General features: G+C 39.4%; 4 pseudogenes across 4 annotated transcripts in view; 2 read left to right on the plus strand and 2 right to left on the minus strand.

Moving 5' to 3' along the window:
• Positions 1-98,933: 98,933 nt before the first annotated feature.
• Positions 98,934-389,556, minus strand: LOC309857067 (small ribosomal subunit protein uS5 pseudogene; annotated as a pseudogene). Its single transcript, XR_014316704.1, has 2 exons — positions 389,497-389,556; positions 98,934-99,778 (listed from the first exon to the last, which is right to left on the minus strand). The product of XR_014316704.1 is annotated as a small ribosomal subunit protein uS5 pseudogene (transcript).
• LOC309857066 (small ribosomal subunit protein uS5 pseudogene) lies at positions 389,497-390,433 on the plus strand (annotated as a pseudogene). The gene has a single exon. The product of its transcript is annotated as a small ribosomal subunit protein uS5 pseudogene (transcript).
• Positions 390,434-540,597: 150,164 nt separating this feature from the next.
• LOC309857065 (small ribosomal subunit protein uS5 pseudogene) lies at positions 540,598-541,543 on the plus strand (annotated as a pseudogene). The gene has a single exon. The product of its transcript is annotated as a small ribosomal subunit protein uS5 pseudogene (transcript).
• Positions 541,544-576,242: 34,699 nt separating this feature from the next.
• Positions 576,243-576,716, minus strand: part of LOC309857068 (small ribosomal subunit protein uS5 pseudogene) — a 956-nt pseudogene continuing 482 nt past the window's right edge. The window contains exon 1 of the transcript in view: positions 576,243-576,716. This exon is cut by the window's right edge and continues 482 nt beyond it. The product of the transcript in view is annotated as a small ribosomal subunit protein uS5 pseudogene (transcript).

Raw genomic sequence — 576,716 nt, forward strand, 5'->3', positions numbered from 1 at the left:
ACACAATTAGACATCAAGGAAATGCAATTAAAATGACACTGAGAGGGCGCCTGGGTGGCTCAGTGGGTTAAGCCGCTGCCTTCGGCTCAGGTCATGATCTCAGGGTCCTGGGATCGAGTCCCGCATCGGGCTCTCTGCTCAGCAGGGAGCCTGCTTCCCCCTCTCTCTCTCTGCCTGCCTCTCCATCTACTTGTGATTTCTCTCTGTCAAATAAACAAATAAAATCTTTAAAAAAAAATGACACTGAGATATCACTACACACTTACCAGAATGGCTAAAATAAAATATAATGACAAGCCCAAAAGAAAAAAATATACCATTTGATGATACACAATGGCAAGTTGTACCATAACTTAACCATCTCAGACTAGTGTAGTGTTAAATTTGTTTTTCTAAGCCATGTTTTGGGTCACTTACCACTTTTCAAGGATATAAAGTGCTATCATTTTACTTAAAACTGTGAAATTTGGTCAGATTTAAATTTCAATTTATGTTAAAACATTCTGTAAACTGTGTTAGACTTTGACATTTGTTCCCTCACTTCAGTGAATAACACTATATCATATTCTGAAAAATACGCTAATATTTTATTATTTTGAAAAATATCCCTTTTTCCTCTTATGGTAATTATTAATATGAATTAATAGTAGAATTTGAAATGGTCCAATATGACCATAAATACTTTATAGTATATTATCAAATTTAATAATGAATATAATGTACTTCTTTGGACAATTTTTAAAGACCAGTCTACTCTTAAAACAAAAAAAATGGAGATGCACTTCTTTAGTTCACACAAATTTCATTTTATTATATATAACCTCAGATAAATTTCAACAAATCATAATTTATTAAAATCATGTCTACTTAAAAATCTCATAGAAGAGTTAAACCATCAAAAATAAAAATAAACACACACAACACACACACATCACCCATGTATTGGCAAATCACAATTGCTGTAACAATACATTAGGCATTCCACAGTTAAGGGCTATCAAAATTTCCATCAGTGACAAAAAGATTTGTATCCAAATGGACTGATTTGCCAGAATCCAAGAAAAAGTCTCCTAGGATTTATTTAAAGGTAAATATTTGAACAAATACTTCTTAAATTTAGGAAATTCAGAACATACGATTAAAGAATATTTGCAGTGCAGACTATATTCAATCCTTCCTTCAAAATGTGCCTTTGAGTACATAATTCTGTTTTCTCGATCTAAATTGAGCTGTCTTCCAAGGAAGTTTTCCAAAATGTGTGTCTCTGTGTGATAAATGTTCTAAGACCTAACATGCTTCATTGTATTTTTACTGTGCTCTCAAATTTAATCAATAATTTGGATTGATGTATAATACCTAGTTTCAAATATCTTTTCCATCTATAAAAACTCCCAGCTGTCTCTTTATATGCTATTACTATTGAGAATTGTGCTGTCAGTATTATTCTTGTACATTTTAGGTGATCTGTTCTTCTCTTGGGCATCATTTATGCTCTTCTCTGTTTTTGATATTCTTAAAACTCACCATAATGTATACGAGTGGTTTTTAGTGTGTGTAGTTTTTGTTTTGTTTTGTTTTGTTTCTGATATCTCGTGTTTGGCATCATTTTAAGTCTGGTATCTTTTATCTTTCTTTAATTCTCCAAAATTTATCTCAGTACTTATTTAAATATTTTCTTTATTTTTTTTTCTCTTCTGCTGTATTTGGGCAGAAGTCATTAATTTGTTTGTTTGTTTTTCCCAACTCATTTATTCATTTTACAGCTATATTCATTTAGTCTCCATTTATTGTATTCTTTATTTCAACAATTTTCACTTAATTTATATTCACAGTATAGTATCTTTCTTTTCCTTGTATATGTATATCATTATTTTATCATATACTTTTAAGCTATTTTTAAAAATATTTTATTTATTTATTTGACAGTGAGAGATCACAAGTAGGCAGAGAGGTGGGCAGAGAGAGAGGAAGAGAAGCAGGCTACCTGCTGAGCAGAAAGCCCGATGTGGGGCTTGATCCCAGGACCCTGAGATCATGACCTGAACGGAAGGCAGCGGCTTAACCCACTAAGCCACCCAGGCGCTCCTTTTAAGCTATTTTTTAAAAGTACAGTCATTCTTTTTTTTTTTTTTAAGATTTTATTTATTTATTTATTTGACAGAGAGAGATCACAAGTAGACAGAGGGCAGGCAGAGAGAGAGAGAGGGAAGCAGACTCCCTGCTGAGCAGAGAGCCTGATGCAGGACTTGATCCCAGGACCCTGAGATTATGACCTGAGCTGAAGGCAGTGGCTTAATCCACTGTGCCACCTAGGCGCCCCTAAGCTATTTTTTTAATTCCTGTTCCCATAACACTTGGATTGGCATATAAAGTTAACCACATCATATTTTTTAGGTAAGTAATTGTACTTTTTATGTGCATAGTTATTTTGGTCCATGAGTTCAGCTCTTCTTAGGATCATCAAATCTCTGTAAAGTCTGGGTATGCTAGGATTTTCTAAGCAACAATAAAATACATTGAAACCTGGTAGCTTAATTATAATAATGTTTTCTTTCTCAATCATTCACAATAGTATTCCATTCTGAGTAGCTTCCTTCTATTTTGCAGCTATAGTGTTTGGAAAAACTTGAATTATGATATTACTGTGATAATGTGAATTAGTCAGGGTTTTTCAGAGAATCGGGAAGAGAAAAAAAGGAAGATATTCTCCAGGGCCAACTCTAGAAGTGACTATTAAAACATCTGTCCAAATTCAATTGAACAAAACTCAGAAATGCCATCTCCAGTGAAATACAAAAAAGATTATATATAGTTCTGGGCACACACATCTCATTTGACCCAATGATGTATATCAATGAAAGACTGAAGGCCAATCACCACTCCATGGGAGAATTTAAAAATAAATTTACTAATGAGGCCAAGAATTCAGAATCACCAATACTTCAGAACTAATAATAACTGCCTTCACTTGATGTTATTCTATAAGATAAATCCTACGGTCAAGTTTCAATTTTAAATTCTTAAATCCTTATGAAGAAGCATCATTTGGAGGGAGCAGTTTCCATAATTTATCATCCATCAGCCTTTTTTAAAAGATTTTATTTATTTATTGGACACAGAGAGAGAGAAAGAGAGCGAGAGAGAGAGATCACAAGTAAGCAGAGAGGCAGGCAAGCAGGGAGGGAAGCAGGCTTCCTTTTGAGCAGTGCCCGATGTGGGGCTGGATCCCAGGACCCAGAGACCATGACTTGAGATGAAGGCAGAGGCTTAACCCACCACCCACGTGATGAGAGAGCCACTCAGGTGCCCCTCATCCATCAGTCTTAATTGATTGGAGGAAAATGTGTGGAGGAATAATGCCTTAGGGAGCTAATCTCTCTAAAGAATTTTCAAGTCTTTACCCCTTCAAGGTTTTGTACAGTTCTGATAGCCTCTAAACATCCAGCGGATTTCTACAGTGACAGGCCTGTTAAAACCTGTCTTCAAACCAGGAATAGAGCTTGAAACATACCAGTCAAGGGCAACTTTGAGTATTTTAAGGCGTTTATCATCATTTCTTTGTTTTTGGTTAATATCTGAAATAGTTCCATATTACACTTGGATAATTTCTCCAGAGCTGACTTTAAAGGAGGCATTCAGTTCCAGCTAGTTCCATATTTTGGCAAGAACTATACTTCTATATTAAAAAAAAAAACATATTTTAGGGCGCCTGGGTGGCTCAGTGGGTTAAAATCTCTGCCTTCGGCTCAGGTCATGATTCCAGGTTCCTGGGATTGAGTCCCACAGTGGGCTCTCTTCTCAGCTGGGAGCATGCTTCCATTCCTCTCTCTCTGGCTGCCTCTCTGCCTTCCTATGATCTCTGTCAAGTAAATAAATAAAATTTTTAAAAAAACATATTTTATACCAGTTATTCATGTTTATTAACTAAGATATCACAATACAAATAATACAAACAGTTGCTCTTTATTAATACCTTCAACCAAGATAAAAAAATATGTCATATTTTCTCCAAAAATTTTATATCATCTGATAGGTCAGATATATATATAAAATTACATTTAAAGTTTTAAAAATATCAGCAAATATTTTCATTTAAATGCCAATTTGAAAAGAAATCTACTTTTCCAAACACGACTTTTTATCCTATTTATTTTGAATTTTGTCAACAACTGATAAAATGTTTAGCGAGACTATAAATTTTAGATCGAAAAAAATGATTAATAGATGTAGGTTCAAATTATTATGTTCCATTAAAAATGATTTAGTCTTTGATGAACATCTGTTTGGTAATATGTTGTATCCAGATATAGTCAATTAAAGACATATATAAAATTATAGGGAAATGACATCTTCCGTTCCATTATGAGTAGAGCTTTTAAAATGCTATTTGCCACAACCTGTCATCTTGTCATTATGTAGCATTATGTAGCAATTAAAAAATGTATACTCTTCACTTAGAAGTCTTTTGGAAATCTAAAATATGACTTCCTATGGTTTGTGTCTCCATATTGCTTTATTGCCAGTTAAAACAAATCCACATGCTTTGATTCAAAGGTAATAAATTCCTCTTATTTGGAAAAAGGATGTTTATTTTTGTTCTCTCACCCTTAGCAGGTGGTTTCATTTTAGCACACTTCAGAGTTATAATTTCATGCTTATTAAAAACATTTATTTTGATCTACATAGATGAATGAAACTTTTATTTTATTAAATTATTTGCCAAAAAATCTGTGAGTTTTTAAAATGTATTTCATTTGAAGGGTTATTTTAGAGCATTCAAAGAGGATCTAAGAGTGTGGTATTATGCAGTTTTTAAGTAGGTATGAAATGGTTAATTATAGGATTGTTTCTTTAGGCTTATGTATATTGTCCATTATATGCTATAAAATATTTTGAAAGTAAATTTAAAGTATGTTTTATGTAGTTTATTTTTTGGAAAAAAATATTGAAATGACTTATGAAATTCAGTATACTCTCAACATTAATTTATTTTGAAATTTACCAGTTGTCTACTGAACTATTATATGGCAGATATTACTTCAGACTACACTGGTAAATGAAATACTTGGCTTTGTAGAACTTTTATTTTAATGGGTGAGACAATTCAAAGCTATAAACCTTAATAAAAATGGCATAGTGCATTCAAAAAGGAAGAGTACAATGGGGAAAAAGAAAAATTCGATCAGGGTGAGAAAAATCAAGGTTGCTAGGCAGGGGATGGGGAGTTAAATCTTTTAATAGAAAGATCAGGGCAGTTACAATGAAGCTGACAATTGAACAAATGTATGGAAAGGTGATGAATTTGCGCAGAACTATCAGCAATAAGGTCACTCCAGACAAAGGAATTGGCTATCTTGAAGGCCATAAGGTTGGATCATGCCTGGCATATCTGAGGAATAGCAAGGAGGCCACTGTGAGTGACTGAAGAGTAGCAGGGAAAGAGGTCACAGAGGTTAAATGAGTGGCTAGATCATGTAAAAGCTTAGAAGTCATTGTAAAACTCTGGCTTTTATATTTGGAAACTTACTGTGTGATAGAATTTCTGCTAATAACTGAGAGTTCAATTGTCCATAAACTTTCAAGGATTCTTATTCTAGTAAGACAGAATAAAGAGAAAGAGTTCATATTTTCACATGGTGTAACAAATGCTCGGAGATACAAGTGTAGGAAGCTATGGGAGCACAGAAGAAGGCACTAAAATCACACCATATATTTGATGACTGTGACTATATATAAATTTGTATTTTCTAGATTTTTTGTAGTCATGGAATCACACAGTATATACTATTCATTGCCTGGATTTTCTTTTCTCAGCATCATTACTTTGAGAATCTCCAATTGTCTTTGCTCTATTGATGGACATTGATGAACATTTCCACTGTTTTCAATTCTTAAAAATAAAGCTGATATGAAATTCACATACAAGTCCTTGTATGAACATAGGGTTTGTTTTTCTTGGTTAAATGCCTAGAATAAAATGGCTATTTGTGTAACTGCAACATATTTTTCATTTAAAAATTTTTGAAACTATTTTCCAAAGTGGTTATATCATGATATATGCCAACAACAGTTTAGATTTTTTGTTGCTTCTCAATCTAGCTCAGACCAAGTACAATTAGCCTTTATAATTTTAGCCATTCTAATAGATATGTAAGCATGTCTCATTATGATTTTAATTTTTATTTCTTTAATGTTTAAATGTTGAGAAATTGGCCATGTGCTTATAAGCCATCCATATACTTTTGGTGACATGTCTCTTCCATTATTTCCTTCACATGTAAAATTGGATACTCTGTTTGGTTATTAGTAAGGTTTTTTATTTTTATTCATTTTTAAATAATCAGAGTAGATGTCCATTATCAGATATTTAATTTGCAAATCCCTTCTCCATCTTTATGGTTTCTCAATGGAGCTTTGATAGCTGTGTCTTTCAAGAAATATGCTACTTCTTTCCTGGTACACGGAGGTATGACTACAACATTATCAATGTTGACCTTTGCAAAGAAAATCATGGCTTAAGATATATGTAGTCTGCAGTTGTTGGGAGTGTTCACCATCCTTGCCTCTAACTCATCTCTCACTGCCCACACATTCAGGTATAGGGGAATATTGATTGACAAAATATTAATTGCCAAATAACACTAGTTAGAGAATAAGAAAAATGCAGGCACCTGATTATATAATATTCCTTAAATAAAATATGTTTTTATAAGTGCTATTGGAAGTAAATTCCTCAATACTTTAATCACACAGAATGATGGAATCCTAGATTTTTTTTCCTTGTATTTACTAAGAAAATGATCATGCCTCAAGTATATTAAAATGGAATAGGGAAAATTAAAAATTGCTTTAAGTCGATTTGTGTGTGTTGTGCGTATGTGAGAGAGAAAGTGAGAGAGAAAGAGAAAGAGAGAAAAAGAGAAAGGGAAAGACAGAGAGGTGGCTGCAGTGAATTGATGAGTTGCAGGATAGATTTTAAAGTTTTGTCTTTTGCTTTCTACATTTCCTTTTCCTTAGGTTCAAGAGAACAATCAGTAATATCTCAGATGCCTGCTGGTAACATCAGCAGAAAGAGTTAGAGGTTCCTAGAAAATTAAAGAAGAGATATAGTTTTCCTGACATAAGAAAAGTCATTTTTTGTCCCCAGCTATTTTCAATGATCTATACCCCACCTGTGTACTTGCCCAAGCACACTTCTTCCAAAACTTCCTGGGAGGTTCTTACAAAGAAATGCAAAAACCTCACTCCTTAAGGATTTTGAGGGAACAAGGCAATGGGAAAACTAACAGTCACCACCAGACCAGGAAATAGCCTAAGCTATTGAGACAATAAATCAGTGGTAAAACTCCTAGTGCTATTTCAAAAGCAATCAAGGCCTTTCATTCCTTGTCCCAGAAAATGAGCCCAAGACCCCATCTAGTTTCTATCTGCTCTTGAAGCCTGCAGAGTTCCTTTCCCTTGTCCAACAGTTACCTCTGCTTTATTCTAACATTGACGTTTCTGCCCTCGGTGGAATACAAGCTTCATTCAGGTGAACATGCAATACATATTGCACAAATACATATGTGGATGTGCATGCATCCACAACCTTATGACCAACCATACACGGGATAATAAAACTCTCCCTTCTGAGTATTCATCTTAAATACTAAATAAAAATCTCTCTCCTGTTCAAACAGTCAAGGCTTTGGAACTTATTCCCTGTGAACTCCTTGTATGTTGTAAACAAAGATTCCTTTGTTTGACAACTCCACCTGTTTCTGTGATTCACCAAAGACTGACCTCAGTTAGTTCCGTTACTGTAATGTAATATCAAGCACATCTAGTTAGTTGATCATTTTGTTCAAGTCTTACATATCTTACCAATATGATGACCATTTGTCTATGTAATCTTAAAATAAGGGTGTTGAAATTATTTTCCATTTGTCGTCCAAGGTAGAAGTTATGATTTTTGTTCTTAGTTTTTCCCTATATATCCCCAAATCTGTTGTTACGTATTAAAATTCAAGAATTATTATACTCCCGGGGCGCCTGGGTGGCTCAGTGGGTTAGGCCGCTGCCTTAGGCTCAGGTCATGATCTCAGGGTCCTGGGATCGAGTCCTGCATCGGGCTCTCTGCTCAGCAGGGAGCCTGCTTCCTCCTCTCTCTCTCTCTCTGCCTGCCTCTCTGCCTACTTGTGATCTCTCTCTGTCAAATAAATAAATAAAATCTTTAAAAAAAAAAAGAATTATTATACTCCCTGATGAATTCATCCTTTTACTCTTCTGTAATTTTGACTTGATCTTTATGTCTAATAATGAAATTTGCTTTAAAATCACTTTTCATTATCTTGATATAACCACCAAAGTTATAGTGTGATTAGAGTTAATATAGCATATTTTTTCTTTTACTTTTTAAAGCACTTCTATATTGAATCCTGACAAAGAAACAAAACAGATTTTTAACTCTGGAAGCATCTTTCTAAATTATCTTTTTTTTTTTTTTAATGAAGCAGTAGCAATTTTTGTTAAGGGACCTAAACTGAAAGTAGGTTTAGAAATTTATTTATTTTTTTATTTATTTAGTAAATGATTTTATTTTATTTATTGACAGCAAGAGAGAGAGAGAGAGAGAGAGAAGAAGCACACAAACAGGGGGAATCATGTGCAAAGGGAGAGGAAGAAGCAAGCTCCTTGGGGTGCCAGTAGTCCCATGCAGGGCTGGATCCCTGTACACTGGAATCATGACCTCAGCCAAAGGCAAACATCTGCTTAAACAACTAAGTCATCCAGGCACCCCTAGAAAATTAAAAAAAAAAAAAAGACCTTTTAAAAACATTTTGTTTCTTTCTTGTTTTTTTTTTAAATATTTTATTTATTTGACAGACAGAGAGACAGGAAGAGGAACTATAAGCAGGGCAGAGGGAAAAGGAGAAGCAGGTTTCCCACTGAGCAGAGAGCCTGATGTGGGGCTCCATCCCAGGACCCTGGGATCATGACCTGAAAAGAAGGGACACTTCTTGGAGGAAGCCACACAGACACCTCTTTTCTTTGTTTTTAATATATGGCAACTGATGCTTCCCAGCCACGAGGAGCAGGAAAATCTCCCAAACCCAGACCACCACCATGTGGATTCAGCCATCTTCTGATTCACCTCCAGATTGTCTCCTCCTAACTACTCAAGCCACAGGTTAAGGGCCACCGAAGAGTGACTACTCTGGAGGGTGGCTGAGCTAGCAAGTGAGCATGTTAATCCAGCTCTGCCTGCATTAGCAATGGAGCTGAACAGGAGCCAGGGAAGGGGAGGAGGAGCAGAGAGCAGGGACAAAGGAACCAAAGAGGAGATTCAGATGAAGGGAAGTATTGGGGAGGAAAGAGAAGAAACTCTAGAAGACAGTCATGTAGAATGGAAAAGGGATGAAGTGGGCATTGGGAAAGGGCACCACCAGGGAAGGAGAGAGGGGAAGGAAAGAGGGAGGAAGAGAGGAAAGGGGAAAGGGAGAAGGGAGGAGTCAGCATGCCAGGGCTCCCCCTGCATCTGAAGAAGAGGTGGCTGGTCCAGCTTGTCAAACAGGGTGCTCACTCTTTGGCCCCAGTTTCTGCTCCCAGTGCTACTGGGCTTTGCAAGGAAGGCAGGCTGTCCCTTGGGACCTACTGGAGCCCACAGGAGGGTGGGAGAGGTAAGATGCCACCAGGTCCTGTCCTGAGCTGCTCCCAGCCACCAGCCTTACCACATGGTGTAAGAGGGACCCCAGAACAATGGAGGGACACAGGCCAGCATGTCTGCTGGTGGCCCTGGGCACTTAGCTCATCGCAGTGAACCACACGGCCTCCTCAACCCACGCTTTCAAAGCCTCCTTCTTCGTTTCTGGCTTTCATGTCTGTAGGAACATGAGCCAGATCTAACTCATCTCCGACAGACAATTCTGACTCACCCCGTGTCAGATTTTTAAGAGTGGCTGTGATAGAGTAAGATAGCAATGCTCCAACAAAGGGACTGTTTCCTCCCACTTGACCTCAACAGTCTTATACATTTTCTTAGCGAAAACATCTTGTCTCCTTCCATTAAGCTCATAACGTGGTCTAGTAGTATACATGCGCCTTCGGTAGATGCGAAGCGATACAGAGGTCCTTTTTTTTTTTTTAATTTTACAAGGCAAAGTCAGTGAACACATCCAACTTGACCAATACGTCTCTAAAATGTCAATCCAGGCAAAGCTTTTTCTGCCTACAGTTTGGAGCCTACGTAGTGACATTTTTAAAATGCTTTCAGTCCCTCAGTGAGGCTCCTAGAAGCTAGCCAGGGCTTACTATGTGCCAGGCACTGTGTCAGGTGTTGGAGCTAAAGGGAAGAAGAGCTTGGAGGCTGGCTGGGGAAGGACATCCATGACACAACCACAGCTAGAAACGGAGGCCAGTGCTAGAAAAGAGAGAGCAGGCTGCATGGAGAGTGTGTACCATGGGGCTTGTGAGCTCACGAATAAGTGGGAGTAACTGGAGTGGGGAGATGGGGGAGAGAAGAGGGTCTTCCCATCAATGGGAATCACCTGTGCTTGGAGGCAGGTGCCATGAGAGGTCTCCACAGGAAGAAGGAGGCAGTGTGGTTGAAGGGCAGAGAGATGGGGCAGAACAGGCATCAGTCAGTTGGAGGGGTATGAATAGACTGATGGGAGGATTATGGGTGCCTTTGGAGGACTGAGAATTTGTTAGAAGATCAGTGCAGATTTCTATGGAGACAAATGCCAGGAACTGATAGGTCTTTGAAAGGTCACTCTGGCTGCCTTTTGGCAAAGGGGTTGGTAAAAGGCACTTGCAGGTGTGAACACACCAGGTGGGAGGTGAGTGCAGAAAATCGGGTGAGGGAGCATGGGAACTTGGTCCGGGGGTATATAAGGGAGAATAGCCTTTAAGGAGTTCCACAAATTGGCACCAGCTGTGGCTTCATTACAGAGCTGGAAGGGAGAGGTGGGTGTGTCCTGGAGGTTACAGAAATTACATGAGAAAGGGAAGTCTTTTTAGATCTCTTTTTCAACTACAGGAACTCTCACCTTATTGATAGAATTCCAGAGTGGGAACCAATGATATGAGGACATCTTTGAAATGTCTGAATATATTCTTCGACATCTTTGAAAGTGACGAGGAGACCTTGGCCTTAGGAGGCCTTGGCCCTCTTTGTAGTTAGAAAGATTTCACGTACAGATTTGAGTTCTCCATTTTAAAGTCAAGGAGTCAGTCCTTCCAAAGGACACCTCCTATCATTTTACCCTCTCATTATACCTCACGTGCTGGCATCTCCAAGACCCTCTGTTCCAGGTTGAGAGTATCCACTTTGGCCGGTCTGGTCTTGCCAAGAACACCACCACAGGAAATCTAGAGCCTATAATGCTATTAATAACATCATCTAGGACTGTGTTTGCTGCCCTCATAGCCTCTTCCCACCATGACTCACTGAAGCTTTTTACACATTGTATCCATTAAGCTACAGTTCCCAAAGCTCATCTTCTCTAGTGCCATTAATTTTTAGGGGACCAGGCAAACCTTAAACTTGTTCCCCTTAACTGGATCCCTGTTCCCCCACAATCTATTTGAAAGCCTTTCAACATGATTCTTGAATGAGATCTGAGACCACTGCTGGTACCTAACACTTCTTGGCACCTTGTCTGCTAGGTTCTTGGAAGAGGAGATGGCTATGGAGGTGAGTGGGAATGGGAGTGGGAGGATTTCTCCCTTCACTTTGCTTTTTGTGTTTTCAAATAATGGGTTTTGAGGGGGCCGGAAAGTTTAACCAGACCATTTATTTTCCATCTCCCATCGATAAAAAGTTTACCACTCCCCACTGGAAGAATTTATATCTTTCCTTTGAATCTACAGGAAAATCTCCCAAACCCAGACCACCACCATGTGGATTCAGCCATCTTCTGATTCACCTCCAGATTGTCTCCTCCTAACTACTCAAGCCACAGGTTAAGGGCGAAATGTTCAATGCCCAAGCAATTAAGTGGGGAACACGTTTATCTAAGCAATTGCATGCAGCTCTCTATCTGCATACAGGGGGTCTCTCCCAAGCCTTTCCAACCTCAGCAAAAGAAGACAAAGCCCCAGCAGTCTGGGGTATATATCATTCATTCATTCCTGTGTTCAACACTCATGGCGGATCCCCACCAAGACAGTGGGAGAGCAAGGACTAGAGAAATCCTGGAAGCTGAAGTCTGAGGAGGATTTCAAATTCAAGTCAGAGATGAAAGAAACATCTGGACTTGGTCCTAAGGTACATGCAGTATTCTGAACTGAGGCTAGAACCAGAGACCATTCTAATGAAAGGCCTCTACAGGTGGGTTCTCACAGGTGGGCCCCAACTCAGTTTCGTGTATATTCATTCATGAAATAGCTCTTTGGGTCAACATGCAGAAGAAAACCATTTCAGAAAACTGACAATGAGGAGAGGAAAGGGAAGCCAGAAGGCTTGTGAATGGGGAGAGAGGAGGAGCCAGGGCAGAAAACCAAGAATCCCTCCCTGCCCTCCTTGCTGCCAGGGAGGTCTGAGGGACTAGTTTCCACCTGGGATCCCAAGTCCAGAACAAAAGCAGCGGGGCCACGGCGGGGGAGGGAAGGGGGTCCTCAGCACGGGCGCATGGGGCTGCGGAAAGATGGAGGCTAGCGTGCCTGCTGGCGGGGGGCACCTCGCAAGGCGCTGTCCCCAGCCCGACCCCATGAGGACCCGGGTTTGGCGCAGCGTCCGGGGTGGTCCCGGTGCCCTGGGGTTCCGGGAGGCTGGGCCTCCACAACCCCCTTCTCCGCCCCCAGGTCGGGTCCGCGCTTTCTGCTCCAGGTGAGGGCGCGGCACGGTGTCACTTTACCCCTGTGCAGAGGGTGGTCCAGAGAAGCCTTGGGGCAGGGAGGGGCAGCAGGCAGCAGGAGCGGGACAGCGGAGCCTCACATGGGAGCGTACGGGCGGCCAGTCCGGTGGGTCCTGCAGTCCCGACTGGGCCGCAGCACAGCACCGCGGCGCTGCCCGCCCCTCCTCCGCCAGCCCCTCCACCTCCTCCCAGACTCTCAGCCACATCCTCTGTGAGCTCACTTCCAGCTTCGGCAATTAGCAAAGCGCCTTCTCCCCGCCGCCCTCCACCCGCCCCCGCCCCCCTCCCTCCTGAGTCCTCCGCGAGCTCCCTTTTCGCTTTGGCAATTAGCAAAGCCCCTTCTCCGCACCGCCCCGCCCCCCTCCCTCCTGAGGCCCCGCCCTGGCTGGGGCGCGGGGGGAAGCCCCGGGGGCTGCAAGCTTTGCCAGCGCTGGCGCTGGGCAGCCTCCTAGCCTGGCTCCTTGAGCGGGTGTCCACCCGCGGCCTGGCTGCAAAAAAATCATCAGTCCTGTTAACCCTGGCTGCACTCTCCTGTCAGTTTGCTGGCTTCCTGATTGCGCCCAAAGCCATGAACCAGCTTCCCCAGCACAGGCCTGGGCTGAGATGCCTGCCCAGGATCTGTTTGAGCAGTCTACTCATCTCCAGGCAGGGATGGCACTTCCACATGGATGTTTGGGTTTTTTTATTGTTTTTTGGTCATTGGTTATTATTACATGACCTCCAGGGTAGGTGCTCCACAAAGGGAGTGAAAACAGGATACATGATATACCCCTCACCTCCCATGCTGTCTTTCTCTTAAATAATAAGCACTGCTGAACTATCTTAGATTCTGTACCTTCTCTCCAGCCATGAACCTATCACTGTCTTTAACTCTTGAAAACTTCATTAGACAAATTAATGTGGTGAAGGAAGAAATATGAGAAAGCCTATTAATCTGATGAGCATGGAACTGAACAAACCCTATAGATACTTTCCCTTTGATTTCTAGCCTATCAATACCTACAGTGAGTCACATACACTCAAGATTATTGTTTTTATTGTATACTTCATATATTCATTGATTTTGGACTCGTTATCATTTCGTTGAAGTGTTAAACTATGGTAATAAACAAACTTTTAATTAACTTTTCCTCCTATGATACAAATATAACTTGCACTTGAGCTTTAGCTAATTTTATGTTCTAAAATTGCCAAAACAAAATGATCAAGGTTTCTAGATTATTTACTGTATTTTCTACTATATAATATTGTTCTATCTCTTCTGTATAAAGAAAATGAATGCTTGGGGCTCTTGGGTGGCTCAGTGCATTAAAGCCTCTGCCTTCTGCTCAGGTCATGATCCCAGAGTCCTGGGATAGAGCCCCACATCAGGCTCTCTGCTCAGCAGGTACCCTGCTCCCCTTCCTTTCTCTCTGCCTGCCTCTCTGTCTACTCGTGATCTCTGTCTGTCAAATAAATAAATAAAATCTTTAAAAAAAGAAAATGAATGCTTGATAACTAAATGAATGCTTTACTGAACAAATTAAATATGGCAATAGCATTTTATTTTATCATGCTTCACATATTAAATAATAATATTATATCACTAGTCTACAAATAATCTACTCGCATAGTCATTTGGAAGCTTTTAGCAAAAGAATTCTTCCTCCTGATTGTAGTATAAAAGCCACAGAAATATACAGAAGACTCCTAGGATAGAAAGTTAAATCCAGTTATCCGTGATGCCTTGAGGAGGACCTGACCTATGTATGTCCTGGGATGCACTAGTAACTGTTACATGTGATAGGATTATATTTAATATATACAGTTTCATTTATTTCACAAAGGACATATAAATTTGAGAATAAAATATTTGATGAATCTATAAAGTCTATATCTATTTGTAACTAATGTGGTAGAACTAAGATGTTAATTTGAAAAAAAAATCATTATACACATACACATATTCAATTGTTTTTATATATATAAACAGCATTATTTATTTATGTAAATAAATGCATTGTCAGTAAAATCCATTTACTTATCAATCATAAGGGTAATTTTAAGTACTAAGAATAAGAAATATGTGAAAAGATAAGTGTTCAAGAGTGCAGTTTGTGGTAATTAATACAATATGATAGGCTCATAAAAATGATATATTACTTGAACTTAAAAGCTTCTATAATTAAGCGATGACCACTTGAAATTTGTAATTAGTCTTGCTGCAGTTTTTCCTTGCACTTATTGCCCTTCCCCAGAAGTTCATTAAGAATTTCTGTGAATGTCCTTATGTTTAATCTCATTCATAGATTCCACTGCTGCTCACAAAACAAAGCCAAAAAGAGAGGTAACTCTATGTGGCACTCCATCCACAAGCAATACATTCATAAATAATTAAAAAGCTCTCTACTTCATTTGTTACCCATTCAGCTGATAATTTAAATGAGTAACTGAGGCCATTTTATCAGCACTTTTAATAGAATGCGACTCAGAAACTTCACAGTGTTATTTAAGAAGAAATGCTCACGTGTTAAGGTTTTTATTTTTTTAAATCAACAAAATAATTTTCAAATATTAAAAGCAAATGTCTCCTTTTCCTCCAAGTTTCCTTGCTATGTCAAAGTTACAAATAAATACATTAAAATCGTATTTTGAGTAGTAGATAAAAACAAAAGTTTTGAAACTGTGGGTTGAGTGTCTGGGTTAACTTGTATAAATATCTGAACTCAATGTATTTAGACTTTATTAGATTTTTTTTTAGACTATTTAAAAATACATGCTGAGATAATGACAACATTATTTTATTCATTTTAATAAATAAATTATTTAATTTAATTATGTTTAGATATTTATTTATTAAATTAATGATTTAATATTTAATAATCTAAATTTGAAATATTTCAAATTCTAAAAATATTTATTTAATTAAATTGATATATTTAATATAAATATTTAATAAATTATTTAACCATTATTATGATTATGCAATACATTATGTATTGTGTAATAATTGCATTTTAATAAATAAATAAATGTATTATTTACATTATTTTATTATATTTTATTTAGTTGACAAAGAGAGGGAGAACGCAAACAAAGGGAGCTGCAGGCAAAAGGAGAGGGAGAAGTAGGCTCCCAGCTGAGCAGAAAGTTCAACCTGGGGTTCCATCCCAGGACCCTGAGATCACCACCTGAGTCGAAGGCAGATGCTTAAGTGACTGAGCCATCCAGATGCCCAAGGCTTTGTATTCTTCGCTTCTAAATATTGATGCTCCTTCATCTCTGGAGTTAGTAAATTGATGTTGAGAATTCATATCAAAGAATTGATAGTAGCTGTTAAACAGAAACATGTAATTTAGGGGAAAAAAAAGAACAGAAGGAAGAGAAAGGCCAAAAGTCAAAAGCACATTAATATAAAATTTAATTAGATAAAAAAGCTGATATTCCTGAAGGGGGCTAATAAAAGAGCTGCAAAGAGCTGATAGGATTAGGAAAATTGTCCACTCCTGGTCATTTCATAATTTTAAACTATTCCTTATTAATAAATATACTTAGTTCCAGAAACACAAGCACATAGGAACATTTCCACCAAGTTTCCTCTAACAGCATTTACAAATTAGACGTTCAAACAATGCAGTTCATTACATGTTGCATCTGTATCTTAAAGTTTAAACACTTTCTGTGACACATTTTCTAACAATTAAAATTAATATATATATATATATATACCTTATCCCTAAATGGAAAATATATATATATATATATATATATATATATATATATATATATATACATAGAAACCTTATTCCTAAATGAAACCTTTCTTTGTTTATTAGCTTAAATAGGTAAATTAGCAACAACAACAACAACAAACAGCTAATATTATAAAGGTAGGAACAATTTACCTTTTCATTTATTGCTATTTTCTAAAAATTCCTATTTTATTTTTTTCTCAAGTCTGTCATAATAATTTTCTAAATCTCCTGCCTTATTCAATTTTTTTCTTTTAGTGGAAATCTCTATCTCATATTTATTTTCTCTTCCTCCACTCTTTGCTCTAATAATTCAATGTATTATTAGATTTTCTGTTTTTCTCTTTATCCAGATATATCTTTTCTTTCTTTCTTTCTTTTTTAAATAATTTGATTTGCTGGCATTTTACATCAGTACATGCTTTCTTATGGATGTTAGAAATGTCTGTGGAACTACTAGAAGAATAAACTTTTTTACCTTTAAGAAGTTTACAGTCTAGAGTGCCTGGGTGGCTCAGTTGGTTAAGTGTCTTCCTTCAGCTTAGGTCATGATGCCAGGGTACTAGGATCCAGTCCTGCATCAGCTGCCTGCTCAGCAAGGAGTCTGGTTCTTCCTCTCCCTCTGCCCCTCCCTCTCTCTCTCTAATAAATAAATAAAATCTTTAAAAAAAAGACTTACTGAATCTGAGACTGAATTACTAAATTCAGTCTTAATAGAAGACAGCTAAACAAAGCAATGATCACAACTGGAAAATTTAGCGAGATCATGGTTTAACATTTTTGGTTGACACAGGACCTCTTTCAGTAACAACTTTCCCTAAATATCAATTTCTTTTTAAGGCAAAAAATTTTGACAAGAAATCCAGATCCTTCTGATCATTTTCATATCAATTTAAGGTGACATCCTCAGAGTATATAATCAAATATGTAATTATTCTATCTGTTGCCTTGTATATTGCCTGTATCTTTTTCAGACTCAAAGTTCCATTGAGGTAGATTTTTTTTTTTAAAGCAGAGATTTTTAAAGTGTTTGATATATACAAGATGCTTAATAAGTGTTTACAAAGCCTATGTATTACAGAAGCCTTTAACAGGCTTTAAAATAATGTAGGTGATATTAGTGGTCATATCAAACAATTTTTAGGTTTCAGTCATGTAAGTATCTACATTTCTCAGAGACAGAGAAACATACAAATGGTCTGGATCCAGTAGGATAATGCTAGCATGTGTTGTAAATTCTCTTATATGACCTTATTCTTGCAAGAATTGGTTATGTGGCAGAAAAAAAGGTATCACTATCTTATACTTTATTATTAAAGAGATTTATGGAAGTCTTAATTTCTTACACTACACCTTTGTTTCAGTGGAACCAATTTCTGTGGTAATGGTGAGAGGAAAGTAGGCAATTTAGGCAGCAGCAAAAATCTCCTACAAGGCACTATAAAATAAGGCTTGTTCTAGATCATGGGTCTGTCCAAAGGGGAATGTTAAGGGGTAGAATGGATGATGGATGCATTGTGGACTTATAACTTTAAGATTAATACTGTTATGCCCCAATAATGGGTCTATGATTAAAGGAGCGAGACTGATGTAAAGCAAAGGTCAAGCAAAGCTTTATTTCATGCCAAGCATCAAGAATCTAACCGAACGTTCGGGGCCACACCTCTTATGAGAGAAGGCAACCCTTTGCTGTTTCACAGTCTAGCTTTTAAGGGCAAAGACCATGCAGTCAGGCCTGGCCACGCACAGGTGACCAATGAGATTTTAACGCACACAGGAAACTCCACAGTGAGGCTAGATGACCAATTGAGGTTCAATTTACCCTAGTATAGACATTTGACCCAGCCTATTACACCTTGATTAGGATTAGTGCCAAAAAGGTTCCCAAAGGGCGGAGGAGTGGGGCATACTCCATAGTATCTAGGGAGACAATATGCAAACACCGCCCCCCCTCCCGCTGATTGATGTCTCCACCTGGCCTGACCCACTTTTGTATATGGGCTTTGTTACCTGGAGCTGATTACCAGGACTTGTTTTTAAGTGAATCCCCTGGGGGAAGGGGAGCAAGGACAGTTTAAGGGTTAACCTCAATGAAAGCCTCTTGCTAAAATATAAAAATATAAAATAGGTCCTTACATTACAACAACTCAGTAGGGAAAGTCCCAGTGTGGTGATAAAAGAAGTGAGGTAACTTGCATTGCACATTTTTTTTTAAAACGTGTAAGTTGTATTTTTCCGTGCCATTACATCATACTTTATCTTCATCTCTGTCTACTAGTTTAAAACTAGTTAAACAAATTCAACAATTTTTAAAAAAATATTTTATTTATTTATTTAAGAGCAAAAGCCAGAGAGAGAGAGAGAGAGAGCATGAGCAATATGGGGCTCGATCCCAGGACTCTTGAGATCCTGATCTGAGCCAAAGGCAGACACTTAACTGACTAAGCAAATGAGACTCCCACAAACTCAACAATTTTATAAAATTTTTATTTGTTGGGGTGCCTGACTGGAACAGTCAGTAAAATATGTAAATCTTGATGGTGGGGTTGTACGTTTGAAATCCACCTTGGGTGTAGAAGTTTTATTTAAAAATAAAATCTTTAAAAAAATTTTTTTTCATTTTTTTATTTAAGCCATTGTATGGCAGTGTTGATCACTATATTGTACACCTGAAAGTAATATTAACCTTATTTTAACTAACTACAATTTAAATAAAAACTTTAAAAATAAAATAAAAATAATAATCATAAAAATAAAAAAGAGGAAAAATTATTTGGCAGGCAATTTTCTTAATTGCATTATTATTTATTATTATCATAGTCTGTGTGTGTCGGTGGGAGGTGGCTGGTATTACAGTGAGTTCCATATCTGTGTTACACTGAGGTCCATGTCTGTAGTCAGTCTTTTTTTTCTTTTAGTTTATTTTCAGGGATCCAAAATTCATTGTTTATGCACCACACCCAGTGCTTCATGTAATAAATTCCATCCTTAATACCCACCACTGGGCTCACCCAACCACCTGCCACCCTCCTCTTCAAAACCCTCAGTTTGTTTCTCAGAGTCCACAGTCTCTCATGGTTTGTCTCTCCCTCCGATTTCCCCCAGCACACTTCTCTCCATCTCCCAGTGTCCTCCACGTTATTCCTTATGTATTGAGTCTTATAAAAACTTTTATTTCTTTCCCTATTCTGCTTTGCATATGCTTACCTTAGATGTTAAAATGTTATAAACCTCTCCTGCCTGGTCCATTTTCTCTCTCTTCTCTCATGATTTCTCATGCTCTCCCTGCCAACCCCACATGCCTTACAATATCTGGATATGACTAATTTCTTCCTGAGCTACTTTATTCTACTCTGCCATATGGTTGCCCTTCCCTCTTCTGTACCATATCTTCTATCCCCTGCATTTGTGCTTTAACAATACCTAATTCTTTTCACTGCATCTGTATCTTTGAGGTCAATACTCAGTAGTGCAATCGCTGGGTCATAGGCTAGCTCTATTTTACTGGAAAGAAGGGCCATATGCACCCCAGTGTTCATAGCAGCAATGTCCACTATAGCCATTCTGTTGAAAGAGCCAAGATCCCCTACAACAGACAAACGGATAAAGAAGATGTGATCCAAGGATACAATGGAATATCACTCAGCCATCAGAAAGGATGAATACCCAACTTTTGCATCAACATGGATGGGACTGTAGGAGATTATGTTAAGTGAAATAAGTCAAGCAGTGAAAGTCAATCATCATATGGTTTCACTTATTTGTGGAACCTAAGGAATAGCATGGAGGACATTAGGAGAAGGAAAGGAAAAATGAAGTGGGGGTATTGGAGGGGGAAATGAAACATGAAAAACTATGGACTCCAAGAAACAAACTGAGGGTTTTAAAGATGAGAAGGATGTGGGGATGGGTGAGCCCGGTGATGAGTATTAAGGAGGGCACATATTGCATGGGGCACTGGGTGTTTTACACAAACAATGAATCATGGAACACTACTTCAAAAACTAATGATGTATTGTATGGTAACTAGCATAACAGAATTAAAAAAAAAAAAGGAGGGGGACAATACCTAACACTCAATCTTTGCTAGTTTCTTGTTTACCTCCTTTTAAGAGTAAGCTCATTAGTGTTTTTGTTTGTTTGTTTTTTTTTGTCTCAACTAAAAGAAGAAAAATAATACACATTATTTTGAAAACTTTTTGAACAGTGTACAAACGTTAGTCAAGTCCACAATGTCTCATCTCTTCTTCCTCCTAACATGGCTAAGTTGAAAAACCCTTTATCTGGGAAAAGATCATTGTCCAGCCACCTTGTGTAAGATTTTGGCTTTAGGTTAGATTATCCTTTCTTTCCTTTTCTGAAAATAAGTTGAAAATATTAATAGCCTCAGTTTCTTCTTCCAAAATATGACTGCTTCTTTACCAAGTGCAAAAGCAACCCATTTTGACCATAGTAAACAGCTTGGACCTACTTTTTTTGGCTCACTGTTTTAGTGAGACAAGTGGAGTGAAGATGACACACCATTTCCAAATGTATTAATAATTGGTAGACCATACTTATAAATTGAAGTTTTGTTGCCATTAAACTATGACCAGACTCGCTATAATTACAGAGGTAAATTCTTTATATTTACTATATTTGAAATTACCATATAATACCAAAATAAAATTATGATTATGTGAAGAGTCTGTAATATTAAGAAGATGACTTTGAAATGATTGATTATCTAAATGAAATTTCCCATTTTATAATCTTGTATAAGCTTCCATTGTCATTTCTATTTAAAATCTATTAGAAGGCACTCTTGTTTTCCCTTAAGTGGGAAGTCAAATGTGGAACAAATTCATCCCAAAGGAACTGATTCTATGTTCCACTGAAGACCAGGTGGCTTCCATGTGGCATTTTGCCTCTTGCATATTGTTCATCTCCTACAACAAATGAGGGTATGCTCTTTAGTAAACTAATTCAACTCAATTAGAGACATTGTCTTCAAGGGATAACATCATAGAGACTAGAATCAGAATCATACTTTTGGGAAAATTGGGCCCAGGATTTTTGTTTTTTTTTGTTTTGTGTTAAGATTTTATTTATTTATTTGACAGACAGAGACCACAAGTAGGCAAAGAGGCAGGGGCGGGGGTGGGAAGCAGGCTCCCTGCTGAACAGAGAGCCTGATGCAGAGCTCGATCCCAGGACCCTGAGATCATGGCCTGAGCCGAAGGCAGAGGCTTAACCCACTGAGCTATCCAGGTGCCCCTGGGCCCAGGTTTTGATGGCTTCTTTCCTCAATATTATAAAACCTATTTGAACTCTACTGGATGCCAGAACTGCTTAAAAATATTTGGTCCCTTGTAATTTTAACCTTCCAGTATTCAATGCACCTGATCCATGTAATATCCTATAGTATTTTTGTCAAATGAAGACTCTCAAAGTGTGTTTCTTGGGAGACACTTTTCAATTGGTTGCTTACATTTCTGCATTTATTATTTGTTCTAGGCCATCCCTGTGAAGATGGTTGTAATGAATAGACTTGGAAGACAGAAATAGTATCTTTTTTTTAACTTAACCTGTTGTGTTTGCAAATATTATCTGCCTCTGTTTTGATTCTTCTTGTGGGAACTGAGGCTCAGAACTGATATATAACTCCCAACCCTACACACACACACACACACACACACACACACACACACACAAATACTGTTAATATTCTGGCTACCTCTATTGCTGTGAATATTAAACTATATTATTTCTGAACCATGAGTCTGCGTCTTCTATCAACACCCAAGAAACTACGGCAGACTCATACACCAGCTTTCAATTAAGGGAAAATAATCTCAGATGCTTTATATTTTTTGATAGTGTTACCTACTTCTGAACATATGACTGAACACATATAAAGCTGGAGCCCTGACCATTTAGAGCTTCTTCTGTGGAAGAACTATGCATTCACCAGTAAACAAAAGTAGATTCATCTTTTTTTTTTTTTCCTCCTGGACACCATTTCCTCTTTCACACTGTTGCTCAAATTGGATGGAGTCTAAGGTCCTTTGAGGAAATTTTTGTTTAATGACTCAAAATAAAATAGGAAGAGTCTAAAGTGCTAAAAATACTTCTAGATAAAAGGTATAAGATAATGCCAGAAAGGATAGTAATTTTATCTAACAACTGCCTGTTCACCACTTTTTTGTTCATTAACTAATCTCCAAATTCCTGACTAAATCCCTTTTGTAAGCCAGAATGTGAGCTAAAAACTGGGATTTTAAAAAATTTTCATTTGAAATCCAGTTAGTTAACATATATGGTTGTATTAGTTTCATGTGTACAATATAACATATAGCACTCAGTGCTCATCATGACAAGTGCTCTAATTAACCCCCATCACTTATTTAATCCATCACTCCTTTCAGATCCCGTCAAGTAACCATCAGTTTGTTCTCCGTAATGAAATGTCTGTTTCTTGCTTTGTTTCTCTTTCTATGTCTTATTATTTCCCCTTTGCTTGTTTGTTTTGTTTCTTTTATTCCATATATGAGTAAAGGTATTTGTCTTTCTCTGACTGACTTATTTCACTTTTAGCATTATACTGTCTAGTTCCAACCATGTTATTGCAAATGGCAAGATTTCAGTCTTTTTTATGGCAGAATAATATTCCATTGTATATAGATACCACTTATTCTTTATTTATTCATCTATTGATGGATACTTGGGCGCTTTCCATATCTTAGCTTTATAAATAATGCTGCTATAAACATAGGGGTGCTAGCATCCCTTTGAATAAGTTTTCTTATATTCATTGGGTAAATACACACCAACAGGATTGTTGGATCACAAAGGACTTCTATTTTTAAATTTTATGGAAATTCCATACTGTTTTCAAATATGGCTGTATCAGTTTGCATCACCACCAACAGTTCACAATTGTTACTTTTTTTTTTTTTTTAAGATTTTATTCATTTGACAGAGAGAGATCACAAGTAGAGAGAGAGAGAGGAGGGAGCAGGCTCCATGCCTGGCAGAGAGCCCGATGTGGGACTTGATCCCAGGACCCTGAGATCATGACCTGAGCTGAAGGCAGAGGCTTAACCCACTGAGCCACCCAGGCAGCCCCCACAAGTGTTACTTTTTCACATCCTCTCCAACACCTTTTGTTTCTTGTAGTGTTGATTTTAGCCATTCTGACAGGTGTGAGGTGGTATCTCTTTCTAGTTTTGCTTTGCAATTTCCTGATGATACATGATGATGGACATCTTTTCATGTATCTACTGAACATTTGAATGTGTGCTTTGGGGAAACACTTGTTCATGTCTTCTATCCATGGTTTTATTGGATTATTTGTTTTTGGATGTTGACTAAAAACTGGATATTAAGTAACACACAAGACAGGTTTCCTTGAGCTTAAATTTTATTTGCATGAGTATCATTAACAGGAAAAAATATGCATATGGGTATGTACAAGTGTGTTTATGTATACATCTATCTATCTATCCTCTATCCCATGTCTTCTAATTGTGGTAAATCCTGTAAGGTGGGGAATGGGATAGTCTGAAGAAATATGCTTCTGGATATGCTGGGTAAGCAAATTTAATTGCACTCAGATGCATTGGATATAAGTGAATCACTCAAATGAGTTATTTAATATTATATAGAAACAAATTAAAAGTTTATGTAGTTGAAAATAATAGGTAGTTAAAATAATTTTTTTGTTTGTTGTTTTTGTGTCTTTTTTTGTTTATATATACTATGGTGTGAATGTTTATGTCTCCCAAAATCATATTATGGAATCTAACTCTGGAAGTGATAGTATTAAAACTTAGGGGCCTTTGGGAGGTGATTAGGTCATAAGTGGGATTACAGTCCTTTTAAAGGAGACCCCAGTGAGTTCTCTTGATTCATTCATCATGTACGTTTACAGTGAGAAGATAGCCATCTATGAGGAAGTGGGCTCTCCCTGGATCTGCCCATTCCTTAATCTTGAACTTCTCCGTTCTAGAACTGTGAGAAATAAATTCCTGTTCTTTATAAGCTATTAAGTCTATATCATGTCCGTTATAGCAGCCTGCATGCAGAAGGACACTATGACCTAAAATGAGAGCAATAAATATAAAGTTTCAGTAAAGTCAGTTGGTACAATGTTTTGTTTTTTTTTTTTTTACTTAGAGAAGCCATGCTGCTTCATGTTAAACCTTGATATTGTATATGTTTCTTGAAGGGCCACTTCTTACTCCTTTGTGTGTTTTCCACAAAGTCCAGGATGATGCCTTACATAAAGGTAATATTTTATAAATACTGTTGGAAATATATACTTCTCTAAAATCTTATTTTGCCTACAGATTACTTGGATCCACTTTGCCTTGTGTAGAATATTTGAAATATATTAAGTACAGAATGTCTCTCTAAATAACATTTAGAATCATCATTAGTTTATGACTCCTGACTCATTTGTTTATGCAGTGATACTTACTTCAAGAACACTGAAGTTTGTAATATATTTTGAATTAATCACCAAGCTAGTTTATTTTAACTTATGAAAAAATAATTTCTCATGTTGGTTTAATTCTGCTCTTATGTTATGGTCATGACATTTTCATTAAAATAAAGTAGAAAATAGAAGTAAATAATTAATGAAAAATAATAAATAATAAATAAAAAATAAAAGCAAATCTCTTGTGAAATGTTAAACTTTTCTTACTTATTTTGTTTTGTTTTTCCTCTACCATGCTGGCAAAGCTGTATGTTGCAGATAAGTATAATTTTCTAGGTGCTAGGTTTGTTACTTTTACTAAAATTTTCAAAATATAAGGAGTTGAATAGTCATGGATTGTTTATTAAACTCCTTATCTACACATATAAAAATAAAACAATGATGGTGACCTGGGTATTTCTAAAATTGTATTCTGTTTTTCCATATTATGGTTTACAATGTAATTAATAAAGATTCTGCATATATTAACATCCATCCCCTTCTATCTCATCTGTATGTCCATACAGAGCATGTATGATTTCTATTCATTTCTATGTTGTGGTGAAGAGATTGTCTGAAGTAGCCTATATTTATGCAGGTAGATCTTAAGCTACGGTGCTCTTGTTTATTTGCTTGTTCGTGATCAGTATGTCTGAAAGATGATAACTATTGCATCAGGTGTGACGATTAAAAAATATTATTGGTGCCTGATACACTGTGATGAAATAGGTAAGTCGATTTATAATTTGTTAATTAAATTAGAAAAGAAATTCCTTTGGATTTGTTCTTTATTAAAGTTTTTTTTTTAACGAATTCCTTGGGATGTTTTTTGTGTAATATATATCACATGCCTCAACCTTTAAATTTGAATGTAGAAAAGAGTTATCAGAATGAGCCTAGAAAATATTGTTATGGGGGCGCCTGGGTGGCTCAGTGGGTTAAGCCGCTGCCTTCGGCTCAGGTCATAATCTCAGAGTCCTGGGATTGAGTCCCACATTGGGCTCTCTGCTCAGCAGGGTGCCTGCTTCCTCCTCTCTTTCTGCCTGCCTCTCTGCCTACTTGTGATCTCTCTCTGTCAAATAAATAAATAAAATCTTAAAAAAAAAGAAAACATTGTTTTGAAATATTTTTGTTCTGTTATATTATGTTAACTTAGGAAATAATGGTAGTTATTTTTATTAGCATTTCCTACTTTCCACATGCCCTTACAGATGAGATATCATGTTTTTCCTACTCTTTTTATCGTGGTTGTTATATTCTTCATGATCAATAACAATCAATGAAAATTCCTAACATTAATTTTCTTTGGGAAAGTGATATTTTAGCAAGAATCCATGACCAAAAATTTTAGCTGTTGTTCTTCCAGGAGATGAGACTATCAATGTTCCCGAAATTTCAAGAAATAGAACTTATTAATTGTGTTGGTTGATGTTTATTGTCTCTGAACTTAGAGGTGCATAATTCAATTTAAAATTTATTTTGGGGGCGCCTGGGTGGCTCAGTGGGTTAAAGCCTCTGCCTTTGACTCAGGTCATGATCCCAGGGTCCTGGGATCGAGCCCCGCATCGGGCTCTCTGCCTAGCAGGGAGCCTGCTTCCTCTTCCCTCTCTTTCTGCCTGCCTCTCTGCCTACTTGTGATCTCTATCTGTCAAATAAAATAAATAAAATCTTAAAAAAAACGGAGTGGACCTTATGGGGGTGCTTATCTGAAATTGAGGGACATTATAAAAAAATAAAAAATAAAATTTATTTTGAATTGAAAACAAGATCTTACTGAAGTTTAGGCATCCCACTTTATATCAGGCCTCCAGTACATTCTAATTTATTTATAGAAAATATCATAAACATGAATGACACTTTTCCTATTGCATTTATATGAAACTGCAATGACTCAAAGATGTCAGATTTGAAAAGCACTACCTTTCTATAATTTCTGTTTCCTAGGAGGAATGGATATACCATTTTAGCTCAATTATCCAACAGTATTCAAAACCACCATGAATTTTAAAACATAGTTATTACATCCTAAAAATCAAGTATGAAAATGTATAAACAACCAAATCTCTATCTGTAAATGAAATACTCCCACACAGACGGGTTTTAAAACTTTCTAACTTAAGGAATTTGATAGCACAGACTCAGGGTAGTAGTTTCAGTGCCTACAGTATACTTTCAGGGAGAGAGTAATGTAAGCTCTGAGTCACTTTCTGCCTAGAGATGACCTAATAGTGGTTCTGGCATTGTTTGTTTGTTTTTGAAAATACGTTCCTGGGCGTCATTCAGAAAATGCAGAGTTTGGCATCTATATAAATTAAGGATGATCTTTTTGAACTTTTGTCTTTCATTACATCTAATTACCATAATTGGACAGAAATTCCACTAAATTAAGCATTGTTAGGAAATGTGTAAATTGGAGCTACTCAAATTAGTTGCTCTTTGAACTATGTGCTGTTGGTTCAGGATTAGATAAGGATTTTGAAGGCAAACCTAAATCATTGCTTCCTTTTTTGAGAGATTCTCAGCATATTTTCTTAAAATTAGCTGAAATAAACAATGTGTTTAGTCGCAAAGTGATTTGCATTTTTGCACAAACTCCCTATCTCCTTGAGAATTATAACAGATATTTCATGAAACATCATTGATCTTTACTTTGTTACACTGCTGTAAAGTACATTCAGAGTTGCCAGTTAAAGGTGTTAGTGTTGAGATGAAATGTCATGCATTTTTCTTCACTTCCATGCAAATGAACACAGTAATTTATTAAGACACAATGAAGAAAAAAAAAATTGACAATGAGTTCCAGATTTCAAAAATCACTTGCCATTCAATCCAAATTGTGAGTTTGATCGGTTACCGAACACTTTATAATGCACCCCCGGTAATTTTACAGAGATTACTTTTTTCTTACCAATTCTTGATTATTCTGTCTTGCAATGCAGAGAAAGCTAACTAATTTAAAGAGTGCTGTGAAGTGTGTAAACCTGGTGATTCACAGACATGTACCCCTGGGTATAAAAATATATGGTTATAAAAAATAAAAATTAAAAAAAAAGAAAAAAGAAAAAAGAAAAATAAAATAAAATAAAATAAACTTCCGTTAATTTTGATTGTTATAAACTTAAAATTGACTAATTTCCATATACAGAGTTTAAAATGTTCACAATTTACATTAAATATACATTCTGTGTATAACTTGGAAAAATTATACTGAAAATTGAAATTAAAATGATGTTGTATATAGCTGCAAGAAGCCGCCTGTCCCATTTCATCTTACTATATAAGTTGTGTAGGTAATTTATAAAATCCCTGCTGCATAACAAATCTATTTTTTGTTGGAATGGGTAGTAATGTTTCTTCTTATTTCGAAATAAGAGTTGGTCTATGAGTGCCTCTGCAACTGTATTTTTCCTAAGTGGCTTCATGGTCTTGAACTGAGAAAGCTCAGAGCATTAAACATCAAAGTAATATATTTTGACATAATTAGACATCAAGGAAATGCAATTAAAATGACACTGAGATATCACTACACACTTACCAGAATGGCTAAAATAAAATATAATGACAAGCCCAAAAGAAAAAAATATACCATTTGATGATACACAATGGCAAGTTGTACCATAACTTAACCATCTCAGACTAGTGTAGTGTTAAATTTGTTTTTCTAAGCCATGTTTTGGGTCACTTACCACTTTTCAAGGATATAAAGTGCTATCATTTTACTTAAAACTGTGAAATTTGGTCAGATTTAAATTTCAATTTATGTTAAAACATTCTGTAAACTGTGTTAGACTTTGACATTTGTTCCCTCAGTTCAGTGAATAACACTATATCATATTCTGAAAAATACGCTAATTTTTTATTATTTTGAAAAATATCCCTTTTTCCTCTTATGGTAATTATTAATATGAATTAATAGTAGAATTTGATATGGTCCAATATGACCATAAATACTTTATTGTATATTATCAAATTTAATAATGAATATAATGTACTTCTTTGGACAATTTTTAAAGACCAGTCTACTCTTGAAACAAAAAAAAATGGAGATGCACTTCTTTAGTTCACACAAATTTCATTTTATTATATATGACCTCAGATAAATTTCAACAAATCATAATTTATTAAAATCATGTCTACTTAAAAATCTCATAGAAGAATTAAACCATCAAAAATAAAAATAAACACACACAACACACACACATCACCCATGTATTGGCAAATCACAATTGCTGTAACAATACATTAGGCATTCCACAGTTAAGGGCTATCAAAATTTCCATCAGTGACAAAAAGATTTGTATCCAAATGGACTGATTTGCCAGAATCCAAGAAAAAGTCTCCTAGGATTTATTTAAAGGTAAATATTTGAACAAATACTTCTTAAATTTAGGAAATTCAGAACATACGATTAAAGAATATTTGCAGTGCAGACTATATTCAATCCTTCCTTCAAAATGTGCCTTTGAGTACATAATTCTGTTTTCTCGATCTAAATTGAGCTGTCTTCCAAGGAAGTTTTCCAAAATGTGTGTCTCTGTGTGATAAATGTTCTAAGACCTAACATGCTTCATTGTATTTTTACTGTGCTCTCAAATTTAATCAATAATTTGGATTGATGTATAATACCTAGTTTCAAATATCTTTTCCATCTATAAAAACTCCCAGCTGTCTCTTTATATGCTATTACTATTGAGAATTGTGCTGTCAGTATTATTCTTGTACATTTTAGGTGATCTGTTCTTCTCTTGGGCATCATTTATGCTCTTCTCTGTTTTTGATATTCTTAAAACTCACCATAATGTATATGAGTGGTTTTTTGTGTGTGTAGTTTTTGTTTTGTTTTGTTTCTGATATCTCATGTTTGCCATCATTTTAAGTCTGGTATCTTTTATCTTTCTTTAATTCTCCAAAATTTATCTCAGTACTTATTTAAATATTTTCTTTATTTTTTTTCTCTTCTGCTGTATTTGGGCAGAAGTCATTAATTTGTTTGTTTGTTTTTCCCAACTCATTTATTCATTTTACAGCTATATTCATCTTAGTCTCCATTTATTGTATTCTTTATTTCAACAATTTTCACTTAATTTATATTCACAGTATAGTATCTTTCTTTTCCTTGTATATGTATATCATTATTTTATCATATACTTTTAAGCTATTTTAAAAAATATTTTATTTATTTATTTGACAGTGAGAGATCACAAGTAGGCAGAGAGGCGGGCAGAAAGAGAGGAAGGGAAGCAGGCTACCTGCTGAGCAGAAAGCTTGATGTGGGGCTTGATCCAGGACTCTGAGATCATGACCTGAACGGAAGGCAGCGGCTTAACCCACTGAGCCACCCAGGCGCCGCTTTTAAGCTATTTTTTAAAAGTACAGTCATTCTTTTTTTTTTTAAGTTTTTCTTTATTTATTTATTTGACAGAGAGAGATCACAAGTAGACGGAGGGCAGGCAGAGAGAGAGAGAGAGAGAGAGGGAAGCAGACTCCCTGCTGAGCAGAGAGCCTGATGCAGGACTTGATCCCTGGACCCTGAGATTATAACCTGAGCTGAAGGCAGTGGCTTAATCCACTGTGCCACCTAGGCGCCCCTAAGCTATTTTTAAAATTCCTGTTCCAATAACACTTGGATTGGCATATAAAGTTAACCACATCATATTTTTTAGGTAAGTAATTGTACTTTTTATGTGCATAGTTATTTTGGTCCATAAGTTCAGCTCTTCTTAGGATCATCAAATCTCTGTAAAGTCTGGGTATGCTAGGATTTTCTAAGCAACAATAAAATACATTGAAACCTGGTAGCTTAATTATAATAATGTTTTCTTTCTCAATCATTCACAATAGTATTCCATTCTGAGTAGCTTCCTTCTATTTTGCAGCTATAGTGTTTGGAAAAACTTGAATTATGATATTACTGTGATAATGTGAATTAGTCAGGGTTTTTCAGAGAATCGGGAAGAGAAAAAAAGGAAGATATTCTCCAGGGCCAACTCTAGAAGTGACTATTAAAACATCTGTCCAAATTCAATTGAACAAAACTCAGAAATGCCATCTCCAGTGAAATACAAAAAAGATTATATATAGTTCTGGGCACACACATCTCATTTGACCCAATGATGTATATCAATGAAAGACTGAAGGCCAATCACCACTCCATGGGAGAATTTAAAAATAAATTTACTAATGAGGCCAAGAATTCAGAATCACCAATACTTCAGAACTAATAATAACTGCCTTCACTTGATGTTATTCTATAAGATAAATCCTACGGTCAAGTTTCAATTTTAAATTCTTAAATCCTTATGAAGAAGCATCATTTGGAGGGAGCAGTTTTCATAATTTATCATCCATCAGCCTTTTTTAAAAGATTTTATTTATTTATTGGACACAGAGAGAGAGAAAGAGAGCGAGAGAGAGAGATCACAAGTAAGCAGAGAGGCAGGCAAGCAGGGAGGGAAGCAGGCTTCCTTTTGAGCAGTGCCCGATGTGGGGCTGGATCCCAGGACCCAGAGACCATGACTTGAGATGAAGGCAGAGGCTTAACCCACCACCCACGTGATGAGAGAGCCACTCAGGTGCCCCTCATCCATCAGTCTTAATTGATTGGAGGAAAATGTGTGGAGGAATAATGCCTTAGGGAGCTAATCTCTCTAAAGAATTTTCAAGTCTTTACCCCTTCAAGGTTTTGTACAGTTCTGATAGCCTCTAAACATCCAGCGGATTTCTACAGTGACAGGCCTGTTAAAACCTGTCTTCAAACCAGGAATAGAGCTTGAAACATACCAGTCAAGGGCAACTTTGAGTATTTTAAGGCGTTTATCATCATTTCTTTGTTTTTGGTTAATATCTGAAATAGTTCCATATTACACTTGCATAATTTCTCCAGAGCTGACTTTGAAGGAGGCATTCAGTTCCAGCTAGTTCCATATTTTGGCAAGAACTATACTTCTATATTAAAAAAAAAAAAACATATTTTAGGGCGCCTGGGTGGCTCAGTGGGTTAAAATCTCTGCCTTCGGCTCAGGTCATGATTCCAGGTTCCTGGGATTGAGTCCCACAGTGGGCTCTCTTCTCAGCTGGGAGCATGCTTCCATTCCTCTCTCTCTGGCTGCCTCTCTGCTTTCCTATGATCTCTGTCAAGTAAATAAATAAAATTTTTAAAAAAACATATTTTATACCAGTTATTCATGTTTATTAACTAAGATATCACAATACAAATAATACAAACAGTTGCTCTTTATTAATACCTTCAACCAAGATAAAAAAATATGTCATATTTTCTCCAAAAATTTTATATCATCTGATAGGTCAGATATATATAAAATTACATTTAAAGTTTTAAAAATATCAGCAAATATTTTCATTTAAATGCCAATTTGAAAAGAAATCTACTTTTCCAAACACGACTTTTTTTTTAAAGATTTTATTTATTTATTTGACAGAGAGAGATCACAAGTAGGCAGAGAGGCAGGCAGAGAGAGAGGAGGAAGCAGGCTCCCTGCTGAGCAGAGAGCCCGAAGCGGGACTCGATCCCAGGACCCTGAGATCATGACCTGAGCCGAAGGCAGCGGCTTAACCCACTGAGCCACCCAGGCGCCCCCAAACACGACTTTTTATCCTATTTATTTTGAATTTTGTCAACAACTAATAAAATGTTTAGCGAGACTATAAATGTTAGATCGAAAAAAATGATTAATAGATGTAGGTTCAAATTATTATGTTCCATTAAAAATGATTTAGTCTTTGATGAACATCTGTTTGGTAATATGTTGTATCCAGATATAGTAAATTAAAGACATATATAAAATTATAGGGAAATGACATCTTCCGTTCCATTATGAGTAGAGCTTTTAAAATGCTATTTGTCACAACCTGTCATCTTGTCATTATGTAGCATTATGTAGCAATTAAAAAATGTATACTCTTCACTTCGAAGTCTTTTGGAAATCTAAAATATGACTTTCTATGGTTTGTGTCTCCATATTGCTTTATTGCCAGTTAAAACAAATCCACATGCTTTGATTCAAAGGTAATAAATTCCTCTTATTTGGAAAAAGGATGTTTATTTTTGTTCTCTCACCCTTAGCAGGTGGTTTCATTTTAGCACACTTCAGAGTTATAATTTCATGCTTATTAAAAACATTTATTTTGATCTACATAGATGAATGAAACTTTTATTTGATTAAATTATTTGCCAAAAAATCTGTGATTTTTATTTTTATTTTTATTTTTAAAGATTTTATTTATTTATTTGACAGAGAGAGATCACAAGTAGGCAGAGAGGCAGGCAGAGAGAGAGGAGGCAGCAGGCTCCCTGCTGAGCAGAGAGCCGGATGCGGGACTCGATCCCAGGACCCTGAGATCATGACCTGAGCCGAAGGCAGCGGCTTAACCCACTGAGCCACCCAGGTGCCCCAAATCTGTGATTTTTAAAAATGTATTTCCTTTGAAGGGTTATTTTAGAGCATTCAAAGAGGATCTAAGAGTGTGGTATTATGCAGTTTTTAAGTAGGTATGAAATGGTTAATTATAGGATTGTTTCTTTAAGGCTTATGTATATTGTCCATTATATGCTATAAAATATTTTGAAAGTAAATTTAAGGTATGTTTTACGTAGTTTATTTTTTTGGAAAAAAATATTGAAATGACTTATGAAATTCAGTATACTCTCAACATTAATTTATTTTGAAATTTACCAGTTGTGTACTGAACTATTTTATGGCAGATATTACTTCAGACTACACTGGTAAATGAAATACTTGGCTTTGTAGAACTTTTATTTTAATGGGTGTCAAAGCTATAAACCTTAATAAAAATGGCATAGTGCATTCAAAAAGGAAGAGTACAATGGGGAAAAAGAAAAATTCGATCAGGGTGAGAAAAATCAAGGTTGCTAGGCAGGGGATGGGGAGTTAAAATTTTTAATAGAAAGATCAGGGTAGTTACAATGAAGCTGACAATTGAACAAATGTATGGAAAGGTGATGAATTTGCGCAGAACTATCAGCAATAAGGTCACTCCAGACAAAGGAATTGGCTATCTTGAAGGCCATAAGGTTGGATCATGCCTGGCATATCTGAGGAATAGCAAGGAGGCCATTGTGAGTGACTGAAGAGTAGCAGGAAAAGAGGTCACAGAGGTTAAATGAGTGGCTAGATCATGTAAAGCTTAGAAGTCATTGTAAAACTCTGGCTTTTATATTTGGAAACTTACTGTGTGATAGAATTTTTGCTAATAACTGAGAGTTCAAATGTCCATAAACTTTCAAGGATTCTTATTCTAGTAAGACAGAATAAAGAGAAAGAGTTCATATTTTCACATGGTGTAAGAAATGCTCGGAGATTCAAGTGTAGGAAGCTATGGGAGCACAGAAGAAGGCACTAAAATCACACCATATATTTGATGACTGTGACTATATATAAATTTGTATTTTAGATTTTTTGTAGTCATGGAATCACACAGTATATACTATTCATTGCCTGGATTTTCTTTTCTCAGCATCATTACTTTGAGATTCTCCAATTGTCTTTGCTCTATTGATGGACATTGATGAACATTTCCACTGTTTTCAATTCTTAAAAATAAAGCTGCTATGAAATTCATATACAAGTCCTTGTATGAACATAGGGTTTGTTTTTCTTGGTTAAATGCCTAGAATAAAATGGCTATTTGTGTAACTGCAACATATTTTTCATTTAAAAAAATTTTGAAACTATTTTCCAAAGTGGTTGTATCATGATATATGCCAACAACAGTTTAGATTTTTTGTTGCTTCTCAATCTAGCTCAGACCAAGTACAATTAGCCTTTATAATTTTAGCCATTCTAATAGATATGTAAGCATGTCTCATTATGATTTTAATTTGTATTTCTTTAATGTTTAAATGTTGAGAAATTGGCCATGTGCCTATAAGCCATCCATATACTTTTGGTGACATGTCTCTTCCATTATTTCCTTCACATGTAAAATTGGATACTCTGTTTGGTTATTAGTAAGGTTTTTTATTTTTATTCATTTTTAAATAATCAGAGTAGATGTCCATTATCAGATATTTAATTTGCAAATCCCTTCTCCATCTTTACGGTTTCTCAATGGAGCTTTGATAGCTGTGTCTTTCAAGAAATATGCTACTTCTTTCCTGGTACACGGAGGTATGACTACAACATTATCAATGTTGACCTTTGCAAAGAAAATCATGGCTTAAGATATATGTAGTCTGCAGTTGTTGGGAGTGTTCACCATCCTTGCCTCTAACTCATCTCTCACTGCCCACACATTCAGGTATAGGGGAATATTGATTGACAAAATATTAATTGCCAAATAACACTAGTTAGAGAATAAGAAAAATGCAGGCACCTGATTATATAATATTCCTTAAATAAAATATGTTTTTATAAGTGCTATTGGAAGTAAATTCCTCAATACTTTAATCACACAGAATGATGGAATCCTAGATTTTTTTTCCTTGTATTTACTAAGAAAATGATCATGCCTCAAGTATATTAAAATGGAATAGGGAAAATTAAAAATTGTTTTAAGTTGATTTGCGTGTGTTGTGCGTATGTGAGAGAGAAAGTGAGAGAGAAAGAGAAAGAGAGAAAAAGAGAAAGGGAAAGACAGAGAGGTGGCTGCAGTGAATTGATGAGTTGGAGGATAGATTTTAAAGTTTTGTCTTTTGCTTTCTACATTTCCTTTTCCTTAGGTTCAAGAGAACAATCAGTAATATCTCAGATGCCTGCTGGTAACATCAGCAGAAAGAGTTAGAGGTTCCTAGAAAATTAAAGAAGAGATATAGTTTTCCTGACATAAGAAAAGTCATTTTTTGTCCCCAGCTATTTTCAATGATCTATACCCCACCTGTGTACTTGCCCAAGCACACTTCTTCCAAAACTTCCTGGGAGGTTCTTAAAAAGAAATGCAAAAACCTCACTCCTTAAGGATTTTGAGGGAACAAGGCAATGGGAAAACTAACAGTCACCACCAGACCAGGAAATAGCCTAAGCTATTGAGACAATAAATCAGTGGTAAAACTCCTAGTGCTATTTCAAAAGCAATCAAGGCCTTGCATTCCTTTTCCCAGAAAATGAGCCCAAGACCCCATCTAGTTTCTATCTGCTCTTGAAGCCTGCAGAGTCCCTTTCCCTTGTCCAACAGTTACCCCTGCTTTATTCTAACGTTGACGTTTCTGCCCTCGGTGGAATACAAGCTTCATTCAGGTGAACATGCAATACATATTGCACAAATACATATGTGGATGTGCATGCATCCACAACCTTATGACCAACCATACACGGGATAATAAAACTCTCCCTTCTGAGTATTCATCTTAAATACTAAATAAAAATCTCTCTCCTGTTCAAACAGTCAAGGCTTTGGAACTTATTCCCTGTGAACTCCTTGTATGTTGTAAACAAAGATTCCTTTGTTTGACAACTCCACCTGTTTCTGTGATTCACCAAAGACTGACCTCAGTTAGTTCCGTTACTGTAATGTAATATCAAGCATATCTAGTTAGTTGATCATTTTGTTCAAGTCTTACATATCTTACCAATGTGATGACCATTTGTCTATGTAATCTTAAAATAAGGGTGTTGAAATTATTTTCCATTTGTCGTCCAAGGTAGAAGTTATGATTTTTGTTCTTAGTTTTTCCCTATATATCCCCAAATCTGTTGTTACGTATTAAAAGTCAAGAATTATTATACTCCTGGGGCGCCTGGGTGGCTCAGTGGGTTAGGCCGCTGCCTTTAGCTCAGGTCATAATCTCAGGGTCCTGGGATCGAGTCCCGAATCGGGCTCTCTGCTCAGCAGGGAGCCTGCTTCCTCCTCTCTCTCTCTCTCTGCCTGCCTCTCTGCCTACTTCTGATCTCTCTCTGTCAAATAAATAAATAAAATCTTTAAAAAAAAAGAATTTTTACACTCCCTGATGAATTCATCCTTTTACTCTTCTGTAATTTTGACTTGATCTTTATGTCTGATAATGAAATTTGCTTTAAAATCACTTTTCATTATCTTGATATAACCACCAAAGTTATAGTATGATTAGAGTTAATATAGCATATTTTTTCTTTTACTTTTTAAAGCACTTCTATATTGAATCCTGACAAAGAAACAAAACAACTTTTTAACTCTGGAAGCATCTTTCTAAATTATCTTTTTTTTTTTTTAATGAAGCAGTAGCAATTTTTGTTAAGGGACTTAAACTGAAAGTAGGTTTAGAAATTTATTTATTTATTTATTTATTTAGTAAAAGATTTTATTTTATTTATTGACAGCAAGAGAGAGAGAGAGAGAGAGAGAGAGAGAGAGAGAAGAAGCACACAAACAGGGGGAATCATGTGCAAAGGGAGAGGAAGAAGCAAGCTCCTTGGGGTGCCAGTAGTCCCATGCAGGGCTGGATCCCTGTACACTAGAATCATGACCTCAGCCAAAGGCAAACATCTGCTTAAACAACTAAGTCATCCAGGCACCCCTAGAAAATTAAAAAAAAAAAAAAAGACCTTTTAAAAACATTTTGTTTCTTTCTTGTTTTTTTTTTAAATATTTTATTTATTTGACAGACAGAGAGACAGGAAGAGGAACTATAAGCAGGGCAGAGGGAAAAGGAGAAGCAGGTTTCCCACTGAGCAGAGAGCCTGATGTGGGGCTCCATCCCAGGACCCTGGGATCATGACCTGAAAAGAAGGGACAACTCTTGGAGGAAGCCACACAGACACCTCTTTTCTTTGTTTTTAATATATGGCAACTGATGCTTCCCAGCCACGAGGAGCATATTACCCATTGATTAAATCTTTGATAACAACCTATTTAAAAAGGTGTGTAAATATATACTTACTCAGATTTATACACTTTGTGTTTTCTTCATAGTTTGGGGCTGGACCCCATGGTCACAACACTGCTTCCAGTCTTTGCCTTCCCATCTTTTGATACCAGGTATTTGGTCAGCAAAGCAAATTAGTATCAAAATTAATAAGCCCTTGGCACCATATCTCTGGAGCAGGGCTTGCTCTTAGCCAAGGCCCAGAGCAGTTGACATCCCCTCGCTAGTGCTATAGCCCCAAGGACTAGGTCCCTGCCACCAGAACTCAGTCTTACATGTTATGCTAAGCAGACAAAACCAAAACAGGAAAGCTCTGACAGCTTTCACTGGCATGCCTCATCTCCAACTCCCTCGACATCTAGGCAGTACCAGATTACAGGGAGGGGTCTTGGTCCAACATATGGGAGGGAAGGAAGTAGCCACGAGCAAGTACCTGCCTCTCTGTTCCTTTCTTTCATGAGCAGGTTGTAAGGAGGAGGAAGAGGAAGGGGAAGAGAGGTGAACTTCAAGGGGTGAAGGCCTCAGGTAGGCAGCTGGCTCCTGCCAGTAGGAAAGGGACAAAGGAGAAGGCAGTGAGTCTTGCAGGGAGGGTGGGGGGTAAGGGTTACAGCTTATGACGGAATCTGGACAGGAGTAATAGGGATACTAGTCATTTGAGTCCACCATTGGCAAGCTGGGCTGGGTGTCAGGGCAGATAGGCCTCCTTGGGCAACGGCACATGAGAGAAGGTGGAATTCTTCTCTGAGGAGCAGGTGAAGCTTTGGGTGTTGGGAAAGCATAGACAGTATTGTTCCAGGGCCAAGGACAGGTCCGGTTACTCCTGGTTGGAGGTCAAGGACACAGTATGATCCAGGTCTTCTACCAGCAGCTTGAAGGTACCACATGCCAGCCACCCCTCATTATTGTGTATAACTCTCTGGTGCACTTATTGGCTTATCCATCAAATGACTCCTTCAGCAGCTTAAAAACCACCTCCACAGGCACTCCAGGATATGGGAGGCTTCCAGAGTGAAAATTTTGCACAGGATCACCCCAAAAGACCAGAAGTCACTCTGGTGGATGTAGATCTGGTCAAACATGGCCTTAGAGACCATCCAGTTCACAGGCAGTCCACTATTGGTTCTCATTTTATAGTAACTGATGTGGTGATATCTCTGGCAAGGCTGAAGTCTGAGATCTTCATCATGTTGTCCTTTGTCACCAGCACTTCCCTGGTGGCCAGGTCTTGGTGTATGCACTTCTTGGAGGCAAGGTACTCCATGCCTCAGGCTACCTGGTAGGCACAGGATACCGGGTGCTTGGAGGAGAGTTGCTCTGCTGCATTGTGGCTGATATTGTAACAGTACTCCAGGTCAGGAGGCCTCTGGGCCTGCAGGTACTCCTGTATGTTGTCTTTGGAGGCATATTCCATGATAGTGTACGAAGGACCATCCTGTGTGCAGGACCCAGCAGGTTGATGGTGTCCTTGTGCTGTCCAATCATCTTCATCATCTCCATTTCTGAGATTAGGTTTGACAGGTCTTTCTCTGCTGCATCTGACTTCAACATCTTCACAGACACTTTAGTCAAATGGTTGGATTTGTCTTTGTCCAGCCCAATGGCCTCCTCCAACACCACCTGCCCAAAGTAGGCCTCTCTTAGGGGTCTGCCTAAACTGCCTACAACCAGCCTGCCTCAAGGCAGTTATGAACTCTAGATTATCCTCAAAAACATTAAACCACAAGCTAAAAATTCTCTTCACTAGGTCTCTGTCGCAGGTCTAATTTTCTTATCTTTCATCATTTATCTTTTTCCTAATTCTTATTTTCAGTATAGTTTATTTTGCTTCCAGGTGTTTCCCCGGGTTTCTGTATGCTGTTTCATAGGGAAGAATTATCCTGTCATAAAATTATTTCTTGAGCATTCATTACATCTCTCGGTTAAAATGGGTTCTTTTATGGTATTGATTCATTTGAGTTTTCTCAAAATGGGAAGAATTTTCAAAATGGTGTTTTCCTCAAGGTTCAGAGTATGTCTTAGCCTCATCTTTACTCTTTTTGAAATTCACTTTTCAAATTCTTGTCCCTCTTTTTATCTTTTTAAATTAAAATGTTTCCTTTTACTATTTTTTTATTTGAGTGTAGTTGATAGTCAGTGTTACATTGGTTTCAGGTTTTCAATATCTCCATACATTATTCTATGATCACTACAAATATAGCCACCATCTGTCACCATATAACACTATTATAATATCATTGACTATATTCTCTACACTGTCCCATATCTCTTTTTAAAATCTCTGATTTTTATGTTTTCTGTTATTCCAATTTTCGACCTCATTTTACTTGGTTACTTTAATAAAATATGCCTGATTACACACTCTATGCTGAAAACCATAGCATTTGATTTATAGTAGTCTTCTTCTTCTTCTTCTTCTTTCTTCTTCTTAATTAACATATAATGTATTATTAGCCCCAGGGGTACAGGTCTGTGAATCACCAGGTTTACACACTTCACAGCACTCACCACAGCACATACCCTCCCCAATGTTCATAACCCCACCACTCTCTCCCTAACCTCCCCACCCCCCCCCCCCGAAACTCTCAGTTTGTTTTGTGAGATTAAGAGTCTCTTATGGTTTGTCTCCCTCCCGATCCCATCTTGTTTCATTTACTCTTTTCCTGTTCCCCAAACCCCCCACATTGCACCTCCATTTCCTCATATCAGGGAGATCATATGATAGTGCCTTTCTCTGGTTGACTTATTTTGCTAAGCATAATACCCTCCAGTTCCATCCATGTCAACGCAAATGGCAAGATTTCATTTCTTTTGATGGCTGAATAGTATTCCATTGTGTATATATATATATATATATATATATATAAATATATATTTATATATATATATATTTCATTTGTTGATGGACATCTAGGTTCTTTCCATAGTTTGGCTATTGTGGATATTAATGCTATAAACATTTGGTGCACGTGCCCCTTTGGATCATATACAGTCTTCTTTACCTCTATCAGAACCCCAGGAAGCTTTATTTATTTATTTACTCACATAAACAGATGATCCAACACAACGTTTTTTGATGTTCCAATGTATTATAATGTCTTACCGCTTAACACTATGCTTACTGCTCTCTTTCACTGTCTGACTATATCCTCATCATCACTATGCCATTTAATGAGAAAAAACATTTGAACTCAGAGTTCTCTCCATATCAGGGAATGAATACTCCACCCTTCTGTTTGTGCAGGTAAAATAAATGTTGATGTCTGTCCTGCACATACCCCATCCTGTTCACCAGAATATTCACCATCAAAATATATACACAATGAAAACCATACCTCACCACTTCTATTACCACCCAGCATGCTAAAAACACCATCATATGTTCCTGAATTATTGACTTGATTGATAACCCCACTTCCACACATACTGCACTCCTTTCTCCCTGCAAATTTATTTTGGTACAGCAATTTAACCTAAAAATCAAGTCAAATGATTTTATTCTGCTGTTGAGGGTCTTTTGGTATCTTCCCCTTTCATATTAAATAAAAACTGAAGGCGTTTCAATGTACTAGAAGGTCATACATCAATACGTTCTTCCTCTCTCCACCACTATGAACTCCTCATTGGCCTCCTTGCTTTTCCTCAAAAGTAACAGACAAGCTGTTCACACAAAGTCTATATACTTACTTGCTCTGCCTAGAGCAATCTTTTCCTTTAATATTTGTATAACACTCTCCTTCACTTCCTGGGTCTTTGTGCAAATAACATCTCATAAATGAGATATAACCACCCAACACAAAATAAAATTAACTTTCATCCCAGCATTCTCCAATGGCTTTTACCTTTCTTGTATTTCTTTGTATCACTTATCACCATCAACCATCAATCGTTATTCTATTACTGGTTTATTTTCTTATTTGAGACAGAGAGAGAGAGAATTGGGAGGGTGCGCAGAGGAAGAAGAAAACACCCCACTGCCTAGAAAGCCTGCTGGGGAGTTACATCCCAGGACCCTGAGATCATGACCCAAGCCAAAGGCAGTCACTCAATGGACTGAGCCACCAAGGTGCCCCTCTATTATTGGTTTATTTCACTATTATATTTCAAAAGAATGTAAGCTCTTTGTGGTCAGGTATTTTATATGTTTTATTAATTGAAGTATTCTCAGAAAGGTAGCTGGCAGATTGTAAGGGCTCACTAAACTGTATTTTGTTGTTATTATTGGGCTCCTTTATGGGCTTTACCTCTTACGCTAGAAGTCTATCCTTCAGATGTAAGCGATAAGAATAGAGCCGTGCTGCCTGTTCAAATGTGTAAAAAGCCTGTATTAAGTGGATATTTTAAAAGCTAAATGAATGGCTTAATATTTGTATATAGGGGGAAAGGGAACATATTTTCCACAGTTTAGAAGTGGAGTTCTTTTATAGAGTTCTTGTACAAGCCTACACTATGGAACGATAATGGGCAGTTGTACATTACAATTATACAAACACTTTGGTAATTTATATCCTTTTTTTGTTATTCTTGACTGGATCATTTAATTCCTTAGGAGCATTATAGCATTTCAACTTTTCATGTTCAATAAACTTATTGGGGTTGCTACCTTTTTTATTCAAATGGAGAAATAGTCATGATTTAATCTAAATAAAGTGTTATTGATTGTGTTGTTTTCTAGGAATGAGTCGCACATGCTAGTTTAAAAGTTTTGTTAAAGTCCCAAGTCTGTCACTGATAAAAGCCTTTTGTAGATTAGTAACTTGATCAAAACGGAAAAGTTATGTAACACCAATTGTTATACTATCTTTGTTTCCATCTTGCATTGTAATAACACCCATCTTAACTCTATTTAAGACAAATCATTGCCAGATGGATTTCTGGCATTGATTGCAGGATATGAAATCTAGTATAACTAAAAGTTTTTGGTTTTAGTAGCATATAAATCAATTTAGAAAAATATATGTATTTGAATATAAGATAAAGTTTTAAATTATTTGGCAATAGTAAACTAAACTTTTTTTTTGTAAATTTTTATTTTCTAAAATTTCATTGAGCTCTCTTGCAATAAGAAACAAGTTACAAAAAATTAAGGTTTATTTACCCCAATTCAAAATTATTAGGAATATAATCATAGAGGTTGAAGTATTTAAAATATTGAACCCAAAATGTTTTATTAGGAAAATTCATGAATGCTGAGCATTCACTGTTAAAATATACTAATACTATTGATAGACTGGTAGAAGCCTAAAATCAAATATTTATTAAATATTTCTATCCATATCTTTTCATAGCTTGGTAATTCATTTCTCTAGCATTAAATAATATTCCATTGTTTGCATGTACTACACTTTCTTTGACCTTTCACTTATGGAAGGATATCTTGGTTGCTTCCAAGCTTTTCTCAGTTATGAATAAAACTACTATAGACATCTTTGTGGGTATAGATTTCATCTTCTTTGGATAAATACCAAGAGCTGCTACTGCTGAATCATCTGGCAAGAATATGTTTAGTTTTGTAAGAAACTGCCAAGTTGTTTTCCATTCTTTATTCTCAATACACATGGAAGAACATTCCTGTTGCTCCACATCCTCACCAACATTTCATGTTCTGTTGTCAGTGCTCTGGATTCTGGGTATGTACTGGTGTCTCTTTTTTGTTTTAATTTGCATTTTCCTGATGACCTTTGATGTGAAGCATCTTTTTATATGCTTATTTGCCATCTGTAATATTTTCTTTGGTGAGGTATCTGCTAAGGTCTTTGGCTCATTTTTAATCAGGTTTTTCCCCCATTGTTGAGTTTTAAGGGGTCTTTGTGTATTTTTGATTAACAGTCCTTTGCCAGATGTGTATTTTGCAAATTTTTTTTCATAGTCTGTGCTTTGCCTTTTCATTCTCTTGGCATTGTGTTTCACAGAGTAGACATTTTTAAATTCAGTGCTTGTGTTTTTTAGCTAAAGTTATTGCGAAAACCAAGGTCATTTAAATTTTCTTCTATATTACCTTCTACATGTTTCATGTTTAGGTTTATAATCCAATCTGAGTTAATTTTTGTGAAGAGTGTCGGATATCTGCCTGGATTTATTTTATTTTATATTTTTAGATTTAGCTTCACCATTGCTACAGAACCATTTGTTTAAAAGATTGTATTTTGCTCTCTTGTATTGCTTTTGCTTTTCTATTATATATGAAATATAATTGATAATATATATTCTGTTGCTTTAATCTAGTCTTTCTGTTGTATTACAATATCATGCTTACAATTATTGTTATGGTAAACTTTTTTTTAAGATTTTATTTATTTATTTGACAGAGAGAGAGATCACAAATGGGCAGAGAGACAGCCAGAGAGAGAGATGAGGAGAAGCAGGCTCCCTGCTGAGCAGAGAACCCAATGCGGGACTCGATCCCAGGCCCCTGGGATCATGACCTGAGCCGGAAGGCAGAGGCTTAACCCACTGAGCCACCCAGGCGCCCAATCGTTATGGTAAACTTTGAAGTCAGTCCTCAGTCTTTGTTCTCCTTCAACACTATGTTTACTATTGTGAGTCTTTGCCTCTCCATATAAACTTTAAAATAAGTTTGTTAATATTAAAAAAAAAGAACTTGCTGGTATGCATTAATTGTATAGATAAACTTGGAAACCAGTGACCTCTTGAGCTTAGCAGGAGATAGACCATGGACATCAGTTGTCACAGTGGTGCCTCTGGCAGAACCTATTGCAAATCCCTAGGCAAAATGAGACCTCAAGGATCTGAGAGAATGTCTAAGAAGTACTTGATACATCCCTTGGGTATGGTTTATTGAAGTGTCCACCTGTCTGAAAGCTGGGGAATCTAGATAAGGGAGGGAAAATTAGTTATGATAAAACATATCAACAAACATCAATAAATTTTGTAAAACTAATTGTCATGGCTCATATACAATATGACCAACAGAGGGACCATCAGAAGGAAAGCATCAGTTATGTTTATTGTGAAATTTTTTATTCAAAATAAAGCAATGTGAGGGGAAGACACAATGAGAAAATTACCAGTTTTTAAATGGTAAACATCTTACAAAATGGAATAGGTTTTATATTCTAAGTAGTATATTGAAAAGTAAAACATTGGGGCGCCTGGGTTGCGCAGTGGGTTGGGCTGCTGCCTTCAGCTCGGGTCATGATCTCAGGGTCCTTGGATTGAGCCCCGCATCTGGCTCTCTGCTCCACAGGGAGCCTGCTTCCCCCCCCTCTCTCTCTGCCTGCCTCTCTGCCTACTTGTGATCTCTGTCTCTCAAATAAATATATAAAATATTTAAAAAAAAAGAAAAGAGAAGTAAAACATTAAAAAATAAAATTTCAATGAAAAAAATTATTTAATTTTAAAAAAAGGTTAAAAATAGCAGAACCATTTTTCTTATAACTGGAAAATACACTGTATATACATCTATCAAAATAACTTGTCATGGGGGAGCCTGGGTGGCTCAGTAGGTAAAAGCATCTGCCTTCGGCTCAGGTCATGATCCTAGGATCCTTGGATCGAGGCCCACATCGGGCTCTCAGCTCAGCAGGGAGCCTGCTTCCTCCTCTCTCTCTCTGCCTGACTCTGCCTTATTGTGATCTCTGTCAAATAAATAAATAAAAACTTTTATAATAAATATTTGAAAAATAACTTGTCATGTCTGGAATCAGGAGCATATGGAAAAAAATAATATCTGAGGACAATACTTCTGCCATGTTTTGTGCCTTGCTAATATTTTTAAACAGTCAGGAAAATTTTAGCCTTATTGAAACACCTGCTAAGATACCTGCAGTGCCTTTTGGAGCCCTATGACTATAAAAATTAATTGCAAATATTCAAAATGTTTACTATGGTGTCACTATTTAGGGCCACCACCAAGTATGTTTCAGAAGTAAGCATAACTGTTACTCTTCCATAAGGCAAAAGGGCATATTTTCAGGAGTTCCATCTGCTGTACCAGGAGGTGAATCAAGTAATGATTTTTGTCTATAAAATAATTCACTTTTCAATCTAACATTCCTCATTCCACATTATAATAATAAAAACTAGGAGGAGACTAAAACAAACAAACAACTACAACTACAACAACCAGCTTTTCCCACAGTGGAAAAGTAAATATAACCTTAGGAGTAGCCTGAAATTTATTTTTAAATATTTTTAAGATAAACGTTTTTGTTAGAAAACCATATATTTTATATTACTAAGAAATAACAGGCAACGTTTTATTAACTTCTAAAAAGTCTAGTTACTTGTATTTATCTATTAAGTCATCTCTTTATGAAGTAGAACATGATCACACCTCTTGTATCTACCCAAGTTTGTATGCTTTGGTTGTTTTATGTTTGCTATTTCCTTGCTTAATTTTTACAATATTTGATACATAATAGTATCTTTAAGTCCATCTATGGTTTCACAGAATTTGTTTGAACTTCATAAAAATGTACCATACTTTTTGCACTGTCCTTGTTTTACTTCTCTATTAGCTTTCCAAGTTTTATTCACTTTAGAGTGTGTAGCTATCATTTATTTTTACTCCTCCATAATGCTATGTTTACAAATTTGTATTTATCTGTACTTTTAAAAATATCTTAATTATATACCATTTCTCATCTCACGTAACACTCATGTTACTTCTACACTTATCAGATATTATGTAACGGAAAACCACAACTCAGCAACAATAGAACACCATTTTTCAAAATTAAATGGCTTACCAGAATTCTTTAATTCTATCCTTTATTTGTATTAGATGACCCTTTATTCTGGTATTTGGCATTGTTCATATGGAGGAAAGCTTATAAGTTGATATTCCATAAATAGAAGGATTTATTATGATTGATTAATTATTTTCATTTAGAATGCATAGAATATGGTTGATTTAATATTTCTTTCTTACTCTCTGCCTGGAACATAGTGCTATCTATACAATAGCCACTAAAATATTAAGTTAATTACCTAGACTTTAAACTGCATATTAATAGGAATAGCATACAGAACTCTTCTCAGATTGGGACACCTGGGTGGCTCAGTCAGTTAAACGCCTGAGCCTTTAGCTCGGGTCATGATCTTAGGGTCCTGGGACTCAGTTCTGCAACAGATTTCCTGCTTAGCCGGGAGTTTGCTTCTCCCTCATCCTGCTGCTCCCCCTGCTTGTGCTCTCTCTCACTCTCTCTCTTACAAATAAATAAAATTAAAAAAATAAATTCTTCTCAGATAGCTAATATAGAATATCGTCTTTGTATTCATCAAAGGGAAAGTGCCATATAATAATGAAATCCAGACTACTTCAAATTCACTTTTTAACCAGTAAGAAAGTACTGGAAACAAGCCAAAAATGTCTTCAATGAATTAAAGAAATAGATTGATTTTCAATATCTTAATGTTTCTAATGTTAAATTGCAAGATTTTTATACTAGATATCAGTGTAAATATTCATTATACAAGGATATTCTAAAAATAAACCCGAGAAAACTACTTGATATATATGATGACAAAAACGAGTTTGACCAATGTCAGTTTGGGTAAAATTTACAACACCTACCACCTGAAACTCTTGTTCTATATGGTGCCATCTTGTGATGCTGGGCAGCGGCAGTGAGCCACAGCTCCCAGTCAGCTAGAAGATTACAGGGGTGAACACCTGATATTCTTACAAGCATTCTATATATAGAATATATATATAGAATATATATATTCTTCTTTTTTTAGTGTAATATTTAATAAATTGCATGTGATATTTGATACTTTGTTATAAAATAGGCTTTGCTTAAGATGATTTTGCCCAAATGCAGGCAAATGTAAGTGTTCTGAGTATGTTTAAATAAGCTTAAGGTAAGCTATGATATTTGATTGTTTAGGGGTATTAAATGCATTTTCAATTTTTTATGTGTTTCTCTGTACATAGCCCCCTTGTAAGCTGAGGAACATCTCTATATGTATATGTCGCCTTGGTATGGCTTACATATTATTGGCATGAAACATCTAGAACAGTACGTGTGCCATAGAATTGTCTACAACATCAAACAAGTTTCTTGAAAACTTGTGCCAAAGGGGTTATGTCTTTAAGGATTCTTATTTCAGAAGGGTTCTCTCAAACGTAAGATTTTTCAGAAGTTAAGTGAAAATCTGACCAAACTAAACATTTTTCCATTTTCCCTAGTGAGCAAAGATAGCTAAAATCTATCTGCCATTTTCAACACTGTACTCAACGATTGTAATTCTAATTTAAGAACAGATTATTTATATCAAAACCACATGTTGGCCTAATCTTATACAATATTCATAAGTCACACTCAGACCCTTGGACACTTTTATTTGTTGAGTCTATATGGTACTACGGACATTCATCTTTTTTGACCTCATAGCTTCATGTATGTCTATACTTTTGAAAATACATGCATCATAGTTCCATTGTAAAATGTCTGGGTTATAAAATGTGCTATGCTATCAAAATGGTAATAAGAACATACAAATGACCTGATGTAATGAACTGGACCAGATTGCCAGATATCACATTTCATACCAGAAAGATTCAGTGGTAAGTTTTAAAATGGCCAGCTATACATTGACTGAATTATAACTCATTTAACTTCTTTCTTTGTGTACAATATTATACATTAGTAAGTATTATAGTAAATAAGTACTTTGGACAGATGTAAATATGCTGTAATAAAAAATGTTTTTCTTCTTTCTTTTAGTCCTTTTTACTTGTGAGACTAGCCACAAATACCATGCCTCCCCCAAAATAATTTGCAATCAAAATTTATCTCTAAATGAATTTATTGCACAGAAAATATATATATATATATACACTTACAGTAGACATGTTCAAAAATAGTTACACAACAGCAGGGCCCTAAATGTAAGCAGTATAGTTGTTTTGTTTTGTTTTGTTTTTTTCTTTTATAAAAAAGAGGTTATGTGAAATATTGGGATTTTATTTCCAGGCCTAGTATTTCAAGACAGTTAACTACACTTACGGTGTCAACAGCCTCTTGTTGGCAGTACGATTTTATTGGCTCCATGGAATAACAGCAAGAATTTACTATTGCTTCTTTCTTTTATGACACACACAGAAAAAAAAAATTGACACATTTGCTCAAGACCAACCAGAATCATTTTAACCTATCAAAATTGATGGGAGGCCTTCACTGCCAAAGTCACTGCTGCGTTTTCACAATTCATTGCAGACAATCTGCTACTCCCATTATGATAAAGGAGAGAAGAGTCATAATCAGGGAAGAAAGCTAGATTAATACTTGTAATTATCATTGAATATTTAGCCTGCTATAGGATTATTATTATTAGTGTCATTTGATAATTTTCTCTCATTTTATTAAACACAACTGTGAGTAATTACGCTACCTAATATTTCTCTGTATTAATAGGCTGACTAGCTAGCAAACATTCATGAAAATATCCATTAGCCACACATATAAAATGGTGCATTATGATGCTGTTGAATCAGAACATACCACTACCTGATCCTGTAGCTCTTTGAGGATTTGCAAATCAATTACTTCTATCTTTGTTGGATTCTTCCCATACAATTAGAAAATTTATAATCGAGTCCATGAACATTATTAGTTTTGCCATTTTAAACCAGCAATCACACTTTGATTTTTACAACAAAAGCAGAAATATAAACACACACATTTGGATCAGTTTTCTGTTAGTCTGTCTGGACTTCAAAATCCTATTCCTCAAGATGATGCACACCAAAGTTCTGGATTAAACAAGAAATTAGATGGCACCTGAACACTTGGTTTAATATTCTCAAAAGGACTATGCAACTTCTTTCTTACATTAAGACATTGTTTTACAAAGATCCACACTTTTATAATGTTAGTATTTTTAATAATCAATAAAGTCAATTAATCATGATTAAAAATCAAACATAAAAATTTCTACTTTTTGCTTTTGCCCCCTCCATTTAGAACTTATTTATAGCCTGATAATTCAAAGTTCCCTATGTTTATGAAAATCTGGACAGAAATAGCTCTAAGATCCCATTCAGAACTTGATATTAATCTAAGTCTTTTGGCTCCATTTATCCTGAGAGCAAAGAGTAGGACAAAGGATTTGAGTACTGTTAGTTTATCTGGGAGATTATCCAAGGTAGAAAAGAATGGGAAAGTGATACAGTGAAGAAGCAACTTTGTCAAAGAGGTACATTGTTGATATAATTGTTGTGGATAGAAAATGAAGGCTTGCTTTTACTGAAAGGTCCTGAGAAACTTCTTTAAGTTGTCCTCATGAAGACCTGAAAACTGACAATTTTACCTATGGTTCTTATTTCCACTTCACTGAGAGCTGTCCTCAGAGGACATTAACTCTCCTACACTTTCAGGTTGTGTTGGAGACATTCTAAAATGAGAGAGAGAACATGAGATGCTATCACTGTTAAGTAACTGCAATTTCCCATGGAACTATCCACCACAGGTTTGGCTATAATCAGGAGTTGGGCCTTGATATCAGAGGGATTTGAGGCAGTATCATTTTAGGTTAATCATTATATCTGAAATTTCCAAAAACTTCAACTGATGAAACTTTGATTATAAATCTATAAATATAACAATAAATCTACAGTATTCAAATTATTTTCATAGAAATACACAAACAAAGCATCAATTGACTAATATTTAAATGTTACAAAATACTGAACTGAAAGAATTTGGTCATATAACAACGTGTAAGAAGTAGAGCTTAGGTTTAGGTTAGAAGTCAGGATGCATTTGGGACTCAGTTAAGAAATTGAATGGAGGGACGCCTGGGTGGCTCAGTGGGTTAAGCCGCTGCCTTCGGCTCAGGTCATGATCCCAGGGTCCTGGGACCGAGCCCCAAATCAGGCTCTCTGCTCAGCAGGGAGCCTGCTTCCTCCTCTCTCTCTGCCTGCCTCTCTGCCTGCTTTTCATCCCTCTCTGTCAAATAAATAAATAAAATCTTAAAAAGAAATTGAATGGATGTCTGACTATCTTATAGGTTTGCTAAAAATCAGTGACTTTGTGTTCACGTGTGGCTATGCAGGAATTTTTAACTTTCTCTAAGAAGTTATTAGATTTGATTATATAATGGCAGTAAAGAATGGGGAAAAGCAAAGTACAAACCCCATAAAGACAAAGACACTGAGTATGAGAAAAGAGTAATAGATAAGAAGAATCAATGCATTTGAGGAAAATGGGAATTGAAATACACAATGATTGTTGATTTTTTTAGATGGAGAAAACAAAACTAGCTTGCAAGAAGGAAATAACAGAAGACATGCTGTGATGTGATACAGAATCCTGGAAAAGGCAGTAACGTGGAATAAAGGAGTAGGGAGAGCATATCAGGTAATTTGGATAGGAAGGAGTTAGGAGATAATTGCTTGATAAATTTTATATGGCCCACTTAAATGCACAGATTTCTCTTCTTTAATTTATATGGAGAACAGGGTGTCCTTTCTCTTCCCTTTCAGAGCACCCGAGGTGTACTCTTTCAGACTGAAAACCTGAAAAGCTCAGGACTCAGTTGCTTAAGCACAGCTGAGAGGACATATTTCAATTAAGATTTACAGTTTGCTGTAGGTAGTAGACTGTCAAAAGTGGTTTAACCATATTTTTCATTTAACAAGAAGACTACAGAGAGTGTTTTCTGGTGTTGGTTCAGAGTCTTAAGAAAGTCAAGTGAACTATCTTAGAGGTTTTCATGGCTTTTTATTCACAGTTGCAAAAATTGCTGTTGGAGTTCTCACTATTAAGCCCACATTTCTGGCAGAAAGAGGTAAAAGAGAATGATATCTTGTACGACTGATACTTTGTCATAAGGTTACAATGTAACTAGAAAAGAGACAATAAAATATTTGATGTTGTTTTAAGTTTCCTTGTTGTCAATCCCTCAGTGCTTTCTGATATTAAAGGAAAGAGTAGATGGATATTGACCTGGCAACTATCAACACCTGTCAGTCTCTCTTGGATAACCAATATCTCTATAATCTCTTCTTCCCAGTAAAAAAAATAAAATATATTCATAACCCACACTGTGCCATCTCAAGTTACTGCACCAAGATAAAATTACAATGATTTTCAGTTGTTCCAAATGGACAGAATACCCTTCCTTATGATATCATGTCTTATAAGATAGATAATTGGCATGCTACCAATATACCCAGATGTGACTGTGGAAGAGACAGGGAAAAAAATAATAATATTTATTTATTCCTTGGGTTGACCCTGTTTACACAGATGCATTACTATTAGAAAAGGTTGGTTTGGGACATTGGAATGAATTTACTTAATGGGTCTGTATGTAATTGGGTTGGAGGAAATTTTTAATTTCTACAAAAATTATTAGAATTCGATCTTATTCTCTTTTGTTCATTTTCACATGTTAACAAAGCCAACGTTTTTTTCTAGCAGACAAGATCTTAAATCCTAACAAAACTCAATTTTCCCTTTTTTTTTTTAAAGTTTGAGAGCCTCATGTTCTCTCATGCTGCTTTAAATACAACTCAAAAAAACAAAAGGAGCTAAATGGGGCAGTAAGACCAGACTTTTTATTTTATTTTATTTATCTTATTTTTAATTAAAAAATTAAAGATTGTATTTATTTATTTGAGAGAGAGAGAGAGCATGAGTGGGGCAGGGGGATGTAGCTGCAGAGAGAGACTGAGAAATATACTCCCTAATGAGCAGGAAGCCCAAAATGGGGCTCGATCCCAGGATCCTGACTGAGATCATGACCAGAGACAAAGGCAGATACATGTGCAAAATCCCTTTTTTTCTGGGAAACAATACTTTACAAGAGATGTTTGAAAAAGTACTGGGGAATCAACTTTAATCGGAGATACAAAAATTTAATTGACTTTTGTAAAGCTACAGGGATCCAAATGATGGGAATCCCAGCCCGTTTAGGTTGTGGACCACAGAGTATTCTTCTCTGAAATTTTTTATTTTCTTCCATGTCTACTAACTCCAGTCCAAGTTCACTGATCTCTTTTTAGATAGTGCAAAACATGGCAAAGAATACCAAACAAGTGCCCAATATTCTACATTTATTACATCATTTCTAACATATAGAAGTGTGTTATCAAGGCTGGTTCTGTGAACGAACCTAGTTATGCTAAAGTGTGTTTTGTTCTCCAAGAAATTAAATGCATGGTTATCACACAATTATAAAATACTTGTGTCAAGAATTTTTATTCAAAAATTAATAAGAGAAGCAGATATTAAAACTAGTTCACATGGTTATTTGGGATATAAGCAGAGTTGTGCAGCAGAAGTGCTCTGGGCCCATAATTTGGGTTATAGAATTTATGTTTTCTAATGAAAAATCACTAACTTGCATTATTGTTAACAAGAATCCTGTGCATTACCATCAGTTTTCTCCATTATAACCTCTTGCTCTACAGTTTGTAAATAACTTTGTCAATAGCAAGCTAATAAACAGGGTGACTCCAATGGATTGAGATAATCTCTAGAGTTTCTGCTACATAATGAACAGGACTCCATTGAAAGGACACCTAAGAATTTATTTTGCCCCAAAATTTGATCACTTTTTTCACTGTCCTTACCTATTTTCCAAACCTAGTCCTTTTGCTTCACCTTTCAGCCTACGGACAACCCTGTATCTGACTGACTTGTTAATTCTGGGAATGTCTTGCAGATTAATTTGCTTGCCCGAGGTGGTTCCTCTAATTGATGTCTAAGAACCCTAATTAGTTAAGAAAACTTTTTTTTAACATTTTCATTGCTATTTATTATTATTATTATTATTATTGCTAATATCTCTATTATAAATAATTCACAAGGGCATCTTTCTGACAAAAGACAAGGAGCTGGCTACTAGTAGAAAAAGTACATTTAACTCTGTCAGTGAAAGTGGTAAAGGGATTTGAGAAAATAAGGCAAAGCAGTGGAATTATGTGTTAAAACTTTAAATATTATAGACACATTTACTTAATTTCTAATACTGTTGTTGCTTATAATTAAATAAGATGTTTTCCATGAACCACGCATTACAGCAAATATATTGTTTATACAGATTAAATTTTCATCAAAAGGGACGCCTGGGTGGCTCAGTTGGTTAAGCAGCTGCCTTTGGCTCAGGTCATGATCCCAGCGTCCTGGGATCGAGTCCCGCATCGGGCTCCTTGCTCGGCCGGGAGCCTGCTTCTCCCTCTGCCTCTGCCTGCCATTCTGTCTGCCTGTGCTTGCTCTCTCGCCCACTCTCTCTGAGAAAGAAATAAAATCTTAAAATAAATAAATAAATTTTCATCAAAAAATTGTAAGTGTATTTTATTGTAGGATATGATAAGCATTTTGCAGATGAGAAAAGTGAAATTTAGAAAAGTATGTCTTTTCAAATCCCTTATACAATATCTGGCCTAGATAGAAGGATATACTATCACAATTGAGGAAGATAATTGAGATTACTTAAAATGATAAACTTTACTGTATAGGGATTTTTACAAGTTTGCCACAGATTCAGATTCTTTTAAAATATATATCTATTTTGTGTAAAGAGAATGCACTGAGAAGTAAAAAGAAAGTGATATATCAGTGCTATCAACTAATGGCTATAATATCATCACCTTATTTATGAACAATGAAACAGTGTGCAATATTTAAATAAATTTAAATAAATTCCTATTTATTTTATATATTTATAAATTTAAATAAATTTCTATTTATTTATTATTAAAGAAATTCCTCTAACAAACAGCATGTTTTGAAGGTTGCTAGCAGGAAAGTGTTGTACGACATGGAAGTAATCAGAAAATGTGATCTAAAATTCTGCTTTCAAGGGCGCCTGGGTGGCTCAGTGGGTTAAAATTCTGCTTTCAAGAAGCTATCACAGTAAGTACTGAGCATTAGCTATTATATGCTATGGATGAATAACTGAAATCTACATTTGAAACTAATGGTACACTATATGTTACCTAATTGAATTTTAAAAAGTTAATAAAAAAAAACCACTATTTTATAAAACAATATTCCCAACAGGCTCTTTTGCTTTAAAATACTCACTTTGTAATGAGAGTCATTACTTTTGTCTAGCCAATTCTTACAGCACTGTTTATCCCTTCTCTGCTTTATCCCTTCCCAGTATCAATAAAGGCTCACTTGGGTTACATAGAAGCCATGAGAAGGCTTGTAATAGATCTGGCTGGTTTTCACCAGCAATTTGACCACCATGTGCACAGGAAGTCTATTGATAAAGTCTTTATTGCAATAAGTTGCAAATACATGGATGATTTTGAATTCTCTTTCTTGAGGTCTTGTTTCATGATAATAAATTTAGGGTGGCTTATTGGAATGGATGTTATTAACATATCTTCATAGTTATAAGCACATGGAATTGTAAAATAGATGAATGAATGTGGCATTACTGACAACTGTCCTCATTTTGAAATCAAATTACAGTGTACTAAGATGAGGAAGCAAAGCAGATTTGGGATTATGAGTGAAATAATTTAAAAAAGTCTTGGGGTATGATCAGACTATTGGGTAATTCAGTAGAAAAATGTCAACTGATTGAGATTCTGTGTTCCCTGATTTCAGAGAGAAGTTAAGATAAATAAGTAACACGAGGAGACTAGGAAGCCAAACATAAGTGATAATTTTGTGCCAGGGTGTGTTTACATCTGTTTATCTTCTTGCTTTACCACTAAGGTTGCTCCTAGAGGAGAGTTTAAATATGTGTTGGAGCTAATCTCTGTGGATTACACAAGAAACCACATCCTACAGCTCTCCCTGAAACACCCCTTATGATTTCAATGTAATTTGGTTTTTGCATTTTTAGAAATAACAAAATACTTTGCAAACTCATCTACTTTATTACCATCACAAGTGAGTCAGCTGACTCCACATTTTAACACAGTGACAGTCACAGAGGAATGGAGGAATGAGTAGAGTTATCAATATATGTGCTTTTAAGAAGTATGACAGGGTAGCAGCTATTTCCAGGAACCAAAACATGGGTCAGCAGCTGTGCAGGAAAAGTGATGGAATAAATGACTCATTTCAGAGGATTTCTATAACATATTAGTTCTATAATGTATCTTCAGCCCCCAATTACCCGCTTTGATCTAAAGATAAGGATTTACAGTTAAGGTCCCATTTATGATTTGACTGGTGTGGTCTGAATCATTTTTACTATTGTTTTGACTATTACTTGAAGCCTATAGTAGTACTTGGGATATGTGTTGTGTATTCTGTGAACATGTGCTATTTTTAGATTAGATAATTTCTGTCTCGAACCCCTGTTCATTTGTTTGTTTTTGTTTATTTGATAGTGGTTTCAGTAAATGGATATATCTGAAAAATTGCAAAGCCACTATTAAAACAAGTTATTATTATATATAGCATGGAATTGCACATTCCTCCTTTGAATCCGACAGAGCTTCACCATATCCTTAACAATTTGGGAAAAACATGCTATTATTTTTCTTTATAAAATTTCTCCTGTTAGGCTGTGATGGTTGTCATCAGCAGTAACTCCTCTGAAGGCTTTGTCAAAAGAGTTGAAAAAATTGGAAAGGTGTGTGAATGAAGCTGTTTGCTGAATATAAAGAAAAGAGCATTGAAGTACAATTCACACTCTTACTTCTCCTTCTATGCTTTCAGATGTTTGACATTTGAAAATTTTGCTTCTAGAAGAGATGCCCTATATAATTCTTACTTTAAGGAGCAAGTTGCTTTTATAATTTTTTTATTATTCTACCATTCCAGTATTTCCATTTAAATTAAATTCAATACCATTTAAAAAAAATCAAAAGTGCAGCCAGTATTCAATTCCTGGGCTAAATAATTTTAGAAAGCTTTGTGTTATTGAACCTACAGGGTTTTTCTGTAGTTTTAACTCTTTCTTTCTGTGATTTTTCCCATTAGTCACGTAAGTGACTGCAATATAACAGACATTGAGGATAAAGAAGGACTGAATAGAACAATCCTTGGCCTCATGAAGTTGAGAATCTAGCAAGGGAGTCAAACAATTCAATCATTCAGAGACAATTTATTGAGTGCCTGGCCTAAAATGAGCACAACAAAACCCCAGGCCAGAGGAATCATTTTAATGGGAGAGATAGATAATAGGTAAGCCAACTTAAAAAAAAAAAATCGTACTGCTTTTTCTTTAATAGAGATGCATATTTGAACTAAATAAGCACATTTTAAAAAGAGCAGTGATTGAGAAGAGGTTTTTTAACTGAGTGGTCCGAAAGGGCCTCCCTGAAAAAGTCTGTTTTGAACAGATTTCTGAATAATATCAGCTAGGAAGCTGCGTAAAAATCTCAGGGATGGGTGATTTTTCCAGTCGAAAAACTCTAAAGGCTCCAAAGTCACAATAGAGCTATAAGTTTCTCTAATAAAGTAACTTCTGACAAAGAATGAGAAGAAATAACTAACCCAGGTTTGAAAGAAAAGGGACAGACTTTCTATGGAATTCATATTTAATTAAAGCTCTAAAGGACAAAAATACAATAGAGCAAAATTCTGGTCACGCTGATATACCTAACGAAAGTTCATAAACAAGGTGTGGGTAGCAAAGAGTGTGTGGGAATGTTGGTAAGAACAGTGGGGAAGAGTCATCCCTGAACATGTTCTTAAATGAAGCAATTCTTGGGTTGTATTAAAGGGTAAATTGGAGTTTGCCTAAGTGATTAGAGAAGGATGCCTCAGCTTATGGAAGTTCAAAGCCATAAAGATGTGATAAACTACTGCAGATATTTTCATGTATATTTGTTGTTGCTTCTAGTAATGGTGATCTAAAAACTCCTACTTAAGACAACTAAAAATCCAGACAAAATAGCTTTTAAAGTTAAAAATATCAGAATGATTATAAAAATAAGTGAGGGATTACTGGGCCAAAATACGAAATACAATGAGAGCCTAGAGATATATGCCCTGAAGCCATTTTAGCTATGAGAGCATTTGAAACTGCTAAAACACACTGAGCTGTGTTGTTAATAGACTCTTGATACTAGAGAAACAAATCCAGCAGCAATCAAATTTGAGGACTTTGGTACAACCCAAATTTAACTTGAGATCCCCAAAGCACAAGGAGAAGCAGAAATAAGACTATAGCCTACCTTGCCTTCTGTGTAAACTGAGAAAGCCAATCACTGAATTTGGAGTATGATTGTCTTGTAGAGTCTCAGATATAAGAGAAAATCCTACCAAGGAGGACTATACCGTTATTATAGCTCTTAATTATCCCTACTCAATAAGAGTTTCAAATATAATGTCTTGAACATAGCAAAATGTAACAAAGCACACAAAGAAAAACCATTAACAAGATTTGATAGACAAAATGGGATTAAGTATGATGTTAAAATGATCAATAAAGATTGTAAAATGGCTTGATTACTCTGCTCAAAGAAATGAAAGGGGAAGCAAATTGAACAAAAAACTGACACTAAAAATGATATTGAGAAAGGTTTTATAAATGAACCAAATGGATACTCTAGAACATTAAAGATATGACAGCTAATTTAAGATACCACAGGGGTGCCTGGGTGGCTCACTTAATTAAACCTCCAATTCTTTTTCCTTTTTTTTTAACACCTTAATTTTATTTTATCTCTTTCAATTTGGCTCAGGTCATGATGTCATGGTTGTGAAATAGAGCCCAGAGTTGGGCCCTGTGCTGAGCCTGGAGTCTGCTTAAGATTCTTTTCCCTTCTTTTTCTATCCCTCCCTGCACTCTCACTTGCTCGCTCTCTCTTGCTTGCAAATAAATAGATAGATAGATAGATAATAGACAAAGAAAAATAAAAGCAGATTATGAAAATAAATATAAAGATTTTGAAATGAAAACAAGTTCAAAATAAAATAGAGAAGACCTACACAGCTTAAAGTTCATTCAGAAAATCTACTATTAAAGAAGTCAGTATGACACAATGTTAAGATATCAAAAGATTTGAGCATGCACTTTACAGAAAGGGTAATCCAAATGGCCACTCATATATAAAAACTGTTTATCTTTATTATGAATCTGGAATTAAATTAAATTAAATTAATAATAAATTAAAACCTAAAATGACATACTATTACACACTTACCATATTGGGCAACAGTAAAATTGCCTTGCAAGAATGTGAAAGAATGAAAGTGCCCATAATAAAAACATTTGAGGTAAGTTGGACAATATTTAGAAAACTTAAAAATAAAAATAAAAATTTGGTCCATTCCTAGAAATACAACATGGAACTAAATGAATATTTTCACCAGGATATGCAAACAGATGATTATAGCTATTTCATTCATAACGGCAGATCAGTAGTGGTCTATTTGCACAATGTTACATTAAATAAGAGAGAATATTAACAAACTGGGAGGAGGGGCTAGGTTGTTATCAGAAACAGATCTTCTATGGTGCTGATTATCTTCTATTTCTCAAAATCTTTAAGTTAAAAAAGTTTTCACATTATATCTAGATAGATAGATGATAGATAGATATCCCAGAAGCTGCAATGCTAGGCTAAGACCAGGCTTTAAAGGGCTTTTCTATACTCTACTAAATACTTGAAACCATTCATTATATCATAGCTCAGTGTTCAAATCTCCATTTGTTTCCTCAGGTTCCTAATATTTACCTTAAGGTGACCTGATCCAGACTTTTGATCACCTTTGTCTAAATATTTCTATTTTAACAAAGTCCTTTTTAACACTGAGAGACTAAAACTGAGAAAAATACTCTTTTATCTCACTAGAGTGGAAAATATATAGTTACCCATTAACTAATGATATCCATGTCTACATTAGATCAATGACATTTTTAATTCTTGGGAGCTTTTGGTTAAATGAAATTTTTAAGCTTCCTTTAAATGAAGCTTTAAGCCATCACCACATGAATAAAATTAGAGAACCAAATGAAAACAGGCCAAGTATTTACAGAGTAATAGAATGTGCAATGGTAAGAGTACAATTCTGAAATCATAAAGCCTAAATTAGTGTGATGCATTTTTGCTACCCATGTAATCATAAACCAGTTATCCAAATGTGTTAGCCTCAGTTTTTTCACCCATGAAATGGTGATGATAATACTTATTATGCTGCGTTGTTGTGTGTATGTGATGAAGCATGGAGCATGAGAGTCTCATATTCCATGCTAAAATGATAGCTATTTTTATACTTATAATAATTCTAGTAATAGTAATTAAATTGTTCAAAATGGTAATATTCATTTATATTGAGGCATTGTATTGACTATTCATAGACACATTTACCAAAATAAATTTCATTTTACTTTACCCCCTCTGAGGATATATATTCCCTAATTCAATATGAATCTCTTTATGAATAATAATTATCATAATAAATATGCTGATTTTTCTTCTATTTGTTTTTAGGGAGGTATCCTTTACTGTTGAACATGAAACTTAAGCAAGTCTGTCTTATTCAAACTTTGCATGCTGCTTTCTTATGAAACTAGATTATAGAGTTGTATGAAATAAATTCATGCAGTTAAGACATTGATGTTTGGAACACTGGGTGGTCAGTTTAGTATTTCAAAAGAAGATTTTAAATTTAAACCTTAAAACTGAGCTCTTTCAGCCTTATTTATAGACCATCCTTCATGTTTCATAAGTACTCCTCCATTGTAAACTAAGTAATACTTTTTGTCACAGTGTATATAATGAAAATGGATTTTATATTCTATTATTTCAGAGTTAGTTGCAGTTTTTACTGCCTTAATTCCTTTTTTGAAAAATAGATTAATTCTACAAAAAGTTTTTTTCCAGGTTTATTGAAAAAAATCGACATATTTGTAAATTTAAGAAATGATTTCTTATAACATTGCAAACCTTTAACATTGTGTAAATTTTGTACAATTTGATAAATTGGTATACATCTTTATTGCAATATAATCTACATAAAAATGTTAATACATCTACTATCTCGTATAGTTGCCACTGTTTTTTATGCATTTATCATAAGGAATTTTAAGATCTACTCTCTTAGCAACTTTTATGTATATAGTATAGTAGAGATAAACTTCAGAGGTCTTGTGGGTTTTGTTCCAGACTGCCTCAATAAAGTGATTATCTCAATAAACTAAGTCAAATTATTATATTTTTTGGTTTCCCAGTGCATATAAAAAATTATGTTTCCCAGTGCATATAAAAAATAAAAACTATACTGCACTGTTCAAAAGCATTATGTTTTTAAAGAAAAGCAATGTATATACCTCAAGTACACTAGTTCTGAGTTTTCAGTGGGTCATAATTACTGATCACAGATCACCATAACAAATACAATAATAATGAAAAAACTTGATATATTGCAAGAATTACCAACATGTGACAAAGAGACACAAAATGAACAAATGTTGTTAGAAAAATGGTGGCAGCAGACCTCTTTTATACAAGATTGCTATAAACTTTCAACTTGTAAGAATGTGATATATGCAAAGTTTAATAAAGGGAAGCACAATAAAAAAAAGTATGTATATCTTATTAACTATGATCATCATGCTGTACATTAGATCCCCAGAACTTTTTCATATTATAGTTGCAAGTTTGCACCCTTGGACCATCTTACTCCACCCCAGGTTCACCCCTTGTCAACTCAACTCTAAGTTTCCATTAGTTTTCCTTTTCCTCAGATTCTGTATGTAAGGGATATCATAATACATAAATTAAAAAAATATATAAAATCTTTGAAATATTTCACTTAGAATAATACCTTCAAGATCCATCCATGCTGTTGTAAATGGCAGTATTTCTTAATTTTTCATGGTTAAGTAGTATTCCGTAGTATATATTTACCATACTTATTTTACTCATTCATCCATTAATGGATACTGAAGTTATTTCCATCTCTTGCTTAGAGTTAATAATTTTATAATAAACATAAGAGTGCAGATATGTCTTTGAACAGTGAACTTCGTTTTCTTTAGATAGATACCTAGAAGTGGGATTACTGAATCATATGGTAATTTTACTTTTAATAATATGAATAATCTCCATACTGTTTTCCATACAAATTTATATCCCTATTACAGTGCATAAGTTCCCCGTTTTCCCCAATATTTACCAAAATTGGTTAGTTTCAATTTTTTGGTAGTATATATTCTAATATCTTGCTGTGTTTTTCAGAGGTAAACAACAACAACAACAACATAAGGACTTTGCCCTGAGATTTTTACGTTGAGCACTTTTTAATGCTCCTGTTGGTCATTTATATAACTTTTTTGAAAAAAAAGTCTATTGAGATCCTTTTGCTATTTTTTTAATCATATATTTTTTTCTATTTGTATCTGTTGGTTATTAACCTCTTTTCAGATATAAGATTCGTAAGTATTTTCTTACATTCTGTGGATTGTGTTTTCATTCTCTCTCCCTTTTTTTGGCAATGCAGAAACGTTAGTTTGATGTAATACCATTTATTTATTTTTGCTTTTTTTGCTTGTGTTTTTGGTCTGGTATCCAAAAAACTATTGGCAAGACCAATGTCAAGGAGAATTTTTCCTATGTTTTCCTTTAGGAAATTTAGTTTCATGCATCACCTTTAAGTCTTTAATCTATTTCAAGTTCAGACTTATGAGTGATATAAGGTTCCCTTTTCATACTGTTTATGTGACTATTCAGTTTTAAATATCATTTATTGAACAGACTATCTTTCCCCATTACATATGTTGGCCCCTGTCAAATATTAGGTGACTGTATGAAAGGATTTATTTCTGGACTCTCAATTCTGTTCTACTTGTTTATTGGTCTGTTTTTATGCCAGTATACTTTATTGTTTTGAGCATGAGGGCTTTGTAGTATAGTTTCAAATCAAGAAGTGTAATCTCCCTTCTTCATTCTTTCTCAGAACTGCTTTGATTATTTGTTGTCTTTCATGGTCTCATATAAACTTTAGGATTCTTTACTTACTTCTGTAAAACAATAATATTGGATTTTTTTTAAGATTTTTAATTTATTTATTTGACAGAGAGAGATGACAAGCAGGCAGAGAGGCAGGCAGAGAGAGAAGAGGAAGCAGGCTTCCTGCTGAGCAGAGAGCCTGATGCGGGGCTCGATCCCAGGACCCTGGGATCATGACCAGAGCTGAAGGCAGCGGCTTAACCCACTGAGCCACCCAGGCGCCCCTAACATTGGATTTTTGATAGGAATTGGATTTACAGATGGTTTACGGTAGTATGGACATTTTAACAATGTTAATTCTTACCATTCATAAATATGAGCTATCTTTCCATTTCTGTCACCTTCAATTTCTTTATCAATGTCATAGTTTATGGAGTACAGATCTTTCATCTTCTTAGTTAAATCTATTCCTAAGTATTTTATTATTTTTGATGCTATTGTGAATTAGATTGTTTTCTTTATTTTTTCAGATAGTTCATCATTAGAATGTTAAAATGCTCCTGTCTTGTGCTTACTTTGGCAGCACATATACTAAAATTGGAATGATGCAGAGAAGATTAGCGTGATCACTGAACAAGGATGACATGACAAACTGGGAAGCAGTCCATAAAAAAAAAAAGAAACAAAACAAAATTCTTTTCTTTTATATATTGATCTTGTATTTGGTAATTTTACTAAATTTGTTTATTCAAATTTTTTGTGAATTTTTTAGGATTTTTTAACATGTAAGTTCATGTTATCCAAAAAAAGAAAATTTTACTTCTTCCTTTTTTTTTTTTTTTTTTTTTGGAGTCTCTTATTTCTTTGTGTTCCTTGTTTCTCTGGCTAGGACATCCACTACTGTGTCAAATGAGAGTAGTGAAAATGGACACACTTGTCTTTCTTCTGATCTTTAAGGGGAAAACTTTCAAAAGTTTTGATTGAATATGAGATTAGCTCTGGGCTTGCAATCTGTGTTTTTTCTTTAATGGGTTTTTTAAATTATTTTTTAAAATTTTTTATATAATGTGTTTTTATCCCTAGGGGTACAGGTCTGTGATTCACAGCACTCACCATCACTCACCATAGCACCTGCCCTCTCCAATGTCCATACCCCCACCATCCTCTCCCAACACACCTCCCCCCAGCAACCCTCAGTCTGTTTTGTGAGATTCAGTCTTTTATGGTTTGTCTCCCTCCTAATACCATCTTTTTTTATTTTTTTTTCATACGCCCGAAACTGCCTATGTTGCATCTCCACTTCATCATATCAGGGAGATCATATGATAGTTGTCTTTCTCAGATTGATTTATTTCGCCAAGCATAATACCCTCTAGTTCCATCCACGTCATCACAAATAGCAGGATTTCATTTCTTTTGATGGCTGCATAGTATTCCATTGAACATATATACCACATCTTATTTATTGATTCATCTGTTGAAGGACATTTAGTTTCTTTCCATAGTTTAACTATTGTGGACATTGCTGCTATAAACATTTGGGTGCATGTGCCCCTTCAGAATGCCACGTTTGTATCTGTAGGGTATATACCCAGTACTACAAGCACTGGGTCATAGGGTAGTTCTATTTTCAGCTTTTTGAGGCACGTCCACGCTGTTTTCCAGAGTGGTTGCACCAGCTTGCATTCCCACATACAGTGTAGGAGGGTTGCCCTTTCTCCACATCCTCGCCAGCATCTGTCATTGACTGACTTGTTCATTTTAGCCATTCTGAACGGTGTGAGGTGGTATCTCATTCTGGTTTTGATTTGTATTTCCCTGATGCCGAGTGATGTGGAGCATTTTTTCATGTGTCTGTTGGCCATTTGAATGTATTCTTTGATGGAACATGATAGTGAGCTTAGGGAATCACCAAGTTAATGAAAGAGGTGCCTCTTGTAGGTGAAGTAAGAGTGAGAGAAAGAAAAGAGGGCTTATCCTAGATTGGAGAACTCGGGGCTGAAAAGGACCCTCATCTGGGAGCAGAGAAAGTGGTCCAGAATCAGAGGCACAGAGGACTCCCAACACCTTCCACAGAAGCGGAGCACCTAAAGACATAGTGCCATTACCCCTGGAAAATCTAGGCATGGAGGTATTCTCTTTAGGCAAATAGGCATCGGAGAATAGTTTGTCCATAGCCCAGTCACTGACTTCAAGAGGAAAAGCTATAACAGCTCTCGAAGCAGGCCGGATAGCTCAAGCAACAGCAGCCAAGCCAAAATCCTTATCCCCTGCATTTCTGAACAATGACAGAGCAGTAGTTCTGTCTAGAAAAAGGAGGTATTCAGAAGTCAATTGTTGGGTCCCGGGTTGTGTCCATCAGTTCAGACGTGGCCTTCAGATCAACTCATGATTCCAGGGCTTTGGCATTGACTCTGTTCTCAGGTTCTCTGCTCAGGGGCAAGTAAGCTTCTCCCTCTCCAGCTCCACCCCCTGATTGGGATCTCTCTGCCTCTCTATCCAAACGTGCATGTGCATGTTCGATATGATAACAAAGACAAAAAGAGTGCACAATAATTGACTGGGGCCAAAGGATGTTATATTGAATTTGGACCTAGGTTCCTATGGAGGGCAGCCAGGTATAGAGAACCTCCCACCATCCTAAAATGCCCGACCTTCGCTTGGAGCTTCCTTGTTCATTCTCCTGTTCTTTGCCTTCCTGGATCTCCTCACCAACCTGCAGCATCCGCTGTCTGTCGTGCTGTACTGACCCCTTGTTAACACATTGTGCATCCTCTCGGGGCTCCATTGGAACATGCCCATCTTCCTCAAGAGGCACTGTTTGCTTATCACATGTAACCATTTGGGGGATGGTCATGAGAGGGTGAAGGCAGGCTTGTGCTGCCACATCTCCATGCAGTTCCACAGAGGGTAGCTGATCCACCATGAGGGAGTGCTCAAGGTTCTTCCACATTCGAATCCTCTTCAATGCGTCCTTTTGCACATACAAGTTGTCTTCCTGAAATGGGCACGGAAGTCTTTCAGATGGCTTCATTGGGCTATGGGTCTCTTCCAACATGCTCTCCGTTGGCTTCTGTGGACTCCAAGAACATGAGTCCGTCCTGGACCTAAGGTTCTAGGGTGTAGACTCTGCCTTGGATGCATGGTCTTTTTGGAAGATTGGGAGGCCTTGTTGGCACCGTTTCTGGAGACCATTGAGGTAGTCGTGTGCTTTCTGTGGAAGACTCCAGACATGTCTTTGGCACGGTTGTGGGGGTTCACTTTGAGCTTCCCTTGGGTGGACCTTTTCCTGTTGAGATGCTCCATGATTTGGTGGGAAGGTCTCACCCTTACGCAGGGCTCAGATTTCCTCCCCTGAGGCATTGCTTGCGGTCTGTTAGTTTCTTGGCTTGTCGTTGCTAAGATGGAATGCGGCATCTTGCCTTTCTCCGAGGTCCAGAGGGCTGGTGCTGACACTCACGACCAAATACTATGAATTGGGCCATGGAGAAGGTGACACCGACTCGCTTCGCAAACTGCCTTGGTGAGAGACCCAGGCGGCTCCAGCAGTTTGGGACGGCCTGGGGTCCTCTTGGCCCACCCATGACTACTCCAGTCAAGTGTAGTGATCAGGCCTGGGTTGATGAGGAGTGGTTGCTATGACCTCAAAGCTTTGTGACATCACAGATGCTGGCTTCACTGAAGCAGCTGTCCCTCTCCCATGACCTTGGTGTCCTATGGCTTTAAGTAGGAAGCCCCAGGAAGGACAAAACAAGAGCCCTCTGAACCTGATCAAGAACTCAGGATGTCTTGTGGTTTAATGTCAAACTTCCCCTTTCTGGAGACATAGAGGAAGGAAAATGACATTCAGTATACCTTCCTTTAGGCCAACATATCCCCGGAGATGGCAAGGTGTCCTTTTACACTACAATTTCTAGATATCTCAAGAAAAGGTGAGGTCGCAGGTATGAGCAGCTAGCCGTGGGGTTTTTCGTCCTGTGGGTGAGAGCGTACTTTGTCAGCGTCTTTTGCTTATGGGTCAGTGATGACTAAGGTACGGAAAGTCCCTTTCCGAGGTAAAAGGTGAGGGCATCGATATATGGTGCCGTCTGTGTCCTCGTCTCCTAGTGTTCTGAAACACGCAGCTAAGGGATGAGGCCTCTGTCTACCTGGCTTTCCCTTAAATACCTTTGAACGTCTTTGAGGAGAGTGACCTTCTGCATCAGAGGTAACTCTCAGAGAGGTCTACCGAACCCGTTGTCATTATTAGTTAACTGTACTTGTTGTGGTAACGGGTATAGACATGTGGACCAAGACTCTTTAGTCAGAAGGAAAGGGACGGCGTATATAGACGGCTTGCAAGGCCCATTCGAGCAGACCTTTAGAGTGAGCCGCAATGCACTTGCAAGGACTAGTGGATCAGGAAGTTTGGGTCCATTTTGGCACCTCAGTATTCCTCTGCCATCGAGTGAATGAACCCCTGGACCTTGCCTTGACATGAATGTCCCATGCCCTGCTGTTGGGAAATGGAAAAGGCAAGCAGACAAAGGGAAATATCATATGGCTTCCCACAATATGTGCCTCGGGAGGAATACCTTGGCCCTAGTAAAGGAAGGGAATAATGAAGGGCAAGAAGTCAGAGAAGGAGACCCACCAGGAGTGACTCAGGACTCTGAGAATCCAGCTGAGGGCTACCGAAAAGAGAACTGATTAATGGGTGGTCAGGAGTTGTGGCATATATTAGGAGGAGCACTAGGACGTCCATGCAACTAAAGCATCCATGAATACTCTGTCAAAAATGGATGATGGATGATAGGCAGGCTTTCTCAACAGAACAGCAACAAGAACAACATCAATTCATAGGAAAACAATGTGGCCCTCTCAAAACCAAAGGAAGTCACAGGGAGAAAAGGAAAGAATTATATTGTTTATTATCTTTCCTTATTGAAATGACATGGGTGGGTTTCCTAAAATGTCCTTCTTTGAATTGGGTCTTTATCCGTGTAAATTAGAGTTTACCCACCTCTTCCATCTCTGGATTTGATGAGAGGACATGACAATGCCTTCACTAAATACATAGAAGAGTGGCCCAAGCAAATGACTTGACCTGGCCTTCTGTGTGTTGGCAGGGGTTGGATTACTGCTTCAAAGGCTTCCGTCTAAACTAGAGAGCTGAGATTTTGTAGGTTTCCTGACCTAATCTTGGAATTTTCTATGTGTCTGGGAATTTATCCTTTTCTCTCAGTTCTTGGATTTGCTAGCATAAATGTGTGGCTATGCCTTTTCGGTTATTCTTTTTTCCTTGCTACCAGTTGTGATGTGGTTTCATACTTGCAACTGTGTGCTTGTCTCCCTGTTTTATCCCAGTAATGGCTTCTGCGGTTTGTTCGTGTTGTCAAAACTCAAGTGTGAGATCTCCTGATTTTTTTCCTATTGGTTTGTTTGTATTTCCTTAATTTTGATAATCACATGTCTGATTTCAATTTTTCTGTTAACTTTGGAGTTCGGTTTTTCTTCATCTTGTTCCTTCAGTCGTCCTTTTAGGTGGCTTTCTTTTTCGGTGGTTTTAAATTTTGGAAATGCACACATTTAACCCTATATTGTTTCCCCATAAAATGTTTTGGCATCCTCCTCTAAGTTTCTTAGAATTCCTTCGTTCATGGCTCTTTCTTCTTTTCCTTTGGATTTTCTTTCTTGCATTCATTGTAGTTTGTGAGTGTGTTGTGTTTTCCACTTTTAGTGTCTGGCTTTATTTCCAATTTTAAAGTGATATCTTCCTGTTTTCATACCTTCGTGATCATAAGTGCACAGGATAGGTTTTGACTTCTCTTCCATGAATTACGACTGGATTTGGACTCGAGCTCATGACCTGCGATAGACAAAGTTAGGTCTGCTGCTGGGAAGAACATATCTTATTGTCCTCAGAGACGCAATCTTACTCATGGACCCCCAAAGTTCAGGTGGTCTCGAATGCCCATGTGGACGTCTGTTATTCCTTAGCACCTTCCCATCCAGATAATCTGTCCTGTGCTTAACCTGGATATCATAGTTGCCAACAGTATTGGATAAACGTCGCCATCTCCATTCCTGTGTGTTCATAGGCTTCCAACGTTTAGATACACCTTTTTTCATGGTGGATATGTTGGCAATTCTTCCAGGTTTCTGATGTTTTGATGCTCCATCAAGACAAAACACCTTCCGCTTAGCTTTTTTCTCTCGAAGGCATAAAATGACTCTCGCTGACTTAGGCACAAACACTTTGGCTCTCTTCTCCTTGGGAATAGCATAACCTACGTCTTCCCTGTTTCTTCACTTGCAAGCTATGAGTATCTTTATAGTCGAAGGAAATCTCCTATGGGCAACAGAAGGACGAGCCTGTTTAATATTTGCTGTTTTCTTATGGATGTTTCTATTTTTTTTTTTTTTTTGATTTGGAATTTCAACCACTGTTACAAACTGTTTGTATTGACGGGAGACTTTAGTCCTGAGTACTGAATGTATTATTGATAGGTAATAGTTCACTTTCTCATTTCGGTTGGCTTCTGACTTGGATTCTATTTGCCTTTCACCTATATGGTATTTTCTTGGGGTTGCTTCATTGGTACGATTCCTCGCTTCCTTCCCATATTTTGCATGTCTTATCTTTGTGTGTTTGCATGTGCATGTGTTAATGCTGTGTGGTGTGTGTGTGTTTCACATCACAATTATTATTAAAATACGAGAGAATGGAATTCGGTCTCTTGTGGGTAGCAATTCAATTTGACATGCCTTGAAATCTCACATTCCATTAGTTTCAGGAAATCTCCTTAAAGGAATGTCATCTCTTGTCCTCTTCAAGAATCCCGTGTTCTCACAAAACGGCCTTCCAACAAACAGCACCATTTGAATTCCTCATTAGATTCATAATGTTTGTCCCAATACCCTTTCTTTTTCGTATGTTTCTTGACTGTCATGAGTTAGTGAAATCGTCTGTTTATTGTCTTTCTGAGAATGATAGATGTGACAAAGTCCAATGCTCTCCGCAAGACTGCCATAAGAGACATGTGGAAGAATTCCTTCTTTCTTATGTCACAGTACAAATTGTGGTGACATGAAGACACTGAGATGGTAGTAGTGTCTAATAACCTCATGCTTCTTCAACCATGAAGGCAACAAAAAGATGACCACAACAACTGCAGTGGGGTGGAAATTGACCTGAAGCCTACAAGGTAAACTCCACAGCGAAAGAGAACGGAAGTTGCAGAGATGATGGGAGAAGGTTGGAGACATGGCTCAGGGGAGATTTGGTTGGTTCGTGGATCAGAGGGCTGGAGTCCATGAAGAGGACCAAAGCACAGGAGAGCAGGGCACCCTGGGATCACACAAGGAACCTGTTTCCCAGTGCCGTTGACTGTGAGACGCAGAGGGTCTGAAGGGCACGAGTACTTGACAACACAAGTGTTGAGGGCTGAAGTTTTCCTATCAGCAGGCTTGGCAGACATCAACTTGAAAGAACACCATCTTTTTCCTGCATATGACACCAACAAGCGACCAGGAGCAGACAGCCTGGAGACAATGATCAGAGAGAGACAATACCAAGAGACGCAGTGGGAAGATGATGAGTCGTGGGAGTGATTCCGTGAAAGGCAGTGTTCGTGGAGATGACTCAATGTGGACATAATAAATTTTGGCTCTCACAACAGCAGCATCAAGACAGAGCTTGGCCAAGACAGGTATGTGAGGACAGAGACTCCCTAGCCAGCCAACACAAAATACCAACAGTGGAACACTTGGAGGATTGCCTTCCTCAGTCCAAGATGCTTAGTCCAAGGAGAACAGACTCTCCCATATGGGACGAGAAGAAAGCTTTGACCACATGTTCTCTTCTGAACACAGCATTCTGCAGGCCTGCGTTCTGTTGAGTTGGTATAGTTTCTCCTTTCACAGGCACACCAGAGCCCACCAAGGTAAACCTCAGCATATTCAGCCCGGACCCTAAAAACAACAAACGGCCGGAAAGGAGAGCTACTGCAAATGACTGGCCTCCAGGACAGGGTCAGCCACAACACAAACAGCAGTGGCATGCATGCCACATACACTCTCACAAACACACACACACGCATGCACTCAACAAACCTTAAGGGCGAGCCTTGGGTCACTCACGGATCACTTCCTCCTAAATAAATTACCCTCAGGTTAGAAAACAGAATGAGTTTAACGAATACAGAGAGGTGACAGAGACTTAGATCCAATGCAAAGATGGAAGAATCAATTGATTCCCAGGTAAAGGAAGAAGGAGTGATTACGACTAGGCAGTCAGAGTGAAACCTCTACATAGAGCACGCCCGATGCGGGATAGAAAGCTGTGGCCTGGATACTCGCTGTACATCAGAAAACATAGGAGATATCAGAGAGTCTCGAAACACAGAGACAAAACTGATAAAGATAAAAACACCTAAAGAACTCCTGAAGAGAAGATTGGCAGGAGACTGGATGCAAAGTTCGGGAACATGGTAGAAGTGGAGGATCCAATTAGGAACCGAGAAGAACAAGCCTAGAAAATAAGGATGCAAATTCTAAGAGAGAAGGCAGAATGATGGAACATGATAGTGAGCTTAGGGAATCTCTAAGGAAATGAAAGAGGTGCCTCTTGTAGGTGAATTAAGAGTGAGAGAAAGAAAAGAGGGCTGATCCTAGATTAGAGAACTCGGGGCTGGAAAGGACCCTCATCTGGGAGCAGAGAAAGTGGTCCAGAATCAGAGGCACAGAGAACTCCCAACACCTTCCACAGAAGCGGAGCACCTAAAGACATAGTGCCATTCCCCCCGGAAAATCTAGGCATGGAGGTATTCTCTTTAGGCAAATAGGCATCGGAGAATAGTTTGTCCATAGCCCAGTCACTGACTTCAAGAGGAAAAGCTATACCAGCTCTCGAAGCAGGCCGGATAGCTCAAGCAACAGCAGCCAAGCCAAAATCCTTATCCCCTGCATTTCTGAACAATGACAGAGCAGCGGTTCTGTCTAGAACAAGGAGGTATTCAGAAGTCAATTGTTGGGTCCCGGGTTGTGTCCATCAGTTCAGACGCGGCCTTCAGATCAACTCATGATTCCAGGGCCTTGGCATTGACTCTGTTCTCAGGTTCTCTGCTCAGGGGCAAGTAAGCTTCTCCCTCTCCAGCTCCACCCCCTGATTGGGATCTCTCTGCCTCTCTGTCCAAACGTGCATGTGCACGTTCGATAAGATAACAAAGACAAAAACAGTGCACAATAATTGACTGGGGCCAAAGGATGTTTTATTGAATTTGGACCTAGGTTCCTATGGAGGGCAGCCAGGTATAGAGAACCTCCCACCATCCTAAAATGCCCGACCTTCGCTTGGAGCTTCCTTGTTCATTCTCCTGTTCTTTGCCTTCCTGGATCTCCTCACCAACCTGCAGCATCCGCTGTCTGTCGTGCTGTACTGACCCCTTGTTAACACATTGTGCATCCTCTCGGGGCTCCATTGGAACATGCCCATCTTCCTCAAGAGGCACTGTTTGCTTATCGCATGTAACCATTTGGGGGATGGTCATGAGAGGGTGAAGGCAGGCTTGTGCTGCCACATCTCCATGCAGTTCCACAGAGGGTAGCTGATCCACCATGAGGGAGTGCTCAAGGTTCTTCCACATTCGAATCTTCTTCAATGCGTCCTTTTGCACATACAAGTTGTCTTCCTGAAATGGGCACGGAAGTCTTTCAGATGGCTTCACTTGGGCTTGGGTCTCTTCCAACATGCTCTCCGTTGGCTTCTGTGGACTCCAAGAACATGAGTCCGTCCTGGACCTAAGGTTCTAGGGTGTAGAGTCTGCCTTGGATGAATGGTGTTTTGGAAGATTGGGAGGCCTTGTTGGCACTGTTTCTGGAGATCATCGAGGTACTCGTGTGCTTGCTGTGGAAGATACCAGACATGTCTTTGGCACGGTTGCGGGGGTTCACTTTGAGCTTCCCTTGGGTGGACCTTTTCCTGTTGAGATGCTCCATGATTTGGTGGGAGGGTCTCACCCTTACGCAGGGCTCGGATTTCCTCCCCTGAGGCTTTGCTTGTGGTCTGTTAGTTTCTTGGCCTGTCGTGGCTAAGATGGAATGAGGGATCCTTGCCTTTCTCCGAGGTCCAGAGGGCTGGTGCTGACACTCACGACCAAATACTATGAATTGGGCCATGGAGAAGGTGACACCGACTCGCTTCGCAAACTGCCTTGGTGAGAGACCCAGGCGGCTCCAGTGGTTTGGGATGGCTTGGGGTCCTCTTGGCCCACCCATGACTACTCCAGTCAAGTGTAGTGATCAGGCCTGGGTTGATGAGGAGTGGTTGCTATGACCTCAAGGCTTTGTGACATCACAGATGCTGGCTTCACTGAAGCAGCTGTCCCTCTCCCATGACCTTGGTGTCCTATGGCTTTAAGTAGGAAGCCCCGGGAAGGACAGAACAAGAGCCCTCTGAACCTGATCAAGAACTCAGGATGTCTTGTGGGTTAATGTCCAACTTCCCCTTTCTGGAGACATAGAGGAAGGAAAATGACATTCAGTATACCTTCCTTTAGGCCAACATATCCCCAGAGACGGCAAGGTGTCCTTTTCCACTACAATTTCTAGATATTTCAAGAAAAGGTGAGGCCTCGCGGGTATAAGCAGCTCTCCGTGGGGTTTGTCGTCCTGTGGGTGAGAGCGTACTTTGTCAGCGTCTTTTGCCTATGGGTCAGTGATGACTAAGATACGGAAAGTCCCTTTCCGAGGTAAAAGGTGAGGGCATCGCTATATGGTGCTGTCTGTGGCCTCGTCTCCTAGTGTTCTGAAACACGCGGCTAAGGGATGAGGCCTCTGTCTACCTGGCTTTCCCTTAAATACCTTTGCAAAGTCTTTGAGGAGAGTGATATTCTGCATCTGAGCTAACTCTCAATGAAGAGGCCTGGACCGAACCCGTTGTTATTATTAGTTAACTGTACTTGTTGTGGTAACGGGTATAAACATGTGGACCAAGACTCTTTAGTCAGAAGGAAAGGGACGGCCTATACCGAAGGCTTGCAAGGCCCATTCGAGCAGAACTTTGGAGTGAGCCGCAATGCCCTTGCAAGGACTAGTGGATCAGGAAGTTTGGGTCCATTTCGGCACCACAGTATTCCTCTGCCGTCGAGTGAATGAACCCCTGGACCTTGCCTTGACATGAATGTCCCATGCCCTGCTGTTGGGAAATGGAAAAGGCAAGCAAACAAAGGGAAATGTCATATGGCTACCCACAATATGTGCCTCGGGAGGAATACCTTGGCCCACTTAAGGAAGGGAATAATAAAGGGCAAGAAGTCAGAGAAGGAGACCCACCAGGAGTGACTCAGGACTCTGAGAATCCAGCTGAGGGCTATCGAAAAGAGAACTGATAAATGGGTGGTCAGGAGCTGTGGCATATATTAGGAGGAGCACTAGGACGTCCATGCAACTAAAGCATCCGTGAATACTCTGTCAAAAATGGATGATGGATGATAGGCAGGCTTTCTCAACAGATAGCAACAACAACATCAATTCATAGGAAAACAATGTGGCCCTCTCAAAACCAAAGGAAGTCACAGGGAGAAAAGGAAAGAATTATATTGTTTATTATCTTTCCTTATTGAAATGACATGGGTGGGTTTCCTAAAATGTCCTTCTTTGAATTGGGTCTTTATCCTTGTGAATTAGAGCTTACCCGCCTCTTCCATCTCTGGATTTGATGAGAGGACATGACAATGCCTTCACTAAATACCTAGAAGGGTGGCCCAGGAAAATGATCTTTTAGGCCAACCTTTCTCCAGAGATGGCAAAGTTTTCCTATTTCCTCTGAAATATCTAGAGATATCAGAAACAACAAGTCCTCTGGTATATCATCCCGTCTCTCTGAGGTTTGTCATCCTTTGCATGAGAGAGTGACATTATACATTATAGCTAATCCTTAAGGAGGAGCAATGGACAGCACTCCTTGTTACCATTATTTATCTCTACCTACTGTGTTAATGGGTATAACCCTGTTGACCAAGTCTCTTTAATCAAAGGAAAATTAATGGCTTATATCGATGGTCTGCAAGGCTTACTTGAACAGAACTGAGGATTGAGCTGCTATGTCCTTGCAAAGACTAGTGGATAAAGAAGGTGTGGTCCATATTGGCAACAGAGTATTCCTCAGCAATTAGGGAGGATGAACTCTTGATTCTTGCACTGGCATGAATGCCACAGGACTGGGTTTGTGAAATGAAATGGGCAAGGAGACATAGGGAAATATCATATGGCTTCTCTCATATGTGCCCTAGGACGAATACCACGGCCCTTAGTAGAAAGAAGGAAAAACTGAAGGGGATAAGTCAGAGAAGGAGACAAACCAGGAGTAACTCAGAACTCTGAGGAATCAAGCTGAGAGTCAAGGAAAAAAGAGACATGCAGGGAATGAGGGAACGGGCTAATGGGTGTTGAAGAGTTCTGGCATATCTTAGGCGGAGTACTAGGTCATATATGGAACTGAAGCATCAGTGAATACTCTGTCAAAAATGGATGATGGATGACAGGCTGGCTTCCTCAACAGTACAAAATAATACAAAAACAAGCTGGCCCTTTCAAATGCAGGTGAAGACAGACAGAGAAAAGGAAAGAATTATATTTTTATTATGTTTAATTATTGAAATGGAATATAATTTATTTCCTAAAATGTCATTATTTGAATTGGGTCTTTATACTAGTAAAGTGGAGTTCATCCACCTCCTCCATATGTGGAATTGATGAGAAGAAAATGGCATTGCCTTCTCTAAATGTCTAGAAGAGTTGAACAGGAAATGATTTGCACCTCGCCATCTGTGTGTTGACAGGGGTTTGATTACTGCTTCAAACGCTTTAGTCACTACTACAGAGCTGAGATTTTGTAGGTTTCCTGACCTAATCTTTGGAGTGAATATGTGTCTTGGAATTTATCCTTTTCTCTCAGTTCTTTTCTTTTGGGTTTGCTTCATTAGTGCTATTCTTCACTTCCTCCCCATCTTTTGTGTGTCTTATCTGTGTGTGTGTGTGTGCTGAGTGTGTTTCAAATAACAATTATAATTAAATTGATGGAGATAGGAAGTCGGTATTTAATGGATAGCAGTTCCATTTGACATGCCTTGAAAACTCACATTCCCTCTCTTTCAGCCACATTTCCTACAAAGAATGTCATCTTTTGTCCTCTTTGATAAACACATATTTTCTCAAAACTGACCTCAACAAACACCACATTTTGTGTGCCTGGGTAGTGTCGTATTATTTGTCCATTTTTCCCTTGCTTTTTCATATGTCTCTTGACAGTCATGAGAGAGTGAAATTGTATGTTATTTGTCTTTCTGGGACTGATAGATGTGACGTAGGCTAATGCTCTCCACAATTCTGCCACATGAGGCAAGTGGAAAGAATTCATTCTTGCTTATGGCTGGGTAAGATTCTGTGGGGCTTTTTCAGGACAGTGAGATGGTAGTAGTGTCTGGTAACTCCAGACTTGTCTTTATCCAGGAACACAACAGGAAGATTACCACATCAACTTCAACATGGCAGAAATGAACTGGAGCCCACAAAGCAAACTCCATAGCAAAAGAGAGAATAAGTTGCAATCACTATGGGAGAAGATTGGAGACATGGTTTAGGGGAAAAGTGGAAAGTTGGTAATTCAGAAGGCAGTGAGACAATGCAATGGGCAAAGCCACAAGAGATCGGAGCACACTTGGAACCCACAAGGAGTACGTTCTCCAATTCCATTGATTCTGACCATCAGGGGGTCTGAATCATACTAGTTCATGCCAACAAAGGGCCTTGAGGCCTGGAGATTTTAGATCAGCAGCCTTGGCATATCAACTCAAAAGAACACTGTATTTCTCTGTCAGAGAACACCAACAAATAGCCAGGTGAAGACAGCCTGGAAACCACGATTAGAGACAATACCAGGTGACACAGTGGGAAGATGGTGGGTTCTGGCTGTACATTAGTGAGAGGCAGTGTTCTTGGAGATGATTTGATGGGGGCAAAAAAATTTGGGGCTCTCGCACAGGCAGCATCAAGCCCGAGCTACTGGCCAAAGACAGGTTGGTGAGGGCTTTAATTGCCTCTCCTGCAAACACGAAATTCTAACCATGGAACACATAGGGTACTGTGTTCCTCAGTCCAACTTGCTTCATTTTAAGAGAACAGATTCTCCCATAGGGGACTAGAAGAAAGCCCTGTCCATAGGCTGTCCCCTGACCACAGAATGCTACAGGCATTCATTCTGTTGTGAAGGTTGAATTTCTCTTTTCACAGGCACACCAGATCCCACCAAGCTAAACCTCAGCCTATTCAGCCCAGACCCCAAACACACCAAAAGGCTGGCAAAGAGAGCCTCTGCAGATGACTGGTCTCAAGGACAGGGGGCAGCTATGATACAACAGCAGAGGGCATGCATGCCACACACACATACCTGAGACTCCCTCAAGGGCCAGCCCTTGGGCACTCCATGATATCTTATTTCTAAAGAAATTACCATCAGGATAAAAAACAGAATTGATTTTTCAAATACTGAGAAAGAGTCAGAGACCTATATCCAAGACAAAGATGGAAGAATCAATTGTTGCCAAGGAAGAAGACAAGAAATTATCATGGCCAGGTAATCGGAGTGAAACCTCACATATAACACGCCCAATGGAGGATTGAAAGCAGAAAGATATCAGGGAGTCTCAAAACACATAGATTAAACTGATAGAAATAAAATAAAGTAAAATAAAATAAAATAAAATAAATAAAGAATTTCTAAAGAAAAGATTGGTAGCAGACTGAAGGAAAAGTCCAAAAAAGCTGGCAGAAGCAAAGGACCAAATTTTTGACCTGGCAGAAAAGGAATGGTAAATAAGGAAACAAATCCAAAGAAAGAAGGAAGAATGATGAAACATGACAATGAGCTTAGGAAAGTCATTGACTCCAAGGAATAGAAAGAGGTGCTTATTGTAGGAGAAGTAGGAGTGAGAGAAAAAAAAAGAGGGCTGAACATGGATTTGAGAATTCAGAGCTAAAACTGTCCCTCATCTGGGAGCAGAAACAGAGATCCAGATTCAGAGGCAAGGAGGACTCACATCACCATCCACAGAAGCATGGAACCACAAGACATAGTTTCATTCAATGGAGGAATTCTCTTTACCTAAATATGCGTGGGAGTGTAGTTTGTACATAGCCAAATCACTTACCTCAAGAGGACAAACTATACCAGCTCTCAAAGCAGGTCAGGTAGCTCAAGCAACACCAGCCCAAGCCAAAATCCATTTCCCCTGCATTTGTGAACAATGACAGAGCAGTGGTTCACGTCTAGAACTAGGACGTATTCAGAAGTCAAAGGTTGTGTCATGGATTGTGTCTATCAGTTCAGAGGCGGCCTTCAGCTCAACTCATGATCCCAGGGTCTTGGCATCGACTCTGGTCTCAGGTTCCCTGCTCAGGGGTAAGTCAGCTTTTCCCTCTCCAGCTCTACACCCTGATTGTGATCTCTCTGTCTCTCTGTCAAATATGTGCATGTGCATTGTTTGACAAAAAGACAAAAACACAACCGGGGTACAAGGATTGACTGTGGCCAGGGGATGTTTTCTTTAATTTGGACCTAGATCTCTATGGAAGGCAGCCAGGTTCAGAGAACCTCCCACCATCCTCAAATGCTAGACCTTCGCTCAGAGCTCCAATGTTCATTCTCCAGTTCCTTGTCTTTCTGAATATCCTCACCAACCTGTAGCATACGCTGTCTGTGGCTCTCTAATGGCCCTTTGTTGTCCCACTGTTCATCTTCTGCTGCCTCCATTAGAACACGCCCATCTTCCACAAGAGGCATTGTTTGCTTATCCCATGAAACTATTTGGGGGATGTTCATGAGAGGGTGAAGGCAGGCTTGTGCTGTCACATCTACATGTACTCCTCCAGAGGGTATCTGCACGACCCTGTGGGAATGCTCCAGGTTCTTTGACATTTGAATCCTCTTCAATGCGTCCTTTTGAAGATACAAGTTGTGTTCCTGAAACGGGCACGGAAGTCTTTCAGATGGCTTCACTTGGGCTATGGGTCTTTTCCAACATGCTCCATGCTTGCTCCTGTGGACTCCAAGTACATGAGTCCATTCTGGACCTAAGGTTCTAGGATGTAGAATCTGCTTTTGGTAAATCGTCAGTTTTGAAGATTTGGAAGTCATTTTGGCTCTATTTCTAGGGATGCTACAGCTACTCATTATAAGGTCCGCTAGGCCAGAGGGAGTCATTTTGTGTTTCTGCAGTAAACTTATATTGAACCCATGCTGTAAACAAAATTGACCCTACTCCTCCCAGAGGAGCTTACTCTCAAAGCCTAGATACAAGGGTGAATCAGGCCAGGTGAAGACATCCCATTAGAGGGGCACGCATATATCTACTAGGGTAAATTGAGATCCAATTGTCCACCCATGTGTTACCTAGCATTTTTGTTTTTGTGGTGTAGCAGACTTAGCACGACTGTGCAGTTTTTTCTGTATTGTTATCTCATTGGCCACGTCTGTATAGCCTGGCTAAACTACCGCTATAAATGTTAGTCTCTGAGGCTGGGAGGGGTTGCCTCTTTGCAAGAGAAGGCCCTGACCGGTCAATATGATTCTCGATGCTTTGTGCAAAATTAACGTTTGCTTGACCTTCACTTTGTATCAGTCTCGCTCTTTTGAATAAGGACCCTATCTTTGGAGGGCCACCCGAATTCAAATGATGAGAACTGAAACAGCATTGGAATTTTTGGAAAAGCCTCTGGAGGTAAGATCATGGGATCCTGCATGGAGCTGCAGTGTACAGTCTCCTACCAATCTTCTCTTCAGGAGTTCTTTAGGTGCTTTTATCTTTATCAGTTTTATCTCTGTGGTTCGAGACTCTCTGATATCTCCTATGTTTTCTGACGTACAGCGAGTATCCAGGCCCCTGCTTTCAATCCCGCATCGGGCGTTTTCTATGTAGAGGGTTCACTCTGATTGCCTAGCCATAATCATTCCTTCTTCCTTTACCTGGGCATCAATTGATTTTTTCATCTTTGCATTGGATCTAAGTCTCTGTCACCTCTCTGTATTCGTTAAACTCATTCTGCTTTCTAACCTGAGGGTAATTTATTTAGGAGGAAGAGATCCGGAGTACCCAGGGCTGGCCCTTAAGGTTTGTTGAGTGCGTGCGTGTGTGTGTGTTTGTGAGTGTGTATGTGGCATGCATGCCACTGCTGTTTGTGTAGTGGCTGACCCTGTCCTGGAGGCCAGTCATTTGCTGTAGCTCTCCTTTCCGGCCGTTTGTTGTTTTTAGGGTCCGGGTTGAATATGCAGAGGTTTACCTTGGTGGGCTCTGGTGTGCCTGTGAAAGGAGAAATTCGAGCAACTCAGCAGAACGCAGGCCTGCAGAATGCTGTGTTCAGAAGAGAACATGTGGTCAAAGCTTTCTTCTCGTCCCCTATGGGAGAGTCGTTGTCCTTGGACTAAGCATCTTGGACTGAGGAAGGCAGTTTTCCAAGTATTCCACTGTCGGGATTTCAAGTTGGCTGGCTAGGCAGCCTATGTCCTCACATACCTGTCTTGGCCAGTAGCTTTGTCTTGATGCTGCTGTTGCGAGAGCCCAAAATTTATTATGTCCACATTGAGACATCTCCACGAACACTGCCTTTCACGGAATCACTCCCACTACTCACCATCTTCCCAGTGCGTCACTTAGTATTGTCTCTCTCTGATCATTGTCTCCAGGCTGTCTGCTCCTGGTCGCTTGTTGGTGTCATATGCAGGAAAAAGATGGTGTTCCTTCAAGTTGATGTCTGCCAAGCCTGCTGATAGGAAAACTTCAGCCTTCAACACTTGTGTTGTAAAGTACTCGTGCCCTTCAGACCCTCTGCGTCTCACAGTCAACGGCACTGGGAAACAGGTTCCTTGTGGGTTCCCAGTGTGCCCTGCTCTCCTGTGCCTTGGTCCTCTTCATGGACTCCAGCCCTCTGATCCACGAACCAACCAAATCTCCCCTGAGCCATGTCTCCAACCTTCTCCCATCATCTCTGCAACTTCCGTTCTCTTTCGCTGTGGAGTTTATCTTGTAGGCTTCAGGTCAATTTCCACCCCAATGCAGTTGTTGTGTTCATCTTCCTGTTGCCTTCATAGCTGAAGACAAGCATGAGGTTATTAGACACTACTACCATCTCACTCTCCTCCATGTCACCGCAATTCGTACTGAGACATAAGCAAGAAGGAATTCTTCCACTTGTCTCTTATGGCAGTCTTGCGGAGAGCATTGGGCTTTGTCACATCTATCATTCTCAGAACGACATCAGACAGACGATTTCACTAACTCATGACACTCAAGAATCATACGAAAAAGAAAGGGTATTGGTACAAACAGTATGACTCTAATGAGAAATTCAAATGGTGCTGTTCTTTGGAAAGCAGTTTTGTGAGAACACGTGTTACTTGAAGAGGACAAGAGATGACATTCCTTGCAGGAGATTTCCTGAAACTGATGGAATGTGAGATTTCAAGGCATGTCAAATTGAATTGCTACCCACAAGAGACCGAATTCCATTCTCTCGTATTTTAATAATAATTGTGATGTGAAACACACACACACCACACAGCATTAACACATGCACATGCAAAATATGGGAAGGAAGCGAGGAATCGTACCAATGAAGCAACCCCAAGAAAATACCATATAGGTGAAAGGCAAATAGAATCCAAGTCAGAAGCCAACCGAAATGAGAAAGTGAACTATTACCTATCAATAATACATTCAGTATCAGGACTAAAGTCTCCCGTCAATACAAACAGTTTGTAAGAGTGGTTGAAATTCCAAATAAAAAAAAAAAAAGGTAGAAAACATCCATAAGAAAACAACAAATATTAAACTAGCTCGTCCTTCTGTTGACCATAGGAGATTTCCTTCGACTATAAAGATACTCATAGCTTGCAAGTGAAGAAACAGGGAAGACATAGGTTATGCTATTCCCAAGGAGAAGAGAGCCAAAGTGTTTGTGCATAAGTCAGCGAGAGTCATTTTATGCCTTCGAGAGACAAAAGATAAGCGGAAGTTGTTTTGTCTTGATGGAGCATCAAAACAACAGAAACCTGGAAGAATTGCCAACATATACACCACGAACAAGGGTGTATCTAAACGTTGGAAGGTATGAACACACAGGAAGGGAGATGGTAAATTTTATCCAATACTGTTGGCAATTATGATATCTACGTTAAGCACAGGACAGATCATCTGGATGGGAAGGTGCTAAGGAATAACAGACGTCCACATGGGCTCTCGAGACCACCTGAACTTTGGGGATCGATGAGAAAGATTGCGTCTCTGAGGACAATAAGATATGTTCTTCCCAGCAGCAGACCTAACTTTGTCTATCGCAGGTCATGAGCTCGAGTCCAAATCCAGTCGTAATTCATGGAAGAGAAGTCAAAACCTATCCTGTGCACTTATGATCACGAAGGTATGAAAACAGGAAGATATCACTTTAAAATTGGAAATACAGCCAGACACTAAAGTGGAAAACACAACACATTCACGAACTGCAATGAATGCAAGAAAGAAAATCCAAAGGAAAAGAAGAGCCATGAACGAAGGAATTCTAAGAAACTTAGAGGAGGATGCCAAAACATTTTATGGGGAAACCATATAGGGTTAAAAGCATGCATTTCCAAAATTTAAAAACACTGAAAAAGAAATCCCCCTATAAGGACGACTGAAGGAACAAGATGAAGAAAAACCGAACTCCAAAGTTAACAGAAAAATTGAAATCATACATGTGATTATCAAAATTAAGGAAATACAAACAAACCAATAGGAAATGAATCAGGAGACCTCACACTTCAGTTTTCACAACACGAACAAACCACAGAAGCCATTACTGGGATAAAACAGGGAGACAAGCACACAGCTGCAAGTATGAAACCACATGACAACTCGGAGAAAGGAAAAAAGAAAAACCGAAGAGGCACATCCACACATTTATGCTAGCAAATCCAAGAACTGAGAGAAAAGGATAAATTCGCAGACACATAGGAACATCCAAGTTAGGTCAGTAATCCTACAAAATCTCAGCTCTAGTAGTGACGGAACCATTTGAAGCAGTAATCCAACCCCAGCCAACACACAGAAGGCCAGGTCAAGACATTTTCTTGAGCCACTCCTCTAGGTATTTAGTGAAGGCATTGTGATGTCCTCTCATCAAATCCAGAGATGGAAGAGGTGGGTAAGCTCTAATTCACAAGGATAAAGACCCAATTCAAAAAAGGACATTTTAGGAAACCAATTCCATGTCATTTCAATAAAGGAAAGACAATAAACAATATAATTCTTTCCTTTTCTCCTGTGACTGCCTTTGGTTTAGAGAGGGCCATAATGTTTTCCTCTGAAATTATGTTGTTCTTGTTGCTGTTCTGTTGAGAAAGCCTGCCTATCATCCATCATCCGTTTTTGACAGAGTATTCAGGGATGCTTTAGTTGCATGTACGTCCAGTGCTCCTCTTAATATATTCCACAACTCCTGACTACCCATTAAGCAGTTCTCTTTTTGGTAAACCTCAGCTGGATTCTCAGAGTCCTGAGTCACTCCTGGTGGGTCTCCTTCTCTGACTTCTTGCCCGTCAGTATTCCCTTCCTTTTCCATTTCCCAACAGCAGGGCATGGGACATTCATGTCAAGGCAAGGTCCAGGGGTTCATTCACTTCGACGGCAGAGGAATACTGTGGTGCCGAAATGGACCCAAACTTCCTGATCCACTAGTCCTTGCAAAGGCATTGCGGCTCACTCCAAAAGTCTGCTCGAATGGGCCTTGCAAGCCGTCGGTATAGGCCGTCCCTTTCCTTCTGACTAAAGAGACTTGGTCCACATGTCTATACCCGTTACCACAACAAGTACAGTTAACTAATAATGACAACGGTTTCGGTCCAGGCCTCTTCAATGAGAGTTAGCTCTGATGCAGAAGGTCACTCCCTCGAAGTCTTTGCAAAGGTATTTAAGGGAAAGCCAGGTAGACAGAGGCCTCATCCCTTAGCCGTGTGTTTCAGAACACTAGGAGACTAGGCCCCAGACAGCACCATATATCGATGCCATCACCTTTTACCTCGGAAAGGGACTTTCCGTACCTTAGTCATCACAGACGCATAGGCGAAAGACGCTGACAAAGTACGCTCTCACCCACAGGACGAGAAAACCCACGGAGAGCTATTCATACCTGCGAGGCCTCACCTTTTCTTGAAATATCTAGAAATTGTAGTGGAAAAGGACACCTTGCCATCTCCGGGGATATGTTGGCCTAAAGGAAGGTATACTGAATGTCATTTTCCTTCCTCTATGTCTCCAGAAAGGGGAAGTTGGACATTAAACCACAAGACATCCTGAGTTCTTGATCAGGTTCAGAGGGCTCTTGTTCTGTCCTTCCCGGAGCTTCCTACTTAAAGCCATAGGACACCAAGGTCATGGGAGAGGGACAGCTGCTTCAGTGAAGCCAGCATCTGTGATGTCACAAAGCTTTGAGGTCATAGCAACCACTCCTCATCAACCCAGGCCTGATCACTACACTTGACTGGAGTAGTCATGGGTGGGCCAAGAGGACCCCAGGCCGTCCCAAACCTCTGGAGCTGCCTGGGTCTCTCACCAAGGCAGTTTGCGAAGCGAGTCGGTGTCACCTTCTCCATGGCCCAATTCATAGAGGAAAAAGGGATATTTTTCAAAATAAAAATTAGCGTATTTTTCAGAATATGATATAGTGTTATTCACTGAACTGAGGGAACAAATGTCAAAGTCTAAGACAGTTTACAGAATGTTTTAACATAAATTGAAATTTAAATCTGACCAAATTTCACAGTTTTAAGTAAAATGATAGCACTTTATATCCTTGAAAAGTGGTAAGTGACCCAAAACATGGCTTAGAAAAACAAATTTAACACTACACTAGTCTGAGATGGTTAAGTTATGGTACAACTTGCCATTGTGTATCATCAAATGGTATATATTTTCTTTTGGGCTTGTCATTATATTTTATTTTAGCCATTCTGGTAAGTGTGTAGTGATATCTCAGTGTCATTTTAATTGCATTTCCTTGATGTCTAATTATGTCAAAATATATTACTTTGATGTTTAATGCTCTGAGCTTTCTCAGTTCAAGACCATGAAGCCACTTAGGAAAAATACAGTTGCAGAGGCACTCATAGACCAACTCTTATTTCAAAATAAGAAGAAACATTACTACCCATTCCAACAAAAAATAGATTTGTTATGCAGCAGGGATTTTATAAATTACCTACACAACTTATATAGTAAGATGAAATGGGACAGGCGGCTTCTTGCAGCTATATACAACATCATTTTAATTTCAATTTTCAGTATAATTTTTCCAAGGTATACACAGAATATATATTTAATGTAAATTGTGAACATTTTAAACTCTGTATATGGAAATTAGTCAATTTTAAGTTTATAACAATCAAAATTAACGGAAGTTTATTTTAAATTAGTTAGCTTTCTCTGCATTGCAAGACAGAATAATAAAGAATTGGTAAGAAAAAAGTAATCTCTGTAAAATTACCGGGGGTGCATTATAAAGTGTTCGGTAACCGATCAAACTCACAATTTGGATTGAATGGCAAGTGATTTTTAAAATCTGGAACTCATTGTCAATTTTTTTTCTTCATTGTGTCTTAATAAATTACTATGTTCATTTGCATGGAAGTGAAGAAAAATGCATGACATTTCATCTCAACACTAACACCTTTAACTGGCAACTCTGAATGTACTTTACAGCAGTGTAACAAAGTAAAGATCAATGATGTTTCATGAAATATTTGTTATAATTCTCAAGGAGATAGGGAGTTTGTGCAAAAATGCAAATCACTTTGCGACTAAACACATTGTTTATTTCAGCTAATTTTAAGAAAATATGCTGAGAATCTCTCAAAAAAGGAAGCAATGATTTAGGTTTGCCTTCAAACTCCTTATCTAATCCTGAACCAACAGCACATAGTTCAAAGAGCAACTAATTTGAGTAGCTCCAATTTACCAATTCCTAACAATGCTTAATTTAGTGGAATTTCTGTCCAATTATGGTAATTTGATGTAATGAAAGACAAAAGTTCAAAAAGATCATCCTTAATTTATATAGATGCCAAACTCTGCATTTTCTGAATGACGCCCAGGAACGTATTTTCAAAAACAAACAAACAATGCCAGAACCACTATTAGGTCATCTCTAGGCAGAAAGTGACTCAGAGCTTACATTACTCTCTCCCTGAAAGTATACTGTAGGCACTGAAACTACTACCCTGAGTCTGTGCTATCAAATTCCTTAAGTTAGAAAGTTTTAAAACCCGTCTGTGTGGGAGTATTTCATTTACAGATAGAGATTTGGTTGTTTATACATTTTCATACTTGATTTTTAGGATGTAATAACTATGTTTTAAAATTCATGGTGGTTTTGAATACTGTTGGATAATTGAGCTAAAATGGTATATCCATTCCTCCTAGGAAACAGAAATTATAGAAAGGTAGTGCTTTTCAAATCTGACATCATTGAGTCATTGCAGTTTCATATAAATGCAATAGGAAAAGTGTCATTCATGTTTATGATATTTTCTATAAATAAATTAGAATGTACTGGAGGCCTGATATAAAGTGGGATGCCTAAACTTCAGTAAGATCTTGTTTTCAATTCAAAATAAATTTTATTTTTTATTTTTTTATAATGCCCCTCAATTTCAGATAAGCACCCCCGTAAGGTCCACTCTGTTTTTTTTTTAAGAATTTATTTATTTTATTTGACAGATAGAGATCACAAGTAGGCAGAGAGGCAGGCAGAAAGAGAGGAGGAAGCAGGCTCCCTGCTAGGCAAAGAGCCCGATGCGGGGCTCGATCCCAGGACCCTGGGATCATGACCTGAGCCAAAGGCAGAGGCTTTAACCCACTGAGCCACCCAGGCGCCCCCAAAATAAATTTTAAATTGAATTATGCACCTCTAAGTTCAGAGACAATAAACATCAACCAACACAATTAATAAGTTCTATTTCTTAAAATTTCGGGAACATTGATAGTCTCATCTCCTGGAAGAACAACAGCTAAAATTTTTGGTCATGGATTCTTGCTAAAATATCACTTTCCCAAAGAAAATTAATGTTATGAATTTTTATTGATTGTTATTGATCATGAAGAATATAACAACCACGATAAAAAGAGTAGGAAAAACATGATATCTCATCTGTAAGGGCATGTGGAAAGTAGGAAATGCTAATAAAAATAACTACCATTATTTCCTAAGTTAACATAATATAACAGAACAAAAATATTTCAAAACAATGTTTTCTTTTTTTTTTAAGATTTTATTTATTTATATGACAGAGAGAGATCACAAGTAGGCAGAGAGGCAGGCAGAAAGAGAGGAGGAAGCAGGCACCCTGCTGAGCAGAGAGCCCAATGTGGGACTCGATCCAAGGACTCTGAGATTATGACCTGAGCCGAAGGCAGCGGCTTAACCCACTGAGCCACCCAGGCACCCCCATAACAATATTTTCTAGGCTCATTCTGATAACTCTTTTCTACATTCAAATTTAAAGGTTGAGGCATGTGATATATATTACACAAAAAACATCCCAAGGAATTCGTTAAAAAAAAAACTCTTAATAAAGAACAAATCCAAAGGAATTTCTTTTCTAATTTAATTAACAAATTATGAATCGACTTACCTATTTAATACAGCGTATCAGGCACCAATAATATTTTTTAATCGTCACACCTGATGCAATAGTTACCATCTTTCAGACATACTGATCACGAACAAGCAAATAAACAAGAGCACCATAGCTTAAGATCTACCTGCATAAATATAGGCTACTTCAGACAATCTCTTCACCACAACATAGAAATGAATAGAAATCATACATGCTCTGTATGGACATACAGATGAGATAGAAGGGGATGGATGTTAATATATGCAGAATCTTTATTAATTACATTGTAAACCATAATATGGAAAAACAGAATACAATTTTAGAAATACCCAGGTCACCATCATTGTTTTATTTTTATATGTGTAGATAAGGAGTTTAATAAACAATCCATGACTATTCAACTCCTTATATTTTGAAAATTTTAGCAAAAGTAACAAACCTAGCACCTAGAAAATTATACTTATCTGCAACATACAGCTTTGCCAGCATGGTAGAGGAAAAGCAAAACAAAATATGTAAGAAAAGTTTAACATTTCACAAGAGATTTGCTTTTATTTTTTATTTATTATTTTTTATTTTTCATTAATTATTTACTTCTATTTTCTACTTTATTTTAATGAAAATGTCATGACCATAACATAAGAGCAGAATTAAACCAACATGAGAAATTATTTTTTCATAAGTTAAAATAAACTAGCTTGGTGATTAATTCAAAATTATATTACAAACTTCAGTGTTCTTGAAGTAAGTATCACTGCATAAACAAATGAGTCAGGAGTCATAAACTAATGATGATTCTAAATGTTATTTAGAGAGACATTCTGTACTTAATATATTTCAAATATTCTACACAAGACAAAGTGGATCCAAGTAATCTGTAGGCAAAATAAGATTTTAGAGAAGTATATATTTCCAACAGTATTTATAAAATATTACCTTTATGTAAGGCATCATCCTGGACTTTGTGGAAAACACACAAAGGAGTAAGAAGTGGCCCTTCAAGAAAGATATACAATATCAAGGTTTAACATGAAGCAGCATGTCTTCTCTAAGTAAAAAAAAAAAACATTGTACCAACTGACTTTACTGAAACTTTATATTTATTGCTCTCATTTTAGGTCATAGTGTCCTTCTGCATGCAGGCTGCTATAACGGACATGATATAGACTTAATAGCTTATAAAGAACAGGAATTTATTTCTCACAGTTCTAGAACGGAGAAGTTCAAGATTAAGGAATGGGCAGATCCAGGGAGAGCCCACTTCCTCATAGATGGCTATCTTCTCACTGTAAACGTACATGATGAATGAATCAAGAGAACTCACTGGGGTCTCCTTTAAAAGGACTGTAATCCCACTTATGACCTAATCACCTCCCAAAGGCCCCTAAGTTTTAATACTATCACTTCCAGAGTTAGATTCCATAATATGATTTTGGGAGACATAAACATTCACACCATAGTATATATAAACAAAAAAAGACACAAAAACAACAAACAAAAAAATTATTTTAACTACCTATTATTTTCAACTACATAAACTTTTAATTTGTTTCTATATAATATTAAATAACTCATTTGAGTGATTCACTTATATCCAATGCATCTGAGTGCAATTAAATTTGCTTACCCAGCATATCCAGAAGCATATTTCTTCAGACTATCCCATTCCCCACCTTACAGGATTTACCACAATTAGAAGACAGGGGATAGAGGATAGATAGATAGATGTATACATAAACACACTTGTACATACCCATATGCATATTTTTTCCTGTTAATGATACTCATGCAAATAAAATTTAAGCTCAAGGAAACCTGTCTTGTGTGTTACTTAATATCCAGTTTTTAGTCAACATCCAAAAACAAATAATCCAATAAAACCATGGATAGAAGACATGAACAAGTGTTTCCCCAAAGCACACATTCAAATGTTCAGTAGATACATGATGTGGTATATATGTTCAATGGAATACTATGCAGCCATCAAAAGAAATGAAATCCTGCTATTTGTGATGACGTGGATGGAACTAGAGGGTATTATGCTTGGCGAAATAAATCAATCTGAGAAAGACAACTATCATATGATCTCCCTGATATGATGAAGTGGAGATGCAACATAGGCAGTTTCGGGCATACGAAAAGAAAAATAAAAAAAGATGGTATTAGGAGGGAGACAAACCATAAAAGACTGAATCTCACAAAACAGACTGAGGGTTGCTGGGGGGAGGTGCGTTGGGAGAGGATGGTGGGGGTATGGACATTGGAGAGGGCAGGTGCTATGGTGAGTGATGGTGAGTGCTGTGAAATGTGTAAACCTGGTGATTCACAGACCTGTACCCCTAGGGATTAAAACACATTATATAAAAAATTTTAAAAAATAATTTAAAAAACCCATTAAAGAAAAAACACAGATTGCAAGCCCCGAGCTAATCTCATATTCAATCAAAACTTTTGAAAGTTTTCCCCTTAAAGATCAGAAGAAAGACAAGTGTGTCCATTTTCACTACTCTCATTTGACACAGTAGTGGATGTCCTAGCCAGAGAAACAAGGAACACATAGAAATAAGAGACTCCAAAAAAAAAAAAAAAGGAAGAAGTAAAATTTTCTTTTTTTGGATAACATGAACTTACATGTTAAAAAATCCTAAAAAATTCACAATAAATTTGAATAAACAAATTTAGTAAAATTACCAAATACAAGATCAATATATAAAAGAAAAGAATTTTGTTTTGTTTCTTTTTTTTTTTTATGGACTGCTTCCCAGTTTGTCATGTCATCCTTGTTCAGTGATCACGCTAATCTTCTCTGCACCATTCCAATTTTAGTATATGTGCTGCCAAAGTAAGCACAAGACAGGAGCATTTTAACATTCTAATGATGAACTATCTGAAAAAATAAAGAAAACAATCTAATTCACAATAGCATCAAAAATAATAAAATACTTAGGAATAGATTTAACTAAGAAGATGAAAGATCTGTACTCCATAAACTATGACATTGATAAAGAAATTGAAGGTGACAGAAATGGAAAGATAGCTCATATTTATGAATGGTAAGAATTAACATTGTTAAAATGTCCATACTACCGTAAACCATCTGTAAATCCAATTCCTATCAAAAATCCAATGTTAGGGGCGCCTGGGTGGCTCAGTGGGTTAAGCCGCTGCCTTCAGCTCTGGTCATGATCCCAGGGTCCTGGGATCAAGCCACGCATCAGGCTCTCTGCTCAGCAGGAAGCCTGCTTCCTCTTCTCTCTCTGCCTGCCTCTCTGCCTGCTTGTCATCTCTCTCTGTCAAATAAATAAATTAAAAATCTTAAAAAAAACCCAATATTATTGTTTTACAGAAGTAAGTAAAGAATCCTAAAGTTTATATGAGACCATGAAAGACAACAAATAATCAAAGCAGTTCTGAGAAAGAATGAAGAAGGGAGATTACACTTCTTGATTTGAAACTATACTACAAAGCCCTCATGCTCAAAACAATAAAGTATACTGGCATAAAAACAGACCAATAAACAAGTAGAACAGAATTGAGAGTTCAGAAATAAATCCTTTCATACAGTCACCTAATATTTGACAGGGGCCAACATATGTAATGGGGAAAGATAGTCTGTTCAATAAATGATATTTAAAACTGAATAGTCACATAAACAGTATGAAAAGGGAACCTTATATCACTCATAAGTCTGAACTTGAAATAGATTAAAGACTTAAAGGTGATGCATGAAACTAAATTTCCTAAAGGAAAACATAGGAAAAATTCTCCTTGACATTGGTCTTGCCAATAGTTTTTTGGATACCAGACCAAAAACACAAGCAAAAAAAGCAAAAATAAATAAATGGTATTACATCAAACTAACGTTTCTGCATTGCCAAAAAAAGGGAGAGAGAATGAAAACACAATCCACAGAATGTAAGAAAATACTTACGAATCTTATATCTGAAAAGAGGTTAATAACCAACAGATACAAATAGAAAAAAATATATGATTAAAAAAATAGCAAAAGGATCTCAATAGACTTTTTTTTCAAAAAAGTTATATAAATGACCAACAGGAGCATTAAAAAGTGCTCAACGTAAAAATCTCAGGGCAAAGTCCTTATGTTGTTGTTGTTGTTGTTTACCTCTGAAAAACACAGCAAGATATTAGAATATATACTACCAAAAAATTGAAACTAACCAATTTTGGTAAATATTGGGGAAAACGGGGAACTTATGCACTGTAATAGGGATATAAATTTGTATGGAAAACAGTATGGAGATTATTCATATTATTAAAAGTAAAATTACCATATGATTCAGTAATCCCACTTCTAGGTATCTATCTAAAGAAAACGAAGTTCACTGTTCAAAGACATATCTGCACTCTTATGTTTATTATAAAATTATTAACTCTAAGCAAGAGATGGAAATAACTTCAGTATCCATTAATGGATGAATGAGTAAAATAAGTATGGTAAATATATACTACGGAATACTACTTAACCATGAAAAATTAAGAAATACTGCCATTTACAACAGCATGGATGGATCTTGAAGGTATTATTCTAAGTGAAATATTTCAAAGATTTTATATATTTTTTTAATTTATGTATTATGATATCCCTTACATACAGAATCTGAGGAAAAGGAAAACTAATGGAAACTTAGAGTTGAGTTGACAAGGGGTGAACCTGGGGTGGAGTAAGATGGTCAAAGGGTGCAAACTTGCAACTATAATATGAAAAAGTTCTGGGGATCTAATGTACAGCATGATGATCATAGTTAATAAGATATACATACTTTTTTTTATTGTGCTTCCCTTTATTAAACTTTGCATATATCACATTCTTACAAGTTGAAAGTTTATAGCAATCTTGTATAAAAGAGGTCTGCTGCCACCATTTTTCTAACAACATTTGTTCATTTTGTGTCTCTTTGTCACATGTTGGTAATTCTTGCAATATATCAAGTTTTTTCATTATTATTGTATTTGTTATGGTGATCTGTGATCAGTAATTATGACCCACTGAAAACTCAGAACTAGTGTACTTAAGGTATATACATTGATTTTCTTTAAAAACATAATGCTTTTGAACAGTGCAGTATAGTTTTTATTTTTTATATGCACTGGGAAACATAATTTTTTATATGCACTGGGAAACCAAAAAATATAATAATTTGACTTAGTTTATTGAGATAATCACTTTATTGAGGCAGTCTGGAACAAAACCCACAAGACCTCTGAAGTTTATCTCTACTATACTATATACATAAAAGTTGCTAAGAGAGTAGATCTTAAAATTCCTTATGATAAATGCATAAAAAACAGTGGCAACTATACGAGATAGTAGATGTATTAACATTTTTGTGTAGATTATATTGCAATAAAGATGTATACCAATTTATCAAATTGTACAAAATTTACACAATGTTAAAAGTTTGCAATGTTATAAGAAATCATTTCTTAAATTTACAAATATGTCGATTTTTTTCAATAAAGCTGGAAAAAACTTTTTGTAGAATTAATCTATTTTTCAAAAAATGAAGTAAGGCAGTAGAAACTGCAACTAACTCTGAAATAATAGAATATAAAATCCATTTTTGTTATATACACTGTGACAAAAACTATTACTTAGTTTACAATGGAGGAGTACTTATGAAGCATGAAGGATGGTCTATAAAAAAGGCTGAAAGAGCTCAGTTTTAAGGTTTAAATTTAATATCTTCTTTTAAAATACTAAACTGACCACCCAGTGTTCCAAACATCAATGTCTTAACTGCATGAATTTATTTCATACAACTCTATAATCTAGTTTCATAAGAAAGCAGCATGCAAAGTTTGAATAAGACAGACTTGCTTAAGTTTCTTTATGTTCAACAGTAAAGGATACCTCCTTAAAAACAAATAGAAGAAAAATCAGCATATTTATTATGATAATTATTATTCATAAGGAGATTCATATTGAATTAGGGAATATATATCCTCAGAGGGGGTAAAGTAAAATGAAATTTATGTTGGTAAATGTGTCTAATAATAGTCAATACAATGCCTCAATATAAATGAATATTACCATTTTGAACAATTTAATTACTATTACTAGAATTATTATAAGTATAAAAATAGCTATCATTTTAGCATGGAATATGAGACTCTCATGCTCCATGCTTCATCACATCCACACAACAACGCTGCATAATAAGTATTATCATCACCATTTCATGGGTGAAAAAACTGAGCCTAACACATTTAGATAACTGGTTTATGATTACATGGGTAGCAAAAATGCATCACACTAATTTAGGCTTTATGATTTCAGAATTGTACTCTTTCCACTGCACATTCTATTACTCTGTAAATACTTGGCCTGTTTTCATTTGGTTCTTTAATTTTATTCATGTGGTGATGGCTTAAAGCTTCCTTTAAAGGAAGCTTAAAAATTTCATTTAACCAAAAGCTCCCAAGAATTAAAAATGCCACGGATCTAATGTAGACATGGATATCATTAGTTAATGGGTAACTATATATTTTCCACCCTAGTGAGATAACAATCAGAGTATTTTTCTAAGTTTTAGTCTCTCAGTGTTAAAAAGGACTTTGTTAAAATAGAAATATTTAGACAAAGGTGATCAAAAGTCTGAATCAGGTCACCTTAAGGTAAATATTAGGAACCTGAGGAAACAAATGGAGATTTGAACACTGAGCTATGATATAATGAATGGTTTCAAGTATTTAGTAGAGTATAGAAAAGCCCTTTAAAGCCTGGTCTTAGCCTAGCATTGCAGCTTCTGGGATATCTGTCTATCTATCATCTATCTATCTAGATATAAATTTGAAAACTTTTTTAACTTAAAGATTTTGAGAAATAGAACATAATCAGCACCATAGAAGATCTGTTTCTGATAACAACCTAGCCCCTCCTCCCAGTTTGTTAATATTCTCTCTTATTTAATGTAACATTGTGCAAATAGACCACTACTGATCTGCCGTTATGAATGAAATAGCTATAATCATCTGTTTGCATATCCTGGTGAAAATATTCATTTAGTTCCATGTTGTATTTCTAGGAATGGACCAAATTTTTATTTTTATTTTTAAGTTTTCTAAATATTGTCCAACTTACCTCAAATGTTTTTATTATGGGCACTTTCATTCTTTCACATTCTTGCAAGGCAATTTTACTGTTGCCCAATATGGTAAGTGTGTAATAGTATGTCATTTTAGGTTTTAATTTATTTTTAATTTAATTTAATTTAATTCCAGATTCATAATAAAGATAAACAGTTTTTATATATGAGTGGCCATTTGGATTACCCTTTCTGTAAAGTACATGCTCAAATCTTTTTTTTTTTTTTTTAACTTTTTATTTTTTATAAACATATATTTTTATCCCCAGGGGTACAGGTCTGTGAATCACCAGGTTTACACACTTCACAGCACTCACGAAAGCACATACCCTCCCCAATGTCCATAATCCCACCCCCTTCTCCCAAACCCCCTCCCCCCAGCAACCCTCAGTTTGTTTTGTGAGATTAAGAGTCACTTATGGTTTGTCTCCCTCCCAATCCCATCTTGTTTCATTTATTCTTCTCCTACCCACTAAAGCCCCCATGTTGCATCACCACTTCCTCATATCAGGGAGATCATATGAGAGTTGTCTTTCTCTGCTTGACTTATTTCGCTAAGCATGATACGCTCTAGTTCCATCCATGTTGTCGCAAATGGCAAGATTTCATTTCTTTTGATATCTTAACACTGTGTCATACTGACTTCTTTAATAGTAGATTTTCTGAATGAACTTTTAGCTGTGTAGGTCTTCTCTATTTTATTTTGAACTTGTTTTCATTTCAAAATCTTTATATTTATTTTCATAATCTGCTTTTATTTTTCTTTGTCTATTATCTATCTATCTATCTATCTATTTATTTGCAAGCAAGAGAGAGTGAGCAAGTGAGAGTGCAGGGAGGGATAGAAAAAGAAGGGAAAAGAATCTTAAGCAGGCTCCAGGCTCAGCACAGAGCCCAACTCTGGGCTCTATTTCACAACCATGACATCATGACCTGAGCCAAATTGAAAGAGATAAAATAAAATTAAGGTGTTAAAAAAAAAGGAAAAAGAATTGGAGGTTTAATTAAGTGAGCCACCCAGGCACCCCTGTGGTATCTTAAATTAGCTGTCATATCTTTAATGTTCTAGAGTATCCATTTGGTTCATTTATAAAACCTTTCTCAATATCATTTTTAGTGTCAGTTTTTTGTTCAATTTGCTTCCCCTTTCATTTCTTTGAGCAGAGTAATCAAGCCATTTTACAATCTTTATTGATCATTTTAACATCATACTTAATCCCATTTTGTCTATCAAATCTTGTTAATGGTTTTTCTTTGTGTGCTTTGTTACATTTTGCTATGTTCAAGACATTATATTTGAAACTCTTATTGAGTAGGGATAATTAAGAGCTATAATAACGGTATGGTCCTCCTTGGTAGGATTTTCTCTTATATCTGAGACTCTACAAGACAATCATACTCCAAATTCAGTGATTGGCTTTCTCAGTTTACACAGAAGGCAAGGTAGGCTATAGTCTTATTTCTGCTTCTCCTTGTGCTTTGGGGATCTCAACTTAAATTTGGGTTGTACCAAAGTCCTCAAATTTGATTGCTGCTGGATTTGTTTCTCTAGTATCAAGAGTCTATTAACAACACAGCTCAGTGTGTTTTAGCAGTTTCAAATGCTCTCATAGCTAAAATGGCTTCAGGGCATATATCTCTAGGCTCTCATTGTATTTCGTATTTTGGCCCAGTAATCCCTCACTTATTTTTATAATCATTCTGATATTTTTAACTTTAAAAGCTATTTTGTCTGGATTTTTAGTTGTCTTAAGTAGGAGTTTTTAGATCACCATTACTAGAAGCAACAACAAATATACATGAAAATATCTGCAGTAGTTTATCACATCTTTATGGCTTTGAACTTCCATAAGCTGAGGCATCCTTCTCTAATCACTTAGGCAAACTCCAATTTACCCTTTAATACAACCCAAGAATTGCTTCATTTAAGAACATGTTCAGGGATGACTCTTCCCCACTGTTCTTACCAACATTCCCACACACTCTTTGCTACCCACACCTTGTTTATGAACTTTCGTTAGGTATATCAGCGTGACCAGAATTTTGCTCTATTGTATTTTTGTCCTTTAGAGCTTTAATTAAATATGAATTCCATAGAAAGTCTGTCCCTTTTCTTTCAAACCTGGGTTAGTTATTTCTTCTCATTCTTTGTCAGAAGTTACTTTATTAGAGAAACTTATAGCTCTATTGTGACTTTGGAGCCTTTAGAGTTTTTCGACTGGAAAAATCACCCATCCCTGAGATTTTTACGCAGCTTCCTAGCTGATATTATTCAGAAATCTGTTCAAAACAGACTTTTTCAGGGAGGCCCTTTTGGACCACTCAGTTAAAAAACCTCTTCTCAATCACTGCTCTTTTTAAAATGTGCTTATTTAGTTCAAATATGCATCTCTATTAACGAAAAAGCAGTACGATTTTTTTTTTTAAAGTTGGCTTACCTATTATCTATCTCTCCCATTAAAATGATTCCTCTGGCCTGGGGTTTTGTTGTGCTCATTTTAGACCAGGCACTCAATAAATTGTCTCTGAATGATTGAATTGTTTGACTCCCTTGCTAGATTCTCAACTTCATGAGGCCAAGGATTGTTCTATTCAGTCCTTCTTTATCCTCAATGTCTGTTATATTGCAGTCACTTACGTGACTAATGGGAAAAATCACAGAAAGAAAGAGTTAAAACTACAGAAAAACCCTGTAGGTTCAATAACACAAAGCTTTCTAAAATTATTTAGCCCAGGAATTGAATACTGGCTGCACTTTTGATTTTTTTTAAATGGTATTGAATTTAATTTAAATGGAAATACTGGAATGGTAGAATAATAAAAAAATTATAAAAGCAACTTGCTCCTTAAAGTAAGAATTATATAGGGCATCTCTTCTAGAAGCAAAATTTTCAAATGTCAAACACCTGAAAGCATAGAAGGAGAAGTAAGAGTGTGAATTGTACTTCAATGCTCTTTTCTTTATATTCAGCAAACAGCTTCATTCACACACCTTTCCAATTTTTTCAACTCTTTTGACAAAGCCTTCAGAGGAGTTACTGCTGATGACAACCATCACAGCCTAACAGGAGAAATTTTATAAAGAAAAATAATAGCATGTTTTTCCCAAATTGTTAAGGATATGGTGAAGCTCTGTCGGATTCAAAGGAGGAATGTGCAATTCCATGCTATATATAATAATAACTTGTTTTAATAGTGGCTTTGCAATTTTTCAGATATATCCATTTACTGAAACCACTATCAAATAAACAAAAACAAACAAATGAACAGGGGTTCGAGACAGAAATTATCTAATCTAAAAATAGCACATGTTCACAGAATACACAACACATATCCCAAGTACTACTATAGGCTTCAAGTAATAGTCAAAACAATAGTAAAAATGATTCAGACCACACCAGTCAAATCATAAATGGGACCTTAACTGTAAATCCTTATCTTTAGATCAAAGCGGGTAATTGGGGGCTGAAGATACATTATAGAACTAATATGTTATAGAACTCCTCTGAAATGAGTCATTTATTCCATCACTTTTCCTGCACAGCTGCTGACCCATGTTTTGGTTCCTGGAAATAGCTGCTACCCTGTCATACTTCTTAAAAGCACATATATTGATAACTCTACTCATTCCTCCATTCCTCTGTGACTGTCACTGTGTTAAAATGTGGAGTCAGCTGACTCACTTGTGATGGTAATAAAGTAGATGAGTTTGCAAAGTATTTTGTTATTTCTAAAAATGCAAAAACCAAATTACATTGAAATCATAAGGGGTGTTTCAGGGAGAGCTGTAGGATGTGGTTTCTTGTGTAATCCACAGAGATTAGCTCCAACACATATTTAAACTCTCCTCTAGGAGCAACCTTAGTGGTAAAGCAAGAAGATAAACAGATGTAAACACACCCTGGCACAAAATTATCACTTATCTTTGGCTTCCTAGTCTCCTCGTGTTACTTATTTATCTTAACTTCTCTCTGAAATCAGGGAACACAGAATCTCAATCAGTAGACATTTTTCTACTGAATTACCCAATAGTCTGATCATACCCCAAGACTTTTTTAAATTATTTCACTCATAATCCCAAATCTGCTTTGCTTCCTCATCTTAGTACACTGTAATTTGATTTCAAAATGAGGACAGTTGTCAGTAATGCCACATTCATTCATCTATTTTACAATTCCATGTGCTTATAACTATGAAGATATGTTAATAACATCCATTCCAATAAGCCACCCTAAATTTATTATCATGAAACAAGACCTCAAGAAAGAGAATTCAAAATCATCCATGTATTTGCAACTTATTGCAATAAAGCCTTTATCAATAGACTTCCCTGTGCACATGGTGGTCAAATTGCTGGTGAAAACCAGCCAGATCTATTACAAGCTTTCTCATGGCTTCTAGGTAACCCAAGTGAGCCTTTATTGATACTGGGAAGGGATAAAGCAGGGAAGGGATAAACAGTGCTATAAGATTTGGCTAGACAAAAGTAATGACTCTCATTACAAAGTGAGTATTTTTTTTTCAAGCTTTAGTTCAGTTTATTTTTCTTGTATAAAACTATGTAGTAGCCACAGCTGGAGCCTGGGTCCTCTGAACAGAGACTCTGGTGTGGGTCTTCACAAGATGGTCCGTGAACTCCTGATAGGGAGACTTGGTGAACACAGTCTCCTTCCAGAGATCAGGGGTGAGATAGCTGTAGGTCTTGGAGATGGCATCGAAAGTAGCCTTGGCAAAGTTCCCTAGGGTGGCAGTGCAGCCCCTGGCCGAGGTGTAGCAGTCGTCAATACCAGCCATCATCAGCAGTTTCTTGGGCACAGGGGCCGAGACAATGCCAGTGCTTCTGGGGGCGGGGATGAGACGCACCAGCACAGAGCCACAGTGGCCAGTCACCTTGCACGGGACAGTGTGGGGCTTGCCGATCTTGTTCCCCCAGTAGCCTCGCCGCACAGGGACAATGGAAAGCTTCGCCAGAATGATGGCTCCGCGGATGGCAGTGGCTACCTCCTTGGAACACTTGACACCCAAACCGACGTGTCCATTGTAATCTCCGATGGCGACAAATGCCTTGAACCTGGTCCGCTGGCCCGCGCGCGTCTGCTTCTGCACAGGCATGATCTTCAAAACCTCGTCCTTGAGGGAGGCTCCCAGGAAGAAGTCGATGATCTCAGACTCCTTGATGGGCAGGGAGAAGAGATAGATCTCCTCCAGGGACTTGATCTTCTTGTCTTTGACCAGGCGCCCAGCTTGGTGACAGGGATCCACTCCTTGTCCGCGGCCTTGCCCCCGCGAGCTCCGCGGCCTCGGCCCCGGCCCCGGCCCCGACCACGGCCCCGGCCCCGGCCCCGGCCCCGGATGCCTCTGCCGAAGCCACCGCGGAAATTGCCGCGGCCTCCCATTCCAGGGCCCCCGGGCCCTCCGGGCCCTCCCGCAGCACCGGCGTCATCCGCCATTTGGTGTTCTCTCGGAGAGGAAACAAAGTGAGTATTTTAAAGCAAAAGAGCCTGTTGGGAATATTGTTTTATAAAATAGTGGTTTTTTTTTTATTAACTTTTTAAAATTCAATTAGGTAACATATAGTGTACCAATAGTTTCAAATGTAGATTTCAGTTATTCATCCATAGCATATAATAGCTAATTCTCAGTACTTACTGTTATAGCTTCTTGAAAGCAGAATTTTAACCCACTGAGCCACCCAGGCGCCCTTGAAAGCAGAATTTTAGATCACATTTTCTGATTACTTCCATGTCGTACAACACTTTCCTGCTAGCAACCTTCAAAACATACTGTTTGTTAGAGGAATTTCTTTAATAATAAATAAATAGGAATTCATTTAAATTTATAAATATATAAAATAAATAGGAATTTATTTAAATTTATTTAAATATTACACACTGTTTCATTGTTCATAAATAAGGTGATGATATTATAGCCATTAGTTGGTAGCACTGATATATCACTATCTTTTTACTTCTCAGTGCATTCTCTTTACACAAATAGATATATATTTTAAAAAATGTGAATCTGTGGCAAACTTGTAAAAAACCCTATACAGTAAAGTTTATCATTTTAAGTAATCTCAATTATCTTCCTCAATTGTGATAGTATATCCTTCTATCTAGGCCAGATATTGTATGAGGGATTTGAAGAGACATACTTTTCTAAATTTCACTTTTCTCATCTGCAAAATGCTTATCATGATCCTACAAAAAAATACACTTATAATTTTTTGATGAAAATTTATTTATTTATTTTAAGATTTTATTTCTTTCTCAGAGAGAGTGGGTGAGAGAGCAAGCACAGGCAGACAGAATGGCAGGCAGAGGCAGAGGGAGAAGCAGGCTCCGGCCGAGCAAGGAGCCAGATGCGGGACTCGATCCCAGGATGCTGGGATCATGACCTGAGCCAAAGGCAGCTGCTTAACCAACTGAGCCACCCAGGCGTCCCTTTTGATGAAAATTTAATCTGTATAAACAATATATTTGTTGTAATGCGTGGTTCATGGAAAACATCTTTTTTAATTATAAGCAGTATTAGAAATTAAGTAAATGTGTCTATAATATTTAAAGTTTTAACACATAATTCCACTGCTTTGCCTTATTTTCTCAAATCCCATTACCACTTTCACTGACAGAGTCAAATGTACTTTTTCTACTAGTAGCCAGCTCTTTGTCTTTTGTCAGAAAGATGCCCTTGTGAATTATTTATAATAGAGATATTAGCAATAATAATAATAATAATAATAAATAGCAATGAAAATGTTAAAAAAAAAAGTTTTCTTAACTAATTAGGGTTCTTAGACATCAATTAGAGGAACCACCTCGGGCAAGCAAATTAATCTGCAAGACATTCCCAGAATTAACAAGTCAGTCAGATACAGGGTTGTCTGTAGACTGAAAAGAACTAGGTTTGGAAAATAGGTAAGGACAGTGAAAAAAGTGATCAAATTTTTGGGCAAAATAAACTCTTAGGTGTCCTTTCAATGGAGTCCTGTTCATTATGTAGCAGAAACTCTGGAGATTATCTCAATCCATTGGAGTCACCCCGTTTATTAGCTTGCTATTGACAAAGTTATTTACAAACTGTAGAGCAAGAGGTTATAATGGAGAAAACTGATGGTAATGCACAGGATTCTTGTTAACAATAATGCAAGTTAGTGATTTTTCATTAGAAAACATAAATTCTATAACCCAAATTATGGGCCCAGAGCACTTCTGCTGCACAACTCTGCTTATATCCCAAATAACCATGTGAACTAGTTTTAATATCTGCTTCTCTTATTAATTTTTGAATAAAAATTCTTGACACAAGTATTTTATAATTGTGTGATAATCATGAATTTAATTTTTGGAGAACAAAACACACTTTAGCATAACTAGGTTCGTTCACAGAACCAGCCTTGATAACACACTTCTATATGTTAGAAATGATGTAATAAATGTAGAATATTGGGCACTTGTTTGGTATTCTTTGCCATGTTTTGCACTATCTAAAAAGAGATCAGTGAACTTGGACTGGAGTTAGTAGACATGGAAGAAAATAAAATATTACAGAGAAGAATACTCTGTGGTCCACAACCTAAACGGCCTGGGATTCCCATCATTTGGATCCCTGTAGCTTTACAGAAGTCAATTAAATTTTTGTATCTCTGATTAAAGTTGTTTCCCCAGTACTTTTTCAAACATCTCTTGTAAAGTATTGTTTCCCAGAAAAAAAGGGATTTTGCACATGTATCTGCCTTTGTCTCTGGTCATGATCTCAGTCAGGATCCTGGGATCGAGCCCCATATCGGGCTTCCTGCTCATTAGGGAGTATACTTCTCAGTCTCTCTCTGCAGCTACATCCCCCTGCCCCACTCATGCTCTCTCTCTCTCAAATAAATAAATACAATCTTTAATTTTTTAATTAAAAATAAGATAAATAAATTAAAATAAAAAGTCTGGGCTTACTGCCCCATTTAGCTCCTTTTGTTTTTTTGAGTTGTATTTAAAGCAGCATGAGAGAACATGAGGCTCTCAAACTTAAAAAAAAAAGGAAAAAATTGAGTTTTGTTAGGATTTAAGATCTTGTCTGCTAGACAAAAACGTTGGCTTTGTTAACATGTGAAAATTATCAAAAGGGAATAAGATAGAATTCTAATAATTTTTGTAGAAATTAAAAATTTTCTCCAACCCAAATACATACAGACCCATTAAGTAAATTCATTCCAATGTCCCAAACCAACCTTTTCTAATAGTAATGCATCTGTGTAAACAGGGTCAACCCAAGGAATAAATAAATATTATTATTTTTTTCCTGTCTCTTCCACAGTCTCATCTGGGTATATTGGTAGCAAGCCAACTATCTATCTTATAAGACATGATATCATAAGGAAGGGTATTCTGTCCATTTGGAACAACTGAAAATCATTGTAATTTTATCTTGGTGCAGTAACTTGAGATGGCACAGTGTGGTTTATGAATATATTTTATTTTTTTTTACTGGGAAGAAGAGATTATAGAGATATTGGTTATCCAAGAGAGACTGACAGGTGTTGATAGTTGCCAGGTCAATATCCATCTACTTTTTCCTTTAGTATCAGAAAGCACTGAGGGATTGACAACAAGGAAACTTAAAACAACATCAAATATTTTATTGTCTCTTTTCTAGTTACATTGTAACCATATGACAAAGTATCAGTTGTACAAGATATCATTCTCTTTTACCTCTATCTTTCTGCCAGAAATGTGGGCTTAATAGTGAGAACTCCAACAGCAATTTTTGCAACTGTGAATAAAAAGCCATGAAAACCTCTAAGATAGTTCACTTGACTTTCTTAAGACTCTGAACCAACACCAGAAAACACTCTCTGTAGTCTTCTTGTTAAATGAAAAATATGGTTAAACCACTTTTGACAGTCTACTACCTACAGCAAACTGTAAATCTTAATTGAAATATGTCCTCTCAGCTGTGCTTAAGCAACTGAGTCCTGAGCTTTTCAGGTTTTCAGTCTGAAAGAGTACACCTCGGGTGCTCTGAAAGGGAAGAGAAAGGACACCCTGTTCTCCATATAAATTAAAGAAGAGAAATCTGTGCATTTAAGTGGGCCATATAAAATTTATCAAGCAATTATCTCCTAACTCCTTCCTATCCAAATTACCTGATATGCTCTCCCTACTCCTTTATTCCACGTTACTGCCTTTTCACAACATGTCTTCTGTTATTTCCTTCTTGCAAGCTAGTTTTGATTTCTGCATCTAAAAAAATCAACAATCATTGTGTATTTCAATTCCCATTTTCCTCAAATGCATTGATTCTTCTTATCTATTACTCTTTTCTCATACTCAGTGTCTTTGTCTTTATGGGGTTTGTACTTTGCTTTTCCCCATCCTTTACTGCCATTATATAATCAATCTAATAACTTCTTAGAGAAAGTTAAAAATTCCCGCATAGCCACACGTGAACACAAAGTCACTGATTTTTAGCAAACCTATAAGATAGTCAGACATCCATTCAATTTCTTTTTTTTTAAGATTTTATTTATTTATTTGACAGAGAGAGATGACAAGCAGGCAGAGAGGCAGGCAGAGAGAGAGGAGGAAGCAGTCTCCCTGCTGAGCAGAGAGCCTGATTTGGGGCTCGGTCCCAGGACCCTGGGATCATGACCTGAGCCGAAGGCAGCGGCTTAACCCACTGAGCCACCCAGGCGTCCCTCCATTCAATTTCTTAACTGAGTCCCAAATGCATCCTGACTTCTAACCTAAACCTAAGCTCTACTTCTTACACGTTGTTATATGACCAAATTCTTTCAGTTCAGTATTTTGTAACATTTAAATATTAGTCAATTGATGCTTTGTTTGTGTATTTCTATGAAAATAATTTGAATACTGTAGATTTATTGTTATATTTATAGATTTATAATCAAAGTTTCATCAGTTGAAGTTTTTGGAAATTTCAGATATAATGATTAACCTAAAATGATACTGCCTCAAATCCCTCTGATATCAAGGCCCAACTCCTGATTATAGCCAAACCTGTGGTGGATAGTTCCATGGGAAATTGCAGTTACTTAACAGTGATAGCATCTCATGTTCTCTCTCTCATTTTAGAATGTCTCCAACACAACCCAAAAGTGTAGGAGAGTTAATGTCCTCTGAGGACAGCTCTCAGTGAAGTGGAAATAAGAACCATAGGTAAAATTGTCAGTTTTCAGGTCTTCATGAGGACAACTTAAAGAAGTTTCTCAGGACCTTTCAGTAAAAGCAAGCCTTCATTTTCTATCCACAACAATTATATCAACAATGTACCTCTTTGACAAAGTTGCTTCTTCACTGTATCACTTTCCCATTCTTTTCTACCTTGGATAATCTCCCAGATAAACTAACAGTACTCAAATCCTTTGTCCTACTCTTTGCTCTCAGGATAAATGGAGCCAAAAGACTTAGATTAATATCAAGTTCTGAATGGGATCTTAGAGCTATTTCTGTCCAGATTTTCATAAACATAGGGAACTTTGAATTATCAGGCTATAAATAAGTTCTAAATGGAGGGGGCAAAAGCAAAAAGTAGAAATTTTTATGTTTGATTTTTAATCATGATTAATTGACTTTATTGATTATTAAAAATACTAACATTATAAAAGTGTGGATCTTTGTAAAACAATGTCTTAATGTAAGAAAGAAGTTGCATAGTCCTTTTGAGAATATTAAACCAAGTGTTCAGGTGCCATCTAATTTCTTGTTTAATCCAGAACTTTGGTGTGCATCATCTTGAGGAATAGGATTTTGAAGTCCAGACAGACTAACAGAAAACTGATCCAAATGTGTGTGTTTATATTTCTGCTTTTGTTGTAAAAATCAAAGTGTGATTGCTGGTTTAAAATGGTAAAACTAATAATGTTCATGGACTCGATTATAAATTTTCTAATTGTATGGGAAGAATCCAATAAACATAGAATTAATTGATTTGCAAATCCTCAAAGAGCTACAGGATCAGGTAGTGGTATGTTCTGATTCAACAGCATCATAATGCAGCATTTTATATGTGTGGCTAATGGATATTTTCATGAATGTTTGCTAGCTAGTCAGCCAATACAGAGAAATATTAGGTAGCATAATTACTCACAGTTGTGTTTAATAAAATGAGAGAAAATTATCAAATGACACTAATAATAATAAACCTATAGCAGGCTAAATATTCAATGATAATTACAAGTATTAATCTAGCTTTCTTCCCTGATTATGACTCTTCTCTCCTTTATCATAATGGGAGTAGCAGATTGTCTGCAGTGAATTGTGAAAACGCAGCAGTGACTTTGGCAGTGAAGGCCTCCCATCAATTTTGATAGGTTAAAATGATTCTGGTTGGTCTTGAGCAAATGTGTCAATTTTTTTTTTCTGTGTGTGTCATAAAAGAAAGAAGCAATAGTAAATTCTTGCTGTTATTCCATGGAGCCAATAAAATCATACTGCCAACAAGAGGCTGTTGACACCGTAAGTGTAGTTAACTGTCTTGAAATACTAGGCCTGGAAATAAAATCCCAATATTTCACATAACCTCTTTTTTATAAAAGAAAAAAACAAAACAAAACAAAACAACTATACTGCTTACATTTAGGGCCCTGCTGTTGTGTAACTATTTTTGAACATGTCTACTGTAAGTGTATATATATATATATATTTTCTGTGCAATAAATTCATTTAGAGATAAATTTTGATTGCAAATTATTTTGGGGGAGGCATGGTATTTGTGGCTAGTCTCACAAGTAAAAAGGACTAAAAGAAAGAAGAAAAACATTTTTTATTACAGCATATTTACATCTGTCCAAAGTACTTATTTACTATAATACTTACTAATGTATAATACTGTACACAAAGAAAGAAGTTAAATGAGTTATAATTCAGTCAATGTATAGCTGGCCATTTTAAAACTTACCACTGAATCTTTCTGGTATGAAATGTGATATCTGGCAATCTGGTCCAGTTCATTACATCAGGTCATTTGTATGTTCTTATTACCATTTTGATAGCATAGCACATTTTATAACCCAGACATTTTACAATGGAACTATGATGCATGTATTTTCAAAAGTATAGACATACATGAAGCTATGAGGTCAAAAAAGATGAATGTCCGTAGTACCATATAGACTCAACAAATAAAAGTGTCCAAGGGTCTGAGTGTGACTTATGAATATTGTATAAGATTAGGCCAACATGTGGTTTTGATATAAATAATCTGTTCTTAAATTAGAATTACAATCTTTGAGTACAGTGTTGAAAATGGCAGATAGATTTTAGCTATCTTTGCTCACTAGGGAAAATGGAAAAATGTTTAGTTTGGTCAGATTTTCACTTAACTTCTGAAAAATCTTACGTTTGAGAGAACCCTTCTGAAATAAGAATCCTTAAAGACATAACCCCTTTGGCACAAGTTTTCAAGAAACTTGTTTGATGTTGTAGACAATTCTATGGCACACGTACTGTTCTAGATGTTTCATGCCAATAATATGTAAGCCATACCAAGGCTACATATACATATAGAGATGTTCCTCAGCTTACAAGGGGGCTATGTACAGAGAAACACATAAAAAATTAAAAATGCATTTAATACCCCAAAACTATCAAATATCATAGCTTACCTTAAGCTTATTTAAACATACTCAGAACACTTACATTTGCCTGCATTTGGGCAAAATCATCTTAAGCAAAGCCTATTTTATAACAAAGTATCAAATATCACATGCAATTTATTAAATATTACACTAAAAAAAGAAGAATATATATATTCTATATATATGTTCTATATATAGAATGCTTGTAAGAATATCAGGTGTTCACCCCTGTAATCTTCTAGCTGACTGGAAGCTGTGGCTCACTGCCGCTGCCCAGAATCACAAGATGGCACCATATAGAACAAGAGTTTCAGGTGGTAGGTGTTGTAAGTTTTACCCAAACTGACATTGGTTTTTGTCATCATATATGTCAAGTAGTTTTCTCAGGTTTATTTTTAGAATATCCTTGTATAATGAATATTTACACTGATATCTAGTATAAAAATCTTGCAATTTAACATTAGAAACATTAAGATATTGAAAATCAATCTATTTCTTTAATTCATTGAAGACATTTTTGGCTTGTTTCCAGTACTTTCTTACTGGTTAAAAAGTGAATTTGAAGTAGTCTGGATTTCATTATTATATGGCACTTTCCCTTTGATGAATACAAAGACGATATTCTATATTAGCTATCTGAGAAGAATTTATTTTTTTAATTTTATTTATTTGTAAGAGAGAGAGTGAGAGAGAGCACAAGCAGGGGGAGCAGCAGGATGAGGGAGAAGCAAACTCCCGGCTAAGCAGGGAATCTGTTGCAGAACTGAGTCCCAGGACCCTAAGATCATGACCCGAGCTAAAGGCTCAGGCGTTTAACTGACTGAGCCACCCAGGTGTCCCAATCTGAGAAGAGTTCTGTATGCTATTCCTATTAATATGCAGTTTAAAGTCTAGGTAATTAACTTAATATTTTAGTGGCTATTGCATAGATAGCACTATGTTCCAGGCAGAGAGTAAGAAAGAAATATTAAATCAACCATATTCTATGCATTCTAAATGAAAATAATTAATCGATCATAAAAATCCTTCTATTTATGGAATATCAACTTATAAGCTTTCCTCCATATGAACAATGCCAACTACCAGAATAAAGGGTCATCTAATACAAATAAAGGATAGAATTAAAGAATTCTGGTAAGCCATTTAATTTTGAAAAATGGTGTTCTATTGTTGCTGAGTTGTGGTTTTCCGTTACATAATATCTGATAAGTGTAGAAGTAACATGAGTGTTACGTGAGATGAGAAATGGTATATAATTAAGATATTTTTAAAAGTACAGATAAATACAAATTTGTAAACATAGCATTATGGAGGAGTAAAAATAAATGATAGCTACACACTCTAAAGTGAATAAAACTTGGAAAGCTAATAGAGAAGTAAAACAAGGACAGTGCAAAAAGTATGGTACATTTTTATGAAGTTCAAACAAATTCTGTGAAACCATAGATGGACTTAAAGATACTATTATGTATCAAATATTGTAAAAATTAAGCAAGGAAATAGCAAACATAAAACAACCAAAGCATACAAACTTGGGTAGATACAAGAGGTGTGATCATGTTCTACTTCATAAAGAGATGAGTTAATAGATAAATACAAGTAACTAGACTTTTTAGAAGTTCATAAAACGTTGCCTGTTATTTCTTAGTAATATAAAATATATGGTTTTCTAACAAAAACGTTTATCTTAAAATATTTAAAAATAAATTTTAGGCTACTCCTAAGGTTATATTTACTTTTCCACTGTAGGAAAAGCTGGTTGTTGTAGTTGTATTTGTTTGTTTGTTTTAGTCTCCTCCTAGTTTTTATTATTATAATGTGGAATGAGGAATGTTAGATTGAAAAGTGAATTATTTTATAGACAAAAATCATTACTTGATTCACCTCCTGGTACAGCAGATGGAACTCCTGAAAATATGCCCTTTTGCCTTATGGAAGAGTAACAGTTATGCTTACTTCTGAAACATACTTGGTGGTGGCCCTAAATAGTGACACCATAGTAAACATTTTGAATATTTGCAATTAATTTTTATAGTCATAGGGCTCCAAAAGGCACTGCAGGTATCTTAGCAGGTGTTTCAATAAGGCTAAAATTTGCCTGACTGTTTAAAAATATTAGCAAGGCACAAAACATGGCAGAAGTATTGTCCTCAGATATTATTTTTTTTCCATATGCTCCTGATTCCAGACATGACAAGTTATTTTTCAAATATTTATTATAAAAGTTTTTATTTATTTATTTGACAGAGATCACAATAAGGCAGAGTCAGGCAGAGAGAGAGAGGAGGAAGCAGGCTCCCTGCTGAGCTGAGAGCCGGATGTGGGCCTCGATCCAAGGATCCTGGAATCATGACCTGAGCCAAAGGCAGATGCTTTAACCTACTGAGCCACCCAGGCTCCCCCATGACAAGTTATTTTGATAGATGTATATACAGTGTATTTTCCAGTTATAAGAAAAATGGTTCTGCTATTTTTAACCTTTTTAAAAATTAAATAATTTTTTTCATTGAAATTTTATTTTTTAATATTTTACTTTTCTTTTCTTTTTTTTTAAAGATTTTATTTATTTATTTGAGAGACAGAGATCACAAGTAGGCAGAGAGGCAGGCAGTGAGAGAGAGAGAGAGAGGGGGAAGCAGGCTCCCTGCGGAGCAGAGAGCCCGATGCGGGGCTCAATCCAAGGACCCTGAGATCATGACCCGAGCTGAAGGCAGCAGCCCAACCCACTGCGCCACCCAGGCGCCCCAATGTTTTACTTTTCAATATACTACTTAGAATATAAAACCTATTCCATTTTGTAAGATGTTTACCATTTAAAAAATGGTAATTTTCTCATTGTGTCTTCCCCTCACATTGCTTTATTTTGAATAAAAAATTTCACAATAAACATAACTGATGCTTTCCTTCTGATGGTCCCTCTGTTGGTCATATTGTATATGAGCCATGACAATTAGTTTTACAAAATTTATTGATGTTTGTTGATATGTTTTATCATAACTAATTTTCCCTCCCTTATCTAGATTCCCCAGCTTTCAGACAGGTGGACACTTTAATAAACCATACCCAAGGGATGTATCAAGTACTTCTTAGACATTCTCTCAGATCCTTGAGGTGTCATTTTGCCTAGGGATTTGCAATAGGTTCTGCCAGAGGCACCACTGTGACAACTGATGTCCATGGTCTAATTCCTGCTAAGCTCAAGAGGTCACTGGTTTCCAAGTTTATCTATACAATTAATGCATTCCAGCAAGTTCTTTTTTTTTTAATATTAACAAACTTATTTTAAAGTTTATATGGAGAGGCAAAGACTCACAATAGTCAACATAGTGTTGAAGGAGAACAAAGACTGAGGACTGACTTCAAAGTTTACTAAAGCGATTGGGCACCTGGGTGGCTCAGTTGGTTAAGCCTCTGCCTTCCGGCTCAGGTCATGATCCCAGGGGCCAGGGATCGAGTCCCGCATTGGGTTCTCTGCTCAGCAGGGAGCCTGCTTCTCCTCATCTCTCTCTCTGGCTGTCTCTCTGCCCATTTGTGATCTCTCTCTCTGTCAAATAAATAAATAAAATCTTAAAAAAAAGTTTACCATAACGATAATTGTAAGCATGATATTGTAATACCACAGAGAGACTAGATTAAAGCAACAGAATATATATTATCAATTATATTTTATATATAATAGAAAAGCAAAAGCAATACAAGAGAGCAAAATACAATCTTTTAAACAAATGGTTCTGTAGCAATGGTGAAGCTAAATCTAAAAATATAAAATAAAATAAATCCAGGCAGATATCCTACACTCTTCACAAAAATTAACTCAGATTGGATTATAAACCTAAACATGAAACATGTAGAAGGTAATATAGAAGAAAATTTAAATGACCTTGGTTTTCGCAATAACTTTAGCTACAAAAGCACAAGCACTGAATTTAAAACTGTCTACTCTGTGAAACACAATGCCAAGAGAATGAAAAGGCAAAGCACAGACTATGAGAAAAAATTTGCAAAATACACATCTGGCAAAGGACTGTTAATCAAAAATACACAAAGACCCCTAAAAACTCAACAATGGGGGAAAACCCGGATTAAAAATGAGCCAAAGGCCTTAGCAGATACCTCACCAAAGAAAATATTACAGATGGCAAATAAGCATATAAAAAGATGCTTCACATCATATGTCATCAGGAAAATGCAAATTAAAACAAAAAAGAGACACCAGTACATACCCAGAATCCAGAGCACTGTCAACAGAACACGAAATGTTGGTGAGGATGTGGAGCAACAGGAATGTTCTTCCATGTGTATTGAGAATAAAGAATGGAAAACAACTTGGCAGTTTCTTACAAAACTAAACATATTCTTGCCAGATGATTCAGCAGTAGCAGCTCTTGGTATTTATCCAAAGAAGATGAAATCTATACCCACAAAGATGTCTATAGTGGTTTTATTCATAACTGACAAAAGCTTGGAAGCAACCAAGATATCCTTCCATAAGTGAAAGGTCAAAGAAAGTGTAGTACATGCAAACAATGGAATATTATTTAATGCTAGAGAAATGAATTACCAAGCTATGAAAAGATATGGATATAAATATTTAATAAATATTTGATTTTAGGCTTCTACCAGTCTATCAATAGTATTAGTATATTTTAACAGTGAATGCTCAGCATTCATGAATTTACCTAATAAAACATTTTGGGTTCAATATTTTAAATACTTCAACCTCTATGATTATATTCCTAATAATTTTGAATTGGGGTAAATAAACCTTAATTTTTTGTAACTTGTTTCTTATTGCAAGAGAGCTCAATGAAATTTTAGAAAATAAAAATTTACAAAAAAAAAGTTTAGTTTATTATTGCCAAATAATTTAAAACTTTATCTTATATTCAAATACATATATTTTTCTAAATTGATTTATATGCTACTAAAACCAAAAACTTTTAGTTATACTAGATTTCATATCCTGCAATCAATGCCAGAAATCCATCTGGCAATGATTTGTCTTAAATAGAGTTAAGATGGGTGTTATTACAATGCAAGATGGAAACAAATATAGTATAACAATAGGTGATACATAACTTTTCCGTTTTGATCAAGTTACTAATCTACAAAAGGCTTTTATCAGTGACAGACTTGGGAATTTAACAAAACTTTTAAACTAGCATGTGCGACTCATTCCTAGAAAACAACACAATCAATAACACTTTATTTAGATTAAATCATGACTATTTCTCCATTTGAATAAAAAAGGTAGCAATCCCAATAAGTTTATTGAACATGAAAAGTTGAAATGCTATAATGCTCCTAAGGAATTAAATGATCCAGTCAAGAATAACAAAAAAAGGATATAAATTACCAAAGTGTTTGTATAATTGTAATGTACAACTGCCCATTATCGTTCCATAGTGTAGGCTTGTACAAGAACTCTATAAAAGAACTCCACTTCTAAACTGTGGAAAATATGTTCCCTTTCCCCCCATATACAACTATTAAGCCATTCATTTAGCTTTTAAAATATCCACTTAATACAGGCTTTTTACACATTTGAACAGGCAACAGGGCTCTATTCTTATCGCTTACATCTGAAGGATAGACTTCTAGCGTAAGAGGTAAAGCCCATAAAGGAGCCCAATAATAACAACAAAATACAGTTTAGTGAGCCCTTACAATCTGCCAGCTACCTTTCTGAGAATACTTCAATTAATAAAACATATAAAATACCTGACCACAAAGAGCTCACATTCTTTTGAAATATAATAGTGAAATAAACCAATAATAGAGGGGCACCTTGGTGGCTCAGTCCATTGAGTGACTGCCTTTGGCTTGGGTCATGATCTCAGGGTCCTGGGATGTAACTCCCCAGCAGGCTTTCTAGGCAGTGGGGTGTTTTCTTCTTCCTCTGCGCACCCTCCCAATTCTCTCTCTCTCTGTCTCAAATAAGAAAATAAACCAGTAATAGAATAATGATTGATGGTTGATGGTGATAAGTGATACAAAGAAATACAAGAAAGGTAAAAGCCATTGGAGAATGCTGGGATGAAAGTTAATTTTATTTTGTGTTGGGTGGTTATATCTCATTTATGAGATGTTATTTGCACAAAGACCCAGGAAGTGAAGGAGAGTGTTATACAAATATTAAAGGAAAAGATTGCTCTAGGCAGAGCAAGTAAGTATATAGACTTTGTGTGAACAGCTTGTCTGTTACTTTTGAGGAAAAGCAAGGAGGCCAATGAGGAGTTCATAGTGGTGGAGAGAGGAAGAACGTATTGATGTATGACCTTCTAGTACATTGAAACGCCTTCAGTTTTTATTTAATATGAAAGGGGAAGATACCAAAAGACCCTCAACAGCAGAATAAAATCATTTGACTTGATTTTTAGGTTAAATTGCTGTACCAAAATAAATTTGCAGGGAGAAAGGAGTGCAGTATGTGTGGAAGTGGGGTTATCAATCAAGTCAATAATTCAGGAACATATGATGGTGTTTTTAGCATGCTGGGTGGTAATAGAAGTGGTGAGGTATGGTTTTCATTGTGTATATATTTTGATGGTGAATATTCTGGTGAACAGGATGGGGTATGTGCAGGACAGACATCAACATTTATTTTACCTGCACAAACAGAAGGGTGGAGTCTTCATTCCCTGATATGGAGAGAACTCTGAGTTCAAATGTTCTTTCTCATTAAATGGCATAGTGATGATGAGGATTTAGTCAGACAGTGAAAGAGAGCAGTAAGCATAGTGTTAAGCGGTAAGACATTATAATACATTGGAACATCAAAAAACGTTGTGTTGGATCATCTGTTTATGTGAGTAAATAAATAAATAAAGCTTCCTGGGGTTCTGATAGAGGTAAAGAAGACTGTATATGATCCAAAGGGGCACGTGCACCAAATGTTTATAGCATTAATATCCACAATAGCCAAACTATGGAAAGAACATAGATGTCCATCAACAAATGAAATATATATATATATATATGCACACACAATGGAATACTATTCAGCCATCAAAAGAAATGAAATCTTGCCATTTGCGTTGACATGGATGGAACTGGAGGGTATTATGTTTAGCAAAATAAGTCAACCAGAGAAAGGCACTATCATATGATCTCCCTGATATGAGGAAATGGAGGTGCAATGTGGGGGGTTTGGGGAACAGGAAAAGAGTAAATGAAACAAGATGGGATCGGGAGGGAGACAAACCATAAGAGACTCTTAATCTCACAAAACAAACTGAGAGTTTCCGGGGGGGGGTGGGGAGGTTAGGGAGAGGGTGGTGGGGTTATGAACATTGGGGAGGGTATGTGCTGTGGTGAGTGCTGTGAAGTGTGTAAACCTGGCGATTCACTGACCTGTACCCCTGGGGCTAATAATACATTATATGTTAATTAAGAAGAAGAAAGAAGAAGAAGAAGAAGAAGAAGAAGAAGAAGAAGAAGAAGAAGAAGAAGACTACTATAAATCAAATGCTATGGTTTTCAGCATAGAGTGTGTAATCAGGCATATTTTATTAAAGTAACCAAGTAAAATGAGGTCGAAAATTGGAATAACAGAAAACATAAAAATCAGAGATTTTAAAAAGAGATATGGGACAGTGTAGAGAATATAGTCAATGATATTATAATAGTGTTATATGGTGACAGATGGTGGCTATATTTGTAGTGATCATAGAATAATGTATGGAGATATTGAAAACCTGAAACCAATGTAACACTGACTATCAACTACACTCAAATAAAAAAATAGTAAAAGGAAACATTTTAATTTAAAAAGATAAAAAGAGGGACAAGAATTTGAAAAGTGAATTTCAAAAAGAGTAAAGATGAGGCTAAGACATACTCTGAACCTTGAGGAAAACACCATTTTGAAAATTCTTCCCATTTTGAGAAAACTCAAATGAATCAATACCATAAAAGAACCCATTTTAACCGAGAGATGTAATGAATGCTCAAGAAATAATTTTATGACAGGATAATTCTTCCCTATGAAACAGCATACAGAAACCCGGGGAAACACCTGGAAGCAAAATAAACTATACTGAAAATAAGAATTAGGAAAAAGATAAATGATGAAAGATAAGAAAATTAGACCTGCGACAGAGACCTAGTGAAGAGAATTTTTAGCTTGTGGTTTAATGTTTTTGAGGATAATCTAGAGTTCATAACTGCCTTGAGGCAGGCTGGTTGTAGGCAGTTTAGGCAGACCCCTAAGAGAGGCCTACTTTGGGCAGGTGGTGTTGGAGGAGGCCATTGGGCTGGACAAAGACAAATCCAACCATTTGACTAAAGTGTCTGTGAAGATGTTGAAGTCAGATGCAGCAGAGAAAGACCTGTCAAACCTAATCTCAGAAATGGAGATGATGAAGATGATTGGACAGCACAAGGACACCATCAACCTGCTGGGTCCTGCACACAGGATGGTCCTTCGTACACTATCATGGAATATGCCTCCAAAGACAACATACAGGAGTACCTGCAGGCCCAGAGGCCTCCTGACCTGGAGTACTGTTACAATATCAGCCACAATGCAGCAGAGCAACTCTCCTCCAAGCACCCGGTATCCTGTGCCTACCAGGTAGCCTGAGGCATGGAGTACCTTGCCTCCAAGAAGTGCATACACCAAGACCTGGCCACCAGGGAAGTGCTGGTGACAAAGGACAACATGATGAAGATCTCAGACTTCAGCCTTGCCAGAGATATCACCACATCAGTTACTATAAAATGAGAACCAACAGTGGACTGCCTGTGAACTGGATGGTCTCTAAGGCCATGTTTGACCAGATCTACATCCACCAGAGTGACTTCTGGTCTTTTGGGGTGATCCTGTGCAAAATTTTCACTCTGGAAGCCTCCCATATCCTGGAGTGCCTGTGGAGGTGGTTTTTAAGCTGCTGAAGGAGTCATTTGATGGATAAGCCAATAAGTGCACCAGAGAGTTATACACAATAATGAGGGGTGGCTGGCATGTGGTACCTTCAAGCTGCTGGTAGAAGACCTGGATCATACTGTGTCCTTGACCTCCAACCAGGAGTAACCGGACCTGTCCTTGGCCCTGGAACAATACTGTCTATGCTTTCCCAACACCCAAAGCTTCACCTGCTCCTCAGAGAAGAATTCCACCTTCTCTCATGTGCCGTTGCCCAAGGAGGCCTATCTGCCCTGACACTCAGCCCAGCTTGCCAATGGTGGACTCAAATGACTAGTATCCCTATTACTCCTGTCCAGATTCCGTCATAAGCTGTAACCCTTACCCCCCACCCTCCCTGCAAGACTCACTGCCTTCTCCTTTGTCCCTTTCCTACTGGCAGGAGCCAGCTGCCTACCTGAGGCCTTCACCCCTTGAAGTTCACCTCTCTTCCCCTTCCTCTTCCTCCTCCTTACAACCTGCTCATGAAAGAAAGGAACAGAGAGGCAGGTACTTGCTCGTGGCTACTTCCTTCCCTCCCATATGTTGGACCAAGACCCCTCCCTGTCATCTGGTACTGCCTAGATGTCGAGGGAGTTGGAGATGAGGCATGCCAGTGAAAGCTGTCAGAGCTTTCCTGTTTTGGTTTTGTCTGCTTAGCATAACATGTAAGACTGAGTTCTGGTGGCAGGGACCTAGTCCTTGGGGCTATAGCACTAGCGAGGGGATGTCAACTGCTCTGGGCCTTGGCTAAGAGCAAGCCCTGCTCCAGAGATATGGTGCCAAGGGCTTATTAATTTTGATACTAATTTGCTTTGCTGACCAAATACCTGGTATCAAAAGATGGGAAGGCAAAGACTGGAAGCAGTGTTGTGACCATGGGGTCCAGCCCCAAACTATGAAGAAAACACAAAGTGTATAAATCTGAGTAAGTATATATTTACACACCTTTTTAAATAGGTTGTTATCAAAGATTTAATCAATGGGTAATATGCTCCTCGTGGCTGGGAAGCATCAGTTGCCATATATTAAAAACAAAGAAAAGAGGTGTCTGTGTGGCTTCCTCCAAGAAGTGTCCCTTCTTTTCAGGTCATGATCCCAGGGTCCTGGGATGGAGCCCCACATCAGGCTCTCTGCTCAGTGGGAAACCTGCTTCTCCTTTTCCCTCTGCCCTGCTTATAGTTCCTCTTCCTGTCTCTCTGTCTGTCAAATAAATAAAATATTTAAAAAAAAACAAGAAAGAAACAAAATGTTTTTAAAAGGTCTTTTTTTTTTTTTTAATTTTCTAGGGGTGCCTGGATGACTTAGTTGTTTAAGCAGATGTTTGCCTTTGGCTGAGGTCATGATTCTAGTGTACAGGGATCCAGCCCTGCATGGGACTACTGGCACCCCAAGGAGCTTGCTTCTTCCTCTCCCTTTGCACATGATTCCCCCTGTTTGTGTGCTTCTTCTCTCTCTCTCTCTCTCTCTCTCTCTTGCTGTCAATAAATAAAATAAAATCTTTTACTAAATAAATAAATAAATAAATAAATTTCTAAACCTACTTTCAGTTTAAGTCCCTTAACAAAAATTGCTACTGCTTCATTAAAAAAAAAAAAAAGATAATTTAGAAAGATGCTTCCAGAGTTAAAAAGTTGTTTTGTTTCTTTGTCAGGATTCAATATAGAAGTGCTTTAAAAAGTAAAAGAAAAAATATGCTATATTAACTCTAATCATACTATAACTTTGGTGGTTATATCAAGATAATGAAAAGTGATTTTAAAGCAAATTTCATTATCAGACATAAAGATCAAGTCAAAATTACAGAAGAGTAAAAGGATGAATTCATCAGGGAGTGTAAAAATTCTTTTTTTTTTAAGATTTTATTTATTTATTTGACAGAGAGAGATCAGAAGTAGGCAGAGAGGCAGGCAGAGAGAGAGAGAGAGGAGGAAGCAGGCTCCCTGCTGAGCAGAGAGCCCGATTCGGGACTCGATCCCAGGACCCTGAGATTATGACCTGAGCTAAAGGCAGCGGCCTAACCCACTGAGCCACCCAGGCGCCCCAGGAGTATAATAATTCTTGACTTTTAATACGTAACAACAGATTTGGGGATATATAGGGAAAAACTAAGAACAAAAATCATAACTTCTACCTTGGACGACAAATGGAAAATAATTTCAACACCCTTATTTTAAGATTACATAGACAAATGGTCATCACATTGGTAAGATATGTAAGACTTGAACAAAATGATCAACTAACTAGATATGCTTGATATTACATTACAGTAACGGAACTAACTGAGGTCAGTCTTTGGTGAATCACAGAAACAGGTGGAGTTGTCAAACAAAGGAATCTTTGTTTACAACATACAAGGAGTTCACAGGGAATAAGTTCCAAAGCCTTGACTGTTTGAACAGGAGAGAGATTTTTATTTAGTATTTAAGATGAATACTCAGAAGGGAGAGTTTTATTATCCCGTGTATGGTTGGTCATAAGGTTGTGGATGCATGCACATCCACATATGTATTTGTGCAATATGTATTGCATGTTCACCTGAATGAAGCTTGTATTCCACCGAGGGCAGAAACGTCAACGTTAGAATAAAGCAGGGGTAACTGTTGGACAAGGGAAAGGGACTCTGCAGGCTTCAAGAGCAGATAGAAACTAGATGGGGTCTTGGGCTCATTTTCTGGGAAAAGGAATGCAAGGCCTTGATTGCTTTTGAAATAGCACTAGGAGTTTTACCACTGATTTATTGTCTCAATAGCTTAGGCTATTTCCTGGTCTGGTGGTGACTGTTAGTTTTCCCATTGCCTTGTTCCCTCAAAATCCTTAAGGAGTGAGGTTTTTGCATTTCTTTTTAAGAACCTCCCAGGAAGTTTTGGAAGAAGTGTGCTTGGGCAAGTACACAGGTGGGGTATAGATCATTGAAAATAGCTGGGGACAAAAAATGACTTTTCTTATGTCAGGAAAACTATATCTCTTCTTTAATTTTCTAGGAACCTCTAACTCTTTCTGCTGATGTTACCAGCAGGCATCTGAGATATTACTGATTGTTCTCTTGAACCTAAGGAAAAGGAAATGTAGAAAGCAAAAGACAAAACTTTAAAATCTATCCTCCAACTCATCAATTCACTGCAGCCACCTCTCTGTCTTTCCCTTTCTCTTTTTCTCTCTTTCTCTTTCTCTCTCACTTTCTCTCTCACATACGCACAACACACGCAAATCAACTTAAAACAATTTTTAATTTTCCCTATTCCATTTTAATATACTTGAGGCATGATCATTTTCTTAGTAAATACAAGGAAAAAAAATCTAGGATTCCATCATTCTGTGTGATTAAAGTATTGAGGAATTTACTTCCAATAGCACTTATAAAAACATATTTTATTTAAGGAATATTATATAATCAGGTGCCTGCATTTTTCTTATTCTCTAACTAGTGTTATTTGGCAATTAATATTTTGTCAATCAATATTCCCCTATACCTGAATGTGTGGGCAGTGAGAGATGAGTTAGAGGCAAGGATGGTGAACACTCCCAACAACTGCAGACTACATATATCTTAAGCCATGATTTTCTTTGCAAAGGTCAACATTGATAATGTTGTAGTCATACCTCCGTGTACCAGGAAAGAAGTAGCATATTTCTTGAAAGACACAGCTATCAAAGCTCCATTGAGAAACCGTAAAGATGGAGAAGGGATTTGCAAATTAAATATCTGATAATGGACATCTACTCTGATTATTTAAAAATGAATAAAAATAAAAAACCTTACTAATAACCAAACAGAGTATCCAATTTTACATGTGAAGGAAATAATGGAAGAGACATGTCACCAAAAGTATATGGATGGCTTATAGGCACATGGCCAATTTCTCAACATTTAAACATTAAAGAAATACAAATTAAAATCATAATGAGACATGCTTACATATCTATTAGAATGGCTAAAATTATAAAGGCTAATTGTACTTGGTCTGAGCTAGATTGAGAAGCAACAAAAAATCTAAACTGTTGTTGGCATATATCATGATACAACCACTTTGGAAAATAGTTTCAAAATTTTTTTAAATGAAAAATATGTTGCAGTTACACAAATAGCCATTTTATTCTAGGCATTTAACCAAGAAAAACAAACCCTATGTTCATACAAGGACTTGTATATGAATTTCATAGCAGCTTTATTTTTAAGAATTGAAAACAGTGGAAATGTTCATCAATGTCCATCAATAGAGCAAAGACAATTGGAGAATCTCAAAGTAATGATGCTGAGAAAAGAAAATCCAGGCAATGAATAGTATATACTGTGTGATTCCATGACTACAAAAAATCTAAAATACAAATTTATATATAGTCACAGTCATCAAATATATGGTGTGATTTTAGTGCCTTCTTCTGTGCTCCCATAGCTTCCTACACTTGAATCTCCGAGCATTTCTTACACCATGTGAAAATATGAACTCTTTCTCTTTATTCTGTCTTACTAGAATAAGAATCCTTGAAAGTTTATGGACATTTGAACTCTCAGTTATTAGCAAAAATTCTATCACACAGTAAGTTTCCAAATATAAAAGCCAGAGTTTTACAATGACTTCTAAGCTTTACATGATCTAGCCACTCATTTAACCTCTGTGACCTCTTTTCCTGCTACTCTTCAGTCACTCACAATGGCCTCCTTGCTATTCCTCAGATATGCCAGGCATGATCCAACCTTATGGCCTTCAAGATAGCCAATTCCTTTGTCTGGAGTGACCTTATTGCTGATAGTTCTGCGCAAATTCATCACCTTTCCATACATTTGTTCAATTGTCAGCTTCATTGTAACTACCCTGATCTTTCTATTAAAAATTTTAACTCCCCATCCCCTGCCTAGCAACCTTGATTTTTCTCACCCTGATCGAATTTTTCTTTTTCCCCATTGTACTCTTCCTTTTTGAATGCACTATGCCATTTTTATTAAGGTTTATAGCTTTGAATTGTCTCACCCATTAAAATAAAAGTTCTACAAAGCCAAGTATTTCATTTACCAGTGTAGTCTGAAGTAATATCTGCCATAAAATAGTTCAGTACACAACTGGTAAATTTCAAAATAAATTAATGTTGAGAGTATACTGAATTTCATAAGTCATTTCAATATTTTTTTCCAAAAAAATAAACTACGTAAAACATACCTTAAATTTACTTTCAAAATATTTTATAGCATATAATGGACAATATACATAAGCCTTAAAGAAACAATCCTATAATTAACCATTTCATACCTACTTAAAAACTGCATAATACCACACTCTTAGATCCTCTTTGAATGCTCTAAAATAACCCTTCAAAGGAAATACATTTTTAAAAATCACAGATTTGGGGCACCTGGGTGGCTCAGTGGGTTAAGCCGCTGCCTTCGGCTCAGGTCATGATCTCAGGGTCCTGGGATCGAGTCCCGCATCCGGCTCTCTGCTCAGCAGGGAGCCTGCTGCCTCCTCTCTCTCTGCCTGCCTCTCTGCCTACTTGTGATCTCTCTCTGTCAAATAAATAAATAAAATCTTTAAAAATAAAAATAAAAATAAAAATCACAGATTTTTTGGCAAATAATTTAATCAAATAAAAGTTTCATTCATCTATGTAGATCAAAATAAATGTTTTTAATAAGCATGAAATTATAACTCTGAAGTGTGCTAAAATGAAACCACCTGCTAAGGGTGAGAGAACAAAAATAAACATCCTTTTTCCAAATAAGAGGAATTTATTACCTTTGAATCAAAGCATGTGGATTTGTTTTAACTGGCAATAAAGCAATATGGAGACACAAACCATAGAAAGTCATATTTTAGATTTCCAAAAGACTTCGAAGTGAAGAGTATACATTTTTTAATTGCTACATAATGCTACATAATGACAAGATGACAGGTTGTGACAAATAGCATTTTAAAAGCTCTACTCATAATGGAACGGAAGATGTCATTTCCCTATAATTTTATATATGTCTTTAATTTACTATATCTGGATACAACATATTACCAAACAGATGTTCATCAAAGACTAAATCATTTTTAATGGAACATAATAATTTGAACCTACATCTATTAATCATTTTTTTCGATCTAACATTTATAGTCTCGCTAAACATTTTATTAGTTGTTGACAAAATTCAAAATAAATAGGATAAAAAGTCGTGTTTGGGGGCGCCTGGGTGGCTCAGTGGGTTAAGCCGCTGCCTTCGGCTCAGGTCATGATCTCAGGGTCCTGGGATCGAGTCCCGCTTCGGGCTCTCTGCTCAGCAGGGAGCCTGCTTCCTCCTCTCTCTCTGCCTGCCTCTCTGCCTACTTGTGATCTCTCTCTGTCAAATAAATAAATAAAATCTTTAAAAAAAAAGTCGTGTTTGGAAAAGTAGATTTCTTTTCAAATTGGCATTTAAATGAAAATATTTGCTGATATTTTTAAAACTTTAAATGTAATTTTATATATATCTGACCTATCAGATGATATAAAATTTTTGGAGAAAATATGACATATTTTTTTATCTTGGTTGAAGGTATTAATAAAGAGCAACTGTTTGTATTATTTGTATTGTGATATCTTAGTTAATAAACATGAATAACTGGTATAAAATATGTTTTTTTAAAAATTTTATTTATTTACTTGACAGAGATCATAGGAAAGCAGAGAGGCAGCCAGAGAGAGAGGAATGGAAGCATGCTCCCAGCTGAGAAGAGAGCCCACTGTGGGACTCAATCCCAGGAACCTGGAATCATGACCTGAGCCGAAGGCAGAGATTTTAACCCACTGAGCCACCCAGGCGCCCTAAAATATGTTTTTTTTTTAATATAGAAGTATAGTTCTTGCCAAAATATGGAACTAGCTGGAACTGAATGCCTCCTTCAAAGTCAGCTCTGGAGAAATTATGCAAGTGTAATATGGAACTATTTCAGATATTAACCAAAAACAAAGAAATGATGATAAACGCCTTAAAATACTCAAAGTTGCCCTTGACTGGTATGTTTCAAGCTCTATTCCTGGTTTGAAGACAGGTTTTAACAGGCCTGTCACTGTAGAAATCCGCTGGATGTTTAGAGGCTATCAGAACTGTACAAAACCTTGAAGGGGTAAAGACTTGAAAATTCTTTAGAGAGATTAGCTCCCTAAGGCATTATTCCTCCACACATTTTCCTCCAATCAATTAAGACTGATGGATGAGGGGCACCTGAGTGGCTCTCTCATCACGTGGGTGGTGGGTTAAGCCTCTGCCTTCATCTCAAGTCATGGTCTCTGGGTCCTGGGATCCAGCCCCACATCGGGCACTGCTCAAAAGGAAGCCTGCTTCCCTCCCTGCTTGCCTGCCTCTCTGCTTACTTGTGATCTCTCTCTCTCGCTCTCTTTCTCTCTCTCTGTGTCCAATAAATAAATAAAATCTTTTAAAAAAGGCTGATGGATGATAAATTATGAAAACTGCTCCCTCCAAATGATGCTTCTTCATAAGGATTTAAGAATTTAAAATTGAAACTTGACCGTAGGATTTATCTTATAGAATAACATCAAGTGAAGGCAGTTATTATTAGTTCTGAAGTATTGGTGATTCTGAATTCTTGGCCTCATTAGTAAATTTATTTTTAAATTCTCCCATGGAGTGGTGATTGGCCTTCAGTCTTTCATTGATATACATCATTGGGTCAAATGAGATGTGTGTGCCCAGAACTATATATAATCTTTTTTGTATTTCACTGGAGATGGCATTTCTGAGTTTTGTTCAATTGAATTTGGACAGATGTTTTAATAGTCACTTCTAGAGTTGGCCCTGGAGAATATCTTCCTTTTTTTCTCTTCCCGATTCTCTGAAAAACCCTGACTAATTCACATTATCACAGTAATATCATAATTCAAGTTTTTCCAAACACTATAGCTGCAAAATAGAAGGAAGCTACTCAGAATGGAATACTATTGTGAATGATTGAGAAAGAAAACATTATTATAATTAAGCTACCAGGTTTCAATGTATTTTATTGTTGCTTAGAAAATCCTAGCATACCCAGACTTTACAGAGATTTGATGATCCTAAGAAGAGCTGAACTTATGGACCAAAATAACTATGCACATAAAAAGTACAATTACTTACCTAAAAAATATGATGTGGTTAACTTTATATGCCAATCCAAGTGTTATTGGAACAGGAATTTTAAAAATAGCTTAGGGGCGCCTAGGTGGCACAGTGGATTAAGCCACTGCCTTCAGCTCAGGTTATAATCTCAGGGTCCAGGGATCAAGTCCTGCATCAGGCTCTCTGCTCAGCAGGGAGTCTGCTTCCCTCTCTCTCTCTCTCTCTCTCTGCCTGCCCTCCGTCTACTTGTGATCTCTCTCTGTCAAATAAATAAATAAAGAAAAACTTAAAAAAAAAAAGAATGACTGTACTTTTAAAAAATAGCTTAAAAGCGGCGCCTGGGTGGCTCAGTGGGTTAAGCCGCTGCCTTCCGTTCAGGTCATGATCTCAGAGTCCTGGATCAAGCCCCACATCAAGCTTTCTGCTCAGCAGGTAGCCTGCTTCCCTTCCTCTCTTTCTGCCCGCCTCTCTGCCTACTTGTGATCTCTCACTGTCAAATAAATAAATAAAATATTTTTTAAAATAGCTTAAAAGTATATGATAAAATAATGATATACATATACAAGGAAAAGAAAGATACTATACTGTGAATATAAATTAAGTGAAAATTGTTGAAATAAAGAATACAATAAATGGAGACTAAGATGAATATAGCTGTAAAATGAATAAATGAGTTGGGAAAAACAAACAAACAAATTAATGACTTCTGCCCAAATACAGCAGAAGAGAAAAAAAATAAAGAAAATATTTAAATAAGTACTGAGATAAATTTTGGAGAATTAAAGAAAGATAAAAGATACCAGACTTAAAATGATGCCAAACACGAGATATCAGAAACAAAACAAAACAAAAACTACACACACAAAAAACCACTCATATACATTATGGTGAGTTTTAAGAATATCAAAAACAGAGAAGAGCATAAATGATGCCCAAGAGAAGAACAGATCACCTAAAATGTACAAGAATAATACTGACAGCACAATTCTCAATAGTAATAGCATATAAAGAGACAGCTGGGAGTTTTTATAGATGGAAAAGATATTTGAAACTAGGTATTATACATCAATCCAAATTATTGATTAAATTTGAGAGCACAGTAAAAATACAATGAAGCATGTTAGGTCTTAGAACATTTATCACACAGAGACACACATTTTGGAAAACTTCCTTGGAAGACAGCTCAATTTAGATCGAGAAAACAGAATTATGTACTCAAAGGCACATTTTGAAGGAAGGATTGAATATAGTCTGCACTGCAAATATTCTTTAATCGTATGTTCTGAATTTCCTAAATTTAAGAAGTATTTGTTCAAATATTTACCTTTAAATAAATCCTAGGAGACTTTTTCTTGGATTCTGGCAAATCAGTCCATTTGGATACAAATCTTTTTGTCACTGATGGAAATTTTGATAGCCCTTAACTGTGGAATGCCTAATGTATTGTTACAGCAATTGTGATTTGCCAATACATGGGTGATGTGTGTGTGTTGTGTGTGTTTATTTTTATTTTTGATGGTTTAATTCTTCTATGAGATTTTTAAGTAGACATGATTTTAATAAATTATGATTTGTTGAAATTTATCTGAGGTCATATATAATAAAATGAAATTTGTGTGAACTAAAGAAGTGCATCTCCATTTTTTTTTGTTTCAAGAGTAGACTGGTCTTTAAAAATTGTCCAAAGAAGTACATTATATTCATTATTAAATTTGATAATATACAATAAAGTATTTATGGTCATATTGGACCATATCAAATTCTACTATTAATTCATATTAATAATTACCATAAGAGGAAAAAGGGATATTTTTCAAAATAATAAAAAATTAGCGTATTTTTCAGAATATGATATAGTGTTATTCACTGAACTGAGGGAACAAATGTCAAAGTCTAACACAGTTTACAGAATGTTTTAACATAAATTGAAATTTAAATCTGACCAAATTTCACAGTTTTAAGTAAAATGATAGCACTTTATATCCTTGAAAAGTGGTAAGTGACCCAAAACATGGCTTAGAAAAACAAATTTAACACTACACTAGTCTGAGATGGTTAAGTTATGGTACAACTTGCCATTGTGTATCATCAAATGGTATATTTTTTTCTTTTGGGCTTGTCATTATATTTTATTTTAGCCATTCTGGTAAGTGTGTAGTGATATCTCAGTGTCATTTTAATTGCATTTCCTTGATGTCTAATTATGTCAAAATATATTACTTTGATGTTTAATGCTCTGAGCTTTCTCAGTTCAAGACCATGAAGCCACTTAGGAAAAATACAGTTGCAGAGGCACTCATAGACCAACTCTTATTTCGAAATAAGAAGAAACATTACTACCCATTCCAACAAAAAATAGATTTGTTATGCAGCAGGGATTTTATAAATTACCTACACAACTTATATAGTAAGATGAAATGGGACAGGCGGCTTCTTGCAGCTATATACAACATCATTTTAATTTCAATTTTCAGTATAATTTTTCCAAGTTATACACAGAATGTATATTTAATGTAAATTGTGAACATTTTAAACTCTGTATATGGAAATTAGTCAATTTTAAGTTTATAACAATCAAAATTAACGGAAGTTTATTTTATTTTATTTTATTTTTCTTTTTTCTTTTTTCTTTTTTTTTAATTTTTATTTTTTATAACCATATATTTTTATACCCAGGGGTACATGTCTGTGAATCACCAGGTTTACACACTTCACAGCACTCTTTAAATTAGTTAGCTTTCTCTGCATTGCAAGACAGAATAATCAAGAATTGGTAAGAAAAAAGTAATCTCTGTAAAATTACCGGGGGTGCATTATAAAGTGTTCGGTAACCGATCAAACTCACAATTTGGATTGAATGGCAAGTGATTTTTGAAATCTGGAACTCATTGTCAATTTTTTTTTTCTTCATTGTGTCTTAATAAATTACTGTGTTCATTTGCATGGAAGTGAAGAAAAATGCATGACATTTCATCTCAACACTAACACCTTTAACTGGCAACTCTGAATGTACTTTACAGCAGTGTAACAAAGTAAAGATCAATGATGTTTCATGAAATATCTGTTATAATTCTCAAGGAGATAGGGAGTTTGTGCAAAAATGCAAATCACTTTGCGACTAAACACATTGTTTATTTCAGCTAATTTTAAGAAAATATGCTGAGAATCTCTCAAAAAAGGAAGCAATGATTTAGGTTTGCCTTCAAAATCCTTATCTAATCCTGAACCAACAGCACATAGTTCAAAGAGCAACTAATTTGAGTAGCTCCAATTTACACATTTCCTAACAATGCTTAATTTAGTGGAATTTCTGTCCAATTATGGTAATTAGATGTAATGAAAGACAAAAGTTCAAAAAGATCATCCTTAATTTATATAGATGCCAAACTCTGCATTTTCTGAATGACGCCCAGGAACGTATTTTCAAAAACAAACAAACAATGCCAGAACCACTATTAGGTCATCTCTAGGCAGAAAGTGACTCAGAGCTTACATTACTCTCTCCCTGAAAGTATACTGTAGGCACTGAAACTACTACCCTGAGTCTGTGCTATCAAATTCCTTAAGTTAGAAAGTTTTAAAACCCGTCTGTGTGGGAGTATTTCATTTACAGATAGAGATTTGGTTGTTTATACATTTTCATACTTGATTTTTAGGATGTAATAACTATGTTTTAAAATTCATGGTGGTTTTGAATACTGTTGGATAATTGAGCTAAAATGGTATATCCATTCCTCCTAGGAAACAGAAATTATAGAAAGGTAGTGCTTTTCAAATCTGACATCTTTGAGTCATTGCAGTTTCATATAAATGCAATAGGAAAAGTGTCATTCATGTTTATGATATTTTCTATAAATAAATTAGAATGTACTGGAGGCCTGATATAAAGTGGGATGCCTAAACTTCAGTAAGATCTTGTTTTCAATTCAAAATAAATTTTATTTTTTATTTTTTTATAATGTCCCTCAATTTCAGATAAGCACCCCCATAAGGTCCACTCCGTTTTTTTTAAGATTTTATTTATTTTATTTGACAGATAGAGATCACAAGTAGGCAGAGAGGCAGGCAGAAAGAGAGGGAAGAGGAAGCAGGCTCCCTGCTAGGCAGAGAGCCCGATGCGGGGCTCGATCCCAGGACCCTGGGATCATGACCTGAGTCAAAGGCAGAGGCTTTAACCCACTGAGCCACCCAGGCGCCCCCAAAATAAATTTTAAATTGAATTATGCACCTCTAAGTTCAGAGACAATAAACATCAACCAACACAATTAATAAGTTCTATTTCTTGAAATTTCGGGAACATTGATAGTCTCATCTCCTGGAAGAACAACAGCTAAAATTTTTGGTCATGGATTCTTGCTAAAATATCACTTTCCCAAAGAAAATTAATGTTAGGAATTTTCATTGATTGTTATTGATCATGAAGAATATAACAACCACGATAAAAAGAGTAGGAAAAACATGATATCTCATCTGTAAGGGCATGTGGAAAGTAGGAAATGCTAATAAAAATAACTACCATTATTTCCTAAGTTAACATAATATAACAGAACAAAAATATTTCAAAACAATGTTTTCTTTTTTTTTAAGATTTTATTTATTTATTTGACAGAGAGAGATCACAAGTAGGCAGAGAGGCAGGCAGAAAGAGAGGAGGAAGCAGGCACCCTGCTGAGCAGAGAGCCCAATGTGGGACTCAATCCCAGGACTCTGAGATTATGACCTGAGCCGAAGGCAGCGGCTTAACCCACTGAGCCACCCAGGCGCCCCCATAACAATATTTTCTAGGCTCATTCTGATAACTCTTTTCTACATTCAAATTTAAAGGTTGAGGCATGTGATATATATTACACAAAAAACATCCCAAGGAATTCGTTAAAAAAAAAACTTTAATAAAGAACAAATCCAAAGGAATTTCTTTTCTAATTTAATTAACAAATTATAAATCGACTTACCTATTTCATCACAGTGTATCAGGCACCAATAATATTTTTTAATCGTCACACCTGATGCAATAGTTATCATCTTTCAGACATACTGATCACGAACAAGCAAATAAACAAGAGCACCGTAGCTTAAGATCTACCTGCATAAATATAGGCTACTTCAGACAATCTCTTCACCACAACATAGAAATGAATAGAAATCATACATGCTCTGTATGGACATACAGATGAGATAGAAGGGGATGGATGTTAATATATGCAGAATCTTTATTAATTACATTGTAAACCATAATATGGAAAAACAGAATACAATTTTAGAAATACCCAGGTCACCATCATTGTTTTATTTTTATATGTGTAGATAAGGAGTTTAATAAACAATCCATGACTATTCAACTCCTTATATTTTGAAAATTTTAGTAAAAGTAACAAACCTAGCACCTAGAAAATTATACTTATCTGCAACATACAGCTTTGCCAGCATGGTAGAGGAAAAACAAAACAAAATAAGTAAGAAAAGTTTAACATTTCACAAGAGATTTGCTTTTATTTTTTATTTATTATTTATTATTTTTCATTAATTATTTACTTCTATTTTCTACTTTATTTTAATGAAAATGTCATGACCATAACATAAGAGCAGAATTAAACCAACATGAGAAATTATTTTTTCATAAGTTAAAATAAACTAGCTTGGTGATTAATTCAAAATATATTACAAACTTCAGTGTTCTTGAAGTAAGTATCACTGCATAAACAAATGAGTCAGGAGTCATAAACTAATGATGATTCTAAATGTTATTTAGAGAGACATTCTGTACTTAATATATTTCAAATATTCTACACAAGGCAAAGTGGATCCAAGTAATCTGTAGGCAAAATAAGATTTTAGAGAAGTATATATTTCCAACAGTATTTATAAAATATTACCTTTATGTAAGGCATCATCCTGGACTTTGTGGAAAACACACAAAGGAGTAAGAAGTGGCCCTTCAAGAAACATATACAATATCAAGGTTTAACATGAAGCAGCATGGCTTCTCTAAGTAAAAAAAAAAAAAACAAAACATTGTACCAACTGACTTTACTGAAACTTTATATTTATTGCTCTCATTTTAGGTCATAGTGTCCTTCTGCATGCAGGCTGCTATAACGGACATGATATAGACTTAATAGCTTATAAAGAACAGGAATTTATTTCTCACAGTTCTAGAACGGAGAAGTTCAAGATTAAGGAATGGGCAGATCCAGGGAGAGCCCACTTCCTCATAGATGGCTATCTTCTCACTGTAAACGTACATGATGAATGAATCAAGAGAACTCACTGGGGTCTCCTTTAAAAGGACTGTAATCCCACTTATGACCTAATCACCTCCCAAAGGCCCCTAAGTTTTAATACTATCACTTCCAGAGTTAGATTCCATAATATGATTTTGGGAGACATAAACATTCACACCATAGTATATATAAACAAAAAAAGACACAAAAACAACAAACAAAAAAATTATTTTAACTACCTATTATTTTCAACTACATAAACTTTTAATTTGTTTCTATATAATATTAAATAACTCATTTGAGTGATTCACTTATATCCAATGCATCTGAGTGCAATTAAATTTGCTTACCCAGCATATCCAGAAGCATATTTCTTCAGACTATCCCATTCCCCACCTTACAGGATTTACCACAATTAGAAGACATGGGATAGAGGATAGATAGATAGATGTATACATAAACACACTTGTACATACCCATATGCATATTTTTTCCTGTTAATGATACTCATGCAAATAAAATTTAAGCTCAAGGAAACCTGTCTTGTGTGTTACTTAATATCCAGTTTTTAGTCAACATCCAAAAACAAATAATCCAATAAAACCATGGATAGAAGACATGAACAAGTGTTTCCCCAAAGCACACATTCAAATGTTCAGTAGATACATGAAAAGATGTCCATCATCATGTATCATCAGGAAATTGCAAAGCAAAACTAGAAAGAGATACCACCTCACACCTGTCAGAATGGCTAAAATCAACACTACAAGAAACAAAAGGTGTTGGAGAGGATGTGAAAAAGTAACACTTGTGGGGGCTGCCTGGGTGGCTCAGTGGGTTAAGCCTCTGCCTTCAGCTCAGGTCATGATCTCAGGGTCCTGGGATCAAGTCCCACATCGGGCTCTCTGCCAGGCATGGAGCCTGCTCCCTCCTCTCTCTCTCTCTACTTGTGATCTCTCTCTGTCAAATGAATAAAATCTTAAAAAAAAAAAAAAAAGTAACAATTGTGAACTGTTGGTGGTGATGCAAACTGATACAGCCATATTTGAAAACAGTATGGAATTTCCATAAAATTTAAAAATAGAAGTCCTTTGTGATCCAACAATCCTGTTGGTGTGTATTTACCCAATGAATATAAGAAAACTTATTCAAAGGGATGCTAGCACCCCTATGTTTATAGCAGCATTATTTATAAAGCTAAGATATGGAAAGCGCCCAAGTATCCATGAATAGATGAATAAATAAAGAATAAGTGGTATCTATATACAATGGAATATTATTCTGCCATAAAAAAGACTGAAATCTTGCCATTTGCAATAACATGGTTGGAACTAGACAGTATAATGCTAAAAGTGAAATAAGTCAGTCAGAGAAAGACAAATACCTTTACTCATATATGGAATAAAAGAAACAAAACAAACAAGCAAAGGGGAAATAATAAGACATAGAAAGAGAAACAAAGCAAGAAACAGACATTTCATTACGGAGAACAAACTGATGGTTACTTGAGGGGATCTGAAAGGAGTGATGGATTAAATAAGTGATGGGGGTTAATTAGAGCACTTGTCATGATGAGCACTGAGTGCTATATGTTATATTGTACACATGAAACTAATACAACCATATATGTTAACTAACTGGATTTCAAATGAAAATTTTTTAAAATCCCAGTTTTTAGCTCACATTCTGGCTTACAAAAGGGATTTAGTCAGGAATTTGGAGATTAGTTAATGAACAAAAAAGTGGTGAACAGGCAGTTGTTAGATAAAATTACTATCCTTTCTGGCATTATCTTATACCTTTTATCTAGAAGTATTTTTAGCACTTTAGACTCTTCCTATTTTATTTTGAGTCATTAAACAAAAATTTCCTCAAAGGACCTTAGACTCCATCCAATTTGAGCAACAGTGTGAAAGAGGAAATGGTGTCCAGGAGGAAAAAAAAAAAAAGATGAATCTACTTTTGTTTACTGGTGAATGCATAGTTCTTCCACAGAAGAAGCTCTAAATGGTCAGGGCTCCAGCTTTATATGTGTTCAGTCATATGTTCAGAAGGAGGTAACACTATCAAAAAATATAAAGCATCTGAGATTATTTTCCCTTAATTGAAAGCTGGTGTATGAGTCTGCCGTAGTTTCTTGGGTGTTGATAGAAGACGCAGACTCATGGTTCAGAAATAATATAGTTTAATATTCACAGCAATAGAGGTAGCCAGAATATTAACAGTATTTGTGTGTGTGTGTGTGTGTGTGTGTGTGTGTGTGTGTGTAGGGTTGGGAGTTATATATCAGTTCTGAGCCTCAGTTCCCACAAGAAGAATCAAAACAGAGGCAGATAATATTTGCAAACACAACAGGTTAAGTTAAAAAAAAGATACTATTTCTGTCTTCCAAGTCTATTCATTACAACCATCTTCACAGGGATGGCCTAGAACAAATAATAAATGCAGAAATGTAAGCAACCAATTGAAAAGTGTCTCCCAAGAAACACACTTTGAGAGTCTTCATTTGACAAAAATACTATAGGATATTACATGGATCAGGTGCATTGAATACTGGAAGGTTAAAATTACAAGGGACCAAATATTTTTAAGCAGTTCTGGCATCCAGTAGAGTTCAAATAGGTTTTATAATATTGAGGAAAGAAGCCATCAAAACCTGGGCCCAGGGGCACCTGGATAGCTCAGTGGGTTAAGCCTCTGCCTTCGGCTCAGGCCATGATCTCAGGGTCCTGGGATCGAGCTCTGCATCAGGCTCTCTGTTCAGCAGGGAGCCTGCTTCCCACCCCCGCCCCTGCCTCTTTGCCTACTTGTGGTCTCTGTCTGTCAAATAAATAAATAAAATCTTAACACAAAACAAAAAAAAAACAAAAATCCTGGGCCCAATTTTCCCAAAAGTATGATTCTGATTCTAGTCTCTATGATGTTATCCCTTGAAGACAATGTCTCTAATTGAGTTGAATTAGTTTACTAAAGAGCATACCCTCATTTGTTGTAGGAGATGAACAATATGCAAGAGGCAAAATGCCACATGGAAGCCACCTGGTCTTCAGTGGAACATAGAATCAGTTCCTTTGGGATAAATTTGTTCCACATTTGACTTCCCACTTAAGGGAAAACAAGAGTGCCTTCTAATAGATTTTAAATAGAAATGACAATGGAAGCTTATACAAGATTATAAAATGGGAAATTTCATTTAGATAATCAATCATTTCAAAGTCATCTTCTTAATATTACAGACTCTTCACATAATCATAATTTTATTTTGGTATTATATGGTAATTTCAAATATAGTAAATATAAAGAATTTACCTCTGTAATTATAGCGAGTCTGGTCATAGTTTAATGGCAACAAAACTTCAATTTATAAGTATGGTCTACCAATTATTAATACATTTGGAAATGGTGTGTCATCTTCACTCCACTTGTCTCACTAAAACAGTGAGCCAAAAAAAGTAGGTCCAAGCTGTTTACTATGGTCAAAATGGGTTGCTTTTGCACTTGGTAAAGAAGCAGTCATATTTTGGAAGAAGAAACTGAGGCTATTAATATTTTCAACTTATTTTCAGAAAAGGAAAGAAAGGATAATCTAACCTAAAGCCAAAATCTTACACAAGGTGGCTGGACAATGATCTTTTCCCAGATAAAGGGTTTTTCAACTTAGCCATGTTAGGAGGAAGAAGAGATGAGACATTGTGGACTTGACTAACGTTTGTACACTGTTCAAAAAGTTTTCAAAATAATGTGTATTATTTTTCTTCTTTTAGTTGAGACAAAAAAAAACAAACAAACAAAAACACTAATGAGCTTACTCTTAAAAGGAGGTAAACAAGAAACTAGCAAAGATTGAGTGTTAGGTATTGTCCCCCTCCTTTTTTTTTTTTAATTCTGTTATGCTAGTTACCATACAATACATCATTAGTTTTTGAAGTAGTGTTCCATGATTCATTGTTTGTGTAAAACACCCAGTGCCCCATGCAATATGTGCCCTCCTTAATACTCATCACCGGGCTCACCCATCCCCACATCCTTCTCATCTTTAAAACCCTCAGTTTGTTTCTTGGAGTCCATAGTTTTTCATGTTTCATTTCCCCCTCCAATACCCCCACTTCATTTTTCCTTTCCTTCTCCTAATGTCCTCCATGCTATTCCTTAGGTTCCACAAATAAGTGAAACCATATGATGATTGACTTTCACTGCTTGACTTATTTCACTTAACATAATCTCCTACAGTCCCATCCATGTTGATGCAAAAGTTGGGTATTCATCCTTTCTGATGGCTGAGTGATATTCCACTGTATCCTTGGATCACATCTTCTTTATCCGTTTGTCTGTTGTAGGGGATCTTGGCTCTTTCAACAGAATGGCTATAGTGGACATTGCTGCTATGAACACTGGGGTGCATATGGCCCTTCTTTCCAGTAAAATAGAGCTAGCCTATGACCCAGCGATTGCACTACTGAGTATTGACCTCAAAGATACAGATGCAGTGAAAAGAATTAGGTATTGTTAAAGCACAAATGCAGGGGATAGAAGATATGGTACAGAAGAGGGAAGGGCGACCATATGGCAGAGTAGAATAAAGTAGCTCAGGAAGAAATTAGTCATATCCAGATATTGTAAGGCATGTGGGGTTGGCAGGGAGAGCATGAGAAATCATGAGAGAAGAGAGAGAAAATGGACCAGGCAGGAGAGGTTTATAACATTTTAACATCTAAGGTAAGCATATGCAAAGCAGAATAGGGAAAGAAATAAAAGTTTTTATAAGACTCAATACATAAGGAATAACGTGGAGGACACTGGGAGATGGAGAGAAGTGTGCTGGGGGAAATCGGAGGGAGAGACAAACCATGAGAGACTGTGGACTCTGAGAAACAAACTGAGGGTTTTGAAGAGGAGGGTGGCAGGTGGTTGGGTGAGCCCAGTGGTGGGTATTAAGGATGGAATTTATTACATGAAGCACTGGGTGTGGTGCATAAACAATGAATTTTGGATCCCTGAAAATAAACTAAAAGAAAAAAAAGACTGACTACAGACATGGACCTCAGTGTAACACAGATATGGAACTCACTGTAATACCAGCCACCTCCCACCGACACACACAGACTATGATAATAATAAATAATAATGCAATTAAGAAAATTGCCTGCCAAATAATTTTTCCTCTTTTTTATTTTTATGATTATTATTTTTATTTTATTTTTAAAGTTTTTATTTAAATTGTAGTTAGTTAAAATAAGGTTAATATTACTTTCAGGTGTACAATATAGTGATCAACACTGCCATACAATGGCTTAAATAAAAAAATGAAAAAAAATTTTTTTAAAGATTTTATTTTTAAATAAAACTTCTACACCCAAGGTGGATTTCAAACGTACAACCCCACCATCAAGATTTACATATTTTACTGACTGTTCCAGCCAGGCACCCCAACAAATAAAAAGTTTATAAAATTGTTGAGTTTGTGGGAGTCTCATTTGCTTAGTCAGTTAAGTGTCTGCCTTTGGCTCAGATCAGGATCTCAAGAGTCCTGGGATCGAGCCCCATATTGCTCATGCTCTCTCTCTCTCTCTCTCTGGCTTTTGCTCTTAAATAAATAAATAAAATATTTTTTTAAAAATTGTTGAATTTGTTTAACTAGTTTTAAACTAGTAGACAGAGATGAAGATAAAGTATGATGTAATGGCACGGAAAAATACAACTTACACGTTTTAAAAAAAAATGTGCAATGCAAGTTACCTCACTTCTTTTATCACCACACTGGGACTTTCCCTACTGAGTTGTTGTAATGTAAGGACCTATTTTATATTTTTATATTTTAGCAAGAGGCTTTCATTGAGGTTAACCCTTAAACTGTCCTTGCTCCCCTTCCCCCAGGGGATTCACTTAAAAACAAGTCCTGGTAATCAGCTCCAGGTAACAAAGCCCATATACAAAAGTGGGTCAGGCCAGGTGGAGACATCAATCAGCGGGAGGGGGGGCGGTGTTTGCATATTGTCTCCCTAGATACTATGGAGTATGCCCCACTCCTCCGCCCTTTGGGAACCTTTTTGGCACTAATCCTAATCAAGGTGTAATAGGCTGGGTCAAATGTCTATACTAGGGTAAATTGAACCTCAATTGGTCATCTAGCCTCACTGTGGAGTTTCCTGTGTGCGTTAAAATCTCATTGGTCACCTGTGCGTGGCCAGGCCTGACTGCATGGTCTTTGCCCTTAAAAGCTAGACTGTGAAACAGCAAAGGGTTGCCTTCTCTCATAAGAGGTGTGGCCCCGAACGTTCGGTTAGATTCTTGATGCTTCGCATGAAATAAAGCTTTGCTTGACTTTTGCTTTACATCAGTCTCGCTCCTTTAATCATAGACCCATTATTGGGGCATAACAGTATTAATCTTAAAGTTATAAGTCCACAATGCATCCATCATCCATTCTACCCCTTAACATTCCCCTTTGGACAGACCCATGATCTAGAACAAGCCTTATTTTATAGTGCCTTGTAGGAGATTTTTGCTGCTGCCTAAATTGCCTACTTTCCTCTCACCATTACCACAGAAATTGGTTCCACTGAAACAAAGGTGTAGTGTAAGAAATTAAGACTTCCATAAATCTCTTTAATAATAAAGTATAAGATAGTGATACCTTTTTTTCTGCCACATAACCAATTCTTGCAAGAATAAGGTCATATAAGAGAATTTACAACACATGCTAGCATTATCCTACTGGATCCAGACCATTTGTATGTTTCTCTGTCTCTGAGAAATGTAGTTATTTACATGACTGAAACCTAAAAATTGTTTGATATGACCACTAATATCACCTACATTATTTTAAAGCCTGTTAAAGGCTTCTGTAATACATAGGCTTTGTAAACACTTATTAAGCATCTTGTATATATCAAACACTTTAAAAATCTCTGCTTTAAAAAAAAAAAACTCTACCTCAATGGAACTTTGAGTCTGAAAAAGATACAGGCAATATACAAGGCAACAGATAGAATAATTACATATTTGATTATATACTCTGAGGATGTCACCTTAAATTGATATGAAAATGATCAGAAGGATCTGGATTTCTTGTCAAAATTTTTTGCCTTAAAAAGAAATTGATATTTAGGGAAAGTTGTTACTGAAAGAGGTCCTGTGTCAACCAAAAATGTTAAACCATGATCTCGCTAAATTTTCCAGTTGTGATCATTGCTTTGTTTAGCTGTCTTCTATTAAGACTGAATTTAGTAATTCAGTCTCAGATTCAGTAAGTCTTTTTTTTAAAGATTTTATTTATTTATTAGAGAGAGAGAGGGAGGGGCAGAGGGAGAGGAAGAACCAGACTCCTTGCTGAGCAGGCAGCTGATGCAGGACTGGATCCTAGTACCCTGGCATCATGACCTAAGCTGAAGGAAGACACTTAACCAACTGAGCCACCCAGGCACTCTAGACTGTAAACTTCTTAAAGGTAAAAAAGTTTATTCTTCTAGTAGTTCCACAGACATTTCTAACATCCATAAGAAAGCATGTACTGATGTAAAATGCCAGCAAATCAAATTATTTAAAAAAGAAAGAAAGAAAGAAAAGATATATCTGGATAAAGAGAAAAACAGAAAATCTAATAATACATTGAATTATTAGAGCAAAGAGTGGAGGAAGAGAAAATAAATATGAGATAGAGATTTCCACTAAAAGAAAAAAATTGAATAAGGCAGGAGATTTAGAAAATTATTATGACAGACTTGAGAAAAAAATAAAATAGGAATTTTTAGAAAATAGCAATAAATGAAAAGGTAAATTGTTCCTACCTTTATAATATTAGCTGTTTGTTGTTGTTGTTGTTGCTAATTTACCTATTTAAGCTAATAAACAAAGAAAGGTTTCATTTAGGAATAAGGTTTCTATGTATATATATATATATATATATATATATATATATTTTTTTTTTTTTTTCCATTTAGGGATAAGGTATATATATATATATATATTAATTTTAATTGTTAGAAAATGTGTCACAGAAAGTGTTTAAACTTTAAGATACAGATGCAACATGTAATGAACTGCATTGTTTGAACGTCTAATTTGTAAATGCTGTTAGAGGAAACTTGGTGGAAATGTTCCTATGTGCTTGTGTTTCTGGAACTAAGTATATTTATTAATAAGGAATAGTTTAAAATTATGAAATGACCAGGAGTGGACAATTTTCCTAATCCTATCAGCTCTTTGCAGCTCTTTTATTAGCCCCCTTCAGGAATATCAGCTTTTTTATCTAATTAAATTTTATATTAATGTGCTTTTGACTTTTGGCCTTTCTCTTCCTTCTGTTCTTTTTTTTCCCCTAAATTACATGTTTCTGTTTAACAGCTACTATCAATTCTTTGATATGAATTCTCAACATCAATTTACTAACTCCAGAGATGAAGGAGCATCAATATTTAGAAGCGAAGAATACAAAGCCTTGGGCATCTGGATGGCTCAGTCACTTAAGCATCTGCCTTCGACTCAGGTGGTGATCTCAGGGTCCTGGGATGGAACCCCAGGTTGAACTTTCTGCTCAGCTGGGAGCCTACTTCTCCCTCTCCTTTTGCCTGCAGCTCCCTTTGTTTGCGTTCTCCCTCTCTTTGTCAACTAAATAAAATATAATAAAATAATGTAAATAATACATTTATTTATTTATTAAAATGCAATTATTACACAATACATAATGTATTGCATAATCATAATAATGGTTAAATAATTTATTAAATATTTATATTAAATATATCAATTTAATTAAATAAATATTTTTAGAATTTGAAATATTTCAAATTTAGATTATTAAATATTAAATCATTAATTTAATAAATAAATATCTAAACATAATTAAATTAAATAATTTATTTATTAAAATGAATAAAATAATGTTGTCATTATCTCAGCATGTATTTTTAAATAGTCTAAAAAAAAATCTAATAAAGTCTAAATACATTGAGTTCAGATATTTATACAAGTTAACCCAGACACTCAACCCACAGTTTCAAAACTTTTGTTTTTATCTACTACTCAAAATACGATTTTAATGTATTTATTTGTAACTTTGACATAGCAAGGAAACTTGGAGGAAAAGGAGACATTTGCTTTTAATATTTGAAAATTATTTTGTTGATTTAAAAAAATAAAAACCTTAACACGTGAGCATTTCTTCTTAAATAACACTGTGAAGTTTCTGAGTCGCATTCTATTAAAAGTGCTGATAAAATGGCCTCAGTTACTCATTTAAATTATCAGCTGAATGGGTAACAAATGAAGTAGAGAGCTTTTTAATTATTTATGAATGTATTGCTTGTGGATGGAGTGCCACATAGAGTTACCTCTCTTTTTGGCTTTGTTTTGTGAGCAGCAGTGGAATCTATGAATGAGATTAAACATAAGGACATTCACAGAAATTCTTAATGAACTTCTGGGGAAGGGCAATAAGTGCAAGGAAAAACTGCAGCAAGACTAATTACAAATTTCAAGTGGTCATCGCTTAATTATAGAAGCTTTTAAGTTCAAGTAATATATCATTTTTATGAGCCTATCATATTGTATTAATTACCACAAACTGCACTCTTGAACACTTATCTTTTCACATATTTCTTATTCTTAGTACTTAAAATTACCCTTATGATTGATAAGTAAATGGATTTTACTGACAATGCATTTATTTACATAAATAAATAATGCTGTTTATATATATAAAAACAATTGAATATGTGTATGTGTATAATGATTTTTTTTTCAAATTAACATCTTAGTTCTACCACATTAGTTACAAATAGATATAGACTTTATAGATTCATCAAATATTTTATTCTCAAATTTATATGTCCTTTGTGAAATAAATGAAACTGTATATATTAAATATAATCCTATCACATGTAACAGTTACTAGTGCATCCCAGGACATACATAGGTCAGGTCCTCCTCAAGGCATCACGGATAACTGGATTTAACTTTCTATCCTAGGAGTCTTCTGTATATTTCTGTGGCTTTTATACTACAATCAGGAGGAAGAATTCTTTTGCTAAAAGCTTCCAAATGACTATGCGAGTAGATTATTTGTAGACTAGTGATATAATATTATTATTTAATATGTGAAGCATGATAAAATAAAATGCTATTGCCATATTTAATTTGTTCAGTAAAGCATTCATTTAGTTATCAAGCATTCATTTTCTTTTTTTAAAGATTTTATTTATTTATTTGACAGACAGAGATCACGAGTAGACAGAGAGGCAGGCAGAGAGAAAGGAAGGGGAGCAGGGTACCTGCTGAGCAGAGAGCCTGATGTGGGGCTCTATCCCAGGACTCTGGGATCATGACCTGAGCAGAAGGCAGAGGCTTTAATGCACTGAGCCACCCAAGAGCCCCAAGCATTCATTTTCTTTATACAGAAGAGATAGAACAATATTATATAGTAGAAAATACAGTAAATAATCTAGAAACCTTGATCATTTTGTTTTGGCAATTTTAGAACATAAAATTAGCTAAAGCTCAAGTGCAAGTTATATTTGTATCATAGGAGGAAAAGTTAATTAAAAGTTTGTTTATTACCATAGTTTAACACTTCAACGAAATGATAACGAGTCCAAAATCAATGAATATATGAAGTATACAATAAAAACAATAATCTTGAGTGTATGTGACTCACTGTAGGTATTGATAGGCTAGAAATCAAAGGGAAAGTATCTATAGGGTTTGTTCAGTTCCATGCTCATCAGATTAATAGGCTTTCTCATATTTCTTCCTTCACCACATTAATTTGTCTAATGAAGTTTTCAAGAGTTAAAGACAGTGATAGGTTCATGGCTGGAGAGAAGGTACAGAATCTAAGATAGTTCAGCAGTGCTTATTATTTAAGAGAAAGACAGCATGGGAGGTGAGGGGTATATCATGTATCCTGTTTTCACTCCCTTTGTGGAGCACCTACCCTGGAGGTCATGTAATAATAACCAATGACCAAAAAACAATAAAAAAACCCAAACATCCATGTGGAAGTGCCATCCCTGCCTGGAGATGAGTAGACTGCTCAAACAGATCCTGGGCAGGCATCTCAGCCCAGGCCTGTGCTGGGGAAGCTGGTTCATGGCTTTGGGCGCAATCAGGAAGCCAGCAAACTGACAGGAGAGTGCAGCCAGGGTTAACAGGACTGATGATTTTTTTGCAGCCAGGCCGCGGGTGGACACCCGCTCAAGGAGCCAGGCTAGGAGGCTGCCCAGCGCCAGCGCTGGCAAAGCTTGCAGCCCCCGGGGCTTCCCCCCGCGCCCCAGCCAGGGCGGGGCCTCAGGAGGGAGGGGGGCGGGGCGGTGCGGAGAAGGGGCTTTGCTAATTGCCAAAGCGAAAAGGGAGCTCGCGGAGGACTCAGGAGGGAGGGGGGCGGGGGCGGGTGGAGGGCGGCGGGGAGAAGGCGCTTTGCTAATTGCCGAAGCTGGAAGTGAGCTCACAGAGGATGTGGCTGAGAGTCTGGGAGGAGGTGGAGGGGCTGGCGGAGGAGGGGCGGGCAGCGCCGCGGTGCTGTGCTGCGGCCCAGTCGGGACTGCAGGACCCACCGGACTGGCCGCCCGTACGCTCCCATGTGAGGCTCCGCTGTCCCGCTCCTGCTGCCTGCTGCCCCTCCCTGCCCCAAGGCTTCTCTGGACCACCCTCTGCACAGGGGTAAAGTGACACCGTGCCGCGCCCTCACCTGGAGCAGAAAGCGCGGACCCGACCTGGGGGCGGAGAGGGGGGTTGTGGAGGCCCAGCCTCCCGGAACCCCAGGGCACCGGGACCACCCCGGACGCTGCGCCAAACCCGGGTCCTCATGGGGTCGGGCTGGGGACAGCGCCTTGCGAGGTGCCCCCCGCCAGCAGGCACGCTAGCCTCCATCTTTCCGCAGCCCCATGCGCCCGTGCTGAGGACCCCCTTCCCTCCCCCGCCGTGGCCCCGCTGCTTTTGTTCTGGACTTGGGATCCCAGGTGGAAACTAGTCCCTCAGACCTCCCTGGCAGCAAGGAGGGCAGGGAGGGATTCTTGGTTTTCTGCCCTGGCTCCTCCTCTCTCCCCATTCACAAGCCTTCTGGCTTCCCTTTCCTCTCCTCATTGTCAGTTTTCTGAAATGGTTTTCTTCTGCATGTTGACCCAAAGAGCTATTTCATGAATGAATATACACGAAACTGAGTTGGGGCCCACCTGTGAGAACCCACCTGTAGAGGCCTTTCATTAGAATGGTCTCTGGTTCTAGCCTCAGTTCAGAATACTGCATGTACCTTAGGACCAAGTCCAGATGTTTCTTTCATCTCTGACTTGAATTTGAAATCCTCCTCAGACTTCAGCTTCCAGGATTTCTCTAGTCCTTGCTCTCCCACTGTCTTGGTGGGGATCCGCCATGAGTGTTGAACACAGGAATGAATGAATGATATATACCCCAGACTGCTGGGGCTTTGTCTTCTTTTGCTGAGGTTGGAAAGGCTTGGGAGAGACCCCCTGTATGCAGATAGAGAGCTGCATGCAATTGCTTAGATAAACGTGTTCCCCACTTAATTGCTTGGGCATTGAACATTTCGCCCTTAACCTGTGGCTTGAGTAGTTAGGAGGAGACAATCTGGAGGTGAATCAGAAGATGGCTGAATCCACATGGTGGTGGTCTGGGTTTGGGAGATTTTCCTGTAGATTCAAAGGAAAGATATAAATTCTTCCAGTGGGGAGTGGTAAACTTTTTATCGATGGGAGATGGAAAATAAATGGTCTGGTTAAACTTTCCGGCCCCCTCAAAACCCATTATTTGAAAACACAAAAAGCAAAGTGAAGGGAGAAATCCTCCCACTCCCATTCCCACTCACCTCCATAGCCATCTCCTCTTCCAAGAACCTAGCAGACAAGGTGCCAAGAAGTGTTAGGTACCAGCAGTGGTCTCAGATCTCATTCAAGAATCATGTTGAAAGGCTTTCAAATAGATTGTGGGGGAACAGGGATCCAGTTAAGGGGAACAAGTTTAAGGTTTGCCTGGTCCCCTAAAAATTAATGGCACTAGAGAAGATGAGCTTTGGGAACTGTAGCTTAATGGATACAATGTGTAAAAAGCTTCAGTGAGTCATGGTGGGAAGAGGCTATGAGGGCAGCAAACACAGTCCTAGATGATGTTATTAATAGCATTATAGGCTCTAGATTTCCTGTGGTGGTGTTCTTGGCAAGACCAGACCGGCCAAAGTGGATACTCTCAACCTGGAACAGAGGGTCTTGGAGATGCCAGCACGTGAGGTATAATGAGAGGGTAAAATGATAGGAGGTGTCCTTTGGAAGGACTGACTCCTTGACTTTAAAATGGAGAACTCAAATCTGTACGTGAAATCTTTCTAACTACAAAGAGGGCCAAGGCCTCCTAAGGCCAAGGTCTCCTCGTCACTTTCAAAGATGTCGAAGAATATATTCAGACATTTCAAAGATGTCCTCATATCATTGGTTCCCACTCTGGAATTCTATCAATAAGGTGAGAGTTCCTGTAGTTGAAAAAGAGATCTAAAAAGACTTCCCTTTCTCATGTAATTTCTGTAACCTCCAGGACACACCCACCTCCCCCTTCCAGCTCTGTAATGAAGCCACAGCTGGTGCCAATTTGTGGAACTCCTTAAAGGCTATTCTCCCTTATATACCCCGGGACCAAGTTCCCATGCTCCCTCACCCGATTTCCTGCACTCACCTCCCACCTGGTGTGTTCACACCTGCAAGTGCCTTTTACCAACCCCTTTGCCAAAAGGCAGCCAGAGTGACCTTTCAAAGACCTATCAGTTCCTGGCATTTGTCTCCATAGAAATCTGCACTGATCTTCTAACAAATTCTCAGTCCTCCAAAGGCACCCATAATCCTCCCATCAGTCTATTCATACCCCTCCAACTGACTGATGCCTGTTCTGCCCCATCTCTCTGCCCTTCAACCACACTGCCTCCTTCTTCCTGTGGAGACCTCTCATGGCACCTGCCTCCAAGCACAGGTGATTCCCATTGATGGGAAGACCCTCTTCTCTCCCCCATCTCCCCACTCCAGTTACTCCCACTTATTCGTGAGCTCACAAGCCCCATGGTACACACTCTCCATGCAGCCTGCTCTCTCTTTTCTAGCACTGGCCTCCGTTTCTAGCTGTGGTTGTGTCATGGATGTCCTTCCCCAGCCAGCCTCCAAGCTCTTCTTCCCTTTAGCTCCAACACCTGACACAGTGCCTGGCACATAGTAAGCCCTGGCTAGCTTCTAGGAGCCTCACTGAGGGACTGAAAGCATTTTAAAAATGTCACTACGTAGGCTCCAAACTGTAGGCAGAAAAAGCTTTGCCTGGATTGACATTTTAGAGACGTATTGGTCAAGTTGGATGTGTTCACTGACTTTGCCTTGTAAAATTAAAAAAAAAAAAAGGACCTCTGTATCGCTTCGCATCTACCGAAGGCGCATGTATACTACTAGACCACGTTATGAGCTTAATGGAAGGAGACAAGATGTTTTCGCTAAGAAAATGTATAAGACTGTTGAGGTCAAGTGGGAGGAAACAGTCCCTTTGTTGGAGCATTGCTATCTTACTCTATCACAGCCACTCTTAAAAATCTGACACGGGGTGAGTCAGAATTGTCTGTCGGAGATGAGTTAGATCTGGCTCATGTTCCTACAGACATGAAAGCCAGAAACGAAGAAGGAGGCTTTGAAAGCGTGGGTTGAGGAGGCCGTGTGGTTCACTGCGATGAGCTAAGTGCCCAGGGCCACCAGCAGACATGCTGGCCTGTGTCCCTCCATTGTTCTGGGGTCCCTCTTACACCATGTGGTAAGGCTGGTGGCTGGGAGCAGCTCAGGACAGGACCTGGTGGCATCTTACCTCTCCCACCCTCCTGTGGGCTCCAGTAGGTCCCAAGGGACAGCCTGCCTTCCTTGCAAAGCCCAGTAGCACTGGGAGCAGAAACTGGGGCCAAAGAGTGAGCACCCTGTTTGACAAGCTGGACCAGCCACCTCTTCTTCAGATGCAGGGGGAGCCCTGGCATGCTGACTCCTCCCTTCTCCCTTTCCCCTTTCCTCTCTTCCTCCCTCTTTCCTTCCCCTCTCTCCTTCCCTGGTGGTGCCCTTTCCCAATGCCCACTTCATCCCTTTTCCATTCTACATGACTGTCTTCTAGAGTTTCTTCTCTTTCCTCCCCAATACTTCCCTTCATCTGAATCTCCTCTTTGGTTCCTTTGTCCCTGCTCTCTGCTCCTCCTCCCCTTCCCTGGCTCCTGTTCAGCTCCATTGCTAATGCAGGCAGAGCTGGATTAACATGCTCACTTGCTAGCTCAGCCACCCTCCAGAGTAGTCACTCTTCGGTGGCCACCTTCCTGACCCTCTGGTCGCTTCTCCACTTGTTCAGATATTGCTCTGAAGTCTGAGGAGGACAGAGCGGGGCTGCCACAGAAGCAGGCCAGAGGAGAAACCAAACCATGTGTCCACACTGTCCCCCAGCACTGCTGCTCTGAGAGCTTTCTGAGTCCTCAACAGGGTTAGGATTTAGGGGCTTCTTCAGAACCGGGAATGAAAACAACCATAGGTCAAAAGAAAAGCTACGGCCCCCACACAAAAATAATAATCACAAATGAAAACTATGTTAACTCTGAGTCCCAAAGTCGAAAAATTGCCTTGAATCTGTCACTAGAAAGCACCCAAGGCCTCACTCTCTGGGTTCTGGGTGCCCTGGGAATGGCAGGAGGCTCTGACAGGCGCGTGGGAGTGCAGAACTATGGGGGCTAGCCTGCCGGCTGGCAAGGGGGAGGAGGGGGTACCTCCTGTGGCGCCGTCCTGGCCCGACCCCCTGCGGACAGGGTGTGGCGCGGCGTCCGGGGTGGTCCTGGTGCCCTGGGGTTGGCGGGAGGCTGGGCCCCGACCACCCCACACCCCGCTCCTGTCCTGCGTTTTCTGCTTCAGGTGAGGGCGCGTCGCGGTGTCACTTTACCTGTGAGCAGAGGGTCCTCCAGAGAAGCCATGGGGCGGGGAGGGGCAGCAGGCGGCCTGAAGGCCTGAACGGGAACAGGACACCGCGGCGTCAGGGGCTAGGCTGCAGCGTGGGAGCACAGGGGCAGCGAGTATGGTGTGTCCTGCAGTCCCGAATGGGCTGCAGCACAGCACCCTGGCGCTGTGCGCCCCTCCTTCCCGCCTGGGCAATTAGCAAAACCCCTGCTCAAGGCTGCCCCCGACCCGCCCCCCCCTTCCCTCCTGAGTCCTCTGAGAGCTCACTTCCAGCTTTGGAAATTAGCAAAGACCCTTCTCTGCTCCGGCCCCGCCCCCTAACTTCTGAAAACTGAGCCATGGCTGGGGTGCAGGGCTAAGCCCTGGCATGCTACTGCATTGCCAGCTCCAGTGCTGGGCAGCCTCCTAGCCGGGCTCCCTGAGCGGGTGTCCACGTGCAGCCTGGCTGCGAATAGATCATCAGTCTTAAACGCCGGCTGCACTCTTGGGTCAGTTTGCTGGCTTCCAGATTGCGCCCAAAGCCAGGAACCAGCTTCCCCAGCACAGGCCTGGGCTGAGATGCCTGCCCTGGATCTGTCTGAGCAGTCTCCTTGACTCCAGGCAGGGATGGCACTTCGACCTGGATGTTTGGGTATTTTGTTTGTTTTTTTTGGTCATTGGTTATTACATGACCTCCAAGGTAGGTTCTCCACAAAGGGAGTGAAAACAGGACGCCATATATAAGCATACAGCCATTCTAGAAAAATAGCTTGGGGTTCTCCTGGAAACGCTGCATTGGTCCTTGCACTATGGTTTAATAGAAAAGGGATTATGCACCAAGTTACTTAAATGAGCATAGGTTGAAATCGTTTACTGAGAGTAAATATTTTAAATACTTATATTTTAACTAAATCTATCATCAATCATAAATCTATTACACGAAGGTTACAGGCAATTTAAAAGCAAGAGCACTCTCTTCAGGGTTTTAAATAACCCCTGTCTGTCTTAGCACATGAGAATGCAAAGATAGGAAATGGTTTGTAAAAGATCATATAATAGCTTTTACTAATTCTATTTATTTGACAGACAGAGATCACAAGTAGGCAGAGAGGCAGGCAGAGAGAAAGATGGGGAAGCAGGCTCCCCGTCAAGCAGAGAGCCTGATGAAGGGCTCGATCCCAGGACCCTGAGATCATGACCTGAGCCCAAGGCAGAGGCTTAACACACGGAGCCACCCAGGCGCCCCCAGATGAAATACATTTCTGACTTAGAAACTTCAGATAGAATTATTTTGTCCATGATGACAACTGAAGAAAATGTGTCATCCCTAAACCTAACCTTAAACCCTACCAACGCTGAAACCTAAGCTGACCTTAAAGCCCAAACTAGAACCCTGAATCCCAAACCTGGAATGGAACCCAAAGCCTGTACCTGAGCCCTGGATCCAAGCCCTGAACCACGAACCCAAACCCTACACCAGACCTCCAAGTCATGAAACCTGAACCCAAATCTCAGCATGAAGTCAAACCCCAAATTTGACCTTGAACTTTATCCCATAAGCCCTGAGTCTTAAAGCCTAAATCATAAACTTAAAGCCCTAAACTATAACTCTGTTCCCTTGTCCTTCACTCTAAACCCTCACCCTAACACTAAACCCAAAGCCTGATCTAGAACTCTGACTAAAACCTGAACCTGAACCCAAATTCAAACCCTTCACCACACTTTGCATATGCACTTGCCATTGATGGATATTTGCAGTTTCTACCTTTTGATTCTTGTGAACATTGTTTGGGTTGGGGGCTAGGGTTAGGGTCTTGGATTAGGGTAGGGTCCAGGCTTGAGACCAAGTTGAGGTCAGAGTGTGGGTCTGCATCAGGGCCATGTTCAGTGACACTGTTTGGGTCAAGGACTGTTGTAATTCCACATTGTTTCCAATTCATTGTTCCTTAGCTATTTGGGGGGAAGTTGGGGGGTATTGGGCTCCATGCAGCTTGAATTTCCGGAATGAAATGGCATCAGCTGGACCCGGGGAGGGAGCAGGACCTTCCACTGAAGGGTGAGCTCCCACAGTCCTGCACTGCCTTGCACCGCCTGCAGAGGGCGCCAGACCCCAGCTCCCGCCCTGAGCCCAGGCTGCACAGCCACAGCTGGGACCAGAGCCCCGCCTCTTCAGGACCCACTGTGGAGACTTCTGGAGAATGTGGGGCGCCTCCCACCCTGACAGGACAAGCTGAGGAGGGTGTGGCTCTGCATCCACACTGACCGGACCCGTTGTGGAGGACGCGCCCACACTGGCAGCAGTCCAACCTCCTAAGGACCAGATGCTGGAGGAGCTGAGGAGAAGCCGCCTGAGTGGACTGTCAAGGGTTTCGTGGTCTCAGGACCCCACAGAGGAAGGGCGCCCTGTGTAGACACTGGGGCTTCTGTCGTTTTGTGTGAGGAGACGTGGCCTCCTGCTGTGCTGTGCACGGGGCTGTGGGGTCCCCCCTTTCTGGGCTTGGGTGATCCTAGGTCCTCGTCTGTGTTTGTGTGCTCGCGGATTTGGTTCCTGGGGCTCCTCAGATGGTCTGCAGTCAGGGAGCGTCAGCCTTCTTCGGTGCTTGTGCTCTCCCCACCTCAGCCCTGCGGGGTCCTTCCCGTGTCCACACCCACTCCAGGCTTGCGCCGAGTCCAGAAATTCGGGAGCCAGAGTGAGGACTCTGTAGACGGTTTTGGGGAGAGTAGGTATTTTCCCAGTGTGGGTTCTACCCTGAGCACAGTGCCTCCCCATCTCCGTGTGTACCCCTCCCTGTCTATCGTCATTGTTGCAGGGCTGTCAGATGACAGGTCTGTCACCTTCTTGGTTCAGGGGCCTCCCGGGTATCTTGCTGTCTTGGATGCAGGTGTAAATGAGATCGTTCTCCGCAGTCTCTTTTTGATGGTTCCTTCCGAGCACCTAGGAGTGCCACTAATTTGTGCATATTGATTTTGTTCCTTGCAAGATCTTGAATTTATTTGTTCGATTGGCCTTAAACTCAATCTGCCAGTTATTTGACCAGCAGCATGGGTTTAATTGGGAAGAGCAGAGAATGGCAGTCTGGGCTGAGCAAGCTAAGGTCCCATCACAGGCAAGTGCGAGAAACAAAGGAGAGGAACATTATTTCATGGAGGAGGAAGAAGTTGGGAAGGGTGCTTGAAGGAAAGTCCCTTGGAGAAAGGCAGGGTGATGGAGAATTCTCACCAGCTGAGCTGCAAAGCTCCTACAAAAAGTCAGGAGATGAACCTCCAGCTTCCCGTGTGGGGCCTGGAATTGGTGAGTCTCTCCTGTGGGGAATTGCAATGTGGAGTCTGTAATGGGCACTGAGCAGCAGGCGCCCCCTTCCAGCCTCCCCTTCTGGCATCCCCAGTCCACTTTACTGGGGCTTCCCTTCCTGCTTTTGCACAGTTCTAACCAGCTTGTGGTGGAACGTTGTGGAAAAACTGAAATTCCAAATCCACTGCTTCTACTGCACCTGAGATACAGGGGCCCATGATTTAATTCTCCCACGAGTCTCTTGCTAACATGTGTCCTCTCCATGTTGGGTGACCTGGATCTGGGAGGGCTTGGACTCCATCCCAAAGTCTGATGTTCTCTCTGCTTCCGTGTCGTCGTGCTAACATGGTTGTTTGGAAGATTCATTTCCTCTGTGGTGATTTCAAAGTGCAGTCAGCTTGTTATAGCAGCACAAATACGTGCTGTCTCCACACTCAGATTCCCCAGCCGTCATTTCTTTACCACGTTTGCCACTTCACACGGGATGCTTCAGTGTGTTTGATCCCACACCAGGACAATGTCCTGCAGAACCACCACATAAGCTGAAATGAGGAGATCATTACAGAAACCATCCAAGGGTTAGTGTTAGGAACCAGGGACATGGCAGGGCTGATCTGAAGACCCCATGGAGAGCTGTCTGGGTGGCTGAGTTGACAGTGGAGGTGAGGGTGAGTGTCTGGCTCTGGCTTTGTGTCCAGGAGTCAGCTCTGTGTGGGTGTGTCCTCAGCTAGGCATGCAGATTTCTGCTCCTCTGAATCCTTTCCGGAGTTCCAAATGGCACAGTTTCCTTCTGGGCAGCAGGCTGAGTCCTCTGGGATTGCCCATGTGTCCCCAAATTGTAGGGCACCTACTGCAAGGCCTTTGGGGTCAGAATCCTGAGAACCGAACCAAACCAAAGGTTATGGTTAGGGCCCACCACATGGCAGGCCCGATCTGCCAGCACTCTGTCCATCTTTCTGGGGGAGGAAGCAGTCGAGGGATTTGTTCAGGGTGAGTGTCAAGCTCCAGGTTTGCATCCAGTGGCCTGCTGAATATGGGGGTGTCCAGAGGTAGGAATGCAGATTTCAGTTCCTCTGAATCCTTTCTGGAGTTCCAAATGGCATGGTTCCTTTCAGGGTGGCAGGGTGAGTCCTATGGTCTTCCACACTGTCCCCAATCTCTGAGGCTTTAGAGCCAGGCCGTCGGGGACAGACCTCTCAGGACAGAATCTAGGCTTAAGAGTTTGTGCCTATGGGCATGGCTGCACTGATCTGAAAGCACTGTGGCGAGGATCACAGGGGTCTGAGTTGAGAGCATGGTTCAGGATCAGTATCAAGGTCTGGGTTTGTGTCCAGTGGACCGCTGAATGTGGGGGTGGTCTCAGATGTCCAAGACGATTTCCCCTACTCTGAATCCTTTCCAGCATTCCAAATAGCCTGGTTTCCTTCTGGGTGGCAAGCTGAAATCTCTGGGATTTCTCAGGTCTTGCCATTGCCCTTGCAAGGGCAAGATACTTTTTACAGTAAAAGAATTCACCAGATGAGCTGAACAGCAGAAAAGACACAGCTCAAGAGTTAATCAGTGAACAGGAATATCATGCCAAAAACTTCTTTGATAACACACTACAGAGCAAGGGAAGATAGGAGAGAAAGCTGAGATATAAAGGACAAGCCCTCCAACTTTCCAACATCATTCCCTACTTGTTTATTTCCATTGCTGTCAGCTCCTTCCCAGTCAAAATATGTCACCTGAGCCAGCCTTTTTTCTTCCTGAGATTGGGGCACTGCAAAGCCCACCAGAGGGGCCAAGGGCACCCCTATACCTGCTGAGCTAAGCCCTTTTGTACCCCAACTGTGAGGAGGTACCAGCCTGTCCCCCTGGTGCTCCATGGTCTGTGGCAGTCCTTCCTTCTGGACCCTGCTTTGCTGCTCTATTTTCGCTAACCCTGGTCTCAAACTAGGGATTGCTCCTGGAAGAGGAACTCAGGGAGATGAGGCTCAGGAGGGTCTCCCTGCCTGGAATCTTCGTGTGAGGAGTGCACAGCCAACAGATTTTGCCCAGGGACTTGCAAAATGCAGAGAGGCAGATTTCTTTTCTCTCTTTCTCTCTCTCTCTAGCCTCATACTAACCAGGAGTTCTTAGAACTTTCTTCAGTGACTTCTAGGTGTAGCTTGGCCACTTTTTCACAGAAAGGCCACTTGAGCATGATGAAACACACGTATAAGCAATTACATTAAAAAAAAAAACAATAAGCCAATGCACACAGACCTTTGACAGCAGCACAGGACGCTCAAGGGACCAGAGTTCCTACCTTGGGCAATAGTGGTAGAGGCCGGGTTCTGCCATGCAGGTCCCTAGACCTTTGGCAGTTTCCACGATTGCAAATCCAGACATGCAGAATCCTGAGGGACAACCTACTAACTGCAAAAGAGCAAAAATTCATCAGGATTCAGAGAGTGGAAATCCATTTGTACTGGAAAAGAAAGAAGTAGGCTTGCTGTGAATCCAGCAGGGAGGACAGGCATAGATATAGGCTGGTGTATGGGTCACGGAAACTATTGTTTCTCAAGGGTCCTGCTGTCTCTGTAAAATGCTATGAGGACTGTCTCTTGGGGACCTCCTGCTTTCCTACCAGTGACACCCCCAGATTCTGCTTTGCTAGTCCCATGGATTCCTGGGGATACCCAGTTGATAAGCTATGCTGTCCTCATGACAACACTTGCTAATGGACTGAATGTTTGTGTCTTGTCCCAATTCAGATGTTGAAGCCCTGACCCTCAAGGAGTGCCATCAGGAGGTATGGGCTTTGAGAGGTGGTGAGGTCATGAGATTGGAACACTTGTGAATGAGATAAAAGCACTTCTGAGAAACGACCTGAGAGATTGTTCTGCCAGCTGTCATCCATGCAAGTCTACAACAGAAATATGGGCATTTGTAGATAATGAAGCAGTCTCTTGCTAGATATCAGATCTCCCAGGATCTTGCTTTTGGACTTCTCAGTCTCTAGAACTGCAAGGAATAGTACATGTTTTGCTGTTTCAGCCACCCAGTCTGTCATCATTTGTTGCAGCAACTTGAACTGAATAAAGCAGAGCCCAAGTCCTGGTTAATCCCTGCTTCTACTCATTTCCCCTCAGAAAGAGCTTCTAATCCAGAACTGACCTCTGCTTTCCATACACGTGCTTCAGACTCCTTCTGTGAGAGCCCAGACTTTGTAAAAGACTCCTCCCTCATGGCAACCAGCATTCTGTGACTCCTGAGGACTGTCCTCACTGACTGTATTGAGTCAATCAAACTGATTTTGATTCTGGAGTCCCAGGATCAAGGACTGCATCAGGCTCCCAGCTTCATGGGGAGTCCGCTTCTCCCTCTGACCTTCTCCCCTCTCATGCTCTCTCTCACTCTCTCTCTCTCTCTCTCAAATAAATAAATAAAAATCTTTTAAAAATCTGATTTTAACAGACCATAAGCTTGTTCTTGCTGGTCTTTGGAAGATTAGGCATTAGCCCTTCGGAGAAAGTTCTGAATGGCTGCTTCATGAAGGGGTGAACTGTGTCCCCAAAGTCTCTTTTTGCTGCCTTCTAATCACAGATGCTGAGACAAATCCTCCCAGGTGCTGGTTTTTCAAAGCACTTAATGCTTTGGCTTTGAAGTTCCTCACTTGACAGTTCTGCTTTAATCAGTTTGTGACAAAACAGCCAATTGGTGGTGGATGCAAAGTGCACTGATAAAGTTAATATCAGGGAACAATTTTTTGAGTGTCATGCATGTGCACGTGTGTGCACACACATATCCATGTGCTAAGCATTATGGTAAATGTCTGACAAGAACTAAAACATCAAAAAGTCAGGATACCCCATTAGCTGATATTTTTATTATTCCTACATCCTAATCTATGAAAAACAGGGTCAGAGAATAAGAAGTGGCAAAAAGAATCAAGATTTGAGGCAGTTCGATTTCTCAGCCAGCCTTGATCAATAGGCATGTACACCTGTGTCTAGTTTCAGCTCTGTGTAACCTTGCCATAACCTTGGATAAGCCATTCATCTCTCAAGTTCAGGTTCTTGGTCCAAGGAGGGAAGGGGCACAGGTTGAGTACCTCCAGTGGGACTTCCTGGCAGGCTTGTTCATCCAAGCATTCCTGTTTCAGTTTGAGTAATTGAAGCCAGTCTTTGTTTTACCGAAGGCCAAGCTTGTCCAGTGTGTCCATGCCACCAGCCAACAGCATTTGTCCATGCCATGTAACAACTGAGCAACATTCATAGGAATGGGGGGAGGAAAAGATGTCCACAGGTGTTGACAGATGTTCTGCATGGAGGAACAGGAGCTGGGGCCATCACCTGCTGTTTCTAGTGGCCTTCTCTGTCGAGTTAAAATAAATGGCAATTATTTGCAATGACAGGGGTGAAAGTAGAGGGTATTATGCCAAGCGAAATAAGTCAGTCAGAGAAAGACAATTATCATATGATCTCACTCATATGTGGAGTTCAAGAAACAAACCAGAATCATAGGGGAGTAAAGGAAAAAAATAAAACAAGATGAAGTCAAAGAGGGAGACAAACCAGAAGAGACTTTAAAAAAAAAGATTTTTATTTACTTATTTGACAAACAGAGATCACAAGTAGGCAGAGAGGCAGGAAGAGCGAGAGAGGAGGATGCAGACTCCCCAGGGAGCAGAGAGCCTGATGTGGGGCTCCATCCCAGGACCCTGAGATCATAACCTGAGTTGAAGGCAGAGGCTTTAACCCACTGAGCCAGCCAGGTACCCCTCAGAAGAGACTCTTAATCACAGTAAACAAACTGAGGGTTCTTGGAGGGGAGAGGGATGGCTGGATGGGGTAACTGGGTGATGGACATTAAGGAAGGCATGTGATACAGTGAGCACTGGGTGTTACAAAAGACTGATGAATCACTAACCTGTATGTCTGAAACTAGTATTATATGTTAATTAATTGTATTTAGATTAAAATTTTCTTTAAAAATAATTTTAAAATAAAATAAGTAACAATCCAATAATGATCAGAGTTATCCAGCAGGGAGTATCAGATCTAGATGTCAGTTAAGTTTAAGGGGCTTGCCGAAGTTTAGGAGAGTCACGCTAGGTCATTTTCCTGTGTGGGGAAGTCTTCAGGGGCAGTTCCAAAGACAAAGATTATTAATATTTCTCCTTCCCCCATTCCTCCTAGAGCCAAAGATGTTTCCTCCACTCACCCACTGGCCCTGTATGTAGGTGTTGCTTTCTCTCTACCAATCAAAAAATCAGTGAGTAACTATAACTTCACCTTTTCCAATATCCCCCTACCCCCGACCTTTGGTCTTTAATGGCCATGGGCAACAGGGACAAAGACATTTTTTAAAAACTTACAGAGATCTATTATGCTCTACTACCTTGGCCCGCATGGGCCACTGCAAAGGGATTCTGTGAACCGTGTACTCAGATGAATGGTCATTATCTTCAAAAAGGCAGGGGCAGTGATAGACACAGGAACCAAAAAAGCAAGAGTTAACGGACCATCAGAATAATGGAGTACCAACACTTTTATGTCCTTGGCTTGAATCCTCAAGGTCCAGTGTCTCAACAGAATTTTCATTTTGGTCTCATCTGCCTCACTTGTCCACCCCTGGGCCAGTTGGCAGTTATACTGAGAACCGGAAATTTTCCTTAGAAGAGAGAAAGAGTATTTGTCAGGTAAACCAAGGAAATGTCCATTATAGGAAGTTAGGCCTTTTGTCATGGTACTCCATTAGCACCCTCCTGACTGTTAAAGAAAAAAAAAATATTGTGACACCCATTAAAGAGAGTAAGGAAGATTTTATTCAAGGGATGCTACTATGATGAGATTTTATTGTATAGTATGGGAGAGAAATCTGGCTCAGCTCAGACAAATGGAGATTTACAGCTAAAGAGCATGGTGGGGATCACTGAATGTAAAATTAAGATGGAACATCAAGGGTAAGGATGAAGGGATTCTGGCTAAACCATCTGGACAGTAATATTGTTGAAGGAAGGCTAGGGTCATAAACTATTGAGATCAGGGGATAAGGAATTTTTTAAAAGACTTATTAATACATTTTAGAGAGAGGGAGCAGGGGTAGGGGTAGAGGGAGAGGGAAAGAGAATTTTAATCAGACTCTTCACTGAGCATAGAGCCTGAGGTGAGGCTTAATCTCAGGACCGTGAGATCATGACCAGAGTAGAAACCAAGAGTCAAACGTTCAACCAGCTGCACCAACCAGGTGCCCTGGGAATAAGGGATTGGATCAGATATTAAGGGTTATAGATACTGAAGCACCTGGGTGGCTTAGTTGGTTAAATCTCTGGCTTTGGCTTGGTCATGATCTGATCCCAGGATCAAGCCTGGCATTGGGCTTGCTGCTCAGTGGGGAGTCTGGTTCTCTCTCTCCCTCTGCTATTCCCCCTGCTCAGGCTCTCTCTCTGTCAAAATAAATAAATCTTAAAAAAAAAAAGTGGTAAGATACCAGGGGTGAGAGATAAGGAATTTGATCAGATATCAAGAGTAGGATAGAAGATTACTGAAAAATGACCAAGCAGATTTCTTGCTAAAACTGGGCTAAGTGGGCGGAGCCTAAGGTCAAGGCTAGACAGAAAGAGGACTCAGAGGAACTTGACTCGAGTCTGGTCAAGGAGAAAATCTTCATCATCCATGACCATTGTATTTTCTGCAGTCACACATTTTACTAATTCTTTTATCAGACATTCAGTGAACGAGAAACATGAACACAGCAGCAATAATATAACAAATGTAAGCGCTCTAGAAGAGACAAAGGCAGTATGGGAATCCACCTCATCAGATTTAGAATATGCATGACTCCATGACTGAATTACTACCACTGCTTGACTGTTGAGATTAAGATGTAGTACAGAGGATCAGAGGGAAGGGAGGGAAATCTGAATGGGAGTCATCAGAAAGGGAGACAAGCCATGAGGCACCTTTAACTATAGGAAACAAACTGAGAGTTGCTGGGGGGGAGGGGAGTGGGAGACATGGAGAAACTGGGTGATAGGCATTAAGGAGGACACGTGATGTGATGAGCACCAAGGGTTATCCACAACTGATGAGTTACTAAATTCTCTGAAACCAATGATGTACTATCTAATGGCTAATTGAATTTAAATATCTAAAAAAGGCACTTCAAAAAAAAAGATGTAGCATAACTCACAATATCCTTTGAGTGGAAGAATGTGCGGACTTTCCACACCTCTGCTTTCCAAGTCCCATGGCTAGTAGCCACATGTGGCTAATGACCACTTAAAAGGTGGCCAATTCAAATGGAGAAATGCTGTAAAAGCAGAATAAACACTGGCTTTCAAAGACATATTGTAACCAAAAGTCAGAGAGTATTGCCACCCTCACATCACAAACATCGCATGACTTCTACAGCTAATGAGAGTGGGACCCAAGATGAGAGAGGTCAACCTGAAAGTCCATGATGTCAGAAAGAACATGGAGAAGAAAGAGTCAAAATCCTGGAGTGGATGGGCTGAGGACTGTCAGAATGCCTTTTTTTTTTTTGGTGATTCTGTATACGGACAAGGAGAATTCACTGGAGATGACATCTGTATGCCTCACATTTTCAAGGGAAAATTATGAAAACGCATATAGACCCACAGCCATAGTTTAATTATGTTTGAAATATATTCAGAACTACTCCAATCAGTAAATTGCATATTTTCACATTTAGCTTCTCAATTTTCTCTTCGGCACCTCCCATTCTTGAAATCCCAACACAAATCACATCTCTTGCCTAAGGACCATAAACTACCTCACTATCAAAGGCTACAGTTTATTCATTCATTTGATTCATTCAAAGCAACCTAATCTTGAGTGATGTCTTAGGCGCTCTTCTAGGGACTGGTGACATGGTGAACAAAATAGGTAAAAATCTCACTTTCATGGAGCCTCTCTGGTATTTAGGGGAAAATCTTTCCTTATCAACATGAAAATACTTTTTATGGATGTTGCTTAGAATTTCAGTTTTTTTTTTTTTTCTTGACAGTATCTCAGGTGATCATCTTTGAGGTGGTTCTCCTGAAAATATTTTTGAGGGGTACTGACTCGACTTTCTTAGTCAGACACTTTCCTAAAGACAGGGGTCAAAGGAAAAGTGACAACTGTCACTCTTGCAGTAAGAACAGGGATCACAATGCTTGAAACAGATATGCTGCTCAGCTGTCAGAAAGTCCACAAGGCTCCAAATGTGTGTGGCCAACTAACGGAACCTGTAACTCAGAGGTTATCATCCTGAGAGCAATGGGAAATCCCTCTAGTTAAGGACTCTCCTTGACGGAAGCTTGACAATGGCCTTGATTTACTTACTATGATGTTTAGGTAATTATACACATTAAGAAAAGTGCACAAGGCACTTACATTTCCATGATACCATCAAAGATATTGTTGTTTTATTAAAATGTTACATCTAGAGTTGTAACGTATAGAGTAATTAAGTCAATCACTATGAGGTACAGGTGAGACTATTGTAACAGCCATACTTCCATAAAAAAGAAAAATTTTTTGTGGTTTCTGATCTAGGAATCAGCCAGTGAATAATTCTATATCAGTGTCCAGTTACCGGGCTAAACATGTAATCTATTTATATTTCTGAGGGTAAGCTGAATTGTGATCACTGAGCCAGCTGTATTCTAGTAACTACTCATTTACCCAACATAACAGATATAAGAAGGTAAAAGGCTTCTAAGGAGACTGGTTACTTATATTTTGAACCACTTTTTGGCAGGTATAACTTGCAACTTGTGCTTAGTGGTAAGATTTCTGATATTTACTTTCTCCTTCCTTTGGCAAGTCAAGTTAGTTAAAAAGTAATTAGAGTAGAGTCCATTGTTTTTCTTAAATGCTTACAGAGATATAGAACTCTCAAGTTTCCTTACTAGACAGGATTAGATCACATTAGTGATAAAGATCAGAATGATTTACATTGCTAAAACGAGAACTTCCTGTCAGTTTGGAGAAAGCTCATTTTTATAACCAACATATTGGCTGGGCTAGAGATTAATGAGTGCTATGGGTGGGGTGATGAATGTGATATATTCAATGACCTGTGGAATTTGTTCTGTAATTTCCCCACTCCTCTGGTCAGCAGAGCGTCTTCTTCAGTACCCAGCACTGCCCATAACTGCATTCAGAAAATCACTCTCCAAAAATGGTTATTTGTTTTGCCTTTTTTATAATTTTTTAAAACATTTGATTTATTTACATGTCAGAGAGAGAGAATGAGAGCACAAGCAGGGGGAGCAGGAGAGGGAAGGGGAGAAGCAAGCTTCCTGCTTGGTGGGATTGCACAAGGGCTGAAGAAGACAGAATGGGAAGGGGACAAGGAGAATAGTGGGTTTCAGATTCTTGGGAACAGAGCCCACATCTATTTCTATGTTTATCTCACTGCTATAAACCCAGGTCACAGCAGAGTGCCTGCAGCAGAGTCATGGAAGTGCTCCAGAACTGATAACTATTGCTATTTATACTACTAACATTCCTCCACAAAGGGCCAAGTGTCATAGCTTCTCCCAGTTCCCCACACTGAACGCAATGAAGAATCAAACTATCGGGTGAAGGATGGCGAGGGGCATTTAACAGGACCCAGATCACAGGAGCCATATTGTATTGCAGGACCAGAGGTCTTACCAGTGACTAGGTATTCACTCCTCGTGAGAGGCTAGCTCCTTGGATCTCCCTCTTCAATCCTCTTAACCCATGTCTGGCATCAGAAACAAAAGTAAACATAACGTATCGCCCTCGTTTATTTTTTACTATTATTTGTTACAGAGGAAGAGAGAGATCACAAGCAAGGGGAGCTGCAGGCAGAGGGAAGGCAGGCCCCCCACTAGAGCCTGGTATGGGATCCAATCCCAGGACCCTGGGATCATGACCTGAACCAAAGGTAGATGCTTAACTGAGTAAGCTACCCAGGCGTCCCTTATTGTCCTTCTTTAAAATTTAATGTATTCTCTCTCCCTCTCTCTTTGTCCCCACTCTGTCACTCATACTCACACAATCACAGAGTCACAGACAATAGCAAGGCATTTCCCATTCTAATTCGCTAAGGCACTATGAGCTTAAGCTCAACAGAATCACTTTGCCAGCTGCTGCTCTACCGTGCCCTGATCCCTTCTCTATCCCCAAGCTCGATCTGTAACTCAAGTGTCATGGTGGTGGCTCTTTCTGCCCTCCCTCCACAAGGCTGTCATCAGCACACTCTTCCCCGTGGCTCCACTCCCCAGCACTGGCTGCCTTTGGTCTACGGGTATGCCCTCTCCTAGAGCTTTTCCACTCTCCCTGAGGGGAAGACAACCCTTACTTCTCCCCGGTGGCTGTCACGTGTCCACTATATATTGTGACGATCAGCCCGATTAAGAGATTGGGAACTAAAAGACTGGCTTCTGCTTATGGATCAAACTAACTCTGGGGCTTGGGACACATGACAGCAGCACATGGTGGTAGAACTGAGATGGTTAGGGAGTTAATCTGCATTTTCACATCTGGTCAGCAGCAGAACAAAGAAGACACCCCAGATCTCCTATCTCCCAGAACAGTACTCTTCAAGTAACTTACAGCACCATCCTTCTCCAGCTTTGGAAGTGGCACTTTTCCAACCCCAAAGTCTTGATTCTAGGCAGCACTCCGAGAGATACTCCCTCCAGAATCACCCATGGCTGGAAGTAGTGGTCGGCCAAGGCCTCCCAAATATCTTCCCTTCAGAGTTGCGCTTGCATCAAACTCAAAACTGTGGCACGTACAGGACTTTCCTGTCGGCCTCTAGCTCTAATGACCTATTGGACTTCAGAGGTGCTCTTTTATACCCACTTACCTTATAACATCAACGTGTGACTCCTCTAGAATTCTCTCCATGGCTTTTCTCCTGTACTAATTGTTATGGACTGAATTGTGTCCCCACAAAAGTCATATGAAGAATTCCTGATCTCCAGTGTGACTGCATCTGGAGATAGGGCCTACCTAGAAGGAGGTACTGAAGGCTTGGTGAGGTCACAGGAGTCCTAATCTGCTAGGACTGGTGTCCTCATAAGGGTGAAACACATGAAAGCACTCCCCCTACCTCCCCTCTGGGGGCCCACAGAGAAGAGGTCATCAGAGGGCACAGTTGAAAAGGTAGTGACCTATAGAACAACAAGAAAAAGCTCACTGGAGACCAACCTTGCTGGCACCTTGATCTGGAACTTCTGGCCTCCAGATCTGTGCAAAAATACATTTCTGACATTAAAGCTCTCCAGCCTGTGTTTGTCTGTCCCCGACGGCCTGGCTCCAAAGCCTCAGAGATTGGGGACAGTGAGGAACACCATAGGACTCACCCTGCCACCCTGAAAGGAACCATGCCATTTGGAACTCCAGAAAGGATTCAGAGGAACTGAAATCTGCATTCCTACCTCTGGACAGCCCCATATTCAGCAGGCCCCTGGATGCAAACCTGGAGCTTGACACTCAACCTGAACAAATCCCTCGACTGCCCCCTCCCCCAGAAAGATGGACAGAGTGCTGGCAGATCGGGCCTGCCATGTTGTGGTCCCTAACCATAACCTTTGGTTTGCTTTTCAAGATTCTGACCCCAAAGGCCTTGCAGTAGGTGCCCTACAATTTGGGGACACATGGGCAATCCCAGAGGACTCAGCCTGCTGCCCAGAAGGAAACTGTGCCATTTGGAACTCCAGAAAGGATTCAGAGGAGCAGAAATCTGCATGCCTAGCTAAGGACACACCCACACAGAGCTGACTCCTGGACACAAAGCCAGAGCCAGACACTCACCCTCATCTCCACTGTCAACTCAGCCACCCAGACAGCTCTCCATGGGGTCTTCAGATCAGCCCTGCCATGTCCCTGGTTCCTAACACTAACCCTTGGATGGTTTCTGTAATGATCTCCTCATTTCAGCTTATGTGGTGGTTCTGCAGGACATTGTCCTGGTGTGGGATCAAACACACTGAAGCATCCCGTATGAAGTGGCAAACGTGGTAAAGAAATGACGGCTGGGGAATCTGAGTGTGGAGACAGCACGTATTTGTGCTGCTATAACAAGCTGACTGCACTTTGAAATCACCACAGAGGAAATGAATCTTCCAAATATCCATGTTAGCACGATGACACGGAAGCAGAGAGAACATGAGATTTTGGGATGGAGGCCAAGCCCTCCCAAATCCAGGTCACCCAACATGGAGAGGACACATGTTAGCAAGAGACTCGTGGGAGAATTAAATCATGGGCCCCTGTATCTCAGGTGCAGTAGAAGCAGTGGATTTGGAATTTCAGTTTTTCCACAACGTTCCACCACAAGCTGGTTAGAACTGTGCAAAAGCAGGAAGGGAAGCCCCAGTAAAGTGGACTGGGGATGCCAGAAGGGGAGGCTGGAAGGGGGCGCCTGCTGCTCAGTGCCCATTACTAACCCCACATTGCAATCCCCCACAGGAGAGACTCACCAATTCCAGGCCCCACACGGGAAGCTGGAGGTTCATCTCCTGACTTTTTGTAGGATCTTTGCAGCTCAGCTGGTGAGAATTCTCCATCACCCTGCCTTCTCCAAGGGACTTTCCTTCAAGCACCCTTCCCAACTTCTTCCTCCTCCATGAAATAATGTTCCTCTCCTTTGTTTCTCGCACTTGCCTGTGATGGGACCTTAGCTTGCTCAGCCCAGACTGCCATTCTCTGCTCTTCCCAATTAAACCCATGCTGCTGGTCAAATAACTGGCAGATTGAGTTTAAGGCCAATTGAACTAATAAATTCAAAAACTTGCAAGGAACAAAATCAATATGCACAAATTAGTGGCACTCCTAGGTGCTCGGAAGGAACCATCAAAAAGAGACTGCGGAGAACGATCTCATTTACACCTGCATCCAAGACAGCAAGATACCCTGGAGGCCCCTGAACCAAGAAGGTGACAGACCTGTCATCTGACAGCCCTGCAACAATGACGACAGACAGGGAGGGGTACACACGGAGATGGGGAGGCACTGTGCTCAGGGTAGAACCCACACTGGGAAAATACCTACTCTCCCCAAAACCGTCTACAGAGTCCTCACTCTGGCTCCCGAATTTCTGGACTCGGCGCAAGCCTGGAGTGGGTGTGGACACGGGAAGGACCCCGCAGGGCTGAGGTGGGGAGAGCACAAGCACCGAAGAAGGCTGACGCTCCCTGACTGCAGAGCATCTGAAGAGCCCCAGGAACCTAATCCGCGAGCACACAAACACAGACGAGGACCTAGGATCACCCGAGCCCAGAAAGGGGGGACCCCACAGCCCCGTGCACAGCACAGCAGGAGGCCACGTCTCCTCACACAAAACGACGGAAGCCCCAGTGTCTACACAGGGCGCCCTTCCTCTGTGGGGTCCTGAGACCACGAAACCCTTGACAGTCCACTCAGGCGGCTTCTCCTCAGCTCCTCCAGCATCTGGTCCTTAGGAGGTTGGACTGCTGCCAGTGTGGGCGCGTCCTCCACAACGGGTCCGGTCAGTGTGGATGCAGAGCCACACCCTCCTCAGCTTGTCCTGTCAGGGTGGGAGGCGCCCCACATTCTCCAGAAGTCTCCACAGTGGGTCCTGAAGAGGCGGGGCTCTGGTCCCAGCTGTGGCTGTGCAGCCTGGGCTCAGGGCGGGAGCTGGGGTCTGGCGCCCTCTGCAGGCGGTGCAAGGCAGTGCAGGACTGTGGGAGCTCACCCTTCAGTGGAAGGTCCTGCTCCCTCCCCGGGTCCAGCTGATGCCATTTCATTCCGGAAATTCAAGCTGCATGGAGCCCAATACCCCCCAACTTCCCCCCAAATAGCTAAGGAACAATGAATTGGAAACAATGTGGAATTACAACAGTCCTTGACCCAAACAGTGTCACTGAACATGGCCCTGATGCAGACCCACACTCTGACCTCAACTTGGTCTCAAGCCTGGACCCTACCCTAATCCAAGACCCTAACCCTAGCCCCCAACCCAAACAATGTTCACAAGAATCAAAAGGTAGAAACTGCAAATATCCATCAATGGCAAGTGCATATGCAAAGTGCGGTGAAGGGTTTGAATTTGGGTTCAGGTTCAGGTTTTAGTCAGAGTTCTAGATCAGGCTTTGGGTTTAGTGTTAGGGTGAGGGTTTAGAGTGAAGGACAAGGGAACAGAGTTATAGTTTAGGGCTTTAAGTTTATGATTTAGGCTTTAAGACTCAGGGCTTATGGGATAAAGTTCAAGGTCAAATTTGGGGTTTGACTTCATGCTGAGATTTGGGTTCAGGTTTCATGACTTGGAGGTCTGGTTTAGGGTTTGGGTTCGTGGTTCAGGGCTTGGATCCAGGGCTCAGGTACAGGCTTTGGGTTCCATTCCAGGTTTGGGGTTCAGGGTTCTAGTTTGGGCTTTAAGGTCAGCTTAGGTTTCAGCGTTGGTAGGGTTTAAGGTTAGGTTTAGGGATGACACATTTTCTTCAGTTGTCATCATGGACAAAACAATTCTATCTGAAGTTTCTAAGTCAGAAATGTATTTCATCTGGGGGCGCCTGGGTGGCTCCGTGTGTTAAGCCTCTGCCTTGGGCTCAGGTCATGATCTCAGGGTCCTGGGATCGAGCCCTTCATCAGGCTCTCTGCTTGACAAGGAGCCTGCTTCCCCATCTTTCTCTCTGCCTGCCTCTCTGCCTACTTGTGATCTCTGTCTGTCAAATAAATAGAATTAGTAAAAGCTATTATATGATCTTTTACAAACCATTTCCTATCTTTGCATTCTCATGTGCCAAGAGAGACAGGGGTTATTTAAAACCCTGAAGAGAAAGCTCTCGCTTTTAAATTGCCTGTAACCTTCGTGTAATAGATTTATGATTGATAATAGATTTAGTTAAAATATAACTATTTAAAATATTTACTCTCAGTAAACGATTTCAACCTATGCTCATTTAAGTAACTTGATGCATAATCCCTTTTCTATTAAACCATAGTGCAAGGACCAATGCCGCGTTTCTGAGAGAACCCCAAGCTATTTTTCTAGAATGGCTGTATGCTATATATGGCGTCCTGTTTTCACTCCCTTTGTGGAGCACCTACCCTGGAGGTCATGTAATAACCAATGACCAAAAAAACAAACAAGAAACTCAAACATCCAGGTCGAAGTGCCATCCCTGCCTGGAGTGGAGGAGACTGCTCAGACAGATCCCAGGCAGGCATCTCAGCCCAGGCCTGTGCTGGGGAAGCTGGTTCCAGGCTTTGGGCGCAATCTGGAAGCCCGCAAACTGACCCAAGAGTGCAGCTGGCCTTTAGGACTGATGATCTTTTCGCAGCCAGGCTGCCCGTGGACACCCGCTCAGGGAGCCAGGCTAGGAGGCTGCCCAGGGCAGGCGCTGGCAATGCAGCAGCATGCCAGGGCTTAGCCCCGCACCCCAGCATGGGCTCCAGCCTCAGAAGTGAGGGGGCGGGGACAGCGCAGAGAAGGGTCTTTGCTAATTTCCAAAGCTGGAAGTGAGCTCTCAGAGGACTCAGGAGGGAGGGGGGCGGGGGCGGGTCGAGGGCGGCCAGGAGAAGGGGCTTTGCTAATTGCCCAGGCGGGAAGGAGGGGCGCGCAGCGCCAGGGTGCTGTGCTGCAGCCCATTTGGGACTGCAGGACCCACCATACTCGCTGCCCCTGCACTCCCATGCTCCAGCCTAGCCCCTGAGGCCGCGGTGTCCTGTTCCCGTTCCCGCCGCCTGCTGCCCCTTCCCGCCCCATGGCTTCTCTGGAGGACCCTCTGCTCACAGGTAAAGTGACACCACGACATGCCCTCACCTGAAGCAGAAAATGCAGTCCAGGAGCTGGGCGCAGCCTCCCGCCAACCCCAGGGCACCAGGACCACCCCAGACGCTCCGCCACACCCTGTCCGCAGGGGGTCAGGCCAGGACAGCGCAACAGGAGGTACCCCCCCCTGCCAGCGGGCAGGCTAGCCCCCATAGTTCTGCACCCCCACGCGCTTTTCAGAGCCTCCTGCCATTCCCATGGCACCCAGAACCCAGAGAGTGAGGCCTTGATTGTTTTCTAGTGACAGATTCAAGGCAATTTTTCGACTTTGGGACTCAGAGTTAACATAGTTTTCATTTGTGATTATTATTTTTGTGTGGGGGCCGTAGCTTTTCTTTTGACCTATGGTTGTTTTCACTCCCGGTTCTGAAGAAGCCCCTAAATCCTAACCCTTTGAGGACTCCAAAAGCTCTCAGAGCAGCAGTGCTGGGGGACAGTGTGGACACATGGTTTGGTTTCTCCTCTGGCCTGCTTCTGTGGCAGCCCCGCTATGTCCTCCTCAGACTTCAGAGCAATATCTGAACAAGTGGAGAAGCGACCAGGGGGTCAGGAAGGTGGCCACCGAAGAGTGACTTCTCTGGAGGGTGGCTGAGCTAGCAAGTGAGCATCTTAGTCCAGCTCTGCCTGCATTCAGTATGGAGCTGAACAGGGGCCAGGGAAGGGGAGGAGGAGCAGAGAGCAGGAACAAAGGGACCAAAGAGGAGATTCAGATGAAGGGAAGTAATGGGGAGGAAAGAGAAGAAACTCTAGAAGACAGGTTTGTAGAAAGGAAAAGGGATGAAGTGGGCATTGGGAAAGGGCACCACCAGGGAAGGAGAGAGGGGAAGAAAAGAGGGAGGAAAGAGGAAAGGGGAAAGGGAGAAGGGAGGAGTCAGCATGCCAGGACTCCCCCTGCATCTGAAGAAGAGGTGGCTGGTCCAGCTTGTCAAACAGGGTGCTCACTCTTTGGCCCCAGTTTCTGCTCCCAGTGCTACTGGGCTTTGCAAGGAAGGCAGGCTGTCCCTTGGGACCTACTGGAGCCCACTGGAGCCCACAGGGGGTTGGGAGAGGTAAGATGCCACCAGGTCCTGTCCTGAGCTGCTCCCAGCCACCAGCCTCAACACATGGTGCAAGAGGGACCCCAGAACAAAGGACGGACACAGGCCAGCATGTCTGCTGGTGGCCCTGGGCACTTAGCTCATCGCAGTGAACCACACGGCCTCCTCAACCCACGCTTTCAAAGCCTCCTTCTTCGCTTCTGGCTTTCATGTCTGTAGGAACATGAGCCAGATCTAACTCATCTCCGACAGACAATTCTGACTCACCCCGTGTCAGATTTTTAAGAGTGGCTGTGATAGAGTAAGATAGCAATGCTCCAACAAACGGACTGTTTCCTCCCACTTGACCTCAACAGTCTTATACATTTTCTTAGCGAAAACATCTTGTCTCCTTCCATTAAGCTCATAACGTGGTCTAATAGTATACATGCGCCTTTGGTAGATGCGAAGCGATACAGAGGTCCTTTTTTTTTTTAATTTTACAAGGTAAAGTCAGTGAACATATCCAACTTGACGAATACGTCTCTAAAATGTCAATCCAGGCAAAGCTTTTTCTGCCTACAGTTTGGAGCCTACGTGGTGACATTTTTAAAATGCTTTCAGTCCCTCAGTGAGGCTCTTAGAAGCTAGCCAGGGCTTACTACGTGCCAGGCACTGTGTCAGGTGTTGGAGCTAAAGGGAAGGAGAGCTTGTAGGCTGGCTGGGGAGGGACATCCATGACACAAGCACAGCTAGAAACGGAGGCCAGTGCTAGAAAAGAGAGAGCAGGCTGCATGGAGAGTGTGTACCATGGGGCTTGTGAGCTCACGAATAAGTGGGAGTAACTGGAGTGGGGAGATGGGGGAGAGAAGAGGGTCTTCCCATCAATGGGAATCACCTGTGCTTGGAGGCAGGTGCCATGAGAGGTCTCCACAGGAAGAAGGAGGCAGTGTGGTTGAAGGGCAGAGAGATGGGGCAGAACAGGCATCAGTCAGTTGGAGGGGTATGAATAGACTGATGGGAGGATTATGGGTGCCTTTGGAGGACTGAGAATTTGTTAGAAGATCAGTGCAGATTTCTATGGAGACAAATGCCAGGAACTGATAGGTCTTTGAAAGGTCACTCTGGCTGCCTTTTGGCAAAGGGGTTGGTAAAAGGCACTTGCAGGTGTGAACACACCAGGTGGGAGGTGAGTGCAGGAAATCGGGTGAGGGAGCATGGGAACTTGGTCCCGGGGTATATAAGGGAGAATAGCCTTTAAGGAGTTCCACAAATTGGCACCAGCTGTGGCTTCATTACAGAGCTGGAAGGGGGAGGTGGGTGTGTCCTGGAGGTTACAGAAATTACATGAGAAAGGGAAGTCTTTTTAGATCTCTTTTTCAACTAGAGGAACTCTCACCTTATTGATAGAATTCCAGAGTGGGAACCAATGATATGAGGACATCTTTGAAATGTCTGAATATGTTCTTCGACATCTTTGCAAGTGACGAGGAGACCTTGGCCTTAGGAGGCCTTGGCCCTCTTTGTAGCCAGAAAGATTTCACCTACAGATTTGGGTTCTCCCTTTTAAAGTCAAGGAGTCAGTCCTTCCAAAGGACACCTCCTATCATTTTACCCTCTCATCATACCTCACGTGCTGGCATCTCCAAGACCCTCTGTTCCAGGTTGAGAGTATCCACTTTGGCCGGGCTGGTCTTGCCAAGAACACCACCACAGGAAATCTAGAGCCTATAGTGCTATTAATAACATCATCTAAGACTGTGTTTGCTACCCTCTTGGCCTCTTCCCACCATGACTCACTGAAGCTTTTTACACATTGTATCCATTATGCTATAGTTCCCAAAGCTCATCTTCTCTAGTGCCATTAGTTTTTAGGGGACCAGGCAAACCTTAAACTTGTCCCCCTTAATTGGATCCCTGTGCCCCCACAATCTCTTTGAATGCCTTTCACCATGATCCTTGAATGAGATCTGAGACCACTGCTGGTACCTAACACTTCTTGGCACCTTGTCTGCTAGGTTCTTGGAAGAGGAGGTGGCTATGGAGGTGAGTGGGGATGGGAGTGGGAGGATTTCTCCCTTCACTTCCCTTTTTGTGTTTTCAAATAATGGGTTTTGAGGGGGAGGGAAAGGTTAACCAGACCATTTATTTTCCATCTCCCATCGATAAAATGTCACACAGGAGAGAGGTGGCAGAAACGCACTTTCAGGTTAATTTTTTTACAAGGAAGATTGACTTATGAACCTACTTTGTTATTCCCTTTCATTCAATTTCCCTGTACCTCCTTTTCTATGAAGTGTAACGGTAACCCATTATTATTTTTATTGTTGGCACGTGCTTTGTGAACCATAAAGTGTATGCTATAAATGGGAGCGCTTTTCTTTTTTTTTTTTTTTTGTAGTTTACGAAAAACTAATATTTTTTAAATTAATTTTTTATTTATTTTCAGCATAACAGTATTCATTCTTTTTGCACCACACCCAGTGCTCCATGCAAGCAGTGCTCTCTATGATACCCAACACCTGGTACCCCAACCTCCAAATCCCCCACCCCTTCAAACCCTCAGATTGTTTTTCAGAGTCCATAGTCTCTCATGATTCAGCTCCCCTTCCAATTTCCCCCACCTCCCTTCTCGTCTCTAACTCCCCATGTCCATGAAAAACTAATTTAAAAACATTCATCCACCAGAGTACCCAAAGGGCTCCCATATAAACTATCTGTCGTTACATTATGTCCCGATGTGGAACTCGATCCCAGGATCCTGAGATCATGACCTGAACTGAAGGCAGAGGCTTTAACACACTGAGCCACCAGCCCCAATGTATTCTCTTCAGTACCAGAATTTGTAACCAATTGACAGATGAAAAAGGAGGCAGTCAAGTGAAAATCAATAGGTCTTAGACCTGCAAGAAATTTGAATTAGATGAATTCAGCTACTCAGGCACTGTTTCACATTTTCAGATCTCTGCAGAAAAGGGGTTAACCTTTTTACAGCATGTAAAAGAGAAGACTATAACACATACTATGTGTAAGCATGTAAATATCAAAAAATATCCCATTAGTTGCTAAGACACACAGGGCCTATATTTTCTCTCAAATTCATGAATATGTAGGAGCAATAAGTGAGAAGTGAATGTATACTTTTTACTTCGAAGTCTTTTAGAAATCTAAAATATGACTTTCTATGGTTTGTGTCTCCATATTCCTTTATTGCCAGTTTGAACAAATCCACATGCTTTGATTCAAAGGTAATTAATTCCTCTTATTTGGAAACATGATGTTTATTTTTATTCTCTCACCCTTAGCAGGTGGTTTCATTTTAGCACACTTCAGAGTTATAATTTCATGCTTATTAAAAACATTTATTATGATCTACATAGATGAATGAAACTTTTATTTTATTAAATTATTTGACAAAAAATCTGTTATTTTTAAAAATGTATTTCCTTTAGGGTTATTTTAGAGCGTTCAGAGAGGATCTAGGAGTGTGGTATTATGTAGTTTTTAGTGTGTATGAAATGGTTATTTATAGGATTGTTTCTTTAAGGCTTATGTATATTGTCCATTATATGCTATAAAATATTTTGAAAGTAAATTTAAGGTATGTTTTACATAGTTTATTTTTTGGAAATAAATATTGAAATGACTTGTGAAATTCAGTATATTCTCAACATTAATTTATTTTGAAATTTACCAGTTGTCTACTGAACTATTATATGGCAGATATTACTTCAGACTACACTGGTAAATGAAATACTTGGCTTTGTAGAACTTTTATTTTAATGGGTGAGACAATTCAAAGCTATAAACCTTAATAAAAATTGCATAGTGCATTCAAAAAGGATGAGTACAATGGGGAAAAAGAAAAACTCGATCAGGGTGAGAAAAATCAAGGTTGCTAGGCAGGGGATGGGGAGTTAAAATTTTTAATAGGAAGATCAGGGTAGTTACAATGAAGCTGACAATTGAACAAAGGTATGGAAAGGTGATGAATTTGCGCAGAACTATCAGCAATAAGGTCACTCCAGACAAAGGAATTGGCTATCTTGAAGGCCATAAGGTTGGATCATGCCTGGCATATCTGAGGAATAGCAAGGAGGCCACTGTGAGTGACTGAAGAGTAGCAGGGAAAGAGGTCACAGAGGTTAAATGAGTGGCTAGATCATGCAAAAGCTTAGAAGTCATTGTAAAACTCTGGCTTTTATATTTGGAAAATTACTGTGTGATAGAATTTCTGCTAATAACTGAGAGTTCAATTGTCCATAAAATTTCAAGGACTCTTATTCTAGTAAGACAGAATGAAGAGAAAGAGTTCATATTTTCACATGGTGTAACAAATGCTCAGAGATGCAAGTGTAGGAAGCTATAGGATCACAGAAGAAGGCACTAAAATCACACCAATATATTTGATGACTGTGACTATATATAAATTTGTATTTTCTAGATTTTTTATAGTCATGGAATCACACTGTATATACTATTCATTGCCTGGCTTTTCTTTTCTCAGCATCATTACTTTGAGAATCTCCAATTGTAAATAGTTCATTTTGATGTTGAATAGTAATCTCTTTAATGAATAGATCATAATTTTTCTTTGCTCTATGGATGGACATTGATGAACATTTCCACTGTTTTCAATTCTTAAAAATAAAGCTGCTATGAAATTCATATACAAGTCCCTGTATGAACATGGGCTTGTTTCTCTTGGTTAAATGCCTAGAAGTAAAATGGCTATTTTTGTAACTGCAACATATTTTGCATTTAAAAAAATTTTCAAACTATTTTCCAAAGTGGTTGTATCATGATATATGCCAACAACAGTTTAGATTTTTTGTTGCTTCTCAATCTAGCTCAGACCAAGTACAATTAGCCTTTATAATTTTAGCCATTCTAATAGATATGTAAGCATGTCTCATTATGATTTTAATTTGTATTTCTTTAATGTCTAAATGTTGAGAAATTTGTCATGTGCCTATAAGCCATCCATATACTTTTGGTGACATGTCTCTTCCATTATTTCCTTCACATGTAAAATTGGATACTCTGTTTGGTTATTAGTAAGGTTTTTTATTTTTATTCATTTTTAAATAATCAGAGTAGATGTCCATTATCAGATATGTAATTTGGAAATCGCTTGTCCATCTTTACAGTTTCTCAATGGAGCTTTGATAGCTGTGTCTTTCAAGAAATATGCTACTTCTTTCCTGGTACACGGAGGTATGACTACAACATTATCAATGTTGACCTTTGCAAAGAAAATCATGGCTTAAGATATATGTAGTCTGCAGTTGTTGGGAGTGTTCACCATCCTTGCCTCTAACTCATCTCTCACTGCCCACACATTCAGGTATAGGGGAATATTGATTGACAAAATATTAATTGCCAAATAACACTAGTTGGAGAATAAGAAAAATGCAGGCACCTGATTATATAATATTACATAAATAAAATATGTTTTTATAAGTGCTATTGGAAGTAAATTCCTCAATACTTTAATCACACAGAATGATGGAATCCTAGATTTTTTTTCCTTGTATTTACTAAGAAAATGATCATGCCTCAAGTATATTAAAATGGAATAGGGAAAATTAAAAATTGTTTTAAGATGATTTGCGTGTGTTGTTCGTATGTGAGAGAGAAAGTGAGAGAGAAAGATAAAGAAAAAGAGAAAGGGAAAGACAGAGAGGTGGCTGCAGTGAATTGATGAGTTGGAGGATAGATTTTAAAGTTTTGTCTTTTGCTTTCTACATTTCTTTTTCCTTAGGTTCAAGAGAACAATCAGTAATATCTCAGAAGCCTGCTGGTAACATCAGCAGAAAGAATTAGAGGTTCCCAGAAAATTAAGATGACATATAGTTTTCCTGACATAAGAAAATCATTTTTTGTCCCCAGCTATTTTCAATGATCTATACCCCACCTGTGTACTTGCCCAAGCACACTTCTTCCAAAACTTCCTGGGAGGTTCTTAAAAAGAAATGCATAAACCTCACTCCTTAAGGATTTTGAGGGAACAGGCAATGGGAAAACTAACAGTCACCACCAGACCAGGAAATAGCCTAAGCTATTGAGACAATAAATCAGTGGTAAAACTCCTAGTGCTATTTCAAAAGCAATCAAGGCCTTGCATTCCTTGTCCCAGAAAATGAGCCCAAGACCCCATCTAGTTTCTATCTGCTCTTGAAGCCTGCAGAGTCCCTTTCCCTTGTCCAACAGTTACCTCTGCTTTATTCTAACGTTGAAGTTTCTGCCCTCGGTGGAATACAAGCTTCATTCAGGTGAACATGCAATACATATTGCACAAATACATATGTGGATGTGCATGCATCCACAACCTTATGACCAACCATACACGGAATAATAAAACTCTCCCTTCTGAGTATTCATCTTAAATACTAAATAAAAATCTCTCTCCTGTTCAGTCAAGGCTTTGGAACTTATTCCCTGTGATCTCCTTGTATGTTGTAAACAAAGATTCCTTTGACAACTCCACCTGTTTCTGTGATTCACCAAAGACTGACCTCAGTTAGTTCAGTTGCTGTAATGGCTTTCACTACTCTGATTCTACCTCTGCAAGTCTCCAAATTTAACTATTTTTTCTCCCAATTCTGCATGTTCTTGGCTTTAAACTGCAACTCTGAAGAGAAGATTTGCTTGTTTAAAAAAAAAAATCAAGAAAAGGTAGTAGTAGTTAACATTGTTACTTTGAACTTCCTGCCCTAAGGGGCTCTCCTGTTCTTTCTCTTTGACTTCCTGGACTAAAACGACAGAAATTTGGCAATACATCACTCCCCAATCCAGATTACTGCCAGAACAGTTTATACTCTTAGAAAAATATTAGTTTAAAAGATCACATAATTAAATACTTAAGCATGTAGTGTAATATAGTGGTTTACAAGAAATATATTTTGGTCATCTGAATATTTGGTTTTCAACCATGGCTACTGACTCACAGCTCCTAAAACTCTTGGGATTTCCTGTGATAAGGGTGAGAGAGGTGTGTTTTGTTCTGTTAATGAAGTGACCTTCAGACCTCACTCAAGGCAAGGGCTGTTTGCCTGAAGGACCAACCACTTGGTGAAAGCCTTCACAACTTTTTGCCTCCCCTTCCTCCCAATACAGGATTATCTGGGGAGGGAAGAGGATCTGGAGATTAGATCAGCAAATGACAATGATTTAGTCAGTCATGACAATGTCATGAAGCCTCCACAGAAAAGCTGAAAGGACTGGGTTCAGAAAGCTTTTAGTTTGTTAAATGTATGAAAAGGCAGGAAGAGTGGCAGTCTTACAGAAGGTAATAGAAGCTCTGTGCCCATTCTCCATACCTTGCCCTGTGCACTTCTTTATCTATCTATTGATTTAAATCTTCTATTTTATCTTTTAATAAGCTGGCAAACATAAAGTAAGTATTTTTCTGAGTTTTGTGAGTCCCTGTAGCAAATTAAAAGAACGTAAAAAAGTAGGCCACTGGGACCTCCAACCTGTAGTTGCTCAGTCACAAGCACAGGTAATAACCTGGGGCCTACAGTGAGACTGGCATCTGAGGTGGGGTTGGAGATAGTCTTGGAGGGCTGATCCCTTAACTGATGAAATCTTACACTATGTTCAGGTAGATAGTGTCAGAATTTAGTTGAATTCTTGGAGATCCTGCTGTTGTCTGAAAATTATTTGGCATTGTTGGTATGATGTCCTAAAACCCAAAAAGATATAGCTACCTCAAAATAAGAATACGGTTGACAGCTTATATATAATAAGTGAGTATTTCAGGGATTTAAAATATACCCAATAAATAATGTAAGGAAATAAGGAAAGATTTTGAAATAAAAACAAGAATAAGAACCTAGTGGTACTAATAGATTAAATATATGTAATCTAGTTGAATTAAGAATACAATGGATAGAATACATAATGGTTTCAATAGAGATAAGAAGTCACTTAAGGATATAGTCATCTGGATACCAGCAAAGCATTAAAATTATCAATATAAAAGAGGTGTAAGATGTAGGTGATGTGTGTGGAACAAAAGCTAGAGAAGAAATTAGATTTCCTTACTACTCATAGCCTGTTGACAAGTCCTTGAAGCTCCTCTGGGGACTCAGCTGCTTCCATGTGGACACATCCACTCAGGGCAAAAAGCATTCTTAGTCCACCCCCCAGGATACTGAAAATCTACTTTCACATGTAAAAATTACTTTGGAAACTTCTTTATCTCTACTCCCCACCCCTGCCCTCAAGATATACATTGGCAATCATCTCCCAAGCATATACCCACTGATACACATCAGAAGAGTCTCTTCCCTGAGTTTTTACTAAATAGTAATAAATGACCTTTCCCTAACAATAGCTAGCCCCCTCAAGGTCCTGGAAACCTTGTTTATAAAATACCTTGGAGGCTTGTGCTATCCCTAACCTCCTCCCAAATTGAAAGTATATAATCAGCCACTCTTCATGACCCTCTCTCTCTACTCCAAATAAATAAATAAATATTTTTAAATAAAATAAAATAAATGACTTTTTTTAAATGAAAGAAGAAAAAGGAAAGAAATATTTGAATATTAATGTACATCTATTTCTCAAGCATAAAATAGTCAAGACACTGGATTAAAACTTACATACAAGAAAAGAAAGAAAATATTCATAACTAGAGTTGACTCTATGAATCCCAAACTAGGGCATACATACCAAAGACACACAAAAAAAATCACAAGTGTTAGAGAGAAAAAAAATAATTCATTAATAAAGAAACAAGAATCAGACTGACAGAAATTTTTTAAATAACATCAGATATAAAAAAGAATGAAGTAATAGCTTTATTATCTTGAAAAAAAATCACAAATGGAAACGTTTAGATCCTTATAAAATGTCATTGGCATAGGAAGGCATAATAAAAAAAAATATTTTCAGGAATACAGATCACAGATAATTTGCCTTAATTTGTGTAGGCAGTACTTAAATACTAATATTATTTTAACAGTTAAAATATACTCTATGATCTTTGAGGTTGGGGAAAAGAGGATGACCAAGTCATCTTGAAATAATTCAGTTTTATGAAAAAAGTAAAAAGATCAAAAAAAAGACTTGTAGAAAAGAGAGATAAAACATATGCATAATAAAAATAAATAAATAAATAAACAGCTGGAGTGCCTGGGTGACTTAGTCGGTTCAAGTGTCTGCCTTCAGCTCAGGTGATGATCCCAGGGTCCTGGTATTGAGCCCTGCATCAGGCTCCCTGCTCAGTGGAGAGTCTGTTTCTCCCTCCCATTGAGAAAAAAAATTTGACTTATTTATTTGAGAGAGATAATCTTTAAATTTTACTTATTTATTTGAGAGAGAGTGAGAAAAGAAAAACATGCACACAGCAGAGGGAATAACAGAGGGAGAGGGAGAAGCACGCCACTGAGCAGGGAACCCCCTGCGGGGCTCTATCCCAGGACCCGGGTATTATGACCTGAGCTATAGGTAGACACTTAACTCAGGTACCCCAATAAATACAATCTTTTAAAAAAAATAAATAATAATAAAAATAAATAATATTTCAGATAGTATGATTTTTTAAATGTAAGACTTGGTATAAAAACAGGATGACATACTTGTCTAATTATAGCAAAGACTTTGATAAGTTTAGATGCAGTAGTACATAAAAAATTTAACTTCTTTCATTAACTGATAATTTAATTAGATTAAATTAAGAGACATCAAAATTTAGAGAATCTAATAGTCCTGATCTATTAATAAATGTAGCCATCCTAACCCCAAAACAAGAGTCTTCAGTAAGTATATAAGCATAAGTTGAACATTTACACAAACAGGCCATTATTTAGGCCAGAAGTATATGCCAATAAATTTCTAGAGTTAAATATCAGGCTATATTTTCCAAGAATAAGGCAATAAAATTAGAAAACAATGACCAAAATATTAAATTCATATAATTGGAAGTTAACTTCATACCTAAAAAGAAATAATACAGCTAATTCAGAAATTTTTAGAATTACAGTACTTTGGTAATATCAACTCTCAAAATGAGTAACGGACAGGTGGGGCTAGCAAGAGACTCGTGGGAGGATTAAATCATGGGCCCCTGTATCTCAGGTGCAGTAGAAGCAGTGGATTTGGAATTTCAGTTTTTCCACAACTTTCCACCACAAGCTGGTTAGAACTGTGCAAAAGCAGGAAGGGGAGCCCCAGTAAAGTGGACTGGGGATGCCAGAAGGGGAGGCTGGAAGGGGGCGCCTGGTGCTCAGTGCCCATTACAGACCCCACATTGCAATCCCCCACAGGAGAGACTCACCAATTTTAGGCCCCACAGGGGAAGCTGGAGGTTCATCTCCTGACTTTTTGTAGGATCTTTGCAGCTCAGCTGGTGAGAATTCTCCATCACCCTGCCTTTCTCCAAGGGACTTTTCTTCAAGCACCCTTCCCAACTTCTTCCTCCTCCATGAAATAATGTTCCTCTCCTTTGTTTCTCGCACTTGCCTGTGTTGGGACCTTAGCTTGCTCAGCCCAGACTGCCATTCTCTGCTCTTCCCAATTAAACCCATGCTGCTGGTCAAATAACTGGCAGATTGAGTTTAAGGCCAATTGAACTAATAAATTCAAGAACTTGCAAGGAACAAAATCAATATGCACAAATTAGTGGCACTCCTAGGTGCTCCGAAGAAACCATCAGAAAGAGACTGCAGAGAACAATCTCATTTACACCTGCATCCAAGACAGCAAGATACCTGGGAGGCCCCTGAACCAAGAAGGTGACAGACCTGTCCTCTGACAGCCCTGCAACAATGACGACAGACAGGGAGGGGTACACACGGAGATGGGGAGGCACTGTGCTCAGGGAATAACCCACACTGGGAAAATACCTACTCTCCCCAAAACCAGCTACAGAGTCCTCACTTTGGCTCCCGAATTTCTGGACTAGGCGCAAGCCTGGAGTGGGTGTGGATACGGGAAGGACCCCGCAGGGCTGAGGTGGGGAGAGCACGAGCACCAAAGCAGGGGGACGCTCCCTGACTGCAGACCATCTGAGGAGCCCAAGGAACCTAATCCGCGAGCACACAAACACAGACAAGGACCAAGGATCACCGGAGCCCAGAAAGGGGGGACCCCACAGCCCCCCCGCACAGCACAGCAGGAGGCCACGTCTCCTCACACAAAACGACGGAAGCCCCAGTGTCTACACAGGGCGCCCTTTCTCTGTGGGGTCCTGAGACCACGAACCCCTTGACAGTCCACTAAGGGACTTCTCCTCACCTCCTCCAGCGTCTGGTCCTTAGGAGGTTGGACTGCTGCCAGTGTGGGCGCGTCCTCCACAACGGGTCCGGTCAGTGTGGATGCAGAGCCACACCCTCCTCAGCTTGTCCTGTCAGGGTGGGAGGCGCCCCACATTCTCCAGAAGTCTCCACAGTGGGTCCTGAAAAGGCAGGGCTCAGGCCACAGCTGTGGCTGTGCAGCCTGGGCTCAGGGAGGGTGCTGGGGTCTGGTGCCCTCTGCAGGCGGTGGAAGGCAGTGCAGGACTGTGGGAGCTCACCCTTCAGTGGAAGGTCCTGCTCCCTCCCCGGGTCCAGCTGATGCCATTTCATTCCGGAAATTCAAGTTGCATGGAGCCCAATACCCCCCAACTTCCCCCCAAATAGCTAAGGAAAAATGAATTGGAAACAATGTGGAATTACAACAGTCCTTGACCCAAACAGTGTCACTGAACATGGCCCTGATGCAGACCCACACTCTGACCTCAACTTGGTCTCAAGCCTGGACCCTACCCTAATCCAAGACCCTAACCCTAGCCCCCAACCCAAACAATGTTCACAAGAATCAAGAGGTACAAACTGCAAGTATCCATCAATGGCAAGTGCATAAGCAAAGTGTGGTGAAGGGTTTGAATTTGGGTTCAGGTTCAGGTTTTAGTCAGAGTTCTAATCAGGCTTTGGGTTTAGTGTTAGGGTGAAGGTTTAGAGTGAAGGACAAGGGAACAGAGTTATAGTTTAGGGCTTTAAGTTTATGATTTAGGCTTTAAGACTCAGGGCTTATGGGATAAAGTTCAAGGTCAAATTTGGGGTTTGACTTCATGCTGAGATTTGGGATCAGGTTTCATGACTTGGAGGTCTGGTTTAGGGTTTGGGTTCTTGGTTCAGGGCTTGGATCCAGGGCTCAGGTACAGGCTTTGGGTTCCATTCCAGGTTTGGGATTCAGGGTTCTAGTTTGGGCTTTAAGGTCAGCTTAGGTTTCAGTGTTGGTAGGGTTTAAGGTTAGGTTTAGGGATGACACATTTTCTTCAGTTGTCATCATGGACAAAATAATTCTATCTGAAGTTTCTAAGTCAGAAATGTATTTCATCTGGGGGCGCCTGGGTGGCTCCGTGTGTTAAGCCTCTGCCTTGGGCTCAGGTCATGATCTCAGGGTCCTGGGATCGAGCCCTTCATCAGGCTCTCTGCTTGGCGGGGAGCCTGCTTCCCCATCTTTCTCTCTGCCTGCCTCTCTGCCTACTTGTGATCTCTGTCTGTCAAATAAATAGAATTAGTAAAAGCTATTATATGATCTTTTACAAACCATTTCCTATCTTTGCCTTCTCATGTGCCAAGACAGACAGGGATTATTTCAAACCCTGAAGAGAGTGCTCTTGCTTTTAAATTGCCTGTAACCTTCGTGTAATAGATTTATGATTGATGATAGATTTAGTTAAAATATAACTATTTAAAATATTTACTCTCAGTAAACGATTTCAACCTATGCTCATTTAAGTAACTTGGTGCATAATCCCTTTTCTATTAAACCATAGTGCAAGGACCAATGCCGCGTTTCCGAGAGAACCCCAAGCTATTTTTCTAGAATGGCCATATGCATATATATCAGGCGTCCTGTTTTCACTCCCTTTGTGGAGCACCTAACCTGGAGGTCATGTAATAACCAATGACCAAAAAAACAAACCAAAAACCCAAACATCCAGGTTGAAGTGCCATCCCTGCCTGGAGTGGAGGAGACTGCTCAGACAGATCCCAGGCAGGCATCTCAGCCCAGGCCTGTGCTGGGGAAGGTGGTTCCTGGCTTTGGGCGCAATCTGGAAGCCAGCAAACTGACCCAAGAGTGCAGCTGGCCTTTAGGACTGATGATCTTTTCGCAGCCAGGCTGCCCGTGGACACCCGCTCAGAAAGCCAGGCTATGAGTCTGCCCAGCGCAGGCACTGGCAATGGGGCAGCATGCTAGGGCATAGCCCTGCACCCCAGCCAGGGCTCAGGCCCCTGGAGTGAGGGGGCAGGGCCGGCGCAGAGAAGGGTCTTTGCTAATTTCCAAAGCTGGAAGTGAGTTCTCAGAGGACTCAGGAGGGAGGGGGGCGGGGGCGGGGCGGGGGGGGGGCCAGGAGAAGGGGCTTTGCTAATTGCCCAGGCGGAAGGAGGGGCACACAGCTCCAGGGTGCTGTGCTGCAGCCCATTCGGGACTGCAGGACCCACCATACTCGCTGCCCCTGCGCTCCCATGCTCCAGCTTAGCCCCAGAGGCCACGGTGTCCCGTTCTCATTCCTGCTGCCTGCTGCCCCTCCCTGCCCCATGGCTTCTCTGGAGGACCCTCTGCTCACAGGTAAAGTGACACCTCGACGCGCCCTCACCTGAAGCAGAAAACGCAGGACAGGAGCGTGGGGGGGGGGAGGGTGGAGTGGTGGGGCCCAGGCTTCCGGCAACCCCAGGGCACCAGGACCACCCAGGATGCCGTGCCACACCCCCTACGCAGGGGGTCGTGCCAGGACAGCGCCACAGGAGGTACCCCCCCCCCGCCAGCGGGCAGGCTAGCCCTCATAGTTCGGCACTCCCACGTGCATGTCAGAGCCTCCTGCCATTCCCAGGGCACCCAGAACCCAGAGAGTGAGGCCTTGGGTGCTTTCTAGTGACAGATTCAAGGCAATTCTTCAACTTTGGGACTTCAGAGTTAACATAGTTTTCATTTGTGATTATTATTTTTGTGTGGGGGCCGTCGCTTTTCTTTAGACCTATGCTTGTTTTCACTCCCAGTTCTGAAGAAGCCCCTAAATCCTAACCCTGTTGAGGACTCAGAAAGCTCTCAGAGCAGCAGTGCTGGGGGACAGTGTGGACACATGGTTTGGTTTCTCCTCTGGCCTGCTTCTGTGGCAGCCCCGCTCTGTCCTCCTCAGACTTCAGAGCAATATCTGAACAAGTGGAGAAGCGACCAGGGGGTCAGGAAGGTGGCCACCGAAGAGTGACTTCTCTGGAGGGTGGCTGAGCAAGCAAGTGAGCATGTTAGTCCAGCTCTGCCTGCATTCAGTATGGAGCTGAACAGGGGCCAGGGAAGGGGAGGAGGAGCAGAGAGCAGGGACAAAGGGACCAAAGAGGAGATTCAGATGAAGGGAAGTAATGGGGAGGAAAGAGAAGAAACTCTAGAAGACAGGTATGTAGAAAGGAAAAGGGATGAAGTGGGCATTGGGAAAGGGCACCACCAGGGAAGGAGAGAGGGGAAGAAAAGAGGGAGGAAAGAGGAAAGGGGAAAGGGAGAAGGGAGGAGTCAGCATGCCAGGGCTCCCCCTGCATCTGAAGAAGAGGTGGCTGGTCCAGCTTGTCAAACAGGGTGCTCACTCTTTGGCCCCAGTTTCTGCTCCCAGTGCTACTGGGATTTTCAAGGAAGGCAGGCTGTCCCTTGGGACCTACGGGAGCCCACTGGAGCCCACAGGAGGGTGGGAGAAATAAGATGCCACCGGGTCCTGTCCTGAGCTTCTCCCAGCCACCAGCCTCACCACATGGTGCAAGAGGGACCCCAGAACAAAGGACAGACACAGGCCAGCATGTCTGCTGGTGGCCCTGGGCACTTAGCTCATCGCAGTGAACCACACCGCCTCCTCAACACACGCTTTTAAAGCCTCCTTCTTCGTTTCTGGCTTTCATGTCTGTAGGAACATGAGCCAGATCTAACTCATCTCCGACAGACAATTCTGACTCACCCTGTGTCAGATTTTTATGAGTGGCTGTGATAGAGTAAGATAGCAATGCTCCAACAAACGGACTGTTTCCTCCCACTTGAGCTCAACAGTCTTATACATTTTCTTAGCGAAAACATCTTGTCTCCTTTCATTAAGCTCATAACGTGGTCTAATAGTATACATGCGCCTTCCTTAGATGCGAAGCGATACAGAGGTCCTTTTTTTTTTTTTAAATTTTACAAGGTAAAGTCAGTGAACACATCCAACTTGACGAATACGTCTCTAAAATGTCAATCCAGGCAAAGCTTTTTCTGACTACAGTTTGGAGCCCAAGTGGTGACATTTTTAAAATGCTTTCAGTCCCTCAGTGAGGCTCTTAGAAGCTAGCCAGGGCTTACTACGTGCCAGGCACTGTGTCAGGTGTTGGAGCTAAAGGGAAGGAGAGCTTGGAGGCTGGCTGGGGAGGGACATCCATGACACAAGCACAGCTAGAAACGGAGGCCAGTGCTAGAAAAGAGAGAGCAGGCTGCATGGAGAGTGTGTACCATGGGGCTTGTGAGCTCACGAATAAGTGGGAGTAACTGGAGTGGGGAGATGGGGGAGAGAAGAGGGTCTTCCCATCAATGGGAATCACCTGTGCTTGGAGGCAGGTGCCATAAGAGGTCTCCACAGGAAGAAGGAGGCAGTGTGGTTGAAGGGCAGAGAGATGGGGCAGAACAGGCATCAGTCAGTTGGAGGGGTATGAATAGACTGATGGGAGGATTATGGGTGCCTTTGGAGGACTGAGAATTTGTTAGAAGATCAGTGCAGATTTCTATGGAGACAAATGCCAGGAACTGATAGGTCTTTGAAAGGTCACTCTGGCTGCCTTTTGGCAAAGGGGTTGGTAAAAGGCACTTGCAGGTGTGAACACACCAGGTGGGAGGTGAGTGCAGGAAATCGGGTGAGGGAGCATGGGAACTTGGTCCCGGGGTATATAAGGGAGAATAGCCTTTAAGGAGTTCCACAAATTGGCACCAGCTGTGGCTTCATTACAGAGCTGGAAGGGGGAGGTGGGTGTGTCCTGGAGGTTACAGAAATTACATGAGAAAGGGAAGTCTTTTTAGATCTCTTTTTCAACTAGAGGAACTCTCACCTTATTGATAGAATTCCAGAGTGGGAACCAATGATATGAGGACATCTTTGAAATGTCTGAATATGTTCTTCGACATCTTTGCAAGTGACGAGGAGACCTTGACCTTAGGAGGCCTTGGCCCTCTTTGTAGCCAGAAAGATTTCACCTACAGATTTGGGTTCTCCCTTTTAAAGTCAAGGAGTCAGTCCTTCCAAAGGACACCTCCTATCATTTTACCCTCTCATCATACCTCACGTGCTGGCATCTCCAAGACCCTCTGTTCCAGGTTGAGAGTATCCACTTTGGCCGGGCTGGTCTTGCCAAGAACACCACCACAGGAAATCTAGAGCCTGTAGTGCTATTAATAACATCATCTAAGACTGTGTTTGCTGCCCTCTTGGCCTCTTCCCACCATGACTCACTGAAGCTTTTAACACATTGTATCCATTAAGCTATAGTTCCCAAAGCTCATCTTCTCTAGTGCCATTAGTTTTTAGGGGACCAGGCAAACCTTAAACTTGTCCCCCCTAATTGGATCCCTGTTCCCCCACAATCTATTTGAAAGCCTTTCACCATGATTCTTTTTTTTTTTTTTTTTTTTTTTTTTAAAGATTTTATTTATTTATTTGACAGACAGAGATCACAAGTAGGCAGAGAGACAGAAGGAAGCAGGCTCCCCGCCGAGCGAAGAACCTGATATGGGGCTCGATCCCAGAACTCTGGGAGTCATGACCTGAGCCGAAGGCAGCGGCTTTAACCCACTGAGCCATCCAGGTGCCCCCCACCATGATTCTTGAATGAGATCTGAGACCACTGCTGGTACCTAACACTTCTTGGCACCTTGTCTGTAAGGTACTTGGAAGAGGAGATGGCTATGGAGGTGAGTGGGAATGGGAGTGGGAGGATTTCTCCCTTCACTTCCCTTTTTGTGTTTTCAAATAATGGGTTTTGAGGGGGCGGGAAAGTGTAACCAGACCATTTATTTTCCATCTCCCATCGATAAAATGTTTACCACTCCACACTGGAAGAATTTATATCTTTCCTTTGAATCTCCAGGAAAATCTCCCAAACCCAGACCACCACCATGTGGATTCAGCCATCTTCTGATTCACCTCCAGATTGTCTCCTCCTAAATGCTCAAGCCACTGGTTAAGGGCGAAATGTTCAATGCCCAAGCAATTAAGTGGGGAACACGTTTATCTAAGCAATTGCATGCAGCTCTCTATCTGCATACAGGGGGTCTCTCCCAAGCATTTCCAACCTCAGCAAAAGAAGACAAAGCCCCAGCAGTCTGGGGTATATATCATTCATTCATTCCTGTGTTCAACACTCATGGCGGATCCCCAGCAAGACAGTGGGAGAGCAAGGACTGGAGAAATCCTGGAAGCTGAAGTCTGAGGAGGATTTCAAATTCAAGTCAGAGATGAAAGAAACATCTGGACTTGGTCCTCAGGTACATGCAGTATTCTGAACTGAGGCTAGAACCAGAGACCATTCTAATGAAAGGCCTCTACAGGTGGGCTCCAACTCAGTTTCGTGTATATTCATTCATGAAATAGCTCTTTGGGTCAACATGCAGAAGAAAACAATTTCAGAAAACTGACAATGAGGAGAGTAAAGGGAAGCCAGAAGGCTTGTGAATGGGGAGAGCGGAGGACCCAGGGCAGGAAACCAAGAATCCCTCCCTGCCCTCCTTGCTGCCAGGGAGGTCTGAGGGACTAGTTTCCACCTGGGATCCCAAGTCCAGAACAAAAGCAGCGGGGCCACGGCGGGGGAGGGAAGGGGGTCCTCAGCACGGGCGCATGGGGCTGCGGAAAGATGGGGGCTAGCGTGCCTGCTGGCGGGGGGCACCTCGCAAGGCGCTGTCCCCAGCCCGACCCCATGAGGACCCGGGTTTGGCGCAGCGCCCGGGGTGGTCCCGGTGCCCTGGGGTTCGCGGGAGGCTGGGCCTCCACACCCCCCTCTTCGCCCCCAGGTCGGGTCCGCGCTTTCTGCTCCAGGTGAGGGCGCGGCACGGTGTCACTTTACCCCTGTGCAGAGGGTGGTCCGGAGAAGCCTTGGGGCGGGGAGGGGCAGCAGGCAGCAGGAGCGGGACAGCGGAGCCTCACATGGGAGCGTACGGGGGGCGAGTCCGGTGGGTCCTGCAGTCCCGACTGAGCCGCAGCACAGCACCGCGGCGCTGCCCGCCCCTCCTCCGCCAGCCCCTCCACCTCCTCCCAGACTCTCAGCCACATCCTCTGTGAGCTCACTTCCAGCTTAGGCAATTAGCAAAGCGCCTTCTCCCCGCCGCCCTCCACCCGCCCCCGCCCCCCTCCCTCCTGAGTCCTCCGCGAGCTCCCTTTTCGCTTTGGCAATTAGCAAAGCCCCTTCTCTGCCCCGCCCCCGCCCCCTCCCTCCTGAGGCCCCGCCCTGGCTGGGCCGGGGGGAAGCCCCGGGGGCTGCAAGCTTGACCAGCGCTGGCGCTGGGCAGCCTCCTAGCCTGGCTCCTTGAGCGGGTGTCCACCCGCGGCCTGGCTGCAAAAAGATCATCAGTCCTGTTAACCCTGGCTGCACTCTTCCGTCAGTTTGCTGGCTTCCAGATTGCGCCCAAAGTCAGGAACCAGCTTCCCCAACACAGGCCTGGGCTGAGATGCCTGCCCAGGATCTGTTTGAGCAGTCTACTCATCTCCAGGCAGGGATGGCACTTCCACATGGATGTTTGGGTTTTTTTATTGTTTTTTGGTCATTGGTTATTATTACATGACCTCCAGGGTAGGTGCTCCACAAAGGGAGTGAAAACAGGATGCATGATATACCCCTCACCTCCCATGCTGTCTTTCTCTTAAATAATAAGCACTGCTGAACTATCTTAGATTCTGTACCTTCTCTCCAGCCATGAACCTATCACTGTCTTTAACTCTTGAAAACTTCATTAGACAAATTAATGTGGTGAAGGAAGCAATATGAGAAAGCCTATTAATCTGATGAGCATGGAACTGAACAAACCCTATAGATACTTTCCCTTTGATTTCTAGCCTATCAATACCTACAGTGAGTCACATACACTCAAGATTATTGTTTTTATTGTATACTTCATATATTCATTGATTTTGGACTCGTTATCATTTCGTTGAAGTGTTAAACTATGGTAATAAACAAACTTTTAATTAACTTTTCCTCCTATGATACAAATATAACTTGCACTTGAGCTTTAGCTAATTTTATGTTCTAAAATTGCCAAAACAAAATGATCAAGGTTTCTAGATTATTTACTGTATTTTCTACTATATAATATTGTTCTATCTCTTCTGTATAAAGAAAATGAATGCTTGGGGCTCTTGGGTGGCTCAGTGTGTTAAAGCCTCTGCCTTCTGCTTAGGTCATGATCCCAGAGTCCTGGGATAGAGCCCCACATCAGGCTCTCTGCTCAGCAGGGACCCTGCTTCCCTTCCTTTCTCTCTGCCTGCCTCTCTGTCTACTTGTGATCTCTGTCTGTCAAATAAATAAATAAAATCTTTAAAAAAAGAAAATGAATGCTTGATAACTAAATGAATGCTTTACTGAACAAATTAAATATGGCAATAGCATTTTATTTTATCATGCTTCACATATTAAACAATAATATTATATCACTAGTCTACAAATAATCTACTCGCATAGTCATTTGGAAGCTTTTAGCAAAAGAATTCTTCCTCCTGATTGTAGTATAAAAGCCACAGAAATATACAGAAGACTCCTAGAATAGAAAGTTAAATCCAGTTATCCGTGATGCCTTGAGGAGGACCTGACCTATGTATGTCCTGGGATGCACTAGTAACTGTTACATGTGATAGGATTATATTTAATATATACAGTTTCATTTACTTCACAAAGGACATATAAATTTGAGAATTAAATATTTGATGAATCTATAAAGTCTATATCTATTTGTAACTAATGTGGTAGAATTAAGATGTTAATTTGAAAAAAAATTCATTGAACACATACACATATTCATTTGTTTTTATATATATAAACAGCATTATTTATTTATGTAAATAAATGCATTGTCTGTAAAATCCATTTACTTATCAATCATAAGGGTAATTTTAAGTACTAAGAATAAGAAATATGTGAAAAGATAAGTGTTCAAGAGTGCAGTTTGTGGTAATTAATACAATATGATAGGCTCATGAAAAAGATATATTACTTGAACTTAAAAGCTTCTATAATTAAGTGATGACCACTTGAAATTTGTAATTAGTCTTGCTGCAGTTTTTCCTTGCACTTATTGCCCTTCCCCAGAAGTTCATTAAGAATTTCTGTGAATGTCCTTATGTTTAATCTCATTCATAGATTCCACTGCTGCTCACAAAACAAAGCCAAAAAGAGAGGTAACTCTATGTGGCACTGCATCCACAAGCAATACATTCATAAATAATTAAAAAGCTCTCTACTTCATTTGTTACCCATTCAGCTGATAATTTAAATGAGTAACTGAGGCCATTTTATCAGCACTTTTAATAGAATGCGACTCAGAAACTTCACAGTGTTATTTAAGAAGAAATGCTCACGTGTTAAGGTTTTTATTTTTTTAAATCAACAAAATAATTTTCAAATATTAAAAGCAAATGTCTCCTTTTCCTCCAAGTTTCCTTGCTATGTCAAAGTTACAAATAAATACATTAAAATCGTATTTTGAGTAGTAGATAAAAACAAAAGTTTTGAAACTGTGGGTTCAGTGTCTGGGTTAACTTGTATAAATATCTGAACTCAATGTATTTAGACTTTATTAGATTTTTTTTAGACTATTTAAAAATACATGCTGAGATAATGACAACATTATTTTATTCATTTTAATAAATAAATTATTTAATTTAATTATGTTTAGATATTTATTTATTAAATTAATGATTTAATATTTAATAATCTAAATTTGAAATATTTCAAATTCTAAAATATTTATTTAATTAAATTGATATATTTAATATAAATATTTAATAAATTATTTAATCATTATTATAATTATGCAATACATTATGTATTGTGTAATAATTGCATTTTAATAAATAAATAAATGTATTATTTACATTATTTTATTTTATTTTATTTACTTGACAAAGAGAGGGAGAACGCAAGCAAAGGGAGCTGCATGCAGAAGGAGAGGGAGAAGTAGGCTCCCAGCTGAGTAGAAAGTTCAACCTGGGGTTCCATCCCAGGACCCTGGGATCACCACCTGAGTCGAAGGCAGATGCTTAACTGACTGAGCCATCCAGATGCCCAAGGCTTTGTATTCTTTGCTTCTAAATATTGATGCTCCTTCATCTCTGGAGTTAGTAAATTGATGTTGAGAATTCATATCAAAGAATTGATAGTAGCTGTTAAACAGAAACATGTAATTTAGGGGAAAAAAAAGAACAGAAGGAAGAGAAAGGCCAAAAGTCAAAAGCACATTAATATAAAATTTAATTAGATAAAAAAGCTGATATTCCTGAAGGGGGCTAATAAAAGAGCTGCAAAGAGCTGATAGGATTAGGAAAATTGTCCACTCCTGGTCATTTCATAATTTTAAACTATTCCTTATTAATAAATATACTTAGTTCCAGAAACACAAGCACATAGGAACATTTCCACCAAGTTTCCTCTAACAGCATTTACAAATTAGACGTTCAAACAATGCAGTTCATTACATGTTGCATCTGTATCTTAAAGTTTAAACACATTCTGTGACACATTTTCCAACAATTAAAATTAAAAATTATATATATACATATATATCTATGTATATATATATATACCTTATCCCTAAATGGAAAAAATATATATATAGAGAGAGAAACCTTATCCCTAAATGAAACCTTTCTTTGTTTATTAGATTAAATAGGTAAATTAGCAACAACAACAACAACAAACAGCTAATATTATAGAGGTAGGAACAATTTACCTTTTCATTCATTGCTATTTTCTAAAAATTCCTATTTTATTTTTTTCTCAAGTCTGTCATAATAATTTTCTAAATCTCCTGCCTTTTTCAATTTTTTTCTTTTAGTGGAAATCTCTATTTCATATTTATTTTCTCTTCCTCCACTCTTTGCTCTAATAATTCAATGTATTATTAGATTTTCTGTTTTTCTCTTTATCCAGATATATCTTTTCTTTCTTTCTTTCTTTTTTAAATAATTTGATTTGCTGGCATTTTACATCAGTACATGCTTTCTTATGGATGTTAGAAATGTCTGTGGAACTCCTAGAAGAATAAACTTTTTTACCTTTAAGAAGTTTACAGTCTAGAGTGCCTGGGTGGCTCAGTTGGTTAAGTGTCTTCCTTCAGCTTAGGTCATGATGCCAGGGTACTAGGATCCAGTCCTGCATCAGCTGCCTGCTCAGCAAGGAGTCTGGTTCTTCCTCTCCCTCTGCCCCTCCCTCTCTCTCTCTAATAAATAAATAAAATCTTTAAAAAAAAGACTTACTGAATCTGAGACTGAATTACTAAATTCAGTCTTAATAGAAGACAGCTAAACAAAGCAATGATCACAACTGGAAAATTTAGCGAGATCATGGTTTAACATTTTTGGTTGACACAGGACCTCTTTCAGTAACAACTTTCCCTAAATATCAATTTCTTTTTAAGGCAAAAAATTTTGACAAGAAATCCAGATCCTTCCGATCATTTTCATATCAATTTAAGGTGACATCCTCAGAGTATATAATCAAATATGTAATTATTCTATCTGTTGCCTTGTATATTGCCTGTATCTTTTTCAGACTCAAAGTTCCATTGAGGTAGAGTTTTTTTTTTTTAAAGCAGAGATTTTTAAAGTGTTTGATATATACAAGATGCTTAATAAGTGTTTACAAAGCCTATGTATTACAGAAGCTTTAAACAGGCTTTAAAATAATGTAGGTGATATTAGTGGTCATATCAAACAATTTTTAGGTTTCAGTCATGTAAATAACTACAATTCTCAGAGACAGAGAAACATACAAATGGTCTGGGTCCAGTAGGATAATGCTAGCATGTGTTGTAAATTCTTTTATATGACCTTATTCTTGCAAGAATTGGTTATGTGGCAGAAAAAAAGGTATCACTATCTTATACTTTAGTATTTAAAGAGATTTATGGAAGTCTTAATTTATTACACTACCCCTTTGTTTCAGTGGACCCAATTTCCGTGGTAATGGTGAGAGGAAAGTAGGCAATTTAGGCAGCAGCAAAAATCTCCTACAAGGCACTATAAAATAAGGCTTGTTCTAGATCATGGGTCTGTCCAAAGGGGAATGTTAAGGGGTAGAATGGATGATGGATGCATTGTGGACTTATAACTTTAAGATTAATACTGTTATGCCCCAATAATGGGTCTATGATTAAAGGAGCGAGACTGATGTAAAGCAAAGGTCAAGCAAAGCTTTATTTCATGCCAAGCATCAAGAATCTAACCAAACGTTCGGGGCCACACCTCTTATGAGAGAAGGAAACCCTTTGCTGTTTCACAGTCTAGCTTTTAAGGGCAAAGGCCATGCAGTCAGGCCTGGCCACGCACAGGTGACCAATGAGATTTTAACACACACAGGAAACTCCACAGTGAGGCTAGGTGACCAATTGAGGTTCAATTTACCCTAGTATAGACATTTGACCCAGCCTATTACTCCTTGATTAGGATTGGTGCAAAAAAGGTTCCCAAAGGGCGGAGGAGTGGGGCATACTCCTTAGTATCTAGGGAGACAATATGCAAACACCGCCCCCCTCCCGCTGATTGATGTCTCCACCTGGCCTGACCCACCCTTGTATATGGGCTTTGTTACCTGGAGCTGATTTCCAGGACTTGTTTTTAAGTGAATCCCCTGGGGGAAGGGGAGCAAGGACAGTTAAAGGGTTAACCTCAATGAAAGCCTCTTGCTAAAATATAAAAATATAAAATAGGTCCTTACATTACAACAACTCAGTAGGGAAAGTCCCAGTGTGGTGATAAAAGAAGTGAGGTAACTTGCATTGCACATTTTTTTTTAAAACGTGTAAGTTGTATTTTTCCGTGCCATTACATCATACTTTATCTTCATCTCTGTCTACTAGTTTAAAACTAGTTAAACAAACTCAACAATTTTTTAAAAAATATTTTATTTATTTATTTAAGAGCAAAAGCCAGAGAGAGAGAGAGAGAGCATGAGCAATATGGGACTCGATCCCAGGACTCTTGAGATCCTGATCTGAGCCAAAGGCAGACACTTAACTGACTAAGCAAATGAGACTCCCACAAACTCAACAATTTTATAAAATTTTTATTTGTTGGGGTGCCTGGCTGGAACAGTCAGTCAAATATGTAAATCTTGATCGTGGGGTTGTACGTTTGAAATCCATCTTGGGTGTAGAGGTTTTATTTAAAAATAAAATCTTTAAAATTTTTTTTTTCATTTTTTTATTTAAGCCATTGTATGGCAGTGTTGATCACTATATTGTACACCTGAAAGTAATATTAACCTTATTTTAACTAACTACAATTTAAATAAAAACTTTAAAAATAAAATAAAAATAATAATCATAAAAATAAAAAAGAGGAAAAATTATTTGGCGGCAATTTTCTTAATTGTATTATTATTTATTATTATCATAGTCTGTGTGTGTCGGTGGGAAGTGGCTGGTATTACAGTGAGTTCCATATCTGTGTTACACTGAGGTCCATGTCTGTAGTCAGTCTTTTTTTTCTTTTAGTTTATTTTCAGGGATCCAAAATTCATTGTTTATGCACCACACCCAGTGCTTCATGTAATAAATTCCCTCCTTAATACCCACCACTGGGCTCACCCAACCACCTGCCACCCTCCTCTTCAAGACCCTCAGTTTGTTTCTCAGAGTCCACAGTCTCTCATGGTTTGTCTCTCCCTCCGATTTCCCCCAGCACACTTCTCTCCATCTCCCAGTGTCCTCCACGTTATTCCTTATGTATTGAGTCTTATAAAAACTTTTATTTCTTTCCCTATTCTGCTTTGCATATGCTTACCTTAGATGTTAAAATGTTATAAACCTCTCCTGCCTGGTCCATTTTCTCTCTCTTCTCTCATGATTTCTCATGCTCTCCCTGCCAACCCCACATGCCTTACAATATCTGGATATGACTAATTTCTTCCTGAGCTACTTTATTCTACTCTGCCATATGGTTGCCCTTCCCTCTTCTGTACCATAACTTCTATCCCCTGCATTTGTGCTTTAACAATACCTAATTCTTTTTACTACATCTGTATCTTTGAGGTCAATACTCAGTAGTGCAATCGCTGGGTCATAGGCTAGCTCTATTTTACTGGAAAGAAGGGCCATATGCACCCCAGTGTTCATAGCAGCAATGTCCACTATAGCCATTCTGTTGAAAGAGTCAAGATCCCCTACAACAGACAAACGGATAAAGAAGATGTGATCCAAGGATACAATGGAATATCACTCAGCCATCAGAAAGGATGAATACCCAACTTTTGCATCAACATGGATGGGACTGGAGGAGATTATGTTAAGTGAAATAAGTCAAGCAGTGAAAGTCAATCATCATATGGTTTCACTTATTTGTGGAACCTAAGGAATAGCATGGAGGACATTAGGAGAAGGAAAGGAAAAATGAAGTGGGGGTATTGGAGGGGGAAATGAAACATGAAAAACTATGGACTCCAAGAAACAAACTGAGGGTTTTAAAGATGAGAAGGATGTGGGGATGGGTGAGCCTGGTGATGGGTATTAAGGAGGGCACATATTGCATGGGGCACTGGGTGTTTTACACAAACAATGAATCATGGAACACTACTTCAAATACTAATGATGTATTGTATGGTAACTAGCATAACAGAATTAAAAAAAAAAAAGGAGGGGGACAATACCTAACACTCAATCTTTGCTAGTTTCTTGTTTACCTCCTTTTAAGAGTAAGCTCATTAGTGTTTTTGTTTGTTTGTTTTTTTTTTGTCTCAACTAAAAGAAGAAAAATAATACACATTATTTTGAAAACTTTTTGAACAGTGTACAAACGTTAGTCAAGTCCACAATGTCTCATCTCTTCTTCCTCCTAACATGGCTAAGTTGAAAAACCCTTTATCTGGGAAAAGATCATTGTCCAGCCACCTTGTGTAAGATTTTGGCTTTAGGTTAGATTATCCTTTCTTTCCTTTTCTGAAAATAAGTTGAAAATATTAATAGCCTCAGTTTTTCTTCCAAAATATGACTGCTTCTTTACCAAGTGCAAAAGCAACCCATTTTGACCATAGTAAACAGCTTGGACCTACTTTTTTTGGCTCACTGTTTTAGTGAGACAAGTGGAGTGAAGATGACACACCATTTCCAAATGTATTAATAATTGGTAGACCATACTTCTAAATTGAAGATTTGTTGCCATTAAACTACGACCAGACTCGCTATAATTACAGAGGTAAATTCTTTATATTTACTATATTTGAAATTACCATATAATACCAAAATAAAATTATGATTATGTGAAGAGTCTGTAATATTAAGAAGATGACTTTGAAATGATTGCTTATCTAAATGAAATTTCCCATTTTATAATCTTGTATAAGCTTCCGTTGTCATTTCCTATTTAAAATCTATTAGAAGGCACTCTTATTTTCCCTTAAGTGGGAAGTCAAATGTGGAACAAATTCATCCCAAAGGAACTGATTCTATGTTCCACTGAAGACAAGGTGGCTTCCATGTGGCATTTTGCCTCTTGCATATTGTTCATCTCCTACAACAAATGGGGGTATGCTCTTTAGTAAACTAATTCAACTCAATTAGAGACATTGTCTTCAAGGGATAACATCATAGAGACTAGAATCAGAATCATACTTTTGGGAAAATTGGGCCCAGGATTTTTGTTTTGTTTTGTTTTGTTTTGTTTTAAGATTTTATTTATTTATTTGACAGACAGAGACCACAAGTAAGCAAATAGCGGGGGGGGGGGGAAGCAGGCTCCCTGCTGAACAGAGAGCCTGATGCAGAGCTCGATCCCAGGGCTCTGAGATCATGGCCTGAGCCGAAGGCAGAGGCTTAACCCACTGAGCTACACAGGTGCCCCTGGGCCCAGGTTTTGATGGCTTCTTTCCTCAATCTTATAAAACCTATTTGAACTCTACTGGATGCCAGAACTGCTTAAAAATATTTGGTCCCTTGTAATTTTAACCTTCCAGTATTCAATGCACCTGATCCATGTAATATCCTATAGTATTTTTGTCAAATGAAGACTCTCAAAGTGTGTTTCTTGGGAGACACTTTTCAATTGGTTGCTTACATTTCTGCATTTATTATTTGTTCTAGGCCATCCTTTGAAGATGGTTGTATTGAATAGACTTGGAAGACAGAAATAGTATCTTTTTTTTTAACTTAACCTGTTGTGTTTGCAAATATTATCTGCCTCTGTTTTGATTCTTCTTGTGGGAACTGAGGCTCAGAACTGATATATAACTCCCATCCCTACACACACACAAACACACACACACACACACAAACACACACACACACACACACACACACACACAAATAATGTTAATATTCTGGCTACCTCTATTGCTGTGAATAATAAACTATATTATTTCTGAAACATGAGTCTGCGTCTTCTATCAACACCCAAGAAACTACAGCAGACTCATACACCAGCTTTCAAATAAGGGAAAATAATCTCAGATGCTTTATATTTTTTGATAGTGTTACCTACTTCTGAACATATGACTGAGCACATATAAAGCTGGAGCCATGACCATTTAGAGCTTCTTCTGTGGAAGAACTATGCATTCACTAGTAAACAATAGTAGTTTCATCTTTTTTTTTTTTCCTCCTGGACACCATTTCCTCTCTCAAACTGTTGCTCAAATTGGATGGAGTCTAAGGTCCTTTGAGGAAATTTTTGTTTAATGATTCAAAATAAAATAGGAAGATTCTAAAGTGCTAAAAATACTTCTAGATAAAAGGTATAAGATCATGCCAGAAAGGATAGTAATTTTATCTAACAACTGCCTGTTCACCCCTTTTTTGTTCATTAACTAATCTCCAAATTCCTGACTAAATCCCTTTTGTAAGCCAGAATGTGAGCTAAAAACTGGGATTTTAAAAAATTTTCATTTGAAATCCAGTTAGTTAACATATATGGTTGTATTAGATTCATGTGTACAATATAACATATAGCACTCAGTGCTCATCATGACAAGTGCTCTAATTAACCCCCATCACTTATTTAATCCATCACTCCTTTCAGATCCCGTCAAGTAACCATCAGTTTGTTCTCCGTAATGAAATGTCTGTTTCTTGCTTTGTTTCTCTTTCTATGTCTTATTATTTCCCCTTTGCTTGTTTGTTTTGTTTCTTTTATTCCATATATGAGTAAAGGTATTTGTCTTTCTCTGACTGACTTATTTCACTTTTAGCATTATACTGTCTAGTTCCAACCATGTTATTGCAAATGGCAAGATTTCAGTCTTTTTTATGGCAGAATAATATTCCATTGTATATAGATACCACTTATTCTTTATTTATTCATCAATTGATGGATACTTGGGCGCTTTCCATATCTTAGCTTTATAAATAATGCTGCTATAAACATAGGGGTGCTAGCATCCCTTTGAATAAGTTTTCTTATATTCATTGGGTAAATACACACCAACAGGACTGTTGGATCACAAAGGACTTCTATTTTTAAATTTTATGGAAATTCCATACTGTTTTCAAATATGGCTGTATCAGTTTGCATCACCACCAACAGTTCACAATTGTTACTTTTTCTTTTTTTTTTAAGATTTTATTCATTTGACAGAGAGAGATCACAAGTAGAGAGAGAGAGAGGAGGGAGCAGGCTCCATGCCTGGCAGAGAGCCCGATGTGGGACTTGATCCCAGGACCCTGAGATCATGGCCTGAGCTGAAGGCAGAGGCTTAACCCACCTAGCCACCCAGGCAGCCCCCACAAGTGTTATTTTTTCACATCCTCTCCAACACCTTTTGTTTCTTGTAGTGTTGATTTTAGCCATTCTGACAGGTGTGAGGTGGTATCTCTTTCTAGTTTTGCTTTGCAATTTCCTGATGATACATGATGATGGACATCTTTTCATGTATCTACTGAACATTTGAATGTGTTCTTTGGGGAAACACTTGTTCATGTCTTCTATCCATGTTTTTATTGGATTATTTGTTTTTGGATGTTGACTAAAAACTGGATATTAAGTAACACACAAGACAGGTTTCCTTGAGCTTAAATTTTATTTGCATGAGTATCATTAACAGGAAAAAATATGCATATGTGTATGTACAAGTGTGTTTATGTATACATCTATCTATCTATCCTCTATCCCATGTCTTCTAATTGTGGTAAATCCTATAAGGTGGGGAATGGGATAGTCTGAAGAAATATGCTTCTGGATATGCTGGGTAAGCAAATTTAATTGCACTCAGATGCATTGGATATAAGTGAATCACTCAAATGAGTTATTTAATATTATATAGAAACAAATTAAAAGTTTATGTAGTTGAAAATAATAGGCAGTTAAAATAATTTTTTTGTTTGTTGTTTTTGTGTCTTTTTTTGTTTATATATACTATGGTGTGAATGTTTATGTCTCCCAAAATCATATTATGGAATCTAACTCTGGAAGTGATAGTATTAAAACTTAGGGGCCTTTGGGAGGTGATTAGGTCATAAGTGGGATTACAGTCCTTTTAAAGGAGACCCCAGTGAGTTCTCTTGATTCATTCATCATGTACGTTTACAGTGAGAAGATAGCTATCTATGAGGAAGTGGGCTCTCCCTGGATCTGCCCATTCCTTAATCTTGAACTTCTCCGTTCTAGAACTGTGAGAAATAAATTCCTGTTCTTTATAAGCTATTAAGTCTATATCATGTCCGTTATAGCAGCCTGCATGCAGAAGGACACTATGACCTAAAATGAGAGCAATAAATATAAAGTTTCAGTAAAGTCAGTTGGTACAATGTTTTTTTTTTTTTTTTTAATTAGAGAAGACATGCTGCTTCATGTTAAACCTTGATATTGTATATGTTTCTTGAAGGGCCACTTCTTACTCCTTTGTGTGTTTTCCACAAAGTCCAGGATGATGCCTTACATAAAGGTAATATTTTATAAATACTGTTGGAAATATATACTTCTCTAAAATCTTATTTTGCCTACAGATTACTTGGATCCACTTTGCCTTGTGTAGAATATTTGAAATATATTAAGAACAGAATGTCTCTCTAAATAACATTTAGAATCATCATTAGTTTATGACTCCTGACTCATTTGTTTATGCAGTGATACTTACTGCAAGAACACTGAAGTTTGTAATATAATTTTGAATTAATCACCAAGCTAGTTTATTTTAACTTATGAAAAAATAATTTCTCATGTTGGTTTAATTCTGCTCTTATGTTATGGTCATGACATTTTCATTAAAATAAAGTAGAAAATAGAAGTAAATAATAAATGAAAAATAAAAATTAAAAAATAAAAAAATAAAAGCAAATCTCTTGTGAAATGTTAAACTTTTCTTACTTATTTTGTTTTGCTTTTCTTCTACCATGCTGGCAAAGCTGTATATTGCAGATAGGTACAATTTTCTAGGTGCTAGGTTTGTTACTTTTGCTAAAATTTTCAAAATATAAGGAGTTGAATAGTCATGCATTGTTTATTAAACTCCTTATCTACACATATAAAAATAAAACAATGATGGTGACCTGGGTATTTCTAAAATTGTATTCTGTTTTTCCATATTATGGTTTACAATGTAATTAATAAAGATTCTGCATATATTAACATCCATCCCCTTCTATCTCATATGTATGTCCATACAGAGCATGTATGATTTCTATTCATTGCTATGTTGTGGTGAAGAGATTGTCTGAAGTAGCCTATATTTATGCAGGTAGATCTTAAGCTACAGTGCTCTTGTTTATTTGCTTGTTCGTGATCAGTATGTTTGAAAGATGGTAACTATTGCATCAGGTGTGACGATTAAAAAATATTATTGGTGCCTGATACACTGTGATGAAATAGGTAAGTCGATTCATAATTTGTTAATTAAATTAGAAAAGAAATTCCTTTGGATTTGTTCTTTATTAAGAGTTTTTTTTTTTTTTAACGAATGCCTTGGGATGTTTTTTGTGTAATATATATCACATGCCTCAACCTTTAAATTTGAATTTAGAAAAGAGTTATCAGAATGAGCCTAGAAAATATTGTTATGGGGGCGCCTGGGTGGCTCAGTGGGTTAAGCCGCTGCCTTCGGCTCAGGTCATAATCTCAGAGTCCTGGGATTGAGTCCCACATTGGGCTCTCTGCTCAGCAGGGTGCCTGCTTCTTCCTCTCTCTCTGCCTGCCTCTCTGCCTACTTGTGATCTCTCTCTGTCAAATAAATAAATAAAATTAAAAAAAAAGAAAACATTGTTTTGAAATATTTTTGTTCTGTTGTATTATGTTAACTTAGGAAATAATGGTAGTTATTTTTATTAGCATTTCCTACTTTCCACATGCCCTTACAGATGAGATATCATGTTTTTCCTACTCTTTTTATCGTGGTTGTTATATTCTTCATGATCAATAACAATCAATGAAAATTCCTAACATTAATTTTCTTTGGGAAAGTGATATTTTAGCAGGAATCCATGACCAAAAATTTTAGCTGTTGTTCTTCCAGGAGATGAGACTATCAATGTTCCCGAAATTTCAAGAAATAGAACTTATTAATTGTGTTGGTTGATGTTTATTGTCTCTGAACTTAGAGGTGCATAATTCAATTTAAAATTTATTTTGGGGGCGCCTGGGTGGCTCAGTGGGTTAAAGCCTCTGCCTTTGGCTCAGGTCATGATCCCAGGGTCCTGGGATCGAGCCCCGCATCGGGCTCTCTGCCTAGCAGGGAGCCTGCTTCCTCTTCCCTCTCTCTCTGCCTGCCTCTCTGCCTACTTGTGATCTCTATCTGTCAAATAAAATAAATAAAATCTTAAAAAAAACGGAGTGGACCTTATGGGGGTGCTTATCTGAAATTGAGGGACATTATAAAAAAATAAAAAATAAAATTTATTTTGAATTGAAAACAAGATCTTACTGAAGTTTAGGCATCCCACTTTATATCAGGCCTCCAGTACATTCTAATTTATTTATAGAAAATATCATAAACATGAATGACACTTTTCCTATTGCATTTATATGAAACTGCAATGACTCAAAGATGTCAGATTTGAAAAGCACTACCTTTCTATAATTTCTGTTTCCTAGGAGGAATGGATATACCATTTTAGCTCAATTATCCAACAGTATTCAAAACCACCATGAATTTTAAAACATAGTTATTACATCCTAAAAATCAAGTATGAAAATGTATAAACAACCAAATCTCTATCTGTAAATGAAATACTCCCACACAGACGGGTTTTAAAACTTTCTAACTTAAGGAATTTGATAGCACAGACTCAGGGTAGTAGTTTCAGTGCCTACAGTATACTTTCAGGGAGAGAGTAATGTAGGCTCTGAGTCACTTTCTGCCTAGAGATGACCTAATAGTGGTTCTGGCATTGTTTGTTTGTTTTTGAAAATACGTTCCTGGGCGTCATTCAGAAAATGCAGAGTTTGGCATCTATATAAATTAAGGATGATCTTTTTGAACTTTTGTCTTTCATTACATCAAATTACCATAATTGGACAGAAATTCCACTAAATTAAGCATTGTTAGGAAATGTGTAAATTGGAGCTACTCAAATTAGTTGCTCTTTGAACTATGTGCTGTTGGTTCAGGATTAGATAAGGAGTTTGAAGGCAAACCTAAATCATTGCTTCCTTTTTTGAGAGATTCTCAGCATATTTTCTTAAAATTAGCTGAAATAAACAATGTGTTTAGTCGCAAAGTGATTTGCATTTTTGCACAAACTCCCTATCTCCTTGAGAATTATAACAGATATTTCATGAAACATCATTGATCTTTACTTTGTTACACTGCTGTAAAGTACATTTAGAGTTGCCAGTTAAAGGTGTTAGTGTTGAGATGAAATGTCATGCATTTTTCTTCACTTCCATGCAAATGAACACAGTAAATTATTAAGACACAATGAAGAAAAAAAAATTGACAATGAGTTCCAGATTTTAAAAATCACTTGCCATTCAATCCAAATTGTGAGTTTGATCAGTTACCGAACACTTTATAATGCACCCCCGGTAATTTTACAGAGATTACTTTTTTCTTACCAATTCTTGATTATTCTGTCTTGCAATGCAGAGAAAGCTAACTAATTTAAAATAAACTTCCGTTAATTTTGATTGTTATAAACTTAAAATTGATTAATTTCCATATACAGAGTTTAAAATGTTCACAATTTACATTAAATATATATTCTGTGTATACCTTGGAAAAATTATACTGAAAATTGAAATTAAAATGATGTTGTATATAGCTGCAAGAAGCCGCCTGTCCCATTTCATCTTACTATATAAGTTGTGTCAGGTAATTTATAAAATCCCTGCTGCATAACAAATCTATTTTTTGTTGGAATGGGTAGTAATGTTTCTTCTTATTTCGAAATAAGAGTTGGTCTATGAGTGCCTCTGCAACTGTATTTTTTCTAAGTGGCTTCATGGTCCTGAACTGAGAAAGCTCAGAGCATTAAACATCAAAGTAATATATTTTGACACAATTAGACATCAAGGAAATGCAATTAAAATGACACTGAGAGGGCGCCTGGGTGGCTCAGTGGGTTAAGCCGCTGCCTTCGGCTCAGGTCATGATCTCAGGGTCCTGGGATCGAGTCCCGCATCGGGCTCTCTGCTCAGCAGGGAGCCTGCTTCCCCCCCTCTCTCTCTGCCTGCCTCTCCATCTACTTGTGATTTCTCTCTGTCAAATAAACAAATAAAATCTTTAAAAAAAAAATGACACTGAGATATCACTACACACTTACCAGAATGGCTAAAATAAAATATAATGACAAGCCCAAAAGAAAAAAATATACCATTTGATGATACACAATGGCAAGTTGTACCATAACTTAACCATCTCAGACTAGTGTAGTGTTAAATTTGTTTTTCTAAGCCATGTTTTGGGTCACTTACCACTTTTCAAGGATATAAAGTGCTATCATTTTACTTAAAACTGTGAAATTTGGTCAGATTTAAATTTCAATTTATGTTAAAACATTCTGTAAACTGTGTTAGACTTTGACATTTGTTCCCTCACTTCAGTGAATAACACTATATCATATTCTGAAAAATACGCTAATTTTTTATTATTTTGAAAAATATCCCTTTTTCCTCTTATGGTAATTATTAATATGAATTAATAGTAGAATTTGAAATGGTCCAATATGACCATAAATACTTTATAGTATATTATCAAATTTAATAATGAATATAATGTACTTCTTTGGACAATTTTTAAAGACCAGTCTACTCTTAAAACAAAAAAAATGGAGATGCACTTCTTTAGTTCACACAAATTTCATTTTATTATATATAACCTCAGATAAATTTCAACAAATCATAATTTATTAAAATCATGTCTACTTAAAAATCTCATAGAAGAGTTAAACCATCAAAAATAAAAATAAACACACACAACACACACACATCACCCATGTATTGGCAAATCACAATTGCTGTAACAATACATTAGGCATTCCACAGTTAAGGGCTATCAAAATTTCCATCAGTGACAAAAAGATTTGTATCCAAATGGACTGATTTGCCAGAATCCAAGAAAAAGTCTCCTAGGATTTATTTAAAGGTAAATATTTGAACAAATACTTCTTAAATTTAGGAAATTCAGAACATACGATTAAAGAATATTTGCAGTGCAGACTATATTCAATCCTTCCTTCAAAATGTGCCTTTGAGTACATAATTCTGTTTTCTCGATCTAAATTGAGCTGTCTTCCAAGGAAGTTTTCCAAAATGTGTGTCTCTGTGTGATAAATGTTCTAAGACCTAACATGCTTCATTGTATTTTTACTGTGCTCTCAAATTTAATCAATAATTTGGATTGATGTATAATACCTAGTTTCAAATATCTTTTCCATCTATAAAAACTCCCAGCTGTCTCTTTATATGCTATTACTATTGAGAATTGTGCTGTCAGTATTATTCTTGTACATTTTAGGTGATCTGTTCTTCTCTTGGGCATCATTTATGCTCTTCTCTGTTTTTGATATTCTTAAAACTCACCATAATGTATACGAGTGGTTTTTAGTGTGTGTAGTTTTTGTTTTGTTTTGTTTTGTTTCTGATATCTCGTGTTTGGCATCATTTTAAGTCTGGTATCTTTTATCTTTCTTTAATTCTCCAAAATTTATCTCAGTACTTATTTAAATATTTTCTTTATTTTTTTTTCTCTTCTGCTGTATTTGGGCAGAAGTCATTAATTTGTTTGTTTGTTTTTCCCAACTCATTTATTCATTTTACAGCTATATTCATCTTAGTCTCCATTTATTGTATTCTTTATTTCAACAATTTTCACTTAATTTATATTCACAGTATAGTATCTTTCTTTTCCTTGTATATGTATATCATTATTTTATCATATACTTTTAAGCTATTTTTAAAAATATTTTATTTATTTATTTGACAGTGAGAGATCACAAGTAGGCAGAGAGGTGGGCAGAGAGAGAGGAAGAGAAGCAGGCTACCTGCTGAGCAGAAAGCCCGATGTGGGGCTTGATCCCAGGACCCTGAGATCATGACCTGAACGGAAGGCAGCGGCTTAACCCACTGAGCCACCCAGGCGCTCCTTTTAAGCTATTTTTTAAAAGTACAGTCATTCTTTTTTTTTTTTAAGATTTTATTTATTTATTTATTTGACAGAGAGAGATCACAAGTAGACAGAGGGCAGGCAGAGAGAGAGAGAGAGAGGGAAGCAGACTCCCTGCTGAGCAGAGAGCCTGATGCAGGACTTGATCCCAGGACCCTGAGATTATGACCTGACCTGAAGGCAGTGGCTTAATCCACTGTGCCACCTAGGCGCCCCTAAGCTATTTTTTTAATTCCTGTTCCCATAACACTTGGATTGGCATATAAAGTTAACCACATCATATTTTTTAGGTAAGTAATTGTACTTTTTATGTGCATAGTTATTTTGGTCCATGAGTTCAGCTCTTCTTAGGATCATCAAATCTCTGTAAAGTCTGGGTATGCTAGGATTTTCTAAGCAACAATAAAATACATTGAAACCTGGTAGCTTAATTATAATAATGTTTTCTTTCTCAATCATTCACAATAGTATTCCATTCTGAGTAGCTTCCTTCTATTTTGCAGCTATAGTGTTTGGAAAAACTTGAAATGTGATATCACTGTGATAATGTGAATTGGTCAGGGTTTTTCAGAGAATCGGGAAGAGAAAAAAAGGAAGATATTCTCCAGGGCCAACTCTAGAAGTGACTATTAAAACATCTGTCCAAATTCAATTGAACAAAACTCAGAAATGCCATCTCCAGTGAAATACAAAAAAGATTATATATAGTTCTGGGCACACACATCTCATTTGACCCAATGATGTATATCAATGAAAGACTGAAGGCCAATCACCACTCCATGGGAGAATTTAAAAATAAATTTACTAATGAGGCCAAGAATTCAGAATCACAAATACTTCATAACTAATAATAACTGCCTTCACTTGATGTTATTCTATAAGATAAATCCTATGGTCAAGTTTCAATTTTAAATTCTTAAATCCTTATGAAGAAGCATCATTTGGAGGGAGCAGTTTTCATAATTTATCATCCATCAGCCTTTTTTAAAAGATTTTATTTATTTATTGGACACAGAGAGAGAGAAAGAGAGCGAGAGAGAGAGATCACAAGTAAGCAGAGAGGCAGGCAAGCAGGGAGGGAAGCAGGCTTCCTTTTGAGCAGTGCCCGATGTGGGGCTGGATCCCAGGACCCAGAGACCATGACTTGAGATGAAGGCAGAGGCTTAACCCACCACCCACGTGATGAGAGAGCCACTCAGGTGCCCCTCATCCATCAGTCTTAATTGATTGGAGGAAAATGTGTGGAGGAATAATGCCTTAGGGAGCTAATCTCTCTAAAGAATTTTCAAGTCTTTACCCCTTCAAGGTTTTGTACAGTTCTGATAGCCTCTAAACATCCAGCGGATTTCTACAGTGACAGGCCTGTTAAAACCTGTCTTCAAACCAGGAATAGAGCTTGAAACATACCAGTCAAGGGCAACTTTGAGTATTTTAAGGCGTTTATCATCATTTCTTTGTTTTTGGTTAATATCTGAAATAGTTCCATATTACACTTGGATAATTTCTCCAGAGCTGACTTTAAAGGAGGCATTCAGTTCCAGCTAGTTCCATATTTTGGCAAGAACTATACTTCTATATTAAAAAAAAAAACATATTTTAGGGCGCCTGGGTGGCTCAGTGGGTTAAAATCTCTGCCTTCGGCTCAGGTCATGATTCCAGGTTCCTGGGATTGAGTCCCACAGTGGGCTCTCTTCTCAGCTGGGAGCATGCTTCCATTCCTCTCTCTCTGGCTGCCTCTCTGCCTTCCTATGATCTCTGTCAAGTAAATAAATAAAATTTTTAAAAAAACATATTTTATACCAGTTATTCATGTTTATTAACTAAGATATCACAATACAAATAATACAAACAGTTGCTCTTTATTAATACCTTCAACCAAGATAAAAAAATATGTCATATTTTCTCCAAAAATTTTATATCATCTGATAGGTCAGATATATATATAAAATTACATTTAAAGTTTTAAAAATATCAGCAAATATTTTCATTTAAATGCCAATTTGAAAAGAAATCTACTTTTCCAAACACGACTTTTTATCCTATTTATTTTGAATTTTGTCAACAACTGATAAAATGTTTAGCGAGACTATAAATGTTAGATCGAAAAAAATGATTAATAGATGTAGGTTCAAATTATTATGTTCCATTAAAAATGATTTAGTCTTTGATGAACATCTGTTTGGTAATATGTTGTATCCAGATATAGTCAATTAAAGACATATATAAAATTATAGGGAAATGACATCTTCCGTTCCATTATGAGTAGAGCTTTTAAAATGCTATTTGCCACAACCTGTCATCTTGTCATTATGTAGCATTATGTAGCAATTAAAAAATGTATACTCTTCACTTAGAAGTCTTTTGGAAATCTAAAATATGACTTCCTATGGTTTGTGTCTCCATATTGCTTTATTGCCAGTTAAAACAAATCCACATGCTTTGATTCAAAGGTAATAAATTCCTCTTATTTGGAAAAAGGATGTTTATTTTTGTTCTCTCACCCTTAGCAGGTGGTTTCATTTTAGCACACTTCAGAGTTATAATTTCATGCTTATTAAAAACATTTATTTTGATCTACATAGATGAATGAAACTTTTATTTTATTAAATTATTTGCCAAAAAATCTGTGAGTTTTTAAAATGTATTTCATTTGAAGGGTTATTTTAGAGCATTCAAAGAGGATCTAAGAGTGTGGTATTATGCAGTTTTTAAGTAGGTATGAAATGGTTAATTATAGGATTGTTTCTTTAGGCTTATGTATATTGTCCATTATATGCTATAAAATATTTTGAAAGTAAATTTAAAGTATGTTTTATGTAGTTTATTTTTTGGAAAAAAATATTGAAATGACTTATGAAATTCAGTATACTCTCAACATTAATTTATTTTGAAATTTACCAGTTGTCTACTGAACTATTATATGGCAGATATTACTTCAGACTACACTGGTAAATGAAATACTTGGCTTTGTAGAACTTTTATTTTAATGGGTGAGACAATTCAAAGCTATAAACCTTAATAAAAATGGCATAGTGCATTCAAAAAGGAAGAGTACAATGGGGAAAAAGAAAAATTCGATCAGGGTGAGAAAAATCAAGGTTGCTAGGCAGGGGATGGGGAGTTAAATCTTTTAATAGAAAGATCAGGGTACTTACAATGAAGCTGACAATTGAACAAATGTATGGAAAGGTGATGAATTTGCGCAGAACTATCAGCAATAAGGTCACTCCAGACAAAGGAATTGGCTATCTTGAAGGCCATAAGGTTGGATCATGCCTGGCATATCTGAGGAATAGCAAGGAGGCCACTGTGAGTGACTGAAGAGTAGCAGGGAAAGAGGTCACAGAGGTTAAATGAGTGGCTAGATCATGTAAAAGCTTAGAAGTCATTGTAAAACTCTGGCTTTTATATTTGGAAACTTACTGTGTGATAGAATTTCTGCTAATAACTGAGAGTTCAATTGTCCATAAACTTTCAAGGATTCTTATTCTAGTAAGACAGAATAAAGAGAAAGAGTTCATATTTTCACATGGTGTAACAAATGCTCGGAGATACAAGTGTAGGAAGCTATGGGAGCACAGAAGAAGGCACTAAAATCACACCATATATTTGATGACTGTGACTATATATAAATTTGTATTTTCTAGATTTTTTGTAGTCATGGAATCACACAGTATATACTATTCATTGCCTGGATTTTCTTTTCTCAGCATCATTACTTTGAGAATCTCCAATTGTCTTTGCTCTATTGATGGACATTGATGAACATTTCCACTGTTTTCAATTCTTAAAAATAAAGCTGATATGAAATTCACATACAAGTCCTTGTATGAACATAGGGTTTGTTTTTCTTGGTTAAATGCCTAGAATAAAATGGCTATTTGTGTAACTGCAACATATTTTTCATTTAAAAATTTTTGAAACTATTTTCCAAAGTGGTTGTATCATGATATATGCCAACAACAGTTTAGATTTTTTGTTGCTTCTCAATCTAGCTCAGACCAAGTACAATTAGCCTTTATAATTTTAGCCATTCTAATAGATATGTAAGCATGTCTCATTATGATTTTAATTTTTATTTCTTTAATGTTTAAATGTTGAGAAATTGGCCATGTGCTTATAAGCCATCCATATACTTTTGGTGACATGTCTCTTCCATTATTTCCTTCACATGTAAAATTGGATACTCTGTTTGGTTATTAGTAAGGTTTTTTATTTTTATTCATTTTTAAATAATCAGAGTAGATGTCCATTATCAGATATTTAATTTGCAAATCCCTTCTCCATCTTTATGGTTTCTCAATGGAGCTTTGATAGCTGTGTCTTTCAAGAAATATGCTACTTCTTTCCTGGTACACGGAGGTATGACTAGAACATTATCAATGTTGACCTTTGCAAAGAAAATCATGGCTTAAGATATATGTAGTCTGCAGTTGTTGGGAGTGTTCACCATCCTTGCCTCTAACTCATCTCTCACTGCCCACACATTCAGGTATAGGGGAATATTGATTGACAAAATATTAATTGCCAAATAACACTAGTTAGAGAATAAGAAAAATGCAGGCACCTGATTATATAATATTCCTTAAATAAAATATGTTTTTATAAGTGCTATTGGAAGTAAATTCCTCAATACTTTAATCACACAGAATGATGGAATCCTAGATTTTTTTTCCTTGTATTTACTAAGAAAATGATCATGCCTCAAGTATATTAAAATGGAATAGGGAAAATTAAAAATTGCTTTAAGTCGATTTGTGTGTGTTGTGCGTATGTGAGAGAGAAAGTGAGAGAGAAAGAGAAAGAGAGAAAAAGAGAAAGGGAAAGACAGAGAGGTGGCTGCAGTGAATTGATGAGTTGCAGGATAGATTTTAAAGTTTTGTCTTTTGCTTTCTACATTTCCTTTTCCTTAGGTTCAAGAGAACAATCAGTAATATCTCAGATGCCTGCTGGTAACATCAGCAGAAAGAGTTAGAGGTTCCTAGAAAATTAAAGAAGAGATATAGTTTTCCTGACATAAGAAAAGTCATTTTTTGTCCCCAGCTATTTTCAATGATCTATACCCCACCTGTGTACTTGCCCAAGCACACTTCTTCCAAAACTTCCTGGGAGGTTCTTACAAAGAAATGCAAAAACCTCACTCCTAATGATTTTGAGGGAACAAGGCAATGGGAAAACTAACAGTCACCACCAGACCAGGAAATAGCCTAAGCTATTGAGACAATAAATCAGTGGTAAAACTCCTAGTGCTATTTCAAAAGCAATCAAGGCCTTTCATTCCTTGTCCCAGAAAATGAGCCCAAGACCCCATCTAGTTTTTATCTGCTCTTGAAGCCTGCAGAGTTCCTTTCCCTTGTCCAACAGTTACCTCTGCTTTATTCTAACATCGACGTTTCTGCCCTCGGTGGAATACAAGCTTCATTCAGGTGAACATGCAATACATATTGCACAAATACATATGTGGATGTGCATGCATCCACAACCTTATGACCAACCATACACGGGATAATAAAACTCTCCCTTCTGAGTATTCATCTTAAATACTAAATAAAAATCTCTCTCCTGTTCAAACAGTCAAGGCTTTGGAACTTATTCCCTGTGAACTCCTTGTATGTTGTAAACAAAGATTCCTTTGTTTGACAACTCCACCTGTTTCTGTGATTCACCAAAGACTGACCTCAGTTAGTTCCGTTACTGTAATGTAATATCAAGCATATCTAGTTAGTTGATCATTTTGTTCAAGTCTTACATATCTTACCAATATGATGACCATTTGTCTATGTAATCTTAAAATAAGGGTGTTGAAATTATTTTCCATTTGTCGTCCAAGGTAGAAGTTATGATTTTTGTTCTTAGTTTTTCCCTATATATCCCCAAATCTGTTGTTACGTATTAAAATTCAAGAATTATTATACTCCCGGGGCGCCTGGGTGGCTCAGTGGGTTAGGCCGCTGCCTTAGGCTCAGGTCATGATCTCAGGGTCCTGGGATCGAGTCCTGCATCGGGCTCTCTGCTCAGCAGGGAGCCTGCTTCCTCCTCTCTCTCTCTCTCTGCCTGCCTCTCTGCCTACTTGTGATTTCTCTCTGTCAAATAAATAAATAAGGGGCGCCTGGGTGGCTCAGTGGGTTAAGCCGCTGCCTTTGGCTCGGGTCGTGATCTCAGGGTCCTGGGATCGAGCCCCACGTCGGGCTCTCTGCTCAGCCGGGAGCATGCTTCCTTCTCTCTCTCTCTCTGCCTGCCTCTCTGCCTGCTTCTGATCTCTTTCTGTCAAATAAATAAATAAAATATTTAAAAAAAAAAAAATAAATAAATAAATAAATAAATAAAATCTTTAAAAAAAAAAAAAAGAATTATTATACTCCCTGATGAATTCATCCTTTTACTCTTCTGTAATTTTGACTTGATCTTTATGTCTAATAATGAAATTTGCTTTAAAATCACTTTTCATTATCTTGATATAACCACCAAAGTTATAGTGTGATTAGAGTTAATATAGCATATTTTTTCTTTTACTTTTTAAAGCACTTCTATATTGAATCCTGACAAAGAAACAAAACAGATTTTTAACTCTGGAAGCATCTTTCTAAATTATCTTTTTTTTTTTTTTAATGAAGCAGTAGCAATTTTTGTTAAGGGACCTAAACTGAAAGTAGGTTTAGAAATTTATTTATTTTTTTATTTATTTAGTAAAAGATTTTATTTTATTTATTGACAGCAAGAGAGAGAGAGAGAGAGAGAAGAAGCACACAAACAGGGGGAATCATGTGCAAAGGGAGAGGAAGAAGCAAGCTCCTTGGGGTGCAAGTAGTCCCATGCAGGGCTGGATCCCTGTACACTGGAATCATGACCTCAGCCAAAGGCAAACATCTGCTTAAACAACTAAGTCATCCAGGCACCCCTAGAAAATTTAAAAAAAAAAAAAAAGACCTTTTAAAAACATTTTGTTTCTTTCTTGTTTTCTTTTTTAATATTTTATTTATTTGACAGACAGAGAGACAGGAAGAGGAACTATAAGCAGGGCAGAGGGAAAAGGAGAAGCAGGTTTCCCACTGAGCAGAGAGCCTGATGTGGGGCTCCATCCCAGGACCCTGGGATCATGACCTGAAAAGAAGGGACACTTCTTGGAGGAAGCCACCCAGACACCTCTTTTCTTTGTTTTTAATATATGGCAACTGATGCTTCCCAGCCACGAGGAGCATAATACCCATTGATTAAATCTTTGATAACAACCTATTTAAAAAGGTGTGTAAATATATACTTACTCAGATTTATACACTTTGTGTTTTCTTCATAGTTTGGGGCTGGACCCCATGGTCACAACACTGCTTCCAGTCTTTGCCTTCCCATCTTTTGATACCAGGTATTTGGTCAGCAAAGCAAATTAGTATCAAAATTAATAAGCCCTTGGCACCATATCTCTGGAGCAGGGCTTGCTCTTAGCCAAGGCCCAGAGCAGTTGACCTCCCCTCGCTAGTGCTGTAGCCCCAAGGACTAGGTCCCTGCCACCAGAACTCAGTCTTACATGTTATGCTAAGCAGACAAAACCAAACCAGGAAAGCTCCAACAGCTTTCACTGGCCTGCCTCATCTCCAACTCTCTCGACGTCTAGGCAGTACCAGATGACAGGGAGGGGTCTTGGTCCAACATATGGGAGGGAAGGAAGTAGCCACGAGCAAGTACCTGCCTCTCTGTTCCTTTCTTTCATGAGCAGGTTGTAAGGAGGAGGAAGAGGAAGGGGAAGAGAGGTGAACTTCAAGGGGTGAAGGCCTCAGGTAGGCAGCTGGCTCCTGCCAGTAGGAAAGGGACAAAGGAGAAGGCAGTGAGTCTTGCAGGGAGGGTGAGGGGTAAGGGTTACAGCTTATGACGGAATCTGGACAGGAGTAATAGGGATACTAGTCATTTGAGTCCACCATTGGCAAGCTGGGCTGGGTGTCAGGGCAGATAGGCCTCCCTGGGCAACGGCACATGAGAGAAGGTGGAATTCTTCTCTGAGGAGCAGGTGAAGCTTTGGGTGTTGGGAAAGCATAGACAGTATTGTTCCAGGGCCAAGGACAGGTCCGGGTACTCCTGGTTGGAGGTCAAGGCCACAGTATGATCCAGGTCTTCTACCAGCAGCTTGAAGGTACCACATGCCAGCCACCCCTCATTATTGTGTATAACTCTCTGGTGCACTTATTGGCTTATCCATCAAATGACTCCTTCAGCAGCTTAAAAACCACCTCCACAGGCACTCCAGGATATGGGAGGCTTCCAGAGTGAAAATTTTGCACAGGATCACCCCCAAAAGACCAGAAGTCACTCTGGTGGATGTAGATCTGGTCAAACATGGCCTTAGGGACCATCCACTTCACAGGCAGTCCACTGTTGGTTCTCATTTTATAGTAACTGATGTGGTGATATCTCTGGCAAGGCTGAAGTCTGAGATCTTCATCATGTTGTCCTTTGTCACCAGCACTTCCCTGGTGGCCAGGTCTTGGTGTATGCACTTCTTGGAGGCAAGGTACTCCATGCCTCAGGCTACCTGGTAGGCAAAGAATACCGGGTGCTTGGAGGAGAGTTGCTCTGCTGCATTGTGGCTGATATTGTAACAGTATTCCAGGTCAGGAGGCCTCTGGGCCTGCAGGTACTCCTGTATGTTGTCTTTGGAGGCATATTCCATGATAGTGTACGAAGGACCATCCTGTGTGCAGGACCCAGCAGGTTGATGGTGTCCTTGTGCTGTCCAATCATCTTCATCATCTCCATTTCTGAGATTAGGTTTGACAGGTCTTTCTCTGCTGCATCTGACTTCAACATCTTCACAGACACTTTAGTCAAATGGTTGGATTTGTCTTTGTCCAGCCCAATGGCCTCCTCCAACACCACTTGCCCAAAGTAGGCCTCTCTTAGGGGTCTGCCTAAACTGCCTACAACCAGCCTGCCTCAAGGCAGTTATGAACTCTAGATTATCCTCAAAAACATTAAACCACAAGCTAAAAATTCTCTTCACTAGGTCTCTGTCGCAGGTCTAATTTTCTTATCTTTCATCATTTATCTTTTTCCTAATTCTTATTTTCAGTATAGTTTATTTGGCTTCCAGGTGTTTCCCCGGGTTTCTGTATGCTGTTTCATAGGGAAGAATTATCCTGTCATAAAATTATTTCTTGAGCATTCATTACATCTCTCAGTTAAAATGGGTTCTTTTATGGTATTGATTCATTTGAGTTTTCTCAAAATGGGAAGAATTTTCAAAATGGTGTTTTCCTCAAGGTTCAGAGTATGTCTTAGCCTCATCTTTACTCTTTTTGAAATTCACTTTTCAAATTCTTGTCCCTCTTTTTATCTTTTTAAATTAAAATGTTTTATTTTTACTATTTTTTTATTTGAGTGTAGTTGATAGTCAGTGTTACATTGGTTTCAGGTTTTCAATATCTCCATACATTATTCTATGATCACTACAAATATAGCCGCCATCTGTCACCATATAACACTATTATAATATCATTGACTATATTCTCTACACTGTCCCATATCTCTTTTTAAAATCTCTGATTTTTATGTTTTCTGTTATTCCAGTTTTCGACCATCATTTTACTTGGTTACTTTAATAAAATATGCCTGATTACACACTCTATGCTGAAAACCATAGCATTTGATTTATAGTAGTCTTCTTCTTCTTCTTCTTCTTCTTCTTCTTCTTCTTCTTCTTCTTCTTCTTCTTCATTAACATATAATGTATTATTGGCCCCAGGGGTACAGGTCTGTGAATCACCAGGTTTACACACTTCACAGCACTCACCACAGCACATACCCTCCCCAATGTTCATAACCCCACCACCCTCTCCCTAACCTCCCCACCCCCCCCCCCGGCAACTCTCAGTTTGTTTTGTGAGATTAAGAGTCTCTTATGGTTTGTCTCCCTCCCGATCCCATCTTGTTTCATTTACTCTTTTCCTGTTCCCCAAACCCCCCACATTGCACCTCCATTTCCTCATATCAGGGAGATCATATGATAGTGCCTTTCTCTGGTTGACTTATTTTGCTAAGCATAATACCCTCCAGTTCCATCCATGTCAACGCAAATGGCAAGATTTCATTTCTTTTGATGGCTGAGTAGTATTCCATTGTGTATATATATATATATATATATATATATATATATATATATATATCATTCATTTGTTGATGGACATCTATGTTCTTTCCATAGTTTGCCTATTGTGGATATTACTGCTATAAACATTTGGTGCACATGCCCCTTTGGATCATATAGCAGTCTTCTTTACCTCTATCAGAACCCCAGGAAGCTTTATTTATTTATTTACTCACATAAACAGATGATCCAACACAACGTTTTTTGATGTTCAAATGTATTATAATGTCTTACCGCTTAACACTATGCTTACTGCTCTCTTTCACTGTCTGACTATATCCTCATCATCACTATGCCATTTAATGAGAAAGAACATTTGAACTCAGAGTTCTCTCCATATCAGGGAATGAAGACTCCACCCTTCTGTTTGTGCAGGTAAAATAAATGTTGATGTCTGTCCTGCACATACCCCATCCTGTTCACCAGAATATTCACCATCAAAATATATACACAATGAAAACCATACCTCACCACTTCTATTACCACCCAGCATGCTAAAAACACCATCATATGTTCCTGAATTATTGACTTGATTGATAACCCCACTTCCACACATACTGCACTCCTTTCTCCCTGCAAATTTATTTTGGTACAGCAATTTAACCTAAAAATCAAGTCAAATGATTTTATTCTGCTGTTGAGGGTCTTTTGGTATCTTCCCCTTTCATATTAAATAAAAACTGAAGGCGTTTCAATGTACTAGAAGGTCATACATCAATACGTTCTTCCTCTCTCCACCACTATGAACTCCTCATTGGCCTCCTTGCTTTTCCTCAAAAGTAACAGACAAGCTGTTCACACAAAGTCTATATACTTACTTGCTCTGCCTAGAGCAATCTTTTCCTTTAATATTTGTATAACACTCTCCTTCACTTCCTGGGTCTTTGTGCAAATAACATCTCATAAATGAGATATAACCACCCAACACAAAATAAAATTAACTTTCATCCCAGCATTCTCCAATGGCTTTTACCTTTCTTGTATTTCTTTGTATCACTTATCACCATCAACCATCAATCATTATTCTATTACTGGTTTATTTTCTTATTTGAGACAGAGAGAGAGAGAATTGGGAGGGTGCGCAGAGGAAGAAGAAAACACCCCACTGCCTAGAAAGCCTGCTGGGGAGTTACATCCCAGGACCCTGAGATCATGACCCAAGCCAAAGGCAGTCACTCAATGGACTGAGCCACCAAGGTGCCCCTCTATTATTGGTTTATTTCACTATTATATTTCAAAAGAATGTAAGCTCTTTGTGGTCAGGTATTTTATATGTTTTATTAATTGAAGTATTCTCAGAAAGGTAGCTGGCAGATTGTAAGGGCTCACTAAACTGTATTTTGTTGTTATTATTGGGCTCCTTTATGGGCTTTACCTCTTACGCTAGAAGTCTATCCTTCAGATGTAAGCGATAAGAATAGAGCCGTGCTGCCTGTTCAAATGTGTAAAAAGCCTGTATTAAGTGGATATTTTAAAAGCTAAATGAATGGCTTAATATTTGTATATAGGGGGAAAGGGAACATATTTTCCACAGTTTAGAAGTGGAGTTCTTTTATAGAGTTCTTGTACAAGCCTACACTATGGAACAATAATGGGCAGTTGTACATTACAATTATACAAACACTTTGGTAATTTATATCCTTTTTTTGTTATTCTTGACTGGATCATTTAATTCCTTAGGAGCATTATAGCATTTCAACTTTTCATGTTCAATAAACTTATTGGGGTTGCTACCTTTTTTATTCAAATGGAGAAATAGTCATGATTTAATCTAAATAAAGTGTTATTGATTGTGTTGTTTTCTAGGAATGAGTCGCACATGCTAGTTTAAAAGTTTTGTTAAAGTCCCAAGTCTGTCACTGATAAAAGCCTTTTGTAGATTAGTAACTTGATCAAAACGGAAAAGTTATGTAACACCAATTGTTATACTGTCTTTGTTTCCATCTTGCATTGTAATAACACCCATCTTAACTCTATTTAAGACAAATCATTGCCAGATGGATTTCTGGCATTGATTGCAGGATATGAAATCTAGTATAACTAAAAGTTTTTGGTTTTAGTAGCATATAAATCAATTTAGAAAAATATATGTATTTGAATATAAGATAAAGTTTTAAATTATTTGGCAATAGTAAACTAAACTTTTTTTTTGTAAATTTTTATTTTCTAAAATTTCATTGAGCTCTCTTGCAATAAGAAACAAGTTACAAAAAATTAAGGTTTACTTACCCCAATTCAAAATTATTAGGAATATAATCATAGAGGTTGAAGTATTTAAAATATTGAACCCAAAATGTTTTATTAGGTAAATTCATGAATGCTGAGCATTCACTGTTAAAATATACTAATACTATTGATAGACTGGTAGAAGCCTAAAATCAAATATTTATTAAATATTTATATCCATATCTTTTCATAGCTTGGTAATTCATTTCTCTAGCATTAAATAATATTCCATTGTTTGCATGTACTACACTTTCTTTGACCTTTCACTTATGGAAGGATATCTTGGTTGCTTCCAAGCTTTTGTCAGTTATGAATAAAACTACTATAGACATCTTTGTGGGTATAGATTTCATCTTCTTTGGATAAATACCAAGAGCTGCTACTGCTGAATCATCTGGCAAGAATATGTTTAGTTTTGTAAGAAACTGCCAAGTTGTTTTCCATTCTTTATTCTCAATACACATGGAAGAACATTCCTGTTGCTCCACATCCTCACCAACATTTCATGTTCTGTTGTCAGTGCTCTGGATTCTGGGTATGTACTGGTGTCTCTTTTTTGTTTTAATTTGCATTTTCCTGATGACCTTTGATGTGAAGCATCTTTTTATATGCTTATTTGCCATCTGTAATATTTTCTTTGGTGAGGTATCTGCTAAGGTCTTTGGCTCATTTTTAATCAGGTTTTTCCCCCATTGTTGAGTTTTAAGGGGTCTTTGTGTATTTTTGATTAACAGTCCTTTGCCAGATGTGTATTTTGCAAATTTTTTTTCATAGTCTGTGCTTTGCCTTTTCATTCTCTTGGCATTGTGTTTCACAGAGTAGACATTTTTAAATTCAGTGCTTGTGTTTTTTAGCTAAAGTTATTGCGAAAACCAAGGTCATTTAAATTTTCTTCTATATTACCTTCTACATGTTTCATGTTTAGGTTTATAATCCAATCTGAGTTCATTTTTGTGAAGAGTGTAGGATATCTGCCTGGATTTATTTTATTTTATATTTTTAGATTTAGCTTCACCATTGCTACAGAACCATTTGTTTAAAAGATTGTATTTTGCTCTCTTGTATTGCTTTTGCTTTTCTATTATATATGAAATATAATTGATAATATATATTCTGTTGCTTTAATCTAGTCTTTCTGTTGTATTACAATATCATGCTTACAATTATCGTTATGGTAAACTTTTTTTTAAGATTTTATTTATTTATTTGACAGAGAGAGAGATCACAAATGGGCAGAGAGACAGCCAGAGAGAGAGATGAGGAGAAGCAGGCTCCCTGCTGAGCAGAGAACCCAATGCGGGACTCGATCCCAGGCCCCTGGGATCATGACCTGAGCCGGAAGGCAGAGGCTTAACCCACTGAGCCACCCAGGCGCCCAATCGTTATGGTAAACTTTGAAGTCAGTCCTCAGTCTTTGTTCTCCTTCAACACTATGTTGACTATTGTGAGTCTTTGCCTCTCCATATAAACTTTAAAATAAGTTTGTTAATATTAAAAAAAAAGAACTTGCTGGTATGCATTAATTGTATAGATAAACTTGGAAACCAGTGACCTCTTGAGCTTAGCAGGAGATAGACCATGGACATCAGTTGTCACAGTGGTGCCTCTGGCAGAACCTATTGCAAATCCCTAGGCAAAATGACACCTCAAGGATCTGAGAGAATGTCTAAGAAGTACTTGATACATCCCTTGGGTATGGTTTATTGAAGTGTCCACCTGTCTGAAAGCTGGGGAATCTAGATAAGGGAGGGAAAATTAGTTATGATAAAACATATCAACAAACATCAATAAATTTTGTAAAACTAATTGTCATGGCTCATATACAATATGACCAACAGAGGGACCATCAGAAGGAAAGCATCAGTTATGTTTATTGTGAAATTTTTTATTCAAAATAAAGCAATGTGAGGGGAAGACACAATGAGAAAATTACCAGTTTTTAAATGGTAAACATCTTACAAAATGGAATAGGTTTTATATTCTAAGTAGTATATTGAAAAGTAAAACATTGGGGCGCCTGGGTTGCGCAGTGGGTTGGGCTGCTGCCTTCAGCACGCGTCATGATCTCAGGGTCCTTGGATTGAGCCCCGCATCTGGCTCTCTGCTCCACAGGGAGCCTGCTTCCCCCCCCCCTCTCTCTCTGCCTGCCTCTCTGCCTACTTGTGATCTCTGTCTCTCAAATAAATATATAAAATCTTTAAAAAAAAAGAAAAGAGAAGTAAAACATTAAAAAATAAAATTTCAATGAAAAAAATTATTTAATTTTAAAAAAAGGTTAAAAATAGCAGAACCATTTTTCTTATAACTGGAAAATACACTGTATATACATCTATCAAAATTACTTGTCATGGGGGAGCCTGGGTGGCTCAGTAGGTAAAAGCATCTGCCTTCGGCTCAGGTCATGATCCTAGGATCCTTGGATCGAGGCCCACATCGGGCTCTCAGCTCAGCAGGGAGCCTGCTTCCTCCTCTCTTTCTCTGCCTGACTCTGCCTAATTGTGATCTCTGTCAAATAAATAAATAAAAACTTTTATAATAAATATTTGAAAAAATAACTTGTCATGTGTGAAATCAGGAGCATATGGAAAAAAATAATATCTGAGGACAATACTTCTGCCATGTTTTGTGCCTTGCTAATATTTTTAAACAGTCAGGCAACTTTTAGCCTTATTGAAATACCTGCTAAGATACCTGCAGTGCCTTTTGGAGCCCTATGACTATAAAAATTAATTGCAAATATTCAAAATGTTTACTATGGTGTCACTATTTAGGGCCACCACCAAGTATGTTTCAGAAGTAAGCATAACTGTTACTCTTCCATAAGGCAAAAGGGCATATTTTCAGGAGTTCCATCTGCTGTACCAGGAGGTGAATCAAGTAATGATTTTTGTCTATAAAATAATTCACTTTTCAATCTAACATTCCTCATTCCACATTATAATAATAAAAACTAGGAGGAGACTAAAACAAACAAACAACTACAACTACAACAACCAGCTTTTCCCACAGTGGAAAAGTAAATATAACCTTAGGAGTAGCCTGAAATTTATTTTTAAATATTTTTAAGATAAACGTTTTTGTTAGAAAACCATATATTTTATATTACTAAGAAATAACAGGCAACGTTTTATTAACTTCTAAAAAGTCTAGTTACTTGTATTTATCTATTAAGTCATCTCTTTATGAAGTAGAACATGATCACACCTCTTGTATCTACCCAAGTTTGTATGCTTTGGTTGTTTTATGTTTGCTATTTCCTTGCTTAATTTTTACAATATTTGATACATAATAGTATCTTTAAGTCCATCTATGGTTTCACAGAATTTGTTTGAACTTCATAAAAATGTACCATACTTTTTGCACTGTCCTTGTTTTACTTCTCTATTAGCTTTCCAAGTTTTATTCACTTTAGAGTGTGTAGCTATCATTTATTTTTACTCCTCCATAATGCTATGTTTACAAATTTGTATTTATCTGTACTTTTAAAAATATCTTAATTATATACCATTTCTCATCTCACGTAACACTCATGTTACTTCTACACTTATCAGATATTATGTAACGGAAAACCACAACTCAGCAACAATAGAACACCATTTTTCAAAATTAAATGGCTTACCAGAATTCTTTAATTCTATCCTTTATTTGTATTAGATGACCCTTTATTCTGGTATTTGGCATTGTTCATATGGAGGAAAGCTTATAAGTTGATATTCCATAAATAGAAGTATTTATTATGATTGATTAATTATTTTCATTTAGAATGCATAGAATATGGTTGATTTAATATTTCTTTCTTACTCTCTGCCTGGAACATAGTGCTATCTATACAATAGCCACTAAAATATTAAGTTAATTACCTAGACTTTAAACTGCATATTAATAGGAATAGCATACAGAACTCTTCTCAGATTGGGACACCTGGGTGGCTCAGTCAGTTAAACGCCTGAGCCTTTAGCTCGGGTCATGATCTTAGGGTCCTGGGACTCAGTTCTGCAACAGATTTCCTGCTTAGCCGGGAGTTTGCTTCTCCCTCATCCTGCTGCTCCCCCTGCTTGTGCTCTCTCTCACTCTCTCTCTTACAAATAAATAAAATTAAAAAAATAAATTCTTCTCAGATAGCTAATATAGAATATCGTCTTTGTATTCATCAAAGGGAAAGTGCCATATAATAATGAAATCCAGACTACTTCAAATTCACTTTTTAACCAGTAAGAAAGTACTGGAAACAAGCCAAAAATGTCTTCAATGAATTAAAGAAATAGATTGATTTTCAATATCTTAATGTTTCTAATGTTAAATTGCAAGATTTTTATACTAGATATCAGTGTAAATATTCATTATACAAGGATATTCTAAAAATAAACCCGAGAAAACTACTTGATATATATGATGACAAAAACGAGTTTGACCAATGTCAGTTTGGGTAAAATTTACAACACCTACCACCTGAAACTCTTGTTCTATATGGTGCCATCTTGTGATGCTGGGCAGCGGCAGTGAGCCACATCTCCCAGTCAGCTAGAAGATTACAGGGGTGAACACCTGATATTCTTACAAGCATTCTATATATAGAATATATATATAGAATATATATATTCTTCTTTTTTTAGTGTAATATTTAATAAATTGCATGTGATATTTGATACTTTGTTATAAAATAGGCTTTGCTTAAGATGATTTTGCCCAAATGCAGGCAAATGTAAGTGTTCTGAGTATGTTTAAATAAGCTTAAGGTAAGCTATGATATTTGATTGTTTAGGGGTATTAAATGCATTTTCAATTTTTTATGTGTTTCTCTGTACATAGCCCCCTTGTAAGCTGAGGAACATCTCTATATGTATATGTAGCCTTGGTATGGCTTACATATTATTGGCATGAAACATCTAGAACAGTACGTGTGCCATAGAATTGTCTACAACATCAAACAAGTTTCTTGAAAACTTGTGCCAAAGGGGTTATGTCTTTAAGGATTCTTATTTCAGAAGGGTTCTCTCAAACGTAAGATTTTTCAGAAGTTAAGTGAAAATCTGACCAAACTAAACATTTTTCCATTTTCCCTAGTGAGCAAAGATAGCTAAAATCTATCTGCCATTTTCAACACTTTACTCAACGATTGTAATTCTAATTTAAGAACAGATTATTTATATCAAAACCACATGTTGGCCTAATCTTATACAATATTCATAAGTCACACTCAGACCCTTGGACACTTTTATTTGTTGAGTCTATATGGTACTACGGACATTCATCTTTTTTGACCTCATAGCTTCATGTATGTCTATACTTTTGAAAATACATGCATCATAGTTCCATTGTAAAATGTCTGGGTTATAAAATGTGCTATGCTATCAAAATGGTAATAAGAACATACAAATGACCTGATGTAATGAACTGGACCAGATTGCCAGATATCACATTTCATACCAGAAAGATTCAGTGGTAAGTTTTAAAATGGCCAGCTATACATTGACTGAATTATAACTCATTTAACTTCTTTCTTTGTGTACAGTATTATACATTAGTCAGTATTATAGTAAATAAGTACTTTGGACAGATGTAAATATGCTGTAATAAAAAATGTTTTTCTTCTTTCTTTTAGTCCTTTTTACTTGTGAGACTAGCCAAAAATACCATGCCTCCCCCAAAATAATTTGCAATCAAAATTTATCTCTAAATGAATTTATTGCACAGAAAATATATATATATATATACACTTACAGTAGACATGTTCAAAAATAGTTACACAACAGCAGGGCCCTAAATGTAAGCAGTATAGTTGTTTTGTTTTGTTTTGTTTTTTTCTTTTATAAAAAAGAGGTTATGTGAAATATTGGGATTTTATTTCCAGGCCTAGTATTTCAAGACAGTTAACTACACTTACGGTGTCAACAGCCTCTTGTTGGCAGTACGATTTTATTGGCTCCATGGAATAACAGCAAGAATTTACTATTGCTTCTTTCTTTTATGACACACACAGAAAAAAAAAATTGACACATTTGCTCAAGACCAACCAGAATCATTTTAACCTATCAAAATTGATGGGAGGCCTTCACTGCCAAAGTCACTGCTGCGTTTTCACAATTCATTGCAGACAATCTGCTACTCCCATTATGATAAAGGAGAGAAGAGTCATAATCAGGGAAGAAAGCTAGATTAATACTTGAAATTATCATTGAATTATTTAGCCTGCTATAGGATTATTATTATTAGTGTCATTTGATAATTTCTCTCATTTTATTAAACACAACTGTGAGTAATTACGCTACCTAATATTTCTCTGTATTGGCTGACTAGCTAGCAAACATTCATGAAAATATCCATTAGCCACACATATAAAATGGTGCATTATGATGCTGTTGAATCAGAACATACCACTACCTGATCCTGTAGCTCTTTGAGGATTTGCAAATCAATTAATTCTATCTTTGTTGGATTCTTCCCATACAATTAGAAAATTTATAATCGAGTCCATGAACATTATTAGTTTTGCCATTTTAAACCAGCAATCACACTTTGATTTTTACAACAAAAGCAGAAATATAAACACACACATTTGGATCAGTTTTCTGTTAGTCTGTCTGGACTTCAAAATCCTATTCCTCAAGATGATGCACACCAAAGTTCTGGATTAAACAAGAAATTAGATGGCACCTGAACACTTGGTTTAATATTCTCAAAAGGACTATGCAACTTTATTCTTACATTAAGACATTGTTTTACAAAGATCCACACTTTTATAATGTTAGTATTTTTAATAATCAATAAAGTCAATTAATCATGATTAAAAATCAAACATAAAAATTTCTACTTTTTGCTTTTGCCCCCTCCATTTAGAACTTATTTATAGCCTGATAATTCAAAGGTCCCTATGTTTATGAAAATCTGGACAGAAATAGCTCTAAGATCCCATTCAGAACTTGATATTAATCTAAGTCTTTTGGCTCCATTTATCCTGAGAGCAAAGAGTAGGACAAAGGATTTGAGTACTGTTAGTTTATCTGGGAGATTATCCAAGGTAGAAAAGAATGGGAAAGTGATACAGTGAAGAAGCAACTTTGTCAAAGAGGTACATTGTTGATATAATTGTTGTGGATAGAAAATGAAGGCTTGCTTTTACTGAAAGGTCCTGAGAAACTTCTTTAAGTTGTCCTCATGAAGACCTGAAAACTGACAATTTTACCTATGGTTCTTATTTCCACTTCACTGAGAGCTGTCCTCAGAGGACATTAACTCTCCTACACTTTCAGGTTGTGTTGGAGACATTCTAAAATGAGAGAGAGAACATGAGATGCTATCAGTGTTAAGTAACTGCAATTTCCCATGGAACTATCCACCACAGGTTTGGCTATAATCAGGAGTTGGGCCTTGATATCAGAGGGATTTGAGGCAGTATCATTTTAGGTTAATCATTATATCTGAAATTTCCAAAAACTTCAACTGATGAAACTTTGATTATAAATCTATAAATATAACAATAAATCTACAGTATTCAAATTATTTTCATAGAAATACACAAACAAAGCATCAATTGACTAATATTTAAATGTTACAAAATACTGAACTGAAAGAATTTGGTCATATAACAACGTGTAAGAAGTAGAACTTAGGTTTAGGTTAGAAGTCAGGATGCATTTGGGACTCAGTTAAGAAATTGAATGGAGGGACGCCTGGGTGGCTCAGTGGGTTAAGCCGCTGCCTTCGGCTCAGGTCATGATCCCAGGGTCCTGGGACCGAGCCCCAAATCAGGCTCTCTGCTCAGCAGGGAGCCTGCTTCCTCCTCTCTCTCTGCCTGCCTCTCTGCCTGCTTTTCATCCCTCTCTGTCAAATAAATAAATAAAATCTTAAAAAGAAATTGAATGGATGTCTGACTATCTTATAGGTTTGCTAAAAATCGGTGACTTTGTGTTCACGTGTGGCTATGCAGGAATTTTTAACTTTCTCTAAGAAGTTATTAGATTTGATTATATAATGGCAGTAAAGAATGGGGAAAAGCAAAGTACAAACCCCATAAAGACAAAGACACTGAGTATGAGAAAAGAGTAATAGATAAGAAGAATCAATGCATTTGAGGAAAATGGGAATTGAAATACACAATGATTGTTGATTTTTTTAGATGGAGAAAACAAAACTAGCTTGCAAGAAGGAAATATCAGAAGACATGCTGTGATGTGATACAGAATCCTGGAAAAGGCAGTAACGTGGAATAAAGGAGTAGGGAGAGCATATCAGGTAATTTGGATAGGAAGGAGTTAGGAGATAATTGCTTGATAAATTTTATATGGCCCACTTAAATGCACAGATTTCTCTTCTTTAATTTATATGGAGAACAGGGTGTCCTTTCTCTTCCCTTTCAGAGCACCCGAGGTGTACTCTTTCAGACTGAAAACCTAAAAAGCTCAGGACTCAGTTGCTTAAGCACAGCTGAGAGGACATATTTCAATTAAGATTTACAGTTTGCTGTAGGTAGTAGACTGTCAAAAGTGGTTTAACCATATTTTTCATTTAACAAGAAGACTACAGAGAGTGTTTTCTGGTGTTGGTTCAGAGTCTTAAGAAAGTCAAGTGAACTATCTTAGAGGTTTTCATGGCTTTTTATTCACAGTTGAAAAAATTGCTGTTGGAGTTCTCACTATTAAGCCCACATTTCTGGCAGAAAGATAGAGGTAAAAGAGAATGATATCTTGTACGACTGATACTTTGTCATAAGGTTACAATGTAACTAGAAAAGAGACAATAAAATATTTGATGTTGTTTTAAGTTTCCTTGTTGTCAATCCCTCAGTGCTTTCTGATATTAAAGGAAAGAGTAGATGGATATTGACCTGGCAACTATCAACACCTGTCAGTCTCTCTTGGATAACCAATATCTCTATAATCTCTTCTTCCCAGTAAAAAAAATAAAATATATTCATAACCCACACTGTGCCATCTCAAGTTACTGCACCAAGATAAAATTACAATGATTTTCAGTTGTTCCAAATGGACAGAATAACCTTCCTTATGATATCATGTCTTATAAGATAGATAATTGGCATGCTACCAATATACCCAGATGTGACTGTGGAAGAGACAGGGAAAAAAATAATAATATTTATTTATTCCTTGGGTTGACCCTGTTTACACAGATGCATTACTATTAGAAAAGGTTGGTTTGGGACATTGGAATGAATTTACTTAATGGGTCTGTATGTAATTGGGTTGGAGGAAATTTTTAATTTCTACAAAAATTATTAGAATTCGATCTTATTCTCTTTTGTTCATTTTCACATGTTAACAAAGCCAACGTTTTTGTCTAGCAGACAAGATCTTAAATCCTAACAAAACTCAATTTTCCCTTTTTTTTTTAAAGTTTGAGAGCCTCATGTTCTCTCATGCTGCTTTAAATACAACTCAAAAAAACAAAAGGAGCTAAATGGGGCAGTAAGACCAGACTTTTTATTTTATTTTATTTATCTTATTTTTAATTAAAAAATTAAAGATTGTATTTATTTATTTGAGAGAGAGAGAGAGCATGAGTGGGGCAGGGGGATGTAGCTGCAGAGAGAGACTGAGAAATATACTCCCTAATGAGCAGGAAGCCCAAAATGGGGCTCGATCCCAGGATCCTGACTGAGATCATGACCAGAGACAAAGGCAGATACATGTGCAAAATCCCTTTTTTTCTGGGAAACAATACTTTACAAGAGATGTTTGAAAAAGTACTGGGGAATCAACTTTAATCAGAGATACAAAAATTTAATTGACTTTTGTAAAGCTACAGGGATCCAAATGATGGGAATCCCAGCCCGTTTAGGTTGTGGACCACAGAGTATTCTTCTCTGAAATTTTTTATTTTCTTCCATGTCTACTAACTCCAGTCCAAGTTCACTGATCTCTTTTTAGATAGTGCAAAACATGGCAAAGAATACCAAACAAGTGCCCAATATTCTACATTTATTACATCATTTCTAACATATAGAAGTGTGTTATCAAGGCTGGTTCTGTGAACGAACCTAGTTATGCTAAAGTGTGTTTTGTTCTCCAAGAAATTAAATGCATGGTTATCACACAATTATAAAATACTTGTGTCAAGAATTTTTATTCAAAAATTAATAAGAGAAGCAGATATTAAAACTAGTTCACATGGTTATTTGGGATATAAGCAGAGTTGTGCAGCAGAAGTGCTCTGGGCCCATAATTTGGGTTATAGAATTTATGTTTTCTAATGAAAAATCACTAACTTGCATTATTGTTAACAAGAATCCTGTGCATTACCATCAGTTTTCTCCATTATAACCTCTTGCTCTACAGTTTGTAAATAACTTTGTCAATAGCAAGCTAATAAACAGGGTGACTCCAATGGATTGAGATAATCTCTAGAGTTTCTGCTACATAATGAACAGGACTCCATTGAAAGGACACCTAAGAATTTATTTTGCCCCAAAATTTGATCACTTTTTTCACTGTCCTTACCTATTTTCCAAACCTAGTCCTTTTGCTTCACCTTTCAGTCTACGGACAACCCTGTATCTGACTGACTTGTTAATTCTGGGAATGTCTTGCAGATTAATTTGCTTGCCCGAGGTGGTTCCTCTAATTGATGTCTAAGAACCCTAATTAGTTAAGAAAACTTTTTTTTAACATTTTCATTGCTATTTATTATTATTATTATTATTATTGCTAATATCTCTATTATAAATAATTCACAAGGGCATCTTTCTGACAAAAGACAAAGAGCTGGCTACTAGTAGAAAAAGTACATTTAACTCTGTCAGTGAAAGTGGTAAAGGGATTTGAGAAAATAAGGCAAAGCAGTGGAATTATGTGTTAAAACTTTAAATATTATAGACACATTTACTTAATTTCTAATACTGTTGTTGCTTATAATTAAATAAGATGTTTTCCATGAACCACGCATTACAGCAAATATATTGTTTATACAGATTAAATTTTCATCAAAAGGGACGCCTGGGTGGCTCAGTTGGTTAAGCAGCTGCCTTTGGCTCAGGTCATGATCCCAGCGTCCTGGGATCCAGTCCCGCATCGGGCTCCTTGCTCGGCCGGGAGCCTGCTTCTCCCTCTGCCTCTGCCTGCCATTCTGTCTGCCTGTGCTTGCTCTCTCGCCCACTCTCTCTGAGAAAGAAATAAAATCTTAAAATAAATAAATAAATTTTCATCAAAAAATTGTAAGTGTATTTTATTGTAGGATATGATAAGCATTTTGCAGATGAGAAAAGTGAAATTTAGAAAAGTATGTCTTTTCAAATCCCTTATACAATATCTGGCCTAGATAGAAGGATATACTATCACAATTGAGGAAGATAATTGAGATTACTTAAAATGATAAACTTTACTGTATAGGGATTTTTACAAGTTTGCCACAGATTCAGATTCTTTTAAAATATATATCTATTTTGTGTAAAGAGAATGCACTGAGAAGTAAAAAGAAAGTGATATATCAGTGCTATCAACTAATGGCTATAATATCATCACCTTATTTATGAACAATGAAACAGTGTGCAATATTTAAATAAATTTAAATAAATTCCTATTTATTTTATATATTTATAAATTTAAATAAATTTCTATTTATTTATTATTAAAGAAATTCCTCTAACAAACAGCATGTTTTGAAGGTTGCTAGCAGGAAAGTGTTGTACGACATGGAAGTAATCAGAAAATGTGATCTAAAATTCTGCTTTCAAGGGCGCCTGGGTGGCTCAGTGGGTTAAAATTCTGCTTTCAAGAAGCTATCACAGTAAGTACTGAGCATTAGCTATTATATGCTATGGATGAATAACTGAAATCTACATTTGAAACTAATGGTACACTATATGTTACCTAATTGAATTTTAAAAAGTTAATAAAAAAAAACCACTATTTTATAAAACAATATTCCCAACAGGCTCTTTTGCTTTAAAATACTCACTTTGTAATGAGAGTCATTACTTTTGTCTAGCCAATTCTTACAGCACTGTTTATCCCTTCTCTGCTTTATCCCTTCCCAGTATCAATAAAGGCTCACTTGGGTTACATAGAAGCCATGAGAAGGCTTGTAATAGATCTGGCTGGTTTTCACCAGCAATTTGACCACCATGTGCACAGGAAGTCTATTGATAAAGTCTTTATTGCAATAAGTTGCAAATACATGGATGATTTTGAATTCTCTTTCTTGAGGTCTTGTTTCATGATAATAAATTTAGGGTGGCTTATTGGAATGGATGTTATTAACATATCTTCATAGTTATAAGCACATGGAATTGTAAAATAGATGAATGAATGTGGCATTACTGACAACTGTCCTCATTTTGAAATCAAATTACAGTGTACTAAGATGAGGAAGCAAAGCAGATTTGGGATTATGAGTGAAATAATTTAAAAAAGTCTTGGGGTATGATCAGACTATTGGGTAATTCAGTAGAAAAATGTCAACTGATTGAGATTCTGTGTTCCCTGATTTCAGAGAGAAGTTAAGATAAATAAGTAACACGAGGAGACTAGGAAGCCAAAGATAAGTGATAATTTTGTGCCAGGGTATGTTTACATCTGTTTATCTTCTTGCTTTACCACTAAGGTTGCTCCTAGAGGAGAGTTTAAATATGTGTTGGAGCTAATCTCTGTGGATTACACAAGAAACCACATCCTACAGCTCTCCCTGAAACACCCCTTATGATTTCAATGTAATTTGGTTTTTGCATTTTTAGAAATAACAAAATACTTTGCAAACTCATCTACTTTATTACCATCACAAGTGAGTCAGCTGACTCCACATTTTAACCCAGTGACAGTCACAGAGGAATGGAGGAATGAGTAGAGTTATCAATATATGTGCTTTTAAGAAGTATGACAGGGTAGCAGCTATTTCCAGGAACCAAAACATGGGTCAACAGCTGTGCAGGAAAAGTGATGGAATAAATGACTCATTTCAGAGGAGTTCTATAACATATTAGTTCTATAATGTATCTTCAGCCCCCAATTACCCGCTTTGATCTAAAGATAAGGATTTACAGTTAAGGTCCCATTTATGATTTGACTGGTGTGGTCTGAATCATTTTTACTATTGTTTTGACTATTACTTGAAGCCTATAGTAGTACTTGGGATATGTGTTGTGTATTCTGTGAACATGTGCTATTTTTAGATTAGATAATTTCTGTCTCGAACCCCTGTTCATTTGTTTGTTTTTGTTTATTTGATAGTGGTTTCAGTAAATGGATATATCTGAAAAATTGCAAAGCCACTATTAAAACAAGTTATTATTATATATAGCATGGAATTGCACATTCCTCCTTTGAATCCGACAGAGCTTCACCATATCCTTAACAATTTGGGAAAAACATGCTATTATTTTTCTTTATAAAATTTCTCCTGTTAGGCTGTGATGGTTGTCATCAGCAGTAACTCCTCTGAAGGCTTTGTCAAAAGAGTTGAAAAAATTGGAAAGGTGTGTGAATGAAGCTGTTTGCTGAATATAAAGAAAAGAGCATTGAAGTACAATTCACACTCTTACTTCTCCTTCTATGCTTTCAGATGTTTAACATTTGAAAATTTTGCTTCTAGAAGAGATGCCCTATATAATTCTTACTTTAAGGAGCAAGTTGCTTTTATAATTTTTTTATTATTCTACCATTCCAGTATTTCCATTTAAATTAAATTCAATACCATTTAAAAGAAATCAAAAGTGCAGCCAGTATTCAATTCCTGGGCTAAATAATTTTAGAAAGCTTTGTGTTATTGAACCTACAGGGTTTTTCTGTAGTTTTAACTCTTTCTTTCTGTGATTTTTCCCATTAGTCACGTAAGTGACTGCAATATAACAGACATTGAGGATAAAGAAGGACTGAATAGAACAATCCTTGGCCTCATGAAGTTGAGAATCTAGCAAGGGAGTCAAACAATTCAATCATTCAGAGACAATTTATTGAGTGCCTGGCCTAAAATGAGCACAACAAAACCCCAGGCCAGAGGAATCATTTTAATGGGAGAGATAGATAATAGGTAAGCCAACTTTAAAAAAAAAAATCGTACTGCTTTTTCTTTAATAGAGATGCATATTTGAACTAAATAAGCACATTTTAAAAAGAGCAGTGATTGAGAAGAGGTTTTTTAACTGAGTGGTCCGAAAGGGCCTCCCTGAAAAAGTCTGTTTTGAACAGATTTCTGAATAATATCAGCTAGGAAGCTGCGTAAAAATCTCAGGGATGGGTGATTTTTCCAGTCGAAAAACTCTAAAGGCTCCAAAGTCACAATAGAGCTATAAGTTTCTCTAATAAAGTAACTTCTGACAAAGAATGAGAAGAAATAACTAACCCAGGTTTGAAAGAAAAGGGACAGACTTTCTATGGAATTCATATTTAATTAAAGCTCTAAAGGACAAAAATACAATAGAGCAAAATTCTGGTCACGCTGATATACCTAACGAAAGTTCATAAACAAGGTGTGGGTAGCAAAGAGTGTGTGGGAATGTTGGTAAGAACAGTGGGGAAGAGTCATCCCTGAACATGTTCTTAAATGAAGCAATTCTTGGGTTGTATTAAAGGGTAAATTGGAGTTTGCCTAAGTGATTAGAGAAGGATGCCTCAGCTTATGGAAGTTCAAAGCCATAAAGATGTGATAAACTACTGCAGATATTTTCATGTATATTTGTTGTTGCTTCTAGTAATGGTGATCTAAAAACTCCTACTTAAGACAACTAAAAATCCAGACAAAATAGCTTTTAAAGTTAAAAATATCAGAATGATTATAAAAATAAGTGAGGGATTACTGGGCCAAAATACGAAATACAATGAGAGCCTAGAGATATATGCCCTGAAGCCATTTTAGCTATGAGAGCATTTGAAACTGCTAAAACACACTGAGCTGTGTTGTTAATAGACTCTTGATACTAGAGAAACAAATCCAGCAGCAATCAAATTTGAGGACTTTGGTACAACCCAAATTTAACTTGAGATCCACAAAGCACAAGGAGAAGCAGAAATAAGACTATAGCCTACCTTGCCTTCTGTGTAAACTGAGAAAGCCAATCACTGAATTTGGAGTATGATTGTCTTGTAGAGTCTCAGATATAAGAGAAAATCCTACCAAGGAGGACCATACCGTTATTATAGCTCTTAATTATCCCTACTCAATAAGAGTTTCAAATATAATGTCTTGAACATAGCAAAATGTAACAAAGCACACAAAGAAAAACCATTAACAAGATTTGATAGACAAAATGGGATTAAGTATGATGTTAAAATGATCAATAAAGATTGTAAAATGGCTTGATTACTCTGCTCAAAGAAATGAAAGGGGAAGCAAATTGAACAAAAAACTGACACTAAAAATGATATTGAGAAAGGTTTTATAAATGAACCAAATGGATACTCTAGAACTTTAAAGATATGACAGCTAATTTAAGATACCACAGGGGTGCCTGGGTGGCTCACTTAATTAAACCTCCAATTCTTTTTCCTTTTTTTTTAACACCTTACTTTTATTTTATCTCTTTCAATTTGGCTCAGGTCATGATGTCATGGTTGTGAAATAGAGCCCAGAGTTGGGCTCTGTGCTGAGCCTGGAGCCTGCTTAAGATTCTTTTCCCTTCTTTTTCTATCCCTCCCTGCACTCTCACTTGCTCACTCTCTCTTGCTTGCAAATAAATAGATAGATAGATAGATAGATAGATAGATAATAGACAAAGCAAAATAAAAGCAGATTATGAAAATAAATATAAAGATTTTGAAATGAAAACAAGTTCAAAATAAAATAGAGAAGACCTACACAGCTAAAAGTTCATTCAGAAAATCTACTATTAAAGAAGTCAGTATGACACAGTGTTAAGATATCAAAAGATTTGAGCATGTACTTTACAGAAAGGGTAATCCAAATGGCCACTCATATATAAAAACTGTTTATCTTTATTATGAATCTGGAATTAAATTAAATTAAATTAAAAATAAATTAAAACCTAAAATGACATACTATTACACACTTACCATATTGGGCAACAGTAAAATTGCCTTGCAAGAATGTGAAAGAATGAAAGTGCCCATAATAAAAACATTTGAGGTAAGTTGGACAATATTTAGAAAACTTAAAAATAAAAATAAAAATTTGGTCCATTCCTAGAAATACAACATGGAACTAAATGAATATTTTCACCAGGATATGCAAACAGATGATTATAGCTATTTCATTCATAACGGCAGATCAGTAGTGGTCTATTTGCACAATGTTACATTAAATAAGAGAGAATATTAACAAACTGGGAGGAGGGGCTAGGTTGTTATCAGAAACAGATCTTCTATGGTGCTGATTATGTTCTATTTCTCAAAATCTTTAAGTTAAAAAAGTTTTCAAATTTATATCTAGATAGATAGATGATAGATAGACAGATATCCCAGAAGCTGCAATGCTAGGCTAAGACCAGGCTTTAAAGGGCTTTTCTATACTCTACTAAATACTTGAAACCATTCATTATATCATAGCTCAGTGTTCAAATCTCCATTTGTTTCCTCAGGTTCCTAATATTTACCTTAAGGTGACCTGATTCAGACTTTTGATCACCTTTGTCTAAATATTTCTATTTTAACAAAGTCCTTTTTAACACTGAGAGACTAAAACTTAGAAAAATACTCTGATTGTTATCTCACTAGGGTGGAAAATATATAGTTACCCATTAACTAATGATATCCATGTCTACATTAGATCCGTGGCATTTTTAATTCTTGGGAGCTTTTGGTTAAATGAAATTTTTAAGCTTCCTTTAAAGGAAGCTTTAAGCCATCACCACATGAATAAAATTGAAGAACCAAATGAAAACAGGCCAAGTATTTACAGAGTAATAGAATGTGCAGTGGAAAGAGTACAATTCTGAAATCATAAAGCCTAAATTAGTGTGATGCATTTTTGCTACCCATGTAATCATAAACCAGTTATCTAAATGTGTTAGCCTCAGTTTTTTCACCCATGAAATGGTGATGATAATACTTATTATGCAGCGTTGTTGTGTGGATGTGATGAAGCATGGAGCATGAGAGTCTCATATTCCATGCTAAAATGATAGCTATTTTTATACTTATAATAATTCTAGTAATAGTAATTAAATTGTTCAAAATGGTAATATTCATTTATATTGAGGCATTGTATTGACTATTATTAGACACATTTACCAACATAAATTTCATTTTACTTTACCCCCTCTGAGGATATATATTCCCTAATTCAATATGAATCTCCTTATGAATAATAATTATCATAATAAATATGCTGATTTTTCTTCTATTTGTTTTTAAGGAGGTATCCTTTACTGTTGAACATAAAGAAACTTAAGCAAGTCTGTCTTATTCAAACTTTGCATGCTGCTTTCTTATGAAACTAGATTATAGAGTTGTATGAAATAAATTCATGCAGTTAAGACATTGATGTTTGGAACACTGGGTGGTCAGTTTAGTATTTCAAAAGAAGATTTTAAATTTAAACCTTAAAACTGAGCTCTTTCAGCCTTTTTTATAGACCATCCTTCATGCTTCATAAGTACTCCTCCATTGTAAACTAAGTAATAGTTTTTGTCACAGTGTATATACCAAAAATGGATTTTATATTCTATTATTTCAGAGTTAGTTGCAGTTTCTACTGCCTTACTTCCTTTTTTGAAAAATAGATTAATTCTACAAAAAGTTTTTTCCAGCTTTATTGAAAAAAATCGACATATTTGTAAATTTAAGAAATGATTTCTTATAACATTGCAAACTTTTAACATTGTGTAAATTTTGTACAATTTGATAAATTGGTATACATCTATTGCAATATAATCTACACAAAAATGTTAATACATCTACTATCTCGTATAGTTGCCACTGATTTTTATGCATGTATCGTAAGGAATTTTAAGATCTACTCTCTTAGCAACTTTTATGTATATAGTATAGTAGAGATAAACTTCAGAGGTCTTGTGGGTTTTGTTCCAGACTGCCTCAATAAAGTGATTATCTCAATAAACTAAGTCAAATTATTATATTTTTTGGTTTCCCAGTGCATATAAAAAATTATGTTTCCCAGTGCATATAAAAAATAAAAACTATACTACACTGTTCAAAAGCATTATGTTTTTAAAGAAAATCAATGTATATACCTTAAGTACACTAGTTCTGAGTTTTCAGTGGGTCATAATTACTGATCACAGATCACCATAACAAATACAATAATAATGAAAAAACTTGATATATTGCAAGAATTACCAACATGTGACAAAGAGACACAAAATGAACAAATGTTGTTAGAAAAATGGTGGCAGCAGACCTCTTTTATACAAGATTGCTATAAACTTTCAACTTGTAAGAATGTGATATATGCAAAGTTTATTAAAGGGAAGCACAATAAAAAAAAGTATGTATATCTTATTAACTATGATCATCATGCTGTACATTAGATCCCCAGAACTTTTTCATATTATAGTTGCAAGTTTGCACCCTTTGACCATCTTACTCCACCCCAGGTTCACCCCTTGTCAACTCAACTCTAAGTTTCCATTAGTTTTCCTTTTCCTCAGATTCTGTATGTAAGGGATATCATAATACATAAATTAAAAAAATATATAAAATCTTTGAAATATTTCACTTAGAATAATACCTTCAAGATCCATCCATGCTGTTGTAAATGGCAGTATTTCTTAATTTTTCATGGTTAAGTAGTATTCCGTAGTATATATTTACCATACTTATTTTACTCATTCATCCATTAATGGATACTGAAGTTATTTCCATCTCTTGCTTAGAGTTAATAATTTTATAATAAACATAAGAGTGCAGATATGTCTTTGAACAGTGACTTCGTTTTCTTTAGATAGATACCTAGAAGTGGGATTACTGAATCATATGGTAATTTTACTTTTAATAATATGAATAATCTCCATACTGTTTTCCATACAAATTTATATCCCTATTACAGTGCATAAGTTCCCCGTTTTCCCCAATATTTACCAAAATTGGTTAGTTTCAATTTTTTGGTAGTATATATTCTAATATCTTGCTGTGTTTTTCAGAGGTAAACAACAACAACAACAACATAAGGACTTTGCCCTGAGATTTTTACGTTGAGCACTTTTTAATGCTCCTGTTGGTCATTTATATAACTTTTTTGAAAAAAAAGTCTATTGAGATCCTTTTGCTATTTTTTTAATCATATATTTTTTTCTATTTGTATCTGTTGGTTATTAACCTCTTTTCAGATATAAGATTTGTAAGTATTTTCTTACATTCTGTGGATTGTGTTTTCATTCTCTCTCCCTTTTTTTGGCAATGCAGAAACGTTAGTTTGATGTAATACCATTTATTTATTTTTGCTTTTTTTGCTTGTGTTTTTGGTCTGGTATCCAAAAAACTATTGGCAAGACCAATGTCAAGGAGAATTTTTCCTATGTTTTCCTTTAGGAAATTTAGTTTCATGCATCACCTTTAAGTCTTTAATCTATTTCAAGTTCAGACTTATGAGTGATATAAGGTTCCCTTTTCATACTGTTTATGTGACTATTCAGTTTTAAATATCATTTATTGAACAGACTATCTTTCCCCATTACATATGTTGGCCCCTGTCAAATATTAGGTGACTGTATGAAAGGATTTATTTCTGGACTCTCAATTCTGTTCTACTTGTTTATTGGTCTGTTTTTATGCCAGTATACTTTATTGTTTTGAGCATGAGGGCTTTGTAGTATAGTTTCAAATCAAGAAGTGTAATCTCCCTTCTTCATTCTTTCTCAGAACTGCTTTGATTATTTGTTGTCTTTCATGGTCTCATATAAACTTTAGGATTCTTTACTTACTTCTGTAAAACAATAATATTGGATTTTTTTTAAGATTTTTAATTTATTTATTTGACAGAGAGAGATGACAAGCAGGCAGAGAGGCAGGCAGAGAGAGAAGAGGAAGCAGGCTTCCTGCTGAGCAGAGAGCCTGATGCGGGGCTCGATCCCAGGACCCTGGGATCATGACCAGAGCCGAAGGCAGCGGCTTAACCCACTGAGCCACCCAGGCGCCCCTAACATTGGATTTTTGATAGGAATTGGATTTACAGATGGTTTACGGTAGTATGGACATTTTAACAATGTTAATTCTTACCATTCATAAATATGAGCTATCTTTCCATTTCTGTCACCTTCAATTTCTTTATCAATGTCATAGTTTATGGAGTACAGATCTTTCATCTTCTTAGTTAAATCTATTCCTAAGTATTTTATTATTTTTGATGCTATTGTGAATTAGATTGTTTTCTTTATTTTTTCAGATAGTTCATCATTAGAATGTTAAAATGCTCCTGTCTTGTGCTTACTTTGGCAGCACATATACTAAAATTGGAATGATGCAGAGAAGATTAGCGTGATCACTGAACAAGGATGACATGACAAACTGGGAAGCAGTCCATAAAAAAAAAAAAGAAACAAAACAAAATTCTTTTCTTTTATATATTGATCTTGTATTTGGTAATTTTACTAAATTTGTTTATTCAAATTTATTGTGAATTTTTTAGGATTTTTTAACATGTAAGTTCATGTTATCCAAAAAAAGAAAATTTTACTTCTTCCTTTTTTTTTTTTTTTTTGGAGTCTCTTGTTTCTTTGTGTTCCTTGTTTCTCTGGCTAGGACATCCACTACTGTGTCAAATGAGAGTAGTGAAAATGGACACACTTGTCTTTCTTCTGATCTTTAAGGGGAAAACTTTCAAAAGTTTTGATTGAATATGAGATTAGCTCTGGGCTTGCAATCTGTGTTTTTTCTTTAATGGGTTTTTTAAATTATTTTTAAAAATTTTTTATATAATGTGTTTTAATCCCTAGGGGTACAGGTCTGTGAATCACCAGGTTTACACATTTCACAGCACTCACCATCACTCACCATAGCATCTGCCCTCTCCAATGTCTATGGACACCTCCCCCCAGCAACCCTCAGTCTGTTTTGTGAGATTCAGTCTTTTATGGTTTGTCTCCCTCCTAATACCATCTTTTTTTATTTTTCTTTTCGTACGCCCGAAACTGCCTATGTTGCATCTCCACTTCATCATATCAGGGAGATCATATGATAGTTGTCTTTCTCAGATTGATTTATTTCGCCAAGCATAATACCCTCTAGTTCCATCCACGTCATCACAAATAGCAGGATTTCATTTCTTTTGATGGCTGCATAGTATTCCATTGAACATATATACCACATCTTATTTATTGATTCATCTGTTGAAGGACATTTAGTTTCTTTCCATAGTTTAACTATTGTGGACATTGCTGCTATAAACATTTGGGTGCATGTGCCCCTTCAGAATGCCACGTTTGTATCTGTAGGGTATATACCCAGTACTACAAGCACTGGGTCATAGGGTAGTTCTATTTTCAGCTTTTTGAGGCACGTCCACGCTGTTTTCCAGAGTGGTTGCACCAGCTTGCATTCCCACATACAGTGTAGGAGGGTTGCCCTAACTCCACATCCTCGCCAGCATCTGTCATTGACGGACTTGTTCATTTTAGCCATTCTGAACGGTGTGAGGTGGTATCTCATTCTGGTTTTGATTTGTATTTCCCTGATGCCGAGTGGTGTGGAGCATTTTTTCATGTGTCTGTTGGCCATTTGGATGTATTCTTTGCAGAAATGTCTGTTCATGTCCTCTGCCCATTTCTTCATTGGATTATTTGTTTTTAGGGTGTTGAGTTTGATAAGCTCTTTATAGATTTTGGATACTGGCCCTTTATCTGGTATGTCATTTGCAAATATCTTCTCCCAGATAACTTCTGACAGTGATCTTTTGGCTTTGTTAACTGTTTCCTTTGCAGTGCAAAAGCTTTTGGATCTGATGAAATCCCAATAGTTCATTCTTGCCCTTGCTTCCCTTGCCTTTCGCGATGTTCCTAGGAAGAAGTTGCTGCTGCTGAGGTCAAAGAAGTTGCTACCTGTTCTCTCCTCAAGGACTATGATGGATTCCTTTCTCACATTATGCTTCTTCATCCATTTCCAGTCGATTATAATGTATGGTGTTAGGATGGTCCAATTTCATTTTCTGCATGTGGCTGTTCAATTTTCCAGACCCCAAGGCCAATGGCTCCTTCTCTTCCCCAGGGACAGTGTGCTGTGCCTTCCCCACACTTGCTCCTGGGGAGCGCAGTGACAGACGTGTGCAACCATGCATCTCTCTCATGCAGAGGGGATGCCCAGGCAAAGAGGATTTCGCTCCATGCGGGTTTATTACACCGTGCTGTGGAGACTGGCTCCGGCAAGCAGCAGGCAGCATCCCACAGACCCGACTCTGATTTCCCAAAGGATGCTGTGCTTTCCCAGAGGGGATGCCCGGGCAAAGAGGCTTTCGCTCTATGCGGGTTTCTCCAAAAGTGCGTGGCCTAGCATGCTGCGAATACTAGGCTAAGGCAAGCAACAAAAGCAGCCCACAGAACCGACTCTGATTTCCCAGCGACGGCCATGCTTTCGCAGAGGTTTTCAGCTTGGCGCGAACCGCACTTCGCTGCTGCTTCCTCAGCAAGGCTGTGGTCGTTCGCTCTGTCGCGGCAGGAAAGAAGAGCCGCGGGAGAGCTGGTGCCTCTTGGTCCTTGCTTTCCCGGGCTCCATGTTCGCGCCCGGGGTTCACCTTGCTAAGCCGAACTAAGCAGACACAGTCACAACCCTGCAGCAGCGTGCGTGGCCTAGCATGGCACTCTATGCCTATTACCATCTCCTGGCGTAGGTAAGGCTTTGCCTTTTGCTCCGGCGCTCGGGCAGACTCGGGGTCTAGGCCAGTGCCTTCACCATAGGAGAGAGGAGGCGACAGGATTCCTGCACCGGGCCCGAGCACTGGGATGGGGAACAGTGGGGACTGTCTCCACTCTTTCCCCGGCACACCCCCTGCCACCCACAATGCTGCCATATCTTGGTGGAAGACGGCATCTGACTGCACGTTTCTCCATGGGGTTGTTTCGGCGAGTTCCGGGTATGGCAACTGGTGGCAAGCCCAAGTCTGCCCTTGGGACAGGTGGCCAAGGAGATGCTTTCCCCTTGGGACCAGAGGCACAGGACAGGCCTGCCTTCTGCCCAGACTCCTTCCTCAGAGTGGAGCACGCACCCATGCCCTTGTCGTCCCCTCATGTCTCCTTAGGAGCCAGGCTTCAATCTCTCCGCACAGGGAGCAGAGGACACTTGTCTTCTCATGGCCTGCTGTTCGTGCCTCGGCAGGCTATTCTGACTCCCGAGCGTTTCCAGACCCCACGGCCAAGGGATCCTTCTCTTCCCCGGGGGCGGCGTGCTGTGCCTTCCCCAAAATTGCTCCTGGGGAGCGCGGTGACAGACGTGTGCAACCATGCTTCTATCTCAGGCAGAGGGGATGCTAGGGCAAAGAGGATTTCGCTCCATGCGGGTGTCTTCCACCATGTTGCCGAGACTCGCTCAGGCAAGCAGCAGCAGCATCCCCAAACCCAACTCTGATTTCCCAACGAATGCTGTGCTTTCCTAAGGGAGAGGCCCAGGCAAAGAGGCTTTCGCTGTATGCGGGTTTCTCCCACCCCGAGACTGGGCTAAGGGAAGCAGCAGCAGCCCGGACAACATTTCTCAGTGAATGCTGTGCTTTCGCAGAGGATTTGGTTTGGAGCGAACAGCACTTCGCCGCTGCTTCCTCAGTAAAGCTTCAGTCGCGTCAGGGAAGAAGAGCTGCGGGAGAGCTGGTGCCTCTTGGGCCTTGCTTTCCCTGGCTCCATGTTCGCGTCCTGGGTTCACCCTGCCAGGCCGAACTAAGCAGACACAGTCGCAACCATGCAGTAGCGCGCTTAGCCTAGGATGGCACTCTATGCACACTACCATCTCCCGGTGTAGGCATCGCTTGGTCTTTTACTCTGGCGCTCAGGCCGACTCGCGGACTAGGCCTGTGCTTTCCCCACAGGAAAGGAGAGTTGACAGGATCCCTGCACACCGCCCCTGCACTGAATAGGGAGCTTTTGGGGACTGTCACCACTCCTTCCCCTTAAAACCCGGGCCTCCTCCAAGCTTCTACATCCCGGAGGAAGACGGCATCTGATGGCCAGGTCTTTCTGGGAGTTGTTTCTCGAGTTTAGAGTAGGCGCCTGGTGGCAAGCCCATGGCTCCACCACGGTCAGGTGGCCAAGGAGCTGCTGTCTCCTTGGGCCCAAAGGCTCAGGACAGGCATGCTTTCTGCCCAGACTCCTTCCTCAGAGTGGAGCCCTTCCCCTGCCCTAATCTTCCCCTCGTGTCTCCTTAGCAGCCCGGCTTCCTTCGCTCTGCAGTGACAGATGTGTCCCTTTCCTTAAGGCTCTTTCCACAGGGACCACCGCGCTTCTCTCTCAGGCAGCGCGGAAGCCCAGGCAAAGAGGATTTCGCTCCATGCGGGTTTATTCCACCATGCAGTGGAGACTAGCTCCGGCAAGCAGCAGGCACCATCCCACAGACCCGACTCTGATTTCCCAGAGAATGCTGTGCTTTCCCAGAGGGGATGCCCCGGCTAAGAAGCTTTCGCTCTATGCGGGTTTCTCCCATCGTGCTGCGAATACTAGGCTAAGGCAAGCAACAAAAGCAGCCCACAGAACCGACTCTGATTTCACAGCGACTGCTATGCTTTCGCAGAGGTTTTCAGCTTGGCGCAAACCGCACTTCGCTGCTGCTTCCTCAGCAAGGCTTTGATCGTTCGCTCTGTCGCGGCAGGAAAGAAGAGCCGCGGGAGAGCTGGTGTCTTTTGGGCCTTGTTTTCCCGGGCTCCAAGTTCGCGCCCGGGGTTCACCTTGCTAAGCCGAACTAAGCAGACACAGTCACAACCCTGCAGCAGCGTGCGTGGCCTACCATGACACTCTATGCCTATTACCATCTCCTGGCGTAAGTAAGGCTTTGCATTTTGCTCTGGCGCTCGGCAGACTCGGGGTCTAGGCCAATGCATTCACCAGAAGGGAGAAGAGGCGACAGGAAATCTGAGTTGGGTTTGGGGAGGCTGCTACTGCTTGCCTAAGCAAGTCTCCGCAGCATGTTGGAAGATACCCGCATGGAGCGAAATCCTCTTTGTCCTAGCATCCTTTCTGCCTGAGGGAGAAGCATGGATGCACACGTCTGTCACCGCGCTCCCCAGGAGCAATTTTGGGGAAGGCACAGCACGCCGCCCCCGGGGAAGAGAAGGATCCCTTGGCCGTGGGGTCTGGAAATGCTCGGGAGTCAGAATAGCCAGCCGAGGCACGAACAGCAGGCCATGAGAAGACAAGTGTCCTCTGCTCCCTGTGCGGAGAGATTAAAGCCTGGCTGCTAAGGAGACATGAGGGGACGACAAGGGCATGGGTGCATGCTCCACTCTGAGGAAGGAGTCTGGGCAGAAGGCAGGCCTGTCCTGTGCCTCTGGTCCCAAGGGGAAAGCATCTCCTTGGCCACCTGTCCCAAGGGCAGACTTGGGCTTGCCACCAGGTGCCATACCCGGAACTCGCAGAAACAACCCCATGGAGAAACGTGCAGTCAGATGCCCTCTTCCACCAAGATGTGGTAGCATTGTGGGTAGCCGGGGGTGTGCCGGGGAAAGAGTGGAGACCGTCCCCACCGTTCCCCATCCCAGTGCTCGGGCCTTGTGCAGGGATCCTGTCGCCTCTTCTCTCCTGTGGTGAAGGCACTGGCCTTGACACCGAGTCTGCCCGAGCACCGGAGCAAAAGGCAAAGCCTTACCAGAGCAGGAGATGGAATTAGGAATAGAGTGCCATGCTAGGCCACGCACGCTGCTGCAGGGTTGTGACTGTGTCTGCCTAGTTCGGATAGTAAAGTGAAATCCGGGCGCGAACATGGAGCCAGGGAAAGCAAGGCCCAAGAGGCAACAGCTCTCCCGCAGCTCTTCTTCCCTGACTCGACTGAAGCTTTGCTGAGGAAGCAGCGGCGAAGTGCTGTTCGCTCCAAACCAAAGCCTCTGCGAAAGCACAGCATTCGCTGAGAAATGTTGTGCGGGCTGCTGCTGCTTCCCTGAGCCCAGTCTTGCGGTGGGAGAAACCCGCATACAGCGAAAGCCTCTTTGCCTGGGCCTCTCCCTTAGGAAAGCACAGCATTCGTTGGGAAATCAGAGTTGGGTTTGGGGATGCTGCTGCTGCTTGCCTGAGCGAGTCTCGGCAACATGGTGGAAGATACCCGCATGGAGCGAAATCGTCTTTGCCCTAGCATCCCCTCTGCCTGAGAGAGAAGCATGGTTGCACACGTCTGTAACCGCGCTCCCCAGGAGCAATTTTGGGGAAGGCACAGCACGCCGCCCCAGGGAAGAGAAGGATCCCTTGGCCTTGGGTCTGGAAACACTCGGGAGTCAGAATAGCCTGCCGAGGCACAAACAGCAGGCCATGAGAAGACAAGTGTCCTCTACTCCCTGTGCGGAGAGATGGAAGCCTGGCTGCTAAGGAGACATGAGGGGACGACAAGGGCATGGGTGCGTGCTCCACTCTGAGGAAGGAGTCTGGGCAGAAGGCAGGCCTGTCCTGTGCCTCTGGTCCCAAGGGGAAAGCATCTCCTTGGCCACCTGTCCCAAGGGCAGACTTGGGCTTGCCAACAGTTGCCATACCTGGAACTCGCAGAAACAACCCCATGGAGAAACGTGCAGTCAGATGCCCTCTTCCACCAAGATGTGGCAGCATTGTGGGTGGCCGGGGTGTGCCGGGGAAAGAGTGGAGACAGTCCCCACCGTTCCCTATTCCAGTGCTCGGGCCCTGTGCAGGGATCCTGTCGCCTCTTCTCTCCTGTGGTGAAGGCACTGGCCTAGACCCCGAGTCTGCCGAGCGCCAGAGCAAAATGCAAAGCCTTACTTACGCCAGGAGATGGTAATAGGCATAGAGTGTCATGGTAGGCCACGCACGCTGCTGCAGGGTCGTGACTGTGTCTGCTTAGTTCGGCTTAGCAAGGTGAACCCCGGGCGCGAACTTGGAGCCCGGGAAAACAAGGCCCAAAAGACACCAGCTCTCCCGCGGCTCTTCTTTCCTGCCGCGACAGAGCGAACGATCAAAGCCTTGCTGAGGAAGCAGCAGCGAAGTGCGGTTTGCGCCAAGCTGAAAACCTCTGCGAAAGCATAGCAGTCGCTGTGAAATCAGAGTCGGTTCTGTGGGCTGCTTTTGTTGCTTGCCTTAGCCTAGTATTCGCAGCACGATGGGAGAAACCCGCATAGAGCGAAAGCTTCTTAGCCGGGGCATCCCCTCTGGGAAAGCACAGCATTCTCTGGGAAATCAGAGTCGGGTCTGTGGGATGGTGCCTGCTGCTTGCCGGAGCTATCTCCACTGCATGGTGGAATAAACCCGCATGGAGCGAAATCCTCTTTGCCTGGGCTTCCGCTCTGCCTGAGAGAGAAGCGCGGTGGTGCCTGTGGAAAGAGCCTTAAGGAAAGGGACACATCTGTCACTGCAGAGCGAAGGAAGCCGGGCTGCTAAGGAGACACGAGGTGAAGATTAGGGCAGGGGAAAGGGCTCCACTCTGAGGAAGGAGTCTGGGCAGAAAGCATGCCTGTCCTGAGCCTTTGGGCCCAAGGAGACAGCAGCTCCTTGGCCACCTGACCGTGGTGGAGCCATGGGCTTGCCACCAGGCGCCTACCCTAAACTCGAGAAACAACTCCCAGAAAGACCTGGCCATCAGATGCCGTCTTCCTCCGGGATGTAGAAGCTTGGAGGAGGCCCGGGTTTTAAGGGGAAGGAGTGGTGACAGTCCCCCAAAGCTCCCTATTCAGTGCACGGGCGGTGTGCAGGGATCCTGTCACCTCTCCTTTCCTGTGGGGAAAGCACAGGCCTAGTCCGCGAGTCGGCCTGAGCGCCAGAGTAAAAGGCCAAGTGATGCCTACACCGGGAGATGGTAGTGTGCATGGAGTGCCATCCTAGGCTAAGCGCGCTACTGCACGGTTGTGTCTGTGTCTGCGTAGTTCGGCCTGTCAGGGTGAACCCAGGACGCGAACATGGAGCCAGGGAAAGCAAGGCCCAAGAGGCACCAGCTCTCCCGCAGCTCTTCTTCCCTGACGCGACAGAAGCCTTGCTGAGGAAGCAGTGGCGAAGTGCTGTTTGCTCCAAACCAAAGCCTCTGCGAAAGGACAGCATTCCCCGAGAAATGTTTTGGGGGCTGCTGCTGCGTGCCTGAGCCCAGTCTCGCGGTAGGAGAAACCCGCATACAGCGAAAGCCCCTTTGCCTGGGCATCTCCCCTTGGAAAGCACAGTATTCGTTGGGAAATCAGAGTTGGGTTTGGGGATGCTGCTGCTGCTTGCCTAAGCGAGTCTCCGCAGCATGTTGGAAGATACCCGCATGGAGCGAAATCCTGTTTGCCCTAGCATCCTTTCTGCCTGAGAGAGAAGCATGGTTGCTCACGTCTGTCACCGCGCTCCCCAGGAGCAATTTTGGGGAAGGCACAGCACGCCGCCCCCGGGGAAGAGAAGGATCCCTTGGCCTTGGGGTCTGGAAACGCTCGGGAAGCAGAATAGCCTGCCGAGGCACGAACAGCAGGCCATGAGAAGACAAGTGTCCTCTCCTCCCTGTGCGGAGAGATTGAAGCCTGGCTGCTAAGGAGACATGAGGGGAAGACAAGGGCATGGGTGCGTGCTCCACTCTGAGGAAGGAGTCTGGGCAGAAGGCAGGCCTGTCCTGTGCCTCTTGTCCCAAGGGGAAAGCATCTCTTTGGCCACCTGTCCCAAGGGCAGACTTCGGCTTGCCACCAGGTGCCATACCCGGAACTCGCAGAAACAACCCCATGGAGAAACGTGCAGTCAGATGCCGTCTTCCACCAAGATATGGCAGCATTGTGGGTAGCCGGGGGTGTGCCGGGGAAAGAGTGGCGACAGTCCCCACCGTTCCCCATCCCAGTGCTCGGGCCCTGTGCAGGGATCCTGTCGCCTCCTCTCTCCTGTGGTGAAGGCACTGGCCTTGACCCCGAGTCTGCCCGAGCCCCGGAGCAAAAGGCAAAGCCTTACCTACGCCAGGAGATGGTAATAGCCATAGAGTGTCATGCTAGGCCACGCACGCTGCTGCAGGGTTTTGACTGTGTCTGCTTAGATCGGCTTAGCAAGGTGAACCCCGGGCGCGAACTTGGAGCCCGAGAAAACAAGGCCCAAGAGGCACCAGCTCTCCCGCGGCTCTTCTTTCCTGCCACGACAGAGCAAACGACCAAAGCCTTGCTGAGGAAGCAGCAGCGAAGTGCGGTTTGCACCAAGCTGAAAACCTCTGCGAAAGCATAGCAGTCGCTGGGAAATCAGAGTCGGTTCTGTGGGAAGCTGCCTGCTGCTTGCCGGAGCTAGTCTCCACTGCACGGTGGAATAAACCCGTATGGAGCGAAATCCTCTTTGCCTGGGCAACCGCTCTGCCTGAGAGAAAAGCGCGGTGGTGCCTGTGGAAAGAGCCTTAAGGAAAGGGACACATCTGTCACTGCAGAGCGAAGGAAGCCGGGCTGCTAAGGAGACACGAGGGGAAGATTAGGGCAGGGGAAAGGGCTCCACTCTGAGGAAGGAGTCTGGGCAGAAAGCATGCCTGTCCTGAGCCTTTGGGCCCAAGGAGACAGCAGCTCCTTGGCCACCTGACCGTGGTGGAGCCATGGGCTTGCCACCAGGCGCCTACCCTAAACTCGAGAAACAACTCCCAGAAAGACCTGGCCATCAGATGCCGTCTTCCTCCGGGATGTAGAAGCTTGGAGGAGGCCCGGGTTTTAAGGGGAAGGAGTGGTGACAGTCCCCCAAAGCTCCCTATTCAGTGCAGGGGCGGTGTGCAGGGATCCTGTCACCTCTCCTTTCCTGTGGGGAAAGCACAGGCCTAGTCCGCGAGTCGGCCTGAGCGCCAGAGTAAAAGGCCAAGTGATGCCTACACCGGGAGATGGTAGTGTGCATGGAGTGCCATCCTAGGCTAAGCGCGCTACTGCACGGTTGTGTCTGTGTCTGCGTAGTTCGGCCTGGCAGGGTGAACCCAGGACGCGAACATGGAGCCAGGGAAAGCAAGGCCCAAGAGGCACCAGCTCTCCCGCAGCTCTTCTTCCCTGACGCGACAGAAGCCTTGCTGAGGAAGCAGTGCGAAGTGCTGTTTGCTCCAAACCAAAGCCTCTGCGAAAGGACAGCATTCCCCGAGAAATATTTTGGGGGCTGCTGCTGCGTGCCTGAGCCCAGTCTCGCGGTGAGAGAAACCCGCATACAGCGAAAGCCCCTTTGCCTGGGCATCTCCCCTTGGAAAGCACAGCATTCGTTGGGAAATCAGAGTTGGGTTTGGGGATGCTGCTGCTGCTTGCCTAAGCGAGTCTCCACAGCATGTTGGAAGATACCCGCATGGAGCGAAATCCTCTTTGCCCTAGCATCCTTTCTGCCTGAGAGAGAAGCATGGTTGCTCACGTCTGTCACCACGCTCCCCAGGAGCAAGTGTGGGGAAGGCACAGCACGCCGCCCCCGGGGAAGAGAAGGATCCCTTGGCCTTGGGGTGGGGAAACGCTCGGGAACAGGATAGCCTGCCGTGGCACGAAATGCAGGCCGGTGGCCAGACATGTGTCACCCGCTCCCTGTGCGGAGAGATGGAAGCCTGGCTGCTAAGGAGACATGAGGGGAGGACTAGGGTAGGGGCGCGTGCTCCACTCTAAGGAAGGAGTCTGGGCAGAAGGCAGGCCTGTCCTGTGCCTCTTGTCCCAAGGGGAAAGCATCTCTTTGGCCACCTGTCCCAAGGGCAGACTTGGGCTTGCCACCAGGTGCCATACCCGGAACTCGCAGAAACAACCCCATGGAGAAACGTGCAGTCAGATGCCGTCTTCCACCAAGATATGGCAGCATTGTGGGTGGCCGGGGGTGTGCCGGGGAAAGAGTTGCGACAGTCCCCACCGTACCCCATCCCAGTGCTCGGGCCCTGTGCAGGGATCCTGTCGCCTCTTCTCTCCTGTGGTGAAGGCACTGGCCTTGACCCCGAGTCTGCCCGAGCGCCGGAGCAAAAGGCAAAGCCTTACCTACGCCAGGAGATGGTAATAGCCATAGAGTGTCATGCTAGGCCACGCACGCTGCTGCAGGGTTGTGACTGTGTCTGCTTAGATCGGCTTAGCAAGGTGAACCCCGGGCGCGAACTTGGAGCCCGAGAAAACAAGGCCCAAGAGGCACCAGCTCTCCCGCGGCTCTTCTTTCCTGCCGCAACAGAGCAAAGGACCAAAGCCTTGCTGAGGAAGCAGAAGCGAAGTGCGGTTTGCGCCAAGCTGAAAACCTCTGCGAAAGCATAGCAGTCGCTGGGAAATCAGAGTCGGTTCTGTGGGATGCTGCCTGCTGCTTGCCGGAGCTAGTCTCCACTGCACGGTGGAATAAACCCGCATGGAGCGAAATCCTCTTTGCCTGGGCTTCCGCTCTGCCTGAGAGAGAAGCACGGTGGTGCCTGTGGAAAGAGCCTTAAGGAAAGGGACACATCTGTCACTGCAGAGCGAAGGAAGCCGGGCTGCTAAGGAGACACGAGGGGAAGATTAGGGCAGGGGAAAGGGCTCCACTCTGAGGAAGGAGTCTGGGCAGAAAGCATGCCTGTCCTGAGCCTTTGGGCCCAAGGAGACAGCAGCTCCTTGGCCACCTGACCGTGGTGGAGCCATGGGCTTGCCACCAGGCGCCTACCCTAAACTCAAGAAACAACTCCCAGAAAGACCTGGCCATCAGATGCCGTCTTCCTCCGGGATGTAGAAGCTTGGAGGAGGCCCGGGTTTTAAGGGGAAGGAGTGGTGACAGTCCCCCAAAGCTCCCTATTCAGTGCACGGGCGGTGTGCAGGGATCCTGTCACCTCTCCTTTCCTGTGGGGAAAGCACAGGCCTAGTCCGCGAGTCGGCCTGAGCGCCAGAGTAAAAGGCTAAGTGATGCCTACACCGGGAGATGGTAGTGTGCATGGAGTGCCATCCTAGGCTAAGCGCGCTACTGCACGGTTGTGTCTGTGTCTGCGTAGTTCGGCCTGGCAGGGTGAACCCAGGACGCGAACATGGAGCCAGGGAAAGCAAGGCCCAAGAGGCACCAGCTCTCCCGCAGCTCTTCTTCCCTGACGCGACAGAAGCCTTGCTGAGGAAGCAGTGGCGAAGGGCTGTTTGCTCCAAACCAAAGCCTCTGCGAAAGGACAGCATTCCCCGAGAAATGTTTTGGGGGCTGCTGCTGCGTGCCTGAGCCCAGTCTCGCGGTGAGAGAAACCCGCATACAGCGAAAGCCCCTTTGCCTGGGCATCTCCCCTTGGAAAGCACAGCATTCGTTGGGAAATCAGAGTTGGGTTTGGGGATGCTGCTGCTGCTTGCCTAAGCGAGTCTCCGCAGCATGTTGGAATATACCCGCATGGAGCGAAATCCTCTTTGCCCTAGCATCCTTTCTGCCTGAGAGAGAAGCATGGTTGCTCACGTCTGTCACCACGCTTCCCAGGAGCAAGTGTGGGGAAGGCACAGCACGCCGCCCCCGGGGAAGAGAAGGATCCCTTGGCCTTGGGGTCGGGAAACGCTCGGGAACAGGATAGCCTGCCGCGGCACGAAATGCAGGCCGGTGGCCAGACATGTGTCACCCGCTCCCTGTGCGGAGAGATGGAAGCCTGGCTGCTAAGGAGACATGAGGGGACGACTAGGGCAGGGGCGCGTGCTCCACTCTAAGGAAGGAGTCTGGGCAGAAGGCAGGCCTGTCCTGTGCCTCTGTTACCAAGGGGACAGCATCTCCTTGGCCACCTGTCCCAAGGGCAGACTTGGGCTTGCTACCAGGTGCCATACCTGGAACTTGCAGAAACAACCCCATGGAGAAACGGTCAGTCAGATGCCATCTTCCACCAAGATGTGGCAGCATTGTGGGTGACAGGGGGTGCGGCGGGGAAGGAGTGGAGACAGTTCCCCACAGTTCCCCATCCCAGTGCCCGGGCCGTGTGCAGGGATCCTGTTGCCTCCTCTCTCCTGTGGTGAAGGCACTGGCCTTGACCCCGAGTCTGCCCGAGCACCGGAGCAAAAGGCAAAGCCTTACCAGAGCAGGAGATGGAATTAGGAATAGAGTGCCATGCTAGGCCACGCACGCTGCTGCAGGGTTGTGACTGTGTCTGCCTAGTTCGGATAGCAAAGTGAAATCCGGGCGCGAACATGGAGCCAGGGAAAGCAAGGCCCAAGAGGCAACAGCTCTCCCGCAGCTCTTCTTCCCTGACTCGACTGAAGCTTTGCTGAGGAAGCAGCGGCGAAGTGCTGTTCGCTCCAAACCAAAGCCTCTGCGAAAGCACAGCATTCGCTGAGAAATGTTGTGCGGGCTGCTGCTGCTTCCCTGAGCCCAGTCTTGCGGTGGGAGAAACCCGCATACAGCAAAAGCCTCTTTGCCTGGGCCTCTCCCTTAGGAAAGCACAGCATTCGTTGGGAAATCAGAGTTGGGTTTGGGGATGCTGCTGCTGCTTGCCTGAGCGAGTCTCGGCAACATGGTGGAAGATACCCGCATGGAGCGAAATCCTCTTTGCCCTAGCATCCCCTCTGTCTGAGAGAGAAGCATGGTTGCACACGTCTGTCACCGCGCTCCCCAGGAGCAATTTTGGGGAAGGCACAGCACGCCGCCCCAGGGAAGAGAAGGATCCCTTGGCCTTGGGTCTGGAAACACTCGGGAGTCAGAATAGCCTGCCGAGGCACAAACAGCAGGCCATGAGAAGACAAGTGTCCTCTACTCCCTGTGCGGAGAGATGGAAGCCTGGCTGCTAAGGAGACATGAGGGGACGACAATGGCATGGGTGCGTGCTCCACTCTGAGGAAGGAGTCTGGGCAGAAGGCAGGCCTGTCCTGTGCCTCTGGTCCCAAGGGGAAAGCATCTCCTTGGACACCTGTCCCAAGGGCAGACTTGGGCTTGCCAACAGTTGCCATACCTGGAACTCGCAGAAACAACCCCATGGAGAAACGTGCAGTCAGATGCCCTCTTCCACCAAGATGTGGCAGCATTGTGGGTGGCCGGGATGTGCCGGGGAAAGAGTGGAGACAGTCCCCACCGTTCCCCATCCCAGTGCTCGGGCCCTGTGCAGGGATCCTGTCGCCTCCTCTCTCCTGTGGTGAAGGCACTGGCCTTGACCCCGAGTCTGCCCGAGCGCCGGAGCAAAAGGCAAAGCCTTACCTACGCCAGGAGATGGTAATAGCCATAGAGTGTCATGCTAGGCCACGCACGCTGCTGCAGGGTTGTGACTGTGTCTGCTTAGATCGGTTTAGCAAGGTGAACCCCGGGCGCGAACTTGGAGCCCGGGAAAACAAGGCCCAAGAGGCACCAGCTCTCCCGCGGCTCTTCTTTCCTGCCGCGACAGAGCGAACGACCAAAGCCTTGCTGAGGAAGCAGAAGCGAAGTGCGGTTTGCGCCAAGCTGAAAACCTCTGCGAAAGCATAGCAGTCGCTGGGAAATCAGAGTCGGTTCTGTAGGCTGCTTTTGTTGCTTCCTTTGCCTAGTATTCGTAGCACGATGGGAGAAACCCGCATAGAGCGAAAGTTTCTTTGCCGGGGCATCCCCTCTGGGAAACCACAGCATTCTCTGGGAAATCAGAGTCGGGTCTGTGGGATGCTGCCTGCTGCTTGCCGGAGCTAGTCTCCACTGCACGGTGGAATAAACCCGCATGGAGCGAAATCCTCTTTGCCTGGGCTTCTGCTCTGCCTGAGAGAGAAGCGGGGTGGTGCCTGTGGAAAGAGCCTTAAGGAAAGGGACACATCTGTCACTGCAGAGCGAAGGAAGCCGGGCTGCTAAGGAGACACGAGGGGAAGATTAGGGCAGGGGAAAGGGCTCCACTCTGAGGAAGGAGTCTGGGCAGAAAGCATGCCTGTCCTGAGCCTTTGGGCCCAAGGAGACAGCAGCTCCTTGGCCACCTGACCGTGGTGGAGCCATGGGCTTGCCACCAGGCGCCTACCCTAAACTCGAGAAACAACTCCCAGAAAGACCTGGCCATCAGATGCCGTCTTCCTCCGGGATGTAGAAGCTTGGAGGAGGCCCGGGTTTTAAGGGGAAGGAGTGGTGACAGTCCCCCAAAGCTCCCTATTCAGTGCACGGGCGGTGTGCAGGGATCCTGTCACCTCTCCTTTCCTGTGGGGAAAGCACAGGCCTAGTCCGCGAGTCGGCCTGAGCGCCAGAGTAAAAGGCCAAGTGATGCCTACACCGGGAGATGGTAGTGTGCATGGAGTGCCATCCTAGGCTAAGCGCGCTACTGCACGGTTGTGTCTGTGTCTGCGTAGTTCGGCCTGTCAGGGTAAACCCAGGACGCGAACATGGAGCCAGGGAAAGCAAGGCCCAAGAGGCACCAGCTCTCCCGCAGCTCTTCTTCACTGACGCGACAGAAGCCTTGCTGAGGAAGCAGTGGCGAAGGGCTGTTTGCTCCAAACCAAAGCCTCTGCGAAAGGACAGCATTCCCCGAGAAATGTTTTGGGGGCTGCTGCTGCGTGCCTGAGCCCAGTCTCGCGGTGGGAGAAACCCGCATACAGCGAAAGCCCCTTTGCCTGGGCATCTCCCCTTGGAAAGCACAGCATTCGTTGGGAAATCAGAGTTGGGTTTGGGGATGCTGCTGCTGCTTGCCTAAGCGAGTCTCCGCAGCATGTTGGAAGATACCCGCATGGAGCGAAATCCTCTTTGCCCTAGCATCCTTTCTGCCTGAGAGAGAAGCATGGTTGCTCACGGCTGTCACCGCGCTCCCCAGGAGCGATTTTGGGAAGGCACAGCACGCCGCCCCCGGGGAAGAGAAGGATCCCTTGGCTTTGGGGTCTGGAAACGCTCGGGAAGCAGAATAGCCTGCCGAGGCACGAACAGCAGGCCATGAGAAGACAAGTGTCCTCTGCTCCCTGTGCGGAGAGATTGAAGCCTGGCTCCTAAGGAGACATGAGGGGACGACAAGGGCATGGGTGCATGCTCCACTCTGAGGAAGGAGTCTGGGCAGAAGGCAGGCCTGTCCTGTGCCTCTGGTCCCAAGGGGAAAGCATCTCCTTGGCCACCTGTCCCAAGGGCAGACTTGGGCTTGCCACCAGGTGCCATACCCGGAACTCGCAGAAACAACCCCATGGAGAAACGTGCAGTCAGATGCCCTCTTCCACCAAGATATGGCAGCATTGTGGGTGGCAGGGGGTGTGCCGGGGAAAGAGTGAGACCGTCCCCACCGTTCCCCATCCCAGTGCTCGGGCCCTGTGCAGGGATCCTGTCGCCTCTTCTCTCCTGTGGTGAAGGCACTGGCCTTGACCCCGTGTCTGCCCGAGCGCCGGAGCAAAAGGCAAAGCCTTACCTACGCCAGGAGATGGTAATAGGCATAGAGTGTCATGCTAGGCCACGCACGCTGCTGCAGGGTTGTGGCTGTATCTGCTTAGTTCGGCTTAGCAAGGTGAACCCCGGGCGCGAACTTGGAGCCCGGGAAAACAAGGCCCAAGAGGCACCAGCTCTCCCGCGGCTCTTCTTTCCTGCCGCGACAGAGCGAAAGACCAAAGCCTTGCTGAGGAAGCAGCAGCGAAGTGCAGTTTGCGCCCAGCTGAAAACCTCTGCGAAAGCATAGCAGTCGCTGGGAAATCAGAGTCGGTTCTGTGGGCTAGTTTTGTTGCTTGCCTTAGCCTAGTATTCGCAGCACGATGGGAGAAACCCGCATAGAGCGAAAGCTTCTTTGCCGGGGCATCCCCTCTGGGAAAGCACAGCATTCTCTGGGAAATCAGAGTCGGGTCTTGGGATGCTGCCTACTGCTTGCCGGAGCTAGTCTCCACTGCACGGTGGAATAAACCCGCATGGAGCGAAATCCTCTTTGCCTGGGCAACCGCTCTGCCTGAGAGAAAAGCGCGGTGGTGCCTGAGGAAAGAGCCTTAAGGAAAGGGACACATCTGTCACTGCAGAGCGAAGGAAGCCGGGCTGCTAAGGAGACACGAGGGGAAGATTAGGGCAGAGGAAAGGGCTCCACTCTGAGGAAGGAGTCTGGGCAGAAAGCATGCCTGTCCTGAGCCTTTGGGCCCAAGGAGACAGCAGCTCCTTGGCCACCTGACCGTGGTGGAGCCATGGGCTTGCCACCAGGCGCCTACCCTAAACTCGAGAAACAACTCCCAGAAAGACCTGGCCATCAGATGCCGTCTTCCTCCGGGATGTAGAAGCTTGGAGGAGACCCGGGTTTTAAGGGGAAGGAGTGGTGACAGTCCCCCAAAGCTCCCTATTCAGTGCACGGGCGGTGTGCAGGGATCCTGTCACCTCTCCTTTCCTGTGGGGAAAGCACAGGCCTAGTCCGCGAGTCGGCCTGAGCGCCAGAGTAAAAGGCCAAGCGATGCCTACACCGGGAGATGGTAGTGTGCATGGAGTGCCATCCTAGGCTAAGCGCGCTACTGCACGGTTGTGACTGTGCCTGGCAGGGTGAACCCAGGACGCGAACATGGAGCCAGGGAAAGCAAGGCCCAAGAGGCACCAGCTCTCCCGCAGCTCTTCTTCCCTGACGCGACAGAAGCTTTACTGAGGAAGCAGCGGCGAAGTGCTGTTCGCTCCAAACCAAATCCTCTGCGAAAGCACAGCATTCGCTGAGAAATGTTGTCCAGGCAGCTGCTGCTTCCCTTAGCCCAGTCTCGCGGTGGGAGAAACCCGCATACAGCGAAAGCCTCTTTGCCTGGGCCTCTCCCTTAGGAAAGCACAGCATTCGTTGGGAAATCAGAGTTGGGTTTGGGGATGCTGCTGCTGCTTGCCTGAGCGAGTCTCGGCAACATGGTGGAAGACACCCGCATGGAGCGAAATCCTCTTTGCCCTAGCATCCCCTCTGCCTGAGATAGAAGCATGGTTGCACACGTCTGTCACCGCGCTCCCCAGGAGCAATTTTGGGGAAGGCACATCACGCCGCCCCTGGGGAAGAGAAGGATCCCTTGGCCGTGGGGTCTGGAAACGCTCGGGAGTCAGAATAGCCTGCCGAGGCACGAACAGCAGGCCATGAGAAGACAAGTGTCCTCTGCTCCCTGTGCGGAGAGATTGAAGCCTGGCTCCTAAGGAGACATGAGGGGACGACAAGGGCATGGGTGCGTGCTCCACTCTGAGGAAGGAGTCTGGGCAGAAGGCAGGCCTGTCCTGTGCCTCTGGTCCCAAGGGGAAAGCATCTCCTTGGCCACCTGTCCCAAGGGCAGACTTGGGCTTGCCACCAGTTGCCATACCCGGAACTCGCCGAAACAACCCCATGGAGAAACGTGCAGTCAGATGCCGTCTTCCACCAAGATATGGCAGCATTGTGGGTGGCAGGGGGTGTGCCGGGGAAAGAGTGGAGACAGTCCCCACTGTTCCCCATCCCAGTGCTCGGGCCCGGTGCAGGAATCCTGTCGCCTCCTCTCTCCTATGGTGAAGGCACTGGACTAGACCCCGAGTCTGCCCGAGCGCCGGAGCAAAAGGCAAAGCCTTACCTACGCCAGGAGATGGTAATAGGCATAGAGTGCCATGCTAGGCCACGCACGCTGCTGCAGGGTTGTGACTGTGTCTGCTTAGTTCGGCTTAGCAAGGTGAACCCCGGGCGCGAACATGGAGCCCGGGAAAGCAAGGACCAAGAGGCACCAGCTCTCCCGCGGCTCTTCTTTCCTGCCGCGACAGAGCGAACGACCACAGCCTTGCTGAGGAAGCAGCAGCGAAGTGAGGTTCGCGCCAAGCTGAAAACCTCTGCGAAAGCATGGCCGTCGCTGGGAAATCAGAGTCGGTTCTGTGGGCTGCTTTTGTTGCTTGCCTTAGCCTAGTATTCGCAGCATGCTAGGCCACGCACTTTTGGAGAAACCCGCATAGAGCGAAAGCCTCTTTGCCCGGGCATCCCCTCTGGGAAAGCACAGCATCCTTTGGGAAATCAGAGTCGGGTCTGTGGGATGCTGCCTGCTGCTTGCCGGAGCCAGTCTCCACAGCACGGTGTAATAAACCCGCATGGAGCGAAATCCTCTTTGCCTGGGCATCCCCTCTGCATGAGAGAGATGCATGGTTGCACACGTCTGTCACTGCGCTCCCCAGGAGCAAGTGTGGGGAAGGCACAGCACACTGTCCCTGGGGAAGAGAAGGAGCCATTGGCCTTGGGGTCTGGAAAATTGAACAGCCACATGCAGAAAATGAAATTGGACCATCCTAACACCATACATTATAATCGACTGGAAATGGATGAAGAAGCATAATGTGAGAAAGGAATCCATCATAGTCCTTGAGGAGAGAACAGGTAGCAACTTCTTTGACCTCAGCAGCAGCAACTTCTTCCTAGGAACATCGCGAAAGGCAAGGGAAGCAAGGGCAAGAATGAACTATTGGGATTTCATCAGATCCAAAAGCTTTTGCACTGCAAAGGAAACAGTTAACAAAGCCAAAAGATCACTGTCAGAAGTTATCTGGGAGAAGATATTTGCAAATGACATACCAGATAAAGGGCCAGTATCCAAAATCTATAAAGAGCTTATCAAACTCAACACCCTAAAAACAAATAATCCAATGAAGAAATGGGCAGAGGACATGAACAGACATTTCTGCAAAGAATACATCCAAATGGCCAACAGACACATGAAAAAATGCTCCACACCACTCGGCATCAGGGAAATACAAATCAAAACCAGAATGAGATACCACCTCACACCGTTCAGAATGGCTAAAATGAACAAGTCCGTCAATGACAGATGCTGGCGAGGATGTGGAGTTAGGGCAACCCTCCTACACTGTATGTGGGAATGCAAGCTGGTGCAACCACTCTGGAAAACAGCGTGGACGTGCCTCAAAAAGCTGAAAATAGAACTACCCTATGACCCAGTGCTTGTAGTACTGGGTATATACCCTACAGATACAAACGTGGCATTCTGAAGGGGCACATGCACCCAAATGTTTATAGCAGCAATGTCCACAATAGTTAAACTATGGAAAGAAACTAAATGTCCTTCAACAGATGAATCAATAAATAAGATGTGGTATATATGTTCAATGGAATACTATGCAGCCATCAAAAGAAATGAAATCCTGCTATTTGTGATGACGTGGATGGAACTAGAGGGTATTATGCTTGGCGAAATAAATCAATCTGAGAAAGACAACTATCATATGATCTCCCTGATATGATGAAGTGGAGATGCAACATAGGCAGTTTCGGGCGTACGAAAAGAAAAATAAAAAAAGATGGTATTAGGAGGGAGACAAACCATAAAAGACTGAATCTCACAAAACAGACTGAGGGTTGCTGGGGGGAGGTGTGTTGGGGTATGGACATTGGAGAGGGCAGATGCTATGGTGAGTGATGGTGAGTGCTGTGAAATGTGTAAACCTGGTGATTCACAGACCTGTACCCTTAGGGATTAAAACACATTATATAAAAAATTTTTAAAAATAATTTAAAAAACCCATTAAAGAAAAAACACAGATTGCAAGCCCAGAGCTAATCTCATATTCAATCAAAACTTTTGAAAGTTTTCCCCTTAAAGATCAGAAGAAAGACAAGTGTGTCCATTTTCACTACTCTCATTTGACACAGTAGTGGATGTCCTAGCCAGAGAAACAAGGAACACAAAGAAACAAGAGACTCCAAGAAAAAAAAAAAAAAAGGAAGAAGTAAAATTTTCTTTTTTTGGATAACATGAACTTACATGTTAAAAAATCCTAAAAAATTCACAATAAATTTGAATAAACAAATTTAGTAAAATTACCAAATACAAGATCAATATATAAAAGAAAAGAATTTTGTTTTGTTTCTTTTTTTTTTTTATGGACTGCTTCCCAGTTTGTCATGTCATCCTTGTTCAGTGATCACGCTAATCTTCTCTGCATCATTCCAATTTTAGTATATGTGCTGCCAAAGTAAGCACAAGACAGGAGCATTTTAACATTCTAATGATGAACTATCTGAAAAAATAAAGAAAACAATCTAATTCACAATAGCATCAAAAATAATAAAATACTTAGGAATAGATTTAACTAAGAAGATGAAAGATCTGTACTCCATAAACTATGACATTGATAAAGAAATTGAAGGTGACAGAAATGGAAAGATAGCTCATATTTATGAATGGTAAGAATTAACATTGTTAAAATGTCCATACTACCGTAAACCATCTGTAAATCCAATTCCTATCAAAAATCCAATGTTAGGGGCGCCTGGGTGGCTCAGTGGGTTAAGCCGCTGCCTTCGGCTCTGGTCATGATCCCAGGGTCCTGGGATCGAGCCCCGCATCAGGCTCTCTGCTCAGCAGGAAGCCTGCTTCCTCTTCTCTCTCTGCCTGCCTCTCTGCCTGCTTGTCATCTCTCTCTGTCAAATAAATAAATTAAAAATCTTAAAAAAAATCCAATATTATTGTTTTACAGAAGTAAGTAAAGAATCCTAAAGTTTATATGAGACCATGAAAGACAACAAATAATCAAAGCAGTTCTGAGAAAGAATGAAGAAGGGAGATTACACTTCTTGATTTGAAACTATACTACAAAGCTCTCATGCTCAAAACAATAAAGTATACTGGCATAAAAACAGACCAATAAACAAGTAGAACAGAATTGAGAGTCCAGAAATAAATCCTTTCATACAGTCACCTAATATTTGACAGGGGCCAACATATGTAATGGGGAAAGATAGTCTGTTCAATAAATGATATTTAAAACTGAATAGTCACATAAACAGTATGAAAAGGGAACCTTATATCACTCATAAGTCTGAACTTGAAATAGATTAAAGACTTAAAGGTGATGCATGAAACTAAATTTCCTAAAGGAAAACATAGGAAAAATTCTCCTTGACATTGGTCTTGCCAATAGTTTTTTGGATACCAGACCAAAAACACAAGCAAAAAAAGCAAAAATAAATAAATGGTATTACATCAAACTAACGTTTCTGCATTGCCAAAAAAAGGGAGAGAGAATGAAAACACAATCCACAGAATGTAAGAAAATACTTACGAATCTTATATCTGAAAAGAGGTTAATAACCAACAGATACAAATAGAAAAAAATATATGATTAAAAAAATAGCAAAAGGATCTCAATAGACTTTTTTTTCAAAAAAGTTATATAAATGACCAACAGGAGCATTAAAAAGTGCTCAACGTAAAAATCTCAGGGCAAAGTCCTTATGTTGTTGTTGTTGTTGTTTACCTCTGAAAAACACAGCAAGATATTAGAATATATACTACCAAAAAATTGAAACTAACCAATTTTGGTAAATATTGGGGAAAACGGGGAACTTATGCACTGTAATAGGGATATAAATTTGTATGGAAAACAGTATGGAGATTATTCATATTATTAAAAGTAAAATTACCATATGATTCAGTAATCCCACTTCTAGGTATCTATCTAAAGAAAACGAAGTCACTGTTCAAAGACATATCTGCACTCTTATGTTTATTATAAAATTATTAACTCTAAGCAAGAGATGGAAATAACTTCAGTATCCATTAATGGATGAATGAGTAAAATAAGTATGGTAAATATATACTACGGAATACTACTTAACCATGAAAAATTAAGAAATACTGCCATTTACAACAGCATGGATGGATCTTGAAGGTATTATTCTAAGTGAAATATTTCAAAGATTTTATATATTTTTTTAATTTATGTATTATGATATCCCTTACATACAGAATCTGAGGAAAAGGAAAACTAATGGAAACTTAGAGTTGAGTTGACAAGGGGTGAACCTGGGGTGGAGTAAGATGGTCAAAGGGTGCAAACTTGCAACTATAATATGAAAAAGTTCTGGGGATCTAATGTACAGCATGATGATCATAGTTAATAAGATATACATACTTTTTTTTATTGTGCTTCCCTTTAATAAACTTTGCATATATCACATTCTTACAAGTTGAAAGTTTATAGCAATCTTGTATAAAAGAGGTCTGCTGCCACCATTTTTCTAACAACATTTGTTCATTTTGTGTCTCTTTGTCACATGTTGGTAATTCTTGCAATATATCAAGTTTTTTCATTATTATTGTATTTGTTATGGTGATCTGTGATCAGTAATTATGACCCACTGAAAACTCAGAACTAGTGTACTTAAGGTATATACATTGATTTTCTTTAAAAACATAATGCTTTTGAACAGTGCAGTATAGTTTTTATTTTTTATATGCACTGGGAAACATAATTTTTTATATGCACTGGGAAACCAAAAAATATAATAATTTGACTTAGTTTATTGAGATAATCACTTTATTGAGGCAGTCTGGAACAAAACCCACAAGACCTCTGAAGTTTATCTCTACTATACTATATACATAAAAGTTGCTAAGAGAGTAGATCTTAAAATTCCTTACGATACATGCATAAAAATCAGTGGCAACTATACGAGATAGTAGATGTATTAACATTTTTGTGTAGATTATATTGCAATAAAGATGTATACCAATTTATCAAATTGTACAAAATTTACACAATGTTAAAAGTTTGCAATGTTATAAGAAATCATTTCTTAAATTTACAAATATGTCGATTTTTTTCAATAAAGCTGGAAAAAACTTTTTGTAGAATTAATCTATTTTTCAAAAAAGGAAGTAAGGCAGTAGAAACTGCAACTAACTCTGAAATAATAGAATATAAAATCCATTTTTGGTATATACACTGTGACAAAAACTATTACTTAGTTTACAATGGAGGAGTACTTATGAAGCATGAAGGATGGTCTATAAAAAAGGCTGAAAGAGCTCAGTTTTAAGGTTTAAATTTAAAATCTTCTTTTGAAATACTAAACTGACCACCCAGTGTTCCAAACATCAATGTCTTAACTGCATGAATTTATTTCATACAACTCTATAATCTAGTTTCATAAGAAAGCAGCATGCAAAGTTTGAATAAGACAGACTTGCTTAAGTTTCTTTATGTTCAACAGTAAAGGATACCTCCTTAAAAACAAATAGAAGAAAAATCAGCATATTTATTATGATAATTATTATTCATAAGGAGATTCATATTGAATTAGGGAATATATATCCTCAGAGGGGGTAAAGTAAAATGAAATTTATGTTGGTAAATGTGTCTAATAATAGTCAATACAATGCCTCAATATAAATGAATATTACCATTTTGAACAATTTAATTACTATTACTAGAATTATTATAAGTATAAAAATAGCTATCATTTTAGCATGGAATATGAGACTCTCATGCTCCATGCTTCATCACATCCACACAACAACGCTGCATAATAAGTATTATCATCACCATTTCATGGGTGAAAAAACTGAGGCTAACACATTTAGATAACTGGTTTATGATTACATGGGTAGCAAAAATGCATCACACTAATTTAGGCTTTATGATTTCAGAATTGTACTCTTTCCACTGCACATTCTATTACTCTGTAAATACTTGGCCTGTTTTCATTTGGTTCTTCAATTTTATTCATGTGGTGATGGCTTAAAGCTTCCTTTAAAGGAAGCTTAAAAATTTCATTTAACCAAAAGCTCCCAAGAATTAAAAATGCCACGGATCTAATGTAGACATGGATATCATTAGTTAATGGGTAACTATATATTTTCCACCCTAGTGAGATAACAATCAGAGTATTTTTCTAAGTTTTAGTCTCTCAGTGTTAAAAAGGACTTTGTTAAAATAGAAATATTTAGACAAAGGTGATCAAAAGTCTGAATCAGGTCACCTTAAGGTAAATATTAGGAACCTGAGGAAACAAATGGAGATTTGAACACTGAGCTATGATATAATGAATGGTTTCAAGTATTTAGTAGAGTATAGAAAAGCCCTTTAAAGCCTGGTCTTAGCCTAGCATTGCAGCTTCTGGGATATCTGTCTATCTATCATCTATCTATCTAGATATAAATTTGAAAACTTTTTTAACTTAAAGATTTTGAGAAATAGAACATAATCAGCACCATAGAAGATCTGTTTCTGATAACAACCTAGCCCCTCCTCCCAGTTTGTTAATATTCTCTCTTATTTAATGTAACATTGTGCAAATAGACCACTACTGATCTGCCGTTATGAATGAAATAGCTATAATCATCTGTTTGCATATCCTGGTGAAAATATTCATTTAGTTCCATGTTGTATTTCTAGGAATGGACCAAATTTTTATTTTTATTTTTAAGTTTTCTAAATATTGTCCAACTTACCTCAAATGTTTTTATTATGGGCACTTTCATTCTTTCACATTCTTGCAAGGCAATTTTACTGTTGCCCAATATGGTAAGTGTGTAATAGTATGTCATTTTAGGTTTTAATTTATTTTTAATTTAATTTAATTTAATTCCAAATTCATAATAAAGATAAACAGTTTTTATATATGAGTGGCCATTTGGATTACCCTTTCTGTAAAGTACATGCTCAAATCTTTTGATATCTTAACACTGTGTCATACTGACTTCTTTAATAGTAGATTTTCTGAATGAACTTTTAGCTGTGTAGGTCTTCTCTATTTTATTTTGAACTTGTTTTCATTTCAAAATCTTTATATTTATTTTCATAATCTGCTTTTATTTTGCTTTGTCTATTATCTATCTATCTATCTATCTATCTATCTATTTATTTGCAAGCAAGAGAGAGTGAGCAAGTGAGAGTGCAGGGAGGGATAGAAAAAGAAGGGAAAAGAATCTTAAGCAGGCTCCAGGCTCAGCACAGAGCCCAACTCTGGGCTCTATTTCACAACCATGACATCATGACCTGAGCCAAATTGAAAGAGATAAAATAAAATTAAGGTGTTAAAAAAAAAGGAAAAAGAATTGGAGGTTTAATTAAGTGAGCCACCCAGGCACCCCTGTGGTATCTTAAATTAGCTGTCATATCTTTAAAGTTCTAGAGTATCCATTTGGTTCATTTATAAAACCTTTCTCAATATCATTTTTAGTGTCAGTTTTTTGTTCAATTTGCTTCCCCTTTCATTTCTTTGAGCAGAGTAATCAAGCCATTTTACAATCTTTATTGATCATTTTAACATCATACTTAATCCCATTTTGTCTATCAAATCTTGTTAATGGTTTTTCTTTGTGTGCTTTGTTACATTTTGCTATGTTCAAGACATTATATTTGAAACTCTTATTGAGTAGGGATAATTAAGAGCTATAATAACGGTATGGTCCTCCTTGGTAGGATTTTCTCTTATATCTGAGACTCTACAAGACAATCATACTCCAAATTCAGTGATTGGCTTTCTCAGTTTACACAGAAGGCAAGGTAGGCTATAGTCTTATTTCTGCTTCTCCTTGTGCTTTGTGGATCTCAAGTTAAATTTGGGTTGTACCAAAGTCCTCAAATTTGATTGCTGCTGGATTTGTTTCTCTAGTATCAAGAGTCTATTAACAACACAGCTCAGTGTGTTTTAGCAGTTTCAAATGCTCTCATAGCTAAAATGGCTTCAGGGCATATATCTCTAGGCTCTCATTGTATTTCGTATTTTGGCCCAGTAATCCCTCACTTATTTTTATAATCATTCTGATATTTTTAACTTTAAAAGCTATTTTGTCTGGATTTTTAGTTGTCTTAAGTAGGAGTTTTTAGATCACCATTACTAGAAGCAACAACAAATATACATGAAAATATCTGCAGTAGTTTATCACATCTTTATGGCTTTGAACTTCCATAAGCTGAGGCATCCTTCTCTAATCACTTAGGCAAACTCCAATTTACCCTTTAATACAACCCAAGAATTGCTTCATTTAAGAACATGTTCAGGGATGACTCTTCCCCACTGTTCTTACCAACATTCCCACACACTCTTTGCTACCCACACCTTGTTTATGAACTTTCGTTAGGTATATCAGCGTGACCAGAATTTTGCTCTATTGTATTTTTGTCCTTTAGAGCTTTAATTAAATATGAATTCCATAGAAAGTCTGTCCCTTTTCTTTCAAACCTGGGTTAGTTATTTCTTCTCATTCTTTGTCAGAAGTTACTTTATTAGAGAAACTTATAGCTCTATTGTGACTTTGGAGCCTTTAGAGTTTTTCGACTGGAAAAATCACCCATCCCTGAGATTTTTACGCAGCTTCCTAGCTGATATTATTCAGAAATCTGTTCAAAACAGACTTTTTCAGGGAGGCCCTTTCGGACCACTCAGTTAAAAAACCTCTTCTCAATCACTGCTCTTTTTAAAATGTGCTTATTTAGTTCAAATATGCATCTCTATTAAAGAAAAAGCAGTACGATTTTTTTTTTTTTAAGTTGGCTTACCTATTATCTATCTCTCCCATTAAAATGATTCCTCTGGCCTGGGGTTTTGTTGTGCTCATTTTAGGCCAGGCACTCAATAAATTGTCTCTGAATGATTGAATTGTTTGACTCCCTTGCTAGATTCTCAACTTCATGAGGCCAAGGATTGTTCTATTCAGTCCTTCTTTATCCTCAATGTCTGTTATATTGCAGTCACTTACGTGACTAATGGGAAAAATCACAGAAAGAAAGAGTTAAAACTACAGAAAAACCCTGTAGGTTCAATAACACAAAGCTTTCTAAAATTATTTAGCCCAGGAATTGAATACTGGCTGCACTTTTGATTTCTTTTAAATGGTATTGAATTTAATTTAAATGGAAATACTGGAATGGTAGAATAATAAAAAAATTATAAAAAGCAACTTGCTCCTTAAAGTAAGAATTATATAGGGCATCTCTTCTAGAAGCAAAATTTTCAAATGTCAAACATCTGAAAGCATAGAAGGAGAAGTAAGAGTGTGAATTGTACTTCAATGCTCTTTTCTTTATATTCAGCAAACAGCTTCATTCACACACCTTTCCAATTTTTTCAACTCTTTTGACAAAGCCTTCAGAGGAGTTACTGCTGATGACAACCATCACAGCCTAACAGGAGAATTTTTATAAAGAAAAATAATAGCATGTTTTTCCCAAATTGTTAAGGATATGGTGAAGCTCTGTCGGATTCAAAGGAGGAATGTGCAATTCCATGCTATATATAATAATAACTTGTTTTAATAGTGGCTTTGCAATTTTTCAGATATATCCATTTACTGAAACCACTATCAAATAAACAAAAACAAACAAATGAACAGGGGTTCGAGACAGAAATTATCTAATCTAAAAATAGCACATGTTCACAGAATACACAACACATATCCCAAGTACTACTATAGGCTTCAAGTAATAGTCAAAACAATAGTAAACATGATTCAGACCACACCAGTCAAATCATAAATGGGACCTTAACTGTAAATCCTTATCTTTAGATCAAAGCGGGTAATTGGGGGCTGAAGATACATTATAGAACTAATATGTTATAGAACTCCTCTGAAATGAGTCATTTATTCCATCACTTTTCCTGCACAGCTGCTGACCCATGTTTTGGTTCCTGGAAATAGCTGCTACCCTGTCATACTTCTTAAAAGCACATATATTGATAACTCTACTCATTCCTCCATTCCTCTGTGACTGTCACTGTGTTAAAATGTGGAGTCAGCTGACTCACTTGTGATGGTAATAAAGTAGATGAGTTTGCAAAGTATTTTGTTATTTCTAAAAATGCAAAAACCAAATTACATTGAAATCATAAGGGGTGTTTCAGGGAGAGCTGTAGGATGTGGTTTCTTGTGTAATCCACAGAGATTAGCTCCAACACATATTTAAACTCTCCTCTAGGAGCAACCTTAGTGGTAAAGCAAGAAGATAAACAGATGTAAACACACCCTGGCACAAAATTATCACTTATCTTTGGCTTCCTAGTCTCCTCGTGTTACTTATTTATCTTAACTTCTCTCTGAAATCAGGGAACACAGAATCTCAATCAGTTGACATTTTTCTACTGAATTACCCAATAGTCTGATCATACCCCAAGACTTTTTTAAATTATTTCACTCATAATCCCAAATCTGCTTTGCTTCCTCATCTTAGTACACTGTAATTTGATTTCAAAATGAGGACAGTTGTCAGTAATGCCACATTCATTCATCTATTTTACAATTCCATGTGCTTATAACTATGAAGATATGTTAATAACATCCATTCCAATAAGCCACCCTAAATTTATTATCATGAAACAAGACCTCAAGAAAGAGAATTCAAAATCATCCATGTATTTGCAACTTATTGCAATAAAGACTTTATCAATAGACTTCCTGTGCACATGGTGGTCAAATTGCTGGTGAAAACCAGCCAGATCTATTACAAGCCTTCTCATGGCTTCTATGTAACCCAAGTGAGCCTTTATTGATACTGGGAAGGGATAAAGCAGAGAAGGGATAAACAGTGCTGTAAGAATTGGCTAGACAAAAGTAATGACTCTCATTACAAAGTGAGTATTTTAAAGCAAAAGAGCCTGTTGGGAATATTGTTTTATAAAATAGTGGTTTTTTTTTTATTAACTTTTTAAAATTCAATTAGGTAACATATAGTGTACCATTAGTTTCAAATGTAGATTTCAGTTATTCATCCATAGCATATAATAGCTAATGCTCAGTACTTACTGTGATAGCTTCTTGAAAGCAGAATTTTAACCCACTGAGCCACCCAGGCGCCCTTGAAAGCAGAATTTTAGATCACATTTTCTGATTACTTCCATGTCGTACAACACTTTCCTGCTAGCAACCTTCAAAACATACTGTTTGTTAGAGGAATTTCTTTAATAATAAATAAATAGAAATTTATTTAAATTTATAAATATATAAAATAAATAGGAATTTATTTAAATTTATTTAAATATTGCACACTGTTTCATTGTTCATAAATAAGGTGATGATATTATAGCCATTAGTTGATAGCACTGATATATCACTTTCTTTTTACTTCTCAGTGCATTCTCTTTACACAAAATAGATATATATTTTAAAAGAATCTGAATCTGTGGCAAACTTGTAAAAATCCCTATACAGTAAAGTTTATCATTTTAAGTAATCTCAATTATCTTCCTCAATTGTGATAGTATATCCTTCTATCTAGGCCAGATATTGTATAAGGGATTTGAAAAGACATACTTTTCTAAATTTCACTTTTCTCATCTGCAAAATGCTTATCATATCCTACAATAAAATACACTTACAATTTTTTGATGAAAATTTATTTATTTATTTTAAGATTTTATTTCTTTCTCAGAGAGAGTGGGCGAGAGAGCAAGCACAGGCAGACAGAATGGCAGGCAGAGGCAGAGGGAGAAGCAGGCTCCCGGCCGAGCAAGGAGCCCGATGCGGGACTCGATCCCAGGACGCTGGGATCATGACCTGAGCCAAAGGCAGCTGCTTAACCAACTGAGCCACCCAGGCGTCCCTTTTGATGAAAATTTAATCTGTATAAACAATATATTTGCTGTAATGCGTGGTTCATGGAAAACATCTTATTTAATTATAAGCAACAACAGTATTAGAAATTAAGTAAATGTGTCTATAATATTTAAAGTTTTAACACATAATTCCACTGCTTTGCCTTATTTTCTCAAATCCCTTTACCACTTTCACTGACAGAGTTAAATGTACTTTTTCTACTAGTAGCCAGCTCTTTGTCTTTTGTCAGAAAGATGCCCTTGTGAATTATTTATAATAGAGATATTAGCAATAATAATAATAATAATAATAAATAGCAATGAAAATGTTAAAAAAAAGTTTTCTTAACTAATTAGGGTTCTTAGACATCAATTAGAGGAACCACCTCGGGCAAGCAAATTAATCTGCAAGACATTCCCAGAATTAACAAGTCAGTCAGATACAGGGTTGTCCGTAGACTGAAAGGTGAAGCAAAAGGACTAGGTTTGGAAAATAGGTAAGGACAGTGAAAAAAGTGATCAAATTTTGGGGCAAAATAAATTCTTAGGTGTCCTTTCAATGGAGTCCTGTTCATTATGTAGCAGAAACTCTAGAGATTATCTCAATCCATTGGAGTCACCCTGTTTATTAGCTTGCTATTGACAAAGTTATTTACAAACTGTAGAGCAAGAGGTTATAATGGAGAAAACTGATGGTAATGCACAGGATTCTTGTTAACAATAATGCAAGTTAGTGATTTTTCATTAGAAAACATAAATTCTATAACCCAAATTATGGGCCCAGAGCACTTCTGCTGCACAACTCTGCTTATATCCCAAATAACCATGTGAACTAGTTTTAATATCTGCTTCTCTTATTAATTTTTGAATAAAAATTCTTGACACAAGTATTTTATAATTGTGTGATAACCATGCATTTAATTTCTTGGAGAACAAAACACACTTTAGCATAACTAGGTTCGTTCACAGAACCAGCCTTGATAACACACTTCTATATGTTAGAAATGATGTAATAAATGTAGAATATTGGGCACTTGTTTGGTATTCTTTGCCATGTTTTGCACTATCTAAAAAGAGATCAGTGAACTTGGACTGGAGTTAGTAGACATGGAAAAAAATAAAAAATTTCAGAGAAGAATACTCTGTGGTCCACAACCTAAACGGGCTGGGATTCCCATCATTTGGATCCCTGTAGCTTTACAAAAGTCAATTAAATTTTTGTATCTCCGATTAAAGTTGATTCCCCAGTACTTTTTCAAACATCTCTTGTAAAGTATTGTTTCCCAGAAAAAAAGGGATTTTGCACATGTATCTGCCTTTGTCTCTGGTCATGATCTCAGTCAGGATCCTGGGATCGAGCCCCATTTTGGGCTTCCTGCTCATTAGGGAGTATATTTCTCAGTCTCTCTCTGCAGCTACATCCCCCTGCCCCACTCATGCTCTCTCTCTCTCTTAAATAAATAAATACAATCTTTAATTTTTTAATTAAAAATAAGATAAATAAAATAAAATAAAAAGTCTGGTCTTACTGCCCCATTTAGCTCCTTTTGTTTTTTTGAGTTGTATTTAAAGCAGCATGAGAGAACATGAGGCTCTCAAACTTTAAAAAAAAAAGGGAAAATTGAGTTTTGTTAGGATTTAAGATCTTGTCTGCTAGAAAAAAACGTTGGCTTTGTTAACATGTGAAAATCAACAAAAGAGAATAAGATCGAATTCTAATAATTTTTGTAGAAATTAAAAATTTCCTCCAACCCAATTACATACAGACCCATTAAGTAAATTCATTCCAATGTCCCAAACCAACCTTTTCTAATAGTAATGCATCTGTGTAAACAGGGTCAACCCAAGGAATAAATAAATATTATTATTTTTTTCCCTGTCTCTTCCACAGTCACATCTGGGTATATTGGTAGCATGCCAATTATCTATCTTATAAGACATGATATCATAAGGAAGGTTATTCTGTCCATTTGGAACAACTGAAAATCATTGTAATTTTATCTTGGTGCAGTAACTTGAGATGGCACAGTGTGGGTTATGAATATATTTTATTTTTTTTTACTGGGAAGAAGAGATTATAGAGATATTGGTTATCCAAGAGAGACTGACAGGTGTTGATAGTTGCCAGGTCAATATCCATCTACTCTTTCCTTTAATATCAGAAAGCACTGAGGGATTGACAACAAGGAAACTTAAAACAACATCAAATATTTTATTGTCTCTTTTTCTAGTTACATTGTAACCTTATGACAAAGTATCAGTCGTACAAGATATCATTCTCTTTTACCTCTATCTTTCTGCCAGAAATGTGGGCTTAATAGTGAGAACTCCAACAGCAATTTTTTCAACTGTGAATAAAAAGCCATGAAAACCTCTAAGATAGTTCACTTGACTTTCTTAAGACTCTGAACCAACACCAGAAAACACTCTCTGTAGTCTTCTTGTTAAATGAAAAATATGGTTAAACCACTTTTGACAGTCTACTACCTACAGCAAACTGTAAATCTTAATTGAAATATGTCCTCTCAGCTGTGCTTAAGCAACTGAGTCCTGAGCTTTTTAGGTTTTCAGTCTGAAAGAGTACACCTCGGGTGCTCTGAAAGGGAAGAGAAAGGACACCCTGTTCTCCATATAAATTAGAGAAATCTGTGCATTTAAGTGGGCCATATAAAATTTATCAAGCAATTATCTCCTAACTCCTTCCTATCCAAATTACCTGATATGCTCTCCCTACTCCTTTATTCCACGTTACTGCCTTTTCCAGGATTCTGTATCACATCACAGCATGTCTTCTGTTATTTCCTTCTTGCAAGCTAGTTTTGTTTTCTCCATCTAAAAAAATCAACAATCATTGTGTATTTCAATTCCCATTTTCCTCAAATGCATTGATTCTTCTTATCTATTACTCTTTTCTCATACTCAGTGTCTTTGTCTTTATGGGGTTTGTACTTTGCTTTTCCCCATTCTTTACTGCCATTATATAATCAAATCTAATAACTTCTTAGAGAAAGTTAAAAATTCCTGCATAGCCACACGTGAACACAAAGTCACTGATTTTTAGCAAACCTATAAGATAGTCAGACATCCATTCAATTTCTTTTTAAGATTTTATTTATTTATTTGACAGAGAAGGATGAAAAGCAGGCAGAGAGGCAGGCAGAGAGAGAGAGGAGGAAGCAGGCTCCCTGCTGAGCAGAGAGCCTGATTTGGGGCTCGGTCCCAGGACCCTGGGATCATGACCTGAGCCGAAGGCAGCGGCTTAACCCACTGAGCCACCCAGGCGTCCCTCCATTCAATTTCTTAACTGAGTCCCAAATGCATCCTGACTTCTAACCTAAACCTAAGTTCTACTTCTTACACGTTGTTATATGACCAAATTCTTTCAGTTCAGTATTTTGTAACATTTAAATATTAGTCAATTGATGCTTTGTTTGTGTATTTCTATAAAAATAATTTGAATACTGTAGATTTATTGTTATATTTATAGATTTATAATCAAAGTTTCATCAGTTGAAGTTTTTGGAAATTTCAGATATAATGATTAACCTAAAATGATACTGCCTCAAATCCCTCTGATATCAAGGCCCAACTCCTGATTATAGCCAAACCTGTGGTGGATAGTTCCATGGGAAATTGCAGTTACTTAACAGTGATAGCATCTCATGTTCTCTCTCTCATTTTAGAATGTCTCCAACACAACCCAAAAGTGTAGGAGAGTTAATGTCCTCTGAGGACAGCTCTCAGTGAAGTGGAAATAAGAACCATAGGTAAAATTGTCAGTTTTCAGGTCTTCATGAGGACAACTTAAAGAAGTTTCTCAGGACCTTTCAGTAAAAGCAAGCCTTCATTTTCTATCCACAACAATTATATCAACAATGTACCTCTTTGACAAAGTTGCTTCTTCACTGTATCACTTTCCCATTCTTTTCTACCTTGGATAATCTCCCAGATAAACTAACAGTACTCAAATCCTTTGTCCTACTCTTTGCTCTCAGGATAAATGGAGCCAAAAGACTTAGATTAATATCAAGTTCTGAATGGGATCTTAGAGCTATTTCTGTCCAGATTTTCATAAACATAGGGACCTTTGAATTATCAGGCTATAAATAAGTTCTAAATGGAGGGGGCAAAAGCAAAAAGTAGAAATTTTTATGTTTGATTTTTAATCATGATTAATTGACTTTATTGATTATTAAAAATACTAACATTATAAAAGTGTGGATCTTTGTAAAACAATGTCTTAATGTAAGAAAGAAGTTCATAATCCTTTTGAGAATATTAAACCAAGTGTTCAGGTGCCATCTAATTTCTTGTTTAATCCAGAACTTTGGTGTGCATCATCTTGAGGAATAGGATTTTGAAGTCCAGACAGACTAACAGAAAACTGATCCAAATGTGTGTGTTTATATTTCTGCTTTTGTTGTAAAAATCAAAGTGTGATTGCTGGTTTAAAATGGCAAAACTAATAATGTTCATGGACTCGATTATAAATTTTCTAATTGTATGGGAAGAATCCAACAAAGATAGAATTAATTGATTTGCAAATCCTCAAAGAGCTACAGGATCAGGTAGTGGTATGTTCTGATTCAACAGCATCATAATGCACCATTTTATATGTGTGGCTAATGGATATTTTCATGAATGTTTGCTAGCTAGTCAGCCAATACAGAGAAATATTAGGTAGCGTAATTACTCACAGTTGTGTTTAATAAAATGAGAGAAATTATCAAATGACACTAATAATAATAATCCTATAGCAGGCTAAATAATTCAATGATAATTTCAAGTATTAATCTAGCTTTCTTCCCTGATTATGACTCTTCTCTCCTTTATCATAATGGGAGTAGCAGATTGTCTGCAATGAATTGTGAAAACGCAGCAGTGACTTTGGCAGTGAAGGCCTCCCATCAATTTTGATAGGTTAAAATGATTCTGGTTGGTCTTGAGCAAATGTGTCAATTTTTTTTTTCTGTGTGTGTCATAAAAGAAAGAAGCAATAGTAAATTCTTGCTGTTATTCCATGGAGCCAATAAAATCGTACTGCCAACAAGAGGCTGTTGACACCGTAAGTGTAGTTAACTGTCTTGAAATACTAGGCCTGGAAATAAAATCCCAATATTTCACATAACCTCTTTTTTATAAAAGAAAAAAACAAAACAAAACAAAACAACTATACTGCTTACATTTAGGGCCCTGCTGTTGTGTAACTATTTTTGAACATGTCTACTGTAAGTGTATATATATATATATATTTTCTGTGCAATAAATTCATTTAGAGATAAATTTTGATTGCAAATTATTTTGGGGGAGGCATGGTATTTGTGGCTAGTCTCACAAGTAAAAAGGACTAAAAGAAAGAAGAAAAACATTTTTTATTACAGCATATTTACATCTGTCCAAAGTACTTATTTACTATAATACTGACTAATGTATAATACTGTACACAAAGAAAGAAGTTAAATGAGTTATAATTCAGTCAATGTATAGCTGGCCATTTTAAAACTTACCACTGAATCTTTCTGGTATGAAATGTGATATCTGGCAATCTGGTCCAGTTCATTACATCAGGTCATTTGTATGTTCTTATTACCATTTTGATAGCATAGCACATTTTATAACCCAGACATTTTACAATGGAACTATGATGCATGTATTTTCAAAAGTATAGACATACATGAAGCTATGAGGTCAAAAAAGATGAATGTCCGTAGTACCATATAGACTCAACAAATAAAAGTGTCCAAGGGTCTGAGTGTGACTTATGAATATTGTATAAGATTAGGCCAACATGTGGTTTTGATATAAATAATCTGTTCTTAAATTAGAATTACAATCGTTGAGTACAGTGTTGAAAATGGCAGATAGATTTTAGCTATCTTTGCTCACTAGGGAAAATGGAAAAATGTTTAGTTTGGTCAGATTTTCACTTAACTTCTGAAAAATCTTACGTTTGAGAGAACCCTTCTGAAATAAGAATCCTTAAAGACATAACCCCTTTGGCACAAGTTTTCAAGAAACTTGTTTGATGTTGTAGACAATTCTATGGCACACGTACTGTTCTAGATGTTTCATGCCAATAATATGTAAGCCATACCAAGGCGACATATACATATAGAGATGTTCCTCAGCTTACAAGGGGGCTATGTACAGAGAAACACATAAAAAATTGAAAATGCATTTAATACCCCTAAACAATCAAATATCATAGCTTACCTTAAGCTTATTTAAACATACTCAGAACACTTACATTTGCCTGCATTTGGGCAAAATCATCTTAAGCAAAGCCTATTTTATAACAAAGTATCAAATATCACATGCAATTTATTAAATATTACATTAAAAAAAGAAGAATATATATATTCTATATATATATTCTATATATAGAATGCTTGTAAGAATATCAGGTGTTCACCCCTGTAATCTTCTAGCTGACTGGGAGCTGTGGCTCACTGCCGCTGCCCAGCATCACAAGATGGCACCATTTAGAACAAGAGTTTCAGGTGGTAGGTGTTGTAAATTTTACCCAAACTGACATTGGTCAAACTCGTTTTTGTCATCATATATATCAAGTAGTTTTCTCGGGTTTATTTTTAGAATATCCTTGTATAATGAATATTTACACTGATATCTAGTATAAAAATCTTGCAATTTAACATTAGAAACATTAAGATATTGAAAATCAATCTATTTCTTTAATTCATTGAAGACATTTTTGGCTTGTTTCCAGTACTTTCTTACTGGTTAAAAAGTGAATTTGAAGTAGTCTGGATTTCATTATTATATGGCACTTTCCCTTTGATGAATACAAAGACGATATTCTATATTAGCTATCTGAGAAGAATTTATTTTTTTAATTTTATTTATTTGTAAGAGAGAGAGTGAGAGAGAGCACAAGCAGGGGGAGCAGCAGGATGAGGGAGAAGCAAACTCCCGGCTAAGCAGGAAATCTGTTGCAGAACTGAGTCCCAGGACCCTAAGATCATGACCCGAGCTAAAGGCTCAGGCGTTTAACTGACTGAGCCACCCAGGTGTCCCAATCTGAGAAGAGTTCTGTATGCTATTCCTATTAATATGCAGTTTAAAGTCTAGGTAATTAACTTAATATTTTAGTGGCTATTGTATAGATAGCACTATGTTCCAGGCAGAGAGTAAGAAAGAAATATTAAATCAACCATATTCTATGCATTCTAAATGAAAATAATTAATCAATCATAATAAATCCTTCTATTTATGGAATATCAACTTATAAGCTTTCCTCCATATGAACAATGCCAAATACCAGAATAAAGGGTCATCTAATACAAATAAAGGATAGAATTAAAGAATTCTGGTAAGCCATTTAATTTTGAAAAATGGTGTTCTATTGTTGCTGAGTTGTGGTTTTCCGTTACATAATATCTGATAAGTGTAGAAGTAACATGAGTGTTACGTGAGATGAGAAATGGTATATAATTAAGATATTTTTAAAAGTACAGATAAATACAAATTTGTAAACATAGCATTATGGAGGAGTAAAAATAAATGATAGCTACACACTCTAAAGTGAATAAAACTTGGAAAGCTAATAGAGAAGTAAAACAAGGACAGTGCAAAAAGTATGGTACATTTTTATGAAGTTCAAACAAATTCTGTGAAACCATAGATGGACTTAAAGATACTATTATGTATCAAATATTGTAAAAATTAAGCAAGGAAATAGCAAACATAAAACAACCAAAGCATACAAACTTGGGTAGATACAAGAGGTGTGATCATGTTCTACTTCATAAAGAGATGACTTAATAGATAAATACAAGTAACTAGACTTTTTAGAAGTTAATAAAACGTTGCCTGTTATTTCTTAGTAATATAAAATATATGGTTTTCTAACAAAAACGTTTATCTTAAAAATATTTAAAAATAAATTTCAGGCTACTCCTAAGGTTATATTTACTTTTCCACTGTGGGAAAAGCTGGTTGTTGTAGTTGTAGTTGTTTGTTTGTTTTAGTCTCCTCCTAGTTTTATTATTATAATGTGGAATGAGGAATGTTAGATTGAAAAGTGAATTATTTTATAGACAAAAATCATTACTTGATTCACCTCCTGGTACAGCAGATGGAACTCCTGAAAATATGCCCTTTTGCCTTATGGAAGAGTAACAGTTATGCTTACTTCTGAAACATACTTGGTGGTGGCCCTAAATAGTGACACCATAGTAAACATTTTGAATATTTGCAATTAATTTTTATAGTCATAGGGCTCCAAAAGGCACTGCAGGTATCTTAGCAGGTATTTCAATAAGGCTAAAAGTTGCCTGACTGTTTAAAAATATTAGCAAGGCACAAAACATGGCAGAAGTATTGTCCTCAGATATTATTTTTTTCCATATGCTCCTGATTTCACACATGACAAGTTATTTTTTCAAATATTTATTATAAAAGTTTTTATTTATTTATTTGACAGAGATCACAATTAGGCAGAGTCAGGCAGAGAGAGAGAGGAGGAAGCAGGCTCCCTGCTGAGCTGAGAGCCCGATGTGGGCCTCGATCCAAGGATCCTAGGATCATGACCTGAGCCGAAGGCAGATGCTTTTACCTACTGAGCCACCCAGGCTCCCCCATGACAAGTTATTTTGATAGATGTATATACAGTGTATTTTCCAGTTATAAGAAAAATGGTTCTGCTATTTTTAACCTTTTTTTAAAATTAAATAATTTTTTTCATTGAAATTTTATTTTTTAATGTTTTACTTCTCTTTTCTTTTTTTTAAAGATTTTATATATTTATTTGAGAGACAGAGATCACAAGTAGGCAGAGAGGCAGGCAGAGAGAGGGGGGGGGGGGAAGCAGGCTCCCTGTGGAGCAGAGAGCCAGATGCGGGGCTCAATCCAAGGACCCTGAGATCATGACCCGAGCTGAAGGCAGCAGCCCAACCCACTGCGCAACCCAGGCGCCCCAATGTTTTACTTTTCAATATACTACTTAGAATATAAAACCTATTCCATTTTGTAAGATGTTTACCATTTAAAAACTGGTAATTTTCTCATTGTGTCTTCCCCTCACATTGCTTTATTTTGAATAAAAAATTTCACAATAAACATAACTGATGCTTTCCTTCTGATGGTCCCTCTGTTGGTCATATTGTATATGAGCCATGACAATTAGTTTTACAAAATTTATTGATGTTTGTTGATATGTTTTATCATAACTAATTTTCCCTCCCTTATCTAGATTCCCCAGCTTTCAGACAGGTGGACACTTCAATAAACCATACCCAAGGGATGTATCAAGTACTTCTTAGACATTCTCTCAGATCCTTGAGGTCTCATTTTGCCTAGGGATTTGCAATAGGTTCTGCCAGAGGCACCACTGTGACAACTGATGTCCATGGTCTATCTCCTGCTAAGCTCAAGAGGTCACTGGTTTCCAAGTTTATCTATACAATTAATGCATACCAGCAAGTTCTTTTTTTTTAATATTAACAAACTTATTTTAAAGTTTATATGGAGAGGCAAAGACTCACAATAGTAAACATAATGTTGAAGGAGAACAAAGACTGAGGACTGACTTCAAAGTTTACCATAACGATTGGGCGCCTGGGTGGCTCAGTGGGTTAAGCCTCTGCCTTCCGGCTCAGGTCATGATCCCAGGGGCCAGGGATCGAGTCCCGCATTGGGTTCTCTGCTCAGCAGGGAGCCTGCTTCTCCTCATCTCTCTCTCTGGCTGTCTCTCTGCCCATTTGTGATCTCTCTCTCTGTCAAATAAATAAATAAAATCTTAAAAAAAAGTTTACCATAACGATAATTGTAAGCATGATATTGTAATACAACAGAAAGACTAGATTAAAGCAACAGAATATATATTATCAATTATATTTCATATATAATAGAAAAGCAAAAGCAATACAAGAGAGCAAAATACAATCTTTTAAACAAATGGTTCTGTAGCAATGGTGAAGCTAAATCTAAAAATATAAAATAAAATAAATCCAGGCAGATATCCTACACTCTTCACAAAAATTAACTCAGATTGGATTATAAACCTAAACATGAAACATGTAGAAGGTAATATAGAAGAAAATTTAAATGACCTTGGTTTTCGCAATAACTTTAGCTAAAAAACACAAGCACTGAATTTAAAAATGTCTACTCTGTGAAACACAATGCCAAGAGAATGAAAAGGCAAAGCACAGACTATGAAAAAAAATTTGCAAAATACACATCTGGCAAAGGACTGTTAATCAAAAATACACAAAGACCCCTTAAAACTCAACAATGGGGGAAAAACCTGATTAAAAATGAGCCAAAGACCTTAGCAGATACCTCACCAAAGAAAATATTACAGATGGCAAATAAGCATATAAAAAGATGCTTCACATCAAAGGTCATCAGGAAAATGCAAATTAAAACAAAAAAGAGACACCAGTACATACCCAGAATCCAGAGCACTGACAACAGAACATGAAATGTTGGTGAGGATGTGGAGCAACAGGAATGTTCTTCCATGTGTATTGAGAATAAAGAATGGAAAACAACTTGGCAGTTTCTTACAAAACTAAACATATTCTTGCCAGATGATTCAGCAGTAGCAGCTCTTGGTATTTATCCAAAGAAGATGAAATCTATACCCACAAAGATGTCTATAGTAGTTTTATTCATAACTGACAAAAGCTTGGAAGCAACCAAGATATCCTTCCATAAGTGAAAGGTCAAAGAAAGTGTAGTACATGCAAACAATGGAATATTATTTAATGCTAGAGAAATGAATTACCAAGCTATGAAAAGATATGGATATAAATATTTAATAAATATTTGATTTTAGGCTTCTACCAGTCTATCAATAGTATTAGTATATTTTAACAGTGAATGCTCAGCATTCATGAATTTACCTAATAAAACATTTTGGGTTCAATATTTTAAATACTTCAACCTCTATGATTATATTCCTAATAATTTTGAATTGGGGTAAATAAACCTTAATTTTTTGTAACTTGTTTCTTATTGCAAGAGAGCTCAATGAAATTTTAGAAAATAAAAATTTACAAAAAAAAAGTTTAGTTTACTATTGCCAAATAATTTAAAACTTTATCTTATATTCAAATACATATATTTTTCTAAATTGATTTATATGCTACTAAAACCAAAAACTTTTAGTTATACTAGATTTCATATCCTGCAATCAATGCCAGAAATCCATCTGGCAATGATTTGTCTTAAATAGAGTTAAGATGGGTGTTATTACAATGCAAGATGGAAACAAAGACAGTATAACAATTGGTGTTACATAACTTTTCCGTTTTGATCAAGTTACTAATCTACAAAAGGCTTTTATCAGTGACAGACTTGGGACTTTAACAAAACTTTTAAACTAGCATGTGCGACTCATTCCTAGAAAACAACACAATCAATAACACTTTATTTAGATTAAATCATGACTATTTCTCCATTTGAATAAAAAAGGTAGCAACCCCAATAAGTTTATTGAACATGAAAAGTTGAAATGCTATAATGCTCCTAAGGAATTAAATGATCCAGTCAAGAATAACAAAAAAAGGATATAAATTACCAAAGTGTTTGTATAATTGTAATGTACAACTGCCCATTATTGTTCCATAGTGTAGGCTTGTACAAGAACTCTATAAAAGAACTCCACTTCTAAACTGTGGAAAATATGTTCCCTTTCCCCCTATATACAAATATTAAGCCATTCATTTAGCTTTTAAAATATCCACTTAATACAGGCTTTTTACACATTTGAACAGGCAGCACGGCTCTATTCTTATCGCTTACATCTGAAGGATAGACTTCTAGCGTAAGAGGTAAAGCCCATAAAGGAGCCCAATAATAACAACAAAATACAGTTTAGTGAGCCCTTACAATCTGCCAGCTACCTTTCTGAGAATACTTCAATTAATAAAACATATAAAATACCTGACCACAAAGAGCTTACATTCTTTTGAAATATAATAGTGAAATAAACCAATAATAGAGGGGCACCTTGGTGGCTCAGTCCATTGAGTGACTGCCTTTGGCTTGGGTCATGATCTCAGGGTCCTGGGATGTAACTCCCCAGCAGGCTTTCTAGGCAGTGGGGTGTTTTCTTCTTCCTCTGCGCACCCTCCCAATTCTCTCTCTCTCTGTCTCAAATAAGAAAATAAACCAGTAATAGAATAATGATTGATGGTTGATGGTGATAAGTGATACAAAGAAATACAAGAAAGGTAAAAGCCATTGGAGAATGCTGGGATGAAAGTTAATTTTATTTTGTGTTGGGTGGTTATATCTCATTTATGAGATGTTATTTGCACAAAGACCCAGGAAGTGAAGGAGAGTGTTATACAAATATTAAAGGAAAAGATTGCTCTAGGCAGAGCAAGTAAGTATATAGACTTTGTGTGAACAGCTTGTCTGTTACTTTTGAGGAAAAGCAAGGAGGCCAATGAGGAGTTCATAGTGGTGGAGAGAGGAAGAACGTATTGATGTATGACCTTCTAGTACATTGAAACGCCTTCAGTTTTTATTTAATATGAAAGGGGAAGATACCAAAAGACCCTCAACAGCAGAATAAAATCATTTGACTTGATTTTTAGGTTAAATTGCTGTACCAAAATAAATTTGCAGGGAGAAAGGAGTGCAGTATGTGTGAAAGTGGGGTTATCAATCAAGTCAATAATTCAGGAACATATGATGGTGTTTTTAGCATGCTGGGTGGTAATAGAAGTGGTGAGGTATGGTTTTCATTGTGTATATATTTTGATGGTGAATATTCTGGTGAACAGGATGGGGTATGTGCAGGACAGACATCAACATTTATTTTACCTGCACAAACAGAAGGGTGGAGTCTTCATTCCCTGATATGGAGAGAACTCTGAGTTCAAATGTTCTTTCTCATTAAATGGCATAGTGATGATGAGGATATAGTCAGACAGTGAAAGAGAGCAGTAAGCATAGTGTTAAGCGGTAAGACATTATAATACATTTGAACATCAAAAAACGTTGTGTTGGATCATCTGTTTATGTGAGTAAATAAATAAATAAAGCTTCCTGGGGTTCTGATAGAGGTAAAGAAGACTGCTATATGATCCAAAGGGGCATGTGCACCAAATGTTTATAGCAGTAATATCCACAATAGGCAAACTATGGAAAGAACATAGATGTCCATCAACAAATGAATGATATATATATATATATATATATATATATATATATATATATATATACAATGGAATACTACTCAGCCATCAAAAGAAATGAAATCTTGCCATTTGCGTTGACATGGATGGAACTGGAGGGTATTATGCTTAGCAAAATAAGTCAACCAGAGAAAGGCACTATCATATGATCTCCCTGATATGAGGAAATGGAGGTGCAATGTGGGGGGTTTGGGGAACAGGAAAAGAGTAAATGAAACAAGATGGGATCGGGAGGGAGACAAACCATAAGAGACTCTTAATCTCACAAAACAAACTGAGAGTTGCCGGGGGGGGGGTGGGGAGGTTAGGGAGAGGGTGGTGGGGTTATGAACATTGGGGAGGGTATGTGCTGTGGTGAGTGCTGTGAAGTGTGTAAACCTGGTGATTCACAGACCTGTACCCCTGGGGCCAATAATACATTATATGTTAATGAAGAAGAAGAAGAAGAAGAAGAAGAAGAAGAAGAAGAAGAAGAAGACTACTATAAATCAAATGCTATGGTTTTCAGCATAGAGTGTGTAATCAGGCATATTTTATTAAAGTAACCAAGTAAAATGATGGTCGAAAACTGGAATAACAGAAAACATAAAAATCAGAGATTTTAAAAAGAGATATGGGACAGTGTAGAGAATATAGTCAATGATATTATAATAGTGTTATATGGTGACAGATGGCGGCTATATTTGTAGTGATCATAGAATAATGTATGGAGATATTGAAAACCTGAAACCAATGTAACACTGACTATCAACTACACTCAAATAAAAAAATAGTAAAAATAAAACATTTTAATTTAAAAAGATAAAAAGAGGGACAAGAATTTGAAAAGTGAATTTCAAAAAGAGTAAAGATGAGGCTAAGACATACTCTGAACCTTGAGGAAAACACCATTTTGAAAATTCTTCCCATTTTGAGAAAACTCAAATGAATCAATACCATAAAAGAACCCATTTTAACTGAGAGATGTAATGAATGCTCAAGAAATAATTTTATGACAGGATAATTCTTCCCTATGAAACAGCATACAGAAACCCGGGGAAACACCTGGAAGCAAAATAAACTATACTGAAAATAAGAATTAGGAAAAAGATAAATGATGAAAGATAAGAAAATTAGACCTGCGACAGAGACCTAGTGAAGAGAATTTTTAGCTTGTGGTTTAATGTTTTTGAGGATAATCTAGAGTTCATAACTGCCTTGAGGCAGGCTGGTTGTAGGCAGTTTAGGCAGACCCCTAAGAGAGGCCTACTTTGGGCAAGTGGTGTTGGAGGAGGCCATTGGGCTGGACAAAGACAAATCCAACCATTTGACTAAAGTGTCTGTGAAGATGTTGAAGTCAGATGCAGCAGAGAAAGACCTGTCAAACCTAATCTCAGAAATGGAGATGATGAAGATGATTGGACAGCACAAGGACACCATCAACCTGCTGGGTCCTGCACACAGGATGGTCCTTCGTACACTATCATGGAATATGCCTCCAAAGACAACATACAGGAGTACCTGCAGGCCCAGAGGCCTCCTGACCTGGAATACTGTTACAATATCAGCCACAATGCAGCAGAGCAACTCTCCTCCAAGCACCCGGTATTCTTTGCCTACCAGGTAGCCTGAGGCATGGAGTACCTTGCCTCCAAGAAGTGCATACACCAAGACCTGGCCACCAGGGAAGTGCTGGTGACAAAGGACAACATGATGAAGATCTCAGACTTCAGCCTTGCCAGAGATATCACCACATCAGTTACTATAAAATGAGAACCAACAGTGGACTGCCTGTGAAGTGGATGGTCCCTAAGGCCATGTTTGACCAGATCTACATCCACCAGAGTGACTTCTGGTCTTTTGGGGTGATCCTGTGCAAAATTTTCACTCTGGAAGCCTCCCATATCCTGGAGTGCCTGTGGAGGTGGTTTTTAAGCTGCTGAAGGAGTCATTTGATGGATAAGCCAATAAGTGCACCAGAGAGTTATACACAATAATGAGGGGTGGCTGGCATGTGGTACCTTCAAGCTGCTGGTAGAAGACCTGGATCATACTGTGGCCTTGACCTCCAACCAGGAGTACCCGGACCTGTCCTTGGCCCTGGAACAATACTGTCTATGCTTTCCCAACACCCAAAGCTTCACCTGCTCCTCAGAGAAGAATTCCACCTTCTCTCATGTGCCGTTGCCCAGGGAGGCCTATCTGCCCTGACACCCAGCCCAGCTTGCCAATGGTGGACTCAAATGACTAGTATCCCTATTACTCCTGTCCAGATTCCGTCATAAGCTGTAACCCTTACCCCTCACCCTCCCTGCAAGACTCACTGCCTTCTCCTTTGTCCCTTTCCTACTGGCAGGAGCCAGCTGCCTACCTGAGGCCTTCACCCCTTGAAGTTCACCTCTCTTCCCCTTCCTCTTCCTCCTCCTTACAACCTGCTCATGAAAGAAAGGAACAGAGAGGCAGGTACTTGCTCGTGGCTACTTCCTTCCCTCCCATATGTTGGACCAAGACCCCTCCCTGTCATCTGGTACTGCCTAGACGTCGAGAGAGTTGGAGATGAGGCAGGCCAGTGAAAGCTGTTGGAGCTTTCCTGGTTTGGTTTTGTCTGCTTAGCATAACATGTAAGACTGAGTTCTGGTGGCAGGGACCTAGTCCTTGGGGCTACAGCACTAGCGAGGGGAGGTCAACTGCTCTGGGCCTTGGCTAAGAGCAAGCCCTGCTCCAGAGATATGGTGCCAAGGGCTTATTAATTTTGATACTAATTTGCTTTGCTGACCAAATACCTGGTATCAAAAGATGGGAAGGCAAAGACTGGAAGCAGTGTTGTGACCATGGGGTCCAGCCCCAAACTATGAAGAAAACACAAAGTGTATAAATCTGAGTAAGTATATATTTACACACCTTTTTAAATAGGTTGTTATCAAAGATTTAATCAATGGGTATTATGCTCCTCGTGGCTGGGAAGCATCAGTTGCCATATATTAAAAACAAAGAAAAGAGGTGTCTGGGTGGCTTCCTCCAAGAAGTGTCCCTTCTTTTCAGGTCATGATCCCAGGGTCCTGGGATGGAGCCCCACATCAGGCTCTCTGCTCAGTGGGAAACCTGCTTCTCCTTTTCCCTCTGCCCTGCTTATAGTTCCTCTTCCTGTCTCTCTGTCTGTCAAATAAATAAAATATTAAAAAAGAAAACAAGAAAGAAACAAAATGTTTTTAAAAGGTCTTTTTTTTTTTTTTAAATTTTCTAGGGGTGCCTGGATGACTTAGTTGTTTAAGCAGATGTTTGCCTTTGGCTGAGGTCATGATTCCAGTGTACAGGGATCCAGCCCTGCATGGGACTACTTGCACCCCAAGGAGCTTGCTTCTTCCTCTCCCTTTGCACATGATTCCCCCTGTTTGTGCGCTTCTTCTCTCTCTCTCTCTCTCTCTTGCTGTCAATAAATAAAATAAAATCTTTTACTAAATAAATAAAAAAATAAATAAATTTCTAAACCTACTTTCAGTTTAGGTCCCTTAACAAAAATTGCTACTGCTTCATTAAAAAAAAAAAAAAGATAATTTAGAAAGATGCTTCCAGAGTTAAAAATCTGTTTTGTTTCTTTGTCAGGATTCAATATAGAAGTGTTTTAAAAAGTAAAAGAAAAAATATGCTATATTAACTCTAATCACACTATAACTTTGGTGGTTATATCAAGATAATGAAAAGTGATTTTAAAGCAAATTTCATTATTAGACATAAAGATCAAGTCAAAATTACAGAAGAGTAAAAGGATGAATTCATCAGGGAGTATAATAATTCTTTTTTTTTTTTAAAGATTTTATTTATTTATTTATTTATTTTTTTTTTTTTTAAATATTTTATTTATTTATTTGACAGAAAGAGATCAGAAGCAGGCAGAGAGGCAGGCAGAGAGAGAGAGAGAAGGAAGCATGCTCCCGGCTGAGCAGAGAGCCCGACGTGGGGCTCGATCCCAGGACCCTGAGATCACGACCCGAGCCAAAGGCAGCGGCTTAACCCACTGAGCCACCCAGGCGCCCCTTATTTATTTATTTGACAGAGAGAAATCACAAGTAGGCAGAGAGGCAGGCAGAGAGAGAGAGAGAGGAGGAAGCAGGCTCCCTGCTGAGCAGAGAGCCCGATGCAGGACTCGATCCCAGGACCCTGAGATCATGACCTGAGCCTAAGGCAGCGGCCTAACCCACTGAGCCACCCAGGCGCCCCGGGAGTATAATAATTCTTGAATTTTAATACGTAACAACAGATTTGGGGATATATAGGGAAAAACTAAGAACAAAAATCATAACTTCTACCTTGGACGACAAATGGAAAATAATTTCAACACCCTTATTTTAAGATTACATAGACAAATGGTCATCATATTGGTAAGATATGTAAGACTTGAACAAAATGATCAACTAACTAGATATGCTTGATATTACATTACAGTAACGGAACTAACTGAGGTCAGTCTTTGGTGAATCACAGAAACAGGTGGAGTTGTCAAACAAAGGAATCTTTGTTTACAACATACAAGGAGTTCACAGGGAATAAGTTCCAAAGCCTTGACTGTTTGAACAGGAGAGAGATTTTTATTTAGTATTTAAGATGAATACTCAGAAGGGAGAGTTTTATTATCCCGTGTATGGTTGGTCATAAGGTTGTGGATGCATGCACATCCACATATGTATTTGTGCAATATGTATTGCATGTTCACCTGAATGAAGCTTGTATTCCACCGAGGGCAGAAACGTCGATGTTAGAATAAAGCAGAGGTAACTGTTGGACAAGGGAAAGGAACTCTGCAGGCTTCAAGAGCAGATAGAAACTAGATGGGGTCTTGGGCTCATTTTCTGGGACAAGGAATGAAAGGCCTTGATTGCTTTTGAAATAGCACTAGGAGTTTTACCACTGATTTATTGTCTCAATAGCTTAGGCTATTTCCTGGTCTGGTGGTGACTGTTAGTTTTCCCATTGCCTTGTTCCCTCAAAATCCTTAGGAGTGAGGTTTTTGCATTTCTTTGTAAGAACCTCCCAGGAAGTTTTGGAAGAAGTGTGCTTGGGCAAGTACACAGGTGGGGTATAGATCATTGAAAATAGCTGGGGACAAAAAATGACTTTTCTTATGTCAGGAAAACTATATCTCTTCTTTAATTTTCTAGGAACCTCTAACTCTTTCTGCTGATGTTACCAGCAGGCATCTGAGATATTACTGATTGTTCTCTTGAACCTAAGGAAAAGGAAATGTAGAAAGCAAAAGACAAAACTTTAAAATCTATCCTGCAACTCATCAATTCACTGCAGCCACCTCTCTGTCTTTCCCTTTCTCTTTTTCTCTCTTTCTCTTTCTCTCTCACTTTCTCTCTCACATACGCACAACACACACAAATCGACTTAAAGCAATTTTTAATTTTCCCTATTCCATTTTAATATACTTGAGGCATGATCATTTTCTTAGTAAATACAAGGAAAAAAAATCTAGGATTCCATCATTCTGTGTGATTAAAGTATTGAGGAATTTACTTCCAATAGCACTTATAAAAACATATTTTATTTAAGGAATATTATATAATCAGGTGCCTGCATTTTTCTTATTCTCTAACTAGTGTTATTTGGCAATTAATATTTTGTCAATCAATATTCCCCTATACCTGAATGTGTGGGCAGTGAGAGATGAGTTAGAGGCAAGGATGGTGAACACTCCCAACAACTGCAGACTACATATATCTTAAGCCATGATTTTCTTTGCAAAGGTCAACATTGATAATGTTCTAGTCATACCTCCGTGTACCAGGAAAGAAGTAGCATATTTCTTGAAAGACACAGCTATCAAAGCTCCATTGAGAAACCATAAAGATGGAGAAGGGATTTGCAAATTAAATATCTGATAATGGACATCTACTCTGATTATTTAAAAATGAATAAAAATAAAAAACCTTACTAATAACCAAACAGAGTATCCAATTTTACATGTGAAGGAAATAATGGAAGAGACATGTCACCAAAAGTATATGGATGGCTTATAAGCACATGGCCAATTTCTCAACATTTAAACATTAAAGAAATAAAAATTAAAATCATAATGAGACATGCTTACATATCTATTAGAATGGCTAAAATTATAAAGGCTAATTGTACTTGGTCTGAGCTAGATTGAGAAGCAACAAAAAATCTAAACTGTTGTTGGCATATATCATGATACAACCACTTTGGAAAATAGTTTCAAAAATTTTTAAATGAAAAATATGTTGCAGTTACACAAATAGCCATTTTATTCTAGGCATTTAACCAAGAAAAACAAACCCTATGTTCATACAAGGACTTGTATGTGAATTTCATATCAGCTTTATTTTTAAGAATTGAAAACAGTGGAAATGTTCATCAATGTCCATCAATAGAGCAAAGACAATTGGAGATTCTCAAAGTAATGATGCTGAGAAAAGAAAATCCAGGCAATGAATAGTATATACTGTGTGATTCCATGACTACAAAAAATCTAGAAAATACAAATTTATATATAGTCACAGTCATCAAATATATGGTGTGATTTTAGTGCCTTCTTCTGTGCTCCCATAGCTTCCTACACTTGTATCTCCGAGCATTTGTTACACCATGTGAAAATATGAACTCTTTCTCTTTATTCTGTCTTACTAGAATAAGAATCCTTGAAAGTTTATGGACAATTGAACTCTCAGTTATTAGCAGAAATTCTATCACACAGTAAGTTTCCAAATATAAAAGCCAGAGTTTTACAATGACTTCTAAGCTTTTACATGATCTAGCCACTCATTTAACCTCTGTGACCTCTTTCCCTGCTACTCTTCAGTCACTCACAGTGGCCTCCTTGCTATTCCTCAGATATGCCAGGCATGATCCAACCTTATGGCCTTCAAGATAGCCAATTCCTTTGTCTGGAGTGACCTTATTGCTGATAGTTCTGCGCAAATTCATCACCTTTCCATACATTTGTTCAATTGTCAGCTTCATTGTAACTACCCTGATCTTTCTATTAAAAATTTTAACTCCCCATCCCCTGCCTAGCAACCTTGATTTTTCTCACCCTGATCGAATTTTTCTTTTTCCCCATTGTACTCTTCCTTTTTGAATGCACTATGCCATTTTTATTAAGGTTTATAGCTTTGAATTGTCTCACCCATTAAAATAAAAGTTCTACAAAGCCAATTATTTCATTTACCAGTGTAGTCTGAAGTAATATCTGCCATATAATAGTTCAGTAGACAACTGGTAAATTTCAAAATAAATTAATGTTGAGAGTATACTGAATTTCATAAGTCATTTCAATATTTTTTTCCAAAAAATAAACTACATAAAACATACTTTAAATTTACTTTCAAAATATTTTATAGCATATAATGGACAATATACATAAGCCTAAAGAAACAATCCTATAATTAACCATTTCATACCTACTTAAAAACTGCATAATACCACACTCTTAGATCCTCTTTGAATGCTCTAAAATAACCCTTCAAATGAAATACATTTTAAAAACTCACAGATTTTTTGGCAAATAATTTAATAAAATAAAAGTTTCATTCATCTATGTAGATCAAAATAAATGTTTTTAATAAGCATGAAATTATAACTCTGAAGTGTGCTAAAATGAAACCACCTGCTAAGGGTGAGAGAACAAAAATAAACATCCTTTTTCCAAATAAGAGGAATTTATTACCTTTGAATCAAAGCATGTGGATTTGTTTTAACTGGCAATAAAGCAATATGGAGACACAAACCATAGGAAGTCATATTTTAGATTTCCAAAAGACTTCTAAGTGAAGAGTATACATTTTTTAATTGCTACATAATGCTACATAATGACAAGATGACAGGTTGTGGCAAATAGCATTTTAAAAGCTCTACTCATAATGGAACGGAAGATGTCATTTCCCTATAATTTTATATATGTCTTTAATTGACTATATCTGGATACAACATATTACCAAACAGATGTTCATCAAAGACTAAATCATTTTTAATGGAACATAATAATTTGAACCTACATCTATTAATCATTTTTTTCGATCTAACATTTATAGTCTTGCTAAACATTTTATCAGTTGTTGACAAAATTCAAAATAAATAGGATAAAAAGTCGTGTTTGGAAAAGTAGATTTCTTTTCAAATTGGCATTTAAATGAAAATATTTGCTGATATTTTTAAAACTTTAAATGTAATTTTATATATATATCTGACCTATCAGATGATATAAAATTTTTGGAGAAAATATGACATATTTTTTTATCTTGGTTGAAGGTATTAATAAAGAGCAACTGTTTGTATTATTTGTATTGTGATATCTTAGTTAATAAACATGAATAACTGGTATAAAATATGTTTTTTTAAAAATTTTATTTATTTACTTGACAGAGATCATAGGAAGGCAGAGAGGCAGCCAGAGAGAGAGGAATGGAAGCATGCTCCCAGCTGAGAAGAGAGCCCACTGTGGGACTCAATCCCAGGAACCTGGAATCATGACCTGAGCCGAAGGCAGAGATTTTAACCCACTGAGCCACCCAGGCGCCCTAAAATATGTTTTTTTTTTTAATATAGAAGTATAGTTCTTGCCAAAATATGGAACTAGCTGGAACTGAATGCCTCCTTCAAAGTCAGCTCTGGAGAAATTATCCAAGTGTAATATGGAACTATTTCAGATATTAACCAAAAACAAAGAAATGATGATAAACGCCTTAAAATACTCAAAGTTGCCCTTGACTAGTATGTTTCAAGCTCTATTCCTGGTTTGAAGACAGGTTTTAACAGGCCTGTCACTGTAGAAATCCGCTGGATGTTTAGAGGCTATCAGAACTGTACAAAACCTTGAAGGGGTAAAGACTTGAAAATTCTTTAGAGAGATTAGCTCCCTAAGGCATTATTCCTCCACACATTTTCCTCCAATCAATTAAGACTGATGGATGAGGGGCACCTGAGTGGCTCTCTCATCACGTGGGTGGTGGGTTAAGCCTCTGCCTTCATCTCAAGTCATGGTCTCTGGGTCCTGGGATCCAGCCCCACATCGGGCACTGCTCAAAAGGAAGCCTGCTTCCCTCCCTGCTTGCCTGCCTCTCTGCTTACTTGTGATCTCTCTCTCTCGCTCTCTTTCTCTCTCTCTGTGTCCAATAAATAAATAAAATCTTTTAAAAAAGGCTGATGGATGATAAATTATGAAAACTGCTCCCTCCAAATGATGCTTCTTCATAAGGATTTAAGAATTTAAAATTGAAACTTGACCGTAGGATTTATCTTATAGAATAACATCAAGTGAAGGCAGTTATTATTAGTTATGAAGTATTTGTGATTCTGAATTCTTGGCCTCATTAGTAAATTTATTTTTAAATTCTCCCATGGAGTGGTGATTGGCCTTCAGTCTTTCATTGATATACATCATTGGGTCAAATGAGATGTGTGTGCCCAGAACTATATATAATCTTTTTTGTATTTCACTGGAGATGGCATTTCTGAGTTTTGTTCAATTGAATTTGGACAGATGTTTTAATAGTCACTTCTAGAGTTGGCCCTGGAGAATATCTTCCTTTTTTTCTCTTCCCGATTCTCTGAAAAACCCTGACCAATTCACATTATCACAGTGATATCACATTTCAAGTTTTTCCAAACACTATAGCTGCAAAATAGAAGGAAGCTACTCAGAATGGAATACTATTGTGAATGATTGAGAAAGAAAACATTATTATAATTAAGCTACCAGGTTTCAATGTATTTTATTGTTGCTTAGAAAATCCTAGCATACCCAGACTTTACAGAGATTTGATGATCCTAAGAAGAGCTGAACTCATGGACCAAAATAACTATGCACATAAAAAGTACAATTACTTACCTAAAAAATATGATGTGGTTAACTTTATATGCCAATCCAAGTGTTATGGGAACAGGAATTAAAAAAATAGCTTAGGGGCGCCTAGGTGGCACAGTGGATTAAGCCACTGCCTTCAGCTCAGGTCATAATCTCAGGGTCCTGGGATCAAGTCCTGCATCAGGCTCTCTGCTCAGCAGGGAGTCTGCTTCCCTCTCTCTCTCTCTGCCTGCCCTCTGTCTACTTGTGATCTCTCTCTGTCAAATAAATAAATAAATAAAATCTTAAAAAAAAAAAGAATGACTGTACTTTTAAAAAATAGCTTAAAAGGAGCGCCTGGGTGGCTCAGTGGGTTAAGCCGCTGCCTTCTGTTCAGGTCATGATCTCAGGGTCCTGGGATCAAGCCCCACATCGGGCTTTCTGCTCAGCAGGTAGCCTGCTTCTCTTCCTCTCTCTCTGCCCACCTCTCTGCCTACTTGTGATCTCTCACTGTCAAATAAATAAATAAAATATTTTTAAAAATAGCTTAAAAGTATATGATAAAATAATGATATACTTATACAAGGAAAAGAAAGATACTATACTGTGAATATAAATTAAGTGAAAATTGTTGAAATAAAGAATACAATAAATGGAGACTAAGATGAATATAGCTGTAAAATGAATAAATGAGTTGGGAAAAACAAACAAACAAATTAATGACTTCTGCCCAAATACAGCAGAAGAGAAAAAAAAATAAAGAAAATATTTAAATAAGTACTGAGATAAATTTTGGAGAATTAAAGAAAGATAAAAGATACCAGACTTAAAATGATGCCAAACACGAGATATCAGAAACAAAACAAAACAAAACAAAAACTACACACACTAAAAACCACTCGTATACATTATGGTGAGTTTTAAGAATATCAAAAACAGAGAAGAGCATAAATGATGCCCAAGAGAAGAACAGATCACCTAAAATGTACAAGAATAATACTGACAGCACAATTCTCAATAGTAATAGCATATAAAGAGACAGCTGGGAGTTTTTATAGATGGAAAAGATATTTGAAACTAGGTATTATACATCAATCCAAATTATTGATTAAATTTGAGAGCACAGTAAAAATACAATGAAGCATGTTAGGTCTTAGAACATTTATCACACAGAGACACACATTTTGGAAAACTTCCTTGGAAGACAGCTCAATTTAGATCGAGAAAACAGAATTATGTACTCAAAGGCACATTTTGAAGGAAGGATTGAATATAGTCTGCACTGCAAATATTCTTTAATCGTATGTTCTGAATTTCCTAAATTTAAGAAGTATTTGTTCAAATATTTACCTTTAAATAAATCCTAGGAGACTTTTTCTTGGATTCTGGCAAATCAGTCCATTTGGATACAAATCTTTTTGTCACTGATGGAAATTTTGATAGCCCTTAACTGTGGAATGCCTAATGTATTGTTACAGCAATTGTGATTTGCCAATACATGGGTGATGTGTGTGTGTTGTGTGTGTTTATTTTTATTTTTGATGGTTTAACTCTTCTATGAGATTTTTAAGTAGACATGATTTTAATAAATTATGATTTGTTGAAATTTATCTGAGGTTATATATAATAAAATAAAATTTGTGTGAACTAAAGAAGTGCATCTCCATTTTTTTTGTTTTAAGAGTAGACTGGTCTTTAAAAATTGTCCAAAGAAGTACATTATATTCATTATTAAATTTGATAATATACTATAAAGTATTTATGGTCATATTGGACCATTTCAAATTCTACTATTAATTCATATTAATAATTACCATAAGAGGAAAAAGGGATATTTTTCAAAATAATAAAAAATTAGCGTATTTTTCAGAATATGATATAGTGTTATTCACTGAAGTGAGGGAACAAATGTCAAAGTCTAACACAGTTTACAGAATGTTTTAACATAAATTGAAATTTAAATCTGACCAAATTTCACAGTTTTAAGTAAAATGATAGCACTTTATATCCTTGAAAAGTGGTAAGTGACCCAAAACATGGCTTAGAAAAACAAATTTAACACTACACTATTCTGAGATGGTTAAGTTATGGTACAACTTGCCATTGTGTATCATCAAATGGTATATTTTTTTCTTTTGGGCTTGTCATTATATTTTATTTTAGCCATTCTGGTAAGTGTGTAGTGATATCTCAGTGTCATTTTTTTTTAAAGATTTTATTTGTTTATTTGACAGAGAGAAATCACAAGTAGATGGAGAGGCAGGCAGAGAGAGAGAGGGGGAAGCAGGCTCCCTGCTGAGCAGAGAGCCCGATGCGGGACTCTATCCCAGGACCCTGAGATCATGACCTGAGCCGAAGGCAGCGGCTTAACCTACTGAGCCACCCAGGCGCCCTCTCAGTGTCATTTTAATTGCATTTCCTTGATGTCTAATTGTGTCAAAATATATTACTTTGATGTTTAATGCTCTGAGCTTTCTCAGTTCAGGACCATGAAGCCACTTAGGAAAAATACAGTTGCAGAGGCACTCATAGACCAACTCTTATTTCGAAATAAGAAGAAACATTACTACCCATTCCAACAAAAAATAGATTTGTTATGCAGCAGGGATTTTATAAATTACCTGACAAAACTTATATAGTAAGATGAAATGGGACAGGCGGCTTCTTGCAGCTATATACAACATCATTTTAATTTCAATTTTCAGTATAATTTTTCCAAGGTATACACAGAATATATAGTTAATGTAAATTGTGAACATTTTAAACTCTGTATATGGAAATTAATCAATTTTAAGTTTATAACAATCAAAATTAACGGAAGTTTATTTTAAATTAGTTAGCTTTCTCTGCATTGCAAGACAGAATAATCAAGAATTGGTAAGAAAAAAGTAATCTCTGTAAAATTACCGGGGGTGCACTATAAAGTGTTCGGTAACTGATCAAACTCACAATTTGGATTGAATGGCAAGTGATTTTTAAAATCTGGAACTCATTGTCAATTTTTTTTTCTTCATTGTGTCTTAATAATTTACTGTGTTCATTTGCATGGAAGTGAAGAAAAATGCATGACATTTCATCTCAACACTAACACCTTTAACTGGCAACTCTAAATGTACTTTACAGCAGTGTAACAAAGTAAAGATCAATGATGTTTCATGAAATATCTGTTATAATTCTCAAGGAGATAGGGAGTTTGTGCAAAAATGCAAATCACTTTGCGACTAAACACATTGTTTATTTCAGCTAATTTTAAGAAAATATGCTGAGAATCTCTCAAAAAAGGAAGCAATGATTTAGGTTTGCCTTCAAACTCCTTATCTAATCCTGAACCAACAGCACATAGTTCAAAGAGCAACTAATTTGAGTAGCTCCAATTTACACATTTCCTAACAATGCTTAATTTAGTGGAATTTCTGTACAATTATGTTAATTTGATGTAATGAAAGACAAAAGTTCAAAAAGATCATCCTTAATTTATATAGATGCCAAACTCTGCATTTTCTGAATGACGCCCAGGAACGTATTTTCAAAAACAAACAAACAATGCCAGAACCACTATTAGGTCATCTCTAGGCAGAAAGTGACTCAGAGCTTACATTACTCTCTCCCTGAAAGTATACTGTAGGCACTGAAACTACTACCCTGAGTCTGTGCTATCAAATTCCTTAAGTTAGAAAGTTTTAAAACCCGTCTGTGTGGGAGTATTTCATTTACAGATAGAGATTTGGTTGTTTATACATTTTCATACTTGATTTTTAGGGTGTAATAACTATGTTTTAAAATTCATGGTGGTTTTGAATACTGTTGGATAATTGAGCTAAAATGGTATATCCATTCCTCCTAAGAAACAGAAATTATAGAAAGGTAGTGCTTTTCAAATCTGACATCATTGAGTCATTGCAGTTTCATATAAATGCAATAGGAAAAGTGTCATTCATGTTTATGATATTTTCTATAAATAAATTAGAATGTACTGGAGGCCTGATATAAAGTGGGATGCCTAAACTTCAGTAAGATCTTGTTTTCAATTCAAAATAAATTTTATTTTTTATTTTTTTATAATGTCCCTCAATTTCAGATAAGCACCCCCATAAGGTCCACTCCGTTTTTTTTAAGATTTTATTTATTTTATTTGACAGATAGAGATCACAAGTAGGCAGAGAGGCAGGCAGAGAGAGAGGGAAGAGGAAGCAGGCTCCCTGCTAGGCAGAGAGCCCGATGCGGGGCTCGATCCCAGGACCCTGGGATCATGACCTGAGCCAAAGGCAGAGGCTTTAACCCACTGAGCCACCCAGGCGCCCCCAAAATAAATTTTAAATTGAATTATGCACCTCTAAGTTCAGAGACAATAAACATCAACCAACACAATTGATAAGTTCTATTTCTTGAAATTTCGGGAACATTGATAGTCTCATCTCCTGGAAGAACAACAGCTAAAATTTTTGGTCATGATTTCCTGCTAAAATATCACTTTCCCAAAGAAAATTAATGTTAGGAATTTTCATTGATTGTTATTGATCATGAAGAATATAACAACCACGATAAAAAGAGTAGGAAAAACATGATATCTCATCTGTAAGGGCATGTGGAAAGTAGGAAATGCTAATAAAAATAACTACCATTATTTCCTAAGTTAACATAATACAACAGAACAAAAATATTTCAAAACAATGTTTTCTTTTTTTTTAAGATTTTATTTATTTATTTGACAGAGAGAGATCACAAGTAGGCAGAGAGGCAGGCAGAGAGAGAGGAAGAAGCAGGCACCCTGCTGAGCAGAGAGCCCAATGTGGGACTCGATCCCAGGACTCTGAGATTATGACCTGAGCCGAAGGCAGCGGCTTAACCCACTGAGCCACCCAGGCGCCCCCATAACAATATTTTCTAGGCTCATTCTGATAACTCTTTTCTAAATTCAAATTTAAAGGTTGAGGCATGTGATATATATTACACAAAAAACATCCCAAGGCATTCGTTAAAAAAAAAAAAAAACTCTTAATAAAGAACAAATCCAAAGGAATTTCTTTTCTAATTTAATTAACAAATTATGAATTGACTTACCTATTTTATCATAGTGTATCAGGCACCAATAATATTTTTTAATCGTCACACCTGATGCAATAGTTACCATCTTTCAAACATACTGATCACGAACAAGCAAATAAACAAGAGCACCGTAGCTTAAGATCTACCTGCATAAATATAGGCTACTTCAGACAATCTCTTCACCACAACATAGCAATGAATAGAAATCATACATGCTCTGTATGGACATACAGATGAGATAGAATGGGATGATGTTAATATATGCAGAATCTTTATTAATTACATTGTAAACCATAATATGGAAAAACAGAATACAATTTTAGAAATACCCAGGTCACCATCATTGTTTTATTTTTATATGTGTAGATAAGGAGTTTAATAAACAATGCATGACTATTCAACTCCTTATATTTTGAAAATTTTAGCAAAAGTAACAAACCTAGCACCTAGAAAATTGTACCTATCTGCAATATACAGCTTTGCCAGCATGGTAGAAGAAAAGCAAAACAAAATAAGTAAGAAAAGTTTAACATTTCACAAGAGATTTGCTTTTATTTTTTTATTTTTTAATTTTTATTTTTCATTTATTATTTACTTCTATTTTCTACTTTATTTTAATGAAAATGTCATGACCATAACATAAGAGCAGAATTAAACCAACATGAGAAATTATTTTTTCATAAGTTAAAATAAACTAGCTTGGTGATTAATTCAAAATTATATTACAAACTTCAGTGTTCTTGCAGTAAGTATCACTGCATAAACAAATGAGTCAGGAGTCATAAACTAATGATGATTCTAAATGTTATTTAGAGAGACATTCTGTTCTTAATATATTTCAAATATTCTACACAAGGCAAAGTGGATCCAAGTAATCTGTAGGCAAAATAAGATTTTAGAGAAGTATATATTTCCAACAGTATTTATAAAATATTACCTTTATGTAAGGCATCATCCTGGACTTTGTGGAAAACACACAAAGGAGTAAGAAGTGGCCCTTCAAGAAACATATACAATATCAAGGTTTAACATGAAGCAGCATGTCTTCTCTAATTAAAAAAAAAAAAAAAAAAAACATTGTACCAACTGACTTTACTGAAACTTTATATTTATTGCTCTCATTTTAGGTCATAGTGTCCTTCTGCATGCAGGCTGCTATAACGGACATGATATAGACTTAATAGCTTATAAAGAACAGGAATTTATTTCTCACAGTTCTAGAACGGAGAAGTTCAAGATTAAGGAATGGGCAGATCCAGGGAGAGCCCACTTCCTCATAGATGGCTATCTTCTCACTGTAAACGTACATGATGAATGAATCAAGAGAACTCACTGGGGTCTCCTTTAAAAGGACTGTAATCCCACTTATGACCTAATCACCTCCCAAAGGCCCCTATGTTTTAATACTAGCACTTACAGAGTTAGATTTCATAATATGATTTTGGGAGACATAAACATTCACACCATAGTATATATAAACAAAAAAAGACACAAAAACAACAAACAAAAAAATTATTTTAACTACCTATTATTTTCAACTACATAAACTTTTAATTTGTTTCTATATAATATTAAATAACTCATTTGAGTGATTCACTTATATCCAATGCATCTGAGTGCAATTAAATTTGCTTACCCAGCATATCCAGAAGCATATTTCTTCAGACTATCCCATTCCCCACCTTACAGGATTTACCACAATTAGAAGACATGGGATAGAGGATAGATAGATAGATGTATACATAAACACACTTGTACATACACATATGCATATTTTTTCCTGTTAATGATACTCATGCAAATAAAATTTAAGCTCAAGGAAACCTGTCTTGTGTGTTACTTAATATCCAGTTTTTAGTCAACATCCAAAAACAAATAATCCAATAAAAACATGGATAGAAGACATGAACAAGTGTTTCCCCAAAGAACACATTCAAATGTTCAGTAGATACATTAAAAGATGTCCATCATCATGTATCATCAGGAAATTGCAAAGCAAAACTAGAAAGAGATACCACCTCACACCTGTCAGAATGGCTAAAATCAACACTACAAGAAACAAAAGGTGTTGGAGAGGATGTGAAAAAGTAACACTTGTGGGGGCTGCCTGGGTGGCTAGGTGGGTTAAGCCTCTGCCTTCAGCTCAGGCCATGATCTCAGGGTCCTGGGATCAAGTCCCACATCGGGCTCTCTGCCAGGCATGGAGCCTGCTCCCTCCTCTCTCTCTCTCTACTTGTGATCTCTCTCTGTCAAATGAATAAAATCTTAAAAAAAAAAGAAAAAGTAACAATTGTGAACTGTTGGTGGTGATGCAAACTGATACAGCCATATTTGAAAACAGTATGGAATTTCCATAAAATTTAAAAATAGAAGTCCTTTGTGATCCAACAATCCTGTTGGTGTGTATTTACCCAATGAATATAAGAAAACTTATTCAAAGGGATGCTAGCACCCCTATGTTTATAGCAGCATTATTTATAAAGCTAAGATATGGAAAGCGCCCAAGTATCCATCAATTGATGAATAAATAAAGAATAAGTGGTATCTATATACAATGGAATATTATTCTGCCATAAAAAAGACTGAAATCTTGCCATTTGCAATAACATGGTTGGAACTAGACAGTATAATGCTAAAAGTGAAATAAGTCAGTCAGAGAAAGACAAATACCTTTACTCATATATGGAATAAAAGAAACAAAACAAACAAGCAAAGGGGAAATAATAAGACATAGAAAGAGAAACAAAGCAAGAAACAGACATTTCATTACGGAGAACAAACTGATGGTTACTTGACGGGATCTGAAAGGAGTGATGGATTAAATAAGTGATGGGGGTTAATTAGAGCACTTGTCATGATGAGCACTGAGTGCTATATGTTATATTGTACACATGAATCTAATACAACCATATATGTTAACTAACTGGATTTCAAATGAAAATTTTTTAAAATCCCAGTTTTTAGCTCACATTCTGGCTTACGAAAGGGATTTAGTCAGGAATTTGGAGATTAGTTAATGAACAAAAAAGGGGTGAACAGGCAGTTGTTAGATAAAATTACTATCCTTTCTGGCATGATCTTATACCTTTTATCTAGAAGTATTTTTAGCACTTTAGACTCTTCCTATTTTATTTTGAGTCATTAAACAAAAATTTCCTCAAAGGACCTTAGACTCCATCCAATTTGAGCAACAGTTTGAGAGAGGAAATGGTGTCCAGGAGGAAAAAAAAAAAAGATGAAACTACTATTGTTTACTAGTGAATGCATAGTTCTTCCACAGAAGAAGCTCTAAATGGTCATGGCTCCAGCTTTATATGTGCTCAGTCATATGTTCAGAAGTAGGTAACACTATCAAAAAATATAAAGCATCTGAGATTATTTTCCCTTATTTGAAAGCTGGTGTATGAGTCTGCTGTAGTTTCTTGGGTGTTGATAGAAGATGCAGACTCATGTTTCAGAAATAATATAGTTTATTATTCACAGCAATAGAGGTAGCCAGAATATTAACATTATTTGTGTGTGTGTGTGTGTGTGTGTGTGTGTGTTTGTGTGTGTGTGTGTGTGTTTGTGTGTGTGTAGGGATGGGAGTTATATATCAGTTCTGAGCCTCAGTTCCCACAAGAAGAATCAAAACAGAGGCAGATAATATTTGCAAACACAACAGGTTAAGTTAAAAAAAAAGATACTATTTCTGTCTTCCAAGTCTATTCAATACAACCATCTTCAAAGGATGGCCTAGAACAAATAATAAATGCAGAAATGTAAGCAACCAATTGAAAAGTGTCTCCCAAGAAACACACTTTGAGAGTCTTCATTTGACAAAAATACTATAGGATATTACATGGATCAGGTGCATTGAATACTGGAAGGTTAAAATTACAAGGGACCAAATATTTTTAAGCAGTTCTGGCATCCAGTAGAGTTCAAATAGGTTTTATAAGATTGAGGAAAGAAGCCATCAAAACCTGGGCCCAGGGGCACCTGTGTAGCTCAGTGGGTTAAGCCTCTGCCTTCGGCTCAGGCCATGAGCTCAGAGCCCTGGGATCAAGCTCTGCATCAGGCTCTCTGTTCAGCAGGGAGCCTGCTTCCCCCCCCCCCCCGCTATTTGCTTACTTGTGGTCTCTGTCTGTCAAATAAATAAATAAAATCTTAAAACAAAACAAAACAAAAATCCTGGGCCCAATTTTCCCAAAAGTATGATTCTGATTCTAGTCTCTATGATGTTATCCCTTGAAGACAATGTCTCTAATTGAGTTGAATTAGTTTACTAAAGAGCATACCCCCATTTGTTGTAGGAGATGAACAATATGCAAGAGGCAAAATGCCACATGGAAGCCACCTTGTCTTCAGTGGAACATAGAATCAGTTCCTTTGGGATGAATTTGTTCCACATTTGACTTACCACTTAAGGGAAAATAAGAGTGCCTTCTAATAGATTTTAAATAGGAAATGACAACGGAAGCTTATACAAGATTATAAAATGGGAAATTTCATTTAGATAAGCAATCATTTCAAAGTCATCTTCTTAATATTACAGACTCTTCACATAATCATAATTTTATTTTGGTATTATATGGTAATTTCAAATATAGTAAATATAAAGAATTTACCTCTGTAATTATAGCGAGTCTGGTCGTAGTTTAATGGCAACAAATCTTCAATTTAGAAGTATGGTCTACCAATTATTAATACATTTGGAAATGGTGTGTCATCTTCACTCCACTTGTCTCACTAAAACAGTGAGCCAAAAAAAGTAGGTCCAAGCTGTTTACTATGGTCAAAATGGGTTGCTTTTGCACTTGGTAAAGAAGCAGTCATATTTTGGAAGAAAAACTGAGGCTATTAATATTTTCAACTTATTTTCAGAAAAGGAAAGAAAGGATAATCTAACCTAAAGCCAAAATCTTACACAAGGTGGCTGGACAATGATCTTTTCCCAGATAAAGTGTTTTTCAACTTAGCCATGTTAGGAGGAAGAAGAGATGAGACATTGTGGACTTGACTAACGTTTGTACACTGTTCAAAAAGTTTTCAAAATAATGTGTATTATTTTTCTTCTTTTAGTTGAGACAAAAAAAAAAAACAAACCAAAAGAAAAAAAAAAACACTAATGAGCTTACTCTTAAAAGGAGGTAAACAAGAAACTAGCAAAGATTGAGTGTTAGGTATTGTCCCCCTCCTTTTTTTTTTTTTTTTAAATTATGTTATGTTAGTTACCATACAATACATCATTAGTTTTTGAAGTAGTGTTCCATGTTTCATTGTTTGTGTAAAACACCCAGTGCCCCATGCAATATGTGCCCTCCTTAATACCCATCACCAGGCTCACCCATCCCCACATCCTTCTCATCTTTAAAACCCTCAGTTTGTTTCTTGGAGTCCATAGTTTTTCATGTTTCATTTCCCCCTCCAATACCCCCACTTCATTTTTCCTTTCCTTCTCCTAATGTCCTCCATGCTATTCCTTAGGTTCCACAAATAAGTGAAACCATATGATGATTGACTTTCACTGCTTGACTTATTTCACTTAACATAATCTCCTCCAGTCCCATCCATGTTGATGCAAAAGTTGGGTATTCATCCTTTCTGATGGCTGAGTGATATTCCATTGTATCCTTGGATCACATCTTCCTTATCCGTTTGTCTGTTGTAGGTGATCTTGACTCTTTCAACAGAATGGCTATAGTGGACATTGCTGCTATGAACACTGGGGTGCATATGGCCCTTCGTTCCAGTAAAATAGAGCTAGCGTATGACCCAGCGATTGCACTACTGAGTATTGACCTCAAAGATACAGATGTAGTGAAAAGAATTAGGTATTGTTAAAGCACAAATGCAGGGGATAGAAGTTATGGTACAGAAGAGGGAAGGGCAACCATATGGCAGAGTAGAATAAAGTAGCTCAGGAAGAAATTAGTCATATCCAGATATTGTAAGGCATGTGGGGTTGGCAGGGAGAGCATGAGAAATCATGAGAGAAGAGAGAGAAAATGGACCAGGCAGGAGAGGTTTATAACATTTTAACATCTAAGGTAAGCATATGCAAAGCAGAATAGGGAAAGAAATAAAAGTTTTTATAAGACTCAATACATAAGGAATAATGTGGAGGACACTGGGAGATGGAGAGAAGTGTGCTGGGGGAAATCGGAGGGAGAGACAAACCATGAGAGACTGTGGACTCTGAGAAACAAACTGAGGGTCTTGAAGAGGAGGGTGGCAGGTGGTTGGGTGAGCCCAGTGGTGGGTATTAAGGAGGGAATTTATTACATGAAGCACTGGGTGTGGTGCATAAACAATGAATTTTGGATCCCTGAAAATAAACTAAAAGAAAAAAAAGACTGACTACAGACATGGACCTCAGTGTAACACAGATATGGAACTCACTGTAATACCAGCCACTTCCCACCGACACACACAGACTATGATAATAATAAATAATAATGCAATTAAGAAAATTGCCGCCAAATAATTTTTCCTCTTTTTTATTTTTATGATTATTATTTTTATTTTATTTTTAAAGTTTTTATTTAAATTGTAGTTAGTTAAAATAAGGTTAATATTACTTTCAGGTGTACAATATAGTGATCAACACTGCCATACAATGGCTTAAATAAAAAAATGAAAAAAAATTTTTTAAAGATTTTATTTTTAAATAAAACCTCTACACCCAAGGTGGATTTCAAACGTACAACCCCACGATCAAGATTTACATATTTTACTGACTGTTCCAGCCAGGCACCCCAACAAATAAAAATTTTATAAAATTGTTGAGTTTGTGGGAGTCTCATTTGCTAAGTCAGTTAAGTGTCTGCCTTTGGCTCAGATCAGGATCTCAAGAGTCCTGGCATCGAGCCCCATATTGCTCATGCTCTCTCTCTCTCTCTCTGGCTTTTGCTCTTAAATAAATAAATAAAATATTTTTTAAAAAATTGTTGAGTTTGTTTAACTAGTTTTAAACTAGTAGACAGAGATGAAGATAAAGTATGATGTAATGGCACGGAAAAATACAACTTACACGTTTTAAAAAAAAATGTGCAATGCAAGTTACCTCACTTCTTTTATCACCACACTGGGACTTTCCCTACTGAGTTGTTGTAATGTAAGGACCTATTTTATATTTTTATATTTTAGCAAGAGGCTTTCATTGAGGTTAACCCTTAAACTGTCCTTGCTCCCCTTCCCCCAGGGGATTCACTTAAAAACAAGTCCTGGAAATCAGCTCCAGGTAACAAAGCCCATATACAAGGGTGGGTCAGGCCAGGTGGAGACATCAATCAGCGGGAGGGGGGCGGTGTTTGCATATTGTCTCCCTAGATACTAAGGAGTATGCCCCACTCCTCCGCCCTTTGGGAACCTTTTTTGCACCAATCCTAATCAAGGTGTAATAGGCTGGGTCAAATGTCTATACTAGGGTAAATTGAACCTCAATTGGTCACCTAGCCTCACTGTGGAGTTTCCTGTGTGTGTTAAAATCTCATTGGTCACCTGTGCGTGGCCAGGCCTGACTGCATGGCCTTTGCCCTTAAAAGCTAGACTGTGAAACAGCAAAGGGTTTCCTTCTCTCATAAGAGGTGTGGCCCCGAACGTTTGGTTAGATTCTTGATGCTTGGCATGAAATAAAGCTTTGCTTGACCTTTGCTTTACATCAGTCTCGCTCCTTTAATCATAGACCCATTATTGGGGCATAACAGTATTAATCTTAAAGTTATAAGTCCACAATGCATCCATCATCCATTCTACCCCTTAACATTCCCCTTTGGACAGACCCATGATCTAGAACAAGCCTTATTTTATAGTGCCTTGTAGGAGATTTTTGCTGCTGCCTAAATTGCCTACTTTCCTCTCACCATTACCACGGAAATTGGGTCCACTGAAACAAAGGGGTAGTGTAAGAAATTAAGACTTCCATAAATCTCTTTAAATAATAAAGTATAAGATAGTGATACCTTTTTTTCTGCCACATAACCAATTCTTGCAAGAATAAGGTCATATAAGAGAATTTACAACACATGCTAGCATTATCCTACTGGACCCAGACCATTTGTATGTTTCTCTGTCTCTGAGAAATGTAGTTATTTACATGACTGAAACCTAAAAATTGTTTGATATGACCACTAATATCACCTACATTATTTTAAAGCCTGTTTAAAGCTTCTGTAATACATAGGCTTTGTAAACACTTATTAAGCATCTTGTATATATCAAACACTTTAAAAATCTCTGCTTAAAAAAAAAAAAACTCTACCTCAATGGAACTTTGAGTCTGAAAAAGATACAGGCAATATACAAGGCAACAGATAGAATAATTACATATTTGATTATATACTCTGAGGATGTCACCTTAAATTGATATGAAAATGATCAGAAGGATCTGGATTTCTTGTCAAAATTTTTTGCCTTAAAAAGAAATTGATATTTAGGGAAAGTTGTTACTGAAAGAGGTCCTGTGTCAACCAAAAATGTTAAACCATGATCTCGCTAAATTTTCCAGTTGTGATCATTGCTTTGTTTAGCTGTCTTCTATTAAGACTGAATTTAGTAATTCAGTCTCAGATTCAGTAAGTCTTTTTTTTAAAGATTTTATTTATTTATTAGAGAGAGAGAGGGAGGGGCAGAGGGAGAGGAAGAACCAGACTCCTTGCTGAGCAGGCAGCTGATGCAGGACTGGATCCTAGTACCCTGGCATCATGACCTAAGCTGAAGGAAGACACTTAACCAACTGAGCCACCCAGGCACTCTAGACTGTAAACTTCTTAAAGGTAAAAATGTTTATTCTTCTAGTAGTTCCACAGACATTTCTAACATCCATAAGAAAGCATGTACTGATGTAAAATGCCAGCAAATCAAATTATTTAAAAAAGAAAGAAAGAAAGAAAGAAAAGATATATCTGGATAAAGAGAAAAACAGAAAATCTAATAATACATTGAATTATTAGAGCAAAGAGTGGAGGAAGAGAAAATAAATATGAAATAGAGATTTCCACTAAAAGAAAAAAATTGAAAAAGGCAGGAGATTTAGAAAATTATTATGACAGACTTGAGAAAAAAATAAAATAGGAATTTTTAGAAAATAGCAATGAATGAAAAGGTCAATTGTTCCTACCTCTATAATATTAGCTGTTTGTTGTTGTTGTTGTTGCTAATTTACCTATTTAATCTAATAAACAAAGAAAGGTTTCATTTAGGGATAAGGTTTCTCTCTCTATATATATATTTTTTCCATTTAGGGATAAGGTATATATATATATACATAGATATATATGTATATATATAATTTTTAATTTTAATTGTTGGAAAATGTGTCACAGAATGTGTTTAAACTTTAAGATACAGATGCAACATGTAATGAACTGCATTGTTTGAACGTCTAATTTGTAAATGCTGTTAGAGGAAACTTGGTGGAAATGTTCCTATGTGCTTGTGTTTCTGGAACTAAGTATATTTATTAATAAGGAATAGTTTAAAATTATGAAATGACCAGGAGTGGACAATTTTCCTAATCCTATCAGCTCTTTGCAGCTCTTTTATTAGCCCCCTTCAGGAATATCAGCTTTTTTATCTAATTAAATTTTATATTAATGTGCTTTTGACTTTTGGCCTTTCTCTTCCTTCTGTTCTTTTTTTTCCCCTAAATTACATGTTTCTGTTTAACAGCTACTATCAATTCTTTGATATGAATTCTCAACATCAATTTACTAACTCCAGAGATGAAGGAGCATCAATATTTAGAAGCAAAGAATACAAAGCCTTGGGCATCTGGATGGCTCAGTCAGTTAAGCATCTGCCTTCGACTCAGGTGGTGATCCCAGGGTCGTGGGATGGAACCCCAGGTTGAACTTTCTACTCAGCTGGGGGCCTACTTCTCCCTCTCCTTCTGCATGCAGCTCCCTTTGCTTGCGTTCTCCCTCTCTTTGTCAAGTAAATAAAATAAAATAAAATAATGTAAATAATACATTTATTTATTTATTAAAATGCAATTATTACACAATACATAATGTATTGCATAATTATAATAATGATTAAATAATTTATTAAATATTTATATTAAATATATCAATTTAATTAAATAAATATTTTAGAATTTGAAATATTTCAAATTTAGATTATTAAATATTAAATCATTAATTTAATAAATAAATATCTAAACATAATTAAATTAAATAATTTATTTATTAAAATGAATAAAATAATGTTGTCATTATCTCAGCATGTATTTTTAAATAGTCTAAAAAAAATCTAATAAAGTCTAAATACATTGAGTTCAGATATTTATACAAGTTAACCCAGACACTGAACCCACAGTTTCAAAACTTTTGTTTTTATCTACTACTCAAAATACGATTTTAATGTATTTATTTGTAACTTTGACATAGCAAGGAAACTTGGAGGAAAAGGAGACATTTGCTTTTAATATTTGAAAATTATTTTGTTGATTTAAAAAAATAAAAACCTTAACACGTGAGCATTTCTTCTTAAATAACACTGTGAAGTTTCTGAGTCGCATTCTATTAAAAGTGCTGATAAAATGGCCTCAGTTACTCATTTAAATTATCAGCTGAATGGGTAACAAATGAAGTAGAGAGCTTTTTAATTATTTATGAATGTATTGCTTGTGGATGGAGTGCCACATAGAGTTACCTCTCTTTTTGGCTTTGTTTTGTGAGCAGCAGTGGAATCTATGAATGAGATTAAACATAAGGACATTCACAGAAATTCTTAATGAACTTCTGGGGAAGGGCAATAAGTGCAAGGAAAAACTGCAGCAAGACTAATTACAAATTTCAAGTGGTCATCGCTTAATTATAGAAGCTTTTAAGTTCAAGTAATATATCTTTTTCATGAGCCTATCATATTGTATTAATTACCACAAACTGCACTCTTGAACACTTATCTTTTCACATATTTCTTATTCTTAGTACTTAAAATTACCCTTATGATTGATAAGTAAATGGATTTTACTGACAATGCATTTATTTACATAAATAAATAATGCTGTTTATATATATAAAAACAATTGAATATGTGTATGTGTTCAATGAATTTTTTTTCAAATTAACATCTTAATTCTACCACATTAGTTACAAATAGATATAGACTTTATAGATTCATCAAATATTTAATTCTCAAATTTATATGTCCTTTGTGAAGTAAATGAAACTGTATATATTAAATATAATCCTATCACATGTAACAGTTACTAGTGCATCCCAGGACATACATAGGTCAGGTCCTACTCAAGGCATCACGGATAACTGGATTTAACTTTCTATTCTAGGAGTCTTCTGTATATTTCTGTGGCTTTTATACTACAATCAGGAGGAAGAATTCTTTTGCTAAAAGCTTCCAAATGACTATGCGAGTAGATTATTTGTAGACTAGTGATATAATATTATTGTTTAATATGTGAAGCATGATAAAATAAAATGCTATTGCCATATTTAATTTGTTCAGTAAAGCATTCATTTAGTTATCAAGCATTCATTTTCTTTTTTTAAAGATTTTATTTATTTATTTGACAGACAGAGATCACAAGTAGACAGAGAGGCAGGCAGAGAGAAAGGAAGGGAAGCAGGGTCCCTGCTGAGCAGAGAGCCTGATGTGGGGCTCTATCCCAGGACTCTGGGATCATGACCTAAGCAGAAGGCAGAGGCTTTAACACACTGAGCCACCCAAGAGCCCCAAGCATTCATTTTCTTTATACAGAAGAGATAGAACAATATTATATAGTAGAAAATACAGTAAATAATCTAGAAACCTTGATCATTTTGTTTTGGCAATTTTAGAACATAAAATTAGCTAAAGCTCAAGTGCAAGTTATATTTGTATCATAGGAGGAAAAGTTAATTAAAAGTTTGTTTATTACCATAGTTTAACACTTCAACGAAATGATAACGAGTCCAAAATCAATGAATATATGAAGTATACAATAAAAACAATAATCTTGAGTGTATGTGACTCACTGTAGGTATTGATAGGCTAGAAATCAAAGGGAAAGTATCTATAGGGTTTGTTCAGTTCCATGCTCATCAGATTAATAGGCTTTCTCATATTGCTTCCTTCACCACATTAATTTGTCTAATGAAGTTTTCAAGAGTTAAAGACAGTGATAGGTTCATGGCTGGAGAGAAGGTACAGAATCTAAGATAGTTCAGCAGTGCTTATTATTTAAGAGAAAGACAGCATGGGAGGTGAGGGGTATATCATGCATCCTGTTTTCACTCCCTTTGTGGAGCACCTACCCTGGAGGTCATGTAATAATAACCAATGACCAAAAAACAATAAAAAAACCCAAACATCCATGTGGAAGTGCCATCCCTGCCTGGAGATGAGTAGACTGCTCAAACAGATCCTGGGCAGGCATCTCAGCCCAGGCCTGTGTTGGGGAAGCTGGTTCCTGGCTTTGGGCGCAATCTGGAAGCCAGCAAACTGACGGAAGAGTGCAGCCAGGGTTAACAGGACTGATGATCTTTTTGCAGCCAGGCCGCGGGTGGACACCCGCTCAAGGAGCCAGGCTAGGAGGCTGCCCAGCGCCAGCGCTGGTCAAGCTTGCAGCCCCCGGGGCTTCCCCCCGGCCCAGCCAGGGCGGGGCCTCAGGAGGGAGGGGGCGGGGGCGGGGCAGAGAAGGGGCTTTGCTAATTGCCAAAGCGAAAAGGGAGCTCGCGGAGGACTCAGGAGGGAGGGGGGCGGGGGCGGGTGGAGGGCGGCGGGGAGAAGGCGCTTTGCTAATTGCCTAAGCTGGAAGTGAGCTCACAGAGGATGTGGCTGAGAGTCTGGGAGGAGGTGGAGGGGCTGGCGGAGGAGGGGCGGGCAGCGCCGCGGTGCTGTGCTGCGGCTCAGTCGGGACTGCAGGACCCACCGGACTCGCCCCCCGTACGCTCCCATGTGAGGCTCCGCTGTCCCGCTCCTGCTGCCTGCTGCCCCTCCCCGCCCCAAGGCTTCTCCGGACCACCCTCTGCACAGGGGTAAAGTGACACCGCGCCGCGCCCTCACCTGGAGCAGAAAGCGCGGACCCGACCTGGGGGCGAAGAGGGGGGTTGTGGAGGCCCAGCCTCCCGCGAACCCCAGGGCACCGGGACCACCCCGGATGCTGCGCCAAACCCGGGTCCTCATGGGGTCGGGCTGGGGACAGCGCCTTGCGAGGTGCCCCCCGCCAGCAGGCACGCTAGCCCCCATCTTTCCGCAGCCCCATGCGCCCGTGCTGAGGACCCCCTTCCCTCCCCCGCCGTGGCCCCGCTGCTTTTGTTCTGGACTTGGGATCCCAGGTGGAAACTAGTCCCTCAGACCTCCCTGGCAGCAAGGAGGGCAGGGAGGGATTCTTGGTTTCCTGCCCTGGGTCCTCCTCTCTCCCCATTCACAAGCCTTCTGGCTTCCCTTTCCTCTCCTCATTGTCAGTTTTCTGAAATGGTTTTCTTCTGCATGTTGACCCAAAGAGCTATTTCATGAATGAATATACACGAAACTGAGTTGGAGCCCACCTGTAGAGGCCTTTCATTAGAATGGTCTCTGGTTCTAGCCTCAGTTCAGAATACTGCATGTACCTGAGGACCAAGTCCAGATGTTTCTTTCATCTCTGACTTGAATTTGAAATCCTCCTCAGACTTCAGCTTCCAGGATTTCTTCAGTCCTTGCTCTCCCACTGTCTTGCTGGGGATCCGCCATGAGTGTTGAACACAGGAATGAATGAATGATATATACCCCAGACTGCTGGGGCTTTGTCTTCTTTTGCTGAGGTTGGAAAGGCTTGGGAGAGACCCCCTGTATGCAGATAGAGAGCTGCATGCAATTGCTTAGATAAACGTGTTCCCCACTTAATTGCTTGGGCATTGAACATTTCGCCCTTAACCAGTGGCTTGAGCATTTAGGAGGAGACAATCTGGAGGTGAATCAGAAGATGGCTGAATCCACATGGTGGTGGTCTGGGTTTGGGAGATTTTCCTGGAGATTCAAAGGAAAGATATAAATTCTTCCAGTGTGGAGTGGTAAACATTTTATCGATGGGAGATGGAAAATAAATGGTCTGGTTAAACTTTCCCGCCCCCTCAAAACCCATTATTTGAAAACACAAAAAGGGAAGTGAAGGGAGAAATCCTCCCACTCCCATTCCCACTCACCTCCATAGCCATCTCCTCTTCCAAGAACCTAACAGACAAGGTGCCAAGAAGTGTTAGGTACCAGCAGTGGTCTCAGATCTCATTCAAGAATCATGGTGAAAGGCTTTCAAATAGATTGTGGGGGCACAGGGATCCAATTAGGGGGGACAAGTTTAAGGTTTGCCTGGTCCCCTAAAAACTAATGGCACTAGAGAAGATGAGCTTTGGGAACTATAGCTTAATGGATACAATGTGTTAAAAGCTTCAGTGAGTCATGGTGGGAAGAGGCCAAGAGGGCAGCAAACACAGTCTTAGATGATGTTATTAATAGCACTACAGGCTCTAGATTTCCTGTGGTGGTGTTCTTGGCAAGACCAGCCCGGCCAAAGTGGATACTCTCAACCTGGAACAGAGGGTCTTGGAGATGCCAGCACGTGAGGTATGATGAGAGGGTAAAATGATAGGAGGTGTCCTTTGGAAGGACTGACTCCTTGACTTTAAAAGGGAGAACCCAAATCTGTAGGTGAAATCTTTCTGGCTACAAAGAGGGCCAAGGCCTCCTAAGGTCAAGGTCTCCTCGTCACTTGCAAAGATGTCGAAGAACATATTCAGACATTTCAAAGATGTCCTCATATCATTGGTTCCCACTCTGGAATTCTATCAATAAGGTGAGAGTTCCTCTAGATGAAAAAGAGATCTAAAAAGACTTCCCTTTCTCATGTAATTTCTGTAACCTCCAGGACACACCCACCTCCCCCTTCCAGCTCTGTAATGAAGCCACAGCTGGTGCCAATTTGTGGAACTCCTTAAAGGCTATTCTCCCTTATATACCCCGGGACCAAGTTCCCATGCTCCCTCACCCGATTTCCTGCACTCACCTCCCACCTGGTGTGTTCACACCTGCAAGTGCCTTTTACCAACCCCTTTGCCAAAAGGCAGCCAGAGTGACCTTTCAAAGACCTATCAGTTCCTGGCATTTGTCTCCATAGAAATCTGCACTGATCTTCTAACAAATTCTCAGTCCTCCAAAGGCACCCATAATCCTCCCATCAGTCTATTCATACCCCTCCAACTGACTGATGCCTGTTCTGCCCCATCTCTCTGCCCTTCAACCACACTGCCTCCTTCTTCCTGTGGAGACCTCTCATGGCACCTGCCTCCAAGCACAGGTGATTCCCATTGATGGGAAGACCCTCTTCTCTCCCCCATCTCCCCACTCCAGTTACTCCCACTTATTCGTGAGCTCACAAGCCCCATGGTACACACTCTCCATGCAGCCTGCTCTCTCTTTTCTAGCACTGGCCTCCGTTTCTAGCTGTGCTTGTGTCATGGATGTCCCTCCCCAGCCAGCCTCCAAGCTCTCCTTCCCTTTAGCTCCAACACCTGACACAGTGCCTGGCACGTAGTAAGCCCTGGCTAGCTTCTAAGAGCCTCACTGAGGGACTGAAAGCATTTTAAAAATGTCACCACGTAGGCTCCAAACTGTAGGCAGAAAAAGCTTTGCCTGGATTGACATTTTAGAGACGTATTCGTCAAGTTGGATGTGTTCACTGACTTTACCTTGTAAAATTTAAAAAAAAAAAAAAAGGACCTCTGTATCGCTTCGCATCTAAGGAAGGCGCATGTATACTATTAGACCACGTTATGAGCTTAATGGAAGGAGACAAGATGTTTTCGCTAAGAAAATGTATAAGACTGTTGAGCTCAAGTGGGAGGAAACAGTCCGTTTGTTGGAGCATTGCTATCTTACTCTATCACAGCCACTCATAAAAATCTGACACAGGGTGAGTCAGAATTGTCTGTCGGAGATGAGTTAGATCTGGCTCATGTTCCTACAGACATGAAAGCCAGAAACGAAAAAGGAGGCTTTAAAAGCGTGGGTTGAGGAGGCGGTGTGGTTCACTGCGATGAGCTAAGTGCCCAGGGCCACCAGCAGACATGCTGGCCTGTGTCCGTCCTTTGTTCTGGGGTCCCTCTTGCACCATGTGGTGAGGCTGGTGGCTGGGAGCAGCTCAGGACAGGACCTGGTGGCATCTTACCTCTCCCACCCTCCTGTGGGCTCCAGTGGGCTCCAGTAGGTCCCAAGGGACAGCCTGCCTTCCTTGCAAAGCCCAGTAGCACTGGGAGCAGAAACTGGGGCCAAAGAGTGAGCACCCTGTTTGACAAGCTGGACCAGCCACCTCTTCTTCAGATGCAGGGGGAGCCCTGGCATGCTGACTCCTCCCTTCTCCCTTTCCCCTTTCCTCTCTTCCTCCCTCTTTCCTTCCCCTCTCTCCTTCCCTGGTGGTGCCCTTTCCCAATGCCCACTTCATCCCTTTTCCTTTCTACATACCTGTCTTCTAGAGTTTCTTCTCTTTCCTCCCCATTACTTCCCTTCATCTGAATCTCCTCTTTGGTCCCTTTGTCCCTGCTCTCTGCTCCTCCTCCCCTTCCCTGGCCCCTGTTCAGCTCCATACTGAATGCAGGCAGAGCTGGACTAACATGCTCACTTGCTTGCTCAGCCACCCTCCAGAGAAGTCACTCTTCGGTGGCCACCTTCCTGACCCCCTGGTCGCTTCTCCACTTGTTCAGATATTGCTCTGAAGTCTGAGGAGGACAGAGCGGGGCTGCCACAGAAGCAGGCCAGAGGAGAAACCAAACCATGTGTCCACACTGTCCCCCAGCACTGCTGCTCTGAGAGCTTTCGGAGTCCTCAACAGGGTTAGGATTTAGGGGCTTCTTCAGAACTGGGAGTGAAAACAAGCATAGGTCTAAAGAAAAGCGACGGCCCCCACACAAAAATAATAATCACAAATGAAAACTATGTTAACTCTGAAGTCCCAAAGTTGAAGAATTGCCTTGAATCTGTCACTAGAAAGCACCCAAGGCCTCACTCTCTGGGTTCTGGGTGCCCTGGGAATGGCAGGAGGCTCTGACATGCACGTGGGGGTGCCGAACTATGAGGGCTAGCCTGCCCGCTGGCAGGGGGGGGTACCTCCTGTGGCGCTGTCCTGGCACGACCCCCTGCGTAGGGGGTGTGGCGCGGCGTCCTGGGTGGTCCTGGTGCCCTGGGGTTGCCGGAAGCCTGGGCCCCGACCACTCCACCCTCCCCCCCCCCACGCTCCTGTCCTGCGTTTTCTGCTTCAGGTGAGGGCGCGTCGAGGTGTCACTTTACCTGTGAGCAGAGGGTCCTCCAGAGAAGCCATGGGGCAGGGAGGGGCAGCAGGCAGCAGGAATGAGAACGGGACACCGTGGCCTCTGGGGCTAAGCTGGAGCGTGGGAGCGCAGGGGCAGCGAGTATGGTGGGTCCTGCAGTCCCGAATGGGCTGCAGCACAGCACCCTGGAGCTGTGTGCCCCTCCTTCCCGCCTGGGCAATTAGCAAAGCCCCTTCTCCTGGCCCCCCCCCGCCCCGCCCCCGCCCCCCTCCCTCCTGAGTCCTCTGAGAGCTCACTTCCAGCTTTGGAAATTAGCAAAGACCCTTCTCTGTGCCGGCCCTGCCCCCTCACTCCAGGGGCCTGAGCTCTGGCTGGGGTGCAGGGCTATGCCCTAGCATGCTGCCCCATTGCCAGCGCCTGCGCTGGGCAGACTCATAGCCTGGCTTTCTGAGCGGGTGTCCACGGGCAGCCTGGCTGCGAAAAGATCATCAGTCCTAAAGGCCAGCTGCACTCTTGGGTCAGTTTGCTGGCTTCCAGATTGCGCCCAAAGCCAGGAACCAGCTTCCCCAGCACAGGCCTGGGCTGAGATGCCTGCCTGGGATCTGTCTGAGCAGTCTCCTCCACTCCAGGCAGGGATGGCACTTCAACCTGGATGTTTGGGTTTTTGGTTTGTTTTTTTGGTCATTGGTTATTACATGACCTCCAGGGTAGGTGCTCCACAAAGGGAGTGAAAACAGGACGCCTGATATATATGCATATGGCCATTCTAGAAAAATAGCTTGTGGTTCTCTTGGAAACGCGGCATTGGTCCTTGCACTATGGTTTAATAGAAAAGGGATTATGCACCAAGTTACTTAAATGAGCATAGGTTGAAATCGTTTACTGAGAGTAAATATTTTAAATAGTTATATTTTAACTAAATCTATCATCAATCATAAATCTATTACACAAAGGTTACAGGCAATTTAAAAGCAAGAGCACTCTATTCAGGGTTTTAAATAATCCCTGTCTGTCTTGGCACATGAGAAGGCAAAGATAGGAAATGGTTTGTAAAAGATCATATAATAGCTTTTACTAATTCTATTTATTTGACAGACAGAGATCACAAGTAGGCAGAGAGGCAGGCAGAGAGAAAGATGGGGAAGCAGGCTCCCCGCCAAGCAGAGAGCCTGATGAAGGGCTCGATCCCAGGACCCTGAGATCATGACCTGAGCCCAAGGCAGAGGCTTAACACACGGAGCCACCCAGGCGCCCCCAGATGAAATACATTTCTGACTTAGAAACTTCAGATAGAATTATTTTGTCCATGATGACAACTGAAGAAAATGTGTCATCCCTAAACCTAACCTTAAACCCTACCAACGCTGAAACCTAAGCTGACCTTAAAGCCCAAACTAGAACCCTGAATCCCAAACCTGGAATGGAACCCAAAGCCTGTACCTGAGCCCTGGATCCAAGCCCTGAACCAAGAACCCAAACCCTAAACCAGACCTCCAAGTCATGAAACCTGATCCCAAATCTCAGCATGAAGTCAAACCCCAAATTTGACCTTGAACTTTATCCCATAAGCCCTGAGTCTTAAAGCCTAAATCATAAACTTAAAGCCCTAAACTATAACTCTGTTCCCTTGTCCTTCACTCTAAACCCTCACCCTAACACTAAACACAAAGCCTGATCTAGAACTCTGACTAAAACCTGAACCTGAACCCAAATTCAAACCCTTCACCACACTTTGCTTATGCACTTGCCATTGATGGATACTTGCAGTTTGTACCTCTTGATTCTTGTGAACATTGTTTGGGTTGGGGGCTAGGGTTAGGGTCTTGGATTAGGGTAGGGTCCAGGCTTGAGACCAAGTTGAGGTCAGAGTGTGGGTCTGCATCAGGGCCATGTTCAGTGACACTGTTTGGGTCAAGGACTGTTGTAATTCCACATTGTTTCCAATTCATTGTTCCTTAGCTATTTGGGGGGAAGTTGGGGTGTATTGGGCTCCATGCAGCTTGAATTTCTGGAATGAAATGGCATCAGCTGGACCCGGGGAGGGAGCAGGACCTTCCACTGAAGGGTGAGCTCCCACAGTCCTGCACTGCCTTGCACCTCCTGCAGAGGGCACCAGACCCCAGCACCCTCCCTGAGCCCAGGCTGCACAGCCACAGCTGTGGCCTGAGCCCTGCCTTTTCAGGACCCACTGTGGAGATTTCTGGAGAATGTGGGGCGCCTCCCACCCTGACAGGACAAGCTGAGGAGGGTGTGGCTCTGCATCCACACTGACCGGACCCGTTGTGGAGGACGCGCCCACACTGGCAGCAGTCCAACCTCCTAAGGACCAGACGCTGGAGGAGGTGAGGAGAAGTCCCTTAGTGGACTGTCAAGGGGTTCGTGGTCTCAGGACCCCACAGAGAAAGGGCGCCCTGTGTAGACACTGGGGCTTCCGTCGTTTTGTGTGAGGAGACGTGGCCTCCTGCTGCGCTGTGCGGGGGGGCTGTGGGGTCCCCCCTTTCTGGGCTCGGGTAATCCTTGGTCCTTGTCTGTGTTTGTGTGCTCGCGGATTAGGTTCCTTGGGCTCCTCAGATGGTCTGCAGTCAGGGAGCGTCCCCCTGCTTTGGTGCTCGTGCTCTCCCCACCTCAGCCCTGCGGGGTCCTTCCCGTATCCACACCCACTCCAGGCTTGCGCCTAGTCCGGAAATTCGGGAGCCAAAGTGAGGACTCTGTAGCCGGTTTTGGGGAGAGTAGGTATTTTCCCAGTGTGGGTTCTTCCCTGAGCACAGTGCCTCCCCATCTCCGTGTGTACCCCTCCCTGTCTGTTGTCATTGTTGCAGGGCTGTCAGAGGACAGGTCTGTCACCTTCTTGGTTCAGGGGCCTCCCAGGTATCTTGCTGTCTTGGATGCAGGTGTAAATGAGATTGTTCTCCGCAGTCTCTTTCTGATGGTTCCTTCGGAGCACCTAGGAGTGCCACTAATTTGTGCATATTGATTTTGTTCCTTGCAAGTTCTTGAATTTATTAGTTCAATTGGCCTTAAACTCAATCTGCCAGTTATTTGACCAGCAGCATGGGTTTAATTGGGAAGAGCAGAGAATGGCAGTCTGGGCTGAGCAAGCTAAGGTCCCAACACAGGCAAGTGCGAGAAACAAAGGAGAGGAACATTATTTCATGGAGGAGGAAGAAGTTGGGAAGGGTGCTTGAAGAAAAGTCCCTTGGAGAAAGGCAGGGTGATGGAGAATTCTCACCAGCTGAGCTGCAAAGATCCTACAAAAAGTCAGGAGATGAACCTCCAGCTTCCCCTGTGGGGCCTAAAATTGGTGAGTCTCTCCTGTGGGGGATTGCAATGTGGGGTCTGTAATGGGCACTGAGCACCAGGCGCCCCCTTCCAGCCTCCCCTTCTGGCATCCCCAGTCCACTTTACTGGGGCTTCCCTTCCTGCTTTTGCACAGTTCTAACCAGCTTGTGGTGGAAAGTTGTGGAAAAACTGAAATTCCAAATCCACTGCTTCTACTGCACCTGAGATACAGGGGCCCATGATTTAATCCTCCCACGAGTCTCTTGCTAGCCCCACCTGTCCGTTACTCATTTTGAGAGTTGATATTACCAAAGTACTGTAATTCTAAAAATTTCTGAATTAGCTGTATTATTTCTTTTTAGGTATGAAGTTAACTTCCAATTATATGAATTTAATATTTTGGTCATTGTTTTCTAATTTTATTGCCTTATTCTTGGAAAATATAGCCTGATATTTAACTCTAGAAATTTATTGGCATATACTTCTGGCCTAAATAATGGCCTGTTTGTGTAAATGTTCAACTTATGCTTATATACTTACTGAAGACTCTTGTTTTGGGGTTAGGATGGCTACATTTATTAATAGATCAGGACTATTAGATTCTCTAAATTTTGATGTCTCTTAATTTAATCTAATTAAATTATCAGTTAATGAAAGAAGTTAAATTTTTTATGTACTACTGCATCTAAACTTATCAAAGTCTTTGCTATAATTAGACAAGTATGTCATCCTGTTTTTATACCAAGTCTTACATTTAAAAAATCATACTATCTGAAATATTATTTATTTTTATTATTATTTATTTTTTTTAAAAGATTGTATTTATTGGGGTACCTGAGTTAAGTGTCTACCTATAGCTCAGGTCATAATACCCGGGTCCTGGGATAGAGCCCCGCAGGGGGTTCCCTGCTCAGTGGCGTGCTTCTCCCTCTCCCTCTGTTATTCCCTCTGCTGTGTGCATGTTTTTCTTTTCTCACTCTCTCTCAAATAAATAAGTAAAATTTAAAGATTATCTCTCTCAAATAAATAAGTCAAATTTTTTTTCTCAATGGGAGGGAGAAGCAGACTCTCCACTGAGCAGGGAGCCTGATGCAGGGCTCAATACCAGGACCCTGGGATCATCACCTGAGCTGAAGGCAGACACTTGAACCGACTAAGTCACCCAGGCACTCCAGCTGTTTATTTATTTATTTATTTTTATTATGCATATGTTTTATCTCTCTTTTCTACAAGTCTTTTTTTTGATCTTTTTACTTTTTTCATAAAACTGAATTATTTCAAGATGACTTGGTCATCCTCTTTTCCCCAACCTCAAAGATCATAGAGTATATTTTAACTGTTAAAATAATATTAGTATTTAAGTACTGCCTACACAAATTAAGGCAAACTATCTGTGATCTGTATTCCTGAAAATATTTTTTTTATTATGCCTTCCTATGCCAATGACATTTTATAAGGATCTAAACGTTTCCATTTGTGATTTTTTTTCAAGATAATAAAGCTATTACTTCATTCTTTTTTATATCTGATGTTATTTAAAAAATTTCTGTCAGTCTGATTCTTGTTTCTTTATTAATGAATTATTTTTTTTCTCTCTAACACTTGTGATTTTTTTTGTGTGTCTTTGGTATGTATGCCCTAGTTTGGGATTCATAGAGTCAACTCTAGTTATGAATATTTTCTTTCTTTTCTTATATGTAAGTTTTAATCCAGTGTCTTGACTATTTTATGCTTGAGAAATAGATGTACATTAATATTCAAATATTTCTTTCCTTTTTCTTCTTTCATTTAAAAAAAGTCATTTATTTTATTTTATTTAAAAATATTTATTTATTTATTTGGAGTAGAGAGAGAGGGTCATGAAGAGTGGCTGATTATATACTTTCAATTTGGGAGGAGGTTAGGGATAGCACAAGCCTCCAAGGTATTTTATAAACAAGGTTTCCAGGACCTTGAGGGGGCTAGCTATTGTTAGGGAAAGGTCATTTATTACTATTTAGTAAAAACTCAGGGAAGAGACTCTTCTGATGTGTATCAGTGGGTATATGCTTGGGAGATGATTGCCAATGTATATCTTGAGGGCAGGGGTGGGGAGTAGAGATAAAGAAGTTTCCAAAGTAATTTTTACATGTGAAAGTAGATTTTCAGTATCCTGGGGGGTGGACTAAGAATGCTTTTTGCCCTGAGTGGATGTGTCCACATGGAAGCAGCTGAGTCCCCAGAGGAGCTTCAAGGACTTGTCAACAGGCTATGAGTAGTAAGGAAATCTAATTTCTTCTCTAGCTTTTGTTCCACACACATCACCTACATCTTACACCTCTTTTATATTGATAATTTTAATGCTTTGCTGGTATCCAGATGACTATATCCTTAAGTGACTTCTTATCTCTATTGAAACCATTATGTATTCTATCCATTGTATTCTTAATTCAACTAGATTACATATATTTAATCTATTAGTACCACTAGGTTCTTATTCTTGTTTTTATTTCAAAATCTTTCCTTATTTCCTTACATTATTTATTGGGTATATTTTAAATCCCTGAAATACTCACTTATTATATATAAGCTGTCAACCGTATTCTTATTTTGAGGTAGCTATATCTTTTTGGGTTTTAGGACATCATACCAACAATGCCAAATAATTTTCAGACAACAGCAGGATCTCCAAGAATTCAACTAAATTCTGACACTATCTACCTGAACATAGTGTAAGATTTCATCAGTTAAGGGATCAGTCCTCCAAGACTATCTCCAACCCCACCTCAGATGCCAGTCTCACTGTAGGCCCCAGGTTATTACCTGTGCTTGTGACTGAGCAACTACAGGTTGGAGGTCCCAGTGGCCTACTTTTTTACGTTCTTTTAATTTGCTACAGGGACTCACAAAACTCAGAAAAATACTTACTTTATGTTTGCCAGCTTATTAAAAGATATAATAGAAGATTTAAATCAATAGATAGATAAAGAAGTGCACAGGGCAAGGTATGGAGAATGGGCACAGAGCTTCTATTACCTTCTGTAAGACTGCCACTCTTCCTGCCTTTTCATACATTTAACAAACTAAAAGCTTTCTGAACCCAGTCCTTTCAGCTTTTCTGTGGAGGCTTCATGACATAGTCATGACTGACTAAATCATTGTCATTTGCTGATCTAATCTCCAGATCCTCTTCCCTCCCCAGATAATCCTGTATTGGGAGGAAGGGGAGGCAAAAAGTTGTGAAGGCTTTCACCAAGTGGTTGGTCCTTCAGGCAAACAGCCCTTGCCTTGAGTGAGGTCTGAAGGTCACTTCATTAACAGAACAAAACACACCTCTCTCACCCTTATCACAGGAAATCCCAAGAGTTTTAGGAGCTGTGAGTCAGTAGCCATGGTTGAAAACCAAATATTCAGATGACCAAAATATATTTCTTGTAAACCACTATATTACACTACATGCTTAAGTATTTAATTATGTGATCTTTTAAACTAATATTTTTCTAAGAGTATAAACTGTTCTGGCAGTAATCTGGATTGGGGAGTGATGTATTGCCAAATTTCTGTCGTTTTAGTCCAGGAAGTCAAAGAGAAAGAACAGGAGAGCCCCTTAGGGCAGGAAGTTCAAAGTAACAATGTTAACTACTACTACCTTTTCTTGATTTTTTTTTTAAACAAGCAAATCTTCTCTTCAGAGTTGCAGTTTAAAGCCAAGAACATGCAGAATTGGGAGAAAAAATAGTTAAATTTGGAGACTTGCAGAGGTAGAATCAGAGTAGTGAAAGCCATTACAGCAACTGAACTAACTGAGGTCAGTCTTTGGTGAATCACAGAAACAGGTGGAGTTGTCAAAGGAATCTTTGTTTACAACATACAAGGAGATCACAGGGAATAAGTTCCAAAGCCTTGACTGTTTGAACAGGAGAGAGATTTTTATTTAGTATTTAAGATGAATACTCAGAAGGGAGAGTTTTATTATTCCGTGTATGGTTGGTCATAAGGTTGTGGATGCATGCACATCCACATATGTATTTGTGCAATATGTATTGCATGTTCACCTGAATGAAGCTTGTATTCCACCGAGGGCAGAAACTTCAACGTTAGAATAAAGCAGAGGTAACTGTTGGACAAGGGAAAGGGACTCTGCAGGCTTCAAGAGCAGATAGAAACTAGATGGGGTCTTGGGCTCATTTTCTGGGACAAGGAATGCAAGGCCTTGATTGCTTTTGAAATAGCACTAGGAGTTTTACCACTGATTTATTGTCTCAATAGCTTAGGCTATTTCCTGGTCTGGTGGTGACTGTTAGTTTTCCCATTGCCTTGTTCCCTCAAAATCCTTAAGGAGTGAGGTTTATGCATTTCTTTTTAAGAACCTCCCAGGAAGTTTTGGAAGAAGTGTGCTTGGGCAAGTACACAGGTGGGGTATAGATCATTGAAAATAGCTGGGGACAAAAAATGATTTTCTTATGTAAGGAAACTATATGTCATCTTAATTTTCTGGGAACCTCTAATTCTTTCTGCTGATGTTACCAGCAGGCTTCTGAGATATTACTGATTGTTCTCTTGAACCTAAGGAAAAAGAAATGTAGAAAGCAAAAGACAAAACTTTAAAATCTATCCTCCAACTCATCAATTCACTGCAGCCACCTCTCTGTCTTTCCCTTTCTCTTTTTCTTTATCTTTCTCTCTCACTTTCTCTCTCACATACGAACAACACACGCAAATCATCTTAAAACAATTTTTAATTTTCCCTATTCCATTTTAATATACTTGAGGCATGATTATTTTCTTAGTAAATACAAGAAAAAAAAATCTAGGATTCCATCATTCTGTGTGATTAAAGTATTGAGGAATTTACTTCCAATAGCACTTATAAAAACATATTTTATTTAAGGAATATTATATAATCAGGTGCCTGCATTTTTCTTATTCTCTAACTAGTGTTATTTGGCAATTAATATTTTGTCAATCAATATTCCCCTATACCTGAATGTGTGGGCAGTGAGAGATGAGTTAGAGGCAAGGATGGTGAACACTCCCAACAACTGCAGACTACATATATCTTAAGCCATGATTTTCTTTGCAAAGGTCAACATTGATAATGTTCTAGTCATACCTCCGTGTACCAGGAAAGAAGTAGCATATTTCTTGAAAGACACAGCTATCAAAGCTCCATTGAGAAACTGTAAAGATGGACAAGCGATTTCCAAATTACATATCTGATAATGGACATCTACTCTGATTATTTAAAAATGAATAAAAATAAAAAACCTTACTAATAACCAAACAGAGTATCCAATTTTACATGTGAAGGAAATAATGGAAGAGACATGTCACCAAAAGTATATGGATGGCTTATAGGCACATGACAAATTTCTCAACATTTAGACATTAAAGAAATACAAATTAAAATCATAATGAGACATGCTTACATATCTATTAGAATGGCTAAAATTATAAAGGCTAATTGTACTTGGTCTGAGCTAGATTGAGAAGCAACAAAAAATCTAAACTGTTGTTGGCATATATCATGATACAACCACTTTGGAAAATAGTTTGAAAATTTTTTTAAATGCAAAATATGTTGCAGTTACAAAAATAGCCATTTTACTTCTAGGCATTTAACCAAGAGAAACAAGCCCATGTTCATACAGGGACTTGTATATGAATTTCATAGCAGCTTTATTTTTAAGAATTGAAAACAGTGGAAATGTTCATCAATGTCCATCCATAGAGCAAAGAAAAATTATGATCTATTCATTAAAGAGATTACTATTCAACATCAAAATGAACTATTTACAATTGGAGATTCTCAAAGTAATGATGCTGAGAAAAGAAAAGCCAGGCAATGAATAGTATATACAGTGTGATTCCATGACTATAAAAAATCTAGAAAATACAAACTTATATATAGTCACAGTCATCAAATATATTGGTGTGATTTTAGTGCCTTCTTCTGTGATCCTATAGCTTCCTACACTTGCATCTCTGAGCATTTGTTACACCATGTGAAAATATGAACTCTTTCTCTTCATTCTGTCTTACTAGAATAAGAGTCCTTGAAATTTTATGGACAATTGAACTCTCAGTTATTAGCAGAAATTCTATCACACAGTAATTTTCCAAATATAAAAGCCAGAGTTTTACAATGACTTCTAAGCTTTTACATGATCTAGCCACTCATTTAACCTCTGTGACCTCTTTCCCTGCTACTCTTCAGTCACTCACAGTGGCCTCCTTGCTATTCCTCAGATATGCCAGGCATGATCCAACCTTATGGCCTTCAAGATAGCCAATTCCTTTGTCTGGAGTGACCTTATTGCTGATAGTTCTGCGCAAATTCATCACCTTTCCATACCTTTGTTCAATTGTCAGCTTCATTGTAACTACCCTGATCTTCCTATTAAAAATTTTAACTCCCCATCCCCTGCCTAGCAACCTTGATTTTTCTCACCCTGATCGAGTTTTTCTTTTTCCCCATTGTACTCATCCTTTTTGAATGCACTATGCAATTTTTATTAAGGTTTATAGCTTTGAATTGTCTCACCCATTAAAATAAAAGTTCTACAAAGCCAAGTATTTCATTTACCAGTGTAGTCTGAAGTAATATCTGCCATATAATACTTCAGTAGACAACTGGTAAATTTCAAAATAAATTAATGTTGAGAATATACTGAATTTCACAAGTCATTTCAATATTTATTTCCAAAAAAATAAACTATGTAAAACATACCTTAAATTTACTTTCAAAATATTTTATAGCATATAATGGACAATATACATAAGCCTTAAAAAAACAATCCTATAAATAACCATTTCATACCTACTTAAAAACTACATAATACCACACTCCTAGATCCTCTCTGAACGCTCTAAAATAACCCTAAAGGAAATACATTTTAAAAATAACAGATTTTTTGTCAAATAATTTAAAAAAATAAAAGTTTCATTCATCTATGTAGATCATAATAAATGTTTTTAATAAGCATGAAATTATAACTCTGAAGTGTGCTAAAATGAAACCACCTGCTAAGGGTGAGAGAATAAAAATAAACATCATTTTTCCAAATAAGAGGAATTTATTACCTTTGAATCAAAGCATGTGGATTTGTTCAAACTGGCAATAAAGGAATATGGAGACACAAACCATAGAAAGTCATATTTTAGATTTCTAAAAGACTTCGAAGTGAAGAGCATACATTCACTTCTCACTTATTGCTCCTACATATTCATGAATTTGAGAGAAAATATAGGCCCTGTGTGTCTTAGCAACTAATGGGATATTTTTTGATATTTACATGCTTACACATAGTATGTGTTATAGTCTTCTCTTTTACATGCTGTAAAAAGGTTAACTCCTTTTCTGCAGAGATCTGAAAATGTGAAACAGTGCCTGAGTAGCTGAATTCATCTAATTCAAATTTCTTGCAGGTCTAAGACCTATTGTTTTTCACTTGACTGCCTCCTTTTTCATCTGTCAATTGGTTACAAATTCTGGTACTGAAGAGAATACATTGGGGCTGGTGGCTCAGTGTGTTAAAGCCTCTGCCTTCAGTTCAGGTCATGATCTCAGGATTCTGGGATCGAGCTCCACATCGGGACATAATGTAACGACAGATAGTTTATATGGGAGCCCTTTGGGTACTCTGGTGGATGAATGTTTTTAAATTAGTTTTTCATGGACATGGGGAGTTAGAGACGAGAAGGGAGGTGGGGGAAATTGGAAGGGGAGCTGAATCATGAGAGACTATAGACTCTGAAAATCAATCTGAGGGTTTTGAAGGGGCGGGGGATTTGGAGGTTGGGGTACCAGGTGTTGGGTATCATAGAGGGCACTGCTTGCATGGAGCACTGGGTGTGGTGCAAAAAGAATGAATACTGTTATGCTGAAAATAAATAAAAAATTAATTTCAAAAATATTAGTTTTTCGTAAACTACAAAAAAAAAAAAAAGAAAAGCGCTCCCATTTATAGCGTACACTTTATGGTTCACAAAGCACGTGCCAACAATAAAAATAATAATGGGTTACCGTTACACTTCATAGAAAAGGAGGTACAGGGAAATTGAATGAAAGGGAATAACAAAGTAGGTTCATAAGTCAATCTTCCTTGTAAAAAAATTAACCTGAAAGTGCGTTTCTGCCACCTCTCTCCTGTGTGACATTTTATCGATGGGAGATGGAAAATAAATGGTATGGTTAACCTTTCCCTCCCCCTCAAAACCCATTATTTGAAAACACAAAAAGGGAAGTGAAGGGAGAAATCCTCCCACTCCCATTCCCACTCACCTCCATAGCCACCTCCTCTTCCAAGAACCTAGCAGACAAGGTGCCAAGAAGTGTTAGGTACCAGCAGTGGTCTCAGATCTCATTCAAGGATCATGGTGAAAGGCATTCAAAGAGATTGTGGGGGCACAGGGATCCAATTAAGGGGGACAAGTTTAAGGTTTGCCTGGTCCCCTAAAAACTAATGGCACTAGAGAAGATGAGCTTTGGGAACTATAGCATAATGGATACAATGTGTAAAAAGCTTAAGTGAGTCATGGTGGGAAGAGGCCAAGAGGGCAGCAAACACAGTCTTAGATGATGTTATTAATAGCACTACAGGCTCTAGATTTCCTGTGGTGGTGTTCTTGGCAAGACCAGCCCGGCCAAAGTGGATACTCTCAACCTGGAACAGAGGGTCTTGGAGATGCCAGCACGTGAGGTATGATGAGAGGGTAAAATGATAGGAGGTGTCCTTTGGAAGGACTGACTCCTTGACTTTAAAAGGGAGAACCCAAATCTGTAGGTGAAATCTTTCTGGCTACAAAGAGGGCCAAGGCCTCCTAAGGTCAAGGTCTCCTCGTCACTTGCAAAGATGTCGAAGAACATATTCAGACATTTCAAAGATGTCCTCATATCATTGGTTCCCACTCTGGAATTCTATCAATAAGGTGAGAGTTCCTCTAGTTGAAAAAGAGATCTAAAAAGACTTCCCTTTCTCATGTAATTTCTGTAACCTCCAGGACACACCCACCTCCCCCTTCCAGCTCTGTAATGAAGCCACAGCTGGTGCCAATTTGTGGAACTCCTTAAAGGCTATTCTCCCTTATATACCCCGGGACCAAGTTCCCATGCTCCCTCACCCGATTTCCTGCACTCACCTCCCACCTGGTGTGTTCACACCTGCAAGTGCCTTTTACCAACCCCTTTGCCAAAAGGCAGCCAGAGTGACCTTTCAAAGACCTATCAGTTCCTGGCATTTGTCTCCATAGAAATCTGCACTGATCTTCTAACAAATTCTCAGTCCTCCAAAGGCACCCATAATCCTCCCATCAGTCTATTCATACCCCTCCAACTGACTGATGCCTGTTCTGCCCCATCTCTCTGCCCTTCAACCACACTGCCTCCTTCTTCCTGTGGAGACCTCTCATGGCACCTGCCTCCAAGCACAGGTGATTCCCATTGATGGGAAGACCCTCTTCTCTCCCCCATCTCCCCACTCCAGTTACTCCCACTTATTCGTGAGCTCACAAGCCCCATGGTACACACTCTCCATGCAGCCTGCTCTCTCTTTTCTAGCACTGGCCTCCATTTCTAGCTGTGGTTGTGTCATGGATGTCCCTCCCCAGCCAGCCTCCAAGCTCTCTTTCCCTTTAGCTCCAACACCTGACACAGTGCCTGGCACGTAGTAAGCCCTGGCTAGCTTCTAAGAGCCTCACTGAGGGACTGAAAGCATTTTAAAAATGTCACCACGTAGGCTCCAAACTGTAGGCAGAAAAAGCGTTGCCTGGATTGACATTTTAGAGACGTATTCGTCAAGTTGGATATGTTCACTGACTTTACCTTGTAAAATTAAAAAAAAAAAAAAGGACCTCTGTATCGCTTCGCATCTACCGAAGGCGCATGTATACTACTAGACCACGTTATGAGCTTAATGGAAGGAGACAAGATGTTTTTGCTAAGAAAATGTATAAGACTGTTGAGGTCAAGTGGGAGGAAACAGTCCGTTTGTTGGAGCATTCCTATCTTACTCTATCACAGCCACTCATAAAAATCTGACACGGGGTGAGTCAGAATTGTCTGTCGGAGATGAGTTAGATCTGGCTCATGTTCCTACAGACATGAAAGCCAGAAACGAAGAAGGAGGCTTTGAAAGCGTTGGTTGAGGAGGCCGTGTGGTTCACTGTGATGAGCTAAGTGCCCAGGGCCACCAGCAGACATGCTGGCCTGTATCCTTCCTTTGTTCTGGGGTCCCTCTTGCACCATGTGGTGAGGCTGGTGGCTGGGAGCAGCTCAGGACAGGACCTGGTGGCATCTTACCTCTCCCACCCTCCTGTGGGCTCCAGTGGGCTCCAGTAGGTCCCAAGGGACAGCCTTCCTTCCTTGCAAAGCCCAGTAGCACTGGGAGCAGAAATTGGGGCCAAAGAGTGAGCACCCTGTTTGACAAGCTGGACCAGCCACCTCTTCTTCAGATGCAGGGGGAGCCCTGGCATGCTGACTCCTCCCTTCTCCCTTTCCCCTTTCCTCTCTTCCTCCCTCTTTCCTTCCCCTCTCTCCTTCCCTGGTGGTGCCCTTTCCCAATGCCCACTTCATCCCTTTTCCTTTCTACATACCTGTCTTCTAGAGTTTCTTCTCTTTCCTCCCCATTACTTCCCTTCATCTGAATCTCCTCTTTGGTCCCTTTGTCCCTGCTCTCTGCTCCTCCTCCCCTTCCCTGGCCCCTGTTCAGCTCCATACTGAATGCAGGCAGAGCTGGACTAACATGCTCACTTGCTAGCTCAGCCACCCTCCAGAGAAGTCACTCTTCGGTGGCCACCTTCCTGACCCCCTGTTCGCTTCTCCACTTGTTCAGATATTGCTCTGAAGTCTGAGGAGGACAGAGCGGGGCTGCCACAGAAGCAGGCCAGAGGAGAAACCAAAACATGTGTCCACACTGACCCCCAGCACTGCTGCTCTGAGAGCTTTCAGAGTCCTCAACAGGGTTAGGATTTAGGGGCTTCTTCAGAACCGGGAGTGAAAACAACCATAGGTCAAAAGAAAAGCTATGGCACCCACAAAAAATAATAATCACAAATGAAAACTATGTTAACTCTGAGTCCCAAAGTCGAAAAATTGCCTTGAATCTGTCACTAGAAAGCACCCAAGGCCTCACTCTCTGGGTTCTGGGTGCCCTGGGAATGGCAGGAGGCTCTGAAAAGTGCGTGGGGGTGCTGAACTATGGGGGCTAGCCTGCCCTCTGGCAGAGGGGGGGGGTACCTCCTGTGGCGCTGTCCCGGCCTGACCCCCTGCGGACAGGGTGTGGCACAGCGTCTGGGGTGGTCCTGGTGCCCTGGGGTTGGCGGGAGGCTGGGGCCCGAACATCCCACGCCCAGCTCCTGGACCGCGTTTTCTGCTTCAGGTGAGGGCGCGTCGTGGTGTCACTTTACCTGTGAGCAGAGGGTCCTCCAGAGAAGCCATTGGGCGGGGAGGGGCAGCAGGCGGCGGGAATGGGAACAGGACACCAAGGCCTCACAGGCTAGGCTGGAGCATGAGCATGCAGGGGCAGCGAGTATGGTGGGTCCTGCAGTCCCGAATGGGCTGCAGCACAGCACCCTGGCGCTGCGCGCCCCTCCTTCTCGCCTGGGCAATTAGCAAAGCCCCTTCTCCCGGCTGCCCCCGACCCGCCCCCGCCCCCGCCCCCCTCCCTCCTGAGTCCTCTGAGAGCTCACTTCCAGCTTTGGAAATTAGCAAAGACCCTTCTCTACGCTGGCCCCACCCCCTCACTTCTGAGGCCTGAGCCCATGCTGGGGTGCGGGGCTAAGCCCTGGCATGCTGCTGCATTGCCAGCGCCTGCGCTGGGCAGCCGCCTAGCCTGGCTCCCTGAGTGGGTGTCCACGCGCAGCCTGGCTGCCAAAAGATCATCAGTCCTAAACGCCGGCTGCACTCTTGGGTCAGTTTGCTGGCTTCCAGTTTGCGCCCAAAGCCAGGAACCAGCTTCCCAAGCACAGGCCTGGGCTGAGATGCCTGCCTGGGATCTGTCTGAGCAGTCTCCTCCACTCCAGGCAGGGATGGCACTTCGACCTGGATGTTTGGGTTTTTGGTTTGTTTTTTTGGTCATTGGTTATTACATGACCTCCAGGGTAGGTGCTCCACAAAGGGAGTGAAAACAGGACGCCATATATAGCATACAGCCATTCTAGAAAAATAGCTTGGGGTTCCCTCGGGAACGCGGCATTGGTCCTTGCACTATGGTTTAATAGAAAAGGGATTATGCACCAAGTTACTTAAATGAGCATAGGTTGAAATCGTTTACTGAGAGTAAATATTTTAAATAGTTATATTTTAACTAAATCTATTATCAATCATAAATCTATTACACGAAGGTTACAGGCAATTTAAAAGCAAGAGCACTCTCTTCAGGGTTTTAAATAACCCCTGTCTGTCTTGGCACATGAGAATGCAAAGATAGGAAATGGTTTGTAAAAGATCATATAATAGCTTTTACTAATTCTATTTATTTGACAGACAGAGATCACAAGTAGGCAGAGAGGCAGGCAGAGAGAAAGATGGGGAAGCAGGCTCCCCGTCAAGCAGAGAGCCTGATGAAGGGCTCGATCCCAGGACCCTGAGATCATGACCTGAGCCCAAGGCAGAGGCTTAACACACGGAGCCACCCAGGCGCCCCCAGATGAAATACATTTCTGACTTAGAAACTTCAGATAGAATTATTTTGTCCATGATGACAACTGAAGAAAATGTGTCATCCCTAAACCTAACCTTAAACCCTACCAACGCTGAAACCTAAGCTGACCTTAAAGCCCAAACTAGAACCCTGAACCCCAAACCTGGAATGGAACCCAAAGCCTGTACCTGAGCCCTGGATCCAAGCCCTGAACCAAGAACCCAAACCCTAAACCAGACCTCCAAGTCATGAAACCTGAACCCAAATCTCAGCATGAAGTCAAACCCCAAATTTGACCTTGAACTTTATCCCATAAGCCCTGAGTCTTAAAGCCTAAATCATAAACTTAAAGCCCTAAACTATAACTCTGTTCCCTTGTCCTTCACTCTAAACCCTCACCCTAACACTAAACCCAAAGCCTGATCTAGAACTCTGACTAAAACCTGAACCTGAACCCAAATTCAAACCCTTCACCACACTTTGCATATGCACTTGCCATTGATGGATATTTGCAGTTTCTACCTTTTGATTCTTGTGAACATTGTTTGGGTTGGGGGCTAGGGTTAGGGTCTTGGATTAGGGTAGGGTCCAGGCTTGAGACCAAGTTGAGGTCAGAGTGTGGGTCTGCATCAGGGCCATGTTCAGTGCCACTGTTTGGGTCAAGGACTGTTGTAATTCCACATTGTTTCCAATTCATTGTTCCTTAGCTATTTGGGGGGAAGTTGGGGGGTATTGGGCTCCATGCAGCTTGAATTTCCGGAATGAAATGGCATCAGCTGGACCCGGGGAGGGAGCAGGACCTTCCACTGAAGGGTGAGCTCCCACAGTCCTGCACTGCCTTCCACCGCCTGCAGAGGGCGCCAGACCCCAGCTCCCGCCCTGAGCCCAGGCTGCACAGCCACAGCTGGGACCAGAGCCCCGCCTCTTCAGGACCCACTGTGGAGACTTCTGGAGAATGTGGGGCGCCTCCCACCCTGACAGGACAAGCTGAGGAGGGTGTGGCTCTGCATCCACACTGACCGGACCCGTTGTGGAGGACGCGCCCACACTGGCAGCAGTCCAACCTCCTAAGGACCAGATGCTGGAGGAGCTGAGGAGAAGCCGCCTGAGTGGACTGTCAAGGGGTTCGTGGTCTCAGGACCCCACAGAGGAAGGGCGCCCTGTGTAGACACTGGGGCTTCCGTCGTTTTGTGTGAGGAGACGTGGCCTCCTGCTGTGCTGTGCGCGGGGCTGTGGGGTCCCCCCTTTCTGGGCTCGGGTGCTCCTAGGTCCTCATCTGTGTTTGTGTGCTCGCGGATTCGATTCCTGGGGTTCCTCAGATGGTCTGCAGTCAGGGAGCGTCAGCCTTCTTCGGTGCTTGTGCTCTCCCCACCTCAGCCCTGCGGGGTCCTTCCCGTGTCCACACCCACTCCAGGCTTGCGCCAAGTCCGGAAATTCGGGAGCCAGAGTGAGGACTCTGTAGACGGTTTTGGGGAGAGTAGGTATTTTCCCAGTGTGGGTTCTACCCTGAGCACAGTGCCTCCCCATCTCCGTGTGTACCCCTCCCTGTCTGTCGTCATTGTTGCAGGGCTGTCAGATGACAGGTCTGTCACCTTCTTGGTTCAGGGGCCTCCCGGGTATCTTGCTGTCTTGGATGCACGTGTAAATGAGATCGTTCTCAGCAGTCTCTTTTTGATGGTTCCTTCCGAGCACGTAGGAGTGCCACTAATTTGTGCATATTGATTTTGTTCCTTGCAAGTTTTTGAATTTATTAGTTCAATTGGCCTTAAACTCAATCTGCCAGTTATTTGACCAGCAGCATGGGTTTAATTGGGAAGAGCAGAGAATGGCAGTCTGGGCTGAGCAAGCTAAGGTCCCATCACAGGCAAGTGCGAGAAACAAAGGAGAGGAACATTATTTCATGGAGGAGGAAGAAGTTGGGTAGGGTGCTTGAAGGAAAGTCCCTTGGAGAAAGGCAGGGTGATGGAGAATTCTCACCAGCTGAGCTGCAAAGCTCCTACAAAAAGTCAGGAGATGAACCTCCAGCTTCCCGTGTGAGGCCTGGAATTGGTGAGTCTCTCCTGTGGGGGATTGCAATGTGGGGTCTGTAATGGGCACTGAGCACCAGGTGCCCCCTTCCAGCCTCCCCTTCTGGCATCCCCAGTCTACTTTACTGGGGCTTCCCTTCCTGCTTTTGCACAGTTCTAACGGAACGTTGTGGAAAAACTGAAATTCCAAATCCACTGCTTCTACTGCACCTGAGATACTGGGGCCCATGATTTAATTCTCCCACGAGTCTCTTGCTAACATGTGTCCTCTCCATGTTGGGTGACCTGGATTTGGGAGGGCTTGGCCTCCATCCCAAAGTCTGATGTTCTCTCTGCTTCCGTGTGATCGTGCTAACATGGATATTTGGAAGATTCATTTCCTCTGTGGTGATTTCAAAGTGCAGTCACCTTGTTATAGCAGCACAAATACGTGCTGTCTCCACACTCAGATTCCCCAGCCGTCATTTCTTTACCACGTTTGCCACTTCACACGGGATGCTTCAGTGTGTTTGATCCCACACCAGGACAATGTCCTGCAGAACCACCACATAACCTGAAATGAGGAGATCATTACAGAAACCATCCAAGGATTAGTGTTAGGAACCAGGGACATGGCAGGGCTGATCTGAAGACCCCATGGAGAGCTGTCTGGGTGTCTGAGTTGACAGTGGAGGTGAGGGTGAGTGTCTGGCTCTGGCTTTGTGTCCAGGAGTCAGCTCTGTGTGGGTGTGTCCTTAGCTAGGCATGCAGATTTCTGCTCCTCTGAATCCTTTCCAGAGTTCCAAATGGCACAGTTTCCTTCTGGGCAGCAGGCTGAGTCCTCTGGGATTGCCCATGTGTCCCCAAATTGTAGGGCACCTACTGCAAGGCCTTTGGGGTCAGAATCTTGAAAAGCAAACCAAAGGTTATGGTTAGGGCCCACCACATGGCAGGCCCGATCTGCCAGCACTCTGTCCATCTTTCTGGGGGAGGGGGCAGTCGAGGGATTTGTTCAGGTTGAGTGTCAAGCTCCAGGTTTGCATCCAGTGGCCTGCTGAATATGGGGCTGTCCAGAGGTAGGAATGCAGATTTCAGTTCCTCTGAATCCTTTCTGGAGTTCCAAATGGCATGGTTCCTTTCAGGGTGGCAGGGTGAGTCCTATGGTGTTCCTCACTGTCCCCAATCTCTGAGGCTTTGGAGCCAGGCCATCGGGGACAGACAAACACAGGCTGGAGAGCTTTAATGTCAGAAATGTATTTTCGCACAGATCTGGAGGCCAGAAGTTCCAGATCAAGGTGCCAGCAAGGTTGGTCTCCAGTGAGCTTTTTCTTGTTGTTCTATAGATCACTACCTTTTCAACTGTGCCCTCAGATGACCTCTTCTCTGTGGGCCCCCAGAGGGGAGGTAGGGGGAGTGCTTTCATGTGTTTCACCCTTATGAGGACACCAGTCCTAGCAGATTAGGACTCCTGTGACCTCACCAAGCCTTCAGTACCTCCTTCTAGGTAGGCCCTATCTCCAGATGCAGTCACACTGGAGATTAGGAATTCTTCATATGACTTTTGTGGGGACACAATTCAGTCCATAACAATTAGTACAGGAGAAAAGCCATGGAGAGAATTCTAGAGGAGTCACACGTTGATGTTATAAGGTAAGTGGGTATAAAAGAGCACCTCTGAAGTCCAATAGGTCATTAGAGCTAGAAGCCGACAGGAAAGTCCTGTATGTGCCACAGTTTTGAGTTTGATGCAAGCGCAACTCTGAAGGGAAGATATTTGGGAGGCCTTGGCCGACCACTACTTCCAGCCAGGGGTGATTCTGGAGGGAGTATCTCTCGGAGTGCTGCCTAGAATCAAGACTTTGGGGTTGGAAAAGTGCCACTTCCAAAGCTGGAGAAGGATGGTGCTGTAAGTTACTTGAAGAGTACTCTTCTGGGAGATAGGAGATCTGGGGTGTCTTCTTTGTTCTGCTGCTGACCAGATGTGAAAATGCAGATTAACTCCCTAACCATCTCAGTTCTACCACCATGTGCTGCTGTCATGTGTCCCAAGCCCCAGAGTTAGTTTGATCCATAAGCAGAAGCCGGTCTTTTAGTTCCCAATCTCTTAATCGGGCTGATCGTCACAATATATAGTGGACACGTGACAGCCACCGGGGAGAAGTAAGGGTTGTCTTCCCCTCAGGGAGAGTGGAAAAGCTCTAGGAGAGGGCATACCCATAGACCAAAGGCAGCCAGTGCTGGGGAGTGGAGCCACGGGGAAGAGTGTGCTGATGACAGCCTTGTGGAGGGAGGGCAGAAAGAGCCACCACCATGACACTTGAGTTACAGATCGAGCTTGGGGATAGAGAAGGGATCAGGGCATGGTAGAGCAGCAGCTGGCAAAGTGATTCTGTTGAGCTTAAGCTCATAGTGCCTTAGCGAATTAGAATGGGAAATGCCTTGCTATTGTCTGTGACTCTGTGATTGTGTGAGTATGAGTGACAGAGTGGGGACAAAGAGAGAGGGAGAGAGAATACATTAAATTTTAAAGAAGGACAATAAGGGACGCCTGGGTAGCTTACTCAGTTAAGCATCTACCCTTGGTTCAGGTCATGATCCCAGGGTCCTGGGATTGGATCCCAAACCAGGCTCTAGTGGGGGGCCTGCCTTCCCTCTGCCTGCAGCTCCCCTTGCTTGTGATCTCTCTCTTCCTCTGTAACAAATAATAGTAAAAAATAAACAAGGGCGATACGTTATGTTTACTTTTGTTTCTGATGCCAGACATGGGTTCAGAGGATTGAAGAGGGAGATCCAAGGAGCTAGCCTCTCAAGAGGAGTGAATACCTAGTCACTGGTAAGACCCCTGGTCCTGCAATACAATATGGCTCCTGTGATCTGGGTCCTGTTAAATGCCCCTCGCCATCCTTCACCCGATAGTTTGATTCTTCATTGCGTTCAGTGTGGGGAACTGGGAGAAGCTATGACACTTGGCCCTTTGTGGAGGAATGTTAGTAGTATAAATAGCAATAGTTATCAGTTCTGGAGCACTTCCATGACTCTGCTGCAGGCACTCTGCTGTGACCTGGGTTTATAGCAGTGAGATAAACATAGAAATAGATGTGGGCTCTGTTCCCAAGAATCTGAAACCCACTATTCTCCTTGTCCCCTTCCCATTCTGTCTTCTTCAGCCCTTGTGCAATCCCACCAAGCAGGAAGCTTGCTTCTCCCCTTCCCTCTCCTGCTCCCCCTGCTTGTGCTCTCATTCCCTCTCTCTGACATGTAAATAAATCAAATGTTTTAAAAAATTATAAAAAAGGCAAAACAAATAACCATTTTTGGAGAGTGATTTTCTGAATGCAGTTATGGGCAGTGCTGGGTACTGAAGAAGACGCTCTGCTGACCAGAGGAGTGGGGAAATTACAGAACAAATTCCACAGGTCATTGAATATATCACATTCATCACCCCACCCATAGCACTCATTAATCTCTAGCCCAGCCAATATGTTGGTTATAAAAATGAGCTTTCTCCAAACTGACAGGAAGTTCTCGTTTTAGCAATGTAAATCATTCTGATCTTTATCACTAATGTGATCTAATCCTGTCTAGTAAAGAAACTTGAGAGTTCTATATCTCTGTAAGCATTTAAGAAAAACAATGGACTCTAATTACTTTTTAACTAACTTGACTTGCCAAAGGAAGGAGAAAGTAAATATCAGAAATCTTACCACTAAGCACAAGTTGCAAGTTATACCTGCCAAAATGTGGTTCAAAATATAAGTAACCAGTCTCCTTAGAAGCCTTTTACCTTCTTATATCTGTTATGTTGGGTAAATGAGTAGTTACTAGAATACAGCTGGCTCAGTGATCACAATTCAGCTTACCCTCAGAAATATAAATAGATTACATGTTTAGCCCGGTAACTGGACACTGATATAGAATTATTCACTGGCTGATTCCTAGATCAGAAACCACAAAAAAATTTTCTTTTTTATGGAAGTATGGCTGTTACAATAGTCTCACCTGTACCTCATAGTGATTGACTTAACTACTCTATACGTTACAACTCTAGATGTAACATTTTAATAAAACAACAATATCTTTGATGGTATCATGGAAATGTAAGTGCCTTGTGCACTTTTCTTAATGTGTATAATTACCTAAACATCATAGTAAGTAATTCAAGGCCATTGTCAAGCTTCCGTCAAGGAGAGTCCTTAACTAGAGGGATTTCCCATTGCTCTCAGGATGATAACCTCTGAGTTACAGGTTCTGTTAGTTGGCCACACACATTTGGAGCCTTGTGGACTTTCTGACAGCTGAGCAGCATATCTGTTTCAAGCATTGTGATCCCTGTTCTTACTGCAAGAGTGACAGTTGTCACTTTTCCTTTGACCCCTGTCTTTAGGAAAGTGTCTGACTCAGAAAGTCGAGTCAGTACCCCCCAAAAATATTTTCAGGAGAAAAACCTCAAAGATGATCACCTGAGATACTGTCAAGAAAAAAAAAAACTGAAATTCTAAGCAACATCCATAAAAAGTATTTTCATGTTGATAAGGAAAGATTTTCCCCTAAATACCAGAGAGGCTCCATGAAAGTGAGATTTTTACCTATTTTGTTCACCGTGTCACCAGTCCCTAGAAGAGCGCCTAAGACATCACTCAAGATTAGGTTGCTTTGAATGAATCAAATGAATGAATGAACTGTAGCCTTTGATAGTGAGGTAGTTTATGGTCCTTAGGCAAGAGATGTGATTTGTGTTGGGATTTCAAGAATGGGAGGTGCCGAAGAGAAAATTGAGAAGCTAAATGTGAAAATATGCAATTTACTGACTGGAGTAGTTCTGAATATATTTCAAACATAATTAAACTATGGCTGTAAGTCTATATGCGTTTTCATAATTTTCCCTTGAAAATGTGAGGCATACAGATGTCATCTCCAATGAATTCTCCTTGTCCGTATACAGAATCACCAAAAAAAAAAAAAAAAAAAAGGCATTCTGACAGTCTTCAGACCATCCACTCCAGGATTGTGACTCTTTCTTCTCCATGTTCTTTCTGACATCATGGACTTTCAGGTTGACCTCTCTCATCTTGGGTCCCACTCTCATTAGCTGTAGAAGTCATGCGATGTTTGTGATGTGAGGGTGGCAATACTCTCTGACTTTTGGTTACAATATGTCTTTGAAAGCCAGTGTTTATTCTGCTTTTACAGCATTTCTCCATTTGAATTGGCCACCTTTTAAGTGGTCATTAGCCACATGTGGCTACTAGCCATGGGACTTGGACAGCAGAGGTGTGGAAAGTCCGCACATTCTTCCACTCAAAGGATATTGTGAGTTATGCTACATCTTTTTTTTTGAAGTGCCTTTTTTAGATATTTAAATTCAATTAGCCATTAGATAGTACATCATTGGTTTCAGAGAATTCAGTAACTCATCAGTTGTGGATAACCCTTGGTGCTCATCACATCACGTGTCCTCCTTAATGCCTATCACCCAGTTTCTCCATGTCTCCCACTCCCCTCCCCCCCAGCAACTCTCAGTTTGTTTCCTATAGTTAAAGGTGCCTCATGGCTTGTCTCCCTTTCTGATGACTCCCATTCAGATTTCCCTCCCTTCCCTCTGATCCTCTGTACTACATCTTAATCTCAACAGTCAAGCAGTGGTAGTAATTCAGTCATGGAGTCATGCATATTCTAAATCTGATGAGGTGGATTCCCATACTGCCTTTGTCTCTTCTAGAGCGCTTACATTTGTTATATTATTGCTGCTGCGTTCATGTTTCTCGTTCACTGAATGTCTGATAAAGGAATTAGTAAAATTTGTGACTGCAGAAAATACAATGGTCATGGCTGATGAAGATTTTCTCCTTGACCAGACTCGAGTCAAGTTCCTCTGAGTCCTCTTTCTGTCTAGCCTTGACCTTAGGCTCCGCCCACTTAGCCCAGTTTTAGCAAGAAATCTGCTTGGTCATTTTTCAGCAATCTTCTATCCTACTCTTGATATCTGATCAAATTCCTTATCTCTCACCCCTGGTATCTTACCACTTTTTTTTTTTTTAAGATTTATTTATTTTGACAGAGAGAGAGCCTGAGCAGGGGGAATAGCAGAGGGAGAGAGAGAACCAGACTCCCCACTGAGCAGCAAGCCCAATGCCAGGCTTGATCCTGGGATCAGATCATGACCAAGCCAAAGCCAGAGATTTAACCAACTAAGCCACCCAGGTGCTTCAGTATCTATAACCCTTAATATCTGATCCAATCCCTTATTCCCAGGGCACCTGGTTGGTGCAGCTGGTTGAACGTTTGACTCTTGGTTTCTACTCTGGTCATGATCTCACGGTCCTGAGATTAAGCCTCACCTCAGGCTCTATGCTCAGTGAAGAGTCTGATTAAAATTCTCTTTCCCTCTCCCTCTACCCCTACCCCTGCTCCCTCTCTCTAAAATGTATTAATAAGTCTTTTAAAAAATTCCTTATCCCCTGATCTCAATAGTTTATGACCCTAGCCTTCCTTCAACAATATTACTGTCCAGATGGTTTAGCCAGAATCCCTTCATCCTTACCCTTGATGTTCCATCTTAATTTTACATTCAGTGATCCCCACCATGCTCTTTAGCTGTAAATCTCCATTTGTCTGAGCTGAGCCAGATTTCTCTCCCATACTATACAATAAAATCTCATCATAGTAGCATCCCTTGAATAAAATCTTCCTTACTCTCTTTAATGGGTGTCACAATATTTTTTTTTTCTTTAACAGTCAGGAGGGTGCTAATGGAGTACCATGACAAAAGGCCTAACTTCCTATAATGGACATTTCCTTGGTTTACCTGACAAATACTCTTTCTCTCTTCTAAGGAAAATTTCCGGTTCTCAGTATAACTGCCAACTGGCCCAGGGCTGGACAAGTGAGGCAGATGAGACCAAAATGAAAATTCTGTTGAGACACTGGACCTTGAGGATTCAAGCCAAGGACATAAAAGTGTTGGTACTCCATTATTCTGATGGTCCGTTAACTCTTGCTTTTTTGGTTCCTGTGTCTATCACTGCCCCTGCCTTTTTGAAGATAATGACCATTCATCTGAGTACACGGTTCACAGAATCCCTTTGCAGTGGCCCATGCGGGCCAAGGTAGTAGAGCATAATAGATCTCTGTAAGTTTTTAAAAAATGTCTTTGTCCCTGTTGCCCATGGCCATTAAAGACCAAAGGTCGGGGGTAGGGGGATATTGGAAAAGGTGAAGTTATAGTTACTCACTGATTTTTTGATTGGTAGAGAGAAAGCAACACCTACATACAGGGCCAGTGGGTGAGTGGAGGAAACATCTTTGGCTCTAGGAGGAATGGGGGAAGGAGAAATATTAATAATCTTTGTCTTTGGAACTGCCCCTGAAGACTTCCCCACACAGGAAAATGACCTAGCGTGACTCTCCTAAACTTCGGCAAGCCCCTTAAATTTAACTGACTTCTAGATCTGATACTCCCTGCTGGATAACTCTGATCATTATTGGATTGTTACTTATTTTATTTTAAAATTATTTTTAAAGAAAATTTTAATCTAAATACAATTAATTAACATATAATACTAGTTTCAGACATACAGGTTAGTGATTCATCAGTCTTTTGTAACACCCAGTGCTCACTGTATCACATGCCTTCCTTAATGTCCATCACCCAGTTACCCCATCCAGCCATCCCTCTCCCCTCCAAGAACCTTCAGTTTGTTTACTGTGATTAAGAGTCTCTTCTGAGGGGTACCTGGCTGGCTCAGTGGGTTAAAGCCTCTGCCTTCAACTCAGGTTATGATCTCAGGGTCCTGGGATCGAGCCCCACATCAGGCTCTCTGCTCCCTGGGGAGTCTGCATCCTCCTCTCTCGCTCTTCCTGCCTCTCTGCCTACTTGTGATCGCTGTTTGTCAAATAAGTAAATAAAAATCTTTTTTTTTTTAAAGTCTCTTCTGGTTTGTCTCCCTCTTTGACTTCATCTTGTTTTATTTTTTTCCTTTACTCCCCTATGATTCTGGTTTGTTTCTTGAACTCCACATATGAGTGAGATCATATGATAATTGTCTTTCTCTGACTGACTTATTTCGCTTGGCATAATACCCTCTACTTTCACCCCTGTCATTGCAAATAATTGCCATTTATTTTAACTCGAAAGAGAAGGCCACTAGAAACAGCAGGTGATGGCCCCAGCTCCTGTTCCTCCATGCAGAACATCTGTCAACACCTGTGGACATCTTTTCCTCCCCCCATTCCTATGAATGTTGCTCAGTTGTTACATGGCATGGACAAATGCTGTTGGCTGGTGGCATGGACACACTGGACAAGCTTGGCCTTCGGTAAAACAAAGACTGGCTTCAATTACTCAAACTGAAACAGGAATGCTTGGATGAACAAGCCTGCCAGGAAGTCCCACTGGAGGTACTCAACCTGTGCCCCTTCCCTCCTTGGACCAAGAACCTGAACTTGAGAGATGAATGGCTTATCCACGGTTATGGCAAGGTTACACAGAGCTGAAACTAGACACAGGTGTACATGCCTATTGATCAAGGCTGGCTGAGAAATCGAACTGCCTCAAATCTTGATTCTTTTTGCCACTTCTTATTCTCTGACCCTGTTTTTCATAGTTTAGGATGTAGGAATAATAAAAATATCAGCTAATGGGGTATCCTGACTTTTTGATGTTTTAGTTCTTGTCAGACATTTACCATAATGCTTAGCACATGGATATGTGTGTGCACACACGTGCACATGCATGACACTCAAAAAATTGTTCCCTGATATTAACTTTATCAGTGCACTTTGCATCCACCACCAATTGGCTGTTTTGTCACAAACTGATTAAAGCAGAACTGTCAAGTGAGGAACTTCAAAGCCAAAGCATTAAGTGCTTTGAAAAACCAGCACCTGGGAGGATTTGTCTCAGCATCTGTGATTAGAAGGCAGCAAAAAGAGACTTTGGGGACACAGTTCACCCCTTCATGAAGCAGCCATTCAGAACTTTCTCCGAAGGGCTAATGCCTAATCTTCCAAAGACCAGCAAGAACAAGCTTATGGTCTGTTAAAATCAGATTTTTAAAAGATTTTTATTTATTTATTTGAGAGAGAGAGAGAGAGTGAGAGAGAGAGCATGAGAGGGGAGAAGGTCAGAGGGAGAAGCGGACTCCCCATGAAGCTGGGAGCCTGATGCAGTCCTTGATCCTGGGACTCCAGAATCAAAATCAGTTTGATTGACTCAATACAGTCAGGGAGGACAGTCCTCAGGAGTCACAGAATGCTGGTTGCCATGAGGGAGGAGTCTTTTACAAAGTCTGGGCTCTCACAGAAGGAGTCTGAAGCACGTGTATGGAAAGCAGAGGTCAGTTCTGGATTAGAAGCTCTTTCTGAGGGGAAATGAGTAGAAGCAGGGATTAACCAGGACTTGGGCTCTGCTTTATTCAGTTCAAGTTGCTGCAACAAATGATGACAGACTGGGTGGCTGAAACAGCAAAACATGTACTATTCCTTGCAGTTCTAGAGACTGAGAAGTCCAAAAGCAAGATCCTGGGAGATCTGATATCTAGCAAGAGACTGCTTCATTATCTACAAATGCCCATATTTCTGTTGTAGACTTGCATGGATGACAGCTGGCAGAACAATCTCTCAGGTCGTTTCTCAGAAGTGCTTTTATCTCATTCACAAGTGTTCCAATCTCATGACCTCACCACCTCTCAAAGCCCATACCTCCTGATGGCACTCCTTGAGGGTCAGGGCTTCAACATCTGAATTGGGACAAGACACAAACATTCAGTCCATTAGCAAGTGTTGTCATGAGGACAGCATAGCTTATCAACTGGGTATCCCCAGGAATCCATGGGACTAGCAAAGCAGAATCTGGGGGTGTCACTGGTAGGAAAGCAGGAGGTCCCCAAGAGACAGTCCTCATAGCATTTTACAGAGACAGCAGGACCCTTGAGAAACAATAGTTTCCGTGACCCATACACCAGCCTTTATCTATGCCTGTCCTCCCTGCTGGATTCACAGCAAGCCTACTTCTTTCTTTTCCAGTACAAATGGATTTCCACTCTCTAAATCCTGATGAATTTTTGCTCTTTTGCAGTTAGTAGGTTGTCCCTCAGGATTCTGCATGTCTGGATTTGCAATCGTGGAAACTGCCAAAGGTCTAGGGACCTGCATGGCAGAACCCGGCCTCTACCACTATTGCCCAAGGTAGGGACTCTGGTCCCTTGAGCGTCCTGTGCTGCTGTCAAAGGTCTGTGTGCATTGGCTTATTGTTTTTTTTTTTTTAATGTAATTGCTTATATGTGTGTTTCATCATGCTCAAGTGGCCTTTCTGTGAAAAAGTGGCCAAGCTACACCTAGAAGTCACTGAAGAAAGTTCTAAGAACTCCTGGTTAGTATGAGGCTAGAGAGAGAGAGAAAGAGAGAAAAGAAATCTGCCTCTCTGCATTTTGCAAGTCCCTGGGCAAAATCTGTTGGCTGTGCACTCCTCACACGAAGATTCCAGGCAGGGAGACCCTCCTGAGCCTCATCTCCCTGAGTTCCTCTTCCAGGAGCAATCCCTAGTTTGAGACCAGGGTTAGCGAAAATAGAGCAGCAAAGCAGGGTCCAGAAGGAAGGACTGCCACAGACCATGGAGCACCAGGGGGACAGGCTGGTACCTCCTCACGGTTGGGGTACAAATGGGCTCAGCTCAGCAGGTATAGGGGTGCCCTTGGCCCCTCTGGTGGGCTTTGCAGTGCCCCAATCTCAGGAAGAAAAAAGGCTGGCTCAGGTGACATATTTTTGACTGGGAAGGAGCTGACAGCAATGGAAATAAACAAGTAGGGAATGATGTTGTAAAGTTGGAGGGTTTGTCCTTTATATCTCAGCTTTCTCTCCTATCTTCCCTTGCTCTGTAGTGTGTTATCAAAGAAGTTTTTGTCATGATATTCCTGTTCACTGATTAACTCTTGAGCTGTGTCTTTTCTGCTGTTCAGCTCATCTGGTGAATTCTTTTACTGTAAAAAGTATCTTGCCCTTGCAAGGGCAATGGCAAGACCTGAGAAATCCCAGAGATTTCAGCTTGCCACCCAGAAGGAAACCAGGCTATTTGGAATGCTGGAAAGGATTCAGAGTAGGGGAAATCGTCTTGGACATCTGAGACCACCCCCACATTCAGCGGTCCACTGGACACAAACCCAGACCTTGATACTGATCCTGAACCATGCTCTCAACTCAGACCCCTGTGATCCTCGCCACAGTGCTTTCAGATCAGTGCAGCCATGCCCATAGGCACAAACTCTTAAGCCTAGATTCTGTCCTGAGAGGTCTGTCCCCGACGGCCTGGCTCCAAAGCCTCAGAGATTGGGGACAATGAGGAACACCATAGGACTCACCCTGCCACCCTGAAAGGAACCATGCCATTTGGAACTCCAGAAAGGATTCAGAGGAACTGAAATCTGCATTCCTACCTCTGGACACCCCCATATTCAGCAGGCCACTGGATGCAAACCTGGAGCTTGACACTCACCCTGAACAAATCCCTCGACTGCTTCCTCCCCCAGAAAGATGGACAGAGTGCTGGCAGATCGGGCCTGCCATGTGGTGGGCCCTAACCATAACCTTTGGTTTGGTTCGGTTCTCAGGATTGTGACCCCAAAGGCCTTGCAGTAGGTGCCCTACAATTTGGGGACACATGGGCAATCCCAGAGGACTCAGCCTGCTGCCCAGAAGGAAACTGTGCCATTTGGAACTCCGGAAAGGATTCAGAGGAGCAGAAATCTGCATGCCTAGCTGAGGACACACCCACACAGAGCTGACTCCTGGACACAAAGCCAGAGCCAGACACTCACCCTCACCTCCACTGTCAACTCAGCCACCCAGACAGCTCTCCATGGGGTCTTCAGGTCAGTCCTGCCATGTCCCTGGTTCCTAACACTAACCCTTGGATGGGTTCTGTAATGATCTCCTCATTTCAGGTTATATGGTGGTTCTGCAGGACATTGTCCTGGTGTGGGATCAAACACACTGAAGCATCCCGTGTGAAGTGGCAAACGTGGTAAAGAAATGACGGCTGGGGAATCTGAGTGTGGAGACAGCACGTATTTGTGCTGCTATAACAAGCTGACTGCACTTTGAAATCACCACAGAGGAAATGAATCTTCCAAACAACCATGTTAGCACGACGACACGGAAGCAGAGAGAACATCAGACTTTGGGATGGAGTCCAAGCCCTCCCAGATCCAGGTCACCCAACATGGAGAGGACACATGTTAGCAAGAGACTCGTGGGAGAATTAAATCATGGGCCCCTGTATCTCAGGTGCAGTAGAAGCAGTGGATTTGGAATTTCAGTTTTTCCACAACGTTCCACCACAAGCTGGTTAGAACTGTGCAAAAGCAGGAAGGGAAGCCCCAGTAAAGTGGACTGGGGATGCCAGAAGGGGAGGCTGGAAGGGGGCGCCTGCTGCTCAGTGCCCATTACAGACTCCACATTGCAATTCCCCACAGGAGAGACTCACCAATTCCAGGCCCCACACGGGAAGCTGGAGGTTCATCTCCTGACTTTTTGTAGGAGCTTTGCAGCTCAGCTGGTGAGAATTCTCCATCACCCTGCCTTTCTCCAAGGGACTTTCCTTCAAGCACCCTTCCCAACTTCTTCCTCCTCCATGAAATAATGTTCCTCTCCTTTGTTTCTCGCACTTGCCTGTGATGGGACCTTAGCTTGCTCAGCCCAGACTGCCATTCTCTGCTCTTCCCAATTAAATCCATGCTGCTGGTCAAATAACTGGCAGATTGAGTTTAAGGCCAATCGAACAAATAAATTCAAGATCTTGCAAGGAACAAAATCAATATGCACAAATTAGTGGCACTCCTAGGTGCTCGGAAGGAACCATCAAAAAGAGACTGCGGAGAACGATCTCATTTACACCTGCATCCAAGAAAGACAGCAAGATACCCGGGAGGCCCCTGAACCAAGAAGGTGACAGACCTGTCATCTGACAGCCCTGCAACAATGACGACAGACAGGGAGGGGTACACACGGAAATGGGGAGGCACTGTGCTCAGGGTAGAACCCACACTGGGAAAATACCTACTCTCCCCAAAACCGTCTACAGAGTCCTCACTCTGGCTCCCGAATTTCTGGACTCAGCGCAAGCCTGGAGTGGGTGTGGACACGGGAAGGACCCCGCAGGGCTGAGGTGGGGAGAGCACAAGCACCGAAGAAGGCTGACGCTCCCTGACTGCAGACCATCTGAGGAGCCCCAGGAACCGAATCCGCGAGCACACAAACACAGACGAGGACCGAGGAGCACCTGATCCCAGAAAGGGGGGACCCCACAGCCCCGTGCACAGCACAGCAGGAGGCCACGTCTCCTCACACAAAACGACGGAAGCCCCAGTGTCTACACAGGGCGCCCTTCCTCTGTGGGGTCCTGAGACCACGAACCCCTTGACAGTCCACTCAGGCGGCTTCTCCTCAGCTCCTCCAGCATCTGGTCCTTAGGAGGTTGGACTGCTGCCAGTGTGGGCGCGTCCTCCACAACGGGTCCGGTCAGTGTGGATGCAGAACCACACCCTCCTCAGCTTGTCCTGTCAGGGTGGGAGGCGCCCCACATTCTCCAGAAGTCTCCAGAGTGGGTCCTGAAGAGGCGGGGCTCTGGTCCCAGCTGTGGCTGTGCAGCCTGGGCTCAGGGCGGGAGCTGGGGTCTGGCGCCCTCTGCAGGCGGTGCAAGGCAGTGCAGGACTGTGGAAGCTCACCCTTCAGTGGAAGGTCCTGCTCCCTCCCCGGGTCCAGCTGATGCCATTTCATTCCAGAAATTCAAGCTGCAACTTCCCCCCAAATAGCTAAGGAACAATGAATTGGAAACAATGTGGAATTACAACAGTCCTTGACCCAAACAGTGTCACTGAACATGGCCCTGATGCAGACCCACACTCTGACCTCAACTTGGTCTCAAGCCTGGACCCTACCCTAATCCAAGACCCTAACCCTAGCCCCCAACCCAAACAATGTTCACAAGAATCAAGAGGTACAAACTGCAAATATCCATCAATGGCAAGTGCATATGCAAAGTGTGGTGAAGGGTTTGAATTTGGGTTCAGGTTCAGGTTTTAGTCAGAGTTCTAGATCAGGCTTTGGGTTTAGTGTTAGGGTGAGGGTTTAGAGTGAAGGACAAGGGAACAGAGTTATAGTTTAGGGCTTTAAGTTTATGATTTAGGCTTTAAGACTCAGGGCTTATGGGATAAAGTTCAAGGTCAAATTTGGGGTTTGACTTTATGCTGAGATTTGGGTTCAGGTTTCATGACTTGGAGGTCTGGTTTAGGGTTTGGGTTCGTGGTTCAGGGCTTGGATCCAGGGCTCAGGTACAGGCTTTGGGTTCCATTCCAGGTTTGGGATTCAGGGTTCTAGTTTGGGCTTTAAGGTCAGCTTAGGTTTCAGCGTTGGTAGGGTTTAAGGTTAGGTTTAGGGATGACACATTTTTTTCAGTTGTCATCATGGACAAAATAATTCTATCTGAAGTTTCTAAGTCAGAAATGTATTTCATCTGGGGGCGCCTGGGTGGCTCCGTGTGTTAAGCCTCTGCCTTGGGCTCAGGTCATGATCTCAGGGTCCTGGGACCAAGCCCTTCATCAGGCTCTCTGCTTGACGGGGAGCCTGCTTCCCCATCTTTCTCTCTGCCTGCCTCTCTGCCTACTTGTGATCTCTGTCTGTCAAATAAATAGAATTAGTAAAAGCTATTATATGATCTTTTACAAACCATTTCCTATCTTTGCATTCTCATGTGCCAAGACAGACAGGGATTATTTAAAACCCTGAAGAGAGTGCTCTTGCTTTTAAATTGCCTGTAACCTTCGTGTAATAGATTTATGATTGATGATAGATTTAGTTAAAATATAACTATTTAAAATATTTACTCTCAGTAAACGATTTCAACCTATGCTCATTTAAGTAACTTGGTGCATAATCCCTTTTCTATTAAACCATAGTGCAAGGACCAATGCAGCGTTTCCAGGAGAACCCCAAGCTATTTTTCTAGAATGGCTGCATGCTTATATATGGCGTCCTGTTTTCACTCCCTTTGTGGAGCACCTACCCTGGAGGTCATGTAATAACCAATGACCAAAAAAAACAAACAAAAAACCCAAACATCCAGGTCGAAGTGCCATCCCTGCCTGGAGTGGAGGAGACTGCTCAGACAGATCCCAGGCAGGCATCTCAGCCCAGGCCTGTGCTGGGGAAGCTGGTTCCTGGCTTTGGGCGCAATCTGGAAGCCAGCAAACTGACCCAAGAGTGCAGCCGGCGTTTAAGACTGATGATCTATTCGCAGCCAGGCTGCACGTGGACACCCACTCAGGGAGCCCGGCTAGGAGGCTGCCCAGCGCTGGCGCTGGCAATGCAGTAGCATGCCAGGGCTTAGCCCCGCACCCCAGCCATGGCTCAGGTTTCAGAAGTTAGGGGGCGGGGCCGGAGCAGAGAAGGGTCTTTGCTAATTTCCAAAGCTGGAAGTGAGCTCTCAGAGGACTCAGGAGGGAAGGGGGGGGCGGGTCGGGGGCGGCCTTGAGCAGGGGTTTTGCTAATTGCCCAGGCGGGAAGGAGGGGCGCACAGCGCCAGGGTGCTGTGCTGCAGCCCATTCGGGACTGCAGGACACACCATACTCGCTGCCCCTGTGCTCCCACGCTGCAGCCTAGCCCCTGACGCCGCGGTGTCCCGTTCCGTTCAGGCCTTCAGGCCGCCTGCTGCCCCTCCCCGCCCCATGGCTTCTCTGGAGGACCCTCTGCTCACAGGTAAAGTGACACCGCGACGCGCCCTCACCTGAAGCAGAAAACGCAGGACAGGAGCGGGGTGTGGGGTGGTCGGGGCCCAGCCTCCCGCCAACCCCAGGGCACCAGGACCACCCCGGACGCCGCGCCACACCCTGTCCGCAGGGGGTCGGGCCAGGACGGCGCCACAGGAGGTACCCCCTCCTTCCCCCCGCCAGCCGGCAGGCTAGCCCCCATAGTTCCGCACTCCCACGCGCCTGTCAGAGCCTCCTGCCATTCCCAGGGCACCCAGAACCCAGAGAGTGAGGCCTTGGGTGCTTTCTAGTGACAGATTCAAGGCAATTTTTCGACTTTGGGACTCAGAGTTAACATAGTTTTCATTTGTGATTATTATTTTTGTGTGGGGGCCGTAGCTTTTCTTTTGACCTATGGTTGTTTTCACCCCCGGTTCTGAAGAAGCCCCTAAATCCTAACCCTGTTGAGGACTCAGAAAGCTCTCAGAGCAGCAGTGCTGGGGGACAGTGTGGACACATGGTTTGGTTTCTCCTCTGGCCTGCTTCTGTGGCAGCCCCGCTCTGTCCTCCTCAGACTTCAGAGCAATATCTGAACAAGTGGAGAAGCGACCAGAGGGTCAGGAAGGTGGCCACCGAAGAGTGACTTCTCTGGAGGGTGGCTGAGCTAGCCGGTGAGCATGTTAATCCAGCTCTGCCTGCATTAGCCATGGAGCTGAACAGGAGCCAGGGAAGGGGAGGAGGAGCAGAGAGCAGGGACAAAGGAACCAAAGAGGAGATTCAGATGAAGGGAAGTATTAGGGAGGAAAGAGAAGAAACTCTAGAAGACAGGCATGTAGAAAGGCAAAGGGATGAAGTGGGCATTGGGAAAGGGCACCACCAGGGAAGGAGAGAGGGGAAGGAAAGAGGGAGGAAGAGAGGAAAGGGGAAAGGGAGAAGGGAGGAGTCAGCATGCCAGGGCTCCCCCTGCATCTGAAGAAGAGGTGGCTGGTCCAGCTTGTCAAACAGGGTGCTCACTCTTTGGCCCCAGTTTCTGCTCCCAGTGCTACTGGGCTTTTCAAGGAAGGCAGGCTGTCCCTTGGGACCTACTGGAGCCCACAGGAGGGTGGGAGAGGTAAGATGCCACCAGGTCCTGTCCTGAGCTGCTCCCAGCCACCAGCCTCACCACATGGTGCAAGAGGGACCCCAGAACAAAGGAGGGACACAGGCCAGCATGTCTGCTGGTGGCCCTGGGCACTTAGCTCATCGCAGTGAACCACACGGCCTCCTCAACCCACGCTTTCAAAGCCTCCTTCTTCGTTTCTGGCTTTCATGTCTGTAGGAACATGAGCCAGATCTAACTCATCTCCGACAGACAATTCTGACTCACCCCGTGTCAGATTTTTAAGAGTGGCTGTGATAGAGTAAGATAGCAATGCTCCAACAAACGGACTGTTTCCTCCCACTTGACCTCAACAGTCTTATACATTTTCTTAGCGAAAACATCTTGTCTCCTTCCATTAAGCTCATAACGTGGTCTAGTAGTATACATGCGCCTTCGGTAGATGCGAAGCGATACAGAGGTCCTTTTTTTTTTTTTAATTTTACAAGGCAAAGTCAGTGAACACATCCAACTTGACCAATACGTCTCTAAAATGTCAATCCAGGCAAAGCTTTTTCTGCCTACAGTTTGGAGCCTACGTAGTGACATTTTTAAAATGCTTTCAGTCCCTCAGTGAGGCTCTTAGAAGCTAGCCAGGGCTTACTATGTGCCAGGCACTGTGTCAGGTGTTGGAGCTAAAGGGAAGGAGAGCTTGGAGGCTGGCTGGGGAAGGACATCCATGACACAACCACAGCTAGAAACGGAGGCCAGTGCTAGAAAAGAGAGAGCAGGCTGCATGGAGAGTGTGTACCATGGGGCTTGTGAGCTCACGAATAAGTGGGAGTAACTGGAGTGGGGAGATGGGGGAGAGAAGAGGGTCTTCCCATCAATGGGAATCACCTGTGCTTGGAGGCAGATGCGATGAGAGGTCTCCACAGGAAGAAGGAGGCCGTGTGGTTGAAGGGCAGAGAGATGGGGCAGAACAGGCATCAGTCAGTTGGAGGGGTATGAATAGACTGATGGGAGGATTATGGGTGCCTTTGGAGGACTGAGAATTTGTTAGAAGATCAGTGCAGATTTCTATGGAGACAAATGCCAGGAACTGATAGGTCTTTGAAAGGTCACTCTGGCTGCCTTTTGGCAAAGGGGTTGGTAAAAGGCACTTGCAGGTGTGAACACACCAGGTGGGAGGTGAGTGCAGAAAATCGGGTGAGGGAGCATGGGAACTTGGTCCGGGGGTATATAAGGGAGAATAGCCTTTAAGGAGTTCCACAAATTGGCACCAGCTGTGGCTTCATTACAGAGCTGGAAGGGGGAGGTGGGTGTGTCCTGGAGGTTACAGAAATTACATGAGAAAGGGAAGTCTTTTTAGTTCTCTTTTTCAACTAGAGGAACTCTCACCTTATTGATAGAATTCCAGAGTGGGAACCAATGATATGAGGACATCTTTGAAATGTCTGAATATATTCTTCGACATCTTTGCAAGTGACGAGGAGACCTTGGCCTTAGGAGGCCTTGGCCCTCTTTGTAGCCAGAAAGATTTCACGTACAGATTTGAGTTCTCCATTTTAAAGTCAAGGAGTCAGTCCTTCCAAAGGACACCTCCTATCATTTTACCCTCTCATCATACCTCACGTGCTGGCATCTCCAAGACCCTCTGTTCCAGGTTGAGAGTATCCACTTTGGCCAGGCTGGTCTTGCCAAGAACACCACCACAGGAAATCTAGAGCCTATAATGCTATTAATAACATCATCTAGGACTGTGTTTGCTGCCCTCACAGCCTCTTCCCACCATGACTCACTGAAGCTTTTAACACATTGTATCCATTAAGCTATAGTTCCCAAAGGTCATCTTCTCTAGTGCCATTAATTTTTAGGGGACCAGGCAAACCTTAAACTTGTCCCCCCTAATTGGACCCCTGTTCCCCCACAATCTATTTGAAAGCCTTTCACCATGATTCTTGAATGAGATCTGAGACCACTGCTGGTACCTAACACTTCTTGGCACCTTGTCTGTTAGGTTCTTGGAAGAGGAGATGGCTATGGAGGTGAGTGGGAATGGGAGTGGGAGGATTTCTCCCTTCACTTTGCTTTTTGTGTTTTCAAATAATGGGTTTTGAGGGGGCGGGAAAGTTTAACCAGACCATTTATTTTCCATCTCCCATCGATAAAAAGTTTACCACTCCCCACTGGAAGAATTTATATCTTTCCTTTGAATCTACAGGAAAATCTCCCAAACCCAGACCACCACCATGTGGATTCAGCCATCTTCTGATTCACCTCCAGATTGTCTCCTCCTAACTGCTCAAGCCACTGGTTAAGGGCGAAATGTTCAATGCCCAAGCAATTAAGTGGGGAACACGTTTATCTAAGCAATTGCATGCAGCTCTCTATCTGCATACAGGGGGTCTCTCCCAAGCCTTTCCAACCTCAGCAAAAGAAGACAAAGCCCCAGCATTCTGGGGTATATATCATTCATTCATTCCTGTGTTCAACACTCATGGCGGATCCCCAGCAAGACAGTGGGAGAGCAAGGACTGGAGAAATCCTGGAAGCTGAAGTCTGAGGAGGATTTCAAATTCAAGTCAGAGATGAAAGAAACATCTGGACTTGGTCCTCAGGTACATGCAGTATTCTGAACTGAGGCTAGAACCAGAGACCATTCTAATGAAAGGCCTCTACAGGTGGGTTCTCACAGGTGGGCCCCAACTCAGTTTCGTGTATATTCATTCATGAAATAGCTCTTTGGGTCAACATGCAGAAGAAAACCATTTCAGAAAACTGACAATGAGGAGAGGAAAGGGAAGCCAAAAGGCTTGTGAATGGGGAGAGAGGAGGAGCCAGGGCAGAAATCCAAGAATCCCTCCCTGCCCTCCTTGCTGCCAGGGAGGTCTGAGGGACTAGTTTCCACCTGGGATCCCAAGTCCAGAACAAAAGCAGCGGGGCCACGGCGGGGGAGGGAAGGGGGTCCTCAGCACGGGCGCATGGGGCTGCGGAAAGATGGGTGCTAGCGTGCCTGCTGGCGGGGGGCACCTCGCAAGGCGCTGTCCCCAGCCCGACCCCATGAGGACCCGGGTTTGGCGCAGCGACCGGGGTGGTCCCGGTGCCCTGGGGTTCCGGGAGGCTGGGCCTCCACAACCTCCCTCTCCGCCCCCAGGTCGGGTCCGCGCTTTCTGCTCCAGGTGAGGGCGCGGCGCGGTGTCACTTTACCCCTGTGCAGAGGGTGGTCCGGAGAAGCCTTGGGGCAGGGAGGGGCAGCAGGCAGCAGGAGCGGGACAGCGGAGCCTCACATGGGAGCGTACGGGCGGCGAGTCCGGTGGGTCCTGCAGTCCCGACTCGGCGGCAGCACAGCACCGCGGCGCTGCCCGCCCCTCCTCCGCCAGCCCCTCCACCTCCTCCCAGACTCTCAGCCACATCCTCTGTGAGCTCACTTCCAGCTTAGGCAATTAGCAAAGCGCCTTCTCCCCGCCGCCCTCCACCCGCCCCCGCCCCCCTCCCTCCTGAGTCCTCCGCGAGCTCCCTTTTCGCTTTGGCAATTAGCAAAGCCCCTTCTCTGCCCCGCCCCCGCCCCCTCCCTCCTGAGGCCCCGCCCTGGCTGGGCCGGGGGGAAGCCCCGGGGGCTGCAAGCTTGACCAGCGCTGGCGCTGGGCAGCCTCCTAGCCTGGCTCCTTGAGCGGGTGTCCACCCGCGGCCTGGCTGCAAAAAGATCATCAGTCCTGTTAACCCTGGCTGCACTCTTCCGTCAGTTTGCTGGCTTCCAGATTGCGCCCAAAGCCAGGAACCAGCTTCCCCAACACAGGCCTGGGCTGAGATGCCTGCCCAGGATCTGTTTGAGCAGTCTACTCATCTCCAGGCAGGGATGGCACTTCCACATGGATGTTTGGGTTTTTTTATTGTTTTTTGGTCATTGGTTATTATTACATGACCTCCAGGGTAGGTGCTCCACAAAGGGAGTGAAAACAGGATGCATGATATACCCCTCACCTCCCATGCTGTCTTTCTCTTAAATAATAAGCACTGGTGAACTATCTTAGATTCTGTACCTTCTCTCCAGCCATGAACCTATCACTGTCTTTAACTCTTGAAAACTTCATTAGACAAATTAATGTGGTGAAGGAAGCAATATGAGAAAGCCTATTAATCTGATGAGCATGGAACTGAACAAACCCTATAGATACTTTCCCTTTGATTTCTAGCCTATCAATACCTACAGTGAGTCATATACACTCAAGATTATTGTTTTTATTGTATACTTCATATATTCATTGATTTTGGACTCGTTATCATTTCGTTGAAGTGTTAAACTATGGTAATAAACAAACTTTTAATTAACTTTTCCTCCTATGATACAAATATAACTTGCACTTGAGCTTTAGCTAATTTTATGTTCTAAAATTGCCAAAACAAAATGATCAAGTTTTCTAGATTATTTACTGTATTTTCTACTATATAATATTGTTCTATCTCTTCTGTATAAAGAAAATGAATGCTTGGGGCTCTTGGGTGGCTCAGTGCATTAAAGCCTCTGCCTTCTGCTCAGGTCATGATCCCAGAGTCCTGGGATAGAGCCCCACATCAGGCTCTCTGCTCAGCAGGTACCCTGCTCCCCTTCCTTTCTCTCTGCCTGCCTCTCTGTCTACTCGTGATCTCTGTCTGTCAAATAAATAAATAAAATCTTTAAAAAAAGAAAATGAATGCTTGATAACTAAATGAATGCTTTACTGAACAAATTAAATATGGCAATAGCATTTTATTTTATCATGCTTCACATATTAAATAATAATATTATATCACTAGTCTACAAATAATCTACTCGCATAGTCATTTGGAAGCTTTTAGCAAAAGAATTCTTCCTCCTGATTGTAGTATAAAAGCCACAGAAATATACAGAAGACTCCTAGGATAGAAAGTTAAATCCAGTTATCCGTGATGCCTTGAGGAGGACCTGACCTATGTATGTCCTGGGATGCACTAGTAACTGTTACATGTGATAGGATTATATTTAATATATACAGTTTCATTTATTTCACAAAGGACATATAAATTTGAGAATAAAATATTTGATGAATCTATAAAGTCTATATCTATTTGTAACTAATGTGGTAGAACTAAGATGTTAATTTGAAAAAAAATTCATTGAACACATACACATATTCAATTGTTTTTATATATATAAACAGCATTATTTATTTATGTAAATAAATGCATTGTCAGTAAAATCCATTTACTTATCAATCATAAGGGTAATTTTAAGTACTAAGAATAAGAAATATGTGAAAAGATAAGTGTTCAAGAGTGCAGTTTGTGGTAATTAATACAATATGATAGGCTCATGAAAAAGATATATTACTTGAACTTAAAAGCTTCTATAATTAAGCGATGACCACTTGAAATTTGTAATTAGTCTTGCTGAAGTTTTTCCTTGCACTTATTGCCCTTCCCCAGAAGTTTATTAAGAATTTCTGTGAATGTCCTTATGTTTAATCTCATTCATAGATTCCACTGCTGCTCACAAAACAAAGCCAAAAAGAGAGGTAACTCTATGTGGCACTCCATCCACAAGCAATACATTCATAAATAATTAAAAAGCTCTCTACTTCATTTGTTACCCATTCAGCTGATAATTTAAATGAGTAACTGAGGCCATTTTATCAGCACTTTTAATAGAATGCGACTCAGAAACTTCACAGTGTTATTTAAGAAGAAATGCTCACGTGTTAAGGTTTTTATTTTTTTAAATCAACAAAATAATTTTCAAATATTAAAAGCAAATGTCTCCTTTTCCTCCAAGTTTCCTTGCTATGTCAAAGTTACAAATAAATACATTAAAATCGTATTTTGAGTAGTAGATAAAAACAAAAGTTTTGAAACTGTGGGTTGAGTGTCTGGGTTAACTTGTATAAATATCTGAACTCAATGTATTTAGACTTTATTAGATTTTTTTTTAGACTATTTAAAAATACATGCTGAGATAATGACAACATTATTTTATTCATTTTAATAAATAAATTATTTAATTTAATTATGTTTAGATATTTATTTATTAAATTAATGATTTAATATTTAATAATCTAAATTTGAAATATTTTAAATTCTAAAAATATTTATTTAATTAAATTGATATATTTAATATAAATATTTAATAAATTATTTAACCATTATTATAATTATGCAATTCATTATGTATTGTGTAATAATTGCATTTTAATAAATAAATAAATGTATTATTTACATTATTTTATTATATTTTATTTAGTTGACAAAGAGAGGGAGAACTCAAACAAAGGGACTGCAGGCAAAAGGAGAGGGAGAAGTAGGCTCCCAGCTGAGCAGAAAGTTCAACCTGGGGTTCCATCCCACGACCCTGGGATCACCACCTGAGTCGAAGGCAGATGCTTAAGTGACTGAGCCATCCAGATGCCCAAGGCTTTGTATTCTTCGCTTCTAAATATTGATGCTCCTTCATCTCTGGAGTTAGTAAATTGATGTTGAGAATTCATATCAAAGAATTGATAGTAGCTCTTAAACAGAAACATGTAATTTAGGGGAAAAAAAAGAGCAGAAGGAAGAGAAAGGCCAAAAGTCAAAAGCACATTAATATAAAATTTAATTAGATAAAAAAGCTGATATTCCTGAAGGGGGCTAATAAAAGAGCTGCAAAGAGCTGATAGGATTAGGAAAATTGTCCACTCCTGGTCATTTCATAATTTTAAACTATTCCTTATTAATAAATATACTTAGTTCCAGAAACACAAGCACATAGGAACATTTCCACCAAGTTTCCTCTAACAGCATTTACAAATTAGACGTTCAAACAATGCAGTTCATTACATGTTGCATCTGTATCTTAAAGTTTAAACACTTTCTGTGACACATTTTCTAACAATTAAAATTAAAATATATATATATATATACCTTATCCCTAAATGGAAAAAAAAAATATATATATATATATACATAGAAACCTTATTCCTAAATGAAACCTTTCTTTGTTTATTAGCTAAAATAGGTAAATTAGCAACAACAACAACAACAACAAACAGCTAATATTATAAAGGTAGGAACAATTTACCTTTTCATTTATTGCTATTTTCTAAAAATTCCTATTTTATTTTTTTCTCAAGTCTGTCATAATAATTTTCTAAATCTCCTGCCTTATTCAATTTTTTTCTTTTAGTGGAAATCTCTATTTCATATTTATTTTCTCTTTCTCCACTCTTTGCTCTAATAATTCAATGTATTATTAGATTTTCTGTTTTTCTCTTTATCCAGATATATCTTTTCTTTCTTTCTTTCTTTTTTAAATAATTTGATTTGCTGGCATTTTACATCAGTACATGCTTTCTTATGGATGTTAGAAATGTCTGTGGAACTACTAGAAGAATAAACTTTTTTACCTTTAAGAAGTTTACAGTCTAGAGTGCCTGGGTGGCTCAGTTGGTTAAGTGTCTTCCTTCAGCTTAGGTCATGATGCCAGGGTACTAGGATCCAGTCCTGCATCAGCTGCCTGCTCAGCAAGGAGTCTGGTTCTTCCTCTCCCTCTGCCCCTCCCTCTCTCTCTCTAATAAATAAATAAAATCTTTAAAAAAAGACTTACTGAATCTGAGACTGAATTACTAAATTCAGTCTTAATAGAAGACAGCTAAACAAAGCAATGATCACAACTGGAAAATTTAGCGAGATCATGGTTTAACATTTTTGGTTGACACAGGACCTCTTTCAGTAACAACTTTCCCTAAATATCAATTTCTTTGTAAGGCAAAAAATTTTGACAAGAAATCCAGATCCTTCTGATCGTTTTCATATCAATTTAATGTGACATCCTCAGAGTATATAATCAAATATGTAATTATTCTATCTGTTGCCTTGTATATTGCCTGTATCTTTTTCAGACTCAAAGTTCCATTGAGGTAGAGTTTTTTTTTTTTTAAAGCAGAGATTTTTAAAGTGTTTGATATATACAAGATGCTTAATAAGTTTTTTAAAAACCTATGTATTACAGAAGCCTTAAACAGGCTTTAAAAAAAGAAGGTGATATTAGTGGTCATATCAAACAATTTTCAGGTTTCAGTCATGTAAATAACTACATTTCTCAGAGACAGAGAAACATACAAATGATCTGGGTCCAGTAGGATAATGCTAGCATGTGTTGTAAATTCTTTTATATGACCTTATTCTTGCAAGAATTGGTTATGTGGCAGAAAAAAAGGTATCACTATCTTATACTTTATTATTTAAAGAGATTTATGGAAGTGTTAATTTCTTACACTACCCCTTTGTTTCAGTGGACCCAATTTCCGTGGTAATGGTGAGAGAAAAGTAGGCAATTTAGGCAGCAGCCAAAATCTCCTAAAAGGCACTATAAAATAAGGCTTGTTCTAGATCATGGATCTGTCCAAAGGGGAATGTTAAGGGGTAGAATGGATGATGGATGCATTGTGGACTTATAACTTTAAGATTAATACTGTTATGCCCCAATAATGGGTCTATGATTAAAGGAGCGAGACTGATGTAAAGCAAAGGTCAAGCAAAGCTTTATTTCATGCGAAGCATCAAGAATCTAACCGAACGTTTGGGGCCACACCACTTATGAGAGAAGGCAACCCTTTGCTGTTTCACAGTCTAGCTTTTAAGGGCAAAGGCCATGCAGTCAGGCCTGGCCACGCACAGGTGACCAATGAGATTTTAACACACACAGGAAACTCCACAGTGAGGCTAGGTGACCAATTGAGGTTCAATTTACCCTAGTATAGACATTTGACCCAGCCTATTACACCTTGATTAGGATTAGTGCCAAAAAGGTTCCCAAAGAGCAGAGGAGTGGGGCATACTCATTAGTATCTAGGGAGACAATATGCAAACACCGCCCTTCCCCTTCTGCTCATTGATGTCTCCACCTGGCCTGACCCACCCTTGTATATGGGCTTTGTTAACTGGAGCTGATTTCCAGGACTTGTTTTTAAGTGAATCCCCTGGGGGAAGGGGAACAAGGACAGTTTAAGGGTTAACCTCAATGAAAGCCTCTTGCTAAAATATAAAAATATAAAATAGGTCCTTACATTACAACAACTCAGTAGGGAAAGTCCCAGTGTGGTGATAAAAGAAGTGAGGTAACTTGCATTGCACATTTTTTTTAAAAAAGTGTAAGTTGTATTATTCTGTGCCATGACATCATACTTTATCTTCATCTCTGTCTACTAGTTTAAAACTAGTTAAACAAATTCAACAATTTTTTAAAAAATATTTTATTTATTTATTTAAGAGCAAAAGCCAGAGAGAGAGAGAGAGAGAGAGCATGAGCAATATGGGGCTCGATCCCAGGACTCTTGAGATCCTGATCTGAACCAAAGGCAGACACTTAACTGACTAAGCAAATGAGACTCCCACAAACTCAACAATTTTATAAAATTTTTATTTGTTGGGGTGCCTGGCTGGAACAGTCAGTAAAATATATAAATCTTGATCTTGGAGTTGTACGTTTGAAATCCACCTTGGGTGTAGAGGTTTTATTTAAAAATAAAATCTTTAAAAAATTTTTTTTTCATTTTTTTATTTAAGCCATTGTATGGCAGTGTTGATCACTATATTGTACACCTGAAACTAATATTAACCTTATTTTAACTAACTGGAATTTAAATAAAAACTTTAAAAATAAAATAAAAATAATAATCATAAAAATAAAAAAGAGGAAAAATTATTTGGCAGGCAATTTTCTTAATTGCATTATTATTTATTATTATCATAGTCTGTGTGTGTCGGTGGGAAGTGGCTGGTATTACAGTGAGTTCCATATCTGTGTTACACTGAGGTCCATGTCTGTAGTCAGTCTTTTTTTTCTTTTAGTTTATTTTCAGGGATCCAAAATTCATTGTTTATGCACCACACCCAGTGCTTCATGTAATAAATTCCCTCCTTAATACCCACCACTGGGCTCACCCAACCACCTGCCACCCTCCTCTTCAAAACCCTCAGTTTGTTTCTCAGAGTCCACAGTCTCTCATGGTTTGTCTCTCCCTCCGATTTCCCCCAGCACACTTCTCTCCATCTCCCAGTGTCCTCCACGTTATTCCTTATGTATTGAGTCTTATAAAAACTTTTATTTCTTTCCCTATTCTGCTTTGCATATGCTTACCTTAGATGTTAAAATGTTATAAACCTCTCCTGCCTGGTCCATTTTCTCTCTCTTCTCTCATGATTTCTCGTGCTCTCCCTGCCAACCCCACATGCCTTACAATATCTGGATATGACTAATTTCTTCCTGAGCTACTTTATTCTACTCTGCCATATGGTTGCCCTTCCCTCTTCTGTACCATAACTTCTATCCCCTGCATTTGTGCTTTAAGAATACCTAATTCTTTTCACTGCATCTGTATCTTTGAGGTCAATACTCAGTAGTGCAATCGCTAGGTCATAGGCTAGCTCTATTTTACTGGAAAGAAGGGCCATATGCACCCCAGTGTTCATAGCAGCAATGTCCACTATAGCCATTCTGTTGAAAGAGTCAAGATTCCCTACAACAGACAAACGGATAAAGAAGATGTGATCTATGGATACAATGGAATATCACTCAGCCATCAGAAAGGATGAATACCCAACTTTTGCATCAACATGGATGGGAATGTAGGTGATTATGTTAAGTGAAATAAGTCAAGCAGTGAAAGTCAATCATCATATGGTTTCACTTATTTGTGGAACCTAAGGAATAGCATGGAGGACATTAGGAGAAGGAAAGGAAAAATGAAGTGGGGGGATTGGAAGGGGAAATGAAACATGAAAAACTATGGACTCCAAGAAACAAACTGAGGGTTTTAAAGATGAGAAGGATGTGGGGATGGGTGAGCCTGGTGATGGGTATTAAGGAGTGCACATATTGCATGGGGCATTGGGTGTTTTACACAAACAATGAATCATGGAACACTACTTCAAAAACTAATGATGTATTGTATGGTAACTAACATAACATAATTAAAAAAAAAAGGAGGGGGACAATACCTAACACTCAATCTTTGCTAGTTTCTTGTTTACCTCCTTTTAAGAGTAAGCTCATTAGTGTTTTTTGTTTGTTTGTTTGTTTGTTTTTGTCTCAACTAAAAGAAGAAAAATAATACACATTATTTTGAAAACTTTTTGAACAGTGTACAAACGTTAGTCAAGTCCACAATGTCTCATCTCTTCTTCCTCCTAACATGGCTAAGATGAAAAACCCTTTATCTGGGAAAAGATCATTCTCCTGCCACGTTGTGTAAGATTTTGGCTTTAGCTTAGATTATCCTTTCTTTCCTTTTCTGAAAATAAGTTGAAAATATTAATAGCCTCAGTTTCTTCTTCCAAAATATGACTGCTTCTTTACCAAGTGCAAAAGCAACCCATTTTGACCATAGTAAACAGCTTGGACCTACTTTTTTTGGCTCACTGTTTTAGTGAGACAAGTGGAGTGAAGATGACACACCATTTCCAAATGTATTAATAATTGGTAGACCATACTTATAAATTGAAGTTTTGTTGCCATTAAACTATGACCAGACTCGCTATAATTACAGAGGTAAATTCTTTATATTTACTATATTTGAAATTACCATATAATACCAAAATAAAATTATGATTATGTGAAGAGTCTGTAATATTAAGAAGATGACTTTGAAATGATTGCTTATCTAAATGAAATTTCCCATTTTATAATCTTGTATAAGCTTCCGTTGTCATTTCCTATTTAAAATCTATTAGAAGGCACTCTTATTTTCCCTTAAGTGGGAAGTCAAATGTGGAACAAATTCATCCCAAAGGAACTGATTCTATATTCCACTGAAGACCAGGTGGCTTCCATGTGGCATTTTGCCTCTTGCATATTGTTCATCTCCTACAAAAAATGGGGGTATGCTCTTTAGTAAACTAATTCAACTCAATTAGAGGCATTGTCTTCAAGGGATAACATCATAGAGACTAGAATCAGAATCATACTTTTGGGAAAATTGGGCCCAGGATTTTTGTTTTGTTTTGTTTTGTTTTAAGATTTTATTTATTTATTTGACAGGCAGAGACCACAAGTAGGCAAAGAGGCAGAGGGTGGGGGGGAAGCAGGCTCCCTGCTGAACAGAGAGCCTGATGCAGAGCTTGATCCCAGGATCCTGAGATCATGGCCTGAGCCGAAGGCAGAGGCTTAACCCACTGAGCTACCCAGGGGCCCCTGGGCCCAGGTTTTGATGGCTTCTTTCCTCAATCTTATAAAACCTATTTGAACTCTACTGGATGCCAGAACTGCTTAAAAATATTTGGTCCCTTGTAATTTTAACCTTCCAGTATTCAATGCACCTGATCCATGTAATATCCTATAGTATTTTTGTCAAATGAAGACTCTCAAAGTGTGTTTCTTGGGAGACACTTTTCAATTGGTTGCTTACATTTCTGCATTTATTATTTGTTCTAGGCCATCCTTTGAAGATGGTTGTATTGAATAGACTTGGAAGACAGAAATAGTATCTTTTTTTTAACTTAACCTGTTGTGTTTGCAAATATTATCTGCCTCTGTTTTGATTCTTCTTGTGGGAACTGAGGCTCAGAACTGATATATAACTCCCATCCCTACACACACACACACACACACAAACACAAATACACACACACACACAAATACTGTTAATATTCTAGCTACCTCTATTGCTGTGAATAATAAACTATATTATTTCTGAACCATGAGTCTGCGTCTTCTATCAACACCCAAGAAACTACGGCAGACTCATACACCAGCTTTCAAATAAGGGAAAATAATCTCAGATGCTTTATATTTTTTGATAGTGTTACCTACTTCTGAACATATGACTGAACACATATAAAGCTGGAGCCCTGACCATTTAGAGCTTCTTCTGTGGAAGAACTATGCATTCACTAGTAAACAAAAGTAGATTCATCTTTTTTTTTTTTTCCTCCTGACACCATTTCCTCTCTCACACTGTTGCTCAAATTGGATGGAGTCTAAGGTCCTTTGAGGAAATTTTTGTTTAATGACTCAAAATAAAATAGGAAGAATCTAAAGTGCTAAAAATACTTCTAGATAAAAGGTATAAGATCATGCCAGAAAGGATAGTAATTTTATCTAACAACTGCCTGTTCACCACTTTTTTGTTCATTAACTAATCTCCAAATTCCTGACTAAATCCCTTTTGTAAGCCAGAATGTGAGCTAAAAACTGGGATTTTAAAAAATTTTCATTTGAAATCCAGTTAGTTAACATATATGGTTGTATTAGTTTCATGTGTACAATATAACATATAGCACTCAGTGCTCATCATGACAAGTGCTCTAATTAACCCCCATCACTTATTTAATCCATCACTCCTTTCAGATCCCCTCAAGTAACCATCAGTTTGTTCTCCGTAATGAAATGTCTGTTTCTTGCTTTGTTTCTCTTTCTATGTCTTATTATTTCCCCTTTGCTTGTTTGTTTTGTTTCTTTTATTCCATATATGAGTAAAGGTATTTGTCTTTCTCTGACTGACTTATTTCACTTTTAGCATTATACTGTCTAGTTCCAACCATGTTATTGCAAATGGCAAGATTTCAGTCTTTTTTATGGCAGAATAATATTCCATTGTATATAGATACCACTTATTCTTTATTTATTCATCAATTGATGGATACTTGGGCGCTTTCCATATCTTAGCTTTATAAATAATGCTGCTATAAACATAGGGGTGCTAGCATCCCTTTGAATAAGTTTTCTTATATTCATTGGGTAAATACACACCAACAGGATTGTTGGATCACAAAGGACTTCTATTTTTAAATTTTATGGAAATTCCATACTGTTTTCAAATATGGCTGTATCAGTTTGCATCACCACCAACAGTTCACAATTGTTACTTTTTTTTTTTTTAAGATTTTATTCATTTGACAGAGAGAGATCACAAGTAGAGAGAGAGAGAGGAGGGAGCAGGCTCCATGCCTGGCAGAGAGCCCGATGTGGGACTTGATCCCAGGACCCTGAGATCATGCCCTGAGCTGAAGGCAGAGGGTTAACCCACTGAGCCACCCAGGCAGCCCCCACAAGTGTTACTTTTTCACATCCTCTCCAACACCTTTTGTTTCTTGTAGTGTTGATTTTAGCCATTCTGACAGGTGTGAGGTGGTATCTCTTTCTAGTTTTGCTTTGCAATTTCCTGATGATACATGATGATGGACATCTTTTCATGTATCTACTGAACATTTGAATGTGTTCTTTGGGGAAACACTTGTTCATGTCTTCTATCCATGTTTTTATTGGATTATTTGTTTTTGGATGTTGACTAAAAACTGGATATTAAGTAACACACAAGACAGGTTTCCTTGAGCTTAAATTTTATTTGCATGAGTATCATTAACAGGAAAAAATATGCATATGTGTATGTACAAGTGTGTTTATGTATACATCTATCTATCTATCCTCTATCCCATGTCTTCTAATTGTGGTAAATCCTGTAAGGTGGGGAATGGGATAGTCTGAAGAAATATGCTTCTGGATATGCTGGGTAAGCAAATTTAATTGCACTCAGATGCATTGGATATAAGTGAATCACTCAAATGAGTTATTTAATATTATATAGAAACAAATTAAAAGTTTATGTAGTTGAAAATAATAGGTAGTTAAAATAATTTTTTTGTTTGTTGTTTTTGTGTCTTTTTTTGTTTATATATACTATGGTGTGAATGTTTATGTCTCCCAAAATCATATTATGGAATCTAACTCTGGAAGTGATAGTATTAAAACTTAGGGGCCTTTGGGAGGTGATTAGGTCATAAGTGGGATTACAGTCCTTTTAAAGGAGACCCCAGAGAGTTCTCTTGATTCATTCATCATGTACGTTTACAGTGAGAAGATAGCCATCTATGAGGAAGTGGGCTCTCCCTGGATCTGCCCATTCCTTAATCTTGAACTTCTCCGTTCTAGAACTGTGAGAAATAAATTCCTGTTCTTTATAAGCTATTAAGTCTATATCATGTCCGTTATAGCAGCCTGCATGCAGAAGGACACTATGACCTAAAATGAGAGCAATAAATATAAAGTTTCAGTAAAGTCAGTTGGTACAATGTTTTGTTTTTTTTAATTAGAGAAGACATGCTGCTTCATGTATATGTTTCTTGAAGGGCCACTTCTTACTCCTTTGTGTGTTTTCCACAAAGTCCAGGATGATGCCTTACATAAAGGTAATATTTTATAAATACTGTTGGAAATATATACTTCTCTAAAATCTTATTTTGCCTACAGATTACTTGGATCCACTTTGCCTTGTGTAGAATATTTGAAATATATTAAGTACAGAATGTCTCTCTAAATAACATTTAGAATCATCATTAGTTTATGACTCCTGACTCATTTGTTTATGCAGTGATACTTACTTCAAGAACACTGAAGTTTGTAATATATTTTGAATTAATCACCAAGCTAGTTTATTTTAACTTATGAAAAAATAATTTCTCATGTTGGTTTAATTCTGCTCTTATGTTATGGTCATGACATTTTCATTAAAATAAAGTAGAAAATAGAAGTAAATAATTAATGAAAAATAAAAAATAATAAATAAAAAATAAAAGCAAATCTCTTGTGAAATGTTAAACTTTTCTTACTTATTTTGTTTTGCTTTTCCTCTACCATGCTGGCAAAGCTGTATGTTGCAGATAAGTATAATTTTCTAGGTGCTAGGTTTGTTACTTTTACTAAAATTTTCAAAATATAAGGAGTTGAATAGTCATGGATTGTTTATTAAACTTCTTATCTTCACATATAAAAATAAAACAATGATGGTGACCTGGGTATTTCTAAAATTGTATTCTGTTTTTCCATATTATGGTTTACAATGTAATTAATAAAGATTCTGCATATATTAACATCCATCCCCTTCTATCTCATCTGTATGTCCATACAGAGCATGTATGATTTCTATTCATTTCTATGTTGTGGTGAAGAGATTGTCTGAAGTAGCCTATATTTATGCAGGTAGATCTTAAGCTACGGTGCTCTTGTTTATTTGCTTGTTCGTGATCAGTATGTCTGAAAGATGATAACTATTGCATCAGGTGTGACGATTAAAAAATATTATTGTTGCCTGATACACTGTGATGAAATAGGTAAGTCGATTCATAATTTGTTAATTAAATTAGAAAAGAAATTCCTTTGGATTTGTTCTTTATTAAGAGTTTTTTTTTAACGAATTCCTTGGGATGTTTTTTGTGTAATATATATCACATGCCTCAACCTTTAAATTTGAATGTAGAAAAGAGTTATCAGAATGAGCCTAGAAAATATTGTTATGGGGGCGCCTGGGTGGCTCAGTGGGTTAAGCCGCTGCCTTCGGCTCAGGTCATAATCTCAGAGTCCTGGGATCGAGTCCCACATTGGGCTCTCTGCTCAGCAGGGTGCCTGCTTCCTCCTCTCTTTCTGCCTGCCTCTCTGCCTACTTGTGATCTCTCTCTGTCAAATAAATAAATAAAATCTTAAAAAAAAAGAAAACATTGTTTTGAAATATTTTTGTTCTGTTATATTATGTTAACTTAGGAAATAATGGTAGTTATTTTTATTAGCATTTCCTACTTTCCACATGCCCTTACAGATGAGATATCATGTTTTTCCTACTCTTTTTATCATGGTTGTTATATTCTTCATGATCAATAACAATCAATAAAAATTCATAACATTAATTTTCTTTGGGAAAGTGATATTTTAGCAAGAATCCATGACCAAAAATTTTAGCTGTTGTTCTTCCAGGAGATGAGACTATCAATGTTCCCGAAATTTCAAGAAATAGAACTTATTAATTGTGTTGGTTGATGTTTATTGTCTCTGAACTTAGAGGTGCATAATTCAATTTAAAATTTATTTTGGGGGCGCCTGGGTGGCTCATTGGGTTAAAGCCTCTGCCTTTGGCTCAGGTCATGATCCCAGGGTCCTGGGATCGAGCCCCGCATCGGGCTCTCTGCCTAGCAGGGAGCCTGCTTCCTCTTCCCTCTCTCTCTGCCTGCCTCTCTGCCTACTTGTGATCTCTATCTGTCAAATAAAATAAATAAAATCTTAAAAAAAACGGAGTGGACCTTATGGGGGTGCTTATCTGAAATTGAGGGACATTATAAAAAAATAAAAAATAAAATTTATTTTGAATTGAAAACAAGATCTTACTGAAGTTTAGGCATCCCACTTTATATCAGGCCTCCAGTACATTCTAATTTATTTATAGAAAATATCATAAACATGAATGACACTTTTCCTATTGCATTTATATGAAACTGCAATGACTCAATGATGTCAGATTTGAAAAGCACTACCTTTCTATAATTTCTGTTTCCTAGGAGGAATGGATATACCATTTTAGCTCAATTATCCAACAGTATTCAAAACCACCATGAATTTTAAAACATAGTTATTACATCCTAAAAATCAAGTATGAAAATGTATAAACAACCAAATCTCTATCTGTAAATGAAATACTCCCACACAGACGGGTTTTAAAACTTTCTAACTTAAGGAATTTGATAGCACAGACTCAGGGTAGTAGTTTCAGTGCCTACAGTATACTTTCAGGGAGAGAGTAATGTAAGCTCTGAGTCACTTTCTGCCTAGAGATGACCTAATAGTGGTTCTGGCATTGTTTGTTTGTTTTTGAAAATACGTTCCTGGGCGTCATTCAGAAAATGCAGAGTTTGGCATCTATATAAATTAAGGATGATCTTTTTGAACTTTTGTCTTTCATTACATCAAATTACCATAATTGGACAGAAATTCCACTAAATTAAGCATTGTTAGGAAATGTGTAAATTGGAGCTACTCAAATTAGTTGCTCTTTGAACTATGTGCTGTTGGTTCAGGATTAGATAAGGAGTTTGAAGGCAAACCTAAATCATTGCTTCCTTTTTTGAGAGATTCTCAGCATATTTTCTTAAAATTAGCTGAAATAAACAATGTGTTTAGTCGCAAAGTGATTTGCATTTTTGCACAAACTCCCTATCTCCTTGAGAATTATAACAGATATTTCATGAAACATCATTGATCTTTACTTTGTTACACTGCTGTAAAGTACATTCAGAGTTGCCAGTTAAAGGTGTTAGTGTTGAGATGAAATGTCATGCATTTTTCTTCACTTCCATGCAAATGAACACAGTAATTTATTAAGACACAATGAAGAAAAAAAAATTGACAATGAGTTCCAGATTTTAAAAATCACTTGCCATTCAATCCAAATTGTGAGTTTGATCGGTTACCGAACACTTTATAGTGCACCCCCGGTAATTTTACAGAGATTACTTTTTTCTTACCAATTCTTGATTATTCTGTCTTGCAATGCAGAGAAAGCTAACTAATTTAAAATAAACTTCCGTTAATTTTGATTGTTATAAACTTAAAATTGACTAATTTCCATATACAGAGTTTAAAATGTTCACAATTTACATTAAATATATATTCTGTGTATACCTTGGAAAAATTATACTGAAAATTGAAATTAAAATGATGTTGTATATAGCTGCAAGAAGCCGCCTGTCCCATTTCATCTTACTATATAAGTTGTGTAGGTAATTTATAAAATCCCTGCTGCATAACAAATCTATTTTTTGTTGGAATGGGTAGTAATGTTTCTTCTTATTTCGAAATAAGAGTTGGTCTATGAGTGCCTCTGCAACTGTATTTTTCCTAAATGGCTTCATGGTCTTGAACTGAGAAAGCTCAGAGCATTAAACATCAAAGTAATATATTTTGACATAATTAGACATCAAGGAAATGCAATTAAAATGACACTGAGATATCACTACACACTTACCAGAATGGCTAAAATAAAATATAATGACAAGCCCAAAAGAAAAAAATATACCATTTGATGATACACAATGGCAAGTTGTACCATAACTTAACCATCTCAGACTAGTGTAGTGTTAAATTTGTTTTTCTAAGCCATGTTTTGGGTCACTTACCACTTTTCAAGGATATAAAGTGCTATCATTTTACTTAAAACTGTGAAATTTGGTCAGATTTAAATTTCAATTTATGTTAAAACATTCTGTAAACTGTGTTAGACTTTGACATTTGTTCCCTCAGTTCAGTGAATAACACTATATCATTTTCTGAAAAATACACTAATTTTTTATTATTTTGAAAAATATCCCTTTTTCCTCTTATGGTAATTATTAATATGAATTAATAGTAGAATTTGATATGGTCCAATATGACCATAAATACTTTATTGTATATTATCAAATTTAATAATGAATATAATGTACTTCTTTGGACAATTTTTAAAGACCAGTCTACTCTTAAAACAAAAAAAATGGAGATGCACTTCTTTAGTTCACACAAATTTCATTTTATTATATATGACCTCAGATAAATTTCAACAAATCATAATTTATTAAAATCATGTCTACTTAAAAATCTCATAGAAGAGTTAAACCATCAAAAATAAAAATAAACACACACAACACACACACATCACCCATGTATTGGCAAATCACAATTGCTGTAACAATACATTAGGCATTCCACAGTTAAGGGCTATCAAAATTTCCATCAGTGACAAAAAGATTTGTATCCAAATGGACTGATTTGCCAGAATCCAAGAAAAAGTCTCCTAGGATTTATTTAAAGGTAAATATTTGAACAAATACTTCTTAAATTTAGGAAATTCAGAACATATGATTAAAGAATATTTGCAGTGCAGACTATATTCAATCCTTCCTTCAAAATGTGCCTTTGAGTACATAATTCTGTTTTCTCGATCTAAATTGAGCTGTCTTCCAAGGAAGTTTTCCAAAATGTGTGTCTCTGTGTGATAAATGTTCTAAGACCTAACATGCTTCATTGTATTTTTACTGTGCTCTCAAATTTAATCAATAATTTGGATTGATGTATAATACCTAGTTTCAAATATCTTTTCCATCTATAAAAACTCCCAGCTGTCTCTTTATATGCTATTACTATTGAGAATTGTGCTGTCAGTATTATTCTTGTACATTTTAGGTGATCTGTTCTTCTCTTGGGCATCATTTATGCTCTTCTCTGTTTTTGATATTCTTAAAACTCACCATAATGTATATGAGTGGTTTTTTGTGTGTGTAGTTTTTGTTTTGTTTTGTTTCTGATATCTCATGTTTGGCATCATTTTAAGTCTGGTATCTTTTATCTTTCTTTAATTCTCCAAAATTTATCTCAGTACTTATTTAAATATTTTCTTTATTTTTTTTTTCTCTTCTGCTGTATTTGGGCAGAAGTTATTAATTTGTTTGTTTGTTTTTCCCAACTCATTTATTCATTTTACAGCTATATTCATCTTAGTCTCCATTTATTGTATTCTTTATTTCAACAATTTTCACTTAATTTATATTCACAGTATAGTATCTTTCTTTTCCTTGTATATGTATATCATTATTTTATCATATACTTTTAAGCTATTTTTAAAAATATTTTATTTATTTATTTGACAGTGAGAGATCACAAGTAGGCAGAGAGGCGGGCAGAAAGAGAGGAAGGGAAGCAGGCTACCTGCTGAGCAGAAAGCCCGATGTGGGGCTTGATCCAGGATCCTGAGATCATGACCTGAACGGAAGGCAGCGGCTTAACCCACTGAGCCACCCAGGCGCCCCTTTTAAGCTATTTTTTAAAAGTACAGTCATTCTTTTTTTTTTAAGTTTTTCTTTATTTATTTATTTGACAGAGAGAGATCACAAGTAGACGGAGGGCAGGCAGAGAGAGAGAGAGAGAGAGAGGGAAGCAGACTCCCTGCTGAGCAGAGAGCCTGATGCAGGACTTGATCCCAGGACCCTGAGATTATAACCTGAGCTGAAGGCAGTGGCTTAATCCACTGTGCCACCTAGGCACCCCTAAGCTATTTTTTAAATTCCTGTTCCAATAACACTTGGATTGGCATATAAAGTTAACCACATCATATTTTTTAGGTAAGTAATTGTACTGTTTATGTGCATAGTTATTTTGGTCCATAAGTTCAGCTCTTCTTAGGATCATCAAATCTCTGTAAAGTCTGGGTATACTAGGATTTCCTAAGCAACAATAAAATACATTGAAACCTGGTAGCTTAATTATAATAATGTTTTCTTTCTCAATCATTCACAATAGTATTCCATTCTGAGTAGCTTCCTTCTATTTTGCAGCTATAGTGTTTGGAAAAACTTGAATTATGATATTACTGTGATAATGTGAATTAGTCAGGGTTTTTCAGAGAATCGGGAAGAGAAAAAAAGGAAGATATTCTCCAGGGCCAACTCTAGAAGTGACTATTAAAACATCTGTCCAAATTCAATTGAACAAAACTCAGAAATGCCATCTCCAGTGAAATACAAAAAAGATTATATATAGTTCTGGGCACACACATCTCATTTGACCCAATGATGTATATCAATGAAAGACTGAAGGCCAATCACCACTCCATGGGAGAATTTAAAAATAAATTTACTAATGAGGCCAAGAATTCAGAATCACCAATACTTCAGAACTAATAATAACTGCCTTCACTTGATGTTATTCTATAAGATAAATCCTACGGTCAAGTTTCAATTTTAAATTCTTAAATCCTTATGAAGAAGCATCATTTGGAGGGAGCAGTTTTCATAATTTATCATCCATCAGCCTTTTTTAAAAGATTTTATTTATTTATTGGACACAGAGAGAGAGAAAGAGAGCGAGAGAGAGAGATCACAAGTAAGCAGAGAGGCAGGCAAGCAGGGAGGGAAGCAGGCTTCCTTTGGAGCAGTGCCCGATGTGGGGCTGGATCCCAGGACCCAGAGACCATGACTTGAGATGAAGGCAGAGGCTTAACCCACCACCCACGTGATGAGAGAGCCACTCAGGTGCCCCTCATCCATCAGTCTTAATTGATTGGAGGAAAATGTGTGGAGGAATAATGCCTTAGGGAGCTAATCTCTCTAAAGAATTTTCAAGTCTTTACCCCTTCAAGGTTTTGTACAGTTCTGATAGCCTCTAAACATCCAGCGGATTTCTACAGTGACAGGCCTGTTAAAACCTGTCTTCAAACCAGGAATAGAGCTTGAAACATACCAGTCAAGGGCAACTTTGAGTATTTTAAGGCGTTTATCATCATTTCTTTGTTTTTGGTTAATATCTGAAATAGTTCCATATTACACTTGCATAATTTCTCCAGAGCTGACTTTGAAGGAGGCATTCAGTTCCAGCTAGTTCCATATTTTGGCAAGAACTATACTTCTATATTAAAAAAAAAAAAACATATTTTAGGGCGCCTGGGTGGCTCAGTGGGTTAAAATCTCTGCCTTCGGCTCAGGTCATGATTCCAGGTTCCTGGGATTGAGTCCCACAGTGGGCTCTCTTCTCAGCTGGGAGCATGCTTCCATTCCTCTCTCTCTGGCTGCCTCTCTGCTTTCCTATGATCTCTGTCAAGTAAATAAATAAAATTTAAAAAAAAACATATTTTATACCAGTTATTCATGTTTATTAACTAAGATATCACAATACAAATAATACAAACAGTTGCTCTTTATTAATACCTTCAACCAAGATAAAAAAATATGTCATATTTTCTCCAAAAATTTTATATCATCTGATAGGTCAGATATATATAAAATTACATTTAAAGTTTTAAAAATATCAGCAAATATTTTCATTTAAATGCCAATTTGAAAAGAAATCTACTTTTCCAAACACGACTTTTTTTTTAAAGATTTTATTTATTTATTTGACAGAGAGAGATCACAAGTAGGCAGAGAGGCAGGCAGAGAGAGAGGAGGAAGCAGGCTCCCTGCTGAGCAGAGAGCCCGATGCGGGACTCGATCCCAGGACCCTGAGATCATGACCTGAGCCGAAGGCAGCGGCTTAACCCACTGAGCCACCCAGGCGCCCCCAAACACGACTTTTTATCCTATTTATTTTGAATTTTGTCAACAACTGATAAAATGTTTAGCGAGACTATAAATGTTAGATCGAAAAAGATGATTAATAGATGTAGGTTCAAATTATTATGTTCCATTAAAAATGATTTAGTCTTTGATGAACATCTGTTTGGTAATATGTTGTATCCAGATATAGTCAATTAAAGACATATATAAAATTATAGGGAAATGACATCTTCCGTTCCATTATGAGTAGAGCTTTTTTTTTTTTTTTTTTTTTTTTTTTTTTTTTTTAAAGATTTTTTTATTTTATTTATTTGTCATAGAGAGAGACGCGAGAGCAAGCACAGGCAGACAGAGTGGCAGGCAGAGGCAGAGGGAGAAGCAGGCTCCCTGCCAAGCAAGGAGCCCGATGTGGGACTCGATCCCAGGACGCTGGGATCATGACCCGAGCCGAAGGCAGCTGCTCAACCAACTGAGCCACCCAGGCGTCCCATGAGTAGAGCTTTTAAAATGCTATTTGTCACAACCTGTCATCTTGTCATTATGTAGCATTATGTAGCAATTAAAAAATGTATACTCTTCACTTAGAAGTCTTTTGGAAATCTAAAATATGACTTTCTATGGTTTGTGTCTCCATATTGCTTTATTGCCAGTTAAAACAAATCCACATGCTTTGATTCAAAGGTAATAAATTCCTCTTATTTGGAAAAAGGATGTTTATTTTTGTTCTCTCACCCTTAGCAGGTGGTTTCATTTTAGCACACTTCAGAGTTATAATTTCATGCTTATTAAAAACATTTATTTTGATCTACATAGATGAATGAAACTTTTATTTGATTAAATTATTTGCCAAAAAATCTGTGATTTTTATTTTTATTTTTATTTTTAAAGATTTTATTTATTTATTTGACAGAGAGAGATCACAAGTAGGCAGAGAGGCAGGCAGAGAGAGAGGAGGAAGCAGGCTCCCTGCTGAGCAGAGAGCCCGATGCGGGACTCGATCCCAGGACCCTGAGATCATGACCTGAGCCGAAGGCAGCGGCTTAACCCACTGAGCCACCCAGGTGCCCCAAATCTGTGATTTTTAAAAATGTATTTCCTTTGAAGGGTTATTTTAGAGCATTCAAAGAGGATCTAAGAGTGTGGTATTATGCAGTTTTTAAGTAGGTTTGAAATGGTTAATTATAGGATTGTTTCTTTAAGGCTTATGTATATTGTCCATTATATGCTATAAAATATTTTGAAAGTAAATTTAAGGTGTGTTTTACGTAGTTTATTTTTTTGGAAAAAAATATTGAAATGACTTATGAAATTCAGTATACTCTCAACATTAATTTATTTTGAAATTTACCAGTTGTGTACTGTACTATTATAGGGCAGATATTACTTCAGACTACACTGGTAAATGAAATACTTGGCTTTGTAGAACTTTTATTTTCATGGGTGAGACAATTCAAAGCTATAAACCTTAATAAAAATGGCATAGTGCATTCAAAAAGGAAGAGTACAATGGGGAAAAAGAAAAATTCGATCAGGGTGAGAAAAATCAAGGTTGCTAGGCAGGGGATGGGGAGTTAAAATTTTTAATAGAAAGATCAGGGTAGTTACAATGAAGCTGACAATTGAACAAATGTATGGAAAGGTGATGAATTTGCGCAGAACTATCAGCAATAAGGTCACTCCAGACAAAGGAATTGGCTATCTTGAAGGCCATAAGGTTGGATCATGCCTGGCATATCTGAGGAATAGCAAGGAGGCCACTGTGAGTGACTGAAGAGTAGCAGGGAAAGAGGTCACAGAGGTTAAATGAGTGGCTAGATCATGTAAAGCTTAGAAGTCATTGTAAAACTCTGGCTTTTATATTTGGAAACTTACTGTGTGATAGAATTTCTGCTAATAACTGAGAGTTCAAATGTCCATAAACTTTCAAGGATTCTTATTCTAGTAAGACAGAATAAAGAGAAAGAGTTCATATTTTCACATGGTGTAAGAAATGCTCGGAGATTCAAGTGTAGGAAGTTATGGGAGCACAGAAGAAGGCACTAAAATCACACCATATATTTGATGACTGTGACTATATATAAGTTTGTATTTTAGATTTTTTGTAGTCATGGAATCACACAGTATATACTATTCATTGCCTGGATTTTCTTTTCTCAGCATCATTACTTTGAGATTCTCCAATTGTCTTTGCTCTATTGATGGACATTGATGAACATTTCCACTGTTTTTAATTCTTAAAAATAAAGCTGCTATGAAATTCATATACAAGTCCTTGTATGAACATAGGGTTTGTTTTTCTTGGTTAAATGCCTAGAATAAAATGGCTATTTGTGTAACTGCAACATATTTTTCATTTAAAAAAATTTTGAAACTATTTTCCAAAGTGGTTGTATCATGATATATGCCAACAACAGTTTAGATTTTTTGTTGCTTCTCAATCTAGCTCAGACCAAGTACAATTAGCCTTTATAATTTTAGCCATTCTAATAGATATGTAAGCATGTCTCATTATGATTTTAATTTGTATTTCTTTATTGTCTAAATGTTGATAAATTGGCCATGTGCTTATAAGACATCCATATACTTTTGGTGACATGTCTCTTCCATTATTTCCTTCACATGTAAAATTGGATACTCTGTTTGGTTATTAGTAAGGTTTTTTATTTTTATTCATTTTTAAATAATCAGAGTAGATGTCCATTATCAGATATTTAATTTGCAAAACCCTTCTCCATCTTTATGGTTTCTCAATGGAGCTTTGATAGCTGTGTCTTTCAAGAAATATGCTACTTCTTTCCTGGTACACGGAGGTATGACTAGAACATTATCAATGTTGACCTTTGCAAAGAAAATCATGGCTTAAGATATATGTAGTCTGCAGTTGTTGGGAGTGTTCACCATCCTTGCCTCTAACTCATCTCTCACTGCCCACACATTCAGGTATAGGGGAATATTGATTGACAAAATATTAATTGCCAAATAACACTAGTTGGAGAATAAGAAAAATGCAGGCACATGATTATATAATATTCCTTAAATAAAATATGTTTTTATAAGTGCTATTGGAAGTAAATTCCTCAATACTTTAATCACACAGAATGATGAAATCCTAGATTTTTTTTCCTTGTATTTACTGAGAAAATGATTATGCCTCAAGTATATTAAAATGGAATAGGGAAAATTAAAAATTGTTTTAAGTTGATTTGCGTGTGTTGTGCGTATGTGAGAGAGAAAGTGAGAGAGAAAGAGAAAGAGAGAAAAAGAGAAAGGGAAAGACAGAGAGGTGGCTGCAGTGAATTGATGAGTTGGAGGATAGATTTTAAAGTTTTGTCTTTTGCTTTCTACATTTCCTTTTCCTTAGGTTCAAGAGAACAATCAGTAATATCTCAGATGCCTGCTGGTAACATCAGCAGAAAGAGTTAGAGGTTCCTAGAAAATTAAAGAAGAGATATAGTTTTCCTGACATAAGAAAAGTCATTTTTTGTCCCCAGCTATTTTCAATGATCTATACCCCACCTGTGTACTTGCCCAAGCACACTTCTTCCAAAACTTCCTGGGAGGTTCTTAAAAAGAAATGCAAAAACCTCACTCCTTAAGGATTTTGAGGGAACAAGGCAATGGGAAAACTAACAGTCACCACCAGACCAGGAAATAGCCTAAGCTATTGAGACAATAAATCAGTGGTAAAACTCCTAGTGCTATTTCAAAAGCAATCAAGGCCTTGCATTCCTTGTCCCAGAAAATGAGCCCAAGACCCCATCTAGTTTCTATCTGCTCTTGAAGCCTGCAGAGTCCCTTTCCCTTGTCCAACAGTTACCTCTGCTTTATTCTAACGTTGACGTTTCTGCCCTCGGTGGAATACAAGCTTCATTCAGGTGAACATGCAATACATATTGCACAAATACATATGTGGATGTGCATGCATCCACAACCTTATGACCAACCATACACGGGATAATAAAACTCTCCCTTCTGAGTATTCATTTTAAATACTAAATAAAAATCTCTCTCCTGTTCAAACAGTCAAGGCTTTGGAACTTATTCCCTGTGAACTCCTTGTATGTTGTAAACAAAGATTCCTTTGTTTGACAACTCCACCTGTTTCTGTGATTCACCAAAGACTGACCTCAGTTAGTTCCGTTACTGTAATGTAATATCAAGCATATCTAGTTAGTTGATCATTTTGTTCAAGTCTTACATATCTTACCAATGTGATGACCATTTGTCTATGTAATCTTAAAATAAGGGTGTTGAAATTATTTTCCATTTGTCGTCCAAGGTAGAAGTTATGATTTTTGTTCTTAGTTTTTCCCTATATATCCCCAAATCTGTTGTTACGTATTAAAAGTCAAGAATTATTATACTCCTGGGGCGCCTGGGTGGCTCAGTGGGTTAGGCCGCTGCCTTTAGCTCAGGTCATAATCTCAGGGTCCTGGGATCGAGTCCCGAATCGGGCTTTCTGCTCAGCAGGGAGCCTGCTTCCTCCTCTCTCTCTCTCTCTGCCTGCCTCTCTGCCTACTTCTGATCTCTCTCTGTCAAATAAATAAATAAAATCTTTTAAAAAAAAAGAATTTTTACACTCCCTGATGAATTCATCCTTTTACTCTTCTGTAATTTTGACTTGATCCTTATGTCTGATAATGAAATTTGCTTTAAAATCACTTTTCATTATCTTGATATAACCACCAAAGTTATAGTGTGATTAGAGTTAATATAGCATATTTTTTCTTTTACTTTTTAAAGCACTTCTATATTGAATCCTGACAAAGAAACAAAACCACTTTTTAACTCTGGAAGAATCTTTCTAAATTATCTTTTTTTTATTAATGAAGCAGTAGCAATTTTTGTTAAGGGACTTAAACTGAAAGTAGGTTTAGAAATTTATTTATTTATTTATTTATTTAATAAAAGATTTTATTTTATTTATTGACAGCGAGAGAGAGAGAGAGAGAGAGAGAGAGAGAGAGAAGAAGCACACAAACAGGGGGAATCATGTGCAAAGGGAGAGGAAGAAGCAAGCTCCTTGGGGTGCAAGTAGTCCCATGCAGGGCTGGATCCCTGTACACTGGAATCATGACCTCAGCCAAAGGCAAACATCTGCTGAAACAACTAAGTCATCCAGGCACCCCTAGAAAATTAAAAAAAAAAAAAGACCTTTTAAAAACATTTTGTTTCTTTCTTGTTTTTTTTTTAATATTTTATTTATTTGACAGACAGAGAGACAGGAAGTTGAACTATAAGCAGGGCAGAGGGAAAAGGAGAAGCAGGTTTCCCACTGAGCAGAGAGCCTGATGTGGGGCTCCATCCCAGGACCCTGGGATCATGACCTGAAAAGAAGGGACACTTCTTGGAGGAAGCCACCCAGACACCTCTTTTCTTTGTTTTTAATATATGGCAACTGATGCTTCCCAGCCACGAGGAGCATATTACCCATTGATTAAATCTTTGATAACAACCTATTTAAAAAGGTGTGTAAATATATACTTACTCAGATTTATACACTTTGTGTTTTCTTCATAGTTTGGGGCTGGACCCCATGGTCACAACACTGCTTCCAGTCTTTGCCTTCCCATCTTTTGATACCAGGTATTTGGTCAGCAAAGCAAATTAGTATCAAAATTAATAAGCCCTTGGCACCATATCTCTGGAGCAGGGCTTGCTCTTAGCCAAGGCCCAGAGCAGTTGACCTCCCCTCACTAGTGCTATAGCCCCAAGGACTAGGTCCCTGCCACCAGAACTCAGTCTTACATGTTATGCTAAGCAGACAAAACCAAAACAGGAAAGCTCTGACAGCTTTCACTGGCATGCCTCATCTCCAACTCCCTCGACATCTAGGCAGTACCAGATGACAGGGAGGGTCTTGGTCCAACATATGGGAGGGAAGGAAGTAGCCACGAGCAAGTACCTGCCTCTCTGTTCCTTTCTTTCATGAGCAGGTTGTAAAGAGGAGGAAGAGGAAGGGGAAGAGAGGTGAACTTCAAGGGGTGAAGGCCTCAAATAGGCAGCTGGCTCCTGCCAGTAGGAAAGGGACAAAGGAGAAGGCAGTGAGTCTTGCAGGGAAGGTGGGGGGTAAGGGTTACAGCTTATGACGGAATCTGGACAGGAGTAATAGGGATACTAGTCATTTGAGTCCACCATTGGCAAGCTGGGCTGGGTGTCAGGGCAGATAGGCCTCCTTGGGCAACGGCACATGAGAGAAGGTGGAATTCTTCTCTGAGGAGCAGGTGTAGCTTTGGGTGTTGGGAAAGCATAGACAGTATTGTTCCAGGGCCAAGGACAGGTCCGGTTACTCCTGGTTGGAGGTCAAGGCCACAGTATGATCCAGGTCTTCTACCAGCAGCTTGAAGGTACCACATGCCAGCCACCCCTCATTATTGTGTATAACTCTCTGGTGCACTTATTGGCTTATCCATCAAATGACTCCTTCAGCAGCTTAAAAACCACCTCCACAGGCACTCCAGGATATGGGAGGCTTCCAGAGTGAAAATTTTGCACAGGATCACCCCCAAAAGACCAGAAGTCACTCTGGTGGATGTAGATCTGGTCAAACATGGCCTTAGAGACCATCCAGTTCACAGGCAGTCCACTATTGGTTCTCATTTTATAGTAACTGATGTGGTGATATCTCTGGCAAGGCTGAAGTCTGAGATCTTCATCATGTTGTCCTTTGTCACCAGCACTTCCCTGGTGGCCAGGTCTTGGTGTATGCACTTCTTGGAGGCAAGGTACTCCATGCCTCAGGCTACCTGGTAGGCACAGGATACCGGGTGCTTGGAGGAGAGTTGCTCTGCTGCATTGTGGCTGATATTGTAACAGTACTCCAGGTCAGGAGGCCTCTGGGCCTGCAGGTACTCCTGTATGTTGTCTTTGGAGGCATATTCCATGATAGTGTACGAAGGACCATCCTGTGTGCAGGACCCAGCAGGTTGATGGTGTCCTTGTGCTGTCCAATCATCTTCATCATCTCCATTTCTGAGATTAGGTTTGACAGGTCTTTCTCTGCTGCATCTGACTTCAACATCTTCACAGACACTTTAGTCAAATGGTTGGATTTGTCTTTGTCCAGCCCAATGGCCTCCTCCAACACCACCTGCCCAAAGTAGGCCTCTCTTAGGGGTCTGCCTAAACTGCCTACAACCAGCCTGCCTCAAGGCAGTTATGAACTCTAGATTATCCTCAAAAACATTAAACCACAAGCTAAAAATTCTCTTCACTAGGTCTCTGTCACAGGTCTAATTTTCTTATCTTTCATCATTTATCTTTTTCCTAATTCTTATTTTCAGTATAGTTTATTTTGCTTCCAGGTGTTTCCCCGGGTTTCTGTATGCTGTTTCATAGGGAAGAATTATTCTGTCATAAAATTATTTCTTGAGCATTCATTACATCTCTCGGTTAAAATGGGTTCTTTTATGGTATTGACTCATTTGAGTTTTCTCAAAATGGGAAGAATTTTCAAAATGGTGTTTTCCTCAAAGTTCAGAGTATGTCTTAGCCTCATCTTTACTCTTTTTGAAATTCACTTTTCAAATTCTAGTCCCTCTTTTTATCTTTTTAAATTAAAATGTTTCCTTTTACTATTTTTTTATTTGAGTGTAGTTGATAGTCAGTGTTACATTGGTTTCAGGTTTTCAATATCTCCATACATTATTCTATGATCACTACAAATATAGCCACCATCTGTCACCATATAACACTATTATAATATCATTGACTATATTCTCTACACTGTCCCATATCTCTTTTTAAAATCTCTGATTTTTATGTTTTCTGTTATTCCAATTTTCGACCTCATTTTACTTGGTTACTTTAATAAAATATGCCTGATTACACACTCTATGCTGAAAACCATAGCATTTGATTTATAGTAGTCTTCTTCTTCTTCTTCTTCTTCTTCTTCTTTCTTCTTCTTAATTAACATATAATGTATTATTAGCCCCAGGGGTACAGGTCTGTGAATCGCCAGGTTTACACACTTCACAGCACTCACCACAGCACATACCCTCCCCAATGTTCATAACCCCACCACCCTCTCCCTAACCTCCCCCCCCCCCCGCAACTCTAAGTTTGTTTTGTGAGATTAAGAGTCTCTTATGGTTTGTCTCCCTCCCGATCCCATCTTGTTTCATTTACTCTTTTCCTGTTCCCCAAACCCCCCACATTGCACCTCCATTTCCTCATATCAGGGAGATCATATGATAGTGCCTTTCTCTGGTTGACTTATTTTGCTAAGCATAATACCCTCCAGTTCCATCCATGTCAACGCAAATGGCAAGATTTCATTTCTTTTGATGGCTGAATAGTATTCCATTGTGTATATATATATATATATATATATATATATATATATTTATATTTCATTTCTTGATGGACATCTAGGTTCTTTCCATAGTTTGGCTATTGTGGATATTAATGCTATAAACATTTGGTGCACATGCCCCTTTGGATCATATAGCAGTCTTCTTTACCTCTATCAGAACCCCAGGAAGCTTTATTTATTTATTTACTCACATAAACAGATGATCCAACACAACGTTTTTTGATGTTCCAATGTATTATAATGTCTTACCGCTTAACACTATGCTTACTGCTCTCTTTCACTGTCTGACTAAATCCTCATCATCACTATGCCATTTAATGAGAAAGAACATTTGAACTCAGAGTTCTCTCCATATCAGGGAATGAAGACTCCACCCTTCTGTTTGTGCAGGTAAAATAAATGTTGATGTCTGTCCTGCACATACCCCATCCTGTTCACCAGAATATTCACCATCAAAATATATACACAATGAAAACCATACCTCACCACTTCTATTACCACCCAGCATGCTAAAAACACCATCATATGTTCCTGAATTATTGACTTGATTGATAACCCCACTTCCACACATACTGCACTCCTTTCTCCCTGCAAATTTATTTTGGTACAGCAATTTAACCTAAAAATCAAGTCATATGATTTTATTCTCCTGTTGAAAGACTTTTGGTATCTTCCCCTTTCATATTAAATAAAAACTGAAGGCGTTTCAATGTACTAGAAGGTCATACATCAATACGTTCTTCCTCTCTCCACCACTATGAACTCCTCATTGGCCTCCTTGCTTTTCCTCAAAAGTAACAGACAAGCTGTTCACACAAAGTCTATATACTTACTTGCTCTGCCTAGAGCAATCTTTTCCTTTAATATTTGTATAACACTCTCCTTCACTTCCTGGGTCTTTGTGCAAATAACATCTCATAAATGAGATGTAACCACCCAAAACAAAATAAAATTAACTTTCATCCCAGCATTCCCCAATGGCTTTTACCTTTCTTGCATTTCTTTGTATCACTTAACACCATCAACCATCAATCATTATTCTATTACTGGTTTATTTTCTTATTTGAGACAGAGAGAGAGAGAATTGGGAGGGTGCGCAGAGGAAGAAGAAAACACCCCACTGCCTAGAAAGCCTGCTGGGGAGTTACATCCCAGGACCCTGAGATCATGACCCAAGCCAAAGGCAGTCACTCAATGGACTGAGCCACCCAGGTGCCCCTCTATTATTGGTTTATTTCACTATTATATTTCAAAAGAATGTGAGCTCTTTGTGGTCAGGTATTTTATATGTTTTATTAATTGAAGTATTCTCAGAAAGGTAGCTGGCAGATTGTAAGGGCTCACTAAACTGTATTTTGTTGTTATTATTGGGCTCCTTTATGGGCTTTACCTCTTATGCTAGAAGTCTATCCTTCAGATGTAAGCGATAAGAATAGAGCCCTGCTGCCTGTTCAAATGTGTAAAAAGCCTGTATTAAGTGGATATTTTAAAAGCTAAATGAATGGCTTAATAGTTGTATATAGGGGAAAAGGGAACATATTTTCCACAGGTTAGAAGTGGAGTTCTTTTATAGAGTTCTTGTACAAGCCTACACTATGGAACGATAATGGGCAGTTGTACATTACAATTATACAAACACTTTGGTAATTTATATCCTTTTTTTGTTATTCTTGACTGGATCATTTAATTCCTTAGGAGCATTATAGCATTTCAACTTTTCATGTTCAATAAACTTATTGGGGTTGCTACCTTTTTTATTCAAATGGAGAAATAGTCATGATTTAATCTAAATAAAGTGTTATTGATTGTGTTGTTTTCTAGGAATGAGTCGCACATGCTAGTTTAAAAGTTTTGTTAAAGTCCCAAGTCTGTCACTGATAAAAGCCTTTTGTAGATTAGTAACTTGATCAAAACGGAAAAGTTATGTAACACCAATTGTTATACTGTCTTTGTTTCCATCTTGCATTGTAATAACACCCATCTTAACTCTATTTAAGACAAATCATTGCCAGATGTATTTCTGGCATTGATTGCAGGATATGAAATCTAGTATAACTAAAAGTTTTTGGTTTTAGTAGCATATAAATCAATTTAGAAAAATATATGTATTTGAATATAAGATAAAGTTTTAAATTATTTGGCAATAATAAACTAAACTGTTTTTTTGTAAATTTTTATTTTCTAAAATTTCATTGAGCTCTCTTGCAATAAGAAACAAGTTACAAAAAATTAAGGTTTATTTACCCCAATTCAAAATTATTAGGAATATAATCATAGAGGTTGAAGTATTTAAAATATTGAACCCAAAATGTTTTATTAGGTAAATTCATGAATGCTGAGCATTCACTGTTAAAATATACTAATACTATTGATAGACTGGTAGAAGCCTAAAATCAAATATTTATTAAATATTTATATCCATATCTTTTCATAGCTTGGTAATTCATTTCTCTAGCATTAAATAATATTCCATTGTTTGCATGTACTACACTTTCTTTGACCTTTCACTTATGGAAGGATATCTTGGTTGCTTCCAAGCTTTTGTCAGTTATGAATAAAACTACTATAGACATCTTTGTGGGTATAGATTTCATCTTCTTTGGATAAATACCAAGAGCTGCTACTGCTGAATCATCTGGCAAGAAAATGTTTAGTTTTGTAAGAAACTGCCAAGTTGTTTTCCATTCTTTATTCTCAATACACATGGAAGAACATTCCTGTTGCTCCACATCCTCACCAACATTTCGTGTTCTGTTGACAGTGCTCTGGATTCTGGGTATGTACTGGTGTCTCTTTTTTGTTTTAATTTGCATTTTCCTGATGACCTATGATGTGAAGCATCTTTTTATATGCTTATTTGCCATCTGTAATATTTTCTTTGGTGAGGTATCTGCTAAGGCCTTTGGCTCATTTTTAATCAGGTTTTTCCCCCATTGTTGAGTTTTTAGGGGTCTTTGTGTATTTTTGATTAACAGTCCTTTGCCAGATGTGTATTTTGCAAATTTTTTCTCATAGTCTGTGCTTTGCCTTTTCATTCTCTTGGCATTGTGTTTCACAGAGTAGACATTTTTAAATTCAGTGCTTGTGCTTTTGTAGCTAAAGTTATTGCGAAAACCAAGGTCATTTAAATTTTCTTCTATATTACCTTCTACATGTTTCATGTTTAGGTTTATAATCCAATCTGAGTTAATTTTTGTGAAGAGTGTAGGATATCTGCCTGGATTTATTTTATTTTATATTTTTAGATTTAGCTTCACCATTGCTACAGAACCATTTGTTTAAAAGATTGTATTTTGCTCTCTTGTATTGCTTTTGCTTTTCTATTAAATATAAAATATAATTGATAATATATATTCTGTTGCTTTAATCTAGTCTCTCTGTGGTATTACAATATCATGCTTACAATTATCGTTATGGTAAACTTTTTTTTAAGATTTTATTTATTTATTTGACAGAGAGAGAGATCACAAATGGGCAGAGAGACAGCCAGAGAGAGAGATGAGGAGAAGCAGGCTCCCTGCTGAGCAGAGAACCCAATGCGGGACTCGATCCCAGGCCCCTGGGATCATGACCTGAGCCGGAAGGCAGAGGCTTAACCAACTGAGCCACCCAGGCGCCCAATCGCTTTAGTAAACTTTGAAGTCAGTCCTCAGTCTTTGTTCTCCTTCAACACTATGTTGACTATTGTGAGTCTTTGCCTCTCCATATAAACTTTAAAATAAGTTTGTTAATATTAAAAAAAAAGAACTTGCTGGTATGCATTAATTGTATAGATAAACTTGGAAACCAGTGACCTCTTGAGCTTAGCAGGAATTAGACCATGGACATCAGTTGTCACAGTGGTGCCTCTGGCAGAACCTATTGCAAATCCCTAGGCAAAATGACACCTCAAGGATCTGAGAGAATGTCTAAGAAGTACTTGATACATCCCTTGGGTATGGTTTATTAAAGTGTCCACCTGTCTGAAAGCTGGGGAATCTAGATAAGGGAGGGAAAATTAGTTATGATAAAACATATCAACAAACATCAATAAATTTTGTAAAACTAATTGTCATGGCTCATATACAATATGACCAACAGAGGGACCATCAGAAGGAAAGCATCAGTTATGTTTATTGTGAAATTTTTTATTCAAAATAAAGCAATGTGAGGGGAAGACACAATGAGAAAATTACCATTTTTTAAATGGTAAACATCTTACAAAATGGAATAGGTTTTATATTCTAAGTAGTATATTGAAAAGTAAAACATTGGGGCGCCTGGGTGGCGCAGTGGGTTGGGCTGCTGCCTTCAGCTCGGGTCATGATCTCAGGGTCCTTGGATTGAGCCCCGCATCGGGCTCTCTGCTCCGCAGGGAGCCTGCTTCCCCCTCTCTCTCTCTCACTGCCTGCCTCTCTGCCTACTTGTGATCTCTGTCTCTCAAATAAATAAATAAAATCTTTAAAAAAAAGAAAAGAAAAGTAAAACATTAAAAAATAAAATTTCAATGAAAAAAATTATTTAATTTTTAAAAAGGTTAAAAATAGCAGAACCATTTTTCTTATAACTGGAAAATACACTGTATATACATCTATCAAAATAACTTGTCATGGGGGAGCCTGGGTGGCTCAGTAGGTTAAAGCATCTGCCTTCGGCTCAGGTCATGATTCCAGGATCCTTGGATCGAGGCCCACATCGGGCTCTCAGCTCAGCAGGGAGCCTGCTTCCTCCTCTCTCTCTCTGCCTGACTCTGCCTTATTGTGATCTCTGTCAAATAAATAAATAAAAACTTTTATAATAAATATTTGAAAAATAACTTGTCATGTCTGGAATCAGGAGCATATGGAAAAAAATAATATCTGAGGACAATACTTCTGCCATGTTTTGTGCCTTGCTAATATTTTTAAACAGTCAGGAAAATTTTAGCCTTATTGAAATACCTGCTAAGATACCTGCAGTGCCTTTTGGAGCCCTATGACTATAAAAATTAATTGCAAATATTCAAAATGTTTACTATGGTGTCACTATTTAGGGCCACCACCAAGTATGTTTCAGAAGTAAGCATAACTGTTACTCTTCCATAAGGCAAAAGGGCATATTTTCAGGAGTTCCATCTGCTGTACCAGGAGGTGAATCAAGTAATGATTTTTGTCTATAAAATAATTCACTTTTCAATCTAACATTCCTCATTCCACATTATAATAATAAAAACTAGGAGGAGACTAAAACAAACAAACAAATACAACTACAACAACCAGCTTTTCCTACAGTGGAAAAGTAAATATAACCTTAGGAGTAGCCTAAAATTTATTTTTAAATATTTTAAGATAAACGTTTTTGTTAGAAAACCATATATTTTATATTACTAAGAAATAACAGGCAACGTTTTATTAACTTCTAAAAAGTCTAGTTACTTGTATTTATCTATTAACTCATCTCTTTATGAAGTAGAACATGATCACACCTCTTGTATCTACCCAAGTTTGTATGCTTTGGTTGTTTTATGTTTGCTATTTCCTTGCTTAATTTTTACAATATTTGATACATAATAGTATCTTTAAGTCCATCTATGGTTTCACAGAATTTGTTTGAACTTCATAAAAATGTACCATACTTTTTGCACTTTCCTTGTTTTACTTCTCTATTAGCTTTCCAAGTTTTATTCACTTTAGAGTGTGTAGCTATCATTTATTTTTACTCCTCCATAATGCTATGTTTACAAATTTGTATTTATCTGTACTTTTAAAAATATCTTAATTATATACCATTTCTCATCTCACGTAACACTCATGTTACTTCTACACTTATCAGATATTATGTAACGGAAAACCACAACTCAGCAACAATAGAACACCGTTTTTCAAAATTAAATGGCTTACCAGAATTCTTTAATTCTATCCTTTATTTGTATTAGATGACCCTTTATTCTGGTATTTGGCATTGTTCATATGGAGGAAAGCTTATAAGTTGATATTCCATAAATAGAAGGATTTTTATGATCGATTAATTATTTTCATTTAGAATGCATAGAATATGGTTGATTTAATATTTCTTTCTTACTCTCTGCCTGGAACATAGTGCTATCTATGCAATAGCCACTAAAATATTAAGTTAATTACCTAGACTTTAAACTGCATATTAATAGGAATAGCATACAGAACTCTTCTCAGATTGGGACACCTGGGTGGCTCAGTCAGTTAAACGCCTGAGCCTTTAGTTCGGGTCATGATCTTAGGGTCCTGGGACTCAGTTCTGCAACAGATTCCCTGCTTAGCCGGGAGTTTGCTTCTCCCTCATCCTGCTGCTCCCCCTGCTTGTGCTCTCTCTCACTCTCTCTCTTACAAATAAATAAAATTAAAAAAATAAATTCTTCTCAGATAGCTAATATAGAATATCGTCTTTGTATTCATCAAAGGGAAAGTGCCATATAATAATGAAATCCAGACTACTTCAAATTCATTTTTTAACCAGTAAGAAAGTACTGGAAACAAGCCAAAAATGTCTTCAATGAATTAAAGAAATAGATTGATTTTCAATATCTTAATGTTTCTAATGTTAAATTGCAAGATTTTTATACTAGATATCAGTGTAAATATTCATTATATAAGGATATTCTAAAAATAAACCTGAGAAAACTACTTGACATATATGATGACAAAAACCAATGTCAGTTTGGGTAAAACTTACAACACCTACCACCTGAAACTCTTGTTCTATATGGTGCCATCTTGTGATGCTGGGCAGCGGCAGTGAGCCACAGCTTCCAGTCAGCTAGATTACAGGGGTGAACACCTGATATTCTTACAAGCATTCTATATATAGAATATATATATAGAATATATATATTCTTCTTTTTTTAGTGTAATATTTAATAAATTGCATGTGATATTTGATACTTTGTTATAAAATAGGCTTTGCTTAAGATGATTTTGCCCAAATGCAGGCAAATGTAAGAGTTCTGAGTATGTTTAAATAAGCTTAAGGTAAGCTATGATATTTGATAGTTTTGGGGTATTAAATGCATTTTCAATTTTTTATGTGTTTCTCTGTACATAGCCCCCTTGTAAGCTGAGGAACATCTCTATATGTATATGTCGCCTTGGTATGGCTTACATATTATTGGCATGAAACATCTAGAACAGTACGTGTGCCATAGAATTGTCTACAACATCAAACAAGTTTCTTGAAAACTTGTGCCAAAGGGGTTATGTCTTTAAGGATTCTTATTTCAGAAGGGTTCTCTCAAACGTAAGATTTTTCAGAAGTTAAGTGAAAATCTGACCAAACTAAACATTTTTCCATTTTCCCTAGTGAGCAAAGATAGCTAAAATCTATCTGCCATTTTCAACACTGTACTCAACGATTGTAATTCTAATTTAAGAACAGATTATTTATATCAAAACCACATGTTGGCCTAATCTTATACAATATTCATAAGTCACACTCAGACCCTTGGACACTTTTATTTGTTGAGTCTATATGGTACTACGGACATTCATCTTTTTTGACCTCATAGCTTCATGTATGTCTATACTTTTGAAAATACATGCATCATAGTTCCATTGTAAAATGTCTGGGTTATAAAATGTGCTATGCTATCAAAATGGTAATAAGAACATACAAATGACCTGATGTAATGAACTGGACCAGATTGCCAGATATCACATTTCATACCAAAAAGATTCAGTGGTAAGTTTTAAAATGGCCAGCTATACATTGACTGAATTATAACTCATTTAACTTCTTTCTTTGTGTACAGTATTATACATTAGTCAGTATTATAGTAAATAAGTACTTTGGACAGATGTAAATATGCTGTAATAAAAAATGTTTTTTTTTTTTTAGTCCTTTTTACTTGTAAGACTAGCCACAAATACCACGCCTCCCCCAAAATAATTTGCAATCCAAATTTATCTCTAAATGAATTTATTGCACAGAAAAATATGTATATATATATATATATATATATATATATACACTTACAGAAGACATGTTCAAAAATAGTTACACAACAGCAGGGCCCTAAATGTAAGCAGTATAGTTGTTTTGTTTTGTTTTGTTTTGTTTTGTTTTATTTCTTTTAAAAAAAGAGGTTATGTGAAATATTAGGATTTTATTTCCAGGCGTAGTATTTCAAGACAGTTAACTACACCTATGGTGTCAACAGCCTCTTGTTGGCAGTATGATTTTTTTGGCTCCATGGAATAACAGCAAGAATTTACTATTGCTTCTTTCTTTTATGACACACACAGAAAAAAAAATTGACACATTTGCTCAAGACCAACCAGAATCATTTTAACCTATCAAAATTGATGGGAGGCCTTCACTACCAAAGTCACTGCTGCGTTTTCACAATTCACTGCAGACAATCTGCTACTCCCATTATGATAAAGGAGAGCAGAGTCATAATCAAGGAAGAAAGCTAGATAAATACTTGTAATTATCATTGAATATTTAGCCTGCTATAGGATTATTATTATTAGTGTCATTTGATAATTTTCTCTCATTTTATTAAACACAACTGTGAGTAATTACGCTACCTAATATTTCTCTGTATTGACTGACTAGCTAGCAAACATTCATGAAAATATCCATTAGCCACACATATAAAATGCTGCATTATGATGCTGTTGAATCAGAACATACCACTACCTGATCCTGTAGCTCTTTGAGGATTTGCAAATCAATTAATTCTATGTTTATTGGATTCTTCCCATACAATTAGAAAATTTATAATCGAGTCCATGAACATTATTAGTTTTACCATTTTAAACCAGCAATCACACTTTGATTTTTACAACAAAAGCAGAAATATAAACACACACATTTGGATCAGTTTTCTGTTAGTATGTCTGGACTTCAAAATCCTATTCCTCAAGATGATGCACACCAAAGTTCTGGATTAAACAAGAAATTAGATGGCACCTGAACACTTGGTTTAATATTCTCAAAAGGACTATGCAACTTCTTTCTTACAATATGACATTGTTTTACAAAGATCCACACTTTTATAATGTTAGTATTTATAATAATCAATAAAGTCAATTAATCATGATTAAAAATCAAACATAAAAATTTCTACTTTTTGCTTTTGCCCCCTCCATTTAGAACTTATTTATAGCCTGATAATTCAAAGGTCCCTATGTTTATGAAAATCTGGACAGAAATAGCTCTAAGATCCCATTCAGAACTTGATATTAATCTAAGTCTTTTGGCTCCATTTATCCTGAGAGCAAAGAGTAGGACAAAGGATTTGAGTACTGTTAGTTCATCTGGGAGATTATCCAAGGTAGAAAAGAATGGGAAAGTGATACAGTGAAGAAGCAACTTTGTCAAAGAGGTACATTGTTGATATAATTGTTGTGGATAGAAAATGAAGGCTTGCTTTTACTGAAAGGTCCTGAGAAACTTCTTTAAGTTGTCCTCATGAAGACCTGAAAACTGACAATTTTACCTATGGTTCTTATTTCCACTTCACTGAGAGCTGTCCTCAGAGGACATTAACTCTCCTACACTTTCAGGTTGTGTTGGAGACATTCTAAAATGAGAGAGAGAACATGAGATGCTATCAGTGTTAAGTAACTGCAATTTCCCATGGAACTATCCACCACAGGTTTGGCTATAATCAGGTGTTGGGCCTTGATATCAGAGGGATTTGAGGCAGTATCATTTTAGGTTAATCATTATATCTGAAATTTCCAAAAACTACAACTGATGAAACTTTGATTATAAACCTATAAATATAACAATAAATATACAGTATTCAAATTATTTTCATAGAAATACACAAACAAAGCATCAACTGATTAATATTTAAATGTTACAAAATACTGAACTGAAAGAATTTGGTCATATAACAACGTGTAAGAAGTAGAGCTTAGGTTTAGGTTAGAAGTCAGGATGCATTTGGGACTCAGTTAAGAAATTGAATGGAGGGACGCCTGGGTGGCTCAGTGGGTTAAGCCGCTGCCTTCGGCTCAGGTCATGATCCCAGGGTCCTGGGACCGAGCCCCAAATCAGGCTCTCTGCACAGCAGGGAGACTGCTTCCTCCTCTCTCTCTGCCTGCCTCTCTGCCTGCTTGTCATCTCTCTCTGTCAAATAAATAAATAAAATAAAAAAAAAAGAAACTGAATGGATGTCTGACTATCTTATAGGTTTGCTAAAAATCAGTGACTTTGTGTTCATGTGTGGCTATGCGGGATTTTTTAACTTTCTCTAAGAAGTTATTAGATTAATTATATAATGGCAGTAAAGGATGGGGAAAAGCAAAGTACAAACCCCATAAAGACAAAGACACTGAGTATGAGAAAAGAGTAACAGATAAGAAGAATCAATGCATTTGAGGAAAATGGGAATTGAAATACACAATGATTGTTGATTTTTTTAGATGCAGAAATCAAAACTAGCTTGCAAGAAGGAAATAACAGAAGACATGTTGTGAAAAGGCAGTAACGTGGAATAAAGGAGTAGGGAGAGCATATCAGTTAATTTGGATAGGAAGGAGTTAGGAGATAATTGCTTGATAAATTTTATATGGCCCACTTAAATGCACAGATTTCTCTTCTTTAAGTTATATGGAGAACAGGGTGTCCTTTCTCTTCCCTTTCAGAGCACCCGAGGTGTACTCTTTCAGACTGAAAACCTAAAAAGCTCAGGACTCAGTTGCTTAAGCACAGCTGAGAGGACATATTTCAATTAAGATTTACAGTTTGCTGTAGGTAGTAGACTGTCAAAAGTGGTTTAACCATATTTTTCATTTAACAAGAAGACTACAGAGAGTGTTTTCTGGTGTTGGTTCAGAGTCTTAAGAAAGTCAAGTGAACTATCTTAGAGGTTTTCATGGCTTTTTATTCACAGTTGCAAAAATTGCCGTTGGAGTTCTCACTATTAAGCCCACATTTCTGGCAGAAAGATAGAGGTAAAAGAGAATGATATCTTGTACGACTGATACTTTGTCATATGGTTACAATGTAACTAGAAAAGAGACAATAAAATATTTGATGTTGTTTTAAGTTTCCTTGTTGTCAATCCCTCAGTGCTTTCTGATACTAAAGGAAAAAGTAGATGGATATTGACCTGGCAACTATCAACACCTGTCAGTCTCTCTTGGATAACCAATATCTCTATAATCTCTTCTTCCCAGTAAAAAAAAAAATAAAATATATTCATAAACCACACTGTGCCATCTCAAGTTACTGCACCAAGATAAAATTACAATGATTTTCAGTTGTTCCAAATGGACAGAATACCCTTCCTTATGATATCATGTCTTATAAGATAGATAATTGGCATGCTACCAATATACCCAGATGAGACTGTGGAAGAGACAGGAAAAAAATAATAATATTTATTTATTCCTTGGGTTGACCCTGTTTACACAGATGCATTACTATTAGAAAAGGTTGGTTTGGGACATTGGAATGAATTTACTTAATGGGTCTGTATGTAATTGGGTTGGAGGAAATTTTTAATTTCTACAAAAATTATTAGAATTCTATCTCATTCCCTTTTGATTATTTTCACATGTTAACAAAGCCAACGTTTTTGTCTAGCAGACAAGATCTTAAATCCTAACAAAACTCAATTTTTTCCTTTTTTTTTTTTTAAGTTTGAGAGCCTCATGTTCTCTCATGCTGCTTTAAATACAACTCAAAAAAACAAAAGGAGCTAAATGGGGCAGTAAGACCAGACTTTTTATTTTAATTTATTTATCTTATTTTTAATTAAAAAATTAAAGATTGTATTTATTTATTTGAGAGAGAGAGAGCATGAGTGGGGCAGGGGGATGTAGCTGCAGAGAGAGACTGAGAAGTATACTCCCTAATGAGCAGGAAGCCCGATATGGGGCTCGATCCCAGGATCCTGACTGAGATCATGACCAGAGACAAAGGCAGATACATGTGCAAAATCCCTTTTTTTCTGGGAAACAATACTTTACAAGAGATGTTTGAAAAAGTACTGGGGAATCAACTTTAATCGGAGATACAAAAATTTAATTGACTTTTGTAAAGCTACAGGGATCCAAATGATGGGAATCCCAGGCCGTTTAGGTTGTGGACCACAGAGTATTCTTCTCTGTAATATTTTATTTTCTTCCATGTCTACTAACTCCAGTCCAAGTTCACTGATCTCTTTTTAGATAGTGCAAAACATGGCAAAGAATACCAAACAAGTGCCCAATATTCTACATTTATTACATCATTTCTAACATATAGAAGTGTGTTATCAAGGCTGGTTCTGTGAACGAACCTAGTTATGCTAAAGTGTGTTTTGTTCTCCAAAAATTAAATTCATGATTATCACACAATTATAAAATACTTGTGTCAAGAATTCTTATTCAAAAATTAATAAGAGAAGCAGATATTAAAACTAGTTCACATGGTTATTTGGGATATAAGCAGAGTTGTGCAGCAGAAGTGCTCTGGGCCCATAATTTGGGTTATAGAATTTATGTTTTCTAATGAAAAATCACTAACTTGCATTATTGTTAACAAGAATCCTGTGCATTACCATCAGTTTTCTCCATTATAACCTCTTGCTCTACAGTTTGTAAATAACTTTGTCAATAGCAAGCTAATAAACGGGGTGACTCCAATGGATTGAGATAATCTCCAGAGTTTCTGCTACATAATGAACAGGACTCCATTGAAAGGACACCTAAGAGTTTATTTTGCCCAAAAATTTGATCACTTTTTTCACTGTCCTTACCTATTTTCCAAACCTAGTTCTTTTCAGTCTACAGACAACCCTGTATCTGACTGACTTGTTAATTCTGGGAATGTCTTGCAGATTAATTTGCTTGCCCGAGGTGGTTCCTCTAATTGATGTCTAAGAACCCTAATTAGTTAAGAAAACTTTTTTTTTAACATTTTCATTGCTACTTATTATTATTATTATTATTATTATTGCTAATATCTCTATTATAAATAATTCACAAGGGCATCTTTCTGACAAAAGACAAAGAGCTGGCTACTAGTAGAAAAAGTACATTTGACTCTGTCAGTGAAAGTGGTAAAGGGATTTGAGAAAATAAGGCAAAGCAGTGGAATTATGTGTTAAAATTTTAAATATTATAGACACATTTACTTAATTTCTAATACTGCTTATAATTAAAAAAGATGTTTTCCATGAACCACGCATTACAACAAATATATTGTTTATACAGATTAAATTTTCATCAAAAGGGACGCCTGGGTGGCTCAGTTGGTTAAGCAGCTGCCTTTGGCTCAGGTCATGATCCCAGCATCCTGGGATCGAGTCCCGCATCTGGCTCCTTGCTCGGCCGGAGCCTGCTTCTCCCTCTGCCTCTGCCTGCCATTCTGTCTGCCTGTGCTTGCTCTCTCGCCCACTCTCTCTGATAAAGAAATAAAATCTTAAAATAAATAAATAAATTTTCATCAAAAAATTATAAGTGTATTTTTTTGTAGGATCATGATAAGCATTTTGCAGATGAGAAAAGTGAAATTTAGAAAAGTATGTCTCTTCAAATCCCTCATACAATATCTGGCCTAGATAGAAGGATATACTATCACAATTGAGGAAGATAATTGAGATTACTTAAAATGATAAACTTTACTGTATAGGGTTTTTTACAAGTTTGCCACAGATTCACATTTTTTAAAATATATATCTATTTGTGTAAAGAGAATGCACTGAGAAGTAAAAAGATAGTGATATATCAGTGCTACCAACTAATGGCTATAATATCATCACCTTATTTATGAACAATGAAACAGTGTGTAATATTTAAATAAATTTAAATAAATTCCTATTTATTTTATATATTTATAAATTTAAATGAATTCCTATTTATTTATTATTAAAGAAATTCCTCTAACAAACAGTATGTTTTGAAGGTTGCTAGCAGGAAAGTGTTGTACGACATGGAAGTAATCAGAAAATGTGATCTAAAATTCTGCTTTCAAGGGCGCCTGGGTGGCTCAGTGGGTTAAAATTCTGCTTTCAAGAAGCTATAACAGTAAGTACTGAGCATTAGCTATTATATGCTATGGATGAATAACTGAAATCTACATTTGAAACTATTGGTACACTATATGTTACCTAATTGAATTTTAAAAAGTTAATAAAAAAACCACTATTTTATAAAACAATATTCCCAACAGGCTCTTTTGCTTTAAAATACTCACTTTGTTTCCTCTCCGAGAGAACACCAAATGGCGGATGACGCCGGTGCTGCGGGAGGGCCCGGAGGGCCCGGGGGCCCTGGAATGGGAGGCCGCGGCGGTTTCCGCGGTGGCTTCGGCAGCGGCATCCAGGGCCAGGGCCGGGGCCGGGGCCGTGGTCGGGGCGGGGGCCGAGGCCGCGGAGCTCGCGGGGGCAAGGCCGTGGACAAGGAGTGGATCCCCGTCACCAAGCTGGGCCGCCTGGTCAAAGACATGAAGATCAAGTCCCTGGAGGAGATCTATCTCTTCTCCCTGCCCATCAAGGAGTCTGAGATCATCGACTTCTTCCTGGGAGCCTCCCTCAAGGACGAGGTTTTGAAGATCATGCCTGTGCAGAAGCAGACGCGCGCGGGCCAGCGGACCAGGTTCAAGGCATTTGTCGCCATCGGAGATTACAATGGACACGTCGGTTTGGGTGTCAAGTGTTCCAAGGAGGTAGCCACTGCCATCCGCGGAGCCATCATTCTGGCGAAGCTTTCCATTGTCCCTGTGTGGCGAGGCTACTGGGGAAACAAGATCGGCAAGCCCCACACTGTCCCGTGCAAGGTGACTGGCCGCTGTGGCTCTGTGCTGGTGCGTCTCATCCCCGCCCCCAGAGGCACTGGCATTGTCTCGGCCCCTGTGCCCAAGAAACTGCTGATGATGGCTGGTATTGACGACTGCTACACCTCGGCCAGGGGCTGCACTGCCACCCTAGGGAACTTTGCCAAGGCTACTTTCGATGCCATCTCCAAGACCTACAGCTATCTCACCCCTGATCTCTGGAAGGAGACTGTGTTCACCAAGTCTCCCTATCAGGAGTTCACGGACCATCTTGTGAAGACCCACACCAGAGTCTCTGTTCAGAGGACCCAGGCTCCAGCTGTGGCTACTACATAGTTTTATACAAGAAAAATAAACTGAACTAAAGCTTGAAAAAAAAATACTCACTTTGTAATGAGAGTCATTACTTTTGTCTAGCCAAATCTTATAGCACTGTTTATCCCTTCCCTGCTTTATCCCTTCCCAGTATCAATAAAGGCTCACTTGGGTTACCTTGGGAAGCCATGAGAAAGCTTGTAATAGATCTGGCTGGTTTTCACCAGCAATTTGACCACCATGTGCACAGGGAAGTGATAAAGGCGTGCTGTGCCTTCCCCAAAATTGCTCCTGGGGAGCGCAGTGACAGACGTGTGCAACCATGCTTCTCTCTCAGGCAGAAAGGATGCTAGGGCAAAGAGGATTTCGCTCCATGCGGGTATCTTCCAACATGCTGCGGAGACTCGCTTAGGCAAGCAGCAGCAGCATCCCCAAAGCCAACTCTGATTTCCCAACGAATGCTGTGCTTTCCAAGGGGAGATGCCCAGGCAAAGGGGCTTTGGCTGTATGCGGGTTTCTCCCACCGCGAGACTGGGCTCAGGCACGCAGCAGCAGCCCCCAAAACATTTCTCGGGGAATGCTGTCCTTTCGCAGAGGCTTTGGTTTGGAGCAAACAGCCCTTCGCCACTGCTTCCTCAGCAAGGCTTCTGTCGCGTCAGGGAAGAAGAGCTGCGGGAGAGCTGGTGCCTCTTGGGCCTTGCTTTCCCTGGCTCCATGTTCGCGTCCTGGGTTCACCCTGCCAGGCCGAACTACGCAGACAGAGTCACAACCGTGCAGTAGCGCGCTTAGCCTAGGATGGCACTCCATGCACACTACCATCTCCCGGTGTAGGCATCGCTTGGCCTTTTACTCTGGCGCTCAGGCCGACTCACGGACTAGGCCTGTGCTTTCCCCACAGGAAAGGAGAGGTGACAGGATCCCTGCACACCGCCCGTGCACTGAATAGGGAGCTTTGGGGGACTGTCACCACTCCTTCCCCTTAAAACCCGGGCCTCCTCCAAGCTCCTACATCCCGGAGGAAGACGGCATCTGATGGCCAGGTCTTTCTGGGAGTTGTTTCTCGAGTTTAGGGTAGGCGCCTGGTGGCAAGCCCATGGCTCCACCACGGTCAGGTGGCCAAGGAGTTGCTGTCTCCTTGGGCCCAAAGGCTCAGGACAGGCATGCTTTCTGCCCAGACTTCTTCCTCAGAGTGGAGCCCTTTCCCCTGCCCTAATCTTCCCCTCGTGTCTCCTTAGCAGCCCGGCTTCCTTCGCTCTGCAGTGACAGATGTGTCCCTTTCCTTAAGGCTCTTTCCACAGGCACCACCGCGCTTCTCTCTCAGGCAGAGCGGAAGCCCAGGCAAAGAGGATTTCGCTCCATACGGGTTTATTCCACCGTGCAGTGGAGACTAGCTCCGGCAAGCAGCAGGCACCATCCCACAGACCCGACTCTGATTTCCCAGAGAATGCTGTGCTTTCCCAGAGGGGATGCCCCGGCTAAGAAGCTTTCGCTCTAGGCGGGTTTCTCCCATCGTGCTGCGAATACTAGGCTAAGGCAAGCAACAAAAGCAGCCCACAGAACCGACTCTGATTTCCCAGCGACTGCTATGCTTTCGCAGAGCTTTTCAGCTTGGCGCAAACCGCACTTCGCTGCTGCTTCCTCAGCAAGGCTTTGGTCGTTAGATCTGTCGCGGCAGGAAAGAGGAGCTGCGGGAGAGCTGGTGCCTCTTGGGCCTTGTTTTCCCGGGCTCCAAGTTCGCGCCCAGGGTTCACCTTGCTAAGCCAATCTAAGCAGACACAGTCACAACCCTGCAGCAGCGTGCGTGGCCTAGCATGACACTCTATGCCTATTACCATCTCCTGGCTTAGTTAAGGCTTTGCCTTTTGCTCTGGCGCTCGGGCAGACTCGGGGTCAAGGCCAGTGCCTTCACCACAGGAGAGAAGAGGCGACAGGATCCCTGCACAGGGCCCGAGCACTGGGATGGGGAACGGTGGGGACTGTCTCCACTCTTTCCCCGACACACCCCCGGCCACCCACAATGCTACCATATCTTGGTGGAAGACGGCATCTGACTGCACGTTTCTCCATGGGGTTGTTTCTGCGAGTTCCGGGTATGGCACCTGGTGGCAAGCTCAAGTCTGCCCTTGGGACAGGTGGCCAAAGAGATGCTTTCCCCTTGGGACAAGAGGCACAGGACAGGCCTGCCTTCTGCCCAGACTCCTTCCTCAGAGTGGAGCACGCACCCATGCCCTTGTCTTCCCCTCATGTCTCCTTAGCAGCCAGGCTTCAATCTCTCCGCACAGGGAGGAGAGGACACTTGTCTTCTCATGGCCTGCTGTTCGTGCCTCGGCAGGCTATTCTGCTTCCCGAGCATTTCCAGACCACAAGGCCAAGGGATCCTTCTCTTCCCCGGGGGCGGCGTGCTGTGCCTTCCCCAAAATTGCTCCTGGGGAGCGCGGTGACAGACGTGAGCAACCATGCTTCTCTCTCAGGCAGAAAGGATGCTAGGGCAAAGAGGATTTCGCTCCATGAAAGTATCTTCCAACATGCTGCGGAGACTCGCTTAGGCAAGGAGCAGCAGCATCCCCAAAGCCAACTCTGATTTCCCAACGAATGCTGTGCTTTCCAAGGGGAGATGCCCAGGCAAAGGGGCTTTCGCTGTATGCGGGTTTCTCCCACCGCGAGACTGGGCTAAGGCACGCAGCAGCAGCCCCCAAAACATTTCTCGGGGAATGCTGTCCTTTCGCAGAGGCTTTGGTTTGGAGCAAACAGCCCTTCGCCACTGCTTCCTCAGCAAGGCTTCTGTCGCGTCAGGGAAGAAGAGCTGCGGGAGAGCTGGTGCCTCTTGGGCCTTGCTTTCCCTGGCTCCATGTTCGCGTCCTGGGTTCACCCTGCCAGGCGGAACTACGCAGACAGAGTCACAACCGTGCAGTAGCGCGCTTAGCCTAGGATGGCACACCATGCACACTACCATCTCCCGGTGTAGGCATCGCTTGGCCTTTTACTCTGGCGCTCAGGCCGACTCGCGGACTAGGCCTGTGCTTTCCCCACAGGAAAGGAGAGGTGACAGGATCCCTGCACACCGCCCGTGCACTGAATAGGGAGCTTTGCGGGACTGTCACCACTCCTTCCCCTTAAAACCCGGGCCTCCCCCAAGCTTCTACATCCCGGAGGAAGACGGCATCTGATGGCCAGGTCTTTCTGGGAGTTGTTTCTCGAGTTTAGGGTAGGCGCCTGGTGGCAAGCCCATGGCTCCACCACGGTCAGGTGGCCGAGGAGCTGCTGTCTCCTTGGGCCCAAAGGCTCAGGACAGGCATGCTTTCTGCCCAGACTCCATCCTCAGAGTGGAGCCTTTTCCCCTGCCCTAATCTTCCCCTCGTGTCTCCTTAGCAGCCCGGCTACCTTCGCTCTGCAGTGACAGATGTGTCCCTTTCCTTAAGGCTCTTTCCTCAGGCACCACCGCGCTTCTCTCTCAGGCAGAGCGGAAGCCCAGGCAAAGAGGATTTCGCTCCATGGGGGTTTATTCCACCTTGCAGTGGAGACTAGCTCCGGCAAGCAGCAGGCACCATCCCACAGACCCGACTCTGATTTCCCAGAGAATGCTGTGCTTTCCCAGAGGGGATGCCCCGGCTAAGAAGCTTTCGCTCTAGGCGGGTTTTTCCCATCGTGCTGCGAATACTAGGCTAAGGCAAGCAACAAAAGCAGCCCACAGAACCGACTCTGATTTCCCAGCGACTGCTATGCTTTGGCAGAGGTTTTCAGCTTGGCGCAAACCGCACTTCGCTGCTGCTTCCTCAGCAAGGCTTTGGTCGTTCGCTCTGTCGCGGCAGGAAAGAAGAGCCGCTGGAGAGCTGGTGCCTCTTGGGCCTTGTTTTCCCGGGCTCCAAGTTCGCGCCCAGGGTTCATTTTGCTAAGCCGATCTAAGCAGACACAATCACAACCCTGCAGCAGCGTGCGTGGCCTAGCATGACACTCTATGCCTATTACCATCTCCTGGCTTAGGTAAGGCTTTGCCTTTTGCTCCGACGCTCGGGCAGACTCGGGGTCAAGGCCAGTGCCTTCACCACAGGAGAGAAGAGGCGACAGGATCCCTGCACAGGGCCCGAGCACTGGGATGGGGAACGGTGGGGACGGTCTCCACTCTTTCCCCGGCACACCCCCGGCCACCCACAATGCTACCACATCTTGGTGGAAGAGGGCATCTGACTGCACGTTTCTCCATGGGGTTGTTTCTGCGAGTTCCGGGTATGGCACCTGGTGGCAAGCCCAAGTCTGCCCTTGGGACAGGTGGCCAAGGAGATGCTTTCCCCTTGGGACCAGATGCACAGGACAGGCCTGCCTTCTGCCCAGACTCCTTCCTCAGAGTGGAGCATGAACCCATGCCCTTGTCGTCCCCTCATGTCTCCTTAGCAGCCAGGCTTCAATCTCTCCGCACAGGGAGCAGAGGACACTTGTCTTCTCATGGCCTGCTGTTCGTGCCTCGGCTGGCTATTCTGACTCCCGAGCATTTCCAGACCCCACGGCCAAGGGATCCTTCTCTTCCCCGGGGGCGGCGTGCTGTGCCTTCCCCAAAATTGCTCCTGGGGAGCGCGGTGACAGACGTGTGCATCCATGCTTCTCCCTCAGGCAGAAAGGATGCTAGGACAAAGAGGATTTCGCTCCATGCGGGTATCTTCCAACATGCTGCGGAGACTCGCTTAGGCAAGCAGTAGCAGCCTCCCCAAACCCAACTCAGATTTCCTGTCGCCTCTTCTCCCTTCTGGTGAATGCATTGGCCTAGACCACGAGTCTGCCGAGCGCCAGAGCAAAATGCAAAGCCTTACTTACGCCAGGAGATGGTAATAGGCATAGAGTGTCATGGTAGGCCACGCACGCTGCTGCAGGGTTGTGACTGTGTCTGCTTAGTTCGGCTTAGCAAGGTGAACCCCGGGCGCGAACTTGGAGCCCGGGAAAACAAGGCCCAAAAGACACCAGCTCTCCCGCGGCTCTTCTTTCCTGCCGCGACAGAGCGAACGATCAAAGCCTTGCTGAGGAAGCAGCAGCGAAGTGCGGTTTGCGCCCCGCTGAAAACCTCTGCAAAAGCATAGCAGTCGCTGGGAAATCAGAGTCGGTTCTGTGGGCTGCTTTTGTTGCTTGCCTTAGCCTAGTATTCGCAGCACGATGGGAGAAACCCGCATAGAGCGAAAGCTTCTTAGCCGGGGCATCCCCTCTGGGAAAGCACAGCATTCTCTGGGAAATCAGAGTCGGGTCTGTGGGATGGTGCCTGCTGCTTGCCGGAGCTAGTCTCCACTGCACGGTGGAATAAACCCGCATGGAGCGAAATCCTCTTTGCCTGGGCTTCCGCTCTGCCTGAGAGAAAAGCGCGGTGGTGCCTGAGGAAAGAGCCTTAAGGAAAGGGACACATCTGTCACTGCAGAGCTAAGGAAGCCGGGCTGCTAAGGAGACACGAGGGGAAGATTAGGGCAGGGGAAAGGGCTCCACTCTGAGGAAGGAGTCTGGGCAGAAAGCATGCCTGTCCTGAGCCTTTGGGCCCAAGGAGACAGCAGCTCCTTGGCCACCTGACCGTGGTGGAGCCATGGGCTTGCCACCAGGCGCCTACCCTAAACTCGAGAAACAACTCCCAGAAAGACCTGGCCATCAGATGCCGTCTTCCTCCGGGATGTAGAAGCTTGGAGGAGGCCCGGGTTTTAAGGGGAAGGAGTGGTGACAGTCCCCCAAAGCTCCCTATTCAGTGCACGGGCGGTGTGCAGGGATCCTGTCACCTCTCCTTTCCTGTGGGGAAAGCACAGGCCTAGTCCGCGAGTCGGCCTGAGCGCCAGAGTAAAAGGCCAAGCGATGCCTACACCGGGAGATGGTAGTGTGCATGGAGTGCCATCCTAGGCTAAGCGCGCTACTGCCCGGTTGTGACTGTGCCTGGCAGGGTGAACCCAGGACGCGAACATGGAGCCAGGGAAAGCAAGGCCCAAGAGGCACCAGCTCTCCTGCAGCTCTTCTTCACTGACGCGACAGAAGCCTTGCTGAGGAAGCAGTGGCGAAGTGCTGTTTGCTCGAAACCAAAGCCTCTGCGAAGGACAGCATTCCCCGAGAAATGTTTTGGGGGCTGCTGCTGCGTGCCTGAGCCCAGTCTCGCGGTGGGAGAACCCGCATACAGCGAAAGCCCCTTGCCTGGGCATCTCCCCTTGGAAAGCACAGCATTCGTTGGGAAATCAGAGTTGGCTTTGGGGATGCTGCTGCTGCTTGCCTAAGCGAGTCTCCGCAGCATGTTGGAAGATACCCGCATGGAGCGAAATCCTCTTTGCCCTAGCATCCTTTCTGCCTGAGAGAGAAGCATGGTTGCACACGTCTGTCACCGCGCTCCCCAGGAGCAATTTTGGGGAAGGCACAGCACGCCGCCCCCGGGGAAGAGAAGGATCCCTTGGCCTTGTGGTCGGGAAACGCTCGGGAACAGGATAGCCTTCCGCGTCACGAAATGCAGGCCGGTGGCCAGACATGTGTCACCCGCTCCCTGTGCGGAGAGATGGGAGCCTGGCTGCTAAGGAGACATGAGGGGACGACTAGGCAGGGGCGCGTGCTCCATTCTGAGGAAGGAGTCTGGGCAGAAGGCAGACCTGTCCTGTGCCTCTTGTCCCAAGGGGAAAGCATCTCTTTGGCCACCTGTCCCAAGGGCAGACTTGGGCTTGCCACCAGGTGCCATACCTGGAACTTGCAGAAACAACCCCATGGAGAAACGGTCAGTCAGATGCCATCTTCCACCAAGATGTGGCAGCATTGTAGGAGACAGGCGGTGCGGCGGGGAAGGAGTGGAGACAGTCCCCCACAGTTCCCCATCCCAGTTCCCGGGCCGTGTGCAGGGATCCTGTTGCCTCTTCTCTCCTGTGGTGAAGGCACTGGCCTAGACCTCGAGTCTGCCCGAGCGCCGGAGCAAAAGGCAAAGCCTTACCTAGTCCAGGAGATGGAATTAGGCATAGAGTGCCATGCTAGGCCACGCACGCTGCTGCAGGGTTGTGACTGTGTCTGCCTAGTTCGGCTTAGCAAAGTGAAACCCAGGCGCGAACATGGAGCCCGGGAAAGCAAGGCCCAAGAGGCACCAGCTCTCCCGCGGCTCTTCGTCCCTGCTGGGAAAGAGCGAACGACCAAAGCCTTGCTGAGGAAGCAGCAGCGAAGTGAGGTTCGCGCCAAGCTGAAAACCTCTGCGAAAGCATGGCCGTCGCTGGGAAATCAGAGTCGGTTCTGTGGGCTGCTTTTGTTGCTTGCCTTAGCCTAGTATTCGCAGCCCTTTTGGAAAAACCCGCATAGAGCGAAAGCCTCTTTGCCGGGGCATCCCCTCTGGGAAAGCACAGCATTCTTTGGGAAATCAGAGTCGGGTCTGTGGGATGCTGCCTGCTGCTTGCCGGAGCTAGTCTCCACAGCACGGTGGAATAAACCCGCATGGAGCGAAATCCTCTTTGCCTGGGCATCCGCTCTGCCTGAGAAAGAAGCGCCGTGGTGCCTGTGGAAAGAGCCTTAAGGAAAGGGACACATCTGTCACTGCAGAGCGAAGGAAGCCGGGCTGCTAAGGAGACACGAGGGGAAGATTAGGGCAGGGGAAAGGGCTCCACTCTGAGGAAGGAGTCTGGGCAGAAAGCATGCCTGTCCTGAGCCTTTGGGCCCAAGGAGACAGCAGCTCCTTGGCCACCTGACCGTGGTGGAGCCATGGGCTTGCCACCAGGCGCCTACCCTAAACTCGAGAAACAACTCCCAGAAAGACCTGGCCATCAGATGCCGTCTTCCTCCGGGATGTAGAAGCTTGGAGGAGGCCCGGGTTTTAAGGGGAAGGAGTGGTGACAGTCCCCCAAAGCTCCCTATTCAGTGCACGGGCGGTGTGCAGGGATCCTGTCACCTCTCCTTTCCTGTGGGGAAAGCACAGGCCTAGTCCGCGAGTCGGCCTGAGCGCCAGAGTAAAAGGCCAAGCGATGCCTACACCGGGAGATGGTAGTGTGCATGGAGTGTCATCCTAGGCAAAGCGCGCTACTGCACGGTTGTGACTCTGTCTGCGTAGTTCGGCCTGGCAGGGTGAACCCAGGACGCGAACATGGAGCCAGGGAAAGCAAGGCCCAAGAGGCACCAGCTCTCCCGCAGCTCTTCTTCCCTGACGCGACTGAAGCTTTACTGAGGAAGCAGTGGCGAAGTGCTGTTCGCTCCAAACCAAATCCTCTGCGAAAGCACAGCATTCGCTGAGAAATGTTGTCCGGGCTGCTGCTGCTTCCCTTAGCCCAGTCTCGCGGTGGGAGAAACCCGCATACAGCGAAAGCCTCTTTGCCTGGGCCTCTCCCTTAGGAAAGCACAGCATTCGTTGGTAAATCAGAGTTGGGTTTGGGGATGCTGCTGCTGCTTGCCTGAGCGAGTCTCGGCAACATGGTGGAAGATACCCGCATGGAGCGAAATCCTCTTTGCCCTAGCATCCCCTCTGCCTGAGATAGAAGCATGGTTGCACACGTCTGTCACCGTGCTCCCCAGGAGCAATTTTGGGGAAGGCACAGCACGCCGCCCCCGGGGAAGAGAAGGATCCCTTGGCCGTGGGGTCTGGAAACGCTCGGGAAGCAGAATAGCCTGCCGAGGCACGAACAGCAGGCCATGAGAAGACAAGTGTCCTCTGCTCCCTGTGCGGAGAGATTGAAGCCTGGCTGCTAAGGAGACATGAGGGGACGACAAGGGCATGGGTGCGTGCTCCACTCTGAGGAAGGAGTCTGGGCAGAAGGCAGGCCTGTCCTGTGCCTCTGGTCCCAAGGGGAAAGCATCTCCTTGGCCACCTGTCCCAAGGGCAGACTTGGGCTTGCCACCAGTTGCCATACCCGGAACTCGCCGAAACAACCCCATGGAGAAACGTGCAGTCAGATGCCGTCTTCCACCAAGATATGGCAGCATTGTGGGTGGCAGGGGGTGTGCCGGGGAAAGAGTGGAGACAGTCCCCACTGTTCCCCATCCCAGTGCTCGGGCCCGGTGCAGGAATCCTGTCGCCTCCTCTCTCCTATGGTGAAGGCACTGGCCTAGACCCCGAGTCTGCCCGAGCGCCGGAGCAAAAGGCAAAGCCTTACCTACACCAGGAGATGGTAATAGGCATAGAGTGTCATGCTAGGCCACGCACGCTGCTGCAGGGTTGTGGCTGTATCTGCTTAGTTCGGCTTGGCAAGGTGAACCCCGTGTGCGAACTTGGAGCCCGGGAAAACAAGGCCCAAGAGGCACCAGCTCTCCCGCGGCTCTTCTTTCCTGCCGCGACAGAGCGAAAGACCAAAGCCTTGCTGAAGAAGCAGCAGCGAAGTGCAGTTTGCGCCCAGCTGAAAACCTCTGCGAAAGCATAGCAGTCGCTGTGAAATCAGAGTCGGTTCTGTGGGCTAGTTTTGTTGCTTGCCTTAGCCTAGTATTCGCAGCACAATGGGAGAAACCCGCATAGAGCGAAAGCTTCTTTGCCGGGGCATCCCCTCTGGGAAAGCACAGCATTCTCTGGGAAATCAGAGTCGGGTCTTGGGATGCTGCCTGCTGCTTGCCGGAGCTAGTCTCCACTGCACGGCGGAATAAACCCGCATGGAGCGAAATTCTCTTTGCCTGGGCAACCGCTCTGCCTGAGAGAAAAGCGCGGTGGTGCCTGAGGAAAGAGCCTTAAGGAAAGGGACACATCTGTCACTGCAGAGCGAAGGAAGCCGGGCTGCTAAGGAGACACGAGGGGAAGATTAGGGCAGGGGAAAGGGCTCCACTCTGAGGAAGGAGTCTGGGCAGAAAGCATGCCTGTCCTGAGCCTTTGGGCCCAAGGAGACAGCAGCTCCTTGGCCACCTGACCGTGGTGGAGCCATGGGCTTGCCACCAGGCGCCTACCCTAAACTCGAGAAACAACTCCCAGAAAGACCTGGCCATCAGATGCCGTCTTCCTCCGGGATGTAGAAGCTTGGAGGAGGCCCGGGTTTTAAGGGGAAGGAGTGGTGACAGTCCCCCAAAGCTCCCTATTCAGTGCACGGGCGGTGTGCAGGGATCCTGTCACCTCTCCTTTCCTGTGGGGAAAGCACAGGCCTAGTCCGCGAGTCGGCCTGAGCGCCAGAGTAAAAGGCCAAGCGATGCCTACACCGGGAGATGGTAGTGTGCATGGAGTGCCATCCTAGGCTAAGCGCGCTACTGCCCGGTTGTGACTGTGCCTGGCTGGGTGAACCCAGGACGCGAACATGGAGCCAGGGAAAGCAAGGCCCAAGAGGCACCAGCTCTCCTGCAGCTCTTCTTCCCTGACGCGACAGAAGCCTTGCTGAGGAAGCAGTGGCGAAGTGCTGTTTGCTCGAAACCAAAGCCTCTGCGAAGGACAGCATTCCCCGAGAAATGTTTTGGGGGCTGCTGCTGCGTGCCTGAGCCCAGTCTCGCGGTGGGAGAAACCCGCATACAGCGAAAGCCCCTTGCCTTGGCATCTCCCCTTGGAAAGCACAGCATTCGTTGGGAAATCAGAGTTGGCTTTGGGGATGCTGCTGCTGCTTGCCTAAGCGAGTCTCCGCAGCATGTTGGAAGATACCCGCATGGAGCGAAATCCTCTTTGCCCTAGCATCCTTTCTGCCTGAGAGAGAAGCATGGTTGCACACGTCTGTCACCGCGCTCCCCAGGAGCAATTTTGGGGAAGGCACAGCACGCCGCCCCCGGGGAAGAGAAGGATCCCTTGGCCTTGGGGTCGGGAAACGCTCGGGAACAGGATAGCCTTCCGCGTCACGAAATGCAGGCCGGTGGCCAGACATGTGTCACCCGCTCCCTGTGCGGAGAGATGGGAGCCTGGCTGCTAAGGAGACATGAGGGGACGACTAGGCAGGGGCGCGTGCTCCATTCTGAGGAAGGAGTCTGGGCAGAAGGCAGACCTGTCCTGTGCCTCTTGTCCCAAGGGGAAAGCATCTCTTTGGCCACCTGTCCCAAGGGCAGACTTGGGCTTGCCACCAGGTGCCATACCTGGAACTTGCAGAAACAACCCCATGGAGAAACGGTCAGTCAGATGCCATCTTCCACCAAGATGTGGCAGCATTGTAGGAGACAGGCGGTGCGGCGGGGAAGGAGTGGAGACAGTCCCCCACAGTTCCCCATCCCAGTTCCCGGGCCGTGTGCAGGGATCCTGTTGCCTCTTCTCTCCTGTGGTGAAGGCACTGGCCTAGACCTCGAGTCTGCCCGAGCGCCGGAGCAAAAGGCAAAGCCTTACCTAGTCCAGGAGATGGAATTAGGCATAGAGTGCCATGCTAGGCCACGCACGCTGCTGCAGGGTTGTGACTGTGTCTGCCTAGTTCGGCTTAGCAAAGTGAAACCCAGGCGCGAACATGGAGCCCGGGAAAGCAAGGCCCAAGAGGCACCAGCTCTCCCGCGGCTCTTCGTCCCTGCTGGGAAAGAGCGAACGACCAAAGCCTTGCTGAGGAAGCAGCAGCGAAGTGAGGTTCGCGCCAAGCTGAAAACCTCTGCGAAAGCATGGCCGTCGCTGGGAAATCAGAGTCGGTTCTGTGGGCTGCTTTTGTTGCTTGCCTTAGCCTAGTATTCGCAGCCCTTTTGGAAAAACCCGCATAGAGCGAAAGCCTCTTTGCCGGGGCATCCCCTCTGGGAAAGCACAGCATTCTTTGGGAAATCAGAGTCGGGTCTGTGGGATGCTGCCTGCTGCTTGCCGGAGCTAGTCTCCACAGCACGGTGGAATAAACCCGCATGGAGCGAAATCCTCTTTGCCTGGGCATCCGCTCTGCCTGAGAAAGAAGCGCCGTGGTGCCTGTGGAAAGAGCCTTAAGGAAAGGGACACATCTGTCACTGCAGAGCGAAGGAAGCCGGGCTGCTAAGGAGACACGAGGGGAAGATTAGGGCAGGGGAAAGGGCTCCACTCTGAGGAAGGAGTCTGGGCAGAAAGCATGCCTGTCCTGAGCCTTTGGGCCCAAGGAGACAGCAGCTCCTTGGCCACCTGACCGTGGTGGAGCCATGGGCTTGCCACCAGGCGCCTACCCTAAACTCGAGAAACAACTCCCAGAAAGACCTGGCCATCAGATGCCGTCTTCCTCCGGGATGTAGAAGCTTGGAGGAGGCCCGGGTTTTAAGGGGAAGGAGTGGTGACAGTCCCCCAAAGCTCCCTATTCAGTGCACGGGCGGTGTGCAGGGATCCTGTCACCTCTCCTTTCCTGTGGGGAAAGCACAGGCCTAGTCCGCGAGTCGGCCTGAGCGCCAGAGTAAAAGGCCAAGCGATGCCTACACCGGGAGATGGTAGTGTGCATGGAGTGTCATCCTAGGCAAAGCGCGCTACTGCACGGTTGTGACTCTGTCTGCGTAGTTCGGCCTGGCAGGGTGAACCCAGGACGCGAACATGGAGCCAGGGAAAGCAAGGCCCAAGAGGCACCAGCTCTCCCGCAGCTCTTCTTCCCTGACGCGACTGAAGCTTTACTGAGGAAGCAGTGGCGAAGTGCTGTTCGCTCCAAACCAAATCCTCTGCGAAAGCACAGCATTCGCTGAGAAATGTTGTCCGGGCTGCTGCTGCTTCCCTTAGCCCAGTCTCGCGGTGGGAGAAACCCGCATACAGCGAAAGCCTCTTTGCCTGGGCCTCTCCCTTAGGAAAGCACAGCATTCGTTGGTAAATCAGAGTTGGGTTTGGGGATGCTGCTGCTGCTTGCCTGAGCGAGTCTCGGCAACATGGTGGAAGATACCCGCATGGAGCGAAATCCTCTTTGCCCTAGCATCCCCTCTGCCTGAGATAGAAGCATGGTTGCACACGTCTGTCACCGTGCTCCCCAGGAGCAATTTTGGGGAAGGCACAGCACGCCGCCCCCGGGGAAGAGAAGGATCCCTTGGCCGTGGGGTCTGGAAACGCTCGGGAAGCAGAATAGCCTGCCGAGGCACGAACAGCAGGCCATGAGAAGACAAGTGTCCTCTGCTCCCTGTGCGGAGAGATTGAAGCCTGGCTGCTAAGGAGACATGAGGGGACGACAAGGGCATGGGTGCGTGCTCCACTCTGAGGAAGGAGTCTGGGCAGAAGGCAGGCCTGTCCTGTGCCTCTGGTCCCAAGGGGAAAGCATCTCCTTGGCCACCTGTCCCAAGGGCAGACTTGGGCTTGCCACCAGTTGCCATACCCGGAACTCGCCGAAACAACCCCATGGAGAAACGTGCAGTCAGATGCCGTCTTCCACCAAGATATGGCAGCATTGTGGGTGGCAGGGGGTGTGCCGGGGAAAGAGTGGAGACAGTCCCCACTGTTCCCCATCCCAGTGCTCGGGCCCGGTGCAGGAATCCTGTCGCCTCCTCTCTCCTATGGTGAAGGCACTGGCCTAGACCCCGAGTCTGCCCGAGCGCCGGAGCAAAAGGCAAAGCCTTACCTACGCCAGGAGATGGTAATAGGCATAGAGTGCCATGCTAGGCCACGCACGCTGCTGCAGGGTTGTGACTGTGTCTGCTTAGTTCGGCTTAGCAAGGTGAACCCCGGGCGCGAACATGGAGCCCGGGAAAGCAAGGACCAAGAGGCACCAGCTCTCCCGCGGCTCTTCTTTCCTGCCGCGACAGAGCGAACGACCACAGCCTTGCTGAGGAAGCAGCAGCGAAGTGAGGTTCGCGCCAAGCTGAAAACCTCTGCGAAAGCATGGCCGTCGCTGGGAAATCAGAGTCGGTTCTGTGGGCTGCTTTTGTTGCTTGCCTTAGCCTAGTATTCGCAGCACTTTTGGAGAAACCCGCATAGAGCGAAAGCCTCTTTGCCCGGGCATCCCCTCTGGGAAAGCACAGCATTCTTTGGGAAATCAGAGTCGGGTCTGTGGGATGCTGCCTGCTGCTTGCCGGAGCCAGTCTCCACAGCACGGTGTAATAAACCCGCATGGAGCGAAATCCTCTTTGCCTGGGCATCCCCTCTGCATGAGAGAGATGCATGGTTGCACACGTCTGTCACTGCGCTCCCCAGGAGCAAGTGTGGGGAAGGCACAGCACACTGTCCCTGGGGAAGAGAAGGAGCCATTGGCCTTGGGGTCTGGAAAATTGAACAGCCACATGCAGAAAATGAAATTGGACCATCCTAACACCATACATTATAATCGACTGGAAATGGATGAAGAAGCATAATGTGAGAAAGGAATCCATCATAGTCCTTGAGGAGAGAACAGGTAGCAACTTCTTTGACCTCAGCAGCAGCAACTTCTTCCTAGGAACATCGCGAAAGGCAAGGGAAGCAAGGGCAAGAATGAACTATTGGGATTTCATCAGATCCAAAAGCTTTTGCACTGCAAAGGAAACAGTTAACAAAGCCAAAAGATCACTGTCAGAAGTTATCTGGGAGAAGATATTTGCAAATGACATACCAGAGAAAGGGCCAGTATCCAAAATCTATAAAGAGCTTATCAAACTCAACACCCTAAAAACAAATAATCCAATGAAGAAATGGGCAGAGGACATGAACAGACATTTCTGCAAAGAATACATCCAAATGGCCAACAGACACATGAAAAAATGCTCCACACCACTCGGCATCAGGGAAATACAAATCAAAACCAGAATGAGATACCACCTCACACCGTTCAGAATGGCTAAAATGAACAAGTCCGTCAATGACAGATGCTGGCGAGGATGTGGAGAAAGGGCAACCCTCCTACACTGTATGTGGGAATGCAAGCTGGTGCAACCACTCTGGAAAACAGCGTGGACGTGCCTCAAAAAGCTGAAAATAGAACTACCCTATGACCCAGTGCTTGTAGTACTGGGTATATACCCTACAGATACAAACGTGGCATTCTGAAGGGGCACATGCACCCAAATGTTTATAGCAGCAATGTCCACAATAGTTAAACTATGGAAAGAAACTAAATGTCCTTCAACAGATGAATCAATAAATAAGATGTGGTATATATGTTCAATGGAATACTATGCAGCCATCAAAAGAAATGAAATCCTGCTATTTGTGATGACGTGGATGGAACTAGAGGGTATTATGCTTGGCGAAATAAATCAATCTGAGAAAGACAAATATCATATGATCTCCCTGATATGATGAAGTGGAGATGCAACATAGGCAGTTTCGGGCGTACGAAAAGAAAAATAAAAAAAGATGGTATTAGGAGGGAGACAAACCATAAAAGACTGAATCTCACAAAACAGACTGAGGGTTGCTGGGGGGAGGTGTGTTGGGGTATGGACATTGGAGAGGGCAGATGCTATGGTGAGTGATGGTGAGTGCTGTGAAATGTGTAAACCTGGTGATTCACAGACCTGTACCCCTAGGGATTAAAACACATTATATAAAAAATTTTTAAAAATAATTTAAAAAACCCATTAAAGAAAAAACACAGATTGCAAGCCCAGAGCTAATCTCATATTCAATCAAAACTTTTGAAAGTTTTCCCCTTAAAGATCAGAAGAAAGACAAGTGTGTCCATTTTCACTACTCTCATTTGACACAGTAGTGGATGTCCTAGCCAGAGAAACAAGGAACACAAAGAAACAAGAGACTCCAAGAAAAAAAAAAAAAAGGAAGAAGTAAAATTTTCTTTTTTTGGATAACATGAACTTACATGTTAAAAAATCCTAAAAAATTCACAATAAATTTGAATAAACAAATTTAGTAAAATTACCAAATACAAGATCAATATATAAAAGAAAAGAATTTTGTTTTGTTTCTTTTTTTTTTTTATGGACTGCTTCCCAGTTTGTCATGTCATCCTTGTTCAGTGATCACGCTAATCTTCTCTGCATCATTCCAATTTTAGTATATGTGCTGCCAAAGTAAGCACAAGACAGGAGCATTTTAACATTCTAATGATGAACTATCTGAAAAAATAAAGAAAACAATCTAATTCACAATAGCATCAAAAATAATAAAATACTTAGGAATAGATTTAACTAAGAAGATGAAAGATCTGTACTCCATAAACTATGACATTGATAAAGAAATTGAAGGTGACAGAAATGGAAAGATAGCTCATATTTATGAATGGTAAGAATTAACATTGTTAAAATGTCCATACTACCGTAAACCATCTGTAAATCCAATTCCTATCAAAAATCCAATGTTAGGGGCGCCTGGGTGGCTCAGTGGGTTAAGCCGCTGCCTTCGGCTCTGGTCATGATCCCAGGGTCCTGGGATCGAGCCCCGCATCAGGCTCTCTGCTCAGCAGGAAGCCTGCTTCCTCTTCTCTCTCTGCCTGCCTCTCTGCCTGCTTGTCATCTCTCTCTGTCAAATAAATAAATTAAAAATCTTAAAAAAAATCCAATATTATTGTTTTACAGAAGTAAGTAAAGAATCCTAAAGTTTATATGAGACCATGAAAGACAACAAATAATCAAAGCAGTTCTGAGAAAGAATGAAGAAGGGAGATTACACTTCTTGATTTGAAACTATACTACAAAGCCCTCATGCTCAAAACAATAAAGTATACTGGCATAAAAACAGACCAATAAACAAGTAGAACAGAATTGAGAGTCCAGAAATAAATCCTTTCATACAGTCACCTAATATTTGACAGGGGCCAACATATGTAATGGGGAAAGATAGTCTGTTCAATAAATGATATTTAAAACTGAATAGTCACATAAACAGTATGAAAAGGGAACCTTATATCACTCATAAGTCTGAACTTGAAATAGATTAAAGACTTAAAGGTGATGCATGAAACTAAATTCCTAAAGGAAAACATAGGAAAAATTCTCCTTGACATTGGTCTTGCCAATAGTTTTTTGGATACCAGACCAAAAACACAAGCAAAAAAAGCAAAAATAAATAAATGGTATTACATCAAACTAACGTTTCTGCATTGCCAAAAAAAGGGAGAGAGAATGAAAACACAATCCACAGAATGTAAGAAAATACTTACGAATCTTATATCTGAAAAGAGGTTAATAACCAACAGATACAAATAGAAAAAAATATATGATTAAAAAAATAGCAAAAGGATCTCAATAGACTTTTTTTTCAAAAAAGTTATATAAATGACCAACAGGAGCATTAAAAAGTGCTCAACGTAAAAATCTCAGGGCAAAGTCCTTATGTTGTTGTTGTTGTTGTTTACCTCTGAAAAACACAGCAAGATATTAGAATATATACTACCAAAAAATTGAAACTAACCAATTTTGGTAAATATTGGGGAAAACGGGGAACTTATGCACTGTAATAGGGATATAAATTTGTATGGAAAACAGTATGGAGATTATTCATATTATTAAAAGTAAAATTACCATATGATTCAGTAATCCCACTTCTAGGTATCTATCTAAAGAAAACGAAGTCACTGTTCAAAGACATATCTGCACTCTTATGTTTATTATAAAATTATTAACTCTAAGCAAGAGATGGAAATAACTTCAGTATCCATTAATGGATGAATGAGTAAAATAAGTATGGTAAATATATACTACGGAATACTACTTAACCATGAAAAATTAAGAAATACTGCCATTTACAACAGCATGGATGGATCTTGAAGGTATTATTCTAAGTGAAATATTTCAAAGATTTTATATATTTTTTAAATTTATGTATTATGATATCCCTTACATACAGAATCTGAGGAAAAGGAAAACTAATGGAAACTTAGAGTTGAGTTGACAAGGGGTGAACCTGGGGTGGAGTAAGATGGTCAAAGGGTGCAAACTTGCAACTATAATATGAAAAAGTTCTGGGGATCTAATGTACAGCATGATGATCATAGTTAATAAGATATACATACTTTTTTTTATTGTGCTTCCCTTTAATAAACTTTGCATATATCACATTCTTACAAGTTGAAAGTTTATAGCAATCTTGTATAAAAGAGGTCTGCTGCCACCATTTTTCTAACAACATTTGTTCATTTTGTGTCTCTTTGTCACATGTTGGTAATTCTTGCAATATATCAAGTTTTTTCATTATTATTGTATTTGTTATGGTGATCTGTGATCAGTAATTATGACCCACTGAAAACTCAGAACTAGTGTACTTAAGGTATATACATTGATTTTCTTTAAAAACATAATGCTTTTGAACAGTGCAGTATAGTTTTTATTTTTTATATGCACTGGGAAACATAATTTTTTATATGCACTGGGAAACCAAAAAATATAATAATTTGACTTAGTTTATTGAGATAATCACTTTATTGAGGCAGTCTGGAACAAAACCCACAAGACCTCTGAAGTTTATCTCTACTATACTATATACATAAAAGTTGCTAAGAGAGTAGATCTTAAAATTCCTTACGATACATGCATAAAAATCAGTGGCAACTATACGAGATAGTAGATGTATTAACATTTTTGTGTAGATTATATTGCAATAAAGATGTATACCAATTTATCAAATTGTACAAAATTTACACAATGTTAAAAGTTTGCAATGTTATAAGAAATCATTTCTTAAATTTACAAATATGTCGATTTTTTTCAATAAAGCTGGAAAAAACTTTTTGTAGAATTAATCTATTTTTCAAAAAAGGAAGTAAGGCAGTAGAAACTGCAACTAACTCTGAAATAATAGAATATAAAATCCATTTTTGGTATATACACTGTGACAAAAACTATTACTTAGTTTACAATGGAGGAGTACTTATGAAGCATGAAGGATGGTCTATAAAAAAGGCTGAAAGAGCTAGTTTTAAGGTTTAAATTTAAAATCTTCTTTTGAAATACTAAACTGACCACCCAGTGTTCCAAACATCAATGTCTTAACTGCATGAATTTATTTCATACAACTCTATAATCTAGTTTCATAAGAAAGCAGCATGCAAAGTTTGAATAAGACAGACTTGCTTAAGTTTCTTTATGTTCAACAGTAAAGGATACCTCCTTAAAAACAAATAGAAGAAAAATCAGCATATTTATTATGATAATTATTATTCATAAGGAGATTCATATTGAATTAGGGAATATATATCCTCAGAGGGGGTAAAGTAAAATGAAATTTATGTTGGTAAATGTGTCTAATAATAGTCAATACAATGCCTCAATATAAATGAATATTACCATTTTGAACAATTTAATTACTATTACTAGAATTATTATAAGTATAAAAATAGCTATCATTTTAGCATGGAATATGAGACTCTCATGCTCCATGCTTCATCACATCCACACAACAACGCTGCATAATAAGTATTATCATCACCATTTCATGGGTGAAAAAACTGAGGCTAACACATTTAGATAACTGGTTTATGATTACATGGGTAGCAAAAGTGCATCACACTAATTTAGGCTTTATGATTTCAGAATTGTACTCTTTCCACTGCACATTCTATTACTCTGTAAATACTTGGCCTGTTTTCATTTGGTTCTTTAATTTTATTCATGTGGTGATGGCTTAAAGCTTCCTTTAAAGGAAGCTTAAAAATTTCATTTAACCAAAAGCTCCCAAGAATTAAAAATGCCACGGATCTAATGTAGACATGGATATCATTAGTTAATGGGTAACTATATATTTTCCACCCTAGTGAGATAACAATCAGAGTATTTTTCTAAGTTTTAGTCTCTCAGTGTTAAAAAGGACTTTGTTAAAATAGAAATATTTAGACAAAGGTGATCAAAAGTCTGAATCAGGTCACCTTAAGGTAAATATTAGGAACCTGAGGAAACAAATGGAGATTTGAACACTGAGCTATGATATAATGAATGGTTTCAAGTATTTAGTAGAGTATAGAAAAGCCCTTTAAAGCCTGGTCTTAGCCTAGCATTGCAGCTTCTGGGATATCTGTCTATCTATCATCTATCTATCTAGATATAAATTTGAAAACTTTTTTAACTTAAAGATTTTGAGAAATAGAACATAATCAGCACCATAGAAGATCTGCTTCTGATAACAACCTAGCCCCTCCTCCCAGTTTGTTAATATTCTCTCTTATTTAATGTAACATTGTGCAAATAGACCACTACTGATCTGCCGTTATGAATGAAATAGCTATAATCATCTGTTTGCATATCCTGGTGAAAATATTCATTTAGTTCCATGTTGTATTTCTAGGAATGGACCAAATTTTTATTTTTATTTTTAAGTTTTCTAAATATTGTCCAACTTACCTCAAATGTTTTTATTATGGGCACTTTCATTCTTTCACATTCTTGCAAGGCAATTTTACTGTTGCCCAATATGGTAAGTGTGTAATAGTATGTCATTTTAGGTTTTAATTTATTTTTAATTTAATTTAATTTAATTCCAGATTCATAATAAAGATAAACAGTTTTTATATATGAGTGGCCATTTGGATTACCCTTTCTGTAAAGTACATGCTCAAATCTTTTGATATCTTAACACTGTGTCATACTGACTTCTTTAATAGTAGATTTTCTGAATGAACTTTTAGCTGTGTAGGTCTTCTCTATTTTATTTTGAACTTGTTTTCATTTCAAAATCTTTATATTTATTTTCATAATCTGCTTTTATTTTGCTTTGTCTATTATCTATCTATCTATCTATCTATCTATTTATTTGCAAGCAAGAGAGAGTGAGCAAGTGAGAGTGCAGGGAGGGATAGAAAAAGAAGGGAAAAGAATCTTAAGCAGGCTCCAGGCTCAGCACAGAGCCCAACTCTGGGCTCTATTTCACAACCATGACATCATGACCTGAGCCAAATTGAAAGAGATAAAATAAAATTAAGGTGTTAAAAAAAAAGGAAAAAGAATTGGAGGTTTAATTAAGTGAGCCACCCAGGCACCCCTGTGGTATCTTAAATTAGCTGTCATATCTTTAAAGTTCTAGAGTATCCATTTGGTTCATTTATAAAACCTTTCTCAATATCATTTTTAGTGTCAGTTTTTTGTTCAATTTGCTTCCCCTTTCATTTCTTTGAGCAGAGTAATCAAGCCATTTTACAATCTTTATTGATCATTTTAACATCATACTTAATCCCATTTTGTCTATCAAATCTTGTTAATGGTTTTTCTTTGTGTGCTTTGTTACATTTTGCTATGTTCAAGACATTATATTTGAAACTCTTATTGAGTAGGGATAATTAAGAGCTATAATAACGGTATGGTCCTCCTTGGTAGGATTTTCTCTTATATCTGAGACTCTACAAGACAATCATACTCCAAATTCAGTGATTGACTTTCTCAGTTTACACAGAAGGCAAGGTAGGCTATAGTCTTATTTCTGCTTCTCCTTGTGCTTTGTGGATCTCAAGTTAAATTTGGGTTGTACCAAAGTCCTCAAATTTGATTGCTGCTGGATTTGTTTCTCTAGTATCAAGAGTCTATTAACAACACAGCTCAGTGTGTTTTAGCAGTTTCAAATGCTCTCATAGCTAAAATGGCTTCAGGGCATATATCTCTAGGCTCTCATTGTATTTCGTATTTTGGCCCAGTAATCCCTCACTTATTTTTATAATCATTCTGATATTTTTAACTTTAAAAGCTATTTTGTCTGGATTTTTAGTTGTCTTAAGTAGGAGTTTTTAGATCACCATTACTAGAAGCAACAACAAATATACATGAAAATATCTGCAGTAGTTTATCACATCTTTATGGCTTTGAACTTCCATAAGCTGAGGCATCCTTCTCTAATCACTTAGGCAAACTCCAATTTACCCTTTAATACAACCCAAGAATTGCTTCATTTAAGAACATGTTCAGGGATGACTCTTCCCCACTGTTCTTACCAACATTCCCACACACTCTTTGCTACCCACACCTTGTTTATGAACTTTCGTTAGGTATATCAGCGTGACCAGAATTTTGCTCTATTGTATTTTTGTCCTTTAGAGCTTTAATTAAATATGAATTCCATAGAAAGTCTGTCCCTTTTCTTTCAAACCTGGGTTAGTTATTTCTTCTCATTCTTTGTCAGAAGTTACTTTATTAGAGAAACTTATAGCTCTATTGTGACTTTGGAGCCTTTAGAGTTTTTCGACTGGAAAAATCACCCATCCCTGAGATTTTTACGCAGCTTCCTAGCTGATATTATTCAGAAATCTGTTCAAAACAGACTTTTTCAGGGAGGCCCTTTCGGACCACTCAGTTAAAAAACCTCTTCTCAATCACTGCTCTTTTTAAAATGTGCTTATTTAGTTCAAATATGCATCTCTATTAAAGAAAAAGCAGTACGATTTTTTTTTTTTTAAGTTGGCTTACCTATTATCTATCTCTCCCATTAAAATGATTCCTCTGGCCTGGGGTTTTGTTGTGCTCATTTTAGGCCAGGCACTCAATAAATTGTCTCTGAATGATTGAATTGTTTGACTCCCTTGCTAGATTCTCAACTTCATGAGGCCAAGGATTGTTCTATTCAGTCCTTCTTTATCCTCAATGTCTGTTATATTGCAGTCACTTACGTGACTAATGGGAAAAATCACAGAAAGAAAGAGTTAAAACTACAGAAAAACCCTGTAGGTTCAATAACACAAAGCTTTCTAAAATTATTTAGCCCAGGAATTGAATACTGGCTGCACTTTTGATTTTTTTTAAATGGTATTGAATTTAATTTAAATGGAAATACTGGAATGGTAGAATAATAAAAAAATTATAAAAGCAACTTGCTCCTTAAAGTAAGAATTATATAGGGCATCTATTCTAGAAGCAAAATTTTCAAATGACAAACATCTGAAAGCATAGAAGGAGAAGTAAGAGTGTGAATTGTACTTCAATGCTCTTTTCTTTATATTCAGCAAACAGCTTCATTCACACACCTTTCCAATTTTTTCAACTCTTTTGACAAAGCCTTCAGAGGAGTTACTGCTGATGACAACCATCACAGCCTAACAGGAGAAATTTTATAAAGAAAAATAATAGCATGTTTTTCCCAAATTGTTAAGGATATGGTGAAGCTCTGTCGGATTCAAAGGAGGAATGTGCAATTCCATGCTATATATAATAATAACTTGTTTTAATAGTGGCTTTGCAATTTTTCAGATATATCCATTTACTGAAACCACTATCAAATAAACAAAAACAAACAAATGAACAGGGGTTCGAGACAGAAATTATCTAATCTAAAAATAGCACATGTTCACAGAATACACAACACATATCCCAAGTACTACTATAGGCTTCAAGTAATAGTCAAAACAATAGTAAAAATGATTCAGACCACACCAGTCAAATCATAAATGGGACCTTAACTGTAAATCCTTATCTTTAGATCAAAGCGGGTAATTGGGGGCTGAAGATACATTATAGAACTAATATGTTATAGAACTCCTCTGAAATGAGTCATTTATTCCATCACTTTTCCTGCACAGCTGCTGACCCATGTTTTGGTTCCTGGAAATAGCTGCTACCCTGTCATACTTCTTAAAAGCACATATATTGATAACTCTACTCATTCCTCCATTCCTCTGTGACTGTCACTGTGTTAAAATGTGGAGTCAGCTGACTCACTTGTGATGGTAATAAAGTAGATGAGTTTGCAAAGTATTTTGTTATTTCTAAAAATGCAAAAACCAAATTACATTGAAATCATAAGGGGTGTTTCAGGGAGAGCTGTAGGATGTGGTTTCTTGTGTAATCCACAGAGATTAGCTCCAACACATATTTAAACTCTCCTCTAGGAGCAACCTTAGTGGTAAAGCAAGAAGATAAACAGATGTAAACACACCCTGGCACAAAATTATCACTTATGTTTGGCTTCCTAGTCTCCTCGTGTTACTTATTTATCTTAACTTCTCTCTGAAATCAGGGAACACAGAATCTCAATCAGTTGACATTTTTCTACTGAATTACCCAATAGTCTGATCATACCCCAAGACTTTTTTAAATTATTTCACTCATAATCCCAAATCTGCTTTGCTTCCTCATCTTAGTACACTGTAATTTGATTTCAAAATGAGGACAGTTGTCAGTAATGCCACATTCATTCATCTATTTTACAATTCCATGTGCTTATAACTATGAAGATATGTTAATAACATCCATTCCAATAAGCCACCCTAAATTTATTATCATGAAACAAGACCTCAAGAAAGAGAATTCAAAATCATCCATGTATTTGCAACTTATTGCAATAAAGACTTTATCAATAGACTTCCTGTGCACATGGTGGTCAAATTGCTGGTGAAAACCAGCCAGATCTATTACAAGCCTTCTCATGGCTTCTATGTAACCCAAGTGAGCCTTTATTGATACTGGGAAGGGATAAAGCAGAGAAGGGATAAACAGTGCTGTAAGAATTGGCTAGACAAAAGTAATGACTCTCATTACAAAGTGAGTATTTTAAAGCAAAAGAGCCTGTTGGGAATATTGTTTTATAAAATAGTGGTTTTTTTTTATTAACTTTTTAAAATTCAATTAGGTAACATATAGTGTACCAATAGTTTCAAATGTAGATTTCAGTTATTCATCCATAGCATATAATAGCTAATGCTCAGTACTTACTGTGATAGCTTCTTGAAAGCAGAATTTTAACCCACTGAGCCACCCAGGCGCCCTTGAAAGCAGAATTTTAGATCACATTTTCTGATTACTTCCATGTCGTACAACACTTTCCTGCTAGCAACCTTCAAAACATACTGTTTGTTAGAGGAATTTCTTTAATAATAAATAAATAGAAATTTATTTAAATTTATAAATATATAAAATAAATAGGAATTTATTTAAATTTATTTAAATATTGCACACTGTTTCATTGTTCATAAATAAGGTGATGATATTATAGCCATTAGTTGATAGCACTGATATATCACTTTCTTTTTACTTCTCAGTGCATTCTCTTTACACAAAATAGATATATATTTTAAAAGAATCTGAATCTGTGGCAAACTTGTAAAAATCCCTATACAGTAAAGTTTATCATTTTAAGTAATCTCAATTATCTTCCTCAATTGTGATAGTATATCCTTCTATCTAGGCCAGATATTGTATAAGGGATTTGAAAAGACATACTTTTCTAAATTTCACTTTTCTCATCTGCAAAATGCTTATCATATCCTACAATAAAATACACTTACAATTTTTTGATGAAAATTTATTTATTTATTTTAAGATTTTATTTCTTTCTCAGAGAGAGTGGGCGAGAGAGCAAGCACAGGCAGACAGAATGGCAGGCAGAGGCAGAGGGAGAAGCCGGCTCCCGGCCGAGCAAGGAGCCCGATGCGGGACTCGATCCCAGGACGCTGGGATCATGACCTGAGCCAAAGGCAGCTGCTTAACCAACTGAGCCACCCAGGCGTCCCTTTTGATGAAAATTTAATCTGTATAAACAATATATTTGCTGTAATGCGTGGTTCATGGAAAACATCTTATTTAATTATAAGCAACAACAGTATTAGAAATTAAGTAAATGTGTCTATAATATTTAAAGTTTTAACACATAATTCCACTGCTTTGCCTTATTTTCTCAAATCCCTTTACCACTTTCACTGACAGAGTTAAATGTACTTTTTCTACTAGTAGCCAGCTCTTTGTCTTTTGTCAGAAAGATGCCCTTGTGAATTATTTATAATAGAGATATTAGCAATAATAATAATAATAATAATAAATAGCAATGAAAATGTTAAAAAAAAGTTTTCTTAACTAATTAGGGTTCTTAGACATCAATTAGAGGAACCACCTCGGGCAAGCAAATTAATCTGCAAGACATTCCCAGAATTAACAAGTCAGTCAGATACAGGGTTGTCCGTAGACTGAAAGGTGAAGCAAAAGGACTAGGTTTGGAAAATAGGTAAGGACAGTGAAAAAAGTGATCAAATTTTGGGGCAAAATAAATTCTTAGGTGTCCTTTCAATGGAGTCCTGTTCATTATGTAGCAGAAACTCTAGAGATTATCTCAATCCATTGGAGTCACCCTGTTTATTAGCTTGCTATTGACAAAGTTATTTACAAACTGTAGAGCAAGAGGTTATAATGGAGAAAACTGATGGTAATGCACAGGATTCTTGTTAACAATAATGCAAGTTAGTGATTTTTCATTAGAAAACATAAATTCTATAACCCAAATTATGGGCCCAGAGCACTTCTGCTGCACAACTCTGCTTATATCCCAAATAACCATGTGAACTAGTTTTAATATCTGCTTCTCTTATTAATTTTTGAATAAAAATTCTTGACACAAGTATTTTATAATTGTGTGATAACCATGCATTTAATTTCTTGGAGAACAAAACACACTTTAGCATAACTAGGTTCGTTCACAGAACCAGCCTTGATAACACACTTCTATATGTTAGAAATGATGTAATAAATGTAGAATATTGGGCACTTGTTTGGTATTCTTTGCCATGTTTTGCACTATCTAAAAAGAGATCAGTGAACTTGGACTGGAGTTAGTAGACATGGAAGAAAATAAAAAAATTTCAGAGAAGAATACTCTGTGGTCCACAACCTAAACGGCCTGGGATTCCCATCATTTGGATCCCTGTAGCTTTACAAAAGTCAATTAAATTTTTGTATCTCCGATTAAAGTTGATTCCCCAGTACTTTTTCAAACATCTCTTGTAAAGTATTGTTTCCCAGAAAAAAAGGGATTTTGCACATGTATCTGCCTTTGTCTCTGGTCATGATCTCAGTCAGGATCCTGGGATCGAGCCCCATTTTGGGCTTCCTGCTCATTAGGGAGTATATTTCTCAGTCTCTCTCTGCAGCTACATCCCCCTGCCCCACTCATGCTCTCTCTCTCTCTCAAATAAATAAATACAATCTTTAATTTTTTAATTAAAAATAAGATAAATAAAATAAAATAAAAAGTCTGGTCTTACTGCCCCATTTAGCTCCTTTTGTTTTTTTGAGTTGTATTTAAAGCAGCATGAGAGAACATGAGGCTCTCAAACTTTAAAAAAAAAAGGGAAAATTGAGTTTTGTTAGGATTTAAGATCTTGTCTGCTAGACAAAAACGTTGGCTTTGTTAACATGTGAAAATCAACAAAAGAGAATAAGATCGAATTCTAATAATTTTTGTAGAAATTAAAAATTTCCTCCAACCCAATTACATACAGACCCATTAAGTAAATTCATTCCAATGTCCCAAACCAACCTTTTCTAATAGTAATGCATCTGTGTAAACAGGGTCAACCCAAGGAATAAATAAATATTATTATTTTTTTCCCTGTCTCTTCCACAGTCACATCTGGGTATATTGGTAGCATGCCAATTATCTATCTTATAAGACATGATATCATAAGGAAGGGTATTCTGTCCATTTGGAACAACTGAAAATCATTGTAATTTTATCTTGGTGCAGTAACTTGAGATGGCACAGTGTGGGTTATGAATATATTTTATTTTTTTTACTGGGAAGAAGAGATTATAGAGATATTGGTTATCCAAGAGAGACTGACAGGTGTTGATAGTTGCCAGGTCAATATCCATCTACTCTTTCCTTTAATATCAGAAAGCACTGAGGGATTGACAACAAGGAAACTTAAAACAACATCAAATATTTTATTGTCTCTTTTCTAGTTACATTGTAACCTTATGACAAAGTATCAGTCGTACAAGATATCATTCTCTTTTACCTCTATCTTTCTGCCAGAAATGTGGGCTTAATAGTGAGAACTCCAACAGCAATTTTTTCAACTGTGAATAAAAAGCCATGAAAACCTCTAAGATAGTTCACTTGACTTTCTTAAGACTCTGAACCAACACCAGAAAACACTCTCTGTAGTCTTCTTGTTAAATGAAAAATATGGTTAAACCACTTTTGACAGTCTACTACCTACAGCAAACTGTAAATCTTAATTGAAATATGTCCTCTCAGCTGTGCTTAAGCAACTGAGTCCTGAGCTTTTTAGGTTTTCAGTCTGAAAGAGTACACCTCGGGTGCTCTGAAAGGGAAGAGAAAGGACACCCTGTTCTCCATATAAATTAAAGAAGAGAAATCTGTGCATTTAAGTGGGCCATATAAAATTTATCAAGCAATTATCTCCTAACTCCTTCCTATCCAAATTACCTGATATGCTCTCCCTACTCCTTTATTCCACGTTACTGCCTTTTCCAGGATTCTGTATCACATCACAGCATGTCTTCTGTTATTTCCTTCTTGCAAGCTAGTTTTGTTTTCTCCATCTAAAAAAATCAACAATCATTGTGTATTTCAATTCCCATTTTCCTCAAATGCATTGATTCTTCTTATCTATTACTCTTTTCTCATACTCAGTGTCTTTGTCTTTATGGGGTTTGTACTTTGCTTTTCCCCATTCTTTACTGCCATTATATAATCAAATCTAATAACTTCTTAGAGAAAGTTAAAAATTCCTGCATAGCCACACGTGAACACAAAGTCACTGATTTTTAGCAAACCTATAAGATAGTCAGACATCCATTCAATTTCTTTTTAAGATTTTATTTATTTATTTGACAGAGAGGGATGAAAAGCAGGCAGAGAGGCAGGCAGAGAGAGAGGAGGAAGCAGGCTCCCTGCTGAGCAGAGAGCCTGATTTGGGGCTCGGTCCCAGGACCCTGGGATCATGACCTGAGCCGAAGGCAGCGGCTTAACCCACTGAGCCACCCAGGCGTCCCTCCATTCAATTTCTTAACTGAGTCCCAAATGCATCCTGACTTCTAACCTAAACCTAAGTTCTACTTCTTACACGTTGTTATATGACCAAATTCTTTCAGTTCAGTATTTTGTAACATTTAAATATTAGTCAATTGATGCTTTGTTTGTGTATTTCTATGAAAATAATTTGAATACTGTAGATTTATTGTTATATTTATAGATTTATAATCAAAGTTTCATCAGTTGAAGTTTTTGGAAATTTCAGATATAATGATTAACCTAAAATGATACTGCCTCAAATCCCTCTGATATCAAGGCCCAACTCCTGATTATAGCCAAACCTGTGGTGGATAGTTCCATGGGAAATTGCAGTTACTTAACAGTGATAGCATCTCATGTTCTCTCTCTCATTTTAGAATGTCTCCAACACAACCTGAAAGTGTAGGAGAGTTAATGTCCTCTGAGGACAGCTCTCAGTGAAGTGGAAATAAGAACCATAGGTAAAATTGTCAGTTTTCAGGTCTTCATGAGGACAACTTAAAGAAGTTTCTCAGGACCTTTCAGTAAAAGCAAGCCTTCATTTTCTATCCACAACAATTATATCAGCAATGTACCTCTTTGACAAAGTTGCTTCTTCACTGTATCACTTTCCCATTCTTTTCTACCTTGGATAATCTCCCAGATAAACTAACAGTACTCAAATCCTTTGTCCTACTCTTTGCTCTCAGGATAAATGGAGCCAAAAGACTTAGATTAATATCAAGTTCTGAATGGGATCTTAGAGCTATTTCTGTCCAGATTTTCATAAACATAGGGACCTTTGAATTATCAGGCTATAAATAAGTTCTAAATGGAGGGGGCAAAAGCAAAAAGTAGAAATTTTTATGTTTGATTTTTAATCATGATTAATTGACTTTATTGATTATTAAAAATACTAACATTATAAAAGTGTGGATCTTTGTAAAACAATGTCTTAATGTAAGAAAGAAGTTGCATAGTCCTTTTGAGAATATTAAACCAAGTGTTCAGGTGCCATCTAATTTCTTGTTTAATCCAGAACTTTGGTGTGCATCATCTTGAGGAATAGGATTTTGAAGTCCAGACAGACTAACAGAAAACTGATCCAAATGTGTGTGTTTATATTTCTGCTTTTGTTGTAAAAATCAAAGTGTGATTGCTGGTTTAAAATGGCAAAACTAATAATGTTCATGGACTCGATTATAAATTTTCTAATTGTATGGGAAGAATCCAACAAAGATAGAATTAATTGATTTGCAAATCCTCAAAGAGCTACAGGATCAGGTAGTGGTATGTTCTGATTCAACAGCATCATAATGCACCATTTTATATGTGTGGCTAATGGATATTTTCATGAATGTTTGCTAGCTAGTCAGCCAATACAGAGAAATATTAGGTAGCGTAATTACTCACAGTTGTGTTTAATAAAATGAGAGAAAATTATCAAATGACACTAATATAATAATCCTATAGCAGGCTAAATAATTCAATGATAATTTCAAGTATTAATCTAGCTTTCTTCCCTGATTATGACTCTTCTCTCCTTTATCATAATGGGAGTAGCAGATTGTCTGCAATGAATTGTGAAAACGCAGCAGTGACTTTGGCAGTGAAGGCCTCCCATCAATTTTGATAGGTTAAAATGATTCTGGTTGGTCTTGAGCAAATGTGTCAATTTTTTTTTTCTGTGTGTGTCATAAAAGAAAGAAGCAATAGTAAATTCTTGCTGTTATTCCATGGAGCCAATAAAATCGTACTGCCAACAAGAGGCTGTTGACACCGTAAGTGTAGTTAACTGTCTTGAAATACTAGGCCTGGAAATAAAATCCCAATATTTCACATAACCTCTTTTTTATAAAAGAAAAAAACAAAACAAAACAAAACAATTATACTGCTTACATTTAGGGCCCTGCTGTTGTGTAACTATTTTTGAACATGTCTACTGTAAGTGTATATATATATATATATATATTTTCTGTGCAATAAATTCATTTAGAGATAAATTTTGATTGCAAATTATTTTGGGGGAGGCATGGTATTTGTGGCTAGTCTCACAAGTAAAAAGGACTAAAAGAAAGAAGAAAAACATTTTTTATTACAGCATATTTACATCTGTCCAAAGTACTTATCTACTATAATACTGACTAATGTATAATACTGTACACAAAGAAAGAAGTTAAATGAGTTATAATTCAGTCAATGTATAGCTGGCCATTTTAAAACTTACCACTGAATCTTTCTGGTATGAAATGTGATATCTGGCAATCTGGTCCAGTTCATTACATCAGGTCATTTGTATGTTCTTATTACCATTTTGATAGCATAGCACATTTTATAACCCAGACATTTTACAATGGAACTATGATGCATGTATTTTCAAAAGTATAGACATACATGAAGCTATGAGGTCAAAAAAGATGAATGTCCGTAGTACCATATAGACTCAACAAATAAAAGTGTCCAAGGGTCTGAGTGTGACTTATGAATATTGTATAAGATTAGGCCAACATGTGGTTTTGATATAAATAATCTGTTCTTAAATTAGAATTACAATCGTTGAGTACAGTGTTGAAAATGGCAGATAGATTTTAGCTATCTTTGCTCACTAGGGAAAATGGAAAAATGTTTAGTTTGGTCAGATTTTCACTTAACTTCTGAAAAATCTTACGTTTGAGAGAACCCTTCTGAAATAAGAATCCTTAAAGACATAACCCCTTTGGCACAAGTTTTCAAGAAACTTGTTTGATGTTGTAGACAATTCTATGGCACACGTACTGTTCTAGATGTTTCATGCCAATAATATGTAAGCCATACCAAGGCGACATATACATATAGAGATGTTCCTCAGCTTACAAGGGGGCTATGTACAGAGAAACACATAAAAAATTGAAAATGCATTTAATACCCCTAAACAATCAAATATCATAGCTTACCTTAAGCTTATTTAAACATACTCAGAACACTTACATTTGCCTGCATTTGGGCAAAATCATCTTAAGCAAAGCCTATTTTATAACAAAGTATCAAATATCACATGCAATTTATTAAATATTACACTAAAAAAAGAAGAATATATATATTCTATATATATATTCTATATATAGAATGCTTGTAAGAATATCAGGTGTTCACCCCTGTAATCTTCTAGCTGACTGGGAGCTGTGGCTCACTGCCGCTGCCCAGCATCACAAGATGGCACCATATAGAACAAGAGTTTCAGGTGGTAGGTGTTGTAAATTTTACCCAAACTGACATTGGTCAAACTCGTTTTTGTCATCATATATATCAAGTAGTTTTCTCGGGTTTATTTTTAGAATATCCTTGTATAATGAATATTTACACTGATATCTAGTATAAAAATCTTGCAATTTAACATTAGAAACATTAAGATATTGAAAATCAATCTATTTCTTTAATTCATTGAAGACATTTTTGGCTTGTTTCCAGTACTTTCTTACTGGTTAAAAAGTGAATTTGAAGTAGTCTGGATTTCATTATTATATGGCACTTTCCCTTTGATGAATACAAAGACGATATTCTATATTAGCTATCTGAGAAGAATTTATTTTTTTAATTTTATTTATTTGTAAGAGAGAGAGTGAGAGAGAGCACAAGCAGGGGGAGCAGCAGGATGAGGGAGAAGCAAACTCCCGGCTAAGCAGGGAATCTGTTGCAGAACTGAGTCCCAGGACCCTAAGATCATGACCCGAGCTAAAGGCTCAGGCGTTTAACTGACTGAGCCACCCAGGTGTCCCAATCTGAGAAGAGTTCTGTATGCTATTCCTATTAATATGCAGTTTAAAGTCTAGGTAATTAACTTAATATTTTAGTGGCTATTGTATAGATAGCACTATGTTCCAGGCAGAGAGTAAGAAAGAAATATTAAATCAACCATATTCTATGCATTCTAAATGAAAATAATTAATCAATCATAATAAATCCTTCTATTTATGGAATATCAACTTATAAGCTTTCCTCCATATGAACAATGCCAAATACCAGAATAAAGGGTCATCTAATACAAATAAAGGATAGAATTAAAGAATTCTGGTAAGCCATTTAATTTTGAAAAATGGTGTTCTATTGTTGCTGAGTTGTGGTTTTCCGTTACATAATATCTGATAAGTGTAGAAGTAACATGAGTGTTACGTGAGATGAGAAATGGTATATAATTAAGATATTTTTAAAAGTACAGATAAATACAAATTTGTAAACATAGCATTATGGAGGAGTAAAAATAAATGATAGCTACACACTCTAAAGTGAATAAAACTTGGAAAGCTAATAGAGAAGTAAAACAAGGACAGTGCAAAAAGTATGGTACATTTTTATGAAGTTCAAACAAATTCTGTGAAACCATAGATGGACTTAAAGATACTATTATGTATCAAATATTGTAAAAATTAAGCAAGGAAATAGCAAACATAAAACAACCAAAGCATACAAACTTGGGTAGATACAAGAGGTGTGATCATGTTCTACTTCATAAAGAGATGACTTAATAGATAAATACAAGTAACTAGACTTTTTAGAAGTTCATAAAACGTTGCCTGTTATTTCTTAGTAATATAAAATATATGGTTTTCTAACAAAAACGTTTATCTTAAAAATATTTAAAAATAAATTTCAGGCTACTCCTAAGGTTATATTTACTTTTCCACTGTGGGAAAAGCTGGTTGTTGTAGTTGTATTTGTTTGTTTGTTTTAGTCTCCTCCTAGTTTTTATTATTATAATGTGGAATGAGGAATGTTAGATTGAAAAGTGAATTATTTTATAGACAAAAATCATTACTTGATTCACCTCCTGGTACAGCAGATGGAACTCCTGAAAATATGCCCTTTTGCCTTATGGAAGAGTAACAGTTATGCTTACTTCTGAAACATACTTGGTGGTGGCCCTAAATAGTGACACCATAGTAAACATTTTGAATATTTGCAATTAATTTTTATAGTCATAGGGCTCCAAAAGGCACTGCAGGTATCTTAGCAGGTATTTCAATAAGGCTAAAAGTTGCCTGACTGTTTAAAAATATTAGCAAGGCACAAAACATGGCAGAAGTATTGTCCTCAGATATTATTTTTTTCCATATGCTCCTGATTTCACACATGACAAGTTATTTTTTCAAATATTTATTATAAAAGTTTTTATTTATTTATTTGACAGAGATCACAATTAGGCAGAGTCAGGCAGAGAGAGAGAGGAGGAAGCAGGCTCCCTGCTGAGCTGAGAGCCCGATGTGGGCCTCGATCCAAGGATCCAGGAATCATGACCTGAGCCGAAGGCAGATGCTTTAACCTACTGAGCCACCCAGGCTCCCCCATGACAAGTTATTTTGATAGATGTATATACAGTGTATTTTCCAGTTATAAGAAAAATGGTTCTGCTATTTTTAACCTTTTTAAAAATTAAATAATTTTTTTCATTGAAATTTTATTTTTTAATGTTTTACTTTTCTTTTCTTTTTTTTTAAAGATTTTATATATTTATTTGAGAGACAGAGATCACAAGTAGGCAGAGAGGCAGGCAGAGAGGGGGGGGGGGAAGCAGGCTCCCTGTGGAGCAGAGAGCCAGATGCGGGGCTCAATCCAAGGACCCTGAGATCATGACCCGAGCTGAAGGCAGCAGCCCAACCCACTGCGCCACCCAGGCGCCCCAATGTTTTACTTTTCAATATACTACTTAGAATATAAAACCTATTCCATTTTGTAAGATGTTTACCATTTAAAAACTGGTAATTTTCTCATTGTGTCTTCCCCTCACATTGCTTTATTTTGAATAAAAAATTTCACAATAAACATAACTGATGCTTTCCTTCTGATGGTCCCTCTGTTGGTCATATTGTATATGAGCCATGACAATTAGTTTTACAAAATTTATTGATGTTTGTTGATATGTTTTATCATAACTAATTTTCCCTCCCTTATCTAGATTCCCCAGCTTTCAGACAGGTGGACACTTCAATAAACCATACCCAAGGGATGTATCAAGTACTTCTTAGACATTCTCTCAGATCCTTGAGGTCTCATTTTGCCTAGGGATTTGCAATAGGTTCTGCCAGAGGCACCACTGTGACAACTGATGTCCATGGTCTATCTCCTGCTAAGCTCAAGAGGTCACTGGTTTCCAAGTTTATCTATACAATTAATGCATACCAGCAAGTTCTTTTTTTTTAATATTAACAAACTTATTTTAAAGTTTATATGGAGAGGCAAAGACTCACAATAGTAAACATAGTGTTGAAGGAGAACAAAGACTGAGGACTGACTTCAAAGTTTACCATAACGATTGGGCGCCTGGGTGGCTCAGTGGGTTAAGCCTCTGCCTTCCGGCTCAGGTCATGATCCCAGGGGCCAGGGATCGAGTCCCGCATTGGGTTCTCTGCTCAGCAGGGAGCCTGCTTCTCCTCATCTCTCTCTCTGGCTGTCTCTCTGCCCATTTGTGATCTCTCTCTCTGTCAAATAAATAAATAAAATCTTAAAAAAAAGTTTACCATAACGATAATTGTAAGCATGATATTGTAATACAACAGAAAGACTAGATTAAAGCAACAGAATATATATTATCAATTATATTTCATATATAATAGAAAAGCAAAAGCAATACAAGAGAGCAAAATACAATCTTTTAAACAAATGGTTCTGTAGCAATGGTGAAGCTAAATCTAAAAATATAAAATAAAATAAATCCAGGCAGATATCCTACACTCTTCACAAAAATTAACTCAGATTGGATTATAAACCTAAACATGAAACATGTAGAAGGTAATATAGAAGAAAATTTAAATGACCTTGGTTTTCGCAATAACTTTAGCTAAAAAACACAAGCACTGAATTTAAAAATGTCTACTCTGTGAAACACAATGCCAAGAGAATGAAAAGGCAAAGCACAGACTATGAAAAAAAATTTGCAAAATACACATCTGGCAAAGGACTGTTAATCAAAAATACACAAAGACCCCTTAAAACTCAACAATGGGGGAAAAACCTGATTAAAAATGAGCCAAAGACCTTAGCAGATACCTCACAAAAGAAAATATTACAGATGGCAAATAAGCATATAAAAAGATGCTTCACATCAAAGGTCATCAGGAAAATGCAAATTAAAACAAAAAAGAGACACCAGTACATACCCAGAATCCAGAGCACTGACAACAGAACATGAAATGTTGGTGAGGATGTGGAGCAACAGGAATGTTCTTCCATGTGTATTGAGAATAAAGAATGGAAAACAACTTGGCAGTTTCTTACAAAACTAAACATATTCTTGCCAGATGATTCAGCAGTAGCAGCTCTTGGTATTTATCCAAAGAAGATGAAATCTATACCCACAAAGATGTCTATAGTAGTTTTATTCATAACTGACAAAAGCTTGGAAGCAACCAAGATATCCTTCCATAAGTGAAAGGTCAAAGAAAGTGTAGTACATGCAAACAATGGAATATTATTTAATGCTAGAGAAATGAATTACCAAGCTATGAAAAGATATGGATAGAAATATTTAATAAATATTTGATTTTAGGCTTCTACCAGTCTAACAATAGTATTAGTATATTTTAACAGTGAATGCTCAGCATTCATGAATTTACCTAATAAAACATTTTGGGTTCAATATTTTAAATACTTCAACCTCTATGATTATATTCCTAATAATTTTGAATTGGGGTAAATAAACCTTAATTTTTTGTAACTTGTTTCTTATTGCAAGAGAGCTCAATGAAATTTTAGAAAATAAAAATTTACAAAAAAAAAGTTTAGTTTACTATTGCCAAACAATTTAAAACTTTATCTTATATTCAAATATATATATTTTTCTAAATTGATTTATATGCTACTAAAACCAAAAACTTTTAGTTATACTAGATTTCATATCCTGCAATCAATGCCAGAAATCCATCTGGCAATGATTTGTCTTAAATAGAGTTAAGATGGGTGTTATTACAATGCAAGATGGAAACAAAGATAGTATAACAATTGGTGTTACATAACTTTTCCGTTTTGATCAAGTTACTAATCTACAAAAGGCTTTTATCAGTGACAGACTTGGGACTTTAACAAAACTTTTAAACTAGCATGTGCGACTCATTCCTAGAAAACAACACAATCAATAACACTTTATTTAGATTAAATCATGACTATTTCTCCATTTGAATAAAAAAGGTAGCAACCCCAATAAGTTTATTGAACATGAAAAGTTGAAATGCTATAATGCTCCTAAGGAATTAAATGATCCAGTCAAGAATAACAAAAAAAGGATATAAATTACCAAAGTGTTTGTATAATTGTAATGTACAACTGCCCATTATTGTTCCATAGTGTAGGCTTGTACAAGAACTCTATAAAAGAACTCCACTTCTAAACTGTGGAAAATATGTTCCCTTTCCCCCTATATACAAATATTAAGCCATTCATTTAGCTTTTAAAATATCCACTTAATACAGGCTTTTTACACATTTGAACAGGCAGCACGGCTCTATTCTTATCGCTTACATCTGAAGGATAGACTTCTAGCGTAAGAGGTAAAGCCCATAAAGGAGCCCAATAATAACAACAAAATACAGTTTAGTGAGCCCTTACAATCTGCCAGCTACCTTTCTGAGAATACTTCAATTAATAAAACATATAAAATACCTGACCACAAAGAGCTTACATTCTTTTGAAATATAATAGTGAAATAAACCAATAATAGAGGGGCACCTGGGTGGCTCAGTCCATTGAGTGACTGCCTTTGGCTTGGGTCATGATCTCAGGGTCCTGGGATGTAACTCCCCAGCAGGCTTTCTAGGCAGTGGGGTGTTTTCTTCTTCCTCTGCGCACCCTCCCAATTCTCTCTCTCTCTGTCTCAAATAAGAAAATAAACCAGTAATAGAATAATGATTGATGGTTGATGGTGATAAGTGATACAAAGAAATACAAGAAAGGTAAAAGCCATTGGAGAATGCTGGGATGAAAGTTAATTTTATTTTGTGTTGGGTGGTTATATCTCATTTATGAGATGTTATTTGCACAAAGACCCAGGAAGTGAAGGAGAGTGTTATACAAATATTAAAGGAAAAGATTGCTCTAGGCAGAGCAAGTAAGTATATAGACTTTGTGTGAACAGCTTGTCTGTTACTTTTGAGGAAAAGCAAGGAGGCCAATGAGGAGTTCATAGTGGTGGAGAGAGGAAGAACGTATTGATGTATGACCTTCTAGTACATTGAAACGCCTTCAGTTTTTATTTAATATGAAAGGGGAAGATACCAAAAGACCCTCAACAGCAGAATAAAATCATTTGACTTGATTTTTAGGTTAAATTGCTGTACCAAAATAAATTTGCAGGGAGAAAGGAGTGCAGTATGTGTGGAAGTGGGGCTATCAATCAAGTCAATAATTCAGGAACATATGATGGTGTTTTTAGCATGCTGGGTGGTAATAGAAGTGGTGAGGTATGGTTTTCATTGTGTATATATTTTGATGGTGAATATTCTGGTGAACAGGATGGGGTATGTGCAGGACAGACATCAACATTTATTTTACCTGCACAAACAGAAGGGTGGAGTCTTCATTCCCTGATATGGAGAGAACTCTGAGTTCAAATGTTCTTTCTCATTAAATGGCATAGTGATGATGAGGATTTAGTCAGACAGTGAAAGAGAGCAGTAAGCATAGTGTTAAGCGGTAAGACATTATAATACATTTGAACATCAAAAAACGTTGTGTTGGATCATCTGTTTATGTGAGTAAATAAATAAATAAAGCTTCCTGGGGTTCTGATAGAGGTAAAGAAGACTGCTATATGATCCAAAGGGGCATGTGCACCAAATGTTTATAGCAGTAATATCCACAATAGGCAAACTATGGAAAGAACATAGATGTCCATCAACAAATGAATTATATATATATATATATATATATATATATATATATATATACACAATGGAATACTATTCAGCCATCAAAAGAAATGAAATCTTGCCATTTGCGTTGACATGGATGGAACTGGAGGGTATTATGCTTAGCAAAATAAGTCAACCAGAGAAAGGCACTATCATATGATCTCCCTGATATGAGGAAATGGAGGTGCAATGTGGGGGGTTTGGGGAACAGGAAAAGAGTAAATGAAACAAGATGGGATCGGGAGGGAGACAAACCATAAGAGACTCTTAATCTCACAAAACAAACTGAGAGTTGCCGGGGGGGGGTGGGGAGGTTAGGGAGAGGGTGGTGGGGTTATGAACATTGGGGAGGGTATGTGCTGTGGTGAGTGCTGTGAAGTGTGTAAACCTGGTGATTCACAGACCTGTACCCCTGGGGCTAATAATACATTATATGTTAATGAAGAAGAAGAAGAAGAAGAAGAAGAAGAAGAAGAAGAAGAAGAAGAAGAAGACTACTATAAATCAAATGCTATGGTTTTCAGCATAGAGTGTGTAATCAGGCATATTTTATTAAAGTAACCAAGTAAAATGATGGTCGAAAACTGGAATAACAGAAAACATAACAATCAGAGATTTTAAAAAGAGATATGGGACAGTGTAGAGAATATAGTCAATGATATTATAATAGTGTTATATGGTGACAGATGGCGGCTATATTTGTAGTGATCATAGAATAATGTATGGAGATATTGAAAACCTGAAACCAATGTAACACTGACTATCAACTACACTCAAATAAAAAAATAGTAAAAATAAAACATTTTAATTTAAAAAGATAAAAAGAGGGACAAGAATTTGAAAAGTGAATTTCAAAAAGAGTAAAGATGAGGCTAAGACATACTCTGAACCTTGAGGAAAACACCATTTTGAAAATTCTTCCCATTTTGAGAAAACTCAAATGAATCAATACCATAAAAGAACCCATTTTAACTGAGAGATGTAATGAATGCTCAAGAAATAATTTTATGACAGGATAATTCTTCCCTATGAAACAGCATACAGAAACCCGGGGAAACACCTGGAAGCCAAATAAACTATACTGAAAATAAGAATTAGGAAAAAGATAAATGATGAAAGATAAGAAAATTAGACCTGCGACAGAGACCTAGTGAAGAGAATTTTTAGCTTGTGGTTTAATGTTTTTGAGGATAATCTAGAGTTCATAACTGCCTTGAGGCAGGCTGGTTGTAGGCAGTTTAGGCAGACCCCTAAGAGAGGCCTACTTTGGGCAAGTGGTGTTGGAGGAGGCCATTGGGCTGGACAAAGACAAATCCAACCATTTGACTAAAGTGTCTGTGAAGATGTTGAAGTCAGATGCAGCAGAGAAAGACCTGTCAAACCTAATCTCAGAAATGGAGATGATGAAGATGATTGGACAGCACAAGGACACCATCAACCTGCTGGGTCCTGCACACAGGATGGTCCTTCGTACACTATCATGGAATATGCCTCCAAAGACAACATACAGGAGTACCTGCAGGCCCAGAGGCCTCCTGACCTGGAGTACTGTTACAATATCAGCCACAATGCAGCAGAGCAACTCTCCTCCAAGCACCCGGTATTCTTTGCCTACCAGGTAGCCTGAGGCATGGAGTACCTTGCCTCCAAGAAGTGCATACACCAAGACCTGGCCACCAGGGAAGTGCTGGTGACAAAGGACAACATGATGAAGATCTCAGACTTCAGCCTTGCCAGAGATATCACCACATCAGTTACTATAAAATGAGAACCAACAGTGGACTGCCTGTGAAGTGGATGGTCCCTAAGGCCATGTTTGACCAGATCTACATCCACCAGAGTGACTTCTGGTCTTTTGGGGGTGATCCTGTGCAAAATTTTCACTCTGGAAGCCTCCCATATCCTGGAGTGCCTGTGGAGGTGGTTTTTAAGCTGCTGAAGGAGTCATTTGATGGATAAGCCAATAAGTGCACCAGAGAGTTATACACAATAATGAGGGGTGGCTGGCATGTGGTACCTTCAAGCTGCTGGTAGAAGACCTGGATCATACTGTGGCCTTAACCTCCAACCAGGAGTACCCGGACCTGTCCTTGGCCCTGGAACAATACTGTCTATGCTTTCCCAACACCCAAAGCTTCACCTGCTCCTCAGAGAAGAATTCCACCTTCTCTCATGTGCCGTTGCCCAGGGAGGCCTATCTGCCCTGACACCCAGCCCAGCTTGCCAATGGTGGACTCAAATGACTAGTATCCCTATTACTCCTGTCCAGATTCCGTCATAAGCTGTAACCCTTACCCCTCACCCTCCCTGCAAGACTCACTGCCTTCTCCTTTGTCCCTTTCCTACTGGCAGGAGCCAGCTGCCTACCTGAGGCCTTCACCCCTTGAAGTTCACCTCTCTTCCCCTTCCTCTTCCTCCTCCTTACAACCTGCTCATGAAAGAAAGGAACAGAGAGGCAGGTACTTGCTCGTGGCTACTTCCTTCCCTCCCATATGTTGGACCAAGACCCCTCCCTGTCATCTGGTACTGCCTAGACGTCGAGAGAGTTGGAGATGAGGCAGGCCAGTGAAAGCTGTTGGAGCTTTCCTGGTTTGGTTTTGTCTGCTTAGCATAACATGTAAGACTGAGTTCTGGTGGCAGGGACCTAGTCCTTGGGGCTATAGCACTAGCGAGGGGAGGTCAACTGCTCTGGGCCTTGGCTAAGAGCAAGCCCTGCTCCAGAGATATGGTGCCAAGGGCTTATTAATTTTGATACTAATTTGCTTTGCTGACCAAATACCTGGTATCAAAAGATGGGAAGGCAAAGACTGGAAGCAGTGTTGTGACCATGGGGTCCAGCCCCAAACTATGAAGAAAACACAAAGTGTATAAATCTGAGTAAGTATATATTTACACACCTTTTTAAATAGGTTGTTATCAAAGATTTAATCAATGGGTAATATGCTCCTCGTGGCTGGGAAGCATCAGTTGCCATATATTAAAAACAAAGAAAAGAGGTGTCTGGGTGGCTTCCTCCAAGAAGTGTCCCTTCTTTTCAGGTCATGATCCCAGGGTCCTGGGATGGAGCCCAACATCAGGCTCTCTGCTCAGTGGGAAACCTGCTTCTCCTTTTCCCTCTGCCCTGCTTATAGTTCCTCTTCCTGTCTCTCTGTCTGTCAAATAAATAAAATATTAAAAAAAAAACAAGAAAGAAACAAAATGTTTTTAAAAGGTCTTTTTTTTTTTTTAATTTTCTAGGGGTGCCTGGATGACTTAGTTGTTTAAGCAGATGTTTGCCTTTGGCTGAGGTCATGATTCCAGTGTACAGGGATCCAGCCCTGCATGGGACTACTTGCACCCCAAGGAGCTTGCTTCTTCCTCTCCCTTTGCACATGATTCCCCCTGTTTGTGTGCTTCTTCTCTCTCTCTCTCTCTCTCTTGCTGTCAATAAATAAAATAAATTCTTTTACTAAATAAATAAAAAAATAAATAAATTTCTAAACCTACTTTCAGTTTAGGTCCCTTAACAAAAATTGCTACTGCTTCATTAAAAAAAAAAAAAAGATAATTTAGAAAGATGCTTCCAGAGTTAAAAATCTGTTTTGTTTCTTTGTCAGGATTCAATATAGAAGTGCTTTAAAAAGTAAAAGAAAAAATATGCTATATTAACTCTAATCACACTATAACTTTGGTGGTTATATCAAGATAATGAAAAGTGATTTTAAAGCAAATTTCATTATTAGACATAAAGATCAAGTCAAAATTACAGAAGAGTAAAAGGATGAATTCATCAGGGAGTATAATAATTCTTTTTTTTTTTTTAAAGATTTTATTTATTTATTTGACAGAGAGAGATCACAAGTAGGCAGAGAGGCAGGCAGAGAGAGAGAGAGAGGAGGAAGCAGGCTCCCTGCTGAGCAGAGAGCCCGATGCAGGACTCGATCCCAGGACCCTGAGATCATGACCTGAGCCTAAGGCAGCGGCCTAACCCGCTGAGCCACCCAGGCGCCCCGGGAGTATAATAATTCTTGAATTTTAATACGTAACAACAGATTTGGGGATATATAGGGAAAAACTAAGAACAAAAATCATAACTTCTACCTTGGACGACAAATGGAAAATAATTTCAACACCCTTATTTTAAGATTACATAGACAAATGGTCATCATATTGGTAAGATATGTAAGACTTGAACAAAATGATCAACTAACTAGATATGCTTGATATTACATTACAGTAACTGAACTAACTGAGGTCAGTCTTTGGTGAATCACAGAAACACGTGGAGTTGTCAAACAAAGGAATCTTTGTTTACAACATACAAGGAGTTCACAGGGAATAAGTTCCAAAGCCTTGACTGTTTGAACAGGAGAGAGATTTTTATTTAGTATTTAAGATGAATACTCAGAAGGGAGAGTTTTATTATCCCGTGTATGGTTGGTCATAAGGTTGTGGATGCATGCACATCCACATATGTATTTGTGCAATATGTATTGCATGTTCACCTGAATGAAGCTTGTATTCCACCGAGGGCAGAAACTTCAATGTTAGAATAAAGCAGAGGTAACTGTTGGACAAGGGAAAGGAACTCTGCAGGCTTCAAGAGCAGATAGAAACTAGATGGGGTCTTGGGCTCATTTTCTGGGACAAGGAATGAAAGGCCTTGATTGCTTTTGAAATAGCACTAGGAGTTTTACCACTGATTTATTGTCTCAATAGCTTAGGCTATTTCCTGGTCTGGTGGTGACTGTTAGTTTTCCCATTGCCTTGTTCCCTCAAAATCCTTAAGGAGTGAGGTTTTTGCATTTCTTTTTAAGAACCTCCCAGGAATTTTTGGAAGAAGTGTGCTTGGGCAAGTACACAGGTGGGGTATAGATCATTGAAAATAGCTGGGGACAAAAAATGACTTTTCTTATGTCAGGAAAACTATATCTCTTCTTTAATTTTCTAGGAACCTCTAACTCTTTCTGCTGATGTTACCAGCAGGCATCTGAGATATTACTGATTGTTCTCTTGAACCTAAGGAAAAGGAAATGTAGAAAGCAAAAGACAAAACTTTAAAATCTATCCTGCAACTCATCAATTCACTGCAGCCACCTCTCTGTCTTTCCCTTTCTCTTTTTCTCTCTTTCTCTTTCTCTCTCACTTTCTCTCTCACATACGCACAACACACACAAATCGACTTAAAGCAATTTTTAATTTTCCCTATTCCATTTTAATATACTTGAGGCATGATCATTTTCTTAGTAAATACAAGGAAAAAAAATCTAGGATTCCATCATTCTGTGTGATTAAAGTATTGAGGAATTTACTTCCAATAGCACTTATAAAAACATATTTTATTTAAGGAATATTATATAATCAGGTGCCTGCATTTTTCTTATTCTCTAACTAGTGTTATTTGGCAATTAATATTTTGTCAATCAATATTCCCCTATACCTGAATGTGTGGGCAGTGAGAGATGAGTTAGAGGCAAGGATGGTGAACACTCCCAACAACTGCAGACTACATATATCTTAAGCCATGATTTTCTTTGCAAAGGTCAACATTGATAATGTTCTAGTCATACCTCCGTGTACCAGGAAAGAAGTAGCATATTTCTTGAAAGACACAGCTATCAAAGCTCCATTGAGAAACCATAAAGATGGAGAAGGGATTTGCAAATTAAATATCTGATAATGGACATCTACTCTGATTATTTAAAAATGAATAAAAATAAAAAACCTTACTAATAACCAAACAGAGTATCCAATTTTACATGTGAAGGAAATAATGGAAGAGACATGTCACCAAAAGTATATGGATGGCTTATAAGCACATGGCCAATTTCTCAACATTTAAACATTAAAGAAATAAAAATTAAAATCATAATGAGACATGCTTACATATCTATTAGAATGGCTAAAATTATAAAGGCTAATTGTACTTGGTCTGAGCTAGATTGAGAAGCAACAAAAAATCTAAACTGTTGTTGGCATATATCATGATACAACCACTTTGGAAAATAGTTTCAAAAATTTTTAAATGAAAAATATGTTGCAGTTACACAAATAGCCATTTTATTCTAGGCATTTAACCAAGAAAAACAAACCCTATGTTCATACAAGGACTTGTATGTGAATTTCATATCAGCTTTATTTTTAAGAATTGAAAACAGTGGAAATGTTCATCAATGTCCATCAATAGAGCAAAGACAATTGGAGATTCTCAAAGTAATGATGCTGAGAAAAGAAAATCCAGGCAATGAATAGTATATACTGTGTGATTCCATGACTACAAAAAATCTAGAAAATACAAATTTATATATAGTCACAGTCATCAAATATATGGTGTGATTTTAGTGCCTTCTTCTGTGCTCCCATAGCTTCCTACACTTGTATCTCCGAGCATTTGTTACACCATGTGAAAATATGAACTCTTTCTCTTTATTCTGTCTTACTAGAATAAGAATCCTTGAAAGTTTATGGACAATTGAACTCTCAGTTATTAGCAGAAATTCTATCACACAGTAAGTTTCCAAATATAAAAGCCAGAGTTTTACAATGACTTCTAAGCTTTTACATGATCTAGCCACTCATTTAACCTCTGTGACCTCTTTCCCTGCTACTCTTCAGTCACTCACAGTGGCCTCCTTGCTATTCCTCAGATATGCCAGGCATGATCCAACCTTATGGCCTTCAAGATAGCCAATTCCTTTGTCTGGAGTGACCTTATTGCTGATAGTTCTGCGCAAATTCATCACCTTTCCATACATTTGTTCAATTGTCAGCTTCATTGTAAGTACCCTGATCTTTCTATTAAAAGATTTAACTCCCCATCCCCTGCCTAGCAACCTTGATTTTTCTCACCCTGATCGAATTTTTCTTTTTCCCCATTGTACTCTTCCTTTTTGAATGCACTATGCCATTTTTATTAAGGTTTATAGCTTTGAATTGTCTCACCCATTAAAATAAAAGTTCTACAAAGCCAAGTATTTCATTTACCAGTGTAGTCTGAAGTAATATCTGCCATATAATAGTTCAGTAGACAACTGGTAAATTTCAAAATAAATTAATGTTGAGAGTATACTGAATTTCATAAGTCATTTCAATATTTTTTTCCAAAAAATAAACTACATAAAACATACTTTAAATTTACTTTCAAAATATTTTATAGCATATAATGGACAATATACATAAGCCTAAAGAAACAATCCTATAATTAACCATTTCATACCTACTTAAAAACTGCATAATACCACACTCTTAGATCCTCTTTGAATGCTCTAAAATAACCCTTCAAATGAAATACATTTTAAAAACTCACAGATTTTTTGGCAAATAATTTAATCAAATAAAAGTTTCATTCATCTATGTAGATCAAAATAAATGTTTTTAATAAGCATGAAATTATAACTCTGAAGTGTGCTAAAATGAAACCACCTGCTAAGGGTGAGAGAACAAAAATAAACATCCTTTTTCCAAATAAGAGGAATTTATTACCTTTGAATCAAAGCATGTGGATTTGTTTTAACTGGCAATAAAGCAATATGGAGACACAAACCATAGGAAGTCATATTTTAGATTTCCAAAAGACTTCTAAGTGAAGAGTATACATTTTTTAATTGCTACATAATGCTACATAATGACAAGATGACAGGTTGTGGCAAATAGCATTTTAAAAGCTCTACTCATAATGGAACGGAAGATGTCATTTCCCTATAATTTTATATATGTCTTTAATTGACTATATCTGGATACAACATATTACCAAACAGATGTTCATCAAAGACTAAATCATTTTTAATGGAACATAATAATTTGAACCTACATCTATTAATCATTTTTTTCGATCTAAAATTTATAGTCTCGCTAAACATTTTATCAGTTGTTGACAAAATTCAAAATAAATAGGATAAAAAGTCGTGTTTGGAAAAGTAGATTTCTTTTCAAATTGGCATTTAAATGAAAATATTTGCTGATATTTTTAAAACTTTAAATGTAATTTTATATATATATCTGACCTATCAGATGATATAAAATTTTTGGAGAAAATATGACATATTTTTTTATCTTGGTTGAAGGTATTAATAAAGAGCAACTGTTTGTATTATTTGTATTGTGATATCTTAGTTAATAAACATGAATAACTGGTATAAAATATGTTTTTTTAAAAATTTTATTTATTTACTTGACAGAGATCATAGGAAGGCAGAGAGGCAGCCAGAGAGAGAGGAATGGAAGCATGCTCCCAGCTGAGAAGAGAGCCCACTGTGGGACTCAATCCCAGGAACCTGGAATCATGACCTGAGCCGAAGGCAGAGATTTTAACCCACTGAGCCACCCAGGCGCCCTAAAATATGTTTTTTTTTTTTAATATAGAAGTATAGTTCTTGCCAAAATATGGAACTAGCTGGAACTGAATGCCTCCTTCAAAGTCAGCTCTGGAGAAATTATGCAAGTGTAATATGGAACTATTTCAGATATTAACCAAAAACAAAGAAATGATGATAAACGCCTTAAAATACTCAAAGTTGCCCTTGACTGGTATGTTTCAAGCTCTATTCCTGGTTTGAAGACAGGTTTTAACAGGCCTGTCACTGTAGAAATCCGCTGGATGTTTAGAGGCTATCAGAACTGTACAAAACCTTGAAGGGGTAAAGACTTGAAAATTCTTTAGAGAGATTAGCTCCCTAAGGCATTATTCCTCCACACATTTTCCTCCAATCAATTAAGACTGATGGATGAGGGGCACCTGAGTGGCTCTCTCATCACGTGGGTGGTGGGTTAAGCCTCTGCCTTCATCTCAAGTCATGGTCTCTGGGTCCTGGGATCCAGCCCCACATCGGGCACTGCTCAAAAGGAAGCCTGCTTCCCTCCCTGCTTGCCTGCCTCTCTGCTTACTTGTGATCTCTCTCTCTCGCTCTCTTTCTCTCTCTCTGTGTCCAATAAATAAATAAAATCTTTTAAAAAAGGCTGATGGATGATAAATTATGAAAACTGCTCCCTCCAAGTGATGCTTCTTCATAAGGATTTAAGAATTTAAAATTGAAACTTGACCGTAGGATTTATCTTATAGAATAACATCAAGTGAAGGCAGTTATTATTAGTTCTGAAGTATTGGTGATTCTGAATTCTTGGCCTCATTAGTAAATTTATTTTTAAATTCTCCCATGGAGTGGTGATTGGCCTTCAGTCTTTCATTGATATACATCATTGGGTCAAATGAGATGTGTGTGCCCAGAACTATATATAATCTTTTTTGTATTTCACTGGAGATGGCATTTCTGAGTTTTGTTCAATTGAATTTGGACAGATGTTTTAATAGTCACTTCTAGAGTTGGCCCTGGAGAATATCTTCCTTTTTTTCTCTTCCCGATTCTCTGAAAAACCCTGACTAATTCACATTATCACAGTAATATCATAATTCAAGTTTTTCCAAACACTATAGCTGCAAAATAGAAGGAAGCTACTCAGAATGGAATACTATTGTGAATGATTGAGAAAGAAAACATTATTATAATTAAGCTACCAGGTTTCAATGTATTTTATTGTTGCTTAGAAAATCCTAGCATACCCAGACTTTACAGAGATTTGATGATCCTAAGAAGAGCTGAACTCATGGACCAAAATAACTATGCACATAAAAAGTACAATTACTTACCTAAAAAATATGATGTGGTTAACTTTATATGCCAATCCAAGTGTTATGGGAACAGGAATTAAAAAAATAGCTTAGGGGCGCCTAGGTGGCGCAGTGGATTAAGCCACTGCCTTCAGCTCAGGTCATAATCTCAGGGTCCTGGGATCAAGTCCTGCATCAGGCTCTCTGCTCAGCAGGGAGTCTGCTTCCCTCTCTTTCTCTCTGCCTAACCTCTGTCTACTTGTGATCTCTCTCTGTCAAATAAATAAATAAATAAAATCTTAAAAAAAAAAGAATGACTGTACTTTTAAAAAATAGCTTAAAAGGAGCGCCTGGGTGGCTCAGTGGGTTAAGCCGCTGCCTTCCGTTCAGGTCATGATCTCAGGGTCCTGGGATCAAGCCCCACATCGGGCTTTCTGCTCAGCAGGTAGCCTGCTTCTCTTCCTCTCTCTCTGCCCACCTCTCTGCCTACTTGTGATCTCTCACTGTCAAATAAATAAATAAAATATTTTTAAAAATAGCTTAAAAGTATATGATAAAATAATGATATACATATACAAGGAAAAGAAAGATACTATACTGTGAATATAAATTAAGTGAAAATTGTTGAAATAAAGAATACAATAAATGGAGACTAAGATGAATATAGCTGTAAAATGAATAAATGAGTTGGGAAAAACAAACAAACAAATTAATGACTTCTGCCCAAATACAGCAGAAGAGAAAAAAAAATAAAGAAAATATTTAAATAAGTACTGAGATAAATTTTGGAGATTTAAAGAAAGATAAAAGATACCAGACTTAAAATGATGCCAAACACGAGATATCAGAAACAAAACAAAACAAAACAAAAACTACACACACTAAAAACCACTCGTATACATTATGGTGAGTTTTAAGAATATCAAAAACAGAGAAGAGCATAAATGATGCCCAAGAGAAGAACAGATCACCTAAAATGTACAAGAATAATACTGACAGCACAATTCTCAATAGTAATAGCATATAAAGAGACAGCTGGGAGTTTTTATAGATGGAAAAGATATTTGAAACTAGGTATTATACATCAATCCAAATTATTGATTAAATTTGAGAGCACAGTAAAAATACAATGAAGCATGTTAGGTCTTAGAACATTTATCACACAGAGACACACATTTTGGAAAACTTCCTTGGAAGACAGCTCAATTTAGATCGAGAAAACAGAATTATGTACTCAAAGGCACATTTTGAAGGAAGGATTGAATATAGTCTGCACTGCAAATATTCTTTAATCGTATGTTCTGAATATCCTAAATTTAAGAAGTATTTGTTCAAATATTTACCTTTAAATAAATCCTAGGAGACTTTTTCTTGGATTCTGGAAAATCAGTCCATTTGGATACAAATCTTTTTGTCACTGATGGAAATTTTGATAGCCCTTAACTGTGGAATGCCTAATGTATTGTTACAGCAATTGTGATTTGCCAATACATGGGTGATGTGTGTGTGTTGTGTGTGTTTATTTTTATTTTTGATGGTTTAACTCTTCTATGAGATTTTTAAGTAGACATGATTTTAATAAATTATGATTTGTTGAAATTTATCTGAGGTTATATATAATAAAATGAAATTTGTGTGAACTAAAGAAGTGCATCTCCATTTTTTTTGTTTTAAGAGTAGACTGGTCTTTAAAAATTGTCCAAAGAAGTACATTATATTCATTATTAAATTTGATAATATACTATAAAGTATTTATGGTCATATTGGACCATATCAAATTCTACTATTAATTCATATTAATAATTACCATAAGATGAAAAAGGGATATTTTTCAAAATAAAAATTAGCGTATTTTTCAGAATATGATATAGTGTTATTCACTGAACTGAGGGAACAAATGTCAAAGTCTAACACAGTTTACAGAATGTTTTAACATAAATTGAAATTTAAATCTGACCAAATTTCACAGTTTTAAGTAAAATGATAGCACTTTATATCCTTGAAAAGTGGTAAGTGACCCAAAACATGGCTTAGAAAAACAAATTTAACACTACACTAGTCTGAGATGGTTAAGTTATGGTACAACTTGCCATTGTGTATCATCAAATGGTATATTTTTTTCTTTTGGGCTTGTCATTATATTTTATTTTAGCCATTCTGGTAAGTGTGTAGTGATATCTCAGTGTCATTTTTTTTTTAAAGATTTTATTTGTTTATTTGACAGAGAGAAATCACAAGTAGATGGAGAGGCAGGCAGAGAGAGAGAGGGGGAAGCAGGCTCCCTGCTGAGCAGAGAGCCCGATGCGGGACTCGATCCCAGGACCCTGAGATCATGACCTGAGCCGAAGGCAGCGGCTTAACCCACTGAGCCACCCAGGCGCCCTCTCAGTGTCATTTTAATTGCATTTCCTTGATGTCTAATTGTGTCAAAATATATTACTTTGATGTTTAATGCTCTGAGCTTTCTCAGTTCAGGACCATGAAGCCACTTAGGAAAAATACAGTTGCAGAGGCACTCATAGACCAACTCTTATTTCGAAATAAGAAGAAACATTACTACCCATTCCAACAAAAAATAGATTTGTTATGCAGCAGGGATTTTATAAATTACCTGACACAACTTATATAGTAAGATGAAATGGGACAGGCGGCTTCTTGCAGCTATATAAAACATCAGTTTAATTTCAATTTTCAGTATAATTTTTCCAAGGTATACACAGAATATATATTTAATGTAAATTGTGAACATTTTAAACTCTGTATATGGAAATTAATCAATTTTAAGTTTATAACAATCAAAATTAACGGAAGTTTATTTTAAATTAGTTAGCTTTCTCTGAATTGCAAGACAGAAAAATCAAGAATTGGTAAGAAAAAAGTAATCTCTGTAAAATTACCGGGGGTGCATTATAAAGTGTTCGGTAACTGATCAAACTCACAATTTGGATTGAATGGCAAGTGATTTTTAAAATCTGGAACTCATTGTCAATTTTTTTTTCTTCATTGTGTCTTAATAATTTACTGTGTTCATTTGCATGGAAGTGAAGAAAAATGCATGACATTTCATCTCAACACTAACACCTTTAACTGGCAACTCTAAATGTACTTTACAGCAGTGTAACAAAGTAAAGATCAATGATGTTTCATGAAATATCTGTTATAATTCTCAAGGAGATAGGGAGTTTGTGCAAAAATGCAAATCACTTTGCGACTAAACACATTGTTTATTTCAGCTAATTTTAAGAAAATATGCTGAGAATCTCTCAAAAAAGGAAGCAATGATTTAGGTTTGCCTTCAAACTCCTTATCTAATCCTGAACCAACAGCACATAGTTCAAAGAGCAACTAATTTGAGTAGCTCCAATTTACACATTTCCTAACAATGCTTAATTTAGTGGAATTTCTGTACAATTATGTTAATTTGATGTAATGAAAGACAAAAGTTCAAAAAGATCATCCTTAATTTATATAGATGCCAAACTCTGCATTTTCTGAATGACGCCCAGGAACGTATTTTCAAAAACAAACAAACAATGCCAGAACCACTATTAGGTCATCTCTAGGCAGAAAGTGACTCAGAGCTTACATTACTCTCTCCCTGAAAGTATACTGTAGGCACTGAAACTACTACCCTGAGTCTGTGCTATCAAATTCCTTAAGTTAGAAAGTTTTAAAACCCGTCTGTGTGGGAGTATTTCATTTACAGATAGAGATTTGGTTGTTTATACATTTTCATACTTGATTTTTAGGGTGTAATAACTATGTTTTAAAATTCATGGTGGTTTTGAATACTGTTGGATAATTGAGCTAAAATGGTATATCCATTCCTCCTAAGAAACAGAAATTATAGAAAGGTAGTGCTTTTCAAATCTGACATCTTTGAGTCATTGCAGTTTCATATAAATGCAATAGGAAAAGTGTCATTCATGTTTATGATATTTTCTATAAATAAATTAGAATGTACTGGAGGCCTGATATAAAGTGGGATGCCTAAACTTCAGTAAGATCTTGTTTTCAATTCAAAATAAATTTTATTTTTTATTTTTTTATAATGTCCCTCAATTTCAGATAAGCACCCCCATAAGGTCCACTCCGTTTTTTTTAAGATTTTATTTATTTTATTTGACAGATAGAGATCACAAGTAGGCAGAGAGGCAGGCAGAGAGAGAGGGAAGAGGAAGCAGGCTCCCTGCTAGGCAGAGAGCCCGATGCGGGGCTCGATCCCAAGACCCTGGGATCATGACCTGAGCCAAAGGCAGAGGCTTTAACCCACTGAGCCACCCAGGCGCCCCCAAAATAAATTTTAAATTGAATTATGCACCTCTAAGTTCAGAGACAATAAACATCAACCAACACAATTAATAAGTTCTATTTCTTGAAATTTCGGGAACATTGATAGTCTCATCTCCTGGAAGAACAACAGCTAAAATTTTTGGTCATGGATTCCTGCTAAAATATCACTTTCCCAAAGAAAATTAATGTTATGAATTTTCATTGATTGTTATTGATCATGAAGAATATAACAACCACGATAAAAAGAGTAGGAAAAACATGATATCTCATCTGTAAGGGCATGTGGAAAGTAGGAAATGCTAATAAAAATAACTACCATTATTTCCTAAGTTAACATAATACAACAGAACAAAAATATTTCAAAACAATGTTTTCTTTTTTTTTAAGATTTTATTTATTTATTTGACAGAGAGAGATCACAAGTAGGCAGAGAGGCAGGCAGAGAGAGAGGAAGAAGCAGGCACCCTGCTGAGCAGAGAGCCCAATGTGGGACTCAATCCCAGGACTCTGAGATTATGACCTGAGCCGAAGGCAGCGGCTTAACCCACTGAGCCACCCAGGCGCCCCCATAACAATATTTTCTAGGCTCATTCTGATAACTCTTTTCTAAATTCAAATTTAAAGGTTGAGGCATGTGATATATATTACACAAAAAACATCCCAAGGCATTCGTTAAAAAAAAAAAAAAACTGTTAATAAAGAACAAATCCAAAGGAATTTCTTTTCTAATTTAATTAACAAATTATGAATTGACTTACCTATTTTATCACAGTGTATCAGGCACCAATAATATTTTTTAATCGTCACACCTGATGCAATAGTTACCATCTTTCAAACATACTGATCACGAACAAGCAAATAAACAAGAGCACCGTAGCTTAAGATCTACCTGCATAAATATAGGCTACTTCAGACAATCTCTTCACCACAACATAGCAATGAATAGAAATCATACATGCTCTGTATGGACATACAGATGAGATAGAATGGGATGATGTTAATATATGCAGAATCTTTATTAATTACATTGTAAACCATAGTATGGAAAAACAGAATACAATTTTAGAAATACCCAGGTCACCATCATTGTTTTATTTTTATATGTGTAGATAAGGAGTTTAATAAACAATCCATGACTATTCAACTCCTTATATTTTGAAAATTTTAGCAAAAGTAACAAACCTAGCACCTAGAAAATTGTACCTATCTGCAATATACAGCTTTGCCAGCATGGTAGAAGAAAAGCAAAACAAAATAAGTAAGAAAAGTTTAACATTTCACAAGAGATTTGCTTTTATTTTTTTATTTTTTAATTTTTATTTTTCATTTATTATTTACTTCTATTTTCTACTTTATTTTAATGAAAATGTCATGACCATAACATAAGAGCAGAATTAAACCAACATGAGAAATTATTTTTTCATAAGTTAAAATAAACTAGCTTGGTGATTAATTCAAAATTATATTACAAACTTCAGTGTTCTTGCAGTAAGTATCACTGCATAAACAAATCAGTCAGGAGTCATAAACTAATGATGATTCTAAATGTTATTTAGAGAGACATTCTGTTCTTAATATATTTCAAATATTCTACACAAGGCAAAGTGGATCCAAGTAATCTGTAGGCAAAATAAGATTTTAGAGAAGTATATATTTCCAACAGTATTTATAAAATATTACCTTTATGTAAGGCATCATCCTGGACTTTGTGGAAAACACACAAAGGAGTAAGAAGTGGCCCTTCAAGAAACATATACAATATCAAGGTTTAACATGAAGCAGCATGTCTTCTCTAATAATAAAAAAAAAAAAAACATTGTACCAACTGACTTTACTGAAACTTTATATTTATTGCTCTCATTTTAGGTCATAGTGTCCTTCTGCATGCAGGCTGCTATAACGGACATGATATAGACTTAATAGCTTATAAAGAACAGGAATTTATTTCTCACAGTTCTAGAACGGAGAAGTTCAAGATTAAGGAATGGGCAGATCCAGGGAGCGCCCACTTCCTCATAGATGGCTATCTTCTCACTGTAAACGTACATGATGAATGAATCAAGAGAACTCACTGGGGTCTCCTTTAAAAGGACTGTAATCCCACTTATGACCTAATCACCTCCCAAAGGCCCCTATGTTTTAATACTAGCACTTACAGAGTTAGATTTCATAATATGATTTTGGGAGACATAAACATTCACACCATAGTATATATAAACAAAAAAAGACACAAAAACAACAAAAAAAAATTATTTTAACTACCTATTATTTTCAACTACATAAACTTTTAATTTGTTTCTATATAATATTAAATAACTCATTTGAGTGATTCACTTATATCCAATGCATCTGAGTGCAATTAAATTTGCTTACCCAGCATATCCAGAAGCATATTTCTTCAGACTATCCCATTCCCCACCTTACAGGATTTACCACAATTAGAAGACATGGGATAGAGGATAGATAGATAGATGTATACATAAACACACTTGTACATACACATATGCATATTTTTTCCTGTTAATGATACTCATGCAAATAAAATTTAAGCTCAAGGAAACCTGTCTTGTGTGTTACTTAATATCCAGTTTTTAGTCAACATCCAAAAACAAATAATCCAATAAAAACATGGATAGAAGACATGAACAAGTGTTTCCCCAAAGCACACATTCAAATGTTCAGTAGATACATGAAAAGATGTCCATCATCATGTATCATCAGGAAATTGCAAAGCAAAACTAGAAAGAGATACCACCTCACACCTGTCAGAATGGCTAAAATCAACACTACAAGAAACAAAAGGTGTTGGAGAGGATGTGAAAAAGTAACACTTGTGGGGGCTGCCTGGGTGGCTCAGTGGGTTAAGCCTCTGCCTTCAGCTCAGGCCATGATCTCAGGGTCCTGGGATCAAGTCCCACATCGGGCTCTCTGCCAGGCATGGAGCCTGCTCCCTCTTCTCTCTCTCTCTACTTGTGATCTCTCTCTGTCAAATGAATAAAATCTTAAAAAAAAAAAGAAAAAGTAACAATTGTGAACTGTTGGTGGTGATGCAAACTGATACAGCCATATTTGAAAACAGTATGGAATTTCCATAAAATTTAAAAATAGAAGTCCTTTGTGATCCAACAATCCTGTTGGTGTGTATTTACCCAATGAATATAAGAAAACTTATTCAAAGGGATGCTAGCACCCCTATGTTTATAGCAGCATTATTTATAAAGCTAAGATATGGAAAGCGCCCAAGTATCCATCAATTGATGAATAAATAAAGAATAAGTGGTATCTATATACAATGGAATATTATTCTGCCATAAAAAAGACTGAAATCTTGCCATTTGCAATAACATGGTTGGAACTAGACAGTATAATGCTAAAAGTGAAATAAGTCAGTCAGAGAAAGACAAATACCTTTACTCATATATGGAATAAAAGAAACAAAACAAACAAGCAAAGGGGAAATAATAAGACATAGAAAGAGAAACAAAGCAAGAAACAGACATTTCATTACGGAGAACAAACTGATGGTTACTTGAGGGGATCTGAAAGGAGTGATGGATTAAATAAGTGATGGGGGTTAATTAGAGCACTTGTCATGATGAGCACTGAGTGCTATATGTTATATTGTACACATGAATCTAATACAACCATATATGTTAACTAACTGGATTTCAAATGAAAATTTTTTAAAATCCCAGTTTTTAGCTCACATTCTGGCTTACGAAAGGGATTTAGTCAGGAATTTGGAGATTAGTTAATGAACAAAAAAGGGGTGAACAGGCAGTTGTTAGATAAAATTACTATCCTTTCTGGCATGATCTTATACCTTTTATCTAGAAGTATTTTTAGCACTTTAGACTCTTCCTATTTTATTTTGAATCATTAAACAAAAATTTCCTCAAAGGACCTTAGACTCCATCCAATTTGAGCAACAGTTTGAGAGAGGAAATGGTGTCCAGGAGGAAAAAAAAAAAGATGAAACTACTATTGTTTACTAGTGAATGCATAGTTCTTCCACAGAAGAAGCTCTAAATGGTCATGGCTCCAGCTTTATATGTGCTCAGTCATATGTTCAGAAGTAGGTAACACTATCAAAAAATATAAAGCATCTGAGATTATTTTCCCTTATTTGAAAGCTGGTGTATGAGTCTGCCGTAGTTTCTTGGGGGTTGATAGAAGACGCAGACTCATGTTTCAGAAATAATATAGTTTATTATTCACAGCAATAGAGGTAGCCAGAATATTAACATTATTTGTGTGTGTGTGTGTGTGTGTGTGTGTGTGTGTGTTTGTGTGTGTGTGTGTGTTTGTGTGTGTGTAGGGATGGGAGTTATATATCAGTTCTGAGCCTCAGTTCCCACAAGAAGAATCAAAACAGAGGCAGATAATATTTGCAAACACAACAGGTTAAGTTAAAAAAAAAAAGATACTATTTCTGTCTTCCAAGTCTATTCAATACAACCATCTTCAAAGGATGGCCTAGAACAAATAATAAATGCAGAAATGTAAGCAACCAATTGAAAAGTGTCTCCCAAGAAACACACTTTGAGAGTCTTCATTTGACAAAAATACTATAGGATATTACATGGATCAGGTGCATTGAATACTGGAAGGTTAAAATTACAAGGGACCAAATATTTTTAAGCAGTTCTGGCATCCAGTAGAGTTCAAATAGGTTTTATAAGATTGAGGAAAGAAGCCATCAAAACCTGGGCCCAGGGGCACCTGTGTAGCTCAGTGGGTTAAGCCTCTGCCTTCGGCTCAGGCCATGATCTCAGAGCCCTGGGATCGAGCTCTGCATCAGGCTCTCTGTTCAGCAGGGAGCCTGCTCCCCCCCCCCCGCTATTTGCTTACTTGTGGTCTCTGTCTGTCAAATAAATAAATAAAATCTTAAAACAAAACAAAACAAAACAAAAATCCTGGGCCCAATTTTCCCAAAAGTATGATTCTCATTCTAGTCTCTATGATGTTATCCCTTGATGACAATGTCTCTAATTGAGTTGAATTAGTTTACTAAAGAGCATACCCCCATTTGTTGTAGGAGATGAACAATATGCAAGAGGCAAAATGCCACATGGAAGCCACCTTGTCTTCAGTGGAACATAGAATCAGTTCCTTTGGGATGAATTTGTTCCACATTTGACTTCCCACTTAAGGGAAAATAAGAGTGCCTTCTAATAGATTTTAAATAGGAAATGACAACGGAAGCTTATACAAGATTATAAAATGGGAAATTTCATTTAGATAAGCAATCATTTCAAAGTCATCTTCTTAATATTACAGACTCTTCACATAATCATAATTTTATTTTGGTATTATATGGTAATTTCAAATATAGTAAATATAAAGAATTTACCTCTGTAATTATAGCGAGTCTGGTCGTAGTTTAATGGCAACAAAACTTCAATTTAGAAGTATGGTCTACCAATTATTAATACATTTGGAAATGGTGTGTCATCTTCACTCCACTTGTCTCACTAAAACAGTGAGCCAAAAAAAGTAGGTCCAAGCTGTTTACTATGGTAAAAATGGGTTGCTTTTGCACTTGGTAAAGAAGCAGTCATATTTTGGAAGAAAAACTGAGGCTATTAATATTTTCAACTTATTTTCAGAAAAGGAAAGAAAGGATAATCTAACCTAAAGCCAAAATCTTACACAAGGTGGCTGGACAATGATCTTTTCCCAGATAAAGGGTTTTTCAACTTAGCCATGTTAGGAGGAAGAAGAGATGAGACATTGTGGACTTGACTAACGTTTGTACACTGTTCAAAAAGTTTTCAAAATAATGTGTATTATTTTTCTTCTTTTAGTTGAGACAAAAAAAAAAAAAACAAACCAAAAGAAAAAAAAAACACTAATGAGCTTACTCTTAAAAGGAGGTAAACAAGAAACTAGCAAAGATTGAGTGTTAGGTATTGTCCCCCTCCTTTTTTTTTTTTAAATTATGTTATGTTAGTTACCATACAATACATCATTAGTTTTTGAAGTAGTGTTCCATGTTTCATTGTTTGTGTAAAACACCCAGTGCCCCATGCAATATGTGCCCTCCTTAATACCCATCACCAGGCTCACCCATCCCCACATCCTTCTCATCTTTAAAACCCTCAGTTTGTTTCTTGGAGTCCATAGTTTTTCATGTTTCATTTCCCCCTCCAATACCCCCACTTCATTTTTCCTTTCCTTCTCCTAATGTCCTCCATGCTATTCCTTAGGTTCCACAAATAAGTGAAACCATATGATGATTGACTTTCACTGCTTGACTTATTTCACTTAACATAATCTCCTCCAGTCCCATCCATGTTGATGCAAAAGTTGGGTATTCATCCTTTCTGATGGCTGAGTGATATTCCATTGTATCCTTGGATCACATCTTCTTTATCCGTTTGTCTGTTGTAGGGGATCTTGACTCTTTCAACAGAATGGCTATAGTGGACATTGCTGCTATGAACACTGGGGTGCATATGGCCCTTCTTTCCAGTAAAATAGAGCTAGCGTATGACCCAGCGATTGCACTACTGAGTATTGACCTCAAAGATACAGATGTAGTGAAAAGAATTAGGTATTGTTAAAGCACAAATGCAGGGGATAGAAGATATGGTACAGAAGAGGGAAGGGCGACCATATGGCAGAGTAGAATAAAGTAGCTCAGGAAGAAATTAGTCATATCCAGATATTGTAAGGCATGTGGGGTTGGCAGGGAGAGCATGAGAAATCATGAGAGAAGAGAGAGAAAATGGACCAGGCAGGAGAGGTTTATAACATTTTAACATCTAAGGTAAGCATATGCAAAGCAGAATAGGGAAAGAAATAAAAGTTTTTATAAGACTCAATACATAAGGAATAACGTGGAGGACACTGGGAGATGGAGAGAAGTGTGCTGGGGGAAATCGGAGGGAGAGACAAACCATGAGAGACTGTGGACTCTGAGAAACAAACTGAGGGTCTTGAAGAGGAGGGTGGCAGGTGGTTGGGTGAGCCCAGTGGTGGGTATTAAGGAGGGAATTTATTACATGAAGCACTGGGTGTGGTGCATAAACAATGAATTTTGGATCCCTGAAAATAAACTAAAAGAAAAAAAAGACTGACTACAGACATGGACCTCAGTGTAACACAGATATGGAACTCACTGTAATACCAGCCACTTCCCACCGACACACACAGACTATGATAATAAGAAAATTGCCTGCCAAATAATTTTTCCTCTTTTTTATTTTTATGATTATTATTTTTATTTTATTTTTAAAGTTTTTATTTAAATTGGAGTTAGTTAAAATAAGGTTAATATTACTTTCAGGTGTACAATATAGTGATCAACACTGCCATACAATGGCTTAAATAAAAAAATGAAAAAAAAATTTTTAAAGATTTTATTTTTAAATAAAACCTCTACACCCAAGGTGGATTTCAAACGTACAACCCCACGATCAAGATTTACATATTTTACTGACTGTTCCAGCCAGGCACCCCAACAAATAAAAATTTTATAAAATTGTTGAGTTTGTGGGAGTCTCATTTGCTTAGTCAGTTAAGTGTCTGCCTTTGGCTCAGATCAGGATCTCAAGAGTCCTGGGATCGAGCCCCATATTGCTCATGCTCTCTCTCTCTCTCTCTGGCTTTTGCTCTTAAATAAATAAATAAAATATTTTTAAAAAAATTGTTGAGTTTGTTTAACTAGTTTTAAACTAGTAGACAGAGATGAAGATAAAGTATGATGTCATGGCACGGAAAAATACAACTTACACGTTTTAAAAAAAAATGTGCAATGCAAGTTACCTCACTTCTTTTATCACCACACTGGTACTTTACCTACTGAGTTGTTGTAATGTAAGGACCTATTTTATATTTTTATATTTTAGCAAGAGGCTTTCATTGAGGTTAACCCTTAAACTGTCCTTGTTCCCCTTCCCCCAGGGGATTCACTTAAAAACAAGTCCTGGAAATCAGCTCCAGGTAACAAAGCCCATATACAAGGGTGGGTCAGGCCAGGTGGAGACATCAATCAGCGGGAGGGGGGCGGTGTTTGCATATTGTCTCCCTAGATACTAAGGAGTATGCCCCACTCCTCAGCCCTTTGGGAACCTTTTTTGCACCAATCCTAATCAAGGTGTAATAGGCTGGGTCAAATGTCTATACTAGGGTAAATTGAACCTCAATTGGTCACCTAGCCTCACTGTGGAGTTTCCTGTGTGTGTTAAAATCTCATTGGTCACCTGTGCGTGGCCAGGCCTGACTGCATGGCCTTTGCCCTTAAAAGCTAGACTGTGAAACAGCAAAGGGTTTCCTTCTCTCATAAGAGGTGTGGCCCCGAACGTTTGGTTAGATTCTTGATGCTTGGCATGAAATAAAGCTTTGCTTGACCTTTGCTTTACATCAGTCTCGCTCCTTTAATCATAGACCCATTATTGGGGCATAACAGTATTAATCTTAAAGTTATAAGTCCACAATGCATCCATCATCCATTCTACCCCTTAACATTCCCCTTTGGACAGACCCATGATCTAGAACAAGCCTTATTTTATAGTGCCTTGTAGGAGATTTTTGCTGCTGCCTAAATTGCCTACTTTCCTCTCACCATTACCACGGAAATTGGGTCCACTGAAACAAAGGGGTAGTGTAAGAAATTAAGACTTCCATAAATCTCTTTAAATAATAAAGTATAAGATAGTGATACCTTTTTTTCTGCCACATAACCAATTCTTGCAAGAATAAGGTCATATAAGAGAATTTACAACACATGCTAGCATTATCCTACTGGACCCAGACCATTTGTATGTTTCTCTGTCTCTGAGAAATGTAGTTATTTACATGACTGAAACCTAAAAATTGTTTGATATGACCACTAATATCACCTACATTATTTTAAAGCCTGTTTAAAGCTTCTGTAATACATAGGCTTTGTAAACACTTATTAAGCATCTTGTATATATCAAACACTTTAAAAATCTCTGCTTAAAAAAAAAAAAAACTCTACCTCAATGGAACTTTGAGTCTGAAAAAGATACAGGCAATATACAAGGCAACAGATAGAATAATTACATATTTGATTATATACTCTGAGGATGTCACCTTAAATTGATATGAAAATGATCAGAAGGATCTGGATTTCTTGTCAAAATTTTTTGCCTTACAAAGAAATTGATATTTAGGGAAAGTTGTTACTGAAAGAGGTCCTGTGTCAACCAAAAATGTTAAACCATGATCTCGCTCAATTTTCCAGTTGTGATTATTGCTTTGTTTAGCTGTCTTCTATTAAGACTGAATTTAGTAATTCAGTCTCAGATTTCAGTAAGTCTTTTTTTTAAAGATTTTATTTATTTATTAGAAGGAGAGAGAGGGAGGGGCAGAGGGAGAGGAAGAACCAGACTCCTTGCTGAGCAGGCAGCTGATGCAGGACTGGATCCTAGTACCCTGGCATCATGACCTAAGCTGAAGGAAGACACTTAACCAACTGAGCCACCCAGGCACTCTAGACTGTAAACTTCTTAAAGGTAAAAAAGTTTATTCTTCTAGTAGTTCCACAGACATTTCTAACATCCATAAGAAAGCATGTACTGATGTAAAATGCCAGCAAATCAAATTATTTAAAAAAGAAAGAAAGAAAGAAAAGATATATCTGGATAAAGAGAAAAACAGAAAATCTAATAATACATTGAATTATTAGAGCAAAGAGTGGAGGAAGAGAAAATAAATATGAAATAGAGATTTCCACTAAAAGAAAAAAATTGAAAAAGGCAGGAGATTTAGAAAATTATTATGACAGACTTGAGAAAAAAATAAAATAGGAATTTTTAGAAAATAGCAATGAATGAAAAGGTAAATTGTTCCTACCTCTATAATATTAGCTGTTTGTTGTTGTTGTTGTTGCTAATTTACCTATTTAATCTAATAAACAAAGAAAGGTTTCATTTAGGGATAAGGTTTCTCTCTCTATATATATATTTTTTACATTTAGGGATAAGGTATATATATATATACATAGATATATATGTATATATATATTTTTTAATTTTAATTGTTGGAAAATGTGTCACAGAATGTGTTTAAACTTTAAGATACAGATGCAACATGTAATGAACTGCATTGTTTGAACGTCTAATTTGTAAATGCTGTTAGAGGAAACTTGGTGGAAATGTTCCTATGTGCTTGTGTTTCTGGAACTAAGTATATTTATTAATAAGGAATAGTTTAAAATTATGAAATGACCAGGAGTGGACAATTTTCCTAATCCTATCAGCTCTTTGCAGCTCTTTTATTAGCCCCCTTCAGGAATATCAGCTTTTTTATCTAATTAAATTTTATATTAATGTGCTTTTGACTTTTGGCCTTTCTCTTCCTTCTGTTCTTTTTTTTCCCCTAAATTACATGTTTCTGTTTAACAGCTACTATCAATTCTTTGATATGAATTCTCAACATCAATTTACTAACTCCAGAGATGAAGGAGCATCAATATTTAGAAGCGAAGAATACAAAGCCTTGGGCATCTGGATGGCTCAGTCACTTAAGCATCTGCCTTCGACTCAGGTGGTGATCCCAGGGTCGTGGGATGGAACCCCAGGTTGAACTTTCTACTCAGCTGGGAGCCTACTTCTCCCTCTCCTTCTGCCTGCAGCTCCCTTTGCTTGCGTTCTCCCTCTCTTTGTCAAGTAAATAAAATAAAATAAAATAAAATAAAATAAAATAAAATAATGTAAATAATACATTTATTTATTTATTAAAATGCAATTATTACACAATACATAATGTATTGCATAATTATAATAATGATTAAATAATTTATTATTTATATTAAATATATCAATTTAATTAAATAAATATTTTAGAATTTGAAATATTTCAAATTTAGATTATTAAATATTAAATCATTAATTTAATAAATAAATATCTAAACATAATTAAATTAAATAATTTATTTATTAAAATGAATAAAATAATGTTGTCATTATCTCAGCATGTATTTTCAAATAGTCTAAAAAAAATCTAATAAAGTCTAAATACATTGAGTTCAGATATTTATACAAGTTAACCCAGACACTGAACCCACAGTTTCAAAACTTTTGTTTTTATCTACTACTCAAAATACGATTTTAATGTATTTATTTGTAACTTTGACATAGCAAGGAAACTTGGAGGAAAAGGAGACATTTGCTTTTAATATTTGAAAATTATTTTGTTGATTTAAAAAAATAAAAACCTTAACACGTGAGCATTTCTTCTTAAATAACACTGTGAAGTTTCTGAGTCGCATTCTATTAAAAGTGCTGATAAAATGGCCTCAGTTACTCATTTAAATTATCAGCTGAATGGGTAACAAATGAAGTAGAGAGCTTTTTAATTATTTATGAATGTATTGCTTGTGGATGGAGTGCCACATAGAGTTACCTCTCTTTTTGGCTTTGTTTTGTGAGCAGCAGTGGAATCTATGAATGAGATTAAACATAAGGACATTCACAGAAATTCTTAATGAACTTCTGGGGAAGGGCAATAAGTGCAAGGAAAAACTGCAGCAAGACTAATTACAAATTTCAAGTGGTCATCGCTTAATTATAGAAGCTTTTAAGTTCAAGTAATATATCTTTTTCATGAGCCTATCATATTGTATTAATTACCACAAACTGCACTCTTGAACACTTATCTTTTCACATATTTCTTATTCTTAGTACTTAAAATTACCCTTATGATTGATAAGTAAATGGATTTTACAGACAATGCATTTATTTACATAAATAAATAATGCTGTTTATATATATAAAAACAATTGAATATGTGTATGTGTTCAATGAATTTTTTTTCAAATTAACATCTTAATTCTACCACATTAGTTACAAATAGATATAGACTTTATAGATTCATCAAATATTTTATTCTCAAATTTATATGTCCTTTGTGAAGTAAATGAAACTGGATATATTAAATATAATCCTATCACATGTAACAGTTACTAGTGCATCCCAGGACATACATAGGTCAGGTCCTACTCAAGGCAATACTGATAACTGGATTTAACTTTCTATTCTAGGAGTCTTCTGTATATTTCTGTGGCTTTTATACTACAATCAGGAGGAAGAATTCTTTTGCTAAAAGCTTCCAAATGACTATGCGAGTAGATTATTTGTAGACTAGTGATATAATATTATTGTTTAATATGTGAAGCATGATAAAATAAAATGCTATTGCCATATTTAATTTGTTCAGTAAAGCATTCATTTAGTTATCAAGCATTCATTTTCTTTTTTTAAAGATTTTATTTATTTATTTGACAGACAGAGATCACAAGTAGACAGAGAGGCAGGCAGAGAGAAAGGAAGGGAAGCAGGGTCCCTGCTGAGCAGAGAGCCTGATGTGGGGCTCTATCCCAGGACTCTGGGATCATGACCTAAGCAGAAGGCAGAGGCTTTAACACACTGAGCCACCCAAGAGCCCCAAGCATTCATTTTCTTTATACAGAAGAGATAGAACAATATTATATAGTAGAAAATACAGTAAATAATCTAGAAACCTTGATCATTTTGTTTTGGCAATTTTAGAACATAAAATTAGCTAAAGCTCAAGTGCAAGTTATATTTGTATCATAGGAGGAAAAGTTAATTAAAAGTTTGTTTATTACCATAGTTTAACACTTCAACGAAATGATAACGAGTCCAAAATCAATGAATATATGAAGTATACAATAAAAACAATAATCTTGAGTGTATGTGACTCACTGTAGGTATTGATAGGCTAGAAATCAAAGGGAAAGTATCTATAGGGTTTGTTCAGTTCCATGCTCATCAGATTAATAGGCTTTCTCATATTGCTTCCTTCACCACATTAATTTGTCTAATGAAGTTTTCAAGAGTTAAAGACAGTGATAGGTTCATGGCTGGAGAGAAGGTACAGAATCTAAGATAGTTCAGCAGTGCTTATTATTTAAGAGAAAGACAGCATGGGAGGTGAGGGGTATATCATGCATCCTGTTTTCACTCCCTTTGTGGAGCACCTACCCTGGAGGTCATGTAATAATAACCAATGACCAAAAAAACAATAAAAAAACCCAAACATCCATGTGGAAGTGCCATCCCTGCCTGGAGATGAGTAGACTGCTCAAACAGATCCTGGGCAGGCATCTCAGCCCAGGCCTGTGTTGGGGAAGCTGGTTCCTGGCTTTGGGCGCAATCTGGAAGCCAGCAAACTGACGGAAGAGTGCAGCCAGGGTTAACAGGACTGATGATCTTTTTGCAGCCAGGCCGCGGGTGGACACCCGCTCAAGGAGCCAGGCTAGGAGGCTGCCCAGCGCCAGCGCTGGTCAAGCTTGCAGCCCCCGGGGCTTCCCCCGCGCCCCAGCCAGGGCGGGGCCTCAGGAGGGAGGGGGCGGGGGCGGGGCAGAGAAGGGGCTTTGCTAATTGCCAAAGCGAAAAGGGAGCTCGCGGAGGACTCAGGAGGGAGGGGGGCGGGGGCGGGTGGAGGGCGGCGGGGAGAAGGCGCTTTGCTAATTGCCTAAGCTGGAAGTGAGCTCACAGAGGATGTGGCTGAGAGTCTGGGAGGAGGTGGAGGGGCTGGCGGAGGAGGGGCGGGCAGCGCCGCGGTGCTGTGCTGCGGCTCAGTCGGGACTGCAGGACCCACCGGACTCGCCGCCCGTACGCTCCCATGTGAGGCTACGCTGTCCCGCTCCTGCTGCCTGCTGCCCCTCCCGCCCCAAGGCTTCTCCGGACCACCCTCTGCACAGGGGTAAAGTGACACCGCGCCCCGCCCTCACCTGGAGCAGAAAGCGCGGACCCGACCTGGGGGCGAAGAGGGGGGTGTGGAGGCCCAGCCTCCCGCGAACCCCAGGGCACCGGGACCACCCCGGACGCTGCGCCAAACCCGGGTCCTCATGGGGTCGGGCTGGGGACAGCGCCTTGCGAGGTGCCCCCCGCCAGCAGGCACGCTAGCCCCCATCTTTCCGCAGCCCCATGCGCCCGTGCTGAGGACCCCCTTCCCTCCCCCGCCGTGGCCCCGCTGCTTTTGTTCTGGACTTGGGATCCCAGGTGGAAACTAGTCCCTCAGACCTCCCTGGCAGCAAGGAGGGCAGGGAGGGATTCTTGGTTTCCTGCCCTGGGTCCTCCTCTCTCCCCATTCACAAGCCTTCTGGCTTCCCTTTCCTCTCCTCATTGTCAGTTTTCTGAAATGGTTTTCTTCTGCATGTTGACCCAAAGAGCTATTTCATGAATGAATATACACGAAACTGAGTTGGAGCCCACCTGTAGAGGCCTTTCATTAGAATGGTCTCTGGTTCTAGCCTCAGTTCAGAATACTGCATGTACCTGAGGACCAAGTCCAGATGTTTCTTTCATCTCTGACTTGAATTTGAAATCCTCCTCAGACTTCAGCTTCCAGGATTTCTCCAGTCCTTGCTCTCCCACTGTCTTGGTGGGGATCCGCCAAGAGTGTTGAACACAGGAATGAATGAATGATATATACCCCAGACTGCTGGGGCTTTGTCTTCTTTTGCTGAGGTTGGAAATGCTTGGGAGAGACCCCCTGTATGCAGATAGAGAGCTGCATGCAATTGCTTAGATAAACGTGTTCCCCACTTAATTGCTTGGGCATTGAACATTTCGCCCTTAACCAGTGGCTTGAGCATTTAGGAGGAGACAATCTGGAGGTGAATCAGAAGATGGCTGAATCCACATGGTGGTGGTCTGGGTTTGGGAGATTTTCCTGGAGATTCAAAGGAAAGATATAAATTCTTCCAGTGTGGAGTGGTAAACATTTTATCGATGGGAGATGGAAAATAAATGGTCTGGTTAAACTTTCCCGCCCCCTCAAAACCCATTATTTGAAAACACAAAAAGGGAAGTGAAGGGAGAAATCCTCCCACTCCCATTCCCACTCACCTCCATAGCCATCTCCTCTTCCAAGAACCTAACAGACAAGGTGCCAAGAAGTGTTAGGTACCAGCAGTGGTCTCAGATCTCATTCAAGAATCATGGTGAAAGGCTTTCAAATAGATTGTGGGGGCACAGGGATCCAATTAGGGGGGACAAGTTTAAGGTTTGCCTGGTCCCCTAAAAACTAATGGCACTAGAGAAGATGAGCTTTGGGAACTATAGCTTAATGGATACAATGTGTTAAAAGCTTCAGTGAGTCATGGTGGGAAGAGGCCAAGAGGGCAGCAAACACAGTCTTAGATGATGTTATTAATAGCACTACAGGCTCTAGATTTCCTGTGGTGGTGTTCTTGGCAAGACCAGCCCGGCCAAAGTGGATACTCTCAACCTGGAACAGAGGGTCTTGGAGATGCCAGCACGTGAGGTATGATGAGAGGGTAAAATGATAGGAGGTGTCCTTTGGAAGGACTGACTCCTTGACTTTAAAAGGGAGAACCCAAATCTGTAGGTGAAATCTTTCTGGCTACAAAGAGGGCCAAGGCCTCCTAAGGTCAAGGTCTCCTCGTCACTTGCAAAGATGTCGAAGAACATATTCAGACATTTCAAAGATGTCCTCATATCATTGGTTCCCACTCTGGAATTCTATCAATAAGGTGAGAGTTCCTCTAGTTGAAAAAGAGATCTAAAAAGACTTCCCTTTCTCATGTAATTTCTGTAACCTCCAGGACACACCCACCTCCCCCTTCCAGCTCTGTAATGAAGCCACAGCTGGTGCCAATTTGTGGAACTCCTTAAAGGCTATTCTCCCTTATATACCCCGGGACCAAGTTCCCATGCTCCCTCACCCGATTTCCTGCACTCACCTCCCACCTGGTGTGTTCACACCTGCAAGTGCCTTTTACCAACCCCTTTGCCAAAAGGCAGCCAGAGTGACCTTCCAAAGACCTATCAGTTCCTGGCATTTGTCTCCATAGAAATCTGCACTGATCTTCTAACAAATTCTCAGTCCTCCAAAGGCACCCATAATCCTCCCATCAGTCTATTCATACCCCTCCAACTGACTGATGCCTGTTCTGCCCCATCTCTCTGCCCTTCAACCACACGGCCTCCTTCTTCCTGTGGAGACCTCTCATGGCACCTGCCTCCAAGCACAGGTGATTCCCATTGATGGGAAGACCCTCTTCTCTCCCCCATCTCCCCACTCCAGTTACTCCCACTTATTCGTGAGCTCACAAGCCCCATGGTACACACTCTCCATGCAGCCTGCTCTCTCTTTTCTAGCACTGGCCTCCGTTTCTAGCTGTGCTTGTGTCATGGATGTCCCTCCCCAGCCAGCCTCCAAGCTCTCCTTCCCTTTAGCTCCAACACCTGACACAGTGCCTGGCACGTAGTAAGCCCTGGCTAGCTTCTAAGAGCCTCACTGAGGGACTGAAAGCTTTTTAAAAATGTCACCACGTAGGCTCCAAACTGTAGGCAGAAAAAGCTTTGCCTGGATTGACATTTTAGAGACGTATTGGTCAAGTTGGATGTGTTCACTGACTTTACCTTGTAAAATTTAAAAAAAAAAAAAAGGACCTCTGTATCGCTTCGCATCTAAGGAAGGCGCATGTATACTATTAGACCACGGTATGAGCTTAATGGAAGGAGACAAGATGTTTTCGCTAAGAAAATGTATAAGACTGTTGAGGTCAAGTGGGAGGAAACAGTCCGTTTGTTGGAGCATTGCTATCTTACTCTATCACAGCCACTCTTAAAAATCTGACACAGGGTGAGTCTGAATTGTCTGTCGGAGATGAGTTAGATCTGGCTCATGTTCCTACAGACATGAAAACCAGAAACGAAAAAGGAGGCTTTAAAAGCGTGGGTTGAGGAGGCGGTGTGGTTCACTGCGATGAGCTAAGTGCCCAGGGCCACCAGCAGACATGCTGGCCTGTGTCCGTCCTTTGTTCTGGGGTCCCTCTTTCACCATGTGGTGAGGCTGGTGGCTGGGAGAAGCTCAAGACAGGACCCGGTGGCATCTTATTTCTCCCACCCTCCTGTGGGCTCCAGTGGGCTCCAGTAGGTCCCAAGGGACAGCCTGCCTTCCTTGAAAAGCCCAGTAGCACTGGGAGCAGAAACTGGGGCCAAAGAGTGAGCACCCTGTTTGACAAGCTGGACCAGCCACCTCTTCTTCAGATGCAGGGGGAGCCCTGGCATGCTGACTCCTCCCTTCTCCCTTTCCCCTTTCCTCTTTCCTCCCTCTTTCCTTCCCCTCTCTCCTTCCCTGGTGGTGCCCTTTCCCAATGCCCACTTCATCCCTTTTCCTTTCTACATACCTGTCTTCTAGAGTTTCTTCTCTTTCCTCCCCATTACTTCCCTTCATCTGAATCTCCTCTTTGGTCCCTTTGTCCCTGCTCTCTGCTCCTCCTCCCCTTCCCTGGCCCCTGTTCAGCTCCATACTGAATGCAGGCAGAGCTGGACTAACATGCTCACTTGCTTGCTCAGCCACCCTCCAGAGAAGTCACTCTTTGGTGGCCACCTTCCTGACCCCCTGGTCGCTTCTCCACTTGTTCAGATATTGCTCTGAAGTCTGAGGAGGACAGAGCGGGGCTGCCACAGAAGCAGGCCAGAGGAGAAACCAAACCATGTGTCCACACTGTCCCCCAGCACTGCTGCTCTGAGAGCTTTCGGAGTCCTCAACAGGGTTAGGATTTAGGGGCTTCTTCAGAACTGGGAGTGAAAACAAGCATAGGTCAAAAGAAAAGCGACGGCCCCCACACAAAAATAATAATCACAAATGAAAACTATGTTAACTCTGAAGTCCCAAAGTCGAAGAATTGCCTTGAATCTGTCACTAGAAAGCACCCAAGGCCTCACTCTCTGGGTTCTGGGTGCCCTGGGAATTGCAGGAGGCTCTGACATGCACGAGGGGGTGCCGAACTATGAGGGCTAGCCTGCCCGCTGGCAGGGGGGGGGGTACCTCCTGTGGCGCTGTCCTGGCACGACCCCCTGCGTAGGGGGTGTGGCGCGGCGTCCTGGGTGGTCCTGGTGCCCTGGGGTTGCCGGAAGCCTGGGCCCCGACCACTCCACCCTCCCCCCCCCCCCCCCCCCGCTCCTGTCCTGTGTTTTCTGCTTCAGGTGAGGGCGCGTCGAGGTGTCACTTTACCTGTGAGCAGAGGGTCCTCCAGAGAAGCCATGGGGCAGGGAGGGGCAGCAGGCAGCAGGAATGAGAACGGGACACCGTGGCCTCTGGGGCTAAGCTGGAGCGTGGGAGCGCAGGGGCAGGGAGTATGGTGGGTCCTGCAGTCCCGAATGGGCTGCAGCACAGCACCCTGCAGCTGTGTGCCCCTCCTTCCCGCCTGGGCAATTAGCAAAGCCCCTTCTCCTGGCCCCCCACCGCCCCGCCCCCGCCCCCCTCCCTCCTGAGTCCTCTGAGAGCTCACTTCCAGCTTTGGAAATTAGCAAAGACCCTTCTCTGCGCCGGCCCTGCCCCCTCACTCCAGGGGCCTGAGCCCTGGCTGGGGTGCAGGGCTATGCCCTAGCATGCTGCCCCATTGCCAGCGCCTGCGCTGGGCAGACTCATAGCCTGGCTTTCTGAGCGGGTGTCCACGGGCAGCCTGGCTGCGAAAAGATCATCAGTCCTAAAGGCCAGCTGCACTCTTGGGTCAGTTTGCTGGCTTCCAGATTGCGCCCAAAGCCAGGAACCAGCTTCCCCAGCACAGGCCTGGGCTGAGATGCCTGCCTGGGATCTGTCTGAGCAGTCTCCTCCACTCCAGGCAGGAATGGCACTTCAACCTGGATGTTTGGGTTTTTGGTTTGTTTTTTTGGTCATTGGTTATTACATGACCTCCAGGGTAGGTGCTCCACAAAGGGAGTGAAAACAGGACGCCTGATATATATGCATATGGCCATTCTAGAAAAATAGCTTGTGGTTCTCTTGGAAACGCGGCATTGGTCCTTGCACTATGGTTTAATAGAAAAGGGATTATGCACCAAGTTACTTAAATGAGCATAGGTTGAAATCGTTTACTGAGAGTAAATATTTTAAATAGTTATATTTTAACTAAATCTATCATCAATCATAAATCTATTACACGAAGGTTACAGGCAATTTAAAAGCAAGAGCACTCTCTTCAGGGTTTTAAATAATCCTTGTCTGTCTTGCCACATGAGAAGGCAAAGATAGGAAATGGTTTGTAAAAGATCATATAATAGCTTTTACTAATTCTATTTATTTGACAGACAGAGATCACAAGTAGGCAGAGAGGCAGGCAGAGAGAAAGATGGGGAAGCAGGCTCCCCGCCAAGCAGAGAGCCTGATGAAGGGCTCGATCCCAGGACCCTGAGATCATGACCTGAGCCCAAGGCAGAGGCTTAACACAGGGAGCCACCAAGGCGCCCCCAGATGAAATACATTTCTGACTTAGAAACTTCAGATAGAATTATTTTGTCCATGATGACAACTGAAGAAAATGTGTCATCCCTAAACTAACCTTAAACCCTACCAACACTGAAACCTAAGCTGACCTTAAAGCCCAAACTAGAACCCTGAATCCCAAACCTGGAATGGAACCCAAAGCCTGTACCTGAGCCCTGGATCCAAGCCCTGAACCAAGAACCCAAACCCTAAACCAGACCTCCAAGTCATGAAACCTGAACCCAAATCTCAGCATGAAGTCAAACCCCAAATTTGACCTTGAACTTTATCCCATAAACCCTGAGTCTTAAAGCCTAAATCATAAACTTAAAGCCCTAAACTATAACTCTGTTCCCTTGTCCTTCACTCTAAACCCTCACCCTAACACTAAACCCAAAGCCTGATTAGAACTCTGACTAAAACCTGAACCTGAACCCAAATTCAAACCCTTCACCACACTTTGCTTATGCACTTGCCATTGATGGATATTTGCAGTTTGTACCTCTTGATTCTTGTGAACATTGTTTGGGTTGGGGGCTAGGGTTAGGGTCTTGGATTAGGGTAGGGTCCAGGCTTGAGACCAAGTTGAGGTCAGAGTGTGGGTCTGCATCAGGGCCATGTTCAGTGACACTGTTTGGGTCAAGGACTGTTGTAATTCCACATTGTTTCCAATTCATTGTTCCTTAGCTATTTGGGGGGAAGTTGGGGGGTATTGGGCTCCATGCAGCTTGAATTTCCGGAATGAAATGGCATCAGCTGGACCCGGGGAGGGAGCAGGACCTTCCACTGAAGGGTGAGCTCCCACAGTCCTGCACTGCCTTCCACCGCCTGCAGAGGGTGCCAGACCCCAGCACCCGCCCTGAGCCCAGGCTGCACAGCCACAGCTGTGACCTGAGCCCTGCCTTTTCAGGACCCACTGTGGAGACTTCTGGAGAATGTGGGGCGCCTCCCACCCTGAAGGACAAGCTGAGGAGGGTGTGGCTCTGCATCCACACTGACCGGACCCGTTGTGGAGGACGCGCCCACACTGGCAGCAGTCCAACCTCCTAAGGACCAGACGCTGGAGGAGGTGAGGAGAAGTCCCTTAGTGGACTGTCAAGGGGTTCGTGGTCTCAGGACCCCACAGAGAAAGGGCGCCCTGTTTAGACACTGGGGCTTCCGTCGTTTTGTGTGAGGAGACGTGGCCTCCTGCTGTGCTGTGCGCGGGGCTGTGGGGTCCCCCCTTTCTGGGCTCGGGTGATCCTTGGTCCTTGTCTGTGTTTGTGTGCTCGCGGATTCGGTTTCTTGGGCTCCTCAGATGGTCTGCAGTCAGGGAGCGTCCCCCTGCTTTGGTGCTCGTGCTCTCCCCACCTCAGCCCTGCGGGGTCCTTCCCGTGTCCACACCCACTCCAGGCTTGCGCCTAGTCCGGAAATTCGGGAGCCAAAGTGAGGACTCTGTAGCCGGTTTTGGGGAGAGTAGGTATTTTCATAGTGTGGGTTCTTCCCTGAGCACAGTGCCTCCCCATCTCCGTGTGTACCCCTCCCTGTCTGTCGTCATTGTTGCAGGGCTGTCACTTTCTTGGATCAGGGGCCTCCTGGGTATCTTGCTATCTTGGATGCAGGTGTAAATGAGATCGTTCTCAGCAGTCTCTTTCTGATGGGTCCTTCCGAGCACCTAGGAGTGCCACTAATTTGTGCATATTGATTTTGTTCCTTGCAAGTTCTTGAATTTATTAGTTCGATTGGCCTTAAACTTAATCTGCCAGTTATTTGACCAGCAGCATGGGTTTAATTGGGAAGAGCAGAGAATGGCAGTCTGGGCTGAGCAAGCTAAGGTCCCATCACAGGCAAGTGCGAGAAACAAAGGAGAGGAACATTATTTCATGGAGGAGGAAGAAGTTGGGAAGGGTGCTTGAAGGAAAGTCCCTTGGAGAAAGGCAGGGTGATGGAGAATTCTCACCAGCTGAGCTGCAAAGCTCCTACAAAAAGTCAGGAGATGAACCTCCAGCTTCCCCTGTGGGGCCTGGAATTGGTGAGTCTCTCCTGTGGGGGATTGCAATGTGGGGTCTGTAATGGGCACTGAGCACCAGGCGCCCCCTTCCAGCCTCCCCTTCTGGCATCCCCAGTCCACTTTACTGGGGCTTCCCTTCCTGCTTTTGCACAGTTCTAACCAGCTTGTGGTGGAACGTTGTGGAAAAACTGAAATTCCAAATCCACTGCTTCTACTGCACCTGAGATACAGGGGCCCATGATTTAATCCTCCCACGAGTCTCTTGCTAGCCCCACCTGTCCGTTACTCATTTTGAGAGTTGATATTACCAAAGTACTGTAATTCTAAAAATTTCTGAATTAGCTGTATTATTTCTTTTTAGGTATGAAGTTAACTTCCAATTATATGAATTTAATATTTTGGTCATTGTTTTCTAATTTTATTGCCTTATTCTTGGAAAATGTAGCCTGATATTTAACTCTAGGAATTTATTGGCATAGACTTCTGGCCTAAAAAATGGCCTGTTTGTGTAAATGTTCAACTTATGCTTATATACTTACTGAAGACTCTTGTTTTGGGGTTAGGATGGCTACATTTATTAATAGATCAGACTATTAGATTCTCTAAATTTTGATGTCTCTTAATTTAATCTAATTAAATTATCAGTTAATGAAAGAAGTTAAATTTTTTATGTACTACTGCATCTAAACTTATCAAAGTCTTTTGCTATAATTAGACAAGTATGTCATCCTGTTTTTATACCAAGTCTTACATTAAAAAATTCATACTATCTGAAATATTATTTATTTTTATTATTATTTATTTTTTTTTAAAGATTGTATTTATTGGGGTACCTGAGTTAAGTGTCTACCTATAGCTCAGGTCATAATACCCGGGTCCTGGGATAGAGCCCCGCAGGGCGTTCCCTGCTCAGTGGCGTGCTTCTCCCTCTCCCTCTGTTATTCCCTCTGCTGTGTGCATGTTTTTCTTTTCTCACTCTCTCTCAAATAAATAAGTAAAATTTAAAGATTATCTCTCTCAAATAAATAAGTCAAATTTTTTTTCTCAATGGGAGGGAGAAGCAGACTCTCCACTGAGCAGGGAGCCTGATGCAGGGCTCAATACCAGGACCCTGGGATCATCACCTGAGCTGAAGGCAGACACTTGAACCGACTAAGTCACCCAGGCACTCCAGCTGTTTATTTATTTATTTATTTTTATTATGCATATGTTTTATCTCTCTTTTCTACAAGTCTTTTTTTTGATCTTTTTACTTTTTTCATAAAACTGAATTATTTCAAGATGACTTGGTCATCCTCTTTTCCCCAACCTCAAAGATCATAGAGTATATTTTAACTGTTAAAATAATATTAGTATTTAAGTGCTGCCTACACAAATTAAGGCAAATTATCTGTGGTCTGTATTCCTGAAAATATTTTTTTTATTATGCCTTCCTATGCCAATGACATTTTATAAGGATCTAAACGTTTCCATTTGTGATTTTTTTTCAAGATAATAAAGCTATTACTTCATTCTTTTTTATATCTGATGTTATTTAAAAAATTTCTGTCAGTCTGATTCTTGTTTCTTTATTAATGAATTATTTTTTTTTCTCTCTAACACTTGTGATTTTTTTTGTGTGTCTTTGGTATGTATGCCCTAGTTTGGGATTCATAGAGTCAACTCTAGTTATGAATATTTTCTTTCTTTTCTTGTATGTAAGTTTTAATCCAGTGTCTTGACTATTTTATGCTTGAGAAATAGATGTACATTAATATTCAAATATTTCTTTCCTTTTTCTTCTTTCATTTAAAAAAAGTCATTTATTTTATTTTATTTAAAAATATTTATTTATTTATTTGGAGTAGAGAGAGAGGGTCATGAAGAGTGGCTGATTATATACTTTCAATTTGGGAGGAGGTTAGGGATAGCACAAGCCTCCAAGGTATTTTATAAACAAGGTTTCCAGGACCTTGAGGGGGCTAGCTATTGTTAGGGAAAGGTCATTTATTACTATTTAGTAAAAACTCAGGGAAGAGACTCTTCTGATGTGTATCAGTGGGTATATGCTTGGGAGATGATTGCCAATGTATATCTTGAGGGCAGGGGTGGGGAGTAGAGATAAAGAAGTTTCCAAAGTAATTTTTACATGTGAAAGTAGATTTTCAGTATCCTGGGGGGTGGACTAAGAATGCTTTTTGCCCTGAGTGGATGTGTCCACATGGAAGCAGCTGAGTCCCCAGAGGAGCTTCAAGGACTTGTCAACAGGCTATGAGTAGTAAGGAAATCTAATTTCTTCTCTAGCTTTTGTTCCACACACATCACCTACATCTTACACCTCTTTTATATTGATAATTTTAATGCTTTGCTGGTATCCAGATGACTATATCCTTAAGTGACTTCTTATCTCTATTGAATCCATTACGTATTCTATCCATTGTATTCTTAATTCAACTAGATTACATATATTTAATCTATTAGTACCACTAGGTTCTTATTCTTGTTTTTATTTCAAAATCTTTCCTTATTTCCTTACATTATTTATTGGGTATATTTTAAATCCCTGAAATACTCACTTATTATATATAAGCTGTCAACCGTATTCTTATTTTGAGGTAGCTATATCTTTTTGGGTTTTAGGACATCATACCAACAATGCCAAATAATTTTCAGACAACAGCAGGATCTCCAAGAATTCAACTAAATTCTGACACTATCTACCTGAACATAGCGTAAGATTTCATCAGTTAATGGATCAGTCCTCCAAGACTATCTCCAACCCCACCTCAGATGCCAGTCTCACTGTAGGCCCCAGGTTATTACCTGTGCTTGTGACTGAGCAACTACAGGTTGGAGGTCCCAGTGGCCTACTTCTTACGTTCTTTTAATTTGCTACAGGGACTCACAAAACTCAGAAAAATACTTACTTTATGTTTGCCAGCTTATTAAAAGATAAAATAGAAGATTTAAATCAATAGATAGATAAAGAAGTGCACAGGGCAAGGTATGGAGAATGGGCACAGAGCTTCTATTACCTTCTGTAAGACTGCCACTCTTCCTGCCTTTTCATACATTTAACAAACTAAAAGCTTTCTGAACCCAGTCCTTTCAGCTTTTCTGTGGAGGCTTCATGACATAGTCATGACTGACTAAATCATTGTCATTTGCTGATCTAATCTCCAGATCCTCTTCCCTCCCCAGATAATCCTGTATTGGGAGGAAGGGGAGGCAAAAAGTTGTGAAGGCTTTCACCAAGTGGTTGGTCCTTCAGGCAAACAGCCCTTGCCTTGAGTGAGGTCTGAAGGTCACTTCATTAACAGAACAAAACACACCTCTCTCACCCTTATCACAGGAAATCCCAAGAGTTTTAGGAGCTGTGAGTCAGTAGCCATGGTTGAAAACCAAATATTCAGATGACCAAAATATATTTCTTGTAAACCACTATATTACACTACATGCTTAAGTATTTAATTATGTGATCTTTTAAACTAATATTTTTCTAAGAGTATAAACTGTTCTGGCAGTAATCTGGATTGGGGAGTGATGTATTGCCAAATTTCTGTCATTTTAGTTCAGGAAGTCAAAGAGAAAGAACAGGAGAGCCCCGTAGGGCAGGAAGTTCAAAGTAACAATGTTGACTACTACTCCCTTTTCTTGATTTTTTTTTTAAACAAGCAAATCTTCTCTTCAGAGTTGCAGTTTAAAGCCTAGAACATGCGGAATTGGGAGAAAAAATAGTTAAATTTGGAGACTTGCAGAGGTAGAATCAGAGTAGTGAAAGCCATTACAGCAACTGACCTAAATGAGGTCAGTCTTTGGTGAATCACAGAAACAGGTGGAGTTGTCAAACAAAGGAATCTTTGTTTACAACATACAAGGAGATCACAGGGAATAAGTTCCAAAGCCTTGACTGTTTGAACAGGAGAGAGATTTTTATTTAGTATTTAAGATGAATACTCAGAAGGGAGAGTTTTATTATTCCGTGTATGGTTGGTCATAAGGTTGTGATGCATGCACATCCACATATGTATTTGTGCAATATGTATTGCATGTTCACCTGAATGAAGCTTGTATTCCACCGAGGGCAGAAACTTCAACGTTAGAATAAAGCAGAGGTAACTGTTGGACAAGGGAAAGGGACTCTGCAGGCTTCAAGAGCAGATAGAAACTAGATGGGGTCTTGGGCTCATTTTCTGGGACAAGGAATGCAAGGCCTTGATTGCTTTTGAAATAGCACTAGGAGTTTTACCACTGATTTATTGTCTCAATAGCTTAGGCTATTTCCTGGTCTGGTGGTGACTGTTAGTTTTCCCATTGCCTTGTTCCCTCAAAATCCTTAAGGAGTGAGGTTTTTGCATTTCTTTTTAAGAACCTCCCAGGAAGTTTTGGAAGAAGTGTGCTTGGGCAAGTACACAGGTGGGGTATAGATCATTGAAAATAGCTGGGGACAAAAAATGACTTTTCTTATGTCAGGAAAACTATATGTCATCTTAATTTTCTGGGAACCTCTAATTCTTTCTGCTGATGTTACCAGCAGGCTTCTGAGATATTACTGATTGTTCTCTTGAACCTAAGGAAAAAGAAATGTAGAAAGCAAAAGACAAAACTTTAAAATCTATCCTCCAACTCATCAATTCACTGCAGCCACCTCTCTGTCTTTCCCTTTCTCTTTTTCTTTATCTTTCTCTCTCACTTTCTCTCTCACATACGCACAACACACGCAAATCAACTTAAAACAATTTTTAATTTTCCCTATTCCATTTTAATATACTTGAGGCATGATCATTTTCTTAGTAAATACAAGAAAAAAAAATCTAGGATTCCATCATTCTGTGTGATTAAAGTATAGAGGAATTTACTTCTAATAGCACTTATAAAAACATATTTTATTTATGTAATATTATATAATCAGGTGCCTGCATTTTTCTTATTCTCCAACTAGTGTTATTTGGCAATTAATATTTTGTCAATCAATATTCCCCTATATCTGAATGTGTGGGCAGTGAGAGATGAGTTAGAGGCAAGGATGGTGAACACTCCCAACAACTGCAGACTACATATATCTTAAGCCATGATTTTCTTTGCAAAGGTCAACATTGATAATGTTGTAGTCATACCTCCGTGTACCAGGAAAGAAGTAGCATATTTCTTGAAAGACACAGCTATCAAAGCTCCATTGAGAAACTGTAAAGATGGACAAGCGATTTCCAAATTACATATCTGATAATGGACATCTACTCTGATTATTTAAAAATGAATAAAAATAAAAAACCTTAATAATAACCAAACAGAGTATCCAATTTTACATGTGAAGGAAATAATGGAAGAGACATGTCACCAAAAGTATATGGATGGCTTATAGGCACATGACAAATTTCTCAACATTTAGACATTAAAGAAATACAAATTAAAATCATAATGAGACATGCTTACATATCTATTAGAATGGCTAAAATTATAAAGGCTAATTGTACTTGGTCTGAGCTAGATTGAGAAGCAACAAAAAATCTAAACTGTTGTTGGCATATATCATGATACAACCACTTTGGAAAATAGTTTGAAAATTTTTTTAAATGCAAAATATGTTGCAGTTACAAAAATAGCCATTTTACTTCTAGGCATTTAACCAAGAGAAACAAGCCCTATGTTCATACAGGGACTTGTATATGAATTTCATATCAGCTTTATTTTTAAGAATTGAAAACAGTGGAAATGTTCATCAATGTCCATCCATAGAGCAAAGAAAAATTATGATCTATTCATTAAAGAGATTACTATTCAACATCAAAATGAACTATTTACAATTGGAGATTCTCAAAGTAATGATGCTGAGAAAAGAAAAGCCAGGCAATGAATAGTATATACAGTGTGATTCCATGACTATAAAAAATCTAGAAAATACAAATTTATATATAGTCACAGTCATCAAATATATTGGTGTGATTTTAGTGCCTTCTTCTGTGATCCTATAGCTTCCTACACTTGCATCTCTGAGCATTTGTTACACCATGTGAAAATATGAACTCTTTCTCTTCATTCTGTCTTACTAGAATAAGAGTCCTTGAAATTTTATGGACAATTGAACTCTCAGTTATTAGCAGAAATTCTATCACACAGTAATTTTCCAAATATAAAAGCCAGAGTTTTACAATGACTTCTAAGCTTTTGCATGATCTAGCCACTCATTTAACCTCTGTGACCTCTTTCCCTGCTACTCTTCAGTCACTCACAGTGGCCTCCTTGCTATTCCTCAGATATGCCAGGCATGATCCAACCTTATGGCCTTCAAGATAGCCAATTCCTTTGTCTGGAGTGACCTTATTGCTGATAGTTCTGGGCAAATTCATCACCTTTCCATACCTTTGTTCAATTGTCAGCTTCATTGTAACTACCCTGATCTTCCTATTAAAAATTTTAACTCCCCATCCCCTGCCTAGCAACCTTGATTTTTCTCACCCTGATCGAGTTTTTCTTTTTCCCCATTGTACTCATCCTTTTTGAATGTACTATGCAATTTTTATTAAGGTTTATAGCTTTGAATTGTCTCACCCATTAAAATAAAAGTTCTACAAAGCCAAGTATTTCATTTACCAGTGTAGTCTGAAGTAATATCTGCCATATAATAGTTCAGTAGACAACTGGTAAATTTCAAAATAAATTAATGTTGAGAATGTACTGAATTTCACAAGTCATTTCAATATTTATTTCCAAAAAATAAACTATGTAAAACATACCTTAAATTTACTTTCAAAATATTTTATAGCATATAATGGACAATATACATAAGCCTTAAAGAAACAATCCTATAAATAACCATTTCATACCTACTTAAAAACTACATAATACCACACTCCTAGATCCTCTCTGAACGCTCTAAAATAACCCTAAAGGAAATACATTTTTAAAAATAACAGATTTTTTGTCAAATAATTTAATAAAATAAAAGTTTCATTCATCTATGTAGATCATAATAAATGTTTTTAATAAGCATGAAATTATAACTCTGAAGTGTGCTAAAATGAAACCACCTGCTAAGGGTGAGAGAATAAAAATAAACATCATGTTTCCAAATAAGAGGAATTTATTACCTTTGAATCAAAGCATGTGGATTTGTTCAAACTGGCAATAAAGGAATATGGAGACACAAACCATAGAAAGTCATATTTTAGATTTCTAAAAGACTTCGAAGTGAAAAGTATACATTCACTTCTCACTTATTGCTCCTACATATTCATGAATTTGAGAGAAAATATAGGCCCTGTGTGTCTTAGCAACTAATGGGATATTTTTTGATATTTACATGCTTACACATAGTATGCGTTATAGTCTTCTCTTTTACATGCTGTAAAAAGGTTAACTCCTTTTCTGCAGAGATCTGAAAATGTGAAACAGTGCCTGAGTAGCTGAATTCATCTAATTCAAATTTCTTGCAGGTCTAAGACATATTGATTTTCACTTGACTGCCTCCTTTTTCATCTGTCAATTGGTTACAAATTCTGGTACTGAAGAGAATACATTGGGGCTGGTGGCTCAGTGTGTTAAAGCCTCTGCCTTCAGTTCAGGTCATGATCTCAGGATCCTGGGATCGAGCTCCACATCGGGACATAATGTAACGACAGATAGTTTATATGGGAGCCCTTTGGGTACTCTGGTGGATGAATGTTTTTAAATTAGTTTTTCATGGACATGGGGAGTTAGAGACGAGAAGGGAGGTGGGGGAAATTGGAAGGGGAGCTGAATCATGAGAGACTATGGACTCTGAAAAACAATCTGAGGGTTTTGAAGGGGCGGGGGATTTGGAGGTTGGGGTACCAGGTGTTGGGTATCATAGAGGGCACTGCTTGCATGGAGCACTGGGTGTGGTGCAAAAAGAATGAATACTGTTATGCTGAAAATAAATAAAAAATTAATTTAAAAAATATTAGTTTTTCGTAAACTACAAAAAAAAAAAAGAAAAGCGCTCCCATTTATAGCGTACACTTTATGGTTCACAAAGCACGTGCCAACAATAAAAATAATAATGGGTTACCGTTACACTTCATAGAAAAGGAGGTACAGGGAAATTGAATGAAAGGGAATAACAAAGTAGGTTCATAAGTCAATCTTCCTTGTAAAAAAATTAACCTGAAAGTGCGTTTCTGCCACCTCTCTCCTGTGTGACATTTTATCGATGGGAGATGGAAAATAAATGGTCTGGTTAACCTTTCCCTCCCCCTCAAAACCCATTATTTGAAAACACAAAAAGGGAAGTGAAGGGAGAAATCCTCCCACTCCCATTCCCACTCACCTCCATAGCCACCTCCTCTTCCAAGAACCTAGCAGACAAGGTGCCAAGAAGTGTTAGGTACCAGCAGTGGTCTCAGATCTCATTCAAGGATCATGGTGAAAGGCATTCAAAGAGATTGTGGGGGCACAGGGATCCAATTAAGGGGGACAAGTTTAAGGTTTGCCTGGTCCCCTAAAAACTAATGGCACTAGAGAAGATGAGCTTTGGGAACTATAGCATAATGGATACAATGTGTAAAAAGCTTCAGTGAGTCATGGTGGGAAGAGGCCAAGAGGGCAGCAAACACAGTCTTAGATGATGTTATTAATAGCACTACAGGCTCTAGATTTCCTGTGGTGGTGTTCTTGGCAAGACCAGCCCGGCCAAAGTGGATACTCTCAACCTGGAACAGAGGGTCTTGGAGATGCCAGCACGTGAGGTATGATGAGAGGGTAAAATGATAGGAGGTGTCCTTTGGAAGGACTGACTCCTTGACTTTAAAAGGGAGAACCCAAATCTGTAGGTGAAATCTTTCTGGCTACAAAGAGGGCCAAGGCCTCCTAAGGTCAAGGTCTCCTCGTCACTTGCAAAGATGTCGAAGAACATATTCAGACATTTCAAAGATGTCCTCATATCATTGGTTCCCACTCTGGAATTCTATCAATAAGGTGAGAGTTCCTCTAGTTGAAAAAGAGATCTAAAAAGACTTCCCTTTCTAATGTAATTTCTGTAACCTCCAGGACACACCCACCTCCCCCTTCCAGCTCTGTAATGAAGCCACAGCTGGTGCCAATTTGTGGAACTCCTTAAAGGCTATTCTCCCTTATATACCCCGGGACCAAGTTCCCATGCTCCCTCACCCGATTTCCTGCACTCACCTCCCACCTGGTGTGTTCACACCTGCAAGTGCCTTTTACCAACCCCTTTGCCAAAAGGCAGCCAGAGTGACCTTCCAAAGACCTATCAGTTCCTGGCATTTGTCTCCATAGAAATCTGCACTGATCTTCTAACAAATTCTCAGTCCTCCAAAGGCACCCATAATCCTCCCATCAGTCTATTCATACCCCTCCAACTGACTGATGCCTGTTCTGCCCCATCTCTCTGCCCTTCAACCACACTGCCTCCTTCTTCCTGTGGAGACCTCTCATGGCACCTGCCTCCAAGCACAGGTGATTCCCATTGATGGGAAGACCCTCTTCTCTCCCCCATCTCCCCACTCCAGTTACTCCCACTTATTCGTGAGCTCACAAGCCCCATGGTACACACTCTCCATGTAGCCTGCTCTCTCTTTTCTAGCATTGGCCTCCGTTTCTAGCTGTGCTTGTGTCATGGATGTCCCTCCCCAGCCAGCCTCCAAGCTCTCCTTCCCTTTAGCTCCAACACCTGACACAGTGCCTGGCACGTAGTAAGCCCTGGCTAGCTTCTAAGAGCCTCACTGAGGGACTGAAAGCATTTTAAAAATGTCACCACGTAGGCTCCAAACTGTAGGCAGAAAAAGCTTTGCCTGGATTGACATTTCAGAGACGTATTCGTCAAGTTGGATATGTTCACTGACTTTACCTTGTAAAATTAAAAAAAAAAAAGGACCTCTGTATCGCTTCCCATCTACCAAAGGCGCATGTATACTATTAGACCACGTTATGAGCTTAATGGAAGGAGACAAGATGTTTTCGCTAAGAAAATGTATAAGACTGTTGAGGTCAAGTGGGAGGAAACAGTCCGTTTGTTGGAGCATTGCTATCTTACTCTATCACAGCCACTCATAAAAATCTGACACGGGGTGAGTCAGAATTGTCTGTCGGAGATGAGTTAGATCTGGCTCATGTTTCTACAGACATGAAAGCCAGAAGCGAAGAAGGAGGCTTTGAAAGCGTGGGTTAAGGAGGCCGTGTGGTTCACTGCGATGAGCTAAGTGCCCAGGGCCACCAGCAGACATGCTGGCCTGTGTCCGTCCTTTGTTCTGGGGTCCCTCTTGCACCATGTGGTGAGGCTGGTGGCTGGGAGCAGCTCAGGACAGGACCTGGTGGCATCTTACCTCTCCCACCCTCCTGTGGGCTCCAGTGGGCTCCAGTAGGTCCCAAGGGACAGCCTGCCTTCCTTGCAAAGCCCAGTAGCACTGGGAGCAGAAACTGGGGCCAAAGAGTGAGCACCCTGTTTGACAAGCTGGACCAGCCACCTCTTCTTCAGATGCAGGGGGAGCCCTGGCATGCTGACTCCTCCCTTCTCCCTTTCCCCTTTCCTCTCTTCCTCCCTCTTTCCTTCCCCTCTCTCCTTCCCTGGTGGTGCCCTTTCCCAATGCCCACTTCATCCCTTTTCCTTTCTACATACCTGTCTTCTAGAGTTTCTTCTCTTTCCTCCCCATTACTTCCCTTCATCTGAATCTCCTCTTTGGTCCCTTTGTCCCTGCTCTCTGCTCCTCCTCCCCTTCCCTGGCCCCTGTTCAGCTCCATACTGAATGCAGGCAGAGCTGGACTAACATGCTCACTTGCTAGCTCAGCCACCCTCCAGAGAAGTCACTCTTCGGTGGCCACCTTCCTGACCCCCTGGTCGCTTCTCCACTTGTTCAGATATTGCTCTGAAGTCTGAGGAGGACAGAGCGGGGCTGCCACAGAAGCAGGCCAGAGGAGAAACCAAACCATGTGTCCACACTGTCCCCCAGCACTGCTGCTCTGAGAGCTTTCGGAGTCCTCAAAGGGTTAGGATTTAGGGGCTTCTTCAGAACCGGGAGTGAAAACAAGCATAGGTCAAAAGAAAAGCGACAGCCCCCACACAAAAATAATAATCACAAATGAAAACTATGTTAACTCTGAGTCCCAAAGTCGAAAAATTGCCTTGAATCTGTCACTAGAGAACACCCAAGGCCTCACTCTCTGGGTTCTGGGTGCCCTGGGAATGGCAGGAGGCTCTGAAAAGCGCGTGGGGGTGCAGAACTATGGGGGCTAGCCTGCCCGCTGGCAGGGGGGGGGTACCTCCTGTGGCGCTGTCCCGGCCTGATCCCCTGCTGACAGGGTGTGGCGCAGAGTCTGGGGTGGTCCTGGTGCCCTGTGGTTGGCGGGAGGCTGCGCCCAGCTCCTGGACTGCGTTTTCTGCTTCAGGTGAGGGCGTGTCGTGGTGTCACTTTACCTGTGAGCAGAGGGTCCTCCAGAGAAGCCATGGGGCGGGGAGGGGCAGCAGGTGGCAGGAACGGGAACAGGACACCGCGGCCTCAGGGGCTAGGCTGGTGCATGGGAGTGCAGGGGCAGCGAGTATGGTGGGTCCTGCAGTCCCAAATGGGCTGCAGCACAGCACCCTGGCGCTGCGCGCCCCTCCTTCCCGCCTGGGCAATTAGCAAAGCCCCTTCTCCCGGCCGCCCCCGACCCGCCCCCGCCACCCTCCCTCCTGAGTCCTCTGAGAGCTCACTTCCAGCTTTGGAAATTAGCAAAGACCCTTCTCTGCGCTGGCCCCGCCCCCTCACTTCTGAGGCCAGAGCCCATGCTGGGGTGCGGGGATAAGCCCTGGCATGCTGCTGCATTGCCAGCGCCTGCCCTGGGCAGCCTCCTAGCCTGGCTCCCTGAGCGGGTGTCCACGCGAAGCCTGGCTGCGAAAAGATCATCAGTCCTAAACGCCAGCTGCACTCTTGGGTCAGTTTGCTGGCTTCCAGATTGCGCCCAAAGCCTGGAACCAGCTTCCCCAGCACAGGCCTGGGCTGAGATGCCTGCCTGGGATCTGTTTGAGCAGTCTCCTCCACTCCAGGCAGGGATGGCACTTCGACCTGGATGTTTGAGTTTCTTTTTTGTTTTTTTGGTCATTGGTTATTACATGACCTCCAGGGTAGGTGCTCCACAAAGGGAGTGAAAACAGGACGCCATATATAGCATAAAGCCATTCTAGAAAAATAGCTTGGGGTTCTCTCAGAAACGCGGCATTGGTCCTTGCACTATGGTTTAATAGAAAAGGGATTATGCACCAAGTTACTTAAATGAGCATAGGTTGAAATCGTTTACTGAGAGTAAATATTTTAAATAGTTATATTTTAACTAAATCTATTATCAATCATAAATCTATTACACGAAGGTTACAGGCAATTTAAAAGCGAGAGCTTTCTCTTCAGGGTTTTAAATAACCCCTGTCTGTCTTGGCACATGAGAATGCAAAGATAGGAAATGGTTTGTAAAAGATCATATAATAGCTTTTACTAATTCTATTTATTTGACAGACAGAGATCACAAGTAGGCAGAGAGGCAGGCAGAGAGAAAGATGGGGAAGCAGGCTCCCCGTCAAGCAGAGAGCCTGATGAAGGGCTCGATCCCAGGACCCTGAGATCATGACCTGAGCCCAAGGCAGAGGCTTAACACACGGAGCCACACAGGCGCCCCCAGATGAAATACATTTCTGACTTAGAAACTTCAGATAGAATTATTTTGTCCATGATGACAACTGAAGAAAATGTGTCATCCCTAAACCTAACCTTAAACCCTACCAACGCTGAAACCTAAGCTGACCTTAAAGCCTAAACTAGAACCCTGAATCCCAAACCTGGAATGGAACCCAAAGCCTGTACCTGAGCCCTGGATCCAAGCCCTGAACCACGAACCCAAACCCTAAACCAGACCTCCAAGTCATGAAACCCGAACCCAAATCTCAGCATGAAGTCAAACCCCAAATTTGACCTTGAACTTTATCCCATAAGCCCTGAGTCTTAAAGCCTAAATCATAAACTTAAAGCCCTAAACTATAACTCTGTTCCCTTGTCCTTCACTCTAAACCCTCACCCTAACACTAAACCCAAAGCCTGATTAGAACTCTGACTAAAACCTGAACCTGAACCCAAATTCAAACCCTTCACCACACTTTGCTTATGCACTTGCCATTGATGGATATTTGCAGTTTGTACCTCTTGATTCTTGTGAACATTGTTTGGGTTGGGGGCTAGGGTTAGGGTCTTGGATTAGGGTAGGGTCCAGGCTTGAGACCAAGTTGAGGTCAGAGTGTGGGTCTGCATCAGGGCCATGTTCAGTGACACTGTTTGGGTCAAGGACTGTTGTAATTCCACATTGTTTCCAATTCATTGTTCCTTAGCTATTTGGGGGGAAGTTGGGGGGTATTGGGCTCCATGCAGCTTGAATTTCCGGAATGAAATGGCATCAGCTGGACCCGGGGAGGGAGCAGGACCTTCCACAAAAGGGTGAGCTCCCACAGTCCTGCACTGCCTTCCACCGCCTGCAGAGGGCGCCAGACCCCAGCTCCGCCCTGAGCCAAGGCTGCATAGCCACAGCTGGGACCAGAGCCCCGCCTCTTCAGGACCCACTGTGGAGACTTCTGGAGAATGTGGGGCGCCTCCCACCCTGACAGGACAAGCTGAGGAGGGTGTGGCTCTGCATCCACACTGACCGGACCCGTTGTGGAGGACGCGCCCACACTGGCAGCAGTCCAACCTCCTAAGGACCAGATGCTGGAGGAGCTGAGGAGAAGCCGCCTGAGTGCACTGTCAAGGGGTTCATGGTCTCAGGACCCCACAGAGGAAGGGCGCCCTGTGTAGACACTGGGGCTTCCATCGTTTTGTGTGAGGAGACGTGGCCTCCTGCTGTGCTGTGCACGGGGCTGTGGGGTCCCCCCTTTCTGGGCTCGGGTGCTCCTAGGTCCTCGTCTGTGTTTCTGTGCTCGCGGATTCGGTTCCTGGGGCTCCTCAGATGGTCTGCAGTCAGGGAGCGTCAGCCTTCTTTGGTGCTTGTGCTCTCCCCACCTCAGCCCTGCGGGGTCCTTCCCGTGTCCACACCCACTCCAGGCTTGCACCGAGTCCGGAAATTCGGGAGCCAGAGTGAGGACTCTGTAGACGGTTTTGGGGAGAGTAGGTATTTTCCCAGTGTGGGTTCTTCCCTGAACACAGTGCCTCCCCATCTCTGTGTGTACCCCTCCCTGTCTGTCCTCATTGTTGCAGGGCTGTCAGAGGACAGGTCTGTCACCTTCTTGGTTCAGGGGCCTCCCAGGTATCTTGCTGTTTTGGATGCAGGTGTAAATGAGATCGTTCTCCGCAGTCTCTTTCTGATTGTTCCTTCAGAGCACCTAGGAGTGCCACTAATTTGTGCATATTGATTTTGTTCCTTGCAAGTTCTTGAATTTATTAGTTCAATTGCCCTTAAACTCAATCTGCCAGTTATTTGACCAGCAGCATGGGTTTAATTGGGAAGAGCAGAGAATGGCAGTCTGGGCTGAGCAAGCTAAGGTCCCAACACAGGCAAGTGCGAGAAACAAAGGAGAGGAACATTATTTCATGGAGGAGGAAGAAGTTGGGAAGGGTGCTTGAAGGAAAGTCCCTTGGAGAAAGGCAGGGTGATGGAGAATTCTCACCAGCTGAGCTGCAAAGCTCCTACAAAAAGTCAGGAGATGAACCTCCAGCTTCCCCTGTGGGGCCTGGAATTGGTGAGTCTCTCCTGTGGGGGATTGCAATGTGGGGTCTCTAATGGGCACTGAGCAGCAAGCGCCCCCTTCCAGCCTCCCCTTCTGGCATCCCCAGTCCACTTTACTGGGGCTTCCCTTCCTGCTTTTGCACAGTTCTAACCAGCTTATGGTGGAACGTTGTGGAAAAACTGAAATTCCAAATCCACTGCTTCTACTGCACCTGAGATACAGGGGCTCATGATTTAATTCTCCCACGAGTCTCTTGCTAACATATGTCCTCTCCATGTTGGGTGACCTGGATTTCGGAGGGCTTGGCCTCCATCCCAAAGTCTGATGTTCTCTCTGCTTCCGTGTCATCGTGCTAACATGGATATTTGGAAGATTCATTTCCTCTGTGGTGATTTCAAAGTGCAGTCAGCTTGTTATAGCAGCACAAATACGTGCTGTCTCCACACTCAGATTCCCCAGCCGTCATTTCTTTACCACGTTTGCCACTTCACACGGGATGCTTCAGTGTGTTTGATCCCACACCAGGACAATGTCCTGCAGAACCACCACATAACCTGAAATGAGGAGATCATTACAGAACCCATCCAAGGGTTAGTGTTAGGAACCAGGGACATGGCAGGACTGACCTGAAGACCCCATGGAGAGCCGTCTGGGTGGCTGAGTTGACAGTGGAGGTGAGGGTGAGTGTCTGGCTCTGGCTTTGTGTCCAGGAGTCAGCTCTGTGTGGGTGTGTCCTCAGCTAGGCATGCAGATTTCTGCTCCTCTGAATCCTTTCCGGAGTTCCAAATGGCACAGTTTCCTTCTGGGCAGCAGGCTGAGTCCTCTGGGATTGCCCATGTGTCCCCAAATTGTAGGGCACCTACTGCAAGGCCTTTGGGGTCACAATCCTGAGAACCGAACCAAACCAAAGGTTATGGTTAGGGCCCACCACATGGCAGGCCCGATCTGCCAGCACTCTGTCCATCTTTCTGGGGGAGGAAGCAGTCGAGGGATTTGTTCAGGGTGAGTGTCAAGCTCCAGGTTTGCATCCAGTGGCCTGCTGAATATGGGGGTGTCCAGAGGTAGGAATGCAGATTTCAGTTCCTCTGAATCCTTTCTGGAGTTCCAAATGGCATGGTTCCTTTCAGGGTGGCAGGGTGAGTTTTATGGTGTTCCTCACTGTCCCCAATCTCTGAGGCTTTGGAGCCAGGCCGTCGGGGACAGACAAACACAGGCTGGAGAGCTTTAATGTCAGAAATGTATTTTTGCACAGATCTGGAGGCCAGAAGTTCCAGATCAAGGTGCCAGCAAGGTTGGTCTCCAGTGAGCTTTTTCTTGTTGTTCTATAGATCACTACCTTTTCAACTGTGCCCTCTGATGACCTCTTCTCTGTGGGCCCCCAGAGGGGAGGTAGGGGGAGTGCTTTCATGTGTTTCACCCTTATGAGGACACCAGTCCTAGCAGATTAGAACTCCTGTGACCTCACCAAGCCTTCAGTACCTCCTTCTAGGTAGGCCCTATCTCCAGATGCAGTCACACTGGAGATTAGGAATTATTCATATGACTTTTGTGGGGACACAATTCAGTCCATAACAATTAGTACAGGAGAAAAGCCATGGAGAGAATTCTAGAGGAGTCACACGTTGATGTTATAAGGTAAGTGGGTATAAAAGAGCACCTCTGAAGTCCAATAGGTCATTAGAGCTAGAGGCCGACAGGAAAGTCCTGTACGTGCCACAGTTTTGAGTTTGATGCAAGTGCAACTCTGAAGGGAAGATATTTGGGAGGCCTTGGCCAATCACTACTTCCAGCCAGGGGTGATTCTGGAGGGAGTATCTCTCGGAGTGCTGCCTAGAATCAAGACTTTGGGGTTGGAAAAGTGCCACTTCCATAGCTGGAGAAGGATGGTGCTGTAAGTTACTTGAAGAGTACTGTTCTGGGAGATAGGAGATCTGGGGTGTCTTCTTTGTTCTGCTGCTGACCAGATGTGAAAATGCAGATTAACTCCCTAACCATCTCAGTTCTACCACCATGTGCTGCTGTCATGTGTCCCAAGCCCCAGAGTTAGTTTGATCCATAAGCAGAAGCCAGTCTTTTAGTTCCCAATCTCTTAATCGGGCTGATCGTCACAATATATAGTGGACACGTGACAGCCACCGGGGAGAAGTAAGGGTTGTCTTCCCCTCAGGGAGAGTGGAAAAGCTCTAGGAGAGGGCATACCCGTAGACCAAAGGCAGCCAGTGCTGGGGAGTGGAGCCACGGGGAAGAGTGTGCTGATGACAGCCTTGTGGAGGGAGGGCAGAAAGAGCCACCACCATGACACTTGAGTTACAGATCGAGCTTGGGGATAGAGAAGGGATCAGGGCATGGTAGAGCAGCAGCTGGCAAAGTGATTCTATTGAGCTTAAGCTCATAGTGCCTTAGCGAATTAGAATGGGAAATGCCTTGCTATTGTCTGTGACTCTGTGATTGTGTGAGTATGAGTGACAGAGTGGGGACAAAGAGAGAGGGAGAGAGAATACATTAAATTTTAAAGAAGGACAATAAGGGACGCCTGGGTAGCTTACTCAGTTAAGCATCTACCTTTGGTTCAGGTCATGATCCCAGGGTCCTGGGATTGGATCCCATACCAGGCTCTAGTGGGGGGCCTGCCTTCCCTCTGCCTGCAGCTCCCCTTGCTTGTGATCTCTCTCTTCCTCTGTAACAAATAATAGTAAAAAATAAACAAGGGCGATACGTTATGTTTACTTTTGTTTCTGATGCCAGACATGGGTTCAGAGGATTGAAGAGGGAGATCCAAGGAGCTAGCCTCTCAAGAGGAGTGAATACCTAGTCACTGGTAAGACCCCTGTTCCTGCAATACAATATGGCTCCTGTGATCTGGGTCCTGTTAAATGCCCCTCGCCATCCTTCACCCGATAGTTTGATTCTTCATTGCGTTCAGTGTGGGGAACTGGGAGAAGCTATGACACTTGGCCCTTTGTGGAGGAATGTTAGTAGTATAAATAGCAATAGTTATCAGTTCTGGAGCACTTCCATGACTCTGCTGCAGGCACTCTGCTGTGACCTGGGTTTATAGCAGTGAGATAAACATAGAAATAGATGTGGGCTCTGTTCCCAAGAATCTGAAACCCACTATTCTCCTTGTCCCCTTCCCATTCTGTCTTCTTCAGCCCTTGTGCAATCCCACCAAGCAGGAAGCTTGCTTCTCCCCTTCCCTCTCCTGCTCCCCCTGCTTGTGCTCTCATTCCCTCTCTCTGACATGTAAATAAATCAAATGTTTTAAAAAATTATAAAAAAGGCAAAACAAATAACCATTTTTGGAGAGTGATTTTCTGAATGCAGTTATGGGCAGTGCTGGGTACTGAAGAAGACGCTCTGCTGACCAGAGGAGTGGGGAAATTACAGAACAAATTCCACAGGTCATTGAATATATCACATTCATCACCCCACCCATAGCACTCATTAATCTCTAGCCCAGCCAATATGTTGGTTATAAAAATGAGCTTTCTCCAAACTGACAGGAAGTTCTCGTTTTAGCAATGTAAATCATTCTGATCTTTATCACTAATGTGATCTAATCCTGTCTAGTAAAGAAACTTGAGAGTTCTATATCTCTGTAAGCATTTAAGAAAAACAATGGACTCTACTCTAATTACTTTTTAACTAACTTGACTTGCCAAAGGAAGGAGAAAGTAAATATCAGAAATCTTACCACTAAGCACAAGTTGCAAGTTATACCTGCCAAAATGTGGTTCAAAATATAAGTAACCAGTCTCCTTAGAAGCCTTTTACCTTCTTATATCTGTTATGTTGGGTAAATGAGTAGTTACTAGAATACAGCTGGCTCAGTGATCACAATTCAGCTTACCCTCAGAAATATAAATAGATTACATGTTTAGCCCGGTAACTGGACACTGATATAGAATTATTCACTGGCTGATTCCTAGATCAGAAACCACAAAAAAATTTTCTTTTTTATGGAAGTATGGCTGTTACAATAGTCTCACCTGTACCTCATAGTGATTGACTTAACTACTCTATACGTTACAACTCTAGATGTAACATTTTAATAAAACAACAATATCTTTGATGGTATCATGGAAATGTAAGTGCCTTGTGCACTTTTCTTAATGTGTATAATTACCTAAACATCATAGTAAGTAAATCAAGGCCATTGTCAAGCTTCCGTCAAGGAGAGTCCTTAACTAGAGGGATTTCCCATTGCTCTCAGGATGATAACCTCTGAGTTACAGGTTCCGTTAGTTGGCCACACACATTTGGAGCCTTGTGGACTTTCTGACAGCTGAGCAGCATATCTGTTTCAAGCATTGTGATCCCTGTTCTTACTGCAAGAGTGACAGTTGTCACTTTTCCTTTGACCCCTGTCTTTAGGAAAGTGTCTGACTCAGAAAGTCGAGTCAGTACCCCCCAAAAATATTTTCAGGAGAACCACCTCAAAGATGATCACCTGAGATACTGTCAAGAAAAAAAAAAAACTGAAATTCTAAGCAACATCCATAAAAAGTATTTTCATGTTGATAAGGAAAGATTTTCCCCTAAATACCAGAGAGGCTCCATGAAAGTGAGATTTTTACCTATTTTGTTCACCGTGTCACCAGTCCCTAGAAGAGCGCCTAAGACATCACTCAAGATTAGGTTGCTTTGAATGAATCAAATGAATGAATGAACTGTAGCCTTTGATAGTGAGGTAGTTTATGGTCCTTAGGCAAGAGATGTGATTTGTGTTGGGATTTCAAGAATGGGAGGTGCCGAAGAGAAAATTGAGAAGCTAAATGTGAAAATATGCAATTTACTGACTGGAGTAGTTCTGAATATATTTCAAACATAATTAAACTATGGCTGTGGGTCTATATGCGTTTTCATAATTTTCCCTTGAAAATGTGAGGCATACAGATGTCATCTCCAGTGAATTCTCCTTGTCCGTATACAGAATCACCAAAAAAAAAAAAGGCATTCTGACAGTCCTCAGCCCATCCACTCCAGGATTGTGACTCTTTCTTCTCCATGTTCTTTCTGACATCATGGACTTTCAGGTTGACCTCTCTCATCTTGGGTCCCACTCTCATTAGCTGTAGAAGTCATGCGATGTTTGTGATGTGAGGGTGGCAATACTCTCTGACTTTTGGTTACAATATGTCTTTGAAAGCCAGTGTTTATTCTGCTTTTACAGCATTTCTCCATTTGAATTGGCCACCTTTTAAGTGGTCATTAGCCACATGTGGCTACTAGCCATGGGACTTGGACAGCAGAGGTGTGGAAAGTCCGCACATTCTTCCACTCAAAGGATATTGTGAGTTATGCTACATCTTTTTTTTTGAAGTGCCTTTTTTAGATATTTAAATTCAATTAGCCATTAGATAGTACATCATTGGTTTCAGAGAATTCAGTAACTCATCAGTTGTGGATAACCCTTGGTGCTCATCACATCACGTGTCCTCCTTAATGCCTATCACCCAGTTTCTCCATGTCTCCCACTCCCCTCCCCCCCAGCAACTCTCAGTTTGTTTCCTATAGTTAAAGGTGCCTCATGGCTTGTCTCCCTTTCTGATGACTCCCATTCAGATTTCCCTCCCTTCCCTCTGATCCTCTGTACTACATCTTAATCTCAACAGTCAAGCAGTGGTAGTAATTCAGTCATGGAGTCATGCATATTCTAAATCTGATGAGGTGGATTCCCATACTGCCTTTGTCTCTTCTAGAGCGCTTACATTTGTTATATTATTGCTGCTGCGTTCATGTTTCTTGTTCACTGAATGTCTGATAAAAGAATTAGTAAAATGTGTGACTGCAGAAAATACAATGGTCATGGCTGATGAAGATTTTCTCCTTGACCAGACTCGAGTCAAGTTCCTCTGAGTCCTCTTTCTGTCTAGCCTTGACCTTAGGCTCCGCCCACTTAGCCCAGTTTTAGCAAGAAATCTGCTTGGTCATTTTTCAGCAATCTTCTATCCTACTCTTGATATCTGATCAAATTCCTTATCTCTCACCCCTGGTATCTTACCACTTTTTTTTTTTAAGATTTATTTATTTTGACACAGAGAGAGCCTGAGCAGGGGGAATAGCAGAGGGAGAGAGAGAACCAGACTCCCCACTGAGCAGCAAGCCCAATGCCAGGCTTGATCCTGGGATCAGATCATGACCAAGCCAAAGCCAGAGATTTAACCAACTAAGCCACCCAGGTGCTTCAGTATCTATAACCCTTAATATCTGATCCAATCCCTTATTCCCAGGGCACCTGGTTGGTGCAGCTGGTTGAACGTTTGACTCTTGGTTTCTACTCTGGTCATGATCTCACGGTCCTGAGATTAAGCCTCACCTCAGGCTCTATGCTCAGTGAAGAGTCTGATTAAAATTCTCTTTCCCTCTCCCTCTACCCCTACCCCTGCTCCCTCTCTCTAAAATGTATTAATAAGTCTTTTAAAAAATTCCTTACCCCCTGATCTCAATAGTTTATGACCCTAGCCTTCCTTCAACAATATTACTGTCCAGATGGTTTAGCCAGAATCCCTTCATCCTTACCCTTGATGTTCCATCTTAATTTTACATTCAGTGATCCCCACCATGCTCTTTAGCTGTAAATCTCCATTTGTCTGAGCTGAGCCAGATTTCTCTCCCATACTATACAATAAAATCTCATCATAGTAGCATCCCTTGAATAAAATCTTCCTTACTCTCTTTAATGGGTGTCACAATATTTTTTTTTCTTTAACAGTCAGGAGGGTGCTAATGGAGTACCATGACAAAAGGCCTAACTTCCTATAATGGACATTTCCTTGGTTTACCTGACAAATACTCTTTCTCTCTTCTAAGGAAAATTTCCGGTTCTCAGTATAACTGCCAACTGGCCCAGGGGTGGACAAGTGAGGCAGATGAGACCAAAATGAAAATTCTGTTGAGACACTGGACCTTGAGGATTCAAGCCAAGGACATAAAAGTGTTGGTACTCCATTATTCTGATGGTCCGTTAACTCTTGCTTTTTTGGTTCCTGTGTCTATCACTGCCCCTGCCTTTTTGAAGATAATGACCATTCATCTGAGTACACGGTTCACAGAATCCCTTTGCAGTGGCCCATGCGGGCCAAGGTAGTAGAGCATAATAGATCTCTGTAAGTTTTTAAAAAATGTCTTTGTCCCTGTTGCCCATGGCCATTAAAGACCAAAGGTCGGGGGTAGGGGGATATTGGAAAAGGTGAAGTTATAGTTACTCACTGATTTTTTGATTGGTAGAGAGAAAGCAACACCTACATACAGGGCCAGTGGGTGAGTGGAGGAAACATCTTTGGCTCTAGGAGGAATGGGGGAAGGAGAAATATTAATAATCTTTGTCTTTGGAACTGCCCCTGAAGACTTCCCCACACAGGAAAATGACCTAGCGTGACTCTCCTATACTTCGGCAAGCCCCTTAAATTTAACTGACATCTAGATCTGATACTCCCTGCTGGATAACTCTGATCATTATTGGATTGTTACTTATTTTATTTTAAAATTATTTTTAAAGAAAATTTTAATCTAAATACAATTAATTAACATATAATACTAGTTTCAGACATACAGGTTAGTGATTCATCAGTCTTTTGTAACACCCAGTGCTCACTGTATCACATGCCTTCCTTAATGTCCATCACCCAGTTACCCCATCCACCCATCCCTCTCCCCTCCAAGAACCCTCAGTTTGTTTACTGTGATTAAGAGTCTCTTCTGAGGGGTACCTGGCTGGCTCAGTGGGTTAAAGCCTCTGCCTTCAACTCAGGTTATGATCTCAGGGTCCTGGGATCGAGCCCCACATCAGGCTCTCTGCTCCCTGGGGAGTCTGCATCCTCCTCTCTCGCTCTTCCTGCCTCTCTGCCTACTTGTGATCTCTGTTTGTCAAATAAGTAAATAAAAATCTTTTTTTTTAAAGTCTCTTCTGGTTTGTCTTCCTCTTTGACTTCATCTTGTTTTATTTTTTTCCTTTACTCCCCTATGATTCTGGTTTGTTTCTTGAACTCCACATATGAGTGAGATCATATGATAATTGTCTTTCTCTGACTGACTTATTTCGCTTGGCATAATACCCTCTACTTTCACCCCTGTCATTGCAAATAATTGCCATTTATTTTAACTCGACAGAGAAGGCCACTAGAAACAGCAGGTGATGGCCCCAGCTCCTGTTCCTCCATGCAGAACATCTGTCAACACCTGTGGACATCTTTTCCTCCCCCCATTCCTATGAATGTTGCTCAGTTGTTACATGGCATGGACAAATGCTGTTGGCTGGTGGCATGGACACACTGGACAAGCTTGGCCTTCGGTAAAACAAAGACTGGCTTCAATTACTCAAACTGAAACAGGAATGCTTGGATGAACAAGCCTGCCAGGAAGTCCCACTGGAGGTACTCAACCTGTGCCCCTTCCCTCCTTGGACCAAGAACCTGAACTTGAGAGATGAATGGCTTATCCAAGGTTATGGCAAGGTTACACAGAGCTGAAACTAGACACAGGTGTACATGCCTATTGATCAAGGCTGGCTGAGAAATCGAACTGCCTCAAATCTTGATTCTTTTTGCCACTTCTTATTCTCTGACCCTGTTTTTCATAGATTAGGATGTAGGAATAATAAAAATATCAGCTAATGGGGTATCCTGACTTTTTGATGTTTTAGTTCTTGTCAGACATTTACCATAATGCTTAGCACATGGATATGTGTGTGCACACACGTGCACATGCATGACACTCAAAAAATTGTTCCCTGATATTAACTTTATCAGTGCACTTTGCATCCACCACCAATTGGCTGTTTTGTCACAAACTGATTAAAGCAGAACTGTCAAGTGAGGAACTTCAAAGCCAAAGCATTAAGTGCTTTGAAAAACCAGCACCTGGGAGGATTTGTCTCAGCATCTGTGATTAGAAGGCAGCAAAAAGAGACTTTGGGGACACAGTTCACCCCTTCATGAAGCAGCCATTCAGAACTTTCTCCGAAGGGCTAATGCCTAATCTTCCAAAGACCAGCAAGAACAAGCTTATGGTCTGTTAAAATCAGATTTTTAAAAGATTTTTATTTATTTATTTGAGAGAGAGAGAGAGAGTGAGAGAGAGAGCATGAGAGGGGAGAAGGTCAGAGGGAGAAGCGGACTCCCCATGAAGCTGGGAGCCTGATGCAGTCCTTGATCCTGGGACTCCAGAATCAAAATCAGTTTGATTGACTCAATACAGTCAGGGAGGACAGTCCTCAGGAGTCACAGAATGCTGGTTGCCATGAGGGAGGAGTCTTTTACAAAGTCTGGGCTCTCACAGAAGGAGTCTGAAGCACGTGTATGGAAAGCAGAGGTCAGTTCTGGATTAGAAGCTCTTTCTGAGGGGAAATGAGTAGAAGCAGGGATTAACCAGGACTTGGGCTCTGCTTTATTCAGTTCAAGTTGCTGCAACAAATGATGACAGACTGGGTGGCTGAAACAGCAAAACATGTACTATTCCTTGCAGTTCTAGAGACTGAGAAGTCCAAAAGCAAGATCCTGGGAGATCTGATATCTAGCAAGAGACTGCTTCATTATCTACAAATGCCCATATTTCTGTTGTAGACTTGCATGGATGACAGCTGGCAGAACAATCTCTCAGGTCGTTTCTCAGAAGTGCTTTTATCTCATTCACAAGTGTTCCAATCTCATGACCTCACCACCTCTCAAAGCCCATACCTCCTGATGGCACTCCTTGAGGGTCAGGGCTTCAACATCTGAATTGGGACAAGACACAAACATTCAGTCCATTAGCAAGTGTTGTCATGAGGACAGCATAGCTTATCAACTGGGTATCCCCAGGAATCCATGGGACTAGCAAAGCAGAATCTGGGGGTGTCACTGGTAGGAAAGCAGGAGGTCCCCAAGAGACAGTCCTCATAGCATTTTACAGAGACAGCAGGACCCTTGAGAAACAATAGTTTCCGTGACCCATACACCAGCCTTTATCTATGCCTGTCCTCCCTGCTGGATTCACAGCAAGCCTACTTCTTTCTTTTCCAGTACAAATGGATTTCCACTCTCTGAATCCTGATGAATTTTTGCTCTTTTGCAGTTAGTAGGTTGTCCCTCAGGATTCTGCATGTCTGGATTTGCAATCGTGGAAACTGCCAAAGGTCTAGGGACCTGCATGGCAGAACCCGGCCTCTACCACTATTGCCCAAGGTAGGGACTCTGGTCCCTTGAGCGTCCTGTGCTGCTGTCAAAGGTCTGTGTGCATTGGCTTATTGTTTTTTTTTTTTTTTAATGTAATTGCTTATACGTGTGTTTCATCATGCTCAAGTGGCCTTTCTGTGAAAAAGTGGCCAAGCTACACCTAGAAGTCACTGAAGAAAGTTCTAAGAACTCCTGGTTAGTATGAGGCTAGAGAGAGAGAGAAAGAGAGAAAAGAAATCTGCCTCTCAGCATTTTGCAAGTCCCTGGGCAAAATCTGTTGGCTGTGCACTCCTCACACGAAGATTCCAGGCAGGGAGACCCTCCTGAGCCTCATCTCCCTGAGTTTCTCTTCCAGGAGCAATCCCTAGTTTGAGACCAGGGTTAGCGAAAATAGAGCAGCAAAGCAGGGTCCAGAAGGAAGAACTGCCACAGACCATGGAGCACCAGGGGGACAGGCTGGTACCTCCTCACAGTTGGGGTACAAATGGGCTCAGCTCAGCAGGTATAGGGGTGCCCTTGGCCCCTCTGGTGGGCTTTGCAGTGCCCCAATCTCAGGAAGAAAAAAGGCTGGCTCAGGTGACATATTTTTGACTGGGAAAGAGCTGACAGCAATGGAAATAAACAAGTAGGGAATGATGTTGGAAAGTTGGAGGGTTTGTCCTTTATATCTCAGCTTTCTCTCCTATCTTCCCTTGCTCTGTAGTGTGTTATCAAAGAAGTTTTTGGCATGATATTCCTGTTCACTGATTAACTCTTGAGCTGTGTCTTTTCTGCTGTTCAGCTCATCTGGTGAATTCTTTTACTGTAAAAAGTATCTTGCCCTTGCAAGGGCAATGGCAAGACCTGAGAAATCCCAGAGATTTCAGCTTGCCACCCAGAAGGAAACCAGGCTATTTGGAATGCTGGAAAGGATTCAGAGTAGGGGAAATCGTCTTGGACATCTGAGACCACCCCCACATTCAGCGGTCCACTGGACACAAACCCAGACCTTGATACTGATCCTGAACCATGCTCTCAACTCAGACCCCTGTGATCCTTGCCACAGTGCTTTCAGATCAGTGCAGCCATGCCCATAGGCACAAACTCTTAAGCCTAGATTCTGTCCTGAGAGGTGTGTCCCCGACGGCCTGGCTCCAAAGCCTCAGAGATTGGGGACAGTGAGGAACACCATAAAACTCACCCTGCCACCCTGAAAGGAACCATGCCATTTGGAACTCCAGAAAGGATTCAGAGGAACTGAAATCTGCATTCCTACCTCTGGACACCCCCATATTCAGCAGGCCACTGGATGCAAACCTGGAGCTTGACACTCACCCTGAACAAATCCCTCGACTGCTTCCTCCCCCAGAAAGATGGACAGAGTGCTGGCAGATCGGGCCTGCCATGTGGTGGGCCCTAACCATAACCTTTGGTTTGGTTTGGTTCTCAGGATTGTGACCCCAAAGGCCTTGCAGTAGGTGCCCTACAATTTGGGGACACATGGGCAATCCCAGAGGACTCAGCCTGCTGCCCAGAAGGAAACTGTGCCATTTGGAACTCCGGAAAGGATTCAGAGGAGCAGAAATCTGCATGCCTAGCTGAGGACACACCCACACAGAGCTGACTCCTGGACACAAAGCCAGAGCCAGACACTCACCCTCACCTCCACTGTCAACTCAGCCACCCTGACAGCTCTCCATGGGGTCTTCAGGTCAGTCCTGCCATGTCCCTGGTTCCTAACACTAACCCTTGGATGGGTTCGTAATGATGTCCTCATTTCAGGTTATGTGGTGGTTCTGCAGGACATTGTCCTGGTGTGGGATCAAACACACTGAAGCATCCCGTGTGAAGTGGCAAACGTGGTAAAGAAATGACGGCTGGGGAATCTGAGTGTGGAGACAGCACGTATTTGTGCTGCTATAACAAGCTGACTGCACTTTGAAATCACCACAGAGGAAATGAATCTTCCAAACAACCATGTTAGCACGACGATACGGAAGCAGAGAGAACATCAGACTTTGGGATGGAGGCCAAGCCCTCCCAGATCCAGGTCACCCAACATGGAGAGGACACATGTTAGCAAGAGACTCGTGGGAGAATTAAATCATGGGCCCCTGTATCTCAGGTGCAGTAGAAGCAGTGGATTTGGAATTTCAGTTTTTCCACAACGTTCCACCACAAGCTGGTTAGAACTGTGCAAAAGCAGGAAGGGAAGCCCCAGTAAAGTGGACTGGGGATGCCAGAAGGGGAGGCTGGAAGGGGGCGCCTGCTGCTCAGTGCCCATTACAGACTCCACATTGCAATTCCCCACAGGAGAGACTCACCAATTCCAGGCCCCACACGGGAAGCTGGAGGTTCATCTCCTGACTTTTTGTAGGAGCTTTGCAGCTCAGCTGGTGAGAATTCTCCATCACCCTGCCTTTCTCCAAGGGACATTCCTTCAAGCACCCTTCCCAACTTCTTCCTCCTCCATGAAATAATGTTACTCTCCTTTGTTTCTCGCACTTGCCTGTGATGGGACCTTAGCTTGCTCAGCCCAGACTGCCATTCTCTGCTCTTCCCAATTAAATCCATGCTGCTGGTCAAATAACTGGCAGATTGAGTTTAAGGCCAATCGAACAAATAAATTCAAGATCTTGCAAGGAACAAAATCAATATGCACAAATTAGTGGCACTCCTAGGTGCTCGGAAGGAACCATCAAAAAGAGACTGCAGAGAACGATCTCATTTACACCTGCATCCAAGACAGCAAGATACCCGGGAGGCCCCTGAACCAAGAAGGTGACAGACCTGTCATCTGACAGCCCTGCAACAATGACGACAGACAGGGAGGGGTACACACGGAGATGGGGAGGCACTGTGCTCAGGGTAGAACCCACACTGGGAAAATACCTACTCTCCCCAAAACCGTCTACAGAGTCCTCACTCTGGCTCCTGAATTTCTGGACTCGGCGCAAGCCTGGAGTGGGTGTGGACACGGGAAGGACCCCGCAGGGCTGAGGTGGGGAGAGCACAAGCACCAAAGAAGGCTGACGCTCCCTGACTGCAGACCATCTGAGGAGCCCCAGGAACCGAATCCGCGAGCACACAAACACAGACGAGGACCTAGGATCACCCGAGCCCAGAAAGGGGGGACCCCACAGCCCCGCGCACAGCACAGCAGGAGGCCACGTCTCCTCACACAAAACGACGGAAGCCCCAGTGTCTACACAGGGCGCCCTTCCTCTGTGGGGTCCTGAGACCACAAACCCCTTGACAGTCCACTCAGGCGGTTTCTCCTCAGCTCCTCCAGCATCTGGTCCTTAGGAGGTTGGACTGCTGCCAGTGTGGGCGCGTCCTCCACAACGGGTCCGGTCAGTGTGGATGCAGAGCCACACCCTCCTCAGCTTGTCCTGTCAGGGTGGGAGGCGCCCCACATTCTCCAGAAGTCTCCACAGTGGGTCCTGAAGAGGCGGGGCTCTGGTCCCAGCTGTGGCTGTGCAGCCTGGGCTCAGGGCGGGAGCTGGGGTCTGGCGCCCTCTGCAGGCGGTGCAAGGCAGTGCAGGACTGTGGGAGCTCACCCTTCAGTGGAAGGTCCTGCTCCCTCCCCGGGTCCAGCTGATGCCATTTCATTCCGGAAATTCAAGCTGCATGGAGCCCAATACCCCCCAACTTCCCCCCAAATAGCTAAGGAACAATGAATTGGAAACAATGTGGAATTACAACAGTCCTTGACCCAAACAGTGGCACTGAACATGGCCCTGATGCAGACCCACACTCTGACCTCAACTTGGTCTCAAGCCTGGACCCTACCCTAATCCAAGACCCTAACCCTAGCCCCCAACCCAAACAATGTTCACAAGAATCAAAAGGTAGAAACTGCAAATATCCATCAATGGCAAGTGCATATGCAAAGTGTGGTGAAGGGTTTGAATTTGGGTTCAGGTTCAGGTTTTAGTCAGAGTTCTAGATCAGGCTTTGGGTTTAGTGTTAGGGTGAGGGTTTAGAGTGAAGGACAAGGGAACAGAGTTATAGTTTAGGGCTTTAAGTTTATGATTTAGGCTTTAAGACTCAGGGCTTATGGGATAAAGTTCAGGGTCAAATTTGGGGTTTGACTTCATGCTGAGATTTGGGTTCAGGTTTCATGACTTGGAGGTCTGGTGTAGGGTTTGGGTTCGTGGTTCAGGGCTTGGATCCAGGGCTCAGGTACAGGCTTTGGGTTCCATTCCAGGTTTGGGATTCAGGGTTCTAGTTTGGGCTTTAAGGTCAGCTTAGGTTTCAGCGTTGGTAGGGTTTAAGGTTAGGTTTAGGGATGACACATTTTTTTCAGTTGTCATCATGGACAAAATAATTCTATCTGAAGTTTCTAAGTCAGAAATGTTTTTCATCTGGGGGCGTCTGGGTGGCTCAGTGTGTTAAGCCTCTGCCTTGGACTCAGGTCATGATCTCAGGGTCCTGGGATCAAGCCCTTCATCAGACTCTCTGCTTGACGAGGAGCCTGCTTCCCCATCTTTCTCTCTGCCTGCCTCTCTGCCTACTTGTGATCTCTGTCTGTCAAATAAATAGAATTAGTAAAAGCTATTATATGATCTTTTACAAACCATTTCCTATCTTTGCATTCTCATGTGCCAAGACAGACAGGGATTATTTAAAACCCTGAATAGAGTGCTCTTGCTTTTAAATTGCCTGTAACCTTCGTGTAATAGATTTATGATTGATGATAGATTTAGTTAAAATATAACTATTTAAAATATTTACTCTCAGTAAACGATTTCAACCTATGCTCATTTAAGTAACTTGGTGCATAATCCCTTTTCTATTAAACCATAGTGCAAGGACCAATGCAGCGTTTCCAGGAGAACCCCAAGCTATTTTTCTAGAATGGCTGTATGCTTATATATGGCGTCCTGTTTTCACTCCCTTTGTGGAGCACCTACCCTGGAGGTCATGTAATAACCAATGACCAAAAAAAACAAACAAAAAACCCAAACATCCAGGTCGAAGTGCCATCCCTGCCTGGAGTCAAGGAGACTGCTCAGACAGATCCAGGGCAGGCATCTCAGCCCAGGCCTGTGCTGGGGAAGCTGGTTCCTGGCTTTGGGCGCAATCTGGAAGCCAGCAAACTGACCCAAGAGTGCAGCCGGCGTTTAAGACTGATGATCTATTCGCAGCCAGGCTGCACGTGGACACCCGCTCATGGAGCCCGGCTAGGAGGCTGCCCAGCGCTGGAGCTGGCAATGCAGCAGCATGCCAGGGCTTAGCCCCGCACCCCAGCCATGGCTCAGTTTTCAGAAGTTAGGGGGCGGGGCCGGAGCAGAGAAGGGTCTTTGCTAATTTCCAAAGCTGGAAGTGAGCTCTCAGAGGACTCAGGAGGGAAGGGGGGGCGGGTCGGGGGCGGCCTTGAGCAGGGGTTTTGCTAATTGCCCAGGCGGGAAGGAGGGGCGCACAGCGCCAGGGTGCTGTGCTGCAGCCCATTCGGGACTGCAGGACACACCATACTCGCTGCCCCTGTGCTCCCACGCTGCAGCCTAGCCCCTGACGCCGCGGTGTCCCATTCCCGTTCAGGCCTTCAGGCCGCCTGCTGCCCCTCCCCGCCCCATGGCTTCTCTGGAGGACCCTCTGCTCACAGGTAAAGTGACACCGCGACGCGCCCTCACCTGAAGCAGAAAACGCAGGACAGGAGCGGGGTGTGGGGTGGTCGGGGCCCAGCCTCCAGCCAACCCCAGGGCACCAGGACCACCCCGGACGCCGCGCCACACCATGTCCGCAGGGGGTCGGGCCAGGACGGCGCCACAGGAGGTAACCTCTCCTCCCCACCCCCCCCCCCCCCCCGCCAGAGGGCAGGCTAGCCCCCATAGTTCCGCACTACCACGCGCCTGTCAGAGCCTCCTGCCATTCCCAGGGCACCCAGAACCCAGAGAGTGAGGCCTTGGGTGCTTTCTAGTGACAGATTCAAGGCAATTTTTCGACTTTGGGACTCAGAGTTAACATAGTTTTCATTTGTGATTATTATTTTTGTGTGGGGGCCGTAGCTTTTCTTTTGACCTATGGTTGTTTTCACTCCCGGTTCTGAAGAAGCCCCTAAATCCTAACCCTGTTGAGGACTCAGAAAGCTCTCAGAGCAGCAGTGCTGGGGGACAGTGTGGACACATGGTTTGGTTTCTCCTCTGGCCTGCTTCTGTGGCAGCCCCGCTCTGTCCTCCTCAGACTTCAGAGCAATATCTGAACAAGTGGAGAAGCGACCAGAGGGTCAGGAAGGTGGACACCGAAGAGTGACTTCTCTGGAGGGTGGCTGAGCTAGCAAGAGAGCATGTTAATCCAGCTCTGCCTGCATTAGCGATGGAGCTGAACAGGAGCCAGGGAAGGGGAGGAGGAGCAGAGATCAGGGACAAAGGAACCAAAGAGGAGATTCAGATGAAGGGAAGTAATGGGGAGGAAAGAGAAGAAACTCTAGAAGACAGGCATGTAGAAAGGAAAAGGGATGAAGTGGGCATTGGGAAAGGGCACCACCAGGGAAGGAGAGAGGGGAAGGAAAGAGGGAGGAAGAGAGGAAAGGGGAAAGGGAGAAGGGAGGAGTCAGCATGCCAGGGCTCCCCCTGCATCTGAAGAAGAGGTGGCTGGTCCAGCTTGTCAAACAGGGTGCTCACTCTTTGGCCCCAGTTTCTGCTCCCAGTGCTACTGGGCTTTGCAAGGAAGGCAGGCTGTCCCTTGGGACCTACTGGAGCCCACAGGAGGGGGGGAGAGGTAAGATGCCACCAGGTACTGTCTGAGCTGCTCCCAGCCACCAGCCTCACCACATGGTGCAAGAGGGACCCCAGAACAAAGGACGGACACAGGCCAGCATGTCTGCTGGTGGCCCTGGGCACTTAGCTCATCGCAGTGAACCACACGGCCTCCTCAACCCACGCTTTCAAAGCCTCCTTCTTCGTTTCTGGCTTTCATGTCTGTAGGAACATGAGCCAGATCTAACTCATCTCCGACAGACAATTCTGACTCACCCCGTGTCAGATTTTTAAGAGTGGCTGTGATAGAGTAAGATAGCAATGCTCCAACAAACGGACTGTTTCCTCCCACTTGACCTCAACAGTCTTATACATTTTCTTAGCGAAAACATCTTGTCTCCTTCCATTAAGCTCATAACGTGGTCTAGTAGTATACATGCGCCTTCGGTAGATGCGAAGCGATACAGAGGTCCTTTTTTTTTTTTTTAATTTTACAAGGCAAAGTCAGTGAACACATCCAACTTGACCAATACGTCTCTAAAATGTCAATCCAGGCAAAGCTTTTTCTGCCTACAGTTTGGAGCCTACGTAGTGACATTTTTAAAATGCTTTCAGTCCCTCAGTGAGGCTCTTAGAAGCTAGCCAGGGCTTACTACGTGCCAGGCACTGTGTCAGGTGTTGGAGCTAAAGGGAAGGAGAGCTTGGAGGCTGGCTGGGGAAGGACATCCATGACACAACCACAGCTAGAAACGGAGGCCAGTGCTAGAAAAGAGAGAGCAGGCTGCATGGAGAGTGTGTACCATGGGGCTTGTGAGCTCACGAATAAGTGGGAGTAACTGGAGTGGGGAGATGGGGGAGAGAAGAGGGTCTTCCCATCAATGGGAATCACCTGTGCTTGGAGGCAGGTGCCATGAGAGGTCTCCACAGGAAGAAGGAGGCAGTGTGGTTGAAGGGCAGAGAGATGGGGCAGAACAAGCATCAGTCAGTTGGAGGGGTATGAATAGACTGATGGGAGGATTATGGGTGCCTTTGGAGGACTGAGAATTTGTTAGAAGATCAGTGCAGATTTCTATGGAGACAAATGCCAGGAACTGATAGGTCTTTGAAAGGTCACTCTGGCTGCCTTTTGGCAAAGGGGTTGGTAAAAGGCACTTGCAGGTGTGAACACACCAGGTGGGAGGTGAGTGCAGGAAATCGGGTGAGGGAGCATGGGAACTTGGTCCCGGGGTATATAAGGGAGAATAGCCTTTAAGGAGTTCCACAAATTGGCACCAGCTGTGGCTTCATTACAGAGCTGGAAGGGGGAGGTGGGTGTGTCCTGGAGGTTACAGAAATTACATGAGAAAGGGAAGTCTTTTTAGATCTCTTTTTCAACTAGAGGAACTCTCACCTTATTGATAGAATTCCAGAGTGGGAACCAATGATATGAGGACATCTTTGAAATGTCTGAATATATTCTTCGACATCTTTGAAAGTGACGAGGAGACCTTGGCCTTAGGAGGCCTTGGCCCTCTTTGTAGCCAGAAAGATTTCACGTACAGATTTGAGTTCTCCATTTTAAAGTCAAGGAGTCAGTCCTTCCAAAGGACACCTCCTATCATTTTACCCTCTCATCATACCTCACGTGCTGGCATCTCCAAGACCCTCTGTTCCAGGTTGAGAGTATCCACTTTGGCCAGGCTGGTCTTGCCAAGAACACCACCACAGGAAATCTAGAGCCTATAATGCTATTAATAACATCATCTAGGACTGTGTTTGCTGCCCTCATAGCCTCTTCCCACCATGACTCACTGAAGCTTTTAACACATTGTATCCATTAAGCTATAGTTCCCAAAGGTCATCTTCTCTAGTGCCATTAATTTTTAGGGGACCAGGCAAACCTTAAACTTGTCCCCCCTAATTGGACCCCTGTTCCCCCACAATCTATTTGAAAGCCTTTCACCATGATTCTTGAATGAGATCTGAGACCACTGCTGGTACCTAACACTTCTTGGCACCTTGTCTGTTAGGTTCTTGGAAGAGGAGATGGCTATGGAGGTGAGTGGGAATGGGAGTGGGAGGATTTCTCCCTTCACTTTGCTTTTTGTGTTTTCAAATAATGGGTTTTGAGGGGGCGGGAAAGTTTAACCAGACCATTTATTTTCCATCTCCCATCGATAAAAAGTTTACCACTCCCCACTGGAAGAATTTATATCTTTCCTTTGAATCTACAGGAAAATCTCCCAAACCCAGACCACCACCATGTGGATTCAGCCATCTTCTGATTCACCTCCAGATTGTCTCCTCCTAACTGCTCAAGCCACAGGTTAAGGGCGAAATGTTCAATGCCCAAGCAATTAAGTGGGGAACACGTTTATCTAAGCAATTGCATGCAGCTCTCTATCTGCATACAGGGGGTCTCTCCCAAGCCTTTCCAACCTCAGCAAAAGAAGACAAAGCCCCAGCAGTCTGGGGTATATATCATTCATTCATTCCTGTGTTCAACACTCATGGCGGATCCCCACCAAGACAGTGGGAGAGCAAGGACTGGAGAAATCCTGGAAGCTGAAGTCTGAGGAGGATTTCAAATTCAAGTCAGAGATGAAAGAAACATCTGGACTTGGTCCTCAGGTACATGCAGTATTCTGAACTGAGGCTAGAACCAGAGACCATTCTAATGAAAGGCCTCTACAGGTGGCCTCTCACAGGTGGGCCCCAACTCAGTTTCGTGTATATTCATTCATGAAATAGCTCTTTGGGTCAACATGCAGAAGAAAACCATTTCAGAAAACTGACAATGAGGAGATGAAAGGGAAGCCAAAAGGCTTGTGAATGGGGAGAGAGGAGGAGCCAAGGCAGAAAACCAAGAATCCCTCCCTGCCCTCCTTGCTGCCAGGGAGGTCTGAGGGACTAGTTTCCACCTGGGATCCCAAGTCCAGAACAAAAGCAGCGGGGCCATGGCGGGGGAGGGAAGGGGGTCCTCAGCACGGGCGCATGGGGCTGCGGAAAGATGGGTGCTAGCGTGCCTGCTGGCGGGGGGCACCTCGCAAGGCGCTGTCCCCAGCCCGACCCCATGAGGACCCGGGTTTGGCGCAGCGTCCGGGGTGGTCCCGGTGCCCTGGGGTTCCGGGAGGCTGGGACTCCACAACCTCCCTCTCCGCCCCCAGGTCGGGTCCCCGCTTTCTGCTCCAGGTGAGGGCGCGGCGCGGTGTCACTTTACCCCTGTGCAGAGGGTAGTCCGGAGAAGCCTTGGGGCAGGGAGGGGCAGCAGGCAGCAGGAGCGGGACAGCGGAGCCTCACATGGGAGCATACGGGCGGCGAGTCCGGTGGGTCCTGCAGTCCCCACTGGGCCGCAGCACAGCACCGCGGCGCTGCCCGCCCCTCCTCTGCCAGCCCCTCCACCTCCTCCCAGACTCACAGCCACATCCTCTGTGAGCTCACTTCCAGCTTCGGCAATTAGCAAAGCGCCTTCTCCCCGCCGCCCTCCACCCGCCCCCGCCCCCTTCCCTCCTGAGTCCTCCGCAAGCTCCCTTTTCGCTTTGGCAATTAGCAAAGCCCTTTCTCCGCGCCGCCCCGCCCCCCTCCCTCCTGAGGCCCCGCCCTGGCTGGGGCGCGGGGGGAAGCCCCGGGGGCTGCAAGCTTTGCCAGCGCTGGCGCTGGGCAGCCTCCTAGCCTGGCTCCTTGAGCGGGTGTCCACCCGCGGCCTGGCTGCAAAAAGATCATCAGTCCTGTTAACCCTGGCTGCACTCTCCCGACAGTTTGCTGGCTTCCTGATTGCGCCCAAAGCCATGAACCAGCTTCCCCAGCACAGGCCTGGGCTGAGATGCCTGCCCAGGATCTGTTTGAGCAGTCTACTCATCTCCAGGCAGGGATGGCACTTCCACATGGATGTTTGGGTTTTTTTATTGTTTTTTGGTCATTGGTTATTATTACATGACCTCCAGGGTAGGTGCTCCACAAAGGGAGTGAAAACAGGATACATGATATACCCCTCACCTCCCATGCTGTCTTTCTCTTAAATAATAAGCACTGCTGAACTATCTTAGATTCTGTACCTTCTCTCCAGCCATGAACCTATCACTGTCTTTAACTCTTGAAAACTTCATTAGACAAATTAATGTGGTGAAGGAAGCAATATGAGAAAGCCTATTAATCTGATGAGCATGGAACTGAACAAACCCTATAGATACTTTCCCTTTGATTTCTAGCCTATCAATACCTACAGTGAGTCACATACACTCAAGATTATTGTTTTTATTGTATACTTCATATATTCATTGATTTTGGACTCGTTATCATTTCGTTGAAGTGTTAAACTATGGTAATAAACAAACTTTTAATTAACTTTTCCTCCTATGATACAAATATAACTTGCACTTGAGCTTTAGCTAATTTTATGTTCTAAAATTGCCAAAACAAAATGATCAAGGTTTCTAGATTATTTACTGTATTTTCTACTATATAATATTGTTCTATCTCTTCTGTATAAAGAAAATGAATGCTTGGGGCTCTTGGGTGGCTCAGTGCATTAAAGCCTCTGCCTTCTGCTCAGGTCATGATCCCAGAGTCCTGGGATAGAGCCCCACATCAGGCTCTCTGCTCAGCAGGTACCCTGCTCCCCTTCCTTTCTCTCTGCCTGCCTCTCTGTCTACTCGTGATCTCTGTCTGTCAAATAAATAAATAAAATCTTTAAAAAAAGAAAATGAATGCTTGATAACTAAATGAATGCTTTACTGAACAAATTAAATATGGCAATAGCATTTTATTTTATCATGCTTCACATATTAAATAATAATATTATATCACTAGTCTACAAATAATCTACTCGCATAGTCATTTGGAAGCTTTTAGCAAAAGAATTCTTCCTCCTGATTGTAGTATAAAAGCCACAGAAATATACAGAAGACTCCTAGGATAGAAAGTTAAATCCAGTTATCCGTGATGCCTTGAGGAGGACCTGACCTATGTATGTCCTGGGATGCACTAGTAACTGTTACATGTGATAGGATTATATTTAATATATACAGTTTCATTTATTTCACAAAGGACATATAAATTTGAGAATAAAATATTTGATGAATCTATAAAGTCTATATCTATTTGTAACTAATGTGGTAGAACTAAGATGTTAATTTGAAAAAAAAATTCATTGAACACATACACATATTCAAATGTTTTTATATATATAAACAGCATTATTTATTTATTTAAATAAATGCATTGTCAGTAAAATCCATTTACTTATCAATCATAAGGGTAATTTTAAGTACTAAGAATAAGAAATATGTGAAAAGATAAGTGTTCAAGAATGCAGTTTGTGGTAATTAATACAATATGATAGGCTCATGAAAAAGATATATTACTTGAACTTAAAAGCTTCTATAATTAAGCGATGACCACTTGAAATTTGTAATTAGTCTTGCTGCAGTTTTTTTTTGCACTTATTGCCCTTCCCCAGAAGTTCATTAAGAATTTCTGTGAATGTCCTTATGTTTAATCTCATTCATAGATTCCACTGCTGCTCACAAAACAAAGCCAAAAAGAGAGGTAACTCTATGTGGCACTCCATCCACAAGCAATACATTCATAAATAATTAAAAAGCTCTCTACTTCATTTGTTACCCTTTCAGCTGATAATTTAAATGAGTAACTGAGGCCATTTTATCAGCACTTTTAATAGAATGGGACTCAGAAACTTCACAGTGTTATTTAAGAAGAAATGCTCACGTGTTAAGGTTTTTATTTTTTTAAATCAACAAAATAATTTTCAAATATTAAAAGCAAATGTCTCCTTTTCCTCCAAGTTTCCTTGCTATGTCAAAGTTACAAATAAATACATTAAAATCGTATTTTGAGTAGTAGATAAAAACAAAAGTTTTGAAACTGTGGGTTGAGTGTCTGGGTTAACTTGTATAAATATCTGAACTCAATGTATTTAGACTTTATTAGATTTTTTTTTTAGACTATTTAAAAATACATGCTGTATAATGACAACATTATTTTATTCATTTTAATAAATAAATTATTTAATTTAATTATGTTTAGATATTTATTTATTAAATTAATGATTTAATATTTAATAATCTAAATTTGAAATATTTTAAATTCTAAAAATATTTATTTAATTAAATTGATATATTTAATATAAATATTTAATAAATTATTTAACCATTATAATAATTATGCAATACATTATGTATTGTGTAATAATTGCATTTTAATAAATAAATAAATGTATTATTTACATTATTTTATTATATTTTATTTAGTTGACAAAGAGAGGGAGAACGCAAACAAAGGGAGCTGCAGGCAAAAGGAGAGGGAGAAGTGGGCTCCCAGCTGAGCAGAAAGTTGAACCTGGGGTTCCATCCCATGACCCTGAGATCACCACCTGAGTCGAAGGCAGATGCTTAAGTGACTGAGCCATCCAGATGCCCAAGGCTTTGTATTCTTCGCTTCTAAATATTGATGCTCCTTCATCTCTGGAGTTAGTAAATTGATGTTGAGAATTCATATCAAAGAATTGATAGTAGCTGTTAAACAGAAACATGTAATTTAGGGGAAAAAAAGAGCAGAAGGAAGAGAAAGGCCAAAAGTCAAAAGCACATTAATATAAAATTTAATTAGATAAAAAAGCTGATATTCCTGAAGGGGGCTAATAAAAGAGCTGCAAAGAGCTGATAGGATTAGGAAAATTGTCCGCTCCTGGTCATTTCATAATTTTCGACTATTCCTTATTAATAAATATACTTAGTTCCAGAAACACAATCACATAAGAACATTTCCACCAAGTTTCCTCTAACAGCATTTACAAATTAGACGTTCAAACAATGCAGTTCATTACATGTTGCATCTGTATCTTAAAGTTTAAACACTTTCTGTGACACATTTTCTAACAATTAAAATTAAAAAAAAATATATATATATACATATATATCTATGTATATATACATATACCTTATCCCTAAATGGAAAAAATATATATATAGAGAGAGAAACCTTATCCCTAAATGAAACCTTTCTTTGTTTATTAGCATAAGTAGGTAAATTAGCAACAACAACAACAACAAACAGCTAATATTATAGAGGTAGGAACAATTTACCTTTTCAGTCATTGCTATTTTCTAAAAATTCCTATTTTATTTTTTTCTCAAGTCTGTCATAATAATTTTCTAAATCTCCTGCCTTATTCAATTTTTTTCTTTTAGTGGAAATCTCTATTTCATATTTATTTTCTCTTCCTCCACTCTTTGCTCTAATAATTCAATGTATTATTAGATTTTCTGTTTTTCTCTTTATCCAGATATATCTTTTCTTTCTTTCTTTCTTTTTTTATATAATTTGATTTGCTGGCATTTTACATCAGTACATGCTTTCTTATGGATGTTAGAAATGTCTGTGGAACTACTAGAAGAATAAACTTTTTTACCTTTAAGAAGTTTACAGTCTAGAGTGCCTGGGTGGCTCAGTTGGTTAAGTGTCTTCCTTCAGCTTAGGTCATGATGCCAGGGTACTAGGATCCAGTCCTGCATCAGCTGCCTGCTCAGCAAGGAGTCTGGTTCTTCCTCTCCCTCTGCCCCTCCCTCTCTCACTCTAATAAATAAATAAAATCTTTAAAAAAAAAACTTACTGAAATCTGAGACTGAATTACTAAATTCAGTCTTAATAGAAGACAGCTAAACAAAGCAATGATCACAACTGGAAAATTTAGCGAGATCATGGTTTAACATTTTTGGTTGACACAGGACCTCTTTCAGTAACAACTTTCCCTAAATATCAATTTCTTTTTAAGGCAAAAAATTTTGACAAGAAATCCAGATCCTTCTGATCATTTTCATATCAATTTAAGGTGACATCCTCAGAGTATATAATCAAATATGTAATTATTCTATCTGTTGCCTTGTATATTGCCTGTATCTTTTTCAGACTCAAAGTTCCATTGAGGTAGAGTTTTTTTTTTTTAAAGCAGAGATTTTTTTTTAAGTGTTTGATATATACAAGATGCTTAATAAGTGTTTACAAAGCCTATGTATTACAGAAGCCTTAAACAGGCTTTAAAATAATGTAGGTGATATTAGTGGTCATATCAAACAATTTTTAGGTTTCAGTCATCTAAATAACTACATTTCTCAGAGACAGAGAAACATACAAATGGTCTGGGTCCAGTAGGATAATGCTAGCATGTGTTGTAAATTCTTTTATATGACCTTATTCTTGCAAGAATTGGTTATGTGGCAGAAAAAAAGGTATCACTATCTTATACTTTATTATTTAAAGAGATTTATGGAAGTCTTAATTTCTTACACTACCCCTTTGTTTCAGTGGACCCAATTTCCGTGGTAATGGTGAGAGGAAAGTAGGCAATTTAGGCAGCAGCAAAAATCTCCTACAAGGCACTATAAAATAAGGCTTGTTCTAGATCATGGATCTGTCCAAAGGGGAATGTTAAGGGGTAGAATGGATGATGGATGCATTGTGGACTTATAACTTTAAGATTAATACTGTTATGCCCCAATAATGGGTCTATGATTAAAGGAGCGAGACTGATGTAAAGCAAAGGTCAAGCAAAGCTTTATTTCATGCCAAGCATCAAGAATCTAACCGAACGTTTGGGGCCACACCTCTTATGAGAGAAGGAAACCCTTTGCTGTTTCACAGTCTAGCTTTTAAGGGCAAAGGCCATGCAGTCAGGCCTGGCCACGCACAGGTGACCAATGAGATTTTAACACACACAGGAAACTCCACAGTGAGGCTAGGTGACCAATTGAGGTTCAATTTACCCTAGTATAGACATTTGACCCAGCCTATTACACCTTGATTAGGATTAGTGCCAAAAAGGTTCCCAAAGAGCAGAGGAGTGGGGCATACTCCTTAGTATCTAGGGAGACAATATGCAAACGCCGCCCCCCCCCCTTCCGCTCATTGATGTCTCCACCTGGCCTGACCCACCCTTGTATATGGGCTTTGTTAACTGGAGCTGATTTCCAGGACTTGTTTTTAAGTGAATCCCCTGGGGGAAGGGGAGCAAGGACAGTTTAAGGGTTAACCTCAATGAAAGCCTCTTGCTAAAATATAAAAATATAAAATAGGTCCTTACATTACAACAACTCAGTAGGGAAAGTCCCAGTGTGGTGATAAAAAAAGTGAGGTAACTTGCATTGCACATTTTTTTTTTAAAAAAGTGTAAGTTGTATTATTCTGTGCCATGACATCATACTTTATCTTCATCTCTGTCTACTAGTTTAAAACTAGTTAAACAAATTCAACAATTTTTTAAAAAATATTTTATTTATTTATTTAAGAGCAAAAGCCAGAGAGAGAGAGAGAGAGAGCATGAGCAATATGGGGCTCGATCCCAGGACTCTTGAGATCCTGATCTGAACCAAAGGCAGACACTTAACTGACTAAGCAAATGAGACTCCCACAAACTCAACAATTTTATAAACTTTTTATTTGTTGGGGTGCCTGGCTGGAACAGTCAGTAAAATATATAAATCTTGATCTTGGAGTTGTACGTTTGAAATCCACCTTGGGTGTAGAGGTTTTATTTAAAAATAAAATCTTTAAAAAAATTTTTTTTCATTTTTTTATTTAAGCCATTGTATGGCAGTGTTGATCACTATATTGTACACCTGAAACTAATATTAACCTTATTTTAACTAACTACAATTTAAATAAAAACTTTAAAAATAAAATAAAAATAATAATCATAAAAATAAAAAAGAGGAAAAATTATTTGGCAGGCAATTTTCTTAATTGCATTATTATTTATTATTATCATAGTCTGTGTGTGTCGGTGGGAAGTGGCTGGTATTACAGTGAGTTCCATATCTGTGTTACACTGAGGTCCATGTCTGTAGTCAGTCTTTTTTTTCTTTTAGTTTATTTTCAGGGATCCAAAATTCATTGTTTATGCACCACACCCAGTGCTTCATGTAATAAATTCCCTCCTTAATACCCACCACTGGGCTCACCCAACCACCTGCCACCCTCCTCTTCAAAACCCTCAGTTTGTTTCTCAGAGTCCACAGTCTCTCATGGTTTGTCTCTCCCTCCGATTTCCCCCAGCACACTTCTCTCCATCTCCCAGTGTCCTCCACGTTATTCCTTATGTATTGATTCTTATAAGAACTTTTATTTCTTTCCCTATTCTGCTTTGCATATGCTTACCTTAGATGTTAAAATGTTATAAACCTCTCCTGCCTGGTCCATTTTCTCTCTCTTCTCTCATGATTTCTCATGCTCTCCCTGCCAACCCCACATGCCTTACAATATCTGGATATGACTAATTTCTTCCTGAGCTACTTTATTCTACTCTGCCATATGGTTGCCCTTCCCTCTTCTGTACCATAACTTCTATCCCCTGCATTTGTGCTTTAAGAATACCTAATTCTTTTCACTGCATCTGTATCTTTGAGGTCAATACTCAGTAGTGCAATTGCTAGGTCATAGGCTAGCTCTATTTTACTGGAAAGAAGGGCCATATGCACCCCAGTGTTCATAGCAGGAATGTCCACTATAGCCATTCTGTTGAAAGAGCCAAGATCCCCTTCAACAGACAAATGGATAAAGAAGATGAGATCTATGGATACAATGGAATATCACTCAGCCATCAGAAAGGATGAATACCCAACTTTTGCATCAACATGGATGGGAATGTAGGTGATTATGTTAAGTGAAATAAGTCAAGCAGTGAAAGTCAATCATCATATGGTTTCACTTATTTGTGGAACCTAAGGAATAGCATGGAGGACATTAGGAGAAGGAAAGGAAAAATGAAGTGGGGGGATTGGAAGGGGAAATGAAACATGAAAAACTATGGACTCCAAGAAACAAACTGAGGGTTTTAAAGATGAGAAGGATGTGGGGATGGGTGAGCCTGGTGATGGGTATTAAGGAGTGCACATATTGCATGGGGCATTGGGTGTTTTACAGAAACAATGAATCATGGAACACTACTTCAAAAACTAATGATGTATTGTATGGTAACTAACATAACATAATTAAAAAAAAAAGGAGGGGGACAATACCTAACACTCAATCTTTGCTAGTTTCTTGTTTACCTCCTTTTAAGAGTAAGCTCATTAGTGTTTTTTGTTTCTTTGTTTGTTTTTGTCTCAACTAAAAGAAGAAAAATAATACGCATTATTTTGAAAACTTTTTGAACAGTGTACAAAGGTTAGTAAGGTCCACAATGTCTCATCTCTTCTTCCTCCTAACATGGCTAAGATGAAAAACCCTTTATCTGGGAAAAGATCATTCTACTGCCACCTTGTGTAAGATTTTGGCTTTAGCTTAGATTATCCTTTCTTTCCTTTTCTGAAAATAAGTTGAAAATATTAATAGCCTCAGTTTCTTCTTCCAAAATATGACTGCTTCTTTACCAAGTGCAAAAGCAACCCATTTGACCATAGTAAACAGCTTGGACCTACTTTTTTTGGCTCACTGTTTTAGTGAGACAAGTGGAGTGAAGATGACACACCATTTCCAAATGTATTAATAATTGGTAGACCATACTTATAAATTGAAGTTTTGTTGCCATTAAACTATGACCAGACTCGCTATAATTACAGAGGTAAATTCTTTATATTTACTATATTTGAAATTACCATATAATACCAAAATAAAATTATGATTATGTGAAGAGTCTGTAATATTAAGAAGATGACTTTGAAATGATTGCTTATCTAAATGAAATTTCCCATTTTATAATCTTGTATAAGCTTCCGTTGTCATTTCCTATTTAAAATCTATTAGAAGGCACTCTTATTTTCCCTTAAGTGGGAAGTCAAATGTGGAACAAATTCATCCCAAAGGAACTGATTCTATATTCCACTGAAGACCAGGTGGCTTCCATGTGGCATTTTGCCTCTTGCATATTGTTCATCTCCTACAACAAATGGGGGTATGCTCTTTAGTAAACTAATTCAACTCAATTAGAGGCATTGTCTTCAAGGGATAACATCATAGAGACTAGAATCAGAATCATACTTTTGGGAAAATTGGGCCCAGGATTTTTGTTTTGTTTTGCTTTGTTTTAAGATTTTATTTATTTATTTGACAGGCAGAGACCACAAGTAGGCAAAGAGGCAGAGGGGGGGGGGAAGCAGGCTCCCTGCTGAACAGAGAGCCTGATGCAGAGCTTGATCCCAGGATCCTGAGATCATGGCCTGAGCCGAAGGCAGAGGCTTAACCCACTGAGCTACCCAGGGGCCCCTGGGCCCAGGTTTTGATGGCTTCTTTCCTCAATCTTATAAAACCTATTTGAACTCTACTGGATGCCAGAACTGCTTAAAAATATTTGGTCCCTTGTAATTTTGACCTTCCAGTATTCAATGCACCTGATCCATGTAATATCCTATAGTATTTTTGTCAAATGAAGACTCTCAAAGTGTGTTTCTTGGGAGACACTTTTCAATTGGTTGCTTACATTTCTGCATTTATTATTTGTTCTAGGCCATCCTTTGAAGATGGTTGTATTGAATAGACTTGGAAGACAGAAATAGTATCTTTTTTTTTAACTTAACCTGTTGTGTTTGCAAATATTATCTGCCTCTGTTTTGATTCTTCTTGTGGGAACTGAGGCTCAGAACTGATATATAACTCCCACCCCTACACACACACACACACACACAAACACAAATACACACACACACACAAATACTGTTAATATTCTGGGTACCTCTATTGCTATGAATAATAAACTATATTATTTCTGAACCATGAGTCTGTGTCTTCTATCAACACCCAAGAAACTACGGCAGACTCATACACCAGCTTTCAAATAAGGGAAAATAATCTCAGATGCTTTATATTTTTTGATAGTGTTACCTACTTCTGAACATATGACTGAACACATATAAAGCTGGAGCCCTGACCATTTAGAGCTTCTTCTGTGGAAGAACTATGCATTCACTAGTAAACAAAAGTAGATTCATCTTTTTTTTTTTTTTTTCCTCCTGACACCATTTCCTCTCTCACACTGTTGCTCAAATTGGATGGAGTCTAAGGTCCTTTGAGGAAATTTTTGTTTAATGACTCAAAATAAAATAGGAAGAGTCTAAAGTGCTAAAAATACTTCTAGATAAAAGGTATAAGATAATGCCAGAAAGGATAGTAATTTTATCTAACAACTGCCTGTTCACCACTTTTTTGTTCATTAACTAATCTCCAAATTCCTGACTAAATCCCTTTTGTAAGCCAGAATGTGAGCTAAAAACTGGGATTTTAAAAAATTTTCATTTGAAATCCAGTTAGTTAACATATATGGTTGTATTAGTTTCATGTGTATAATATAACATATAGCACTCAGTGCTCATCATGACAAGTGCTCTAATTAACCCCCATCACTTATTTAATCCATCACTCCTTTCAGATCCCCTCAAGTAACCATCAGTTTGTTCTCCGTAATGAAATGTCTGTTTCTTGCTTTGTTTCTCTTTCTATGTCTTATTATTTCCCCTTTGCTTGTTTGTTTTGTTTCTTTTATTCCATATATGAGTAAAGGTATTTGTCTTTCTCTGACTGACTTATTTCACTTTTAGCATTATACTTTCTAGTTCCAACCATGTTATTGCAAATGGCAAGATTTCAGTCTTTTTTATGGCAGGATAATATTCCATTGTATATACATACCACTTATTCTTTATTTATTCATCAATTGATGGATACTTGGGCGCTTTCCATATCTTAGCTTTATAAATAATGCTGCTATAAACATAGGGGTGCTAGCATCCCTTTGAATAAGTTTTCTTATATTCATTGGGTAAATACACACCAACAGGATTGTTGGATAACAAAGGACTTCTATTTTTAAATTTTATGGAAATTCCATACTGTTTTCAAATATGGCTGTATCAGTTTGCATCACCACCAACAGTTCACAATTGTTACTTTTTTTTTTTAAGATTTTATTCATTTGACAGAGAGAGATCACAAGTAGAGAGAGAGAGAGGAGGGAGCAGGCTCCATGCCTGGCAGAGAGCCCGATGTGGGACTTGATCCCAGGACCCTGAGATTATTACCTGAGCTGAAGGCAGAGGCTTAACCCACTGAGCCACCCAGGCAGCCCCCACAAGTGTTACTTTTTCACATCCTCTCCAACACCTTTTGTTTCTTGTAGTGTTGATTTTAGCCATTCTGACAGGTGTGAGGTGGTATCTCTTTCTAGTTTTGCTTTGCAATTTCCTGATGATACATGATGATGGACATCTTTTCATGTATCTACTGAACATTTGAATGTGTGCTTTGGGGAAACACTTGTTCATGTCTTCTATCCATGGTTTTATTGGATTATTTGTTTTTGGATGTTGACTAAAAACTGGATATTAAGTAACACACAAGACAGGTTTCCTTGAGCTTAAATTTTATTTGCATGAGTATCATTAACAGGAAAAAATATGCATATGTGTATGTACAAGTGTGTTTATGTATACATCTATCTATCTATCCTCTATCCCCTGTCTTCTAATTGTGGTAAATCCTGTAAGGTGGGGAACGGGATAGTCTGAAGAAATATGCTTCTGGATATGCTGGGTAAGCAAATTTAATTGCACTCAGATGCATTGGATATAAGTGAATCACTCAAATGAGTTATTTAATATTATATAGAAACAAATTAAAAGTTTATGTAGTTGAAAATAATAGGTAGTTAAAATAATTTTTTTGTTTGTTGTTTTTGTGTCTTTTTTTGTTTATATATACTATGGTGTGAATGTTTATGTCTCCCAAAATCATATTATGGAATCTAACTCTGGAAGTGATAGTATTAAAACTTAGGGGCCTTTGGGAGGTGATTAGGTCATAAGTGGGATTACAGTCCTTTTAAAGGAGACCCCAGTGAGTTCTCTTGATTCATTCATCATGTACGTTTACAGTGAGAAGATAGCCATCTATGAGGAAGTGGGCTCTCCCTGGATCTGCCCATTCCTTAATCTTGAACTTCTCCGTTCTAGAACTGTGAGAAATAAATTCCTGTTCTTTATAAGCTATTAAGTCTATATCATGTCCGTTATAGCAGCCTGCATGCAGAAGGACACTATGACCTAAAATGAGAGCAATAAATATAAAGTTTCAGTAAAGTCAGTTGATACAATGTTTTGTTTTTTTTTTTTTACTTAGAGAAGACATGCTGCTTCATGTTAAACCTTGATATTGTATATGTTTCTTGAAGGGCCACTTCTTACTCCTTTGTGTGTTTTCCACAAAGTCCAGGATGATGCCTTACATAAAGGTAATATTTTATAAATACTGTTGGAAATATATACTTCTCTAAAATCTTATTTTGCCTACAGATTACTTGGATCCACTTTGTCTTGTGTAGAATATTTGAAATATATTAAGTACAGAATGTCTCTCTAAATAACATTTAGAATCATCATTAGTTTATGACTCCTGACTCATTTGTTTATGCAGTGATACTTACTTCAAGAACACTGAAGTTTGTAATATATTTTGAATTAATCACCAAGCTAATTTATTTTAACTTATGAAAAAATAATTTCTCATGTTGGTTTTATTCTGCTCTTATGTTATGGTCATGACATTTTCATTAAAATAAAGTAGAAAATAGAAGTAAATAATTAATGAAAAATAAAAAATAATAAATAAAAAATAAAAGCAAATCTCTTGTGAAATGTTAAACTTTTCTTACTTATTTTGTTTTGCTTTTCCTCTACCATGCTGGCAAAGCTGTATGTTGCAGATAAGTATAATTTTCTAGGTGCTAGGTTTGTTACTTTTACTAAAATTTTCAAAATATAAGGAGTTGAATAGTCATGGATTGTTTATTAAACTCCTTATCTACACATATAAAAATAAAACAATGATGGTGACCTGGGTATTTCTAAAATTGTATTCTGTTTTTCCATATTATGGTTTACAATGTAATTAATAAAGATTCTGCATATATTAACATCCATCCCCTTCTATCTCATCTGTATGTCCATACAGAGCATGTATGATTTCTATTCATTTCTATGTTGTGGTGAAGAGATTGTCTGAAGTAGCCTATATTTATGCAGGTAGATCTTAAGCTACGGTGCTCTTGTTTATTTGCTTGTTCGTGATCAGTATGTCTGAAAGATGATAACTATTGCATCAGGTGTGACGATTAAAAAATATTATTGTTGCCTGATACACTGTGATGAAATAGGTAAGTCGATTCATAATTTGTTAATTAAATTAGAAAAGAAATTCCTTTGGATTTGTTCTTTATTAAAGTTTTTTTTTAACGAATTCCTTGGGATGTTTTTTGTGTAATATATATCACATGCCTCAACCTTTAAATTTGAATGTAGAAAAGAGTTATCAGAATGAGCCTAGAAAATATTGTTATGGGGGCGCCTGGGTGGCTCAGTGGGTTAAGCCGCTGCCTTCGGCTCAGGTCATAATCTCAGAGTCCTGGGATCGAGTCCCACATTGGGCTCTCTGCTCAGCAGGGTGCCTGCTTCCTCCTCTCTTTCTGCCTGCCTCTCTGCCTACTTGTGATCTCTCTCTGTCAAATAAATAAATAAAATCTTAAAAAAAAAGAAAACATTGTTTTGAAATATTTTTGTTCTGTTATATTATGTTAACTTAGGAAATAATGGTAGTTATTTTTATTAGCATTTCCTACTTTCCACATGCCCTTACAGATGAGATATCATGTTTTTCCTACTCTTTTTATCGTGGTTGTTATATTCTTCATGATCAATAACAATCAATGAAAATTCCTAACATTAATTTTCTTTGGGAAAGTGATATTTTAGCAAGAATCCATGACCAAAAATTTTAGCTGTTGTTCTTCCAGGAGATGAGACTATCAATGTTCCCGAAATTTCAAGAAATTTAACTTATTAATTGTGTTGGTTGATGTTTATTGTCTCTGAACTTAGAGGTGCATAATTCAATTTAAAATTTATTTTGGGGGCGCCTGGGTGGCTCAGTGGGTTAAAGCCTCTGCCTTTGGCTCAGGTCATGATCCCAGGGTCCTGGGATCGAGCCCCGCATCGGGCTCTTTGCCTAGCAGGGAGCCTGCTTCCTCTTCCCTCTCTCTCTGCCTGCCTCTCTGCCTACTTGTGATCTCTATCTGTGAAATAAAATAAATAAAATCTTAAAAAAAACGGAGTCCACCTTATGGGGGTGCTTATCTGAAATTGAGGGACATTATAAAAAAATAAAAAATAAAATTTATTTTGAATTGAAAACAAGATCTTACTGAAGTTTAGGCATCCCACTTTATATCAGGCCTCCAGTACATTCTAATTTATTTATAGAAAATATCATAAACATGAATGACACTTTTCCTATTGCATTTATATGAAACTGCAATGACTCAATGATGTCAGATTTGAAAAGCACTACCTTTCTATAATTTCTGTTTCCTAGGAGGAATGGATATACCATTTTAGCACAATTATCCAACAGTATTCAAAACCACCATGAATTTTAAAACATAGTTATTACATCCTAAAAATCAAGTATGAAAATGTATAAACAACCAAATCTCTATCTGTAAATGAAATACTCCCACACAGACGGGTTTTAAAACTTTCTAACTTAAGGAATTTGATAGCACAGACTCAGGGTAGTAGTTTCAGTGCCTACAGTATACTTTCAGGGAGAGAGTAATGTAAGCTCTGAGTCACTTTCTGCCTAGAGATGACCTAATAGTGGTTCTGGCATTGTTTGTTTGTTTTTGAAAATACGTTCCTGGGCGTCATTCAGAAAATGCAGAGTTTGGCATCTATATAAATTAAGGATGATCTTTTTGAACTTTTGTCTTTCATTACATCAAATTACCATAATTGGACAGAAATTCCACTAAATTAAGCATTGTTAGGAAATGTGTAAATTGGAGCTACTCAAATTAGTTGCTCTTTGAACTATGTGCTGTTGGTTCAGGATTAGATAAGGAGTTTGAAGGCAAACCTAAATCATTGCTTCCTTTTTTGAGAGATTCTCAGCATATTTTCTTAAAATTAGCTGAAATAAACAATGTGTTTAGTCGCAAAGTGATTTGCATTTTTGCACAAACTCCCTATCTCCTTGAGAATTATAACAAATATTTCATGAAACATCATTGATCTTTACTTTGTTACACTGCTGTAAAGTACATTCAGAGTTGCCAGTTAAAGGTGTTAGTGTTGAGATGAAATGTCATGCATTTTTCTTCACTTCCATGCAAATGAACACAGTAATTTATTAAGACACAATGAAGAAAAAAAAAATTGACAATGAGTTCCAGATTTCAAAAATCACTTGCCATTCAATCCAAATTGTGAGTTTGATCGGTTACTGAACACTTTATAATGCACCCCCGGTAATTTTACAGAGATTACTTTTTTCTTACCAATTCTTGATTATTCTGTCTTGCAATGCAGAGAAAGCTAACTAATTTAAAGAGTGCTGTGAAGTGTGTAAACCTGGTGATTCACAGACCTGTACCCCTGGGTATAAAAATATATGGTTATAAAAAATAAAAATTAAAAAAAAAGAAAAAAGAAAAAAGAAAAAAAATAAAATAAACTTCCGTTAATTTTGATTGTTATAAACTTAAAATTGACTTATTTCCATATACAGAGTTTAAAATGTTCACAATTTACATTAAATATATATTCTGTGTATACCTTGGAAAAATTATACTGAAAATTGAAATTAAAATGATGTTGTATATAGCTGCAAGAAGCCGCCTGTCCCATTTCATCTTACTATATAAGTTGTGTAGGTAATTTATAAAATCCCTGCTGCATAACAAATCTATTTTTTGTTGGAATGGGTAGTAATGTTTCTTCTTATTTCGAAATAAGAGTTGGTCTATGAGTGCCTCTGCAACTGTATTTTTCCTAAGTGGCTTCATGGTCTTGAACTGAGAAAGCTCAGAGCATTAAACATCAAAGTAATATATTTTGACATAATTAGACATCAAGGAAATGCAATTAAAATGACACTGAGATATCACTACACACTTACCAGAATGGCTAAAATAAAATATAATGACAAGCCCAAAAGAAAATATATACCATTTGATGATACACAATGGCAAGTTGTACCATAACTTAACCATCTCAGACTAGTGTAGTGTTAAATTTGTTTTTCTAAGCCATGTTTTGGGTCACTTACCACTTTTCAAGGATATAAAGTGCTATCATTTTACTTAAAACTGTGAAATTTGGTCAGATTTAAATTTCAATTTATGTTAAAACATTCTGTAAACTGTGTTAGACTTTGACATTTGTTCCCTCAGTTCAGTGAATAACACTGTATCATATTCTGAAAAATATGCTAATTTTTTATTATTTTGAAAAATATCCCTTTTTCCTCTTATGGTAATTATTAATATGAATTAATAGTAGAATTTGATATGGTCCAATATGACCATAAATACTTTATTGTATATTATCAAATTTAATAATGAATATAATGTACTTCTTTGGACAATTTTTAAAGACCAGTCTACTCTTAAAACAAAAAAAATGGAGATGCACTTCTTTAGTTCACACAATTTCATTTTATTATATATGACCTCAGATAAATTTCAACAAATCATAATTTATTAAAATCATGTCTACTTAAAAATCTCATAGAAGAGTTAAACCATCAAAAATAAAAATAAACACACACAACACACACACATCACCCATGTATTGGCAAATCACAATTGCTGTAACAATACATTAGGCATTCCACAGTTAAGGGCTATCAAAATTTCCATCAGTGACAAAAAGATTTGTATCCAAATGGACTGATTTTCCAGAATCCAAGAAAAAGTCTCCTAGGATTTATTTAAAGGTAAGTATTTGAACAAATACTTCTTAAATTTAGGAAATTCAGAACATACGATTAAAGAATATTTGCAGTGCAGACTATATTCAATCCTTCCTTCAAAATGTGCCTTTGAGTACATAATTCTGTTTTCTCGATCTAAATTGAGCTGTCTTCCAAGGAAGTTTTCCAAAATGTGTGTCTCTGTGTGATAAATGTTCTAAGACCTAACATGCTTCATTGTATTTTTACTGTGCTCTCAAATTTAATCAATAATTTGGATTGATGTATAATACCTAGTTTCAAATATCTTTTCCATCTATAAAAACTCCCAGCTGTCTCTTTATATGCTATTACTATTGAGAATTGTGCTGTCAGTATTATTCTTGTACATTTTAGGTGATCTGTTCTTCTCTTGGGCATCATTTATGCTCTTCTCTGTTTTTGATATTCTTAAAACTCACCATAATGTATATGAGTGGTTTTTTGTGTGTGTAGTTTTTGTTTTGTTTTGTTTCTGATATCTCATGTTTGGCATCATTTTAAGTCTGGTATCTTTTATCTTTCTTTAATTCTCCAAAATTTATCTCAGTACTTATTTAAATATTTTCTTTATTTTTTTTTCTCTTCTGCTGTATTTGGGCAGAAGTCATTAATTTGTTTGTTTGTTTTTCCCAACTCATTTATTCATTTTACAGCTATATTCATCTTAGTCTCCATTTATTGTATTCTTTATTTCAACAATTTTCACTTAATTTATATTCACAGTATAGTATCTTTCTTTTCCTTGTATATGTATATCATTATTTTATCATATACTTTTAAGCTATTTTTAAAAATATTTTATTTATTTATTTGACAGTGAGAGATCACAAGTAGGCAGAGAGGCGGGCAGAAAGAGAGGAAGGGAAGCAGGCTACCTGCTGAGCAGAAAGCCCGATGTGGGGCTTGATCCAGGACTCTGAGATCATGACCTGAACGGAAGGCAGCGGCTTAACCCACTGAGCCACCCAGGCGCCGCTTTTAAGCTATTTTTTAAAAGTACAGTCATTCTTTTTTTTTTTAAGTTTTTCTTTATTTATTTATTTGACAGAGAGAGATCACAAGTAGACGGAGGGCAGGCAGAGAGAGAGAGAGAGAGAGAGGGAAGCAGACTCCCTGCTGAGCAGAGAGCCTGATGCAGGACTTGATCCCAGGACCCTGAGATTATAACCTGAGCTGAAGGTAGTGGCTTAATCCACTGTGCCACCTAGGCGCCCCTAAGCTATTTTTTTAATTCCTGTTCCAATAACACTTGGATTGGCATATAAAGTTAACCACATCATATTTTTTAGGTAAGTAATTGTACTTTTTATGTGCATAGTTATTTTGGTCCATAAGTTCAGCTCTTCTTAGGATCATCAAATCTCTGTAAAGTCTGGGTATGCTAGGATTTCCTAAGCAACAATAAAATACATTGAAACCTGGTAGCTTAATTATAATAATGTTTTCTTTCTCAATCATTCACAATAGTATTCCATTCTGAGTAGCTTCCTTCTATTTTGCAGCTATAGTGTTTGGAAAAACTTGAAATGTGATATCACTGTGATAATGTGAATTGGTCAGGGTTTTTCAGAGAATCGGGAAGAGAAAAAAAGGAAGATATTCTCCAGGGCAAACTCTAGAAGTGACTATTAAAACATTTTTTCAAATTCAATTGAACAAAACTCAGAAATGCCATCTCCAGTGAAATACAAAAAAGATTATATATAGTTCTGGGCACACACATCTCATTTGACCCAATGATGTATATCAATGAAAGACTGAAGGCCAATCACCACTCCATGGGAGAATTTAAAAATAAATTTACTAATGAGGCCAAGAATTCAGAATCACCAATACTTCAGAACTAATAATAACTGCCTTCACTTGATGTTATTCTATAAGATAAATCCTACGGTCAAGTTTCAATTTTAAATTCTTAAATCCTTATGAAGAAGCATCATTTGGAGGGAGCAGTTTTCATAATTTATCATCCATCAGCCTTTTTTAAAAGATTTTATTTATTTATTGGACACAGAGAGAGAGAAAGAGAGCGAGAGAGAGAGATCACAAGTAAGCAGAGAGGCAGGCAAGCAGGGAGGGAAGCAGGCTTCCTTTTGAGCAGTGCCCGATGTGGGGCTGGATCCCAGGACCCAGAGACCATGACTTGAGATGAAGGCAGAGGCTTAACCCACCACCCACATGATGAGAGAGCCACTCAGGTGCCCCTCATCCATCAGTCTTAATTGATTGGAGGAAAATGTGTGGAGGAATAATGCCTTAGGGAGCTAATCTCTCTAAAGAATTTTCAAGTCTTTACCCCTTCAAGGTTTTGTACAGTTCTGATAGCCTCTAAACATCCAGCGGATTTCTACAGTGACAGGCCTGTTAAAACCTGTCTTCAAACCAGGAATAGAGCTTGAAACATACCAGTCAAGGGCAACTTTGAGTATTTTAAGGCGTTTATCATCATTTCTTTGTTTTTGGTTAATATCTGAAATAGTTCCATATTACACTTGGATAATTTCTCCAGAGCTGACTTTAAAGGAGGCATTCAGTTCCAGCTAGTTCCATATTTTGGCAAGAACTATACTTCTATATTAAAAAAAAAAAAAACATATTTTAGGGCGCCTGGGTGGCTCAGTGGGTTAAAATCTCTGCCTTCGGCTCAGGTCATGATTCCAGGTTCCTGGGATTGAGTCCCACAGTGGGCTCTCTTCTCAGCTGGGAGCATGCTTCCATTCCTCTCTCTCTGGCTGCCTCTCTGCTTTCCTATGATCTCTGTCAAGTAAATAAATAAAATTTTTAAAAAAACATATTTTATACCAGTTATTCATGTTTATTAACTAAGATATCACAATACAAATAATACAAACAGTTGCTCTTTATTAATACCTTCAACCAAGATAAAAAAATATGTCATATTTTCTCCAAAAATTTTATATCATCTGATAGGTCAGATATATATAAAATTACATTTAAAGTTTTAAAAATATCAGCAAATATTTTCATTTAAATGCCAATTTGAAAAGAAATCTACTTTTCCAAACACGACTTTTTTTTTAAAGATTTTATTTATTTATTTGACAGAGAGAGATCACAAGTAGGCAGAGAGGCAGGCAGAGAGAGAGGAGGAAGCAGGCTCCCTGCTGAGCAGAGAGCCCGATGCGGGACTCCATCCCAGGACCCTGAGATCATGACCTGAGCCGAAGGCAGCGGCTTAACCCACTGAGCCACCCAGGCGCCCCCAAACACGACTTTTTATCCTATTTATTTTGAATTTTGTCAACAACTGATAAAATGTTTAGCGAGACTATAAATGTTAGATCGAAAAAAATGATTAATAGATGTAGGTTCAAATTATTATGTTCCATTAAAAATGATTTAGTCTTTGATGAACATCTGTTTGGTAATATGTTGTATCCAGATATAGTAAATTAAAGACATATATAAAATTATAGGGAAATGACATCTTCCGTTCCATTATGAGTAGAGCTTTCAAAATGCTATTTGTCACAACCTGTCATCTTGTCATTATGTAGCATTATGTAGCAATTAAAAAATGTATACTCTTCACTTAGAAGTCTTTTGGAAATCTAAAATATGACTTTCTATGGTTTGTGTCTCCATATTGCTTTATTGCCAGTTAAAACAAATCCACATGCTTTGATTCAAAGGTAATAAATTCCTCTTATTTGGAAAAAGGATGTTTATTTTTGTTCTCTCACCCTTAGCAGGTGGTTTCATTTTAGCACACTTCAGAGTTATAATTTCATGCTTATTAAAAACATTTATTATGATCTACATAGATGAATGAAACTTTTATTTTATTAAATTATTTGCCAAAAAATCTGTGATTTTTATTTTTATTTTTATTTTTATTTTTAAAGATTTTATTTATTTATTTGACAGAGAGAGATCACAAGTAGGCAGAGAGGCAGGCAGAGAGAGAGGAGGAAGCAGGCTCCCTGCTGAGCAGAGAGCACGATGCGGGACTCGATCCCAGGACCCTGAGATCATGACCTGAGCCGAAGGCAGCGGCTTAACCCACTGAGCCACCCAGGTGCCCCAAATCTGTGATTTTTAAAAATGTATTTCCTTTGAAGGGTTATTTTAGAGCATTCAAAGAGGATCTAAGAGTGTGGTATTATGCAGTTTTTAAGTAGGTATGAAATGGTTAATTATAGGATTGTTTCTTTAAGGCTTATGTATATTGTCCATTATATGCTATAAAATATTTTGAAAGTAAATTTAAGGTATGTTTTACGTAGTTTATTTTTTGGAAAAAAATATTGAAATGACTTATGAAATTCAGTATACTCTCAACATTAATTTATTTTGAAATTTACCAGTTGTGTACTGTACTATTATAGGGCAGATATTACTTCAGACTACACTGGTAAATGAAATACTTGGCTTTGTAGAACTTTTATTTTAATGGGTGAGACAATTCAAAGCTGTAAACCTTAATAAAAATGGCATAGTGCATTCAAAAAGGAAGAGTACAATGGGGAAAAAGAAAAATTTGATCAGGGTGAGAAAAATCAAGGTTGCTAGGCAGGGGATGGGGAGTTAAAATTTTTAATAGAAAGATCAGGGCAGTTACAATGAACCTGACAATTGAACAAATGTATGGAAAGGTGATGAATTTGCGCAGAACTATCAGCAATAAGGTCACTCCAGACAAAGGAATTGGCTATCTTGAAGGCCATAAGGTTGGATCATGCCTGGCATATCTGAGGAATAGCAAGGAGGCCACTGTGAGTGACTGAAGAGTAGCAGGGAAAGAGGTCACAGAGGTTAAATGAGTGGCTAGATCATGTAAAGCTTAGAAGTCATTGTAAAACTCTGGCTTTTATATTTGGAAACTTACTGTGTGATAGAATTTTTGCTAATAACTGAGAGTTCAAATGTCCATAAACTTTCAAGGATTCTTATTCTAGTAAGACAGAATAAAGAGAAAGAGTTCATATTTTCACATGGTGTAAGAAATGCTCGGAGATTCAAGTGTAGGAAGCTATGGGAGCACAGAAGAAGGCACTAAAATCACACCATATATTTGATGACTGTGACTATATATAAATTTGTATTTTAGATTTTTTGTAGTCATGGAATCACACAGTATATACTATTCATTGCCTGGATTTTCTTTTCTCAGCATCATTACTTTGAGATTATCCAATTGTCTTTGCTCTATTGATGGACATTGATGAACATTTCCACTGTTTTCAATTCTTAAAAATAAAGCTGCTATGAAATTCATATACAAGTCCTTGTATGAACATAGGGTTTGTTTTTCTTGGTTAAATGCCTAGAATAAAATGGCTATTTGTGTAACTGCAACATATTTTTCATTTAAAAAAATTTTGAAACTATTTTCCAAAGTGGTTGTATCATGATATATGCCAACAACAGTTTAGATTTTTTGTTGCTTCTCAATCTAGCTCAGACCAAGTACAATTAGCCTTTATAATTTTAGCCATTCTAATAGATATGTAAGCATGTCTCATTATGATTTTAATTTGTATTTCTTTAATGTTTAAATGTTGAGAAATTGGCCATGTGCCTATAAGCCATCCATATACTTTTGGTGACATGTCTCTTCCATTATTTCCTTCACATGTAAAATTGGATACTCTGTTTGGTTATTAGTAAGGTTTTTTATTTTTATTCATTTTTAAATAATCAGAGTAGATGTCCATTATCAGATATTTAATTTGCAAATCCCTTCTCCATCTTTATGGTTTCTCAATGGAGCTTTGATAGCTGTGTCTTTCAAGAAATATGCTACTTCTTTCCTGGTACACGGAGGTATGACTACAACATTATCAATGTTGACCTTTGCAAAGAAAATCATGGCTTAAGATATATGTAGTCTGCAGTTGTTGGGAGTGTTCACCATCCTTGCCTCTAACTCATCTCTCACTGCCCACACATTCAGGTATAGGGGAATATTGATTGACAAAATATTAATTGCCAAATAACACTAGTTAGAGAATAAGAAAAATGCAGGCACCTGATTATATAATATTCCTTAAATAAAATATGTTTTTATAAGTGCTACTGGAAGTAAATTCCTCAATACTTTAATCACACAGAATGATGGAATCCTAGATTTTTTTTCCTTGTATTTACTAAGAAAATGATCATGCCTCAAGTATATTAAAATGGAATAGGGAAAATTAAAAATTGTTTTAAGTTGATTTGCGTGTGTTGTGTGTATGTGAGAGAGAAAGTTAGAGAGAAAGAGAAAGAGAGAAAAAGAGAAAGGGAAAGACAGAGAGGTGGCTGCAGTGAATTGATGAGTTGGAGGATAGATTTTAAAGTTTTGTCTTTTGCTTTCTACATTTCTTTTTCCTTAGGTTCAAGAGAACAATCAGTAATATCTCAGATGCCTGCTGGTAACATCAGCAGAAAGAGTTAGAGGTTCCTAGAAAATTAAAGAAGAGATATAGTTTTCCTGACATAAGAAAAGTCATTTTTTGTCCCCAGCTATTTTCAATGATCTATACCCCACCTGTGTACTTGCCCAAGCACACTTATTCCAAAACTTCCTGGGAGGTTCTTAAAAAGAAATGCAAAAACCTCACTCCTTAAGGATTTTGAGGGAACAAGGCAATGGGAAAACTAACAGTCACCACCAGACCAGGAAATAGCCTAAGCTATTGAGACAATAAATCAGTGGTAAAACTCCTAGTGCTATTACAAAAGCAATCAAGGCCTTGCATTCCTTTTCCCAGAAAATGAGCCCAAGACCCCATCTAGTTTCTATCTGCTCTTGAAGCCTGCAGAGTCCCTTTCCCTTGTCCAACAGTTACCTCTGCTTTATTCTAACGTTGACGTTTCTGCCCTCGGTGGAATACAAGCTTCATTCAGGTGAACATGCAATACATATTGCACAAATACATATGTGGATGTGCATGCATCCACAACCTTATGACCAACCATACATGGGATAATAAAACTCTCCCTTCTGAGTATTCATTTTAAATACTAAATAAAAATCTCTCTCCTGTTCAAACAGTCAAGGCTTTGGAACTTATTCCCTGTGAACTCCTTGTATGTTGTAAACAAAGATTCCTTTGTTTGACAACTCCACCTGTTTCTGTGATTCACCAAAGACTGACCTCAGTTAGTTCCGTTACTGTAATGTAATATCAAGCATATCTAGTTAGTTGATCATTTTGTTCAAGTCTTACATATCTTACCAATGTGATGACCATTTGTCTATGTAATCTTAAAATAAGGGTGTTGAAATTATTTTCCATTTGTCGTCCAAGGTAGAAGTTATGATTTTTGTTCTTAGTTTTTCCCTATATATCCCCAAATCTGTTGTTACTTATTAAAAGTCAAGAATTATTATACTCCTGGGGCGCCTGGGTGGCTCAGTGGGTTAGGCCTTTAGCTCAGGTCATAATCTCAGGGTCCTGGGATCGAGTCCCGAATCGGGCTCTCTGCTCAGCAGGGAGCCTGCTTCCTCCTCCTCTCTCTCTCTCTGCCTGCCTCTCTGCCTACTTCTGATCTCTCTCTGTCAAATAAATAAATAAAATCTTTAAAAAAAAAGAATTTTTACACTCCCTGATGAATTCATCCTTTTACTCTTCTGTAATTTTGACTTGATCTTTATGTCTGATAATGAAATTTGCTTTAAAATCACTTTTCATTATCTTGATATAACCACCAAAGTTATAGTATGATTAGAGTTAATATAGCATATTTTTTCTTTTACTTTTTAAAGCACTTCTATATTGAATCCTGACAAAGAAACAAAACAACTTTTTAACTCTGGAAGCATCTTTCTAAATTATCTTTTTTTTTTTTAATGAAGCAGTAGCAATTTTTGTTAAGGGACTTAAACTGAAAGTAGGTTTAGAAATTTATTTATTTATTTATTTATTTAGTAAAAGATTTTATTTTATTTATTGACAGCAAGAGAGAGAGAGAGAGAGAGAAGAAGCACACAAACAGGGGGAATCATGTGCAAAGGGAGAGGAAGAAGCAAGCTCCTTGGGGTGCAAGTAGTCCCATGCAGGGCTGGATCCCTGTACACTGGAATCATGACCTCAGCCAAAGGCAAACATCTGCTTAAACAACTAAGTCATCCAGGCACCCCTAGAAAATTAAAAAAAAAAAGACCTTTTAAAAACATTTTGTTTCTTTCTTGTTTTTTTTTAAATATTTTATTTATTTGACAGACAGAGAGACAGGAAGAGGAACTATAAGCAGGGCAGAGGGAAAAGGAGAAGCAGGTTTCCCACTGAGCAGAGAGCCTGATGTGGGGCTCCATCCCAGGACCCTGGGATCATGACCTGAAAAGAAGGGACACTTCTTGGAGGAAGCCACACAGACACCTCTTTTCTTTGTTTTTAATATATGGCAACTGATGCTTCCCAGCCACGAGGAGCATATTACCCATTGATTAAATCTTTGATAACAACCTATTTAAAAAGGTGTGTAAATATATACTTACTCAGATTTATACACTTTGTGTTTTCTTCATAGTTTGGGGCTGGACCCCATGGTCACAACACTGCTTCCAGTCTTTGCCTTCCCATCTTTTGATACCAGGTATTTGGTCAGCAAAGCAAATTAGTATCAAAATTAATAAGCCCTTGGCACCATATCTCTGGAGCAGGGCTTGCTCTTAGCCAAGGCCCAGAGCAGTTGACATCCCCTCGCTAGTGCTATAGCCCCAAGGACTAGGTCCCTGCCACCAGAACTCAGTCTTACATGTTATGCTAAGCAGACAAAACCAAAACAGGAAAGCTCTGACAGCTTTCACTGGCATGCCTCATCTCCAACTCCCTCGACATCTAGGCAGTACCAGATGACAGGGAGGGGTCTTGGTCCAACATATGGGAGGGAAGGAAGTAGCCACGAGCAAGTACCTGCCTCTCTGTTCCTTTCTTTCATGAGCAGGTTGTAAGGAGGAGGAAGAGGAAGGGGAAGAGAGGTGAACTTCAAGGGGTGAAGGCCTCAGGTAGGCAGCTGGCTCCTGCCAGTAGGAAAGGGACAAAGGAGAAGGCAGTGAGTCTTGCAGGGAGGGTGGGGGGTAAGGGTTACAGCTTATGACGGAATCTGGACAGGAGTAATAGGGATACTAGTCATTTGAGTCCACCATTGGCAAGCTGGGCTGGGTGTCAGGGCAGATAGGCCTCCTTGGGCAACGGCACATGAGAGAAGGTGGAATTCTTCTCTGAGGAGCAGGTGAAGCTTTGGGTGTTGGGAAAGCATAGACAGTATTGTTCCAGGGCCAAGGACAGGTCCGGTTACTCCTGGTTGGAGGTCAAGGACACAGTATGATCCAGGTCTTCTACCAGCAGCTTGAAGGTACCACATGCCAGCCACCCCTCATTATTGTGTATAACTCTCTGGTGCACTTATTGGCTTATCCATCAAATGACTCCTTCAGCAGCTTAAAAACCACCTCCACAGGCACTCCAGGATATGGGAGGCTTCCAGACTGAAAATTTTGCACAGGATCACCCCAAAAGACCAGAAGTCACTCTGGTGGATGTAGATCTGGTCAAACATGGCCTTAGAGACCATCCAGTTCACAGGCAGTCCACTATTGGTTCTCATTTTATAGTAACTGATGTGGTGATATCTCTGGCAAGGCTGAAGTCTGAGATCTTCATCATGTTGTCCTTTGTCACCAGCACTTCCCTGGTGGCCAGGTCTTGGTGTATGCACTTCTTGGAGGCAAGGTACTCCATGCCTCAGGCTACCTGGTAGGCACAGGATACCGGGTGCTTGGAGGAGAGTTGCTCTGCTGCATTGTGGCTGATATTGTAACAGTACTCCAGGTCAGGAGGCCTCTGGGCCTGCAGGTACTCCTGTATGTTGTCTTTGGAGGCATATTCCATGATAGTGTACGAAGGACCATCCTGTGTGCAGGACCCAGCAGGTTGATGGTGTCCTTGTGCTGTCCAATCATCTTCATCATCTCCATTTCTGAGATTAGGTTTGACAGGTCTTTCTCTGCTGCATCTGACTTCAACATCTTCACAGACACTTTAGTCAAATGGTTGGATTTGTCTTTGTCCAGCCCAATGGCCTCCTCCAACACCACCTGCCCAAAGTAGGCCTCTCTTAGGGGTCTGCCTAAACTGCCTACAACCAGCCTGCCTCAAGGCAGTTATGAACTCTAGATTATCCTCAAAAACATTAAACCACAAGCTAAAAATTCTCTTCACTAGGTCTCTGTCGCAGGTCTAATTTTCTTATCTTTCATCATTTATCTTTTTCCTAATTCTTATTTTCAGTATAGTTTATTTGGCTTCCAGGTGTTTCCCCGGGTTTCTGTATGCTGTTTCATAGGGAAGAATTATCCTGTCATAAAATTATTTCTTGAGCATTCATTACATCTCTCGGTTAAAATGGGTTCTTTTATGGTATTGATTCATTTGAGTTTTCTCAAAATGGGAAGAATTTTCAAAATGGTGTTTTCCTCAAGGTTCAGAGTATGTCTTAGCCTCATCTTTACTCTTTTTGAAATTTACTTTTCAAATTCTTGTCCCTCTTTTTATCTTTTTAAATTAAAATGTTTCCTTTTACTATTTTTTTATTTGAGTGTAGTTGATAGTCAGTGTTACATTGGTTTCAGGTTTTCAATATCTCCATACATTATTCTATGATCACTACAAATATAGCCACCATCTGTCACCATATAACACTATTATAATATCATTGACTATATTCTCTACACTGTCCCATATCTCTTTTTAAAATCTCTGATTTTTATGTTTTCTGTTATTCCAATTTTCGACCTCATTTTACTTGGTTACTTTAATAAAATATGCCTGATTACACACTCTATGCTGAAAACCATAGCATTTGATTTATAGTAGTCTTCTTCTTCTTCTTCTTTTCTTCTTCTTCTTCTTCTTCTTCTTCTTCTTCTTCTTCTTCTTCTTCTTCTTCTTTCGTCTTCTTAATTAACATATAATGTATTATTAGCCCCAGGGGTACAGGTCAGTGAATCGCCAGGTTTACACACTTCACAGCACTCACCACAGCACATACCCTCCCCAATGTTCATAACCCCACCACCCTCTCCCTAACCTCCCCACCCCCCCCCCGGAAACTCTCAGTTTGTTTTGTGAGATTAAGAGTCTCTTATGGTTTGTCTCCCTCCTGATCCCATCTTGTTTCATTTACTCTTTTCCTGTTCCCCAAACCCCCCACATTGCACCTCCATTTCCTCATATCAGGGAGATCATATGATAGTGCCTTTCTCTGGTTGACTTATTTTGCTAAGCATAATACCCTCCAGTTCCATCCATGTCAACGCAAATGGCAAGATTTCATTTCTTTTGATGGCTGAATAGTATTCCATTGTGTATATATATATATATATATAAATATTTATATATATATATATATTTCATTTGTTGATGGACATCTAGGTTCTTTCCATAGTTTGGCTATTGTGGATATTAATGCTATAAACATTTGGTGCACGTGCCCCTTTGGATCATATAGCAGTCTTCTTTACCTCTATCAGAACCCCAGGAAGCTTTATTTATTTATTTACTCACATAAACAGATGATCCAACACAACGTTTTTTGATATTCAAATGTATTATAATGTCTTACTGCTTAACACTATGCTTACTGCTCTCTTTCACTGTCTGACTATATCCTCATCATCACTATGCCATTTAATGAGAAAGAACATTTGAACTCAGAGTTCTCTCCATATCAGGGAATGAAGACTCCACCCTTCTGTTTGTGCAGGTAAAATAAATGTTGATGTCTGTCCTGCACATACCCCATCCTGTTCACCAGAATATTCACCATCAAAATATATACACAATGAAAACCATACCTCACCACTTCTATTACCACCCAGCATGCTAAAAACACCATTATATGTTCCTGAATTATTGACTTGATTGATAACCCCACTTCCACACATACTGCACTCCTTCCTCCCTGCAAATTTATTTTGGTACAGCAATTTGACCTAAAAATCAAGTCATATGATTTTATTCTGCTGTTAAGGGTCTTTTGGTATCTTCCCCTTTCATATTAAATAAAAACTGAAGGCGTTTCAATGTACTAGAAGGTCATACATCAATACGTTCTTCCTCTCTCCACCACTATGAACTCCTCATTGGCCTCCTTGCTTTTCCTCAAAAGTAACAGACAAGCTGTTCACACAAAGTCTATATACTTACTTGCTCTGCCTAGAGCAATCTTTTCCTTTAATATTTGTATAACACTCTCGTTCACTTCCTGGGTCTTTGTGCAAATGACATCTCATAAATGAGATATAACCACCCAAAACAAAATAAAATTAACTTTCATCCCAGCATTCCCCAATGGCTTTTACCTTTCTTGCATTTCTTTGTATCACTTAACACCATCAACCATCAATCATTATTCTATTACTGGTTTATTTTCTTATTTGAGACAGAGAGAGAGAGAATTGGGAGGGTGCGCAGAGGAAGAAGAAAACACCCCACTGCCTAGAAAGCCTGCTGGGGAGTTACATCCCAGGATCCTGAGATCATGACCCAAGCCAAAGGCAGTCACTCAATGGACTGAGCCACCCAGGTGCCCCTCTATTATTGGTTTATTTCACTATTATATTTCAAAAGAATGTGAGCTCTTTGTGGTCAGGTATTTTATATGTTTTATTAATTGAAGTATTCTCAGAAAGGTAGCTGGCAGATTGTAAGGGCTCACTAAACTGTATTTTGTTGTTATTATTGGGCTCCTTTATGGGCTTTACCTCTTATGCTAGAAGTCTATCCTTCAGATGTAAGCGATAAGAATAGAGCCCTGCTGCCTGTTCAAATGTGTAAAAAGCCTGTATTAAGTGGATATTTTAAAAGCTAAATGAATGGCTTAATAGTTGTATATAGGGGGAAAGGGAACATATTTTCCACAGTTTAGAAGTGGAGTTCTTTTATAGAGTTCTTGTACAAGCCTACACTATGGAACGATAATGGGCAGTTGTACATTACAATTATACAAACACTTTGGTAATTTATATCCTTTTTTTGTAATTCTTGACTGGATCATTTAATTCCTTAGGAGCATTATAGCATTTCAACTTTTCATGTTCAATAAACTTATTGGGATTGCTACCTTTTTTATTCAAATGGAGAAATAGTCATGATTTAATCTAAATAAAGTGTTATTGATTGTGTTGTTTTCTAGGAATGAGTCGCACATGCTAGTTTAAAAGTTTTGTTAAAGTCCCAAGTCTGTCACTGATAAAAGCCTTTTGTAGATTAGTAACTTGATCAAAACGGAAAAGTTATGTATCACCTATTGTTATACTATCTTTGTTTCCATCTTGCATTGTAATAACACCCATCTTAACTCTATTTAAGACAAATCATTGCCAGATGGATTTCTGGCATTGATTGCAGGATATGAAATCTAGTATAACTAAAAGTTTTTGGTTTTAGTAGCATATAAATCAATTTAGAATAATATATGTATTTGAATATAAGATAAAGTTTTAAATTATTTGGCAATAATAAACTAAACTTTTTTTTTGTAAATTTTTATTTTCTAAAATTTCATTGAGATCTCTTGCAATAAGAAACAAGTTACAAAAAATTAAGGTTTATTTACCCCAATTCAAAATTATTAGGAATATAATCATAGAGGTTGAAGTATTTAAAATATTGAACCCAAAATGTTTTATTAGGTAAATTCATGAATGCTGAGCATTCACTGTTAAAATATACTAATACTATTGTTAGACTGGTAGAAGCCTAAAATCAAATATTTATTAAATATTTATATCCATATCTTTTCATAGCTTGGTAATTCATTTCTCTAGCATTAAATAATATTCCATTGTTTGCATGTACTACACTTTCTTTGACCTTTCACTTATGGAAGGATATCTTGGTTGCTTCCAAGCTTTTGTCAGTTATGAATAAAACTACTATAGACATCTTTGTGGGTATAGATTTCATCTTCTTTGGATAAATGCCAAGAGCTGCTACTGCTGAATCATCTGGCAAGAATATGTTTAGTTTTGTAAGAAACTGCCAAGTTGTTTTCCATTCTTTATTCTCAATACACATGGAAGAACATTCCTGTTGCTCCACATCCTCACCAACATTTCGTGTTCTGTTGTCAGTGCTCTGGATTCTGGGTATGTACTGGTGTCTCTTTTTTGTTTTAATTTGCATTTTCCTGATGACATATGATGTGAAGCATCTTTTTATATGCTTATTTGCCATCTGTAATATTTTCTTTGGTGAGGTATCTGCTAAGGCCTTTGGCTCATTTTTAATCCGGTTTTTCCCCCATTGTTGAGTTTTTAGGGGTCTTTGTGTATTTTTGATTAACAGTCCTTTGCCAGATGTGTATTTTGCAAATTTTTTCTCATAGTCTGTGCTTTGCCTTTTCATTCTCTTGGCATTGTGTTTCACAGAGTAGACATTTTTAAATTCAGTGCTTGTGCTTTTGTAGCTAAAGTTATTGCGAAAACCAAGGTCATTTAAATTTTCTTCTATATTACCTTCTACATGTTTCATGTTTAGGTTTATAATCCAATCTGAGTTAATTTTTGTGAAGAGTGTAGGATATCTGCCTGGATTTATTTTATTTTATATTTTTAGATTTAGCTTCACCATTGCTACAGAACCATTTGTTTAAAAGATTGTATTTCGCTCTCTTGTATTGCTTTTGCTTTTCTATTAAATATAAAATATAATTGATAATATATATTCTGTTGCTTTTATCTAGTCTCTCTGTGGTATTACAATATCATGCTTACAATTATCGTTATGGTAAACTTTTTTTTAAGATTTTATTTATTTATTTGACAGAGAGAGAGATCACAAATGGGCAGAGAGACAGCCAGAGAGAGAGATGAGGAGAAGCAGGCTCCCTGCTGAGCAGAGAACCCAATGCGGGACTCGATCCCTGGCCCCTGGGATCATGACCTGAGCCGGAAGGCAGAGGCTTAACCAACTGAGCCACCCAGGCGCCCAATCGCTTTAGTAAACTTTGAAGTCAGTCCTCAGTCTTTGTTCTCCTTCAACACTATGTTGACTATTGTGAGTCTTTGCCTCTCCATATAAACTTTAAAATAAGTTTGTTAATATTAAAAAAAAAGAACTTGCTGGAATGCATTAATTTTATAGATAAACTTGGAAACCAGTGACCTCTTGAGCTTAGCAGGAATTAGACCATGGACATCAGTTGTCACAGTGGTGCCTCTGGCAGAACCTATTGCAAATCCCTAGGCAAAATGAGACCTCAAGGATCTGAGAGAATGTCTAAGAAGTACTTGATACATCCCTTGGGTATGGTTTATTAAAGTGTCCACCTGTCTGAAAGCTGGGGAATCTAGATAAGGGAGGGAAAATTAGTTATGATAAAACATATCAACAAACATCAATAAATTTTGTAAAACTAATTGTCATGGCTCATATACAATATGACCAACAGAGGGACCATCAGAAGGAAAGCATCAGTTATGTTTATTGTGAAATTTTTTATTCAAAATAAAGCAATGTGAGGGGAAGACACAATGAGAAAATTACCAGTTTTTAAATGGTAAACATCTTACAAAATGGAATAGGTTTTATATTCTAAGTAGTATATTGAAAAGTAAAACATTGGGGCGCCTGGGTGGCGCAGTGGGTTGGGCTGCTGCCTTCAGCTCGGGTCATGATCTCAGGGTCCTTGGATTGAGCCCCGCATCGGGCTCTCTGCTCCGCAGGGAGCCTGCTTCCCCCTCTCTCTCTCTCTCTCACTGCCTGCCTCTCTGCCTACTTGTGATCTCTGTCTCTCAAATAAATAAATAAAATCTTTTAAAAAAAAAGAAAAGAAAAGTAAAACATTAAAAAATAAAATTTCAATGAAAAAAATTATTTAATTTTTAAAAAGGTTAAAAATAGCAGAACCATTTTTCTTATAACTGGAAAATACACTGTATATACATCTATCAAAATAACTTGTCATGGGGGAGCCTGGGTGGCTCAGTAGGTTAAAGCATCTGCCTTCGGCTCAGGTCATGATTCCTGGATCCTTGGATCGAGGCCCACATCGGGCTCTCAGCTCAGCAGGGAGTCTGCTTCCTCCTCTCTCTCTCTGCCTGACTCTGCCTTATTGTGATCTCTGTCAAATAAATAAATAAAAACTTTTATAATAAATATTTGAAAAATAACTTGTCATGTCTGGAATCAGGAGCATATGGAAAAAAATAATATCTGAGGACAATACTTCTGCCATGTTTTGTGCCTTGCTAATATTTTTAAACAGTCAGGCAAATTTTAGCCTTATTGAAATACCTGCTAAGATACCTGCAGTGCCTTTTGGAGCCCTATGACTATAAAAATTAATTGCAAATATTCAAAATGTTTACTATGGTGTCACTATTTAGGGCCACCACCAAGTATGTTTCAGAAGTAAGCATAACTGTTACTCTTCCATAAGGCAAAAGGGCATATTTTCAGGAGTTCCATCTGCTGTACCAGGAGGTGAATCAAGTAATGATTTTTGTCTATAAAATAATTCACTTTTCAATCTAACATTCCTCATTCCACATTATAATAATAAAAACTAGGAGGAGACTAAAACAAACAAACAAATACAACTACAACAACCAGCTTTTCCTACAGTGGAAAAGTAAATATAACCTTAGGAGTAGCCTAAAATTTATTTTTAAATATTTTAAGATAAACGTTTTTGTTAGAAAACCATATATTTTATATTACTAAGAAATAACAGGCAACGTTTTATGAACTTCTAAAAAGTCTAGTTACTTGTATTTATCTATTAAGTCATCTCTTTATGAAGTAGAACATGATCACACCTCTTGTATCTACCCAAGTTTGTATGCTTTGGTTGTTTTATGTTTGCTATTTCCTTGCTTAATTTTTACAATATTTGATACATAATAGTATCTTTAAGTCCATCTATGGTTTCACAGAATTTGTTTGAACTTCATAAAAATGTACCATACTTTTTGCACTGTCCTTGTTTTACTTCTCTTTTAGCTTTCCAAGTTTTATTCACTTTAGAGTGTGTAGCTATCATTTATTTTTACTCCTCCATAATGCTATGTTTACAAATTTGTGTTTATCTGTACTTTTAAAAATATCTTAATTATATACCATTTCTCATCTCACGTAACACTCACGTTACTTCTACACTTATCAGATATTATGTAACGGAAAACCACAACTCAGCAACAATAGAACACCATTTTTCAAAATTAAATGGCTTACCAGAATTCTTTAATTCTATCCTTTATTTGTATTAGATGACCCTTTATTCTGGTATTTGGCATTGTTCATATGGAGGAAAGCTTATAAGTTGATATTCCATAAATAGAAGGATTTTTATGATCGATTAATTATTTTCATTTAGAATGCATAGAATATGGTTGATTTAATATTTCTTTCTTACTCTCTGCCTGGAACATAGTGCTATCTATGCAATAGCCACTAAAATATTAAGTTAATTACCTAGACTTTAAACTGCATATTAATAGGAATAGCATACAGAACTCTTCTCAGATTGGGACACCTGGGTGGCTCAGTCAGTTAAACGCCTGAGCCTTTAGCTCGGGTCATGATCTTAGGGTCCTGGGACTCAGTTCTGCAACAGATTCCCTGCTTAGCCGGGAGTTTGCTTCTCCCTCATCCTGCTGCTCCCCCTGCTTGTGCTCTCTCTCACTCTCTCTCTTACAAATAAATAAAATTAAAAAAATAAATTCTTCTCAGATAGCTAATATAGAATATCGTCTTTGTATTCATCAAAGGGAAAGTGCCATATAATAATGAAATCCAGACTACTTCAAATTCACTTTTTAACCAGTAAGAAAGTACTGGAAACAAGCCAAAAATGTCTTCAATGAATTAAAGAAATAGATTGATTTTCAATATCTTAATGTTTCTAATGTTAAATTGCAAGATTTTTATACTAGATATCAGTGTAAATATTCATTATACAAGGATATTCTAAAAATAAACCTGAGAAAACTACTTGACATATATGATGACAAAAACCAATGTCAGTTTGGGTAAAACTTACAACACCTACCACCTGAAACTCTTGTTCTATATGGTGCCATCTTGTGATGCTGGGCAGCGGCAGTGAGCCACAGCTTCCAGTCAGCTAGAAGATTACAGGGGTGAACACCTGATATTCTTACAAGCATTCTATATATAGAATATATATATAGAATATATATATTCTTCTTTTTTTAGTGTAATATTTAATAAATTGCATGTGATATTTGATACTTTGTTATAAAATAGGCTTTGCTTAAGATGATTTTGCCCAAATGCAGGCAAATGTAAGTGTTCTGAGTATGTTTAAATAAGCTTAAGGTAAGCTATGATATTTGATAGTTTTGGGGTATTAAATGCATTTTCAATTTTTTATGTGTTTCTCTGTACATAGCCCCCTTGTAAGCTGAGGAACATCTCTATATGTATATGTCGCCTTGGTATGGCTTACATATTATTGGCATGAAACATCTAGAACAGTACGTGTGCCATAGAATTGTCTACAACATCAAACAAGTTTCTTGAAAACTTGTGCCAAAGGGGTTATGTCTTTAAGGATTCTTATTTCAGGGCGCCTGGGTGGCTCAGTGGGTTAAGCCGCTGCATTCGGCTCAGGTCATGATCTCAGGGTCCTGGGATCGAGTCCCGCATCGGGCTCTCTGCTCAGCAGGGAGCCTGCTTCCCTCTCTCTCTCTCTCTCTGCCTGCCTCTCCATCTACTTGTGATTTCTCTCTGTCAAATAAATAAATAAAATTAAAAAAAAAAACTTAAAAAAAAAAAAAAAAAAAAGGATTCTTATTTCAGAAGGGTTCTCTCAAACGTAAGATTTTTCAGAAGTTAAGTGAAAATCTGACCAAACTAAACATTTTTCCATTTTCCCTAGTGAGCAAAGATAGCTAAAATCTATCTGCCATTTTCAACACTGTACTCAACGATTGTAATTCTAATTTAAGAACAGATTATTTATATCAAAACCACATGTTGGCCTAATCTTATACAATATTCATAAGTCACACTCAGACCCTTGGACACTTTTATTTGTTGAGTCTATATGGTACTACGGACATTCATCTTTTTTGACCTCATAGCTTCATGTATGTCTATACTTTTGAAAATACATGCATCATAGTTCCATTGTAAAATGTCTGGGTTATAAAATGTGCTATGCTATCAAAATGGTAATAAGAACATACAAATGACCTGATGTAATGAACTGGACCAGATTGCCAGATATCACATTTCATACCAGAAAGATTCAGTGGTAAGTTTTAAAATGGCCAGCTATACATTGACTGAATTATAACTCATTTAACTTCTTTCTTTGTGTACAGTATTATACATTAGTCAGTATTATAGTAGATAAGTACTTTGGACAGATGTAAATATGCTGTAATAAAAAATGTTTTTTTTTTTTTAGTCCTTTTTACTTGTAAGACTAGCCACAAATACCACGCCTCCCCCAAAATAATTTGCAATCCAAATTTATCTCTAAATGAATTTATTGCACAGAAAAATATGTATATATATATATATATACACACTTACAGAAGACATGTTCAAAAATAGTTACACAACAGCAGGGCCCTAAATGTAAGCAGTATAGTTGTTTTGTTTTGTTTTGTTTTGTTTTGTTTTGTTTCTTTTAAAAAAAGAGGTTATGTGAAATATTAGGATTTTATTTCCAGGCGTAGTATTTCAAGACAGTTAACTACACCTATGGTGTCAACAGCCTCTTGTTGGCAGTATGATTTTATTGGCTCCATGGAATAACAGCAAGAATTTACTATTGCTTCTTTCTTTTATGACACACACAGAAAAAAAAAATTGACACATTTGCTCAAGACCAACCAGAATCATTTTAACCTATCAAAATTGATGGGAGGCCTTCACTGCCAAAGTCACTGCTGCGTTTTCACAATTCACTGCAGACAATCTGCTACTCCCATTATGATAAAGGAGAGAAGAGTCATAATCAGGGAAGAAAGCTAGATTAATACTTGTAATTATCATTGAATATTTAGCCTGCTATAGGATTATTATTATTAGTGTCATTTGATAATTTTCTCTCATTTTATTAAACACAACTGTGAGTAATTACGCTACCTAATATTTCTCTGTATTGGCTGACTAGCTAGCAAACATTCATGAAAATATCCATTAGCCACACATATAAAATGCTGCATTATGATGCTGTTGAATCAGAACATACCACTACCTGATCCTGTAGCTCTTTGAGGATTTGCAAATCAATTAATTCTATGTTTATTGGATTCTTCCCATACAATTAGAAAATTTATAATCGAGTCCATGAACATTATTAGTTTTACCATTTTAAACCAGCAATCACACTTTGATTTTTACAACAAAAGCAGAAATATAAACACACACATTTGGATCAGTTTTCTCTTAGTCTGTCTGGACTTCAAAATCCTATTCCTCAAGATGATGCACACCAAAGTTCTGGATTAAACAAGAAATTAGATGGCACCTGAACACTTGGTTTAATATTCTCAAAAGGATTATGCAACTTCTTTCTTACAATATGACATTGTTTTACAAAGATCCACACTTTTATAATGTTAGTATTTATAATAATCAATAAAGTCAATTAATCATGATTAAAAATCAAACATAAAAATTTCTACTTTTTGCTTTTGCCCCCTCCATTTAGAACTTATTTATAGCCTGATAATTCAAAGGTCCCTATGTTTATGAAAATCTGGACAGAAATAGCTCTAAGATCCCATTCAGAACTTGATATTAATCTAAGTCTTTTGGCTCCATTTATCCTGAGAGCAAAGAGTAGGACAAAGGATTTGAGTACTGTTAGTTTATCTGGGAGATTATCCAAGGTAGAAAAGAATGGGAAAGTGATACAGTGAAGAAGCAACTTTGTCAAAGAGGTACATTGTTGATATAATTGTTGTGGATAGAAAATGAAGGCTTGCTTTTACTGAAAGGTCCTGAGAAACTTCTTTAAGTTGTCCTCATGAAGACCTGAAAACTGACAATTTTACCTATGGTTCTTATTTCCACTTCACTGAGAGCTGTCCTCAGAGGACATTAACTCTCCTACACTTTTGGGTTGTGTTGGAGACATTCTAAAATGAGAGAGAGAACATGAGATGCTATCACTGTTAAGTAACTGCAATTTCCCATGGAACTATCCACCACAGGTTTGGCTATAATCAGGTGTTGGGCCTTGATATCAGAGGGATTTGAGGCAGTATCATTTTAGGTTAATCATTATATCTGAAATTTCCAAAAACTACAACTGATGAAACTTTGATTATAAACCTATAAATATAACAATAAATCTACAGTATTCAAATTATTTTCATAGAAATACACAAACAAAGCATCAACTGATTAATATTTAAATGTTACAAAATACTGAACTGAAAGAATTTGGTCATATAACAACGTGTAAGAAGTAGAGCTTAGGTTTAGGTTAGAAGTCAGGATGCATTTGGGACTCAGTTAAGAAATTGAATGGAGGGACGCCTGGGTGGCTCAGTGGGTTAAGCCGCTGCCTTCGGCTCAGGTCATGATCCCAGGGTCCTGGGACCGAGCCCCAAATCAGGCTCTCTGCTCAGCAGGGAGACTGCTTCCTCCTCTCTCTCTGCCTGCCTCTCTGCCTGCTTGTCATCTCTCTCTGTCAAATAAATAAATAAAATCTTAAAAAAAAAGAAATTGAATGGATGTCTGACTATCTTATAGGTTTGCTAAAAATCAGTGACTTTGTGTTCACGTGTGGCTATGCGGGAATTTTTAACTTTCTCTAAGAAGTTATTAGATTGATTATATAATGGCAGTAAAGGATGGGGAAAAGCAAAGTACAAACCCCATAAAGACAAAGACACTGAGTATGAGAAAAGAGTAATAGATAAGAAGAATCAATGCATTTGAGGAAAATGGGAATTGAAATACACAATGATTGTTGATTTTTTTAGATGCAGAAATCAAAACTAGCTTGCAAGAAGGAAATAACAGAAGACATGTTGTGAAAAGGCAGTAACGTGGAATAAAGGAGTAGGGAGAGCATATCAGGTAATTTGGATAGGAAGGAGTTAGGAGATAATTGCTTGATAAATTTTATATGGCCCACTTAAATGCACAGATTTCTCTTCTTTAAGTTATATGGAGAACAGGGTGTCCTTTCTCTTCCCTTTCAGAGCACCCGAGGTGTACTCTTTCAGACTGAAAACCTGAAAAGCTCAGGACTCAGTTGCTTAAGCACAGCTGAGAGGACATATTTCAATTAAGATTTACAGTTTGCTGTAGGTAGTAGACTGTCAAAAGTGGTTTAACCATATTTTTCATTTAACAAGAAGACTACAGAGAGTGTTTTCTGGTGTTGGTTCAGAGTCTTAAGAAAGTCAAGTGAACTATCTTAGAGGTTTTCATGGCTTTTTATTCACAGTTGCAAAAATTGCTGTTGGAGTTCTCACTATTAAGCCCACATTTCTGGCAGAAAGATAGAGGTAAAAGAGAATGATATCTTGTACGACTGATACTTTGTCATATGGGTACAATGTAACTAGAAAAGAGACAATAAAATATTTGATGTTGTTTTAAGTTTCCTTGTTGTCAATCCCTCAGTGCTTTCTGATATTAAAGGAAAGAGTAGATGGATATTGACCTGGCAACTATCAACACCTGTCAGTCTCTCTTGGATAACCAATATCTCTATAATCTCTTCTTCCCAGTAAAAAAAAAATAAAATATATTCATAAACCACACTGTGCCATCTCAAGTTACTGCACCAAGATAAAATTACAATGATTTTCAGTTGTTCCAAATGGACAGAATACCCTTCCTTATGATATCATGTCTTATAAGATAGATAATTGGCTTGCTACCAATATACCCAGATGAGACTGTGGAAGAGACAGGAAAAAAATAATAATATTTATTTATTCCTTGGGTTGACCCTGTTTACACAGATGCATTACTATTAGAAAAGGTTGGTTTGGGACATTGGAATGAATTTACTTAATGGGTCTGTATGTAATTGGGTTGGAGAAAATTTTTAATTTCTACAAAAATTATTAGAATTCTATCTTATTCCCTTTTGATAATTTTCACATGTTAACAAAGCCAACGTTTTTGTCTAGCAGACAAGATCTTAAATCCTAACAAAACTCAATTTTTTCCTTTTTTTTTTAAGTTTGAGAGCCTCATGTTCTCTCATGCTGCTTTAAATACAACTCAAAAAAACAAAAGGAGCTAAATGGGGCAGTAAGCCCAGTCTTTTTATTTTAATTTATTTATCTTATTTTTAATTAAAAAATTAAAGATTGTATTTATTTATTTGAGAGAGAGAGAGCATGAGTGGGGCAGGGGGATGTAGCTGCAGAGAGAGACTGAGAAGTATACTCCCTAATGAGCAGGAAGCCCGATATGGGGCTCGATCCCAGGATCCTGACTGAGATCATGACCAGAGACAAAGGCAGATACATGTGCAAAATCCCTTTTTTTCTGGGAAACAATACTTTACAAGAGATGTTTGAAAAAGTACTGGGGAAACAACTTTAATCAGAGATACAAAAATTTAATTGACTTCTGTAAAGCTACAGGGATCCAAATGATGGGAATCCCAGGCCGTTTAGGTTGTGGACCACAGAGTATTCTTCTCTGTAATATTTTATTTTCTTCCATGTCTACTAACTCCAGTCCAAGTTCACTGATCTCTTTTTAGATAGTGCAAAACATGGCAAAGAATACCAAACAAGTGCCCAATATTCTACATTTATTACATCATTTCTAACATATAGAAGTGTGTTATCAAGGCTGGTTCTGTGAACGAACCTAGTTATGCTAAAGTGTGTTTTGTTCTCCAAAAATTAAATTCATGATTATCACACAATTATAAAATACTTGTGTCAAGAATTTTTATTCAAAAATTAATAAGAGAAGCAGATATTAAAACTAGTTCACATGGTTATTTGGGATATAAGCAGAGTTGTGCAGCAGAAGTGCTCTGGGCCCATAATTTGGGTTATAGAATTTATGTTTTCTAATGAAAAATCACTAACTTGCATTATTGTTAACAAGAATCCTGTGCATTACCATCAGTTTTCTCCATTATAACCTCTTGCTCTACAGTTTGTAAATAACTTTGTCAATAGCAAGCTAATAAACGGGGTGACTCCAATGGATTGAGATAATCTCCAGAGTTTCTGCTACATAATGAACAGGACTCCATTGAAAGGACACCTAAGAGTTTATTTTGCCCAAAAATTTGATCACTTTTTTCACTGTCCTTACCTATTTTCCAAACCTAGTTCTTTTCAGTCTACAGACAACCCTGTATCTGACTGACTTGTTAATTCTGGGAATGTCTTGCAGATTAATTTGCTTGCCCGAGGTGGTTCCTCTAATTGATGTCTAAGAACCCTAATTAGTTAAGAATACTTTTTTTTTAACATTTTCATTGCTATTTATTATTATTATTATTATTATTATTATTATTATTGCTAATATCTCTATTATAAATAATTCACAAGGGCATCCTTCTGACAAAAGACAAAGAGCTGGCTACTAGTAGAAAAAGTACATTTGACTCTGTCAGTGAAAGTGGTAAAGGGATTTGAGAAAATAAGGCAAAGCAGTGGAATTATGTGTTAAAACTTTAAATATTATAGACACATTTACTTAATTTCTAATACTGCTTATAATTAAAAAAGATGTTTTCCATGAACCACGCATTACAACAAATATATTGTTTATACAGATTAAATTTTCATCAAAAGGGACGCCTGGGTGGCTCAGTTGGTTAAGCAGCTGCCTTTGGCTCAGGTCATGATCCCAGCATCCTGGGATCGAGTCCCGCATCTGTCTCCTTGCTCGGCCGGAGCCTGCTTCTCCCTCTACCTCTGCCTGCCATTCTGTCTGCCTGTGCTTGCTCTCTCGCCCACTCTCTCTGATAAAGAAATAAAATCTTAAAATAAATAAATAAATTTTCATCAAAAAATTATAAGTGTATTTTTTTGTAGGATCATGATAAGCATTTTGCAGATGAGAAAAGTGAAATTTAGAAAAGTATGTCTCTTCAAATCCCTCATACAATATCTGGCCTAGATAGAAGGATATACTATCACAATTGAGGAAGATAATTGAGATTACTTAAAATGATAAACTTTACTGTATAGGGTTTTTTACAAGTTTGCCACAGATTCACATTTTTTAAAATATATATCTATTTGTGTAAAGAGAATGCACTGAGAAGTAAAAAGATAGTGATATATCAGTGCTACCAACTAATGGCTATAATATCATCACCTTATTTATGAACAATGAAACAGTGTGTAATATTTAAATAAATTTAAATAAATTCCTATTTATTTTATATATTTATAAATTTAAATGAATTCCTATTTATTTATTATTAAAGAAATTCCTCTAACAAACAGTATGTTTTGAAGGTTGCTAGCAGGAAAGTGTTGTACGACATGGAAGTAATCAGAAAATGTGATCTAAAATTCTGCTTTCAAGGGCGCCTGGGTGGCTCAGTGGGTTAAAATTCTGCTTTCAAGAAGCTATAACAGTAAGTACTGAGCATTAGCTATTATATGCTATGGATGAATAACTGAAATCTACATTTGAAACTATTGGTACACTATATGTTACCTAATTGAATTTTAAAAAGTTTTTAAAAAAAACCACTATTTTATAAAACAATATTCCCAACAGGCTCTTTTGCTTTAAAATACTCACTTTGTTTCCTCTCCGAGAGAACACCAAATGGCGGATGACGCTGGTGCTGCGGGAGGGCCCGGAGGGCCCGGGGGCCCTGGAATGGGAGGCCGCGGCGGTTTCCGCGGTGGCTTCGGCAGCGGCATCCGGGGCCAGGGCCAGGGCCGGGGCCGTGGTCGGGGCCGGGGCCGAGGCCGCGGAGCTCGCGGGGGCAAGGCCGCGGACAAGGAGTGGATCCCCGTCACCAAGCTGGGCCGCCTGGTCAAAGACATGAAGATCAAGTCCCTGGAGGAGATCTATCTCTTCTCCCTGCCCATCAAGGAGTCTGAGATCATCGACTTCTTCCTGGGAGCCTCCCTCAAGGACGAGGTTTTGAAGATCATGCCTGTGCAGAAGCAGACGCGCACGGGCCAGCGGACCAGGTTCAAGGCATTTGTCGCCATCGGAGATTACAATGGACACGTCGGTTTGGGTGTCAAGTGTTCCAAGGAGGTAGCCACTGCCATCCGCGGAGCCATCATTCTGGCGAAGCTTTCCATTGTCCCTGTGCGGCGAGGCTACTGGGGGAACAAGATCGGCAAGCCCCACACTGTCCCGTGCAAGGTGACTGGCCGCTGTGGCTCTGTGCTGGTGCGTCTCATCCCCGCCCCCAGAGGCACTGGCATTGTCTCGGCCCCTGTGCCCAAGAAACTGCTGATGATGGCTGGTATTGACGACTGCTACACCTCGGCCAGGGGCTGCACTGCCACCCTAGGGAACTTTGCCAAGGCTACTTTCGATGCCATCTCCAAGACCTACAGCTATCTCACCCCTGATCTCTGGAAGGAGACTGTGTTCACCAAGTCTCCCTATCAGGAGTTCACGGACCATCTTGTGAAGACCCACACCAGAGTCTCTGTTCAGAGGACCCAGGCTCCAGCTGTGGCTACTACATAGTTTTATACAAGAAAAATAAACTGAACTAAAGCTTGAAAAAAAAATACTCACTTTGTAATGAGAGTCATTACTTTTGTCTAGCCAAATCTTATAGCACTGTTTATCCCTTCCCTGCTTTATCCCTTCCCAGTATCAATAAAGGCTCACTTGGGTTACCTAGAAGCCATGAGAAAGCTTGTAATAGATCTGGCTGGTTTTCACCAGCAATTTGACCACCATGTGCACAGGGAAGTCTATTGATAAAGGCTTTATTGCAATAAGTTGCAAATACATGGATGATTTTGAATTCTCTTTCTTGAGGTCTTGTTTCATGATAATACATTTAGGGTGGCTTATTGGAATGGATGTTATTAACATATCTTCATAGTTATAAGCACATGGAATTGTAAAATAGATGAATGAATGTGGCATTACTGACAACTGTCCTCATTTTGAAATCAAATTACAGTGTACTAAGATGAGGAAGCAAAGCAGATTTGGGATTATGAGTGAAATAATTTAAAAAAGTCTTGGGGTATGATCAGACTATTGGGTAATTCAGTAGAAAAATGTCTACTGATTGAGATTCTGTGTTCCCTGATTTCAGAGAGAAGTTAAGATAAATAAGTAACACGAGGAGACTAGGAAGCCAAACATAAGTGATAATTTTGTGCCAGGGTGTGTTTACATCTGTTTATCTTCTTGCTTTACCACTAAGGTTGCTCCTAGAGGAGAGTTTAAATATGTGTTGGAGCTAATCTCTGTGGATTACACAAGAAACCACATCCTACAGCTCTCCCTGAAACACCCCTTATGATTTCAATGTAATTTGGTTTTTGCATTTTTAGAAATAACAAAATACTTTGCAAACTCATCTACTTTATTACCATCACAAGTGAGTCAGCTGACTCCACATTTTAACCCAGTGACAGTCACAGAGGAATGGAGGAATGAGTAGAGTTATCAATATATGTGCTTTTAAGAAGTATGACAGGGTAGCAGCTATTTCCAGGAACCAAAACATGGGTCAGCAGCTGTGCAGGAAAAGTGATGGAATAAATGACTCATTTCAGAGGAGTTCTATAACATATTAGTTCTATAATGTATCTTCAGCCCCCAATTACCTGCTTTGATCTAAAGATAAGGATTTACAGTTAAGGTCCCATTTATGATTTGACTGGTGTGGTCTGAATCATTTTTACTATTGTTTTGACTATTACTTGAAGCCTATAGTAGTACTTGGGATATGTGTTGTGTATTCTGTGAACATGTGCTATTTTTAGATTAGATAATTTCTGTCTCGAACCCCTGTTCATTTGTTTGTTTTTGTTTATTTGATAGTGGTTTCAGTAAATGGATATATCTGAAAAATTGCAAAGCCACTATTAAAACAAGTTATTATTATATATAGCATGGAATTGCACATTCCTCCTTTGAATCCGACAGAGCTTCACCATATCCTTAACAATTTGGGAAAAACATGCTATTATTTTTCTTTATAAAATTTCTCCTGTTAGGCTGTGATGGTTGTCATCAGCAGTAACTCCTCTGAAGGCTTTGTCAAAAGAGTTGAAAAAATTGGAAAGGTGTGTGAATGAAGCTGTTTGCTGAATATAAAGAAAAGAGCATTGAAGTACAATTCACACTCTTACTTCTCCTTCTATGCTTTCAGATGTTTGACATTTGAAAATTTTGCTTCTAGAAGAGATGCCCTATATAATTCTTACTTTAAGGAGCAAGTTGCTTTTATAATTTTTTTATTATTCTACCATTCCAGTATTTCCATTTAAATTAAATTCAATACCATTTAAAAAAAATCAAAAGTGCAGCCAGTATTCAATTCCTGGGCTAAATAATTTTAGAAAGCTTTGTGTTATTGAACCTACAGGGTTTTTCTGTAGTTTTAACTCTTTCTTTCTGTGATTTTTCCCATTAGTCACGTAAGTGACTGCAATATAACAGACATTGAGGATAAAGAAGGACTGAATAGAACAATCCTTGGCCTCATGAAGTTGAGAATCTAGCAAGGGAGTCAAACAATTCAATCATTCAGAGACAATTTATTGAGTGCCTGGCCTAAAATGAGCACAACAAAACCCCAGGCCAGAGGAATCATTTTAATGGGAGAGATAGATAATAGGTAAGCCAACTTTAAAAAAAAAATCGTACTGCTTTTTCGTTAATAGAGATGCATATTTGAACTAAATAAGCACATTTTAAAAAGAGCAGTGATTGAGAAGAGGTTTTTTAACTGAGTGGTCCGAAAGGGCCTCCCTGAAAAAGTCTGTTTTGAACAGATTTCTGAATAATATCAGCTAGGAAGCTGCGTAAAAATCTCAGGGATGGGTGATTTTTCCAGTCGAAAAACTGTAAAGGCTCCAAAGTCACAATAGAGCTATAAGTTTCTCTAATAAAGTAACTTCTGACAAAGAATGAGAAGAAATAACTAACCCAGGTTTGAAAGAAAAGGGACAGACTTTCTATGGAATTCATATTTAATTAAAGCTCTAAAGGACAAAAATACAATAGAGCAAAATTCTGGTCACGCTGATATACCTAACGAAAGTTCATAAACAAGGTGTGGGTAGCAAAGAGTGTGTGGGAATGTTGGTAAGAACAGTGGGGAAGAGTCATCCCTGAACATGTTCTTAAATGAAGCAATTCTTGGGTTGTATTAAAGGGTAAATTGGAGTTTGCCTAAGTGATTAGAGAAGGATGCCTCAGCTTATGGAAGTTCAAAGCCATAAAGATGTGATAAACTACTGCAGATATTTTCATGTATATTTGTTGTTGCTTCTAGTAATGGTGATCTAAAAACTCCTACTTAAGACAACTAAAAATCCAGACAAAATAGCTTTTAAAGTTAAAAATATCAGAATGATTATAAAAATAAGTGAGGGATTACTGGGCCAAAATACGAAATACAATGAGAGCCTAGAGATATATGCCCTGAAGCCATTTTAGCTATGAGAGCATTTGAAACTGCTAAAACACACTGAGCTGTGTTGTTAATAGACTCTTGATACTAGAGAAACAAATCCAGCAGCAATCAAATTTGAGGACTTTGGTACAACCCAAATTTAACTTGAGATCCCCAAAGCACAAGGAGAAGCAGAAATAAGACTATAGCCTACCTTGCCTTCTGTGTAAACTGAGAAAGCCAATCACTGAATTTGGAGTATGATTGTCTTGTAGAGTCTCAGATATAAGAGAAAATCCTACCAAGGAGGACCATACCGTTATTATAGCTCTTAATTATCCCTACTCAATAAGAGTTTCAAATATAATGTCTTGAACATAGCAAAATGTAACAAAGCACACAAAGAAAAACCATTAACAAGATTTGATAGACAAAATGGGATTAAGTATGATGTTAAAATGATCAATAAAGATTGTAAAATGGCTTGATTACTCTGCTCAAAGAAATGAAAGGGGAAGCAAATTGAACAAAAAACTGACACTAAAAATGATATTGAGAAAGGTTTTATAAATGAACCAAATGGATACTCTAGAACTTTAAAAATATGACAGCTAATTTAAGATACCACAGGGGTGCCTGGGTGGCTCACTTAATTAAACCTCCAATTCTTTTTCTTGTTTTTTTTAACACCTTAATTTTATTTTATCTCTTTCATTTGGCTCAGGTCATGATGTCAGGGTTGTGAAATAGAGCCCAGAGTTGGGCTCTGTGCTGAGCCTGGAGCCTGCTTAAGATTCTTTTCCCTTCTTTTTCTATCCCTCCCTGCACTCTCACTTGCTCACTCTCTCTTGCTTGCAAATAAATAGATAGATAGATAGATAATAGACAAAAAAAATAAAAGCAGATTATGAAAATAAATATAAAGATTTTGAAATGAAAACAAGTTCAAAATAAAATAGAGAAGACCTACACAGCTTAAAGTTCATTCAGAAAATCTACTATTAAAGAAGTCAGTATGACACAATGTTAAGATATCAAAAGATTTGAGCATGCACTTTACAGAAAGGGTAATCCAAATGGCCACTCATATATAAAAACTGTTTATCTTTATTATGAATCTGGAATTAAATTAAATTAAATTAATAATAAATTAAAACCTAAAATGACATACTATTACACACTTACCATATTGGGCAACAGTAAAATTGCCTTGCAAGAATGTGAAAGAATGAAAGTGCCCATAATAAAAACATTTGAGGTAAGTTGGACAATATTTAGAAAACTTAAAAATAAAAATAAAAATTTGGTCCATTCCTAGAAATACAACATGGAACTAAATGAATATTTTCACCAGGATATGCAAACAGATGATTATAGCTATTTCATTCATAACGGCAGTTCAGTAGTGGTCTATTTGCACAATGTTACATTAAATAAGAGAGAATATTAACAAACTGGGAGGAGGGGCTAGGTTGTTATCAGAAACAGATCTTCTATGGTGCTGATTATGTTCTATTTCTCAAAATCTTTAAGTTAAAAAAGTTTTCAAATTTATATCTAGATAGATAGATGATAGATTGACAGATATCCCAGAAGCTGCAATGCTAGGCTAAGACCAGGCTTTAAAGGGCTTTTCTATACTCTACTAAATACTTGAAACCATTCATTATATCATAGCTCAGTGTTCAAATCTCCATTTGTTTCCTCAGTTTCCTAATATTTACCTTAAGGTGACCTGATTCAGACTTTTGATCACCTTTGTCTAAATATTTCTATTTTAACAAAGTCCTTTTTAACACTGAGAGACTAAAACTTAGAAAAATACTCTGATTGTTATCTCACTAGGGTGGAAAATATATAGTTACCCATTAACTAATGATATCCATGTCTACATTAGATCCGTGGCATTTTTAATTCTTGGGAGCTTTTGGTTAAATGAAATTTTTAAGCTTCCTTTAAAGGAAGCTTTAAGCCATCACCACATGAATAAAATTAAAGAACCAAATGAAAACAGGCCAAGTATTTACAGAGTAATAGAATGTGCAGTGGAAAGAGTACAATTCTGAAATCATAAAGCCTAAATTAGTGTGATGCATTTTTGCTACCCATGTAATCATAAACCAGTTATCTAAATGTGTTAGGCTCAGTTTTTTCACCCATGAAATGGTGATGATAATACTTATTATGCAGCGTTGTTGTGTGTATGTGATGAAGCATGGAGCATGAGAGTCTCATATTCCATGCTAAAATGATAGCTATTTTTATACTTATAATAATTCTAGTAATAGTAATTAAATTGTTCAAAATGGTAATATTCATTTATATTGAGGCATTGTATTGACTATTATTAGACACATTTACCAACATAAATTTCATTTTACTTTACCCCCTCTGAGGATATATATTCCCTAATTCAATATGAATCTCCTTATGAATAATAATTATCATAATAAATATGCTGATTTTTCTTCTATTTGTTTTTAAGGAGGTATCCTTTACTGTTGAACATAAAGAAACTTAAGCAAGTCTGTCTTATTCAAACTTTGCATGCTGCTTTCTTATGAAACTAGATTATAGAGTTGTATGAAATAAATTCATGCAGTTAAGACATTGATGTTTGGAACACTGGGTGGTCAGTTTAGTATTTTAAAAGAAGATATTAAATTTAAACCTTAAAACTGAGCTCTTTCAGCCTTTTTTATAGACCATCCTTCATGCTTCATAAGTACTCCTCCATTGTAAACTAAGTAATAGTTTTTGTCACAGTGTATATAACAAAAATGGATTTTATATTCTATTATTTCAGAGTTAGTTGCAGTTTCTACTGCCTTACTTCCTTTTTTGAAAAATAGATTAATTCTACAAAAAGTTTTTTCCAGCTTTATTGAAAAAAATCGACATATTTGTAAATTTAAGAAATGATTTCTTATAACATTGCAAACTTTTAACATTGTGTAAATTTTGTACAATTTGATAAATTGGTATACATCTTTATTGCAATATAATCTACACAAAAATGTTAATACATCTACTATCTCGTATAGTTGCCACTGTTTTTTATGCATGTATCGTAAGGAATTTTAAGATCTACTCTCTTAGCAACTTTTATGTATATAGTATAGTAGAGATAAACTTCAGAGGTCTTGTGGGTTTTGTTCCAGACTGCCTCAATAAAGTGATTATCTCAATAAACTAAGTCAAATTATTATATTTTTTGGTTTCCCAGTGCATATAAAAAATTATGTTTCCCAGTGCATATAAAAAATAAAAACTATACTGCACTGTTCAAAAGCATTATGTTTTTAAAGAAAAACAATGTATATACCTTAAGTACACTAGTTCTGAGTTTTCAGTGGGTCATAATTACTGATCACAGATCACCATAACAAATACAATAATAATGAAAAAACTTGATATATTGCAAGAATTACCAACATGTGACAAAGAGACACAAAATGAACAAATGTTGTTAGAAAAATGGTGGCAGCAGACCTCTTTTATACAAGATTGCTATAAACTTTCAACTTGTAAGAATGTGATATATGCAAAGTTTAATAAAGGGAAGCACAATAAAAAAAAGTATGTATATCTTATTAACTATGATCATCATGCTGTACATTAGATCCCCAGAACTTTTTCATATTATAGTTGCAAGTTTGCACCCTTTGACCATCTTACTCCACCCCAGGTTCACCCCTTGTCAACTCAACTCTAAGTTTCCATTAGTTTTCCTTTTCCTCAGATTCTGTATGTAAGGGATATCATAATACATAAATTTAAAAAATATATAAAATCTTTGAAATATTTCACTTAGAATAATACCTTCAAGATCCATCCATGCTGTTGTAAATGGCAGTATTTTTTAATTTTTCATGGTTAAGTAGTATTCCGTAGTATATATTTACCATACTTATTTTACTCATTCATCCATTAATGGATACTGAAGTTATTTCCATCTCTTGCTTAGAGTTAATAATTTTATAATAAACATAAGAGTGCAGATATGTCTTTGAACAGTGACTTCGTTTTCTTTAGATAGATACCTAGAAGTGGGATTACTGAATCATATGGTAATTTTACTTTTAATAATATGAATAATCTCCATACTGTTTTCCATACAAATTTATATCCCTATTACAGTGCATAAGTTCCCCGTTTTCCCCAATATTTACCAAAATTGGTTAGTTTCAATTTTTTGGTAGTATATATTCTAATATCTTGCTGTGTTTTTCAGAGGTAAACAACAACAACAACAACATAAGGACTTTGCCCTGAGATTTTTACGTTGAGCACTTTTTAATGCTCCTGTTGGTCATTTATATAACTTTTTTGAAAAAAAAGTCTATTGAGATCCTTTTGCTATTTTTTTAATCATATATTTTTTTCTATTTGTATCTGTTGGTTATTAACCTCTTTTCAGATATAAGATTCGTAAGTATTTTCTTACATTCTGTGGATTGTGTTTTCATTCTCTCTCCCTTTTTTTGGCAATGCAGAAACGTTAGTTTGATGTAATACCATTTATTTATTTTTGCTTTTTTTGCTTGTGTTTTTGGTCTGGTATCCAAAAAACTATTGGCAAGACCAATGTCAAGGAGAATTTTTCCTATGTTTTCCTTTAGGAAATTTAGTTTCATGCATCACCTTTAAGTCTTTAATCTATTTCAAGTTCAGACTTATGAGTGATATAAGGTTCCCTTTTCATACTGTTTATGTGACTATTCAGTTTTAAATATCATTTATTGAACAGACTATCTTTCCCCATTACATATGTTGGCCCCTGTCAAATATTAGGTGACTGTATGAAAGGATTTATTTCTGGACTCTCAATTCTGTTCTACTTGTTTATTGGTCTGTTTTTATGCCAGTATACTTTATTGTTTTGAGCATGAGGGCTTTGTAGTATAGTTTCAAATCAAGAAGTGTAATCTCCCTTCTTCATTCTTTCTCAGAACTGCTTTGATTATTTGTTGTCTTTCATGGTCTCATATAAACTTTAGGATTCTTTACTTACTTCTGTAAAACAATAATATTGGATTTTTTTTAAGATTTTTAATTTATTTATTTGACAGAGAGAGATGACAAGCAGGCAGAGAGGCAGGCAGAGAGAGAAGAGGAAGCAGGCTTCCTGCTGAGCAGAGAGCCTGATGCGGGGCTCGATCCCAGGACCCTGGGATCATGACCAGAGCCGAAGGCAGCGGCTTAACCCACTGAGCCACCCAGGCGCCCCTAACATTGGATTTTTGATAGGAATTGGATTTACAGATGGTTTACGGTAGTATGGACATTTTAACAATGTTAATTCTTACCATTCATAAATATGAGCTATCTTTCCATTTCTGTCACCTTCAATTTCTTTATCAATGTCATAGTTTATGGAGTACAGATCTTTCATCTTCTTAGTTAAATCTATTCCTAAGTATTTTATTATTTTTGATGCTATTGTGAATTAGATTGTTTTCTTTATTTTTTCAGATAGTTCATCATTAGAATGTTAAAATGCTCCTGTCTTGTGCTTACTTTGGCAGCACATATACTAAAATTGGAATGGTGCAGAGAAGATTAGCGTGATCACTGAACAAGGATGATATGACAAACTGGGAAGCAGTCCATAAAAAAAAAAAAGAAACAAAGCAAAATTCTTTTCTTTTATATATTGATCTTGTATTTGGTAATTTTACTAAATTTGTTTATTCAAATTTATTGTGAATTTTTTAGGATTTTTTAACATGTAAGTTCATGTTATCCAAAAAAAGAAAATTTTACTTCTTCCTTTTTTTTTTTTTTTTGGAGTCTCTTATTTCTATGTGTTCCTTGTTTCTCTGGCTAGGACATCCACTACTGTGTCAAATGAGAGTAGTGAAAATGGACACACTTGTCTTTCTTCTGATCTTTAAGGGGAAAACTTTCAAAAGTTTTGATTGAATATGAGATTAGCTCTGGGCTTGCAATCTGTGTTTTTTCTTTAATGGGTTTTTTAAATTATTTTTTAAAATTTTTTATATAATGTGTTTTAATCCCTAGGGGTACAGGTCTGTGAATCACCAGGTTTACACATTTCACAGCACTCACCATCACTCACCATAGCACCTGCCCTCTCCAATGTCCATACCCCCACCATCCTCTCCCAACGCACCTCCCCCCAGCAACCCTCAGTCTGTTTTGTGAGATTCAGTCTTTTATGGTTTGTCTCCCTCCTAATACCATCTTTTTTTATTTTTCTTTTCATACGCCCGAAACTGCCTATGTTGCATCTCCACTTCATCATATCAGGGAGATCATATGATAGTTGTCTTTCTCAGATTGATTTATTTCGCCAAGCATAATACCCTCTAGTTCCATCCACGTCATCACAAATAGCAGGATTTCATTTCTTTTGATGGCTGCATAGTATTCCATTGAACATATATACCACATCATGTATCTACTGAACATTTGAAAGTGTTCTTTGGGGAAACACTTGTTCATGTCTTCTATCCATGGTTTTATTGGATTATTTGTTTTTGGATGTTGACTAAAAACTGGATATTAAGTAACACACAAGACAGGTTTCCTTGAGCTTAAATTTTATTTGCATGAGTATCATTAACAGGAAAAAATATGCATATGGGTATGTACAAGTGTGTTTATGTATACATCTATCTATCTATCCTCTATCCCATGTCTTCTAATTGTGGTAAATCCTGTAAGGTGGGGAATGGGATAGTCTGAAGAAATATGCTTCTGGATATGCTGGGTAAGCAAATTTAATTGCACTCAGATGCATTGGATATAAGTGAATCACTCAAATGAGTTATTTAATATTATATAGAAACAAATTAAAAGTTTATGTAGTTGAAAATAATAGGTAGTTAAAATAATTTTTTTGTTTGTTGTTTTTGTGTCTTTTTTTGTTTATATATACTATGGTGTGAATGTTTATGTCTCCCAAAATCATATTATGGAATCTAACTCTGGAAGTGATAGTATTAAAACTTAGGGGCCTTTGGGAGGTGATTAGGTCATAAGTGGGATTACAGTCCTTTTAAAGGAGACCCCAGTGAGTTCTCTTGATTCATTCATCATGTACGTTTACAGTGAGAAGATAGCCATCTATGAGGAAGTGGGCTCTCCCTGGATCTGCCCATTCCTTAATCTTGAACTTCTCCGTTCTAGAACTGTGAGAAATAAATTCCTGTTCTTTATAAGCTATTAAGTCTATATCATGTCCGTTATAGCAGCCTGCATGCAGAAGGACACTATGACCTAAAATGAGAGCAATAAATATAAAGTTTCAGTAAAGTCAGTTGGTACAATGTTTTTTTTTTTTTTACTTAGAGAAGACATGCTGCTTCATGTTAAACCTTGATATTGTATATGTTTCTTGAAGGGCCACTTCTTACTCCTTTGTGTGTTTTCCACAAAGTCCAGGATGATGCCTTACATAAAGGTAATATTTTATAAATACTGTTGGAAATATATACTTCTCTAAAATCTTATTTTGCCTACAGATTACTTGGATCCACTTTGTCTTGTGTAGAATATTTGAAATATATTAAGAACAGAATGTCTCTCTAAATAACATTTAGAATCATCATTAGTTTATGACTCCTGACTCATTTGTTTATGCAGTGATACTTACTTCAAGAACACTGAAGTTTGTAATATAATTTTGAATTAATCACCAAGCTAGTTTAATTTAACTTATGAAAAAATAATTTCTCATGTTGGTTTAATTCTGCTCTTATGTTATGGTCATGACATTTTCATTAAAATAAAGTAGAAAATAGAAGTAAATAATTAATGAAAAATAAAAAATAATAAATAAAAAATAAAAGCAAATCTCTTGTGAAATGTTAAACTTTTCTTACTTATTTTGTTTTGCTTTTCCTCTACCATGCTGGCAAAGCTGTATGTTGCAGATAAGTATAATTTTCTAGGTGCTAGGTTTGTTACTTTTACTAAAATTTTCAAAATATAAGGAGTTGAATAGTCATGCATTGTTTATTAAACTCCTTATCTACACATATAAAAATAAAACAATGATGGTGACCTGGGTATTTCTAAAATTGTATTCTGTTTTTCCATATTATGGTTTACAATGTAATTAATAAAGATTTTGCATATATTAACATCCATCCCCTTCTATCTCATCTGTATGTCCATACAGAGCATGTATGATTTCTATTCATTTCTATGTTGTGGTGAAGAGATTGTCTGAAGTAGCCTATATTTATGCAGGTAGATCTTAAGCTACGGTGCTCTTGTTTATTTGCTTGTTCGTGATCAGTATGTCTGAAAGATGATAACTATTGCATCAGGTGTGACGATTAAAAAATATTATTGGTGCCTGATACGCTGTATTAAATAGGTAAGTCGATTCATAATTTGTTAATTAAATTAGAAAAGAAATTCCTTTGGATTTGTTCTTTATTAAGAGTTTTTTTTTTAACGAATTCCTTGGGATGTTTTTTGTGTAATATATATCACATGCCTCAACCTTTAAATTTGAATGTACAAAAGAGTTATCAGAATGAGCCTAGAAAATATTGTTATGGGGGTGCCTGGGTGGCTCAGTGGGTTAAGCCGCTGCCTTCGGCTCAGGTCATAATCTCAGAGTCCTTGGATCGAGTCCCACATTGGGCTCTCTGCTCAGCAGGGTGCCTGCTTCCTCCTCTCTTTCTGCCTGCCTCTCTGCCTACTTGTGATCTCTCTCTGTCAAATAAATAAATAAAATCTTAAAAAAAAAAAGAAAACATTGTTTTGAAATATTTTTGTTCTGTTATATTATGTTAACTTAGGAAATAATGGTAGTTATTTTTATTAGCATTTCCTACTTTCCACATGCCCTTACAGATGAGATATCATGTTTTTCCTACTCTTTTTATCGTGGTTGTTATATTCTTCATGATCAATAACAATCAATAAAAATTCATAACATTAATTTTCTTTGGGAAAGTGATATTTTAGCAAGAATCCATGACCAAAAATTTTAGCTGTTGTTCTTCCAGGAGATGAGACTATCAATGTTCCCGAAATTTTAAGAAATAGAACTTATTAATTGTGTTGGTTGATGTTTATTGTCTCTGAACTTAGAGGTGCATAATTCAATTTAAAATTTATTTTGGGGGCGCCTGGGTGGCTCAGTGGGTTAAAGCCTCTGCCTTTGGCTCAGGTCATGATCCCAGGGTCCTGGGATCGAGCCCCACATCGGGCTCTTTGCCTAGCAGGGAGCCTGCTTCCTCCTCTCTTTCTGCCTGCCTCTCTGCCTACTTGTGATCTCTATCTGTCAAATAAAATAAATAAATTCTTAAAAAAAAAACAGAGTGGACCTTATGGGGGTGCTTATCTGAAATTGAGGGACATTATAAAAAAATAAAAAATAAAATTTATTTTGAATTGAAAACAAGATCTTACTGAAGTTTAGGCATCCCACTTTATATCAGGCCTCCAGTACATTCTAATTTATTTATAGAAAATATCATAAACATGAATGACACTTTTCCTATTGCATTTATATGAAACTGCAATGACTCAAAGATGTCAGATTTGAAAAGCACTACCTTTCTATAATTTCTGTTTCCTAGGAGGAATGGATATACCATTTTAGCACAATTATCCAACAGTATTCAAAACCACCATGAATTTTAAAACATAGTTATTACATCCTAAAAATCAAGTATGAAAATGTATAAACAACCAAATCTCTATCTGTAAATGAAATACTCCCACACAGACGGGTTTTAAAACTTTCTAACTTAAGGAATTTGATAGCACAGACTCAGGGTAGTAGTTTCAGTGCCTACAGTATACTTTCAGGGAGAGAGTAATGTAAGCTCTGAGTCACTTTCTGCCTAGAGATGACCTAATAGTGGTTCTGGCATTGTTTGTTTGTTTTTGAAAATACGTTCCTGGGCGTCATTCAGAAAATGCAGAGTTTGGCATCTATATAAATTAAGGATGATCTTTTTGAACTTTTGTCTTTCATTACATCAAATTACCATAATTGGACAGAAATTCCACTAAATTAAGCATTGTTAGGAAATGTGTAAATTGGAGCTACTCAAATTAGTTGCTCTTTGAACTATGTGCTGTTGGTTCAGGATTAGATAAGGAGTTTGAAGGCAAACCTAAATCATTGCTTCCTTTTTTGAGAGATTCTCAGCATATTTTCTTAAAATTAGCTGAAATAAACAATGTGTTTAGTCGCAAAGTGATTTGCATTTTTGCACAAACTCCCTATCTCCTTGAGAATTATAACAGATATTTCATGAAACATCATTGATCTTTACTTTGTTACACTGCTGTAAAGTACATTCAGAGTTGCCAGTTAAAGGTGTTAGTGTTGAGATGAAATGTCATGCATTTTTCTTCACTTCCATGCAAATGAACATAGTAATTTATTAAGACACAATGAAGAAAAAAAATTGACAATGAGTTCCAGATTTTAAAAATCACTTGCCATTCAATCCAAATTGTGAGTTTGATCGGTTACCGAACACTTTATAATGCACCCCCGGTAATTTTACAGAGATTACTTTTTTCTTACCAATTCTTGATTATTCTGTCTTGCAATGCAGAGAAAGCTAACTAATTTAAAATAAACTTCCGTTAATTTTGATTGTTATAAACTTAAAATTGACTAATTTCCATATACAGAGTTTAAAATGTTCACAATTTACATTAAATATATATTCTGTGTATACCTTGGAAAAATTATACTGAAAATTGAAATTAAAATGATGTATATAGCTGCAAGAAGCCGCCTGTCCCATTTCATCTTACTATATAAGTTGTGTAGGTAATTTATAAAATCCCTGCTGCATAACAAATCTATTTTTTGTTGGAATGGGTAGTAATGTTTCTTCTTATTTCGAAATAAGAGTTGGTCTATGAGTGCCTCTGCAACTGTATTTTTCCTAAGTGGCTTCATGGTCTTGAACTGAGAAAGCTCAGAGCATTAAACATCAAAGTAATATATTTTGACATAATTAGACATCAAGGAAATGCAATTAAAATGACACTGAGATATCACTACACACTTACCAGAATGGCTAAAATAAAATATAATGACAAGCCCAAAAGAAAATATATACCATTTGATGATACACAATGGCAAGTTGTACCATAACTTAACCATCTCAGACTAGTGTAGTGTTAAATTTGTTTTTCTAAGCCATGTTTTGGGTCACTTACCACTTTTCAAGGATATAAAGTGCTATCATTTTACTTAAAACTGTGAAATTTGGTCAGATTTAAATTTCAATTTATGTTAAAACATTCTGTAAACTGTGTTAGACTTTGACATTTGTTCCCTCAGTTCAGTGAATAACACTATATCATATTCTGAAAAATACGCTAATTTTTTATTATTTTGAAAAATATCCCTTTTTCCTCTATGAATTGGGCCATGGAGAAGGTGACACCGACTCGCTTCGCAAACTGCCTTGGTGAGAGACCCAGGCAGCTCCAGAGGTTTGGGACGGCCTGGGGTCCTCTTGGCCCACCCATGACTACTCCAGTCAAGTGTAGTGATCAGGCCTGGGTTGATGAGGAGTGGTTGCTATGACCTCAAAGCTTTGTGACATCACAGATGCTGGCTTCACTGAAGCAGCTGTCCCTCTCCCATGACCTTGGTGTCCTATGGCTTTAAGTAGGAAGCTCCGGGAAGGACAGAACAAGAGCCCTCTGAACCTGATCAAGAACTCAGGATGTCTTGTGGTTTAATGTCCAACTTCCCCTTTCTGGAGACATAGAGGAAGGAAAATGACATTCAGTATACCTTCCTTTAGGCCAACATATCCCCGGAGATGGCAAGGTGTCCTTTTCCACTACAATTTCTAGATATCTCAAGAAAAGGTGAGGCCTCGCAGGTATGAATAGCTCTCCGTGGGTTTTCTCGTCCTGTGGGTGAGAGCGTACTTTGTCAGCGTCTTTCGCCTATGCGTCTGTGATGACTAAGGTACGGAAAGTCCCTTTCCGAGGTAAAAGGTGATGGCATCGATATATGGTGCTGTCTGGGGCCTAGTCTCCTAGTGTTCTGAAACACACGGCTAAGGGATGAGGCCTCTGTCTACCTGGCTTTCCCTTAAATACCTTTGCAAAGACTTCGAGGGAGTGACCTTCTGCATCAGAGCTAACTCTCATTGAAGAGGCCTGGACCGAAACCGTTGTCATTATTAGTTAACTGTACTTGTTGTGGTAACGGGTATAGACATGTGGACCAAGTCTCTTTAGTCAGAAGGAAAGGGACGGCCTATACCGACGGCTTGCAAGGCCCATTCGAGCAGACTTTTGGAGTGAGCCGCAATGCCTTTGCAAGGACTAGTGGATCAGGAAGTTTGGGTCCATTTCGGCACCACAGTATTCCTCTGCCGTCGAAGTGAATGAACCCCTGGACCTTGCCTTGACATGAATGTCCCATGCCCTGCTGTTGGGAAATGGAAAAGGAAGGGAATACTGACGGGCAAGAAGTCAGAGAAGGAGACCCACCAGGAGTGACTCAGGACTCTGAGAATCCAGCTGAGGTTTACCAAAAAGAGAACTGCTTAATGGGTAGTCAGGAGTTGTGGAATATATTAAGAGGAGCACTGGACATACATGCAACTAAAGCATCCCTGAATACTCTGTCAAAAACGGATGATGGATGATAGGCAGGCTTTCTCAACAGAACAGCAACAAGAACAACATAATTTCAGAGGAAAACATTATGGCCCTCTCTAAACCAAAGGCAGTCACAGGAGAAAAGGAAAGAATTATATTGTTTATTGTCTTTCCTTTATTGAAATGACATGGAATTGGTTTCCTAAAATGTCCTTTTTTGAATTGGGTCTTTATCCTTGTGAATTAGAGCTTACCCACCTCTTCCATCTCTGGATTTGATGAGAGGACATCACAATGCCTTCACTAAATACCTAGAGGAGTGGCTCAAGAAAATGTCTTGACCTGGCCTTCTGTGTGTTGGCTGGGGTTGGATTACTGCTTCAAATGGTTCCGTCACTACTAGAGCTGAGATTTTGTAGGATTACTGACCTAACTTGGATGTTCCTATGTGTCTGCGAATTTATCCTTTTCTCTCAGTTCTTGGATTTGCTAGCATAAATGTGTGGATGTGCCTCTTCGGTTTTTCTTTTTTCCTTTCTCCGAGTTGTCATGTGGTTTCATACTTGCAGCTGTGTGCTTGTCTCCCTGTTTTATCCCAGTAATGGCTTCTGTGGTTTGTTCGTGTTGTGAAAACTGAAGTGTGAGGTCTCCTGATTCATTTCCTATTGGTTTGTTTGTATTTCCTTAATTTTGATAATCACATGTATGATTTCAATTTTTCTGTTAACTTTGGAGTTCGGTTTTTCTTCATCTTGTTCCTTCAGTCGTCCTTATAGGGGGATTTCTTTTTCAGTGTTTTTAAATTTTGGAAATGCATGCTTTTAACCCTATATGGTTTCCCCATAAAATGTTTTGGCATCCTCCTCTAAGTTTCTTAGAATTCCTTCGTTCATGGCTCTTCTTTTCCTTTGGATTTTCTTTCTTGCATTCATTGCAGTTCGTGAATGTGTTGTGTTTTCCACTTTAGTGTCTGGCTGTATTTCCAATTTGAAAGTGATATCTTCCTGTTTTCATACCTTCGTGATCATAAGTGCACAGGATAGGTTTTGACTTCTCTTCCATGAATTACGACTGGATTTGGACTCGAGCTCATGACCTGCGATAGACAAAGTTAGGTCTGCTGCTGGGAAGAACATATCTTATTGTCCTCAGAGACGCAATCTTTCTCATCGATCCCCAAAGTTCAGGTGGTCTCGAGAGCCCATGTGGACGTCTGTTATTCCTTAGCACCTTCCCATCCAGATGATCTGTCCTGTGCTTAACGTAGATATCATAATTGCCAACAGTATTGGATAAAATTTACCATCTCCCTTCCTGTGTGTTCATACCTTCCAACGTTTAGATACACCCTTGTTCGTGGTGTATATGTTGGCAATTCTTCCAGGTTTCTGTTGTTTTGATGCTCCATCAAGACAAAACAACTTCCGCTTATCTTTTGTCTCTCGAAGGCATAAAATGACTCTCGCTGACTTATGCACAAACACTTTGGCTCTCTTCTCCTTGGGAATAGCATAACCTATGTCTTCCCTGTTTCTTCACTTGCAAGCTATGAGTATCTTTATAGTCGAAGGAAATCTCCTATGGTCAACAGAAGGACGAGCTAGTTTAATATTTGTTGTTTTCTTATGGATGTTTTCTACCTTTTTTTTTTTTTTTATTTGGAATTTCAACCACTCTTACAAACTGTTTGTATTGACGGGAGACTTTAGTCCTGATACTGAATGTATTATTGATAGGTAATAGTTCACTTTCTCATTTCGGTTGGCTTCTGACTTGGATTCTATTTGCCTTTCACCTATATGGTATTTTCTTGGGGTTGCTTCATTGGTACGATTCCTCGCTTCCTTCCCATATTTTGCATGTGCATGTGTTAATGCTGTGGTGTGTGTGTGTGTTTCACATCACAATTATTATTAAAATACGAGAGAATGGAATTCGGTCTCTTGTGGGTAGCAATTCAATTTGACATGCCTTGAAATCTCACATTCCATCAGTTTCAGGAAATCTCCTGCAAGGAATGTCATCTCTTGTCCTCTTCAAGTAACACGTGTTCTCACAAAACTGCTTTCCAAAGAACAGCACCATTTGAATTTCTCATTAGAGTCATACTGTTTGTACCAATACCCTTTCTTTTTCGTATGATTCTTGAGTGTCATGAGTTAGTGAAATCGTCTGTCTGATGTCGTTCTGAGAATGATAGATGTGACAAAGCCCAATGCTCTCCGCAAGACTGCCATAAGAGACAAGTGGAAGAATTCCTTCTTGCTTATGTCTCAGTACGAATTGCGGTGACATGGAGGAGAGTGAGATGGTAGTAGTGTCTAATAACCTCATGCTTGTCTTCAGCTATGAAGGCAACAGGAAGATGAACACAACAACTGCATTGGGGTGGAAATTGACCTGAAGCCTACAAGATAAACTCCACAGCGAAAGAGAACGGAAGTTGCAGAGATGATGGGAGAAGGTTGGAGACATGGCTCAGGGGAGATTTGGTTGGTTCGTGGATCAGAGGGCTGGAGTCCATGAAGAGGACCAAGGCACAGGAGAGCAGGGCACACTGGGAACCCACAAGGAACCTGTTTCCCAGTGCCGTTGACTGTGAGACGCAGAGGGTCTGAAGGGCACGAGTACTTTACAACACAAGTGTTGAAGGCTGAAGTTTTCCTATCAGCAGGCTTGGCAGACATCAACTTGAAGGAACACCATCTTTTTCCTGCATATGACACCAACAAGCGACCAGGAGCAGACAGCCTGGAGACAATGATCAGAGAGAGACAATACTAAGTGATGCACTGGGAAGATGGTGAGTAGTGGGAGTGATTCCGTGAAAGGCAGTGTTCGTGGAGATGTCTCAATGTGGACATAATAAATTTCGGGCTCTCGCAACAGCAGCATCAAGACAAAGCTACTGGCCAAGACAGGTATGTGAGGACATAGGCTGCCTAGCCAGCCAACTTGAAATCCCGACAGTGGAATACTTGGAAAACTGCCTTCCTCAGTCCAAGATGCTTAGTCCAAGGACAACGACTCTCCCATAGGGGACGAGAAGAAAGCTTTGACCACATGTTCTCTTCTGAACACAGCATTCTGCAGGCCTGCGTTCTGCTGAGTTGCTCGAATTTCTCCTTTCACAGGCACACCAGAGCCCACCAAGGTAAACCTCTGCATATTCAACCCGGACCCTAAAAACAACAAACGGCCGGAAAGGAGAGCTACAGCAAATGACTGGCCTCCAGGACAGGGTCAGCCACAACACAAACAGCAGTGGCATGCATGCCACATACACACTCACAAACACACACACACGCACGCACTCAACAAACCTTAAGGGCCAGCCCTGGGTACTCCGGATCTCTTCCTCCTAAATAAATTACCCTCAGGTTAGAAAGCAGAATGAGTTTAACGAATACAGAGAGGTGACAGAGACTTAGATCCAATGCAAAGATGAAAAAATCAATTGATGCCCAGGTAAAGGAAGAAGGAATGATTATGGCTAGGCAATCAGAGTGAACCCTCTACATAGAAAACGCCCGATGCGGGATTGAAAGCAGGGGCCTGGATACTCGCTGTACGTCAGAAAACATAGGAGATATCAGAGAGTCTCGAACCACAGAGATAAAACTGATAAAGATAAAAGCACCTAAAGAACTCCTGAAGAGAAGATTGGTAGGAGACTGTACACTGCAGCTCCATGCAGGATCCCATGATCTTACCTCCAGAGGCTTTTCCAAAAATTCCAATGCTGTTTCAGTTCTCATCATTTGAATTCGGGTGGCCCTCCAAAGATAGGGTCCTTATTCAAAAGAGCGAGACTGATACAAAGTGAAGGTCAAGCAAACGTTAATTTTGCACAAAGCATCGAGAATCATATTGACCGGTCAGGGCCTTCTCTTGCAAAGAGGCAACCCCTCCCAGCCTCAGAGACTAACATTTATAGCGGTAGTTTAGCCAGGCTATACAGACGTGGCCAATGAGATAACAATACAGAAAAAACTGCACAGTCGTGCTAAGTCTGCTACACCACAAAAACAAAAATGCTAGGTAACACATGGGTGGACAATTGGATCTCAATTTACCCTAGTAGATATATGCGTGCCCCTCTAATGGGATGTCTTCACCTGGCCTGATTCACCCTTGTATCTAGGCTTTGAGAGTAAGCTCCTCTGGGAGGAGTAGGGTCAATTTTGTTTACAGCATGGGTTCAATATAAGTTTACTGCAGAAACACAAAATGACTCCCTCTGGCCTAGCGGACCTTATAATGAGTAGCTGTAGCATCCCTAGAAATAGAGCCAAAATGACTTCCAAATCTTCAAAACTGACGATTTACCAAAAGCAGATTCTACATCCTAGAACCTTAGGTCCAGAATGGACTCATGTACTTGGAGTCCACAGCAGCAAGCATGGAGCATGTTGGAAAAGACCCATAGCCCAAGTGAAGCCATCTGAAAGACTTCCGTGCCCGTTTCAGGAACACAACTTGTATCTTCAAAAGGACGCATTGAAGAGGATTCAAATGTCAAAGAACCTGGAGCATTCCCACAGGGTCGTGCAGATACCCTCTGGAGGAGTACATGTAGATGTGACAGCACAAGCCTGCCTTCACCCTCTCATGAACATCCCCCAAATAGTTTCATGGGATAAGCAAACAATGCCTCTTGTGGAAGATGGGCGTGTTCTAATGGAGGCAGCAGAAGATGAACAGTGGGACAACAAAGGGCCATTAGAGAGCCACAGACAGCGTATGCTACAGGTTGGTGAGGATATTCAGGAAGACAAGGAACTGGAGAATGAACATTGGAGCTCTGAGCGAAGGTCTAGCATTTGAGGATGGTGGGAGGTTCTCTGAACCTGGCTGCCTTCCATAGAGATCTAGGTCCAAATTAAAGAAAACATCCCCTGGCCACAGTCAATCCTTGTACCCCGGTTGTGTTTTTGTCTTTTTGTCAAACAATGCACATGCACATATTTGACAGAGAGACAGAGAGATCACAATCAGGGTGTAGAGCTGGAGAGGGAAAAGCTGACTTACCCCTGAGCAGGGAACCTGAGACCAGAGTCGATGCCAAGACCCTGGGATCATGAGTTGAGCTGAAGGCCGCCTCTGAACTGATAGACACAATCCATGACACAACCTTTGACTTCTGAATACGTCCTAGTTCTAGACGTGAACCACTGCTCTGTCATTGTTCACAAATGCAGGGGAAATGGATTTTGGCTTGGGCTGGTGTTGCTTGAGCTACCTGACCTGCTTTGAGAGCTGGTATAGTTTGTCCTCTTGAGGTAAGTGATTTGGCTATGTACAAACTACACTCCCACGCATATTTAGGTAAAGAGAATTCCTCCATTGAATGAAACTATGTCTTGTGGTTCCATGCTTCTGTGGATGGTGATGTGAGTCCTCCTTGCCTCTGAATCTGGATCTCTGTTTCTGCTCCCAGATGAGGGACAGTTTTAGCTCTGAATTCTCAAATCCATGTTCAGCCCTCTTTTTTTTTTTCTCTCACTCCTACTTCTCCTACAATAAGCACCTCTTTCTATTCCTTGGAGTCAATGACTTTCCTAAGCTCATTGTCATGTTTCATCATTCTTCCTTCTTTCTTTGGATTTGTTTCCTTATTTACCATTCCTTTTCTGCCAGGTCAAAAATTTGGTCCTTTGCTTCTGCCAGCTTTTTTGGACTTTTCCTTCAGTCTGCTACCAATCTTTTCTTTAGAAATTCTTTATTTATTTTATTTTATTTTATTTTACTTTATTTTATTTCTATCAGTTTAATCTATGTGTTTTGAGACTCCCTGATATCTTTCTGCTTTCAATCCTCCATTGGGCGTGTTATATGTGAGGTTTCACTCCGATTACCTGGCCATGATAATTTCTTGTCTTCTTCCTTGGCAACAATTGATTCTTCCATCTTTGTCTTGGATATAGGTCTCTGACTCTTTCTCAGTATTTGAAAAATCAATTCTGTTTTTTATCCTGATGGTAATTTCTTTAGAAATAAGATATCATGGAGTGCCCAAGGGCTGGCCCTTGAGGGAGTCTCAGGTATGTGTGTGTGGCATGCATGCCCTCTGCTGTTGTATCATAGCTGTCCCCTGTCCTTGAGACCAGTCATCTGCAGAGGCTCTCTTTGCCAGCCTTTTGGTGTGTTTGGGGTCTGGGCTGAATAGGCTGAGGTTTAGCTTGGTGGGATCTGGTGTGCCTGTGAAAAGAGAAATTCAACCTTCACAACAGAATGAATGCCTGTAGCATTCTGTGGTCAGGGGACAGCCTATGGACAGGGCTTTCTTCTAGTCCCCTATGGGAGAATCTGTTCTCTTAAAATGAAGCAAGTTGGACTGAGGAACACAGTACCCTATGTGTTCCATGGTTAGAATTTCGTGTTTGCAGGAGAGGCAATTAAAGCCCTCACCAACCTGTCTTTGGCCAGTAGCTCGGGCTTGATGCTGCCTGTGCAAGAGCCCCAAATTTCTTTTGCCCCCATCAAATCATCTCCAAGAACACTGCCTCTCACTAATGTACAGCCAGAACCCACCATCTTCCCACTGTGTCACCTGGTATTGTCTCTAATCGTGGTTTCCAGGCTGTCTTCACCTGGCTATTTGTTGGTGTTCTCTGACAGAGAAATACAGTGTTCTTTTGAGTTGATATGCCAAGGCTGCTGATCTAAAATCTCCAGGCCTCAAGGCCCTTTGTTGGCATGAACTAGTATGATTCAGACCCCCTGATGGTCAGAATCAATGGAATTGGAGAACGTACTCCTTGTGGGTTCCAAGTGTGCTCCGATCTCTTGTGGCTTTGCCCATTGCATTGTCTCACTGCCTTCTGAATTACCAACTTTCCACTTTTCCCCTAAACCATGTCTCCAATCTTCTCCCATAGTGATTGCAACTTATTCTCTCTTTTGCTATGGAGTTTGCTTTGTGGGCTCCAGTTCATTTCTGCCATGTTGAAGTTGATGTGGTAATCTTCCTGTTGTGTTCCTGGATAAAGACAAGTCTGGAGTTACCAGACACTACTACCATCTCACTGTCCTGAAAAAGCCCCACAGAATCTTACCCAGCCATAAGCAAGAATGAATTCTTTCCACTTGCCTCATGTGGCAGAATTGTGGAGAGCATTAGCCTACGTCACATCTATCAGTCCCAGAAAGACAAATAACATACAATTTCACTCTCTCATGACTGTCAAGAGACATATGAAAAAGCAAGGGAAAAATGGACAAATAATACGACACTACCCAGGCACACAAAATGTGGTGTTTGTTGAGGTCAGTTTTGAGAAAATATGTGTTTATCAAAGAGGACAAAAGATGACATTCTTTGTAGGAAATGTGGCTGAAAGAGAGGGAATGTGAGTTTTCAAGGCATGTCAAATGGAACTGCTATCCATTAAATACCGACTTCCTATCTCCATCAATTTAATTATAATTGTTATTTGAAACACACTCAGCACACACACACACACACACACACACACAGATAAGACACACAAAAGATGGGGAGGAAGTGAAGAATAGCACTAATGAAGCAAACCCAAAAGAAAAGAACTGAGAGAAAAGGATAAATTCCAAGACACATATTCACTCCAAAGATTAGGTCAGGAAACCTACAAAATCTCAGCTCTGTAGTAGTGACTAAAGCGTTTGAAGCAGTAATCAAACCCCTGTCAACACACAGATGGCGAGGTGCAAATCATTTCCTGTTCAACTCTTCTAGACATTTAGAGAAGGCAATGCCATTTTCTTCTCATCAATTCCACATATGGAGGAGGTGGATGAACTCCACTTTACTAGTATAAAGACCCAATTCAAATAATGACATTTTAGGAAATAAATTATATTCCATTTCAATAATTAAACATAATAAAAATATAATTCTTTCCTTTTCTCTGTCTGTCTTCACCTGCATTTGAAAGGGCCAGCTTGTTTTTGTATTATTTTGTACTGTTGAGGAAGCCAGCCTGTCATCCATCATCCATTTTTGACAGAGTATTCACTGATGCTTCAGTTCCATATATGACCTAGTACTCCGCCTAAGATATGCCAGAACTCTTCAACACCCATTAGCCCGTTCCCTCATTCCCTGCATGTCTCTTTTTTCCTTGACTCTCAGCTTGATTCCTCAGAGTTCTGAGTTACTCCTGGTTTGTCTCCTTCTCTGACTTATCCCCTTCAGTTTTTCCTTCTTTCTACTAAGGGCCGTGGTATTCGTCCTAGGGCACATATGAGAGAAGCCATATGATATTTCCCTATGTCTCCTTGCCCATTTCATTTCACAAACCCAGTCCTGTGGCATTCATGCCAGTGCAAGAATCAAGAGTTCATCCTCCCTAATTGCTGAGGAATACTCTGTTGCCAATATGGACCACACCTTCTTTATCCACTAGTCTTTGCAAGGACATAGCAGCTCAATCCTCAGTTCTGTTCAAGTGAGCCTTGCAGACCATCGATATAAGCCATTAATTTTCCTTTGATTAAAGAGACTTGGTCAACAGGGTTATACCCATTAACACAGTAGGTAGAGATAAATAATGGTAACAAGGAGTGCTGTCCATTGCTCCTCCTTAAGGATTAGCTATAATGTATAATGTCACTCTCTCATGCAAAGGATGACAAACCTCAGAGATACGGGATGATATACCAGAGGACTTGTTGTTTCTGATATCTCTAGATATTTCAGAGGAAATAGGAAAACTTTGCCATCTCTGGAGAAAGGTTGGCCTAAAAGATCATTTTCCTGGGCCACTCTTCTAGGTATTTAGTGAAGGCATTGTCATGTCCTCTCATCAAATCCAGAGATGGAAGAGGCGGGTAAGCTCTAATTCACAAGGATAAAGACCCAATTCAAAGAAGGACATTTTAGGAAACCCACCCATGTCATTTCAATAAGGAAAGATAATAAACAATATAATTCTTTCCTTTTCTCCCTGTGACTTCCTTTGGTTTTGAGAGGGCCACATTGTTTTCCTATGAATTGATGTTGTTGTTGCTATCTGTTGAGAAAGCCTGCCTATCATCCATCATCCATTTTTGACAGAGTATTCACGGATGCTTTAGTTGCATGGACGTCCTAGTGCTCCTCCTAATATATGCCACAACTCCTGACCACCCATTAATCAGTTCTCTTTTCGGTAGCCCTCAGCTGGATTCTCAGAGTCCTGAGTCACTCCTGGTGGGTCTCCTTCTCTGACTTCTTGCCCTTTATTATTCCCTTCCTTAAGTGGGCCAAGGTATTCCTCCCGAGGCACATATTGTGGGTAGCCATATGACATTTCCCTTTGTCTGCTTGCCTTTTCCATTTCCCAACAGCAGGGCATGGGACATTCATGTCAAGGCAAGGTCCAGGGGTTCATTCACTCGACGGCAGAGGAATACTGTGGTGCCGAAATGGACCCAAACTTCCTGATCCACTAGTCCTTGCAAGGGCATTGCGGCTCACTCCAAAGTTCTGCTCGAATGGGCCTTGCAAGCCTTCGGTATAGGCCGTCCCTTTCCTTCTGACTAAAGAGTCTTGGTCCACATGTTTATACCCGTTACCACAACAAGTACAGTTAACTAATAATAACAACGGGTTCGGTCCAGGCCTCTTCATTGAGAGTTAGCTCAGATGCAGAATATCACTCTCCTCAAAGACTTTGCAAAGGTATTTAAGGGAAAGCCAGGTAGACAGAGGCCTCATCCCTTAGCCGCGTGTTTCAGAACACTAGGAGACGAGGCCACAGACAGCACCATATAGCGATGCCCTCACCTTTTACCTCGGAAAGGGACTTTCCGTATCTTAGTCATCACTGACCCATAGGCAAAAGACGCTGACAAAGTACGCTCTCACCCACAGGACGACAAACCCCACGGAGAGCTGCTTATACACGCGAGGCCTCACCTTTTCTTGAGATATCTAGAAATTGTAGTGTAAAAGGACACCTTGCCGTCTCTGGGGATATGTTGGCCTAAAGGAAGGTATACTGAATGTCATTTTCCTTCCTCTATGTCTCCAGAAAGGGGAAGTTGGACATTAACCCACAAGACATCCTGAGTTCTTGATCAGGTTCAGAGGGCTCTTGTTCTGTCCTTCCCGGGGCTTCCTACTTAAAGCCATAGGACACCAAGGTCATGGGAGAGGGACAGCTGCTTCAGTGAAGCCAGCATCTGTGATGTCACAAAGCCTTGAGGTCATAGCAACCACTCCTCATCAACCCAGGCCTGATCACTACACTTGACTGGAGTAGTCATGGGTGGGCCAAGAGGACCCCAAGCCATCCCAAACCGCTGGAGCCGCCTGGGTCTCTCACCAAGGCAGTTTGCGAAGCGAGTCGGTGTCACCTTCTCCATGGCCCAATTCATAGTATTTGGTCGTGAGTGTCAGCACCAGCCCTCTGGACCTCGGAGAGAGGCAAGGATCCCTCATTCCATCTTAGCCACGACAGGCCAAGAAACTAACAGACCACAAGCAAAGCCTCAGGGGAGGAAATCCGAGCCCTGCGTAAGGGTGAGACCCTCCCACCAAATCATGGAGCATCTCAACAGGAAAAGGTCCACCCAAGGGAAGCTCAAAGTGAACCCCCGCAACCGTGCCAAAGACATGTCTGGAATCTTCCACAGCAAGCACACGAGTACCTCGATGATCTCCAGAAACGGTGCCAACAAGGCCTCCCAATCTTCCAAAACACCATTCATCCAAGGCAGACTCTACACCCTAGAACCTTAGGTCCAGGACGGACTCATGTTCTTGGAGTCCACAGAAGCCAACGGAGAGCATGTTGGAAGAGACCCAAGCCCAAGTGAAGCCATCTGAAAGACTTCCGTGCCCATTTCAGGAAGACAACTTGTATGTGCAAAAGGACGCATTGAAGAAGATTCGAATGTGGAAGAACCTTGAGCACTCCCTCATGGTGGATCAGCTACCCTCTGTGGAACTGCATGGAGATGTGGCAGCACAAGCCTGCCTTCACCCTCTCATGACCATCCCCCAAATGGTTACATGCGATAAGCAAACAGTGCCTCTTGAGGAAGATGGGCATGTTCCAATGGAGCCCCGAGAGGATGCACAATGTGTTAACAAGGGGTCAGTACAGCACGACAGACAGCGGATGCTGCAGGTTGGTGAGGAGATCCAGGAAGGCAAAGAACAGGAGAATGAACAAAGAAGCTCCAAGCGAAGGTCGGGCATTTTAGGATGGTGGGAGGTTCTCTATACCTGGCTGCCCTCCATAGGAACCTAGGTCCAAATTCAATAAAACATCCTTTGGCCCCAGTCAATTATTGTGCACTGTTTTTGTCTTTGTTATCATATCGAACATGCACATGCACGTTTGGATAGAGAGGCAGAGAGATCCCAATCAGGGGGTGGAGCTGGAGAGGGAGAAGCTTACTTGCCCCTGAGCAGAGAACCTGAGAACAGAGTCAATGCCAAAGCCCTGGAATCATGAGTTGATCTGAAGGCCACGTCTGAACTGATGGACACAACCCGGGACCCAACAATTGACTTCTGAATACCTCCTGGTTCTAGACAGAACTGCTGCTCTGTCATTGTTCAGAAATGCAGGGGATAAGGATTTTGGCTTGGCTGCTGTTGCTTGAGCTATCCGGCCTGCTTCGAGAGCTGGTATAGCTTTTCCTCTTGAAGTCAGTGACTGGGCTATGGACAAACTATTCTCCGATGCCTATTTGCCTAAAGAGAATACCTCCATGCCTAGATTTTCCAGGGGTAATGGCACTATGTCTTTAGGTGCTCCGCTTCTGTGGAAGGTGTTGGGAGTCCTCTGTGCCTCTGATTCTGGACCACTTTCTCTGCTCCCAGATGAGGGTCCTTTTCAGCCCCGAGTTCTCCAATCTAGGATAAGCCCTCTTTTCTTTCTCTCACTCTTACTTCACCTACAAGAGGCACCTCTTTCATTAACTTGGTGATTCCCTAAGCTCACTATCATGTTCCATCAAAGAATACATTCAAATGGCCAACAGACACATGAAAAAATGCTCCACATCACTCGGCATCAGGGAAATACAAATCAAAACCAGAATGAGATACCATCTCACACCGTTCAGAATGGCTAAAATGAACAAGTCAGTCAATGACAGATGCTGGCGAGGATGTGGAGAAAGGGCAACCCTCCTACACTGTATGTGGGAATGCAAGCTGGTGCAACCACTCTGGAAAACAGCGTGGACGTGCCTCAAAAAGCTGAAAATAGAACTACCCTATGACCCAGTGCTTGTAGTACTGGGTATATACTCTACAGATACAAACGTGGCATTCTGAAGGGGCACATGCACCCAAATGTTTATAGCAGCAATGTCCACAATAGTTAAACTATGGAAAGAAACTAAATGTCCTTCAACAGATGAATCAATAAATAAGATGTGGTATATATGTTCAATGGAATACTATGCAGCCATCAAAAAAAAAATGAAATCCTGCTATTTGTGATGACGTGGATGGAACTAGAGGGTATTATGCTTGGCGAAATAAATCAATCTGAGAAAGACAACTATCATATGATCTCCCTGATATGATGAAGTGGAGATGCAACATAGGCAGTTTCGGGCGTACGAAAAAAAAATAAAAAAAGATGGTATTAGGAGGGAGACAAACCATAAAAGACTGAATCTCACAAAACAGACTGAGGGTTGCTGGGGGGAGGTGTGTTGGGAGAGGATGGTGGGGGTATGGACATTGGAGAGGGCAGGTGCTATGGTGAGTGATGGTGAGTGCTGTGAATCACAGACCTGTACCCCTAGGGATAAAAACACATTATATAAAAAATTTTAAAAAATAATTTAAAAAACCCATTAAAGAAAAAACACAGATTGCAAGCCCAGAGCTAATCTCATATTCAATCAAAACTTTTGAAAGTTTTCCCTTTAAAGATCAGAAGAAAGACAAGTGTGTCCATTTTCACTACTCTCATTTGACACAGTAGTGGATGTCCTAGCCAGAGAAACAAGGAACACAAAGAAATAAGAGACTCCAAAAAAAAAAAAAAAAAAAAGGAAGAAGTAAAATTTTCTTTTTTTGGATAACATGAACTTACATGTTAAAAAATCCTAAAAAATTCACAAAAAATTTGAATAAACAAATTTAGTAAAATTACCAAATACAAGATCAATATATAAAAGAAAAGAATTTTGTTTTGTTTCTTTTTTTTTTTATGGACTGCTTCCCAGTTTGTCATGTCATCCTTGTTCAGTGATCACGCTAATCTTCTCTGCATCATTCCAATTTTAGTATATGTGCTGCCAAAGTAAGCACAAGACAGGAGCATTTTAACATTCTAATGATGAACTATCTGAAAAAATAAAGAAAACAATCTAATTCACAATAGCATCAAAAATAATAAAATACTTAGGAATAGATTTAACTAAGAAGATGAAAGATCTGTACTCCATAAACTATGACATTGATAAAGAAATTGAAGGTGACAGAAATGGAAAGATAGCTCATATTTATGAATGGTAAGAATTAACATTGTTAAAATGTCCATACTACCGTAAACCATCTGTAAATCCAATTCCTATCAAAAATCCAATGTTAGGGGCGCCTGGGTGGCTCAGTGGGTTAAGCCGCTGCCTTCGACTCTGGTCATGATCCCAGGGTCCTGGGATCGAGCCCCGCATCAGGCTCTCTGCTCAGCAGGAAGCCTGCTTCCTCTTCTCTCTCTGCCTGCCTCTCTGCCTGCTTGTCATCTCTCTCTGTCAAATAAATAAATTAAAAATCTTAAAAAAAATCCAATATTATTGTTTTACAGAAGTAAGTAAAGAATCCTAAAGTTTATATGAGACCATGAAAGACAACAAATAATCAAAGCAGTTCTGAGAAAGAATGAAGAAGGGAGATTACACTTCTTGATTTGAAACTATACTACAAAGCCCTCATGCTCAAAACAATAAAGTATACTGGCATAAAAACAGACCAATAAACAAGTAGAACAGAATTGAGAGTCCAGAAATAAATCCTTTCATACAGTCACCTAATATTTGACAGGGGCCAACATATGTAATGGGGAAAGTCTGTTCAATAAATGATATTTAAAACTGAATAGTCACATAAACAGTATGAAAAGGGAACCTTATATCACTCATAAGTCTGAACTTGAAATAGATTAAAGACTTAAAGGTGATGCATGAAACTAAATTTCCTAAAGGAAAACATAGGAAAAATTCTCCTTGACATTGGTCTTGCCAATAGTTTTTTGGATACCAGACCAAAAACACAAGCAAAAAAAGCAAAAATAAATAAATGGTATTACATCAAACTAACGTTTCTGCATTGCCAAAAAAAGGGAGAGAGAATGAAAACACAATCCACAGAATGTAAGAAAATACTTACGAATCTTATATCTGAAAAGAGGTTAATAACCAACAGATACAAATAGAAAAAAATATATGATTAAAAAAATAGCAAAAGGATCTCAATAGACTTTTTTTTCAAAAAAGTTATATAAATGACCAACAGGAGCATTAAAAAGTGCTCAACGTAAAAATCTCAGGGCAAAGTCCTTATGTTGTTGTTGTTGTTGTTTACCTCTGAAAAACACAGCAAGATATTAGAATATATACTACCAAAAAATTGAAACTAACCAATTTTGGTAAATATTGGGGAAAACGGGGAACTTATGCACTGTAATAGGGATATAAATTTGTATGGAAAACAGTATGGAGATTATTCATATTATTAAAAGTAAAATTACCATATGATTCAGTAATCCCACTTCTAGGTATCTATCTAAAGAAAACGAAGTTCACTGTTCAAAGACATATCTGCACTCTTATGTTTATTATAAAATTATTAACTCTAAGCAAGAGATGGAAATAACTTCAGTATCCATTAATGGATGAATGAGTAAAATAAGTATGGTAAATATATACTACGGAATACTACTTAACCATGAAAAATTAAGAAATACTGCCATTTACAACAGCATGGATGGATCTTGAAGGTATTATTCTAAGTGAAATATTTCAAAGATTTTATATATTTTTTTAATTTATGTATTATGATATCCCTTACATACAGAATCTGAGGAAAAGGAAAACTAATGGAAACTTAGAGTTGAGTTGACAAGGGGTGAACCTGGGGTGGAGTAAGGTGGTCCAAGGGTGCAAACTTGCAACTATAATATGAAAAAGTTCTGGGGATCTAATGTACAGCATGATGATCATAGTTAATAAGATATACATACTTTTTTTTATTGTGCTTCCCTTTAATAAACTTTGCATATATCACATTCTTACAAGTTGAACGTTTATAGCAATCTTGTATAAAAGAGGTCTGCTGCCACCATTTTTCTAACAACATTTGTTCATTTTGTGTCTCTTTGTCACATGTTGGTAATTCTTGCAATATATCAAGTTTTTTCATTATTATTGTATTTGTTATGGTGATCTGTGATCAGTAATTATGACCCACTGAAAACTCAGAACTAGTGTACTTAAGGTATATACATTGTTTTTCTTTAAAAACATGATGCTTTTGAACAGTGCAGTATAGTTTTTATTTTTTATATGCACTGGGAAACATAATTTTTTATATGCACTGGGAAACCAAAAAATATAATAATTTGACTTAGTTTATTGAGATAATCACTTTATTGAGGCAGTCTGGAACAAAACCCACAAGACCTCTGAAGTTTATCTCTACTATACTATATACATAAAAGTTGCTAAGAGAGTAGATCTTAAAATTCCTTATGATAAATGCATAAAAAACAGTGGCAACTATACGAGATAGTAGATGTATTAACATTTTTATGTAGATTATATTGCAATAAAGATGTATACCAATTTATCAAATTGTACAAAATTTACACAATGTTAAAGGTTTGCAATGTTATAAGAAATCATTTCTTAAATTTACAAATATGTCGATTTTTTTCAATAAACCTGGAAAAAACTTTTTGTAGAATTAATCTATTTTTCAAAAAAGGAATTAAGGCAGTAAAAACTGCAACTAACTCTGAAATAATAGAATATAAAATCCATTTTCATTATATACACTGTGACAAAAAGTATTACTTAGTTTACAATGGAGGAGTACTTATGAAACATGAAGGATGGTCTATAAATAAGGCTGAAAGAGCTCAGTTTTAAGGTTTAAATTTAAAATCTTCTTTTGAAATACTAAACTGACCACCCAGTGTTCCAAACATCAATGTCTTAACTGCATGAATTTATTTCATACAACTCTATAATCTAGTTTCATAAGAAAACAGCATGCAAATTTTGAATAAGACAGACTTGCTTAAGTTTCATGTTCAACAGTAAAGGATACCTCCCTAAAAACAAATAGAAGACAAATCAGCATATTTATTATGATAATTATTATTCATAAAGAGATTCATATTGAATTAGGGAATATATATCCTCAGAGGGGGTAAAGTAAAATGAAATTTATTTTGGTAAATGTGTCTATGAATAGTCAATACAATGCCTCAATATAAATGAATATTACCATTTTGAAGAATTTAATTACTATTACTAGAATTATTATAAGTATAAAAATAGCTATCATTTTAGCATGGAATATGAGACTCTCATGCTCCATGCTTCATCACATACACACAACAACGCAGCATAATAAGTATTATCATCACCATTTCATGGGTGAAAAAACTGAGGCTAACACATTTAGATAACTGGTTTATGATTACATGGGTAGCAAAAATGCATCACACTAATTTAGGCTTTATGATTTCAGAATTGTACTCTTACCATTGCACATTCTATTACTCTGTAAATACTTGGCCTGTTTTCATTTGGTTCTCTAATTTTATTCATGTGGTGATGGCTTAAAGCTTCATTTAAAGGAAGCTTAAAAATTTCATTTAACCAAAAGCTCCCAAGAATTAAAAATGTCATTGATCTAATGTAGACATGGATATCATTAGTTAATGGGTAACTATATATTTTCCACTCTAGTGAGATAAAAGAGTATTTTTCTCAGTTTTAGTCTCTCAGTGTTAAAAAGGACTTTGTTAAAATAGAAATATTTAGACAAAGGTGATCAAAAGTCTGGATCAGGTCACCTTAAGGTAAATATTAGGAAACTGAGGAATCAAATGGAGATTTGAACACTGAGCTATGATATAATGAATGGTTTCAAGTATTTAGTAGAGTATAGAAAAGCCCTTTAAAGCCTGGTCTTAGCCTAGCATTGCAGCTTCTGGGATATCTATCTATCATCTATCTATCTAGATATAATGTGAAAACTTTTTTAACTTAAAGATTTTGAGAAATAGAACATAATCAGCACCATAGAAGATCTGTTTATGATAACAACCTAGCCCCTCCTCCCAGTTTGTTAATATTCTCTCTTATTTAATGTAACATTGTGCAAATAGACCACTACTGAACTGCCGTTATGAATGAAATAGCTATAATCATCTGTTTGCATATCCTGGTGAAAATATTCATTTAGTTCCATGTTGTATTTCTAGGAATGGACCAAATTTTTATTTTTATTTTTAAGTTTTCTAAATATTGTCCAACTTACCTCAAATGTTTTTATTATGGGCACTTTCATTCTTTCACATTCTTGCAAGGCAATTTTACTGTTGCCCAATATGGTAAGTGTGTAATAGTATGTCATTTTAGGTTTTAATTTATTATTAATTTAATTTAATTTAATTCCAGATTCATAATAAAGATAAACAGTTTTTATATATGAGTGGCCATTTGGATTACCCTTTCTGTAAAGTGCATGCTCAAATCTTTTGATATCTTAACATTGTGTCATACTGACTTTTTAATAGTAGATTTTCTGAATGAACTTTAAGCTGTGTAGGTCTTCTCTATTTTATTTTGAACTTGTTTTCATTTCAAAATCTTTATATTTATTTTCATAATCTGCTTTTATTTTTCTTTGTCTATTATCTATCTATCTATCTATTTATTTGCAAGCAAGAGAGAGCGAGCAAGTGAGAGTGCAGGGAGGGATAGAAAAAGAAGGGAAAAGAATCTTAAGCAGACTCCAGGCTCAGCACAGAGCCCAACTCTGGGCTCTATTTCACAACCCTGACATCATGACCTGAACCAAATGAAAGAGATAAAATAAAATTAAGGTGTTAAAAAAAAAAGGAAAAAGAATTGGAGGTTTAATTAAGTGAGCCACCCAGGCACCCCTGTGGTACCTTAAATTAGCTGTCATATTTTTAAAGTTCTAGAGTATCCATTTGTTCATTTATAAAACCTTTCTCAATATCATTTTTAGTGTCAGTTTTTGGTTCAATTTGCTTCCCCTCTCATTTCTTTGAGCAGAGTAATCAAGCCATTTTACAATCTTTATTGATCATTTTAACATCATACTTAATCCCATTTTGTCTATCAAATCTTGTTAATGGTTTTTCTTTGTGTGCTTTGTTACATTTTGCTATGTTCAAGACATTATATTTGAAACTCTTATTGAGTAGGGATAATTAAGAGCTATAATAATGGTATGGTCCTCCTTGGCAGGATTTTCTCTTATATCTGAGACTCTACAAGACAATCATACTCCAAATTCAGTGATTGACTTTCTCAGTTTACACAGAAGGCAAGGTAGGCTGTAGGATGTGGTTTCTTGTGTAATCCACAGAGATTAGCTCCAACACATATTTAAACTCTCCTCTAGGAGCAACCTTAGTGGTAAAGCAAGAAGATAAACAGATGTATACACACCCTGGCACAAATTTATCACTTATGTTTGGCTTCCTAGTCTCCTCGTGTTACTTATTTATCTTAACTTCTCTCTGAAATCAGGGAACACAGAATCTCAATCAGTTGACATTTTTCTACTGAATTACCCAATAGTCCGATCATACCCCTAATACTTTTTAAAATTATTTCACTCATAATCCCAAATCTGCTTTGCTTCCTCATCTTAGTACACTGTAATTTGATTTCAAAATGAGGACAGTTGTCAGTAATGCCACATTCATTCATCTATTTTACAATTCCATGTGCTTATAACTATGAAGATATGTTAATAACATCCATTCCAATAAGCCACCCTAAATGTATTATCATGAAACAAGACCTCAAGAAAGAGAATTCAAAATCATCCATGTATTTGCAACTTATTGCAATAAAGCCTTTATCAATAGACTTCCCTGTGCACATGGTGGTCAAATTGCTGGTGAAAACCAGCCAGATCTATTACAAGCTTTCTCATGGCTTCTAGGTAACCCAAGTGAGCCTTTATTGATACTGGGAAGGGATAAAGCAGGGAAGGGATAAACAGTGCTATAAGATTTGGCTAGACAAAAGTAATGACTCTCATTACAAAGTGAGTATTTTTTTTTCAAGCTTTAGTTCAGTTTATTTTTCTTGTATAAAACTATGTAGTAGCCACAGCTGGAGCCTGGGTCCTCTGAACAGAGACTCTGGTGTGGGTCTTCACAAGATGGTCCGTGAACTCCTGATAGGGAGACTTGGTGAACACAGTCTCCTTCCAGAGATCAGGGGTGAGATAGCTGTAGGTCTTGGAGATGGCATCGAAAGTAGCCTTGGCAAAGTTCCCTAGGGTGGCAGTGCAGCCCCTGGCCGAGGTGTAGCAGTCGTCAATACCAGCCATCATCAGCAGTTTCTTGGGCACAGGGGCCGAGACAATGCCAGTGCCTCTGGGGGCGGGGATGAGACGCACCAGCACAGAGCCACAGCGGCCAGTCACCTTGCACGGGACAGTGTGGGGCTTGCCGATCTTGTTCCCCCAGTAGCCTCGCCGCACAGGGACAATGGAAAGCTTCGCCAGAATGATGGCTCCGCAG

Source organism: Mustela nivalis, assembly GCF_964662115.1.
Source record: "Mustela nivalis genome assembly, contig: HAP1_SCAFFOLD_315, whole genome shotgun sequence".
Classification (NCBI taxonomy): domain Eukaryota; kingdom Metazoa; phylum Chordata; class Mammalia; order Carnivora; family Mustelidae; genus Mustela; species Mustela nivalis.